This window comes from Coturnix japonica, chromosome 2, assembly GCF_001577835.2.
Source record: "Coturnix japonica isolate 7356 chromosome 2, Coturnix japonica 2.1, whole genome shotgun sequence".
Lineage (NCBI taxonomy): Eukaryota > Metazoa > Chordata > Aves > Galliformes > Phasianidae > Coturnix > Coturnix japonica.
The window spans coordinates 67,004,058-67,510,454 of record NC_029517.1 but is presented as its reverse complement, the minus strand read 5'-3'; the positions used below and the strand labels follow the sequence as shown (position 1 = coordinate 67,510,454).

General features: G+C 42.8%; 6 protein-coding genes and 3 long non-coding RNA genes across 27 annotated transcripts in view; 7 read left to right on the top strand and 2 right to left on the bottom strand.

The window, feature by feature from the left end:
* The window catches only part of MYLIP (myosin regulatory light chain interacting protein), an 11,939-nt gene extending 3,213 nt beyond the window's left edge, over positions 1 to 8,726 (top strand). Inside the window, exons 3-7 of the mRNA XM_015854722.2 lie at positions 3,798 to 3,983; positions 4,376 to 4,573; positions 4,877 to 5,041; positions 6,610 to 7,030; positions 7,361 to 8,726. Coding sequence (XP_015710208.1) covers positions 3,798 to 3,983; positions 4,376 to 4,573; positions 4,877 to 5,041; positions 6,610 to 7,030; positions 7,361 to 7,450 — 1,060 coding nt within the window. The 3' untranslated portion in view covers positions 7,451 to 8,726. The remainder of the gene's footprint in view (positions 1 to 3,797; positions 3,984 to 4,375; positions 4,574 to 4,876; positions 5,042 to 6,609; positions 7,031 to 7,360) is intronic.
* A 23,680-nt stretch (positions 8,727 to 32,406) lies between these two features.
* Positions 32,407 to 35,937, top strand: LOC107309683. The gene is made up of 2 exons (XR_001553285.2): positions 32,407 to 32,482; positions 35,486 to 35,937. It is a non-coding gene; the product is annotated as an uncharacterized LOC107309683 (long non-coding RNA).
* A 474-nt stretch (positions 35,938 to 36,411) lies between these two features.
* Positions 36,412 to 75,352, top strand: GMPR (guanosine monophosphate reductase). The gene is given in 10 exon segments (XM_015854675.2): positions 36,412 to 36,871; positions 40,894 to 40,944; positions 40,946 to 41,014; positions 42,167 to 42,250; positions 43,650 to 43,823; positions 49,799 to 49,880; positions 52,054 to 52,160; positions 57,514 to 57,556; positions 64,269 to 64,428; positions 71,254 to 75,352. Coding segments are annotated over 10 exon segments (1,038 nt in total). The 5' UTR covers positions 36,412 to 36,784; the 3' UTR covers positions 71,435 to 75,352.
* Positions 75,353 to 75,713: 361 nt separating this feature from the next.
* ATXN1 (ataxin 1) lies at positions 75,714 to 270,314 on the bottom strand. Of its 11 annotated transcripts, none has more exons than XM_015854668.2 (8): positions 269,975 to 270,314; positions 265,808 to 265,928; positions 217,161 to 217,290; positions 182,289 to 182,433; positions 172,554 to 172,623; positions 156,237 to 156,360; positions 89,727 to 91,752; positions 75,714 to 83,697 (listed from the first exon to the last, which is right to left on the bottom strand). In XM_015854668.2, the coding sequence occupies exons 7-8, from the start codon at positions 91,590 to 91,592 to the stop codon at positions 83,167 to 83,169; spliced, it is 2,397 nt and encodes a 798-aa protein (XP_015710154.1). In that variant the 5' UTR covers positions 91,593 to 91,752; positions 156,237 to 156,360; positions 172,554 to 172,623; positions 182,289 to 182,433; positions 217,161 to 217,290; positions 265,808 to 265,928; positions 269,975 to 270,314; the 3' UTR covers positions 75,714 to 83,166. The 11 variants fall into 11 exon arrangements, with proteins under 11 accessions (XP_015710154.1, XP_015710153.1, XP_015710158.1 ...); XM_015854667.2 differs by lacking the exon at positions 182,289 to 182,433 and adding an exon at positions 171,017 to 171,146; XM_015854672.2 differs by lacking the exons at positions 172,554 to 172,623; positions 182,289 to 182,433 and adding an exon at positions 237,782 to 237,840.
* Positions 168,705 to 183,759, top strand: LOC107309684. Of its 2 annotated transcripts, none has more exons than XR_004306120.1 (3): positions 168,705 to 168,760; positions 174,164 to 174,354; positions 182,842 to 183,759. It is a non-coding gene; the product is annotated as an uncharacterized LOC107309684 (long non-coding RNA). The 2 variants fall into 2 exon arrangements; XR_004306119.1 differs by lacking the exon at positions 182,842 to 183,759 and adding an exon at positions 175,878 to 177,119.
* A 107,769-nt stretch (positions 270,315 to 378,083) lies between the features above and the next one.
* STMND1 (stathmin domain containing 1) lies at positions 378,084 to 399,702 on the top strand. 3 transcript variants are annotated; one of them, XR_004306118.1, is made up of 6 exons: positions 378,084 to 378,267; positions 379,070 to 379,244; positions 381,324 to 381,478; positions 385,729 to 385,851; positions 386,291 to 391,128; positions 391,789 to 397,062. XR_004306118.1 is itself a non-coding variant. In XM_015854728.2 (5 exons), the coding sequence occupies exons 1-5, from the start codon at positions 378,184 to 378,186 to the stop codon at positions 386,561 to 386,563; spliced, it is 810 nt and encodes a 269-aa protein (XP_015710214.1). In that variant the 5' UTR covers positions 378,084 to 378,183; the 3' UTR covers positions 386,564 to 397,062. The 3 variants fall into 3 exon arrangements, 2 of the variants coding, with proteins under 2 accessions (XP_015710214.1, XP_032298396.1); XM_015854728.2 differs by having other exon boundaries at positions 386,291 to 397,062; XM_032442505.1 differs by lacking the exons at positions 385,729 to 385,851; positions 386,291 to 391,128; positions 391,789 to 397,062 and adding an exon at positions 399,326 to 399,702.
* Positions 399,703 to 413,612: 13,910 nt separating this feature from the next.
* On the top strand, positions 413,613 to 424,120 carry RBM24 (RNA binding motif protein 24). 6 transcript variants are annotated; one of them, XR_001553292.2, is made up of 6 exons: positions 413,613 to 414,156; positions 414,604 to 414,727; positions 415,749 to 415,803; positions 416,002 to 416,078; positions 416,163 to 416,293; positions 421,998 to 422,106. XR_001553292.2 is itself a non-coding variant. In XM_015854727.2 (5 exons), the coding sequence occupies exons 1-5, from the start codon at positions 413,989 to 413,991 to the stop codon at positions 422,048 to 422,050; spliced, it is 477 nt and encodes a 158-aa protein (XP_015710213.1). In that variant the 5' UTR covers positions 413,613 to 413,988; the 3' UTR covers positions 422,051 to 424,120. The 6 variants fall into 6 exon arrangements, 3 of the variants coding, with proteins under 3 accessions (XP_015710213.1, XP_015710212.1, XP_015710211.1); XR_001553293.2 differs by having other exon boundaries at positions 416,163 to 416,277; positions 421,998 to 422,103; XR_001553294.2 differs by lacking the exon at positions 421,998 to 422,106 and adding an exon at positions 416,813 to 420,980 and having other exon boundaries at positions 416,163 to 416,277.
* Positions 424,121 to 449,718: 25,598 nt separating this feature from the next.
* CAP2 (cyclase associated actin cytoskeleton regulatory protein 2) overlaps positions 449,719 to 506,397 on the top strand; it is a 58,638-nt gene continuing 1,959 nt past the window's right edge. The window contains exons 1-12 of the mRNA XM_015854682.2: positions 449,719 to 450,065; positions 459,390 to 459,514; positions 462,284 to 462,384; positions 476,813 to 476,890; positions 488,284 to 488,427; positions 488,658 to 488,743; positions 489,663 to 489,768; positions 499,996 to 500,191; positions 501,029 to 501,204; positions 502,410 to 502,533; positions 502,749 to 502,831; positions 504,848 to 504,988. Of these exons, the coding sequence (XP_015710168.1) occupies positions 459,391 to 459,514; positions 462,284 to 462,384; positions 476,813 to 476,890; positions 488,284 to 488,427; positions 488,658 to 488,743; positions 489,663 to 489,768; positions 499,996 to 500,191; positions 501,029 to 501,204; positions 502,410 to 502,533; positions 502,749 to 502,831; positions 504,848 to 504,988 (1,359 nt within the window). The 5' untranslated portion in view covers positions 449,719 to 450,065; position 459,390. The remainder of the gene's footprint in view (positions 450,066 to 459,389; positions 459,515 to 462,283; positions 462,385 to 476,812; positions 476,891 to 488,283; positions 488,428 to 488,657; positions 488,744 to 489,662; positions 489,769 to 499,995; positions 500,192 to 501,028; positions 501,205 to 502,409; positions 502,534 to 502,748; positions 502,832 to 504,847; positions 504,989 to 506,397) is intronic.
* The window catches only part of LOC116652911, an 11,288-nt gene continuing 4,247 nt past the window's right edge, over positions 499,357 to 506,397 (bottom strand). The window contains exon 2 of the long non-coding RNA XR_004306117.1: positions 499,357 to 499,400. This is a non-coding gene — a long non-coding RNA (uncharacterized LOC116652911). The remainder of the gene's footprint in view (positions 499,401 to 506,397) is intronic.

The window sequence follows — 506,397 nt, the reverse complement described above, 5'->3', positions numbered from 1 at the left end:
CTTACAGCTACAACCAACACTTTGTTTCTTGCCTTTTCTTGCAAAGTCAGTGTTCTGGTTAACAAAGATAGCGATGGATGCTTTTGGTTTCCTGTAGCACAGTTACATCCACAGCTGCTATACAAGGAGGGTGTTTCTAGCACTGTTATGCTCTCATCCTTGCATGAGGGAAGCTGGGGAAGTCTCAGTCCTTATGTTCTGCCTCTGAAGCTGACTTGCCTTATAGGCAGCTGATCTGGTTGCTGAACATCAGCCCTTTCTCCTGTTATCTTTCATCACTGTGCAGCCCAGTGGAAGACTGCAGCCTCATGCATTTTTTAATACACAAGGAAGCCAAACGCGAGGCTGTCATTGTCTCTTTGACCGCTGTGGCAACACGGTGCCTTTGCTGAGTGCTTTGTGAAACGCGTGGGGGGAAGAAACTTTCCCCTACTTACACTTTGGCACGGGTCAAGTGTTGAGCAGCTGGAAAGCCGAGGAACGATGATGCTTCGGGGTTTGCTGGAGTGAGCAGGGCCGGGGCAATCAGGGGCGGTGAACGCGAGTAACCCGAGCGGATGGGCGGCCCCGGCGCTGGGCCGGGCCGATGTCGGTACTTGGTTCCCCATTGGTGCTCGGCTCCTCGGTCTCTGGGCAGAGAGAGGGGCCCGGTGGAGCCTCGGCCTTCGGGAGCCAAAGTCCGTGTTTGGATCATAGTGCAAAAGCAGAAATAAATCTGGGGGCTATGAGCCGTATGGGCGCGTTCATTGGTGAAGGATTGAGTTCTGGCGCTTCTTCAGCTGTCGGCTGAGTTTAGAACTTATCTTTGTATGTGGACTTATCTCTATTCGCGCTGTTTTCCTTTGGTTTAAACAACAGGAAAAGCTGTACTAGGAGCCAAATTTTCACTGCAGAGTTTTGAGTCCTAACCTATAATTATCTTCAGTAAGTTCTTATGGAAGAGATACGAATCTTTTATTGCAGACCCTTTTCATAGCCCTCATTCTGTGTGGTCCTTGGTTCTAATCCAACTCATTTGAGAGGCTGATTTTTAACTTTTTTTCCTTAGCAATGTCACTGCAGTGAAGAACTGACATGTTTTGGGGTAGTAACAGTCCATCCAGTCAGCCTGCATCAGTTCTTTCTGAGGGGGGGGGGGGGGAAACCACTTGATTTGGTACGTGGTTTGAGGCTTATGTCTAAATATATTCAGTATCAAATAGCTTACGTGCAACTAGCAAGTACTTTAATCACTGCTATGCATTAAAATGCTTTAATATTCTCATGGAACTCAAATAGTATGGAAAGTTATAGGGCAGTATCATGATGGGCTGATCACCCATGTAAACCAGTGCCTGAGGAAAGCATGTAATTGTATTTTAACTTTGATACTGCTTTTCCTATATTTCCAAGTAGAAATTTGAGGAAGGTACTCTATAATTAAACATAGAGGAACATCTAGATGGCCTGAGGTGTGTGGGGGGTGGAGCTAATGTTCTTTTAAGCTGCACAGACTCTTGTACAAATGCTGTCACATACAGAATGCAGCTTATTTGTGACTTTGTCACTGCAGAGGAAGGTTCTGTTTGTTTTTAAGGCTATGTTTAGTTGTGAGATGCCCCAGTATGTCTGGTGAGTGTTAAGGTGACTAGCAGCTGCAGTAAGAAATGGATGTGGGTCTGAGTTGTGAAGGCCTGTTTTCTAAGGAGAGCTAAAGGTTAAGTGGAACTTTGGCAGGAGTTGCACCAAAGTGGCAGGATGTACTAAAAGAATATTAAGGGGAAGGAGAGGGGAAAAAATGCCTTTCCTTACAGTTATTTCTTAAACTTTTAGTTGGTAATAAATACTTATGTACCACATACGAGTGAAGTGGTGAGTGGTGAAGAGACAAAAGCAAAGACGACCTGTTGGGCCCTTTAGGCTTCACAGAGTTAGATGTCTAACTGCCTCAGGGCTCCTGATTCTTATTTTGCTGGAGTGTATTCAGCAGTAAAAGCACATTCTGTTGCCATTCTGTTTGAAGATAAAGAAAGGTTATAGTAGTGTATAAAAAGAAACATCTTTTTATAGTCGCAGAAACTGACTGGTGTAATGTTTTTAACCTTGAAGGGTGTTGATTTTTGCAGTGGATATTAATGTATTTTTGGGTTAGCATGATCTTAAAAGGCTTGATGGGAAGACAACACTAATTAGAATTGCTTTTTCAGATGTATAAAACACTCGCAGCCCTCATTCTTTCAATTCACAGATACTTTTCCTTCCTGTGATGCATTTCAGGTCCAAAAAAGAAAAGCACCAGCACTGTATCTGTGTCTATATATGCAGGAGCCATCTTTTGTTTCTTCAGTTCTCCTCCTTGATGTCAATAAGGCCTCCCTGCCAGAGCAGAACGTCGGCTTTTCCTTGTCTAGTCAGTGCTGTCACGTATGTGAAGTACACAGAATGAAGATACAAGTATTTAGGTGTGGCAGCTGAAAACATGTCAGCTAATGAGAATAAAATTGACAGCTTCTTCTTTGAAATAATGTAGGTGTAATTAGTATGTAGTTATAAGCACTAGAAAACCTGCTTTCATACTAACGGGATCAGAAGTGCATGGAAAAGCCGTTTGTTTTAGGGAGTGTTGATTGGGATCAAGGGAATGCTACAGTTTGGGTTTATTTTGGCCACAACTCTTTAGTAATTAATTGGATTTATGGATTTATGAATAAAGCTTTGAAAGCAGCGTGTACAACCCAGCCATCTACTTTAAAATCCCCAGCTATGCCTTTCTATGGCTCAAACCAGAGGGACAGAGACTCTCATAGAACAAAGAATGAACACATGTTTAGCAAGATATGGGTCATGCTGGGAAGGTAGCCCTGTGAAACTGAAGTGTGTTGTAAGAGGAGTTGCATGTGACATCAAGAGTTGCTTTTGGAAGGAAAGCTAATCGCTAACCAGCATTTGAACTTCAGTGATTCAACGTAACTTCTTTAAAAAGTAGATTGCATTTAATTTTAGAGAAGGCAGTAAAATGAAAATGTCTTGTCATGGTAGAAGCTATGATATATCCCTGCGGGTACTAGGCTTGATCTATTGAATGCTTTCTTAGTGAAATGTAATTACTGCTGCAGCTGGCATCTATAAACATGCTGAATGTTAAGAAAAAGTGGAAAGAAAAGGTATATTTCCTTCCCTGAAGGAAGATATGGATGAATTTGCAGAGGTTAAGGTAGACTACAGTGGGAATTAACAAGCTGCTGTTAGTGATGGTAGAGAATTTGGTTTGTCTAACTGGCCTATTAGGGAATTAAGAGCAGCTTTGTGAATTTTCCAGCTCATGTTAAACTGGCCTAGATGCCAAGTTACACTCTTATTCATGCTCCTGGCAAAAGTGCTGTCTTTAATTGGTGGCAGAACCATTTCATCTGTGTAGAGGAAGTACATTCTCTCGTGTGGTAAAGTTACATGTGCTGTTTGAGCTGCTCTTCACAAATTTTCTTCTGTCATTTGTAAGTAAAACAATCACTGGAAATCAACCTATGTGCCTCATTGGTATTTTACTTAATGAACTTAATAAGTGGCCTTAAAAGCTTAAGCAGCTTCTGTTAAGACTGATGTTGAAGTGATAGCTTCTTTTAATAATGCTTTTAGACACTCTCATCTTTAAGAGCATAGCAAGATGGTTGGGCCCCTTTCCACTGTGCCAGAATGTTTGTTATACTCACTGGAAATTCTTAATCACCAATTGCATTTGATGTGTATTTGATACCTATTTTGATTACCAAACATGCTGTAACATCTAGTGTAAGCAAACATTTCTGATTTCATTGCAGGCATATGTTTTTCTTGCATATAAAAGAAGATCTTTTGGCTGGTAATCTTCAGTGTTCTTCAGAGCATGCAATTGAACTTAGTGCGCTGTTGGCTCAGATGAAGTTTGGAGATTATAACCAGAACACTGCCAAGTACAATTACGAAGAGCTATGTGCAAAAGAACTCACCACTACTATTCTGGAGAGGTAAAAAAAAATAAAAAGTAGAAATAAAATAATGCAATATTATGAAGGCCAAAAGCATAAAACTTTTGTTATGCCCTAAGCTGCTGATGTCATAGCATATCTCATGGGACCAAAATGCTTAGGAAAAAGGGTAGCTTAAAAAAGAGTGTCTTGGTCACGTTTAGCTTTTATGGTTTTTAAGCAAATTGTAGTATTGTCTCCTAAATATTCTCAGAATGTTTTAGAAGTTTTCTATTAAATATCTGACCTGTTTTATCTGCTATAGATTTCCAGTTGTTTCAGACCCAAAAGAGTAATCTGTTTAACTAGGTCATTCAAAACCCATGTTACACCCACCTGCTAACAGTAACAGCATGTACTTAAGTTATTTCATCTATCCTTTTCACCAACAGCATTATTGCAAAGCACAAGGATCTGGAAGGTTTAAGTCAAGCTTCTGCTGAATACCAGATTCTACAGATTGTGACAACACTGGAGAACTATGGGGTAGAGTGGCACTCTGTTAGGGACAGTGAAGGGCAAAAGCTCCTTATCGGTGTTGGACCTGAAGGCATATCCATCTGTAAAGAGGACTTCAGTCCTATCAACAGGTATGTGATTTGTGGAATTGTTTTTCATTATTGAGAACTACTGAGTGTTCCTCTGGTTCTTATGTAAAACCAACAAAACTGCTCTGAATTACTGAAAGGAGCTATTGCAGTGTAGGCTATGAGGGTAGTAGTGGCCTGCTTACCAAGACTCCTAGTCTTGATACTTCTTAGTTTTATGTATGTTTGAATCAGTGTCTTCAGTGTTACAGGCAATGGTGAGAAGTCGTGCTAACTTGTGAAAGTACACTTTTAGGTTGTGGGAAATGCCCTTTTTAGTCTACATAACACTATTTTTTTCCTTAGGATTGCTTATCCTGTTGTTCAAATGGCTACTCAGTCTGGGAAGAATGTGTACCTGACTGTTACTAAGGAGTCTGGTAACAGTGTTGTTCTGCTGTTTAAGATGATCAGTACAAGGGCAGCAAGTGGACTCTACAGAGCAATTACAGAGACCCATGCATTTTACAGGTCAGTGCTGCCATTTGAGTCAACTTCACTCTTCCCTCAAGGCCGGAATATGAATAGGTTTTTGTTCCTTTCCATTTTATGGTATGGGAGTATTAAAACAAAAAAAGGTTTTAGTACTCTGCTATGAATCATAGTGTCTTTGTGTCTTCTAGTGTCTAGAAACTTGCTGTTTTCTTTATTCCATGATACCTTGTGTACAAGCCAAGGTGAGAGCAAAGGAGCAGAGGAGAACTTGTTTTTCCAAACATGAAGCTGTAGCTCAAGCATATGTCCTTGATGTGTGCTTGTTTCTCCTTTATTAGGCTTTTCTTGTTGCCAGAAGTTCTCTTCCTACAGTTCCTACAATCTTCCTACATCTCCTCTTGACTCTGCTTATGTACTTCAGATTCTGTTTCATGCCAGGAGCCATCAGTTGTCTTTATCCTTCTGTTCTTTCAGCGGAGCTGCTATCATCAATTTCTGATGGCTGATTCTTTTTGAAACTAATTCTCACTTCTATGTGAGGTCCAGCACTGGTCAGTGGAGGTCACCATCAGAGACATTTAGTGATGTTTCTTCACTAAATTAACTACTGCGTATCAATCTCAATAATTAAAGAGAAGAATTGAACTTCAGCAGAGGAAGATGGAGAAGACCTGTCCAGCTTCTCTTATCAGATCAATTTAATAGAGTGAGAGTAATTAACATCAACTGGTTGCCTTTTTAACTGCTGCAGCTACTTAGCAGCTAACCACTACTTGCTTTATGAGCATGATGTCAAACATAACTTGTTCTCCTTAATTATCTGACCATGCACTTTTATTTTGCATTCTTCTTCTTTCTAGGCAATTAAAATCTTAAATAACTTATCAGACAGTTAAGATTGTCTAGTCTTTGCTTGTCATTTCTGCTGTTCTTTGCAGTTTGTGATTGTAATTTAAGCAGAATTTTAGCTAGTATTTGCCCATAAGCTTAAATTCTTGGACCTTAAGCCTTCTGAGGCTATAGTCCTTGTTCTGTTTTTCTCTTATTCTCTGTCTAGAAAGGTGATAATGTCTTAAGCTTCTGCAGGTATAGTTGTATCACTGATCTATGGTTAGGTTAGCTGAAGCACTCTAGCAAATGAACTGTGTTAATTTAATACTCTGTAGCGTGTTCACCCTGATTTACTTCAGGTGATATAGTGCTAGTTGTTTCAGAGTTATCTAGATCAATCTATGCCCTTAATGGGGGGCAGTAGGCCCATGGGCCCCCAACTCCAAAATGGGAAGGGAAAAGGGGAAAAGAGGTAGGGAAATGGGAGCTGGGCTCAAGGAAACAAACGGAGCAGTGGCAATGATCTAAGGAGGAAAGCTTATCTTACTAACTATGATATCGGAATGCAAAATAACACAATATAGTGCAATCTTAGTGAAAATGAGGCTAATAAATCAAGTAAAATAGGAGAGAAAACAACACTAAGTCTTAAACAGTTCAGGCTGATTTTTGTTTTAATTTCAGTGATGCTATTTCAGCTTTAGGGAAAATAATTCTAGATATGCTTATTAGTATCAACTGAACAAATTTATGTTTACCTTATTGTTTTATAGATGTGACACTGTCACTAGTGCTGTCATGATGCAATATAGTCGAGACTTGAAGGGCCACCTCGCATCTCTGTTCCTGAATGAAAACATTAATCTTGGGAAAAAGTATGTCTTTGACATAAAAAGAACCTCAAAAGAAGTTTATGATCATGCAAGAAGAGCTCTGTATAATGCTGGCATTGTGGATCTTGTTTCGAGAAGTGACCAAACCCCACCAAGTTCCCCCCTGAAGTCTTCAGAGAGTAGCATGAACTGTGACAATTGTGAGGGTCTTAGCTGCCAACAAACAAAAGCTCTGCAAGAGAAGTTACGGAAGCTAAAGGAATCCATGCTTTGTATGGTGTGTTGTGAAGAGGAAATCAATTCAACCTTTTGTCCCTGTGGCCATACAGTGTGCTGCAAGGCCTGTGCTGCCCAGTTACAGGTAAGTACAATGCCATTAAAGCATGAATTCAATGTGTGGAAGCTTGGTTTTCTGAATACTTGCGCACACTGATAATAGTAAGACTGAGTTTTGAAATAGCACTGAGTGAGCTAGTTTCAAAGAACACTTTGTTCAGATGAGTTTGAAAGATAAGCTTTAGCTGTGCAAGTTCCACTGTGATGAGACTAAGGATTATAGCATTTCTCAATGTCCTGCTTTAAATATGGAGATTGTGAAGTACTGTTTGTTGTGTAAATAGAGTCTCCAGTGAAGGTAGGAATGTTTGAAATATATGAAATGAACTAATGTCTTAATTATTTTTCTTCACAGTCATGTCCTGTTTGCAGATCTCGTGTAGAGCATGTCCAGCATGTGTATTTACCAACCCACACTAGTCTTCTCAATCTGACTGTGATATGATCTGCGTGTACACTTCAAACCCATCGTGTCCTCTTGCAACTGCACTAATACGAATTGCAACCATTGATTGTGAAGAAAGCAATCACTTTGGCACCAATCCATGATCAGAAGCAAAAATACTGCATTTTGAACATAACTATTCTTCGCTCAGCATGCCCAGGATGGTTTGAGGCAGCTCTTGAGAGCAAAGCTGTTAACTGATTTATGTTACTGGAAGGGGAAGATCATGTGGAAGTTTGTAGCATGGCAGTGTTGCCAAAAAGCTAGGGAGCCCTGGAGAAATGTGGTATATGCATTGTTAGACCCAGCAAGAGCAATGCAGCCTTTTATTTTACTCTTCCAACTCTTTTTTTTTTTTTAAGTTCAGGCATTCCATTTATTTGAATAGTAAAACTAGCTTTTACAAATATCAGTTTAGTGTGGCTTGTAGCTTCTGCTTTTAGTCAATTGCTTTAGAGGGGGGAGAACACTGGAAAAAAAAATACAAGGGTTCATCAAGCAACTGTGTTCAGTTTTCTTAAACAGAAAATCCTGTTAGCGTTACCTTTCAAGGTAGAACAAGTTGGTTAATTTCAAAGTGCTGAGGGTAGATCAGGAGAGCCTTTTAGTTTGTAATGATGCCCTATGGAAGCACTGTTAAGAGGCTTCATCCATGATTCTCAGTTAGGCAAAGTATTCCCAGGTTTCCCACATCCAGCTTGGATGGTAATTGCAGCTGCTGCAGTCAGCTGCCCTGAAGTTGGCTTTATCGATGGGGATTGATAACAAACTGTTAATCATGTACCATTATGGTTACATGTAGTTTTAAATGCTTTCTTTGGTTAATGACTTCATTGGCTTGGTTATTAATTGCTAAAACGTTTTTAATCTCCACCTTCCCCCTCCCGTTTGGGCATTTGAGACTCTGGTTTCCTAGTATATTCTCCAGGATACAGAGGGAACTAGAGACCGTGTTTGGGTGCAATACTGGCTTATTCCAAGCTAGAAAAGTACACTGTCACTTTACTGAATCTTTCTGACTATACTTTTCATATTGCCTTAATGTAGCAGTAACGTGTGTTTATGCATCTGTTTCTTTGCACAGACATTTTTGTCAAAATATTAAAACTCTACTTTTTTATGACACATTAGCATATAAACCTTACTCTAAGAGGGTATTTATTTTTTCACTTTGTAAAGAAAATTTGGTTTCCTCATGAAGCAAGAGCTTTTGTCCTATATTGTAGGCGACTTCTGTCTTTTTATATTCAGATTAATAAAGGACTTTAAAAAGCTATTTTGTGATGTGGGGCTGTTTTATTCTGCAGTTCTTCTGCAGCTTTACTGAACTGAAAATGCAGTGTTAAGTACTGATGTTTGTCAGCTGGATTTTGTGGGTCATGTTTTAAGAGGGGGGGAAGAAAATGGTGTATTTTAAAACAACTGACAGCTTCCAACTGTAAAACAGCCTCCAAAATTAACTTAGCAGAGAACTCTCCTGCAATGGTATATCCATGTGTATTGAGTGAAGAAGGAATGGGGTTGTGGAGTTCAAGCATTTTTGTTTAAGAAAGTTGCTTGTTGCCTGAAGCTGTTCGTTGGTTCTGTTCCTTGGTTCATCTCATACTAAAGGCTCCTTTCATGCTCCTTTCAGAGAATGGTCCTCTGGCCTTAACATGCTGGTAAGCTATTAATGTAAGATGGGGCTGAGATCAGAGCAAAGCATTCTGGAACCAAGAAGGTGATTTGTGGAGAAGGTTAACAGAACTCACTTAACTGTGCTTACTGCTATTTTAAAAGGCAGAGTGGAGTATCCTATCATCAAGACAGTTCATCAGCAATTGAAGCTTGAGAGCTTCTCTGTAGGTATTTTCTGCCTTGTCTTGCAGATCTAAGCAGAGGATCAAGTAGGAGAGTCAGGGTGCAGGTTTGGGCAAGATGCTGTCAAGTACTGTTTGTATTTGAGGCTGTTTGGAATCTGGTTCTGTACTGGCAGATGTAAGTGTGGAGCACTGGCAGAAGCTGGGCAGCTTTTTGCTGTTGAGAAAGGATGCATTTGATATGCTCTGCAATCAGAGCTTTTAACAAAATGCTATTTAACAGTTGGGAATTGAGTACCAGGTAACCTGTTCTGAACACTGCATCCCCCTGAATTCTGCCTATAAACTAAGTGAAGCTTTTAGTAATTGATTGGCAAAGAAAATATGAGTGGCTATATTGCGTTTGGATAGCTTTCTTTGCAGGTGTTTAAAAGATAGCAGATCATGCTGTATTAGAGAAGCTTTGCTTAACCATCTGAAGCTGCTGCAGTGTGCATTGCTCAATGTTTGCAGTTCCAGTACGCACTCATAGAAGCACCCTGCACTCATATAAGTACCCTGCCCAGTCCTCGTGAGCTGCCAAGAGCTGTGAAAAATGTTACAAGGAAACAATAGGAAGCCTTGAACTCTGGGTTCCATGTAGTTTACTTCAGAAAGAATCTGGTCTCCTTTGCCAAAGTCCTGTTGATTCTACTGAAAAGCGTTGCGTGTTGTAATGGATGTAGGGGCGGGGGGAAGAAACAGCACAATAGTTACTGGAAACAGCTGGAGTTTGTGTCCTTCATGGTCTAGGAGCTAAAGGACTGATCACAACGCTCTCTCTGGTGCTTCTTGCACCTTACCTTTGTGTGTACCAAGCACTTCTATCAAGTCAGCTCCTACTTCCCATATTGGGGAGAAAATGTTACCTCAGGAAATTAAGTTCTTCCTCTTTACAGTCACTGTGCAGCCTCTGCAATCTCATCATACACATACAAGCTCATTTTAAAAGGCTGATGCTGCAGGTTTCTGCTACAAATAACCACGCTGGAATAACTTGCTTTTGGAGGTGGCTTGACTAGCTGGGTGACTTCAGAAGCTCTGTGAGTCAGTTGGACCTGGCAACCAACAGAAAATAGAGGCTACCAAATCCTCTATTCTATAATTCTTTGGCTTTTTAACGCTTGTTAAAAAGCCAAAGAAATACAGAATAGAGGCTTTGGTATTTTTAAATTATTTTTGGTTTATTCCCCGAGCGCCGCAAAAGCGTTTACACAACAGCATTCATACATTTGAAGATATATTTCCTTGTTCAGTCAGCTCTGTTGAGTTCCCCACAGAATGCCTCTGGGGAACATTCTCATCTGCCAGCCTACGCTGTTTCACTTCACAGCAGCACACTGGGACGTTGATCAAAGATGGAGAGCATTCGCTGCTCAGATTTCCTGTATGCGGGCTTCAACAGCAAATGCTCTGCACAGCATTAAAGTTATGACTTGACAGATCTTAGCTTCAGCAGTGCCTGGTTGGAGATCCTTCTTGAATTTCCCTTGGAGCCCTTCTGTCTCCTCAGCGGGTGGTAAAAGCAGTCATGGTTTCGGTGCCCTTTTGTCATCTGTGAAGGGTGGTGGGATCTAGGAAGAGGTGCCAGGAGCAGTGCTGAGAAAGTGCCTTCAAAGCCCTGCCTGAAGGAACTGCTGCTTGCTGCAGTAGCAAAGAAACGTATGCTGTGCTATGTGTGAATACCTGGCTGGAGCCGTGATATCTCCCCAGGATGGATTGAGATGAGAGGTGTCTGGAGCAGGGAAACAGGGTCTGCTGCTCCCTCAGGGGTAGGCCAGGGGGCCTGTGGCTGCTGAGAGGGGCTCTGTGGGGCTGGCCAGCACTAGCATTCAGAGCACTCATGCATACACAGAGTTCCTGAAAGATAAAGGTCAAGCAAACAAACCATTCCAGCTTTCCCAGATCTTAACATTGGGTCACTTGCTTATTTCTTGCCAACCAAACTGGAGAATGTTTGCCAGCTGCTTGGAGCCTGGGGGAGGGCAAGAAACAAAGCAGGAGGAGAATCAACCTGAAAGCTGTTGGCTTCCTCTGCCTTCACTTCCACCCACTGCTTTGTTGCCTGGTTGAGAGTCCCCACCCTTTGCTGACCTTTCTTTATTCCTGAAAACTTTTCTGTTCTGTCAGCAAAGATAATTGGGTTCCATCACTGGGTGCAGTGAGAACAAAATCAGTAGAACTGAATCTTTCCCCTTACTACTGGGGTGCCAGATCAAAAATGTCTAAAGCTTCCCTTTCGGGGTCACTTGGTGGCAGGAAAGGGATTGTCTGGGTGTGTGCAAGGTGTTTGTTATCTCTATTCTAATTTATTTAACTGGTGTCTAGCTTCTCTGCTTCTTCAAAGCAAATCAGTGCAGGTAACGATAGACAGTAACATGGCAACGCTTTACACAAACAGGCTTTCTGGAGCCAGATCTTCCTCTCCTGCCAGAAAGCTGTTTGTCAGAGGAATCCATGCATCTGGCACCCAACTCCAATCAAAGCACTACAACCGTGGGAATTACACAGACATTGGCAGCTCATCTGAAGAAACAGTATTTGTTTTCCTTGTTTAGAGCTATAGACAGTCAATAGAGGACTCTCATTCAAACACTAACAATAATTGAAGCAAACAAGGCACAAAACTTAGACTGTCACTCCAAAGCTGACCAACCTCTTGCTTTAGAAGCCAGAGTTCCAGTGTGGCAATACAGAAAAGACATACCCAGCAGCAAACAAGCCCTCAGGATACACTGACTTACTCAGTGTTCAGCCTTTACACTCTGCCTGTGCCCCAACCTCACCTGGAATTTTTACAAACTCTTTCATTTCTGCTGTGGTTTCCGCAGCTGACTTCCACCTCAGCCTCCCAAGAAAGCAACAGGGTGATCTGGGAGCACCCAGCCTGTCTGGGAGATGATACGCTCAGTGGCAGGGCATGCTGACAACACGTGTGTTATTCATAAGGGCAGCAGCAGGTTCTTTACGTTACATTTAGTGCACTGAAAGTGGTGCTTAGCCACCTCATTGCTGGGGCTCTCCTATCCTAGAGAAGATGTGCATTTGAACCTCTCTTGGGGCTGAAGTGCAGTAACTACGGCTCCTCTATTCCCTGGCATACTGTTGTGCAAAAGACATCTTAGGTCTTAGATAGGTTCCCAAGCATTCAGCTGCTCACGCTATGTTCCTATCAGAAGGGTTTTCCTCAAAATCAACCCTCTTGTGATGCAAACAAGTCCATTATACATGCAGATGGTTTATTTTTTTTGCAATGGAAAAAATGAAGCATAATACCAGAACATGAGCACAGTCTACCAAACATAAAATCAGCATCATAGTTGCAACTCATCTTGAAAATCCTCTCCCTGAGATAGAGGAAAACATGTGACTGTGAAAAGCAGAACCAGCAAGGGTATGGAACAAGTGACAGGAAGACAAAGAACAACTCCCCAACAATCAAATACATTTCTGTGGTTTTTAATAATAGATGGAACCATGTCATATGCTTCTTTTCCCACACTTAGCTATGCAAACACCAAATTAGCAACCCCTGGCTGCCAAACCTTTGTGACCTAACATCAGTCACAGCCACAGAGAATGTTGCACTGGTGGAGCAGACAGAGCCCCCATGGCTAATCCTCAGCCAAGTGCTGACTGCCTGGATTGTCCAGTGAGGATTCAAGTCCTTTGCCATCTCACGGATGCACATTTTTCCCACAGCAATGGGGCCTGATCTTACCCAACACATTTGTGGAAGGGTTATAGGGATACTCATGCCCAAATGGGTATTGTCATTCTCTTGGGAGTTTTTCCTCACCGTTGCAACTCTCTGTTCTACTTCCACTGCAGCTCTGCTGAAACACCTTTCTGCTGAAAAAGGTCTTTTTGCATGTGAAAATTTACGTGTTCAATCCATGTGTTCAAAAGGAGAAAGCTATATACGTCAGTGAAAGGATATTTTAGTTTGTAGCTTTGTCCAGCTTAAGAAAATTGTCATAAGAATGATGTCTTCAAGCTTGCTATACTCTCAAAATAGATATTCAGACAGGCGTACATTTAGCTCCTGTGAAACATGAAGTTTCCGTCACCGGAAAAGGCATTTTCATGAAGTACAGTGAATTGTTAAACAGGAAGCTATAAGTCAAATTGTTCTGCTAATTCAGTGATGACTTTATCCATCACCAAAAGATCACCAGATTGAATTTTCACCTCCAACTTCCACACAGCATCCAGTATAAAGCTTTTCAGCCCCGAATTATGGCTGCTGCTGCACACTTTGCTGCCTTTTGCATCCCACACTGCTCTGCCTGGTTTCTCCGTGCTGTGTCTTGGCCTGCAGCAGGCTCCAGTCTGGACTGGATTTTTGGTTTTTACCCATCCATTCAATGGCTTTGTCATGGTTTTCCTTCTTTGAGATCATCTCACAAGGTACCAGAGTTTGCCACAGAGACAGAACCAAGTTTGAGGTCAGTATTTAGACTCTGGATTACATCTGGAAGGAAACCAGGTAGACCTCTGACTTATGAGCTCAGTGCTGGGACTGCCACCTCAGCAGCCCTGTCTGGGTATGCTTCTCTTTTTTGCTAAATACTGAGACGTGTTCTTCCTCCTGGCTGCCTGCTCCTGATGCTCATTCCTTCCCTCTGGTCGGTACATTGAAGAATCAGGTAATTACTGCTCTGGCATTTCCATCCTTTGGAAAATACCATGCTCCATTCCAAAATGTGGATCTTTCTGCCTAAACAGAAGTGCTCGTGATGAGTGGGTTAGCTTTGCTTGTTGTCTTGTGTTTGTTCCTCTGAAAAACAAAATATTTTCTGCAGACTTGCTCGGGGCTAAGAGAAGTGATTCATGAATATCATTTCAGTGTGCAAGTCTCTACACAATTATTAATTAGGATGAGATATCATCTTTATCCCTCCAAGCCATACATTGCCATCAGTTCTGCTACAACCAACTGGTTCCTAGTTCTTCCAGACTGATGAACCAGCTGGACTGTAAGAGGAGCATGTCTGAGGCACAGTTTCATGGTGGCAGAGGCACAATAGGACCTTCATCTCAGACATACAGGTTAATACAGCTCTGTCCATGACTGGACATGGCTTTTGCTGTCCTTTATCTTGTCACAAACACAGCATATTGCTGGTAGGGATGGAGTGTGGCAGCCTCTGCTGCTCCTGAACACTCAGGCTTCTTCTGCTGGGCAGAGGGAGCAGAATAATAAATAAGACTGGTAACAGGCAGAGCAAGAGGACTATGGAGTACACATGCACACAAGTGCTCGTATATATATGTATATATATATATGTATGACTGTTACTGCTGATGCTAGAAGGAAATTTTGTATTGCTTGGAGACAACAATGACCTAGAAATTGGAGCAGGCATCAAGGAGTAAGTGAGATGGAAAGAATCCTCCTCATTAAACTGCTCACTCTCCAGCAACAGATGGTATGCTTGGGAGTGTTTGCTGTTAAGAAAGTTAGAGCCCCGGACCAAAGGGAAAATAGAATCCACATTTAACTACTTGCATATGTTGACTTTTGGAATCATTTCCAGTCAGTACAACATCAGACATCCAAACACTGACTCTTGATTTTGATCTGCTTCTGCTTTCTCATTTGTTTGCTGTTCGTTTGTCCTGTGACCCAACGTGACAGCAAGATATTCAGTACTACTTTGCCATAAGTAGTAAACAAGCTCAGAGAACTGTATAAAAGAAAGGAGAGCTGCATCTCACGGTAGCTTTTGTACAGCAATTTTAACACAGGCAAGCAAGAACAATTATTATGTCTGCATCACATGCTATTCAAAATAGCTGTGCCAATTTGCATCACTCAAAATCCATTTTACTGTGTTGCCTGTCTGATTGTGATTGTTGGGAGATATTTTTAAGCCTCAACCAAAGCATTCTAAGAATGACACTGAGAAAGAAATAGGTATCATTTTGTCATCTTAAAAATGATCACCTGTGCAAATCCTTCCCGTACCAAATTTACATAAACACGTGCACTTGTTTATATCTGTGTATCTATGCATGCAGGTATGTGCATTTCATTAGGTTGAGGCTATTTTTCTACCTACCCTACCTCCAGCAGGTGTGCAGTGCTGACAGCCAAAGCTGCCATTCCCAGTTCCTTTGGCCAGGCTGCACCACCAAAACTCTTTTTCTAATATTGGCTGAATCCCCCCAAGGTGCTCCTGGAAGGAAAAAAGAATATCAGCCTTGTGAGGTGATGGATGTGCTGTCTTACAGCCCACAGCGAAGTGATTTCCATTAAAATATAGCATTAAATCTCACTCTTCTATCCTGCTGTGAAGCACTGGGGAAATTATCTCGTGAGGAGGATATTTCTGTGATTTTGAGAGAGCTTCACAGCCTCGCCTCTGTCACTGATACTGTCAAAGTGGCACACTGTATGCCTTGAAGTGCTGTGTGCTGCACAGCCATAAATCCTACAGGGATTGATGCAGCAGGCTTAGTGGAGTCAACCCCCGCTACGACAGCCTGTAGTGCTGAATGAGTGCACAACTTGGCAGGGGTCATGCAAGGTAGCAGGACCTTGCAACAGATCACACGCTTTCAAACAGCCTCACAATATCTGAGTGCTGCTGGGCGAGCAGCCTGGGTGCCATACTCTGTCTATATCATTTAGTTTTGCCCTCAACAGCTTCTATCAAGGATGCATCTGTGCAACATTCTGGGAAGCAGAAATATTTATCAGGCATTTTGTTGCCTTGTTTTCTGACCCTCCCCAAAAGCTACCTGTCATTTCCCAGTGCCATTGCCAAATCTCGTGTGGCTGTTTTCAATATCTGTTAAAGCTGTGCTAATGTGCACTGAGGAAGCCCTCCTGGCTTGCGCTGACCACTTGGAATTCCAAATTAGCACAATGATTCTATTTCACAGGCTACCAACTGATGGGACATTTCACCTCACTTGTGTATTTCCACGTTCTGAAATAGGTCGGAGAAGCAGATGGCTTTGAAAGAAGACAAAAACAGAAAGGGCTGAGAGTCAGCCTCCTGCTGGGCTCCTTGGATGATGCCCTTCCTGGCAGGCTAAGGGCTCACATGCAAGTCAGTGCATCTGGCAGTGAGTAAACCATTGAGAGCATCCTGGGAATCTTCCTGATGTAGTTCCAGCAGTGCCCTGAAGAGCTCCTGAGCAGCTCCACTGAGGACTTCAAAAAGAGCAGCAGAAGGAGCTTGACACCTACATGTCTGAGAGCAAGAGAAGAACAGTATTCCATGTATTCCATTAGCATGACATTCAAGATGTAATTAAATATAGACACTGTTGGCTGCAACGTCTTTTAGATAACTGAGCAAGAACATCTCTGGGGAAGCCACCTTGGCCTGAGGTAATTTTCTCACTTCTGTAGACACAAGGATAACTATATCATCCATATTCTATCCTATTAATTATCACTTCAATCACAGCAATGAATGGTAGTCTAGGTAAGCTGAAGACCCTCAAGGAACACCAAGAGGAAACCATCATGTTCCTGGGGTGTTTCAGTGTGCTTGAAGCCTATTTTCCCACATGCTATGGCAGTGTGTCAGGCAAGAGCATTGCAGGAACACAAAACTCCAAACCATGTGTTGCACAGATTTGCTTCTGACTGGCTTCACGTCTTCATTTTTCATAGAGGATCTTAGAATGGTCTGGGTTGAAAAGGACTTCAAAGATCATCCAGTTTCAACCCCCCTGCCATGGGCATGTGCCATCCACTAGACCAGGCTTCTTCTTGCCTTCCCCCTGTGGGCCCAAAAGCACCTGGTTTATCTCCCAATAATTCGCTTATCTTTCATCTTATTAACAATTGCACTAAGAGAAGGGTCGCTGTGACCACCAGCTGTGTCTGACAATGGCCATGCATGGGTGAAGAAGCAGCACCACATGGAAACCCATCATGAATCCCTCCTGCTTGTTCCTTGTGCTCCTGCCCATGTGCAGAAGGCACAGTACACATGTGTATAAGCATGTATATGGGAAGAAGTTCCTGGGAAAACCCAACCCAAGAATGGAATTTTGCTTGGCAGCCAAAAAGCAATTAGTATTAACACTGTTTTTTTCTCTCAGGAAATGAGCTCCATCACCTAAGTTGGCCACCTGAAGCAGGTCTGAATGCAGCACTCAATGCTCTCTGCCTTTCACTAGCTACTCAGTCTCGCTTGATCTCAGCCAAAAGCCTGAGGCTTTCCAGTGTGCTGGTTTAGCTGCGCCCTAATTTTATGCTAATAGTTGCAAATATCAAGAACTGATTTATTTATAATTAATGAGGGTTATTTCCAATACCAAGCAATGAATTTCTTAATGGCGTTCAAATCAGCTGTACATTGAGATGGAAATGGAGGATTATTTTTGTAAAGATACCAATAGTCCTAGTTAGCAACAATCTGGCCTTGCCTTCTCTGCCAACCCTTTCAGTGTATGTTTTCCTGTTTGCTTGCTTTTTATCTTTGATTCCTGTTCTGTTCATACAGAGAAGAAAGACAGGGTATCAGTGTGCAAAGAATGTATCCTCTCCAAATGATTAAATCATGAGTTCAATATGAGCTGCTGAACGATAAGAGTAATTCATCTTATCACCAGCCTTGAAGAATGGTTAAAAAACACCTTATAAAATTCACAACAAAAGTTTTTTTAGGAAAGACGTGACATAATACTGTCAGCAAAGTACGCGTAAAGAGAAATGCAGTGCTAAAAAAGGAAGAAATATTCACAGGCCTCTCTTCATATCAGCAATGCTACTACTAGTATCTATTTGTTTGCAATAAATTCTTGATTTTCATTTCTCAAATGTCATAGAGAAAGAGAAACAGTCGGTCAGCAAGACTGACACACGTCAACTAATGTCCTCAGGGAAGAGTGTCATCTGCGCCATTATGTTTGACCTCATTTGTCTGACTCGATTTGACAATTTAAGCTGCTATTTTTTCTTTCTGCCTCGTGCACAAGGAGCATCTGCAGCTTGAATTCACCTGGTTTCACATCAAATCACATCTGATCATCCCCAGGGGTGTGGTTTGAAGCTATCTGGTGGATGGGGTCCAGGAGCTGGGGTATCTTTGATGCACAGCTGGAGAAGAGCTTTTGGTGTTGTTTCTTTCAAAGGGAGTCTACTTCCCACGTGCCAAATTTCATGTTCCAGAAATGGAAATAATCAGGTTGTTCATTTCAACACCATGTTACTGTACCAAATAAAACGTAACTGCAGCTGCAGCTGCAGATAAGTCACTTCATGTTACTCAACACCCACACTAACCACACATGAGATCACATTGTTCAACACTACTTGTCTGAAGTGACAGCAAGCAGCACAGAAGGACTCAGATTAAGACCTGTGCTCTTTGGAGATGTCTCCATTTTCCCCATATGACATCTATGATTGGAGTGATTTGGAAATGCCATGAAGAAGCCTGAAGGAATAAAGTTTAGAAAAAGCAGAGAAATGATCTTAGTGAGGAAGCAGTCAGGAGCCTTTCTGGAGCCTCTTGTAGTTTGTTGGTATTAATGGATTGTGTGATATTTACTGTGTTTGACAAGCTGTAGCCCCCCTGTTTGTGAGAAGCCCTTGCTCTAGAAGGAACTGGGGTTAAAGAAGCAAGGGAATCATAGAATTATTTGAGTTGGAACAGACCCTCAAAGGTCACTTAGTCCAACTTTCCTGCAATAAACAGGGATGCCTGCAACTACACCAGGTTGCACAGAGCCCTGTCCAGCCTGACTTGAATTACTCTAAGGACAGGGTATTCATCACCTCTCTGGGGAGGAATGTTGCCTTCCTTTGCAAAACAGCTCTTAGAGAGGACATGGACCAAAGAGGCACACTCATCTTCACTCTCTTAAAGTGATAGAACCTGCTTATCATGTTAACCCAGCAGAATGTACAAGTCATCTGCTTTCTTCTGTATGGAAACATCCAGGGCCTGGAGGAGATGATACATCGAGAAGATGAAAAGTATTTAAAAACTTCTATGATCACACAAGTCATAGATTGAGGCAATACACTGAAGTGCTTCAAGAAATACCTTACTCTTGAATGGGTTGTCATTTCAAATAGATTTTATTCAGCAGGCCTAGGATCCTATGAGTCATTTCTCTTCATCCCTATTCCTCATCCAAAGGTTTGCAAAGAAACATTTGTAAAGTTCAACATTCCAAGACAAAGCTACGATTACTGCTACAAAATCCTCCAGCTGCTTCCATCTGCACTTCTGAGCAGTGGTTTCTATGGGAGGTCCATAGAATCACAGAATCATTAAGACTGGAAAATACCACTAAGGTTATCTAGTCCAACCATCAACCCATCACCACCATAGCCATTCTTTAGGGAATGAGCACAAAAAATTCTACTCAATAAATCATTTGGCTTTTGGAGTTTTGACAGCCTCTGTACAAAATCTCTCAATAATCAGATGCTTCCTTCTGCAACTGACCTTAAATGTTTTATAAACATTTATTTGTTAAACATAAACCGCTGTTTGGAATGAAAATTCCATCTGCGTTTCTCACATCTTCACTTGTGTCCCAACCCAGAAAAGCAGGGGGGTGCTACAGACTATTTCTACAGTTGGGTGTGTCTGAGCAGCTGGTTCCTCACCTGGCTCTTTCCCCACAGAGCCCAGCTCAAAAGAGGGGAAACCACCTTGCTGGAAAATGGAGAAAACAGGCAGTTTTTTCACAAAAAAAAAAAACCAACAGAAAACAAAACAAAACCCTGGAGATTTTGTTGCAAGCTTAGAGAAAGCAGAAGAATTTTCAAAACTTCTGTTCATTTGTAAGTTAGTTATTAGTCCTGCTTAGCCCAAACTCCCAGCCACCCATGCTGCCTACCTACTGGCTTACCACCTGCCTCTGGCCTTGAGTGAGCCAATTGTCTTCCCAGGCAAGAACACAGGTATATACAACCCCTATAGTTCAAAAGCTTCCACTGAATTCACAGGAAGGCTGTACTGGTACTATTTGGGATGAGAGGTCTGAAGGAAATGGGGCAGGCTCTCCCGGAGCTCAGTGTGAGCTCTGCAGCACTACAGCTGATACTGAAATGAATTAGAACAGTCAGCTCCAGCTCATTGCCTTTGATCTTTCTTTGTGGGTGATTTATGAGAGTGTTTCTGGAGTTTTGTGTGCACCTGAGCATGACACCAGTAGGCAAAGGAGCTCATACCACACACTGACTTTTTATGCCACAAAGGACAAAGAAAGCTCCAAAAAGGCTTCAGTTACCAGAAAATTCAGCATGTGTGAAAAGGAAAAGGATAGGAAGCTGAAATATATTTCCAACACACTGTGGTCTCTGCTGTTTTGCATAGAATAGAAGGAGGCGGGCAGGAATTTGGGAGGAGTGAGCTGTGATTCAAGGCTGCAAGCAAACACCACATAATCCTGTATCCTTCTGCAGCACTGGTGCTCACAGCCAGGGCATGAATCTGCAGACAGACTGAATTTAATATGCATTGTTCAAAATCAAATTAATACACCCCTGTGATATTTCAGAAAAAATAAATAAATATTAAAGTACTCGTTATAAAGCTAAAACTCTGACTTTTTCTGTTCCTCTCTTCCTTCAGAGAGGCTGACTTGCCAAAGACCCTTATGAGGACAATCATGCTTTTCAAAATGAGTATCAAATGCTGGTCTTAATACAGTTTTGGTTTATATCCACTTAGCAGCTCTGCAGGGCTGTTGTGGGCACCGTGCTGAATATGGAGCTGCTGGCGTTGCCCTCATTTGTCCTTTTTACTTCAGGGTAATTTCTCCCCTCATTTTGCCTTTTTATTTTTTTTTTTCTCTTCAATTCTTTATTCATTCCACCCTATTTGAACAAAGAAGCTCTCAGGAAAAGGCTGTCTCTCGTTCCGTGTTGGTAAAAACAGGCCCTCAGCCAACCTGTTGTCTTTATGAGCTATCAAAATAGCAATAAGAATAAAAATTAAAATATTTGCACATCCTGAGGAAAAAAACCCACCAGCATCTACAAAAAGCAGTAAATCTAATTAATGGACTTTAACTCTCTTGAAATCCACAATTCTGCAATCCTTCAGTTTTACGGCGTTCCCTTCTCCTGTGCAGTTTTAATGCCCAATCCTGGCACAAGAGGTTTTCTCCCAGCCCCAGCAGCCCCCAGCTCTTCCCCTCTCAGGATTCACCCTATTGGTGCTGAGCAACATTTTCAGAGCTGCACACAGCGCTGACTGCCTGGGAACCAGCAAAATCGCTTCTTCCTAATCCTCAAAGCTTGCTTGAGCAGATTTGCTGGCACCGTGCCTGTGCTAGAGGACAGGAACATTTAAAATCACATAATTTTTTTGGCTCATTGAAACCATTCTGTTGCCTTGTTGTTTTTTTTTCATTGCCATTCAGCTTGATTTGAAAGCAATTTTCTCAATGGAGCACTTCGCAGAGGTTGGGAGTGCGCTGTGCTCAATGCCGCATCCTAACCGTAAGCCTCGTTGGTGCTGCTTTATTTTCTGGCACTGTCAGGTTGTGAGTAATCCTCACCTCTCCACTTCTGGCACAGATCCTTTCCTACGCGGTCATCAGATGCCCAGTGAAGCTTACTCCATTCAGACAGATTCTCAACTCCTTTTTTACAGCTCACTTTCAGGATTCGTTGCTGCTTGTTAATGCAAGCCTCCGAGCATGCTGCTGCTGTGCATTTTTAAACACTTACCCAAATGTCATCTCTATTATTTCCAAACTCTCAGACTCTTTGGGGATAGCTTAGATGCAAATGAGCTGTCAAAGAAAGATTACTTGAACCAACATTCAGAATGACAAAGGCTTACAGCCTTCATGCACGGCTCATGGCTTCCAGCTTCCCAGTCAGCTGCTATTTGCCAAAATCAAGGGCTTATATGCGCAGTCCAAAAAAGTGCTTTGCTTTGTTATTGTGGGTCACAGTTTCTTTTCTATCAAAAGATTTAAATCTCTCAGATCTAGAAAAATTCTGATTTCTGTGGCATCTCAGCGGTTGCTCAGCTACCCACCCATTCACCCCACACATGCCTTGAAACTAAAAATGCATTTTGGAGGCTGCTGTCCTCTGCACAGTGGAGTTGCTTTTCCCTGTCCTGAACTGGTTGGAGCTGCTGCACAGGTGGGTTGAAAGAATAATGGTGTTTATCTTACCCTGTGCAGAAGCCTGGAAGGCAATGAACACTGCTCAGACAGAACAAGCCAGGATCTATCTTCTCAATTGCAGGCACAAATTCAGCAGGCTCCAAGAGGAGATGCAATGCTACTGCAGCAAGAAAGGAAGTGCAGTGAAGATAGTGAAGGGTCCAGAGCACAAGTTTTATGAGGAGTGTCTGAGGTAACTGGAATTGTTTGTTCTGGAGAAGAGGAGGCTCAGGGGAGACCTTATCGCTCCCTACAACTACCTGAAAGAAAGCTGTGGTGAGGTGAGTGTTGACCTCTTCTCCCAGGTAACAGCAATAGGATAAGAGGGAATGACCTCAAGTTGCACCAGGGGAGGTTCAGGTTGGATGTTAGGAAAATTTTCTTTCTAGAAGTGATGAGATATTGGAACAGGTTGCCCAGGGAGGTGATGGAATCGCTGGGCCCGGAGGTGGTCAAGAAATGTGTAGATGCAGCACTGTGGGACATAGTTTAGTGAGCATGGTGGTGAAGGGCTGGTGGTTGGTGGATCTCAGTGGTCTTTTCCAGCATTAGTGATTCTATAATTCTGTGAAAAGCACAGTATTGCAGAGCCCAGTATTGTAACTGCAGGTGGCACCCCTGCTTCTGCCATGGTGACACATTTTGCTAAGAGCTGGTTTCTTTCATCAGAAATCAGAGAGCCCCAGAGGCTGAGGAATTTAAAACAAATCCTGACCTGTTTTAACAGTCAGTGTTACACACAGGAGATGCATATGCTCATGCACTCGATTAAAGCGGACTAGCAAGCCAAATTTGACTGTCATACTAGTACTGACGTCAACAGAAGGCCCTCTGTGCTTGAACAGCAGCTGTCACAATTTGTTCTGAGTAATATTTAGTCAAAATCAAATGCAGGCAGAGACAGCAGGTATTCTGCAAATATTCTGGTCTAGCAGTGCGTGGGCCCTGGAAGAACAGGGCTTGGGGTGCACAAGATCTGCTTAGCTCTGGCTTGCTGTGTTTGCTAAGAACCCCTCTGATCACACTGGCAATGGTCCACAGGATGTCTTTTTCAGCAAGATAATGAAATGCAATTTTAAAAGTAAACACATACACTGCAGTTTTCATCCCAAGAGCTTAAAAGTGCACCTGGGCACTAATTAATCTGTTCGGCATCTCTGCAAGGTAAAGAAATATTTTTCCCCCTGTGTGGAAACTGAGGCACAAGGAAGTGGAGTATCTTGCCAAAGGTCAAAGAAGAAGTCCATCACAGGAGAAAAGATTTTCCTAATTGGTTAAAATCATGGGCTAATGAGTACTCCCTGTAATTGATGAAGATTTGTTCTGTGCATTGCATGGTTTACTCCTGCTGAGAGATGCTTTGTGCCCACAAACTGCTGCATCAAGGCCAAATATTTATCAGTATGTCATACCCAGTTGGTTCTCAGCCCAAATCACTGCAGTCTGTAGCCCCTGCCAGCATAGTTTATAGGTTTATGGATCAAGAACATCAAGCTTGATAATAGCCAAGACTCTGTCCCACAGCACCTTCAGAGATAACAAGAAAAAGTGCAGTGCAGTCAAATATTACAAACATGTTATACAGTGCTGGATAAAAGGGAGCCATGCAACAACTGCTGATGTTTTTGTTTACAACATAGAAAGAGGAAAGGACATTGTTTTCGTATGTGTGTCACTCCTTGAATGTGTCTAGTGGGAAAAGCCTTAGTATTTCCAGGCTCATTGCTCTGCACTGCATTGTATTCTTGCTCATGTCCTGCTCCACAGAGGGATGTATACCAGCACTGCCATTTCTCTAGGTGCCTCGCTTTGAGGCCTGCCTCTCATTTTGAGCAGGGTCTTTCCACTCAGACGCAGGTTGAAATTACTTTATGCTCCCATTTTACTCCGTACTTAGTCAGTGGGATCCTGGTATTGTGACACGTGATCAGAATCACTGTTGGCCTTACCCTTGGTTGCAAAGCAGGGCTGGACAGCACCCCAAGAGGACGGGGAGGGCACAAGGCCTGCATTGCCCTGACCCACCTAGTGACTCTTCTTGCACTGTGCCAGCCAGGGATGGTGCTTACAGTCCTCCCAGCTTGCCCACTTAAAGCTGCTCCCTTAAGAATGAATCATGCTGACCTAGAAAATGTAGCAGGAATGGATATGTCGGTTACCAGGTTACTGCTGTGCCTTGCAAAATCGCAGCGAGCTCTTTCCTAAGGGATGAACTTTCACTTCCTGCCCCAAGTGATAACATTCTCTGCAAGCACAGGGGTGTCTGTAGTTGGATTTAGTGGATTTAGTCACAGCAGAGTTGAGGCTGCATCACTGGGAGCTGGACAAGACAGTAACAACCATGGAAATAAAAGACCGTTTTGTGAAAGATCCAAGGAAAGATTTCTGCAGGAGTCCAGACTGTGTCCCTCCAGTTGAGCATTGGAGAAAAGTCTCAGTGGGCTCTCAGAACCCCCCAAAACTCCTGCAGCCGCATCACCACATCTGTAAAGAAGATTTTCTACGTGTTGCAGGGAACGGAATGACAGAATTATATCTTTAAAGACTGTGAAAATGCCTTGGGTCTCCGGGCAGTGATTATTATTGACTTTACTGACCACATTGTCACCAGCACAGAACATTCTGCCTGTATTCTCAGGCAACTTGGAACAGTAGCTGGCATATTGTGTGGCTTGCACATTTGCCTACAAAGCTGTGGTAGCTCTGAGAGCCAAAAGGGACATTATGGATCTATAATCTATTGCTTGATCCACTGCCAGAACTTCTAGCCTTTTGTCCTATACTCATCACTTTCTAGAGGTTAATATTATTCTCCTCGAAAAAACACTGCACATAGCAGAAATGAAAAACCTGAGAAAAAAAAGAGAGAGAAGAATTTCTGATCTCAAATAAGTATTACTAAAGCTGCAGCACTGGATGTATTTTCTCCTTCTTGAATCAATTCTAAAGAGGGATTTTCCAACTAATCTGCATTCGTTACAGACTTGGAGTATTTCTACCATTGTGCTACAAACCTAGGAGATCATGTGGCACAATTTAGGCTTCCCTCCCTACAGAGTACACCAGTTCTTTGTTACAATTGTGAAAAATTAAAAGGGAGAAAGAAAAGGCTGAACACAGGCCAAGAAAGGCTATATGCCCTGGGAGCTAGAGAGAGACATTTGTGGCACAGGTTTATTTACCTTCGCTCAGTTAACTTGTGTTAGCAGAAAAAATTGCCAGGTCTGCAGGGAGTGGGATAGCATCTAATTAAATGACTAACGATGCTATTAGTTGGAGAAAACAAACGCTTTTCTTTTCAGCTGGACTGGCATGTACTTCTCCAGTGAGCACCTATGGAAAGGCTGAGCTTTAAGGATGTAATTCCTGAAAACAGAACGTTTTCCTCCCTGCTGTCAGTGCCCCAGATGTATTCGAGGCATTCACACTACACTTAGGAGGAGCTAGAACTGTTCTGCTTGCAGGTGAGCTGACCTGCAGTATGCTTGGCTATGCACATCCACAGTCCATGCACAGCTCATGCATAAGGACTTGGTTCTGCATGAGTGCTCTTCACCAGCAGACTTCATGCAAAGTACAGATGCAAAGTAAATCCATCCGTGTCCATGGGGTCAGACTTACATTTCCCAGCACGTCCTGGCTGTCACTTGAAACGTTGTCCTCCACTGAGCCACAGACACTACTCACATTTTCTGTGCTTAAAGACATCTGAGTTAGTACTTTCACACAAACTCAGGAGTCTGCAAATGCTGAGCACATCTGAAAATCAGGTACTTCATTTTGGTGCTTGCACAGGAGTCTCATCTCAGAAAAGCCATTTGCAAATTTAGTTCTAAATATTTTATCATGTCTATTCCCATCAGAAGTAGCTGTGCAGATTAAATACAAAATGCCTGTAGAGTCCTCAGATAAGATACACCACTGACACAGAATGTATTGTTAATTATGATTAATTATTATTATTCTGCAAGCTGACAGGCATCTGACTGATGGATACTTCCTAATCCCTATTCTCTCCCCAGACTTACCTCCTAATTAGTGTCTTCTAGAACCTTGTAATCACATGCCTTGCAAATGAACTGCATGTTATCTAGCCAGATAGATTACAGTAGATTGCCTGACTTACTCTGTCGCAAACAGTCTAGAATAAAAGAAAGAGAAAAACTACACGATATAAATTGTTTTCTGTTGTAAGAAAGAAAGAATTGGAGGGGGGGGGGGGGGGGAGGGTGCTCTGCGCAGTGCTAAAGACAAAGCAAGCAGCTGAGGACTGTGATACAAGAGTAAAGCCGCCCTCTGCAGGCTTCTCTGACACACAAAATAAATTAAGGCACAGCATCTATAGGGCTGTGATGCTAAAAGATCGCATTAATTGGGGAACTAAAAAGAAGGATAAGCCATTCATTCCCATATGCTCTTAACTTCATGGGTCATCTGTGCAGTATTTAAAGATCTCTTCTAGGTCTTGCACGTCAGAGTGTGAGGTTCATATGCCTATGTACATAGCAGATGGGAAGGGGCCTCAGGGAGCCCTCTTGTCCAACCCTCCTGCTTCAGCAGGTTGCTCAACACCATGGCCAGGTGTTTTGCGAAGATCTCTTTGATATCCCCATCCAGCTACGCAGGTGCTAGAAGCAGCATTTCCCTCTCATCCCCACTTCTCCTGAAGGTCACCTCTTCAGGAACAGACAGTAGTGCAATGTGTCATTCACAAATGTGGGATGCGCTCCCTGAGGCTTCATTGCTCTGCTGCAACTCCATTAAGAAACAGAGCACAAAAGATGAGTGAGTCAGAAGTCAGACAACATTCCAGATCTTCACCAGTCTGTCTTGTCAGAGTCTGTTGGGCCAGCTCTAACATCAACCCTCTGAACTGAGAGTGTTAAACTGAGTGACCAAAATGGAACCGTGCCTGTTTTATTCAGAACAAGGCCTCCCAGCAGATGGTTTGCATGCTCAACAAGTACTCCCGGACAAAGCCGTTCTGGAGAAGGAGCCAGCTTGTTGCCTGGAAGAAAACAGCTCAGAACCTCCCTGTCAGGACAGCCTGGTGTTTTCAGTGACTGAGATTCCAGTCTAACCTGGGAAAGAACTGGCAACAGACATCTTAAATGGACTCCAGTTCAATCATTGCTTATGCACAAGCCCACCCTAACCAAAACACCAGGCTCTGACCCAGCCTGGCTGGAGGGCTCACAGCATTCAGCCCTGTTGTCAGCAGGGAGAGAGTACGCACTGTGCATACCAGAAATGTTGGTTCTGATCCCACAGTTGAGCTGCAGAAATTCACAAGAACTGAAGAGAAATAGGAGATGAAAATCTAGGCAAGCTATAATTGGCAAACCTGAAGGAGAGCAAGGAATGAGCTAAGATCTCTTTCACCTGATTAAGTGATGTCTGGAAGTGTTTCAACTACGCAATGGGAATTTTTAAGTACCAGCCACATATACTTGTCAAGATTGCTTTGTCACAAAGAAACAACGCCAAGTGGTTTGTTCTGATCTGCCTGCCACTGAAATAGAATTTCACTCATTCAAAGGCACTCGCTCAACTATAAATACAAGGGCTAATACTAGCTGAGCTTTACTTCATATCTCCAAGGAACTGGAGTCCCACTCAGTCTTTTTTATATTTACTGGGTCCCAGTGATTTCCTCAGTCTGCAGACTTGCAGCAAGAGTAGTGTTTGTGGTGTATAGTTTTTGTATGTATATATTCTATGTATGTCTATGACCTTTTTGTTCTTCTAAAGACACATTTAAACCCAGCATCAGAGGAATATAATAGGCTGCATCAAAACATTGTGTGTGTTGTGGTGTCTTCCATGCTCTGTGCTTCCACATTACTGTCATTCAGGAAGGAACCAACACTGCTCCCCTCTTTTGACTCATAGCTCTGTGCAGCCCTGCACACGCTGATTTTCAGAAACAAACTCCAGTTCCTCTCCATTACAGAAGAAAATGATCACAAATGTTTTATCACGGTCTTTTCCCAAGGCTTCCTGTTAGTAGTCAAGTACAAAGGCAGATTGGAAAGGAAGGGCAGAAACAGAAACAGACCTTTATACTAATGCCTGATGACCCAGTATTTGATACAGTTTTCTCAAGCATCCAGTCTTGTCATGGCAGTCAGATCTGTAAACTAAGCCTTTATTGACTTTCTGCCATGAAAGAACAGGGAAATCAATGAAGGCAAATTAATTATTTGTCCTCGTTGTTTCTGATGTAAGAATACAGCTGTTCTTTATCAGTATGATTTGTTATTAATGTTTCCGAAATCTCACTTCAGATACATGCCCATGATCTTTGCGTTCCATGCTTCTGTTCTGATTTAATATCAAATGGATTTTAAATATCAAAATGGCTTTGTATGTGTGAGCTCTGTATTGAGTTGTGGGAATAGAAAAACAAGGACTTTTTTTTTCATCATATGCACGAGTCTGATATGACACCACCAATGGCTTCTATGGATTTAGTCACAGTTTATCCTTATGCAAGTGAGGGAAGGCAAACTCTATACTACGGAGTCTGTAGCACAGAGTATTCCAATCTGGTATCCAAATGTAGGCTTAGGAAAGTAATGAAGAGTAAAGAAAGATGTCCTTTTTTTACCAAATTTAGCAATGAACACAGGGATTCAGAAGTGGATCCATTTCAATGATCAGAAAAATCAAATGTTTACAGTCCTTTTTTTTTTGTATCCATATCCTTTTCCCCACAAGCTAGTGTAGCCCCACATATCTCATTTAACAAACTCCACAGGACTTGTTTGCCTGGCCCCAAAGGGATGTTGCAGCTCACTGATTTTCATGACAAGTTCTTGTTCTGGCAAGAGATGTACTACCACCTGACAGCAGTGTGTCAGAGTGAAAAGTTGAAAAGCAGCTTGCAGTTGTATACAAAAAGCTCCAGAAAAAAATGGAAGCAAAAATAATTGAGCTAAACTAATGAGGAGTGAAAAACGGGGGAGAAAAGGGCCTCCCATGTACTGCATTCATCACTTGAGCTCTCGACGAGCTGGTTTTGCAGCCCAGGGCAGTGCCACAGCAGCACAGGGAGCAGTGATGTGGGCAGAACTGGCAGCAACTTGAATGCTCAGCTGTCTTTACCGACGGACTGGCTGCAGCCCTAATACAGCGGGGTCAAGCGAGGGGACTGCAGGAAATGCAAGTGTCTGCTGGCCCTCCAGAGCTTAATGAGGTTAATTATTCCATTTCCCACAGAGTCGGGAAGAAGGGCTCAGAAAAGCAATTGTGTTTTGCCTTTTTCCTTCCAAGGAGACAATGACTTGTGGCTTAGGTAGCCTGGAGAAGTTGATTATCGGTCTCCTTTAGGTTCTATCTAAAGGAGAAGAGCCTTTGCCATCCAGATGCAGTGGAAGGAAGACAGACACACACAGGACAAAGAGATAGCCTTATACAGGTCCTTTTAACTCAGAATACAGGATCAGCACAGACATTACAACATACCACAGGTGAACTGAGGAGTCAAATGGGAAATGGGACCTGAATGAGGAATCCCAAGGGAAATTCTAAGGGAAGGTATTGAGGATCTCAAAAATAAAGAGGCATTTGGTAGTAGGAGATTCAGTAGTAGGAGAATAGCCATCTTTGTGTAAGGTATAGCTAATAGGACAGTGATTATGAATCTGCCAGCAGCAAAAGTCCATGGTATCACTGAGATGTTTCACAATTTAGTCAAGGGAGCTTCAGATGAAAGCAAAACCTATTAGTAGTGTGTGTGTGCTAGGGGAAAATGGAATGAATGGTATCTTATGTTTATATCACACCTCTCATCCTGAAGGATCCCAAAGCACTCCATGAACCACATATGGTAGTGACTTCTGCCTTTGCTGAAATATGGACAACAGCATGCAACATGCCAACTCTTCTAAGTTCGAGAAATGGCACTGCTGCACAGCAGCTTGGGACAAAGGCAGAGAGACAGGTAGTCAAAAATCAATATGCAAAATAACAGATGCATTGCTGAGCAAAGACATGGAGTAACAGACTGAAAATATGCAGTAGTTTCCAGAAGGATTAATTATATGAATGCAAAAAGGTTTTGGTCAGAACTGGTGCCTTATTGACTCTGGATGTTGTATGCTCACTAGGACAAATAAAGCTCTTGTTCCAGAGAGCTTCCCAGCAAATGTATTGTACACAACACTGAAATCCAAGCAAAGATGTGATCTTAAATTTAGCCCCTCATTCTCTTCCAAGAACAAAATCCTTTACATTTATTTGCATTTTATTCACAGAATGTAGCTATCTATCTATCAATTAGAAAGGCCATCTCAATATATTTTATTACCAGTGAACAGATTTTTAAACATATTTGTTCACAGGAGCAAGAGAACAGGTAAAGAGCATCCATTTTCTTCCTAAAAAGGAAGAGTGCAGTCAGTAAGGTTGAATCCACGAGTTTCACAACACACTTGTCCTGTTCCATTACTGAAGGGTGGTGGACACACAGCAGCATATCTAACACACTTCTAATGTGGCCTCACATGCTAATTATCTTCACTTTTCAAACAGCCTTGCAAAACTGCTGCATATTTTACAAGCTTATGCATCAAATTCTCCCTTCCCTTTTTATCATAATGATATTTGAGAATATTTAGCATGGTTTTATTTGCTGTGGGAGAGAGGCAGCAGTTTCTAGGTCACTTTAAGAATATCTTTACCACTAGTTGGTGAGGAATTATGGGTAAGAAAGGCATAGCAATGACAGCACTGTTGATGTTTATCATAATCCCTATGTAGGTGTGTTAATGAAATTGCATGCGACAGCAGATGAATGCAGCAGCTTTTATCTACATCCCATTAAATTCTTAAAGCACAATCAGGGGCGAAGCCAGACATGTCCTCTTTTTTCCCATAAGAGGCAAATTGTGACATATTCTGCAAAAGCAAAACTTCCTGGACAAAGCACACAAGATATTTAAAGTTCTGGAGAATGTAATGTTAAGTTCAAAAGACGTAAGAATGCATCTTGTTCAGAAAAAAGAAACAAATCTGCTTTCATTGTTTGTAGTGGTTAAAAGGCAGTGCTTCATACAGGGCAAACATTCTGTGGTGGTTTTTATTTTTTTGCGTTGGTTTGTTTTTTTTCTTTGCCTGTAGATGGTGCAGTTGGGCAGTAAAGTTTCAAAGATTTCCTTTAAATAATGAGGAAATTGGGATCAGGAGTTAGGCATTACCAGATGTTCACAGTTCAGAAACATTTTCTTCTGTTCAAAACTTGCAGCAAGATTTCCTCCCAACACAAAAATCTCAAGGAAAGCCCAGATGATAAAGAATACACCATTTGTCTATAGACTGCCTTTATAAATTGTGTGCTCCTCACTTATCTCATAGAGCAATGGCAGCGTGCTTATTGAAACAGTCTTTGGGCACCAAACCAAAGCAAACATTTACCAGGGTTAAAAGAGACGATGTTCTGACCCTTCTGAATAAGCAGGAAACGGACTTTCAGGACATCAGTTTGTCTCACTCCCTAGAGGCTGACCAAACCCATGGCGTGAAACATAAGAGAACTGTTTTATAATTTTCAATGCAGAACAGGATCTGTGTTAACCACCTCGATCCTGAGCAACATAAACTCCAGGAAAAACCTGGAAAAACCTGGAGCAAGATGGAGAGGAACATAAGGGAAGCAGCATGTTGATACAGCTACAATAATAATTTAACACTAAAAACAAAGAAACAAACGACAAAAACAAAACCACAAAACACACACACATGAAAAATAATTTAAAAATCCAGTCCAAGACAAACATTAGTGTTAGCGTTTGTGCTGCCCCAACACTACTCTGACTTGTGTAAGGGAAACTGCTGATCACAGCCTGAACCTGTGATTAACTGTCTGAGGCAAGCAATGAGTCAGCTGCAGGAGCACAGGTGAAGGTAATTCAGCTGCGCTCACAGAAGGGGTGGAGCTTGACTCCACCTCTCCTAGATCCCATTTAAGGGCTGACCACCACTAAGGTAGCATCTCTTTCTGGAGATTGCTCCTTTGTGGAGTTTTTGTGGTGAGTCTCAACATTGGTGAGCATCCATTTTGACTGAAGGCCTATCACTGGTGAGTCTTTCCTTAGATACCCTCTGGCTATCTATTACTCTGTAATTACAACTATACCTTTTTATTATTCCAACTGTACATTTTGCTAGTGCAAACTGTAAAGTCAGTTTCTTATGAGACAAAGCCCTTGCATAGAAGTGCTTCTTGAATTACCCTCACTTCGCACAGGCAGGTTGAATTGACACTGGATTCTTGGGCTAAAAATGATGGGTGAAGCTCAGCTTCAAGTTTACATTAAAGCCTGAATGCAAACACTGAGAGAGGAGTATCATCAGACCCAGCAGTCTGGCTTGTCACAGTGAAATTCTCATGCACTGTTATGACAGTGGGTGATTTGCTGATAAGAAGCCATCAGCTTCTATGCAGGCAATGCAAGAAATTCATTTTTGCTGAGCTCTTCTTGGCCCAAATCCTTCTACACAATTCCTTTTATTCATTTTATTGAAAATATAATGTTATTTACTGAGGTGGTTTTTCTACCTAGTTTAATTTGCTGTTAAGAGAACATGGCCTAGCATCTTTTGGAAAACTGTGGTAAATCAGCTTTGGTCTAGTTCAGGCTAAAGCCCTAGAAATGCCCATCCTTTCCAAGGGGAGTCCAAGGAGCCAAGGCACCAAAGAATTTCTTCAGAGTTATAAGAAAAAAGAATAGATACCGTTCACTGTCAGAGAGCCCTTTTCTTGTTGAAGTTTGTGGCGGTGTGGATAACCACACTGGCTGCTGCTAGGAAGAAACTGATAAAGTGACTCTGTGGAACTGCAGGCAATACCTCATCTGGGTGAAGGAGGAACTCAAGCAGTTGGCACAATGCGGAGTTCTGGCAAGCTGAGCATACCCTGAAATGAGAGTTAAGAACTTTCCAGTTTCATTACCAACCCTAACAAAGACCCTCTGCATGATTTCAGCCATAAGGACACACAACTCACGGCTGCATTTCAGTGTGTTTTGGTGGTAACAAATTCTAATGATAATAATGGGAATGAGTCCACTGTATTTGCTGTCTGAAGTCAGTTTATATGCCAAATCAGTGCAGGCTGCAGTACTGCTCCTTGTCTCTGATGTATTTCACCCAGAAGCCCTGGAGCTTTCTCTTCTCCAGGCTGAAGAAGCCCAGTTCCCTCAGTGTGTACAGTACCACAGCATCACAGAGTGGCTGATGTCAGCAGGGACATCTCAAGGTCATCTGGTCCAACTCCTCAGGCAGGTTCAGCTAAGGCAAATTATCCAGCACCATATGCAGTTGGATTTTGAGGTTCTCCAAGGTCAGAGAGGCTCTGGAATCTCTTGGGGCAAACCATCCCAGTGTTCCATCACCCTCACAGTAATATAAGTGTTTGTTGTTTTTTTTTTAATATTCAAATGAAATTTTCTGTGTTTCAGCTTAGGCTCATTTCCTCTCATCCTGCCAGTCGGCACCACTGAGGGGAGGATGGTTCTGTATACTGAGCTCTACAGCAGCAACAGAATCTGCCTTCCATCCTGGGAGGTGGCTGAAAATTTCCATGGAAATAATCTCATTTTCTTTCACAGTATGTGGGTGTTAGATGTGATTTACAGAAGTATCAGTTTACAGTGGATAGTATACAAGATAGTATGCGGACTTTATTTCAAAACAATAAAGCCCTTCAGTACACCAAACCAGACGGGTGTATGGCCATACATGCTCCACTATGCAGTGGCCCATACTCCTTTAATCTGTATCACACTCAAGTAGGACAAGTAGGGCAGCTAGAACTTGCAGCACTCTGCCAGGTAGTCTGAGTACAGCTTAGGCATCAGACAGTTTCCAGTGTGTAGTACAAGTAAAATGCCTGGGGCGTGTGACCAGATGTTATAATCACATTCTTGCAAGTACAAAGAATGGGCTTAGTTCATTTTATTTGTCAGTATATACAGGCTCTACATTCATAAGCCAAGGAAGGCCGGAGTCTCATTAATTATTGTTATGACTACTTGTAATTAGAATTTTAAACCTTCTGAAATCAAAAGGTATGGATACTGATGCTTACTCACATAAGAAAACTGTACCCTGAATGAAAAGCTGACCTACTGAACTCAGTGTGGGCCTGGGGCTCATGTACTGATTAGTAAGATAACTTAAGACCTTTGAATTTAATGAAAGTATCTCTGGCATGATTCTCTCCTCTTTAGAACAAGCGATCATCATGCACAAGGCTGAAGTCAGCTTGGAACAGCTATGTAGGTCAGGGGTGTCAGCCCCACTCATCCCATTTCTGGTGACTATCAAGGCCAGCAAGAGGCACAGTGTAGATGCTGCAGTACCAGTGATAGTTCAGAGAAACTCCTTTATCTCCATAGCCAGAAGAAATCTGCTTGCATTTGCAAGGCTTGCTGAGTTAGGTCTCTTGATCCAGCTATCGGTAAATGCTTGTCAGAGTTCACAGAGTCAAAATTCAAACAGAAAAATAAAAATGATTTTAATTTCATGTAAGAAAACAAAGTTATTTCCCAAAATTAATGTTTTTTCTTAACAGTGGAACAGCTTTGTCACATATGCTGCAGCATGTTGCTCTTTCCAGATGTCCAATTTTGCTCAAGTTGTGACACACAGTTTGTGGGAGCAACACTTATGCTACTGCTCGCCACACCCTTTAAAAGCACAGCTAACTCTGTTACAGGCTGTCTGTATGGAGCTGTATGAGACTATGGGGTTTACTGGGAACCATAGCACATAAGTCAGCACATGCTTTGGTTGTCAGCTGTGCACCTGCTTTGACCATCAGGCTGTTTGTTTCTGTTGATGAACAATGATAATCTCACTAAACATCCACCCTGGAGGTGTGTCTGGTGCTCAGAACTTATTGCTTCTTGCTGATAGCCTCCAACTCATACTGGCCATGACAGTGCTGACCTTCTGCATGCACAGTGTGTTTCAGGGGCTCCTTTCTTGCTATTCAGCATCCCATCCATTCCACGAGGGGTAAAGAGAAAATATGGTGCCAGGTAGGAACATAAAGCATTTATGTTTTCTCTATTTTCAGTGTTCTCCACCAGAGGCTAGCTACTTCAACAGGACCCATTCTCCATGTGGGAAGAGCTTCAATGACAAATATCTTCTGGAATTGGGAAGCTTCAAGGCTTACTGGAAACCAGATTCAAGTCTTCTTCACCAGAACATTTGAAACAGCAAGCACCCAAACATCTGTTCGCTGCATAAAGCCTGGGCATCACACCCAGTCAATACTAAACAACCCAGGACAGCAGGGCAAAGAAGTTGTAAAGAGCTTTGCTGGAGGGTGTTGACTGGATGCGTGCAAGTTGTAGATAAAAAAGAGAACACTGCCTCATCCTGGAGGGTATTCAAGGAAGGGAAGCCAGCAATGACCCTCTCCTGCTTCACTTTCCAGTCACTGACAACACTTGTGCTTTGCAAAGAAGTCTTAGCAACCCAGTGACTTTGTAATTAAACAGACTTTAAGCTCAAAGATCCCACGGTACCTTATGGTACATTTGCATCAATCCCTGTGCCAGTACATGCAGTCTGGACCCAGCACAGTTAATTCTGTTGCTATTGGTGTTTTTATGCCCTCCTGTCACATTGAAAATGATCATATAAAGTCCCAGATTGGGCTTCTCTATGATACAAATGGGAACAAAGTTATTATTAATAATAATAATAAAGCTTACTGCTTCTCTAATGGGCTAAAATAAGAAGTGAGGCAGCTGCAGGTGGATGTTTGACAGTTTGACCATTCTCCTGTGACCAGCCAGCTGCAAACATCTCACTTCTAACACCAAACACTTGCACAGCGCTTTGCTCAGCTGCCACATTTGGAACCACTACATGATCCTTGAGGTCCCTTCCAACCCGGGTCATTCTGTGATTCTGTGTGAACCAGTTCGGGTTGGGGGTGGTTCCGAGAGCCGGGCCACACTCTGAGGCGCGAGGAGGTGGCGGTTGTTTGGCGGCCATTGGCCCTCAGCCGTCACCCCGCCGGCGCGGCGCGGGCAGCCGCAGGGGAGTCCCCATAGCGGCGGGTTTCCCCACGCAGCGCCAGGGCCGCTCGGTCACACGGAGGCGCCATTTCCTCTGCCCTTCCTTTGCCCTTAAGCCGCTGTGCCGGCGGCCGTGCCCGCTCTTCATCCCGCAACCGGCGGCTGCGAGCGGCTGACACCGGCCGCTTTATCCTAATAAAGCGATGGGGCCCAGCAGCCGCGCCGCTCTCCCTTCGCCCTATAAATAGGCTCCGTGCGCGGCCCGCGGGCTTTGGCCGCCCCGGCTCGGCAGGCGGAGCTCAGCGCATTGGGGCCGCCGCTGTCGCCAGGAGAGCCCCGGCAAGATGCCCCGGGTAGACGCAGACCTCAAGCTGGACTTTAAAGATGTCCTGCTCAGACCCAAACGAAGCAGCCTCAAAAGCAGATCCGAGGTGGGGGCACTCAGCATGCTTTCCCCGCTCAGCACCCTAACTTCCCCAGCCCTCCGCCCTCCTTTCCTTCCCCGCTTTATTTTTATCCCCCCCCGCTCTAACGTAGCCGTGCCCTCCCCGATCGAAACGCCCTTTGCGAGGGGGGGTGGGTGGATGCGGTGCTCTTTTCGGAAGGGGGGAGGGTGGGAAAGGGGGTCGCTGTGAGGCGGGGTTCTGCCCCGCTCCTTGTTGGAAATAAAGGGAAAATGAAAGGGTCGGGGGGCTGCCTGCTGCCGACAGGTGCCGCTGCGGAGAGCGGGTTTGGGGACAGGGGGGGTGAGCTGCGCTGTTTGCCGGGGGTGCGTCTGCGTCCTCAGGCTCCGGGCCCGTGGGCAGCGCTGTACCGCTGACACGAACATAAAGCGAGAGTGGATCAGCCTGGCCCCAGCTGCGAACCCATCAGGTGGCAACGGGAGCAGTGGGATCCGTTCCTCTCGCAGCCATTGTAACCCCTCTGGTGGTGGCTTGCTTTGCTCCTCTGCGTCCCTTTTGGCTCAGGGCTGCTGTCAGCGGGGAGATCCCTGCTGCTATCTCTCACCCCAGATCAGGGAAGACCCCAGGAAATCCTATGGGGATTGCCTCCACAGAAAAGATGGCCGCCTACCGAAGCCAAGGTGCCTTCTGGTTCACCTCGCGTAACCCCGAGGCTGAGAAAGGATTTGCTTTGACTGATGAAGGTTTTACGCTGTGCTGGGGGATGGAAAGAGGATTAAGCTTTTCTCCAAGGGAAACACAGTTGTGAGAGACTGAGACCAAGGGGGTGAGGTAGAAAGAGAAGCCTGGAAAGGGCAGCAGGGGTGGTTGTGTCATTTAGGAGTGTGTGGATAGGGCTTGGGGGCCAGCAACAGAGCCAGAGCATTTTTGCCACTGTGCAGGCCTAAGATTGGAGGGACCTTCCCAGTAGAAGGGTCGCTTTGGGTTAGTCTTTTCTAAATTGCAAGGAGTAATGTCCAGGTTGTGTGACTCATGGTGCATAGCTACTCCTCACAAGACCTGGAGGCCCCTCGTACAGCAATTAAGTCCCTTCTGGCCCTTTGCTTTCAGCATCCACAGCCCCCCTCTAAAAGTCACTGTGCCAGCCTGGCAAACAGGTGGAGCTGTGCTCCAGCGAGTGGCACATGGCTCCTTCAGAGTGCTGTTGGATATATATATTTAGCAGTGTGCAGGCTGTGGATAGAAGGGTTGCTGGGAAGGGAAAATGATAGGGGGAACATGAGCTGATATGGCAGGGTTGTAGCGGGTGGCTATGATGAACTGTTAAAAGCATTTCAGATGAGGAAAAAAGTGCGTGTCATGGGGGGAGGGGGAGGTCAGTGGAAACTGATGAAGGTTAAGAAATTGGACACCATCACTGAGGCTGTAGCAACAGGAATAAAGTGTCTGTGAGAGCCAGATCTGAAATGGACAGCCGCAGTCTGCCTCAAAACAAGAATATAAATAAATAGTGCTGGCAGCAGAACAGAGGTAGCATACTACAGTGCCTCTTACCCAGCAAGCTGCTGCTTTGAAGCTTTTATCAGCAAGGGCTTTGCTTTTTTGGTGTGAATGCCTCAATTTGCACAAGGCTAGATTGCTGTGCAGTCAGCTCCTTAGCCAGTTTGGGTTGTTTGCAGCTCTACTTGAGGGTCTGCTATTCTGATGATTGGTTTTGATTCTGTGCACCATCTTTGGTTTTTTTTTTATCACTGTTTTCTCTTTGAAAAGATACCAGAAATCTTGAAGTTTGAATTCAAACTCAGGGTAAAATTATTGAGAACAAGGATTGAAGTCAGAGACTGTAGGAGTACAGCATTGCCTGTCAGTGGCTCGGCACTCCCATAGCATGTTACTCTTGGCTTTGCTGGACTTAGCCTCTGCAGAGTGTCCCATGTAAGTGCATTGGGCTTGCTGTCCTCTAATTTTGAATTTATACTTGTAAATTTAAACAAGACCTGGGAGCTTTAACAGAACAACCAAAGTCCCACTATCCATAGAGGGACTATATTCATCTGCCGGAGGTCTAGGTGGGAGCCATGCCAGAGTAGCTATAGAAGACAGCAGCGAGGATATCCACAGTAACACTTACTTTCCAGACAAGGGAACAAAAAGAAACCTTAGGACTATCCAGTATGGAGAAGAAACAACCGTGGTGGATATGCTAGAATTCCAAGAAGTGAGGAGTGGGATAAAAAAGGTGAAACTGATAAGTGGTTGCTGGTTGCCTCTCACAAAACAAGATGCAGGAAGCACTGAATGGAGTTAGGAGGTAAAGGTCGTGCTTTTTATGTAATGTATAAATGAGCTTTGGAATTTATTGCTATAGAATACCAGAGAGACTAAAGATGTGAATGTTTTCAATAAAATACTGGGCAAGTTTTTTGTCTATGAGTGGCTATTTAGCTCAGGGGTTTGGAGAGGGTTTTTGACTTCAAAGGTGTCTAAACAGTGTCTTCTTAGGACCTGGGAAGGTAGACTAAGGAAGGAATCTTTTAAAACTTGCCTTGATTTTGATGTTTCCTTCCCAAACATCTGGTGTTGGCCGTTGGAGATCTAGAACACCACATAAATGTCTGCAGCCCCCTGCAGCATTTCTCCTTGTCTTGTACTACAAAAAGCCTCATTAGTGAAGGCCCTGCAATTATCCTACACAAATGCTGTTGTTACAGTATTATCAGCCGAGTGAACAATTGCATGAGATCCCTCTAACTTGTTGGCTAAAGGAAGTGATGTGTTAAAAGTTACAGTAGATGAAAGTGCAAATCACTGACATTAATGGCCTCGTGTTTCCTGTCTAGCTTTGCATCTTGACTCAGACTTTCTTACGTTTACTTATCTTAAGTTCATTTGAAAGAGACTTTTCCTCTGTATTTGTGTAAGGTTGTAGGTCTGGTACCAATGTCTCTGCAGAACTATTTGTGTCATACCTTTCTTTTTCTTTTTTTTTACCTGGTTTCTAGTTAATCATTACATTAAAAGTGAATGAAATACACTAGATGTCTTCCTTGTACTATCTCCCCTTGTTAACTGCAGCATAAATTGATAGAAGAATGTTATGTCAGCACAGATGGGTGGGGAACCAGGCCACTCTGATAGTGAAAGCCAGGTCACTGTCTGTCCCTGGATTAAGGAAGTGAGGAATAATGAAAACTATGAAAGAGCCTTCATTTTTCACTGCGTCATCTCAAAAACTAAATTAATATCTTACTGTTGAGCATTTCTTAGTTATCTTTAGGTATATCTTAGTTATCTAAAGGTATGATTGCTCATCACAGAATCACAGAATGACCCGGGTTGGAAGGGACCTCAAGGATCATGTAGTTCCAACCCCCCTGCCTGGCAGGGCCACCAAACACAACATTTACTAGATCAGGTTGCCCAGGGCCCCGTCCAACCTGGCTTGAACACCTCCAAGGACGGGGCATCCACAACCTCCCTGGGCAGCCTGTTCCAGGGCCTAACCACTCTCCTAGTGAAGAACTTCCCCCTAACAAAGAGTGAACTTGGTTTTGAATTATTATATTGTCACTAACATTAAAGAACAGGACAAAGCTGTTTGTGCCCTGGAGTCGGGGGAGATTCTAGCTCTTAGTTCTGTGGAGTTAGGATTTCATCCCTGGTTTCTCAGGCAGCCACACAAACAGCTGAGGCTACTTCTATATAAAATCATTCACAGTTGTCACTGTCTTTTCTTTCCCTATCTGTCTCTTCCAAATGCATCTGCATTGAGCTTGTTGTTGTTCTTTGAAATATCAACCCTCTTTTTCTTCCACAAGAGCTCTCTAACACAGCAAATATTACTTCATATCTGTATTTTCCTTGTTGTTTGGAAAGCAGAGGTTGTAATTAATAAATGAAATTAAGTGAGGCAATAGCTGAATGAAAGGAGAAAATCTGAGGAAAAATTAAGAAGCATTATTCAAAACTTGCTGTCAGTGAAATCCATCACAAAAGTCATTAGGATTTCAATCAGTTACTGAAAAGAAAGCTGTGCTTGTTTGTTGCAGGTTACCTCACGCGCACTTTTCACCTTCCGCAACTCCAAGCAGACGTACACGGGGAATTCCCATCATAGTGGCAAACATGGACACCGTGGGGACATTTGAAATGGCTGTTGTTATGGCTAAAGTAAGTCTTGGTTCTCATTTCTATAACAGTTTGGGAACCTGGTGAGTAAGGGTAAACAGTCCTTGTTAATTTTTTAGCTTTGAGTGAGAATGGGGCCGAGGAGTTATAAAATGAAGAGCAATAAGGTGTGGTCTTGCTTCAAAAGCAGATTTACTTTTATGGCATCACTGTTGCATGGAGTGAGAGACCCAGATTAAGAATGTTAGTGGGAATGTAGGAGGGCCACAAAGATGATCAGAGGGCTGGAGCACCTTCCCTATGAGGACAGGCTGAGGAGTTGGGCTCGTTCAGCCTGGAGAAGAGAAGGTTGCGGGGTGACCTCATAGCAGCGTTCAATACCTGAAGGGAACCTACACCCAGGAGGGGAGTAAACTCTTCGAAAGGGCTGACAATGCAGGACACAGGGAAATGGTTCTTTAGTTAAAAGAGGGAAGATTTAGTTTGGATTGTTAGGGGGAAGTTCTTCACTAGGAGGGTGGTTAGGCCCTGGAACAGGCTGCCCAGGGAGGTTGTGGAATGCCCCGTCCTTGGAGGTGTTCAAGACCAGGTTGGACAGGGCCCTGGGCAACTGATCTAGTAAAGGCGTATGTTTGGTGGCCCTGCCAGGCAGGGGGGCTGGAACTACATATGATCCTTGATGGTCCCTTCCAACCTGGATCATTCTGTGATTCTGTGAATGTTTACTGGATGTAGCTCAGCTTCAGGTGGGGGACCTCTACAGCTTAGTTTCTGTTGTGTATATGTGTTCCATTGCAGAAAAAAAAACCTGTTAGCTAAAAAAAAAAGGTTTTTGAAAGAGTGGGTTACTGAATAAAGCTGCGGCAGTCAGGGAGTCTTTAGTTAATTAGCCTTCGGCCTCAAGTCTCACCTTAATCTCTTACAGTGCATAAGCACAAACAAAATATTGACCATAACCTTATTAAATGTCAGAAAACCTGAATCCTGAGAAGTTGTTTCACGTATTGCTAAGCTACCTTTGGAGAGCCATCTGGAGTTGCCTGGTTGCTTATTCACTGTTATTCATTGTTATTCTTTCAAGCAAGATGAGTCTATACTTAAAATGGGAATTTGTGATATCCTGTTTGTTATTCCACAGCTGAGGGAAAGATGAGTGAACTTGGACATTAATATAAGTTCTCTTATTTTTGCTAGCATGCAATGTTCACTGCAATTCACAAGCATTATTCTCTGGAAGAATGGAAACTGTTTGCTGCCAATCACCCAGAATGCCTTGAGGTACATTTTCATACTGTAAATTATTATGGTTTATTGCTTTGTTCTGAACTTGCATACCTTGAGGTCTCTTGGGAATACTGTTGTGAAGTGAGGTTTTGAGGAATGAAGATATTTGCTCTTCTTTAACACATCTAGGGAAGTGGCTTGTCCTGGTTTAGAAAAGAATAGCTCTTTGAGTCTGTTTTGAAAGTGCTTATGTTAAGATGCAAAAGCAAAGAATATGTATTTGCAGAAGGGAAATGGAGAACTACCCTGAGCAAACAAGAAGGAATAGGAGTTGGTCTTGTTGCTGGCTTTTGTTCCTGGTGGGGAGCACTGTAGTGTTGGGAAAGGAGAAGCCCAAGTTCACAACTGAATTAACCTAATAGTGAACTGACCGTGCATGTCCTAGTGCTAGGCAGAGTCTTTGCTGTCAGGTATGCATGTGGATACAGAGCCTGGGTGCTGGACTCAAGTAGGGATGAGTTTTGAAAGTTGTCATTGTGTGTGTGTGTCTTCCATTTACCTCTTGCACCAGTAGAAGAGCGGGTCTAATTATCCCCAGTACTCCTTAGAGTTTGGCACAGTTTTGAAGCGTGACCTGTATAGAAAAGAGTACTGCTTAGTTGTTTTGTATCCCTACCTTATAATTATGCTGTATAGACTATTGATTACAGAATTGTCTGAAAGCCAGTCTATCACTTAGGTTCATCAAGATTCCTTATATGCCACCATAGGATAGAAAGTGACCTAGGAATATGCTGTGCCTAGACACATTGGCACTTAAATAGCTCTTTGTGGTTCCTAATATCACCAGAGCAGGCTCTTCTAGTGATTAAATTTTGACTTGCTCTGTGACCTCAGGTCACTGCAGAGTTTCTTTGGGCCAACAGCTGTAGAAACTACTTGTTTGGTGGAAAGAACTCTTACAAAGACAAAGGAGGACCTGGCTTCAGTGAGGGGGTTTGACGACAGTCACCAGAAGTCCCTTACAAACTGAACTGTTGTGTGATTCTGTAGATCAGGGAAGGGTTTATGAATTTAAATCCAAATCCTTCTCTATGACACTACTCCAAGTTTTGCCACCGTTTCCCTGGGCATGCACCAAGTTGGAGCCTCTGTGTCTGTGTTAATCTAAATATAGCTGAGCATCTCAGGTGATTGTATTTGACTATGATAAGCCACTTGGGAATGAAGTGCTCATAAAACAGTAACCTTGCTTTGTTTAAGATACTGTAAGCAAAACAGAGGGAGCCTTCCTGGTATTGCCAGGAAGGCATTTATTCAATATTATATAGCATGACTTTAACCAGCTTTCCCTTGAAGACCCCCTGAAACATATGCAAAAGATGTACAAGGAGTATTTACTGCAATTTTTACAAATTAACTGCTCTGTTTTGTTCTCCCTCTGTCTTTCTAGCATGTAGCAGCAAGCTCAGGTAGTGGAAAAGCTGATTTGGAGAAGTTAACAAGCATTCTAGAGGCCATCCCACCTATCAGATACATCTGCTTGGATGTGGCAAATGGCTATTCAGAACATTTTGTGACATTTGTGAAGTCTGTCCGTGCCCTGTTCCCAAATCACACCATTATGGTAAGTCTGTAGAAAGGATGTGTCATGTGAATTCTGTCTGTGAATAGGACCTGGAGTTTGAGTGCCCTGTATAGCTCCACCAATTTGTGTCCTCATTGGAGGAAAAAAATAAAAAGAGAGAGAAAAAGAAGCCTGTCTGAAACATCTTGCTTTCCAGACAAATGCATGTGGACAGATACTCTTCTGAGAATACAGAGGGCAGCTCCGTTCATCTCTCAGTTCAGCAAGGTGTTGACTCTGTGCCAAATGATGATGGTTTAATAACATGTTGGCATTGTCAGTCTTCCATTGCTGAAAATATCTGTTCAATGTGTGCTCTGATATAGCAGTGTGATGCTGACATTTCAGGCTGGGTGGATCCAGTTTTTCTACTACTCACATCCTCCTTCCTATACCAAATGCAACCTCTAATGTTAAAATATTTACAGAAATCACAGAATTATCAAGGTTGGAAAAGACCTAGTCATCTAGGGGAGAGGGAAGATTTAGGTTGGATGTGTAGGGGGAAGTTCTTCACTAGGAGAGTGGTTAGGCCCTGGAACAGGCTGCCCAGGGAGGTTGTGGATGCCCCGTCCTTGGAGGGTTCAAGACCAGGTTGGACGGGGCCCTGGGCAACCTGATCTAGTTAATGTGTATGTTTGGTGGCCCTGCCAGGCAGGGGGGTTGGAACTACATGATCCTTGAGGTCCCTTCCAACCCGGGTCATTCTGTGATTCTGTGTGTGCATCAGCGATACTAATACTTGCAGCGAAGCCATACATCAACTTGGTTCTCAGGGCTTTTGATGGAATGAGTCTGAATTTGTTTTCATGCAAACAGCAGAAATTCTCAAGCAGCAGATTCTTAATGAGACTACTAAACTTTCTTCACATCACTGCCACAAAAAGTTATGTACTTAGGCAACGCTTTCCCACTTGTTTGTGCCGAGCATAACAGTTTGTGCATAAAATAATCGTGGAGTAAAAGTGATCATAAGTGCACAGTTTGACTTGGTTCACTAGGAAACTACATGTTCAAGCAGCTCACAGAAGACTACATTCTTTCCTCCAGTGTCAGTAGAAGGCGGCATTCTTACCTGCTGAATGATGGCAGCCCTGGAAGATTGAGGTGATCTGAAATGTGTGGCGAGGTTCTAGGTTACCACAAGCTAATAAACAGGCATCCTTCATCACATCCCAGCAGACATGGGAAGCTTTTTGGTGTGTCACTGTTTCTTATGACTTTGAGGAAACCTTTTTAAGTTCGAAGTGTGATAGTTGCATGGTTTTAGAGCTGGCTGCTTCATACAATAGTGAGGGAAGGAACTGTTTCCTTGCTTTGGAATTAGTAACACTAGGGCTGTTATTGCTCTAGTTTCTTTGGCATGAAGTTTTGTGGGGAGGGAGTTTAAACAATTGAAAACAAAAACAAACAAATTCAAACCTCTTCCCTGTCAGTTCCAGTGAGAAAATTGTTATCCCCTCTTCCACCTCCAGGTGGAATCTTCAGGCTGTTGACTTTGCTGGCTGAGGAGGGAGCTCAGCTGAGATGAATTGACCAGAAGGCTCTGGTGTAAGTGCCAAAATTACATGTAAAGCCCAGATATCGAGTTCAAGCTCCTTATGCCAGGTCTCATTCATCTTCCACATCTGTTCAACTTCTTAGTTCCTTTGCTTCTGCGCCTTTTTTTCTTCCTATAAGTCTTGACCTCAGAGTGCGACCTATTTAAAAACATATACAGGCCCTGACTTGTTCATTTACCTTCTCCAACTGTGGCTTCTCTCTCTGATTGTGGCTTAATAAGGATCGTGTTTTTCATCTCCTACAACAGGGTTAAACTTTCATTTTTAAAAACATGCTAACAGACTTGGAGTGGTCAAAAACCTTCTGTTTTCCAAGGCTTTCAGAGTCTGTGCAGTGTCCAAAAGTCTTCCATTTGGCTCAGAAGACAAACTTATGCCCCATTTGTGAATGAGTTTACTTTGCAGTCTGCACAAAAATGGCCTTCTGAAGCTGTTCCTGGCTGCAATACTCATCTAGACTGTTTTCATGGTACTTTGGAAGGCGTGTCCTGCTGCTGCCTGTTCTCTGGCTGCTTTGATGTTGTGCTGTGCCTGCAGTATGCTCTTTGCTGTTGTGGCTTTCAAACAAAAGAGTTAGCAGTTAAATACAAGATATAAAAAATAAAGGAGCTTTCTCCTAGCTGAAAGTGATCTCCAGGACCTTGCAGGCTGCCTTGTTTGCTTTCCTCAGCATGACCGTTCATTCCACAGTCAGCTGCAGTGCAGTACAAAACAATAATCCAACCCCAGGTCTCAGGGAGTGTGTGCTCCCAGGGGCCGTGTAATGGGTTCAGCTCTGAGGCTGAAATGTGATGTGCAAGGCAACTGTGATTAACATAGTACTCTCTGGGGCCAATACTCCAGTGTAGATGAAGGATGTGTCTTGCGTAAGTGCTTTTCAAGAGCATGTTTTTTCCTTTTCTAAATACTTGCTTTTACAATTACATTACCTTATTTTTTTTTTCCTGCCCTGAGTCTTTTCACTCTTGCCTTTTATATACTGAATTACAAATATCAGTTTATCCACAAAAGACAAAAAGTAGGAAACACAGGTGGGGGCAAAAAAGGATTGCATGAATTGCCTTGAATTAGATTAGATTAGATTGAGGATGGAGGAAGAAGCAGAGCTCCTGAGAGCCATGTGGATTTGTCTCTACTTCTCTGAATCAAGAGTAATAGTTCAGTGGGGTATTAAGCTGTAACAGCATCATGTTTTTGGGTCATGCCTCACATTGATGTCTAAATTTCAGTTGACATTAATGATGGAGGGACAGAACCTCTATAGCAGTTAGTGTAGTTGATATGTATTAGTGTAATTATTTGTGTTAAGTTTCTTCCATTTTACTGGAGGCCTCTTTAGCAAGCTAAAATATCAGTGCCAGCAAGCTTTCCATTTTATTCTGATTTTTTTCCATTGTGTAGTTTTGTCTGTTATACAGAAAAATCCATGGTGAAAGGGAGCAGAGAGGAAAAGGCTGAGGTAGGTTCACGCTTGCAGAAGGAGGAGCCCCCACAAGGTGTGGGCCAAGAGAAGAAGGCAATCAGAACTGCAAAACTAGAAGCAAAGGGAAGCAGAAGGGGCCAGAAACCAATGTTCCTTCTGGAGTCAGTGACAGCACTTCTCATGGCCTCAGTAGCCTCGGAGATCAGTTGGAAGAATCTGTGTAGATGCTTCCCAGTTTCTCTCCGCAACAGGCAGCAGAGTCAGTCTAGTTATGGTGTTTCCATATGGGCTGGAGTCCCAGAGCTGAGACCAGCTGGAATCCCAGGTCAAAGGTAGTGATACTACTAAGACTGCTGTTTTGGATTAGCCACTACATTGAGCACAAACACCCACCTGATGTGGGTCAGCCTAGTAAAGGGCATCATCTCTCTATCCTCCTCCTGTAAAGCACTCCTTACTTTGGTGGGTGGGAAGTGTCCTTTGGCAGTGTTCTGAGAGCGTGGAAGCACAGACTGTGCATTTTCCTCTAGGATACAAGAAGAAAGTTTGAGAACTGTTGTCACAGACTTTTCTCCCCAGCTTGATCCATTGCCATTTGTCAGCAGCTTTCAATCAGTGCAGCAGTGTTCCTGTCTTAGTCAGTGTGAGTCGATATTTATAGCAGGCTTTTATGAGGCACAGTATCAAATGCCTGACTGAGATTCAGAGGCACTACCCTACTGTGTTCACTAATTTTATATCTCTGTCAGTGAAGCTGCAGCCTTTATAATCCTGTTAGGTGAAATCTTGATCCCACTAAAGTCAGTAGTGAAACTCCCTTTGACTTTTGTGAGGTCAGGACTTCCCTCAGGTTTGACCCACAGTTTGGTCATCATGGGTAGTGCTGGAATGAGCCAGGGTGACAGTCACTGAAACCTCACACTGAGGGATGGATGGTACAGCTGAATGTCATCCTGAGCGCATAAGGCCAGACACACAGCCAGGGTAATTTGCCAGAGCTCCTAGTAACTGACCACACTGAAGGGCATTCTGGTTAACCTGAGCTGCAGGGACTTGCAGTTGTTACCGATGCTATTATTTTACTGACAGAAGTAGCAAATTTACATTAGTGATCAGGTGATTACTAGGGTATATCTTTTTCAAGAAAGTAAGTTCTGCAGTAGATGAGTAATGTGTCAGTATGTTGAGCATTGTTTTTGCTAACACAATATATCCACCAATTGTGTTTTCTGACCACTTTCCCAAGCACACTACTTCTTCATACAAGTTCCAATTACTTTGATTACTTTATGTTCTTAGTTAATTTTAAAGGAGATTCATCTCTTTAGTTGCAGTCTTTTGACATTCGTATTATCTGTCCTTTTTTTTCCCCCCACTTCAAGTGATCTGTTTTTATCTTGGTGGTGGGCCTTCCAAAGCCCTTTAACCTCTACTCAGCTGTCATACTGGCATCGGTCATAAAACAGGCATTGGTCTCATTGGAAGCAAAGGTCAGCTGGATGTGAGAAAGCAGCTTTCCCTGCTCTTCAGCTGTGATACTACAGTTCTTTCACATTCAGATAGCTGTATCTCTCTGACAGTGTCTTTTGTCCTCTTAGAGGTCTGAAAAGAGAAGCAAGCCTGTCATCGGTAGGCTGAAGTCTGCTATGTAGAGCTTCACATCTTCCATAAAAGTTGTTGAGGATCTGCAGATTCAGAAATACTGAAACACACTGATGTGTTCACATGCATTTCAGGAAGAAAAAACACATGTTGGAGACATAAGTGCTTTTCCATGCTAGGATTTTGAATCAGCGTCTGCAGTTACAACATTCTCTAGCAGTAATTTTGCATTAAACGTCTGGTTAACATTTCTGAAGAGACAGCTTGACAACCTGTCATGCGCTGCTAATAAGAAGACTGCTGTTCAACGTAAATACAGATTTGATCCTAAATCTTGCTGAGCCACTGGCTTTAATATGTTTGCTCCTCCTGACAAATCTGTCGCATGTAATCCAGTATTCTACCGAGTCATAATGTGCTTTACAGAATCATCTGCTTTCCCAAAGTAGACTGCTTCCCAAATGTAAGCAGCATGTGCTCTGTCACCTCACCTTGGACTGTGCAATGCTTAGTATAACAAACTGCCACTGAGAAGAAAGAAAGCAACACTTAGCTGGAAATGCTGTACTCATATATTCTCAGGTTTCCCAACGATTCTCTTTTATTATTTCTATTTTTTTTAAATCAATATCATGCTGTCTTGAGAAAAGTTAAATAGACCTGTGTCGTATACACAAATTGCTGCCTAAATTCATCGTTGTTTTTTTCAAGTGTCTCAGATCGTGACTTGCCAGCTGTTTCAGGTCAATGAAAGTGGGGAGTAAAATTCATTAAAATAAATAAATGATGAATTAGAAGCCAAAAAGCAATAACTGGAGAATAGGCCTTGCCTGACATTTCCTGGGCAGATCATGTGTTAACTTCCACAGATGTTTTGTTTCAATAGAAATGAAGCAAATATTAAGTAACTGTTTTAGGTTTTGCTTTCTGCTCTGCTTATATCAGCATTACTACAAACACTTGCTAAGTCCTGAAAAATTGTTACTGAAGTTTTCTCTAGGTCTTAAATTCAGTCTTCACAAACGAGTTGCCCCTCACAGTATAAGCTGTAAGTGGGTAATGAGGGCAACTGAATCATGTTTCATGTAAGTTTGTTATATACAGTTTTTGCTTGTAAACAATTTGCAAAACTGACTTGGTTTTGAAATATCTGTCTTGAAATCTGAGCTTATTGGACCAATCATGAAATTAATTAGAGTCTAGATTGTACCTGTATAATCTCTTTAATTTCAGTGGCATGTTCAGTGAAGAATACGGTGAGCTATGTTATTTCTGACTGCGTAGCTCAATAAGTAAAAGATCTGGATAGAACTTTACATTACCACAACTTGTCTTTGCTGCACTTGTCTTAAAATTGCTTTATATGTGATATTGTTCCTTTTGTCCAGGCAGGCAACGTGGTGACAGGAGAGATGGTAGAAGAACTTATTCTTTCCGGAGCAGACATTATTAAAGTGGGTATTGGGCCAGGTAAGTCAAATCCAGTCAGATGAGGGTGGTTTATGGCAACATGGGTGACTTAGTTCTCCATATGGATCTGGTGTGTAATGCTGCAGATGTCTGCTTGTTAGAATTCCTAGATGACTTAGGACAGTAAAATAACAATACCCTTGCTCTGTAGTACATTTAAGAAATACACGGGCAGAGGGCTAGTGTAGTGTTCTACAAAACCTTGGATACTGTGTTTCCAGGAAATGTGGATACCTACAGTTGGAAGCACTGAGTTGCCTGAGTTGTTGATATAACCAATGGTATTTTATGTCACACTTTTTTCTTTCCCTCCTTTGGCTGTTTGTTTGTGTGCTCTTTCACTTTGCCATTTCTTTCACAGACCACAGCTGGGGTCAGTGTGTAGGGGCTACATTTAAACTGGCTGGCAAGTACCACTAACAGTATAGCTGTGATCAGCCAGTGCAGTGCAGGTGGGTTCTTTATACTGTCAGATGATATGGCCCTTGAGTGAGTAAATTGAGTATAACAAATGATATAACAGAGATTGCAGTTTTTCTCTGGGAGGCCATCAAACAACAGTAAATACTGCAAAATAGTTGAAGGGTAAACAATAGAGATGTTGTGGTGCAGTGTCACAGGAAAGTAGGAAGTCTCTTCACTAGGAGAGTGGTTAGGCCCTGGAACAGGCTGCCCAGGGAGGCTGTGGATGCCCCGTCCTTGGAGGTGTTCAAGACCAGGTTGGACGGGGCCCTGGGCAACCTGATCTAGTAAATGTGTATGTTTGGTGGCCCTGCCAGGCCGGGGGTTGGAACTACTTGATCCTTGAGGTCCCTTCCAACCCGGGTCATTCTGTGATTCTGTGATCTGTGAAAGTACAGATATAAAAGAAGTACTATGGTTTATAGATTCAAAGTAGAAATAGACAAGACTACATAACATGTAGTCCTCAGATTCCTGCCAGTACAGAACTTTACAAGTCAACCAGCCAATGACAGAGGTAACAGATGTGTCTTGCAGAGGGACACCTTTTGAGGTCTCTCCTAGACAATGGTCCACCTTGTGGATAATGGAAGTGATTTCTTATAAAGCACAGAGCACATAAGTATATGCTTTCTCTGTGGATATTATCTTAAAATCATCTTTTTCCTACTTTGCAGAAATACTTTTGAGTGTTTACACTTCGTCTGTTATCAGAAAGATCATTGGAAACTTTTGCTTTACTGACAGTTTTCAGCGTATCTGGATGTCAGTTGGGTAAAGAGATTAACTGCAGTTGAGTGAAAAGATTTCACTGCATTTGGTTTAGGATCTGTTTTCTTGTTATCATGCAGACCTTTATAGCCTGTATCCTAAATGATAAGACATCAAAAAGTAATTCTCATTTTGACACTTAATTTCTCTGGAAAAGTAGAGGAGGTATTCCAGAAGATCTGGAGCCATGTTATCATGTTCAAACTGTAATTGGAGTTTTTATGTTAATGCCTATACCTTTTAAAAAGTATATATACACTTACATATATATGTGTGTGTGTGTGTATGTCTATCTATCTATATCTTTATTTATATCTATATCTATATTTATATATATAGACACACACACACACACACACACACACAGAGTCACACAGGTACCATACATGTATACACACACACACACACACACATTTTCTTTGACAATTAGTTTTTTTTAAAACGCATATAGAAAAGAGATAAATAGAAATATTTATTGGAGGAAATATTCAGCTGTTAAAAGCTGATGCTGAGCCTCACTGAAGTTGAGACTCTCTGGTTCCTTTGTCCCTTTTCCCTTCAGGCACCTTGGTCAGATTTCTTTCCCATTAAGCATTAAATCCCTCATCAGGAAGCATTATGGATGACACCTAAACTGGGAAGAGGGGACCTGGAGAAGAATGGGGGGGGCTGTTAGTCACTTTATTACAGCTGCCATGAAGTAGTGTGATTGCATTTCAAAACTAAATTTCCTGTGTCTTCCTTTTATCAGTGAGAATAACATTTACAATAGAGACTTCATGAGAAATAATAAAGTCAGAAACAAAAAAGACTTTTTTTTTTCCCCACTGTTAAAATAGAGCAATCTTGGAGGTCTTTTCCATCCATTGAGATTCTGATTCAGTGGTTCTTTTCTGTCAGCCTAACTGCCTGTGTTTTTTCCTCTCATTTTCTTGTCTAGGTTCTGTGTGTACCACTCGGATTAAGACAGGAGTAGGCTATCCACAGCTAAGTGCTGTTATCGAGTGTGCAGACTCAGCACATGGCCTGAAAGGACATATCATCTCTGTAAGTAAATATCATCCGCTCTCAGATTCCCCCTGTGCAAACCGCTGCAGAATGGAAGAATCAAATAGTCCAGTACCTTGCATGTTAAAGGCTCTCTTTCTGTCATTTCCAGTTGACCCCTATACTGGCTGCTAGGTAGTGACGATTTAAAGGAACCAACTTGCTTGAATGTTTAAAAAGACTTAGGCATCTAATTCCTTTTTGTGACTTTGGAAAGTTTCTACTTGTTCCCCGAACTGAGTATTTTGTTACACGAACGGAATAAGAAGCTTGAAAATTCTCATACTGAAGCAAAACAGTACTTCCTACAAGAGATTTCTGAAAAATGAGTGAAATGTAAACACAGCCTTCCCGAGAGAGTAGGACTAAGTGACAGACAGGCAGCAGAGGGGAGTACAAGATAAAATAATACGTCTGTCTGTGCTTTGGTAGTTGGATGTATCCAGATAGCATCCTCACAGAGCTCTTTGTGCAGAAACAGGAGCGTTTCAGAGATGGGTTTGGATGAGCACAGCTGCTCGTTTGCCACTGATGCTCTGGGGAAATGCTGAACCTGCAGAGAAAAAAAGAGGATATATATATGCATTGCCTGCTACTGGATGCTTCCAGTCTACCATCAAGATCAGACTCACCTCACATGGAAATCTATAAGCATAGTCTCAGACTGTGTTAGACTGGAGCCCACAGTACCCAAAGGTCCTGTGTGCTTAGGCCCAGCCAGTCATTGTGTTCCCGATGGTGCCAGGCTTGCAGAGAGACTGCAGGCTGTCTGTAAGGTAGCTGATAAGCATGCATTAGGGCTATGCAGTATTCTGTGCTCACAATTACAGTCAGCAGTCTCCTTCTGTGGCTGTAGGAGAGACCACATGTTGAGTTTTAGAGCTATTGGAAATCACTGGAAGGCCCAGATTTGTTTGGTTGTGATTGGTATCCTTGTGAGGAAATGTCTGTGTTTCTGAGGGAGGAAAGTAGGGGAGAGGAGAACAAACTGTGTTTAGGCAAAGGGCCTGACTGTACTTGGAGCTGCAGGTATAGTGGAGCAAGTAAACAAGTATAAGGTACAGTCACATCTCCCTTGTCTTTAATGTTAATGCAGGTACATTCACTCCTCTCTCTTACTACCTTACCTGATTTTGCAGGAAAAAAAAGAAAAGCAGTCTGTGATTTTATGACTAGGGCAGTATTAGAAATGTTTATGCATGTAGCAGACAGCTGAATATGTATGCAATAGAGCATGAAAGACTGACTCATTACTATGAAGATTGGATAACTATATATGTTGTCCTACTAGTGGTGCTCAGAAACTCATCCTGGTTTTGTAATAATCATTTTCTGCTAGCACTCTCAGAAGATTGTTACTTTTCTGCTTTCCCAAGAAAACACGGAGTATATATCAGATGGTTCTGTGTGGTTCTTTTATTTGTTGCTTTGCTGCTGGATCAGTTTCTGATCTGCTTAATCATGGAGACTTCAGTGAGCCTACATACCCCTCTAGCCATTACCCCATTACAAGGGTGTCCAACACCTCTGCAACTCAAGTCTTCCATTTAAGCTAATGAGATTAGAGCAGGGGTTGAGGGTATTATGCTTTAATTATACAGCGTGTAGGTAGATGCTGATGTGTTTATTGGAAAGGCTGGCCTGCATGGTTATTGCTGGACCTTTGGCAAGACTGTTAAAGAAGAGAGGTGCCCTTCTGAGTGGAGACCCCAGATGGAAGTAAATCTATGATTGTAAGTAGAGCTAGAAGCAAGAATTAAACTTGACATTCCTTAAAATGTCTTGTTACTGCCATTTTGTAGATTTGGGAAGGGGCATACCTTACCTGAGTCGAAGGAGACCTCTACAGGCAGAGTCTTACCATGGCCATCTACAGCAATTAGGCAGGAGAAAATATGCCCAGCTATTTTTTGTCACATTGATACCAAAGTGGCAGCAAGGATGTATGGGATTCAAAGCATACCAGCTTTCTTCATGTGGATTATACCTGATGGTGTGGTGTGGGTGTCTTCCTTGGGATGCTTTATTGCATTTTCTTCTGTTGTGTCCAGCACCTTCATCAAATTGCATCTCAGTAATGTCACGTATGAAGGGAAGTAAGCTCTACTCACAGAATAACACAGCATCAGTGCTGAGCATGGTATGGGCTCTCTGAGGAACACCACACACTTCACACACACTCTCTAGCAAGTCTGCTAGAATGGCAGCACAAACTGGGATTTCAAACATCTTGTATTACTGAAGTGATCATGTATGATTTTTGGAGCTGATATGTTGACAATGAAGGTGACAATTTCTAGGAAGACATATTACTTTACAGTCACAGAAGGGGGATGTGAAATTGTACCAGTTACATTCCTCATGCTGAGTTATCTTTAAGACTTGAAGCTCACCTCAGAAATGAATCTTTCATGGCTTGCTGAAAGAGGAAACTCTGCCTAAGATACAGGTGTTGTTTCTATCTCTGCACTTCTATTGTCTGGGGGCCAATAGTCTCATTTTTCATTTGCTTTGAGAAAGCACAGCAGTGAGTTAGAGCAGAGAGGCCATTTAGCAGAAAAGCTCCTTCAGAAACACCCTACTCAATATAAAAGTTTCTTTTTCTTGTAGGTAAGTGAGCAGCTCTGCTGGATAGAGAAGCAGTTGTGGTTTAGTAAACCAGCAAATCTGGGAAATGGAAAATGACCTTATATGTGAGCTCTCTTATTTAGCCATCATTTGATTGTGATCCCTTTTTCCTCTTTACCCTGCCAGGGTAATAGATCATAGGTATTCAGTGAAAAAGATGACGTAGGGGTTCTTTGTCTAGCTACTGCCATACTTTCTCTTCCTCCACGCAGAACGCTTTCCATACAGAAATAGGCCTAGTATATGTAGCTCAGAATAAAGCACCATATGTATTGTTTCTACTGCTGTATATGCCACCTACTTTATATATCTTCTGCAAAATAAATAGCTGTCTGCTGATGCTGTAGGAATAACTAATTATACTGTAAAGGTTGCTTGAAACATACAAGTCATAGTTATACTTCTGTTGTAAGCTGGATATAACATTCAACTAGTTCTTGCTGCTTTTTCATCTTGTGTTTCTCCCCAGGCTAAATTTTGTTATAAATGATCTATCTATTTTGAGAGCAAGACTGGGAAAAAAATAATTTTAGCCATGTTAAAATAACTCTATTGACTGGAAAGCTGTCTTCTCCTTTGCTTCAGCTTAGCACCTAGTTGTTTCTGAGGCATGCCCTCTACAGGCTTCCTGGAAACCCTTTCCAGTAAGCCTCCTTCAGATTAATGCCAGTTCTCCTCAATTTGCAGGGGGATTTGTACATTTAAATTTCCTCAGGGCTGTGAGATAGAGGCTGTCTGCAACAAGCTCCATGGCTGTATCCCAGCAGTTTTACAAGTCATTTTGAGCCCAGATGCAGGCCCTCACTGGAACTAGCTGAACTGCAAGGGGAAGATTCTCAGATTTAATGCAAAGAAAGCACCATCTCATTTTCTAAACAGAGCACTTGATTTTATGCATGTAATGAAATATTGTAATGCATATAGCTTTATTATGGCATCTTCCAGCATAACTGCTTAGTACATCTTCTTTTTGTTTTCCTTTCTTTGAAACATTGTCATTTAATTTACCTGCTTATGTGAAGTGGAGACATTACAGATAAAGAAGTGCTGTGAATCATCATCATTTGTTCCTTTTATCTTAAATGGTAACATATGAGCTTTTGAGATAGTTGCTTAGTCTGCTCAGCATTTTGTACCTTGATTTTTTTAGAAGCTAGTGATTAATGATGACACGGTAAGACCCTCTATCCTCGTGAAAGCATAAAGCCTCCATCACTGCCACTACTGGGTTAATTATGAAAGTCAGGCATGGAGCCACACAACAAGAACAGACAGAAGCCCATCAACCAGAGAGCATTTATAGCCAGCTGGTCTCAGTTAGAGTCAGGCAAATTCCTGACACTGTTCTTTGAAGATTATTAGACCCTTCTTTCTACCTCTTCTGTTCCTCCCCTGACACATGCATACGCACGCTCTCACCCTCCTCCAGGTTCTGACAGAGAGAGAGAATTGCACAAGTACAGCCCTTAACAGGAGAGAAAGAGATTCAGCTGTCAACCCAACACTCATTTCTGGAGCTGACAGCAAGAGCGTCTAGCTCAACAAAAAGCATAATGTGCTAGAGGTTATCAGCAAATGGAATAAAAGCCTTTAAACTTCTGCCAGGCACTCTTTCCAGTGGGATGCCTTTTGAAAAGCCATTCATTTTTGGATCCACCTGCTCAGTTTCTGTCTGAATCCTGTTCTGTGCACAGAGGGGTTCTAACACTCAGCCCCACTGCCAGCTACCCATGAAAGCTGGCTCTAAAATGGCTGCTGGTAGGGGCTTCTAGCTGTGCTCAGCCACAGGTCGTACACAGGCACATATTTCTGGCAACAGGGAGGTGAAACAAAATGAAGCAACCTTACAATTTGGTGAGTAAACCCAAAAGCAGGAAGCCTGTCAGCGGTCTGGAAAGGACCCTGATCTTCAAAGTCTTCAAATAAATGGAGAGCTCTCTTGTTAGGATGACTTTGTAGGGTTGAAGGATCTTTCATCTGATGCTCAGACCTTTATGAAACCCGAAAAGCCATAACACGTGACCTCTGCTATGTGCTTTCCTTTTTAACAGCCCTATCACATATAAATGACTTTCATCCCCCAGCCAAAATGCCCTCATCAGCCACTTTGCTCCGAAACTGAAACACATGCTTCTAAAATGCTAAAGAACTGAAAGAGCTGTTGTTTCTTTACCAAACCCGAAGCAAACAGTGAGGAGTAGGATGAGAGATTAATTTTCACTTACCAAAGATCAGATTACCCAATTTGCCTAAAGATTATCAGATCAAAATCCAACATATCTGATGGTATGTTTCCTTACTCCTCCTACTGTGACCTTTTAATTTATTGTAAACTGCTGAGAAAGTTATTTTAAATGTCTTCGGTGGTTTATAGTAGGGGTTTGTGGTACCTCTGCATCATACAGCCTTTAATTAAAATGGCAGGGAATGATTCAGATCATAAGAAGAGGTTTTTGTTTTCCAGTTTTTGAGATTTAGATAATGTCAGTCAGGAGTTTACATTGCTGCTGTTACCAGTGGTATTATCGTTACACTGTACTGGCAGAGTAAATGAGATCAATATATAAAAGCAATATAAAGGATAATATGGATTCCCTAGAAACTCAGCCAAGTTGCTATACCAGTGATGCAGTCAGCTCCTGCTAAGCTTTTCCTGCAGAGTGGCCATTTGGCTGCAGATCACAGGGTGCTAATGTTTACTGGGTCCCTTCTTTTCTTTATGCAGGATGGAGGATGCAGCTGCCCAGGAGATGTCGCCAAAGCGTTTGGTAAGGACAATATGCAGGGCCACATGTTGCACCCTGCATAACTCCTGCATGACCAGCAATGGTGCAGGAGTCAATTTGACCCCATGTGTGTAATCAGAAGTAGGTTACGTTTGTCCCTATGGGTGACTGCAGTGAAATTAATACACCAGACATGAATTTGCTCTTTGGACTGGACAGTCTAAATTCTACAGAGAAAAGGTATACAATGGTTGAAGTCCTATTTAGAAACTGTCTGCCAGGATGCATAGGATTCAGCCACTGGGATAGCAATAGAGGGAAGACTGATAAGGGTTTCTTTGAGTAGGGTTCAAAGATGACTGTAGCACTGGCTGACCTGAATTCTGGATGGATGAAGAGATGGTGAAAAGTGTGTTGGAGAGAAGAACAAAGAAAAAAGCAGGGCAGATTCCCAGAGATGTTCTTGGGATCAGCTCTCCTCTTGAAGAGATGAGATTTTATTTATAATGTATCCCCTAAAGCTGAGCAGATGTCTAAAATATCCGAGTTAATAATTAACAGGTTTTGTTCTCATGCCAAAAGCTTCAATAAATTGCACGAGCTTTTACTGACAGAATAGAGAATTTAGCCTGTGAGTATTTTCTGTTGGGAAAGTTAATCTCTGTGGAGGGTCGAGGTTAGGATTGTCTCTTAGCTGTAACATTTTTGCTGTTCTGTGTGTGAACAAGGGACTAAAAGGATCCTGAGCTTACAGGACACTTAAAGATAGTTCCCGGTATATCAGATCCTTTGAAGATGTCACAATAGCGTAATGCCCAGAATATAGTAGGACAGCATAGTCTCATTGAGATTTCACGGTTATACAAAACTAGAGACAGCATGTTGTGATACAGCACATCTGCTCAGCAGGAAGCTTTGCAAGTATGGAAAGCACAGTCAGGCCTAAACTGAGATTAAGGACCTTCCAAGAAAAAAATATGAACCTCCTGGAAATTTTGAAGCTGAACTCAGTCTTACAGGTTTGCCAGCAGCTCCTGGTTTTAGACAGTTGAGATGACAAGACATAATTAGAGAATTTTAATCACAGCCCAGGAGTGAATGGTACCAGCAAGGAATCTGCTCTGTCACAGGATTTCACAGGACCACTGAGTTACTCAATGGGTGATGTGATGTGAAGATAGATACTTTCAGCTGAGTGATTCTGACATAGCTCAACAGCAGTAGTCACTCTCTCTGGCAACAAGATTATGTTAAAAAAGAACACCCAACTTCTCCTCGGCTCAGATTAGCCCCCTGTGACATCATGTAGCCTGCAGTGAAAGCTTTGTTCTCTCTGACTTTCTTTGGCTCCTCAGCTGTCCCCAGATGTTGCTTGTGTTGTCTTTGGGACACTGTGAACCTGCAGTGCAGTCTCACTGCATTCCATGCAGCCTGCATGGAAATCTGGCCCTGAAAAGGTCTTTCTTCACAAGAGTATTCCCAAAAATTAGAGCAACAGGCAGCAACTTCAAATATTTTCCCTTGTAGTAGACTTATAGCAAGTCTGAAGGGTCCCTTTATCCTCATCAGGCTATACTGAAGAGAAGCTTGCTTGAAACCTATGAGGGGGCAGGTTCTGGACTTACTGTTTGTTGTGAGATACTGGGATGTCTGAGATAACACAGATTTTTCCTGGGAGAGAATTGGAAATCTAAGATGATACAGACAGAAGTTGTACTCTGATGGTAGGCCAGGCCAATCAGTCTGACCTGTGTGTCGCGGGGATTAGAACTGATAGAGATAATCCTGAGGCAAAGGATTTACCGTATCTGGTTACGTATAATTGAGGCAGCCAGTCTGTGGACACCTGACTAGCTGGAGCTACGTGTGCTTTTTTTAAAGGTGAGTGCCAAAATAAGATTTTGGAGATGGAGGCCTGGATGAAATGTAGACAGGAGACCCAAAGAGGACTTTTTGTTAACTATCATGTCAATTATACTGTCTCTTTTTGATGGGTCATTGTAAAGTCTTTTTGAAAGTGATGTAGAGCAGTGACAGTACAGCCATTTAGATCATTTAAAATATGAGAAAGTCCCAGATATGATGAGTAGCATTGAAAAATAGAAGAGGCAAGTTCATGGCAAGAGATAGGTTAAAGTGGATTGATTGCAACTGAGCAATTGTGGGGGGGGAAAAAGCCAAAACCCGACTACATAAAAATGCTGAGAAGCTTTACAAGTAAAGGTGACACCACTAGTGTGGTGACAGGAATCAAAGTTAGAGTGGGCATTTTGACAGAGGAAAAGCAAGGTAGAAGCTTAGTAAAAAAGGCAAGGAGCAGAGAAACACTAAAGTAAAGGGACCAAAATGCAGGGGACAGATACATTGGGAAAGACTGCTGGAATTCTGGAATTGCTGGATGGAAACTGTTGATGAATTTGGGAAACTGAAGTTGACACTGCCATCTGAGTACTGGAAATGATAATGACAAATGGGTGATCAAGGAGAAAAGAGATTTTGAAAGCATGAAAGAACCTCGTCTCTAAGATGGTTCACATAACTGCACCCTTGGAAGGGCTGATAACATGAATACATTTTTCAGAATGCCCCAGGGAGGCACTACTGTCCCTGTTTTTATAGATGAAAAGTCAAAGCACAGAAATACTAAGTTCAGTCGCCTGAGGTCACATATTTTTTTGTGAAACAACCAGGAACAGAATGTGCCTTTTGAGTCCTAAGCCAGCATCTTAAATGCAATATTTCTGTTCCTTGCAGCACTGGTGAGAAAGGATATGTGAACAGAGAGTGAAAATGAAGGAAAAATCAGATGGCAGAGTGAACTGGGAACATGCACTGGTTCCAAAATATACCTGACAGATCATGCTGGCTTTTTTTCTTGTTTTCAAAAGCTTTGCCTGTACACCTACTGTTGCAAAGGCTCACTGTCTCATCTGGAGCACAGGTGAATGTTGCTTCCAGGGCCAGCTGTGCTGCATCTGCATGGAGGGCTGGCCATGCTACAAATCTAGGCCTACTCCACCTGAATTTATGGAGAACTGATCTTGGTTATCAGTAATTATTGTATTATCAAACATACAAAAGCCATCTGAGGGACTCCATCCAGATCCATCAGAACTGTGTGAGAGCTGAAAGGGGAGGGTGGCTTCACCATATTCAGCTTCAGCAGGACTCTGTGCTGTATTTGTAGTAGCATGGCTCCCCTCATCTGGAAGGGCTAGATGAATTGTGTTGTAGTTTGAAAGAGTTGATTAAGTTGGAGGAGTTTCAATCTTGTAATGTTTCATTTGCTGTCCTCTCAAAATGTGCAGTCAAAAGAAAATAATAGGCAGATACTTAAGTACGCAGGAACTGTGATCCTAAATCTTAGATTTTGTTTGTCTTTTTGGCACTAATTGGAAGCTGTAGGACCTGCAATCAGAGACAGAACTAGAAACTGTTAAATTGCTAAGCCACTGTGCATTGTGTCTGAGGAGCTGTGATAGTCCAGCGAAGTTGCTAGTGACCAGAAGAGGGGACATATAACCCCCATTTTTAAAAAAAGAAAAAAGATCTGTGGAACTACTGGCCAGTCAGTCTCACCTCCATTCTCAGATTATGGGGCAGACCCTCCTGGAAACTATGCTAAGGGAATAGGGAGAACAGATGTGACTGGTGACAGCTGGTATGGCTTCATTAAGGGAAAATGACATCTGACAAATTTGGTGGCCTTCTGTGATGGGGTTATAGTTTTGGTGGATAGGAAAGAGCAATTGACGTCACCTGCTTGGACTTGTGCAAGGTATTTGACACTGTCCTGCATAATGTGCTTGGGTCTAAATCAAAGAGACATGGGTGTGACAGAGAGACCACTCAGTGGATAAGGAATTGGCTGGATGGTCACACTTAAAGACTTGCAGTCAATGGTACAGCATCCAAGTGCAGACCTATTACGAGTGGCATTCCTCAGGTGTCAGTATTGGGACCAGTGCTGTTTAACAAGTTTGCCACTGTGGGACTGAGTGCACCCTCAGCAGGTTTGCTGACAATACCAGGCTGCTGACACACAGGACCTTGACAGGTTAGGGAACTGGGCCCATGCAAACCTCATGAAATTCAACAAAGCCAAACGCAAGGTCCTGTACCTGGGTTGGGGCAAACCTACACACCCCTACAGGCTGAGTGGCGAATGGATTGAGAGTGGCCCTATGGAAAAGGACTTGAAAGTGTTGGTTGATGAGAAACTCAACATGAGCCAGCAATGTGTGCTTACAGCCCAGAAAGCCAACCCTATCCTGGTCTGTATCAAAAGAAGCATGACCAGGAGGGTGAGGGAGTTGATTGTCCCCCTCTGCTCTTGTGAGGCCCCATCTAGAGTACTGCATTCAGTTCAGTTCTGGGGCTCCAACATAGAAGAACATGGAGCTGTTGAAGCAGGTCACAAGGATGATTAGAGAACCGGAACACCCCTCCTGTGAAGACAGGATGAGGGAGTTGGGGTTGTCCAGCTTGGAGAAGACTCTGGGGAGACCTCATTGGGCCTTTGCCCTACCGAAAGGGGCAGCGGGAAAGCTGAGCAGGGACTCTTTGTCAGGGAGTAGAGTGACAGGACAAGAGGTAATGGTTTTAACCTAAAAGAAGGTAGATTTTGACTAGGTATTTGGAAGAAATTCTTCACTATGAGGGTGATGAGGCACTGGAACAGGCTGCCCAGAGAAGCTATGGATAATCTATGGAGACATTCAGGGCCAGGTTGGATGGAGCCCTGGGCAATCTGTACTAGTGGAAGATGCCCCTGCATGTGGCAGGAGTGCAGAACTAGATAGTCTCTAAGGTCCCTTACAAACCAAATCATTTCATAGAATAATAGAACAGAACTGGCAAATTAGAGTCTAGTGCTCTTTGGCAGGCCTTTGATTTGTTTAAAAACTTCTTTGTAACCTTTACTCCAAATCCTTTCCTCCTTCATCACATTGTTATCTTCCATTCTTGAACGAGACATTACTAGATTTCCTAGAGTAATTATTTTTTCACAAAGGTGGAACAGGAGTGTGTCAGGAAGCAGCAGGAGCTCCCTGCCCATAATTGGGAATTATCTTAAAGGATAAGCATTCCCATTGTTTTGGGTGAGTTAATAGTAGGATCAGGCGTGAGTCGAACTGAGGCTTTAAAACTTGGCCATCTGCAACAAAAGAACTCAGGTAGCTGGCACAACAGGATACCTAAAAGTGTGCCTGCCTATAAACTTTGTTTGTGATATGCTTAGCATTTTGGAACAAGCTTCGTTTTTAATATCCTTTTACTTGGGACATATTGTTCTTTTCAAACAACCAGGCAAAAGGAGGTGAGGTCAACAGTGCAGCTGGTTGCTGTGCTCACAACCATTGCTGATAGGTCTGCTCTTCAGCAAAAGGGAGGTGGGAGGAAACTGGCTTTTGTAAACCAAAGCACACTCCACAGTGCTCATTTATTCTAAGATCAAAGTAGTCCCAAGTTCAGGTTTATGTACAGAGCTTTTAAACAGATGGCAGAAGCTGAGTAGATTTGATAATTACCTCGCTTACTTTTCAGATTTGGATAGTGGCAGATCAGATCGAATCGTAAGTGCCAGACTTACCTAGCCTAGGATCTCCCTAGCATCTGGACATGTTCATGACTGGGTGTGGTTAACTCAGGCTCACCTGCTTTCTAGGAAGTGAGGATTATATCCCTGTTCTTTTGCCAATTCTAGGAAGAAGTTGAGCAGAGAGGAGGCCTGTTCTACAACATGCACATGGAAGCAGAGAGTTTCAGGGATAGGTCACCACAGCCTCATAAAAGAATCAAACCAAACTTCTCCAAACAAGACTAGATATGCCAAAATGCCACAGGAGTAGCTGCTGGTGGAGTAGTTCCAGTACAGCTGGAAATACTGGAAATCACAATCACAGTCTTGGAAAACCAAGAGTAATTCTGAAAATGCTTATTTTACTCTCAGGGGACCAGTTTCGTTATTTGCAAAGCCTGGGAAGATGCACAGACTGAGCAGGTGTGACTGTGTATTCAGCATTGTCACTCAGCAATCGAATAAATGTATTATTTAGGAGTTGTAGCTACAGGCAAACCGATTCTGTGCTAAATGCCAGGTACTACACAACCCAACAGGAAACAAACACAGACCTATCCTGATTCCCAGATCACCCTGTGCTGCACTGGACAAATATAGCTGATGGCTTCAAAAAGTCCATCAGTTCATTAAAAAATCTGAGCGTCTTATGTCAGCGTTAGCAGTAGGACATTCATAGTTATGCCTTCCTTGAGGATATATTCCCATTTCCTTGAGGATATATTCCCAGCCTTTACACTTCAAAGGCCTTCAAGCAGGAGCTGTCCTCTTCTTTGTATAGCACAGAGAAGAACAGGTTCCACCCTGTTATTAGGGCTTCTAAGTACTGCAGTCACAGAAATAGTTGTTAAGATGTGCTCAGATACTTCTATGAACTAAAGGATTAAAACCATCTGAAATAAAGAGTGTGGGGCAGAGTAGAATAATCTTATGCCTTCAGCCCCATAAAAGAAAATTATTCTTTCTATTTAAAGTATCAGAGAAGTAGAATTCAGTGTGTTTCAACTCTTCAGTAAAGCATTTCTTCAAGTTTACTGCATGTATTGCATAGAAGAATGTCTGCCCCCAGCTGTGTAGGGCTGTCAATTGTTTTTGGATACTACTGTGTTTTTGCTTTGTCTTACACCCTTTCTCCATTCCCTTCTTACTTACACGTCACTCTGCTGATTACAGGAGCTGGTGCTGATTTTGTCATGCTTGGAGGAATGTTTGCAGGCCACGACCAGTGTGCTGGAGAGATTATAGAAAAGAATGGCAAGAAAGTGAAACTCTTCTATGGGATGAGCTCTGATACAGCCATGAAGAAGCATGCAGGAGGGGTTGCTGAATACAGGTAAGAATTTCTCTAGGAATTGCAAATACATAACTCCTGAAAGTGAACTGTGCAAAAGCCATGCGTTGCAAACAGGCCTGTGCTTCTGTTCTTGTTTAGGAATCCATTAGAAACACAGCATCTGATCACTAGGAGGGATGAGATCAAAGAGGAGACAGGGAGAAGTGGGAGTGAGGGTGGCTAGCTGAGAGCAACCATGTTCACTGAGTTGCAGCCAGTTCAAACTGGGAAGCCATTCATCAGTGTTCTGACCTTTGGGCCTCTGAAGATGTGTGTGAATTACACATGGGTACATGGCACACCAAGCTGTGGTTTCTGGCTCTCTCCTTAAGCAGATTGTGCGTCCTGTTGGTGTATGGATTCCCAGCTGGCCCATATGCTTCTCTCTGCTTGCAAAGAGTGGGTGCCTGGTGAGTCAGTGAAGCTCAGCTGGGATTGGCCCCAGTTTGGTGCAGAGTAACAGCTGTAATAGTACCAAGAGCCCAAGACCATCAAAGCCTTCTCAGTCACAGGCTGTAGCCACAGTACTCACACCTGGCTTTGATGGCAGTCTTTTTACACAGCAGAATCATGCAGTACATATTTCTCACTCCTTCTGGGGTAAGAGAGCACCAGAGTAGCCCATTATCCATTTCCCAAAATCATACAGCTTGTGGGAGCTTGGGTTGTCAGATAAAATCCTCAGAGAGAATGCTTGGGGAAGGGAAGGCAGGCAGGCTTTGCAAAGGAATCTTGTCCATTGCTGCTTTACTCTTGAAAGCGCCGAGAAACGTTACTTTCCAAAAAAGCAGGTGACTCCAGAAAACTTCCTCATTTTGTTTCCTTTAATGGCAGTTATCACCACTGCCCTGAGACATCATTCTTGCATACTGTGCTAGAGAGTCTTGCATACTGTCTTACATGATACGCTGACTGATTGAAAGTGTTACTTTGCAATCTTCTCTTCCACTGGTGTAGATTTAGACTCTGGTCCTATGATAGGGTGCTGTTTGTAAGGTTCTCAAAGCCAGTGACTTTTGCTACTGTTCCAGGCATTTAGGATGGGTTTTATTGGCCCTGTCTGCTATACAGCTCTTCTGGCATGCTTTTTTCCCCGATGTGCTCATCTGCTATCAAGAGTTTCAGCACTGTAGAGTTGACAATGCAGAATGGGAAGCAGATTGATATTTGCAAAACAAAATGGAATCCATGCTTTGATATGAAGATGGGGTGGAGCTTGATGATCCTTGTAGTCCCTTCCAAACCAACCCATTCTATGATGTGCTTATAGGTCCGTGGCAAAGAAGGAGACATGTATCAGATATAGCACTGGCTAGAGAGCATATTTGATCCCACCTTCCATCTCCCACCCCAAAAATCAACTCATGTAGTATATCTGATACTTGTCACGAGTGGAAATGCACCATAAAATTATGCAGTGGTACATCCAGAATGGTAAGATACATCCTATTCAAGCATTTAAACTAGTCTCCATTGGCCTAAAACACAAGCTTTCAAACTGCAACAGTAATAGAGACTAAGGAGGATTAGTGGTAGTTACTATGCAGGAGAGACCCGGTGACTAATAAAGTCATTAACTTCTCTGGTCTGGCAGAAAATGCAGGCTCATTAAAATAGAATTATATATGAAGATGGGGAAACGAGCTTATGGGTGCTGCACTTACCTGATAGTCTGTGCCTACTAAACAGTGTAGCTCAGAACTAGATTCTGAGGAAGACTTCTGAGAATAAAAATATCAGTAGGACACAGGGAGAAGAGATGATAGTAAAGAGTTTTTTCAAGGGCAAAGAATCTTGTGATGAGTTTTGGCATGTCCCAAAGTCACTTTTTTGCAAGAAATAAAGATGTTTGACAAGGAGAAATATAAAATAAGCACTGTAGTTTGAGGAGTATATATATATCCTAGCAGATTCTCAAGCCAAGATTTTTCTCCATGTGATTGGACAAGAACAGAACAGGGATACCTTTGCCTTTTGCCTGAGGAGAACTTAGATTTCTTGAATGGAGCGTACGCTTTCTTCTTTTTTGGGGAGAGAGAAAATAAGGCAAGCAAGGATAGAGACCACAGTATTGTTCAGTTAGAGCCAATTTGCTTTTGTTAACCCTTCTAAGATCTTGCATGAATGCTGTGGTCACTCAGCAATTCAGAGCTGCTACTAAACTAGCTTTGGCGCTTATACTAACTGGGGGTGAAATTTGGGCCACTGAGACAAAATAGCATCTGGCTGCTACTTACTATCTTTTTCTGTATCTTAAATGATAGCCTGAAAGAACTGCCTCCCATTTCCTGCTATCTCTTAAATGCTCCACTTGTGAGGCTGCTTCATGCCATGGCAACCTGACCCCTTTGCCCAGGTTCACATTTTGCCAGACTGACAGAATACCATCACTCCATCACACCCTTCCTTCACAGAAACACAGAATGACCTGGGTCAGAAGGGACCTCAAGGATCATGAAGCTCCAGCCCCCCCTGCCTGGCAGAGCCACCAAACTTCCATGTTTACTAGATCAGAGGGGGCCCAGGGCTCTGTCCAACCTAGCCTTGAACACCTCCAAGGATGGTGGCATCCACAACCTCCCTGGGCAGCCTGTTCCAGTGCCTAACCACTCTCCTAGTAAAGAGCTTCCCCCTGGATTCCTTCTAGGATTCCTACCTGCGGTGCTCATCCCTCCATGCCGGCAGCAGTATTTTGCTGACTGGGAATCAGGGCATATACCACAGATTAGACCCATGCAAAATGTCTAAAGGAAATTGTTCGCCCTTTCTATTTGCTGTTCAGTGGCTGGCAAGAGACATAGAGTCTGCCCGAAGCATCTGAGCACACCCATTCCCAGCTGCTGGGAGACCCAACTGCTCCTTCTTCACCTCTCTTTTCTGAGAAAGGGTTGATTTCTGATCATAGATTCAAGAGAGGTGTCAGAGCTGCAAACCCCTCAGCAATTTCTGCTGACATGCTTACACAGCCCGCTGCCAAATGTGCCAGCTCCTCTGACACACCTTGTAATCCATGTGCAAAATCCTTGTAATCCGTGGCAAAACAGTCTAAACTAGGGAAACTTTTACTTATTTTGCCTTACTGCCAGCTAACACAAACTTGTAATCAGTGATTTGGGTAACTAAGCCAATACCTAAGTCAGTCCCTTTGACATGGTGCACCCCCTTCCAAGGGTGCATCTCTAGCTGTGTGGCTTCTCAGATGCATCCAGGCACATCTTCTAGAGGCTACTGGCTGTTTCTTAAAGGCACTTGAGCAGAGGTGTAGAGTGCTTCCCCAGCTCACTGTAGTTTTGGCACTGGTGAGGTTTGCTGGAACTGACCATGACTGGCATGACGCAGATCACGTCATTCTGCCACACACGTCATGCTGGCAGCCCGTCACCCAAACCATCATTTAATTCCAGTGCATCATGTGTATGTATAACAATCATATGGTCATGCGTAAATTCATTGAGTGCTCATGCACATACTGGTTGAGTTGTCAGGCCTAAAATATTTCTGCATGCATTCATGAGCTGGTTGCGTATTTATGCAAAAAATTAATTGGGCATTCATGTATAAATTGGGTTTACTCAGTACTCTTGCACAAACTAACATGACACACGCATGAGACTGCAGCAAGCTCTGTGATTTATGGCCAATCTATTGCTCTCCCTCACTTCTGCAAAGCGCATCTCAAAGAACTCAAGGAACATTAATCCAAAATGAACTCTTCCAGCATCATCACAACCTTAATATACATCAGTTTTAAACTCCAGTCTTCCTCTGTTTGTCCCAGAAAGCAGAGATGAATTTGGTAACAGCGCATTTAGTAAAACATAACTCTGTCCTGGGAATCATGTTACAGGAGTCGGCATCAGTTTGGTTATATACCCATTGAACTTCACCACTGGCCAGACTATGGAAGTGAATATTGCAGCAACATATGCATACACTTAATAAAACTCCAGACACTCTCCAGGTGGTAGGATTTGTTAGCACAGTCTGAACTGTTGCCTGTTATAAACTCTAATGCTGCCCCTGCAAGACTGGAGTACTAAGGTTAACATTAACACAGCCCAAACAGCAGACTTCAGACTTCATCCCTGTGGATGAGATTAGAGGTAGTTACAACAACAATCTCAGTACGTACTTAGTACAAATTTCATGCTTTGCTCCTGCAAAACACACAACTCAGAAAGCCACAACAGTTTGAATAGATATCCTTTTACAAACCCTATGGACTAGATTATCAGTGTTAATGCCATTATGATCTGAACGCTTCCTGTAAGTGTTAGGTCTTGTTCCTTCAAAATGAATCGCTAAGAACGTAACAGTAATTGAAGTTATTCACCATGCTTTAGCATAGAAGCAAATGATTAAGATCATACAAGCAAAGATTGATACCAGTGTTGAAAGTACCAGTAGGGTCGTGAGACCAATAGCTGTAGAGCATCATCTTAGCTCCATAATTAGAGTGTTCAGCATTCACAATACTGCCTTGTGGGCATTTCCCCATCTGGGGAGTAAGATGATGCACCAATGAGCTTAGGTCTCTTGGCCCTTGCTCTACAGACATAACATTTACTGAGCATAGATTTGCACTGTCCTTGAGCACAGATTTCTGTCCCAATTCCATCTTGTAGTCCTTTTTCTTCAGGAGCATATGGAAGTCACAGCATGTAGAGTAGGAGCATAGAGAATTTTCAGCCCTCTTGAAACTTTTTTTTCCCCCCCCAAGACTGAACATAAAATTGGACTCTCAGCATTTTCCTTAGGGCTGATCTCACTCCAGCATGCTTCTCTCACTCCAAAGCAATCACCATTTTGATAATTGTTTGATCTTCGAAGCCAGAATGGGCATCACTCAGGGGCAGTTACTCTAAATGTCCCATGCTTTTAAAATTTTGCTCTGAAAAAAAGGCCACCAAGCGCTCACAGTCCACAGAGTAACACTCCTGTTACTTCAGGTCTGTTTAACTGCTGTGACTGAGCCTGCCTCTAAGAACTTCATTTTCCAGTCAGCTCTATGCTAGCAAACACTGCAACTAATGCTTCACACAATTAACTGGGTGCTTGAACTGATGGCAGCATTCTTGCATCACTTCATTCATTAGCTGAATGGACTGTCATGCATGAGTGCAGAAAAACCTACATTTTTTGTCCTATTTAGCAGTAGGGCTCTTTCAGATGATGGCAGGATCTGGTAAATGAAATACACACTGGTTTCCCCAAGCCCCCACTGTGCGACGTGTCTCAGTAGCCTCATGGAAAGCTCCCAGGAGGCTGAGCTGAACCCCTAGACTCTGACTGGAGGAGGTGGGCATGGTCAAAAACCAACCTGCAAAACTGAAGCAGGGCCACTTGTGTGTCCTTTTGTGGGCCAAGCCTTCTCTTGCTGCTGGAATTAGGGCTAGAAGTAAAAGCTTGTAAACTCCCACAGCTGGGCCCTGACACACCACTGTGCCCCAGTGCAGTCTGCTGGGTAGTAGCAGTACATATATTTTCCACTAGCCACTTATTACAATGTTTATTTAAGAGTTTCTTGCAAGAAAGAGTCAATTACTCCTCAGATGTAAGGAGATTAATCATGGTTCCTCATTCACATGGCATATTAACACTTCTCCTTTATTGTCTCCCTAAGGCTTTGACCTCACATTTAAACTAACAGAATGAAATATAGCCAGGCTCACTCTCAAGTACCTCCACATAGCCGCTGGTGCTATTGTTAATGATTTGCAAATGGAGCTTCCAAACAGGCATGCCCTTTCTTTCAAGCACTATCCCCTAGACAACTCATTTAAGGATGTATGGATGGAATAATGCAAGAATAGTTATGTAAATTTAGAGTAATACAAGAATAGTTGTAAATAGATAGCCAGAGGGTATCCCAGAGGGTATCTATGGGAAAAACTCACCAACTCTGAGGCCTTCAGTCAAGATGGAAAATGTTGAGGCTTGCCACCAGAACTCCACAAAGGAGCAATCTCCAGAAAGAGATGCTGCCTTAGTGGTGGTCAGCCCTTAAATGAAATCTAGGAGAGGTGGAGTCAAGCTCCACCCCTTCTGGGAGCACAGCTGAATTACCAACACTTGCCTCACGTGTTTTAATCAGAGGTTCAGGCTGCGATTAACAGTTTCCCATACAAAGGGAGAAGTAAATAAAGCCACATTTACAACAGTGAAGGATCCCTGCCATTATTTTGGAAGGCGGGGGGGGGGGAAGAGATGAAAGTCATTTGCTTGGAATCTCTTATCTTCAGATGTGTTCTTGTTTTTTGCTGTCCTTTTTGCCTGGCTCACTTCTCTGCTTCTGGGGTCAGCTCTGCTGCAGCTTCCTGTAACAGGTTTCCCACTATATCTGTGTTGGGCCCAGAAAACTGGGCCGGCAGGAGACAGCCAGAACATTTCCGTGTCTGATCAATGGCAAGGGAGGGAGCCCTGCAGAGTTCTGCTGACAGAGCCTGCCAAGACTCAGCTCTCACATTTTCACAAGGGACCTATGCCTGGCCATTACTTTAAAGCTTGACATTTTAGGTCAGGGTCAAGTTGGTCTTTCAGTAAACCTCGAAGCTTCACTTCAATGTAGTGTATGATGTAGTAGAGGGGTGGGCAGATCTATAAGGACAGATACAGGACATTGGAGCATACTCAAGATGTGTCCTCTTCTGGTTCATAGTATTTGTGACTGGAGTTGAAACATTTCAGTGCTTGAGAGCATCAAGGAGCAACAGATAAACAAGCAATAAAGCTGAGGGAATAACAGTGAACTGTACCACACATTGCTTCAGTAAACACACTGTTTTATGTCCACCTGTAAATGAAGCAACCAATCTCTTTTTCCAGGGCTTCAGAGGGCAAAACTGTAGAGGTACCGTACAAAGGAGATGTGGAACTCACCATCCTGGACATCCTTGGAGGGCTACGCTCCACCTGCACCTACGTGGGAGCTGCTAAACTCAAGGAACTGAGCAGGAGAACAACATTCATTCGGGTCACCCAGCAGCACAGCCAGGTCTTCTCATAGCCCAGGACAGGGGACTGGAGAGAGGGATGGAAGGGGAGGAGCAGAAAAGGCTGCTGGTCTGTTTTGCTTTCTCTTCCACATTGCATTAGTGGCAAACTCCTCTCTATGAATGCCAGTCTCATAGCCATGATGGCTTGGATTTGAAAGGGGAAGGCTGTGCTATTAACACAGTGCCATTGGTTCAAAATGCAATAGCCTCATCTTTTACTGTGCCTGATTTATTTTTTAATCAACATTTCTTCATCTGTTCTTTCCCCTCTGATAAATAGTTGCTGAAACCTCAGTTAGCAAGGAATTGGCTTGTACAGACATGGCTGTTGCACCTGCATACACACACATTCCCTCTGTTAAGACTGACCTGTCAGCTACCACTGCTTCTGACAGTGCACCCTCCAGAGAAAAAGCTACATGGAATTGAGTGGAGGGATCAAAAATCAAATAGTCTTCACCTTTCTTCTGGCTAAATGTTGGATGCTTGTGGCAGGGCTGCCAGCCTGCAGGATGTCAGAGGTGGGTGAGGCTTGGCTACTGTTGGCTTCTTGCTGTGATGATAAAAATGCCAGATCTTTCACTCTCTGTTCACAGGGCTGGTACTGCCATTTTTACTGAAATCTCCCGATTCCATGGGCCAGCCTTTGCAGAGAAGCTGGCTCTGAGTGTAGCAATCCCATGCTGTCCTCCCTGCCCCTGTCTGTGGAGATCATTCAGGAAAGAACATCTCAGAGCTTGCCTGCTTTACGTGCATGCAGTAATTGTGTTGTGTGGGTCGCTGCTTTCCCTTGTGCTCTGTGATGAGATTTTTAAGACATAGAAACTCAGCAACAGTAAACTCAGCAAGGGCAGGTTTCTCCACAGCCCTCCCTGCTCCCTTTTAAGTTTTCTGCCTGTTCATGTCCATTTAGCAGAGATGTAAAAATGCTGTGCTGTGCATTGCCTGTGGCCAATCGAGTGAGGCTGGAGGAATCAAATTCATTTCTTAGCTACTTGGTACCACTCCTTTGCAATCCGTGACAATGTGAAAAGCAAAAGGGAGCTCTCAGCAGAAGAGCCTGATTGTGGGACACTGGTAGGCCGAGACTGAGTTAAAGCATTTGTTCTAAAGGTAGTAATGAATGTTTAGGACTCTGGATAACACTTAAATAAAGTGCAATGGCCCACTAATTAATTGATAAATCACAGTGAAATTTCTTTGGAAATACACTTTGCATCCACATGAATACCACGGTAGCTCGTTAGAATAAATGATGTAAAAGTGAACAGCAATGAATTAATAATGCTTGGCCACTTACTTTGAAGTGCTGTTGAGATCATAATACGGCTGTTGTTACCCCAGTACTTCAGAGCCTTACTTTCCCCTCCTGCAGGTATCTGTGGAAAGAGGCAGGCTTCCTTTGAAAAGCAAATGAGTGATCTGTAGGAAGAGGAATAGCAAAGAGAATCTCTAGAATTAAGCTCATTTGAGGGAATGCTCAAAAAGGCCATGCACGACTATTGGTACCACTGGCCACTGTGAGAGCATATGTAGGCCACAAACTGATCCCCAGTGAGTTTTTAAGTCTGTGGTGCACATTAGGAAAGGCTCAGTGGATGTTCTAAATGGCCTGTTTTAAATGTCTTCCATTAAACATGTAGGACTTAATTGTGGTATGACCCTTTCATTTGTTTTAGAGATGAATAAGGGCCTTCTTGTGAGCACAGGTTACACCCATACTGAGTTTGAGAACCATCTTTCCTGCTCAAATCTCGTAAAGGGATCTGAATGTAGAAGAGTTGTAGATCCTGTAGGTTTGATCTCTGTTCCCGCAAGGTTGACAGCATCACGTTAAGAAGGTGCCCCATTTCTTTATCATAAATCCTGCTCTTATCCTCACTGAGCCTGGAGTACAGGCAGAGTTACTCTCTGTGCATCAGTACAGCTGTAGGAAGTCACCATTCCTTTATGTACATGATGTGAAATGTAGGGTCTAAAGGCAAATGAACACCCCTGTGAAGAGCAGGGTTAGACTGCGTCATGCTGTCATGTTGCAGGCCTGCCCACAGGTGTGTCTCTGCACTCGTGCCTTCATGTGGGACATGCAGCATTGTGCTGGTCTCATGCCTACACTCACTATGGCTTTTCTACTTTTTTTAGCTACATTTCTAAATGAAAGTTAAGAAATACATAGACACATAGGATATATATTTATAAACATTTTTCTAAACAGATCAAATGCACACTGAACAGAGCAGCTTCGTGACATCTCCGTGAAACAGTTTCTTTCTCCAAAGGACCAGTGCTGGGGCAATGGGGGGCTGCCTCTCTGCAGGGGTTGTGAGTGGGGGGCTTCTCCCTGGGCAAGCTGTGTGCTTATCACAGCCGCCTGCACCTTTCTCTGACCAGTGCCAATAGGAAAAGGTGAGAGTGGATTGGTATTAAGAAGTGTCCCCAGTTTTCCAGTGGCACTGACAGAGTGGTGACAGGTAAAGCATGGACTTAGGGTCTTTGGTTTACTGAATAGCAGCTGTTGCCATCATTTTGAGAAGCAGCTCATGTTCTTTTTGTTTTCTCCTGTCTCCGGAGAGAGCAAGAGGGAAGATCAGCTGCAGAGGTTCACTATGACATGGCTGCATCTCCCCCAGAAGTATATATTAGTTCTGTTCAGAGGTGACGCTCCCCCAAGTCAGCACTCCCTGCATTCAGAACAAAGACAAGGAGGAGCCCTTGTTTAGCACCCAGCCCCGTGCCTCCTCACTTGCCCTTGTCTCCTCTTAGCCCCAGGTGCTGTGCCCTACACAAGCCCACGGCCACTTCAGCAAGGAACTGGGGTGTGCTGTGCCTGGTGGGATGGTCCACGCCGAGACCACAAAATGCCACGTGCCATTTGCAGATCTACCTCACCTGCGCATTTTACCAGGTTTTCTGTTACCTGTTGTCCTTCTGTGGAACACCTGTACCATTTTTTAAGTGCTTACTGTTGGGTGATTCTGCTCGACCTGGTCTTCTTTAACCCTGCCACCCCAGCCCCTTGCTGTCTCCCCACTGGAGGAAGATGGGAGCTGAGCAGCACTGTAGGCCAAGGTCACACCTGCTTTCCCCAGCCAGGGAATTGCTAAGCTGAGCACACAAGAGCAGCATTGAGGTGTGGCCCCACTGGCTCCACAGTGATTGAACTGAGTACCCCAAAATCTGTAAACAGGGATGAGAAAGGCCACGTTACACTATTCAGATGAGCCTGGCAGTATTCTGCCAGACACAGAACTCCAAGCCAGGTGGGCTCTTGTTTCTGAAAGAAATGAGTGCGTGCGCTTAGTAGGCACTTGGCTCCCTCTTGGGTCATGTTCTTCTGTGCATCTTTCTTCTCAGGGCATGGAGTTGAATGCAGGATGTGGGGGACCCTGCAAGGAGTTGGGCAGGAGGAGCCTTTTGGAGGAGCGTTTCCTGCATCTTCCTTTCTGCCAATCAGCTGCCAGGGTGAAGGGACTGGGGGAGAGCAAGAACCAGGGCAGCAATTTGCCAGACCTCAGTGTGCTGGGATGGGAACTACTGTCTTTCAGTAATGGTCACTCTGAGAGTTCAAAGCCTTTTCTGAACCAAGTACTCCCTTTGCTTCATCTGGGGTCTCTCAGAAGCCCTCTCTAGCATTGACTTGCCACCTTGTGTACTGTTGTTGAAGTTCTCACACATCAATAGTCTAGAACTCCTTGGTGTTGCCTGCAGCAGCTGTAAAAAGCTTCTATGTAATATCAGCCACGCAGAATTGCTGAGCCTTAGACATTTCCCTGCCCCACGCCGCACTGCTGAGATAGCGATGGCACCGTCTGCCCTCCCTGCAACCAGCCCATGTCCGCGATGCCTCCGGCACCAGGGGCACAGTCATGTGTCGCGTTGGGAAGTTGTGCATGGAAAGTTTTGTTATGCAATAAAGAGCTTCACTCCGACAGTCTGAGAAGGTTTTATGCCGTGCACGGCGCATTGCTGGTGGAGGGAAAGGAAATGGGGCAGAGCAGTGCAACACCGCTGCTTATAAAGACCAAGCACGCGTTTGCAGTTGGCACTGTTATTTTATTAGTACGAGTATACTGAAACAATAAACTTGTACTGGTATACAGACAATTTATTTAAAACAATTTTGTTCAAATTTTGAATCAAACATTGTTTTATTATAATAATGAAATAATTTCTACCTAGAAAACCTGCAAGCACCATCAAAGAAAGGGACCATAAAATTCAATAAACAGACTCGAGTGTATCCTACAAATAGACACACCACCATTAGAAAATAGAATATGAATTCTTCCATTTTTTTTTTTTTTTAATATTTGTTTTAAAAAAGCTAGTGCAAGTACAATATTTTACACTGGAATTACAGAGAGTATGCACGCATATGGAAAAAAGTTCTCCTGTCACAATAAAAGCTCTTAACTATGTCTGTATGCACTTAAAATCTTCTCCTCTTTTCAATAAGGTGCAAAACGTTATTCCCTCCCTATTTCTCCTTTGTACTGGCCATGTCAGCTCGATTTCTCCCCAACACAAAGCTGCGATATCCCTTTTACTGGGCCTACGCTAGGAACTACGCTTGGAAGTGTGATTTGCAACAACCCTTGTGAGTAATACCAAATGAGAAGGGGAAAACGAACCAACACAAAATAAAGGACCTCAGAAATGCTGAAGAATGGCAAACCCTCACCCGGCAAGGCCCCTGGCCGAGCGCCTTCGCAGCCGGCCCCAGCCCGCCGGCTGCCAGCACTGTGACATAGCTAGTACAAAACGGTTTTCAGTAGCTCACCCGAACTGAAAAAGGTTGGGAAACCCCTGCCCATAACCCTGTCCCCTCTCCTCCCTTTCCCCCCCCCCCCCCCCTCCCCCTATTTTTAACACTGTGAAAAGAACAGTGTTCAACAAGTTAATATATTATTCCAAAAAAAAAAAAAAAAAAAAGAGCAAATACATAACATTAGTGAGTTTCAACATTAGCTGACTGTCGTGAGAGGTTGTATCTACGCCCTAACAGATTAGTAACTTTGCGAAGAGGCCAGCCCAATGGCCAGAGATGCCAGCGTAGCCACCTGCAGCCACCCTCGGCCCACACTCATGTTCGGCTCCCAGACCCCACCCACCAGCTCCGACAGTTCTGCAGACTGCATTAGAAGGGAGAGCAATTGGGTCCTCAGCTCTTAAAGCAAACCCCAGGGGGATCCCCGCCTTGGCTGACATGACAGGGCTGAGGGTCCAGCCCTGGGGTTTTTGCAGGTCAGCTATCCAGTAGTACAGCAATGACAGCTCAATGGGTGACTTAACGCCTGCTGCACACAACGCTTCCAATGCATGTCTACCGCATGGGCGAGGGGAAGGGTGCAGGAGCTTTGACCGCTCGAAACAGAAGCAAACGAAAAAGAAACAGCCTTGGTGAAGCCTCCGTAAAATCCTTAGTGGAAGACTTGAGTCCTTTCAGATAACAAGAAGAAAAAAAAAACAACAACCTACAGAAACCTTAGAGACTGTTATTGTATAAATACTACCTATTGGCTGAATGCACTTCATTGTAACGCAACTGGGGCTGTTCCTCCTGGTTCGGGGACACCTGGACACAGCAGACGTGGCTGTGAGGGCCAAGGCAGTGGTCACTGCCTCACGGGAGATGGGAGCACTCCGGGATGTCGCCTCACCGCCGGCCGCCAGCTGCCCAGCTCAATCTTTGGACTAGAAAGAGACCCTCTCCTCAAAAATGGCTCCAGGATTCTCTCCTTTGGGCTTCCGGAAAACAAACACCGGTCTCTCAAGCGACCGAGATTATCACTGGAAACCTGTCTGATGTGTCTGCTCCCGGCAACAGGGAGAGGGGGCAGTGGAAGGGGCCCAAAGGCCACGTGGCCTCGGGCACAGCCCTGCTGCTGGCACTGGGCTAGGATCCCTTGTTATAAACACTTCTTGCTCAGGATTATACTCTTTGGGTTTCGTCTGGAACAGGAAGTGCTGAAAAAAACGTGGAACAGCATCCCAGAGAGAGGAAAAAATGGGAGCGAGAGGCTTCAGGCAGGATCCCCGAGGGCATCGCCAGGCCTCCCCCAAACCGGCCCTGTCCCTCAGCGCAGGCAGGAGGGACTGGGAGCCAAATCCTGCAGCAGAGCCAGGCTGCAGGTCTGCACCGCAGCCACCCTCCGAAGTGCCCGGCAGCCACACTCCAGAACTGCCACTCCAAAGTGTGTTTTCAGCACAGGAATAAACAGTGTGAAGCACGACTCCGCTCCCCAGAAACGGGACCCATGTAGTAAGAACAGAAAATTAAGCACAGTTGTTCTTTCAGAGCCTTTTAACTAATAATTCTTCCTGGCCAAAGCCGATACAAATCAGATCATCTAGACATGACAATTTCTATATACAAAAAACACGTAACTTTCAACCTTTCTCCGCTTTTGTATTTAAAAACTTTTTTTTTTCTTTTTTTTTTACAAACAAGGTATGAAACTCACTGTTCAAACAGAGCCATCTCTTTTTCAAACACTGAATGAATCATTCCAACATTCATTTTTTTTTCTTTTGTGCAAGTTTTAAAACATTACCTGTACTCCTCAATGTGAGTGCTTCAAAAAAAGTTTCTATTTTCAATAAGCTTCTCAAATTAGGTTTACATCAAAAAATATTCCCACGAGATATAGTGCTACAAGAAAAGATCCTATCAGTAAAGGTAACACATCTGAAGCGAGGTCGTCTATGTAAAAGAAATTGTACTCTGGAGTAGAGGTGTGCAACTCGTTTGGAATTTCCCTACCGACATAAACACCAAACTGTCCTGGGGACAGGATAATGAGTGGGTGTGTAGGCTTATGGAATTCATGTGCAAACCGATGCTTCTTTCTGGCTGTGGGTGCACATATGCAGATCCGCATTGACCGATTCTCATTTTTCTACTTACTTTGGGACTTTGGGGTGGGGCAACCAGGCGGGTAAACCAGGAAAGGAAATGGCTGACTGCACTCTGGCAACGTGTTTACCCCTCTTCTCTCACATCAGCACCAGGCAGAGCCCTGAGCAGGCTCTGCTGGTACCTGTGGTGATGGGGAGGGAAGAGGGAAACGGCCTGTCTGAGTGCACGTCCCATTTCACCTCATGGAGCCCATGGGCTGACCTCTCCATCAGTGTGTGTCTCAGTGGCAGCAGAGCCAGGCTCAGATGCTGCGCCAAGAGCCCCTCTCTGAAGTAACACTGTTAGTGTTTAAAAGGGAGAGGATCCGCTCTCCTTGATTTTGTTTTTAGCAGTTGCAAGCCTGAAGTGAATTTCACTGTTTCCATTTTAACATTGGCAACACGCTTTAAGTTAAGTGAGTGAAACAAATCTCTGCACAGAGTAAATTTTCCTGATAACCAACAGCGACAGTTCAAGCTGAGCCTGCTGCTTTTGTATTGCGATCTATGTGATATCTACAAAGTTAAGTCATGAGATACAGGAAACCCAAACTCGTCGGTAATGTTGTACATCCCTACTCCAGAGCAGTAAAAGTGCTGCTTCTGGTCACATCAGTGTACCACACATATGCCAGCCCCATCCCTGAGTAAAAGGTGTGAAAGGTTTCTAAATGTTCCTTGACTGAGGGAAACAAGAGCAGTGATGTCACTTCCCCAGCGCCGAGAAAATGACAAACAGCGGCTGAAGAACGCAACAGCGGGACGAGGTACCCGAAGGGGTCAGAGGAACGACCTCGTCCTGACATCGGGTTCATCGGGGGAAAAATCCCAACAGCAACGTACAAAACTGTGAAGTAGGTCAACAGCAACGCCAATTTGGGCTTCAGCTGTAGGACTTGAGGTAAGTGACATCAAACTCAAATTCCCCGCGATGTGGCCCAGACAAACTGAAACAATGCCTAAGTTAAACACTATAAGGAACAGTCATCTTATATATAGAGATATATAGATTAGATAGATAGATAGATAGATAGATAGATAGGTAGATAGATAGATAGATAGATAGATAGATAGATAGATAGACGGACAGATAGATATTTTTTAGAAATCCCTAGCAAGAGGTTCTCGTTTTGTTTTCTTCGCCCTGACTAATTTCTCGGTGATTGTATGCATTTCATTGTAAACTAAACAGGCCTGCTACAAAAAGGAGGAGAAGAAAAGAAAAAAAGAGACCCAAAGAAAAAGACAACCACCGCAACCCGTGCCACGGGCGCGAGGCCGAAGCCAGAGGCACCCCACAGCCGGGAGCAGGGTCTCATGTGCGCAAAATCCCTTTCCCCCTTCCCCCCCTCCCCCGAGAAAAATAACAAACCCCAAACTCCTCTATTGGTGGTTGTGGGGTGAGCTTGGGTTCAGCTTTTCTTCCTGGATCTTTTTTTGTTTCTTTTCCCCGTTACACTGCGGAGGCCAGAGGCATGCATTTCAAACACACTGGGCCGCGGCAGGCCCATGATTCACGTGCCACGCGCACTGAACACAAAAGGGGTCAGGGTGCTCCGGGTGCAGGGACACCCGACCTTCAATTTGCTGCTTTCTGGGGGGAGGGAGTTATTAACAGGAAAAGAAGGAAGGAAGGAAGGAAGGAAGGAAGGAAGTATTCCAAGAGAACAGAAAGGGGAAACCAGAAGAGGGTCTGAGATCTAGCTAACACCGCACGGGTGAGTCTACGTTGGCACGTAAAGTATTGCACATCCTACAAAAGCCAAAGCACAGAAAGGGACAGCCGTTTGGAAAGAACCAGTCATTTCAGAATTCCTCAGTCTGAAATATAAGCACAGAACTAATACATTCCTATTGCTCCAAACTTTCTTTTTTTTTTTACTTTTTTTTTTTTTTTTTTAATTATTATCAGTTTTCTTATTTATTTATTTATTTATTTTTAGTGTTAGTTGAATAGATCCAGTCAGTTCAATAGCCCCCGCTTCCTCATTAACCACAACCATGAATGGTTCTCATGGAGATTTTTTTTCCCCGAGTACATGTGAATGACAGAAATAGTGGTACGAATGCCAAGTAACATCTGTGATTCCTTCTATTCCTTTACCATCGAAGCTCAAAAACGAAACAGGAAACGAAACGAAACAATAAATTGCAAGTGCCCTGAGCAGAGTATATGGAAGATTAAGCAACTTCTCTGAGCAGAAAGATTAACAAAGAAGCACTACCTAAGCTGCGTGACTGTGAGAAGAAACCCGCTCAGCTGTTTGGTAGCCCCGCTGAGAGGTTCATAAAATTCAAGGAAATTCAAGAATAGTTTCAAGCTATTTTAAACGTATTTCAAACTTTTTGGTGCACCCCAGAATATGGTATATAAAAACAATTAGTTCTGGTGTGAGCTAAATTTCAAGTAACACATAACAGAGTCGAAGCTGGGGTTTGGAGTTAACCTTTCTTTTCTTAAATAAAAGCATTGCATTTCAGGGGAGAGGGAAAACGAGATTTTAAATAGGCTCGTTCGCTACCGTATTTCTAACATCCAGAACTTTGATTTCCTTTCCTCCCCATCAGTACGGCTTCTTTAAAACTACCTGAAGGTGGGAACTCACCGACCGAAATAATGACGTGAACACTCAACCTTGCAGGGCCCAGCCAGACCCCACCAAAGCAATGGGGTTCTCCCTCCTTTGGCCCCAGTCACCGAGCACCTTGTGCGGGAGGCTGGCTGCGTGGCCCTACTGGGGAGCTGAGCATCCCCATGGCTCCTTCTGTACCAAACTCCTGAATCTAGTTGTCCGGATGGGAAACAATGCAATGAAAAGAACAAAGAATCGTAAGAGGAAAATAACATTCCGTTTGTACGCCTTGCTTACGTATAGAAATGTTTCTCATGGAAAACTCTCAGTAAGTCTGAAGACTTACTGTCTTCTTTCTCAGAGCTGTCCCGGTAGGACCTGGTTCTGTGTGGCAGATATGGCGGAGACCAAAATGGACTGGGAAAGGAACGTAACCCTATGAAACGGCCTAGAGCCAGGCAGGTTAGTGAGTCATTGCTACATTTGTTTATACTCTTTCAGACCCCCCCCCCACCCCACAACATTATTAGGTAAAAACTGCAGGAATACCACACAAATGATAAACTCAAGATGTGCAAATTGCAAGATTCTTTAAAGTCCATCTTTTTCAAAAACACTGGACAAAGATCTTTTTTTTTTTTTTCTCTTTCCTTTCTCCTCTCTCTTATTTGTTTATTATCTGTCAGCTCGCATACGCCTTTAACTCTTTCTCAAGCATTAAAGTTTAAAAAGTGCCTCCTATTAAGTAGTCCTTTGTGGACAATGACTGTCACATACTAGTTCAATAATTCACATTCATCCCTTTGAAACCACATGGAAACTTTCAGCGCCTTGCCTGTGAGAAAACTATACAGAGTCACGTGTAGTTACAGTGTTGAAGAGATTCGTTTGTTTGCTGCTGCTGCTGCCTTCCGAGCAGATCAAAGTGAGATACAGTACGCACTGAGCGGTAGACCAGGATGCTCAGCCAGAAAGTGTGAACAGCATTTTAAGTGCTTAAAGACATTCTACGTTCCTCTTCAACATCGGGTTCCTGTGTCACACTGAAACTTGAAAAAAGTGGCACCAGTTGTCCATAATCATGAACCAAAAACAGTACTATAGAGTTAAAGACCGAGATCTGCAACCTAACTGCAAATGACGTGTGCCTGTGATCTCAAAGGGGCAGTATGCATCTCCCTCGTGGAAGCAAATGTCCATGGCATAACCTGACCGATGTGTCTAACACTGCACAGAAACAGGAGTGAGCCTGAGGAGGGCATGTCACCCAGCCTGAGGCTCCCTGCACACCCACACACACCCACGCACACTTGTGCACACCCACGCCACCAGGCAGCCCAACAGGGTGAATGGTGCAGAACAATCACCCCGTGTGTGTATGTATGTGTGTGTGTGCATGGCCTCTGGCAACGAACTGCACGAGCAAGCAGAAGGAAAGGTTGGTGTGGCACTTGCTTCACGAATAAAAATCAGTGCAGTCGGACCCCATGGGGGAAATATATATGTACAGATACACACACACACACACAAATATATATATATATATATATACATATATATATACATGCACATATATGTGTACATATATATACTGTGAATCTTGAGTAAGAGTTGGCTTATTGTTGACAAGGTCAGAAAGCATCTGATCCTTTTTGGTAACATCTGTGGGGCTGCGTCCTCCGCATTCACCTGGAGTGAGAAAACCTCCTCACAAGCCCCCATGGCCACAGGGCTGCCTCAGGCCGGGCACGCGCACACATGCACACCATGCGTGACACATGCACACCATGCATGACACGCACACCACACGTGACACACACCTCTGCTACAGTTCCCTTCTCCTCACCTCCCCCCAAAAACTGGAACAGGAACCAAAACAAGGAAAAAAACAAAACAAAAAACCTAAAAACAAAGAAACAAACAAACAAAAAAAACAAACATAAAGAAAACAAACCAAAATCACAGCTGGACCCTGTCCTACACGAGGTGTTAGAAAACAGGAGCCATGACAACACATTCATTTCCACTAAGGGTGTGTGAAGCAGATACTGCCCCTTCTGTAGCTCTCAGGAAACCTAGTCACTGACAAACACTTGTGGAAAAACATATGCACCAGTCTCCTGCATAATACCAGCTGCAACTATAACAACAAGGTTATAACATAAACCTAAAATAAGATGATAACATGTAAATACTGGGTTATTTAGTCTACAGTACAGTAATCTGGATAAAAATGACAAGGGATAGCCTAATTTCCTTTCCCCAAACAACATTTACTTTCCTACATTGGATCGACCTTCAATGCAAATCTTAACCTCCTGAGGAATAAAAGAAGGCTTGGGAAGAGTCAAAGGTGGCTCCTCTTCTGATTTCTCTAGTTTCCGCGATTCAGGGGCTGACCACCTCCTCTTCCTCGTTGCCGGGGGCTTGCTGGGTTCTGTTTTGGTGAGCAAAGGTGCTGCAGGCAATCCTATTTTGTCCGGAAACTTCAGTTCACCATTCTCAGCTAACATCTGTGCACTTCCCTGATTAATCCCATTTTCCTGCTCCGCATACCTGTGTCTACTTGCAGCTAGACTGTCATTCTTTGAATGCTTCAGCAAGATGCTAGCTGAGTCCACGGGCTGGCCCTTTTTAATAGAGCCGTTCTTCAGGTTCTTGAGCGTAAGAGATATGCAGACGTCCCCCACTGAGAGTTTGGAGCATGGCAAATCAAAGAGCTGGCTGGTTCTCTCGGGGCAGCAGGACGACCAGCCTTGTCCAAATACAAAAAAAGGGTATTCTACCAAGACCTCCACGCTGACCTGCAGAAAGAGAGGAGACAGCAGAGAGAGAGGGAGAGAGGAGAGAGCGTCAGACAGGCCCTTTGCCTTGGTGCACATGAGCAGCGGCCAGCAGTCGTCGCTCGCGAGAGTCAAGCAGGGATTGTGCCGCTGCCATTTGGTATCTGTGAAATCTGCACATCGAGCACCAGACTTCAGGCTTGTCCTTGTCAAACGGGTGTTAACAGACTCTCTGAGCTCAGCACTTAACACAAAACCTCAACAGGAATCGATCTTTACCTCTATCCAGCTGCTCACAGAGACCCAGCAGGCAAAACAGCTTTGGCAGCTAACAGATTCTACTCCCTGACGTGCCCTCATGATACCTCAGCCTCTCGTCCATGCCTACCAATACGTTCCAGACAGAGGATGGCTCCCTGAGCTGGAAGAGGCTCTATTCCCAGCAATAACACGTGATTCCCTAAATGACCATGGGAACGTCACTTCTCCTTCTCTGTCCCTGCCCATGCAGCTGCATACTTACCAACATGAAATGGCTGAAAATGTTGACTTACAAGGGAAGGCCACAGGTGTGAGCAGAGAGCTGTGTATGTAGCAGCATTGGGAACGAACCCACCTACTCTGAGCAGTAATGGGCCTGGGCTATTTTGTGCCCTTCTCACCTTGCTCTTCCAGCAGCCCACCTCTCTGATTATTACCTATGAAAAGCATTCTTGATTTCACTTCTCAGCCTGACCTTGTTAGTCCCCACTTTCAAAATGTACATGGCTCTGGGTCATACCTCATTATCATACAGGCAGCTGTGGTATCCAGGAGAGCAGACCAGCAGCAGGTGCCTGCTGCTCTATGACTGTGCTCGTGGTGGATCCTAGGGCTAACATGATACAGCACTCAAATACCTGCTGATCTTTGCACCATGTTTGTCCATGGGCTCACACAGTAGATGTGGGCTCCTCTGACTCATGGCCTACAGGACAGAGCTTAACGCATCCTGAGGGCTCCTGGTTAGCCACAACTGGTAGCTCTGCTCCTCTCCCTACTGTTGCTGCTCCCCCAGAAGCACCCTGCCTGCAAACAGGACCCCAGGCAGCTCCCTGCACACCTCACCCGATGGATCATCATCCCCCTTGGCAAGAGGGCTGGATGTAGGATGTCCCACAGAGCAGAGCCATCAGATCGCAAAAGCCAAAGATTCCTCATGGCTTTTGAGTGGTCAAACCCATACCATGCCCTAGCAGACAACTGCAGTTCATGAGACAGGTGATTCCACTGATGGAAAAAAAAAATACAAAAAAACTTTAAGAAATCTATAAATATATGCTACAAATTTATATGACCAGGCAAATACAGAAACATCTGCCCTGAGTTTGAGATCATATTCCAAAGACACGCAACCCAGTAAAGGGTGTGACGAGGAAGAGTGGGGAGGGAACACTCACTACCATCTCTTCTGGATTTAAACGGAACCCTCTGTCCACATAGAGCTGTAGGCTTTCCTACTGGACACAGATTTCTCATTTACATTGCTGTACTTTGCCTCTTTATCATCTCCTTCCTGTTTGCTACAATAATTTTTTTTCTTTTTATGCTTTCCCCACCCCACCAAAAGCTGTGTATCTTTGGGAATCATCCATGCTTGTGTGCATTGTCCTTAGAAACACACAAGTTCCTCTTGATGCAAACATGTCTTCATAGCTTGCAGTGCTTCTGTTTTACATGGCATACAAAACACATTCCTGAACTGTCAGTCACGGAAACAAACTGCCACACTGGTTGTGGTGATCATGAACAACACTAAATAAGAAAGATGATCAATGCCAGAATCAATATGACCCAGTCACAGTGTTCATGGGCATCTATCAATCTGGAATGTGTTCCCTCACTTACCATTGAGTACCATTCTAGCTAGCTATGTGTGGATTCAGCTCAATTGGGCTTTTAACATCACCATTCTCTACAAGTGATAGTAGTCAAAGAACTTAAGTGTGACAGCTCAGAAGAAACACCTCCCCCATCATTCTCTCCTGACACAGGAGAAGTTAATTCTAAAAGCTTCCTCCCCTGATATCTTGACATCATTATTGTAAGGGACAAAGAAATTTGGAATCCTTTTCAGTGCTTTTCTGGCTACTAAGACAATAAAGCAAGAAACCAAAACACCACCTCTTCAGGCATCCTGCAGCTCTGCTGTCAAGTTACTTTTCCCAAAGACCAGTGAGAGCACCCAAAACTTTTCAGCGCAGTCAATGAATATCTCCACTTTCCTATGCCCCTTTATCACATGATGCTTTGGCCATGCTCAGTTGAAGGAAAGCAATTTTCAGACTGCTCAGGAAGCACAGGTTGGAGCTGGAGCACCGCTGACACATGCAGGAAGACCTGGTGCACAGGGAATAACATTCCTACCCTTTAGATACAGTGTCTTCACAGAGGAACATGGAAGCTTGTGTTGCAGGGCCAACTGCAGCAACCATTGAGACAAGTGCTAAAGCAAAGCAGAAGTAAGGATTTGGATGCCCCCATCTCCAGGAACACAACACAAAGATCACGTAAGGAAAGAGTGAGAGAGACCTCCACCTGCTGCAGTGAACAGATCAACATCTCTGTTTCTGTTCTTATGTCTGTGCCAAAGGCAAAGGAGAGAGATGGACAAAAGAAAAAGTGAATGGTTTGCGTGTGCAGAGATATATATGGGAAACTGGATGGCAGTCTAAAAATGTGCACAAAAATGGCAGGGAATCTAACTAGAGATGGATTTCTCCATTTATTATGTCTATTATTCTGTTTTTGAAAGAAAAGCTAAGTTATAACCCGAACGCTCATCCTTTCTTTTAAAGCTGTACTTCAGAAACGATTAGAAGCTGAAGCTGAGGGATGAAAGTGAGCATTTCAGAGAACAACTTCTGTATCTCCTGTGTGCTGTAACCTTAACACAAATGGATGCACATTGCTGCCTTTCGCTTGTTCCTGGCAGCAAAAGAAAGGACGGGTAATGAGGGTATACGTGTCATTGTGACAATAAGACGCAGAATTACAAAGAGATGCAGATCCATAGGGCTTTTTTAGGCAATGCAAATCCAAAGGGAATAACAGCTGGACTTTGGGTTCTCATCCATTCGGTACATGCTTCACTTCTTACTTGTCCACAGCAGGGATGCTGTGAAGTGGAAACATCACATTTCTCAGGGCTAAGGACAGTTGTTTCACTGAAGAGGTATGTGGATTTAAGTGGGTTAACTCTCTTCTGGTTTTCCACACCTGGCAGAGGATGGGGATTAGCAAGGCACCCTGCGAAGGGGGAGCTGGGAGGATGGCCTCCTTCTGCCCAAGCCCCATGCTAGGGAGGAGCAGTGGTGATGTGGTACAATAGGAACTGCATGCTGCCTCCCTGTGTGCGTGAGAGTTGTATACGCTCAGCTAAAAATAACATCCTACCACTGTCCCTCAGTTGGAAATTAGCTCATGTTTGCATCGACTCTGAAAAGATGAATTCATCAGTATTCTGATGGCTTCCCAGAGATCTCTGGGAGGAGTATTTAAGAGAACGGAAGCTAATGGTAACAACGCTATTTTTGTACGGTACTTAGTTGTTACAACTCGCATTCCCCTGATAACACCATTCTAAAAGGTCCCTCTTTCCAGAAGTACATCTGCAAGAGAAACTGAGTTTAATAAAGTATGTTGGGAAGCTGAACTACGCATGCACTGCATTCTCACTGCACTTGGGAATCAGCATGGATCTGAGTGCAGCAGCACTACAGAGCCACTGCCCTGAACATACAGACTCAACAGCATTCTTGCAATGGGAAGAAGACTAAGCTCTCCTCACACAAGCAATTTTCTAACAAGTAATGAGTGCCACATGCCTGCAAATAGAGTTAAATGCCTTCCTACAGCCACACTGGGCTGAGGGTGAGGTAACACACGTAGAAACACTCCCCTCTCTGCAGCCAGGCATGGGAAAACCTGAATGGCTGTCCCTGTGTGTGAGGACACAGCTGATCTGGGAAAGGACCCAAGCCCTGGAATCCGCAGGAAACCGAAATTAAACCCTCACGCTAACGATATCTCTGCGTGACTCTCCCTTGCTTCAGCTCTGGAAGCATCCCCCGTGGGAAACACAGCTGGGGAGTATTTCGGCTGCGATGATGTCAGCCTGCTTCTGATAGGCTTCTGGGTAAGGTGACACTTTGCTGGATGAGCCTGGCTCGTGTGTCTGTGCAGCCTCAGACCCGGCATGTGTTCTGCCAGAGGATGGCAGTCCGCCCTCTGCAAAGGGCCGCACCATGCCAGCACATCCACCAGCCTGACACACACACACACACACATACACACTGCTACCTGCTCATCTGCACTGCTTCTGCTGGTGCAGAGAGAGAAATGAGAGTGAGGTGACGACTGCAGAGGGGAGACAGCTGCTTCTGACTCACTACTCAATGCACCGGGGCAAATCATAATAGGAACTGGTTCTGACCCAAGGACAGGTCCCTACTCATGGGGCCTGTGGTGTGCAGCTCTCACTGAAAGAACCACAATATGGATGGTGAGGTGTGGGATGGGGTTGAAAAACAATCATGTCCTTATCCTGAAGGCACCCAAGGCCCTGAACTTATCTTCCTATTAGTCCAGTGGGAGATGCACACACATCTACATACAAAACACATGGGGAATCTGCATAATAGACACGAGAAAGTGACTGTGTCACAAGCAGTGTTTCCCCTACCTGTGTAGTTTGGGAAGGATGGGACACCAACTTGGAGTTTGGACTTGATGATCCTTGTGAGTCCCTTCCCACTCAAGCTGTTCTGTGATTCTATGACTAAGAATTCTGTGTGCACGCTTTACTCCTCAGTACCATTCATCTTGGTTCTTCCTTCTCCAAACCTCAGCCTCAGGCGCTTTCCTACATCTGTCCCCTTCCAATTCCCCTCTCCTTCTCTCCTTCTGGGCATCCATCACTGAGGATGCAGCATCATGGTGCTGCCCTTTGTAGCACTCATGTTCCAAACCAAACCCAAAATGTTTGAAATAAAGTTATTCTAAATGAGTACCTCTAGGGATCACGCTATCCCTTACATCTAGTCTGCTCCAGCCTCAATAGGGTAGCCCCTAAATTGCTCCGAAAACAAACAGTATTAAGATACTGCTTTATGATTGGCTACCATCTGAACATAAGAGTTACTCTGAGAAATTACAGGTTTTTTCCTATCCTGGAAACCAGTGAGATACAAAGCTCAGAAGCAAAGCCTGCCCAGTCACCTCAATGGTTTTTCTTTCCGAACTCCCCTTGAACACACAGTTTATGTGAGCCGTGCAGTGTTTAAACCACCCTCAGCTGAAGCCTTGGGAGAACTCTGCAGTATTTCGGTAACTTACGTGTGTGAGTGGATGCATTCCCAGACAGCTCCAAGCTGTCTCCCAGCCATGGAAATTCACAGCCCTGTGCCCTACCTACTGCTCAAGGCTAGGAATTGTGCTGAATCCAGCCCGAGCTTTCTGGAGTGAATGGTCAAAATCGCCTCTGAGAATGCAAAACATAGCCTCTCATACCATTGAACTTATTTTGTATTTTAATAAAAGACCACAAAGATCACGTAATTTCTCCTATGGGTTCTTAAGCTACAAAATACAGCAGGGTTTATACCAAATCCTGGCCAGGCACTGAAGACCTTTGGGTAGGCTCACGGGTGGCAGTGGATCCTCCCGTGTGTCTTGGCTCTGACAGTGACACACTGCACGACTGTATTCCCTTGGACTGATGAGGGCACTGAGAGTAATCCTACAGCATTTTAACCTGGGAGTAAAACAAGAGGGCAGCCCAGTCCCTCAGAAAGTCATAGATATCCCACTTCATATCCAGAAGGCTACACCTGTCATCTGCGTGACCCTGATGGCTTCACCGGCACTGTGAGACAGGTCATGGGGCCAGAATCAGCCTCACAGAGGGGTGTGAGTGGTGAAAAACTAACCCTGGGCAGATCTGAAGCAGCTGGGGCACACTGAGGTACCCGCATTACTTTCCCATACTACCCGCCGCGTGTCGCTGTTACCTGTGCTCGATGCTCTCCAACCGCGAACTGTATCACAGCAATGCCTGGGTTATGGCTCTCTTCGATCCTCTCCACAGTGCTGGAGTCTATTTTCAGGTCATTGCTAATTTCCGCGCTCTGTATGAAGTCTTCTGTTTTTAAGTCCTCTACTTTCTTCAGCTCCCCATTGGCCAGCTGGATGATTGACCCCTTCATGAAGTAGGGGGGCAGCGTGGGGGGGGCCGTGGCGGGGGACGCGATGGACTGCACCACGGGGAGGTGGATCTGCGCCTGCACCATGGTGGCCTGGTAGGCGGGTTGTGTGGTGTGGGGCTCGGCGCTGAAAGTCTCGCTCTTGGGGACAGCGGTGGTGACAAACGTGTGAGGCACTGCTGCAAACTGGGGAGACGAGGTGACAATGGCTGGTGCGACGCCCGACGGCTCGACATCGGCGCTGCCGACAGGTATGAGCAGGGGCTGCGTGCCAGGGATCACCAGGTGCTGGGGCAGCCCCCCGGGGTAGCCCAGCGCTTGCTGCTGGCTGCTCAGGTAGCCGATCACTGGCGGCTGGGTCCCAGCATAGAAGGCAGTGGCCGGCAGTCCCACTGGGAGATGCTCAGAGGCGCTGTGGGTTGTCTGGATGACGGTGTGGGGGGACAGCGTGGCCACGGCCTTCACCCCCTCGTGGCCCAGTGCCTGCTGTGGGGACAAAGCATAGGAGCGGTGGGTTGGCTTTCCTAGGTGCAAGCTTCCCTTGTCGTTGAGGACTGAGGGAGAGTTCTCTCTGTTGGTGGCCTGCTGCACCTCCAAGTCCGCGGTTGGCGTGCTGCTGTTGGGGACCACCATGACAGAGGCTCGGACCCCTGAGGACTCCCGGACACCATAGTCAGTAGGGCCCGAGTGCACCACCACGTGCCTGGTCTCATAATGGTGGGGAGCTGTTTTATTGCCTGCTTTGACCAGACCAATGTCTGCAGAGGGAGAAATGCCGTACCTCCGGCTCTTCTCTATCTCGCCGTTCAGCACCTCTTTGGCCTGCATGGCCTGCAGCCGGCCACTCTCAGGCTTCTTGGGGGCATCCCTTGTGACAAAGTGCGAGGGGTCACTGTACTGCACCACCACCTGGGAGGAAGGGCCAAGGGTGAGTGTGTGGGGGATCACCGTCTGGTGGGGGTGCAGGGGGACCGGGATGGTTGGAGGAGAGACGTTTCTGACCGCGCTCTGGGGAGAGCTGGAGATGTGGACGTACTGGTTCTGCTGGGTGGGTGGAGGAGACCCTGCAGCGATCAGCCCGGGCGTCCTAACCAGGTGCGGCTCAACTTTGTGCCCCTGCTGGCTTAAGCCACTCATGCTGGCCAGCAACGTGGAATAAGCCTCCAGCTGGGAGCGCTGGGATGGAGTGGTCGCGACAGCTGTGGCCGCCGCCACGGCGCCGGTTGCCGAATTGGCGGTCGGAGAGATCAGCTGCGAGGGGATGAACCCGGCATATGGTCCGCTGTACTGGGGCCCGACGAACTGGAACGTGTGTTGCAGGTGTGTGTACTGCACAGGGGAGACAGGGGTCCCGGATTGGGAGAGTGCGGGCGAGTACACGGTGGGGAGCGTGGTGGGGGCCGGCACCGACCTGGGCGCGCTTGGTGGGGAATAGTCCAGCCCTGCCGGCGGCGGCTTGTGCAGGCCCTGCTGCAAGCCCACCTCCGCCGACGTTCCCCCGGGCCTGTGCCTGCCCCCTAGGCTGCTCTGGCTGCCGGGGTGCCATGCTAGGTTGTCTGTGCGGTGGTTATCGTTCGGCAGGACTGGTTTCACCTCCGAAGGCAGGCTGGTGGCGGGGATCTCTCGCTTCTTAGGCGGCAGGCATTCATTGCTCCGCTCTTGGTTGGATTTCATCTTTCGCCGTCCCCCCTCCACTGTGCTTGCTTCACTGTCTGGCTGGCTCTGATTTCAGTCTGATAAATGGAAAGTCACATTTGATTTCTGCAAGGGATCCAGTGACTTCATGAGGAATCATCTCCCCGTGAGCACGATTCTCCAGCGGCTCCTCTGGATTCTGCAATGAGAGGGCGGGTGAGGGAGGGCAAAATCACACTGTCAGCATTGGGGAATGGGGACAAAAAACCTGACACCTCAAACCAGCACCCAAGAAAGAGAGAAAAAAGGTGGAATGTCAACCCAGTTGGTCATTGCTGCTCTCATCTCAAGGAGCAGTGGACAGCTGTGCTGTAAAACAGCAGCTAAAATCCTGGGCACATCTGTTTGCACATTGTGAAAAAGCTTAGAACTTCAGGCAGGTTGGAAACTCTCTGACCATAACGTGTCAGAGTTTCCGTGTCTTCCAGTGTCTCACAGGCTCACTTCCTTCCCACTGCACCTTCAAGGTTCACCCTTCCATTCTTTTCTTCTCCTGCAGCAACAGTGTTGCCTTCACACCACCACATCCTAAAATGCCTGGGAATGTGGTGTGACCTCCTGCACAATATCTGCATAGTAGCTGGCAGCTATACATGTAGCGGAGGGAAAGTGAGCTATTACTGAGCCCTCAAATGCAGCACTCCTGCTGGACCAGGGAGGCTGTGGGTGCTCCAGGAAGGAGACGGTAAAGCTGAGCAAACTCCATCCCTCAAGGTGTTTGAGGTCAGGTTGGATGGGGCCCTAGGCAGCCTGATCTGAAGGGTGGCAGCCTTCCTCATGGCAGGAATTTTTTGGAACTAGATGGTCTTTAAGGCCTCTTCCAACCCAAGCCATTCTGTGATTCTGTGACTCTAGAAACTTGGCCCCAGAGACACCTCATTAGGAGTGCTTGGGGAAGCACATCCAGGTCTTCCTGGTCCCAAATGAGAACTCCACAGTGGTAAAAGCTCAGGATATTGTAGAGGTTGGAGCAAAACCACCTCTTTGCTCTGTGTCCCGTAGCTAGGTGACTTCACCCATCCAAAGTCAACATGGGCAAAGTCAGGTCCTTACTCTATTTTCTAGGGAAAATATCATTATCAAATCATATCACTCTTTGAAAGAAAACCTGATAGCCCTCCCCTACCTGCCCAACACCAGCAACAAACTTTAAGGAAAGGGACAGTTCCCAGCCCCTGTCCAGCCCCTGGCTTTCTAGATGTGCTTCTGGCTGCCCTGAAGGAGCTGCCAGCATGGGTGCTTACACACGACAGGCATTCTTGCAAGAAAAGTGTGCATTATGTGAAAGAAAAAGGGAGAAAGAATTCACAGTGGACGTGAAAGAAGATGGAAACAGGATATAAGTCACTTAAAAGTGAATGCTGAGTGGCAGAAATGATAGCTATCTTGTGGCAAATAATATTCCTTCAGGGAATTTCCCTTCCTATTGCCTCATTCCTAATGAACAATAAGCTGATATCTGTATGTGCACACAGTGCTCTGAAGACATACCAGACTAAGATGAAACCTATCTTTAAGAGCATTCTTTACAATTGTGGTTCTCCAGCTTGCCATAATTCCTCAAAAGCCCAAAGCATCCAAAGGTTTGATACAATTTGTCTGAAGTTGATGATTCCGTATGTTAAAAACAGAGCAAACAGCAACAGCCACACAGAAAATACACAAACAGCCTGTGGTTTTGCCTTCACCCATTCTGCAGGTGCCATGGATCAGTGCTGGCCTGAACCTCAAACTGAGAAACCAGAGCACATATGAGCTATATGTTTGGGACCAGGCTGCCTAAAGGATCTATATTTGGGGGGGGCAGATTCTCTGCATTTGGACAGAAAGAAGTTTAGCTGAACTTGGGGCAGCCTTCTGAGAGCAAGAGCCAGTGATTCCCACAGCACGGCGCTCAGCTCTGGCCTGCCCTGACCCACCAGGCATGGGTAGCCGGGAGCAGGCCCTGCCACCAAGCACGGGCCTTCCCCTCCTCCTTGCAGTTGCTCGCTGTGTCTTGGCAACAGCTAAAATTATTATCTTACACATGACTTACGGATTTTTATTTTTATGTCCAGCTAAAAATAAAATCGCCGAGCTCACATTTGCGCAGTCATCCTTAGTTAACTTTAGCTCACTGTAGCCTCCTGCCTGGGGCGGCTGGGCTGGCAGATCAGTCAGCGGCTCATGGCTGGGCAGCTGAAAGGGAGCCTGCGTGTGGAGCTGTGCACAACCAGCCCCTTTGGTGGCAGTAGATGAGCCAGCCAGCCCCACACGAGTTGTTCCAGCAGGTGGAGGCAATGTGGATTCAGCTTCCCCACATCAAAACTGCTAGCACAGAGCTGTGTGATATGTGTAGGAGATTCGCTTTGTGGGAGCCCAAGCAAAGGTTTTTTTCTGATGAATAGGATGGAACCGACAAGTTCTGGGTAGTCCCCAAAGCCAATGCTGACCTTCTTCAAGAATACCATAAGCTAATTCTTCCATTTTTTCTTTTGTGAGTCTTTCATGTGGCTCTTTTCATCATCACAGGTTACAAAAGGGCTACCCCACATATCCCGCAGAGCACAGGAGGAATGAGCAAGCCTAATGGAAGCAGAAGAGGAGGCAGCTGTGAAGGCTGCCCCACTTTTTCAAGCCCCACTTGCTACATGGTTCCACTTTGAACTCCAGCAGACACAGGATGGGATGTGCAGAAATGCAAATGCGCAGCAGAAAGCAGCCTATCTCTGTTCCAAGACTTAAAAGTGAAGTGGTAAGTTTTTAGCATAATTCCAGTTCCAGCAGCAGGAAAGATAACACAGGGGCCTGGCTGTGCTCGGGAAGCAAGACTGAAGTGCTTCCAAGGCGAGAGGTACAGGGCATGGTTCAAGGCTTCCTAGCTGGCTGCCCCAGAAAGATGAACACAGCCTTCTGAGGTAAGGCACCCAGTTTATTATTTGTATATTTTATATACTTTTTTGGGGGGAGGGGGAGGATCCAAGTCATTTTTCTGACAGGAGATTTCCCTTCTCTCTAATTTCAGAGTTGTCCATCATGACTTGCAAGGTATACAAAAGAGCAGCAAGCACCAGGAGATTTTTTTGCTCCCGCTTTGTGTATGTGCCACACAAGCGTGTGCGTGCATGCACGTGCAATTACGGCTTGGAAGGTAAAGAGGACAAAGAGATCAGGGACAGCAGCTGGACTTCGGTATCTCTGGCAGCTTGTGCACAGGGAGCATTGCTAAAGTGTCTGGACAGCCCCTGTCCGCTGGCAGCCTGCCCGCACAAATTCCTGGAAAGGCTTAAGGCAGAAAAATAATCACTCAGAGGAGTCACCATCTGGGTTTACTCTGGTCCCAGAGGCATTGCTTGCTGGAGCTGAGGATGTGCATTGCTTGTGCACAGCTCCAGCGTGCCTCCGCAAGGCACTTTAAACCTTGCTACGCCTCCCAGAACACTGTTTTTCTATTTATTTCATCTAACAAACCTAAAACCCACGAGAGGATACTGGGCTACAGCCTGAGGGGCTGGACACCTTTATTTATCACCTTCATCCAACACAGTACTGGGTCTCCCCCCTCTGAGGCAACACCACCCTGCCTGGCAAGGCTCCAGCAATGAAATGCTCCCAGTGTGCACCCAATATCCATCCCCTGAACGACACCTGGCACACGGCTCTGTGCCTGCTGTGTTCCTGCAGGGGATGGCAGAGCAGGCTCACACTCCTGCCCCACACTTGCCCACTCCACTCTGACATGACAAGCTGGCAGTGTCAGCATCACTGGCTGTCAGAGGAAAGCAAAGGCACTCTGTCCTCCATCTCCTCCTCTGCACTCTGAGGAGCTGGGCACCTCCAGGACTGACGGAGGCTACGAGGCAAGGGATGCAGAGCACCCTGTGGCTGCACGTTCCTGGCTGTAGCCTCTCAGGATTGCATTAGCCCTGCCACGTGCATCTCAGTCAATGACAGCTATGTAAGTTCCTTATCCGACCCCACCGATTTCATGGCTCTCTAGCAGATTTCCCAGAAGGGCCAACTGAAGAGAGCTACTAATAAGGAACATGAAAATCTCTAATAAAATTTGAAAATCCCCTCCCCAAACTAAAGGATTCCTGATTAGCACTGCATCTGCAAGACAGATTGTCTGCTGCAATGCTACCTCTTATTATACTGCCGGGAATCTGCCCCAGCAAATTGCTACAGGTTTCTGCAGAGCAAGCAGCTATTTTGTGCATCCTTTTTCTCCTCAGTCGCATCAGAGAACCTCTGGGCAATACAAAGAGTGACTGATAGTGACCTCAACGAGCCGATCACCACTCAGCTCTGAGACAGCTTCCGTGCACATGCAGCACAATGCCACAGGTGGCCTAAGCTTCCCTCGCCACCAACTGCAGCATCCCTTACTCCATGTTTCTTCCAAAGAAGTCCCTATCAGAGCCTTCATCCTCCAACATGAGCTGCAGATGCCAGCACCCTGGTGCTAAGCATGACCAACTGGGCAGGCAGGTACGTGGAGGCAAGGCTGTGTTTGCTCCCTGTGCCATGATCCAGCGCACCGTAGGGCTGCCAATGGAGAACACAGAAATCCCCTTCTTTGTGGAGCCCAACCCTGGCACTCATACAGCGTGAGTCAGGGCCCCTTTGTGCTCCTGAAACATGTAGTACTGGCTCAGAAAGAGAAGATTTCTTAACATGATAAAGGTAGAGGGATTTTTGCCCTTTTCAAGGCAGTTTCAGCTTGCCTTTCTGCTGGGACAGGCCCTTCAGTCTCGAGGTCCCTAGCTTCTCTATGCAACCCACAGGTCCAGAAACGTATGATTTTAGATAAAGGTGGAATATCCCGCTTAATTATCTGACATCAAGAACTGGAGTTTTGCAAGACAGTGTCAGGTATCTCAGGGCCAGTGACAAATCTGCAAGAGCTGACAATGCTGATTACAGAGCAGTTTCTTTGAGGGTTAGCCAAGGAAAAGCACATCTCTGTAGCTACAAGGGGAAGACCAGAGTTTGTACTTGGGCTGCTCATGTCCTGGGTTTCAATTCAAGCAGAACACAAACCATGGTCTGACATGACATGAGCACGTACTCCAGCAACGCAACCTTTCACCAGAGTGCCATGTTTAAGCAGAACACTGGAGGTCTGTAAAAGCCGTCCTGGACAGATGCAAGATGTAACCTCTATTTTCCTGCCCAGCACTGACTGCTACCAGCTGCAGGATGTCAGATCTGAAGGACCGGCTCGGCTGATATTACACAAGAAAATCCTTGACTCTTACACCAATCCCCTGGAGGCATTTCTGCAGCTTAAATGAGTGAATAGAGTTCATTTATAAACAAGCATAATACAGAAATTACTTTGTTGATGTTTTTCCTTTATCTAAAATGTCCCAGCTACAATGGGAGCTGCCTACACAATTTTCCATTGAAAATTTCACCAGTGACTATAAGCGTAACAACACCCACTCGCCACCCGTTTTAACTTGTGACAGAAACTGTCATGCCTGCATGAACACATTTGCACCGCAGATATGTCACACGGGTCTCGTTCTGGGTGTCTCAAAGCGCTCCCTTACAAGCTCCCTTTCCCACCCGTGGCTGAACGACTTTAGAAAAGGTCTGGATTTGTTTCCAAGAGAGATGAGTGTGATCCCAAAGAAAAAATGATGACTCCTGGGGGCGTTCCACCCCTTTGAAGCTGCAGCCAGGAGCTCCAGCAGGCAGCAGCCGGCTGAGCTGCCATTGTGCAGATAAGCACACGGGCTGCTGAGAAGGAACGGGCTGCCACGCCAGGCTGATAGAGGGATCGTGCAAGAACAGGGCTCTGGGGGCAGGTTTGGAAGGCCCAGCTGCATGCTTGTGTCCTGCACTGGGAGCCCCTCCTGCTCCTGGGAGACTACTCTGCTGCTCAATTCCACGTGCAGCTCCTATTAGCTGCAATTAGTCCATTTGTAAGGTGTTAAGAGATGAATTCATGTTAAATTTCCCTTGAAATGGATTACTGTTCTTTCAGGCTCCATTCAGCAAAGCTGTAACTGTCAGCAATTCTATCTGAGCTCTCGCTTGCAGCCCAAGCCAACACTCAGTGCCTTGCTGAATCAGCATCACCATTACGTCTGTCAAAACCAAACTGCCAGCAGCTCCCCCCTGGCCTCAAGGCACACACCTGTGCCTGCTTTGTGCCACAGAAGATGCAAGCGACCACAACATTCCCCCTTTCCCATTCGTTTGTTTTTTCTTTCTCTAATTCCTTCATTTTTCTTTTTAATTCAGTCAGTTCCATGTAGGCATGTCCTACAGCATCACCCGTGCTGGTCCAGCACAGACCCTCAGTGGCAATGTGAACATTCCATGCCACAGAGCACATGGGAAGGTGTGTTGGCAGCAAGTAAAAGCCGCCAAACCCACCGGTCTGCAGCTCCCTTCCCTCTACATGGGCAGCCCACAGCACCAGAGGATGTGTTTGCTATTCCCCATCCTGCAGGAGCTTCCCTCCCGCATCGCAGGAGCAGAGGCAGCAGATCTATTGGGTACAGGGAGTCAAATTCATCACCGGTGGCACTTGGCTGAGGGCAGCGCAGCGAGGGCAAGATGGCCCCCATTGCTCTATCTGACAATACAATGCAGAAAACCATTAAAAGAAAATGAAGTAATGCGGGTTTACATCAACATAGCAGGATACGCAGTCACAGGCTCCAGTCGCAATTAAAATAAACCCATTCCAACTACAAATGCAAATCAGAACTGCTCTCAAGCAGGGAACGCTGTCAAATGAAGGCGGTGTGCTAACAGCAGTGCCAGTGCTCTCAATTTAAGTACGTGAGAAACAAAGGTATGCAGCATCCAGGACTGCCAGAGAGAACTTGCTTTAAACTGCAGGCAAAAAGAACTGGGAGGATTTAAAAACGCCTTTTCTTACAAAAAGCAGATACGAGGAAACCTTTTGCTCCCCTTCTCCCAGCCAACGGAGGGGAGAAAATAAATCACAGAACTCCCATAAAGGTTATTTATATAAGAGTCTTGAACTCAGGAACTAAAAAATTCCTCCATCGGACATGCAGGTCTGTGAATCACAGCTTGGCCATCTGAATGGGCCTCGTGTAAAAGCTGCTGAGCAACAAAGGCGCCCTCTCAGTGCTGCAATTGCTCTGTGAAAGCATCTGACCCATCTGCCACTTGGAATCCGAGCTGCAGCGACAAGTTACCCCTGACACCAGCAAAATGGACAAAAGGATGATGAGCTACCTGCAGCTGGTTTCAATCAAAAAGCCCAGTAATTATTGCAGCCCTCTCCTGTGGCTCATATGGAGCGCAGCGTGGAGCTGCAAAGCATTATACAAGTCTAATGCGCTGCCAGATCTCTTAGAGCAGTCAGCAGCCAAGTCACTCCCTCCCACCATTGGCTCAGCTTCATTAACTTAATCAGGTGTTCATTCATTCATTCACTCATCCATTCAAAAAATAATAAAAAAAAAAAATAAAAGAAATTACACTAACCCTGGCAAATAGCCAGTGCCATGTATGCAGGGAGCATGCTCACAGCAGCCACTGGGGTGAGAAGAAAAAGGGTGAGCTGGCATTTGTCAGCCTTTGTGCGGGGGCACAGGGTTTTGCATGGAGCCTGGGTGAACATGTACCTTTGCCACAGCCTCCCCAGAAGCACTGGGGGCTCGGAAGTTGCAGAGGGGGCAGATGCAGGCCCTGGAGAGGATGGAATTGAGAACAACCCTGTGAGTGCAGCCAGCAAGCAGCAGTTATTCCCCAGAGCAACGGACTAATTAAATAATTTGCTTATTTAGGGGGAAAAAAATAAATAGGAATTGTGTCAGGACTGACTCAAATAATTTTGCTGCAAGGTTCCTACCCTTTCATTTGCACATACTACATATAATGCACAGCTTAATCCAAGCAGAAGGGAACAAAGCAGAAGAAAAACACGCAAAGACAAAAAAGAAAAGAAAAAAGAAAGAAAGAATTGGAGCTTCACACAAGCGATGTTAGGAGCAACTGCTAATGTAAATCTGTTTGACTCTTGTACCTGTACACCCAAGACTCTACATCCCCTAGCATTCAAGCATCAGATAGGAACCCCCTCCCTTGCTCAGCTCTTGTACTTGCTCTCCTTAGTCCTTACATGTAAGTTCTCAAGGAACATTATTTCTTCCTTTTAGCTGTCATCAGAATGACTTTCTTTTTTTCCAGCAAGCTACAAGAAAGCTGCTTTACAACTATTCCAAAAAGCAGGCCTTGAGACTCAGAGCTGACTTACTGTGAAGAGCTTCACGTAGTGAGCCAGGCTGGGCAATAAGGAAAGGGGAGAGGTGTTACATTTCCCACAGCGGAAGCTGAGCAACAGCGTGAAAGCAGTCAGCGTCTCTCCCCCTTATCTCACTCTGCCCTGTGCAAAAAAATACAGGATGGCAGGTTACTGTGAGCAAGTTCATAACAATGACATGGAGATACAGAGCACTGCAGCAACATCAAAGTACTATTTACAGATGGGCAATAATGAAAACTGTAGTCCCTGGTGCAAGTCCTGAAGTTATTTCTCTTTGGACAAAAAAGCCCAGCACAACAGAACAAATGTTCTAAGGTACAAACAGCAAATCCATGGTGCAAACAGCAAATCAGACACTCCAACAAAGAATCTGGAACAGGCGATTAACATACGGCCAACTTCTAGCTACAATTCTGCAGCTCACTGTAGAACATAAGCTGAAGACACCAGACCAACACCCATTATTCTGGACCCAGCTCTTGTATCTTTTCCTGAATTTCTCTGTAGGTGCGTGTACTGAAGAGCACTTAAGAAGCCTACATTCAAATCAGTCTCCTTCTCTGGTAGTTCAGTCTTGAGCCAAGGGCCTGTAAGTCATTGAAGAACTTAGACACCAACTCTATCATTACCACTGTCCCTATTTCTAATGGTTCTCTAAACAGTATTTGAAGCTTTGAGGTTCCTCGTGTTCTTTCCACTTCATCTCCCTGACATTACTACTTCATTCAAGAGACAATACAGTTCTTTCCTCCTCTGCCCACTCTATTCATGTTAGCTTTCTCCCTCCCACCCTATCAGCTGCTCAAGTCTTCTTTCAACAGCAACTTCTTTTTCTTCCACCAAGGCACCACACCATAGTACGGATCCATTCTGGTTCTCTCCTGCACCCTCAGGGGCACCGAGTGAGGGGTGATTTCTAACATCAGAAACAGCGAAGCGAGTTCTAAAGCAGGTCACCAGGCACATGTACATAAAGCAGTAAAAGAAGAACAACAGCCTAGGGATGCTATAAATTCCAAATGATCCAACGTTTGGTAGAGGTTCTGTTTCAATCTAGATAAAGAAAAAGGATGTGGTTTGAGGCATTCTGGCTCTTTATATGAATCATTTCACTTCTGTCCCTGAAAGAAGCATTAGAAGAATGTGAGGTTTCATGATTCAAGGTAGGAGAACGAGAAGAGAGTATCTCAGCATTCTGAAATGAGGCTTGCGTGTCTAACTGCACTGCCAGCTCAGAGTTCACCTCTTACAAGTGTCAAGTATATTTTCCCTTCCGTATCTTTGCAAGCCCCAGTTCTGTCTGTTGTCATCACTCATGGGATTTACCTAATCCCCGAAACAACAGAAAAAAGTCATCTTTTTTCTGCTGCAGAAACAGAATCGAGTCTCAAGCACATGCTGAAAAATTCAAATTATATGTATCATTTATTGTACCTCCATTCAGCCACGCTGTGTTGACAGTATAAATGCAAATGATGCCCATAAAAAATGCTGAACTGTGGTCCAATGTATTCAGTGGTATTTCTCAGAGATTTCCACTCACTTGTACTGTTCTCTGCTCACATTCCTCACACTTCAGCACATTCAAGCAGCTGCCTATTTATATAAACACAGCCTGAAACAGAAATGTTGATCCCTTCTTCTTCAAAGCTGCTGGCTTTAGCTGCATCCACTGGTCTGAACTAGACAGCATGGCAATCAGAAGGTACAGGGCTCCTTTGAAATCTATGTAGGTCGCTCTGAAAGTAATGCGTCCTACTTATTTCCAGGGAAACAACAACATATATGAAATGCACAATAACCCTATTTGATGGAGAAGATTTTCGGCTATAAAATACTATTTTTCAACATTGTCACCTAGATACTAGGAGACTGTGATCTTGACCTTTTCAATTCATCACATCACACCATATACATCAGGAGCAACATGTTCTACAGATTCCATCACACACAAACACATGATGGTGCAGGTCCAGATATTACTGGCACTCCTTGGACTCACACCAACAAATCCTGCTCATGACCATTCACCTCCTTTTGACAAGGCTCCCCTATGAGCTCGGACAGCTCCTTTGCACAGTGCTCTGCAAACGTGCATTAGCTTTTCTATAGTGACAGGCACGTCTGACTGCAGTTTGCCAATAGATATCAGTGGTTACTTCCTATAGGGCTTTGAAGTGTTCCTCCGACTGAGGCAAAGGCAAGACTTAGTACAAAAACCTGTTCTCTAACCAGACATACCTCACTAATGACAGGATTTTGGTTTCTGCATCAGCTAAGGGCCTTTCAGAAGCACTCTCACAAAATAAGGGGACGGGAATGAGATTCAGCTGGGGGTCTGAGTGCTTAAAACCTTTGTGCATTCCTCTTCAAATCAGCACTTAAGTGCTGCTCTCCTGGAGAAGAAAACAGTTGAAATAGGCTCAGATCCTCCCACTGCAGAGCAGAACCCACTGGAGAAAATTTCCTGGGAGAAGAAAGCTCTCTGGGGAGTCCCTGACAAAAGCTGCCTCATCTCACCGAGAGGCTCGTTCCAAGGGGGATGAACAGGGAACATCGTGGCACTTCCAGCCTGCTCTCAGACACGCTGTGGCTCTGACAAATAAATGACAGCAGTGATAGCAAAGTGATAGATGGGATGCATCCCACGATGGGAACATCATGTGCCATTGCCATTGCTATGGTGAAAAGGAAATGGGATTTTTTTCTGGCATTATTCACGCTCTCAGGGATTCCTCAGCATCTAATTTCTTTGCCACTCCTTCTCTGCCTCCTCTGATCTTTCCTTCTGAATATACAACACACAATGAGTTTACAGCTGTTAACCTGGCTTGGTTATTTTCTTTTTCATGTGTGGTTTTTGACTTGGTTTTTGACTCTCCCTACGGTAGATACATCCAGTTTCTCTTTTTGTTGTTGCTGTTTTCTGTTTTGTGTTTACAAATAGAACTTAGTATTTTCTTAGAAATGAAAAATAGCTCCTGCAAGAGATGATTTCTAATTAGATTTCAAATTAGATTTAAATCTCTCCTAGCTGGGGCAAGACCTACCAAAGCATTTTGAAACGCTGCCATGTTGATTATCCATGCACGTGAAAATTCGCATCCTTGCTCCCAGTTGGCAAAACCCAGGAGTCGAAGTGGAAAAAGAGCCTTTCTTCTTCTGAGGCAGCACCACTCAACTCACTGCCCATGGGTTAAACACTGCCTGCAAAATCTTTTCTTTCGGCTCAGATTGCTGCTGAAGCAGCACAGTATCTCCTCTGATGCACAGCCGGGTTGAGATGACAGCTACCGTGCCAATTTATTGTGAGGGAAAAAGAGACAGAGAGCGAAGGGACTGCTGACTGGTGAAATGGGGCTGAATGGGCTGCAGCGTCTCAGCAGAACCCATACCTGCTGGCCCATCCCATTCAGGAGAAAGGAGAGAAATATCTCCTGTACAGACACTGCTTTTTGTGTTTGGAGAAATGGGTTAAGTAGATCTTCCATCAGTCCTAACTGCATTCCTACAGCTTCACATTTGGACTGCATTGCTACAGCTTTGCTAGCAAAACCTCCTAACAGAGACCAGCCTTAGGACAACCTCAGCTCACTAGCAGACTGCTGGCAAGGGTGGGAATCTGCTCATTACACCTCTTCACTGAAAATGCTGAAGACTCTCTAAAGTGACAGATTTTAACAGGTGATTTTGACAGCTGCGCTTTGTGATGCCAGTCAGCACAACGGTGCTGAAACTGCTCCAGTGAGGAGCTGTGAATGTGGAGGTAACATTGGTACTGCCTCAGTTGCTCCACTTAGGTCACATCTCTGCCCAAGACCTCTGCTGAGGTCCTCAGCATCTGCTAGCTGAAGTGTATGGCACATGAGAGCCCCAGGGAAGCAGGGAGAGCACCACAAGCTGCAGCATATCTGCAGGGCGCACCTGCATGGAATGGTAGCTGCATTGCCAGCATCCATCAAAGCCCCACAGAAAAATGAGAGAACGCTTGGTACCACCTACTGCACAGCCTGAATGCTTCCATTAGCCCAGGTGCCTCTTGCACACAGCTTTCTTCATTTACAGAAACATTTCCAGTGCAAGTTGCAGACAAATCAGCCCTGGGATCACCAGCTGCAGCTGCTGCTTTCTGCATGCAAAGTGTTGAGCAGATCAGCAGAGATGAACACCCACTCACATCAAAATCTCCGAGATGTGGATGACAACCCTAGTTAATTAAAAGACATGGGACCAGGCTAGAGCAAAACTGTCGCTCAGCAGCTTCGACTCAAAATCTGGCTGGTCTGATAAGGAATGGCAGCTTTCCTCATTTCAGTCTGTGGACGAGTACTTTCTCTACGGTTCTGGTCTAAAATTGTTTCCCCCCACACTCTGTTTGTTCTTTTCCAAACTACTGTTTTAGCATTTGCCTTCTTTACTCTCCTCACTTTGTGATTTCTGTCATTCTTGCTTGGTCTTTAAAGTTAGTTTCTGTCCCTGCTTTGCTACCAGTTAAAATGCCACTCTCACTAACAACATGAGGCTGAGTCAGAATGGAGACTGCACGTACACACTTCTGACTCTGGGAGAAAATTACTAAAGATCGAAAAAGCACTGTGGTAACATCCCTCTCACTGATGCCCAAACAGCACAACTGCACCAGCACAGTCCGTCATTAAAAACATCTACAACTGCTATGAAGCATTCATTGTGTCAATGCCTATACAAAAGTTTTGCTCAGTTTTGTGCCCACTCCTCTGCCCGCCAACTTTAAGCCTACGGAAAACACAGTGAGAAGGTAGGTGAGCGTTGCTGGGCCTTAATTCTCACCTTTAACACGTTCCCAAAGCTGGCTTTTTTGATATTACTCTCATTTTAACCATGTAAGCATGTGGTGAAAGGGGGCTGACAGGGTCTTCTTACATTTGTGCGGGAAGGGTGGCTCACTCCGTTCACATTCGTTGCCAAAATCTTCACCTCATGGGCAGGTGAGGACAAACATGAAAAAAATGCAACTGCTGATCTCAAACAGTGACCAAGCAGTGTTAAATACACATGTGAAATGCCGTTTGCTTTGGATTTAATGGCATTTAAGTATAATCTTTGAAGGAAAGCTAAATGAAGGCAGCCTCTCCTCTTTGTTCCCTACTGGCAGAACGTGGCCACTGGATGTAGAGCAGTTGTCTAATAATACACTTTTCAAGACTGACTACCTGAAGTCTTGCTCTTTTCCATGTGCTCAGTCACTTACTGCAATGGAAACAACATCAGGCTTTCCTTATAATATGAGGAATTTATTAATAAAGCAAACCGCAGTAATAGCACACTAACTAGACAAAAAGAGAAGTGAGACCAAACCAGACTTTCAGAAACTTTCCTTCTAAAATGATTTCCATAAAAGTAGGCCTAGTTTTGCTTCCGTAACACTTCTGCAACACTGAGGAACCTCAAGTCCCAACGTTATTTATTTGGATGTGTTATTCTGTCAGTTGTTCCCAGTCTTATTCAGCAGGACATTCTGAGCCAATTGCAAAGCCCTCTCTCTTACTGGAAGCTCCACCACCCCAAGCCACACTGCGTGACACCAAGCCTTGAGGAGCCATACCTGGTGCTCCAAACATCCTCCACCTGAAGAAATGGAGAGCCTTGAAGGAAAGTCGTAACTGGGATGAGCTGAAAGCGAATGAATGAGCAGAAACGAAAGGAAACCGACACTGGCCTTGATGACTACCATGACAGATAATGTGATGGAGAGTCTCTACCCTTTGGGCTGCAGGTCTGAAGCCAGCCCAGGCTGGAAGTGCAAGCCAGTACTGCTGGGCAGCTGCTCTGAAGGGAGCTGACTCCATCAGGCTCATCCCAGCTCCATGTTTAGAGAATAAAAACCACCACAGCGACAGGGTGAATTGCAGGAGGGAAGTGCTGAAAAAGCTTGGTCTGTTTCTTCTTGTCATCAGACGTGCAGATGCTAGCCTGGAATAAAGCTACAGGGCTATCTGTTCCAAAGCAAACCTCACCAGCACTGACTTTATGAACTTTATACTATTTTAAAAACAGAGTGGCTTGCTTTAGAGTAACAGGGTTGGTTTTCCCTCTGTGCAACGCTATTACATTGGTGTGGAGAGAAGAGCCGGGACATCACCAGCACAGCCAAGCCTTTCAGTCACTGACAGCTGAATGTGAATTCCAGCATTATTAGTGTATTCCTTCTTAAAATATTTGAGCAGTGCCAAACTTGAAGGTGCGCTGTGGGTCGAGCTGAATCTGGAAGACTTACAAAGTTTTTGGAAGGTCTGCAATGCCTTATAACCGTTAAGTAAACAGTTAAAGCCAGCTGAATCAATGCAGGTGCAGGTTAACGATGAGCTGAACAGCTCTTCCTTTTTTGTTCAGGTTACATGCTGCAAAGTCTGAGCTAACACTGCACCCCCTGGGACTGACCCACTCCCAGCAGAGGCTGCAGCACATACATTAGGAGGACAGATCAGCTTGCACTGTAGCTGCTGTGCCTGCTCAGTAGATTAATACAGATTTTGTCCTCTGGGGCTGTCAGTCCCAAACCTTTCAGCAGAGATGAAATCTCAGAGAAAAAGAAGACAGACACTACTGGAAGCGCGTCTAAGTGTCTTTCTGGCTTTCAAATGAAACCCGAAGCATCTTCATTTACAATTTAATATTTTAGTAAGCACTTTATTGGAAGAGACTGCATAATGGGTTAATTTCGAAATGTCATTTATCTTTACTCACTGGGGATGACTCTCTGTAATTCACTCGAGGCCGCAACAGTCATGGATTAATACATCATCCTCCAACTCGAGAAGATAAAAGCCTAACAAGCACTAACCTGCTCCACGAGCTATATTTAAGTAGTACCGGGTAATGATAAATATCTCCCATAAAATGTGTTCTCTTCACACTTCCTGTGAAAACTGCTGAGAGAACCAGCTGGTGAGACGGAGCTGACGGTCTTTGTTCGCAGCCCCATGATCCATCCGCTGTGAAACTGAAGCACTCCCTTCCCTGGCACCCTCCGGATGCGGGGCTGCCTTCAGAAGGGAGGCCAGCAAGGAGAGGCTGCTGTCACAGCTGCTGTCACTGCTGGTGTCAGGGCTGGTGTCAGGGCTGGTGTCACCACTGGTTGCTGGTGCTGACAGCTCTGCCATCACCCACCTCACTGCTGCCAGACTGGCAGGGAGGGAAGGAGCTGGGGAGGTGTGAGGGGCATTCTGTTCTTCCCTAACCATTCTCTGTTGCTGGCATTGGACGTTTTGCAGACCAAAATGAAGAATGGGCTTCTCTACTGAAAAGCTGATAAACCGGCAGGGATGGTTGTCGCAGCCAGAGTGGGAGAGATGCAGGAAGCGGGAGGTAGCGAAATCACACCCTTACACGCACTGCTTATGGGCAACTGAATCACTTCACATTTCCTAATTTTGCTTGCAAGTGGTGGATGCTGATAAGCATGTGAGGACCTCACAGAACAGGTGCTTGGACCATACTCCTGCCTCAGTAGCTAGAAGAGGTCCATGCCAGCCTAAACATACTATTCTCCATTTTCATTGTTGTCTGCTGAGTAAATGGTACTCCAATGCTTTCAACATCCCAGCCTCACCTGAAGCCAGGTGCTAGGCCCTCCAGCTGGGGAGAGTCGTTCTGCCCAGGAGGGGCCTGCAGAGTGACCTAACCACAGCATAGGGATGCTGAGCTAGCTTCTCAACCATCTATCCATCCACCATGGGAACAAGTGCACTTCCAGGAGATACTGATATCCAGCATCCTTCCAGCCCCTTGATTCTCATTACAGATCACCCAGAGAAGCTGTGGATGCCCCAGCCCTTGAGGTATTCAAGGCTATGCTGGATGAGACCATGGGCAACCTGATTTAGTAGTTGGCACCTGCCATTGTTGGCAACCCTGACCATGGCAGGGGCTTGCAACTGAATGGCCTTTAAGGATCCTTCCAACTCAAGACATCCTGTGATTCTCTGATTCCTTTCTTCACTGCTTTACACATGCTGACAACTCACATAGATCACTAGAGGAACAGAGTAGCACTGCAGCTCTCTATCCAGCCAGGATAAACAGACAGTAAAATAAAAATCCTGCTTTTATGTCATGCTAAATAGGAGACCATGGCTGTAGCCTCATTCCTCAGACCCCATGTGTGTGCCACTGGAACTGGAAGGGTGAACTATTGTGGTTCAAATCACAGGTATCCTCTACAGACCTAACTGTAAATTTCCTCACCTAATTAACACAGGAAAAGAAGCCACCTTCCTTCCACCCACCTGGCCACTTGAAGAGGCTGAACACCCTACAGCTGCTTCAAAACTGTCTCTTCAGATAAAAAGTCATTTATTTTGTAGTGTTAAAAGCTCCTCTGGCCTTGCCCAAGCCTCTCTGTCAGGAGCTGCAGAAGCCCAACTGCTCTGTGACATGATGAGTGTCCTTCAGTGGCCTTGCCTTGGGCCTCCAGGCATTACTGGGGTTCCCTCACCACACACAGCTGCCCATAATCCAGCTTATGCCTCCCTTCATCTCTCTTGAATTAGGAGAGCTTTAGCTCAGAAACCACGCAAGCAGAATATCCCAGTTCCATCTTTTCTTGCTAACTTTACCTTCATTTGACTTCAACAGTTCATTTGGACTCTTGAGGATATTTCTTCTCAGACCACAATGATCTTGTGACAGGTCACTGTTCAAACATGTCCTTGACAACACAGTGCTGACCACCATTGTTTTTTGTCCAAAATAATTTTGTAGAAATGATGTATTCAGTATTCCAGCAATAGTAGAAACATAATAAAATACTCGTCGCAGTTAGGAACCAGTAGCACAAACTATCACTTGAAAAGCAAACACATTCTAGGTGCTTTCGTAAGTCCTACCACAACAACAGCACATCTGGCACATAAGGCTTCCGGCAGTGGGCAACACCCAAACCCTCAATGAAAGGCAAAAATTATAAAAGCAGTAATAATAATGCAACAAGGCAGCCATGAGCACCAAAAAAACCAACAGAAAAATATAATGAATTTGTCCTCTGCAGTTTCTGCTCTCGACCACTGAATTTCATGGCTGAAATGTGTGGCAGTTCATCACCAGAAGAGCACACCAGATCTGCACAGGAACTACACAGCTCTATAGCTTATGTTCAAGATGCCCTTTATGTTGGTCCTATGAATAAAGAAACAGAAGAAAACCCAGTGTCCAACAGAAGGCTGCAAAGGATATGGTATCTTAAAATATCACAGAAAAGAAGTGGGAATCTACTCTGGGAGGAGGAAAGTTTAGGGGCTAATGGCACACAGAGGTGACAGTAATTTCCATGTTTTGAAACCATTCCAAACGTGGTTACATCCCTGTTCCTTAGTACTGGCTGCACTTGCTCTATGTATATGCATGATTCAGAACTACTTCAGCTTTGGTAGAAAAGCAAACTCAATTTTCCACACTCATATCACCTATTAAACTGCTCGCCCTGTTTTAAACAGTCCTAAGGAAACATCCCAGGAATTTGTGTAGGGGAGTTTGCTGGGAGTTGAGTAGGTTAATATGACAAAAATCCAGTTGTCCTCAAAACTTGTGTAAACAAATCTGCAGAAGTAAATACCAGTTCTTATAGTATAAACAAAATCATTCTCAATATTAGTATTTTTTGAGTTTTTTTTTTCCCCTAGCAGAGAGACATTTGCCCAGATACAAACACAATGTTTTTAATAGTGATCCAGTAACTGCACCTTTGTGCAATTTACAGCTGTCCAAGTGACTTCAATTCATTTAAGCAGAGATCAAAGCTGGTGTTTCCCTAGGTCCTGACCTAGCACAGGACTTGAAACCATTTCAGATATTAACTTGAAACCACAGGGAACCAGCCTACTTAAAGTCACATCACTGAGAACATGCAGATTCTTGGCTTCAGGGCAGGTGTGAGCTCTTTGCTGAAGTGGGACACTGAGGCTCCTCATGTGCTGAGCAGAGCACTCTGAAGCAAAGGCATGGAGGCAAAAAAACCCATTTAAGTGGCTCAAGACTGTGAATCCACTGCTTTCCTCAGAAAGTAGTTTCAACATAATGTGGAATTTATCTTAATGCAACCATACAACTGCTCTTCTCACCCATGGAAGGTTTTGTTAGAGCTGGACAGGCTGGATGGCTGGGCTGAGGCCAATGGGATAAACCTTAACAAGACCAAATGCCAGATCTTGCACTTTAGCCACAACAACCCCAGGCAACACTAGAGGCACGGGGCAGAGTGGCTGGAAGACTGCATAGAGGAAATGGACCTGCAGGTGTTGGTTGATGCTCAGCTGAACATGAGCCAGCAGTGTGCCCAGGTGGCCAAAAAGGCCAAGGACATCCTGGCTTGTATCAGAAATAGTGCAGCCAGCACTCTGTACTCATCCCTCTGCACTTAGCTCTGGCAAGGCCACACCTTAAGTACTGCATTCAGTTCTGGGCTCCCCTCTACAGGAAAGACACTGAGACCCTGGAGTGTGTCCATAGAAGAGCCTCAAAGCTGTGAGGGTTCTGGATCACGTCTTATGTGGAGTGGCTGAGGGAGTTTGCATTGTTCAGTCTGGAGGAGTCTCAGGGGAGACCTTATTATTCCATGTGTTGTGTTTTAATAGGACAGGAAAGGGACAGAACTGTTTCCTGGGAAACAAGTGAAGTTGTGACTGATGCATGTTGTTACTTTCCAGAAAGAGTAGCCTTTTTTTTTTCTTTTTTTTTTTTAAGTGAAAAAAAACATATGCAACAAATATGCCTGTTCCTTAGCACTACTTAGCACAACATGGTACTCCAGATTGGGCTTTCACAGAGCAGATAAACAGCAGAAATGACCAGAAGGATTTACAGAACCTTGACAGCACCAGGTAGAGCGTAGTTTTTGTTGTATTTGCTAGTATTTGCTATTTATATTTATCTGATCATGCATGTTTCATTTCAAATTTAATCCCTGCACTTAAAATACTTTCTCTTCGGAAGGAATTGCTCATCAGATAGAAGCTGGACTCTCAGATCCTGTTTCCAGCTCTCCATTTAGTCCCTGGCTAATTATATATATCCGTACCTCTAATCACAAGGAACCTATCACAACTTTGAGAGTTGTAATGGAGTAACCTCACTGCATCTCATCAGAGTGAGAAGTCTTCCTATTACTCTCACTTCAGAGATTGGTACAGAACATGTTGAGTTTGTCAGGGGCGACTGCAAACTGCAACTGGCAGAAGGTTCCAGCCAAAGGCCAGTTGAAAACCATAGTGGTGAGGGAAAGGCACAGGTCTCTTGTTCAAAACAGAGCAAAGTGGACAGAGAGGAAAGGAAGGAGGTGGGATGCAGACAGCTGGAAGCTGCTGCCAGTCCAGGTAACAGTGCTGGGTTTCAGTCAATGCCCTCAACACCACTCCATTTTACTCCTGCAAGCTGATAAGCATCTTTCAAAGCTGCAGAAAGAGTTATATGATCAGTTATCAGAAATCATGATTTCTTTAAAAAAAAAAAAAGTTCCTTTGCACATCACTTCATGCCATTGCTTAATTGACCTTAATAAGGAAGCCAGATACTTTAAAGCTCTGAAACTGAAAGAGAAATGCTGATATTCTGTTTTCTGATAATAATGTTGGTGATTACATCTTTTCAGACTCATTCAGCAGTTTCTGATCTACTCGGTACTTTCAGGAGAATGCTATTTCCCAGCTTCATTAACGACAGATTTTACACTCGAACCTTGTCCCCTGATGTTTGCAAAGTGACCCCGATCACGCAGGTTATTGTCCCAGCCCTAGTAAATCATCCCAGCTTTGGTTTGTTTTAACACTGCGCTTTTCTCATCTTCCAATTCTGGTACAGTGTCCTCATGTCACCCTGAAGTAATATCAAGGAATCAAGAGGAGTTCTAGGGGAGAGCAGAGATAAAACAGGATGAGAAATGCACAGAAGTATTTGTCTGCAATCCTATTACTAGAGAAAATGCTTTACAAGGTTACCTTGTGGGGAACATGCCCTGTCCACGAGCAAAAAAAAATCCTTCCCACAGCTGTTCAGTAAAATCCCCAAGTATAAAACACTTCTTTGAAGCTAAATTAATGATCCACAGCACGTTAGAAAGCATTTCTTCTGACATTTCTATAGACATAACGTTCTTTCACCCTTTTGCCTTTCAGCAAAGCCTCGGGAACAGACTTGCTCAGATTGATAAAACCTCAGAATAGAAAACACCACCAGGGACCGCCACAATGGAAACTATAATGAAGAATACAGGATATATATTGTGTGTATCGCCATTCTTCCTATGTATCTTTAGGCTGGAAAATTTGGGGATTCAAATGATCTATTTTCTCTCCATTCTAATAGGAGCTAAGAATAGGAATGACAAAGAATGTGATTTCCTTCATCTGTTTTCTTAGTGTTTCCCCATGGCTTTATCTGTTTAGTTTCCACTTTGCTTAGGGGAAAAGTTTTAATTTGTATAACTGTGTGCGAGGGGAACTAAGAGATGTCCTGCATTTATAAACTGCAATATGCTATCATGAAAATCTTTTGCACAAGATGGCTGCTTTGAAACAATGGTCTTTCTGTAGGTCAAATTTCACCCTTACCAACACAATAGAATTAAGGAAAGCAAAACAACACCAAGAACAATCAAACAAAAAAACACTAAACCCACAACAGAACAACAACAGGAAGGCTACAGAAAAAGACATAAGTTAGAGCAGAACCTATTCAGAGATCCAGAGGGGTACAAAAGCTTTCAAAAACCCTTCAGCAGAAGCCCCCAATTACCAGTGGAAGACTGTGCCTCTCAGGCCTTTTGTAGATCCTGAAGACAACTATCCCTAATAGCTCAGAGCCCACCCTCCACTCACCTGTGACTCTCCCTTGGGGACCAGTGTGCAACAGATCACTATTAATTTCCACCTAAAATTCTCCAAAACTTTGCATGTGTTAGTATGTGGAGTACACAAAATGATTTCCTCCTAGGTTCTTCAGTTGACCTGAGCCAGTATCCTAGGCAGACAGAGCTCCACTGTCAGAGGGAAGTTCTTTCCTAGGAGATTGATGAGGTGCTGGAACAAGCTGCCCAGAGAGGTTGTGGCTGCCCTGTCCTTGGAGGTGTTCAAGGCCAGGTTGGATGCGACCTTGCAGAAAATAAAAGAATCAGTGTCCTAGCTGTTTGGTCTGGGCATCTTAGGGAAGCAGAAGGTGTAGATTGGAAAGCCATTTCTAGCTGAAACATGGTAACTGGGGAGAATCCTTGTACCTGCCTCCTGGATGCCATCTCCCCATTTAAAGGGACTAGAGCAGTTTTAAGTGGTTAGGAAAGGGAGTGCAGGATCTGCAGCTGAGTCCTTCCCACAGAAATGCTCTCCAACTATGTCCTTCTTATATTGTGGCACAAAAACTGCACACAGTAAATTGCACACCATGCACATCATGGGACAGACTCTGACCTTAACCATTGGGTAGCTTCAGTCCATCACAAATGCCACATTTTGACCGTAACAGATAGCAAACTCGGCCCCCAGACTTGCTTTCCTTCTCAGGCTACACACACAAACACTTCCAACCCAGAAAGTGGGCTTAAAATGTCTGGATGGTTCCCTACCACCACCCCAGCTCCTCTGGGCCTCACAAAATCCCTTTCCTCCCTCATTAATGAACGCTGGAGCCTGTAGAAAGCAGTACAGCATCACTGCAGTGCTTGGTGACCCTAAACAACCTCAACAGGTGCACGGCTCTTGCGGAAAACACATGTTGCTCTGTCACTATTAATACACTGGGAGTGTGAATGGCATATGCATGTTTGTTTGCGTGGGGAGCATAAATTATGGAGTTCCTGGGTCTGCAGTCATCACCTTGCAGCTACAGTAAGGTTTCTGGGGAAAGCAGGGCATTTGGTCTAGGCATAAAACAGCACCAGGGCCTGCCAGCCACAGTGACACATGTGCGTGCCAAATCAGCACAGCATCCAGCTGAAGGTTTCAACGCTCCAGTGACCAGGGAGTTCACCAACCAGGGAAGAAAACAGACAAATCACGTCGCCTCCAGACGGTCTGAGTGAAGTAATCCTGCCATCAACAGCTTCTTCCTGCATTGCTGCCTGCACCAGCTGCTTCCTCCCCGCACTGTTAAGTACAAGGCAGGAGCTGTTTATTGTTTTGAGTGCAAGAATGAAACACTGCAAGTCAAACTGATTTCCTGGGAAGGGAAAAGAGGAGAAATACAGTCGAACAGTTCTTCTATAAAGCACTGGCTCTCTGTTTACCATAGCAAAGACATTCCCCATGTGGCCAGCAGCAGTTGGGTGATGTCCGTGCATCTGCATTTTACCTTTGAAGCCACACAGAGAAGAAAAATATGGTCTACCCTGCAGCAAGCAAAAGGGAGCACTGACTGAACCCATGGAGAGACATCAGGGTACCTGCACGAGGCCCAAAATACCATTCCCTTTCAGCCTGACCGCACAGCTGCTGCATGCACCGGAGCCACACGTGCTCACACCAGATGAGAGAAGGGAAGAGATTATATAAAGTGAAATGCTCTGTGCTCATTTATTTCAGAACCTCACAGTTCTGTATGCAGATGAGAGGAAACGGTCGACCTGAAACCTTTCCCTTACAGCTGGAAGATCTCTAGAAGGTGAGAAAGGTGTAGTTTCAAACTTCCCTGTGATCATATCATCTTGTGTTTTCATTGATGAGACTTCACTGCTCCTGCCACATGAAAGAGCTGCCTGAGTACTGCAGAGCAAAAATAGAAAACACGAGGCAGCTAGCACTATTTTTTCCCCCCTGAATTCACACAGCTGTGCTACAAATCTATACCTTCTCTAAATTACTGGTGAAAGAGAAAGATTACCCAAAGTATATGCACTCTCCCTAGACCAAGTGCAAAGGGACCAGAGAGCACGAGCCCTAACAAGAAGAAAGCTTGCATTCTCTACATCTATGGAGAAAATATTCATAAAGCAAACCAAAAAGGAAAAACCTTTGCTGACAGCTTAAGGGAAGAAAGACAAGCTTTTTATTGCCCCAAAGGGGTCACGTCTGTGCTTGGTGAAACCATGGCCATTAGCAACAGAGACTAAATGTAGGAAGCGTTACCACCCATGGTATCCTTTGCAGCCAACTGAGAAGTCCAGACCTCACACAGGGGTTGCAATTTCTCTGCACAGAGCCCCAGTGAAGAGGGTGTTCCCACACCCCATTCCCCACTCCCTTTGCTGCATGCAGGGATATTTCACAGCACTTCAGGCAACCGAAGCAAGAATGAGCCTGAATATGTCCCCTCCAAATACTGACACAGCAGAAATGCTACTGGCCCTTATGCAACTAGTGAATGAAATCAGACCACTGTGTGGCCAACCAGCCCTTGGCGGATGAGTCCACCTTCCTATTTTCATGGGAAGACCACAAATTCTATCTCATTCTTCGCGTATCTCAGCCAGGTCCTTTTCTTTCATGCTCCTGCTGCTCTTGCTGGCCAGTCTGCAGCATAGGGCAGGCTGCATCTCATGTTTGCTTTGCTGGGGCAGGGCTTCCTGTTCCTGCACCCACAGGCAGCCTGCCCAGTCTCATGTCAGGGTCGCTCATGTATAAGCTGTGTGGTTGACAGGCTCTGGGTGTACAGTCTGAGTCCCACGGCAAGGCAGTAGCATGTGGATACACAAGCAGAAGCTGTATCTGCTCCGTGAAGGCACAGACCTGGGTAGGCCCAACCAGTAGGCTGAAGCATCACACCCACGCCTACTGATGGAGCCATTCCATGCACAGAGAAAAAATGCTGAAAGAAAACAGTCTTTTGCAGGCATGACAGCTGTTGCACAGCTTTTTGGCAGAAGCCACAATTCATACCACAGCTTTGTCACTCTCCACCCCTTTCCTGCAGCTCCTTTCCCTCACGATCACCTCCACCAAGCAAGCATCCCAGTATGGTTTATGGCAGACTTATGACATCTTGGGATGACTGCACAGCACTGCTTTTCTGTTCCATTTTCCTGCTGCCTCCTGCCTACTGGCATCTTTTCTGGGCTACTTTTAGGCAAAAGCAAAGGAAAAAAATGAAAGGATCTAAAACCACTTCATGGTATATAGTCTTTCACTGTTCATTAACGGCATAGCAATAGAAGCAGGTAGCAGCTGTGGCTCTCCATCTCTTCCCATCCAGCTTGCTAACGCTTACTCCCTGCTTTTACACAATTGATTAATTTGAAGAAAAAAAAAACCTGTTTATCACAAAGGCATTCATTTAATTTAACTATCCACGGAGGCCTCGGATAACACGCTTCACAGGTCCCATTCTCAGACTCATAATGATCAGCTCAGTCCCCTGCAGCCTCAAATCCCTTATTTAACAAGCACCTTTGGATCCAAGTACAATATTACACAGCTGACAAAGCAGCAATTAAAGAGAAATATTTTTAAAAGGTAGGGATGGTGAGAGAATAATCAGACACGCAATTGCCAGAACCCTGTGTTAAATGAGGACACACTGGAGAAGTATGGATGATCCAGCCTCTTCACCACTTAATGTGAATAAACAGCTTACGAGTGGGAGAGGCTGAAAGGGGAGCAGCCTCCTTCCCTGTCACTGGAGAAAGCATGTGATGATCACTGAGCATAAGAAAAGCTCCAGTTTGTGAAATCAGTGAAAGGAAGGAGCCTGCTTCTCCTCCCTGTGCCTTTCTAATAAGCTTCCAGAGAGAGGTTTCTGCAGTGGGCTGGGCACAGGCACGCAGCTAAGTCCCGGGCCAGCCCCATCCTCTGCAACACCTGTAGGCTCTCACCAGTAAAGCTACCAGCACAGCGTGGCACATCAGCCTTTTTCAAGCTGTCTTCTGGGACCACATGCTGTGTGTGAGCCTTTGATGCGTAGCAAAGCCCTGAGGTAGAGCTGACCCACCTTACCCTTCACACCACTGCGCAATGGCTGGAGTGGCAAAATCCAAACGCTGGCCATTAAGGTTGGTCCCTGGAAAGCTGAGGCTACAAAAGGCTGTATTTTTCAGTTAGCTGAGAAGCCAAATAAACAGCGCAGTCTTGACCTCGCTCTTCTTTTGCCAGTAAAGCTGAACCAACGAGCAAAGGGGAAAAAGCACAGAAGAAACACAGCAGAGTGAACCCTTTCCCTTAGGCAGGCAAGGGACCGACTCTTCCCCTGCATGAGTGCTACCATACACCTCCCCAAACAGCTGGACACACAGTCTCAAAGCTAAGATAAAGGTGTGCACCTTGCAACAACAGAAATGACCTGCACTGTTGTCCCTGGATAGTAGACAGATTTCCTTTTCAAGGACAGTTTTACAAGGGTTGGGCACCGGAGAATGGCTTTTGCCATTTCAAAGAAAACCAGTTCTTATTGCCTAAGTATCACAATCCATATTTCCCTCAGAAAATCAACCTGGTGAAAGACATAAATGGAAGATGGTTCTTAGCTAAGTCTCTATCCTTATAATAAAAACAGACTGAAAAGATATGTGTGATAGAGGCTAAGTGAGCATGACAGTGTCATGGCCATTCAGAAGCATGTCAAGGAAAAACAGCCTCTCTTCATGCTGGCATCAACTACCCTGGCTTCTATGAACAAACTTAGCACATGTTTCAAAGCAAAAGAGAAGGGAAACAGGCCAGGAAATTATCCAATCTGGTTTTGAATGAGTGCTTCAAGCGACAGAGACCTCAGGAGTCCCATAGTTACCACTGCTAGGAGACAATCCGCAGCTAAGAGAGGAATAAAAAGACCCACCCAAGTAGGAGAAGGGCTGCAAAACTAAGGAACTAGGAGGCCATGAAAGAAAATAGGTTATTTAAAAAAGAAAAGGAATCAAAGCAAGAACTCCAAAGGAGAAAGAAACGAGTCTCCAGGATTAACTTGGAGTAGTACAGAGAGATCCACTGTCTGAGTACAGCTTTACGAAATCTTACAGCACAACGACCTTTAAAAATAGCTTTATTTCCATAGCCAAAGCAGCGCCACAACCTGCATCAAATAAAGTTATAATCTACCAAGAAGCTGAATGGACAGGCTTTAATGGGATTTCATGGTGCTCAGTAACTTGCAGGATTAGGTCCCTGACACCCAGCACCAGGAAGGCACGCAGAAAGAGACACAGTCAAACAACCCTGTTTGACTTTGTCTTTTACATACAAGTGAACTAGATCAGTCGTTCCAACTATGCCAACATTCAATATACCACACTGGATGGCCATTTTGCCATTCCCTGAAGTTTCAGCATTTTCTTTTGACGATTAGAGGAATTTCTACAGCATTTTTGGTAAGAAAAGTGCTGTCATGTGAGGAGTAGGGAGATGCCATCTGAGGCATTTTCACGTGCTCGCTTCTTCCAGGGCGGATATCAGGCAAGCTCAGCAATGCAATAGCACAAGTAACATCAGTTTTATTATTATGGCTTTTCTTCCAGTGTCTTCAAGCACACTGTATCAAAGAAGAAAGGACTTGGGGGAAGAGATGCCTGAAGATATGTGTGGAGATGGAGGATGCTGTAGTCTCCTGCAAAGAAACACACTGCTCTGAGCATGGGACAAAGAAAAGGAGAGACACTGTTTTTTTCCCCTTGCTGCTGCTCTGTGGGCTGCCCATCTTCCAGCCAAACCTGCACAGGCAGCCCAGTCTGGTAGCCCTGCCAGTCCAGAGAGACCAGAGATGTAAGGGATGCTTGTAGGTCAGATTTGATCCTAAAGAGCCTGTGGGTGGGTGAACAAAGACAGAGTGGGTGTGTATGTAAAAATGAAAGACCACGAGACACCTGGTTCTGAGTACTGCTACAAGCCTAATCCTTTCAACGCCGTTAATAGCACACCAGACTTCACAGAAACAAAAGCAAGCGGCAAGGCTCTTCCTCTCTCAAACAATAAAACAGAATAGTAAAACAGAAGCAAAGACTGACTCAGATAGCCTAAGATCTTTTTGATAAAGGTTACTCAAATAAGCCACGTACGGAAGCTCTCCGTGTCTACAACATTTCTGCACTATTATTTGTAATAATATGACACCTCAGCTTGCGGAAGGTGCCACACTGGATACTAATAGCACACTTATTATTAGATTTTCTGCATGGTTACATAAGCCTGCAAAAGGGGGAAAATGTAAATGATTCAAGAAGATATTCTTCCTGTGGTTCTCATGAAGTCTTTAATATCTGAAGACTGAAGAAGATCCCTCCTGGCAAGAAACAATCAATTTTTATGCTTCATTAAAAGAGTTCTTTTAGTACTTTTAAGAAAATGCTTAAAAGCAAGTCAAGCGAAGAACGTATATATTTTCTTAATCTACACAATTTGTGCTGAATTTTACTCTCAGATCTTCCTAACTCTTTGTCAAGTAAAACTAAGCTATGTGTGCAACTTTGTGTTTGCGTCTTCCTTATAATAATGTAACTTGTAAAGATCTGATGACATCTCACCCTATCTAAACCCACCTGTGTGAGTGGCTGTTGAATTCCAAAAAGGCCAGAACAAGGGCAAAATCCAGGGGCTTTAACAGTGAGACAAGATTGCAGCCACTGCTGCCCTCCCCTTGGAAATGCTGCCTGACGTGATGCATGCCCAGAAGAATGGCAGGCTAATCCACTGCTATTAGCCACATGTATCCGGTATGAGTTTACACATCACTTGGTTGTATCAGAGCACTGCACACATGGTCGTACAGAGCAGCAGATGCAGGAAGGGTTTACTATTCACTGCAGTATCTGTCCTTACCTGTCAATGAGCTGAAAGCTAATTTAAGCCTTCGTGTCCTCTCATACTTCACTGCTGTGCAAATGGCAATACAGGCGCTGTTATTTATGTGCAAGGTCTGCTCACAACTTAGGTAAGCGAGATAAATCATGTAACACAAATTCAGAGGGCTGGCAGGCAAGTAGCTGCGTGCAGGAATCACTGCTCTTTTCCCTGTAAGTAGGAATGGTGTCTAGCAAACTTACTTTTTTTGGAGGACTCAGCATTTTTGGCCTCATGCATATGGAATGGGCTCCCAGCCCACGGCAAGCCTCTGGCAGCAGAAGGAACCAAGTGGCCATCATCAGCGTGGCAGAAAGCTTTGCCACTGTGCCACCAGCTCATCTAACCCCAGCACTCACCTAACCCCATGACAGCTGCCTCACCTTGTCTCTGGTTGAGGTGTGGCTTCCACAGATAAGTGTAGTGACTTGCAAATTGCAAGCAAATACGCATAGTGCCTTTTTAGACACCCACTAAACTGCCCACATGAGGGAAGTTGTAGCGTACCGCATCACTGTGCCTTGATTTATTGCAGAAGTAAAAATAAAACATAAAATGAAAAACCAACTATTGCAACGAGTAAACTGTGGCAAGGATTTTCTAGCACCTGCAGCCAGGTGGTGGTACAGGAGGCCATGCTCAGCCTGGTTTCCTTACCTGAAGGAAAGCAGGAGCGAGCCATGCTCTAACTTTAGCTCACACCCCAGGTGAGAAGACAAATGCAGCTGCAGCTAAGCCAGGATGCAAAGTAAGAGCCAACCTTTACATCCTGGGGAAGCAAAGGTGCTTTTTTTTAAGCCCTGAAGACCACAGTTTGAGGCTTTCTACCTTCTAACCACTATTGGCAAGAAGGAAAATCACCTAGAAAAGCATTTGGGATACTGCAGGTCCTCAATCCCTCACCAACTTCTGTAGGTCTGGGAACACAGCACTTCAAAGAAAGCCTTTTCTGTCCCCACTGCTCCAAGAAGGCACCACTTAACACTGCAATGAGGGGCAGCTCTGCACAAGCATTGGAGGGCATCTACTCACTTCATTGCTGAAAATGAGCTTTGTAAGGATGAGAATCCTCAACCTCACGTTCTTAAATAAACCTTCTAAATCCATTTGTAGGAACTAAAACAATGCAGGCTGAGCAGCTGCATCTGCCTGTTACTTAAGCAGAAGGCAGAGTCGTTCAGCACCTTTGAGTACCAAGCCAGCTTTATTTAGGGGCCTAACTTCAGTCTCCCCAAAGGAAGATTCAAAGGGCCAGGCTTTTTACACATACGAGCCATAAAGCTGCCTGTATTAGTGAGCAAACAACCCCAAACAGCTTTCTTGGAATTGTTCATACTACCAGCATCCCACATCTAAGTAAGCAATGCCAATCAGATGTAAGGAATTTCAGGACTGTTTACTGTGCTTGTTTAGCAAATCACCTTGCAAGTTGTTTTTAAGCACTTTTGTGTGCAAAGAGCTGCAAGAATTGCCCCCCCCCTAGGAAAGTGGGTTAAATGGACAATATTTTATTTTACTGGAGAAACAAGCAGTTCTGAATACAAAAATACAGAGAAACATGCTTGGAAACCTGCAAGTGAGGTAAAAGGCCCATTTGGAAATGCAGCTCTTCGATGAGAAATGCTTGCTTGATCCTGGTGCAGGTGGGAGCTACCCACATTCATGGGCGCACATGAAGCCAGGGGAAACCAAAATGGAGAGAACTACTCAAAAATGTCTTGACTAGTATAATACACCTAGATTGAATTAGTAAGCAGGTTATTAAATTAATTATTTAGAGTACTGCCGTAAGAGGAGGTCGATTTTTGTGTGTGTGTGCACATTTGGATTTTTTTAGACATTTGTAACTGCTGAGTTTTGTTCTTTGCCTTAGAAGAAAGGAGCTGACTCTGCCCTCATTTGCACTGATCTAACTCTTAAATGCCACAGTTACACTGCTGTAGAATTACTATTATCGAGGGGAAGAGTATTCTAAAATTATCCTTTCAGAGGAGAGCACGGAGCCTGAAACACTCAGTGCTTCCAATACTGCTTTATCAGTACGGCGATCTTGGCAGTGCCGGTAATTCAGCCAGGAGAGCCCACGAAAGGCAGTTCTGTGCTGGCACACACCAGGCCACGCACAGCTCCAGCTTCTCGACTGGCCAGCGGTGATGTTGCTCTTGGTAACACAGCAAGATTGATTAGGTACAATAAAAAAAGGCATTTAGAAAGGCAGCGGGGGAATAAAGTCCCTCCCCTGTGAAAGCTGCTACCGTGCAGGGGAGTGAAAAATGCCAAGTTGTCAAAAAAGGGAAAGCGATAAAATATTCCAGGGACTGAACTAGTAAGTACATTCAGAGATCTGGTTATAATGAGCAAATCCTTGCTCTGCTCTGATCCAGAAGGAACACAGTGTCATACCCCGGGTGAACCAGACACAAACGCACCGAGACCCTGCAGAGGCATGCCAAGTACTCGCGCTGTTGTCATGATGTCTGTCTTTGAGATCTCACTCTGACTTCTGCTGCCCCTTTGCTCCCACTATCAGAGGCTGGCCGGCAGATGGACTGACAGACAGATGGACAGGTTTCCCTGGGGAGCTACTCTCCTTCAGGAGGAGACATCCCAGCATTGTGCAGGGAGCTTGGGGCTACAATGAGCCAGCCCCCTCTCGGATGGTCCCCTGCCCCATCTCTAAGCATTTGAGATCTGTGGGATCCACAATTAGAAACTGGCTTTTCCCTGGGATGGGAGGGCAGAGAAGAGCAGTCCTGCTGAAAACCACAGGCAGCTCCTTTCCAGCATGTTCCCATGATGGAAGGAATGGGATAGGATTGGCACTTCTGCATACCACTGGAGCACCTCTCTTAATGAAGGAAGGTTGAGGGAACTAGGCTTGTTTAGCTTGGAGAAGAGAAGGTTCCAGGGAGACCTCACTGTGGCCTTCAAATAGTTGAAAGGAGCGTATAAACAGGAGGAAGAATGGCTGTTTACTAGGGTGGATAGTGATAGAACGAGGGGGAATGGTTTTAAACTGAGACAGGGGAGGTTTAGGTTAGATACTGGGAGGAAGTTTTTTACACAGAGGGTGGTGACACAATGGAACAGGTTGCCCAAGGAGGTCATGGATGCTCCATCCCTGGAAGCATTCAAGGCCAGGCTGGATGTGGCTCTGGGCAGCCTGGTCTGGTGGTTGGCGACCCTGCACATAGCAGGGAGCTGAAACTACATAATCACTGTGGTCCTTTTCAACTTAGGTCACTCTATGATTCTATGAATGCTGTGTACTCACAGACACCTTGCCATTTTTCCCATCATAAACCTCTGTAACAGGTAAGAATGGCACTCACAATCTCACCTGGATCCAGGTTCATCTCTCAAATGCACCCTGGCACGTTACAGCGTAACAAAACCATCACCACAAACACGCTGGTTGCAGAAGGCCCCAAACCTGTCAGCTAACCTGTTCTCAATGTGACAAAAACTGGTGTCACAGCACTAATGTTTAACTCATTTGCCAGAAGGTGATTCACGACGGACAGGTGTTGAGCACCCTGCTCAGGACCAGTGCCCTTTTCATGGGACCTGAGTCCTGTGTGGGGCTGTGTAACCCTTTTGCTCCTTGGTGTGCGTTCCGAACCTATCCACCCACTTCTTTGCACTGAGACAGCTACATGTATGTACACTATACACACAAAGAAATGCAGATCAGACCGGCTTTCCTGCACGGCCCCGCAGAGACAAGTTTGCACAGCCGCTTTAAATATCTCCCTTATTCAGAACACAGATTGGCTCGGCGAGGTGGTATATACACATTACTCTGTATACTGTGGATGTGCGAACATATGTTTGATAGCTAGCTCCCCCTATTCCGATACATAAAAACGAGTGCAAGTACACGCTTGTTCTTTTAAAACCTCACCGCTGCTGACTCGAGCAGCGGTTCCCCACAGGAATCTCAACCCTGTCCCTTCCTCCCCGGGGAGGCAGCAGGAGTGAGGTTGGCCGCGAGCGGAGCACAATGCTGCGAGCATCAGCCAGAGGGGGCTGCGAGCGCGTGCCTTGTGCCGCCGCCGGGGCTGCGCTGCCTACTGTGCGAGAGGCTTTTCTCGCTTGCGTAAATCATTTCTTGAAATAATAACGCTTAAAATAGTTCAGCAAGTCTCCAGGTTTCTCACTTTTTTTTTCTTTTTTTTTTTTTTTAAAAGCATGCGGAATTCTGCATCCAGCACTGAACACGCAGAGCGGCGCGCTGCTGAGTACCTGCGCATGAGATTGCAGGCGGAACGCAATTGGATCCACCAAACCTGGAGCGCTGGGGCTGCGCATCCCTTCCCCAAACCGCCCTCATAGAATCACACACAGAATCACAGAATGACCCGGGTTGGAAGGGACCTCAAGGATCATGTAGTTCCAAACCCCCTGCCTGGCAGGGCCACCAAACATACACCTTTACTAGATTGGGTTGCGAGCTCAGGCTCTGGCAGTCAGCACTTGTTCATTCGACTGGATGCTAACAGTGAAGAAAGGGGCCAGGCTGCTCGGGATAATGCACTGGATGGTGATAAAAATGTTTCCATGGAGCTGTGCAGCCAAACAAAAATTGCTGCCCTTTTATCTGATGTGCACACATTTCATACTTGCAATATGTCTAAAGTGATTTTATGACTAAATCCTGGGAAAAATGCAAAGAATGCTTGGCTAGAAGCATACTTTTCCAGTAAAAACACAACATGGCTTATTAACTGCGGCACTTGGAGGAGGCTATTCAGCATGAAGTGCATTTTTTCAGCTCAAGACCGAAAACATGTGTTTGGCTATACGTTTTCTTTGGCTTCGGGCACCAACTTGACTGACTATGTTAGAGGGGTCTCAGAGCCCTTTCAGCATAGGCTAACACTAGCACAAATGAAGCAGCATTCTATTACACGTGTTTGGGTATCACTGCTGAAGGCAAGGTTACAACCTCCTGACTTTTTCAGAATATATTAAGGTGAAATAATGGAAACAAGAAGTTCCATTAGGTACCTCGTTAAGATTTTTGTAGTTGCTGATCAGTGGCAACCTTGTTATGGCAACAATTTTCAAAGTCACTGTGAGAAATGTTAATTGTGGCGATGGCGGGTGGGGACACCGCACAATGCGCTGCAAGAGCCGTACTATTAGTGTTACCGTGAGAACACATTATGCCATTCCCATTCTATCTTTGCATGCTGGTGGGTGTAGGGTGATGCGACTCCGAATGATGTCAGATTACCCAGCCTACATTTTTTTCTTGGAAAGAAGCTCCTTCCTCCATTTCTCCAGCGGAAGGCCTTGGAAACACAGTGCTTAGGAGTGCTTGTTGAGCTGCATCGGGCTCCAAGGACATCTCCATGCTGCCTGGAATTTCTTCAGCAGGACAAGGAGAAAGAACGTGCTGCTCCAATGCCTGGAAACACTCGAACATGCTCACTGGGGCTTGTGAAACAAGGAGTGCTGATAACAAGGCTTGGTTTTCTGGACTAATCCCCAGGAAGCAAGATTTCACTGCCCAGAGTGGGCTGGGCTCCAGGCAATGTTGGGCATGTTTGTAAGCGGGTCATAATGTCGCTCCTCTGCTCTCCTATTAAAATACTAATTGTGAAAGCTTTTGTCTCTAATCTGCATCTAACAAACGGGCAACGCTGCACAAAGGGGAAGAGTACAACTCGGTCCAACACGCCTGAAGGGTACACTATCTCCTCATCATGCAGCTACTACTCATGAAACTGCCCAAGATAGAGCTTGTCAGGAAACACAATCAAATAATGGGTTTTGCTTTGAGCCAGCAGTGGGTTTGTACCTCTTTGCTTCCCCCATTCCCCAGTGCACCGTGAAAAGCCAAGCAATGGACCAGTGCCCACAGTTCTGGGGCCAGCCTGGGCACATCGGCCCGGGTTGCACAAACTGCTCTGGGCAGTAAAACTGCACCAGCCAGCAACACTGTGTGTGTTAAATGCAAAGAGAGTGCACAGTTCCACCCCAACAGACAGACACTCACTGCAGGACAGGTGGCCAAACCATGAGGATTAGTCAGCTCATGTTTGAGCCAAAGACAAAATATTTTAAAGTCCATTCTGGGGCACGACACACTCCCTGTGTTGGCTGGCACTGCCTATGCTGAGCAAGGCAGTGACCAGAAGACTGAGCTCCCATGTGTGAAAAGATGGGTCATGGGTGGGGAGGCAGAGAGACACTATCCAGTCCAGTTCAACCTTCCATGGTACAGTGGGGGTAAGCACCCTTCTCTCCTCCACTCCTTTACCTGTCCTGTGGATGCCAGAGCTGTGAGACTGGGCCTACACTGATCACCTCACTTCCATCTTTTCAAATGGCAGCTTCTCAAAATGACAAAAGGAACCATATACACCACGTTGAGCAGCATTTGTTTCTCTTCTGGAAGGCTGTGCTCGCTGTAAAGACAGGGATCAGCTTATATTTTTTTCCTCTAGAAAAATACACTGCAGTATTTTTTTCTCTTGGATGAAGGCAATAAAGAGATAAATGCTACTTCTGAAACCTGGAAGTTTTTTAGTCTTTTAGCATCTTTCCAATGTGCACTGAAGCTTTAAAGATTAATTCTGAAACTTCTTTAAAAAAAAAAAGAAAGAAAAAAGCAGTTTTCAAATTCGACAATTCTTCCTACACAGGTAGACCCTTGCTTTGCCACATAAATATATGCTCACATATGCAAGCTCTTCTGCCAGTCACGTGACAGGACAAGAACAAGAAGGACAAGAAGCCTGTTCCATGGTCTATGTGGAAATCCTAATAAAGTTGCTGGGAGGTGAAAGCATGGAAAGAAGGAATAGAGCAGCCTTTAGCATGTGGCTGTGCCAGGACAACACCTCAGCTCTTCTCACAACTCTGAGTATTTAAATGTAAGGGGAAAGTACGAGTAACACCATCTTCTTTGAAGTGAGTCTGTTGGCAATTGCAGACGTGTTAATGTGTGTGCGTGTAAAAGGAAAAGATTGCTTATCACACACTGAAACATGTATTTTCGTTCATCACAAGACCAACGCATGGGGTTTTCCCTCCACTAAACAGCCCCACTCTTCGTGGTTGTCCCTCGGCTTCTAACATTTCTGCCTGCTTCTCCTATAGCCCATTGGTGACTGCGCTTCACTCCTGAAATGCAGTTAGTGCTGAACCATTTATACCTCATCCAAGATGCAAGTCTCACACTTGGCACAGCTGATGAGTCCTAAAGGGAGCTACTGCCATGTAAGGCTGCTCGGCTGTGCACTTAGTGCCACCTCATCCATATCGGTGTCCCATTTACCTTTACAGCTACAACCCAGGCTTGCTGATACTCCATCCACAAATGTCAGACCAAGCTCTGAGCTGTCGATTGCTCACTTCCTTTGCCTCTTAACTCTGCAAGAGAATGTTCTGCTGATCCACTGCAATTTTTCTGGTGCTTCTTAATTTTGGTGTGCTTACCCTGAGCTGCAAAATGGCACTTTGCACATTATAGTTTGTAGTGAAACAGGCAATTTTTCTCCAATCACCTTCCTTGCTCTTTTATTCCTCTCTATTTTAGGCAACTTTCAGATGAGAACAATGTCAGACTGACAGCTCTGGAGACCAAAGTATTTCAGGGAGGGGAGCCAAGCACAACTAACAGCTAAGATGAGCTCTGTACTGCAAGAAACTGCATGCACTTTCAGTTGGTGTTAGTCACTGAAAGTCCCCGTTCACCAAAATAATGTGCTGGGCAGGTACAAGACCAAACCTACCCACCCAAATTGCTTCAAGAGACCAGGACTCACATCACTCATCTAGGGGGATGAATCACACCGGTCAAGAGTTTGCTCTCCATTCCCACACAGTCTCATAACTCTGCAGAGGATGAACAGAGTTAGTCTTAGAATCAGAGACTGGTTTGAGTTGGAAGGGAAGACGATGTAGTTCCAGCCCCCCCGTCATGGGCATGTATAGCTCTCATCAGATCAAGCTGACCAGGGATCCATCCAACCTGGTCTCAAACGCCTCCAGGGATGGGACATCCACAGCTTCTCTGGGCAGCCTGTGCCAGTCCCTGAACACGCTCACAGTGAAGAATATATTCCCAATATCCAATCTAAATCTACCCTTGTTTAGTTTAAGGCCATCACCTCTTGTCCCATCACCCCTTTCCCTCTCCAGCTTACCTGCAGGCCCCCTTCAAGTACTGCAAGGCCACAATGGGGTCTCTCTGGGGCCTTGCTCTTCTCCAGACTGAACAAGCTCAACTCTCTCAGCCTCTCTTCAGAGGAGAGATGCTTCAGCCCTCTGAGAATCCTTGTGGCCAGCTCTGGAGTCATTCCAACAGCTCCATGGCCTTCTTATGTTAAATCAGTTCACCAAAGGATGATGAAGAGAGTTACTTCATAGATCATTCTCTTGAGATCTAACGAACAACTGATTGTCAATTTAAAATCTATCCCAGAATTTGAGCCTAACAGGACTACTTACAGAAAAGCTCCAAGTAATACCATAAGGATAGTATTTTTTATTGGAGTCTACAAAACATAACAGGAACACGGTTCCAGTTTGTATCTCTTTTTGAAATTCAGCTTAATCTTTACTGTTTTGTGAAGTAAAAAGCAAACTTCACATACACAGCTGAGAAAAGCCACCGCTTTTCTTCCAAATCTGGAGCACATGCTTTAATTTAATAGATTCAAAACCATTTTTGAAAGACTTTTGTCTTCCATTAGTATACACTCACAGAGACACGATGCTACCTGAGAGTTGACCCCAGCTGTTCCTTCCAAACAGGCTTACAGACAATGAGAACAGAAGCACATTAAAAAGCAGAAGTGTCTTTCATTATTTACAAGCATTAAGTGCTAATACGAGATAATAAAAAATCAGTAAGTCAGACAACCAAAACCCAGTGTACAACTAAATGATAAAACTAGCCTTCAAAACCTTGATTTCCAGGCCAAACCCTGTTTTAGGGTTGTTAAAAGCAGTTAAACAGCCAGCAGAAGCTAAGATATACATGGTGACCAATGGCTGCTTTAGTTCACCAATATCCATCACACCAATTGATTACGTATAGTCTGCATCAGTCATTTAATAAAGGAGAAATAAAGCCATTGTAATAGAATATAGCTTGCAGGATCAATAAGTCCTGCTAAGGAAATAAATGTTTTGACAACACCTCAACATACATTTCTTTCCACACCTCTGTCCCCATCCTGCTACCTGCTACCTAAGGGTGGCAGCAGGAAATGCTTAACCTTGCTTTTCAAAGACCCTGAAAACCCTGTAAAACCAGCCATGACATGTAAGCTGTACAGGAGGTCTTTAGAGAGCAGTACTCAGGATGCTGCTACTGTGGTCTGCACACTGTTATGGCGCTTGGCACTGGGAAGCCTGTATGGTCTCCTCTATACTCATTGCAAAGCATCAGAGGATGCAGACCCTGGAAATTCTGAGTGTGCCAGCAGCAGACTATTTTCCCTGTGAAATTACCTAGCGTGGACCTGAAAGGAAGGAGGAGATAGCTTTATCTCCTTCATTTACCCATGGAGTGGCAAACAGAGTGCACATCAGCCATTCAAAGCCTCACAGCCCCAGCAGTGCAGAGAGCCTAGCAGGAAGGAAGAATTATGGTGGATACGGTGCCACAAACATAACCATCCCCGCTGGGTTATTAAAAAAATAAAAACCCTTAGTTTTCATCATAAACTCTGCAGCTTTCTAGTCATGCACTTGCAAATCAGCCTTCTGTCCATACAGAAAAACACAGACATAAGAGACCAAGCACCTACACGAAAAGCACAATTTAACTCGGGGATTGCTGAGATACAGCAGAGCAGTGAATGAGTAAACCAGACCCGTTTGCTCAGCCTTTCTCACTGGCAGCAGCTGTTTGCTGCCTGCCAATAGCTTTTCCTCTGACTCTGAGAACGGCCCTATCAGCCTGTTCCAAGTCGAGCATAAAAAGTTTATCACCAGGTAGTTTTACAGTAAGGCAACTTGGGCTCTCTTTCGCAATGGTTTAGTAAGTGTAGCAAGCAGAGGCAGCTGCAGGGCAGAAACATTAACAGCAAGGGATTTCTGTGCTTCTGTGAGGAAACTCCTATTCAAATATATGCTAAAACGCAGCACTATCAGAAACCCCCACACCATTTCTAGCCACTGTCAGTGCTTGTATCTCCACAGATAGCACCGCAAAGGGTAAAATCACCTGGAAGGGGATGGTAGGGTCCCCTTCAGGGCTGTATCCTGGGGCACTCAGCCTTTGTCAGGACTCATTTAAATGATTCAAGTGACGTGGCTTCCACCTTGTCCCGCTGGGGATTATCCCACAATCTAGCAGATCTCACTAGCTGCAAGTGCTTCTGGATTTCAGCCTGCATTTTCTGGGCTCAGAAATGCCTGGTCACACTGCTCTGACCACCCAAACCAGCTCCTCTCCAGACCTGGATATTTGAGAACAAGATTGGTAGTTTTAGCATCACCCTCGTCCTTTACCCTCTTCTTTCATTCAGACAAACCATTCGTATTTAACTCTTAATCTCTCTCCTCTAGCGTATTAATCTCTTTCGTTGCAGCTGTCTGAATTCTCTGCAATTTGCCAAAGCCTTTCTGGTAATGACAGACTCACGCACACATGAACTTTGTATCTCCTAAAGCTCCGCCTGATAAAAGACACAGACCATTACGCACGCACACAGAAACATGCCAGACGTTTTCCAAATTCATTCTTTTTATAGAAAGAGCTTAACTTCTCTCAGGCAGGAAGTAAGAGGCATTTGTCTTTCTAAGTCCCCTAGCAGAGGTGGAAAAGTAACATACTGTACTTCTTTCGGATAAATAACTAACTGGCTCCCAACTGTTTTCCACTACTGCTCATTCTGTCTTGCAAAGGCAGTGTATTTATTGATGCCTTCCTTTTCCAAGTCTCTAAGGAAGCTCATGTGGAAACTTCATGTTCTGGTTTTCAGCAACTGCTCAACTTGCCTTGGTGCAGCTAGCTGCTTAAGGACAGCTCACGCTTGTCCCTCACACTCTCCCTGGGCTCCTTTTTGCTGTGAAAACCAGATGGGTTCCTGAAGGGAACTTACTCCCAGGAGGGGAGTAAACTCTTCGAAAGGGCTGACAAAGCAGGACTAGGGGAAATGGTTTTAAGTTAAAAGAGGGAAGATTTAGGTTGGATGTTAGGGGGAAGTTCTTCACTAGGAGAGTGGTTAGGCCCTGGAACAGGCTGCCCAGGGAGGTTGTGGATGCCCCGTCCTTGGAGGTGTTCAAGGCCAGGTTGGACGGGGCCCTGGGCAACCTGATCTAGTAAATGTGTATGTTTGGTGGCCCTGCCAGGCAGGGGGGTTGGAACTACATGATCCTTGAGGTCCCTTCCAACCCGGGTCATTCTGTGATTCTGTGATTTTGTGGGGAACGGTAACAGAGATGAATAAGGAAAGATATGCATAAAGAAACCTCAATCAACACTACCTTTCTTTAGCATTTTAGAAGCTCAAGGTTGCTGATGGACACGAAACATGGCGAAGAAAGACACTACCTTACCATAGGGTAAAACCTGTGCCACCTTGATGTGGAATTGCATCTCTGCACCAGCAGTGAGCAAGTGTACCATCAATCTCCATGCAGCAGCAGCCTTTTTCCCAGGTGGGCTTCTACACAGTGCACGCTCTAAATGTTTAATCCTGAATGCTTTAAGGGCTGAAAGGTATTCAGCAACTAACAAGTATCATGTAAGATCAACTTCCCAGCTGTAGTTCATGTGACTTCAAGTTCCATTTAATGCAACAAGAACAGCAAAAAGAATGGGGGAAAAGAGCACATGCCATATCCAAATGTCCTTTCAACTGAAAACTCATTCACCGCAAGGCAGGGCAGAGGGAGAAAAGCCTTTACAGGTTGATGCCACTTAACTACAGGCAAGTCCTCTGCTCTAGCAAGGTGACTCCCAGTATCTAGCATCAGAAATCTTTTATTCCTCTCAAATGTCCAGGACACTTCGACAGCAACAGAATTGAAAAAAAAAGAAGATAATAATAAGGCAGCCACTGAAGATCTTATTTGTTTCACTTTTCTCTTTTTCTTCTTCTTTTTTTTTTTTTTTTTTTACAGTATCCAACAGGAATTTTTATTCAAAAGATGGAAGAAGTGAACCAAAACTCTTCATCTCCTGCTCGTTTCATACGAACAAAGCGTGTACATGCAAATATCCTGAGCATAAAGAGAAACTCTTAAAGTCATTATCACATTATTTGTACCCTGAAGCGAGTCATAATTTGTATGCACCCTGCCAAGTACTTTCTGTCAAAGCTGAAGTAATTATTAGGATGTATGAAAGCAGGTGTCACTTCTGGCAAGTTATAAGATGGCTTTATATTCTCAGTTGCGATGGGATAAAAATGATCCTTAAAAAGAGCATAGCAGGCCATTACTTTACATCCAGTATCTATGTGAAACTAACAGTTGCTGCTTGTACTCTGTTGGTTTTTTTTCCCCTCCTTGGGATTTTAATTAAAGATTCAAGCTACTCTGAGACAAAAACTAAAAATATGTGCAAAATCAATCCCATTTTGCATAATTTCTGTTTAGTTTCATAACCAGCTGTCAAGCCATCTGACCCTGATTTGCATGTGCTACAAGGCAGGCAGCCGAACTCGCTTCCACGTCCCTGTCCCCACTCACTCCCACACGTGAACCTCCGGCTTCTCACAGGAATCTGTGCTGCAGCGCTTCAGGACAAGAGGGGACGCTGATTGTTATGATTACGGGCCCAAAGTGTTTCCAACTTAGGTGCCTACATTTAAACACCAAACTCCATGTTTAGGCATCTGAACGAGCAGCCAGTGTTTCAAAGGTGCCGGGCACCCAGCATCTCCCTATTTGTTTCTGTCAAACTTGCCAAAAAGAACATCTGCTTTTAATTAATTCTCAGAAAGCTGCAGGTACGCAGGAACCTTGAAAACCATCCCACTTACTTCAGTCCCTGAAGATACATCCAGGTGCCTACCTCTAGGCAGTCAACTTTTAAAACGCTGAAAAAGAAAAACCAGGATTGTTTTGTGTATATATATTTTTATATCTCTCTCTATATATATTTCACATACAGATAAACCCTTTGGATTCATGTTCCGTAACTGACATATGACGTGATGTGGAAGCAAGCAGATCTGACTCTGTTGGAAAGCAGCATTTCATGTTGCAACTGGAATTGTACATTGTTAATGATTAACAAAATTGTAGTATCTGGGGAAACTTTCTTCCAAAGTTGCTCCTCTTCCTTGGTTAAGCAAGCAAGCAAGCAAACTAACCCCCAAAAGTAGATGCACTATGCAAAGGCTGCATGGAAACTGGAAATTTACTAGTGTATTTATTATGCAAGTTTATTTTCCTTTTCTTTCATTCAGACAGACACCCACGTTCTTGACAGTGTAGAGCTTGAAAAGTTTTGGTTGGCTTCTCTCTTTTTTTTTTTTTTTTAAATTTAAAGACTGCAAACAGAAGAAAAGCACAGGCTACCACCTGCCTCTGCATATCTTCAGAGCGTGCATTTGTGCTTCTGTGCACCATGCAACTGACAAGGCCAAAAGAATAATACACAAACACAGCAGCAATATTCTGCCCTACAACAGAACCCCAAATCAAAGGGCAACAACGTGAGAATGCACGTCTGCACATGCACAAAATGCTGCCCTGAACCACAGACTAGGAACTACTCAGTCAATGGAAAGTTACTGCTCTGAGCCTGCCCTATTTCTTATTGAGATCTGCCAGGTAAGTGAATGCTCCTGTGTGCAAATGTTGTCAATGTGCAAGATCACAGTGACACTTCAGATTTATAAAAAACCTCACAAACTAGGTTTACAGTACATACACAACACCCGGTTAGTTTGTACCTGTGCAGTGGAAAGGTTGGTATTTCCACACCTGAAACCCACGGAGTTCCACATGCTGCACTATGGCTCCAACCGAGCTGCCACAGGCACAAAAAGCACAAGACAGAAAAACCAACACTGTCACCACTGTTATCTTGTTTGTTCAAAGACTCAGATTCCAATCAGGCAAGAAAAGGAGATGAAAACATACGCCCAGGGAAATCCAGAAGCAGTTCTACATTAGTCTTACATAAAGAGGACAAAAAACAAGCCAGAGCTGCTGTCCCCTTCTGAAGGTCCAACAAAAGTCTCCCACAGCATTCTTGAGTGGTTCCTTCAATGGGAAGCAAGCCCAATCTGTGAGGCCAGGCTGGTCTCCTGATGGTGAGAGGCCTGCCACACAAGGATGGGCCACAGCACTGGAAGTAACAAGATTGCTGGCTGGATTTATTGACAGCTCTACGGAAAATGCTACCTGGTGAGGTGTGGGATAGAAACATGGTTAAGTCTTTCAGACTGAGAGGTTAAAAAGCTTTGAGGAAGAAGTGTTGATACCTGCAAGAGAAATAACCCCAGACACAGCCTGGTGAGGCTTGCAAGCAGCATCACCCAGGCTTGCAAAGGAGCATATCTAGCAAACACAGCAGGAGAGAGACAGATCCTTGAGACTATCCAGATATAGCCCACAAGAAGCCAATTACTATGAATATTTTAGAGAGGTGAATGCATTTAAGAAAAGCTCTGTGACACTGGAATCAGTACCCTGAGGAAGTCCTGCTGCTGAGAGGCACAGCACACAGACACCACCACAGCGCTGCTCGGGGCACTTCTGTAAGTGCTGCAGCCACCACTTCTCAAGCCACAGACAGAATGGTATCCTGTCACACGGGCATGGCCTCGTGAAACACCCAGTGTTTCTCATCCAGAACATGACAAAAATCAATTGATTTCATTTTGGTGCCAGAAGGAAGCATCAAGGTGCAGGAATTGCCAATAAGAATTATCTCCCTCTCCCAGGGTATGCTGAAGGGTGCAGAATACAACTGCAGGCACAACCCTATTTTCACTGTACCTTACTAGCCTGGAAACACTCAGAGCAGCCACTTTGAAGGGGTTAATCCACCCACTGCAGCATTTCTGGTAATGACTCACAAAATCCCACACAATTCTGATACCATTTTCTTGATAAAACTAGAAGAAGAAGAAGAAGAAGAAGAAAGAAAGATGACAAAACCCTAGTAGTTGTTGTTAGTAGCAAGGTGGTGGTGCACAAAGCCAACAGACATCAAGTAGTACCAGCAGAAAGCTGATCTCCATGCAAAGACCCTTTATAGACAGGGGCTGGAAAGGCAGGTTCTTCATCCTGTCACCAATAATTTGCCTCGTTGTACATTGGGACTTACACAGATGTTCGCATAATGTCTTGCATATGGACAGCAAAAGGAGCATTCATCTCAAGAATGACGTGATTGTCTGTGCTGTAAGGATAATGAGGGAAAACTCTCAACATGCATCCAATGATACAGCTAAGCGAGAAGCCAAACTGTTCCCAAATGAAAGGGCTTCTCGTGCAGTCAATGACAAAATTCAGACAAGATTTAATAGCAGTCTTTTTTCCCCTCATTTAAAAACCTGAATTAAATTCTACTCAAGCATCTTATGATGATATTCAGGAGCACATACCAGAGCATCGCAGTGTTCACTCACCACCACAGAACATTAACTGAACTTGCTCTGAAATAAATGTTCAACTATTTATAGAGAAGCCAAAGGAGGGGAAAAAAAAAAAAAAATGAAGATGCTTGCTGGGATTTTTTTTAATTTTTTTTTTTTTTTTTTTTTTTGGCAGGCTTCACTTGAAAGCAGCCAAACTCCCTTCTGCTTCTGTAAGGCAAAGGAATAGAGTGCTGGGTGTGCTGAGGTCACAGGAAGAGAGCACTTAAGATTGTGCTTAAATCTGGGACAGCACTGTACCAGTTGCTTGGTCCTAAAGCTCCCAAACCAAGCTTTGCCTTAGGAGAAATAACACTTAAGTACTGCCTGAAAGAGAGATGCTCTCCTGAGGCTGTTCTTGAGCAGCCCTTGTAAGACTCCACAGCCTACTGCAGATTAGTGCCTGACATTTTGTTCACTTAAGGGATTCAGAATCCATGAGAACACCCAGCACTCTGATCAAGTGCCCAGCACCCTGGAGGATGGAGCGGTCACACTGAGCTAACAGGCTTGGGAAGAGATGCTGCAGCAAATTCACCCCTGTGACCAAAAAAAAAAAAAAAAAAGCATACAGAAAAATCTGTATCTGGACCGTTTTCAGTAGAAAAGAAAAATATGAAATAATTGGTTTGTGGAAACATGCAGCGTGTGAAGGCCAATATCAGTAACTTCAAATTCATTTATTTTCCTTTGATTTTTTTCAATTTAATACTCTGAAGAAATCCCAGTGAAAATAAATAAAATTTATAAGAGAAAAAAGCAGGTAAAGCCATTTCAGAAGTACTTTTCACCAACATTAAAAAATCTGTCTCCAAAATAAGACAGATTGTAAGGGACTCTGAGAGTGAGTTTCCATGTCATCCTTCCTATAACAACATTATCACCAGACACCAGGCTGGATGTGGCTGTGGGCAGCCTGGTCTGGTGGTTGGAGACCCTGCACATAGCAGACAGGTTGAAACTCGATGATCATTGTGGTCCTTTTCAACCCAGGCCATTCTACGATTCTATGATATGTCCCTACCTTTCTTCTCAGTTGGGCAAAAGAACAAGTTTCAAGAGCTGCCACTGGTTCAATTAACTCAGAGACTGAAACTGCACTGTCAGCTGGTTGTAACATCACCCTATTGCTTTCGTGATCTGAGCACCCTGAGCACAAAAACTCTACATTATCTCCTCCTCATCCTGATGTTGTCTATACCAAAGAGCAAAAGTCAATGCAGGATTGTAGAAGGCAGTCACTTTGGAAAGCTGAGCAGTACCACCGAGCAAAACTGTTAACCTTAGTTTTGCAAGGTGAAAGATTTGTTTAACGCTTTTTCCTCCAACTACGTGTATTTACTCTAAAAAATCAATTTCCTTTGTTGCTATTTATTGCTACATGTTACTCAGTGGTTCTGAGAAACTGCATGGAAAATCACAGCACTGCACATGTCAAATTGACCCTACAGGGTCATGCCACCAGTACGTGCTTCATCCCAAGAAGCAAGTCTGCCAAAGTCGTGCTGTGCATATCATCACTAAACCCATGAGGAAATGCAAATTTGCCTGTATCATAGCTTATTTGCATAGCTTTCCATTGGTTTTGTACAACCTTTTTACAAAATGCCAATTTACTTCACTTTCCTACAGCTTACTGCCAGCGTGAGGTATTTACAGCTTTTATGCAAGGCATATTCAGCAGTTAAAACATAAAGAGACATAATTAAATGCATTCTGGAATTACAACATAGCCTTTGAGATGACAACCTAAGGCAGAGGACTTTGAGACACAGAAGTGCCAATATCCCTTTGTTAAGGTGCGGAACCCTCCATCTCACATGCTCAAGAGCCGCACAGCTTTTTTCTATTTTGTATCTGATCTGCAAAAGCAGAAATATTTGCTTGCAAACTATGAAGGGCCTGAATCCAGTTACTGAGTACACATTTCACTCACACTGCTATCAGAATGGATGGCTGCCAGTTCAGTGTCTTGGCCGGCATTCAAACACGCTGATTGCTGAGCCTCCTTGGATTCCAAGCTCACAATTTCAGGAAGGAAAAAAAAAAAAAAAAAAAAGAAAGAAAGAAAGAGAGAAAGGAAGAAAAAAAGAAAGAAAATAACCCCTGAACATGAAATGAAAAACCCTTCACTAACATTTTTGAGATGCTACTGAGCTCATTGCCCCCCTCTTTCATCAATTCAGTTTCTGGAAATGGCAAGCACAAGCAGCTTTCTCTGCAAGGAAACCAGTGAGGAAGTTCGGACTTTATGCAGCTATGCTACAATGAACGTTAGATTTGACACAGCCAAGCAATTTCTACACATACAACAAGCTCAGTCTTCATTCAGGTCAGCAATGGAGGCAAAGACTCGGTTATACTTTTATATCTTAACTTGAAACATAAGAAATAAATGCTTCTGTGACTTCTGTCAAAACTGGGTGAGAGAGCACCTTTGCTGGCATTTCTGGGAGTGTCCAGCTGCGTGCAGGCCCTGCTTTCCCTGCATGGCAGCAGATGTTTTGGGTCAGGCTGCTCAGACACCGCAACAGAGCTTGACAGGTGGTTGTTTAATGGCTTCTACAAGGCATTTGGGAGGGCAGCCTGGCAGCGCTGCATCCTTTATTGTGACAGCTTAATAAGCCAAGTGGAGGCAGTTCAGTACATTATTTTCTAAGACTCTAAATGGAAGTGACCAAACTCCAAAACTGGATGCCCACTTATATATAGCCTATAGCAGACACAATAAACAGCATACATGTTCATTTAGCATCCATACAGCTCATAGACAAGCAGACCCAGTCCTGCCACGTCAGTCTGGAAATAGCTCTGCTCTTTGCAAGATTACCTCCACGTGTTACCACACCTCTTAATGCAATCAGGTATATCTATTCAATGATAATTGCTTGGGCTAATTATTAGAAAATTCAATTTATGCTCATCTGCCTGAGGGGAAGGGAGCATAAAATTAACTTGATGTATTTACTTAACTTTTTACAGCATTATTATTATTTAAAACTTATGACAGCACTGTGCCCAGAGGCCTCAGATGGGATCAGGATCCCACCGCGTGTACGCAAGTATTCACCCAGTCTGATATCCAGACAAAGGTCCTGACCCTGCAAATGTTTAGGCAGGAACTTCCCACAGGTTGGGAGCAAGGCCACGGAAACCAAAAGTCTATTAGTCTTCATGGAAGTGAAGCAGGGACATTAAGCCACCACATGCTGATACATGCTGGCAGCAGGCCAGCAAAAGGCCCCTATTTTGGAATAAAATGCCATTTCTTGTCACTTTTGTTTTTATTATTAAATATTTAGATATAAAAACCCCTCCTACCTAGTGATGCCTTTTCTTGCTCCTATCTTACAACTAAGACCATCATCCATCCAGCGAATACAAAAACGTGCAGGGAGACATTCTGGCCCCAGGAACAGGAGATTCATGTCAATAACCACATTAGACAATTGTCAGAATCTTTATATGCATGCTGTGTGGCAATTCCATTTATCCTTGTGGTAAACTCTGATGAATACATGTCTGAGGAAAGCACCTAACAGTTCCACTTGCCTTCATTTTTGGATATCTGAACACCAACACTTATAGGTTACCATTTGGACCACCCACCATCCTTGCGTAAATTGATCTTTTTACTTATATTCAAACACATTTTTTCAGACACAATCTAATTCAACAATTGTACTGGTCAGACAATATTATCAATATTATCATATTAATCGATATACTGTCACTATTTTAATTGACACTCAAATATTTTACAATATCAAATCAAAAGTAGGGCAGATTACACCTTAAACTCCCCTGAGAACTGGCTGTACTGACATGAGACATGAAAAAGAGAGCAGCAGAAAATGCTGAGAAAGTGAATTATGCCTCCAGGCATCACAAGAAGGGCACTAGAATTAGAAGAACATTAGAATTAGAAGACCATTTCTTCTTCAGGCTCTCCACTGATGTTTTAGAAGAGAGACATCCATCCATATGTCCTCTGTGTTTGCTGAGGCTAAAGGGCAACACCTATACACAAGCATGGCCTAACCTCCAGGAACCTTCAGAGGCTCCTCAGCTCACAGTAAATGAAGTGTTAGCAATACACTCCATTCCCTGTTCTTCTCTTCATCACAAAAAGAGCTGAGATCAGCCCATACAGAGGAAAAAAATGGAAACACTGAATAAATACTCACTTCAGTGGGCTGTGTTGACAAATCGCCTTGCAGTAGAGCAGTTCAGACAGGGTGAATGCAGGCAAACTCACATTTAAGGATGGTCCTCCACAGCTGACACCTCTCTGTGCTCAAACACCAAAAAGACCTTGGAACAGATCTAAAACCCAAACTCACACACTGGTATAGCAGGTGGAGGAAGAACTTCTCCAGGATTGCTGAGTTTTGTTTGAATATGTACGGTGGGATGTCTTCTGCTACCCTTCCACATTCATCTGCTTCAATTTGAGCTGCAGTTCAGGGGAGCTGCTTCAAGGTCCCACTAAAAAAGTCAAGGCTTCTGCATTTAACTGCATCCTTGCAGCACAAAATGAAACAGAGGCAGATGAAAGAAAAAGAAACCATCTTTTAGCCACACAAATTCTATGTAGTTTGCATATCGCTCCTAACACACACTGGCAGCCCACACCAAAAAGGCTCCTGTTTTGGAAGAAAGTGACATTTGAGTCACTTTTGTTTTTATCATTAGATAGGAAGACTTCAAACACCACCTCCTCCCTAAAATGCCACTCCAGGCTTTACTTTGCTGCCATCCTTGCAAGACTGGGTACCTCTCCCATTCTAAACACAGGACAGGAACATAAGGAACAGGACAAAGACGTGCTGCCTTTGCAACCAGCAGAAAACCCTGGCACTGCTTGCTATTACCCATCCCTCTTTCACTCCACCATTTTCTGGTGAAGAAGAAGCACCCAAACTACCAATTTTTACCCTGCAGGTCATGCTTTGCCCATGCCAGTCTTACTAGTGACATAACTTCAGTTACACTTGTCAGTGATATGAACTTCTCAAGAAAGGGGAATTTTCTGCTCTGAGCATTTCAGACCTTTTGATTGTTGGCTCTATCTTTTTTAATCCCAAAACTAACAACAACACCCATTCTTTGACAACAGGCCTTTATCAAGCTTAAAAAAAAAATACTAATTCAAACTAACCTGCTTACTTCAAAGCTATGATCATCATTTTAGCTGGCACATCATGAACAAAATGGTCTAGAACTAACCTCAAACAGTCATCTGGAGAAAAACAACATATTTTCCCATGTCATCACCACTATAGCACATACTAACCACAACTATTCAGCCTGTCAATTTTCAGTTTATATTATGATAACTTTACCTAAAAGCATTTCGTGGTTCAAAAACAGCAAGTGCAATGCCAAGGAAATATTCGCTGAACTGACGAGCGTGGCAGGGCTCGTGTCAGGAATAAGCTTTCTGTACAGCAGGAAGCAAAGTGAAAACAAGTTTCACTGGGGACAAGGGACTTCTCAGAAATTCCCCGCAATGCTAACACATGTTGGTTTAATCCCAAATAATCATGGTAGATGCAGAGAAATGAATCTTAACTCAGTTGTGAACCTTCCATAAAAATCTTCAATAAATATGGTGAACAAGAAAAGGAAGGGTTTTTTTTCTTTTTAATTGCATTACTAACTTCATTTCCATAAATAGGAAGGATTTTCATGTTCACTGAGTACCTAAGAGAAGTAAAAAAGCAGCGATTTCTGGGAGTCTGGACAGGAAAGTATCTGCCAAGCACAAGGACTCTGCCAAATACACTTTCAGGCATGTAATCCCCATGATTCACAAGGAACCAAGCATACGTAGGCTTCAGTTACTTACCTCATTTTAAGGAGGATAAAGGCAAAACCCTCATGAACAAGTGTTGTGGTTCAAATTCTATGCTTAAAGCTCCGGACTTTGACAATCATACCCCCACATTCAGGCCTGAAAAACATTCTCAAGCTACTCCACTGCTTGATGTCACCTCCTGCTGAAGCACACGAGAAGTCATTGCATCACCATCTGACCTGGGGCAAAGAAGAGATGGTTCTGACTGCTTTAGCTGGATGTCTACGTAAGAACAGCAAACCAAGCAGCAGAAGAAAACAAAAAGCTCACCTTAAGGAGTCTATGAAAACACTCAGTAACTTACAGTAGCATTCTACTGATTTGCTGGGTCAATGGGATGCGATGCAGGTCTCTACATCAATTATTGAAGGCTTTCCTTATGCAGCCTGTATGAACAATCTGAACCACTCTGTTCTGACTGCACCTTCCCTGTCCCTTCTCAGAAAAGCTGTGACTTTCTAGGGCAGCACTACTCCTGTGGATAAAGGGGAATGCATGTTCCCTGCGTGGTTTTGGTGGGAAGCACACTGAAGGTGACTCACTGTCCCCAAGGACACCTGATTTCAATACTGGGCTACTCATAGGCCTGTGCTCTGAGGAGATGGTAAAAAAAAAAGGGGCAAGAATGGGGCAAAACAGGTAGGAACTCTGCATCTGAGCTTGTATTTATTTCAGAAGCAATACCTGGTTATCCAACTACAGTGCCCGATACCCAGACTTACAAAGCCTGAGCATTATAAGTTTGAGCAGATCTTCCACGATCTCACAGTCAGTCTGAGACAGACTGCACCCAGTGCTCACAAAACATAAAGCCACGTTCCTCCACTGCTCCAACAGCAATTTATGTCAATGAATGTACTGCTGCTAATGCGCACTGAGCTCCCACTCCAGATGCCAAAGCCACGCTCCACACAAAGCCTGAACTGTGTGGTGCCCCGGCACAGCTTGCTATTAGCTGTATTTTCCCCTACCTCATGGAAGTTTTAAGGGAGTCACTATGAGAAAAGCAGGAGCATTGTAAGATGCGTCCAACCACTCAATAAACTAACCTCGTTTTTTTCATGTAAGTATTGCAACTCAGCAGTTCTACTATGGAACCCCAGAAAGCATGAGACATTCTTAATTTAGCAAGAACAACTGCATACTATGTCAACTACTGAAAATCTCAGCGTACAGCAGAAAATGTTTTGAGTCAACAGACTGAAAAGTAAGGCTGCTGGATTAGGGTTTTTTTTAACAGCATGCTCAACATTCTCAAGAAGAGATTTAAAAGATGTAGTATCAGATATGAAATCCTACTTCCCTGCTTGAAGCTTCTACTACTTTCAGACTGTGCAATATGCTTTTGATTTTTTTTTTTTTTCAGTATGAAAAATATGCTTTACAGCTGAGGCTTCACGAGTTTCACAGCACTAAAACATAGGCCTAACTTAAAGTCAGTAAAGCCTACTGAAAACAAAACGGGGCTGCTGAAAAGGTAAATATGCCCTGATGTGTTGTCCTGAATAGGAATCAGACTTAAGTATGCAATTGGGTGTCTCTAAAATAGGTCTTCTAATAAGCACAGATCACAACATAACCTTGTGTATCAAATAATAGCAAAAGCTTTTTGTCTTACAGAGAATGACAGCAGAGAAAAACTGGAGGCCTTAGGTCATTAGATTTGATTGCTTTATTAGAATGAATATTAACACGTAGAGGCCAAGGATAAAGACCAAGCTCAAAAGGAATGAGTCAGGGAAGCCATTCCAGATGGAAGAGCCACGTAGGATGTGACTCCATCATCTACTGTGGAAATAAAAATGGAAGAAAACTTTGTATTGAAATAGCGTAAGAAAGGAAGATAATACAGAAATCTGAGTAGTAGTAGGAAATAAAAGGCAGAGTGATGAAAGGGAGCCTCCAGACATTCTGAAGTACAGGAACATCAATTGGACAGAACAATGAACTTTCAGCTGTTTTGCTTTGGATAAGCACAAGCAGCTCCGAGTTTCTGTGCCTGTCCAGAGCACATTAACTCTCCTTTGGACAAGATGTGGGCTTTGACAGACCACATGGACAGCTCTGCATGAGACTTCCAGAATTAGCATGCTGAAAGGATAGATGCACAGCAGTACCCCATTACTGTTAATATGTCCCAACAGCATAACTGAAAAGGATGGAATTAAGTCAGATGGTGTCTTAGGCACCACTAAGACTAATGGGAAATTTTAAAAAGCAGAAATTAGGCTGAGGATGGTATTAAAATTATTAACAACAGCTTAGGAGAAGTAAAGGAAACCATGAAGCCTGGATGCTTGAAACTTAATAGGGCAAAACACTTAAAAAGGCACTACACAGAACTGTCCTGTTTTGTCAGGAAAATGGACAGCATGATCTCCATTAATAGGACTCCTGTACCTCTTTCATCAGTGCAAACAGGAAGCACATGAATGTAAAACAAAAACAACAGTGAGGTAAAAGCTTACAGACAAAGGTATAGAAGTCTTCCACTCAAACTCTATTTGATTCTCAGATGGCATTTTCAGTCAGAAGGCATAAGTGATCCTTCTGGACAAGTTCACTTCAGGTTGGCTGGACAACTGCAATGGCAGGTTGACTCAAAAGCCAGTCTGCATGTTCTCTCCCCTGGCTTGGAGACTCTTGTTATTACACCTGTGTATTTAAGTGGCTAGCCAAAATGGACCTTGACCGAGACTTACAAACCCAGTGACATCATAGCAACAGAAATAAATTTGATGGGAGATTCTTATTAAAATGTCAGAGAGAAGCATATACACATCATGTATATAAATAATCTGCAAAAATAATTTCAGAGACATGTTTTCTCTTACCTTTTGGTATCAAAGGCCTGACCTAAAGTCTATAAAACCAATAAATAGGCTCAGAGACTTCAAAGCTCACTTTAATATATGGTATTTTTCCATGACTTGTGTTTTTAAGTTGTGTTCCCTCACAGTTATGGCTTCTTCTCTCTGGAAGCAACAGAACTTCAAGCCTACTTCAACTAGCATACTTGAAATCAGCTCACCTGAAGGCAGTTCATCAGTCTTGGTCTTTATACAATTATCTGCCTAGAAACCACAGAGTCTGTGTCCACTGTCTATTTGTTTACTCGTCCCTTGATCTAAGCAAAGGGATGCTTACTCAAATATTACTTTTTTTTTTCCCCTCCAGTTTGCAAATCTCTCCTCAAAGTTTTAACTCGGTCTTCCAATAAACAAGATGATCCTGATTGCTTTGAAGTATCTTGGCTTTATCTGAGTGCACAAACGAAACATCTAACTGGTATAGCCATGTATGTCAGCATGCCAGACACAAAGCAGTGCGAAAAACCAGGCTGCAACGCTTGCATATCTTTCATGCTTATTCTTTCACCCTTAAGGATGTTTTCTTTGTTAGCCAACTTTAAATCAATCTATTGTATATACAGCACTATTGAAAACCGGCACTCAAGTGTACAAGATAAACATGCGCTCCTACTGAAACATGAGATAATAAATTTGCATCCCTGTGACTACTACTGCTACCGTGAAGCTGCCTTCAATGTACAGAGCAATACAAAGCTGGGAAGCCATGCCAAGGAAGCAAGAGGCCCTGGGCAGAAAAAGGCCAGCACTTCAGAAACACAAACAGAGCTGCGTAAGGGAGGAACGCAGGGTCACTGAACACAGGGTCTCCCAGACATTATATATGCAACCCAAAATAAAGAGGGAGGTTTCTTCATGCACGTAGGAAGGCTTTCCTGCACAGAATACATGTGGCCTCACAGCGATAGGGAAAGTAAAAGGCTCTGAATTCACTTATACTGCAGAAGTAAAGTATTGTAAGTTTAGATGTCTCCCTCCCCTTGTTGCATGTGCAATTCTCTTCCCATGTTGCCTGATTATTTTTGCAAAAACAATAAAAAAAACAAACAACCTTGGAATTTAATTGCTTTTAAGACTTCTATTTCCAGTTGGGTTTAGCGGGAATTGGTCAAAAGGCTCAGTACTAAGGAGGGAATGAGACCAAACAGACAGGTAGACTTCATCACCACCACACACACCTCAGTTCCTTGGAATCCTGGCTAAAAACTCCTCAGCTCCAAAGCAGAAATACTCAAGAAGGATTTCATAATGCTTTACCTAAGAGTGATATCAGTATCATTATCTCCATTTTATGGCTGAAGCACTGACTGGTCATGACATGCCCTGAGTCGCCCATCAGATAGCTTTTACTTCTGGCTTTGCCACTGTTTCCTGATTGCAAGCTAGTTCCCTACCAGTGGAGCCATTCCAAACCACAGACTGCAAGAGAAAAGGGATACAGGAGTCAGCATGTGGATGTCTGAACACTCTTGCAGACAGGAAGGAAGGGGGAAGATTTTTACAGGTGTGAAAGAAACCAAGAAATGCAATTCTCATTCCAAAAGGCAACACCTGCCTCTAGCAGGCTCAGCGCACTTGGCATTGTAGATGAGTTTTATGAAAAGGCAGCACAGGACAAGACTAACTTCAATTAGCACACACCATAGAGGTGATTGCTTCAATTAAGAAACAAGCCAGAACAAAACCAGAAACCCAGAGAAATCAGAGCAGGGCAGACGGTGGAATCTGAACTCTAGCTTTCCGATTTGGCAGCTACCATACCTGCATCATGATCTGAACTAAGTGCTTTGTTCTATATATCAGCAGGTCTTAGCCTGGATTAACTTTCCAACCTTCCTGCTCTTCTCAAACTCCTGGGGAACCCACTCTGAGAGACCTGGAACGTTTCTGCTGAGCTTCAAATCTAAGCATGCTTAGCACTATTTGGCCAAGTCTCACAAAGGCTAAATTGTTACTGTTTTTCTTTGTTCCCTTTTCACGTGAAAAGAATACAGTAATCAGTCAGGAATCATTGAAATGATTCCTTACCTAAGAAAATGATCACTGGAAAGCAATTTTCATTGCTTGTCTCTTAAATAATTACATGTGTAGTGAAAAACACTGCCTGAGATCAAAGTTGTTGAAGTATTTGGTTTGAACTGCCGTACTGTGACCACTGTAAGCTGCAACATCATGCAACATCAAACAAAGTACCATATCGTGATGCCAGGACATAGCACTGTGTTTTGTGGCTTACCTGATCTGGGTATCAAATTGTCTTTCCTCTGAACTCCAAGAAATAACATCAAATGGAAGGATGCTACTGGTGAGGAAGGATTTTCAAGAAGGCAGCATTTGATACATGAGAGTGGTTCCTCAAAGCAGTGCTCCTCTCGTTGCGATGTGTTATCAGGTAGGCTGGATGACAGACACATGAAGCAACTTCACGGGTCAGCTATTGCTCAGATAAAGCACTGGTCTGACTAATAACCATGAGAAAGCCTCCTACACTCTCAGTTCCAGTTTACAGACAAACAATCTTCAGGCACAACTCCTTGTCCCCCACACCATCTTCACCAAAGCAAAAATGGAAAGACAAAAAAATAAATAAAAATCATGGAACCAACAGGAGACACTAAAGCCATGACAAATATTTTCTACACCTGGGTTTTCCAGTATGATACAGGCACTGAGACTAAATTCATGCGAGTTTCAGCTATGGTGGTACCATACTAGCTTTGCACAGTCACAGTTAGGTGTGCTTTTTGCAACATTTTGAAGTCCTGAAGGAACATTTGAAACGAAATGCCTTCACTGAGCCTTAAATGCCTCGTGCCATAAGCCTTAAAATAACAACCATAATTAAATTAAGGACCATCTACGCTGCTGACATTTACTTTGCTGAAGGAATAACTGCTTTACACATTACCTCTAGCCCTGCTCTCACCAGACACAGGCTTTGTGTTGGCATGGTGGTTTCCCTCACTGACCAGGAATAAACACTGCTCTCCGCTGCTTCAAGGCTCCAGCCCTGACATGCCAGGCAGCTTTATGAGCACACACAGATCAACAAGCAGGCTCAGGGCTCCAGTAACCAAAAAAGCTACTAAGTGCCTACAGGGACGAGCACTGGAATTCTTCCTCTTCCACTAGCAGTCCAGCAAACTCCCGCTCCCCTCTTTCATTCCCAGAGAAGTCACTGCAGCTAAAGCTCTTCCCACCTTTTCAAGCCATTTTTATGAGTTTAACGGGCAAAGATCTGAGAATGAACTGGGAACTGTCAGCCCTAACCTGACCAAGGAGCAACACTAAATTTGCAGTACTGATCGAGTTTTCCTCTTGAGGTGGTCCTTAGGAGATGTTATTAGGCAGCTCAAGTGAAAACATGAGCTGATGTGACATCTATGAAATACTTGCATTATGGTGAAAAATTACCAATATGTTATTTTGGTTGGAGTTTATACAGAAAAGCAGCAGTATAGCTCAATCTGAACTGAACCTGTCTTATTCACCAGTGGTACAGAGCCAGCACCCATCTCTTCAAGAGAACCAAACCCATCCTTCTGGAATTAGACAGACTGAGCCAGCACTTACATACTGATCTGCTAATAAGCAGGGCTGGGAATTCCAGAACAGGAGCTTTATATTTATTACTATTTTACATTACTATCAAACGTGCCAAGTTCAGGCACTTTAAATTATGAGGGCTGCTATCACACACTACTTTATCAGCCTTTCACACAACTGTGTTATTGAAGCATCTTGATAAGAATGTCTAAAATGTCTGCTATGCTTTAAAACAGCAAACCCTTCCTTTTCTGTTCTGACCCAGCCATTTCAGTCAACAGAGCTCTTTCTACTCTTTCAAAACACTTTCTGCTCCCCTAATGGCTGTGATCGCTCTGACTATCTTGGAAACTGCTAGTCCCCAAAATAATACAGCACAGCTATTTATTCATGTTCGTGGCTTGACACGATATTTTGAGGACTACCATCTCGCAGTATGGAACAAAACATGGACTTCCATCTTATGATAAGAGACCTAACTATCACATGTCAGCCTTCATACTCAGAACATCAATGCACCTTTAAAGTGAAGAAAATCAGGAAACTGTACAACAAAAACAACCAACTTGCCAAGCATACGTTTTTGCACTTGCTTTTACATTTTACATAGGCCCACTAAGATCAATATATATATAGACAAGCACGTGTGTATTTGTGTATACATATCCACTCACTCATGAGTGCATTTCTCAGGAAGGTGCCAGTCAGAGGAAGAGCAGTCAGGAATGTAAAAAGCCATTTCTGCTACATTGAGCTAAACCAGTTTTCTCTTTCATCATTTTTGAAGGTTTTTTTGTGTGTGTGCTAATTGTTTCATTTTAAGGAGCTCAAAATTGTTCCAGTATTAGCTCCTGAAACATGGCTTCTTTAAGTCCAGTCAGTGCCTTTGAAACAGTATTTGACTACAAACTTAGCTATGACCACAAGCTTAACCTACACATGTTGTGATAGCTACCATTGAATTGAACAGTAGAAGTCCGTATTATAAAGGCTACCCATCCCCACACTCATTTCACACTGCAGGAATTCCACTTGGGACACACAAAAAAGGGAGACATGGAGCAGAAAGTGCATTGCTAATAAGCAAGTTTTCACAACCTAACTTAACCTGCTAATCCATTTTTCTGCCACTCTCACACACATAAACGGGATGAAAAGCAGAGGGTTCATGTTCTTCACGCTGTTATTCCTCCATTACACTATTTCCTACCATCTACCTGAGCGCTCCTCAGCAGCCCTCTTGCTCCCTTGGAGCTCCAGAATACCACCTCCAGAGCCAGGAAAACCGATCAACAAGATGAAGAGGAGCTGCTGACATTAGCAGCATGAGCTGTTCCAAGAACTAGGAGGCTTCAGGCTGTTGAAGATCTTCCCTAACACCATGCACACTTAGTGCAGTCCCAGCTAGTCACCCAAAGCTGAGTGATTCTTGAGAACACAAATAATAAAACTGCAGGACACACCTGTGCTGCACAGCCACACGACACAGGCTCAGTCAGGGGCTTGTGCTGAAAGAGCTCAGTCATCTACAGGGCACGCTGAAGGGCAAGGCTGTGCAGACACACCTGTTTGACTCTCACCAGCAGAAAACCAGTGGCAGGCAGCACCCTGCTCAGTCTAATTAGCATAATCAGGGAAGATGTAAGGGGAGAACCAGCGCTAATTAGCCTGAGCAAAGCACCTTGTCAGCTTGGGAATCTCTGCACAAGGCTCTGATCTACAACTCAATGCATCTGCTGTGACTGAGCCTTTGCGCTGCCTGCAGTCAGCACTGATTTCACTGTGGCTAAGGACCACGTGCTACCGAGGCAACGCGAATCACCACAGGAGACTGGAGCAGGGCAAGTCTTAAAGTCTTCTTAAAGCTGCTTCTTTGAAGGGAGGAGCTACAGGGGTCCTGCAGATCAACATATTCACCCCTCCCATTGCATGCACTTAGGTATCTAGCTCAACAGTCTTTCTTTGCATAATCATTTCTTGAGAGAAAGGGATCCTATTCAGTTTGTCACATATTTGGTCTTTTAGATTTCATTCTATGGCATTATAGGTACCCAGGAGTAAAATAACGTGGTGCTAGCAATACTTCCACTAATTTGCTGTTCCTTCCACGTCTCAGAATACTCTCCAGATGGAAAGAGTTTATTTGTAAGAAGGACTGAAGAAAAGTGATAATTACATTAGAATAATAATAACAACAACAAAACCTGCAGCTAATGAAGACTGCCTGCTTCACTTAAATTAAGAAGGGGATTCACCCTATAAGGAAGACACAGAAAGCTCTGTGGTTCACTCACCCTTTGTATGCATGTCATCAGAATGCTCACTGTTCCAAACCCCTTCAGCTAAACTGGTTGGACTGGTCAGTGATAGCGATAGAAAGAAGTGCTTCTGCTCCTACCTCATGGATCAATCTGCAGGCTGCTCTTCAGGCTGAATAAAGATAGCTATAAGAACTTGTTAATGGAGCAAGGGTGCCAAACTGGCTTTTATTTCACTGGAGGCTTGTGCTACCTGAAGTTTCTTTTTTGGACCCACTAGCACAGAATGCTACATCAAGTTGTTGAGAAGAGAGGTTTTATTTGCCAGCAAGACAGGCTACTGCCAGATGAAGGCTTAAGGCACGATTTGCCCCCTGCCTCCACTGCGAGGAGTCTCTGCAGCGCTGCTCACAAGTGCCTGCTTGTCAAGGAAGCCAAACCCTATTTGTCCCAGCTTCTTTCAGCTGTCACAGCTTTTGCCATGCTTTAGCAGGATCTGCTGCTCTCCAGAAGCTGGAAGTGAGACAAAGAGGATTTACAAACCACCAGTCCATTCTGGTTGAAGGTTACCGGCTACAGAAACCCACAAATAATCTTCCCCTCCTCATCTAACACAACCTCACTGCCCAAACAGATTTCTTCTATCACTGCCGAGCGCAATGAACTTTAATTGCCATAGTAAGAAGTGTTTCTCTGTTATTTAAAGAGCTGCTGGGAGAATATGTGAGAAATAAATAAAAGACTGCAGTGCCTCAGGTTTCATTAGCCTATCCCTTGATCTGACACCCCAACGGGGAAAGAAGTTTGCAGTGATCCTGCTAATTTGGTTCTTTATCTTCCTCCTCTTGACCTCTGTGCCATCAGGTGCCTCTGAAACATTAATCACTATCAGTGGCTGGAAACACTGATGCTGATTAACAACCAGGAACATAAAACTCACTGGGAGGGAACACAGATAGCATCATTGCTGCCAGTTTCTCTAGAACTATCTAATACACCTCCCCAGCATATGTATCCAGGGTCAACATGCCTGGCAGGCTGCAAACAAACCTGGAATAAAAATGAATGAACAAGCTGTTCCGAACAGTGTTCTATGAGGGTAGCAGGGCTCACCATCCCTTTAAACTAACCTACTGGTTACAGCAGCCCCTCCTTTTGAATGAACACTCTGAACAGGAAACAGAATAAAACTTCCCTTCTAGGAGAGCTTTATCTGTATTCTCATCCTACTGCTGCCTTCACCACTATGAGCACCAAGAGTAGCAACAGCAGGCTACCAGATGATACTGGTGGGGCCACTGTGGGCACTGAGAACCAGCTCACCAACACAGCAGCACAGATAAAGCAAAAGAGCAAAGAAAGTGATATTCTAACAGCTGTGGGACACCTGTGTTTTGGCCAGCTCCACCCTTGGAAATACCAGAGCACCTTCCATGCCATGCTGACATCTGCAAAGCTGGGCTTTGCTCCCAGTGCTTCTCCCTGGTTTATACCAAAGCCCCTCACATCAGGGAGTGCTGCCAGCAAGGACCTCAACCCTGTCTAGCTAACAGCGCCAAGTCAAAAAGAAGAATGACTGCAAGGAACGCTGTTGAACTATAGAGATGTTTCTTCCCTGCAAAGCACAGGGCAGCACCCCGGCACTGTAATAATTAACAGATGCATTCACCTGCCTCCCTTGCTTCACTTACTCGCTTCAGTGCTCTATGACTGCCTGGACTTCCCTAACGGCAAATCATGAAACCAAGCTGACAGCAAAAAGCTGGGGCAGCAGCTAAAGCGACTGCCAAAGAGAAATCTGTTTGCTCAGGCAAAAGCTGTTCTCAGTCCAAACATGGGAGTCATAATCTTACAGCCATTTGCTTTGGAAGACAATGAAGGGAAGGCATAGCGGGCTGGGAAACTGCAGCTCGCCACAGCGCAAGAAGAGAACAATCTTTGTGCCCAGATTTCCTCGCTCCGCAGGGTAAGTTTTACAGAGCTGACAACCGGCAGCAACACGTAGTGGCCCCAGGCACCGTGCCTGCCTATCAAAGACTTGGATTTTAGCCCTGGAGAAATTATAACTTCTCAACTCTTTGGAAGCTCTACTGGCCAAGAAGAAAGCCAGTGAGTAACAACTGGCTTAACTAATGGTTAGTTTAATACCTGGATTGCATACTGCACACAATAAATATAGGGGAGCCCGGGGTGCAGGAAGAACAAAGGGAGAGAGGCAGGAGGAGGATCACTTGAATGTGGCTGGAACAGCATGTCTACAGGTTACAAAAGGCATCTAACTGGGGCTGCTACAACTGCAAAGTGCTGCCGCGGTTGGGGAACCAGTGGAAAGAATGGAGCCAGCAGATCAGAAATGGAGGTGAGGGAACGGGAAGCTCAGAGATTTGGGTTGGAAAAGACATCAGGAAAGGCAGGTTAGGAGACAGTGCATGGACATAGATAAAGAGGCACCTGACCTCAAGGCAGTCTCTGAGTGATCGTGTCTGAGGGCACTGTCACCACACATTCCTCTATAGGGCTAAAGCCACTCAAACACTTGGGTGGCAGGGGGCCCAGCCCTGTCCCACATTGCTTCTTGTGCTTCACTCACAAGGTCTTCTGCAACACCCATTGTAATCCAGCATTCATCTGTTAAAATAAGCTGCCAAACCTAAGGTTGGAGTTATGGTCAGAGGCTTTTCTTTGTTGCAGCACTGCAAGAAACCCAAACCTCTCCAGCTTCCTCTCCCAAATGTCAGCCTTGTGCCACTCTGGTTCGTCTGTCGGAAGCATGTGATGTGAAATAGAAGCCAGGAAATAAGACTTTCTGAATAAACATTTATTTGGTGAGAAATACTTCTGATTTTTGGCAGAGAAATGTCAGAAACCTGAAGCCATATGTATAGCATGCCTACAGAATGCAATTTCTATTTAAAGGGAAGCTGCAGCTGTCTATAGCTCTTAATGAAGAATAATGCCTGGGAATAAATTACTGATGTTCGGAGAGACATTTCTCAAATGACAGCGATACTCCCTCTTCTCCCCCCGCCCTCCATGGATATGGAGCAGCAGGCACTGGGCAGTTGTTGGGAAGAATGGACACATACAACTCTCTCTTTCGTCAACAGCCCAGTGATTTCCATGGAAAACTATGAAGTACTTTAGCACATGGCTACAAAAGCAAACGCATTCAGAAACACGAAGGCTGCGTATGACACAACTTCAATTCTGCAAGGTGTGCGCTGCTCACCATGGTCCCTGTGCAGCAGTTTCAACCACGCTGAGGACTCAGCACTGACAGCACTCTCAGCAAAGTACTGCCAACCCCGATGGGTCTGGGTTTCCCCGCAGAGGGGCTGCCACGCCAGCAGCCTGGGCAGGAGAAGCAGGTGATGCTCAAGGGAAAGGGTGCGCCCAGGCTGCCGTGCCCTCGGCAGCAGCTCAGGAAGCAGTGCTGACATCAGCCCCAGGAGCTGCTCCCTCCCGGCCCAGCCAGCATGCAGGGTGCCAGGAAAAACAGCAGTGAGGGCTGCCAGGGGAGCAGTGTGAGCAGAAAAGGGAAGCAAGGAGCTGGGAAGGCTGAGAATGGGGCTGGGGCCGAATGCAGCCCCGGAGATGCCCTTCTGCAGGCAGCTCCTTACTAAAGTCATGCACTGGGAGGCTGCAGGAGAAAGGCACAGGGGTGTTTATTACCCCATCAGCTGCAGTTTGCCCAAAATAACAGCTCCAGATATGAGATCAACTGAAGACACAAGTGTTGGTTATTGACACATACTGAGTTCAGAGATTTATTTTCCATTTCCCACTAACTGTGCCAGAGGTTTCAGCACAAGCGCAAAAGAAAAACCAAAAAACTACCACATGTGAAGAAAAGCCCATGAGTGAGGAACACGCAGAGTTTATTCATTGCTCCTGTCAGAATTGCACTTGTGTGGCTTGCAGTCCAGAAAAGATGTGGCACACGTTTTTAGGATGGAAAAAAACTCAGAGTACCTACACTTCACCAGAGAATTACAGAACCTTATGCTGGAACTCACAAGGTACCCTACTGCAATAGCAAAGCAGCCTCACCTTCCCCTGTCTTGCTCCCTAGCTAGGAGAAATAGCAGTCCGCCTTAAGAAACCCTCCTGACTTCTTTCCTTCTACCCGCAGGAAAAGAATATGGACTTGATTTGTACAAACTCTGCTATTCCAGAATTTCACTTCATCCAGATGAGGAAGGCAAGAGAGAGGAAGCAAGAATGTCGTGCTGTTTAGTAAACAGGCAGTTTCTAGGTGGATCCAGGACGCTGGTCCCAGCTTACAGCCCACCCCCCTCCCTGCACTGAAGTTTGCTTCGGTGGCAGGAGGAGGAGGCGGAAGGGATGAGAGCAGCAGGGAGGGTCTGTGCTTTCCCTGCATCTTAATATGACAACATCCTGCAAACACTCGGGGAAAAGAGAGCGGTGCTTTTAAGGAAAATCATTGTGCCCTGGCATTTCCTTTCAGCACAAAGAGCAGCAGTGCCACCCCTCCTGGCTCCAGGTATCCCTGTCTGCTAGAGAGGCTAATGCTGGAAGGAGAGGAGCCCGGCTGATGACTCTTTGCCACCACACTGTTCTCTGGGCAAAGCAAGGTGACAAAATGCACTCACAAGGAACTCTTGACGAGCTCTCCATTGCCTAGAGTGACCCCCTCCAAACATTCATCCTCAGTGCCAGGCTGAGAGCCATTCTCAAGAGCACTTTATACTATCTGTACCTGGAGAGAAGTGTGCTGCTACTTCTTCACAAGCCAGGGCTACATGAGTGTAATTCAGGGTTTCGGCACCTGAGCAGTAGGCCACAGCACTACACTTGCAGTGGGCTTATTTTAAACCATCGAGGACAGGGCAGAATGCAGTAATCACACCACCTGCATCTCACGTAGACACTCCATCCTCTGCAGTGGCTGATGGTTCCCTCCCTCCTTGTGAAGCTTATCTGGCTGATCTCAGACACCCAGACAGTCTGTATAGCACGCAGGGAATGCTCTCCTCACATGTGGTGCTGCTGCTGCTGTAATCGGCAGAGATGATTGAGACATCCTGAGGAAATACCTCCCGCTATCCCAACAGCTTCACATGCTAGAGCAGTTCATTATCATCATTATTATTATTCTTTAAGGCTGCTCCCCTCTGCTCTAGGATGTCAGTCTGCAAAGTAAGCCCTTGTGGTTTCAAAGAAGTCTTTCAAAGTGTGGGAATAAGCTGATATGGCTACATCTGCTTGGATACACAGACAGTGAGAAGCTCCAGATCTCAGAGGTCCCTTATTCATCTTAATGAGTTATTAACTCAGCAGCTTAGCGCTACTAGTTACTAGCAATTCCAAATGTTAGCCTTGTTAACTATTTCACTGTTGGTGAAGGCATGTAGGAAAGTGGAAAGATGACAAAGGTTTCTCTGTGTGTCCTGTAATGTTGGTTTTGCAAATAGCACTTTGGAAAGCAGCACCACTTAGGTCCTGTCTCAGTCTGCTCCCAAAGTCTGCAACCCAAAGATGTAAGCACGCCAGAGGTGGGCATCTGACTTCCAGGGAGGTAGAAGTAATGCACAGGAATCAGAAAAAAACATTTGTATTTACTAAATTTAAGGAAAGCACAACAACTAATTTACTCAAACTGACTCTGCAGCTGTATTATCATCACTGACATCCTGAAGGACTACTCAATAATGGTTCAAATATCAACTTTAACCTAACTTTAAAACTTTCAAGGTTTCTAAAGATCAAAACAAGGATTACTGTCACACTTGGTAGGCAGAGAATTCTTGTTTCCTCTGCTTTTCAGGATGTTTACATCTGATCTGCACATTTACCCAATTCAACCCAGAAACACAGTGAGCTTCATGAGAAAAACAATGAGCACATAAATATTTATACCTTCTTTTTAGCCTTCCCTCATGGAAAGGGTCTCTTTTATTAAAGGTTGAAGGAGAGAGCCTTAATTATGCGGCTGTTTTCTCTCTGAAGGTATGTTACTCCAATTCCCATGAACATGAATTTCCAAGAGGAACATTTGTATAGAAACGTACAGTACTCAATTTAATATAGCAAACTGATCAAAGGAACAGAAATTTGGAATACCAGATGCAAATAACCTCCAATTTGGAAGTATTCAAATGATTCTGATCAGTTTATGACCATGTATGAAATTACTGAATCTGAACTGTATGCTGAAGTGTTACCCATAATATTTTTCATTTTTGTTAGGCTACGCCATCACAGAGCCTGCACAAGCAGGATTACATAGTTAGCTAAAAAAACAATAATGATGCATTAAATAATTGTAACTGTCCAAGGGAAAGAAACCCAACATCATTCCTCAGCTATCACCATTCTGCCCTTGAAGTCACTAAAAAAACCTAAATGAAGTAGAAAAAGAGAGTGGGAGGGAGAGAAATTAAAAGTCTGTTTTTGCAGCCTAACCCCCGGACAACTGCACTTTGCTTTCAGCACAGCAAAAAGATGTGCAATACATCCCAGGTACTGGAGCAAATGCTAAAATACAAATACCCCCACACAGAAAACACTGCAAATACACATTATTGCTACTAGGAACTCACAACATTCACTACGTTCTTCTCCAGGGAACTCTGGATTATCCTTTAGCATGAAGATTTTTCAGAAGCTGTTGGATTGCTCACAGGTCCTCAATGGCTTTCCTCTTTCAAATAAGGTGAGATAGAGCTGTAAAAGATAAGGAAAACAAACTAAGAAAGGAAAACAAGGAATTAAAGGAGGAAAATCCATACAGCTCTTCAGCAAATGCACAATTCACATTTCCTTGAAGCAAATGCATTTTTAATGGGCTCCAAAGATGAAGATTCCAGTGTAGCGCGTATGTCAAATGCTGATCTAGAAGACTAAGAGTCATTTGCTCTGCACTTCTTATTATCAACAATTAAAACCCAGTTCAGAGTTGCTGAAGCATAATAAAACTGCTCTTGGATAATTCAATTGCTTTAAGAAGTGGGGGGAAAAAAACAAACACAACAGCTACTCTGGGTTGTTTTGAATAGTACCTGCAAGTAAAGCACAAGAAGTGCAAGATCCATACAGGAATATTTTTGTTTCTAATGAACTTCTCTCAAGGAACAAGAGCATTTATCTGTTTGTGCACTTACCTGTAATACTGCAACAGAGAAGTACTGAAACAAAAAGCATGCATGCACACAACTGCTACTCTTCAGTGGGAAGTATTTTTACACAGCTGAGATTTTTAATATTGCGCCTTTCTTTCACATTTATTTGACAGTATATTTCTATAAGCTAGGACTTAATTTTTATTTTTATTTTTACCAGCTATGTACCAGATATCAAGCTACCCTGAGCCTTTTTACAGGGGTCTGGATAACCTGTTGTGCTACCTTTTAAATGGAACTCCACAATCAATATTTAGTACAGAGTGTATATCCATAGAGCCCACATTGAGCCTCTATTTTCTTCATTTGGATTCCCATGGGCTAACTATACATCTCAAATTCTTGGTGTCCTGTTCTGCCACACACTCTTCCTATTTCTTTGACATAAGCCTCCTCAAACATTTTCTATGTTCTTTCAGGATTCACATACATAGAATCCACCCTACTAGGACTGCAGTGAAATCCACGTACATATGCATGCAAAACAAAGATACACACCTGAGATAGTCCAAGCTCTCTTTACGTTCAGTAGAAAACAGTAGGCAATCTAGAGAATAATTAATATGACCTATCTTAAACATCTGCTTTAGGACAGAATGAATCATTCTCCAGAAAGGTCTATTTCTCTCCCTCCATAAAGTAAGTCTAGACACTTAGCTCAGATTGGATGACTACAGATGAATGCAGATGAATCTCACCCAACGTGAAGGCAGGAAACAAGTCAGACAGACAGACAAGAGCATTCATGGGTGAAGAGTAAAGGGAAGACAACGCAATGGTAGTAGGTGAGGGAAACACTCAAAGTTACATCCCCCAGATAGTCCATTTTAGTTTAACAACAAAACCCTCCAAAACCCAAACCAACAATTGCCCAACTGATCCAAACAGTTTTGGTGTAAGACTACTACAATTCACTGGCTGAGGTGAAGCCCTCAAAAAGCAGTGCCCATAACTGTTTGCTACCTCTTCCACTTGGCTGTGACTCTCCATTGCACACTGGCAATGACGATGATTGTCTTAGTTGCACACATCTCCCTGATGGATCGTAGCAATGCAATGTACCTGTTGCAAAAGCTTTCCTCGTTAGAAAACCCTGACCTAGAAGTACAGCTCCACAGTGACTGGGGCACTGCAACCTCAAGATCCTTTAGATACCCAGGCCCAGGTCAACAACTTTTCCTCTCTGATAAAATGGGACACTGCTGCTTATTTGACAGAAGTACAGACAGACATGGTCTTATAAGCTTTGTAATGTTAGAAATCCAACCAAAAGGAGTAAAATACAACTTCTAAGTCAATTCTCAACACTTTGTTTAACCTCAAACTGTTAAGGCTGCAAAGTGACCTTATTGCAGCCTTCTAGTACCTAAAAGGAGTTTACAAACAGAAGTGTAGTCAACTCTTTACAAGGGTAGATAAAGGTAGGACAAGGAGAAATGGTTTTAAGTTGAAGGAGGGAAGATTTAGGTCAGATGTCAGGGAGAAATTCTTTATCGATAGAGTGGTGAGGTGCTGGAACAGGCTGCCCAGACAAGTTGTGGATGCCCCATCACTGGAGGTGATCAAGACCAGGTAGGATGAGGCCCTGGTCTAGTATTAGATATGGAGGTTGGTGGCTCTGCATGTGGTAGCAGAGTTGGAACTTGATGATCCTTGAGGTCCCTTTCAACCCAAGCCATTCTATGACTGCGTGATTTCCATTTTTTTTTAAAATTAGGTGAATTTCAAGATAAAAAACAAAACAAAATAAACAAACAAACAACAACAACAACAAACAAACACCCCTCAAAATACTCATAGAATCACAGAATGACCTGGGTTGGAAGGGACCTCAAGGATCTTGAATCTCCAACCCCCTGCCACATGCAGGGCCACCAACCTCCACATTTAATACTAAACCAGGCTGTCCAGGGCCACATCCAACCTGGCCTTGAAACCTCCAGTGATGGGGCATCTACAACCTCTCTGGGCAGCCTGTTCCAGCACCTCACCATTCTCATAGTAAGGAACTTCCCCCTGACAATCTTCCCTCCCTCAACTTAAAACCATTTCCCCTTGTTCTGCGGATATCCACCCTTGTAAAGAGTTGACTCCCCTCTTGTTTATAGGCTCTCTTCAGGTACTGAAAGGCTGCAGTTAGGTCACCACGTGTCACAATGAAGCATTTCACTGTTTTCAAAATCAGTTCTTCTGGTTATTTTCCTCCAGTAATTTGGCAATTAGAACATTTCTAAAAATTTCATTCTTAATATTCATTACTTCCCTCAAAAAATCACCCAACACATATCTCTCGTCATTCACCATTCTGATGAATGTGAACACGGATTGCAAAGAACTATCAGAAAATATTCAGCATTTCAGCAAAAAATTAGGTGGCTTCCAACTATTTTTAATGTGAGCAGAGATTTTTATTCCAGGCATATCTTGTCACCCATACCAAATCCTGCTTGCATCTATTCCTTTGTATCACCCTCTAGAGTAAGCTACCCCTAACACTGCGCTGAAACTCACTTTGGTCAGCAAATGTCTTTTCACTAACTTCAATAGGCTGGATGAGGATTTTGATTTCAATTTAAACGAGGCCATGATTGCCTATACAAAGATTCAAATCATGGAAATAAAACCCCTGCATGCTAAATATGCAGTTATCTTGCTACCAGTTTGCAGTTTGTGTTGCAGGCTCTTTTCATCATGAGGACATCAGAACAAGTCAACAAGAAGCACCCGTTTGACATCATGTACTGGCAATCTGTAGCAGCTATCCTTGCACGTGCACTCATCTCATGGGAAAGATGGCGTGAAGCAATAAGTTCTAGCTCTGAGGGACCATCGAGGAAGGCAGTGGGCTCCATCAGGCAGATATCCTCTGTTCCATAACGAAGAGCTTTCTATCCCCCTTGTCTACATTTGGAGCAATCATTCTGAAAGTGTGGAAAATACCGACGCAAGTACAGTGTGGCTCTGGGTTGTAGTACCAACAAAATTTCAACCACACTTTGCCATCAAAGTTTCAACAAGGTCAATCATCGTCAAATATACTACATACGTATATATGCAATATAAATGGTATATATATATGGTGTGTATAAAAATATATGTACATATGATGGTTTAATCTTATTCATACAGTTCATAACCACATTGCAGATATGATTACTGACCACTCATCTGCTATTAGCAGGAACTGTCACACAAGGAGTCTGGTTTTCATGGTCCCACAGCATTCTGGTTATTCAAATGTAACAGCGTACCTTTGAGCACTAAGAAGGACACTGAATTGACTAATCAGAAGTGAAATGGAGATGAACAGACCTCAGTTCTAAGCATAAGGAAATACTTCGGGGGAGGCACTAAAATGGGACCCCAGGGCAATCAACAAGAAAGAACCACAGTACAAGCAAGCAATTGCAAACTGGCCAAACCAAGAAGAAGGCAGCTCTGTGCAATACACCACATTTATCCCAACAAAAGGTCATGCTCTCCACCTTGCTTTGAAGAGGAGGCAGTGAGAGACCACCATTTCTCCAGTCCTTTCCTGTAGGTTTTTAATTGTTGTTTCTTGCACTCTTGCCTCGGATAATTTGGTTTTCCTAATTCACTAATCAGCGTAAGCTAATAAAACTGTTTAAGAGATGGCAGCATTGTTCCTGTCTGAGTCGTTCTGTTGTTTGCTATTATCCCACAACTAATCCTTCAACTCAAATAAAACCGTAATTCATTGTCTCCTTTATTCCCCTGCGCATGAAACAGCTGCAGACAAGTTCAGTCCTGCCCCACCGCAAATGGGAAAGGCGAGGCTAGATCTTCCTGGAGTGTATGCGATTTCAATTACCCAATGTGCATATCATCTATCATGGGAGGAAACAACTTCTAAAGGATTTTCAACAGGTCTAGCTGAGTTTATGCACACAGAAATAATAATAACAATAATAATAATGGAAAGGGGAATAAAACAAACTATTGTTCAGATTTCAAGTTAATAAAGGCTTCTCCACATCAGTCATGCCAAACTTTACCCATCTGAGAATCTGCTGACATTTTGCGTAGTGTACAAAGGCTGCTTCTGATGGGGCTGAGTCATCTTTACATTAACTGTTCCGCTAGTGTAAAAAGCCTTGAATTACAATTCAAGCCTATTCCAAGGCTTACAGCAAAGCCCTTTTACCTTAGCATAAAAGAGGCTCAGACTGCTTAAGAGTAGTGCATCACTCTAACTTCTGCTTAACACCCATTCCTTGTCCAAAACTGACAACATCTGGAGCTCGGTTCTCCCCAGTCTGGACACATGAGAGAGAATGTCCATGGATTTGCACATGATCTGCAGAGAAACACCCAATTTCACAGCACCTTAAGCCTGTTTTGTGCAGGGTGAATAAACACTGTCTGGGTGTGAGGGAATAGTAAATCAAGTTGTCAGCACTTTGCACGTCCTGCAGGTCCTAAAGCAGAAAAGTAATATGCAGCTCATGGGACTCAGATGACAAGGCCCCACAATCTGTAGTAGGGGGAAGAACATGCATGTTCCCTCCCCCAGCTCTGTGAACATGTCCAGCCCTCTGCACCAGCCTGGGTTGTTTTGTCTATGCAGAAATTGAAGAAGCAACTTCTTCTTCCAAGCAGAAGAAACTGGGGAAAAAAGAATGCAAATAGTCCATAATAATTCAGGCTCAGAGCCTGAATGTTGAACAGATACAAGTAATAAATGTAACCACTCTGGGTGCTACTGTTACATGACAAATATTTTTCTTTTGTGAAAGCCATTATGCAAAAAATGCAGCTCAGCCACAAGTAGACAGTGAGCCTCCTGCATGTTGGAGGAACCACAGCACACTGCTAAATTGCGGATGAGAACCAGTCCGAGGGCCACACCTTCATTAAACACACAGACAGCATCTCAAAGGTGACGGCCACAGCACTTCCTGCAAACACAGCGTAGAAGGGAGGACCCAAAAGCTATGAGCCCCACAGATCAGAAGCATCAAAATCACTGGCTGAGGTTCCATCTATGTGCAGCAACTCAGAGACAAACCACCTGGGGAAGACATTTCTGAAGAAGAGCAGCGTTAACAAACCAGTAGGCAGGCTGAGCCCTTGGCCAATGCTTTTATGGCGGCAGGAGCAATCCCAGGGGATGCCCACCCTCCCAGCGCTGTGGCGTGGGTGAACCCGGGCCAGGGCCCTGGGCCAGTAGCAGGATCCAACAGCAATTCAGCCTCCTACTTACACAGAGCTTCCCCGTGGCCTCGTGTAGCAGGTTTGGCCAAGGACAGCCAGAGCAGGGGAAGTTGGGAGCCTGGGGCTGCGCGGACAGACAGGCAGACGCAAGCTCAAACAATGCCATCACGTGAGCACCGCTTCCTTAGGATGGCAGCCCAGAACCCACCCTTACCCTTCTCTCTCCATTTCCAGCACAGACGCATCTTTTGTGCTTCTGACATAGTACTGTAAAACAAAGGCACTATTGACAAACTTCTTTTTTTTTTCGTAGGATTAAGATGACTACACTGTCTCACAGCAGAGATTTCAATGATTTCAACACCGAATGCTAAGTAACAGGAACACCACTTGGCAATAAATCCAGAGATTACCTGTTGAAACATTAATGGCAAACACCTTTTGATGTGGGCTGCTTTATGTGGTGCATAAGCCAGCACTGTAATTATGCATTTCCTTTCTATGAATCTAGTATGTAAACCTGAAGTGTTACGGCTGAGTGTGTGTGTGTGTGTGTGTGTGTGTGTGTATGTGTGCCTGCGCTACAGGAAATGCTCTCCAGCTGAGTCTGCGATTCAGCAGCGTAGCTGCACGTAGTACGTCTGCAGCGGGACCTCAGCCCTTTCATTCATTGTGCACCAAGCAGAGGGCTCCAGCAATTGCCACACAGAAGACAAATGCCAGCATGAGTCATAGCAGTCGGAGTGCAAACATGTTTGCTGTCGGGTGACTCATAATATCACATCCTGAATTCACAGACCTTCCTATAAATAATAATTTCTGCTATTGTTGTATTTCTTTGATACAATGCAAGTTTAAGCGTGATGCTGAATCTACGGCAGCTTTCCTGACTACAAAAAAAAATGTTTTTTTCCTCGTCCCTTTTGTTCTTGACCACAGGCATCTGCCTGTAGTAAGCTGTCATGATGACTGAAGAAGTAGTTGTGTCAGTCAAACTTAGCAAAATCCAAACGTGGCCCAAATGTGTAACCAGGAAGAGCTACCCAGAAAAAATAAGGAGAGAGAACCAAGGCCAAACCATAGGACCTTTCACCCGCTGTATATCCTTTCTGTATCAGCATTTGGCTGATGCCCTACTTCTGGCATGCCTTAGCACATTCAGCATGCAGACAAGAGGGACGTTATGTTGGTGTGGGTTGCAGCCTGGAAAGTAGCAATACATGCAGCATGGAAAGGGAGGGACTGGCCTGTCACCCAGCCAGATACCACATCCACATGAAGCAAAAGGGAGAGCAAAAGCTTCAGGAGCTCTCAGCCTTGGCACAGCATGCAGCCATCATTTCTTCACACCTGGTAACCAAATTAATGCACTGTAATAATTGGTAATGATTACTAGTCCAGGAAAGCATCTGCATCAGAAAAGCCAAGTAAGTGTCTTTTCAAATAGGGAGGAAATTAATCAGGTATGTGGCCAAATTTATTCTGCAAGGTGCTGATATGAACCTCTGAAATCTCCGCTAGCAAGAAAAAAAAACAAACAACTAAGACTTTGTGCAGGGTTTTGTGGGGCTTCTCTTACTTGATGTTCAGTTAGGAATTGGTTCTTGTTTTACGTGAAAGAGAATTCATACATGCACAGATCTCTTTACATCAAGTCAAGGCAGTCTTGCCTTCCCCTAATTGTTCTGCAGAGTAACCACTCAGAAGTTCATTTCTGATACCTTTCTCGGGCAAAATAAAAGGCCTCTTAGAAAAATCTTATTGCTAAAACAATGGAATTCTCCCAGGAATGACTTCGTTATGGAAATGAAGTGACAGCTTCTTTTATCTAGCCAAGCAGCAAGTCTGCATGTATAAAAGGCATTCTGTGCACAAAGTACAGTGAGTGGGAGGACATGAAAATGCTATTTTTAATCCCAATTTCAGCATTCCTCCCATACAGATCTCCTGGAATAATAACAGCAACAACAATAATGATAATTAATAATGTCAAAAAAGGAATATCATATCTTAAAGGTGACTGTCATGTGAGAAAGAAACTTGCAGTTAACGACCTGTAAAATTTGGGACAAAAACGCCAAGTTTTTTTCAAATCACTTGACATCAAGCCACGAGTTTGGTGAGATTTGCCACTTGCCCCCCTAACTTTTATACAGTTACGGAAGAAAAAAGCAAAAATAAAATAAAATATAAGGCAATGAAGTTATTACTACAAACAACATGTGCTGTAACTCTACTATTTGCTTTCTCGCAGTGACTGATGCTTTCAGAAATGCTGCTATCAGTGATATTAATAACCAGGCTGAGGCTCTTAATCTTCAGCTAAGTGCATGTCACAGCTTTCAACTTAAGAAAGAAAGAAAACCCAAAGAAAATCCAGGTCCTGGTGATGCTTCCAAATGCGCTGCAAGAAAGGGCAGAATGCATGCTTTGGCTTGAAGATTGGAAAACACCCCCAGAAGACCCTTCGCTGCTTCGCTGGCTTCCAGATCCGTTCCCCAAGCAATTGCAACAGAGCAGTGACGGCAGATTAACGTGTACAAAGAAAAAAGGAGACAACCCTTCCTCCCTACCAGGAAAATGCTGGCTTCAGTGGGCCTGGTGAGCAATTATCTGAGGGCAAAAGTTAGCTCTGATTATTGCAGGATTGTTTTTTGGTTGGGCTATCACCCTCCGGTGGTAATTAGGACAAGCCTTTGCATTTCACACCTAATAAAAATTAACGAGAGCGAGCAGGCAGTAACAAAAGGCCTGAGATGTGCAAGCACACCGAGGCGCAACACACAACCCGCTGATGTGATCACACTTGGAGCAGCCCTGCTGCTGGAAAGCTCCCAGAATTGGAGCAAAGTGCAGAAATGGCAGGTGCCGTCTCTGCCACTGCCGCAGCAACACGTCACAGTCTGGCACTGCCTGGCCCAAGGGCTTTCTGGGTCCTCAGTCTGCTTTTCTGGTCATGTAAAACCCTTGTTGGCAGCGGGGCTGGATCTAGATGATCTCTAAGGTTCCTTCAAACCCAAGCCATTGTAAGGCTATGATCATATGATCAGTAGTAGCATGACTCATGCACAAACCATTGCCCCTGGCACCTCCAAGTGGGGCAGCTACGATCTGCTTTCAACAGCCACCACTTACAGACTGTTCAGGGCACGCTTGAAGGCACTTCTGCTCTCTGACTCTCCTAAAGGAGAAGATTTCTTTCTATTTTTCATTTCATTATGGTTGTAACAGATGAAAAAAAAAAAAAAAAGTAGGACTGGAAGAAGTGAGCCCATTTTCCATTTCTGTCCATTGCCTGCTGCCAAACGTGCTCTCTGCTGGTCACTCACCCAGCTCAGTGCCAATGCAATGCTCAGCTGGGCACGCCACCAGTACTTAACCCTCAGTAAAATTAAACACAATAATACTTAGCGCTCATTGAGACTTTTACATATTACAAACGCTGTAAAAAAATTAACTGCACGCTCATTCTGTAACACCCCTGCAAGGTAAGTGTTATTATTCATGCCTTAAGCAGAGGGGAATTCCACTGGAGAAGGGATAACTAACCTGCCCAAAGCTACGCAACACAGGTGCTCCTGTTTCCTGGTCCTCTGCTTATTCCAACAGACCAGTTTCAGACTCTCCTGAAACTTACAGCAAGTCAGATTCCTGCCTCCCCTTCCGCTTCTTTCTGCGGCTGAAGGAAGTGAGGCAGCAGCTCCTTTGTTGCATGTGGGGACTGTGAGAGTGATCCCAGAGGGACCAGCACCAGCTGAGCAGCAGCACTCCTGCCTCCGCCTCCCTGCAGCCAGATAACAGGGCCTGCAGGAACACTACCAGCCCTTTCCACACACACCAGCAATAATTTAGTCTCTATGGATGCCCTACAGTACTAGAGCAGAAGCAGCATGGGATGAGTGAGCAAGCAGTGGCCTCATCACTGTGGGTCAGGACCCATTTGGCAGCACTCACCATGGCTGGTCACTGCTCGGCTGGTCCACAATCTGCAGCAAAGGCTGCTGGTGCAAAGGGAATCTGAGCGTTTCACCACCCATGGAAGGTGAAAGCCCTTTGGCTTAACTGGTGGGGCTCCTGTTTCTGAGCCTGCTACCCCTGCTTCATCATGGCGTCTTAGGCAACACTATAAAAACCATCTTACAGCAAAGCAGCGCTTAAACCAACAGTAGAGCTTGATCCCACCTACTCAAACCACCTGCCCTGTGCTGGAAGGAACGCCATAACCACTCACACCCCAGAGGAACTGGCTCCCCAAACTTCAGGCAGAAAGGACCAGATCTCCAGGACGTGGTGGCCCTCAACTCACTCCACTGGGAGGCAGTGGGCAGAAGTGCCACGTAATGTAACCAGCACGGCCGTGGCCATGGGGGAGAATGCATGGAAAATGTCATGGGCCAAAAGGCAATTAGCAGCCAGGCTAAATGCAGAAGCAGAAGGGAGTGGTTTCCTAACAAAACAAGCCTTGTTAAAAAATAAAAGAGAGAAAAAAAACCACCCTAAACCTTGCTTTGCTCAGAAAAGCAGCATTCTCGGGAGACTGAAAGCATTTGAAAAAAATACTTCTGGGAAGCTTTCTGTAAAGATTATTCTTTACAGACAGATTTGGCAGCCCTTTCTGCTCTGTCTCCTAATGCTGCTGAGCATAACTATGTTAAGTCAATAAGCAAAGCCACTCAACGTTTTTTTGAGGTTTTCTAGGCCAAGAGAGGAAGCAGTGAGATAGGGAAGTTTTCAGAAGTGGGAGTTGTGCCTGCCTCGCTTCTAATTGTAGTGAAACTGTCAACCTCTGCGTTGTGTTTCAAGACTTTACACTTCAAAATCATTCCCTCTGTGCTTTGAATTGCTATACTTTTAAGCTAACTACTTCTAAAAGTGCTATTTTAAAAGAAATGACATCTTCAACCACATTTAACGTCGCGAATAAATCTGAATTTGCAAAGTCTCATTGGGTCCCTGCAAAAGTGCAGATTTTTATCATACTTGACAGCCAATCTCTTGGAAACGATCTGTGCAAAAATTTAGTTTAAATTATATCGTATCGAGACATTTAAGAGAAAATGTGTTTTTCTTTGTTATAAGCTAAAAATAATGATGTTCTTTTCACCTCAGATTAAAAAAACCACACCCGAGCGGCAAACAGTAGTGAAACCAATTAGCAATCTTACAACCCAGAGCCCTGCTGACATGCAGGCATGTATTAATCGTATTTTGTAATGAGCTAAAGGCACGTGTGGCCAAAAAAAAAGTGAACTAGGCTGAGTTGCACCCCTGCACCCGGACAAAAGAGAAGTGGGTCCAGGCACTACACTGACAGCAACAGGCGCTCGGTGCGCTTGCAAACATCCTTGTCCCTGAGCCCTACCAGAATGGTAATTTCACACATAAGCCAATGTGCCAAATTTCTCTTTACTGCCCAGATCAAGAGTGATACCTGCTGAAATGCAGGGAGCTGAGGGAGCCCAGAGTTTTCCAAATCTCCCCCATAGATATTTGAATTTCTGGGTAATTAGGAGGCCGTTCTCCTTTCACACTGACATGAAATAGAGCTTTTGTGTTGATTTAGCTTTAATGATTTCAGAATAAGGAGGACAGTTTCAGGAGTGTAAAGGCAGTTAGGTTCAGTAAGACTTGAGCATATTCACAGCTCATTGCTCAACGTAGTAAAGCCAATTCAGACAAAATGTTTACTGCTAAATATTTGGGGAGATAGCAAACAGGCATGTAAACAGCTCACAGACCGTAAGCTGAGAGTGAGCTCTGTGTGACCACAAGCCACAGCAAGGGCCCACCTTCAGCTTGTGTGCTCAGCACAAGGAAGCCCCAGCCCCTGTGTAATACTTTCCCCAAACAGAAGATTACACTGTACCTTGTGAGGCTGAACAACTTTGAAGTGTTGTCCTGAGGTCTGCCAAAGTTCGAGGTGTTCCAAATGTCAGGTTTCAATTGAAGCTGATCTATTTTTCATATCCTTCTCCTGGTCCCCTATTTCTTTGCTCTAAAGGACGACAGCAATGTGCTTAAGCCTGGTAAAGAAGCTCCTACCATTTCTTGCCAATGACTGCCCCTCGCAGCACTTGGAGGTTGCATCAGGTGCTTTCCGAGGAAGTACAAGCTCACTCACTGCTCACTGGGTGCTCAGCTGGGCCAGGCTCTGGAGCCATGGATGTGCTCCTACGGATTATTTCTGCACTGAGGAAACGAAGAGACATGGCCTCCCTTTTACTCTCCTCAACAAAGGCTCCTGTACCTCCACTTATGAGCCATCTCCACTTCTCCACACAAAGATATGATTCCTACCCATTCCTTCCCAGTCCAACAGAAAAAACCCAGCCTCTTAACCAGGCAGGAGTGATGCTGGCAAAATCCCTCCAAACCCTTGGTATCAGCTTGTGCAAGAATCATAGAATCAGAGAGACAAGAGGTGAGGAAACAGAGCCGTGTCACACGGGAACAGCTGAGCTACACTGAACGACAGCCAGCAACAGTTCTGACAGACCAGCCAGCGCCCAGCCCAACTTGTTTCCCCACAGAGATGCAGTCCTGCAGAACTCAGCACCACTCTAGAGCACCACAACCATCTGGCAAACATGTTCATCTGATCGTTCCCATAGTTCACAAATCCCTTCCAAGCTGGGCACAAGGTAAGCACAAAGTTTTTGCCAGGCCTGCACTTTTGCTTTTTTCCAGTTCCACATCATAATCACTTCTGTTTCCCGGCACCAAGGAGTTAACAGAAGAAAGAACTACTGTGGCATGTGCTCCATGCAAGGGTAAGTGGATTGGCCAGCTATCAAAGCAGATTGTTAAATACTGCACTGAGCTCCCCATTTTTTCCCTCCCGACTGCAATAAACGTTAGGATTTAATGTGGCTGTAAATGTAAACCTAGACCACATCTGCTGATAAAGCAAAGTCTTTGTACTTGCACAACTGCCATTAACAGTATACAAAATACTTAACTTTCATGAATTCTCCTACATTCAAAAGCTGACCTGCAGCCTGCCTGAGGCAGCCAATGCGAACTGCACACTCAGCACAACTGCACCTTTAAGACAGAGGGGAAACGGTGATTGTGCTATAATACAAAATTAGACTTGCAAGAAAGTAAATCATTTGTGCAGCTGTTAGGTCGCTGTAGTATTTTGAGCACCACTTCACCACACCGGACCAAAACACTTCAGCGAGGTTCTCACCTGGAAGGCAGCGCTAGGTAACACAGCCACGTCATTTGTCCCCTTCATCATGGCCATGAGCTGAACTGGTGCCTGTCACCTCCTAACACTAGACTTTTCATTTAAATTAGCTGAGGCTGTTCTGCTGTTTGAAAATCTCTATGTTCCTGCAATCATATTGGTAGCTCAGAAGAGACTGTATGATCTCTTGGGAAACTTCAGCTGCAGACTCTGGCCATCAGCAATCACGCTACTTCTCAGAAGATAACTGAATTCTGATATAGTATTCTAATTTTAACTAATTTCTTGGCAAGATATTTTCTCCTTATGCGCACACGTCAGACACGGATTCTGTTCTAGCAGTGTTCCCTTGGTTAATTATTACCAAACCATTTGAAGGCTTCTCCACCACATCAGATATGAGCAGCTAAGACCTACCTAACGAGACTCAGTCCCTGAATGCTTTCATTCTGAATGGCATAAGTGATCTTTGGTGAGCCTAGTTCCTTGTTGGTGCATGCTCTGCTCTGCTCCGCTCTGTACTCCCCAGAGGAAGGTAACTCAGGGCAGCAGCACCTCTCCTAAACCACTAATCTTCTTTTTGAGATTCCTTCCTCTTGCAAGACCTACAGGCATAAAATCCACCCCAGGACGTAACAAGCAACTCTTTCTACTGTCCTTAATGTTATTATTCCAGAACTATTAATAATAGCAAAATAATTTCATTTGCACTGCTAGCAAATTTAATTTTCATATGTATAATCAACAGAATTATGCATACAAATAGACATTTACTCTTTCATCCTGGGCTTGGAGACAAAAAAAAGGAAATGTGTTTTGCACTTGGCCCCACTGGCATCTGTAGCTAATCCTGCAGCCTCAGGTTAAGTGGAACTCTGTGCTATCCCAGGCTATTTTCAGCTATCCAGTACTTCCCCAGCCTATGACTCGTTCCGTTTTAAAAACACATATGCTACAATATTCACATGCAGATTTCAAAGACCTAACTGTGTTTCAAGGTGAGAGTTAGATCGTACTCTATTCCACACAAGTGGACCAATTGAGAATTTTGGGTGCTTCCTCAGGATTCCTACGAAGGGCCGGTTAAAATAGCAAAAGAGTCTGCAACAAACACGTAAAAAGGAAAGCTGAATCACTGGGTCGAGAACAAGTGCAGTGATTTTGCACCAGAATTGCACACACCCCATCTGCTGGCTTTCTGGAAGACTGAGAACTGAAACAGCAGCAAGTTTACCTCTGGTGAAGTTACACACGGAGCAGTGCCCGAGAGCTCAGTGCTGCGTAAAGCTATGGGGAACTGCAGCCTGTCCCAGGTGAACCACAAAGCAACCCAGACCACCAAATCCACTCAGAGCTAATACAAGCCTCAGTTTGATGAGATGAATGTATTCCCGCTGACAAAGTTCTGGGTTGCATTGTGCATCTGCCTGTCCATCTCTAAGTCCCCTGATGCAGACAGGGGCTCACAGAACCAACCGGCAAGAACCACAACTTGAATCCAGAGTCTGAGGAGATTATAAACATTGAGGACTGACCATAAACCATCTTAATGTGTAACAGATCTCATCAGGTCCTTCCCAGACATGCAGGCTATCACTGACAGCTTCACTGAAAGACATGCTGGTTCTGCCATGGGGATTAGCAGAATCCCTGTCTTGGGGGATTATCCTGGATTTCCAATGAGTCTGTTCTGGAAGTGCTTGGTGTTAAAGCGCCAGCACTTCGTCACAAAGACTCGTAATAGGTGTGATTTCTAGGAAAGGTTGAAATCACAGACATTTTATTTGCATACAGGGTTGGAGTTGTTTCACAAGCAGGCTCTTCTGTTACTTACAGTGTTTGGAGGAACTCGCTGTTGAAGGAAGAGAAGAGTGTTTTTCCTTCATTGGCTACTGGCCTTCATCACAGGCCAAATTCCGCTCTTCTGCCCACTGCTACCCTCAGCAGCGTGGCCTGGGATGAAACTGAGAGTGATACAACAGATCTGCATCACAATAAATGAAACTAAATGTTCAATTTACAAGAATGCACAAGGGTTGCTCCAAAAGTACTGCCTCCTACTTATTTCCATGGAAACTACAACGGCTACAAAGAGTACAGTAACACAAAGCGTACAGTAACATCCTCAGCTACAAAACACTACTTTTCAACATAGTCACCACCATTCACTATTCATTCTCATCAGCAATGAACAAGAGCCACACTCGTGAAAGTCTGCATGACCATCCTGAACACAATTTGTCTTTCATGCCACTGTCATCACTATTGAAACACACCACCCACCCCCTCACTGTGCTCACATCCACTGTTTGGGCTCCAGAAGTGTTAAGCTAGTGTTGATGAATGTCAATGTGTGTCATTTTTTCCACATGGAGGAATTCACTGACACACCTCTGCTTCATCTGTACTTCCATGTCAGATGCCATTATGTCAGACCGCCCCTCTGCTGCCATCCATCACAAGGCAACAAAATGTAACCGAATACTGATGGGAAGGTTCAATCTCTACTGCCATACCACCAACTTCCACCCCTGATATCGTGGGCCAATGTAATAAAATAGGAGGCATTACTTACAGAGCAGCCCTTGTAGGTGATACTCCTTTGAAAACATATTGTCCCTATGCAAAACATTTAAAATTTACCACCTGATTGGAGGCTACTTTTGCTGTTGACCTCTCATCTCCATTTCCTGAGCTGAATGTTAAAAAGGCGTAGTACGGTTTCAAGCTACACACCAGCCAAAGAGAACAGTGATATGAAACTGATATTTGTGTTTTGTCAGTACCAGCAAAGGTGTGTCTGCACAGAGCTGTGATAACTGTCAGCACCTCAAAGCAATTTAGATCTCTGCCTGTCTGTGCGCCAGGCAATCTTCAGAGCTGCAGATCTCTGGCTTCTGAGCGCTAATGTCTCAATAACTTCAGCTGTACAAGCTCCCCAGATTAAAACAGCACATTCATCCATTTCTAGGAATCAGCCACAGTTTAGATGACACATCATTCCAGCGCTCAGTTTCTTCTGGCCACAAATGCATCCTAGAGGTCTTAAAAATCAGCCCTTTCCCAGCTCCAACTGGACTTGGACCAAGTGTCCAGCACTGGCACCAGACCCAGTGCAGTGCCAGAGCGTTTCAGTAATGAACCCAATAGTCTGGGAGATGTTTTTAGAAACCCTGGGCAGAAGGCACCTTTGCCAACAAGGTTCAGTGAGCTTTCTGCTGGTGACCTGAGCAGATGTATCAAATGTCAGCTGGTATGTTTATCTTCTTTAAACACTGAGCGACCTTTCAAATAAAATCTAACTGGACAGATTACTGGTTTAATGCTAATGGAAACTGATCAAAAGACCCTAGATTATTTGGCTGCCTTACCTTAAAAACCTTTTCCTGCTTTACTTTCCAGGCAAAATACTTCAAAAGAGTATTCCTATCAATGGAGACCCTGTAAAATAAGAATTTATGGAGATGAGGGAAACGACACTAAAACTGGGTTGTGGATAAAAACATCAGAAACCCTCCGTACATTTGCACATGGGCTACTTGGGAAAACAGGAGTTAGAGACCTACTCTATATAAGCACATTTGAAAATACCGCTCCTTATCTACAAAAGGCAGTTTTTCCCCAGTTTCCATCATGGTTCCTTTGGCTAGAAACAAAAGGCATTGGCAAACTAGCTTTAAAAAACCAAAAGGAACAAGCTGATACTGTCACTTTAGGAGAATATAAAGAGAAATGGTCACATTTCCACCAGCCAGCTCTCTCTCCATGCCTGTTTGAAGGGACAATGGCTGGCCACCACCTGGACCAAAGCTGTCAGTGCATTTAAATGCAGAAAGGCTTTCATGATTCTCAGGCAGAACAAATATTTCTTTTTGTCTGAACTCTTTTTAGAAAGCATGAATAGCGACTACATAGCAGAGCATAGATGCCTATTAACAAGGCCAACAACAATTACTGCTACGTCTAAGAATCAACAAAAAAAAACCCCACATACCAATGTATTCCAAAGGCATTTGCTCACAAAGCAAACTCAATCCACACAAGCCCCAGCAGAGAAACCCGATCGTACGTCATGATTTACGATCTCTCAGCAGGTTGTACTGGGTCCTCCAGATTCCGTTCTTGCCTTTGAAAGCAATTAAGTTTCTAGCACTTCTGGGAATGACAAAGCTCTATCTACGCAACCTGCATGCTGCGCTTACTGAGCCTGCGGCCTGGCAGCCCACACTACAGCACTAAGAAAGAACTTCTTCTCGACTCATCTAGGAGTGGAGGTGTGAAAAGCCTCTCTCTACCTTGTTGCCATTTCGTCCAGGCAGCCAGGTGGGACTGGGCCTCTGGGAACACCCGTAGAGCCTCTCTCAACCAGGAGACAGAAATCTTTTTCCTCACCAGCCTGCACTCAGCAAACTGTGCAAGTTCATCTGATATAACCTATTCCAATTACTCAGCAAGACTGAGGAGCCTTACTTATGTTATAGCATGTCCAAAAACCGTGACGAAACTGAGGCTCCGCTGTGCTATGCTCTGTGTAAAGACATGAGGAGGCAGCACCTGCTCTATGCTGCTTACATCTTATGCAGAGCAAGCCGTACCTGAGGCAAGGCAAGGGCAAGGAGAATGTGTACAGCAGGAGCTTCACGTAATTGCAGTACAAATGCTGCTTCAGAGTTCTTGTAGTACAGCAGCACAGCCTGATCAAAACCAGATCAGTCACAGGCCCCAGCAGCAAAAAGCAACGTAATTTCCATCACCACGCTGCTTGCAGCTGTAATACAGTCAGATTCTCTTGTGAGGACAGAGCAGCAATGGGGTGAGGAAGGGCAGGGCACAGGCAATGGCTACAGCACAGCCCCAAGCAGACATGGGCTTCCTCTGGCCATCTGCAGCCGAGAGGCTGCTGTGACACGGAGATTCACACACAGCTTGCTCCATGGTGAACGTGCTAAGGCCAGTGCTCTATCTTTTCTTCTGTTCTCAGCCTATGTGCGTTTGGTGCTCGGAGCTGCTGAGTGCCCCTAACTCCAGGTGAAATCAGTGGGAGCAACATGTGCTCAGGACCTTGGGAAGCTGCCAGCAAGTCTTTTGATCATTTCACTTTTTGCTCATCAGTCTATCTGCTCCCTCTGCCACACAGCGAGACACCCGGCTCCTTGAACATGCTCAGTAAAGGTAAGAGACAGATGAATTCAAATATTGACATTTTCAAAATGATTTAAACCTAGTTACCACAGTTCAGCTGGCTCTGTTTCCTTGCAGACAACATCTGTGGTTTCACAGTCATATTTTTCTGTTTCTCTTGCTCGCCTGTTGCTGTGCAAGGGCTCACAAATACAAATATTCTGCCAAACTTGGCAGAAAATTAATCAGAAAAGAACACTTCTTATCTCCTTTAGCTGGAGTTGCAGCCATTTTTAATGACCAGAGGTAAGTACTTTTGGAGACAGCAATGTGTTTAAAGAAGCCTGCAGACAAAGTGTCAGATGCTCTCATGTCCTTTAAGCCCTCATTAAAGTGCTCAAGCATCCTTGGATGGAAAGGGCTGAGACTTGGTCACGAACAGTTTGTTAGGCACGCAAAGATATACCAGTGTGTCAAAATGCTACATTCATGGAGTGATGAGATAAAAGACAGGGAAGCACCAGAAAAAACAAACAAACAAACAAAAAAAAAAGGCCAATTATGCAACATTTCATCTTGTTTAATTTTATCTTCATGGTACTTCATTTTCATGGGAAATGGTGCCTTTCACTGTGTAGTAGAGCTGGTGCTACTGAATAAACAGTACTCAGTAATTTGCTTCATTCTCACTATTAAAAACAGTCCTAAGCCTTTTTAAAATATCTTCACTTCAAACGTGCTTTAAAGCCAGAACAAACAATTCCCTCATAGGTTATTTTCTGGCTGTCACCATATTATCTAACTGACTGACGTACTAAAATTAGTGCATGTTCACAACACTCCTGTGAGAAGATTTTTCCCCCTGTTGTACAGACTCCAAGAGATTGAGGTTGTGGACAAGGGTCCCTTCCAAACCCAGCTCCACCACTCAAAGAGGCTTTCCTCCCACACACGTGCTCGGCACCAGCTGCCCCTCTTCCTGTGATGACTGTCTCCCTTCAGAAGCACTAGCAGTCTGCTAGGAAAGCATTTTGTAATCCCTTACAGTGAAAATGTCAGAGGGGCTCTGATCTACAATGTCCTGTCTTTGATGCTACCCCAGCCTTACCTCCAGCCCCCTGGGAGACATTCACCCCTCCCAAAGAGACTCAAGAGGTTCTTTTCCAAGGGGAGGATGGTGAGCACTTGAGAGGTTGTGCTGTCACAGACACAAGCAGGATGTCTATACATACCTGTAGGTCAGAATCACTGTGGGACTAAACCTTTAAACGCAGCGAACAGCCCACGGTGAGACACACTGGAGTAACTTCACGCAGTAAAGCAGAAGGCCTCCCATGAACTAATGCCGCAGGGTTAAGATGCAATATCCATTCATAGATATGTGCTGACAGCACAGGGATAGCAAGACTAAGGGGTAGAAACAGGTGGAAATAGATGTGTTCACACACAGTACTTCTGCCAGCCAGATAATTCTGGTATTCTCTTGCTGGAGACTACTTTTCTACCCCAAAGGTGCTGGAACAAACAGCTTGAATGAGACATTTCTGAACTGATTATGGATTTTTTTTTCCCAGCAAATGAGAAGGTCCCTAAAGCCACAGCAACACCATATCCAGATTTCAAAGATCAACCCTCAAATGCAAAGGTGCTACACAGCTACTCAATGAAACAGGTGGATTGTTTTTAAAAAGGGTACAAAAATGTGATTTCCTGTATCTCGTTCTCAAGAAAACCGGAATCATTCACACTGAAATATAAAAAGGAAAAAATAATCAACGTGAAACAGCTACTAAGTATGGAAAAATGCCACTTCAAAAGGTTATCCTGGAAAATTACTGAACGTTGAGCAATGCTGATTGCAGGCACTTCAACCAGCTTTTCTTACATTACTTGCTATTTCCTAGAGTTACTACTGAGAAAGACCCTTACACAAATCCATGAGGTGGAATAAAAATGAAAGAAGATCATAAACTCCAGTGATGTCTGGAAATATCTCGACAAGAAGAAATACAGGCTATAATAAAGATGAAGCCTAATTACGGGGCAATAGATGGTGAATGCACGGAGCGCAGAGATTTTTTGATTCAGATATACAAGAGGCAGGAAGTCCAAGTGTCACAGCCACAGCCTATTTACAAAAATTAGGAGGAAGTGTTGATTGGTTTCTATAGACACAAACATTGATATTCACACTAGAATCAAACAGTTGTTCTTATGAGTGGAAGGAAGGTCAAACTCTCGTCATAGTTCAGCAATCAAAGACAGGCAGCAAGAAAATCCTTTTGACACATAGCCTTCATCATCTAAGAGTCAAATGATTAAACTGCAAGAAAGCAAATAAAATGACTTTAAAACAAACATTTAGGTCTTTCTTCATAAAAACATGTAGGCTTTTAGCAGATGACTCAAATGTGAAAGTTTGTGGTCTTTGCTCTGGTAGCTGGGTAGGCTGTATTCTAAACTACTACGTATATGAGTCATGTGTTTTCCATTTTCTAGGGTGCGAGTTGCACTCCTGAACTCTCTACAGAGGGGATCATCACTGCTGCTGAGCAAGATGAGGGCAATGGGATATTTAACCATTTTGCCCCATAGGGGACTTACACTTCATGGTGTGATTGAAGAGCAGTTGTAAAAGCACTTACTCCTATTGTAAGATTCCTGAACTAGAAGCAAATGGCATTTTTCTAGTTGTTTTAAAAGAGAGGCAGAAATGCAGATTTCCTCATGGATCATTCCAACTGCAGAACATTTCACCATGATAACTACATTACTAAGATATCTGTGTGTTCTGTTATCACACTCAAGACACAGCTCTGGCATTACTGACTGCTGTGTTAAGTTGGACTTTCTGGTTCTCACCTATCTGAATCAAACAAAGAAGCTCCACAAACAATAAAGTCTTGTTTTCTGCATTACATATATGGGTCTATTATGTAGTCCAAGCAGAACCTTTTTCCTCTACTGGCCAGTTATGTTTACAGTGGAAAGAGTCGAAATGCATGCAGTGCAGGCCAGTCTTTCCTGGTAACCCTAAGAAGTCAGGCACAACGAAAGAAGCAAGGAAAAAGGAATCTTTCCTTCCACTGGAGGTGAAATGAAACTAAGCCAAACCTAGAGTATTGCAACAAACAGCCTCATGGTGGCTGGCTGTGGCTCTGGGCAGCCTGGTCTAGTGGTTGGCGACCCTGCCCATGGCAGCAGGGTTGAAACGAGATGATGTTTGAGGTCCTTTTAAACCCAGGCCATTTTATGATCCTATGATCCTCTCATTTCCAAGCCACATTGCTACTAGGAAGAGCAAAGCAAGTCTAGAAATAGATGCTTTTATTTTCTGAAAAAAAGTAGATGTTCAGGTCACAAGCCATATATGTGTATGGCCTGATCAGTTTCATGGGGTGTACTGGAATCAGTTCTGATTCATGTGGGTTTTGGATACCCTACCTTATAACTTCTATGCGTTTCTGCATCAGGCACTACAAAATGCCACTAGCTGAAGCAGGTACATAATATTGCAGCCTCCTTGTCGTTAGGAGAGAAATCTGGGAGCAACAGCTTATGTTTGTTATTTATACTATTGCTTCAGGTTTTGGGTTTTTTTGCATGACATCCCAGAAAGGAAATAGCATAAAGGACCATCTGAAGGTCTGAGTCTTTTTACAACTGCTATTTAAGCTGGGAAGGCGAGGCAGCAGAGAGGAAGGAGAAAATAAAAAGGAATTAGCAGAAGGAATTAGCAGAAATGGACAGGCATCTTCTTTTTTCTTTTTTTCTTAAATAACAAAGCAATTCAACCTAGAAATGAAATGCAGAGGGTAGGCTGCAAGTTAGGAGAGTGGACTTTATGAGCTGATACACAGACCGAAGTCTGTTCCTCAGCCCTAGAGCAAACTTCACGCTCTGAAGCAGTAATTTAGAGGCAGAAACCATTCACTGATATGCTACTGTCCTGGAGTGCATAAATCCTGCTAGTCTAGGATGAGAGATAGCTGAGGTAACTGAGCTGTGATCATGCTGGAAAAATGAGAGTGGAGAGAGCAGCTGAATGACATTGGTACACAACAAAAGCATCGAGGAAGCATTCAAATGGAACGGTGTTCTTTAAGACAGAATAGTTGCCCAGCATTTTGGAAATTGAATTCAGAGCACAGCACTACCAACCTCTTATGTACCGCTGAACTTGTCCTTCAGCCTTTCTGCATCTTACTGCGAAACAGGGATAATGATAGTTACTTAATTCATACATGGACATGGGAAGAAAAACATAAAGGAGAGAAGAGCACTTGGATGCTGAGCCCACAACTTAGTGAAGAAAGCAACAGGATCCCCCCACTTCCAAAGAAGTTAATTCTCACTAAGATACAGATTGAAGAACTTCAATGCACAATACCCTTTGTACATAAAGTACTGGACAGGCTTGTACATCTGAGCTGCTTTTAACAGACTATATACACGCACAAGAAGTGGAAAATACAGAATTCTTCTGAGCTGTCTATGTCTCTGTGATCAGTTCACTGCAGTAGTTAATTCATCAGATCACTCTTTCATAGTCTTCTTTATAAGGTCACAAATTCATGCAAATGATTAACTTCTTCCACCACTTGCAGTAAGGACCTGCTTGAAGGGAAGTCTTTGGCAGGTTCCTAACTTTAATTCTTATCTTACAAGTGTGCCAGTATACCAAGGAGAGAGAAACAAAAAATCCTGACACTAAACAGCAAACGCAAGGCCTCAAATGCATTTGTTCATAAGGGACAGAAGCCTAAACCAGCTCTTCAACCATTTGCCTTTACAAATCTCTATTCCTTCTTTTGGGGATCTTTGTTTATTGCAACTATTTCCTATGTTTGCGCTGGGGTGTCTCAGACCCTCTTTCCACTGTGATAAAAATACACTTTTTTTCTCAACCATGTTATTAGCAATCATAGCAAATGGTTTCCTTTCATTTCTTCCCCATGACCTTTCTCAAGTTCTGCCTGCTGTTTATCTAAAAGCAAAAGCTACAGCTAACTCTTCTCATATATTTTTATTTTATTAACTATTTAAATGAAAATCAATTCTACCTCTTATTCTAATATATATGCAAGCCACGTGTAGTTTGGGGTGGGGAAGGGGCAGATTTCCCCATTGGCATGCATTTTTCCTATATGTATCAGATTTTCTCACATCATATCCACTTCTATTTTGCTTCTTTTTTATTTTTATTCTTATTTTTTATGGTGTGTGACTTGTTACTAGGGAAAACATTTTGCTTGGGCTCACTAAAGTCAATTATTATGCTACCCCAACTTAAACTGTAAAGACAGCCAAAGCAACGAGGCAGCAAAACCATCAGAAAGTCACCTGTCAAAACAGGAGCACATAAATACTGGTAAAAGTCAATAAATGCTGTAACTTTTGTGACACGCTGGCGTTATTCCTCTCCAATAATTAACAGATGACAATATAGTTTTAAAACAAGGACATTCTGTAATCAGTGACCCATCTCTGCTGCTCAGCCATCTGATCCATCCCAAGGTCACTGTCTTTAGTAACTCGGTAAGAATTACATCATCTGTTCTACTATAGGGCACTTACATCATCGATTGATACCTGAGATCTGAGTGTTGACAACAAATTCACGTTAGGGATGAGTCACAACTGGGCAGATAGCACAAAATGAAACTGTTTGGTCCAACCCACATCCCCATTAAGACCACATTATAAAACTATCAACTCCATTACTATTACTAGCGTTACAATGGGAACGGAAAGCTGTGTGAGATGGGGTGGAGAAGGTGCCACAGCACCATACCCTTTGCAAAAACACAGAAGACAACGGCTTTTGGTTTGAAGAGCTTGCAGCAGCCTGAAGTGACAAGAGCAACGAAGGGTGGAAGAAAAAGGTGTAAGCAGATGGCAGCAGACCACATGTTATTTCTGCAAGCTTTTGGTGTCGGTTCAGTTTGAGACGCAGTCACGTGTTCACCTTCAACAGTGATAAGCCTTTTAAGCTATTTTAGTTCCCTTTGCCTTGAAACAGATCTGGCAGATGCACACTGCAAGCTGCAGTGTGTCAGTGGGAGATGTGCAAGCGGACAGATGTTGGGTCCCTCATTCCCCTGCAGCTGGTTTGGGAGCATAAAGCAAGACGACACATTCAGAGAAGGAGAGATCAGCTGAAGACGAGTGGGTGAAGGTCTGGGAAAAAAAAGAGGGTAAAGATGAGCCACTCAAGAGTGAAGCTGAGCAAAAGAGTCTCAGGGTAGCTAAACTGAACCACTCATCAGCTCAGGGCAGAGAAGGTCAATGAGCAGCATCTGTCCTTCGGCTGTGTTGAAAATTGTGCCTCTTCAGGATGAAGTCTTCACAAAGAGGCAACTCTTTCACTGCCATTCATGGGAGACTGTTCAAGAGATGAAGCCTGCTCTACCGACCTTTGCTTATCCAGGCTTTTTAGCAGTTACTGGGACTAGGGTAGACAGAGAAGAGCTACACTCAAAGGCTTCAGCAAAAACATTCAGAGTAAGATTCAGTAAAAGGTGATAACTTGCACACTGGGGAAGATATAATGTACAGTAATACCTGGAGGCACTGACCTACTTGGCTCCTGCACAGGCATACTGCAAATGACAGTTTCTTTCTCAAATACAAAGAGCAATACAGGACACAGGAGCCCCAGGGAGAGAGAACACCAAGCTGACATTTTCACCTCTGGATACACTAAATTAGGTATCAATCCATACTGCAGGACCTACGCAGCCAGCCTCCTTCACAGCAGTGCTCCGTACAACCAGAATCCCACTGAAGTAGCATGAAGGGTTGCAGGCAATTGCCTGCTCTGGAAATCAAGCTACGGCTAACTAGATTCAATAGCTCTGGCCTTAACAGATACCACTGTGAAATGCAGGCACCAGCTCTAGCACCAGCGTGGAAACTGTATGAGGTTTCTAAAATGTGATTCAAATATTGAAAATTACAAGTACACGTGCTGTGGCTGCGTGTCCTGAAATGCCTGCAAGGGCAAGAACTTATCTGGCCTTTTTAAATGCTGATTTTTAAAACATCTGATTTTCCATAACCTAAAGGACAGATCACTTCCTTGTCCCCCAGGCAGAACTCCACTGTCAGATACATACAGTACTGCAGATCGCTCTGACTTCTGCCTGCATACACACAGACACACGGCGGTCGTCTTTAACCAGAGAAGAATAATCATAGCATCAGAAAAACGACCACAAGGAGCTCATCTCAGAGAAGAGATTATTTTATGCCACTTCAGAGCAAGGTAGTTAATAATAACTATGTTTTCCTGGTGGGACCTGCTCCTGTATACTTCACAACAAGAAGAACGGAAAGCATATTCTTCGGAGTAACTAGTGATGCAAGGGCTGCCTCAGCGGGGCTCATTACAGGGTAAGGGCATTAGTCCCTTCCTGTTGTTATAAATCCTCAGTGTATTTGCAGTAACAAAAAATTACTTTTGGAGTTGTTTGTTTGTTTTTTAAAGTACTTACAGTTCAAAGTGTTCAATACCTTCATCATGTCACACTTACAGCAGATTTAATAGGGAAGTGCTGCCGGCTTCCAGGAGGTACTTTTTACCTTTGCAGACTAGAGAATAATTACACATGGAGAGGCTCAGCCTACCATCCCCTGTGTCAGTTTTCTGCTGAAATAACACTATTGACTGATGAAATTAAGATGGAATGAGACTGCAGTAATCTATTACTGAATCAGGCCATAAGAAAATAAAATCCGCTTTGTTAAAAATGGAGTCAACTCGAGAGACTTCGTTTCTCATTCCCTACACAGAAACGCTCTTCTTCTATTCTTTCCACATGAGGAATTTTGAAAAAGTAAGGCCTGTAGGATTCTGGTCTTTCTATTTTTTTTTGGCCTGTAATATGCTCCACAGAAAGCTCAGCACAACATTAAGTGCACATTCTCCACAGGTAAGAGGAAATTAAACTCCAGGATGAAAATAACCCATCCATACAGCTTACCACATCGTTTATCAAGCTGATAAATATGAAGCGAAACAAAAAATCAAATGCTGCTTCACTTTCATGACTGCCAGCTCTTTGTCACAGCCTCAGAACCCAGCTGCGTTCTGTGGAGGAGGAAACATGTCAGCGCAGCAAATCTCACCTGCAACGAGAAGTAGTTTACGGTGCCTAACTGTGAAAAGCAAATTGGCATCATGATCTACAAGTTTCTATCTCCCAAGCGTTGCTTCTGTAATTTGCCTTTCTTTTGAAAAGAGCTAAGATTAAAACAACAATGCAAAAACTTGCAGCTGGAATTAAATAAAGCTGGGTTTAACGCGAAGTTGTTTGATGAGAAAGGCTGGATGGAGATGTATCTATAGCACAAAATGAAGCACAACATAGTTAAGAAAAATTACACCTTAATTATTAGTGAGAAGCTTTATTCTCTGCTATCGTGACAAAAACTAAGAAGGAAAAAAAAACATCTTAAAACACCTCTCCAGTTTGATAATTTAAGAAAATGAAAGGCAAAATAATTGGATATTAACAATTAATTTTTTTTTTTTAGAGATTTTGTGTTCACCTAAAGAAAACAATCTACATAAGCACGACTTGGGAGGAAGAATGAACCAGAGATCTAAGTAAGGAATGAAGTAAAAATCCAACCCTCAATCTGAAGAATCTCACCACCGGATTTCTTTCAAACCCTTTTTAAAACACTACGTTTCCCAGCAGCAAGAACAACAGTATTTGTGTTTCACTGCTGGAGCACTAGCTAGCTGAGGCTAAGAAAACTTAAAAAGATGGGATGGGACAACAGCTAGGACAGGAATCCCATATATCACTAGATGTTCCCATTGCTCTGCAACTCCATCACTGTGTAAGAGGCACAGAAGAGGAGGGCTTTGCAACACCTGGCTTATGTCTCCTCAGGCTGAACTCTTCATTCTGCAGCCACTCAGCGCCCAGAGGCAAGATACTAAAGTCTGAGCTCTTAGGAGCTCATCCACAAAAATAAATCCCAGTCTTCTACACTGCTAAAGTATGATACACAACAAGGAGCCTCCTGTTTCTCATCCCACTGCTAGCACCTGCTGGTACTCTCAGTTTCCACTCTCCACTCTCACTCCCTCCTATCAAATGTTTTCAGCCTTTCTGTACTCACTCTCCCACAGTTCCTTCCATCTCCTGTATCTTCCCAGCCAATCCCTCAACCTGTTGCTTCTTCCCAAGTTTCTTGGCTTTCCCACTTCTCTCCCAAACGCTGTGGTTATCCATCCTGCTGCTCTTTCTCCTAGATGGTAATCGGATTCCAGTAAAATAGAGTGGTGGTTGCCTTTTCTTTTTCCCAGTTAAAAATAAAAAAAAAAAAAAGCCAAACCACAACAGCAAAGTAGTGTGAATCTATGGTGTGGCGCTGATAAAAGAATAAAGTATCACCTTTGCTGTTCTTTTTTTTTCTTCAGAAAGTGAGACACAAAAAAAACCCCATGATTATCAAAGGCAGAGATTAAGTTTATAGAAGCTAACTAGAATCGGTTTTTGGGACAGATGGATCAACACTCCTTGTCCAGATAAGCATACGTCTCCCAGGACCTTGTTATTATATGATGTCAGAAAGAAGACACCTTCCTCAGAATAAAACCAGGAGATCATCAGGCCTCACTGCTTCAGAATGACGCAGGGTAATTTCCACCTAGCTGATTGATAGAATCATAGAATGGCTTGGGTTGGAAGGGACCCTAAGGATCACCAAGTTCCAACCCCAGAACACAGGCAGGATATTCTCACAAGAAGCCTTCCCATACACAAAAGAAGAGTGAGAAAACCCGACAGAATGAGAGAGAAAGAAGCATGGAATGATCATATGCCTCTATATGAGACTGCACGTTGGTAGCACCACTGTAAGTGCAGAGAATACAGGGCTTCTTGGCCTCAGCTACACCAAGCTGATAAAGGAAAGGTCTTCTCACAGAATCATCACAGGATGGCTCGGGTTGAGAAGAGACCTTAAAGACAGTCTAATTACAATGCTCCCAGTGGATCAGGCTGTGAAGGGACCCGTCCAACTTAGCTCTGAATGCCTCCAGGGATGGAGCATCCATTGATTCTCTGGGCAACCTGCTCTCCTTCCTTAGCTGTGAAGTACGACTTAGCTACAGAAGCAGCCTGTCTTAATCACAGACTTTGGTTAAAGAGATGCTTCACAGGACACAAAAGCCAGAGAGACAGTCCTCAGAGGACACTTCTTTATAGAATCATAGAATCCTTGGAGCTGGAAAGGACCTTTAAAGGCCATCTAGTCCAACTCCACTGCAGTAAGCAAGGTCATACACAGCTTGATCAGGTTGCCCTAGGCCTTATCCAGCCTCACCTTGAAAGTGTCCAGAGATGGGGCATCCACCATACCTTTTGGCAACCTGTTCCAGTTTCTTACACCTTTGCTGTAAGAAACTTCTTACATCTATCCTAAATCTACTCTCTTTAAGTTTGAAACCATTTCCCCTTGTTCTGTTAAAACAGACCCTGCTCCAGTGTCTTTTCCCTTCTTTCACATATCCCCCCTTTAGATAACTGAAGGTCGCTATCAGGTCACCTCGCAGCCTGCTCTTCTCCAGGCTCAACAGCCCCAGCTCTCTCAGCCCGTTGTTTTTTTACCGAGGCTGGGGATGTGTGGGGATGTGTGGGGATGTCAGCCACATTTAATGAGCACACCTCTGAAAATTACACCTCCTCGCTGCAGCCAACCTTCATCTCCAAATGCTGAACACACTGATGAAGACAGTGAACAGCAAAGTGGCATAAAAACTTAACTGTCGGCTGACACAGCAGGTGCACCCAGTGAGAGCAGCTTGGAGTGTGGAAATTATTCTCTTAACCCTTTTTTCCCCTCACTCTCCAAATAAGCACCTTCTGCTTCTAGGAAGGATGGGCTCTGGACAAAACAGAACTGCACAGGAGCTGCCATAAGCAAAGACTTGTTAGGCATATTTAAATGAACTCAGTGCATTTCTACATGCAATTAGTTGTCATTTATTTGAAGGTACTCTGTTAACATTCACGTTTTCTGCTTCCTAAAACTCCAATTAATGAGGGCTGAGCCTCAACCTGAAACTATTTCTTGTGTTGAAAAAAAAAAAAAAAAAAAAGATGGAAAAAATGTTATTATCCAAAGCAATAAAGAATTCTTTGCATCCTGGAGAGGATTGAATGTTTTAAGGACAGAGGCTGGGCAAGCTAGATTAAATAATTGAAGCAAGTTAAGACTCTGGAAGCCAGTTTTCACTTAATAAGGAGGTAAGTGGTGTTTCAGCCACCATTATTAGTCCTCCACTTTCTGCTGCTCTGATTATGTGGTCTCAGAAAACAAACTAGCCCCAGCGTCTCTAAAGCAGAGCAACAAAGAAACAAGCATGCCTTATTTGTGATAAACTTGAATATGTAGTTAAAAAGCATTTCCAACAGCTTTTATTTTACAACAGCTTTGATTTTTCACTTTCATTCTCTCTGTTGTTTCAAGTCAAGTGTTTAGGAAAAATAAAACCCAGATTATTTGTTATAACATTGTTGACCTGGTCAGAAGGGCTGGTGACTGACCATGGCTTTGAACCATCTGCCAAAAACCTTCATCTGTCTTTCCCGAAGAACATCAACACTCTTCAGCACCCACAATGGTGGGCCCTCTGCTCTCAACAGAAGTGGACAGCTCATGCCCATGGATTGTCATTGTACTCCAGCATCTTCACAGACTCAAATCATCCAGTCACGTTGGTCTTCAGGTTACAGGTACTCCCCAGAAGACAGGACATTTGTGGACATATGCTTTCATGGTTAGATTTAGAAATGCTGCATTTTAACACGGAATAGAAATCTGTGGATTTTTCAAGTACTTTTAAAATACCTTTTCTTTATGTCAGTCAAACAAAAAAGCCAGCTATACTTAACTTGTGCTGCATAAGCAAGTTCCTCTCACAATATACCAAGCGCTTTCATACGATGCTGGTTGGCACTTCAGACCCTGAGCCAGGTTTGTTAAAATCTGTCCAAATACCATAAATGAAATACGAAGGAGCTGTGCTACAAATAGAGCAACTGCAGAGGCTATGGCCCTGCCTACATTCACTCTCGTGTATTTTTACACAAAGCCTAGCAATGTATGATGTGGGTGCCAGCTATAGCTTGTACCGTACTGCCAACACAACAGGATCCAAAAACAGATAACAAGGAAAATTCTAGGGCAGGAATAAGATTTGTTGGTGTTTTTTTTTTTAAAGAATCATCATTGTAACACGTTTTATAGACATTGAAAATATAGATGCAAACTGCACTACAACTGTCAGTCAAAAATCATCTCAAAGTCATCACCTCCCTCCCAGAAGGGAGGCTTTCTGAATAAGGCAGTTCTTTAGCTCCTGCCTCCGCTGCAGAAACTATTGTACCATGGATATGACAGCACCATGACAAGTTCACAGAGCGCATTGGACTGCACGGGATGAATGAGGCCATCTGACAGCCACGCTCAGGGACCCTGCTACAGCCCTGCCAGCACGCACAGCCTTAGCACAGTATGTTCAGGTTGATGGGAACTTTATGACATAACTGCCCAGCAGCATCATGAAGAACCAAGTTTGCCTTCTTTCCTCCCTCCCATCTCACTGAACCCAGAGAAATGCTGCCTGGCCAAGGGCTCGCTCCTTTTGCCAAGGGCAAACCATGCTCTCTGATACTCGGATTTACCACAGCGAACTTTCAGAAACTGGCTTCAGAGGACAGAGAACAAACCAAAACATCTCGCATGGGATTGTGGAAGAAAAACTTCTGAACCAGTCTCAACTTGAAGCCTTCTCATTTCATTCAATAGTAACAAGACTTTCTACAGAGTAGAAATCCACAGCTTGAGCTGCACATCCTTACTGAAGCAGCTGCAAACTTCTTTAAGAATTTACTGCTACTGAGGTTTGAAAGGTTCAACAGCTCTGCCACCCTGGAAATATTTTCATCTTTTATTCCCTTTCTTCCTCATGGATGATGCTATGCTGTAGTAACCTTCCCTTTGTCAGAGATACAGACAACCTAGGAGCTTTCTTGTGGTGCTTCACACACACATACAAAGGGCAGCAAGAGCAGTGCAAGCAGCCCCACTCTGTTCATCCTTTTAGATGCACTCCCATGGATGTGTGAAAAGCAAAATGCAGGTTTCAGGCAGATTAGGGAGCACTCACAAGGCTGTGGGTCCTAGGCTGGTATTGAGCACACATGGGCCGGTGCTGGAGAAAGCTGTCTCTGCAGCAAGAACTTCAACAGTAAAAGTCTGGTTATAAAGACTGCAACCACCTGAAAGTGAATGCCCAAGCAAACTGTTTCACCACATTATTTGTGTGCCTGTTTATAAATATAAAGCAAACTATAATGTGTACAGGTGCTTATCAATCCCTGTAAGAATCTAATATAATGCTGTAACCCTCCAAACCCTAAAATACCACTCTGTGGCACTGCCTCGGGGCTCCAATAGTGATGACTGGACTGCAACAGCATTTAAGTCTCTGGCTTTTTAATCAAGGATTTGAAAGACTCGGGGCTATTTTGTTACCCTTTTTTTTAGTAACTACACAAGAAATGCTGTACTCCAAAATACATGGCAAGTTTGGGTTCAGTAGATTCCTAAGCAGCGTGACCTGTTCCTTGAAAAAAAAAGAACAAAGAAACAGTCTGAAATAGAAACATAGATATCATCTATATCTATCCTCTCTCGAGAGATCACACCTGCCGCACACTGAACTTTTGGAAAGGGATCAGACAAAACTCCACCATCCTTGCCTATTTTTTTCTACTTTACACCTATTTTTAAAGACTTTGGCTGACAAATGCCGTCAGTTTCAGGCTGGAGCTTAGCCCTGACCAGGTTCTAACCCAGCTCACTGCTGAGCTCTGCCCAGCACAGCTCCACTCAGCCCCTCATTGCCCTCCTGATGCATTTATTTGGCTGGCAAAATAAAAGTAATGCTGTCTGCACCCAGTGCTAGCCACTCATTACTATTACCCCTTTTCCACGTGGCTCTGAGGAAATAATTGCATTAATACTCATTTGCTGAGAGTGCCATTCAGACTGGCTGCCAGTTTTGAGCCCCTCAAGCCAGCCCATAGACCTGCTGCAGCCCTGAGGGTGCACTGACCTCAATAAGCATAAACAGCCCAGTGACAGGACGCCACACCAGTATCGGGCTCCAAGCTAAAAATCCAACTCTTCACAATCAAACATCAATCACAAGGAGCTTTATTACATTTGGGATTTATTACGGAACTGCCTCCAATTTCCATTTTAAATTATTCCTCCCAGCAGGTTCTCTTTCTTTTTGCACTGCCTTTCTTTCCACCTAAGGCATTTTAAGTTCTTCATTTTTACTATAACCTGGAGAACAAAAGAGGTCTCAAACACCTCGACTTCGTTTGCAGAGCTGAAGAACATCTGGACCCTGCGATGACAACAAAAGAAGGGAAATTGTATAACTGCATACCTGCACTAAGAGCGTGAGGATTTACTCCTCCTAAGAATATTCAGAATGCAACAAAGGAAAACTACGGATGATCAGAATCTTCTACAGAGTGTTTCAATTTTCACTCATGGAAAAAGAGCTATATTTAGAAGGCATTATACATTACTTTTTCTTCTGGTAAATTCAGTGGAATTAAGAGAACCAGATGGCCAAATATCTATGGAGTATTCAGATCTATTACACTGATGCAGAAACATTAGAGAGGAAGAAATCCTACACGTCTTGAGAGTAAGTAGCCTGTGCAGACCACATAATAACAAATGACATCATTATGCACTGCCTTGAAGAAAATGGCCTTTTGACTTTCAACAATTTATGTGTGCTGTGGAATGTCAAGCTCTTCACATTTTCTTTTCTATTAAAAAATAATAATAATCCTGAAGCGCTTTTCCCTCTGATTAAGCACTAAGATTGTGCAGTGAAAAACCTCTACTCCCAATAAACAATCATTTGGCAACATCGGTGATCATAGGATTTGAAAATCCTGGTATTACAAAACAGTGGTTTACTATTTAAGGGTGAGTGAAAAATGAAAAGCACAGCTCCGAATTCCAGCCTGAAAAAGCCAACCCGCCCACCGCAGCATCACTGATGCACACCAGGAAAAACACCCCAACCATGGGGAAACATTATCGCTGGCTTACTGATCACCAGCAAAGAAAACTTCCTGGATCAATTGTGTCAGCATCCTCTACTGATGGAAGAAGCTTTGCTGTGAGCCTGAAGCCTTTACTGTTTGAAACCCACCCCCAGGGTGCGGCACAGAGGAAGGATGATGCAGTGCCAAGGGTCCGTGGGAGACGCAGACTCAGCTCCCTGCCAAGAGCCCAGCTCTGGGGTTGATTTTGCCATCCAAGTGGTGGAGACACCCCCCACATCCCTGAGCACTGAGGTGCTCACGCAGGTATCAGCGTGCAGCATGCAGCCTCCAGAAGCAGTTCCTGGAAAGCAAAGCCTGACCTGCCACACTTTGCTCACCAAGAAACAGGCCCCGAGAACTGGAAGACGAAGTGAGAAGCTTCAAAGTTAACACATACAACTGAAATTCTGCCTAAAACTCCATTTGAAAAATCACCGTTTCAGGCACATTCCACAAATAACAACTGCAGCTCCGTTTCAAAGTTATGGCTGTAGTTACCCCAGCACTGCACTACCACGTTTCTGAAACACAATCAATGACCATCAGAAAGGGGAATAGTTTTGAGATGAAACCTGATGTTCCATTTTCTCAGCCTGCAAATAAACGTGATGAGCGCTGACATGAAAAGCATTTCAACTGTGCAAACACTGTTTTGTTCTATAAACACTAATAGGAAAGCACCTACCAACGCACCACGGCTCGGTCTAGCTGATTAAAAACTATTTTAAGCAGCATCCCCATACATTGTGTTAAAAATAATGTTCTGTTTTATAACAGGGAACTGAAAAACAAGCTGACAACCAAAGAACCGTAGTGAAACACAGGCTCTGGTTTTAAAGGACATTCATGTTGTAGAGGATCATGAGAAGATTCTTCCTTTTCCCCCCACAGATTTTAATATGAGCACGCTCTCTAATGACATCCCTAGAAACTATCTGAAGGAGGACTTCCCTCCTGCTCACCCACTAACTGCCCAGCCCTGACAAAACTGAACACATTGCACGTGCCAGCCCAACTAATTCAAGCTCACAAATCGCTACCCCGTCACTGACAGACCTGTACCTACATGGTGTTTTCCCACACAGGTTTTACTGGTTTAAATTTAGATGCTGATATTTAGATATCAGTCAGTGTGAAAAGTGCACAAAGGCTAAATTAATTAGACAACTTATATTTGTTTCAGGTTGTTTCTAGAGTGTAAGGTGGTCTTTATGTTCATGAAAATCCATGACTGTGACTTGTGCTTTTTACAGTACTGATGTGAGAACCCTGTGCCATACTCCCAGTGCTGCCTGCAGTAGTTGCAGTCCCCAGAGGTGGTATTAATGCCACAAGGGTTTCAGTCACCAGAGACCTCATCCCATAAGACGCTGGATCCATCTCTTAAAGTCCGTAGGAACTCTACCATGAATGCCCCTTGCTGAAGGACTCGGCCTTAAACCAACCTTCAAACACGAATCAGACCAGGGATGTCTTCAAACGTGGTTCTTTTGGGGCTTGGTGGCTTGTTTTGCTTTTTCTTTACAATTCAGGTACCTTTGTTCAATTCACTGAGTTGGGGTTTATAGCAAAAAAACAACCCCCCCCCAAAAAAAAACACCACCCAACAACTACTCTCAGCCGTGAAACTAACTTGTGATTAACTGGCAGGAACATCGCAATTACAGCCAGAAAAGAAAAAAGCATTGCTCAAAACTCTGTATATTTTTATCTACACATATGTGATTACAAGTGACTTCTTTGACACCAGATACGCCGTGCATTCTGTGCACATCACTGCAGCTTTAACCATGAACTTCTCTCTCCTTAACCCTTTTGAACACGAGCATATTGTTAACACTCACAAAACCAAAATCCAGAAGTCAACTTCCTTGTGGCTTCCTCAGCTAAATCACATCATCTTGTCCCACTCAGGAGCAATGTCAGTGTTTGTGTACCTGTGAGCTGCTTTATACACTTTTGCAGTTAACTCAAGCACCTGGAACAACATCCTGCCAGGGGCAGGATCAGAACCAGCAAAGCCACTTTTTTTTTCTTTTTGGAGGCAGTTCTGACTTACCATTATGCTAAAGTACCACCACTCTTGTTAGCGAGACCTGGTGCAAGCCAGCATGTCAGCTTTGGTGCCTTCCTGCTAGGAGAAGAAGCCCTTCATCAGCAGATGGAACATCCAACACGCAAAGTGTAACTTCAAGTAGAAGTGTACTGAAAAGAATTCTTAAGAAGAAGCCCTAAGTGACAGTTCAGTGTCTGGATCCCAGGCACAGCACGGATTGCTGCCACAGTACCTTGCAGGCTGCAGAAGACAGCCCAGTTGTCTCCAGCAAATGTGTAGGCAAGGGATTGTTTTCTGCTAGGAAATAATTAGACTAACAACACATTTTCGTTAAAACACTGTGCAACAATAAAAAGGGTTCTGATAACAGGTTTGTATTTCACTTAAGCATAAATTGACAATGCACATCATATCAGAGATGTGACAGGATTTTAAGACAGGGTTTAGTCCTTTCGTTACAATCAGTGAAGGTCAAACGCTAACGTGCAGTTTGGAATGAGAGGCTCTGAGCACTGGGAACACATCCTGCATGGGTGTAACTCAGGTCAACGACCAGAGGAATCAGGCTGGTCAGGACTAGCTGAGAACGCAGCCATGGTTTGGACTTCCCTTTATGAGGGATGAATGTAAGCGCCAGGTTGAGCAGACAGATGCTAAGAGCTCTGCAGATAATCCTCTGGCAGCATCACACACATAAGGCAGGTAGTGAGGGCATCTGACGGATAGTACTCCTGGAGCTCTGATACTGTAACGCAGCTAAAATCCAAGGAACACGCTTTCAAAGCAGCACAGATGACCATCCATTTATTTCAGAGGAGAAGGCCGATCACACACTTCACGAGTCACTAACGCGGCGGAATTCATTTATTGCCTCTTACTCTCAGAACACGCGGGTGCAGGAATTACCAAACACTACCAGCGTAGTACCAACTTGCTAAGCAGCTCCTAAAATTCGCCCAGAGAACCGTCTCTCCTGGTCACTTCTCAGCACGGCCCGTAACACAGCACGAGGCAGAGGCCGTGCAGCCGACACAAGCAGGGTTCTGCAGCACCGTGCCTTTTCAGAGCAGCATTTTGAACTCGCTGAGCCCCAGACTGCCACTGACACTCTTGACCTGCAATGCTTCACTCCCACCATTGTTCTGGGTGTGAGCAGACGGCCTCCCCGCCACGCACGCTCGCTCACACGCGCTGTGCGTTACATCATGCGCTTCGCCGCTAATAGTAAAGCCGGCAGAAAGGGATTTTATTTTTACACTTTCACACCACCCACTCCTAATTACTGTCAATCAGTGTCTCCTGCATAGTACACACTGCAAATATGCATGGCCTTATTTGTGCTGGGGTTTTTGGCAAAAAATTTCCACCGTTGCTAAAAACCGACCGGGCCGCCCTGACTGCTGACTGAGGTGGGCAGGAGCAGCCTGCAGGCACACTGTTCTCCCTGGGAGCCATCACAGCTCTCTGACTTCAGGGTGTGTTTCTATCAGTGCTTTTGTGCTTCTCCTCTACCAGGACTCAAGTGGGGATGTGTCTGTAGTGCCACTCCCAATCTGTCCCAATAACCAACACAGCAGCAGAAGCCGGGGGGTGATTCTGTCCCCAAACCCGGTTTCCCAGCACACGTGCCCGCACACCACTTGTTTCTTTTTATAGCCTGCTTTTCCTTCTGATGCAAAAGTAAATCCAGCTCAGATGATTTCCCTGCCTTAACTTTTGTACAAGAGGAAGACAGAAAGCTAAAAAAAGAAAATTAGACACTTCATGAAATTCGTGATTAAGGCACAGAAACTAACAAGACAGATGGGCTGAAACAGTCAGGAAGCTTCAGTTCATCAGCCCATGTTTTTCAAAGTAAGCTATTGTCTTCCTCATTGACAGTTCTTAAATCCTGCTTTTCCATCTAGTAACTTGGCACCATTTCTAAACTTGGAGTCCCCTTGCTGGGCATTCCAAAATAAACCCCAATACTTACTTCGAGGGCACAAGGCCCTAAAACCTCACTATGATTTTTCTCCTCTCCCTTCCTTTGACTCTCTGTCAAGTGCAGATACACACCATTGCTGGAGCGCCCTTCCACACAGCCCTGAAATCTCACCTGGCTGCATGCATTTGCCCTGTGAGGATTGTAAGGTAAGCGCACTATCATTGCTTCGTGTGCTGGCTGATGCTCCGCAATGCATCCTGCAAGGCAACACTTCACAGTTCACAGGTGAAACTCCATCTGGGGTTACCCTCCAAGCCGCACCTCGCTTTGCTCCTACATGGAGGAACCACTGCTGACACTGGAGACATACTGCTGCACAGCAGAACGAGGAGGCCAGCTCTGCAGAAATGCTATCCCTTGAGTTAATGAGGAGAAGTCAGTACTGTGCTCACTGAGAGTAAGGAAGGACTGCATATAGCAAGGGGCTCCCCAACACCCAGGATGAGGGTCCAGGCCGGTCTCCAGAGCAGCCCTTTCTCCTTTGGGAATCAGTTCCTCTTTTTTAAACAGCAACTTACTCAGGGGAAAAAAAAAGAAAGTGATGAGGCAGGGGGGAGAAAGAAGGAAAAAAAAGCAACAAAAAGAAACCCTGTGACTCCGCACTTGGCAAAAGCCAGCACTCAGCAACAACTGCTGAACGCTGAGTCACTTCTTTCCCTTTCCACCTGGCGAGAGGGTGCCCGGATCCATTCAGCAGAAAGCCTCCTTTCATTGAAACTGGCATAAATCTGGAGTAATTCCCTCCGTTCTGATGGAGCAGCTCAGGATTTACGGCAGCGTGACACGGCAGGCAGAATCCAGGCCACAAGGAGCTGCAGCCCAGGTTCTCCTGCACGGAGCGTGCAGCTGCGTTCCCGTGGGCCCCGCTGCAAGCTGGGCTCAATGCTGACGCCGGCGCTGCTTCTATTTTTCACGATGCTGTAATCTCCAGCAGATGCTCTGTGAGCAGAACCCTCCAAAGAAATTTCCCTTCCTCACGCACTTGGGGAAGATTTTGACAATCTCTGAGCAGAAGGATGTTTAATAGCTTGAATTAATTATTTTTTCAGATTCCCCCTCCCCCCTCGCCCCCCCAGATTTCATTTAGTGCTCTAATTTGGTTTTGCCAAGATTTATATAATAATTATTTTTAAAGTCTCGACTGGACTGTGTGAAACAAGAGTTCAGGAGACGGCAGAAATATCTTCCGTGCAGATGATGTGTGAACAAGTAAGGGAGAAGATCAAGATTCAGGGAATACCAATCAGCTTTACCAGACAATTATCTACTGTATTTATGTTCTCAGCTTAAGCAACAGCACTGTGAGAGGATTTAAGCATGCATTAGAAGGCTTCTATAAGCAGGGAAGGAGCCTGAAAAAGCTGCAGATATGCACCCCCTCCCAGTGTACTACCGTGTAATTACAACCAAAATAATAAATGGCACGTGAGCACAAAAAGCAGCCTTTGAAACAGGACTCTTTCAACAGACGAGTTTCCTCTTTGCTATAAATACAACACCTATGTAAAAAAAAAATGCATTCACACATATAACAAGGGTTTTTCTAAACAAATGCAACCGGTCTTGTCTGTCTCGGTTAAATACATTTACAACGTTTAAGAATAGGATGTAACTGCTTAGAAACAGCAATGTGCCTGTAGTGCTTTCAATAGGGGGAACACAGTGTGCTCTACAAATATTAATTTAGCCTGAACAACCAGGGAGGTATGCAAATATTACTCTCAACTTCTACTGGAGAAGGCTGAGTATGGAAGGAGCTGCAAGGGCGATTTTCAGCAGCCAGCCCTGAGCCAGAGAAAGCTGGGAGCCTGCGTGTCTGCAAGTACTTCTGGTAGTCGTGTCCTGACTGACCTCCTAGCTGCACTGCAAATCACTGCCTAAGACTGAAGCCCTGCTCCTCCTCAGGAGGCCCAGATGAGCAAGCACTTTCTGTATACTGATAGGCTTCACCACTAAAACCAACAAGGAAGTGTGTGGACATGGATGCATCTCACGGCACCTCCCAGGTGCTGCTTGCCCCAACCACAAGGCACACCAGAGCTCCCTCCCAATGGAAACCAGATTTTGGGGGTTAGTTAGAAGTAAGGGGTCTGGACACAACCAGAGGCAGCACCTGGACTCACAACCAGGAAAGCAAAAGCATCACTGGTTTTGGCATTGACCAAGATAAACCACTGCAGCCTTATCTGGGAAAAAGGAACTGCAAACAATCCAAGTTGTATTGCTATGTAAAACACAGTTCAAAAAGCTCTTTTGGTCCTGATGGGGTAAAAGTAGAGCAAAGCAACTGTCAGCAGCTTCTTCTTTTCTGGGGAAGGACAATGCTGAATAACCCCTGGGGCACAACTGATAAGGACAGGCCCAGAATGTGAACAAGGCTGACAGGCCCCACTGCCTATTTTGCCTCTTTAAGTTCCATCTCTAATTCAAAGGAAGGAAAGAAACTTCTGAAGTAAAAGAAGCAGACAAGGAAAGAGGAGAAGAAATAGTAAGATATAAGTGACCTAAAATGAAGCATCTTCTAGACCATTTTTTTTCTACCACTCAACAGAATATCAGCAGAAGAGCGTGAAAGGCAGAGAAAAGGGTTATCTCTAGGAGATACCACCCTGCAGCTCCTTCCACCTAACGACAGCACCTCTGACCAGCAGCCCAAAGGTAATCCTCAGAACAACCGTAACACTTCAGACACGGTCCAACTCCTTCCCTCCAGCGCCTCGGGTTTCACTTACCACAATTTGTTTACAAATATTTTACTTAGAGTCTTCCACGTGAACTTCTGTCTCAGACTGATCTTTTGGGGGAAGGTTTCAGCAAAATGAAAGTTCAGATACTGAGCAGAAAGAGTGTATGCAAATAGGCAACTGAGATTCTATTAAATTTACCGTGCCTCTGTTGATGTTACTAATTCACTGAGATATAAAAGTGGTTTCGGGTTGTGGAGTATGCGTAAAATCTTGGCAAAAGTGTTATGCTAATCAGAGATGTGTCTTTGGCTATTGCTCTACAAGCATCACCTAAATGCAGTTCACTTTAAATTGTGGAAAAAAAGAAATCCAGCAGCTGGCCTTCAGACCTTTCATCAGTACAAACTTCATGCCTCGGGCTTCAACACAGCTCCATACTGGCCGTGGCATCTACAAAAGGGTCTGTCCTCATGGGACTCACTACAGAACAAAAGACTGAGTTCTGAACAGCTTTGGGACTTTCTACATCAAGAAGCTACAGCTGGTAAAGAAAGATGCAATGTCTTCAATACGCCGTTCTTTACCTGAATATGAACAGAAACAGGGAAGAAACACAGAAACATGAAGAAAGATTTAGACCTCCCTGTTTGACTTTGTTTACCAAAAGTAAGTCCATGCTAGAAGCAAGGCACGAGCAGTTAAAATATCTCCAGTGCAGAATTTAGTGGTGCAAATATTTTCTGGTAACACAGCGTGACTGTATCTAAGATTCACGGTCTGCTGTTCTCTGAAATATTCTTCCCTTTCAAGATCAACACACAGAGAGTGACATTGCCCTGCCAAACTGTCCTCCCTGCGCTGCAAGGAACCTTCACTTAAACCCCACAAAATCCTGCTTCTTAATTGTCAGAAATCTTCGTTAACAAATTTCCCTTTTCAGTTTTTGTGAACTGTGCTTTTCTTTTTTTGTTTGTAAACAAAGAAACAAATGAACAAAAAGCCAGAATGTAGAAAAGCTCTGCCAGAACTCAATTAATAAATAATGAGCATCGAGTGTTTTTGATCATTTCCTTCTGTCTGAGCCTCGCAAACTGAGAGTAAAACAGTGTATGACCCTTTATAGAACAATTTTACTATCACATTACATCCCCACTGGAAATTACGCAAAACAAATCGGACATTCTGAAGGGGAATGGCTTATTCAATTTGGTGCAATGTTACCCACTGGAAGTAAATACAGCATGCAGTTGTACAGCAGGATATGCAAAGCACCTACCTAGTCATACACAGATATGCAGCAAGCCCTAGTACAACATGCACTAACCTTCTTCTACACTCTGCACGATGGAAATGTAACACTTCTCCCCTTGAAGGGCTGTATGATTTTGCTGAGCCTTTTGCATCATGTTAATGAAGACACAACTTGAGCGTGAGCTCAAGCAACTTCTCCTGAGGTATGAATCCAATGGGAGGAGCAAGAAAGGAAAGAAGTAAAGGCATCCTATCCTGTTGCTCTAACTGGAAGCATGGGAATTGGAAGGTCACTTCTGTGCTGAAAATAAGTTGTTAGAAAATATTAATTAACAGAGGTTACTAAGAAGGGGAAAAGGGTCAGATGCTGATCAAGTATGTTTCCCTAGAGGAAAAATACAAAGAAGGATGAGTAGGGAACACTTTGTGCTACACAGTATAAGAGAAAAGAAACACGTACAGAGATGAACACACAAGATTCCATCACTTTCTTAAAAAATACAGGGTGTGAGGAGAGATTCCATCTCTATTGGCCTGAAGTTACATGACGTATGTCAACTTATATCAGCCACCTTCCATTCTTACAAGGTTTCTATGTCCTGCTATTACCAAGCGCACAACCTGTTTACATTTGGAAACTGCAGTGACTGAGGCGCCCACCGTAAATGCTGAACAGCCAGAATTCATGAAGTGAGGGAAAAGTCAAGCCTTCCATTACTTCAGAACCAATTTGACTAAAGCAAGCTTCAAGTGATCTCCATCCAAAGCGTAAACACATTCCTTAAAAACAGCTTAAATGCCAGTACTTTTAGAGGGTTCTGTCTGTATGTTATAAAGTCCTTCATGAATAAAACACAACTGAAAGAAAAATAAATAAATAAAGATAAAACCCCAAAAAAGTAATGTTTGTTGACACGCCACTGAAAAGAAGCAAATAATAGCTGACAACACAAAACAACCTGATGATAAGTGTGGGAGAAAAGCACTCTTTGAATGATTTAAGTATGACCCATACATTTTAGTTAGATACAAAGAATATGAACTCAGCAGTTCCAGTTTGTTTTCACACAGGCAGTATTTTATGTATGGATCTCATACTTGCTCTCCTTCTGAAACTTTTGTTAAGACACATAAAAATCATCTGTTTTGTGAAAGACTGGCTCTGACCTCTCAGAATCACACACACACACCAGCTTCCTCAAGAAAACAGCAACAACAGCAGAACAACATGTGGACACCAAAGCAGGAAGAGAGGACAGCCTTCCTCCTCTGCCTCTTTAAGATACCGCTGCCTTTCATGCAGATGGATAATGCTGCACTCACATAACAGAACATGGATTTCTCTTAGTAACTGCAGCTATAATTGCAGCTATTGCTTATACTGCTTCCACCCTATTAGCGTTACGATTGTCCACAGCATCACAGCTCAGCCCAATCACCAGAATTTCTGATAAATGTCTAATCGTTTTATGTAACACACACAAAAAACACCTTCAGAGTGCTACCTCCTTTATCCGTTACATTATTTTTAACAGCCAGAGCATTAAAAAGCAATACTGTTTCCCTTCATTGTCTGGAAGCCCTATATAAGCTCAAAACACTGATTCACTGGATGCTATGCCCACTTCTGCAGATAACACGCTTTTCCCATATCCGAGTGATAATGCATAGTAGTTTTATTTTTAATCATTCATCAAGAGGTATCTCATTCAATCTAGTTAAGAATTTGCTTTCACCATTTCCTTTTGCTGTATATGTTATTTGCCTGCAGTTACTAAACGTTATGCAAAACAGCCATCCAAATGAATGGCCTGTGTTGTCCTGTATACTCATACTTTGGGTAAGGACACGTGAGAGGCAACGTATATCTTCCTCACAACAGGCAAGGCATGGCAAGTCCATTTCTCTGTATAGAAATAACATGTTGGGCCAAGCAGTGGCAGTAAGAAACCCAAGAAAGTAAGTTCCTGACCATCTCTTATTTCCCCATACTGACAAGAAGGAAAAAAACCAGCAGAATCAAAGTGCTAGACAAACTCTATCACATCATGCAACCAGCTAATCCTGTGCAGGACTCGGTCTGTTAGACCAGAAAGCATTATTTATGGAGCACACTACAATTCTTAGTAGATATTGGTCTTTTTCAACTAGAATTATTTTTGCCTCTTGCGTTTCCTTTTTTTTCCCCCCCCCACTTAAAGGAAGGATGGCCCAATAAAAATTTAATGAGATAACCCATAAAAAAATACAACAGCTCTGATTTACAGGATCAGATAAAGAGATCAGAAATCTAAACACTCCCTAGTCTTCCTTCTTGATTATTTATTATTTTGCATATTTTCCTTATTCCCTCGCATTAACGTGCTGATAGGCCAAGCCATATCACACTTATTTGCTCTTTGCCTAACAGATTCTTGCTATATTATCATTTCACATTTCAAATACTTGTGTGCAGTCTTGTTACCACAACAACACTGTAATGTCAGAAGAACAAGAGAACGGACTTCAACATATGATTCTCTGTCACCTTGGCAATCTAAAGAGAGCCGTGCAAAGGGAAGAAAAAGAAAGGATAGCAAAGAGAACAGGAGGAAAAGAGAAGAGCAGCACTTAACTCTTTCATACCCCAAGAGGACAACCACAGGGCTTCACAGTGATGTACAAGAGAGACACCAGCAGTGGTCCACAGGTGCACCCAAGCACCCTCCTCATCACCACCACATCGCACAATGGTCAGATGATAGTACAAATACCAACCTTTGGGCACATGTAAACAATGTGGCAAACATCAGCCACCTCTTTCACCTCAACAACAGTGGTCAAGCAGCAGTGGTAGAACAGCCATTGTTCTAGCGATGCAAGGATAAGAAAGTCACAGAAACTGCATACACTTGACATGTAATGGGAATCAAACACAAGTAGACTTTCTCCTCCAAACCCCACAAAAGGACTAAGTAGCAACTTCACTGAAACAAGTTCTCTGAAAAGTTACTTCTCAATACTTGCACAATATTCCTGGGAGTTTTGCAAGCGTCATGGAAATCAGCGAATGCCCTCACCTGCTAATCAAACAAGGCTGTTTCTCGTCTCATTGAAATCAACTTAATTTGAACAGTATGCAGCCGGGGCCCTTCCTACTGCTGTGTTCATTATTAGAGCTCTATAAATGTCACACCTTTATTTTATTAGTGAAAGACATATTTTAGATATTAACAATAAAAGCATTCTTGTACGTGAGGTTTCTTGGCCCCCGTTGTGACTCTGAATTCTTGAAGGTCAGATAAAACAGTCTATAGAAAGGGAGAGAAGAAAATGTTCTGCAATTTCCTTTTAAAGAGCCTTTGCAGTAAAAAAGACAATAAATAGTCGATTTGTTACCTGACTTAGGGGCAGCCACAAATGCTAAGACCACAGTTAAATGAACCTGATCATGAAAGAAGCAGCAGCTTGTTCAACGCCACATCTACATTAGCTAACTCATTTTGTGATTCAAGTCCAAGACTTCACATTGTTCTACTTCCTCCTATTCCTCTGCTCTGGATTCCCTTTGTGACACTTTATCAATGGAAAATCGAGGGAGGGGTTTCCAGCTGGGAGCCCAACAAAAAAACAGGAGGTTCAGTCTGGTTTTCTCACTTGCACTGCAAGAGCCATTTCAGTGCTAGTAATAAAAGAAAAGCTACACAAAGAAAGAAAAGACATGACCTGAAATTATTTTATCATCATAAATGCTGCACTATTCTTTATTCTCCAGTATGCTTAGTCTCACACATTGCCACAATAAATTGCTAGCTTAACCAGAGCTCCTTACAAATAAAGTATTTGTACTGAGGGACCGTGTCAGATAGAATTCCAGGGATATAATAAGAAAAAGTTAACAGCGCTGTTGGACAAACCTACTCTTTGTTATGCCCTTGCAATTTTATGAATTTATAGCTGCCGTGTCCCAATTTAAGAAAAAATAATTACATACATATATACATACACACACACCTGATTGTGTTCTCTGCTAGCGTTGGTGAAACCATGCACAACCAGTAAGGGAAGCTCACTGGCATAGTGAGAGATGTGCAGATTCCTTTTTGCTCATGCACATGTACATGGCTACATCTGGGGGTGTCATTACAGCAGCTGCGGTGTCGCTACTTCCATTAGAGTTGTAACCTTAGAGGTGGTTTTGAAAATGAGATCATTGGCACTAAGAGGATTTTAAAGGTAAGTCAACGGATAGATTTGGTCTCATTTAAGACCAGAAAAGACTATTAATCATGCATTGGAACATTACAGCAGCACAGATCATTCGTCTTCGGAAGTACTTTGTGTAATAACAACAGAGCTCACACAAATGTACGAGACCACAGCTCAACGCAGACGACAAGTTCCTTGAACTCAGGAGGTATCTAGGGTAGTTATTTTCATAAAGCACCAAGAAGTCCTGCCTACCGCTGCCTTCTCAAACAAAAGGAAAAATGCCTCAAAAGCTTCAATATACAGTTACCCAGCCAGCGCAGGCTCTGCAAGTGTCCCAGAGATGAGGGAAATCTTCTCGCACATACACTGCCCCAGTAAGGTGGCTGTAATGGCTCTGTTCAGAAAGCACTTGGAGATACAATATAAATCAAGGTTCCTTTGGCTAGAAGGTAGCAGCTATCACCTCAGCTGTATAAACTTGGCCAAGCCACAGAGGACAGAAGAGTAAAGCTGGAAGGAAACCACTAGAGTGGAAAATCGGGTGTGAAGACTGTCCTGTTAAACACAAATACAAAGCTGGCAGCCATCATGATCAAAAAGCCAGAGAGATTAGAAGGTATCTTGACACAGCATGGCATAGTACCTGGACTCACTGGAACTGTTCTTCAGCCTGTTGGACAATTTTCAACACATTTTTCAAAAGGCAATGTGGGTACCTTGGGTATTTACACCACAATCAAATGGTAAATACTGAGAACCAATGGCTAGGGCTCTCCAAATCTGTACAGATGACCACCTGCAAGGAATTAAATGCTGGGAGGAACTCAAGCGTCGTACACCTGCAGCCACCAAGACAGCATGACCACGCGTTGTTTCTGTTGAGACTGTTGAGGAAGTACCTTCATTACTAATGACAAATAGAAGCTATTAAACTAGGCTGCTGTAAAGCTACTACCTGCTCTCTTTCACAGCAAGCTTTTGCCCTTATTTTCTACTGCTTATGCTCTCTCTAAATACATACGTGAACTGCATGGACACTCTCTCTAACTCCAGTCATTTTTTCTTAACCGTCTTCCACAATATACAGAGTAATTCTAATTAAGCAGCTGAATGTGAATGAATTTAGGTGACGGTTAAGGAAGTATCTAATTCAAATCTAATCTCAGAGGCAAACAGTGGAATAAAATTATTTAACCTATGAAGTAACTAAAAGAAGCAATGTGATTCCAGCAGATGCAGCCTACACCACAGCCCAGGCAAAAGGGACAAGAGAAAAACAGCCTTTAAAAATATTCCTTCTCAGGTTCAAATCTCAGTCACATTAAGCAAAATCACCGAAGAAATCACTGTATTATTTGTGATCGCTGCTCTTCCTTGTCTAGTGTCTAATCTTTGTGATAAGACAACAGAAAAGATTTAAAAGACAAAGAACAACAACAAAAAAAAACCCAACCTGAACCTAGAATGGATAGTTGTAAACTGAAAAATGGACAGGGGGGAGAAATCATTTTCTGTCCCTGCATCCCGAAACACTAGATTTGAAAATAATTAATTAGAGACCAACAAGTTAAACAGCCTAGGAGGGTCTTTCTAATTTATTAAGTATATTTTGCTTTAATCACATTAATTTTTCAGAGATGTACAATAATCTTTGTGGTTTAAAATGACTTTGTGTTCATTTTTTAATGGAGATTATTTTTACTCATTTAATATGTTATCCTTCCAAGAAAAATTATCATACTTGACTATCATACTTAATGAGGCACTAATTAATACTCCCATTTCTCCCCATTTAGAACTCCTTTGGGAACTGAGGTCAGAAACCTGTTTTAATGCACAGGACACTTATCTACAGGACCCAAAAGGCACCTGCTTCCTGACATGCTGCTCCAAGGAGTACATTCCCTTTGAAAACTCAAGACCAACACAAAAGTGAATCCCATTTAGAAGCCATTCTCTCCTACTGGCACTGCCAATATTCACCTGCCTGCTGGCCCAGCAGGGCTCCCCTCCTCTCTCAACTTGCCACTGGAGCCAGGCACTGCCATGCCTTTTGTTTAGCAGCACAAGGTTACCTTTCCCACTCTCGACAGCCTGCAGCACACAGGGAACATAACCGAAGGGCTCTGGCACTGCAGTGTGTTTGTAAAGCTGCTTGTTCTCCTGTCAGATCTCTGCCCAGCGCCGTGACACAATGAAAGGCAGCTCCGCCTTCCTGCACTCAGTGGTCAGATGGAGCTGTGGCTTCCTGCCAGCCACTCCAACCCTCACTGCGCCTTGCAAAGGGTGCGGTAGGCCAGTTCGGGTTGTAAACACCTCTCTGAGCAGCAGCAGTTGCCCGGTGCTTCAAGGATTTCAGTAGGTTTAAAAAGCAAGGACCAAGTGCAAGCTTTCCTGAAGTTCTTGTGAAATTTGCACAACACTCCAACCTCACACCTGGGTTTGCTCCACATTGTATACTACTTGTACTTATCTAAGAGCAGCTCCGTGACAGGAGGAGAAGATGAGAGGAAGGCTTCCTTCTGGCACTGCTTCTTCTTAGTTCAAAGGACACATATGGCCTGCAAACACAGTGCAGGGGATAACTGAAAATTAAAGGAGGGATGGGAGGAAAATGAGAACACAGCAGCAATGTACAGTGTTGCTCTGGATCGATTTGACTGGAATTTTAAATAAAGGGAAAGGAAACAAGAAAACAAAAAAGACACCCCTACTACTTTCATTCCATACCCAAACAATCTTGCATTGTAAAAGGATGAAGGTGTCTGAGTAAGGCAGCCTTGCAAGGGGAGCCACATGAAGTCAGCAGCCTGTGAGCTGGTGCCTCTGCCCACACTGGATCCCATTGAACATCTACTTGTGGCTCTGCTCTTAGTGAGAGAGATACCAGTGCCTACTCAACAAATAATAAACAAACAAACAAACACAAAAATAACAAAAAGAACCATCCACAACTACCCTCAGTTGTAATTTCTACACAATTATTGCACAACAACCGCCCATAACGAGAGAAATGAATTTATAACCACACGCAAGCTATATTTACCAGTGGGCTGGTGACAAAGCAGAACAGCAGGAAACCACAATGTGTGTCTTCGTACTTGTTCCTCCATAGAGCAGAGCAGGTTCCCTGTGCCATGGGGAGAGCCACCAGGTGATCCTGAGCACACCAAAGGATACTAAGCAACAAGAAGGAAACTGAAAATCTCTACCTCACAACTGGACTGCCCTGTCCTCCCAGGACCGGCAGAGCCTGGGAGGTGTTCCTGTCACTGGAAATGAACAGTATTGCCCAGGGAGCACTGCCCTCTTTTCCTGCCAGCAGTATAACAGTCGGTTCACCCAAACTGGGGGTGTGGGACACCAAGACTGGTCCTCAAGAGGAGGCCCGAAGAGGACATCCACTGGGCCTCTGCTGAGGAGAGTCAGCTGGGGTCTACTCTATCACTAAGCTCAAGGGACCTCCACGCCTCTGAAAATGCCACTTTTTGGGTACACTTGTCTTCAAACCAATAGCAGCTTCAGAAATTACCAACAGGACAGTTAGGCCGACAAACTCGAGAAAGACAGGCAGCACATTGAGGATAGACCCGTTTTCTCAGACTGACCCCACACACCAGTGTGCTGTGTCCAGGAACAGGTCCTGCTGAAAATTTATTTTCCATTTTTCTGAGGGATTATTTTTAACTTGGATCATTTCCCAGGCCTGGCTCAGAGTATGACTACAGAACGCTTATGTCAGCACAAGGAAGCGATCTAACGAGCACCCAAGGGGGTAGGGGCGGGGGTGGGGGCAGGATGGCTGCTTTCACCATCCCAGCCACCGTAATGAGCTTGTAAAACAACAGCTTATGGACAGCAGGTTAAAAAGTCACGGAGCTGAGTTAACAGAGAAAGGCAGATGACAAAAACAACAACACACACTGGTTACTGACACCGCTAGGCCTTCCCTCTGGGAACAGAAACCCCACATTCAGCATCAGCGCAGCACGGCTCCTCACACTCACGTAGGGGAAGTCCTGCAGCCTACAACGCGTACTACAATGGAGACAAACTTCACACATGCTAATTATTGCTTCTTGCATTTATGCTGACCAATGCAGTACTCCTGCTCTGATGGCATTCGGTGAACCTGTTGCAAAAAGGAAGAATGCACTGGGCTGGTTATTGATCCTTGTGCATCCTGCCTAAGTACGATCACTCTGTCTTGAAATGAAGCCCAGAAGGGCACTATTATTCCGGAATTGAGTTGTTTTTGGAAGTTCCACATACTTAGAACTCCTCTTGATGTTGCTGACAATTTTTCCTGGTTTTACAGACACATTTTCTGATCTTTAATCTATTTTCTTTCCCTCATTGCTGAGAGAAAGAGCCACACAAATAAAGAGAACTCTGACTATCCCAGGAAATTATGTAACTCACCATACAGAGTTCTGTCAAATATGCACAAAGTAAGCTAACTGAAATAATATGACCTTTTCCCTTTAATACCCTTCATTTATAGTTATTGTAGGTGCTACATGTAGCAACAATAAGTGGAACAATTTCACAGAGCACTTTTCATATCGAGACAACTATTTTATATCCCTGTGTGAGGCAGACAATTGCTATAGCTCACTTCACATGACGGTACCAACCAGAGCAAGGCACAGTGAAGTAAGCCCAGATAGGTGACTGTTCCCTAGAACCAGAGCTAAAACTCAGACTGCTCCTTCTTAACAGCAGCACCTGTATGTGGCAGGCTGAGGAAGGAGCCTCCAAAGGCACAATTCTGACTCATTACTGAGGCTTCCAGCAGCACCAGCAGTGTATGGGGCTGACCTCTGCTGCAAACAAAACATCATTTGGGGTCAGCACACATGTGGGTAAGTTGCTCGACACTGGGAAGGATGAGCTCCAATTTGCAAAGTATTAGACGAAAGTTACGTAAGAAGTTTGTATTGTTATTATGTGGATACATTGAGGTCTTGGTTGACAGCACTGCTCCAGTCCCATTGTTCAATGGGGATGAAATAACACCCAGCTAAAAAAACAGAATAAATAAATAAATTTAACAAACCACCGAAACCAAACCATATACAAGCCAAACAATAAAGGACAAAAAGTAAATGCATCATCAGGCACCCACTGTATTTAATGTTCCTTTTCTTCATCAATTATAATTATTGTGATGTTAATAAAGTGTTAAATGACAAAGTTAGATTACAAAGCAAAACAGAGATGGAGAAGGAGGTTAGAATATACCATCAGATGTGATGTGTCATAAATGCCAGAAGATAACACAACCCTATGTATTAAGTATTATTTATTACCAGTCATCAGACCATTGCATCCAACACCAAGCTCAATGCAGAAAATAAGCCTTTCAAGCATGGCTAGAATAACAGCACTGAACTGTACGATACTAATTCAAGTGTCATCACAAATTGTTCTTCAAAGCTGGAAAACAGAAATACGGCCCTAAAAAGTATCATGACAAATCTAACCTCGTTTTCAAGTGTTCATCTTTACATTACAGCATATTCGTAAATGATGCACTTGTGAAGGTAGGCGAAGAAATGAGAAAAAAAAGGTTAATTAGTTAAATATAAGTAGTAAGGAAAATTAAAGAAGAAATCGGAAGAAATTTGAGCTAAGAAATACAAAGAAGATTTTGTGTATGTGCACATGTGAAATTTAATACAATTCCAACTTTAGGCCACCTGGATTACATCTGTTTGTGCTTTTCGGTTCTCAGTTTCAGAAGTTTTATGGTTTTTTCATACCCGGTTTTAGAAATGGTACATAACTCCAACTTGAGTAACATATTCCCACTGTCTCCAATTAATTTAAGGTAAACTACAAATAGAATGGAAAATCTGGGGAAGATTACTGCAACTATTTTTTGTTTTTCCAATGTGCTACTAGGCTATTCATAACAAAAAGGAAATTAACATTCCTTGTATTAGCAATTAGGACAAAGTATTTGCAAATCTACTTAACACAAAATACTAGATAACTGGGCCTCAGTTTTTTCAGACCTTCATTACCGAATTATTACTTTCTTCTATTAGTACTTTCAACAGTTTTTCAGTGTAAAGCAGAGCTTTGCTGATTTGCATTAATACTGAGGATACATACTCTAAATAAATGAATGAAATTAAAAAAAACAGTCAATCAACAGAAGGTATCCATCAATCCATCAGTCAACAAAAAGAAAAGGATGAGAAAAATTACAGAATATATCCCCTTTTATTATGTGGCAATCCTAACTGGTTTCTTAGTTATTCATGCAAATACCTCTGATGCGTTAGTAAACGTGAGGTATAGCACACCCATGTTTGTTTTTTCTTAAGTCTTGGGCCTCAGTTCAGGAACATGCCTCCTTTGAGAAATATAAAAGAGACATCTGAATGCTTATTTGTATTTGATTCTACATACTAAATACTTAAATGCAATCCCGCCTTGGATCCAGAATACTGCAGACCCCATGGCAAGTCAAACAGCATCATGCATCCAGGGCAGTCACTCCTGCAGCAGATCCCATGGACACAACCAAGGGCAGGAGGTCCTCTCCACAGTCCCTGCTGCGGCAAATAGGCAAATTCCCACAGCTGCAGCTTGAAAGGAAAGGCAAAAGATATCTCACATCGTGACACCCCATTGAGAAAATAAAGATAAAGCAACCGACCAACAATTATCTTTGGATGTGAAGCCACAACCTAGGTAGCATCTGTGGGTGAAGTTCCAGGCATTGGCAGAGTTTTCTAAATTATGCCAGTGTGCCTCAGAGGAGAGACCAAAGTGCAGAGCTCCAAAAACACAATCTCTTTGCATATCAACAGGGCACTTAAAGGGTTAACAAACCACTGCTGGTTATGTTCTTTATTAATCTCACCCCTCCCTTATTTAGCAATTTCCTCCTTAAATCCCAGCTTCTCTTGACCATTTCCCTCACAATTTTGGGTCCTTTCCCTCCCAAGATTATCATCTGCTACAAGTTCCCCCTCCTGTCCCATGCCCGCATTCCAGGCTTTGTCCTGCTTCTCTGCAACACCCAACTCCCGTCGGGCTTCACGCTCACTTCATATTTATGGCTCTCCTGCCCTTCCAAGCTGCTTTTTACTCTGCTGCCTACAACTACCAGGACAAGGAGTAGATTCTGTAAACTGGAAAAAACAGCTTACAAGCACCAGCCACCAAGAGAGCTGAGCTTTGTCACTAGAAACCCAAGGTGGAAATGCACGCCTTGTGACTTATTTAGTTCAAAGCCTAAATGTTTCTGTCTAGAATGTCTGTTTGTATCTCAAGTCACAAAGAAGCCATTAGTACCAATAATGTGTCATTACGGGGGCGTCAGCAGAGACTCTGCAGCTAAGGTTAATTTGAGATGCACAATTTAAAGCAGAACTAAAATCCCTCCATTTCACACTTTAATGACTAAATTCAAATCATTCTTCAAATCTGACACGGTAGCTGTTAAGGGGACCCTCACACTTTTCTTTGTTTCTTTCTTTACTTATTTATTTGCTAATTTTTGAGTAACATACAAGCTATCTACTGTAGAAGAAAAACATTACAGATCCTGCCTTGAATCATTTTAACCCATGTTCCCCTTGGGTCTCTTTTCAGCAGCTTAATTCCTCATGAGTCTTTATACTTCGCCCATTCATTCTGACATGTGAGATTATGCCTGATACAGGCTACTTCTGCAATTTGTAAAACAAACAGGCAGAGTTAATAATTTCACTCGTAGTAATCCAAATGACTTTGCCAAGATCTGCTTACCTTAAACACACTACATCACAAACACAACAGTAGTGTTTGCACATTTCTCTGCTGTAAGTATTTCTATTCTCAACATCCTGCTATAATACTGAAGTGATACAATCCTCATTCATCACATGGATAACCAAAGCAAAGACAGAAGGACACTGGTTCAATAACAGCCTTAAGCTGATCCAAGCAACGACCAAGAAGGGCAGTAACATTTTGTCCACCTCTTCTTCCAAGTCTTTCTGACTTCTGCCTCCTGGCAGAAACACCACCCCTGATAAACTAAGCAAGTAATGGGGACTCATCTATTTGAAACCTGAGAACAAAACTGAGCAGCCCACATGTACAGACACCTTCAAGCAACAATTCAAGCAACTTAAGATCCTACAGGGAACATGCGATACAGCAAGAAATTGAACCAAAAGTCTCTCAAATCCACTGACAGTTTTTATCAGGACACTTCCCTGACCACAGCTGACAAGATACAGTACATAATTAAGCAGAATCTCATTACAGCACAACGAAGCAGCATGATAGGGCAGGATTCACGCTGCTGAAGCAGAGATGAAACAAGCAGCAGTGAAACACCTCCTGCCTTTTCATGTGGATTCCTCAATAAAGCTCACACTATGTCAGCAAAATACATAGAAATGTTTTCTTGTTGTCTGACGCTCAATTCGATATCGTCCTGAATTTTGTAGAAATCACAGTTCACACACACAGACATTCTTTGGAGAACTGCCCTCCATGCTAAAAATGGCAATGGAATTGCACAAGGGGGAAAAAAAATTCCAAGAAATCTTTGACTCATCCATTGTTATTCATCAGGTTTTTGGAGCAGAGAATGGAATGCCGTCAAGCTAAAATTGACAGCACTATTTTTTAATCTCTAAGTGATGTCAATCCTTCACGAAGCCACAAGTGCTGAGAAAAATCTCTTTGCAAAATTCTAAGAATGACTCTTAAATTTTGTTAGTTTGGGGGGAGGAAAAAAAAAAAGCAAAACAACACAGAGCTAAAAGAAGCACATGAAATTACACTCCTACGTAGGTATGCTTTTGAGTACTGAGAGCATTAGGATTCACAGCTTTGTGCTCTCTGTGACTCAGGCTCGCTGCCACAGGTGTCAAGAGACCTGGGACCCAACTGGAGCTCTGCAGAAACCTGCTGCATTGCCTGACTTTATTTCTGACTTTCTTTTACTATGCAGCAAAAGATACGCCTCGAAGGACTCAGCAAAGACTCTGTACCTGTTTAGCTGATATATTTTACTCCAAGTAGCTTTCACTTTGCAAAACCAGATTTGTCTGCTATCTAATTCTTATGGTTTTAGAACAACGCGGTGCTGACCAAATATAACAGCAGAAATGGCTTCAATAAAGTTCTGAGAATAACACATCTACTCTGGCATGCCAGCACACTATTTTTAATTGTAGCTCATTAAAGATGTAATAGAAGAAGAATTACATCCACTTCCACCAGTGCTCTGTCAAGGCAGTGAGCTAATCACGCTGCTGTATCGTACAAAAAGGAATACTTCTGCATAGTGATTTAGGTAATCTAATTGAAAGGCAGAAAGCAGTGATTCACTCCTTGTTCTATCTGTTACTGCAACATGTTTTTCGCCTATCACGGGGCCCAAGCAGGCACACAGCGATTGGTTGCAAATGTTAGTAAAACAGGGACCTGGTAAATGAAAACAGGCAGGTCAGATGAAATGCTGAAAAGGAAAAAGAAAAAAAATAAATAAATAAAAAGAAGAAGAAATCTGGACTGCAGACAAGAAGTACTTTACAGAACAGCATGCAAATGCAGGCCTCTAAGGTAATTTAAACCAAATGCAGACTGCAGACTCTGAAACTGAAGTAGTTTGGTGAGTCAGCACAGTACCAGGACACTAAAACTACACATGAAAAATGCAGTTCTTTTTGTACACTGCATACTATTTCATTCCAAATTTACCAGAAACAAAATTAATTGTCTCCTTCGTGTTTAGCCTCCTTCTCCTCTTTTTGGACTCAACCTCTACCTTCCAGAAACAAGCTGTGCGCAGGCTGACTAGCTGTGAACTCTGATGTCTAGGACTTTAATTTCCCTTTCACAAAAACTTCATCTCCAGACCATGACAACGTTAATAAACAATCGCTGGCATGAATGCCACGAGTTGTCTTCCAAGTTACGACTACTTTCCTCTGGAAATGAAAAAAATACTTAAAACCAAAGCTGCGGAGACTCATTACAGGCTCCGACAATGGTAAATGTCTCCCAGACTTCGCTGGCCCAGAGGCTTCAGCCACCTACAGCTCTGGTGCACACCAGGTCCTTAGCACCGACCGCGGAAAGAAAGGCCAGCCTCGTCTCTGCCGCAAATATTTTCAAAGCCATAACAGTTTTTAAACTTACAAAGCAATTTTCATCTTCGTTTTCATCTCATGCTTGCCTCATACTTTCACAAGAACGTAATCCCGCAAAAGCCACAACAATTGCTCGTTCATTGGAGACTGTCACTCTCTGAAGTGCTTTCTGAGATAGATTTGTATGGACAGACGTGCGTAGCAATGAAAAATCCAAAAATATCCACAATAGATAATAAGCGGGGTCTAGAAAAAAAATACCATGTACTGCAAACATGGCCCAAGTTGGAATGAATGCCTACAGTAGCAACAGGACAGGAAGAGCAAAATGTTATTGTACGTTACTGGCAGGCAGCCCATAATTACAAAAAATACTTCAGCATTCCCCAGTAAGAGCAGAAAATATTATCATTTCAAACAAAGCAGCTGCAGCACCCTGTCTGTTGCTGCAACCACACTGTGGACACGTAGCAGAGGCAACAGAGGAGAAGGCGGCTGGCTGCTGAAGGACTCCTGGCCTGTGGGGTGGCACACCTTCTCACATCCACAGCTGCACTGCACAAGAGCCCAAGGAGCTCCCGGCCAGCAGCAATGGGCTCCCACATGGGTTCCAGCTGCCAAGTCCTGTGGCAGGAGAAAATGGTCTTAGCAGACTTGCAAACCTTCCCATTCCAGCTCTTCAGTGTTAACTGTTGTCTCACCTGGCTGTCTCCAACCCTCTACCAATGGTTTTTAACAAGATGGTAGTGAGAGGCTCCTGAGCATCAGATGACACATAGAACTGCTGTTACAACCAGTACGATTTGCCTCCCGAGATGGTGAGCAGCTGCTTCACTGTACATTACCCAAACAGAAGAAAACATGCACACAAGTTCACGGTCAGTGCTCTTCCCCACCCTCCACCCATGGGCTGTCAGTCGAAGGCACAGTCCCACCAGCTATTATCAAGTCACAGCTCAGCCCCTCTGCTGACAGACATGTAAAGCATACAGACTAGCAGTCCTAGTTCATCATTCATAAGTGCTTCTATAAAGTTTTGTTTCTACATGGTTCATGAAAAAAAAAAACTCAGGTGAGGAGCCAGACACTTTCTCCAGGCTTTATGTATTTGCTGAACTAGGGAACAGAACTAGAAGTCTGAGCAGTAAGGTTAGCAGAGAAGGAAACACTGTTCAGTTGAAAGATACTTACTTCTAACTTGTGTTTCCTCTACAGACTGCAGAGATTTACAGTCTCTGGACAAAGCTGCAGACCCTCAGCTACCAACAGCTACAGGTATTCAGATCCTCCCCACAGTCTCACAATGCTAAGTTTGAGACATGCAACAGCAGCTGTTTGCCAGCCTCTTTTAGAGATACTTGAATCATCATCATAAAAACTATTTTCTTATTGCCGACCAGAAAGATGCCTCTAGGATGGAGCTCATCAACTGCCATACTACAATGCTGCCCAGTTCACCAGTGCTTCTTGTCTTTCACACAGCAATTCTTCTCTGTCAAACACGGAGATGACTGTAGCAGGAATATATGCAGTCGGTTACGAGACTACATTTTTGTATCCTCATAAGCCATTCATTGGTTTATAGATTCAAAGTCCCACAGGGAGGGCTGCTAATCCACATAAAGTCTCTGGGTGCAGGATGTGACTCTCTGACGTATGTAGCAGATGTGTAAAATAACATCTAACCAAACATCTCCCAGTAACTCTGCAGCTAGAGACTGGAAAGTCCTATAAATGTGTCCAAGGGCAACGAAGAAGGGGAAGGATAAGAACAGAATCCTGTATCTAGAAAGTAAAGCTCAGGCTTTGTGAATTGCTTTTTTTATGGTGTAGCTATTTTTTCACATCCGTAACTAAGCTGTAGCATCACAAGTGAGGACCACTGGGGGCTGGGGAGCCCAGCCACTGAAGCCTGTTTTGCTCCACAGCCTATTGACCAACTAACTTGAACTAAATAACAGAAACCTTCTTGGTTTCTGGGAATCTTCAGGGTCCTACCTTTGAAGCTTCTGTTGTGCCTCCAAAGACCTTCTTTCCAAAAGATCTTACTCCTCAAGAAGAAAACACTTCTGGACAGAAAGCACACGGCTGTGTAACACCAATCACCACAGCGGCCCCTCTCCACTCCCTGAGCTGGTGTGTGGAAAACACAGCCCTTGTGCTTTCACATGCAGACAAGAGTGGTAGGTGAGAAAAAAAAGCAAAGATCTTGTTCAGAAGTCTCAGTTTAAAACTTCTGGCTACTCCCATTTGATGAAGTAAGTTAAAACCAGTCTCTGCTAGGAGCTGCTTGAACTTTAGGTCTGGATCCTGCCCTTTACAAAGCTGCTGGTGGGCTTGGATCCAAGGCTTCGGTTCAAGTTCTTATCTACTCCACACTAAAACAACTCAAACCATACATCCTTTATAACAAATAGCCTCATGGTGAGGAAGCACAGTATTGGCACGGTTCATGTTTGCATCATTCTTTCGAAAGCCAACACACATGGTTGAAGTTGGAAATATAAGTGTTTTTGCAAATTTTGCCTAATGTGGTTTACAGCCAGAGTAGTCAATGGCTGCATCAGCTTCACCCATTTCAGTGGGTCAGGCTCAGAAGCAAAAATCCCAGGTGATGCTGACCAGCACAGAATACAACATGGGTACGGGCAGCAGCACAGACATGGCCATGCCCTGCTGAAAGGGGGCCCCGGCTGTGCCACGACACACTCAGCTCCCTGCGGTGAAGGTCTCCATTCTCTGTCCCCACCACCTCCTCTTCACAAAGGCTTACACACACTTACATAAACAAATGAACAATTCCATTATGTGCCTGGCAGCCCGTGCACTTTCTTTCTGCTGCACAATAGAGGCGCCCCATTGAAAAGATCCATATACAGGGGAAAAAAAAATCTAAGCAAGTCTCCAGCAAGCACACATATTATCAAAGCCTCATTTCCACTTAACACAAGTTGCTTTGGGAACGAATGCAGCTGACTTGAGGGGAAAAACACAAACAAACAAACAAGCAACCTCTTTTTCCATTAGCTAGGGGGAAAAAAAAATCGAACCGGTGCCATCTTTGTTGAAGAGCTCCACTAAACTAATAGTTTAGGAGAGCTGAGGAGCATGGATGGGGGACAATTTGAAACTGATCACTGCCATCTGAACATGGCACGCTGACAGCTGAAAGAAGAGCAGAGAAAGGCAAAACAAAACAGGCATGTGTTTAATCCATGCAGGCTCAGGCCCCCATTTTCACTCCCAGTGAAAAAATAAAAGGCTAAAGGAAGTTGGTCCCTCCGCCTGCTCAGCACTCACTCAGCTCCCTGCCTCCCACCACCACAGGACACGCGGATAGAGGCACTGCCTCTTCACGTGCTGGAAAAAAACAGAGCAATATCTTAAAACACATCTCTCACCACCGAAGAACCTCCCTTTCTCTGATACTGCCAGCGAGCTCCTCCACTCTTGAATGCAATGAAATCTAAACAAGACTCAACAATTTTGTGACTGCAACCGAGAGCTGATTGAATGATTATAAAGGTCACGCAGATGCTACAAAGATACCTTCCCCTGAACTTCAATATGAGCTTCCTCAGAGACCAACAGCAAAAAGGCTGCCGTGAAAGGAAAATCATGCATGTTATCCTCGTCTGATGTAAATGAAAAAAAGATAGGAATAAAAGCATTGTGACTTGCTCTCCACAGAGCTCAGAAGGAATGCTTGCCCACAGAAAATGGGGACTGGGAGAAAACAAGGTGGGCTCAGAGATATCACACAGGGCTGACTGTGGTTCTTTGTCACCAGCCTGGTCTGGCCACGATTGCAGTCCTATGCCTGAAGTAAGGTGAGCCCCAGAGTGCAAAGTCTTTTACCACCTGAACTGTGGCAGTGAGGAGAGAGAGGGCAAAAGGAATGGGGAGTTGTACAAACGAGAGCTCCTATATGTCACGTGGCAGCAGTCTTAAACATATTTGCATTAATGTCTCATTTCACAACTACAAAAATCGCCTCAGGCTCCTACTGGAAGAGTCTTGTATCCCTTTTGGGGTACACAGTCCCTAATGCAAGAGCTGCATGTAAGAAGGAGTTGTCTATATTGATTCGCAAGTTTCTAGCTTTCTGGATAAATCTGTACAAATGCTTACAGGACTGGTGCAATTTCCCAAGAAATGGCTCCAGTCCACCAACCAGAAAGGAAATATTTAGCTCCCTGCAGCGACTCTGTTGATTTCAAAAGAAACTTAATAGCTCTATTCCTACAAAGCAAATACAGAGCAATCACCAGGGGCCGGCTATGCTCTCCTTTCTTCTGAAACCTGGTAAGCAACAAATGTCTGCAAATGGCACCAGGCAAACGGTTTTGATATTCTGCACAGTTGTGAGGTTATATGCCCTGCTTCTACTACGCTATGTTGGTTCTTTTCTATCTGCAGGTTTCTTGCAGTAATCTTGTCTCTTTCAGCACACTTGCGGGTCAGAAAGGAATAAATAACTTTTTTCATTTTTTTTTCAAGGTAGAGCAGCTTTCTCAGTTTTCATTTAGGCAGCATTTCAGTGGCTAGTTTTACAACTGTAACATTTCCTCTGTGCTAGACAAAATAAAAAGACTCAGAGGTCATTCTTTTCTAACGAGAGAAATGAAAACAAAAAGGGAAGGACTAGAGGGAAAAGGTGGGCTCTTCACTGCAGTTCATAATTAATTGTCTTTATTAAAAACATTTAATAACTCAAGACAACACAATTCAGCTTCAGTCAGGGAACTCCTAGTTCTGCTGCTAGTCGAACATCCAAGTGCAAATTGCAACTCTGGTTATGAAAGGGGACATTATTTTCTTTATACTTTTAACTCTTCTTGTTCAAAGACACACTGATGAAGCAATTACGGGAGACATACTTATTAAAGCCGGTCGAGTACTAACAGGCTCTGTCAAGAAGTCTGGTAAGCACCAACGAGGTGCTTAAACATAAAAATGAGAAATATGTGTATAATACAAAAGTATTGCTTAAGAATGCTGTAAACTCCAGTTACTCATGACATTATCAGCAACAGTAACATAGCTGTATATGCATTTTTCTGGCAGAGCATTGTATTTTCTTCAATAGCTTTCTTCTGCAGAGTTCCCATGTTCCACAGATTCCAAACTTGGACATACTTACGCGCATGCCTCACTTTCAGGGAGAATAGCCTCATTGATTTAAACAAGGTTCAACCCTTACAAAAGCCAGAATGATCGCCTGTTTGCAGGATGGGACCTCATGGGGCCCATTCTCAAAAAGTTAAGTGCATTCCATATTTTTGCTGCTGTTCTTCTTTCTCTCTCTCAGCTATTTTTATTGCCATGGACACAAATATCACAACACTCGGAGGCAAAAAGGATTAATTACAAACTAACTGTAAGTTATGAGAAGACCCTCCAGTCACTCACCTCAAACCATATGAGTGTTTCGAGATGTTATTGCGCAAGTCTTCTTTCTTCTCTCCCCTCTCTCACATGAGATGCCGCAGAGGTTTTTTTCTGATGCTTTGCATTAAAACTCTTTCCTGGGCTCCAGGATCTTAAACAAAAAACAAACCAACAAATACTCAGAATGAACATGTTATTTCAAGCGATTGGTGGGTGGCTTGGGGGAAATCCCTGACCTTTCTCCGATGTATATTTCATTACCTTCAGTGAGTGCGCTAACTCCCCACAGCAGAAGCACTCTTCTGTGGGCTGTGCTTACAACAAAACAAACTGGCAACTATTTTAGACCACTGAAAAACATGCCATTTTTAAAATGTCTATGGCAGTACACTACTAAGTGTTTAAAGTAGGATCTGGTATACAACCAGGCTCTGCAAAACAATGAAGAGAAAGGACAATAGCCCGGAGATGCAAATCGTGGATAGAACAAACCAAAACCTATTATGTAAGCAACAAAATGTTAGAGGGGAGAGCTATGACTGGCTTTATTATCATTGCAGTGCTACTACTGATATTATTACTAGCAGTAACATGCATAGCTCCTGAATCAAGGATGTTTTTGGAACAGTCAGGGGACTCAGTAACGGGCCGGGGAATCTGCACAGTGCCTGCACTACAGAACCCAGCCCGAGCAGAGGAGAGGAAGGAAGGGAGGAGGAGGAGCGACAAAGCACTGAGTAAGAGAAACTGGCAGGTCTCTAACACAATCAATTCTGACGTTCTCCACCATTGCCAAAAAAGGTCTGAATGGGTCTGACTGCGACCTTACACACTGCTGTGCTACGCAGAGCGCTTCCTCCTCCCCTCCCGCACACCCACGCCTCTGCTCACCCCTACCTGTGGTGCCACAGCCAGCAGCTGAGAGCCGACAGCCCAGGCTCTGTCAGAAGGAAAACCCCTTGGCTGCAAGCTGCGGGTGCTGCCAGGCGACACAGAGCTCACTTTCCCTCAGACAGCACGATCCTGCATTTGCATGGCCCCGCTGGAGCGCAGGCATCCCGGTTATTCCCCCCGCACCATTTTTAGCACCAACAACTCCATTCCTCTGCATTCATTCTTGTGCTGTTGAAAGCCTGAATGGCGACCCGTTCCCGTGGCTACACCTGCAACTGACCCCACTGAAACCAACAAACTTTCACAACGTGACAGAGAAGAGAGTTTGACCTTGTGTGCAGCTGAGCCAAACTGCTTTGGGTTTTCTTCCCTCAGCTGTGACAGACAGATGGCTCTGAACAATTTTTTCCATTGCTTTTAATTAAGAAATAGAGACACCATCCACAGCCTTTCTGTGGCTGTACATATTTCAGAAAATACAACTTTCTTAGAAGTAAAGCTTTCCACATCACAATTTACCTCCCCCCCTCCCATAGTGAAAACCCAAAACTCAGCCCAAAGTCCAACACACAAACCAGGGCGAAGGTGGGCTCCCCTAAACCGGCCCAGGGGTTGCACCTGTTTCACCACTCCCACAAGCTGCTTAGAGCAGGAACAAATCCCCAGTTGCACCACTTAAATTACCCTGTTCATCTGTGCTTCTCCATGCTTAGGCAGCTCCTGCTTCCCTTGGGGAGGCCGCTCTCTCTCCTAGCAGCCAAACCTAGAGATTTGCAGGGAGGGGACAGAGCCCTCCAAAACTGTGACACAGATCCAGAGCAGGCTGCGAGTTCAAAGTGAAATGAGGACAACCTGTCCATGACTCATGCCACCCAGAAACGATTCTTAATTTAAGGAAGAGTGTCAAAAGGATTCTTTTCACGGAGTGCCCCCCCTCTGAACCAACCAGCTCCTCCTTCTCAGTCTTTCCCCAGTTCACAAGGTAGCCGGGGACTCTATTTTAAGACTGAAAACAGTGTAAAATCCTCCTGCCCTCATGCCTGCACCAGCATTTTTAATGTTCTGTTACAGAGACAGACTGTTTTTCGAGGGACAGATTCCCAGATATCCTCCAGACTTTTCACATGACCTAGGGGCAAATGATATGTGACACTTCCTGAAGGGCTGGAATAGCTGTAAATGACACCTGAGCTTCTACAGTGACTTTTAGGTATGAGAGCTTGGCTCCTGATCACAGAATCATAGAATCACCACTGTTGGAAAAGATGCACATGGTCACTTAACCCTGATTTTCCTGTGCCTCAGTTTCCCCCATCTCTACAACGAAGATAACAGCATCTCAGAGGGATGTAAGAAACACAACACCCACGCTGAATTAGTGCTGATGTGGTAACATGGGCAAAGCTGCAGATACCTCACGTGAAACTGAAACTTCACATCCCCCAGAAGCAACCTGATAAGCCAAACCAAGGTGCCGGACATCACTCTGTCCCTGTCTGAAGCTGTTCTGCAGGCTGCCCATCCACCCACACAACTCCCTCCTCCCGGGTGCTCCCAGCAGGCATGGGGCAGGCTGAATGGCTTCACTGTAGTCACACAGCAGCTTTACAGCTGCTCAGAAAAGGCCTATTGTAGCCCTGTATTTTACTATCTCGAGTAGCATACATTCATTTGCTGCACAGCTCCCGTTACCCATCTGATCTTCACAGAAATAGAAGCAACAAATCAGAGTTTGCCAAACAAAAAGTGGTTTTACAATAAGGGAGGGATTTTTTCTGGTTACAGTATTAAAAACAGTGGTGAAATCTTAATGCATAACGATTCAGTCGTACAACTGACAGATGTGATGGACTTTACAAACACTAATGAGAGTAGATCTGACAGCCTAATTCTAACTGCCTTGACTTTTCTATACCATGCCCAGGCCTGAGCCAGGGAGGAAGAACAGTTCTGTACCGGTACACTCCCCCAGCATCCAACTACTCCACTCTCCCCCTTCTGGAGAAATGGATGTAGCTTCGAGCAATTCTGCAATTAATGAGGTGGTGCAGATTTCCTCCAGCCCCCAGCACAGCCAAAGGCAGGTTTACTGTGAAGCATAAATCCTCTTCCTCCTCTCATACACACTGTGTTGACCCTGTCAGCTGTAAAGAAGCTGAATTTAATCAGGGTTCCATCACAACCGCATCTCATCAAGCCTACAGCATGCCATGTTCCTAACCCCCAGAAATTAAACGGTGATTGATCAGCTCACATCTCCTCCTAATGTATTACTTCCTTCGAAAGTTCTGCCAGCCAACAAAAATCACAGGGCCTCTTTCTTTGCCTCCAGAGTTGGAGGAATGCAACAAGTGCTCTGCTGCTCTGCTGTTGCAAGGCGGAAATATTTTGCCTTTTAATGCAAACTGAGACAGATAATTCCCCTTGCTTTGGCAGCCAGGGACTTTAGAAAACCTCCCCAGAGCTGCAGGCTGATGAAATGCCACCAGTGGGACCTTTTTCTCCCTGCAGCAATTGTGTCTCTCTCAAAGCGCAGCATGAGTTGCATGGACTGAACTGATTATCCATTCCAGTCAACTGGCATATTAATTATTTTTGCATGGCTTGACTATGATCAAAACTGATGAAAAATCATGGCAGTGGGAACAAAGAATCAAGTTAAGAAAGAAAATAAACCCCAGGACAATCTATAGAGAAAGACTCAGCTTATGCTTCCTGTGGATGGGGAGAAGATGGCTCTCCTGACCACATTTTGGGATTTGGGGCAGGCTAAATCTCATCCGATGGCTCGCTATGAAGGATGGGGAAATGGCAGCACCAGGCTCTCTGCCTGACTCAAGAGTGATGTACTGTGCCGTGCATCTGAGGCTCATCCTGCTGCATGTGGACTTGATGTACATCCACCTGCATTCATCTGTATGCAAACCTCCCATGCACCTTTCTACTGAAAGCTACGAGTGCCAGCACACAAACACCTGAATGCCATGCAGTCCCATCCTCACAGTCTGTCAGGTAACATCTTTTGTAAAACTCGTGCTCTGCCCCTGAAAAGCAGTAGATCAGTAACTCTGCTAAATGCCGTGTATGGCCTTGAAAGAAGTGTTAAGAAAATCAAGTGTGACATGATGATTTGCCACGTTCAAACACATTCCGAGCTCCTCAAATTCAAGGGCTCTTAGAAAAAAGAAGAAATGTTATGCTTTTGGGGACAGATGAGCCTGGTATTTTTCCTTTTACCTTCTGCCTTACTTGTTCAGGCTCAACTACCTTCTAGCTACACAACACTGGATTCTGAGACGTATTAATTTGATGGTACATATAGAGATCGCATAATCTATATTCCTTATACATTTAACTATCTCCAGCACCTCAGAGGAACAGGATACTTCAGGAGAAACCTCTGGCAACCTTTGTTGCAGGACAGTTTTCAGGTCTGAACACGAGCTTTTTTTAGAACAGAAATATAACTGAGCCATAACCAGCTCAGCACTACTGCAGTTAACAGTGGTCTTACAAGACCATGGGAGCAGCCTGGCCAGCAAATAAAACCTTCCACACAGAGAACAAATGCTGTCCTCTGCCTGGGTCAAGAGAGTTGGTTGGCTACAAAACCAGGTTGGCCACTGCAGCCAAATCTACCCTTTTAATGAAGGAGAGACAGGACATTGAAACAGATGAAGCTTTTGTACAAGCCTACTTGTCCGGACGTAATTTTTTTTCTTCTTAAAACACTGTGCTACTGCCTCTGTCATCTCTACTTCTGCTTCTCTTTTCCTCAGCACAAATTGTTAACACAAGCATTTTGACAAATAACGGGCTTGGTAGTAGGCTCTTTGGGCTGCCAACTGTCTAATTCAGAAAGCAGGACTGTCACATCTGCCAGACTGGCTCTCACACCTACTGTCTAAGGTAACATCATACATTTTTCAAAGTCATGCTAGCAATAATGACATTACGTCTCACCATGCCATATGTTCTTTCCCTGCCTCAGGACACACACCAAAAGGAGTCTACACATCTTTTTATTAAAGCATGCCTAGCCAACATCCTACAACGGCTGATAAGCTCAGTTCACTGCAGTATCTGAGCACCCTCTTTTGTTTAAGGATGTGAGCACTGTCCCCAGTGGCACATGCTAATGTCAGCAAGTCACGCACGAATGTGAGTTCCCTGCTAGAGATGGGTCATGATTTGTTAAGCATCTAACATACACTTGGCATTTTTCAAGCTCCTAAAAGGAGATACGATCCCTCTTTTGGTAGAAGATTTCTTCTTTCTAACTTCTCAAAACAGCCTTCCTTCTTTGAGGCCTACTCGCATCAACCTTCCCCTTTCAGTACTGAATGCAAAGAAAAGGGAAGAACATCAAGAAAGAAAAATTTTGAAACGTGCTTTACTAACTGGCACAGCTACGAGATCAGACAGCTGAAATACACCTCTCTTTCCATCCCTTCACTTCATAGGGTCCCTATGGGACATCTCCAATTCTGCTTTTCTTCTGACCAGGGTTATGGCTTTTGAAGAAAGCCTCCTTCCTGCCTAGGCTTTTGCTTGTGTTGTGGGGTGATCTTGGAGCACATGAGCTGAATCCCTCCCAAGAGGAACTAAACTACATGCACCAAGTTGTCCTGGAGCACAACCAATGGGCATATACTCAGTGGGACCTTACCACTCAGAACGAAAAGAAACCCTGAAACGTGCCTGATGTAGTCCATGGCACCATACAGATCCTCCCCAGCTGGTCTACATGACTTATTGATGCTGTTACAACCATAAAAAGAAAATATTTTGCTGTCATTCATCTTAATGCCACCATAAAAAATAAGAACATAACATTATATTCTAATTTAATATTACAACAGCCTAATGGTGACAGCAATCTTGAAGCAAACAATGGATAGAGAAGGGAAGAGAGAACAAAGTAGCTTCTGTTACAACAACTAACCATTTCTGCAGCTTCAGAATTAATTCTACTACTCTTACCTTCTTGCACCTAAACAGTAAAGAGCAGTTATAGAAAGGAAAATATAAACCAAACTGAATTTAAAAAACAAAGGAACAAAAAACAACCACAAAACATTACCTTTCTCCCACTAAACTCCATAAAAAATAGTAAATTTTAGGCAGTAGTTGCAAAAACAGCCAGTAGAAAATTCCAGGCAGTAGCAGCTTTTTAAGATGACTGTGTTGGCATCTCAGCTTAAGGCAAATATCCTCTGACATTTTTCTCAAGGTGGGTCTTCTGTTTCTTTTCCTACATCACTAAAAATCTTTAGTATTTAGTATTTCCAACATCTTTCAACATCTCCTAATTAATTTTAGTAGTAAGATGCTCAGTCCACTTTTTTGCAGCACATGGAAGGCTAGGAATCCTGTGAGATGATACCTAACTTTCTCAGTTACCTCTTCCAATTACTAGGAACTATCTACTGAGCTCACAGAGGCTTGCAGGCCATTTGGAGGCTCACAGGCCGTTGTCAGGAAGCCACCCATCTACACAGCCCACAACACTTGTTGCAAATGTAACCAAGAAGGGACAAAGCATCTTTTCCTCACAGTCTATTTATCCCCTTGCATGCAAAAGAGTACAGAAGACAAATGTTTCACTGTAAGTTGTTAAAAAGTACCCGGTGACCCCCTCCTTGTACCCCAGTATTTCTCAAGAGCTTCCCCTCTTCCTCTTGTTCCTTACACTGGCCTTACATACATGAGACAGCTCTGAGCTCGCTGCAAGCCGGAAGCCAAAATGAGGAGGAAGTCTGTGTAAAATCCACAATCTCACTTCACAACTACTGTCCAATTTCATGAATGAAAAGGGCAAAGTCAGCAGGGGAAGCTGAGCCCTGTCACCACAGCTAACCTGCTGTTTGTCCCCTTTCTTAAAAGCAATTTGCATGTGTTTCCTCCAAAGACAATTGTTTCTGTGAGCAAAACACAGTTTCTAGAGAGCTTGATTTTTAAGAGAGTAGCTTTGCACTTAACTTCTCATCCTGCAATTAAAAGAGCCACTTGAGAAAGTTTTGGGCCTTTAATAACCGACCTCAGTGTTTAAACCTCATTCCTTAGGGACTCTGTGCATTGAACAAGAGTGAGTGGTTACAACACTAGTTCTCCCACCAAGCCCTAGTCACATCACTTTGTCTGTCACCCTATGGCTCCATTTGCTACCCGTAGGACATGGGAAATGAAAAGAGAGCTGTTGGCTTAGAATAGAGGAAAGCTGGAAACCTAAAAATACATTTATTAAGGAGCTAGGACCCTTAAAAGACCAGCAAGTCCCATAAGTGGTTTATGGGGACAGCTGGTTTATGGGGCCTTGCCTCTGGAATGGCAAGGAGCATGTTCTGGGCAAAGCTGGCTCAGCCCTGGGAGCCCCACAGCTGCTCACACCCCGGTGCCCTCTCCCATCTCCAGCAGCATGGACAAGCCTTTCCTTCAGAAAGGTCATCAGCTTGTCACTGCCCTACATCCGACCGCCTGTTTAATAAAAGTGTGAGGAATTCAAGGTCTCTGTGATCTCAACCTTTCTGTTAAATTTAGCTGAAACTGGCCAGCGGATTCCAAAGCTATTACAGGGAGACTAAGAGAAAGATAGCGAGCACAAGAAAGAAAACAAGCTAAAATATCAGTCCTGGCCCTTGAAAAATGATGCTGGACTGGCAAGAAAGGTAAACAATCAGATCTGATGTGAAAATTCAGAGCTGCAGTGCTAATTCTGCAAGATTAATTAGTACCAAATCCAAGCAGAGCCCTTGCCCAGGGAGATTTATTTTACTTATGCTGCTGTGAAACACAGCTTTACTTTTACTCACCAAGAACTGCATTCTGCTTATGAATAATATTAGTTATGTTTCCTGGGGAATTAAATTGTAATCTTTCCTCCGTTCCATTTAACACATTGGGTTTACTACTGTAACTTGTTTGTGATACTACTCAATTGCAACTACAGAAAGTGGGACAACATTTTGTTCCTATGCAAGACAGGAAAAGTCTATCTGTAGATTTAGGTACAGATAACGGAGTCAGATCTGCTTCAGATGACACAGGACAAGTAGGTGTGTGGGGTTTTTAGAGGGAGGTGAGGAAGAGAAAGGGTTTTTCCCCTGGAGGATCGAAACAAGGTACTTTTTTCTTTAATATGATTCATGATATAAGATAGTTAATGGCAACACCAATTACAAAGCTCAGTTTGTGGAAAATTTAGAATGCTGTATGTTGCTATGCACTGAGTGAGCACAGTTTGGAAGCAGAGGGGAAAAAAACACACTTATTTTGGATATTGTACCTCTAGACGCACATACATGTATTGATATGGGCTGAAGTGCAGTCTTCTCTCCTCAGGATTTATTCAGACTGAGGATAAAACTGCTTTCAACCTGCAAACTTCTGTCATCTGAAAACTAGCACTCACTCAACACAGTTTTATTCTTCAGCACCAACCAGTGCACATTATAAAGGCATATTCTCCTCTCCACATTCCTTGATCTCACATCAAGTATTTCATTTTGTTGTCCCCCACCAATGACTGCAGCACCACGTAACCCTCCCATGGCCAACGTCCTGCACAAAATGAAAGTAACCCAGCAGCCAGCCTCTGCAGAACCACCGAGGTTTGCAAGGAAACCAACTGCACAGCCTTCCTTCAAAGGGATGGAAAAGACAACATCCAGCTTTCAGCAACTGGAATACAACTAAATAAAGCTAACTATCAGCACGCAATCACTTCAAAAGCAACACAGCAGCTTCTAGAAAGTTACAAACCCCCTCCTTGTGCTAGTCTTTGGACTTGTGTTTGATGCTAAAATGCACATGCTTCAACAACCAGGTATATATTTAAAAGTAAAATATACTTTAGATTAACCAACATACGGCTTTACGCACAAACTAAGAGATTTAAATATCAGCCAGGCCCATTAAATGCCTTTAGGCTTATGCTAATCCAATATGATACAGAACATGCAATTTCAACCTAGAATCCCTTCAGAAGCAGGAATCACCCTTCTTGCGCATGTAAAGGAACATAATTCAGCAAAAAACGTGCAGAGAGACATCCAAGCCCTGTAAAAAGATCTGATCCACCCATGAACTTGCTGCCTTCCTGTGTCTTTTTACAATTGTGATTGATTTCATTATCATGAAAAACAAACTGATTTTCAATAAAACACTGTGAGAGAGTAATCTGTTCTCCTTACTGCCACACAGCCAAATCCCCACGAGAGCAAACACATTTGTAACATAGAAAAAAAGCTAAATGGAAACCAAAAATCCTTCACTGCCATTTGAGTATTTTATTTTTTTTCAGAAGTGCTTTCCTCAAAGCCTCCTCGAGTCAGCGTTTGCTATTTAAAATCTTTGTCTTTGAAAAATGATGGCAGCTGATCTGCAGGCAAAAACACGGCATATTTTGCTTTTCTCAAATGCTGAGGATTACTGGCATCTATGAAAAAATGGACGTGGGCTCCCCTCCACTTTCTATCCCAACAACATCACAAGCCACCCGCTGGAAGTGGTAAAAGACTTGTAATTTGGGGGTTTTCCTGCATCATAAAGTTTCGCTGGAAACTCTCCACAATAAGCCAACGAGGCTCTTTCAAACCCCAAATGTACCCATTTATGTGCTTAACATTCAGGACTTCAAGAAGTGAGCGGGGCTGCTCTGATTTGTAAGCTAAACATCGAACCAGCCAGCAGTGTAACCCAAGCCAGGCAGCCGTACCACAGCTAACAGCCCAGGGAGCTGAGCCTTCCTCCCTGCTTCTCCAGCTGCCCTTCCCTCTGTATTGCAGGGAACAACAAATGGGCCTTCTACTGTTGGTACTAATCACCTGTTAGTCATGTCAGTTGATTCACTTTGAATGTTCCCAGTATTTATAATATCGTTTCTCTAGGACTGTGAAGTAGCTGCCAATTATTAGTAGAACTTGGCACGCAGAAGCTCATGTATATGAAAAAACATGATCAAACAATATGCAGCTCATTAAAGGAAGTTTGTAACTCCGTTTCCTGCCCTAATACCTTGTTTTTATCTCCTGGAAGTATTTACAACACCACCTGATTAGGCTGAGCTGCTTATGTATTTTGAAAATACAAATTATGCCATCAGTCGTCTGCTGCATGACAGTAAACTTGCAATTACACAACTTCGGGAGCTCCTACAGCACATCAAGCACAACCCAGCCCCAAGCACCAGCTGAACAACCAGGTTACCCAACTGGTACCACCCAGAAAGAAAACTGGGGCATTGAACCTTGTGCCCAGGGTGAACAGAGCTGCGTCTCTCTGGGTTACACAAAGAGGGCAGCGCTTATAGAGCAGCTGGCAAGTCTAACAGCGCTACCTTAAGACTGATCTTTCACAGTCAGGCACCATGTCAATAAGGTATGGAGCCCTAATCCTATCTTAAAACCTCCTCCCATTCTTTTCTCCAGCTTGCCTTTAACACAGTGCTCCTCACACAGACTAATGCAGACAGTTCAGCCCTTCTTATCTGTACAGAAATGCACACCCAGGGTTTCTCCTAGCCTCCAGGGCCAGGATCCAGAGCTCTGGGACCACAATTAATACACCACCACCACGAGACACAGCCAGCTTAAGGACTTTGAGAAACCTACCCTTAATGTGTACGTACATCCTCATTTCTAGCAGCCAACTTAAAAGCCCCTCCCTGCACAACACTGATAGCAACGCTTGTAGCTGTCAGAAAAAGAAACGCAGGTGGAAGTGTAAAACTGCAGGGCTTAGGAAGGCTTTCCAGTCTCATGTATCTGTCGCACTGCAATGAAATAATTCCCTGAATGGTTAACAGCCGGCTTTCTCTCTGCTGATGTGACACGCTATCTCAATTCACACGCTACCGGATTCCCAAGGCTGCAACCCATTCAGAAAGCCGGCGCAAATGCCACGGTCGATTTAAGATCTAAAGGAGGCTTTAAAGCAGCAGCTTACACCTGTGAAAGCCCAGTGCCAGCCTATGTCGGAGGGGAGAGCACCACCTGGGAGAGCCTTGCTGCCCTCAGGAGCCCCCAGTGCCAGCGCCACAGCAGAGGCAGCCGCAGAGCCCAGCTCTTCTGCTTCTCCTCGTGACGTGGGAGGGAGCAGCGATTGGTCCCGCGCAGATCTGCATGGCACCAGTGATCTATTTATACAGCTCCAGCGGGCTGAAACTCTGCCTAGAAACTGCAGCCGTCTCTCCAGCTCTCGCGCTGAAGGGAGCTGGATGCCTCTCGTTCTGATTCCCGTGGTATTCCCCGCAAAACGACAATGATGTTAATTCTGCGTGGGGGAAGAGCTGCCGGCTCTGCCGTGTTCTGCACGCCTTTCTGTACACCAGCTTCAGGATGCTTGAACCCGAAGGATTATCAACTTCGTTGCTGGGTTTTAGATTCCACATCTGTGATTTACGACACGGCCGGCACAATTAGGCACAGGATAACACACCCCATTAGGCTCAGTTAGTCAGTAAGCACTGACAGCTTCTTTTTTTCCTTTTTTTTTTTTTTTCTTTGGCTTAAACATGTGAAATAATACAACAACACCAAAAAAATTAATTTAGAGTCATTCTATATCCAACTGCCATTTGTGAGACTTTCTTGTATTATTAGTCAGAGCTTCTGATGACAATATAACACACAAGACTGAAACTTGAGTGGTTTATGCATGTCATCAGAGCCTTAGATAAAAATGCTGCCATTGAAAGTGGGAGTATTTAATTTTTTATAATACTTCTGTGCTTGCATAAAGCGTTCATTTAATTTACATCGATGACTTCTTTTAAGGTATTTGTATCTGTTTGATCTTTTACAAATATCTAGTTCTTTTCTCCCAGCTGATCCAGCTGAGCACTTTGAAGACATTTTGCTACGACTTTTTAATCAAAACTCCTACAAACCCTCAGGGTTTGAGGTTTTTTTCCTTCTTCCACACCAGGTCACAGCAGTTGCAAACACGTTACTGCAGCCCCCGTTCCCAAATCTCAAACGCTAACACGCATCTGAAGAGGTAAGGATCAGTTCTGTTACACGGTAACCACCGCTTGTTGACTCCATGTCAGTATAGCCACACTTGCAGACACCACAACTGGCCACAGGTCACTACGTACCAGAACCTCATCGCTGACTTTACTACTACTCGAAAACCTCACAAAAATCAAAGGTTATCAGAGCATAAAACAAAAACAAAGTGTCTGCTGGAATGAAAACCAGATGGAACAGTTCATTTCATTGCAGTTTTCTAATAGTTCACACCGCTCTCATGCTGCTTCCCCATATTCGTGGATTCATACATGCACGATTTTGGGAAGCGGAGGGTTAAGGAAGAGGTTTTATGAACAAGCAAAGAAGTAGACATTAAAGAACTGATTCATCAAACTAATTAAGCACATGATTAATTTCCGTTGTCTTCAGTGGAGCTTGACTACGGTTAAAGCGCTCTGTTGAATCGGGGTCCTCAAAACACAGAGCTCCTCCCCATGTTTTACCTGATCCGGGCTTTAGGTGACATGAAATACTGAAAAGGAACTCAAGGTAGGGAAATGCTCAGGTTTAGCAAGTTAGAGCCTTGTAGGAATTCTGCTGGTTAGGAAAAACCCCGTAGTGGCTGTGTAAATTTTCATCACCTCTAGCAGTTTTTGAATAATGCAGTGGCCTTTTTGGCAGCTTCACGAAGCTGTAATCTGCACAAGAAGTTCTACAATGTCTCAGCACTTCCTGGGGACTTTTAGCAGTAGGATAGTCTTGCAACACAAGCAGAGATAAATCATTTTCTAATGCATAGTAATAAATAATGTATCCCCCATAGTACATAAATTAAAGCCGTAATTCCATCCCGGTTCCGTGATGACACCAGAAGCCCAAGATGGAATTTCAGCTTCGTTATGACCAGTCAGGATACACATTATTCCTTAAATTATGTTCTGAGAGTTGATAATGAACTGAGAAGTTCTGAAGGCATTACCAAAAAGAAAGAACATGTAATTACAAGAAGAAAGCAGAATTATTAAGTCAGATATTGTTTGCAGAGCTTGCGAAAGTAAGCACTAAATCTCATCCCTGAAACACCCACTCAGCAGACTTTTGGTGAGGCAAGCACAGAGCACTACTACTACCATAAAAAAACCTGAAAGTTCTTCTAGTACCAGAGAGCAATGCACCCCCCCACAGCAAACAGTATGAGACTACACATGAAAGTACACTGTGATGTACGAGCTGTACACGAGCATGACACTGTAACGTACACTTACAACCCTGAAACTACCCACACCCGGAACTATGGACGGTATTTTACTTACAAGTCAAACAAGTAGTGTGCATGTACACAACAAGCCTAAAATACCAGGAGAAACTCACGACAAGCTTCCAGTCCACGTTCCTCTTCAGCAAGATACCTACTGAACAAAGTAAAATGCTCACAATGGGACCTTTTGGTGCTTCTGATGACTGTAGAGAAAACACTGTGTAAGCTGCAAAACTTTTCAAGAAGAACATGATCCTATTTCTTTTTTCTGCAGATAATTTCAAGAAACCTTATGAAAACACTGAAGACATCTTACAGCCCTAATAACAAGCACGTTAACAGAAGTAGTTTAGAAGTATGAAGACAGAGAGCCAAAACAATCATCATCTAGAATTATCTGCTGCAGTCACCCTGGACTTTTGTTACCAATTCCCGTGAGTTTTAGCAAATCCTGCAAGATTTCAAGTAGGCCCAGAGTCAGCTTTCTTTCTAAAGCAAGAAGAAAACAACCTTCTGACCATCTTACACAAACAAAGCACAAAACTTCACAGCATCTCCCATTGCGTGGTTCCAAGTTCTGGACTTTTATTTTCGGTTCTATTCACAAAACTGATCTTTTATCTACCCCTCATCATTCTTGATAACATGAGAATGTAAGCAGCACTCACGCTCTCTTGCTCTCCCAGTTAAATTTTCAGCATAGAGAATTACAAGTAAAAGTAAAGAAAGGAAAGCCTAAAGATTACGATAAAAAAGTCATATAGAATGGTGCAGGAAGCTGATATTCAAAAAAGCTGCAAATGTTCAAGCCTCGAGTAAGTTTTTGAATATCTGAGGCTTCCCCACAAGCCACGTATTACTTGTTCCTTGCCTCCCTCTTTCTCTTCCTCTTTCCACTTCCTTCTTTTGATGTTACATAAATTGTTCAAACCTGAACACCTGGACTTACATTCCTGCATTCACAGTTGAGCACCTTAACAGGAATGGGCTAATACCCAGTCACGACTTCTCCTTAACTTGCTTAGATAACCAGCAACATTTTACGTTTGGATTTAACCATTTGCCTCGGCAATTAAGGGCACACATCTTCCAAGAATCCATTTTCTCACCTTTTGCCTCTCGTGACTGTTCATACAAATAAAAAGGCAGTGAAAATCATGAGAAAACATAATGAGGACAAAGAGAGCAAGACAATCAATGCCTAGATCTCCTTGCCTCCATGGTATCTACACGAGAAGCATATCATCACCTCTAAATAGCAACCTGAAACCTACTCAAGAGACTTACATAAGACATGACTCAAGAACTAAAGCAACGAATGTCAAAACATTCAAAGACACAGTACCCTCTGCTCCTAGTACTAAAGGAATAACTGCTGGCAATATACAAAGGAGATTGTTGCAACAGAGAAAAATTGCAGTAAAAACTTCTTAAGAGATTCAAAACCACCCAAAACAGTGAAGCCACACACTTTGTAACAGAAGTACAATACAACACTAGAAAAACTTCAACCAGATGTGGTCTCAAATGTTCCTTACGTCTCAGCAAACTGATAGAAGCTCCCACCTTCCAGCTGCCTTTTACCAGGGCTCAGGGAAAGGAAATGTTTCCTCTGAGACCTTTTAGCTAGCAGGTTATATTGCCTGTGATATGTGGATCATAGGAACGGCAACATAACACAGAGACTGGAAGGTGACCCTGTAAATAAATGTCAGCTGCAAAATCGAATACCTTTCCAGGTCGGAGCCAAACAAACATTGCAATATTGACAACATAAGCAAAAGGCTGAGGAAGAAAAAATCTGCAATGAAAAGAAAAGGAAAAAACCCTGGAAGTAAGCAAGAGGCAATGTGAGAGGGAGAGCACTTAACATTTGTACAATTCTGACTGATTCGGGTTCTTCCCATGCTCATCACCACACCATCTGTGCTTAAATAAAAATGGAAGGGTTCTCAATCACATTTTCATTCTTTGTGCAAATACCACTTTCACTTTCGTATTTTTTAAGGACTACACAAGTTGTTGATTCAGAAATTCATCTGAAATAAAGCTTACATAACACATACCGGTTTGATTCACAGTTTCTGCCTAGCAAACTTCTGAGGAATACCGTCATTGCACTGGTCATAAAGACATACATACAGTGATCTGCTGCTCACAATGTTTTTCTTTCAATCTGTGAATTATGTTAAGTGACTTGCATTCTGAAAAGACACCACATACAGCTGAGCTTGAGCACCACCCCGTTAATTGGTTTTCTTTCCTCACTCATTGGCACAACACACAAGACACATGTCAGCACTCAAACTGGCAGTAGTGAAGATTCCAGTGTTTGCAACTCAAGGAGAAGAGCAGGACTTTAGGACCATGTAATTACGAGGAGGAGGAAGAAGTATTATTAAAGGGTCCCCAGAGCTGACAAAGCACAATCCTGGAGAAACTCCAACACTTGTTACAACAATCTGTACAGTGAGGACTCCCCCCACTGATACCACATCCAGAGATGTTGACACGGCACTACAGAAAATTCCAATCTCCCTCCCAGATGAAGGAAGGGGATGACAGAAAGAAAAAGAAAGTTTCAGTTCATAAGATTTTTAAATTACGTAACATTACTAACTTAAAATTACCGATTGCCGCTGAGTCTTTAAGCTGTTCACATAGAGGCATTAAGAATCCAAAGCAGAAGCTGTTTCTACCATCGGATTATGGCTGGTGATTTGTTCTTGACAAAATATTGGACAAATGAACATACAGCTAATACACACAGTGTTAATTATGCTGTGAAGCCACGTAGTAATCCTGATGGGAGTTGTGATGGATAGGGACAGAAACAGTATTATATATAGCTTACACTCATACTCCATTAAGATGGCAGCTATAGCATGGGAGGACTGGGCTGTGAGGCTGAAATGATCTTACATGATGCTGCTAGATTAAATACTGGAATGGGGTGAAGCTCAGAAAACCAATTTCAACACTGCTCTGTTCAATACAGCTCCCATTCCCTATCACTGATACCAGCTCAAGAAACGATGTCACTATTTACACTGTTAGCACACACCAGCCTTACAAATACAACTTGTGAGCACACAATGCTGAGGGTGCTGTAGGGAGTGCTGACACTTAAAGACAGCACACTGCCAAAACACAGCCTTAGTTTGGAGGATGAGGTCCAGCAAGCCCTGGGCAGCTCACCGAGTGCAGATCCTGTGGCTGAACACAGCATCTCCCATGGGAAACTGCTCTGGTTGGAGACAAGCCACAGCCAATCTGTGGCTCACACTGAGCAAGATAAGAGAGCACATGCTAAACATATACATGTCTATGTATATATATATTTAAGCTCCTTCAACAAAAAATACACGTTTATGACATGCAATTCTATTTTCTGATGCTAAGTCTTTGTCACCTCCTCCTCACTCTCCCTACAAAAAAATCTCCTCTCACTTTCCTCAATCATTAATCATATCAGACTAATAAACATTCCGGCAATGACACTGTTTAAACAACCTTCTCTCCACCCAAAATCCACTGGTAAATATTTTCACATACAAGACGACCATCCCACAGCCCTGCCTTTGAACGCTAATCTAACAGAGCTCTGCAAGCCAGCACAGCGAAGAGCTGCTCTTTGGGAGGGGGAGTGCAGGAATGAAATGAGAGAGGGGCCTTTAAGATGAAATAAAAATAGACTCCCTTGATCCTACCATGGCATGGCCCAGACATTCTCCCTGTGGGGGAAGAAAATGCTTCTTACTGCAATGATAGTTTTTATAACGTTTTCTATTTCTTTTCTTTTTTTTCTTTTTTCCCTGTGCAACTCTGCTTCCTGAAGAATGCTTTATATAAAGACGAGACACTTGGCAACCCAGCCCTGCTGCTTTGTGAAATTATTTTGGCAATGGCCCTGTGTGCTGACTGCATTAAGCACGTTGCTTATTTATTTATTTGTTTAGGGAGAAGTCAAAGGGAGCAAGCCATAGAAGTAATGTGTGGCATGAAAACCAGTGATGAGATGGGCAGGGTGGAGCCTCTGCTTTGGGAAAACCTCAGCATCCGAGAGGAGATGATTCCCAACCTCAAAGTGTTAGCGCTGCTCTGGGGCACACGCAGTGATTCCTGGATCCCAAGGCATTTAGCAAACATCAATTAATTAATTAATTAAGCCTCAACTCCACAACAAAGCTCGGTATCATTACACATCTAATTTGCATATGGGTAAAACGAGCCGCACGGTAAACCTAAGCCACTCCGATCTCGCAGCATGCCCCGAGGCAGGAGGCACCTGTCTGGCTCTGCCAACCTCCCTCCCTCCCACTGCGAGTGAAACCAGGAAAAGGAGAAGCCTCCCCGTGGCACCCTCTCCCAAGGGCACGACTCCTGGGGGAGGGACCTCCATGGGTAACATCAATCTCCCCCACACCTCGCAGCACAGCTGGGATGTACCTCAGCACCTTGCTGGCAGTGAGTCAGGGTCAGGACCTATGTATGACCCAGGGCTGTGTTCTCCCTGAAGCAGCAGCACAAACTCCATAGGGTTGAGAACTCAAACAAGAGACCCCCAATTACTACGTGTACCACCACGTGTTCAGCAAGATGGCTGTACACTTGAGGACTGGGGCACAGTCCTTCTCAGCGGAGCCCACATTCAGCTCCTCTGAGAAGGATTTTGGGACCTCAGTACTGGAAAGGGTCAGAAGTACAAAATCTCCTCAGAGAAGGCCCTGGCAAAATTCCCCTCACCTGAAGGAATGAAATACCAAGATTCTACAACTCATTCCCTTTAACCTGAAAATGATAAAATAGCATTTCATGTGGAGGTTTCAACCCCAGTACACCAATGTACAGGTTGCCCACAGCGGATGCATACCTTGGGCTAGGAACTGATTCTAGTAGTGCAGGTAAAGGACAAGCAAGGGAAACCTCAACATGAGTTGTCTGAAATCATGTTCTAATTAGCCCAACACAGGCAAATCTGAAGTCAAGAGGCTTTAGTCCTGCGTACATATACTAGGTATTAGGAGACACATTTTTGTCTCTTAAAGACACACATTTTATCTCAAGGCAAAATTTCACTCCAAGACATTAATAAATATACTTTTTCTTTAAATTTAGACCTTTAAAAAAAAACGCATCAGCAATGGCAACTAAGGGGAACTGAGGTATTTTAGGTAGCATCTGTCCATCACAAAAGCCTCAAGTGCACAGCACTGACATGATATGAAAGACAAAATACCACAGTTTAAAATGCAGTTGCAGGTAGTTTGCTTGCAGGGGAGGGTGAGATTGTGACAGAGACAAGGTTTGAGGGCAAAGGGTAGAACAGGACTGCACAGATGAGAGGGACAAGACTGAGTTGCTTTTTGGTTTGGCACTTGTCAGTGAAAAAAATAAGCGTGAGTCATAGTAAAGGTAACTCAAAGTGTGATGTGACTGCAGGGGAGAGCTGAGCAGACCACACTGCATGAGTCAGCAGCACAGATAAAAAGGGTGATAAGAAGCAGCAGATGGGACATGTCTTTACTAAAACAGCCCTGCAGGACACAGGCCTCCTTTGCTCTAATGAAACGTCCGTGCCAAGCTGCCGCGCACTGGTGCATACACTTGAGATCCCATGAATCAAAGCAGCCCGCGCACTGAGGTTAGGAAAGCAGCAGGCAGACAGGTGTAGACAGATCCACGTGCAAAAAGGAGCAGAAAAGCAAAGCAACACACACACACACACACAAATGTGAGCGAGTGCCCTGGGACAGCCCCAGCCTGGCTCAGACAGCGGGGTGGGGAGGAAGGGAAGGAGGGAAGGAAGCTGTGAGTGAGATCGTGGCATTCAGGCTGGCCGGTGGCCAGCTCTTCTGCTGCTGCCGCTCACACTGCTTTCCCAGCGCCTTATGCTTCACTGGCCAGCAGGCAGCCACAGCAGCATGGTTCGTGTACGTCTTGAGAAGCTCCCGGGCTCAAAGCTCTGTCTCTGTACAGCATTGAAAACCCCACAAGGCATTTAACCTCAAGAGACCAGGCATCGCGTCCTTGGGTAGAAGAAGCCATGTGATCATAGCTGACCTCAAATCAGGTGCAAAAATGCAGTTTGCCACCCTGAGCACAGCTTGCAGTGGCAATTCTTCACTTTGAGCCCCATCAGAAAAGCTGAGGGCCTTCTGTCAGCAGCTCACATGAGGACAGAGTCAGCAGGAAAAGCTCAAGGCACCTTTCATCTTGCTTCTTGGCTGAGGTAAATGTATACCCTGCCTGCGAGGAGTAAGATGGAAAGTAAAATGCTCTATTTTTAGGCGCAGGATCCTGCTTCACCAGGTTCATCTAATTTCTAAGAAACAAACCTTGGCAAAAGGAACGTATTTGAGGGTGATGAGAGATGACTTGTTTCATATCCTTTTAGAGCAGCTCATAGCATGACTAGCATGAATCTAAGCAAATCTGCTTCAGTCACATACATGTGGCAGCTGCTTCAATCTGGGAGAGCCCCTACATTCTGGCAGAATAGATTATCAGCATTTCATTTTTCCCAGCCTGTCGTGACAAAATCGGCACATCGTGCCCAAGTATTTCAATGGAGTCAGAAGGTGTGTCTATTCCCTCCCGCCTCAAAACATCCCTATTTGTAAGTGTCAGAAGTTGGCAGGTACATTGAGGAGCAGCAGCTGCCGAGCCTCACACACTCTGCACAGCAACAGCTCTGTTGTAACAGATTAACAGGCATAGAGGGAGAGACAGGAAAGCACTGCACTTTCCTTCTTTACACACGTCCCTGCTTTCAGACACAGCCTCACAGTGGCAATGAGAGCCACGGCATGTCTAAGGCCAAGCAGGACTCAAGCTGAGGCCTACCCACTCCAGCCATGGCAGGGTCCAGCTCTGTATTGCAGCCACATGCTTCTGGAGGCTGAACGCGCCTGCGTGGAGGAGGAGGCCGAGGAATTACTCTCCTAAGGACAGGGCACGTATCAGCAAAGGGGGAGGGCGGTCAGCGTGTAAGAGAAACGGCAAAGTTAGTTTTCATTTCCTGTCGGTTTTAATCTCGTCATGAGGCTTTGCTAGCTGCTACTTCCATTTTCTGGCCTGCCTGCTGAGGACTCACTCCCTGTACCCAATGGCAGCAGGCCCCTGCTCAGAGCAGCCCTGGCGCCCACAGAGCCACTCCTCGCTGAGAACCAGGCTGCAGCAAGGTCCAGATAAGTGCTGCACTTATGTAACTCCTCAGAACAAATTAATGACAATTTCTGATAGCTCTGCAAAAAGGGTTCATATGTCCCTCGGCCACAGTGCACTGGTAATATAAGCATTTACGTGCATTGGCTTTCAAAAGCAGCCATCAAATCACTCAGCCACCCAACCCAAGATGTGAGACACAGCCTGGCAGGGGTGACACCCTGCAGCAAAGGTGGCTGAGGACAGACAGACGTCGAGCTAGGAGAGCAGAAGGCAAAGGTACAAGCGACAGAGCACAGGGTTCGTGTTGCTTAAACAGCACAGTGTGTGCCAGGAGCAGTAATTCCTACCCTGGGTGAACTGTGATCAGGAGCAACACCAGAGTCATGTGCAGCAGAGGAAGTCATGCCTAAAAGAGATGAAAAAAGGGAAAAATCACCCAGTCCTCAGCCTGAGCGCTTCTCTGTAGATTTATCTCAGCACCGCATCCTTAATTCCTTCCCCAGTTTCCAAGAACTGCCAGTTCATGCACACAGCGAAGGACAGCACTGAGCCTGCCCTGTATCTTTGTGTTCAGCTGATGTTTGCAAAGCTCTCTGAGAAGAAAAGCATCAGAGTCTGGCAGTGATCAGTGTTATCTCACATTATTCACATGTGTCTGTGAATTTGCTGCCCTTCACGGGACCCACAGCCATCTCTGCAGTCCTGAAGAGCCAGGGGCGTAAAGCAGTAAGCAGCATTCTGCTGGCCTTATTCCAGAAGAGATTATGTAGCTGCAGCACATCAGAAGACAAAATATCTAACTTCATTTCTAAGATCTCTAAGCAGCGCTCAGTCTCATTTGCTGGTTCACAACTAGATGAAATTGAAATACAAAGTCACTTTCACGAGATCCAAGAACACAACTGGGAACTGGAAATGAATTACTTCCTCACATTAAGAAAGGGGGGCTCAAAGGGTACCCCCACACAGCCACATTTCAGCAGGTTCATGCTTCAAAGTGCATCCATCCTGCACCAAAGCTCCCCTCCTCTCCAGTCTGGTTGCCTAGGAGTGGGCCAGAGTCTGAGCACAGAGCAGGAGGAGACTAGTGCCCTACTACGAGGAATGGGTGCTAGCTCACACACATTACACTCATTCCTATATGGCTGCACAAGCACATCCATACTACATTCTGATATTGTATCTATTGAAACCATTCAAATTCAGTTTCTCTTGAGAGCAACATTGAGGAAGTGCTGCTGAAGTCTTGAAGAAAAGTTTGTTTGCTTGTTTTCCTCCTATTTCCCAGATCCTAATTCAAGGAAGCAGTTGGTTATGTGACAAATGTTCCATAATCTCCTTCTTGGGAGTTTTTGCTGAAAGTCTGTTTTCATTTGTAAGTAGCTTGATATAAGTTATACACAAAAATATAATCTATTAAGCAGCAAACTGAAAATGCATTGCTGACTATAATAAGAAGTTGCAAATTCAAAAGCCCCCCCTCCAGAAATACATGTAGGGCTTTATTAATGGTGAAACTTGCATAAATTGTTGTGTAAGATGAAAAAGGCCACATGAAATTACCAGAAGTACTGAAAGCATTCCTTTCCTTAAATACAATGCCTAAAAAGAGTCAATGCAAATCATCATTTAGAAGCTGACTGTTTTAGTAAAGGTTTCCTGCTCGCTGATTTTAGTCACGATTGAAATCAGCGTTTTTAATCCCCCTGAATAACCCTTCCCAGCAGGAGCAGCGCTGATTCATTTCTCATGAGATGGGACACTAAAGATCACGAAGAAGAATGTTAGTTCATTGATGCATGGCAGATACACTGGCACGGAGACAAACGCACGGTGGTATTTTACATTTTAAAAAGGCGAGAGGCTAAAATACATGCACGTATGTGCACGTGTGAATGCACGCCCTCATTCTGTTATCATGCTAGATCAGAGCACAGATCTGAGCAGCAGCAAACCAGAAGAAGGAAGATTTTGCACTGCTCTGAAGTGCTTGGGGCAGTTCTTCCAGATACAGAAACATGAGGACTGCCGCAGCAGCGGGTTTCTCAGAGTAGGCACTGCACCACGTGGCCGGAGCTGCATGGCTGTACACATCAACGTGGTGATGTCTGACTGCTCTGGGTTAGCGTGGATCCTGCCAGGATTACGATAAGCCTCGCTAAATCCATGCTGGGCGTACAGTAACTCTGCGCCGTCCTCTGTCAGTGCTGTTTAGTCCCAGGGTGACAGCGACAAAATAGCCCTTGGGGCTGTGACACTGGGAACAGCGCTGACAACCAGACTCAAACTACCAGGTCCTACTTTCTCAGGAGTCTCACCCAGATGCAGGATAGCTGAGGCTGCAAAGGTCCTCTTCTCCATCCTGGCCCCAGCTCTGCCAAGATATCCGGAGCAAGGTCCGGATATCAGATATCCAGAGCAAGGTGCCCAGGGCCACATCCAGGTGGCTTCTGGAGATCTCTAAGGAGGAGACCCCATGGCCTCTGGGCATCTTCTGCCAGAGCTCTGTCACCCACACAGCACAGAAGTGCTGTCTGGTATCAAGGCACTCCTACAGGTGTCCTGCAGCACCTCTGCCACTCAGCTTCTCTCACCAGCACAGATCTCCTGCTCCCTGCCCTGCCCGGCAACCCAGGGTCTGGGGGGACAACACCATTTAAAAAAACAACAACAAAAAAACAGAAACAAAAAAAAAAAGCAGAACTGTTTTTCTTCTATAGCAGAAACTCAGAAGGCCTCAAGGGACCTGTAGAAACTGGCAAAGTCACAGAGGTGATCCTCCCCAAGAGAATGAAAAGAGGAGTGGCTACGCAGGGAAACCACCAGACAGTCCTTAAGTCACACCACCCCACAGAGCACCTCCTCCAGCCCCACGCCACCTCTGAACACCAAGTGCATGGGGAGATGCATTCCCAGTGGCGACAGGAGCTACCAAAGACTTTTCTCCCTTCTAGCAGAAAAGGGTGAGTTTGAGGTTTGCTCTTCAATTGCTGTCTCCTGCACTTGTAACAAGACAACAGAGAACAGCTCACACACAGATTGCAATGAGGTAATTAAAGCCTAATTCTGCTCAGCCTGCTCCCCAACTCCACATCAAGCAAATACATAAGCACATCAAGCTTGAAAATACAGCGTCATGCTCTAGTGTAAAAGCACCGTGCCTCATGGAGTGCTGCTGGCTTTACTACGGCCACGCGATGCATTAGCGGGTACTGATTGCATTTGCACAATATTTCAGCAAGCAGAGCCAAGCAACATCACTTCCTCTATTTCTGTATACGAGCAATGTATTTACAGGAACAGCCTTTTGAAACGTTCCAGTAAAATTAGCTTACTCACAGAATTTTTTTTTCACCTAGAACGGAGAGCAGAAGGATAATATCATCCTCGCTTTTTGTGCATAAATCAGCTGTCTATTTACCACTGATGTGTTGCAATAATGAATTGCCACTATCTTTTGAGTTATTTGTTGTTAATGCAGTTTACCTAAGTTCACGGGATCACACACGCACAAAAAATGTTATTCATGATTCCCTAGGAAACGACCTTTGGAGGCATGTGTTCCACCTCCTTCCCCAAGGCAGTGCCCAAAATACTCCTGGAGGAGTTTTGTCTGTCTTATAAAAACCTACAGTGATGATGCTTCCACAGCCTTCTCAAAGGCAAATGACTGCAGCACCAAGACACCCTTATTGCCTGAGTGTTTCCTTCACTGTTTACCTACAGCCTGCCACCTTCACATGAAGGCCATTTCCTCTCATCCTAGCCCCAGCAGCTCAGTCTCTCCCCTTCCTCCCTCCCTGCGGCAGCCGTCCACATACTTGCACACTGCTCTCATGCCTCTTATTGGCCTTCTTCCTTGTAGACTAAACAATCCCAATTCTTTCATCTTCCTTCCCAGGTGGTGTTTCCCAAACCTTTGATCGCTTTCACTGCCTTCTCTCTGGATGCCATCCAGCTGGCTCCTCACAGTCCTGTACCCCAAGCTGGGTGCCGAGCCACTTCCAATGCCAAGTGGATGGGTTATTTCAGTTATTTTCTCAACATAACCCAGAATGATGCTTGGTTTTTGGGGGAAGCTCACTCTGCAATCCCTTTACCCACAGCCACACTGTCCTGCACGCACAGATCAGGTTTGGGAGCAGCTGAGCTGGGGCTCTTTCCCATGCCAAAGCAGGGATGCCAGCAGCAGGGTGGGAGCCCAGGCATGCTGAGGAGGGAGGGCAAAGCCACCAGCTCAGCACAGGCCCGCAGCACAGCTCCCAGGGGACAGGAGGGCAGGATACGCTGCAGGCTGGTTTCCTCTGCTGGTCTGGGAGCCAGCTGTGATTTTTTTAACACTCTATTCAACTAAACCAGGCCAATCTACCTGCAGCATAGTCCCACTCCAGCCCACAGGCCTTCTGCTGCAGGACCACTGTCAGCCATTTCCCATCCCATGCCACGCAAGGGCACTTCCACACCTATAGACAGTGCTTATAGATTTGTTCCCTAAAATGTTTCCCCACAAAGCCATTCCTCCAGACAGTTAGGGCCAGCTGAACTTCACTTTTGCCTTCTTACGAGCCTGCACCCCTCTCCACACGTCTTATCCTATGTAAATTTAATAACTGCTCTCGCTGCTCCAACAGCCATTTCAGTAATGAAAACAATGAGTATTACCACAGCCAGGACAGATCCCTCGGGAATCTCACTCACGCCAGACTTGCAATTTAACTGTAAACCATGAACCACCACTTTGAATAGTGCCTGCTAAAACTCTCTGCACCCACATGACAACCTGCCCAGCCAAGCCCCCAGCCTGCATAAAAGAGTGCCATGTTAGAAAGCACCCAAAGTGCCCCACTGAAGGCAGAATAATCTCATTTCGGTCAGACAGAGAAGACCAACTACACTGCCACAGGGACTGCTGGAAAGTCTGTGCTAAATACTGCCATGAAAACATAAAAGCATGCTGATAATACGAGGAGAAGGAGCGCTGATAACCACACTTTAGGATGGCGGGAGGAGCTTCAGCTGAGCCTGATTTTTTGCTTCCAGCAAGAGAGAGGCTTAGAAGCAGTGAATTGAGACCCAGTATAAAAAGGACAGGAATTCTGCACCTATCAACGACCGCTGCTGACTTATCAGTATAAGGAGATTCAATAACAGAGGTGGTTTTTTTTCCCCCTTAAACACTTTTTAGCTCTTCCAGATGTTTTTCAGATTGCATTCCTTGCCTCTCCCTGACAACCTACCCTGCTCACAGACCAGAAACACACTGTGCAGCAAAGATCACAACTCCCAGAGCCCAGACCGATGGTTTCATCGACCACTAAAAGCACCCCCAGAACCAGAACAAGTGGGCAGCAGCTGGTGCCTGAAAGAAGGAGAAAGGGTAAGTTCCATGGAAAGTGAAAGGTGAGGCAGCTTTCCAGCGCTGACTCCCTCTGCTTGCCAAAATAGCAATGCCCGGCCCACGCCTCGCTCTGACTTCAGCGGAAGATGCGCCCGTTTCCCAGGAGAGCTTCCTCTCGCAACGCAGATGTGCTGCACTGAGGCAATCGCCGTCCGTTGCGTAACGCAACCCGGAATTAAACATTATATGCTATTTGGTATATTTCTAAAATGTAAACCAGAAGTTATAGCCAAGCTCCACGATGCTGCCAAGAATGTGAAGGCTACGATTTTAGTGGGGAGGAACACATCCTCCCTCCTCCCACAGCCAGCTCTCAGCCACAGTTTTGCCGAACTCTTTTGTAGCTGTCAGTAAACTATCAAGTCGCACATCTCTATCGGTTTCATCTCCATCTTTGGTGACTGGGGGTACCCCCGGCTCAGGACCTCGTGCTGCCGCCCACAGACCATCTAAGAAGAAGCCGGCAGGTGGCTGCACCAAGGTACGTGGGGCTGAGGCCACACAGTGCTATTCTTCAAAAGAATATAGGTCTTTTCTAAAATATAGCACGCGTAGCCCAGGTTTCCACAGTGGAAAACTCACCAAAGCAATAATGTTTGCTCATACCAGCAACGTATCCCAAAATTACAGTCATTTACAACCTCATTTCCATTGACAAAAGAAATAATATCATTCTCTTCTGACAAATATCGGTACACAGAAAAAGTAATGAATAAAATGTCTATAAACAGGTATCAAATAAAGCAACTATCAATCACTGTAACCAAGTTTTAATTAAATCACACGTTAAGTACAAGAACACTGAAGTAAAACAATCCACATAATCTGAAATCAAAACAAAAATGTGTCAATCATTCCAAAGCAGGGAAAGCACAAGTCAGAAAATTCAAATACCACAACCTGTTAACTGAACGGTCATGTAATTGTTACTTGTCAAACTCCAGATGTGCTAAATGAAGCCAAACGTAGGGATTCGGCAAAGTATTTAAGCCCGTGCCAAAGTACATCTGCATTTTAAGAATGTTTTTAATGTGACAAAGAGCTTAAGACTGTGGGAGCATTCACGTACACCTCTATGATGATTTATTTCTAAGAGAGAGGGAGAGAGAACACTCAGAAAGCTATCTGCACTGTCCACATTTCAGTATTACAAATCGAGTCAGCTTTTAGCCTAAGCTGAATGCACATTTCTGGAGGCACATTAGAAAGAACCCCAAGGATTAGTTCTAACACAAAAGGCAGAGGGAGTTGCCTGCCGTCATCCTGCCAGTTTGCGGAATGGAAGAGTTAGCAAATGAGGCATGAAAAGATGTGAGAAAAGGAGCTCATACCTACAAAAAACACAGCAGTTATCAGGTGTGCAAGAACATTACAGTAAGTAGCATCAAGCCCAATTGCAAGAATTGCTGGCCAGCCAGAAGTCCTTCCAGCCTCCTCTGGCAATACTTAGCATCCTTAAAGCTGGTTGCACTTACAAGCTGTTCTAATTTAATGTTATAAATTAAATTTGAATATGCAGCTCTTTACTTTTTAAGGCCCTGACCTTCACTTTATAGTCCTCCCTAAAGATTCTCCTACATCAAAGAAACATTCCTGTTTCTCCATTTCAGTTACTATAAAGGATACAGCTGTCTGGTTTTTTAATTCCCGACACTGATGGGGTAAGTGAAATCAAACATACGCATCCACTGCTTTAGGGAGGGCCCAAAAGCTTCCCCGCAGGGCGCTGAAAATGCAGAAGGCGGCCTTCAGATTGCAGTGAGTTGTGGCGCAGTGAAGAAGGCAGGGCACTACTGAAGTGTGTGGGTGCACACACACAGACATGCAGGGTAAGTGAAGGAAGAGGCTCGTGCAAACTATGTGATAACTCTCTGAATATGGCAACCCAACCTTGGACAGCGCACAGACGGACAGCCATGTTATGAAAACACAGAGTCAATTCAACACCATAACATCTAGCAAGGTGGGATGACAGCTTTCTCAGGGCATAGGATGCTTCTCTGGGAGATAGGGAGAGCTTCAGGGGGCAGGAGGAGCTCCGCACCAGCCTGGAGCTGCCTCAAAAGTCACTCTAATTAACTTAATAGACAAAATTCAACAACAAATAAAGAGGGAAAAAAGAACAAAAGGCCAAACTTACTGAATATCACTTTAAGAGGTTTCCCCACTTTCCCTGCTGTAAAGCACTTCTGAAAAACTCAGCCACTGAGCTATTGCTTTTCTTAACCTTTTCACTGAAAGAGAGCAGAGTAAAACCAGGAAAGAGCTAAAATGGTATGCAATAAAGATGCTTCACACTAGGAAAGTCTTTTGAGTCATGGCTGCAAATTCAGTCTGCATAAGATCTGCCAATATAATGCTTGTTGAAGACTATCTATTAACAGCACCGACAGTCAAAATGAGTGCATTGTGCCTCAGTTGTTGCAGTAACATAATGCTCACTACATCATGCAGCTCCACAGTATTTCATTCTGTTGCTGACTTTCTGCACCCAAAAACTCACTTGGATTAATTTATAATAGCCTGAGTCCCACAGAGATTAGCTGTTCTGATTGCCCTTTTCTTAACAATAATGCAAATAAATATGGAAATAAATCTATTGTCTGAGGAGCCCTTCCACTAATTTTGTTCTTTGATGGTTTGACTGATTTACTGAAGCTAGGAATCAAGAGTAAAGTGGATCACAGCTTAATATAGTGTGTGGTTAATCTTCCCTTTGCAAAATGCTAGTACACTATGGCCCAAATACCAGAGATTTATTTGATGTGTACATGCTTTCAAGCATTAGTAAACAAGTTGCTGCCCATTATGAAAGAAGAGCAGATCCAAACAGCGGAGAAGCTCTTTCTGTCTGCTAGATTGACAGAGGCAGTGGAATATACTTACATTTTTATGTGTAATAACTTTTTCATTTTGAATACCATTTCAACAAGGAACACTGTTGGGTATTTTTTGTTTGTTTTCACTGTTTTAATATAACTAAGATGCACCTGAGGTCACCAGCCGTGTCCTGATGTGGCGTTACCTGAAGCATCACAGATCTGGGTGACAGGCAGAGTCTTCTCCTTTTCTTCCCTAACTGATTTTATTCCTCTTACCCACTTAAGTGTACAAAAGTTACTTATATGGTCAGCATTCTGTGGATAAGAAACCCAGTGCTTTAACACAAAGACAAAAACACTCAGGCTTTAAATAAGCTATTTGTGTAATATGGTGCAGTTTTTCTACCTAGTAAAAAAATACAACCCTGTGCTCAGGCACTGGCAGTAGAGGACAGTACCTAATCCCTTACCTCTCATCCACACACGTGATTTTATGCAGTTCTCCTGGCATTTATACTACACTCATTGACACCGCTCATAGGCTCCAACTGGACAGCATCAAGCACTTGCTGTCTTGGCCTTGATTTTATCTTCTCTGCTAAACACTACTTTGAAATGACTCAGGAACAGTTGTATCTGTTTTTTCCCCATAACAAATGAAGAAGCTGTGCCTGGCAGAGAGAAAACAGTGGAGAGGGAGGGGGGGGCTGGGGTGAAGGACCTTTCAGCCAAGAGAAAAATCAGCCACAGAAGGGATCCAGAAAACCTACAGCGCTAGAGCAGGCTCTTTAGCCAAAGCCTCAACATTGGGCAGCAACTAGCAAGTGGACACAGACATACACCTATGAAAGCAGTGCTGTGAGAACAAACACATGACTGTGAGATTCCAGGATACCACAAGAAAGCAGCACAGCAAAAAGAGAGGATGCCAGTGTCTCAGATAAGCAGTTATGGCAATGTTTACTTAAACCGTTCTGCTGAGTTGTTCCCATTTCAAACAGCAAACTTTGATTTAAGGAAGAGACTTGCAGTACTGCCTTCATTTTTTTTTCCCCCTTCAAAGCACCAAAGCACTTCCTTCTTCAAAAAACAAATGAACAAAGTTTACATCCAAACACCGCCAGACCCAGAGATCTCAAATCTCAACTCTGTTAAAAGCAACAGTTAGTCCGACCAAACACCCCAACAGTGTATTTAATAGCCTATAATATTTATAATGCCCTACTGATCCAGAATGCTGGCCAAGCATAGCCACCCCAAGGCAGTGAATGCTACAGGGAAGGCACGTGAAGAAATGAAGGTCTTCCCTGGCTCTGCGAGCCCTGATCTGACCCAGAACATCACAGGCTCACTCACTGCAAAGTGCAGGACCTTCTCTGCAGAAGAAGCCCAAAGCAAGCAGACAAAATAAAAATTAAAGCTGTGCCAAGCTTGTAAGCACAGAGCTACTCTTTCAAAGTAACTTCTGCAGTTTTATGTGTATGTTTTACTGTCTGATTTTATCAGACTCTCCCCTCTTCTCCTCGACTACTGCTTCCTTCGTTTCATTTAAGGCTCTTCCCATTCATTCCCACTTTACATCCTTCATGCTGTAAGGCTTCTCAGATCACTCCCCCAGTTTAACTACAAATAAGCTCAATGGCAAGCTTCTTTGACTCCAGTGGGAACAAGGGTGGGCACTCCCCCTGAGCAAGGGTACAAGCATCCTTCACATCCAGCTGTACTTTCCCCTGGCTGATCTAATGGATGCTTGGGAAAAGCATTTTGATGCAGACTGCACGCTTGCCAATCTTTACATTGGAAAATGCAGTTCATGCTGTCTCCTGACAAAAGCCACAGCACATGTTCTTCTATACAAGGTGCTCATGCAGGAAATTAAAAATATCTTTTCTAGTAAGCTATGCAAAGCAGAAACAGCCTCCTGGTACTATTACAAGTTAAAATCATGCTAATCATAGAGTTTGCTATGAACTCCAGTAAGGTTCCACGAGTCCTAGGTGCCCCTAGAATGAAGAAAATTGCTTAAGCGAGGCCCTGGGGGGCTCCTCCCTGCCACCATGCGTGGGCAGGACCCCCAGAAGCATCAGGGAAGGCAACCAGGAGCAGCAGCTCTTCTACCTGCTGCTCTTCCTGCATGACTGCTGCCGAGGGAAAGGGAAGGAGCCACACCTTGCTCCATTTTTCTCCAGGTGCTCCAGACCATATAGACAGCACTGACAGGACTCCTACAGTCCTGGTGATGGTCATTTATCAGTCCAACATGAACTCTGCAGTGACTCAAAGCCTTACCTGCAAACTCTCCATCCCCATCAGAAAACGGCCTTACTTCCCTACGTTGCACAATGCCATTCTGCACCTCAAGCCTGCTACTATAGAGCATTTTCACTGACTTTCCAGTCTGACATTTCCAGCTATTACACAAAACTCCACCGCTCACTACACATTATCGTGCCAGCGGGCTGCTGTGAATCTGTGATGAAGCAAGAGATGATGCACATTCTACTACAGCAAACTTCCAAGACCTCTGTTATGGGCCCATCTACAGGGAGTGCAGTGGAATTCTGAAAAAAGCTTTCAGACAGAATGCAGAAAAAAAGGAAAAAAAAAAAAAAGATTATTTGCATAGTAACTAAATAATGAAAGACAGGGTTTTTCAGTTCCACACTTCAGCATCTAAAATATGGCCAGCAGAGTATGATTATGTACTAAAAGGTCAGATGAAGGGAAAGATTCCCACCCACACTGACAGCAGTAGTTTATTTCCCTTCACAATGAAAACAAGCAGAAAGCATTTCACTCGGAAGGATGATTTTTCCAAGCAAACTCTTTGAGTTCTCTGAAAACAGCCATAACTACAGCAGCACTCACAGCATGCTTGCTAACTTTACAGAAGACATTGCCTTGTAAAGATTAATTTTTAAATAAATTCACCAGGCTATTGTACCACGTTTTTGATGTCACCCGGATACATTCCTTTATTAGAACAACAGTGAATTCTGTATATAAAAAAATCAAAACCCCTACACCTGCATTTGCAGAGAAAGTCAAAGACATCAGTCTGCTGAAAATGGATGTGAAGGAAGCAGGAGAAACGGCACGAAAAAAGGAGTTAATGACATATCCCTCCTTGAAGGCAAGGGCCAGCATGCTTTTCTGAACACTTGTCTGGAGAAACAGTTCTCAGTCAGAGGGTGCACAGACCACAGCCACTTGGTCACTACCACCACCACAGAGCATGAGATAGAAACCACAGCTGCTTTGTGAACTGATTAACCAAGGTAACCAGAGAGGCTTTACAGCACATGCCCTCCAGCCAGAACTGTGATGATGAACGCTTTCTCCAGAGGGGCAGCACTAGGAAAGGGCAGCACAGGTACTTTCGCCCAGCTGGGAGAACCACAACCAAGAGCAAATTCAAGGCCTCTCTGGTGCCCAGGCCTCCAGGGAACACTGGGCTGGCCTTGTCATCAAGATTTCCCCCTCTACACAAGTGAGAGTTGGCAGTGAGTGGTATTTGAAGGCTACAAGGCTCTGTAAACATGGTGCAACATGCCTTCATTCTCCAAGTGTGGTGGGGCTTGCCTGAGGTAGATTTATCACTGAAGTGAGCAGGATACCTGCAAGATACAGGTATAACAAATGCATTTGTTTTCTTAAGGCTCTTTATCACACAAAAATCCCACCGAAGTTCTTGCACCACACTTGAAATAAACCTGCCCCACTGAAATCCAACAGCAAAGAGAGGGCAGGAGCAGACAAAAAAAAATGCAAACCTGGTTGCCCGCCTCCAGGCAACTGCTAGTTCCTCAAAAGCAAGACATCAACAGTAGGCAAGGCCCCAGCTTTCATGGTTTCAAGCAGAAGGCCCCTAATGCTGCAATAACCTACCCTCTGGTCTCCTAAGTGCCTTTCAGGACAGACGGACAGATGTCCATCCACAATCCTGCTCCTGAAGGTTCAGATACATAATACCTGAAACTTATCCAGACTCCACGAAATGAGGTTCTGATGCTGCACCCACCCCCTCTGTCACTGCCCAGGGCAGGCAGGCAAGGCAGTGAGCACAACCCAGGATGGAGGGCTCTGGGCTAACTGGCTTCACAGCTTCACATGCATTAATGAATGAGACAGTGATACGGGAAGAAAACTTTCTGAGTTACAGTCTTGACTGCAATGTTTGAAAATCGCTAGCTGGGATACCTACTCCCCAGCTGGGTAATGACTCAGCTTTGCCAGCTCTGAAAGCAAATATTTAATAACTACCTAGTAAAGGGAAGTTGTGGACAGTTACACCTCAGGGTATTTCCAGAAATGACAAGTATTTTAAAATGGAAATTCACAAATTCTGCAGCATGCATGATTTGAATATCTAGCGTACATCCTGGCCACATACCATGCTGCACACAAAGACCACAGCGGGAACAGTTTTCCAAGACTACATATATCCCCAACGACACATTAGAATGCACTTTTAAGCAACAGTGCAAAGATAAAAGCATTTTGTCTATGGCACACTTTAAAGCTGCTACCATATTCTTTGTCAGTAGTCTATGGATTAACAGGGCCCTGATGCACTATAACACATTGGCTACTCACAGCTCCACAGAAGATTATTCCTTTCACCACGAACATTAGCTGAAGATTATGCATATGTCACAATTACTCATTCACATTTTTAACTTGGTCAGCTCTTAAGATACTACAGTTAAGGGTTTAAGGCTTTTATTATTATTACTCTTTAAAGGTCTGCTCCTAATTCCATTAATTTGCACCTATATCAAGGGAGTAGGTTGAGGCTCTAACTCAGAAGGTTATGCCTTAACAACCTATTTCTGCATCCCTAACAGCAGCTGTACTAGATTAAAAAAAAAACCCACAATGATTCATTTAACCTACTGTCTCACCACTGACACTAGTCATAGGTAACACCTAAACAGTTACATACACGGAGCAAGTATAGAACACATCTCCCTCCTCAGCATGTTTGCTAGGTTTTCGTTTAGAATGGAGTGGATAGGCAGGTGAACAGCTGGCTACAAAATAAATGTACTGGTTAAGACCCAACCTAATGTATATCAGATTCTCCTTTATCTCCTTCTTGCTCTGGAGACTCCCCACACAACCATCTGCATCTATACCCATGCAAAACGACTTCAAAATAATAACAAACTGGAACACTTCCAAAGCAACGTTTTTTATCTGCTCCGTATATGTTGCGAATCAACTCACAAACAGCGCAGCCCTGGAGAGTAAGATCTCCATGTATTAGTAACTACTTTTCCCAGATTTCCTTAGCAGAGGTAAGATTGTTCCTATTACATTTAACAACTCGAGCAAGTTAAAAGCCACAGGCATCAGCTGAGGGTCAAGAGCCCGTGTGCTTTGCGTCTGCACAGCAGCAGTGGGGGATTTGCATTTCTTAATGAAAGCGCTGATGACTGTCAGATTTCTAAGACTCCCCACCATTCCTCTCGATGTTATGCGGTACCTCACAGGGCTTGTTTCTATGTAGGTTACAACCACGGAGACATCAAGGCATTGCAACGGTTCGAGGGACTTGGCCGGTTTCTCTTGCTAATTAGAGTGGATGATACACAGCAAAAACGAGACTGCTTACACTTGAAAATACTGAACGGCACATCTCTGGTGTAAATATGCTGAAGTACCTCAGAGTATGTAAACATTTCAGAAGATAGATTATACTTTAGGTCGGTGGCTTTTTTGGTGTTTTTGTTGTTGATGATGTTTTGTTTTTTTAAACATACCTATCTTTTTTAATTGTTTGGTAAGCAGTTTGTGCAGGGAGGAGTATGACCCAGTGCAGAAGAATGCTAAAATTATATTTGCATATTCTAAAGATAAAAGTTACCATTCATCACATCTGAAAACAGGAGTCTAAAAGCGCAAGATATACATTTATTTGAAGGGAAAAATAAGTCACAAGTACCAAAGCACTTTCAGAAAGGAGGCTGACAAACTTTTCCTTCCTGCCCGCAGAAAGAAAACTCCATTAACTAGCTTGCACATACACAGCTCAACAGCCAGCTGTAAATTAGGGCAACCTATGCCAGCAGAGTAAGGCCAAAAGCATGCCCTTCATACTCCACAACAGGGAACGTTAGAAAGCAATATCGCTTGCAACAGTACTTATGGAGGCAATATGGTAAGTCATTTACCTATAACAACATAATTGGCAAGAGCTACCAGAGGTTTATCAACAGTAGAGCACCATCCATAACAACACTGCACAACACAGTCAGAACATGAACAGGAATATTCTGGTTCCCTGTGTGGGCTCAGCTCTTGCTGGCTTGTTCTGTGTGCAATGCACAGTATCAGCAGGGATTTTTCACCAGTCTCCACCTTTATTTTTGCATCCTCTTTGGAAGAAGTTTGCCAGTTTGTGACTGCAAAGAGGCAATAGTCCTTGGGCTTCCCCATGTATGAAGGCTGCCACTTACTGTGACTTTTTACATCAAACACTGTACCATCTGCCTCTAAGAAGGTAAGCTACAATGGACTTTCAAATAAGAGGATGTGCAAACACACTCATCTGCACACAGACACGAGGACAGAATGTTTGCTTGTTTAAAACAAAAAAGAAAGGAAAAAAAAAAAGAGAAAGTCAGTCCTCGTTATAAGAAAAGAAAAAAAGACAAAGCCAGCCCTGCTTTGTTCTTAGAAAAGAAAGACCTCCTCAGCCAAATCTGACCTCAGTAGCCAAATCTCTGTAGCCTAATCTGGCTGCTACAGAAGATAACTTATAACACATTCCGAGTGAATTGGAGACTGGACAGTAAAGACAGTACATCCTCCTGAACCTTTTCTGCACTCACCCACATTCATGGATCTGTACCAGCAAACCCGATCCACTTAGTAGGCCTGTGCCATCGACTGGTTTGAGAAAGTCTGCATCAAACAGCAGCGGTGGTGGAGAAATTACTAAAGAAAAAAACAAGAACAAAAAAAAAAACAAAGAAAGAAATCCCGATTTCTCTGCTTCCAGCTCTCTAGAGAGTTAATCCCCAAACTGGATATAGACTGTCCCAACCTGAAAGACAGTTTTGCCTCTGTTTTCACTTGGCTATTTTTTCAGTGTTATCTGAAGGGCTTTAGAACTGCTGTGTTTTTATCTGATGAAAATGCTGCCTTTCCTCCTGCAGTCCTACAATTCTTTGTGGTGAGACTGTTTCAGTATCAATATTAATATTCAAATGTCAAGTTTGTGACACTACATTTCCTGCACTATTTAAAGTGTTCAGAACAATTATTATCTGTGAAATATTAAACAGTAAATTTCTGCTACCTGCTTACTATCTCAACAGCCCTAATTGTGACAGAACAGCGCTTACACCGCTCATATGCAATTTTACATAGAGATGTATTGTTCTGCTTTTCTCGCTATACTCATACATTTTCCCAAATTGACTTCTGTTGTTTTTAGCAAAGCCACCATTCATTCTCTTTTCTGGAGTGCTGCTGAGATCTGAATCTCAACTGACCAATTTGCAGTACTTATTGCTTCAGACTTTGCTCCATACATATTCCACAACCGAAAGCAATTTTTGTATATAGCGAGCCAAAGGATTTTTTAAGTATTTATGGAAAGGTAACCCTTTCATACGTTAATTCTACTGCTCTTCAAAAAATATGTAAGTCTATCTTTCCTTTTGCCTTTATTTCTCCATTTCAGTACTGAGTTCAAACTTTTTCTTTCGTAATTACCTAACCTTTGGTTACAAATATTTTTATTATAACAGATAGGTGCCTTCAGAAGTTAACACACGTCAGAGCAGTGCAGCTGAGAAAGCACTAACCTGCCACTCCTTCCTACCAAGCTGCCAAAGCTGTAGAGAAGCCTTCATATAATAACACCGACTGAAAGCAGCAAATGCCCGTTCTCACATTCAGAAAGGTGTATGTTAATTACAGAGATGGGTTTTTGTCCTGGTCAAAAAACAGCTCTGTGAGGAATGCACAAAAAAACACGTCCAACCTTCCACTAACAGGCAACTTTACAAGCCAAAGGTCAAAATAAACTTTCCAAATAACTCAAGGAAAGTTTTACTTTCATTGTATGGCTTGATGATTGCACGGAGTACTTCAGTATCATTGCAGAGCTCAGTTATTTCCACTGTTCTCCTCCCTGAAACTGCAGGATTGTTTCATATCGTGCATGCTTCTTTCAGTCTTAATTAACTTCACCACAGATTTGAGCCAAAGGGGTCTGATCCCAACCCTCCAAAAGCTATCAGGAGGGACGCCAGTGGGAATAAAGCCTAAAACAACACGTCTACAGTAGTCAACAACTCTTGAGTTATATAAATGCTTGCTAATATCTCTATACTGACCGGCCATCAACATTTCCATTATAATCCTTTTACGTGGGGACGTTTGTATGCTGGATCTTATCCATACTCCTCTCTAGCCAGCAGAGAGGAATTGTTTTTGAGTGAAACAAGCCACCTCCCTCCCCTCCAGAGACCTGCAAACAACTAATAAAGCTCTCATTTTCCACACAGATTAACAGGGTCCCACCACCCTGGGTTGAAAGACAGTCTACCTGCTTTGCTACACCATACTGCTGCATAGTGGTAAAAGATAGCTTCAGTCCTGCTGTAGGAAGTCAAAGGCTACCAGCTTTTTCACACAGTATGCCATGACGTGGATCATCAGGACCAGGAACGCAACAATGAGGCTTGAACAGTTAATGAATAATGTGCCCTGTGATTCGTCATCATTCTGTTTACACTGCATTGAGAGTTATAAATGAAGTAATAAACAGTAAGATCCAGTCCACCAACACAAGAAGTCTATCACAAACACTTTCTACAAAGTACCAGGAGTAGTGTTAACACCACAGCCAGCATTCTTCCCACCCCAATCAGTTAAACCATCCTTACATTTGGTTTCCTGTGGACCCCGGAAGGACAGTTATGTTAGTCCAGATACATAGCCATATTATAACTGTTATTATAAAGCGATTGAAGTAGCCTGAGTACGACAGAAGACATAGAAAAACAAATTCCATTTCACAATATGCAATTCATACTAATGTTAATTAATTCACATTCACAACATAAGCTGAAGCTGTTCCAAATAAACCATTATGATACATTCTGAGAACATGTATTAGGAGCAAAACACAGAACTTGGCTTAGTCTAACCAACCTACTGATACTTTATACGCATTCCCCAAAGGAGTCTGAGTCCCCTCTCCTTGGTGCTCCTGGAAGGACGTCAGTATCAGGCCCACCACACTGCTTAGCCAACAATCAGCTCTAGAAGTAATTCAATTAAGGGGTACAACATTAGCAGTTTTCAGGAGTGGGGTAAGAAAGATTCAAGTGCAAACACTTCTGAGGCTTAGCTGAAGGAATGGAGACACGTGTTGTCCTCAGCTATCACAGTAAAGCATGATCCTTCTTCCTCTTCCCCTCCCAAGAGTTCTCCATACCCACACGCTCACCCTCAGGCCTCCCCAGATGCCTAGAAGCAAAACAAGATGGACAAGAGTATGTTCTGCCACTGCACCCCAGGATGTCCAACTGCTCTGCCCACCTGCATGGGATGTAATGCTGCTGAAGTGAACTCAATGAGACCTCAAAGCACTCTACTCAGCAGAAGCTAAGACAGACTAAGACAGGGGAACCCTACACAGAGGCCAGAGGCAAGTTCTCTCTCTGGGGCAGAAGCTTCTCAGTGTTTTGTCTGAGGTACAAACACACAGAGTTGATACACTTGTCTTGGCAGGTGAACAGATTTGTTCTCAGTAGTAACCACAAAATCTTTTCAAGTCCTGAGCAGAAGCTAAGAGATGACCAAGGTCAGTGCATACATGGCACACCAAAACCCTTCTCAAGTATACAGGAAAAAATGCAACAGAACACTCAGCTACAGGCCAGACTCCACTTGCACACACTACAAATGCTTTTATTTTCCATGCCCAACCAAGAACGTAAATTGTCCAAAAGCTGAATACCAGCTCTTCACAAAGGACCTCGGAGCCATCGGAGCTCCCTGCCAGCTCCTAACGGGGCATTGCACATCACAAACTGCCCACACATTCGTGTTCTTCCCCAGGCAGAGCCATGCACTTTGCATCTAGGCGGCAACTTGTTTTAATTGCACACCTACTAGGACAGGTCACAGTCAAACACACTGAAAAAAACTCCTCGTAAGTAAGAAGGGAAATCAGTGGCTATGACTGCAAAGCGCTGTTGCTAGCCAGAAACGAAGAGCACACAATCCAGCCCTGAACGACTGCCAGCAAGGAGGAGTCCCAGTTTAAGGCCACAAAAACACTTGGAAAGCTGTTACTTGGCTGATTACGCCTCTGCTGGAAGGGTAAGGTTTCAGAGTAGTGTGCCCAGCAGATTAGATGTGCGGCTCCCAGCACAGCTCACAGGAGCTGCAGATCTGAACCACCACGCACAGTGCAACTGTACCCTTGCACGTACTAGCAATACAACCTGCCTCTGAGCAATACTATGACAAAAATAATAGCAGTATCAATGAAACTCTAGTCCGTGGGCAATGACCACAATACTCGCTACACTCCCATTGAAATGAACTGCTCTGTAAGAAATTTTTAAAGCCAAGTGGGAGATACAAAGAAAATAATAAGGGCAGCGTCTCTTTGGGGAGAAAAAGAAAAGAAGAGAAAAAAAGAAAAGAAAAAAGGGACAATTTGGCATTTGCAATGTGTACAAGATGCCTTCATACACTTTCCTGATTCCTTGCCAGTAACTATTCAAAAAAGACCACTTAACAAGCAAACAGGTCTTCAGCACAACAAATAATAAAAAAGAGAGCAAAGCTTGTGCTATTTAAATATCATGAAACATTCTGCTAATCATGCACAGATGGAAGTACAGACGCTTCTGCCAGACGCCTTGTTCCAAAACTTTGCTCTATTTTTAATTATTTGATGCGCAGAGGACCTGTTTGCTGATTAAAAGGGCGCTGCCTTTAAAAGGACTCCATCAATATGGAGTTTGGTCTTGTTTTTCATGAGAATTTAGGAAGCGGTAACTCCTCACTGTGAGCTCCCCGTAACAATTTACTGTGGCTGTGTTTTGCCAGGTACTTCTCTCGCCTTGGGAGACTACCTACAGATGGGGAAAGTGAATCCAACTACGTGCAAAACTGTCTCAAAAATGCTGAGTAATTTCATTTGGATAATGTTTCTTTTCCCACAACTTCCTTTTGTTTGCTACCTACAACGAGCATCGGTTTTCAGAGACAGGCATTATTTTTGACAGCTTTCCTTTCAGTCAGAAAATAGTTTTTTGTGAGAACACCTCCAAACTTCATCAACCAAAATACCTACTGTAGTCAGAGCTTGGCAAAAACACTTCGATTAAATAAGAACCACACACACACACACACACACACAAAATGGTGTGGGGGGAAGCAACCCTCATATTTTTCCCTTTATACCTCCTGTGAACTCCACTCATTCAGTGGGTACTTCATTCCTGTATGTCTTCACAGCAGTCAAGGAATCCTCCCCTCAGTGAAGAGCCTCACTCAGAATGCACAGCATGTTCCATTTTTTCCCCTTTCTTTTCCTGAATTAAGTGCTTTTCAAACATTCTTTTTTTGGCTCACTTTACCTTTTATCTCCAGAGTTTTGCAATATATGACTGTAGCATTGTGCCAGTATGAAAATGACTGGAAATTTAAGAAAAAACAGCTCAGGCCATTACTTTTGTCCCACTAGTATAATATGTTAAAAAAAAAAAAAATACATTTTCAAAGCTCGCTAACTTTAATGATTGAAGCTGCTGCTATTAGCACAGTAAGAGCCCTCTGACTAGCAGACCACATGGTACGGCAGGAAAGTAACAGTGACCCCATTATCTTATGAACAAATAACCCAAAGAGGGTGCCTCCCGGCTCATGCCCAGCTACAGAGAAAACAGCTGAATTACTTTTAAACTGCCAGCATGTAACATTATACAAACAGATAAACGCACCCAGTCTGTGAGCAACCAGCTGACCAGCCTGGAAAGCAAGGTGCCAGCTGAAAAGATGCTGCAGCTGCCAGCCACGGAGGACTGGCAGGGGCAGGCAGGGTTGACAATCCAATGTGCTGCTCCAGAGAAGAAATAAAGGGTTTTTTTTTTTCCCCCATGAGAACAAGGGAGGGCTGTACAGAGGGAAAGGCTTGTCCTGACACATCACTGGTGCTGCAGAGCTCAGAACCCAGCTATGACTAAGGAAAAAGGGAGGGAGATCAAACAGCTTCAAATTGGCCGTTCTGCAGATAATGACTGAGGTGCTGAAACCCTCTAAGTGGAAATAGACTCTAGACACACGGGAACACACACGCAGAGCAAGCCCAAAGAAGGGCTGCACACAGCAAAGCATTGGGCAGGGAGCAAAGTTAGGGTGGGCGCCCTACGAGTGGGTCAGGTGCTGTCACAAGTACAGAGCGTGGGAGAAACCCTGCAGAGAAGAAGAGAAACTGACTGGCCAGCAACAGGAGAGTATATCAGGGAAAGGTTATAGCAGGACAGGATGATGGGACAAAATAGTGCTTGGCTGTATGAAGATGAATCTAATTCACCAACACATCCACACAAAGGCTGGAAACTGCAGACAGCTGGCTGTGGAACAGTCTTCATTCTCTCTTCAGTTGAAGGAAGAGCCAAGCAGCATCCTACCAGCAAGCTGAACAACAGCTCCAACATCAGAAGGCCTCAGCCCTCCCAGAGATGCACAGCCAGATGCCACATTCTGTTACACCCCATCCATATATATGTGGTTTCATTCAAACCACAGCAGTAATGACAGGTGGGCACCTGACCCCTTACCCACTGCAGGCTGTGACGAAGCACCTTGCTGCAACACAGGCACAAAGCGTGACAAGTTGGTGCTGCAGCTCAGGCTGCACAGCACTGCTGGTTTAACAGAGGCACATCAGTTAGGGCAAGAGCTGCACAAACAGCACCAAGCGCTGCAGCCAGCCCGCTGACAGCTCAGACAAACAGACTGCACAGTGCTGCTGCTAACGTAGCAGAAGCATGTCTTAGTTTGCATTTCTTCCATTCCTTTCAACCAGCATGACGTCCAGCAAGTTCAAGTCCTTAGGTAGCTGGTGTCTTTCTTTGCTGCTATTTGATGCCTTTCAGATGCTCGCTAGGTACCTCCCATCCATCTTACTTAGGGCCCATTCTGGCTGTATTCTTAACAGATATCAACATCTGGGTAGTAATGTCATACAACAAACATCACTCAGGAAATTTATTATCTCAACTTTATTTCACTCAGTCGGCACGCACTACTACTCCTGAATTTGCCACAGAGATGCAATCAAAATAAGCTTGTGGCGACCAACAAATCCCAGGCTGTACCCCTGTCAGTTTGTGGCAGTCACATAGTGAAGACTGCACACTGGGACTGAGTTATTCAGCTCATACAAGCATAGAACAAAATACAGAGTTTGATTCTTTCCTTAGTCCTTCCACCGTCATAGAGTCACCTGTGTTTTAAGTCAATCCATAACATAGTTGTGCAGTACCCAGAAAAAGACGCAGTACAATTTTAAACTACAGGTGATGTGACCCGTGACATCCACCATTCCTCCTCCTTCCCCATCAACGCAGACCTCAAAACACATTAGAGAGACTATAATGCAGTGTCAGCTATCACCCTCCACCTTAATCGACTGTCGAGTTCAAAAAGTAAACAGGACTGTATGATCAACAACAAAAACATCAGGCCAAGTCACAGGGAACATCTAAGAAAATTTACTAAGACTGACAGTAGGAAACTTGAAACTCATCCCTGATTCTAAGAGGAGAAACCTAGGGTGGAAAGCTAAAGCACCTTCTTTTACTCAGAACAACTGCAGTTCTGAGTAATCTCCACACCTGTTAATGACATGGTTTGGGAGTTTGTTCATGGACGCTCAAATCTTAAGACAATGGTACGAAACTAAAGTCTTGTAGTAACTAAGAGATGATGTTCATGACATCCATGCATCCGTGTTTTACTTGCGTTGAGCACTGGTAGAACAATCTACATAGGTAGATCTGCAGCAAAACACTACTTAGAAGTTCAATTTTAATCAAAAAGTAATTTGCATCCCTCGTTGAGGGAAGAAAATACCACTGATCATATCTATGGTACTTAGGCACAGCCTGAAGTGATAGGCAATGCTACCCAAGCAGAGGCTCGGTCTTTAAGTCAGTGCTGCTAAACCTGAAAAGGAAAGTGATAAGACAACAGTCTGGACCATTCAAAGGTGGACGACCACAGCTACAACCTTTCACCTCTGAGCAGGAAGGTGGTGATCTTTATCTTTAAAACATGACGTATTCTGTAGAAGAAAAAGTACCATGAAGTAAAATGGAACTTATTTTTGCCTTAAAAATGTAAAAAATAATCACCCAGGCGGCAGCAAATATATCAACAGATAGAATGTAATTGTGTTAGCATTTGATTTCTGCACTTCAAGCTACCTTTGATCAACTTGATTAACATTCCTTTCTAAAAATCTTACAGCTGATGCACTTCATGCACACAATTAAAGTAGATTAATCCGCTCTAAATTGTACATTTCCTACGATTACTGTTCCTCTGATTAATTCTACAAAAAACATGTGCTCAACTATGCACAAATGCATTTTTCTCAATGATAAAATAAACCCCTGAGAGAGCTACCAGTAACTGGCCAAGAGATATCACTGCGAACATCCAATAAATCAGCACGCCTTATGATGCAATGTTATGTGATCTCATACACCAAATACTACACTTCTTGTTCAAATGCAAGAAAAAAGAGCCCAGTTGTCAGCTTGTACCACCTAACTGGTTAAAAACCAGTTCTTTTGGTATCGCTATCCACACGAAAATGCTGCCAGATAGTCAAAGTGACTGCAGTTGTTCCACAAACCTTCCTCTACTAAAGTCAGTGACAGAATGTTAATCACGTTCAATGACACGGTTTGACACGGCTGAATTTCAGAGACAGTGGGTCTGTAAGGGACGCATCTGAGCCCAGACCTGAGGGGGAGGCTCACCTTGACCTCCCCAGGGCAGCTGTGAGCAGACTGATGTCCCTTCACCCCATAAATCCCCCTGCCTGGTGCTGTAGCTAAGCGCTGCTGAACTCAGGTACCCTCTGGAAGCACCACAAGGCAGTAATTAGCGTGAGGCTTGTAATGCATTCCCCAGCCAGAAACACGGGTTGCTGCGGCCACTGGAGTCAAAGAGTGTGAAAAGGGGCTGGGGGGGGGGATGGGGATAAAAAAAAACAGGTAATAGCAGAGAAAACACAGTGATGTTTTATTTAAGTATCAAACATCAAGATAATTACCATTATCAACTGAACTGTCAAATAAATATTGACAGAAAATGGCGATTAAAAAAAATAAATAAATAAATTTCCATTAAAGTCTATTATTGCAGTGGAGAGGATTAATGATGCACGGGAGATACCTCCGGCACAAACGTGTACTTCCTAAGCCGTGTTAGGCTTTGTTTTGATTTTTGGAGAAATGATGCATTTCACATCCTGTCTGCAGACTTTACGATTCTAAAACGCAACCGCAACAGCAATCTAAACCCTTCTCTTATTTTCTGGGAAGTACTGTGCACCGCTCCCATTAAGCTTACCGGTAACTGCGAACTGTTAACATGCCTTAGTGTGGTTTCAGCATTCCTACGGCAAGGCTAAGCAGCAGTCAGAAAACAATGATATCCCCAGGCCCGCGCTGTAGTTTCTCAAGCAGAGATTAAGCACGGTATTCTGCTCAACAAGCTCATCACTGTTAAGTAACTCATCAGAAAATAAAGAGGGAATTATCAAATGGGAATTGCCAAGTAATTAGTTCTCTGAAGCAGATGACATACAACTGTTAAAGGGAGGGGCTTCCCTGTTAGTCATATGTCAGAGTAGAGCCTACTAATCTGTAAATAAAAATGCATTTCATACGATTAGCGCAATGGGTTTTTAACCACTAGTGGTACAAGAAGAATTAATTTGCAACTTCTTGTGCTGTAATGAGCTGGCGAGATTTTCTCTCTTTGCATACAATGAATTTTCCAACGCTGAGGATCGCCTGCTGTCAGACCGCCCGGGGACAGACGGCCATGAAGACAGACAGGCTGCTACCAGGGAGGGGACGTGCTCAAGGGCTAAGGAAGAGGGTAAGTGCATTTACTATCATAGTAACCGGAAAAGGCACTCCCCGCTCAGCTGCTCCACGTGACGCTGACAAGGACAGCACCAATGAGAAAACACTCCCTGGCACACAAATTCTGAGCACAGCGCAGCAGGATCAAGCCTGCTTTCTGTACTTAGTCTTCCCTGTTAAAGCCTGACTTCCTTCAAGTAGCTCGTCTTAACAGAAATGTTCAATTTGCAAAACCTTCAGGGCCGTCATGCATGGGTACCTGACAAACAAAAATGCGGTAATGCTCGCAACCACATTCCAATACAAACAAGAAACACTTAAACTCTTCTGCTTTTTACAGACTGAAGAGTGAGTCAATAAGCCCTTAAATCAGGTTTTCGGATAGTCCCAAACAGAACCGATGGCTGTCAACACACTAACAACTAAAGAAGCAATTACCAAACATACCAAGGGGAGGATGGCATGTTTGATGCTGAGGCCTATACAGAACTACAGATGACAATCGCAGCGTTTTGATCCTCAGCACATGCTCTGTTTCTGTGTGATATTTGCTCCATCAGCCAAAATATCACACTATGTAGTAATGCTAGCACGGGACAGATCTCCACAGCGTACCACAAAAGGTGAATTGAACCTCAGGCAGTGGCTTATACCACATTACCAATGAGAGCGCCTAGTGCTTCCATCTATACAAGTCACTACAGCCAGCTCCATTTATACAAAACCTCCAGCCAACCTGACATCGGGCTACAGCAGCATCTGCTGAGGAAACAGAAGAGCAAAGCCTCCACAGGGCACCATTGGGGTAGTGGGGTAGGGCTGGGGATATGGCCAGGCCTCATCTCCAACATCTGACACTGCATTCACATCTTTTCATTTAATTTATCAAAGAGTTAGTCAGTCAGGCACAAAACAAACAATTAAAAAATTAAAATGACTTCTAATTACTCTCCAATTATACCTAGTTCACATCTTCATTTCATTTGTGCTGTTAATGCGCTCACAGTCTCCACCGCTGCCTTCTTTTAGCCCTACAGCCATTGCAGGCCTTGATAAACAGGGTAAGAGGGAGGAAATAAAATCAGCTGTGATAAAAGAACACTGATATGGCAATCAAAAATTGCCTTTAGACACACTAGTATTGAGACAGATCACCTCTTTCTACATTCAGTACATAATATTTTTAGAGAATAGCCTGTTGTTCATTTACAGGGTGGCAGCCAGAAGCCTGTATAAAGCACAGCTGAGGCTTTCTGTGAAAAATAAGCTCTACCAGGTAGTGTGCAGATAAACTTATAGAGAATTCAGCAGAAAAAAAATTTTACAAACAGGCTGTGGCTGCAAATTCAACCCGATACTATAACATGATTAATAGGTATCAAGTGACTCAACAGTGGAAAAGACAGAAAAGAACCCTAGTTGTTCAAACATCCAGTGCCTCATGCAAAACCCTCTCGACACAACTGCTTAAAAGAAAGCACTGAGTCATTTGCCTGCGTGGAAGGAGGCAGAGCGAGTTCAGAACAAATAACAATAACTCGACGGCTTTTAGCTCAGGCTAAAATTAACTAAAGTCAGGGGGGGGAAAAAAAAAAGAGAAGGAGAAAAAAAAAGCCGTATCTCAACACATGTAATTTTATTTTCACTAATCCCAGTGTCCTCATTCAGGCAGAGCTCTGCAGACTGCAGGAGAGCTGCTCAAACCCGAGCGGCAGGCACGCCTCAAGCGTACACACCACAGCGGCTTCATTCCCTGCAGCCACGCGCCTCCTCGTGTGAGTACAAACGCACGTGGGGGGACACCAGGGCTGAAGCAAAGCTGCTGAGCTCTGATAGTGGAGGTGCCTGGTGAAATAAACATGCCTGATGTTCTATCCCTCGGACAGACCCCGTGGCAATAACCTGCGTCTGCACAGAACACAGCAGGGCTGCTGAGACCTCCCCCTCCACCCCCTGCCCCAAAAATGTGAGTGCCAGAAAAGATGCTGGGTCTCAGCATGCAGTGCTCGATCTCGGTTCATGAAACCTATTTGTGGCTGCTCACTGCACTGCTCTGGGTCATGTTTGTTTCACATGCTACTACTTTTGAGTTCCCTTCTGTTAAATCAAGCGCCAGAGATAACGCTTGTAAGCAGGCAGTCTCTATCTCAGTAACTTTTACTTCGCTCATACAGTAGGACTGATTTCAATCGATCCCTAGAGAAAATAAGCACTAACTAACAAGGCCAACAGAGGTACCCATGCTCAGAGACTGAGACAGCACGTCCAAGAGAAAGAAAAGGAGCTGAAAAAGATTTGATCTGAAGTCCAGAAGACAGCCCTGCATTTCAAACTGCACTGACACAGGAAGAAAAGCAACACGGTCCTGCCCTCCACTCACGCTGTAACTGAGACAACTGCAGCAGACTTAACTGGGTTATTTCTTCTCTAATCCAAACTGTTCCCAACACGTAACATACTTTCTCTCATGCCGTCGCAGGAAGTGCCAGATGTTAAAATATTCGAGGTGACTTAGCAATACACTGCGGGTAACTCAGAGTGGTTATTCACAGGATTCAACCAATACGCTTTGAGTTGTTTCTTCTAGTTAAGAGACTGAAAGCTGTCCTGTAGTAATTGTCTCTGCAAATAAATCCAACTTCACAAAACCTGCACCAGCTCTGAAACAACAAAAGGCCTTGTGGAAACGTCCCCGTCATAACCAAAAGCTCCCTCCTATTTGATCTCCCGAGCCCGTTGCAGCTATCCAGTCAGTTTTGTCCCCAAAGTGAAAGATGAAATGTGTCAGTGCACAGGCACTTGGGCTGGCTGTTCACCCAAGAAACTCCTATTGCTCTGAAGGGGCACAGTGGCATCAGACCACCCCCACCACTCCAGCTCATTTGTAAACCCTAAGAGGCATGTCTTTACATGTAACTGCTTGCTCAGGCAACTTCCCTTAACAGCACGGCACCCTACCCCACAGCCATAATAAAATGTAAATTATGTGCCACACACCTCTCTGACATGCTGTATATGTCAGAAAGCTATTCTGCAACAAGAGGCTTTCTGGTCAACCCCTCATATGTAGAATGCTATAGAAATGGAGTCTTCTGGCTGCATAAAGGGGGGAAAAAAAACACCTCAACTGCTGCAAGTAGTTGCTACATTTAATTTTCTCTTATTTAGAGACATCAATTTCTTTATGACCGTTTATCATTTGGTCCTTTTTTTTCCCCAAAAAAAGTATCAGTAGCATTGCCAATCCCAAGCGCTTAAAAATCGTGAAACAGGTCCAAAAAACCAGGCTGGCTTAATGACAATCAGATTAAAGAAATAAAATACAAGTTTATGTTCTTTTTATTGGCAGTACAATTGTTGAGCCCTGAGACTCGGTTCTTTCAAGGTATTTCCCGCAGCCACACGAGAAGGAGAAGCAAGGAAGAGGGATCAGAGCGCGCTGCTCCATCCTGTCTGGTTCCAGAACTTAGGGGATAAAAGAAGAACTAAAAACATTCCCAAAACAGGACTAAAAGACACTCAGGCACATCACTAGTGACCGGTTATCCTGGGAAGTATCCCCATGCCAGACAAAGTTCAGTGCACGAGAAGAAATAGGGACACTGCGAAGTCAAAGGAGCTGCAAGCAACAAGAACTGCTAAAACTGTTCACAAAAGCACGGGGAGGATTTATATAATTATACTTGTGGCATTAACCAACAAAAGATCAAAGACTGCAAACTTTTCCATTCATGCTACAGTCTTTTAGTAACTGCATAAGCTCTGACCTGAAGTGAATATAAAACCACTCATCTGGAACCCACTGTCCTGTCAGTCACCCAACTGAGTCACCAGAGCTAATGGTATTTCTATGATGAGTTTATCCAGGACCTCCACTGCCAAGTGAAGAACCAACGTTCTGCAGGTAGATAATGGCACAGACTCCATTCAGGTGCCCATGCTGACTAGAACCCGTGTCAAAAAGCACATGGTTGTTAGACAAAAGAAAAGGCAGCACTTTCTCACCTTACTGGCAGCACATCTCTGTATGGCAAAGACGACAGCAAAGGTGATCACTGTCCCGCAGGGGTCAACAATAAATTCACAGCTTGTATTGCTCGCCCGTCTGGCTCGGCCTGCGGCGTGACTGTCGATCCCAACGTTGAGGAGATGGGAGCCAAAATAAAACAAAGCAAAAACACAGGTAAGACTCAAATCAGAGGACCCCAATACACCCTAACAAAGCCCGAGCGACTGCTTTGCTATTACTCAAGCACAACTATAGATTCAGTCTTGCAGGCAGCACGTACACAGCAGAACACATAGCCCACTTATTCCAACAGAGTGCTCTGTTCCTAAATGTGATCTTAATGAGGTGAAGAACCACGAGCGAGTCGAGCTGACTTCAGCGCCAGCAGAACGTGTTTTATCTGAGGAGGGGCACAACTCAGAGGATACTGCTGCAACTGCTGCCATTGGGTAAAGGCAGTCAGCCAGGGGAACGTGGCGTTACCTTGTCCTTAACCACAGCAATATTAGAGCCAGTGCACAGCGCTGCGAACGCTCATACAATGTAAACAACAGCCAACGCTACCAGCACGATCCTTTTGTTTCTACTTCTGAATTTTTCTTCGGGAAAAATACAGAGCGCGACAGCACTGACATTCTGCTGACATCACATATTCAACAAAATACTTGGGGTTTTTGGGTGTTTTTTTTTTTCCCCACTTGGAATCTCACCAAATATTTCTATCACTCTTGGGACAATAAAAGGATTTAGAGGGACCGTTTCTCCCTCACTGAGAAGCACTTCTGTTGTTTCAGTTTATGAGCACGCCGACTCGTCCCTATTTATGGAAGGATTTACACACATACTTAACTCCAGATAGGTTCTTTAATCAATCCTCATTCAGCAAAACCCTCGCTGGGACGTGTACTAAAGCAAGTCTGCAGACTGGGACCAATACACGCACACACATTTGCATGTGTTTCAGAGCCATCTCAGACTGCAGCTTTTAGGGGAAAAACAGAAGCTCAATGTTCGCAGGGGGATCAAAAAGGAATGACAGCCATAGATCCAGTATCTGCCTTTCTACAAAAGTCAGGAGACTGCAAAGTTCCTTACATTTAACAGCATCCACCGACTATCAGCTAAGCCAAAACCGTGTAAAAAAAACAAACTTCCTCTCATAAAAAATGCAAAGCGCCGAACACGATGCACGTATGACATCAGATTCCAAAATGCTGCGCCTCCGCCTGAGCAAAACCGAGATCAGGATTGTCAGCTTGCAAGCTCAGGCTGAGCAAAGCGTACAACTTCCTCCGGAGTACTCACTGGAATACAGCACGTCGTTACAGCCAACTGCAGCATCTACCTGTGCCAAGCCTGTCAGACTGCTGCCTCTTCAGCTAATTGTGTTGGTATTTGTTACAGCAGACTCGGTACCTCCAAGGAGACCTACAGCTCCATCTGCCACCAGAGCAGTGCAGAGCACACAGACCGGTACCTGTGCAGCCTCCACCCCAGCCCAGCGTGCAGACCAAGCACAGCCCGATCGCTGCCCCACAGCTGGAGCTGCAGCCCCTCCGCTATTCTGACACACGTTTCCTTTAAGCCCTGCTGCGGTTCTTCATCGCGTTTCCCCTCAATTAACACAGCACAACACGAGCATTGACAGTGACAGTCCTAGACGTGCTGCTGAACTTCAGCAAGGGGAAGGATCAGCCCTTCATTTTGCTCTGAGACCAATACTTTCGCATCCTAATGTTTCAATCAGTTGCTTTTCAGGTGAGCGCATCTAACGTCTATTTTCTTAATTAAGATGAAACTAGGCCACTGGATCTATTACATAAAAATGTTCGTTAAGTGCAATTCCAGGCCTCTTGTAAATGTCTCTTACAATAAAAGACCGGTTCCTTCAGCCTCTCCGAGTAAATCACAGCAGGGCAGGGAGAAGAGATGCGGTGAGAAGTTGCCGGCACCGTGCACTGCCCAGGGGCTGCCGGGGAGCTCCGGTGCTCCTGATCTAGTAAATGTGTATGTTTGGTGGCCCTGCCAGGCAGGGGGTTGGAACTACATGATCCTTGAGGTCCCTTCCAACCCGGGTCATTCTGTGATGCTGTGATTGTGTGTGTGCTTCACGGTGCCGGCAGCTTCTCACCGCCGAGATGCGAAGTGCTCCGGGCTGCGCTCCGTAGCAGCGTGGACGCACGTGGCTAACGCGGCACCTCCAGGGGGCAAAAAAAATCCCACGTTGCTTTTTGCCGTGGTAAGATATTGGGAAAACGATGGCTGCAGGCAGCGGATCAGCGCCTGAGCTCTGCTACTCTGCTCTGCGCCTGGCCGGAGTCCAACGAGCGGAGCTACCCCAGATATACACACGGTGTGCGCGGCTCTCAAGCAGCCCCTGGAGCCGCTCCAGGCCCGCGGCATTACGACTCAGCGCCACATTCGGTGCCTGCACGAAGCGACGCCTGCGCCCGTGTGCGGGCAACGAGGGGAAGGGCCGGCATGAGCTGCTCCGGGAGGGCAGGAGCCGCACTGCCCGCTCCAACACGGCAACACGCCGTACGGGGCGGAAAGTTTCGCTCTCTGCTGTATGTTAACGAGCACAAACGCAAAGTGGTATCAATCGGAATATCAGCAACGAGCCGCGTGGCGATGTTTATACGATATGCCCCCTCGGGTTTGTTCACCGAGGGCAAAGGAAGCCGGCTGCCCCTCAGCGCACAGCTCCTTGCTCACGTTCCCAGCGGTACCAACAATTCCCGGCCCTACGGAGCCGGGCTGGGTGCGAGGAGCAGCGGCAAAGTTTCCGTGCTCCCGCAGCGCCCTGACGGAGCCGCTGTGCGGTGCCTCCCCCCGTCCCTGTCCCCGCACCCCGCACGGAGGCGGCGGGGCTCACGGCGCGCACACCTGAGCGGCCGGGGCTGTCTGTTGCCATAGCAGCGCTCTCTCATCGTTCGGCGGAGCGGGGCCGGGCGGTCTCCGAAGGGCTGCGTGAAGGGCCCGGGCCCGCACCGCCGCGGAAGGGCTCGAAACCGAAATTAAAAGCCCTCATTGCGCCGCCGCACGCACGGACGGACGGACAAACAGCCCGCGGCGCCCGGCACCGAGCGGGATGTCCCCCCACACGGCTCGGCCCGGCGCTGCGCTCCGTGCGGTCAGCGGCGCCCAACCAGCCGCCGCTCCCCGCATTATATAACGGCTTCCGACTTGTTTGCTCCTCCGTCAGTGCCGCTCGGTAATTCCTCCTCTGCGCTCCCCGCTCCGTCGCGTTCTTATCGCTATTACAGCGGGCGCTGACGTTTCGCAGCGCGTTTAATTGAGACTTCGATACCCCCAGGAATCGCGCTCGCGGATCGCGGCGTCCGCGTCCCTACCGGGGTGGGGGTGGGGTAATAGCGAACGACACCGACCCGACCCCGAGCTCCGGCCGGGGTTAAAGTGGCGCTGCCCCGCGGCCCTCCCGCCCGCGCTCCCCCGGCGGCGGTACCGGGCGTTGTCCGCAGGCGGCCTGGGCCCCGACAGCAGCGGCGCGGGGCGGCCGCCGGCCACATCCCCGTCCCAGCGCCGCCTCCTCCGCCGCCCGCTCGCTTCATTCACCCTCAGCGGCCGCCCAGCCCCTACTACATGCGCCGTGCGGCCCGGCCGCGGCCCCCCCCCTCCTCTCTCCCACACACACACACACACACACACACACACGGAGGGGCCGTGTCACCACCCCGTCACGCACCGCACCGCCACACACACACACACACACACACACACATCTACACATACACACCCGGCTACAAACACACACCCCGAGGCCGCCGCTCGCAAAATGTCCACCCTGCCGGCGGGGTGAGGGAGAAGGAAGGAGGAGGAGGAGGAGCGGGAGGGCCGTGCGAGCCCCGGCCCCGGGCCCAGGCCGCTGCCCTCGGCCATGTCGCGGCCCCCGCCCGGGCCGGGCCCTGAGGCCGGGCCGCAGCGCTGCCCCCCCGCACACACATATACACACACACACACACATATACACACACACACATACACACATATACACGCACAGAGCCGCCCCCAGCCCCGTGTTTTTCCAGCCGGGAACCGCGGGCGGCTCCGCAGCCCAAACAAGGGGAGAAGCCGGGGGAGGAGGAGGAGGAGCGGGGGGGGTGGAGGGGCAGAAAGCAGAGGAGGAAGAAAAAGGCACTTACTGTAAAGTGTCAGTGGAGGTGGGGCTGGCGGGGGGGGTCGGACTGAGACTCGAGCACCGCCGTCCTCCCGGGGTGGGGGTCTGCGGGTGTGTATGTGTGTGTGTGTGTGTATATGTGTGCGTGTGTATGTGTGTGTAAGTGAGGGCTCCTTCCCCCGCGGGGACACGCTCCGGGCTGCTCCGGCGCTGTAGTAGAAATGATGTCTGCAGTACAGCGCTCGCTGCCGCTCCGCTCTCCAGTATGTAAATGTGTAATAGAAGCCAAATATGGAGCAGTTGGCTGCCTCTGCAACAGCTCAAGGATCCTACTTCACGCGAAAGGGGGGGGCGGGGGGGAGGAGGAGGAGGAGGAGGAGGCAAGGCAGCACTCTGGCGGGCGGCCAAGAGAGCCACACAGATTATTGCATACGCTCAGCACCGCCGGGGCCGCCGGCCTTAACCCTTTGGAGGCCGCCCGGGGCCGAGCCGCCCTCCTCCTCCTCCCCCCTTTTTACCCCCCCAGCCCGGCCGTTCCTCGCCCCGACGCCCGCTGTGCTGAGGGACGCACCGGCGGGCACCGGGAGGGACGCGCTGCCCAGCGGGGGGAGCAGAGCGGGGCCAGGATGCGGGAGCGGCGGCCTCGGCCGGGCTGTCGCTAAGGGAGGAAATAAACCCGAGCCAGGGACGGCTCGGAGGCAGCGCCGTGAGAGTCAGGGGAGGGTGATTTTATTTAAGATGCCATATTGCGTTTTGCCGTTCAAAGCGTCGTAGCGCAGGAGCCCGCATCCCACTCCCGTTTTCTGAATTAGTTTTATTTTTCCGGATCCTTGGCGTATGCTCGAGTTGCTTTGTAGAGAGTACCTTCCACTTCATTCAGACCAAAGAGGCTCTGACTCATTCCGTCGCCGCACTACGAGGCGGGCAGGGCTGCACCACGCATGTTTGGGTACTCGCTCCCGCTGCGCTCCTCGTACGCGCTCCGGCACAATCCTCGCTCGTCTCTCCCGGCTGCGCGCAGACCACTGCCCGCCTCTCCCCGAATAAATGAATGGGAGGAACACAGGCACGGGACGGCGTCTGCTCTGCTTGCTGGCAACCCGACTGCCGCGCAGGGAACCGCTCGCTCTGCTTTGGCATCAGGAAGGCACGCACGGCGCCGGGAAAGCCTCTCCCCATCCCAAAGTCACCACACGAAATGCTGCATAAACCCCCAAGGCTGGGTCTCAGCTCCAGAAGGGCTCCGAGAGCAGCACGTGCGCTCCCTGTGCCGTGGCTGCCCAGAGCGGGCTGTTGTTTGAGCCTCTTCCAATCCCCCCCCCCCAGCACAGCTGTGAGCTCCGAGCAGATGTCTGTAGTGCCGATGTGTCACGTGTGTGTCCACAGGTAGTACCGCTGTGTTTCAGCATTGGATCTAGCGTTAGTCTGGATGCAAAAGACCCTAGGGCTCTGTCAGTATGCAGATCAGCAAAGCAGTCCCTTCTATGAATGACTGTACTCGTCCTCTATATTTCCTAGAGAATGTGCTAACAACATGGTAATCTGCACAGCTCATGACTGAGAGTTGGTACTGTCTTATAGACCGGCTTTATGAGCACAAGCATATTTTAACAGTGCAACTTCTACCTCTCCAGATCAGGTTTGCTACATAACCCAAAGTGAATGCCTGTTTCAGAGCACTCTGGGGACAGCAGCAGGCCCGGATGTCTGGATGCCCGTGCCACTCAGCAACGAGATGGTGCATCCACAGCCATGTGGCAGACAGCAAAAATATCCTCACCCAGCTAATGCAAGGTTCATTGATTTAACAAAAGGAACCGTGGCAGAGAGGCAGAGGCTGGAGACAGCTGGAAATGACGAGCAGGCCCCACAGAAGCTGCCACCCCATCCTCTGCATTCTGTTTTGCGGACGCGGCATTCTCCCTGCTGCCACCTTTTTTCTTTCAGTTGTACTCCTGTTACCTCAGGAGAAAGGAATCTTTCCTTCTCAAACCTCCACCTTGCCAAGAGGTGTGGCACACGCCATGGAAGAGAAGCCACATTCATGCTGAAGCAAGCTTTGGGCAACTTTCCCTTCTGCGGCAGGCTCGTGTAAGAGGCTTGTGTGTTCCTCCATCCTGTGGCTATGGTGTTTGCCGCAGGACCCACACTTTTGTGCCATGAAACAGCCCATGGCCTTTTAAATCTTTGTCCGTGTTTCTGCTTCAGAGTTGGAAGAAGACCCTAAAGTATAAGTCAGTTGTAAACTTAAGTGGTTTTTTTTTTTCTTCCCAGCAAGCAGCTTCTGCCCATGTCCTGGAGAAGTGCCGTAACTGCAGCCAGCCGCATCAGGTTCACAAACTCACCTCCGTTTTGACTGTGGTTACATAACAGAGATAAGGGGACAGTGCCTTTGCTGACGCTGCCTGGCACGCAGGATGCACTTCCACACTACGAGACATCATTATGTGTCTGTAGTTCCTCTTTTGAGGGCCTATGGCAGGGCTCAAGATGTTCCCCCAACAGCAAGCAGCACACAGCATGGTGGGGGCACCGAGGGTGGGAAGCAGCACCTGAATGAGATCTCATGTGCTGCCACAGCCAGGACAAAGGTCCCTCATTGTCTGTCAAGGCAGCGCAGTCTATTGACCCAGACGTGCAGAACTATGCCAGAGGTGAAAGTCATTTGCTACAGAACATAGACACAACTGCAGACCAGAAGAGTTCTGACAGTAAGAATGGAGAGGGGCGTTGTGGCCGTGCAGTATGTACAGGTCGGTGCTCCGGCACTGCGGTGTGAGTTGGACACAGGAACCCACTCGAGCGGTGCCTCCTGCCAGTAACATGCTGCAACTGGTCAGACTCCCAGCTGAACGTGTTCTTGACCAGAAGACAGTCATCAGTTTGATGTGCAGGAGGCACGTTGTCTAGGAGAAACTGTCTGTCAATGCGCTGATGTCGTGCCATCAACATGCATGCTTTATGTAATCGGTATCTGTAAAAAATGGGAAAATAAGAAGTAACGTAGGTTGGATTATTTTATTTTTTTTTTAACATCCACTTTCAGGGAAATCCAGTGAGTGACGAGGCACCGTGAACAGTAATTTCACAGTTATCGATCATTACAGTCTAAGACTTCAGTTTGTCATAAAATGACATTGTTGGTCTCATTACAGCCTCTAGTGGACAGTAGTAATCCACTTCACAAACCTGTCATACAATCTGCTCGGATGACAAGTGTTATCAAGGTGGGGGTTATGCTGAAAGAACATGAGTACACTGCTGTGCTTGTCCCGTGGCAAGAAGGATTTTCCAATACAGTCGAGAGTTTGCTGGCATTGCTCTGAAGGTGCCTTGCTTTATGCTTCAGGTATCAGTGCAGGCTCGTAAATAACCAGAGAACTTTGCTCTCGATTTCAATCTCAGACAGCTTTCATAAAAAAACCCTACATCAATCTCAAATGTTTTTATAACAGAAGATATTGGTTGTCATGTTTTTGGCTTAAGTATGATGTTTCTATTCCAACTCAGGATCTGCAGACTGTCCAATCCACCTCCTCTCTATTTATAGCCTGCTTGCATTCAGATAATTTTTGCAAATGCAGTTATTTTCATTATTACTTCAGACATGGGCAGCTGATTTAAGGTATTTTAACAGCTCTAATGAATAAGAAACTGTAATTTGGATTACAGCTGGCTAATTAAGGCACGCTTTCCTCTGGGAAGTTAAACATGTACAGTACCTGAACAATAACATATTTAGAATGTATTCTTTATCTTGAAGTGCCACTTGTGTGAACACAATAACGTATGCCTAACAACTTCATTTTTCATGTGTTCACCTAGAAATGAGTGCATCCCTGTCAGAACAGGAAGGTTGATGGTGGTCTCCAAAACTCAGCTGGGACTGTTTGCAGATGGAAGGAAATGAGCGGTGCACACGGAGAACCAATGCTGTCTCTTTAAAGCCACAATTATCTCATACAAATTAACATTTAGTGAAGCAAGAGCCAAGTATTCATAAAGACTAAGCAAGTATGTAGTACTACACTTTGAGTCTAAGAGAAAAGCTGAGGTCAGAAAACTGTACGGTCTAAAATGCTGAGGTCCTTTGCAAGTGGATTCAAAGGAAAGGCTGCCATTGATTTCTTTACTGCACCTATGTATGGGCTGCAGGGTCACCAAACAAAACATTTTTGTCATTTCTTATTGGATAGGTAATGGGATATCAAGGTAAAAAAAGGTGTACCTCATCACTGTCTTGTTTTGTAAAAAGAAGCAGTCAAGTTCCCCTTTAAAATAACAATAGCTTCAATAGCTTTAAAATGAAAATATCTCCTTCGATGCAGATGTGGCACAAGATGCCTTTTTTGTTTGGTTGGCTTTGTTTGTTTTTTAAATAGAGCAATTCAACAAGGGAATAAAAACTGATGACTCCTCTGAAGTCTTAAAATCCAGGCAGATTTCATCTTTTGGATATGCTGTCAGTTAGTTGTATGTCACTGACGAAGAAGGAAAAGCAGCTAAGCTAACAGCGGTGGCCAAGGGATGGACCGCAGCCAAGCCTAGCCCTGAATGCTGTCCCAGCAGTGACCAGTGGACAATCAAAATGCTAAGCGCTTCTCCAGAGGTGCTCAGTTGGTCTAGGCACGCTCAAGTAATAACCACAACAGGTTGTTAGGTGCTTTGCAGCCTATGGTGTCAAGATGTCAGAGGTCTCTGTCCGCATGTTGGGCTCCATAAAACTCTTCAGACACTGCAGGTGGTGTGAGCAGAAGGGACAGGCAGGAGCAGAACCTCAGCTGCTGTCTCCTTCCTAGAAGCAATCATTTCATATTGGGGTCAAAGTCCACCAGCAGGGAACAGAGGGAAGGCTCCATCGCGTGGAAAATTCTTGGCTTCCAGGACCATCAAGGCAGTGTTGTTAATGAGGATTAACATTCAACCAAAAGGAAGGCAAAGAAGTGATGAGAATTCGCTGGCCACTTTCTGGGAGAAGGCTCTCTGCTTCTGGCAGAGAGCAGCTGGAGTCCATTCGAGTTGTCCCTTTAAACCATACCTGGTACAGAGACTCTTCTGGGAGTTCACTTGCCAGTTTTTTCTCTGTTACAGGCATTATGGTCTAGATAGATTAGATTAGCATCTATCATGTAAACACTTTGGATTGGGAAATAACTCTTGTCCTTTCTCAAAGTGTTTTTCCTGCTTATAAGGCAGTGTGGCTTCTAAAGCCTGATACAGTCTCGCTCATCAATACTATTCATATTTTGGTAAGTTATGTTAGTGTTCATGGGAGAAGAAGGGGCTGCAATGGGCTATTTACCTGTTTGAACAGATTTAAGAATTGAAAACGTGGATTTTTGACAACTCAGTACTTTTAACAGCCACAGGTGAGTTGTTCTGGTCTACTGAAGAAATCCTTCTTACGTTGCGGATGAGCAACCTAACAGACTTGCAGAACCAATATGCTTAATCCTGCTGCCAAGGCTTCACATTCTGTCCACATGCTAAAAATCTTTATGACATCTTTCGTGAGAAAAGGTGCAGCATATGAGTAACAGTTATTTTCTACCCTCACTGTCTCTACTTCTCCATAAAACAGGCCACACAAGGGCCTTGGGCCCAAAGCTTTCATGCAAATTCAGAACTAAAGTTTACAAAATTCAGCCAATATTGGCAGATCTTGCCTTGGTTTCAAGAAAGAGATAAGTGTAAGTTGCCTTATGTCCAAGACTGGAGTTATTTTGCCCCTATCATTTCACAGTAATGTTAAAGGAAAGCCAATAACTAACACTGTAGTAACCTGAAATACAGTCAGTGATAGTCCTGCAATATATGTATCTTGTGCACAGAAGAGAATGTGTTATATTCTCTTTTGTTGTTGTTGTTTTCAAAAGGTATCACATGCCACAAATCTGCAACCGTTTTAAGCACATTAATGAAGAATTAGAACAACACATAAGCATCAAACAAAAATGTAAGTGGGATGAGTAGGGGATGAAGCAATTGCAGTACCCTCTAAGACTTAATCCATAGTCGTGATCAATAGAAAAAAATTCAGGCAGAGAAGGACTGCAGACACCACAAAACAGTCAATTGCTTGCAGGGTAGGAAGTTCTCAGCCTGCAAGCCTTTGACCAACAAGGTAGGTAAGGGCAGTAAACATTTACCTTGTATCCAAGCACAGGTTGAAGTGGTGTTTTTCCAGTTTCTTCTGCAGGGTCATGGGGATGTGGTGTCCTGAAGAGCCCCGAAACTCTGTCATTGAAAAAAAAATGTCTTGGGAAAAGTGGCCAGTCATCAGTGGTTAAATTAGAATTATTTCAGCAGATGTACATTTGTTCAAAACTAGACCAGCACTGCTTTGAATTCTTACTATATGAAGGCAGCATCTTGCCCTAAGAGATCTCCCAGGTTCCCATGTTCTTTCTATACCTTTCAGCAGATGCCTTCCTACAATAATTGTTCCCATCTTGGATAAAATGTCTTATCATGTCTCTCTCTCTCTCCACCTACTTTTTCCACTGGAGACTTTCCATTGGCACCTGTCTTCATAACTTGCATCTGCTCTCATATTGTCCTCATATGACATCATTTATTTATTTGTACATAATGACAGGCACCTATTCAAAGCTCTGGAGGTCTGTTAGCACACAGCTACATTACAAGACAAAACACAGCAGTGTGAAAACAGTCTTCTCAACAGGAATTTAGCTGGGTATCCCAGTACATCAGGAACACCTGCTCAAAGCACATCTTCAGCCTTCTCCCAGTGTGTGTGTCTTCCGCCATGGGGCTTGTCCCATAATACTAAAATCCAAGCCCTTGTGAACTGTACTTCCTACCATAGGGATTATGCTGCCCTGGGGTCAAGTATAGCCAAAAGAGTGGACTGGGCACCTGGGGGCAGGACCATCTCATCACAAGCTTTTCCCTTGCAAGAGATACTAGTTCTTAAATGGTTCCTCGCTATAGATTTATCACAGCTCATATCCTCATTTTCTTTGTGCAAAAGGACATAATGGCCATACAGTAGCCATAAGGCAATAGCGTTCATAAGCAGGTGCTTTAGTAGGCAAGAGCAGCCACATACTACTTCTTCCACATATTCCCCAGCCTTCTGCTATTTTCAGCTCAAGGACATCTCAAGTAGGATGTGGTTTCTGCCTAAACCTTGACAAATTTATCTTTCAAGACTTGTGCAGTTTCCCCCTGAGCACATGTAAACTTTGTGCATCCACATTATACTACATTGTATTGCACGGGTCAAGTTCCTGACACAAGAATTTTCTCTTTCTTTCTGCTGCATTCAGTGCTGCTGGTTCTTGCACTGAGGAGAGTGGCCAGTCCTTACCCTCACTCTCTGTGCTACTCAGACATTTCTCTTACTCCCTTTCAGTTGTCTTTCCAAGCTGGTGAGGCCTAGTCTATGGTGTTGTTACACAAACCACTTTATTGAAGACTTCATTGCATCTGACACAACTCTAACCTGGTTCTGTCTTTCTCCATCTCAGTCTTAGTCTTGTCACACCTTCATTGCCTCTGTTCTTCTGCCTGTCAAATAGGGACAGTAAAAATTAACCTGTTATCTTGCAAACCAGCAGTGACACAGTGGATGAGAAGCATTATTATTGTCTTTTCCCAAAGCTTAGCCAAGGACTCAGAAAATCAACAATTCTACACGTCAAGGACAAAAGAAAACAGCGTTAGTATAAACAAAAATAATACCAGGATACTATCTACATTTTTTTCATACTTGTTGAGCAACACAGGCTGACTGAAACCCTCTTCTATTTCACAGACTATCCCTGCCAACCAACCTACTCTGATGTTAAAAATCTGAAGTGATCAGACATCTCCCAGCAACCTCGGGGGATTATTTCACATGCTGACATGCAGCTCAGGTCTGAGAAATCTGAAATGCTAAAAGAGTTGGATTACCCAGTGGTTCTCATGCCATCTAATCTGTCTCTCCCCTTTCTTTCCATGATGAATCCCATTTGTTAGGACAGAAAAAATTAAGTCATTTCTCTCCCTCGTTTGGCCCATCGTCAGCTGAGATGTGTAAGCACGGTGTCAGCTTTAAGGTGTACAAGTTGTCCTGTTGTCATAATGATTCTGAATCACACATTTAAAGTTTACTACGTGCTTGAGGGTATGCCTTTGTGAACAAGTTATGGTGAGGCAATCAAGGGTGTGGTTTTACAGGACACTAGCTACTCTGCAGTAATTGCTAGGATGAACACCCTTTGCCTGCCGGTAAATGCAATATAAATTAGCCCAGAGAGATTGCCAGCTGTGATCACTTCTACCTCCTCACAAATGCTTTTGCTGCTATTCTATGAGCACTGCTCCTTTTAGCTGTTCTTCCCCAGCTGTAATGCTACACCCAGAATCAAACATGAGAGTTGCACCACCCCCACCTCCAACACCTGTGGGGTTTTTTTAAATACATGATTATTTTTTAATTCAGTAATTTTAATTCTTAATTTAATTTAATACATTATTATTTTTTTGGATTTATTTTCTTAATACACTGCTATAATCTTGCGAACTGAAGTCATATTTGCTAGCTGTTATCTTCCTTGCTGCTTTATGGCTCCAGCTCATTTTATGTTTATTTAGGAGGATAAAGACTCAGCAGAGCCTTTGCAATTTATTATACCCAAGCCCTCGAATTTTTGAACCCCTCTGTTTCCCTCTGCTGGTTAAAAACATAAAGAGGGATGGGGACGTGAGTAGGGAGGGTGGGAAACAGCTAGCAGTCCCTCAGTAGTTCACACAGATGAGCTGTATGGTGAGAGGGGACAGTGGGGACAGAGCTCCCCACTATAGAATAGCATGCATTTATGTACATCCTAGAGACACCTCTGAGAGCCTGTGGTATTTTCACAAAGCATATCTTCTTTGCAAGGTCCTGGGCAGCACTTATCAGCTGTAAAGAAATTCCTGCACAGTTTACAATCTGGGCAAGCGTCCCAGCCCCTGTGTTGTCTCTCACTAGAGTCTCTTCAGAGCATCAGAGGTTCCCAGGAATGCTCCCAGAAGCTTTCAGCTCAGCCTGAGTCTCTGCCAAGCTGATCGGCTCCTCGGAGCTGCCTGGAGTGATCATCCTGAAGACTGCAGGGGGAGAGCTTGCAGGCTCCCTGAGAGTCCCAAAGGGCTCCATTTGTACAAGAGTCATGACCTGGCCTCCAAAATCCATTATCTGAACCGGGATGTATTTATCTCAATCTTGCACACACTTAAGGTCTCCAGTGAGATCACAGTACATGCATGATTTCTGTAGTTGAAATAAAAGCCTTTGTATTGAAGTTACTCTTTCTGTGATTTCCTAAGATCACTGTTTATATTCTAGCAATCCCTCAGATCTCTAAATGAGGATCGACGCCCCTTTCCTGTTTTAAATAGATGCTCACAGCAGTTCGATGAGGCCAAGCTTCCTCCCCAGGCAGCTGACACAGGTTACGTGTCTGCAGTGAAGGATGCATTCAAACACTCCACTATTTGACATACGTATCTCTGGGAACAGCCCTCTCTCAAGAAACAATTGGATTTTTAACACCAGCCGATTGTTCAGAAACAATCAATCAGTGGGGCAAAAAGGCAGATCTTCCCAAGGGTGAAATAACAGCATTTGCTTATTTTAACATATGAAATTAAAATTTCCCAAATGCAAAAGAAAAGAAGAAATCCTAAGAACAGCAACCAGGCCCCTTTTATTTGTTCTTTGAAGAAACTTTACTTACTATAGTTTCTTAGGATTCACTTGTCTTCCTACACGTCAGCATTTTTTATGCTTTTTACTAGACAAGATTTCCAGTGGGTTTCTATAGTTCCTGCATGCTGCTTTCTCTCACTCTGCTATTCCTGTGGCTGTACTTTCCTTGACTGGCACTTTGGATTCAGGCAGTTTACAGTCAACAGCTCCCAGGCTCCTTATAGCGCTCCTGTCTTCAGTGGACAGAAAGGTAAGCTGGGAGCATTTACCAGCTTGAAATCTCTGCTGTCTGGATAACAGACACAAAAAAAACCAACCAAGATTGTTTTTTCCTTATTTCAGAACTTAAAACCCCGGCTGTATAATAAAAGTCAGCTCCGCTACAGTCTACCAAAAATACATTTACCAGGGGAATGTTTTGGCTATTAGTTATTCCCCTTCAAACCCTTCTGACTGTGTGATGTTGCTATTTTCCTTTGTTTTGATTTTTGTTCCTTTTTAAACTAACCTCAAAGAATTTCCCTCTCTCCCATCGCGGTTATCAAGCTGTAGCTTGTCGGCGGTGTAACTACTTGTGATGTATGATGCTCTCCTCTGCTCTCCTCGGCTCCTTATCTCTGGTTAGCACTGATTAATGTCCCTTCCATACCGGTATTTCTGTCTGGAGGATGAACCCATTCACCAGCAGTGCCCACCCACTGACAGCCTCCACCACCCAGGGGCACTGCTCCTGGGCCCTTCCCCACACTCCTGGACAGGGGCATTTGGAATGTAAAAACTCCCCGTCATCTTTTGCTTCAAGGATAAGACAAAAAAAGCAAGTAATAATAAAACCTCCCCTATTCTGCACGCAGGGAGCACATGCCATTAATATTAATTAATTTATTTATTTAAAGCCGGTAAAAGAATTTGCTCTTAGGCTGGGAACGCGACTGCCAAGTTTCCTGCCTGCAATTTGTTACGGCTCAGTAGTAAACTACTCCTGAAAATAGGAATTTGAAATGGAAATACTGACGGGCCTTTTAACGAGGCTATAATAAGCAGGGTGCTTTATCCTGCGCGCCGCACGTCCTGACACAACGGCAGCCTATCATAGCATGCACGGAAAACAAACAGGGCCTCTCTGCGTTGCACTCCTGCCTGAAACCCGGCCGAGGCAGGAAACGAATGGAGTCGAAGACAAAGGCCCCGAAGGTCAAGCACACCACGCCCCGGCCTCACTGCTGCTGCTCGGCCCAGTGCCGCCATACGCACAACTTGCACTTGAATAACTTCCCTTTGATCTGCTTGCCATGAAAAAGAGGTGTAGGCTGCCACGCTGCTAGCAGGGTAAAGAAGCAGACTTTCCCATAAGGCTTAAGCCGCAAATTCATGTAGCCAGGCTTGCCCTGTTACATAGAACAAAGCTCCCAGAAGTGTCTGCTTGTTGCAAATGTTTCTTATCTGCTTAGAAGTGTACATTCCACATAATGCTCCACATGCACAACATGTGGATGCTGAAGCTAGTTTGCGTACTGGCTCTCGACCGTCCGCTGAAAACTCTTGTTATTCAGTGAGGCTGAACACTCCCAGCAACAGTCAGCTGAGCATCCCCAGACTGACACCTGTAAATGGCAGCACCACTCTGGAAATCAAATATCTCCATCATTTTTCACAAACTATTTGGCAGTCAGAAAAATAACTGTGTTGTATGCGTGAAACTCAGTCTATGGGACCTAACCTGCATGCTTGAAGTCTGTAGGACACATGCTGAAATGCCATATATTGAACTGCCACATCATGTCTATTTTTACTAATTGAGTTTACTTGTGTTTGGGCATGGTACCAGCTACTCAGCAAGTCCAGGAGATTAATGTAAAAGCCTCGCTCCATTTAGAAAGTATAGGCACTCCAGATTTACAGCTGCTTATTTTGAGGTGGCTGACTGCTGATCCCGATGTCTTTGAGTAACAGATGGCTTTCCGAGCTGCACCGATAATGAAAATGATATAATTTGTCACTTAGCATTAAAACAAAGCAGAGAGGTAGCACGGAAGAAAAAACAACGTATTCACCTTCTACAAACGGCAGACCTGAGAACAAGGTGAAAAAAAGGCTGGGCAAACCCAAAGGTTATCAATAGGCCTGGATATTCACATGTGGAATAATAACCTGCATAAAATAACCTGGCCTGATATGGACCGTGAGAGCATCGGCCCCTGTAATGTTAGAATTTATAGCTTTAATCTTCTTAAGAGCTGCATGGCTCTTCACACATGCAGAGAAAACAGATTTGATGTTTCGGAGATTAAAACTACTGAGCTGAACTATTCTTGTTATTGGCCAAAAGCATTTGGAAACTTAATAAAGCATTCCATTAAAATCTTGGCGTTTTAGCGATACAAAAGCAATAAGCTGCTAGCTCAAAATGTGAGTCCAAGTCGAAAGGACACTTCTAGGGGGAGACTGCAGAATTTAGGCTTTAGCAAAGTTTGCAGTGACTTAAAAATAGATCAAAGGAAATGCGAAGTAGAATGGAACAATAAATGCTTGATGTAACCAGCAATGCTCAAGTCTTTGTTGTTTAAACTTATGACATTTAAAGAGTTTTCTTCATGTTCTTCTAAACCTTCTATGCTTGCGAGTCCATGAATAGCTGGAAAGAGTACAGCGCACATCACCAACGAGCTGTGTGGTCTTTAACAGGTAACATAAGGCCTGATTTTTCACAGTGATGAGAATCCTCAGCCACAGCTGAGATAAGCATGAGCTACTATTACAGCTGTAGACGATCAGCTTTACTCTGGAAAAAATGCTCTGTCAATGCTTGCTAGACTGCAGTTTTAGCTGCATAGAAAGCCCATGCAGAACACAGTTAAGCACATATACATCAGTGTGTGATTCGGTTTGATCAGTGAAGGTGCAACTGATGTTTTCGTAGAAAGAAGCAGAATAATCACAGCAACAGTACAATGCTATGAGTTCAAAGCTGTAGCATGACTTTTAAAAGGTCCTCTTGCCAGAACAGGGAAAGCCCCGCGCAGTTCCATTTGGGCAAACAAGAGCAGAACTGCCCCGTGGCAGCTGCACTGCCCAGACTCCCTGCCTGCTCCAGTAAGGGAAAGTGAAAAGAAGCCACTCTTACTGCTGTGTTACTGTGCTCAGCAGGTAAAGAAACAAACAAAACGAAATAAGGACTTACAATCAAACATAAAATAAACAAAGATTCATAACCAACCCTAACAGACAGGTTTCTCGCTTGGGTTCATTGAAGCGGTTTGGGGTTGTTGTTTCTGTTACAAGGTAAACAACATTAATTCCAGCGTGCTTTGAGACGGCTTGCTCCTGTCCGTACTGGCAAAGATAGTTATGCTGGAGTTTGCCTCCAAGTGGTTATATCTTATTTAAATCTTCTAGTTACAGTTTCCTGAAAGCTATATTACAGATGCTGAACATACATAGGATATCTCCTGGAAAGCTTGTGGCTAGAGCCCCATGTTGCCTGCAGTGATGGCTGGGTGTTGGAGACAACCTAATGCCTACAAACAAATCTTACCCTGGATTTTACCCCACTCAGGGAAGCACAGTGTTGAACCTGAATCAGGTGGCTGGTGTGAATGAATCGCACGCACATAACAGGCTCACTCCACTGTACAAGCCTCCTGCCCATTCAAAATATATTTGCCTTTACATTGTTGAACATTGCAGGGTGCCCATAAAACTGGCTGCTTCTGTGGCTGGTTTGCTTTCTTTTTTTGTGGCACTGACATATGATGAGCTATGTACGATAACAGATGCCATTTGACAGTGCAAAATAATGGTGCTCAGACTTTAAACTGTAAATTATAAACAATCCCTCTCTAACTATAAAATGAATACTCAGAATGGGAAGCCTTGTCAACTAAGATATTAGTAAATCAAGTTGAGGAAGACAAATTATTCACTGAAGCTAAAGTAACTAAAATTTTATTCGGTTAACACTGCTGTCATTGGAGCTCAGCTGTTCTTTGCTATAATTAGTAGATAGGGAACAGAGTGATTATGGGCAACACACAGTAAAATCAGCTACACGTTTTCTTGCTGTATAAAAGCAACAAAGTGTTTCTGATCTTCTGTCTTGGTTTTCTTTTGTTGGTGTTTTTTTTTCCCATCAGTAAAAAGATGCTGCATAAATACTTACAATGGGTAAGATGCCTGGCCACATCAAGACAACCATTTCCCGAGAGGTTTCATAATTATATTTTCCCCACCGAGCCACAGACATGAATTAAAAGTGACCCTGTTGGCCCACTGGTGCAGCTGCCATGTATTTGATTACAAACTCACTGGTACCACTGCCAAGAAGGGGAGTTACAACACAAGCTGAATGTGAGTTCAGGCACAGCTGTCCGCATGGAGTGTCCCTGCTAACCTGGCTAGAAGAGGCTTTCAGCACACAAAGAAATAGTATTTATGATTTTTGATCCTTTAAAGAAAATGCATTCCTCTGGTCTTTCCCATCTCCTCATGAAATCCCAGTGCACTGTGCCTTCCCCAGAAGGCTGTGCTCTGGGCAGGTAGATTTGCTTGCAAGGTTTGCGGCAATTCCTGGAGAACTTGTTAACATTTCAGACCTAAGACTTCTTCAGGAAAGACTCATGGGGAGCATGAGCATGGGGATGTATGCATTAGGGCATAAACCCACAACTAGGCCTTGTATGTGCTAACATACACAAATACATACTGCCAGTTTTGGGGGCTGAGCACTGGTCTACATTTAATCATGCTGGATTCATGAGGGGAAGAGAATGGAGAATGTGGTCCTACTATTAGCACCATCTCTGATGCAGTGGCAACTGAGTTAATGCAGGCCCACATTCAAATCGGCCCTTGATCAATGGGGCTAGGCCACAGCAGGGCAGGACAGGAGGAGGGGTGGCACCTCTGGAAGCCCTGGCCTGAGCCCTCTGGACATGCTGCTCTGGTGTTTCCTGCCCTGGGAGAAGCTCACAAACTCCCCTGAATAACAAAGGCAGTCAGGTTTGAGCCCATGCACTTTTTCTGACTCCTACAGTACCATGTGCTAGATCCACAGAAGGATTCAAGTGCCAGCACTAATCCAAGCCACACACACCTGCCGAGCAGCTCTTTCCCATTTCTCTACAGATCCAGGGAACTTGAGTGTGAGTTATGAGGAAACCCACAGAGCACCTAGCCCACTAGGAGACCAAAGTTGAGACTGTTTTAGGTAACATGGTGAAAGGAGCCCACTGCCCGGCCTTCTGGACCATCAAGCAGCACCACCTGGCACCCACGCCAGCCAGGTTTGCAGAGCCTCCACTTGGCTGCCCTGCAGCACTTTTGCTCTCAGCCACTGACACTGTGGGGCAGGAAGGTCCCATAGTCCCTGTTTGTTAAGACCAACAGGTGAGGTGAACTCATCGGTTTCATTTGAACGCACGTGGCAAAATCACCATGCAAATAAAACAGGGCTGGCAGTTTGTGCCCATGATGCAAGGTAAGCCCAAAACAGCTGAACGGTCATAAAATAGGGATTAAAGTTCAACGAGGAAGCTGATAATGAAGAAGCCTGCCCAGACTATGCCCTATTCTAACCAGCACTACATTATCTTCTAATTTTAGAACAGATGAAATTTTTTCCCAGTCCAGAAGCTGACAAGAGGCTGAGCAGCACCAGTACCGTTAAATCTCTGTTTTCAGATGCCGTGCTGTCTCCACACTGCAAGAAGTTGCTTCAGCATGTGAAATTTTACAGGAAGGCACACGCTGTTGGTGGATGCCCATACAGGGAGCTATGTAATATGTTGAAACCATCTGGCATTTTGCAGTTTTACTCTATCAGTCAGACGCACTGTCTGGAAACACAGGACTCAAAGCTGAAGTCCTTGATCCAGGTCAGATACCTGCAGATGCCTGCGGACGTTTGGCTGGACTGGGAGCTGCAGAATAAAGCACTTAATTAAGCGGCTGGAGTTTATGATTGATTTCAAGGGCAGCTGAGCTGGAAGCCTGTTGCTGCTTAGGAAGTTTTAGCAAATGTAATTATTATGGCATGTTTGATTTAATACAAGGTCGCTGTGAAATGCTCCAAAATATCATTTTAAAGACATTCTGTTGCTGTAGCACTTTTGTACCTTCTAAGGGATAAGCTAGATGGGTCCCAATGTGAAGCTTACTAAAACTCACCACTAAAATTAATAGACCATAGTTGCAGAAGAGTGTTTTGTCTAGAATGACTTTCTCTGGACTGTGAACAACACTGCAGAAAGCTGACTCTGGGTTACGTTACTCCTGTGATCCACATTTTTTTAACCAGCTGATGTCACTAGGGAGATTTGAAGTCTTTATAATTACAGCTCAAGGCCTGGAGGAAGAGGGAAGGAGAGACAATGAAATTATGTTTCATATGTTGATTCAGAGAGTAACCTGCAGTGGCCTGTTAACTTGCTTCATCTATCAGGAAAAGCAAATTAATCCTGTATTCAGTCAGCTTTATGAGTGGCAGCTCAATTTACTTCCCCAGTTACAAAGGGAAGAAAGTGGCCTTTTTGTCACAAGCAATCACTTCCTGCAATGCCGCGGAATAAGATGTAAAATAGGCAAAGAGCTTCCAATGTCCTACTAAGAAGTAAAAACTGTTTCTTTCATCTTCCCTCAGAGAAGGAATTCAGGTTATGCTCTGCACTAAATTAAAGCGTTCTGCTCAGTTATGTACATGCACAGCTTTGAAAACTGTTCCTGCTTCTAGGTCAAGGGCTCTCCCTGTGGCCAGGTGCCAGCTTTATCCCTGGACTCCCATAATCCCTTGAAATAAATCAACTTTCCATTGAAATCCTCTGCCAGTTCCACTTCAGACTAAAATGTGCTGTCTGTAGCATGATGCTCTTTTATACTTTTGTGGAAAAAAAAAGAAGGGAAACAATGTGGTCATTGTATACTGGACACAGTTCGACGTAATCCGCGTTGTGTATATTAAAGGCTATCTTTGTGTCTTGCACTAGCCCCAAGTTTCAGCATTTATTATTAGAAATGAGAAAAATACCTCTGGATGAAGGAATGATTTGACTGGTTGACAAGGATCCCAGCCTGCGTGCGTGTGTACCTCATTGCTACTCTGCTCACGTGGACTCAAGTGTGGGGATGCATTATACTACTGTTATACTACTTCCCAGCCCGGGCAGATGAAACTCTCAAAGATCTTTTTTTTTCTTTTTTCTTTCCTTTTTATCTTTCCCCCTCTAATATCAATTTTCTTCTCTCTGTGTTATAAAAGAACCTGAATACATTCACACGTTCATGTGGAAGACTAAAAGCTGTCACTTCATTTCGGGGAATCAGGCGGCTTTCAGCTCAGCTGCAAGAAAGCCCAGATGCTACTACATCTCCGGGGGAAACTTATCTATTCAGAGAGGGGGAAACTTCAGAACAATAACAACAAAATAAAGCTGCAAGATGCTGCTGCCATTCTCCTGCCGGTGCCGAGGTCAGTGCTTTGGAGAATGGGTGCCAGCCAGAAACAGCAGCACCCTCCTTAGAAGTCTGACATTTCTGAAGAGCTCCCCTTCTCCCCACATCTCAGTAACTTTAAATGGTCTGCCAGTTAAATCAGAACAGCCTGGTATAAAGCTTCCAATTTTCTGACAACCTTTATATTCTCTTGGCTCCTGCAAGGCCCTAAAGCTGATCGCATATAATCCTGAGCTGAATGTAAAATAAATATGAAAACCTGTCATGATTTTACAGTTTTCCAAAGGATATTTCACTAAATAAAAAGAGCTGTACTTCTGGCACGCAAACTCTCCCCATAAAAATCACAGTTAGTGCTTTAAAATGAATTTACGCAGCCTGGTGCCAAACTCTGCCCTCTACAGCTCCCCTCTGGGCCTGGCTGGGTGCTCCCCCAGGGCCTGCTTAGCCCCAGGTGCCCCAGCAAACCCCATCCATGGCTCGGACCTGAGCCAGGCCGGCCTGAGGTTCTCTCCAGCCTGCTGAGAAGCGGAGTAGGCCCCAGCCATTGCCATGTTGGGGTACAGCCCACACAGGCCAGCTGAGTTGTGCACTGGCCATCAGTATCATGAGACCTAGAGCTAGTGCACTCACTCAGCTTTGATGCCAAAGAATCACAGAATCACAAAATCCTTAGAGTTGGAAGGGACCCTCTGAAAGCCATCTAGTCCAACAGCCCTGCAATGAACAAGGACATGCACAACTAGACCAGGTTGCCTAGGGCCTTATCCAGCCTCACCTTCAGTCTCCAGGGATGGGGCATCTACCACATCACTGGGCAATCTGTTCCAGCGCCTCACCACCCTCGCTGTAAAAGATTTTTTCCTTATATCTAACCTAAATCTATCCTCTTTGAGCTTGAAACCATTTCCTCTTGTTCTGTCACCTAAAGTACAAGGCAAACACAGCAACCTTGACAAAGGACATGCAGTGCATGCAGACTAACGTGGTATCTCTTTGCCATCTGTTAGGGAAGTGAAAAGACCAGTCCTGCAAGTCTTGGGATACACTGCACTTAAAATGACTGCAGGTTTTGTTTGCACCACGCTGTTTGGATGAAGGGTGGCTAGGAAGAAATAAACAGAAGAAAGGCAAGGAAATTCAAAAAGTAAAAACCTGCATTATTGCTCACAGTGTTTCCAGGTTTGTGTGTAGAGGTCCTCTGTGCAAGGCATCCTGCAGGTATCCAGCATTACATACCTGCCTCTCTTGTATTCTCCTCCTGGTACAGGACACAGGCAGTTGCACTGTGTAACATCCACAGTAAAACATATAGCCAGGACTTTAATTTCAATCAGAAGGAGTGAAACTATCTGGCTTTCCCCTAGAAGACCTTAGTGGGTACTTTCTTCATTTAGCTTCACCACCTTCAGGCCTTGCCTTTAAGCAAGGAGTGCAGCTGAACTCCAAAATTCAAAGCAAAACTCAATTGAAACCATTTCATCTGGTTACATGTCAAAACCTCAGAACTTGCGTACACATGTCTCAAATTAGAAACCCATCAGGTTGAACCCTAAAGCTAGGCCCAGGTTTGCCCTAAGAGCCTGCAAATCTTCTCGAAAAGCCGATTCACGTCTCAAGTTCATAAAACCCAAAACAGTCAGGGAATTTTTCCAAGGTCAAACAGTTAGTTAGGAGGGGAGCTAAGAGGAGAACCACAGCCCTGGCCACTTCACACAGCTACGAACAGAGGTAGAAACTCACTCTGCCTGAACTTCACTCTGCATAGCCTTAGCCAAGCCACTCAAACTAACCACTTTTTTTGCCTGTTAATTGTCATAATAAGTCACAAGGAGATGAATGACTAAACACTACATCATCCCTCAAAGGATTCATCTGCGGAAAAAGCATCCATTTAGCTGCAGGGTAGTTATTACTGCATAGCTTTGATTTTGATACACAATGCCTGCCCTGTTTATTGAAATGCTTATATACTGCTCTGGGTGAAATCATCACTTACAGGTAGACTCTGAAGCTAAAGGAATGAGCTCAGATCCACTCATCCGGTCCCTAAATAAGACCCATACAGTTATTTGGATCCGCAGAACTCTGAGTTGTTGGTTAGTGACTCTTTGGACATTATTTTTTTTTCACACTATCCCTGCATTTAAAACACGACAACAAAATTTCCATTTGAGAAAACACAACTGAACTCATGGTATCTCTACTGGTATCTCTGTCCATGGCCCAAGGCTCAGTGGACAGCACCAAAGTTATACTAAGTTCATGGCATAATTTGACGCAATGCCTTCTGAAGCAAGATAATCGTGCAATGGTCACCCATTCGCATGTTTCATACTGATAATGCCAAAGCTTTAATCTGTAAGACATTTGGCAATACAGCAAGCAACCGTTCCAGGATCTAGGCTTAATGCTGAAATACCATCAGTTAAGAATTTCTACATATTGCTTTCTAATAGTCCCTGCTGCTTGACACCTGGAATGGCATTAAGGAGTTCTGGCTCTGTTTCTAGAGCTTCCCTATCAATGACTGAAAGTGCTGCTTCAAGAGAAGGATTAGCATTCAACAACCGAGTCTATTTATAGCGTTAAAAACATTTTTGTGAGACAAAGGACGAGCATTTGGAAAGTAAGGTATGGCTTATGCATGCAGAGCTTAAAAAAAAAGAAAGAAAAAAGATTAAAATAGATAACGTTTTTCCCTTCAGGTTAATTACTAGTCTCCTGTATTCCCAGCTAGTTTTGCTTGCAGGGAAATTTCTCCTGAGCTCAGCAGCCAACACTGTATCTAGGGCTAAACATTCCCACCATATCACTCCAATATTAAAAGAATCTTTCTGTCTTCCTGTTAAACCATACACAGATTACAAAATTCTTTTGCTTTTTTAGGGCCAGATTCAATAAAAATTCTGTCCAGCTTCCACATCATGGAAGGCCGCAAAAGCCCTGAAATATTTTGGTTTTGAAGCTTTTGTGGGCTCCCATGGTTTGGATGCTGGGTAACAATTCCAGTGAATGTGGTCCTCATAAAGCTTTTCAAGGTCCCACTCCATATGGACCTGGCGATTTCTCTTTATTGTCTCCAGTGTGGATTACAATCGACTTCAGAGAATCTTTGAGTTATGCCTCCAGCTACAGGCTAAATCCTAGAGGAATAGGTCCTTTTCATATCAGGTCACATTCTCTGCAGAACACTGACAGAGAAATTAGTGTTTCTGAAAAGAAAGTACCACTTACAAAAATTCTGGTATGTTTTGCATGGAAAAGCTTCGGATGAATATAAGTGAATGGTAAAATCTAAAAGGAAATTCAATAAACTACTCATTATCTATATTCATATGACTAAGCTACACATGGAACGTAGCTTTTATCCCGCATAAAAAAAAATGTACAGATGTTCTATAGAAAACTGTATGAACAAACTTTAACCTCACGACTGCTATTATTTTGTAATAAAAGGCTTACAGCATAATGTGAGCTTTTTTTAGAATGTAAGTTCCATGTGAGTAGTGTGTTGTTAATTTAATATTAATGCAATGCACCAGGAAGAAGTCTGCACAGAATCTAAAACAGAGAGAATCACAGCGCTGCAGACGGGAGATTTGTGGCATGGATTTTATTTGTTTCAGCACTCGGCACAAAATTCATTGACCAGGATTCCCATTGCCACAGGCCATGGGATTCATCTATAGTTATTTTACATGCTCTGGCATGAGGATTTTGCTGCGGCATTCCTGCCACCGACCCTAGGAATAATGTGGGTAAGTCACCTTGCACTGCACTGAAAATGTACCTCTCACTGTCAAGTGCATATGAATGAGCTTCTTTTTTGGGAACAGCGAGAGGAAAAAAAGAATACACTGAATAAACTTCTGAATTTCTTTTTGCTGAACTACCCTTCAGGTAGCAGGTGTGAATGCCTTCACCAAACTCTTGCAGACTGCAGATGCAGTGCCTGCTATGCTTGTACTGCAAAGCAATTCAAACAGGGGGAACAGAACAGAAATTTAGGTTCACCCATACAATCTCCCCCTCCAAGTGTGCGAGCCCTCTCCTCTGCAGTGTCTGCCATTCAGAATACCTATCCTATATTTCTCTCAGGAGTCAGCTCACTGTGATGCGGTGAAATAATTTATGATTCCCATTATTGCAATTGCTTAGCAGCTCCCGAACAAGTAAAAATAGCAACAATAACCTCTCCCACTTTTCCTTCCCTAACACCCCACAGGAGAAGGAGCTCAATTAGTCCTATAAGGGTTACATATGCACTTGGGTGTTTCTGTAACTTGCAGCATGAGTTTGATATTTTCTGAAAGCAACGGAGTCTACCGACATCTTAATCACTGCGGAAATGCATTTCCTCAGTTTAGTTAGAGCTTCTGGGAAAGCTGCGTGTCCAGAAGCTGTCTTCTCTAACTTGACAGTTTCATTGCTTCTATGAAATGCACTTGCATGTGATGACTGTCATAAACGAACGCCCATTCTCACAACCACTGAAGGCCACTTCCTTGGAAGCCTTCCAGGATCAAAAATGGAAACTTAGCCTGAACTCCACACAATGGAGCACAGCTTCCATGCAGGGTAGCGAGAAGAAAACGGGCAGTCAGGCATTCATAAACAACAGGACTATTCCACTGATAAACAACAATCCTATGGAAACGAGCATGGTAAAGACCGCTCCCATTTGTTCCCCTTCTCCACACAAATTATTTTAAATGCAGTTATTGTTTTACAGGTACAATCACAGGTGCACCTCATGCAACAGAGTACAGACAGCAGCCCAGTCCCTGCAGAACAGGTGGATCTCTCCTATTTCTGTCCCTGTTCTTTAGGCAGGTGCTAACACCCAGAAGTTCACAAAGGTGTAACAAACTTCAGAGGCCCTCAGCATTTGGAATAGGTACAGGAATATAGATTTCTTCTCTGCTGCTACAGTCATCACCTAAGTCTCAACTACTAGGAAAATTTACATTACTTTCCTTACAGTCATTTAAATTCCCTTTTATCTGAGCTGGCATAAAAGTCAGAGTGGACATTTTCATGTTTCAGTGTTAAACCATGTTTTGGTTTAAGCTTAAACCAGTTGAGGATCTGATTTTGTACTTGCAAATTAACTGGTATTAAGCTAGTGCAACTACATACATACAATTGAGATTGTATAGGCATTATTATTAGACTTGCTTGGTTCCTCTTGGGTCAATTGCTCTGCAGTGCAGTGCCAACTTTAAACAGCCACTGAGACATGGGATGGCAGTAACCACGCTCGCAGTAAGGAATATGAAATCATAGATATCATCTGTATGAGAGCAGGCCCTTCAGCTCACCACGTGGTCTCCCCAGCAGCCAGTTTCACGTACTTATAGTAGAAACCCTGTCAGCTTCCAGGAATGAGGACCTGAAAAGAAGACAGCCACTTCTTCTGACTTGTGTAGCTCTGTTTTAGGAGGAAGACAAGAATGATTTCGCAGAGCTTCCATTGATATGCATAGTTTCTTCACACTGGTTAGCAGCATTTGATGATCAACAGCATAAAACACCAAGAGAACACATCATTATGCAACACCACTTCCAACAGATTGAAGTTATGAGGACGGTCTCAGTACCCTGAAACCTCAGTGATCAAGTTAGTGGCTGCCTCATAGCTGATGTTAAAGATTAAGTTTTGTCAACTCAATTAGCAGAGAACATTAAAGGCTTAGAGGATTGCTCCTTGAAAGAGGCGGATGACTGAATCTCACAAGAGCACATATTAACTGTGATGGAAGACAAAAATCAAAGCAGGAGGTCATAACCTCCATTATGACCCAAATACCCCGTTTCTATACCTATTTGCTCAAATCTAGAATACTACATTACATTTCTTCTCCAAGTTTAGCTTAAATGCCTGGGATGTTTCAGTAGAGGCTGTGAAATGAGACATGTCACATGCTATGTGAAGAGGTGACTAGCATCCACTGACATTTATAAAGCAACACTAGGTTCTTTTGGTATCATCAGAGTATTGGGCAAGTTCCACTTGGGCTCCACATTTCTGTCAGGCAAAATTTCTGCTATCAGCATGATATGAGATATCTTCCTGTTCTGCTCTAGTCTTCCCTCATGCCTCATTTTGTACTGCTCCAACCACGGTCCATCTTTGCAATCTGTTTGCTTATTGCAGAATGCTTAGAGAAGCTGACGTGTTGGGTGTCAGACTAAGAGGACTTATCAGGGACGGGAAGAATTCACCACCTCCCTGCATCAGTGGCTGTTTCTTCCACTCTAAGTAATTGCAAAAATGTCTTGAGGAGAAAACGTTTCCTGTGCGGATGATGTTCCCATCTGCAATAACCTGAGTCTGCATGCAGGTACCCCTGTACCCTTCAGGTAGGCTCAGAACTCCAATCCTTCACTGTCAGCCCCATTATGGCACCAATAATTTTGACTTCCGTTCCCCCAGCTGCCATTTCATCTTAGAAGGTCACATAGAAATATGAGCATGACAAGGACACCCGGCATTTTTCAGTCCTGCCCCCATGTTTTTATTGGGGAGCTGCAACATGCCCCAGGAAGCCCCATATATCCTGTGCTATTATAAAACAGGCACCACCAGAAACAGCTTGGTGCCTTCTACATGAGAACTAACATGGGCAAACACTTTGTCTATTAACACGTTTCATTAAAACAATCACTCCCAGTTGAGACTTATGAAAGACTCTGCCAGGCCACAGGATCATTTATATCATAATACACATTTACAGTGTGTATTACCACAATGCCAGGCCAGCAGGGTTTGCAGCAGAGGATGCAGCCGACATGCTCAGACAGGAGTTCCTGCCTGCGGGCCAACTGCTCCACAAACAGGACTCACGAGTGTCAGATGTCAAGTTCTCGTTTCATATCCTGCCTTCTTCCCCTTTGACCACCCTGGATCACTGTAGCTGTTCAGCAACTGGCAAAGACCATAGCAGGCAGGGTAAGCATCAGTGTTGTCCCAGTTTTACAGCTGATAAAGGTCTTTGTCTCAGCTTTCCCTATTTTTAAACTACTCCAGCATTGCTTTAAGGGCCTGTGGCTGTCAGTTAGCAAGGGAGAGCCAGGCTGGAGGAGGAGGTGCAACTTCTACAAGGTGGTAGTTGCTCCCTGCAGCCAGGTGCTTCAGGAGGGGTGACTGCTCGAGTCTGTGCTCAGGGAGACACGAGTTGGTCCTGGTGCAAAGGCAGGCTTACACTTGGGTTTCATAATGGAGTTCATGGAAGCCGGTGGAAATTGAACCACAGCCAAAGTGGAGAGCCATGTAGAACAGATGTCTTTGCAGAGGATAAAACAAACACAAATACTCAGAGCCGAAGCTGGAACTCTTGGCCCACAGTAAATCTGTAAAAAGCCCCAAAGTGCTGGAGAGGGAGGCTGTCCGACACGCTAAAATTCCACATGAATAAAGTAAAACACATTTGCATTGCTAATTTAATAAAGGACTTCTTGACCCAAAGTCAAAGACTAGCGCGAGTCTCCTGCATGGAAAAGCTCTGATAAGCACACGCTTTAACTCTCTCTATGAGCCTTCAGTAATGCTGCTTTTTAAAAGTACACGTGCTTTTCCTAGTGTCTGATGCTAATTATCTTATCAGATAACAGGCAGCCCTGTGCTGAGTAATATGTTAGCCTTGGAGGGGGAAAAAAAAACCAACAACCTTATCGTTCAAGTGGATTTGAGACTGCAGATGATCTTCTCAGTCTCTGGAAACTTTCCTCTGCGGCACAGAGCTTATATAAGGGAGAGAAAGAAGAGAAAATCAAACCCATGCAGCTTTCAGGCTGCAATCCTCCCGTCAGTTCCATTCTCTCCTCTATCAGCATTTTGGAATGACACGCAGGTTAAACTGTTGGTCTGGCACGGAAAGCAGCTTTGGTAATTGCAAGTTTACATTACACTACAAACGAGCGGATTATAGTAAACAGATGAACTGTGTAAATAAAGTATCGCCGCCCGCTCTCCTTTGTGACTGGTATTCTGATACCGCTGCTGCTGCTTTTACTACAGCTACTACGGCTGCGAGGCTCCAGCTGACAGCTCCGCCTGAAGCCCTTTATTCATCTCTGTTACTACTTCAGCTGCTCCGAGAGCCAGAAGGCACGGAGGGCTCATTGGCCAGAGGCTCTCTAACCTCACGGCCTGCCCAGGAAATCAATATGCTGCACTTGAGAGCACAAAGATGAATTGTGAAGCCGGGGCCGGCAATGAACGCGCGCTGCATCTGGAAGGACGCGGAGACAGCCAGTTCTGCTCTGACAGCAGCCTCCCAGCCCGTGCCTGTTTGCACACCAACCTCGTGGCATCCTTCCAAGATAATTTGTGAACCTTGGTTCACACCATTTTCAAAGTAGGTCACACGCAGTAATCTCGGTTGAGGAGAGATACACTGTCAGCAGCAGGCACAGCAAGGAAGGTGAAAAGCTGCGGCCAGACAGAGAGCACGGGAGTGGGAGAGCTGTGGAAACACACGGTGCGGGGCCAGCTGCACCATGGTGCTCACCCTGCCCAAACAGCTGGTGGGCAAGCTCCAGCAGCCCGGCCTCTTGCCGCTGGTGGCTGTAAAAGGACCGACTGTTCTCCTGGACGCACTGCCAGCGTGGCTTAAATATTAATCTGAATGAAAATACAGTGGGAGAGGAAATCTAACCTTTACTTAGCTCTGTGCTCCTGACAGCAGGAATCACAGCTAACTCTGAATTACGGGGTTTAAATTTACCTCAGGCCGTGGAGTATTGCTTCCTAACATAGTCCCCTCACCTCCCCCTGTGCCGACAGACAAATCACAGGCTCAGAGGGAGATGGAACCTTTAACAAGAGCAGTCTTAAAACACCTGCAGCTTCCTCTATTTTCCCATACCTCATGCTTTATCTGCTTTAGGGGCACAGAATTAGAAATAGGTGTGTTGAAATGTACGGGGGCTGCTCTGAAAACGATGCCTCCTATTTTATTATGCTGGCCCGCAATGTCAAAGGTGGATGTCCATGGTATGGCAGTAGAAGCTGAACCTTTCTGCCAACATTCCATCACATTTTGCTCCCACGTGAGAGAGCAGCAGAAGGGCAGTCTGACAGGATGGCACCTGATACGGGTACGTGGATGAAGTGAAGGTGTGTCACTGAATTCCTCCATGAAATAAAAAATGGCACCCACTGAAATTCGCTGATGCTTGCTGAATGTCGATGGAAAACAAAAAGTGAACGTGAGCACAGTGAGGCAATGGGTGGTTCGTTTCAGCAGTGGCATCAGGGAGAGTAGGTCCCCTCCTCTGGTGCAGATTTTACAAGTGCAGCATGCAGGCTCTTGTTCTTTTCTAATGAAAAATACTGTTTAGTAGCTGAGAATTTGCTCTATCAAATAGTGGCATTGTGCTCCTTGTATCTGTTGCAGTTGCCATGTAAGTAAATAGTAGGCAGTACTTTCGGGGAGATCTATATACATTTTTGGAAGATGGCGTTCACGAAAATAAATGCAGAAATGAGTATGCATACTTGCTCCCACACTGTAACATCAGAAGGATCATCAGAGAATTACCAGTTGAAAGCAACAACGCAAAACTTTTCAGGCATAGGAGCTGCTGGGAATGTGTTGCCTTTAAGCCCAGCCCGCACACCATCGGAGATGACTTAACGCGAGAAAGCTGACTGCTTGCCTGAAGAGCGCTACAGCGTTATGTAATTTTTTTCTCTCTTTTTTTTTTTTTTTTTTTTTTTTTTCCAAATGGGTTAATTTTTAAACAGGCTCAAGTTAACCTTGTTTCTGGTCAATAGTTACATGAATCTGAATGAATATGCAGTCCCTGAGTAACTCTGCTCCAGTGTAACATGTGTGCAACATTTTTAGCCAATCAATATGGAAATGCAGAGCTGGGCAAGCATTGCTTTTTTTTTTTGATTCCTTCAAGGATAAGGACTGCGTTTCCTCCATCTGAAAAGTTATGCTCTTTTCCTTCTTTTCTTTTTTTCCCCTGTGATGTGTCAGGCTGGAAATCTCAAATAGAAAGGAGCAAGTCATTTCTGAAGTTAGCGTGCTCTGTGCAAAGAGGGAGGGGAGAGCCAGCACACTGTGGAATAGCAACAAGGCTCACGTCTCATCCAAGCAACTACACAGAACAACTTTCTGCTTCTTTAGAGCAACTCACCCGATCAATAGCTTGTACAGAGAGCTGTAAGACATGCAGAAACATGCAACAGTGTGCAAGCTTTATCAGTTAAAAAGGTGCTGTAATGACTTCCTATGCAAACGCATAGAAAAACCGATAAATCTAGAAAGGGCTCTCACTTGGTACATAACAAGGGAACAACTCATTCTATAATGCAGGATGTGATACTTCCCTGCCAAAATGCTATTGCTTGCCCATTATCACAATGTTTTGACAGAAAACTAACCAACAAAAATCCCTTCTGCGCCGCCTTCCTAAAAGAAAATCCCTTTAAGAAAATTTGCAACATAGAAAACCCCCAGACACCTCACATTTTTTTCCAGAACGACAAGGAAATCTAGTTGTGGTTACAAGTGGGCTCAGCATTGTGCAGTTTCACATCACGCGAGCTTTATTACTTTTCAGACTAACTTCAGCATTTTCCCAGCTGACTGCTGGCAGATGTCTTCTTAGGATTGAGAGCAAACCACTTTGAAAAGAAATTTGTTCATAAACCTTTTGAAAATGATACAGAAAAATTATTTTGTATTTCCCATTCCAGCTTGGATGTAACTTCTTCTTTTTTTTTTTTTTTTTTTTTTTTTTTTTTTTTTTTTTTTTTTTCTTCAGTCTTTAAAAGGAACGAGTCTGAAATGTTAAACAGGTCACACAGTAATTAAGCATCTAACTGAAAATTAAACACACATTCAAAGGCTCAATTATGCTAATTCATAACAGGTATGTGTCACTCATGTTTTTCATGGCTGATTATTAGGGTGTAAGCAACACTGGATCCCATCAAATCCTGAGAAAAAACACAGTTGTCTTTCCATGGTGCTAAAGGGAGCTGCCAGCAAGGCAGAAGCTGATGTGAAAGGGCAGGGCAGCCACAGTCTATTGGCATGCCTGGCACACAGGTTCTGAAGCTGGGGAAGGTCTTCTATCTAGCCAAGAGCCCATGTGCTTGGTCAGGTCTGCAAAGTCACTCCTCGCCCACAGCAGAATGAGATCAAACCTGAGTGGCTGTGTTTAACTTTGGAAGCCCATGTCTCAAAAGACAGAAAAAATTCAGCAAGTCCTCTTCTGCTTAGCCCGGCACCAAATTTATTTCCAGGGACATGCACAACTTCTTGGCCTTGTGTTACTGAGTACTTGTGGTCTGCTCACTTCTTCTGGTCCCTGACCTTTTGAAGCACAGGTTTGGCAGCAGTATTTCAGATACATAAAAGGAACTGATTCTATATTTCCTTTGCAGAGTCGTGTTTGGGTTACTCACATCTCTATGACAGGTTTCCAGGTGGTAAAGAGCATTTTTCTTTGGCCTAGAGAGGGGAATGCACAGTGCTGGATGAGATGAAAGGACCTCAGCATGGTCTTTATGGAGGCACAACAGTGGCACTGTAGAGCTGTAAATGAATACTGCTGGTCTGCATAGAACCTGCCCACCTCCAGCTGAGGACTCACTGTGAGCAAGCTTGGAACTGATGGAACAAGAGCTGCAGTACTCTAATAAACTGTGGTTAAAGGAGATCTTTGGCCAATGCTGAGATTGAAGATGGATTAAAGGTGGCTTAGTTCAATCTTTGCTCCCTTATCCTGAATTTCACTGGATCAGCACAGGTAAGAACTGAGTGCTAAGCTGTTATTTACTGCCATTTGGATTTGCTGCTACAGGGAGTTCAAAGACAGCATGACCTGGTTCTTCCCAACTCCCACTGCACTTAGTAAGGGCTCTGGCTTCACAGAATGCCAGCTACCTGCAGCACTGAGAAAGGAAACCCACACAAAACCTCCCAGGTGATTTTTAAATCGTGTTGAGACTTTTATCCTGTTTTAACAAACAAAACAACATCTTTTCAATGGTATAGCTTCTGGATTATTGTAGTTGGGGTTGGACAACCTCATTTGGTCTCTTCGACCTATGACTGTCAAATAGTTAGGCAGGAGAGGAGATATAAAAACCAATATAAAAACCACTGCACATTCATTAGCACACATATTCCTATACAAGAGCAGCTTTTCCCTAAAAACATCTCTATAGCACTGATGCCACTGCAGAAGTCTCAACTGCTACTGCTCCGTTCTTTTTGTGGCTTTTTGTGGCTTCACAGTTCCTGTTGGCCCAAAGGATCAGCCTCTACATGACTGTTTGGTTGAAACACATGGAAGCAAACGTAAAGCACAGATAGTAAAACTGGAGGGTGCATTTTGGTTCCATTCACCTTTCTCCTTCCTTCTGTGTCCTCTACTCTGCCCCAAGGCAGTACAGGTGGAACTGAAAGCAGAAGAGGATCAAAAACCTATGCATATGCATCACTACTGATGTTTCTAACCAACTTGCTTAGCTGACCACCACTGGATTTACAGTCTTAATTTAGTTTTTTATACCTCCTACACTCAGAACGTCAAACTACGTCATCTCACTCATGATCCAAAAGAGCATGTCCCTCCATCTCATTCATTCAAGAGACAAGTAGCACAATAGCTGGCTTAGCCTGAAACTCTCCATGCCCCAAGGCCGTGAGTGTACCTGGATTTTATACGCCATGATCCTTATAACCTTAACCCAGCAACACCCATATATACATACCCTTCAGCTTAAAGCACATGAGGTTTTCTTGTGTTGGCACTGAACAAAAAAGTGCTAATCCTTTTGGGATTAGCCAAATGGGGCTTTAAAACCCTCTCAGATGCTTTTGATTTGCAAGATTTCCCTGGCAAGTGTGGACACTGGTCTCAGTCATGATTTCCCACAGAATCTAAACTTCGATAAGAAAAAAAAATTCAGGCTCACGGTAGCAAAATAACTTTTTTCACATTCATACCCAATGCAAACTGTTGCAACGCTGGCTTGCTGAATTTGCAGAGAAGCAGCTCCTGTGTCTGTGCTGTTCCTCCATCCCAGCACCGAATGAAATTACTGAGGAGACATCCTGATCTCCTGGGGGCCTCTGTGCTGCACAGGGCAGCCCAGCAGCCCCTTAACTTCATACTGAAGCTTGTAAAACCTGGAACCAGAGGCAGGAATGGGCACTGGAATGATTCACAAGAGAGAAAGATCCTGAAAGAAGGAGGCTGGAGGAAACGATGAGTAACAGAAATAGCTTGCTTGTTTCCTCTTAAGAAAAGCAAGAAGAGCAAGGGATGCTGAAATAAGAACATACTTCTTTTTTCCCCTGTGGCTACCAGGAAGTTGACAGGAAAAGAAAGGCCTGCTCTTGTTCAACAGTTAGAAATGGGATCTTCACCCTGAGCAGACACTCACTGGCTATAAAATGAACCAAGGAACTGTATCTATCTCCAAGCACGGTCCTGCAGCCGTTTCCTTGCTGAAAGTCCCCAGCAACAGACTGAGCTGCTTGGGAGGACAGTAATAGTTTATGACATAAGTTGTCTTGCCTTCTGCAGGGGTGAGTTCCCAAATCAAACCTGCAGGTACATTCCTTGAGAACTTCTCACTGATGTAAAACTAAACCAATTTGCTTTTATTTTGTGCAGTGAAATGGCGAATATCAGCTTGGTGAGTATTCTTTTTATTCCACTACATCATGCTTTTTCAATGAAAATGATTACTAAAAAATAATTTAAAAAAAAAGTTTTCTGGCATGTATTATTATTTCAGTATTCCTTGCACACTGAACACTGCATGTTTTATTAATTCAGATTGCTCTTCCCTTGACCATTGCCTTATTAATTCACCTGACCAACACAACAACCCTGCTGGTATCTCAGCAGTTCCTGGGACTCACACAGTCACTCAAAGAAAGACTTCCCTCAGTGTAAATAATATAAACTAATATTTTTCTTTTCTTTTTTTTTCCTTTTTTTTCTTTCTTTTTTTTCCCCACTCCATTTGATTTGGCTTAAGCCACATAATGCAGAGTTCTATCCCATCTGTCTCACTTAATTACAGTAATTGCAGAACCTAAATTTGCTTCCAAACCTAATTAATTAATATTATATTACAGGATGGGAGGATAAGGGGGGACAACTCCTTCATTTCCAATTCTTAAAATCTCCCAGTCAAACCAAAACAAGGTCTGGAAGATTTTGCATTAGTTTTCATTGTCAGTGTTGAGGACTTAATAACCACAGAATGTGCTCTGTGGTCCTTAATAACTTCATATCATAAGCAAACATTGTTTGCTGGCAAACATTTTTGCTAAAAACATCTTAACTTGAATTCTTCTTTGTGCCAATGTACAGGAGACTTTGCTCCGAGTAGGAAAATTTACATAACAGGATACATAAGCCCTGTATGCTGTACTTAGATTATTATTTTTTTCTTTTTTTGAACTAAGTGTTACCAGTGTCTGAGTCAAGTCTCAGATAATACTGCTTGATCTGAATCAACCACATGTAAAATCAACTACATGTAACCCTATTGGGTCACAGGTAGTTAGGGAGGGGGGAGAAGAAAGGGGAAAGCCATCTAGTGGACAAAAATGTAATGATTTATCAGAAAATATTTTCCTGCACAAAGCTTTTGCTGAAGAAATGTTTTTGTTTTTTTTTATGTCAGTTTTTCATCCACAGTACCACTTCTCCACGAATCCTCTGGAAGCCTTTGGGAAAACAGAGCTTACTGGAGAGTGACAGCATGGATCTCTCAGCACAGGTTTCAGGCAGATTCTGAGATTAGCAATCATTGTAACACAATCAGTTCTGTTCCTCCTGTCCCTCACACTGAAATTATGCGTGCACTTCTTACAGTGCCGTGAGGGTCACCAGCCGACTGACTGAGCGTCTTATCCTTAGATGCAACACCCTGTGCCAAGGAGACTGGTGTTGCCACAGGGTTTCAATAGCTGAGCTAATATTTAAACGTCTGTCCCCTCTGATCTCTGAAAAATGAGGAGAAGAGACTTTGTGACTGCACGCAGACAGCTACACAGTGCCCAGAGCGATCCACAGGCCGCAGCAAACTTCTTCCCCTCACAGGTAGTGGTGCAGCCCACACAGCAGCACCCAGCTCTTCTCTAATATAAAAAGCAGGCAGGCGGAATGAGGAACTCTCCACCTGATGCCATCTGTGGCATTCATGGGACTGGGATGAAAGGCTGCCTATCAGCACTGTGGTGACCTGTGCAGTGGGTCCAGTATCTGAACATACCCCCAGCAAACTGGCCTGCTGTGCATGGCTCTCCGCTTCCTTTTCTGCTTGCCACCATGGGGGAATAAAGCTAACATCTTTCTTATGCCATATTCTGGAGACTCGGCCCCATATTCATTCTCCTCTGCCTCTGAAGTTCACAGCACTAATCTTGAGGAGCAGATAATGATCAGCCATGCCCAGGCAAGCCGCAGAACTGAAGCCAAAGTATAATTTCTGTTGGATTACAACAACACAAACCACCATCATCAGAGACTGCACTGCGATGATGCAAGCAAACATCTGTAACTCCTGCTGCTCCAGGCGAAACACCGACGTGGGATTAGTGAGCTGCCACTTGGAGCCTGCTCTGACTACGGCTTTCATTCCCCTGACTGCACTGCTTTGGCTTGATCTAAGACACAACTCCACATACTTTAGCCTTCCGTAAGATTAAAAACAAAGAAACCTTAGTCTTTCTAAATTATTTGTTTAGGAGCATCCCATGCAACCATTTCCACCCAAGCCACCTTCACAGTGGCAAACTTTTACCAGGAGGTCTCCAGGGCCATTAACCCTGTGCAGTGCTCTGAGCTGCACTGTACAGCAGCAGCCCCCTCCTTATGCTGCTCCTGTGTTTGTCCCAGCATGAGGAATATCCCATGCATCACTCCTGACAGAGCCACCTTGCCATGCTCAGATGATTCCTGTGTTGCTGGGTTATGGGACAAGGGAACAGCGGCTCCACGACTATCTTCCATAGACCTTCTCTGCTGTCTCCTATTCATCCCCTTCCTAATGAATCGCAGCCTTTTCTCTCTCCCTATAATAACCAAATAAGGATTTCAGAGTTTGGCCCATTCAGTACATTCTGTGTTTTAATACCGACAAGAATGGAATACAAAATACTGCCAAAAGTTTAGCAGCAGGGGCAACCTTTCTGCTATTTGCATGTCTACAGTTCCCAGTTCAACAACGCCGACTCACTGTTACGCACAACCTCAAGGCAAGGAATTCATAAACAATAATAATAACTACCCAACTGGCCACACATAACTGCAGGATGGCATAGAGCAAAAAAAAAATGCTGCTTTGCTCCTTCACAAAGCTTGCAGCATAAACTTTGCGCTGTCAGTTTAAAACTTTGGCATATGCGTCTGCAAATGGGGAGGAACCCATTTTCAGATACTTGTGAAATATAAACTTCAGCTGTTGCCAAGCTCACAGATAGATTTGCTCCTTTTTATTTTTAAGTTTCCTGAATCTGTGAAGAAACCCACAAAGCCGTTTTAGAGCTGTGTAGCTATGAAAAATGTACGCGCTTCTGGTTTTTTTAAGCGGCATGCTCAATCATTGTAATTATTCCTTGAGAATGCTTTTTAAAAAACAGAACCACGGCTATTTTTCACAGCTACAAAACCCTAAAACAGCTCTACAGCTTTCTGTGAAACTTAACAACAACAACAAAAAAATACATGCCTTTCAGCTAAGAACGGTAAAAATAGATCAAAAACCAATTAGCTGGACCACATGGCAGAAGACAGGTGTGCTTTGGATGTGGTATTTATACAGAAACCAGATAATCATTTTATTTTTTTTTTTTTCACTTTTACAGATTCCTGAGGACTAAAAATATCACAGGCCTCCCTTTACCGAAGCCCACTGCATCCAGTTATAACACCGTCCACTCAGAGAATAACCTGAGGATGCAGCCTGAGACATTTTGTCTTGCCTCCTCTGAAACAGAAATAACATTAAAAGCAGCAGACTGATGGGTGAATTATGGTAACAAGCCTTCAAAAGCAAGTCGATTCCTTTAGAAAGTGCAGCCAGAGAGAATGCCAGAAACACTGAAACCAATTAAGGCTCCTTTAGCGTTACACCTGTTTAAATGAATGCCAAATCCAGCCCAGAATTATTTACATTATGTTATTAACAAAAGGACATATGAGTAATGGGAAAATAGAAGTGGTTTATGCAAAACAGGCTCTACTGAAACCAGATGAAAACCTCAGGTACCTGCAGCATATAACAGAGGCTGTAGCCAGATGTGTTACTGCCCTGTGTCAGGCAGAGGGACTCTATCCCAAGCACCGCCAGCTGCCTGTCACCGTCCCCAACCTGCCCAGTGTGCGCCAGAGTAAATACTCACGTGATTGCTCCTCGTGCAGTTCAGTCAGAATTATCTTCCCTGTCTTGTAACAGAGGTTTTTTTCTTTAGTGATATCGTTTAAGCAGACACAGATCTAGGGACTGATCATACAGGAGACTNATGAAATATGATGAATTTCAGCTGGGGGGGGGAGGAAGGGAGGACTGCCTGCTCCCATGGTTTGCATGCTGGGGGCTGCAGGGAACAGCCCTTTGTAGGCAAATAGTGGGGGACAAGCAAATGGCAAGAGTCTGGGATCATCAACCTCTTCCCCAGGCTGTTGTCTTGCTGAAAAAAGAGGGATTGGGACTTTCTTCCTGTAGGTTACAACTCCTTCCTTCCTGCTCACTTCCCCCACTGTATGAGACACTGCATGCATGAAAACCTAGAACAGGCAAGCAAGGGACATGGTTCCAAACTCAAGGCTGGGAGCTGGAAGTGACCAAAGGAATCCACTGAAGTTGTCTAACAAAAGGAATACCTGTAGGTCTCATAGCCCTCATGTGCCTTTGTCATGCCTTTAGGATCTTGTCCCATTTCTGATGGTGCTGGCCAATGGCAATTGATAAAAATTGATAGACCTCCTGCAGAAGAAGGTTTCCATAACTATTTCTTCACTAAGCCCATCTTCTCATCGAAAATTCTGGCCACCTCATGCAGATGACTTCAGTTACACTTCCATGACACTTGGGTTAAGCTTAAATCCCATTCCTCTAAATCCAGCCTTTTGTGATGCATCTACTTTAACTGGTTCAGAAATGATTTCTCAACCCAGCAGAAAATCAAGCTGTCTCATTTACTTTCTGCAAGCACATTCAACGGATTCGACCTTGAGATAACTATTGTCCATTCCTGTCACAGCCAGAATACACATAATTCACATTGAGCATTTGTTTAACTCAGCAATATGACAGAAAAAGACGTATCTATATTTTACACTAAAAAAAAGACCTTACAAAAGAGCTATTCTGTATAAAGAAGGTACATAACAAAGAAGAGCAAGTTTTCACAATTCTGCTTCCAGTTTCACTAGGGCAGCAAAATGAAGTGGCTCTGCTCCATCCCCATACCTAACACACGCACTATACAGATAAGAAAAGACAGGTTTTACAACACATTGGATAAACTGCTGCTCCCCATTACCGCTCTGGGGAAACTAAGAACGGAAATAAAAGTTGTATAACAAGCAGCAGAGCACAGAACTAACAAAAAAAAAAAAAGCACAATTCAATGCTGTGCTCAATGCACATCTCAGAGGACTTTGCTGGATCCTCTCTCTCTCCTAAAGAAATGCTCATTCCAGGAGTGGCTCAACACCGCAGAGTGATCATGGGCTCCAACAGAAGTCTGTGAATATGTTCCCAAGAAGCTCCCAACTGCGCTTCAAAACCCAAGATGACTGCCATTTAAGGTTCTTGAGGGCTGGAAGAGCTTACACATAAGATTTTCCTCTTGAAACCAAGAACATCAGGACCCAGAAAGAGTTCCAGCTGATTTTCCAAGCAGTGAGTGACTGGCTTTTTTAAATACAGCTGCTTTTTTCATTAGAAGACTAAAAATAGCTCTGCTCCTAGCAGGCTGACTTCCTCTTAAGCGTTCTGCCATATCCATGTGTGTATTTCATTCAGGGTTTCTGCATGTCTACGCCACTGTGATTCTATTTCAGCCTTTAAGTACATTCAAGAAATTTTTCATTTCCCTCTTCCATATTCACTCCAGATGTCCTGAACTGTCCAAAACTGTTTCATGTTAGGAGAATTTGTAGGGATATTCTGGCATTCACACTGCTTGCATCTGCTTCAGTGCTTTTAGGAAAGATCAACTTTCTTCCCCAACTGTTAGCAAATATGGACAACAAGCTTATGGTTTTTAAACATCCATGATTAACAGTAGATTCTTTGCTTGTTTCTCGTGCAGAAAGAATAACTGAATACTACCGTATCAAACTTACAATTTTTTTCTCAATAGATGCTAGAGTGAGAAAACTGAGGAACTGAAATATTTCCATATGTCTCAGAAAGCATACTGCAATGGCAGCGCACACTTCTTCACAGTGCCGTGCCAGCACTCAAAAACCCTGTTCTGAAAAGATATCCAGACGGAGAGCTGGGAGACTTGAAGCACACGTTGCAGTGCTCTTCTCAATACCAGTCACCCTGTTTTCCAGACCATGCAAAAACTGTGTACTGCTGCTCTCTTCTAGCTTTCAGGGTGGCTGTGAAAATCAAAGAGGGGAACCAGGAAGGTAGAGATATACCCCTATGTTTCCTCTTAAGTTAGTACAGAAACACAGAATCCCTTAGAGATCACCTGGTTCAAACCCACTGGCCATGGACAGGGCAGCCACCCACCAGATCAGGCTGTCCGGGATCCCATCCACCCTGGCCTTGAACACCTCCACGGATGGGACATCCTCAGCATCCCTAGACAATCTGTTCAAGTCCCTCACCACCCACTGAGTAAAGCATTTCTGCCCAACATGTAACCTAAATCTCCCCTTTTTTAACTTAAGACCATTCCTCCCTGTCCTATCACTATCAACCCATGTAAAAAGTTGGTTCTCCTCTCGTTTATAAGCTCCCTTGAAGTACTGGAGTGCCACAATGAGGTCTCCCTGGCGTCCTCTCCAAGTTAAACAAGCCCAACTCCCTCAACCTTTCTTCATAGGAGAGGTACTCCAGCCCTTTGATCATCTTCATGACCCTCCTCTGGATCCTCTCCAAAAGCTCAACATCTTTCCTATGCCAGGGGCCCAGGTCTGGGCACAGTACTCCAGATGGAGCTTAACAAGGGCAGATTAGAGGGGGACAATCATCTCCCTCTCCCTGCAAGTCTTTATTCCCTGAATAGTCCAGCCTTCAAATCCATATCTCTCCAGTTTAGAGATGAGGACATGGTGTGGGACCATGTCAAAGGCCTTGCACAAGTCCAGATAGGTGAAATCAGTTGACCTTCCTTTGCCCACCAATGCCATCACTCTATTGCAGAAGGCTGGTCAGACATGATCTGCCCCTGGTGAAACCACACTGGCTGTCTCAGATCTCCTCCTTGTCTCACACACGCCTTAACATCTCTTCCATAAGGATCAGCTCCGTGATCTTCGCAGGCAGAAGTGTGAGGCTCACCAGCCTGTAGTTCCCCAGGTCTTCCTTTCTCCCTTAAAAATGGGAGTTATGTGTCCCTTGTCCATTTTTCCAGTCACCAGGGACTTTGTTTGACAGCCATGACTTCATCAAGTCCAACCACAACCTAACCATACTACCCTAACTCGAACAACCCTCTGCTAAGTCACGTCCCTGAGCACTATATCCAAATGGCTTTCAAACACATCCAGGGATGGTGACTCAACTACCTCCCTGGGGAGCCTATTCCAGTGCTTAACTGACCTTTCTGTGAAGAAGTTTTTCCTGATATCCAACCTAAACTTACCATGGTGCAACTTGAGGCCATTTCCCCTCGTCCTGTCACCAGTGAGAAGAGACCAGCCCCATTCTCACTGCAATCACCTTTCAGGTATTGGAAGAGAGCAGTAAGGTCTCCCCTCAGCCTCCTTTTCCCCAGACTAAACAGCCCCAGTTCCCTCAGTCTCTCCTGATAGGGCATATTTTCCAAGCCCTTCACAAGCCTTGTTGTCCTTGTTTGGACCCGCTCCAGCACCTCAATGTCCTTTCTGTACTGAGGTGCCCAAAACTGAACACAGTACTCCAGTTGAGGCCTCATCAATGCCGAGTACAGGGGCAGAATGACTTCCCTAGTCCTGCTCACCACACCATTCCTGATACAAGCCAGGACACTGCTGGCTCATATTCAGCCAACTGTCCATTAGTGCACCAAGGTCCTTTTCCATCAGGCAGCTTTCCAGCCACTCCTCCTCCAAACCTGGAGGGTTGCCTGAAACTTCTGCCCATCCCAATACTCTCTTCTCTTGAGTCACTTAACTTGGTTCTCCACACCACTTCACAACTCTGAACAGTATACTTTGCAACAATGGGAACACCAGTTAAACCAATAGCTTATCTCCTAAAATTCAAACCAGAAATATATTTACTTTTCCAAAGCTTTGGTTTATATCATGCACTTCACTAAACCTGTCCAGAATGTAGCTGGGAAACAACAGTATTCTAGTACTCAAGATATTTCTAGATAAAAAGGATTAGCATAAACATGATGAAACACTGGTAGCATTTCTGCCCAACCCTAATCTTCTTCCAAGTGTAGATGTGTTATCTAATGAACTTAAACAAGTACAACCTCAATATAGATAGCTGGTTGCAAAATTTTCATTCCAGGGAAGATAATTTAAAGAGAACTCCAAATCTCGTTTGTAGCCTTGAGTTGCAGTCTTGTGAATTACTAAATGTGTCTGAGTATGCAGAGGTATCCCCAAACGCTTCTTACCGTATTTACTTCTAGAAGAATTGAGGTTGGTTCCAGCCTCACAGTCTCGGGTCGGAAGTTGTTCTGAGAACGGTACAGCTTTTGACTTCTTGAAAAGGAAAGGGAGAGTAGAAATATGCTGATATCCAGGAAGCTGAAAAAGATAAATGTCATCTAACTCCTCCCTCAAATGCACACAAGGTAATACCACCCAGAATAAATAGTCCTGACCATTTTTTATGCTACAAATAAAAAAATAATAATTAAAAAAAAAAAAAAAACCACCACGCAGGTTTCAGTCCCTCTTTCTTCATAAATAGGAAATAGCTACTCACAAGAAGCCAATGCAAGTAGAAATTAAATTAATCTGGGTAATTAATTAATTAATTACCCAGATTAAATTAATCTGTTTTGCTCTGAATTGTGCTGCTGTACTCTTATGGCAACGCCAATCAAGAAAAAAACTTGGCTTGCCGTATCCTTTCCCTCTAAATGTCTTATTCTGACCAAACATCGATTCTGTTTTCTGATTAAACACTATATGGAGTGTGTTAATTTCTGCTTCAGCTGATTTTGCTACACTAAATGCAAATGCTTCCTGTACTTATGAATACAATCTGTTCATAGTGAATAGTTTAGAAAATCTGGCTGAGTTAAAACAGCAACAGTATCCATGTGGGACCAATCTTCCCTGGACAACTCTTGTACTTTGATTCATAAATTCTTTCCATAGGAAGTATCTGTGGAAAATCTCCAGCACATCCAGAAATGCAGAACTCTGTTGTTTGAGTTATTATAAGCCCTAAAATACTTACTGCTTCTCTCTTTATTTTTTTAATCTACATAAGCGTTGGCACTTGGGTTCATATGAGACACTTCTATTCCTATTTTTCATTATTATAGAATGTGTATTTTAATAACTGCAGTACCATCCAACATTAGCACTACCACATGAACCTATTGAAAACAACTTCTAATTGTGAAAAACCTAATTTCTGTACCTCTTTGCCTCCTGCTATCATTCTGTATGTTTGACCTGTGGAATAAAAACCTGGTTGTTTGATTATGAAGCAAATGAACCACTATCTGGCTTAGTGAGCAGTATGTCAGGAAATGACCCCAAAAAAACAGTCTTGTTAGAGTTGAGTGTCACAGCAGTGGCAGAGCAGTGGTAAATCTACCAGGGAATGACTGAGACCCATAGTATTCATGATCCAGCATGTATGGAGCAGAAAAGCACTGAAGGCAAGTGTGGCTGTGGGGCTGTCAGAACACATCCAGTATTTGTAAGAGACACTGGAGGCTGAAGGGTTTATTTCCACACCAACAGTATATTTTGGACATGCTCAGTTGCCCAGAATGGAGAGCTTAAGCATGCCTGGGTAGTTTTCTGCTCACCTCTGGCAATAAGAGCACTTGCAATTTGTCACGCATTTCTGCAGAACTGCAAGGTGTTGCCTAGACACGAGAAGGAGCCCTCCTGCAGCTCAGAGCCTTGCTTATGAAGTGGTCCCAACAGAGGGACCCTAAGTCTTTCCTGAATTAAGACTTACATAACCTTTACTAGAACATTGCAACTAGTCAAGAAGAAAGAAGAAACTAGTACTTGTTGCACATGAGGATCCAGGAACAAACTTATTACATCGCAATGGCACCTCACTAAAATCTGTCTGTCAAAGTTCTCCTTAAGTTCACTGCAACAACTTAAGGCCTTTTCACAGAGCATTCGTTCTCTGTTGTTTGTCTCTGTCAGACTTAGGTTCATCCAGTATCTCCTTTCTCCTTTTTGTCCATGCTTTCTTCAAATGGTTTCTGCTCCTCACGTTTCTACTGCTCATCAACAAAGGAAGTTCGAGCGTACCCTGAAGGTAATCCCCATTGGATGCTGCAGTCCTCATCTCAGAGCAGCATTTCTCTCATGGTTTGTCCAACTCCTACCCAGCCACTCCACTCCAGGCTTCAACAGTAGCTGCAAATACGGAATTGCAGAGGACTGCAAACTGGTTGAGGCTGGCAGGGCCCTCTAGGGCTCATCTGGTCCAACTCCTGCTCAAGTAGGAACATCCAGAGCAAGGTGCCCAAGCCCACATCCAGGTGGTTTCTGGAGATCTCCAAAGAGGAGACCACATCTTCTCTGGCAGCCTGTTCCAGTGCTTTGTCACTCACACAGTGCAGAAGTGCATCCCGATGTTTAGACAGACCTGATTTCTTCTCTTTCACACCAAGACAAGGTTCTAGCTCTTAGCAGGAATGCTGTGGCAGCAGAATTCTCTGGGTAAGCATTCGGTGGGTTTCTTCTATAAACTGAATTAGTCATATGCAGAGTATGTCTAGAATGGAACAAGGCCAGAGATAAAGTCCTTTTCCAGCTTTAGCTATGCCAGATGAAGAAGATGACGTTTCCAGCTGCTTCTTACCCCTGCCAGAAGATACAGCAAGTTGACCTGCTAGAGTGAGTATGTTTCAGGCAAAATGAGTAAAGCTTACTCCAGATATTTAAATATTTAGTCTTTGCTCACCCAATCTGTCCTGAATTAAGCAGGCTTAGGAGTGGTACCCACGATGCTGAGCCACAGGTCAGATTGGTCAGTACCGACTAATGTCAGTAATAAGCGTTTAGGTAGAAGATCCCTATTGGTAGTAGCTTTCTCAGCTGGCTGGGAAATATGCATGAGAAAACCTGTACCTGCAGCCCTGGGCTAATGTAAATGCTTTTTATCACCAGTATAGCTGCTTTTTTTTCCCTCATGAGATTGCCTTAGTGTTACAAGCAAATTATGCAGTATCATCTGTTCTACGCTACAGCTGAAAACAGATCAGCTTGCTCATGTAAATCATGCCCAAGGTTATCACCCAGCACTTCTGAGAACAGGAAGGATAGCAGGTACACAATTTTTCTTAAACAGCGCCTGGAAGGAGGAACTTTAATTTCTTCCACATAATAAATAAGTAAAACAATTTAAAATCTCTCTGTAATAAGTGTTCACTGTACTTAGTTCACCTAGCGTTTTTCTCTGACTCTCAGAAGATCCTAAGTAGTTCAGCACAATACGAGCATCTTTGATTTCAGAGGCAAGGAAAACTGTTAAGAAATGTCAGAGATTACCTTCCATTAAGCTTGCCAGTTTGTAAACATGAAAGTGCACACACATGGCATTTGACTATGCCCTGATCAGTTTGAGCAAAAAGCAGGTATGACAAGTGTTCTCATTTAAGTTGTAGTCATTACCTCATGCTTCATCCCTTCTGTTGATAGCAACCTTGTCATGCAGCCAAACAAACAACAACCAGCATAAACAAAATCGATCATTCTGTTCTTATAGTACAGAAATGTACATAATAAAACCCATCAATTCCCACAGAGATACACTTTAAAATAGTTAGGTTGCTGCTATAAAAGTGAGACATAAAATAAAAATAGGCTAACAGCATCAAAAGCTATTCTGTTGAGATGTCTGCAGCTGTAAATGGGTTCGTTTGGCTTTTTGAATTATAGTTTACAGACGCATCTATACAAGATTACAGCTATGAGTTACTGGTGTGTATGGTTTAATGGATTTTCCTGCTCTCTGGTACTGAAAGCTCCCCATCTGGAGTTCTGCTTCTCGATAGATCTAATCAACTAATACTATGTTTTACAATATTTGCTACTAAACTTGTGATTCTTGGACACAAGGAATGAAGTAGGGAGAGCTACACGTGTTTGATTTATGTGAAGATGGTCCCTGTTTTCTTCTGTTTGCTTTATAGATACATTTGCCCCACGAAAGTCAAGAGGCTTATGTTTCTCCTACATCTAGGAGTAATATTTTTAACACCCCTATTTAAATGCAATTTGAAATATAGCTGACTGCACTGATTAAACTTTACACATTATTGCTTCCTTGGTAGCCCTTACACAGTTTCCATTAGCTCTATAGCCAGTCCATGGCCTTATCCTATAACACTCTTTCACATGAATAACTATTATCAAATGCTAACATATGCAAACTCTACCTCACTCAGCAACTTCCTTAATTGATAACAGCATTATGAAAAGAATTGAAACGACACCTTTGAATAGTGTCTGCCTCTATTATTCTTTTTGAATTTCTTGCTTCCATTACTGAGCATATGGCTAGTGCCTAACAGGGTCTGTAAGCAATTCGGTGAGAAGCATCTTTCATTTTCATCCAGGTGGATTTCAAGGATGCTGGACATTTGTAAGACATTTTGCCATGGCTCTCCTGATTCATCCATCAGAGGCAGCTTTTGAGAGCTGTCACTAACCTGAGCTAAGGTTTGAGACAGTGCAATGAAAAACCCAACGTCGGGTACAGAAACCTCCAGGGTGAACTCCCTGTATGAAGATCCCTGCACAGAGTTCACACAACCTGACTCACCTTGACAAACATGATACACCATACATTCACATAAATAATAACTACGTTTTCAAAGCAGTAGCCCAATTACACCTGCTCTGTATATGAAAAGCACTAATACAAAAAAACAGGCAGTTCAGGTGAGGTATAAAATCTATATGTGCAATAAACAGTGCATTAGCAAGACATGCTGGGCTGCTGGAGAAAAAATCAGTGTAAAAGCAAAGCATGGAATTTCAGACAGGAGTCAAGCAGCTCCCAGCACAGACTGCAGATGGGTTCTGCCATGCAAGTCTGATGTGGTTTTCCTGGCAGTAACCAAAGACAGGCAACTACTACTGCTGTACAAATTGTATCTGTCTTAGTAACTCAGCTCCCCTCTGTACTGCTTGTCTCCCGAAAGTGTGTATTAAAGCACCACAAAGTGCAACACGTGACACCAGTTGACTTCTAACATCTGCTGCATAGAACACTGAACAGCACTCCACAGGTGGATTTCTAAGGAAAGCTGCCTTGTAAGCATGCGAGAGAGCTTTGCTCATTCTTTTCTGTCGGGCGTTAAACTCAATTTCAACCCCAGTTCCTAAAAGTTTGGAAATGTCTATTTGCCCATTGCCAGCACCATCCAATGGGGCACCAAGGCAGAGTGGGGCTGTGGGAAGGGAACTCAGGCATAGGGTCAGGAGCAGAGGGGTAGCGGGGCCAGGCGGCTGCTCTACTACAGGCTTTGCCAGTCAGAGCATCAGGTTACTGTGTGATTCAGCTGTGCAAGGCGAGAGGACTGGAAAGGAGATGGGTGGCCCTGTTGCTGTTACAAATTGAAACCATGATGTAAACGGAGGAGGGGACAGCTGCATTATTCACAAGCAACTGAGTGGCATCCATAGTGAAGGCAAGCCCTGCTCATCAAAATCTCACTCTCTCCACTGACCTTATCGCCAGAGGGAAACCAGTCGGCGGGCATAATCCCACATGACATTGCTTTCAGCTTCCAGCTCCAGATTTCCAGGGCAGGTCATAAATACAAGCAAAACAGATGGCTCTTCTGGATAGCCAGTATATCAGGATGGCTTTCACTAGGAACATCTGCAAATCCCCTGATGGCAGGGGTCGGCCTACTGCCGGCCATACTGCATCCCACCCGGCTCCCCCGCCGCCTCAGCTCAACTTCTACACCCGCATTGTGTGTAACGCAACAATTGATTTCGTGATAAGCATTTGATATTTATACAAGCGGAGAAGAGAGAGAGGGGAAAAAAATCTGTCAGAAATAGCTTTACAGATGAGTCTTCTCATTGTCTAACAAGCTTTTCATTGTTTTTAATTTTCATTTCTCTCCGTGGTTCAGGGCACTTTGAAAAAAAATTCTATTCAGCAGTTTCCCACTCATAATTCAAGAAAGAGAGTCGTGTATTATAATAGAGATAATTAGCTTTGACTGAAAATAATAAGCTTGGCACCAAATATCCCCCCACTACTGCACAGAATAACCATTTATCGTCTTATATACTCTCCATCAAGCCTAATTACTGCAACAGTAATTACTAACCTGTTGAAAGAACAAAAGAAAATGCAACTAGCTCTGCACTGAAATAAGGAGTACATTGCTGCTTCTAATAAGGAGCTCTTGGTCACCCCTTTTCAGAACACATTCATGTGACACCACTTAGAGCCCTCTCAACACACACATTTGTACCCCAATAAAGAAAATACATCTACAAATAGCCTGATTTCAATGGGTAGGTCCAACCGCTTGGGGCCAAATTTCTGTTTTGTTACACTGAAGGAATTCCAGGGATTTTTGGATTTCTGGGAATTTAAGAGAGCAGCGCCTGTCCCCAGCTGCCTGCTGAGATGCAGCAGGCTTCCATATGCTGGACAGCTTTGCTTGCTTACTTTCCTGACCTGCCAAACCTCTTCCTGGCTGTTATTCTATCTCTCCTCAACAGATATGCTGCCATTCATGCCAAAAAGTGTCAAGAAAAGATTCAAACAAATACAGCCTTCTGCATTCAAAGAATAATGCACCCTTAAAGGGCTTACAGCATAATCTTTAACTGCAGAACTGTATTGTGTTCATCACTGCATCTCTCTCTAGCTCCAATCTACTACTGTTGCTCCTGTTTCATTTCAGCTTTGAGCTCTACCTCTGACAGCTGATTAAGTGTTGGGAAAAAGCAGTTAGGGGCATAACCCATCCTTTTTGCTGTTAAAAGTGCTCCCCGTGCCACAAAAGAACAGGCATTCAGGAGAGTTACACAGCCATCCAAGAAAGAAGAGTGAAGCATCATCAGCTTCCACAGAATGGCTTGCATTGGAAAGGACCTTAAACATCACCCAGTTCCACCCTAAGCGTGGACTGATGATCTGATTTTGGCAAGTGGAGATGGGGGAACCTGGTGCCTTCCAGACACCATCAATACTTTGCAGAACACAGACTGCCAAAGTTGTTACGCTCATTCAATCCAGGAACTGGAACAATGCCACACAGCATATGCAAGCATTCACAGCTAATCAAATTGGCTGAAATTTCAGATATTGAATATTCGCTGGGAAACTGCTTGCAGTCATTCCACAGCATGTAAACAACACAACCCTCCCACCTCCAAAACCCCCAACAAGCTATAAAGTAATTCACCACTTAAAGACAACCCAAAAATACAACCTAGAAAGCCTCAGAGGCAGCAATCCGAAGCACTAAACAAGCATGATTTTATTTCTTTGCCTCAAAATAATGAGACTGGTTTAAGGAGGCTTTTGAGGATTTTTGGGTGTTTTTGAGTTTTTTACTCTACCCCCTTGCATTTCAAGGCTTTAGGGACATTACATTTCAGGGCATTTTCACTAGTATGAGGCCTAGAAGTGATTTTAAAATAATAATGATGAAATGAAATTAAAATTACTGCTTATCTCCCCTAGTCACACAATCCCAATGTGACACAGGCTTTAAGGAGAACACAACAAAGACTCCATGCATTTGTTTCCAAGCAGTGTGCTCACTTCCTCTGGTGAATACACACTGCTAGGTGACATTCAGGCTATCAGGAGAGTGAGATTCCCAATATTACAAGACTATTAACAAAGGCAGAAGCCAGACACCTGTGATTATCCCATGCACAAAGAGAGAGGCACCTCATATTTTCAAAATAAAAGGGAAATGCCATAGCTTAATGGCTATGTCACTGTGGGTTTTGAAAATATATTGCAGTAGGATAAGTTCACCAGTGTTTTCCATAGCTTTTTACTGGCTATAAACAATACATGCTATGTTATTAATAAACGTAAACACATTTTTACTTCCCAAAAACCTACTTAGTTAACTCAGTGTTTTGTTAGTGAATTCAAGAGAAGCTTACAGCAGGGTTGGAGACTAGCAGATAAGCTGTAAACAACCATGTGAAAATCGGTAATTTTCTCTGGACAAAACTAAGAGGCATATCAAATCACTATCTTAAAAGGACCTGAAAGTCAATTTGAATGTAGTATTTAGCATTAACACAAGACAACATTTAGCACTAACACAACGTCCAACTCAGGCATCAAAAGCAAATGGTATTACTTTCCTGTCTGTCCAGCAATAAAATATTCAGTTATGGGGTTACTCTACGTGCCACAATACATTTTCCCACTGGCTGAAATAAAAGAAAATCGTTCCAATGGGATTGTTTAAAAATTCCCTGTTTTTCCACCTTCCTAGTTGATTTCTTTTTTAGTCACTGAATCGCGCTTCTCTTCATTCTTTTCCCAGCAGCACTAATAGCAGCTGCTCTCTGCTACTTGCAACATACCGTCTGACTGGACCAGGACAAAAAAACAAACAGTTGTAAGTTGTAGGCATTGCTCCATCTGGAGAATGGTAATACAAGCTGTAAAAGACAAGAGGCCTTTAGTATGCCTAGGATTGATTCAGCTTTCCTTTGTACCCTCTCAGAACTCTGTCTTCACACACTCCAACTAGCTGCTTTATCCTGCATGAGTCAGAGCGATAAAGCCCACTCAGGAAAAACATCCAAAGAAAATAGTAGCAAACTGGTTAGCTGGAAGTAGGGCAGGCCTAAGCCGAAACCAGAACCTCAAACATATCCAAACATGGGAAATACAGACTTTAATTTCACATGTACTCCCTGGATCTACAGTAGGTCTCAGAAGGCCTTCTAATTTCTGTAAGTATATCTGCTTGCAATGACAATGTTCAGTCACTGGTGATGTTTGGCTGTCTCGATGCTCTCAGGAAAGGAAGTGGTTTGCTGGAGACAAAGAAAAATGGAGCATAACTCATTTTGTTTGGAACTGTTGCTTTCCTCACTAGCAAATACATCTTTAAGCACTTCTGAGAGTCAGAACACTCCGATTCCCAGACACACTCCAAAGAAGTCACAAAAATTATTGTGACCTACTTCAGTGAGTGGATAAATCTGGCTTTTTGCTGAACAGAAGCTTCAAGATTCAAGATGATAACGTAGAAAACACCTTCAGATTTACGGCCAAATCCTAGAGAGACATAGTCAAAACAGAGGATTTGTTTTCAACGTGAGCACAGTTAGCATCAGGAGATCTTTGGCCTTCATTTTCTCTCCAAGACTCACACTGCTATCTTTGTTAAATATCTCACAGTAACTCTTCTCAGAATAGGTGGATTCATTTATCTGATGATAATAGTTTTTACAACAGTTCTCTTTCACAGAATGAACTACACAGAGAGTACATCCTCTCACATGGCCTTATACAGAAAGGACTATTACACACTTTCAGGCTGAACTTGTTTTTGACTTCAGCAGAAATTATTCCCCCTCTTTAGAAGTCTTCATTGTGGTTACAAGATTGGTTGCAAAGAGAAATGCATTACAGCTAACAAATTCTCCAAGATACAGCTGCCTATACAGCTGATACAGCAGGGCATACAGAGCTGGGGTATCAAGAATAATACGTTCTTTGTTATAGATGAAAATGAAACTTCCTGCATTCTGAGTTAATATAGATCTTTTTCAGGACATTTTTATATCTAGGCTCATTATTCAGTTTGGAACTTCGTAACAATCTCACCCTCGTGTGGCTTTACAACACACCCCATGGGAATAACGTAATGACTGGACACATCTCTAGGATTTTATGTGCATTCTTTCAACAAACTTGAAATGTGGTCAGAGGTATCGTCAGACTCTCTCTATGAACAAACCCATCATCTGGACTGGAACCTCTTAGTCATAACAAAAATATATAACTAAGTGAATTAACACTGCCTTTGTAAGATTCTCTGCTACACATAAATAATGTTTTACTGTCTTTCTCTATCAGATAGATCCTCACTGCCCATAATTTGGCTTTGGCTTTGGCAATGCTTGGCTACTGCTGACCACCTGATCTAAGTTTTCTCATTCTCTTCCTCTCCTGAAGAAAAGGTCAAACATTATTTCCTTATTCAGGTATACAGGCTGGCGCATCTTTCTGGACCTAACCCTGCAGGCTGACAGATACCTTCTGCTTGAAGTGCGGGTATCTTAATGGAAAAGCTGAACTTGAGCAAGAACTACCAGTAGGTAAGGAACCGATGCTATCATGTCAGTCTCTCTAAGAAACAAAATGCAGTTTTCGTCCATTATACCTTGCTGTTTAACCACAGAGTATTGCATCTTTTTTGCTGGAAGCACGAAAAGAGAAGTAACTGCTGCTGGAAACAGTCTGCCCACATGTTTGCTGGATTAATAAAGCTCTACCTCTGTTATAATTACCAGAGGAATTCCCAGGCTCTGCTCTCTCCCAGCACTGCCATCATCGTGTCCCACATCCTTTATTGGTCTTTTTGCCCAGATAGGTCTATTTAGCCAAACTCTTGTAATTGCCGCCTGCTTCTCAGCACTAATGGTATCTCCCACACGGAACGCCCCAGAGATTAACATCAACAGTATATGGAGTACAACCAGGTATTTATGTATCCTGCTCTAAACAATTGCACAGCCATCTGCCACAGGTACAAGGTCTCCATTGTCCTCTGTAAAAGCATGTACTGTGCTCCCTTTCCTCCTGCGAATGAGAAACTGTGTGTTGCTTCAATTGTGACTAGTCATGCCCTAAAGCAAACACATCTTCCTCAATTAATCCACCTGTATCAGCCAAGAAAGCCTGGCTCCTTTCACTGGCACCTCCTGGTTTCCAAATGTCCTACATGAATCATCTTTCTCATTTCAAATCTGGGTCATTATGGATCTGCAGCTCATTCACCCTTAACTGACAGTTCTGCACAAAATGACCACAACTCCCATGCCCACCAAGCCCAAGAAAAACTTCAAAAATCCACATGGCTGGGTCCTTCTCTCAGTGACCAATTAACTTTCATATTTAGAGAACAAGACATTAGTTTCATCTAAACCTCACAATAATATATATATATGTATATATATATAGTCAATAGTATAATGTCTAAGTACAGGCCTGTAAGTTTCCACGGTTCAGTGTATGTTGTATCTTTGGTCAAAGCGCAGGCTGCTGTGGCACAGAAAAGAAGAAAAACCTCCTCTTCCATGACAGAATGGTTAGCTCAGGCTAATGCCGACAAAGATTAAGCACAGGTGAACAGTACAGCTTTTAGTGAGTAAATAAATTCAGTACTGCCAGTCCTATAACATTCCTATATAGGAACATCCAGGAAAACTATTTTATACTCTTTAGAAATAACACTTTGGAGGTACGTACCACAGTTATGCCAGAATTTCATTCATACAGCAGTGTAGGTCTCACAAGAAAGCTCCACAGAGCTTTTTGCAGCTATATCAATGTTAACTGAAATTAAGAGACTTAGCAGATTTTAAAAACTGAGTGCATGAAGGAAGCATAAATCAGAGATCCTTGAAATCACCAAAGAGATGCAATGATACAAGATTCCCAGGTACAAATTCTGGCCAGAATAATACCTACTCTGCTCTGGCTATATTAACTTTTGTGACTTAGTTGAAAGAAGGTAGCAGTACGTGCTATGATATTCTCTCCTTCAAGCTCAAAATCTTACACACATATCTCCCAGTCTGAAAGAGCACTGCTCTGCTCAGCAGAAATTGGACAATGTGCCCAGAGAGAAGACAACTCAGAACACAACCCACCTTCTGATGGCTATGAGAAAGCCTGTGGTGTATTCATCTGCAGCCAGCCCAGAAGACTGGCACCACGTTAACTCCGAGCTCTGACTGTTCTTCCCATAGCTAAACACAAATATTTCTCTGAAATAGGATCTGTTCCATTCGTGAAGTTGAAATAAATAGCATTAGAAAACAGGTCCATCTGGAACTAAGAGAGCTGAAACATTGTTTTTGTGCCTTTCTTGATCCCCAGAGTATTCGAGATTCCAGATGCATCAAGAAAGAAACTGGTTATTTTAAGAAGCCTTTTTAACCCACTGGCTAGATGGTGGGGGGAAGAAGGGGGTCAAAATGGAAGCTGCCTAACAACAAAATCCATGAACTCTGACCTTCTGTCTGAAGATGAAAGCCGAGTTAGATGATTTTTCTATAGATGTCATTAAAGCAGCTTTTAAGGCTACCCTATTTGAGCTCTTAGTTGCACATCAGTTCTGCAAACAACTGCCTGAGGGAGTTAAGTGAGTGAAGTCCAAAAAAGTAAGAAATGTTTTCAGCCGTGGAGAGTATCAATTGTAGTGAGAAACCATTTATGTCCTGCAGCCTGACTGGTTGTCACTATCTGTGTGGCTACAGAGCCATGCTTATCATATTCTTTAATAGGTGGGTGGAGATGTGTTGGCCTCACCACATAGCCAACACAGACATCAAACTGTGCTAACCAACATAATTTGAACCTGTCTAAACTCACAATTGGTATCAAGCACATGAACTTCAATGTAATTTCAGAGAACTGGCATAAGATTTATTTAATTCAGGGCGCTTTTAACAAGTGTCCAGAGACAAGCAGTCAACGCTACCTAAGTGGTCAGCTAACAAGCAGCAGCCCATCAGTGAAGGACTTATTCCACCATGAGCTTACTGTCCTCTGACACATTTTAAGTCTTATCTAAAGCAGTTCCAGGTGACATTTTTTCCCTTAGAAGCACCTGTAAATGACTTGTGGCAAAGTATTCCACAGATTTAATGGGTATAATAGAAGACTGATTGAATTCAAATTTATGGCATTCAATCTTTGCCCCAAACAATGAGGGAAGGGAAGGGAAGGGAAGGGAAGGGAAGGGAAGGGAAGGGAAGGGAAGGGACCAAAATGTTGTACTCAATTCAAGGTTTTGTACCATTCATTGATTCATCATCAAAAAGCTGAAAATTAGTTGTAGACATGGCCTAAATTCAGAACTATCCTTACTACTCTGCTCAGAGATCCACTTCTTCCCTTCTGCTGAGCTTCCAGTTGCCTCGCAATTGCTCCCAGTGCCCCAGGGCACTGCACTTCTTCCCAGAAACATTTTGCTGCAACATATACCTCATAGCTTCATCTTGTGATTCCACTGCTAGGATGAGGGATTTAAAAGAAAAAGAGTGAGTCCAAAACTAGCAATTCCACATTGAAATAAGTAACTAAAGGAAAAAGCTTCTAACATCTGATACTGAGGGGAGGGGGAATAACTGGGACTGGTTGCAAAGGAAAGGAGGGTGCAAATGGGCCCAAAGCAAGATCCTAGCAAATGAGAAGAAAATCTCACTTAGCTGGCATGCACTTCAGTAAACAGGTTGCATACTATACTCTGCTTCCCTGCCACACTCCAATTCAAACGCTGCTCACATACGGAGTGTGAATGTTCTTGCTCAAATCCCATAAGGTTTTTATTTCCTCTGCTTATTGACAAAACAGTAAAAACACTATGTTGAACAATTTCGCTACAAGAAAACAGCAGTTTGTCAGAACGATCGAATCAGGCATCCTTCAATGGAAAAACCACAATGCTATTAGGCAGTGGAATGTAACAGAGATAGTTCATTATATGGATACTAAGAGATGGTATTATTTTCTCTTAAAAGATAGCGTTTATAAAAGGTACACACTATCACAGGCATATGAAAATTACTTGAAAAGGGAGTGCAGAATGATGTTGAGAGGTTAAGTGGGATGTTCCCCTTTATCTCCTCAGACAATACAAACCAAGCTGATGCTCGAGGAAACTGAAAGGCAGTGAATTTACCAACAACAAAAGGACTTTTTATTTATTCAGTGCATGATAAATAAGCTATGAACCCCGCAGTCTAGAGACATTATTAAAGCCAAGAGCTTATCGAGATTCAAAATGAGATTTTTATATATGCACACAATAGAAAAAAACTGGCAGTAGTTCAGAGTACTTTTAAAAATTTACAACAAGACCAAGAAGTGAAAATTCCATCTTCAAAACTGATTTCAGAACAAGGTGATTACACCCGCATGAATAAAGCCTTGTTCCATAATTGACTTCATCATTCAAGACTGTTCTGGGGCTAAAGAGCTTCTTAACTGGAATTTACCCTACGTACTCTCATCTAACACTTTGAACAGCAAATCCAGCTAGCAGTCATTTGTCTACCCTTGGTTTTCTGCTATGACAATTTGTGCTGTAACCTCAGAGGGGATAGCTGAGGTGGTCATTCTCTGGCAAGTTCCTTTCTACAATGTCAAAGTCCTGGACTCCTAAAGAGAACAGGAAGAACTGTGGCTGCAGGCAGAATTTGGACTCCCAGGTGTGTTGGCAATATGTTTGGTATCCACAAGGAGCTTTACTCCTCGATTCTCTCCTTCATTTCTAAACTGCTTTGACAGAAGGCAAAATATTACTGTGCAAAAAAATACCCATAAAGTGAGCTGGGATTTGAATTAGGAAAGGGAATTCGGCAAGTAGCAAACTCACCAATGAATACAGCTTTTATTATTCCAAAGAATTTGCAAATATATGTTGAGTTCACTAGCTGGCTCCAGCTAGCAATGGCTATCCTGTTTCAGTAAACTACAAAAGTTAGAATTTCAAGACAGAGAAAAATAAAAGCAACTCAGTTACCTCTCTTCAGCCAGCCCACCAGGCACTCAGAGGCAAATATGTGGTTACTCATAACTCTGGGACTTGCATTTTTCCAGGCTGAGGATCTCATGACAGGAACTTGGATGCAGTATCTGTGGGCAATACTTTCAAGCTCACTACCTGCCTGAGTATGTATCATGTACTCAGGGTCAAACAAAATGGTTCCATCTACTGCCGCTGCAGGAATGGATCCATGTTCCCTTGCAATTGGTCATAAAAGGACTTATTTTTCTATTACAGGCAGAACCTCTCATCCAGAAATAGTAAATGGCTCCTTACTGTAATCACTGTTTCTCTCTGAAATGTCAACTGGGTCAGGAGAGAAATGTTTGAGGACAATAGCAACCAAGCCTCTCCTCCACTACTTGTTTCTTGAATAACTGTACCAAATTTTTCACTTTACCAGAAGGAATGACTATTACTCCTCCATAATCATATGGCCCTGAACATATTGTAATGAGAGTGCTTCTCTCATTGGTGCTTCTATCATATACCCTACAGAAACTAAAAGAAAACTTCCTTTTTAGAAAAAAAAAAGCACAGAAGAAGCAATAAGATGACAGAGATGCTTCTGTAGGAGAGTCAGTTTTGGGTCATCTTCTTGCCAGTAAAAAGAGAATTGTCAGAGTTCATACATAAAGAAATAGTCCACACAGTTTATGTATTACCAGCTTTCATCTGAGCAGCACGCACATTAGATTTTTTTATGTAGACAACCCCAATCCAAAGGCAATTCTCTGATCATCTTTTGACAAACAGAAAAGATGAGCATAGTTGCCCAACTAAGAAGCCACTGAAGCTTCTCTTTGCACTGAGGCTAAGCTGGGGCACTTTTCTCCATCAAACTGAGTATAGAAAACAGATTTAATGCTACTTATTTGTATCCCAGTGCTGCTAATGGGCTCGATTGTCTAATGCTCACACACTGTTTTGACAATGTAAGTATTCTTGTAAGTCTGTACTCATCTCTATTGGCAGACTAATTTCAGCACTGAGATCACTTTCTGTATTAAATTCAATGCAATAAAGAAGGAAAAAAAGTTAATGTGTTTATGTGCTGAGTTTACATATAAGGAAAGTAAATGGTTTAGATATAGGTACTTATCAGAAAGATCTTGTTTGCTCTTCACAACTGTAACCAAGTTTTGGAAAAAGAAAAACAACAGGGAGATTTGTCAGAAATTTTAGTAGTAATACCTTTTTATTTGGCATTTCCATAACATGCCCCCCACCCTCCCTTCACCAAAAAGGCTTGCCTTGACTGAATAACCTTTAATTTGCATTTACATTCTCATATCTTTATCTATAATGCATTACTTGCACATGAAGCCAAGCCTCTGATCATACAGAGATGCTATTTAGAGTACACAAAACTTCCCTGGAGGGTTTCCATTTAGAGAAAGAAACAGATTATCATAACTCTCATGCAATGGGAAGGAGAATACAAAAGGCACAGCTATTTCCACTGCACAGTATCAATGTCATTCATATGTCCCTATTTTAACATATTCATGTAAAGCAGCAGTCCTCCACAAAGAATTGGGAACAGGTTTCCAAGAACATCAGGTAGAAAATAGCCTTTATTCTCTCTCCTGCTGTTGTCCAATTTGAACAGCAAAGAACTTCAGAATAAAATTTACAATAATCTGTTATGCAGCTCACCTGCAGTACTACAATTAGAGATTTCAGAAGGCTACATGCTGCCTTTCATTTCCAGCACGCTTGGCCTCCACTGATGGATACAAAAGGGCAATGCAATTAAATCATATGGTAATAACTGTACAGAGTAAAACAAAGGGGAGGAACTCAACTAAAAAAAAACTGCAAGAAAAAAACAAAAAAAAAACAAAAAAAAAAATTCCATGTAAACTCCTGCTGTTCACCTGTTTCCCCCAGGAGAGAACAGTAAATCTTAACAGGGAACAGAAAAATCATGCTGAAACACTTGTGAGAGGATTTTGGTATGGGATGAGAAGTGGCAGAGAGGAGGGAGGAAATGGAAAGACAGCTTCTAAATTCTGCTGGTTTTTTTCTTTTAGACCTTAATGCTGGGTCATTTATGGGAGTGAGCTTGTATGTTGGATTCTCCTTAGAGGACAGATGGGAATGACTCCAAGGGGATTTTGTTCCAGAAAGGAGAGCACTGAGACTGAGCATCTCAGTATTTAGCCAGCTGGAAGCCCAATCCCAAGACTTCAAGAATGAAACTCATTCTACTGAGACTCCATTAGTAGTTCTGGAGTGACATCAAAGATAACACCTTTTTTTCTTTTTCCTTCTAAATAAGTACACTTAGAACATGTACACATGTACCAAGTTTGTCTTCTCTTATATTTTCAGTGGTTGCTCTTTCCTTTCCTTCAAGGAGGATGCATTCCAGTTAGACACTGTGTCACACTTATCCATTCCTATCACTATATTCGAAAGGTAACTTGTACAAGAAATGTTCTCAATAGTCAGTCTCTAAAATGAGTTACCAGAGACACCTTATTCAAGCGCTGACATTAAAATAACTTGTTAGTCCAACTGGCAAGGATAAAACCTCTGCCTCACAAGAACTTCCATGTCTGTGACTAGCTTTGCCAGCAGTTCCACCCAAAAACAAAAGCTGATAACTCTAAACTGGAACCGCTCAGATAGCACGAGGCTGACCCAATATAAATTTCCAGATGCAGTGAACTAAAGAGAACAAAAGATCAGCCTGCACTCTCCCGAGGCCTCCAGCTGATTCCTTCCCAGTTACAACAAAGCACTTATGTCCACAAAAAGTCAAGAAAACGACCAGCTCAAGGTTCTGTGCTCATATATTTCAAGAAAGAACAAATGGTTTACATCTTTTCTCAACTATGATAAAGGGGGGAAGCATCTGGAAGCTTCATTTCTCCAAGTCCTGCTGAAACATTCTGCGCTTCACTGAGCTAATGAGCAAGAGCAAGGAAAAAGGGAGAGGTCTGTATGACCAGGATTTTTCACCTCTGCTGTATCACCAGCTTCATCCCAATTTGTTACAAAATCTTGCAAGCTGGGAGAGTACATTTTGTTATCTCAGCTTGTGTGGACAGTACAGCCATAATAGATGCCCCAACAGTTTCTTTGTAAGGGAATGAGGATAAGTATGTTCTTAGGTAAAGACAAAAAGGAAAGAAAAAATAAACATTCTGTGAGGTGATGGTGCAGTGCAACCCAACTGCTGTGGTGTGTGAGAAGGGCAGATTTTGATGGTCCTTGCACAGATTAAAACCTCAGCTCCCATTTGATGTTTAATGTCAGATCCTTGGCTGCAGGACTCTGTGTTGATACCTTACACACCAAACATCCCTTTACACACTTCCATGCTAAGCATCTCTTTGTGGTGCATCACCTCAGTGGTGCAGCTTGCAAGTGCTGGGCACAGTGAAGTACTTCTAAAGCCATTTGTGAATGGCTGGGGGATTAGGACCATGAAATGAAGTAGAAGGTGTGCACCACAAGAAAATCCTACAGCACTTTGGAAGGGCTTCTTTCCCTCTCCAGAGGCTATCCAGATCCTCGTGCAGGCACCAAATCAGAGGGTGCAAATAATATCAACCTGTACCAAACAACCTGTGGCAGGACAGTCTGTCATAAATCTTACAAGGAATTCATCCATTCTCTTCTCCTCTTAACTTCATCTTCCTTCTCTTAGCACTTCTCTAAAGTGGAAGTGTTCCTATATTTTCAGATAAAAATGAAAAAAGATTGGTCATGAATCATGCAATTCCACTAATACCTAGAAATGATTGTACCGATGGGAAGAGAATCCTGACATTTGGACCCAAAATCTCATGCATTAAAAATATACCGAATGTCCTTATTATAAAAAGCAGCAACAGAACAAATGTTAGAGATCAAATGTTTTACTGCGCAGCTGTACAAAGAGGGATGCACGTTAGATGTTTAGAATAGTCAGTGAGAAATGGTGAAAAAGGAAACATCTGCTACTTAATGAGATGTTACAAGCTTGTATTCTGTAATGAAAGTACACATATTCAAGAGGAAAACAGAATCATACAGCCTGAAGCCAGGAAAATCCAAAGAGTGATGGATTGATCTTTAGGCCTTCAACATCAATAGGACTATTCATGCACGTAAATGTTACATGTGTATTTTAGCACCTGGCTGAATTAAAGCCTTAGCCTTAGATAGCAAATCAGGAGTTCACTGCTGGTTTTCAGACTGCAGAAAAGACAGCCCATTTTGAGAAATGCACTGATTACCCTAGTTTATAATCTCCTTAATACCATAAGTTCCACAAAGATACATTTTGTTCCCTAGAGCTCCCCAGAAATCAGCTAAGCATATGGACTGCTTGCTTACACCTACTACAGAAGGCTGAGTATTGAGGATTTATATATTTTAGTCTATGTGGTGTAAATATGTATAAATTTATATTGTGTTAATTTATGGCATACACTACAGAAGGTTTTGCGTGAGCTACATTGCATTCCTTCCCACGTTTCTGCTGAAATATTCATCTTCGGGTCTTTTTCTCCATGTTTTCCTTGGTCTCGCCACAGATGTTTGGGCAGCTTGCGTTAGAAGGGAATATGCCTTAGAAGTACATTTAGGAATTTAGGTGATGAGAATACCAAACTCAACTGTGTGGCTACAGCCTGAGAGGATTAACAGGCTTGGTGAACACTCACCAATGTCTCAGACCTGCCTTCTGATACACTGGCACGCATTGCAACGTAACTCAAATTCAGCACCACCAAGGCAGACACCCAGTGCACAGAGAGCTGCCAAACTAGTGCCTGACAAACACTGCATTCACACATAAAACACGCATACATAAAGCTGCCGTGCCAAAAGTAGGACTGATTCTCACAAGAACAGGCACCTGTATATCAACAAACTGCACTCAGCAGCACCACAAGCAGTCCCTCCCATCTGCCTGCACAGAGCACTCAAGAATGAAAACGTCTTACAGAGTCCCTTACCTTAGAGTACTCTCTGAAAGCAGTAAGACTCTTGCTGTTGGCTCAGCGAGAGCAAGGTCAAGCCATTGGGCCAAAGCATAATCCTTATCTTCCACTGAGTCCTTATCACAAATGCATCAATGCAGCCTTTGTGTACAAGGACTGGCAGGAGCCCAGAAGTCTCAGTGCCAAATCAGGGCCATAACATCCAGTAAGAGATACGAAGACATACAGAAAACCTTTTCGAAAGCCTGACCTAAACACAAGAACTGGGGCTCCACACTATATTTATTTGCTTGCATTCAGTTTATTTAGCAACACATAGAATTTTGCTGACTTACTAGAATATAAAAGTGCACAACGACATGAATAGTACCGGAGGGAGTTACCTAAATAAACTAATGTATCACATACAGCTATTTAAATCTTCCATTTATCACAAAGTTGCAAATGCAACACATACTACTGACAGAGAGGAATGACCAAGAGGATACACTGCTGTGAACTACCTTCAATTTTACGTTTGACCCTTTTCCCCCATTCACTGTCCAACATCACTTATGTGCTCTGCATTTGTAGCGATATGCTGGGAGACCTGGGTCCAAAGTCCAGCACTGCTTCAGATTCTCTATCTAAATCTGGGAAAGTCTTTTTCTCCTTTGAGGCCCTCAGGGTAAAACACAGTTGTGGACATTTTTCTCCAGTTATTTTTGCTTTTCTTGTCCATTCTGGATAAAGCACAGATTTCAGAAGGTTTTCTGATAGTTGAAGCTGCAACCATTGCTCCTGACCATCCCATCAGTCACTCTGCTTTGCCCTTGAGCACCTATCCTCTAAGTGCCTGCAGATGCTCACTAGATCTAGCCCTACACCCTCAAACAGCATGTCCAACACAGCTGATAAGTTGCCAAACATTGGAGTGACAAGAACAAGGTGATGCTGTTAGAATAAAACATGTAGTGGTAAAAAGCCATAGATTTCAATAGAGCTTAATTTAGTTTTGCTGGATCGTTCCTCCATAAATACTACCACAACTATACCACACAATAGGAGATGCACCCAAAAATGCTTCTTCAGCATTTTTAATCAACAGAAGTTGAACAATTATAATTTAGCAGTCAAAATTTACAGCAAATCAATGAGGATGCACATAACATTACCCTGCCACTTTGCTGTGCAGAAGCTTATCTAGACCATATATTTCCCTGGTTTTATTTTATAAATAGGCCAGCTAAAACCTTAAACAAAATTATATGCAACCAAAAATACATCTTTCAGATTACAGCCACTTTTCTACCTCAGCTCTGTCAACCCAATTCTTTACCAACCTACTGCCAGGACCCTTTCATGTCTCACCTGCTGAAAGTATCCTACAGTGGAGTCTGAAGCTGCTCAGCTCAGAAAAGAGAAGCTACCAGGTCTGAACTTGGGATCAGTGCTCTCTTGTCCCACACAGCTGATCCCTAACCCTCCCTAAGATAAAGATTTCCATGTCACTGGAAAGATGCTGGTTGGCTGATATTTCCTAGCATAACAGGGCCAGATCCTTAGGTAGGGACTCAAAACAGTCAAAGATGAAATAATAATGCTGTCCAGGGTTCCTGTGAGGTTGATTCTGGCATTCTCCTACTTTCCTCCCCTTTTCCTCTTTCTCTCAGGGTTTAATGATTAAAAGAATAAAAACAACAAAGTTATCACCCTATCACGCCTTAATGACAACATAGAACAGTCAATGACTGTTGATGGTTTGATTACCTCAGTAGGCTGAAATATGTTCAGAGATCATTTCAGTGAATTTAGGCAATGGACTGAATGGTAAAAGATAAAATGAAATCCCAAAAAGCAAAGTCTGATCTTAGATAATTAACAGCAGAAACGGGGCTAAATTGAAATAAATTATTCAGCGCAAGTACTTCAGACAGCTCTTAGGAATAACACATGGATCTGTGGCACTCTTTAGGGGACTTTGTACTTATAAACTAATTAATAGATCTGACTTCTCCATATGTAGTTTTTCCATCTGTAACAGATAAAGTATGGATAGGCTTCTTCATGTAATAGGGAAAATTAAAACTAAAGTTATTTTAGTAAGTTGTAGAATTTTCTCTAACTTATTCAGAATGTGAATGTGTGAAATACCACAACAGAATGGAAATTGATTTTATAAAATGTGAGAGTGAACTACAGCATTCTGAAACATGTGGTGTAAAGTCAAAGACATATCGCTCTGCTTCTTTCCCCTCCAACCACCACCGAAGCAAGTCACAACCTACACAGCAGATTGTAGCCAAAAGGTCAGCTAATAACATGCTCCTCGCTAAGAGGAATAAGCAAGAAGACCATGGCAGAAGTGTTTTCACTCTAAAATGGAAAAGCTGCAAATTCCTGCCACCCCACTTAATTGTATGACAAGACCTAAGCCTTAGCAAGCCTCAGTCACAAACTGGTGCGGAGATACGGTGGCCATTTTCTTTCCTGTTGAGTAATCAAAGAATAGCTTGGGTGAAATGGGATCACAAGGATCACAACGTTCCAACCCCTGAGCCAAAGGCAGGTTTGCAAACTGCTAGATCAGATTTTGCCCCACCCAACCTGGCCTTAAACAGTTCCAGGAATGGGGCATCCACAACCTCTCCAAGCAGCCTGTTCCAGCACCTCACTGCTCTCTCAGTGAAAAAACCTCCCCTGACACCTAATCTAAATCTCCCCTCCTTTAGTTTAAAACTATTCCCCCTTGTCCTATCACTACCTACCTGTGTAAAAAGTTGATTTCCCTGAAGTTTATTGTCTTTAAATTTTGATCTTCCTGCAGCCTTCTTTCTTCCAAGCTAAACAAACCCAAGTCCTTCTGTCTGTCTTCATAGGAGAGGCACTCTAGCCCACCGATTATCTTTGTGGCCCTACTCTGGTCCAGACCACTTTACAAAAGCTCCACATCCTTCCTACATTGGGGGCTCCATGCCTGGACACAGTACTCCAAATGGGGCCTCACAAAGGCAGAATAGAGGGAGACAAGCCCCTCCCTATCCCTGCTAGCCACCTCTCTCCTGATGCAGCCCAGGATACATATCTGGGACTACCCTGACCCAAGCGCAAAGCCTTGCACTTTGCTTTGTTGCACCTCATTATGTTTACAAGGGTCCATCTTCTGAGTTTATCAAGGTCCCTCTGGGAGGCATCCCTTCCTTGTGTGGTACCAACCACACCTCTCAGATTGGTGTCATCAGCAAACTTGCTGAGGGTACATTCAATCCCATCATCTATGTCACTGATAAATGTATTAAAGAGTACCAATCCCAAGATGGACACCTAGGGGACATCACTCATTACCAGCCTCCACCTGGACACAGAGCTATTGACCACAACCCTCTGGCTGCAACCTTCCAACCAATTCCTTGCCCACTGAATAGTCCACTCCCCAAATCCATATCTTTCCAATTCAGAGATAAGGATACAGTGGGAGACCATGTCAGAGGCCTTGCAAAATCCATGCAGATAACATCAGTTGCCTTCCCTTTGTCCACTGATGCAGTCATTCCATCATAGACTAGTGACCTTCTCTTGGTAAAGCCATGTTGGCTGTCCTGAATCACTTGCTCATCCCTCATGTGCCTTAATGTGTCTTCCAGGAGTATCCGTGATCTTCCCAGGCACAGAGGTGAGGTGCACCAGCCTGTAGTTTCCCAGGTCCTTCTTCCTCACTTACTTGCAAATGGGAGTGTTTCCCTTTTTTCGGTCCTTGGGGACTTTGCCTGACAGCCATGACTTCTCAAATATGATGGAGAGCAGCTCAGCAACCACACCAACCAGCTCCCTTAGGATGCTTGGATACATGTCACCTGGCTCCACAGACTTTTACATATTCAGCCTCACGAGTCAGTCTCAGGTTTACTCTGCCCTTATAGTGGCAGGGGGAAGTTTGCTCCCTTAGATCCCACCCAGAGGTTCAGGCTCAGGGATGTGAGAATCCTAGCTGCTAGTGAAGACTAAGGCAAAGAACTTGTATAAATGCTTGGATCACTTAAGTCAACACAATTGCTTCCACTCACATCTCTGGGCATCCACACTATTGTGTGTTTAGGAAAACACTGCTCAGCATGGTAGCCTGAACAGAATTGGCACTCATGACCTCAGCTGACCTATTGAACCAGCCTAAAATCTGTCTCCAGCTATTTCAGCCAGTCCAGGATTTGAACACTGCTAGAACAGAGCTGAGAAATAGCTCACTTCTATTTTTATAGATAACACCATTTTACAGGATTAACTTTGACACTCAGACTGCAGAGGTAGCTTCCAAAGTTTTAGCCAAACTAATGTACCTCTGTCAGGGTCACCCACATACATTAGCTGAACCCTGTCCATGAGGGCTGACATTCTCTCATACTTCCCCCCCACCGCCTGAAGCCAGATGGTGAGCTGGTCAGTGTGGGAAGTTGCCTTTCACACAGATGTTAGCACATATGCATTTGTAAAGGTTAGTTATTTTTAAAGGTTATTTAACAGAGAGAGCATTTTCAGAATATGACAGTCTTAAATCTCAACTTTGAAAAGGCAAGAATTGTTGCTGACATCTACAACCAACCAAGTCACCATCAACACAAAACCTAAACTTTTTAAGAGAGGCTAAGAAACGTGTGGACAGTTTTCTATCCAACATCTTTACTCCCAAGATAGTTCACAACTCTCATCAACAGATTGTCCAGCAGCGGTGCCATGCCTAGCCAAAAACCATACCAAGAATTAGCACCTCTGAGTTGTTTCCCATCTCCTTATCTCACATCTATCTCCAGCCCACACCTCATCACCCAGCAGCCCGAATGTTTGGCCACCTTCCACTGGAAACTGCCTCTCATCCATCCCAATCACTACAATCTGATGCCCAGCAATGTTCCTGCCCTAGTCCCTAAATATAATGCTTACTCAAGCGTGTTGACATCAGATCTAATTATTGACTTCAAAATGAACACTGAGAAGAGTTTCCTTCACCTCATCTTCTGTTGCTGAACAGAAACAACAAGTCCTGACATCTATTCTTTAATTAGCATGAATAACGACAAACTTCAGATTGGATGAAACTCCACATTGTCTCCCAAAATTAGGCCTAAATTCAAACTAACCCAAACATTCTTGGATGCTGTACTCAGACTGAAGGAGGGGACAATTTCGCTTCAACTATAAGCTGATTCTGCACACAAGGCTGCAAAGCTATTTAATTCTTTCTATCCCCCCCTTTTTTTTCCCTCAGACTTCAGTCTTTATATTCTTCCTATCACCAGAATTACCAAGATTACCTTATCTCATTTGGTCTAGTCAGAAATTAAACTCTTAAGTGTGAGCACAAAAAAGAAAACCAAAACAACCATACACAGCTAGATTATTATTCTTTCTCTCTCTTTTGCTTTTTTTTTTTTTTCTTGAACCTACATGCCTTTTTAACATAGCTGGAATTCATTTGCTCCTGCCATTGCTTTACAGTTACACGCATCTTCCTTTTGTCATTCCCCACGCACTTTTCACTTTAGCAAGCTAAGAAAAGAGTCTCACATGCAGAAGATCCAAATTTGTGCTGTAGAAGAGCTATGACAGCACTTGAAAAGAAATAGAGTATACAGCAGCAGAAGAACCTACTGCCCTTTGCCACGAGTCCACAGCCATCCAGCTGGACACAACATGGCCAGAATTGGTGCAGTCTTTCACAGGGTCCCCCTTTTTCATGCTGCTGTATCATTTGAGAACTAAGAAACCCTTCCAGCATTTCATTTACCTTTCTGCTCAGTGAAACAAAAGTTTCCCTGGCAGCCTCTCTGATCTGGTCTGTATCTACTACACTAAATGAAGAATAAAATACAACCCCGGAACAAGTCAAGGTGTGCAACTCTTCCTCCCATGGCCAATGCTTGTGCTGCTGAGGGCAAACGGGGGCGACCAGCTCTCCCTTTTTGTCAGCTGTTGTTCTGCGTAGGCTGCTCTTATCATGCAGTCATCATGCAGCAAGGCGAACGCTGTTCAACACAACAGCCAGTTTTCCCCAATGATGGTATCTCTCATCTCCGCCTGCTTTGATATTGTGCACTTTGTTATTTGCAGATGAGCAGCCAGGTCAGTCAGGACCTATGTGAACACAGCCTGAGAGCCTGTTTCCAGCCTCAGCTGCTTTTCACCAGCCAGGCTCAGAAAAAAAAGGAAAGCTGCTCTCTGGGGGCTGAGCTTGTTTCCTGTATTGTAATTTCATAGAGGTGAATCTTCCACTAACCTGGTTGGCTGACACAAATGCTACATGGAACAACAGGAGGCTTGTCAGCACTGCTCCAGCATACAAATGAACATAACAGACGGGTAGCATTAAACTCACCTAAAGATAAAATTATGATATTCAGTCATTGAGAAAGATGATAACTTAACCACAGGATGTATCGCAATTAGCTTCCTCAGCAGCCTACAGAAGCAATATATACAAATTACAAGATAATCTTCCGCAATTTGAAACCATTTAGGATCTTTAGCATTATATACTTGGATCAATTTAAATCTTAAAGTTGCTATCATCTTTCCTTCTTGCTCAGAGATAAATATCATCTCATTTACTAGTGAAACAGAGTAGATGTATTTTATTTTTTTTTAAATCTGGTCTTATTGTATCATTTCTTTTTTCTTTTTTTTTTTTAGTTAAATAGTTAAACTATAATGAACTCCACAGGACTGTGGTTGCAAAGAACAAGTGCTGGTCGCATCAATATCTGTATTAGATTGCCCCCAGTGGCAAGGAATTGTAAAAGACTTTCACATAGAAAGGGAAATGAAAAATTCCAATTGAGAAATAGGTCTGCTGGTGGGGAAAAAAAAATAATGCTGCATGTAGAAATCTCTAAGCTTTCATCCATTTCTAGGAAACTGGAATGGGAGGAGCATTCCTCCTACTCCTGAAGACATCTGCACTGTGGGGATATAGGGAAACTACTGCAGTACAAATACCATTTTGGCAAATTAAAGCTTGTCAGAATCACAGCAAACTTTCCACTGATCTGGGTTCACTTATGCTTTTGTTACAGTTCTGGGCTTCTTTCTGATGTTTCCCTTTGGACAAGTACTTTAAAACTATTTCATGTACTTGAGATGCTTGATTGTCCGCACAGCCTCAAGAGTAAGCAAGATATTTCTTTCTATGGTCTTCTTCCTCCTCCTCCTGCCTTGTTTTCAACTTGGCATCTGGCAAAGCTGGACAAACTCTGGGACATAAAAATTCCCTTAACTGTGAGTAAGCCCTCTTTATTATGTCTTTTTTAATAAAATGGCTTGTTTGATTAATGCCTGCTCGCATGGAAAATTCTCCCTTCTCCTTCGCGCTCTCCAGCAATCGCTTTGTGTTTTAGTGTCTGCTTTGGCAAGAGGAAAAAGTGGGATGCTGGGTTAAATTACAGCCCCTTTCTGAGGTCCGCGGGATTTCTGTTGCTCATTTCCATGGCACCAAGATGCAACCCTTATTCTCAACCTGAAGCCTCTGACAGCTACCTGCCTGCCACACCATTTTTAGTCCCTGGAGCAGCTGAACAAGTCCAAAGGTGCTGTTCAAAATTCCAGAGAGTTTTCAAAAGCCTGTTTAATTCATTAGGCTTTATCCAGTCCACCCAGTCTGGTCCAGACAAATCCAGTACTGTGTTCTCTCATGCTCCCTTGGCTTCTAAGCGGCAGTACTTATATTATTCTTTCTATATGCAAAGTTAAAACACGTATTTTAAAGAATAAGTATCTTTCTCTATTGAAATCCAAGGCCGATACACACACATGAGATGACTTTAGAGCAACTGAATCCTTGTTACAGAAAAATGGTTATTTAAAATCCAAACAGGAGCCTCCTATTTTTTACAAGTTACTGGTACTTGAATTTATGGAAACAAATAACAGATCAAACATTGATGTACTTGGCAGTTCTGGGTAGCTGTCTGGACTCACAGCCAATGAAATTAAATATTTGAGAGATTGTGATTCGTGATATAATCTGATTATGGAGGTAATTACACCTCTTGTCATTGTTGACAGTATATTATTATAGAGACAAAAATCTTGGTTCTGCTACCTGAATTCCAAGGGAGGGAATAGACAGGGAAAGAGAGAAGAAAACAAAAGATATCAAAACAACTCCCCTCTCATTTTATAAAAGACTCTCTGAATTCAGGGGGAAAAAAGAAGAAAAAAAAAAAAGGAAAAAAAAAAAAAGAAATCTAACAAGATTATTACATTAATATCCAACAAGAATAATGAAGTTTACTTAGAAGTTAAAGGGAGAAATATTGAAGAGAGACAACGTGTTGGTAAAAGGCTATTTCCAGTACATTTCTTAATAAACACTTAAAGGCAAGTTTGAAACTTCTAGAAAATTAGAATGAAATTTAAAAAAAAAAAAAAAAAAACACGAAAGAAAGAAAATCCTGAATACAACATGTGGTTTCGGCTCTGCAAGTAAGGCAATATATTCCAATACAACCTTCAGAGACAGAGGTTTTTCAAAGACAGAGAGTTTTGAGAGATTGTTTTGAGAACTGCAGGTCAGAATCAAGGACTGTATTCAGTAGCCCGTGTGCTTTAAAGTCTATTTCTTAGTTCCATATGTACAGTAGTGAATTCAGAGCTAAAACTGTAATCCTTCCATATTTTCCCTGGAGTTGCTTAAATCTGCATGCTCATCCCTTACTTACTGCTTTTAAACTTCTCCTTATTGCAATGAAGATTAAGTTAATTTCTCAAGCTATTATCTCATAAAATCCTGCATGCTCAGAGTTGCTACTTTTCATAATGAATTTATATATATATATATATATATATATATATATATGTGTATATATATATATATATATATATCCCAATTAGTACAGGACATATTTCCCAAACACTAATTGAAACCCCAAAAGTTCAATGCACTGGTTTCCCACGAAACAAATACCTGAGTAACTCAGGTCACCAGTGACCACACTAATGGAAAATTTCATCAACCTTACTGAAAAGGAAATTTTGACTGTGTGTGCCTGAAGAGCAAGAAATAGAGTCGGGTGATGAACAAAACCAAACAAACTGAAGCCAAAAACAATTCCTCAAGTAAAGTTCATAGCGCACACGCACCCCTCAGGATTTTATTAGAGAGAGGAAGGGCTCATAGTTTTAGAGCTTTTAATTGGCCGTGTTTGCTACAAAATGAAGGACAGAGAGCTATCACAAATTATTTTCATGGAACTAATATTGTAATGTTCTACATTGGTCTCAAAAGCCCTGCACATCATGCTAAAATGGATGGGTGTCCATGCACAAAGCAGTAGTTATTCATGGGTTTTTTTCCATTCTTTAATTTACCTAAAAGCTACCTGAACTTTCAGCTTGGTCTCTATATGCCTTTTGAAAATATGGGTATTTTAATTTCCCATATTATCAACAGTGCAGATGGACAGCAGAGGTAGGAAAAATAAGTAGCCTGGATTATTATGTTCTTGATTATGGGATTTCCTCCATTTTTCAATAATAAAACTGGTGTAAAAAAATTGTTTCCAAAGCTTCAGGTGTGTGTAGTTGTTACAAAGAAGTCAAAAACAGCATTTTGGAAATGTACCTGTCCTTCTTGAAAAGAAACCAGACAGCCCTGCTAAACGGTACTTCAATTTTTGAATTTAAAAGCAACTTTACATAAGAAGCATAATTGAATCTGGGATTCACAAACCAAAAGGAGGAAAAGCTGTGCATAAATGTTCAAACCTCTGTCCATGTTTTACATCTGAAAAGCGCCGATCTTTTAAGCAAGACTAGTGGTTTTCAAAGCAGTACAGACAGACTGTCCTTATGCTGAAGCGTATACCATTCACATTCTGCTCATTCATAAATTTGATGTAAATTTCAGAAGCTTTAAGGAAAAGAGAGCGAGAGGCTCTGTGGAAATGTAATGAAGTATGCTTATGATTATCTGTTTTTGGAAGGAGTTAAGTTTATTGTAGGCACACATTAGCCACTTTCAGGACATAAAAGCTTGACTGTTTAGTGCTAGAAGACATCCCAGTATTTTTTTTCTAGGAATAATCTTACATGCTAACCATAGAAATGTGTGCCGCCCGCAGCGAGGGACACACACGGCCCTGGAAATGCCATTCCCTTTCATGGTTGTAAACCAAAGCAACAAATCATTTCAGTAAGACCATTTAGTGTTTTCTGCTTGGTTCTACAAATAAAAAAGGGCATGGGCCTATCCCGCTTTCAAACAACAAAAAAAAATCATTAGGGAATTTAACAATAATTGAATTTGTATTAACCATGGCACAACATAAACATTTTCCTCAAGGCTGGAGCACAAACAAATTGCACACATTTTCCATGTGTGGGGATTTTTTTTGTGGTTTTGGGTTTTTTGGGTTGTTTTTTCGTTGTTGTTGTTTAGTTGTTTTATTTTTGTCTGTGAGCTGCTGAGCCTGTTTCCATTAAAACAAAGAAAAGAACGCTTCCTGTGTGAATAACAGCTTTGTATTCAAACTGCAGGATTCCTTATTTAATGGTCTACTTGTTGACTGAATTAATATGGATATTTAGTAAAGGTGGACCAACTAGAAAAGTAGACAGTAAAAGGACAGAAAATATCTTTGCAAAAACAGAAACAGGGAAAATTAAGTCAAATAACAGTGCCAGAGCAAACAGATATGACATGAGAATTTGTACTCCCGCACCCCCATTTCCATCAATATTAATTTGTGACACTTCCCTTCCCTGTGAAGTAAGCATAAGCTCAGAGGCAGGACTGTGAGAACAATCTTGCTCAAAACTAATGTCAGAAAAAGACAAAAGACGAGCTGCATGAGCTCCAGATGTGGTGGCTGGGCTCGGTTCTGTCACTGTACCTTGTACGAGAGCTTGCAGGAAGGTAGGGCTGCAGCTCTGGCACCCCCATGTAGGAAGCTGGAGAGTTGAACAGCAGCTCTAGACTCATCTTAAGCTACTATGAGCTGTACCTTACAAGATGCCCCTTTAAGGTGTCCACACTTTGTTGGACACCCGGGAAATTAAGTTCCTTTTGAAAAATGAGACCACAGTCCTTCAGCTAGTCAGACCCTTTGGCAGGTACTCTTTTTCTTTGCCTTAGGTGTGGACTTTGTACAATTGTTTTCTCTCAATGCTTTTCCCATTGCAAAAGAAATCACCATACTGACTTAAATTTAATAGGATTTGAACTCTGTTTCCTGCCAAGAAAGCAGAATCTTTTAGTTTCCTGTGCGCAGGAACACAGAGATGTTAAAATTAGCCACAAGCAGCATACTGCTCCCTGAATGTAAGAGAAAGGTACTGCAATTTACTGCACAAAGAAAATTAGTGCAAGTAACAGCTTTAAACAAAATGTTATCTGATTTGTCAAGACCACTGCCATGTACACAAACAACACAAGGTATATATTTGTGTTTTCTGTAATGAAACGAGAACAACTCCAGGGTCACAGAAGACAACACTGTTACTTAATTCAGCATCCTATAACCAGTGCTGAGATGCTTTTTTGGCCGTGGGCCACAGAGCACAGAGTAACCCAGTTTGCTTTTGCTGCATCTCTTACTGCTTTTTTTTCCTGATGGCAGCACAGCCAATATTGTCAGTACCGTAGGTAGTGCCTGTAACGTTTTGGAAGATGGGGAGGACCTGAGGATTTTCTGCCAACTCAGGTTTCAGCTTGTTCCCTACAATGCAGCACTCTAACAATTGTCACAGAAAGGAAAGCAGGATGGGATGAAAGTATTAGTTACTTTTGCTCAGTAGCATGCTTTTCAAACTGAGCAGGAGATGCAGCTGCAGAGTCAGGCCCTGCTGCACATCCAATGGGTTGTTTCTGCTTCCCATTCCCAGAAGGTGGCTGGGAAGGGTCCTGACAGCACCCAGTCTCTTACCAAGTCAGTAACTTGGTCTGCAGACTGCGGTCTGCTTCCATGAAACTGAGGTGCAGGGAGCTGTCTGCTTCCATCTGTGTTCTGATTCAGCCTGCAAACCTGGCAGAAAACAAGACCAGCTGAATGGAAGAGACTGGATGGGTGATGAGGGCTGAAGCTTATTGGAAGAAAGAATGATGTAGCTGGGACAGGAGGATGGAAAGAAGCAGAGGAAAAGCAGGGAATGTAGACAGTAAGCTTTTAATATTAGCATTGATGCCCCAAGGACTGTGGTGTTGCAGCGTGCAAAGAAAAGTCTTAGGCTTTCTCACTCAGACAAAGCAATATCTACTTCAAAATGCAAAATCACTTACAGCCTTGAGCAGAAACAGTCTGTCTGGAGTAATAAGTGCTTTCTCTCTTCCTTACAGAGAAGGAGCTCCATGAGCAGCAGATTCCATCAGCACCTGTCTCAGGATTTTGTTCTGGCCTAGAAACTCCGGTGTCTAACATGGACCAGGTTCTGCAGCCTGCAAACCTCAGCAGTTTCTCACTCCTACCCAGGCACTTCCTTCTGAGAACTTCAGACTCTTAATACATACCAGTCCCCTGTCAAATTAGGTTATAACAGGCCATGAGTTCATAAAAAGGTTGGTCACATCATGTGGAAGGAGAGATTAATAATTAATTCAGTCTGTTATCATGCGTAATGACTTTTTTCATTAGGAAGTATGCCTAACAGAATAAAAGCATTCTGGCTTTATTAACAACCAAAAGGCCAATACTGCTGGTTATACAGCTATAAACCAAGAACTGCTCTGATGCATCAGCTGCCTTCAGTGACAGTGAAGGGTAATACAAAGCAGCTAACTGACCGACACGTACTCATACCTCACCACAGCAGTTCTCCATCAGGTAACCAGGCCCGTTTATGAGAAAGGATGGGAACCAGCAGAAATCAGATCAGAACAACTCCTCACTTGCAGTTTGCAAATTAAAACATCATGCTAGAATGTGGAGCACTGTGTGCTATAATTTTCCTGTTTTAGTCATACTCTAGAAATAAGAATATTTAAACACATTTTGGAAAATCCTGTACTCTGTTGCCTGAGGTACAGTATTCTCAAAGGACACTGGCTTTCCAACAAACTCCACAAAATAAGCAAAATCAGTTTCCTTTGTTACTTATGGCTGCTAAATCACAATAAAGGAAATGTAAATCTGGGTTCACTTTTGTCTATCATTGTTTTATGTCTACTTTTGTATTCTGTTGGATTATAATAGATTAATTTGTTTTACTTTTCTCCATAGCCACTTTTCAAGCTCCAGCTTAGTAACAAGGCTCCATTTTCTTTCAGAAAAACAAAGTCCCAACATCTTCCAAAAATTTTCCATTTATGCTACAGTTTCTTCTAAAATAATTGCTAACAACAATAGTATTTGGATTTAGACTAGCTAGCAAAGCAATGTACTCAGTAAGAGACTACAGTTCATTTGATAGTTATCTTCAGACTATTTTTTAATACTTTATGGTACTTTGTTGCTTCAAGACCAAGATAATGTATTCTAGCTTGCTAGAGGAATTCTTGCTCATGCCCCACCACTGATTGCCAGGAAAGTCCCTGCTGTTGCCCATTCCTAAACTGGGCGATACTGGGCCCAGAAGGAGAAACAGAAAGGTGAAATGGTTGTAGCTGTCATCATAAGAAGCATTAGTTCCCTTCCATGCAATCTCAGGTGATCCATCTGTCCTACCTCGGAGCCGTAAGACTGGAGAAAAGACTGCTTTTATCTCCTGTTTCAATCAGACTTTCAATTGGAAGTATGTGTTTGTGCAAGACACAATGGGGCCACACCACAGTTTGGAGCTTCCCAGTGCTACCCTGATAATAAAAACAGTTAGAAACAAAAGTACTCTTTATGCTGGGGCACTTTAAAACCTATATATGCTGATCATAAGTGGACTCAGCTTCATTTTCTGCAGCATATACAGCAGGATACTCTCCCCATGGTAATTGACATTTTGCACTAGCCTGGTTCCAACGAAAATCGATCTGATTCCTTCCTAATAACAACAGAGAGTCATCTTGGATGACAGATTTTAGCCATTAATTTAATTGATCATACATACTGATACAGGTTTGGGAAATATTATTCTAGCATAGCAACACAAATCCAATCAGAAGAGCAGACACAGGAAAAGGTGAGTGACTCTCCTGAAAACGCCATTTTACAACATTCACTCACTGTGAAAGTTATTTTGATACAGAGCAAGGAATACAACTGTAAAAATAATTCAGTAAAAACAGAGCAACCAGATTCTGCTGCAATTCCTGAAACAGATTAACCTATTTTCCTGCTATCAGTAACTCTAGAGCAGCAGTGGCAGTAATTCCCAGCCATTTTGTTCATGGATCACTGTCAGCTTCCTAAATTCACAGCGGTCTACTCCAATGCCTTACAACTTTAACCTTTTAAGGTAACACAGCTTCGCAGGACCTGAGGAGCACAGCTGAGAACCACTGCTCTTGCAAAGACATGGGCTAACAACAGTGTTGCTGAAATCCAAGGCCAATTTGTTATGATGACTTCAATTTTGGATTTGAGGTCTACAGCTAGGGCAAGCGGAATAGCGATGAGTGTGGTAGCTCTTCACTTAGAGGTCACTCACATACCAAACAGACAACTTTTGCTATAGCACCTCAGATTTGCCTCGTCACTTCTAACTTCAGCAGAGTCAGCCTTGAGGAAAGCACTGGCCTCATCCTGAGCACTATCCCGGCATTAGATTGCACAGCAACAAGGAATTCCTGGCACTGTGGTACAGTAAACAGTTCTCCCATGTCCAGGATGTAACACCAGAAGAGATGATAATAAATAAGCCACTTCAACAGGGCTGTGAAAAATGATCCGTGACATATCTGTGGAGAAGCAAATGTCATCTCAGAACAGGCTTGTCTGGATGCCTACAGGAGAGCTCACTAACCGTCTGGCTCAAGTTTGCAGCCCACTATGAGCACAGTGCTGTGAGCAGATTGGTGCCTGACTAATTTTGCACAGCGGTTCTCTACCTACCGAGTGCTTTTTCAAGCTATTAGCGTCACAGAATATCAAATGGGCTGTCACAAAGCTGTTTATCAACCAGCTCCCAAATCAAGGCAGGTATCCAGCAGTAGCCACTCAGTACTGATATATGCACGCACAAACACTACCTCTCTAGAAGGCCAGCTCACTGCATCTAATCCAGGGCAGAGTGTCTTTGGAAATCAGCACTCACGTGGGATTAGAAGTGCAGCTCCTTACATTAAAAGCCTCTCTTCACGTGGCACTTAAAAGAGCTACTCACAAAAGCTAACCTCAGCCTAGTGAGATCACAGCTTTTTCTATAGTTGGTGAGGAAGCAGCTCTGATGGTGAGCAGGGTGATCCAGAGAAAAGGCCTGACCTAACTATTCTGGTGGTCCTCCAGAGGCCCCTCTCCCTTCACATATCACTCTCTGGGGAGCTTTTACAAATATCGCTCCTATTATGCTGCAGGCTCCTAATACTTCACTGTGAATCTCACAGTATTTGATGTTTGTCTTGAAGACCCTTTTTATGAAGTCATTTAATTTTATAGCAATCTTGGGTTTATATATATATATATATATATATATATATATACATATATATATTCCTGTAGTGGAGAAAACTAGGAAGAGCAAAGCCCAGAGATTAAAAAATAATAATAATAAGGGAAGAGTGTCACAATAATACTCTGCCCTATTGCAGCAGCCTAAGTAGGCACTTGTAATTTGCAAAAGAAGTACCTGCATTCACCCTGTGCCCGGTTTTCTCAAATTCCCATGTATTTTACAATTCCAGTCTATTCATCCTCTTGGGTCTAAATCAAATTTTTCCAATGAACTGGAAAAGTTCACCTCTTTTTACTATCTGCATACAAGAATTGTTACAAATTTTCCCAAACTGTCATGAGCGCTGCTTATAGCTGAAAAAGTGAAAGAATCACAGAAAGGCCTGGGTTGAAAACGAACATAATGACCATCCAGTTTCAACCCCCTGCTATGTGCAGGGTCACCAACCACCAGACCAGGCTGCCCAGAGCCACATCCAGCCTGGCCTTGAATGCATCCAGGGATGGGGCATCCACAACCTCCTCGGGCAACCTGTTCCAGTGCATCACCACCCTCTGAGTGAAAAACTTCCTCCTAAAATCTAACATAAACCTCCCCTGTCTCAGGTTAAAACCATTCCCCCTTGTCCTATCACTATCCACCCTGTAAACAGGAGGGGGAATGACTGTTTACACGCTCCCTTCAAGTATTGGAAGACCACAGTGAGGTGGCCTCAAAGATGCTTGAAGTAAAAAGGCCTTCTAAAAGGCACATTATACGAATCTGTTAAGCCTCAAGAAATATCAGATCACAATGACAACTTCAGATGTCATTTTAATGTCTTTAATATCACGTCTGGAAGCTTGGATGTTATTCAGAGATAGAAGCAGTCTCAAGTACACGCTGCCATTGCTAGCTGATGATTTTCATAGAGTGAAGCCAATATTCTAGTTCAGCTCCTCTTTGCTTTTTGGTGAAGTTCCTCTTGTACTTCAGTTACAATCATTTGATGAAAATAGGGAAGTTGCTCCATAATTTAGAATAAATCACTTTTCTAAAGGAAACAAAGACACAATCTGAAATCTATTTTAAGCAGAACAAATCTGAGATTAGGCAATTTGATTTTGTTAGGCCATCTCAAACTGCCTTCGATACATAAAAAATTAAGGTACATAAATTAACCCTCAAAATTTCTGACAAGAATGAAAGGACTGAAATTGTTTAGTTCTGAAGAACCTTCACAGAGGAAGACCTTCCATACTATACGCTGGCACTCAACCAGTAAGAGTAACTCGTGCAACAGCAAGACTCCAGATCATGATCTGCAGAGGAGGAATCAACACTCCAGGGAATTATATACTGTTGCTATATCTGTGCACTAAACTGGAGGTATACAAGTCCCAGACTTTCCCAGTAGTAACTATCTTTTTATTTGATAGAGCTCCAAGTTTGCCTCAACCTCTGATCCATACTAATAACGGCCTTTCATTTTTTGGCTCTAAGATCTGAGCAGAGAATCGATGTAATCATCTATCAGCTATTCAAGATGTATTCAGGGACATTTTGCTTTATTTTCCTTTCTCTAGATGTATGAAGGTAAAAAGCATTCCCTTGAGAGGAGCACAAAAAGTCTCCCCAAGGGAAGGAAGAACTTCCTAATGTGAAAATAAACAACTAGAAAATACAGTCCTGGCTCATTTATAAAAAGAGATGGAACAGATGCAGCATGGAAGAAACAGTAGGTGAATGCTTGTTCTTTGGTGAGTATCCATGGTATCTATCCTTTGATCTCATTGTACCACCCCAACTCCTCTGTAATCTGCTTGTGGCATTTAACAGTTTCCTTAAGCACAGGTGCATGCATGCATATATATACACTCAGCAGCAAGATCTTCCTGGCTGACACGTAATTAGTTTATTCATAACCATAACCTAAATTGGTGTTCTTCAAACCACTGGATAATACACAAATTTGATAAAAAAAACATACACACAGAGTTCAGAAATTACTGCTGAATACTTGGTCTACTTAACTAAAGCGACCTCCAGAGTGTCAGCACTATAAAACAACCTGTACTAAAGCTAAAGATGCCAGAAATGTTGAAGTATACGTATACCGTGTCAGACAGTTCTACTACTACAGTAACTATGGTAATTCCATATGTGTAAAGTATATAGAGCTATTCAGTTGATATCTGAGGTGTCTACTCCAAAGTAAATTAAAATACTTAGTTCCATCAGTTGCATGGACTGTGTTTTCACTGACTACAATGGGAAAATGATTATGTTATTCTATGAATTTGTACCTAAGTATCTACACACACACTACATTTCCAAAAACCTCATTTAGGAGGGTTTAATATGGGGCTAAACTGACCAAATTCAATTCCAAATGGCAATACAACACTTACCTGAGGAACCTTCCACAGATGATGGCTTATTGAGCGAAATAGATTATAAGACTGTTAATGTCCAGATAGGTAAAGCAAACAAAACCTCTAGACTCATCAACTCAATCTAGAAGCCTACAGATAAAGAGCAGAAAGTGAATTTGAATTAACTGGTTCCTCCTATTCCCTTCCCTGCCAATCCCCTCACTGCAAGAAAAAATGTTGTCAGTCTACAGTAATTACAACACCCACATCCCTATTACCATGAGGAAAAAAAAAAAGCAAGGTGGATGACCTTTATGTGCCCTTCTTAAGTCTTCTCTCTACATATTTTCTCACTGCTCCTTCAATCACAAAGGGCCAGAGTCAATCTGTTTCCTCTCCTGATGACACTGTGGCAGACCTCCACAGGCACTGCCTGCAGGAGCATTCTCTCTGACAACGGAGAGCCAGCCCGCAACAGTTCTATTCATAGAGCAGAAGAGAAAAATCTTCTCATGATTGGAGGCTCCTAGGTGAGTAACTACAATAACTGATCCAAATGTTTCCCTTGCATTATATGATCAGTGAGAATGTGTGTTTTCATTTGCATTTTTACCCTTTGGTTTTCTGCATCTGGTAAATACCGGCAAAGTAAATGTTAAGGTGTCAGCTATCTCTTCTAGAAAGTGATTGACAGTCCCTAAGTGCTCTGGGCTTTTTATAACCAATGTGAGTGACAGCTTTTAAGTGGAAGCAGTTCATGCAAGTTTCAGCCATTGGTTGTCTGCACGAATAACGTGGAATATTGGCTTTTCTTGTATCTATCTAATGGTATTTCCTTCTGCGTTGGCAGCAGCTCTAAACTTTAAGTTGTTACAGGGGAAAAAATGTCTGTGTTCCCTGCTCTGCACTTTTCTAAAGCCCTCAGTCCAACAAAAGGAAAAGTAAACTCATGCCTATGATATAAGTTTCTATAGTTCAATGCAGCACAGCAGCAAATAAGTAATTTCTCTTTGCATCAGGCCTGGCTAAAGGACAATGTTGCCCAGCACAGTACCATTTCTATGTAACCATTTTCAAACAGTCTCCACCAAAAGCTTTCAAGAAATCCAAGAGTAATTATTATCCCACCAATGTTCCCAGTCAAAGCAGTTATCAACCGTGCTATTGAGCCCAGTATCTCTCTCATCCTGTCCTTCCAGCAACTGGGAGAAATGTGCGCATATATATTATACACAAATTCCAAGATAAGCATCAGATATGCACATGCTACTTCAAATAAATGAAACCAAATCAGCATCATCATCTAGATTTTTGCATTTCAAATCCACACACAGGTGAAAGACCAAAAAGTGTATTTAGTACACAAACAATTGAAAAACGCATCTACTTTAAATTACAACAGGCAATTAATTTAAGCATTGTTGGTAAGCCCACTTCAACAGTGTAGGCTATTGGACTCAGAATGAGCCTGTCTGTCCCCAGATAACACAGCCCTGTGGCTAAGGTGAATATTATGGAATACACAGCATGATAAATAGAGAGCCTTGCTTTTTGGTTTGTTCTCCAGGAACTTGTTGCTGAGCTGAACATCAGTGTAGAAATAACCTCAGGAGCTCAGGGAAGCAAAGCTGTGAAGTGGTGCTGGAACACCATTCAGATTGTATACTGCCATTCTGGAGTAATTATTAGGATACAGAACAAACCTCCACAAAATGTGGAGGACATTTGTTTAGTCCCCTGTGGGAATCAAATGTTGTTTCTGCATTTAGAATAAGATAAGAATATTTTATTTCAAGGTCTCATTATATAAGTGAAGCAATTTGTAGTTATTAGGTAGAAGTTATTAGGTACAAAGACTGCAGCTCCTGTCTGTCCAGCTGTCTGAAATAGAACTACTAGTTTTTGGTGCTGGACAAAAAAGACCTGAGTAATACAGGATCCAAAGAGGAAAAGTTAAGTTCATTAACAATATGCCTGTATAAACTAGCAACAATGTATGTATTAATGTTTTGTTGTACAAAAATACAAGTCACGACATACCTAAGGATGTGCCTGAAGAGATATCGGGAAGGACTGGAATCACCACCACCCCCACCTCCCCCCGGCTCTTTGTTTAACAAAGGCGTCTGGGACAGAATGGAAGAAGCTTTGAAGAGAATCAACATATCAATACGATAAGAGTACGGAGACATCTTGGAAACAGGAACAGCAGGATGGTGACTGACAAGATAGCAAGTGAACTAACAAATTTCAGAATGTAATTAACAAATGCAAACCTCGGTTAAAATTGTAACCTGTAATACCTAACCAAAGGGGAGAGGGGAGGGGAAAACATATGGGAGAAAAGGTATAAAAACTGTAACATCATGTCCATAGGTGCGCTTCTGCCATCAGGGCACCCGCCATTGCAATCGCGAATAAAAACTGCTTTTATCAGAGATACCGTCCTGACCAAAAATTATTGAGGATATTTCTAACAACTGTAAAACATAATCTACCTCAGAGAGTAATACAACTTCCTCTTCTTTTCAGCTTCTCATTTTTCTCAACTTTAATGCAGTTGTGTAAGATTTTCCTCTCTCCAGAGGGACGTGCAATAATCAGATTAGGTTGATATCTTTATGACACTGACCTTAAAGTTCACTTCATTTTTCTCTCCTATCCTTCCCAGCTCTTCTGAAGTTCTTTCTTCTGATTCATTTTCTGTCATTGAGTATCCCTAAGAAGAGAAACTAGACAAAAATAAATCATTTCACCTCAGAATTTATCCACATGAAAAATAAACGAATCACTTGCCAGCAGATGTTAGAAAACTACTTTAATTGTTAGTACCAGGTGAGTACATTCACCTCCTTCTTAAGAAAAATAATCTTAAAATAGTATCCTGAAAAAGATCAGAAAAGAGCCAGGATGCTGCTTTGTGTCTTTCAAGGAAAATAGATGAATTCACTTAACCCTGCTGAGAGAAATATTTCTCCAGGTTTTAGTGAGAAGTGCTTTATTTATATTGCACGCGGGTACTATTAACTGTTAGTTGAAATAGTTTTTGTATTTTCTTTGAATAATTGATTTGAACACATGCAATAACATTGATTAATCAAAGCGCAATCTACCTCCTGGAAAAAGTTTACTTTTTATGGGTGTATTTTCAGACTGAAAAATTATGTTCCAAACAGAGCTAGTTAAAGCTCTACAGAGCTACAAGATGCTTTCTTGAGTTTTCCAAACTTTGTTCTCCCCTCATATGAGGGACACTAAAAAGTGAAGAAAAAAAAAAAAAAAACAAAAAAAGAAGAAAATTTTCCCATGAATAGCAGCGCTTCAAGCACTTACACTAAGCAACATGAATTTAGGATACTTTCAGCTTTGAATTCCTTCCTTCTCACATCATTCACCTCAGCACTAACATTCACCACCTGCATTTTTAGAGGTTAGAAACCATCACAAGGTTTGCACAATATGCATTTGCTATCATAACACATTCACATATTTTGCTTGCTGCATTATAAAAGATCTAAAGATGTTTTATCTCAGAACATTTCATTTGGCATCTGGTGGACACATTGGATACTACCAAGGTTAGCTACACAGGAGTTTTCCCCGACTCTAAAATCTGTTCCAAGAGAATAATAGTAAAACGAGGAATATACCACTTGTGAAGGGCATACAATGATTATAATGCAAATGAGATACTGTTCTGAGTCTGCTTCACTATCCATCTATACAGCTCTCAAAGAGACCCTGAGAAATTCATCACATGAAAACAAAAAGATAAAGATAGTTCTAGATTTTCAGAACTTTAAGTTAACACAGCAAAATAGCAATTACAGAAGAGTTAATTGGTCAGTAGCAAAATATGAATTCCTGAACCAAGAAATGGGAAGTAATGCTTTACAAGTTCAGCAATGCAGCTTCTGAAGTTGGGTCTCTTGTCTGGTCCACCAGCATGTAATAAAGCAGCACAACAAGCTTTAAAGTCCTTGTTAAGAAAAAAGTATGCAAAGAAATACAGTGTATGTGAATGTAAAGGAAACAGACCCCTGTGTTGTTCTGTGGCCATGTATTACTGCACAAGATGGCTCCCTAAACTCTACAGGATGTGCTATCAGAGGAATATAGGCTGGTCTAACAAGCATACATTGGGTTGCTTTAATTTTAGACAAAACACGTCCCATTTTAGTTTTTACATTTTTGTTTGTTTTGAAGCTTTTGTTCTGTGGTTGTTTTTTGATAACTAAATCCCTTTTCTTCTTCATATTGAGCTTTACGTGATGCAATAAAGCAGGCAGATTAGACTGGTTTCCATACATGCTGGTGACAAAGCTGCTTTCATGTCTTATTGTGACTTTTTTTTTGCATGAAGATCCATTGACTGCCATTTGATGTTGTCCATAGATGGTGACATTTCTGCACATTAACAGGGTTATATAAAGGCTCTGTGCCCTCCCTGACTCAGCTAGAAATGTATTCATAGGACTGGAATGAGTTGGGCTCTTCTGAATTGCTCAGGAATGATGGGACCATAGGAAGAACTGGCAGTGCCTCAGAGACATAGTGCCTGCAGAGAGAGTTAAGGCCAACCTTTCTTTGGTGAAGGCCTGGTGCACAGGGTGTAGCAATAATTTTATGTTGACGTGGGATGATCCAGAAAGACACTGGTAACCTACAGCCTAAACAGGAAAGAAGATTTCTTTGTAGCCAGCTATACTATGTAAAAGAAAGAGAGAATAAGTATGTAATTTAAGAAGGTATTTGAAAACTAGGATTTCAAACTCCTGTCTTTGAAAACGTTCCTGCTTCCCTATTCTCTTCTGTTTTACAGATCCCTTATCTGTTATATCTGTGAAAAATGAAATAAGCATAAAAAATTCCTATCCTTTGGGGGAAAATTGAGCTAGCATAATGTAATACTCTCTAGCTAGCCATCAACAGCTATAACAACTCCTTAGATCTAACAGTTTCCTGATGTACTTTTTGAGAGAATATTTCTTGAGATGACATATGCTAATGATAGTTCTAGAATCCCTAAGCATACGTATTGAGGTCTTAAATGGTAGATAAGTTCTGATGCATTTTGTCACGTCCAAGAATTATATACAGTCAGTTAAACCCCAGAAACTGAACGCAGTGATTAATATAGGTCCAAGCTGTCCCTGTAAACTTGCATTTCCTTCACAATGGAGAGATGCCTTGAAGCCTGTGTTGTTGATTTTTGGTTTACTTTAAGAAAATTTCTTGGGGAGCTCTCAGTCTCAGACTAGTCTCAGACTAGTCCCACACTTCTGAGCTACAGTTCAAGGAGGCCAGCAGGAAACAGAGAATTTCCACTGCATCTGGCAATACAACTTCCATTCCCAAATTTGCCTTCAAATTTATAAATGCTAGGAACAAACTTTTATCCATGTATCTGTCCTGTCGTTAGTGTCATCCATGGTGATTGACCTAAGGATGTGGAAAACGCCTCATTTGTCAGTAGGAATCTGTGTTGCCAGAAGCTAGTTTCTATTTCCCAGGTACCCAAAGCTGTTCTAATAGAAGGCATCAGAGCCCAGAATCTTCTTATTTATGACAAAGTGAATGATAGGTGCAAAGAAGGAAGCGGAGTACCAAATCAAAAGGATAAGAACAGAAACAGTAGAGTAGGACAGAGTTAACAGATCACATTTAAGATTGCAAGAAAATAATCACGTGCTGTTCTGGATTAGCAGAAAGACTACAGTCTCACTATTTAAAAGGCTAAGGAAAATTTGGTTCAGAACAAATGTAAGTGAATTAAGTAACAGAAAATGCCTCCTTGGCCATTGGTACAGAAAGGAAGAAACGCTAAGTGAAAAGGCCATCTTCGGATAGACAAACTCTAAGCTTACGTTTAGAAGCCAAGAAAAGGAAGCGTTTTGGTCTCAGTTTAACTCTGCCCCTGTGGGTAGCCCCATTTGCTTATTTTGCAGTGAACCTTCCAACATCCCCTTTGCACAAATCATCCGGTCTTCAAACTCTCGGGCACTGTCCTCTCTTCAACCACAACTTGCCGGCTCCTTCACAAAGCACTGGGCCTATTATATTTCAGCTTGCCTGTCATAGAGCCTAACAAGCTATTTCAATAGCTCCCTCACAGTTGTGAGTTAGTGAGCTTTTAATGCTTCCTCACCCTTACTTAAAAGAGACTGCTATTGGAAAACCTAATACATTCAATATGACAGGGCAGGGTTTACAAATCTAGTTGTCTGGTTTCTATTGACATTTAAAAACAATGTTAGTGACAAAAACGTAATTATTCCTAAATGATGGAAACAAGGAGCCAGGCGTACTGAATGAACTTGTTTTGAACCTCTATTCATTTCACTTCAGATTCTGGCAGAGGTTTTTGCTGGTTTCTATTTTATCCTAACCAGTTTATCCATGTTCCAGACTTTATGTTCTGCGGCTGTCAAGCTTTTCTGTGGAATTCACCCATTGCCACAGAATTGTACTGGAGAAATCCGGCACGCATCTGAAAAATAAGGCAATTGTCTTGTTCTCACATGTACAGATCAAATTGAGAACATGCGCTGAGCATATGCTGACAGAGTGCTCTCTCCATCACTTTTCAGGCTGCCTTAAATTGCAGTTCTGAAAGGTGTGAACTACCTCATTTGTCTCAGTTGGGGCTGGAAGGATTCCCCTGTTCCAATCTGTAGAATCTGCTGATTTGTACTGCGCCATGGAAATTCAGCATTTTTGCTCCTAAATTCCCAGCCTTACTGCAAGCTTTGCTTCCTTCCTACAAGTTTTGCTGGAACTCATTTTGAATGTTAAACTTTTTTTTTTTTTTTTTTTTTTTTTTACTCTAAGGATGATTAGACAGTGGCAGAGGTTACCCAGAGAGGTTGTGAGTTTCTGTCCTTGATGAAGCTCGAGAATATGTCTGGATGAGGTCTGGGTGACCTGCTCTGGGCAACTCCAAGCAGTAAGGCTGGACTGTGCCCTTTCTAGTGTTCCCTTCCAATCTCTGCTATTATGTGACCAAATTTCTCTGTGGAAGGAGACTGCTCTATCATAGCATTTGTTCTTCATACACTGTTCCATGAACACCTCCAACACATAGGGACTTAGTTAATGCATACAGGTAAAGCTCACAGGTGTCACCTTACCAGCTAATACACTGCCATATGCAGGTGGGAAACGATACTGCAGCAAGGACCTATGAAACCATAAAAAACACTTTCCTGTCTATATGAAATGCTGCTAATGTGTCTGGGTAGGAGTCAGCTGGGCAGAGCTACCATAATGAAAATCTGCCATCCATACAGCCTCAAAGCTGTGTTTTGATGCAGGACGACTCAGTGCAGAAAGCTTAGAGGATCCTTGTAGATGCTGGACCAGTGACACGCTGGCAAAGGCTCTTGCCAAAAACAGGTCCGCAAACAGCTGTCTTGACTGGATTGATTTCTAGTTTTTCATACTTCACAATAAGACAAGAATTCTAAGACTTGCATAACAACAACTTAAAGCACCTCTACCCACTTTCAGCTCCACACCACCCACCCACAATATATTTCTTCTACCATGTTTATGTTTTGCCGCAAACTGAGGTGGCATTTGTGTTGCCGTGATTTAGGCAACTAAAACTTAGAAGCCTAAGATCAGCTACTCAGCTGGGATCTCCTTACAATGAATCAATGAAACAGACCTCCCATAAGAACAAGGGTTCATTTTTTAGGATAAGTATTTGAGACAGGTGGAATACAAAGAATTCTAGATAGGTTTGCTGTTCTCTGTTGGCATTAAAAGAAACCTAGATAAGCAACTTTCAGGTATCAGAATTTGTTTAAGAGGCATTCTGGTAAGACTACAAGTTTTTGGATCAGCATTTACTACATAGGAACTCACTTTGCCTGTGTCTTCTCTTACTGTCACAGTACAAATATGAGTGTTATTATAAATGCAATTATTTGTCACAATGGATGTTTTTAAGTTACTACACAACACTTCTCTTCTAGAGTGAAACAGCGCAACCTAAAAAGCATATTTGCAATTAAATGCTTTAGTCTACCTAAGAACAGCTCAAATGAGTGTTCAGTATCTCCTTTTGGTTGAAGTTGGCAAAAAGAAAGCAAAGGCTGGTCAGCACGTTTTCCAACATAATCTAAGACTAAGCAGATGGATCACAAAGAACTTCAGCAGTCAACACTACATGCTTCAACGTGGACTAAAGCAAATTCAAGGTAAGCTTCATCAATAGCTGGAAGCAAACTTAAAAACAAAAACATTCAAAGCCATTAAGAAATGAAAGCTACCTGTGAGGTACTGTGACACTAGAAGCTCCCAGGCTGGATGAAACATGAAACTGGCTCTAAGAGTACAACACAGGTAGGAATCAAAAAGCTTTTCACCTGATTTCGTCTCTTACACACTGGAATGACTCCAGTGTATCTTTTATACTCTTTGTGCCTTTGTTTCCACATCTGTAATTCAGGTTACGCATAGCCTGCAACAGTTATCCCACAAGGATACAGAAAAGCTGAAATGCTTTTGGAGATCCAAGGAGAGGTTTGAGAACTACAACTATAAAAAGTATCCACACATCGCTAACACCTTCAAACAGCATCTCAACTACAGGAAGGACAACCCCCAGACTTAAGCCCTCAGAGCTGGACCCGAAGCAAAGAGCTCTCAAGTTTCATGAAGCCTGGAACCTCAATGCTTCCAGCAGCGTACACAGACACCCTGCAGTACTAGGCTATTAATCAATGCCTAAAGGCAAAACAAAAAGCTGTGTTTAGATTTCACACAGCTGCAACTCCTTCCACCTAAACCCCAGAGGTCCAAACATCTCTTTGATTAGTAGGAACAAGTGTTCCATGAGTAACTAATCCATAGAGGAGTAAGTGCAAGAGCATCAAAGTGTCCATAAACACTCAAATCGCTCAGCACAGCGAGGCATTCAGCCTTTAAGAATGCAGCCTCACTGAGAAATTATGCACTATGAACAAACCAGTCACTGAGTACACCAAAGGTGAGGCAAGGAAACACATCACCAAAACACTATTTTACAGTCCCACTAGTTTAACTCTTTCCTTCATATGAATCCAGTATGAAAAATAAGGTACTTTGGTTACCATAAATAACAATAAAAATCTACTTCAATATAAAACATTAAGCAATGGTGTCCTTAAGTTACATCAGGAGTCTCGTATCTTTAACGACTATGTTAAGTGTGAAGCTGTCGGTAGCATTAGTATTCACTAACGACAAAAGGAATTCTGTCCCATTTATAACAAGCTGTCATGCTTCCCCTATCTGTGAAAAGCCAGTGCAGTCAAGCCATGGGAAATATAAGAAAATTACTGGAATTAGCATGGGTGTATACGTTTCTGTGTTTCTAGGAAGGCTGAAGTAGGAGAATTTCACAGATGCGAGGACTTTTGAGAGCGTTCCAATTGAAACAAACTTGCAACAAACCCTGCAGAGAGGTTCATTCAACAGGATGAGCTAACCAAGAAAACAGTCATTTCTGGCTAGTTGCATCAATATTAGCAGCAGCTGTGAACTCAGTAAACAGCTCTGTTTTCTGGTTGTCAAAGAGCTGCTAAAGCAGATGTGAAACTCATCAAAAATAGGTCACGAACAGAGAACATGCAAGGGAATGCATCATTACCAGAGTCATCTGAAAATAAGCAATGCTGGATTATTGCAGAAGTGTTTATTACCCCCAGATTGTACCTAACACAGAACTGTAACCAGTAACTCTTCAATGTGATCACTATGATACGACCTTCCTCATAGCACTCTGGGTGAATAAGGGTGCAATGCTTCCAGCAGCTCAAGTATCAGAGAGAAGAAAAGGTACTGAATTGCTCTCTGCTTTTCTTTTGAATTTGTTTTTCCGAGACAGGTTTTTATCCCTGTCTTTCTTCTCAAACTCTATCATCATCTCAGACTGAAGTATCACAATAAGCCAATGGAACTTGCCACAGCTTATTTTACTTTTGCCACTACAAACAAGCATGTTCCATCTGATAGGCAACCCTCCAGCAACAGCCATTCCACCACGGACAGGAATTGTGGCCAACACAACAATTACCTTCCCTCCTTGTGGCCCACAGGACCCACTTCCTCAGAATTCCCCCATATGGAAATTCACTTTGATCTTCTTCTAGGACTCTTGCAGTATGTAAAACACTAAACTTCCTCTATTTGTCAAGTACATAAAGGAAGAAGACTTAACTCTAAAGGAAGCAGGCTAAGGAAAAGAGCATGCTTCATCTACAAGGGGACTACACAAGAAACCTACCTGTCCTGCTATTGCTGCACTGAGCATCCATGGCCATCCCTCACAGTGCAGGTGTGCAGCTGCCTTTGGCCAAAGACCTTCAACAAGCCAAGAAGAAAAGAGCATTACTTTTCTACGGGGTCACAAAAGGATCACCTCATCTTTTCAGAAGAAATCAAGCTATGCACTTCCACAAATTTCTTGCCCAGAATGCTCCTGCCCTCCTTATGGGGAAGCACATTAAACACATTTGGCTGCTGTTCTTCGACTGCTGGCAGTGCTTTCATTCCAGGGATGATACAAGTTTGTAAAGCAGTGTGGATTTAAGTTTTGCTGACAAACTGTTTGAGAAGGTAGGTTCTGTCCCTACTGGCTGCAGTGAACAGCTAAGCTCTCATTTTAAATACTGAGCAAATTGGTATAGCACAGGGAAATTAGATGGTAACTATTTCTGAAAGCCCAGCACAAGTTTAGTTCATGCAAGACATACAGACATTCCATATTTGCAGGTGAAAGATGAAAATTCTCATCTTTGCATTTTGCACTTTTCTATTGGTTTACCAATTCTTTTTGGCCCAAATGAACCTTTATATATATATATAAATATTTAACATATATAAATTCATATATATATGAACTCTGACTGAATCCAGCAAACTCAAATCCTGGGGCAAACACAGGACTCTCAAGGTCTGGTTCAGAAACTGGGGCTTTTGACACTTGAACTCTGCTTTCTCAGGTTGCTTTGAGATGTATTCAGGCTGGACTCGAACTCCATGAGCCACTTCAACAGATTTCTATTTACTTCAGCAACAGAAATCCTTCCTCACAGATAACTCACCCACTGTTAGTCATCAGATTCTCAGCTACAGTCAGACACTAAGTTGCCTTTTGTACTGCAATCTGTTGATAGACTGTTTAAACTGGTGCTTCCCCCAAATTTCCACTAGTTGCAGCACGTTTTGAAAATCTGAAAAGGCTTATTTCAACTTGCCTGCAATGATCTCTGTATGTCTGGTAGGAAGCATAAGGAAGTGGATGACTAATCACATTCTTCCTAGTAATTGAGAAGTGTTGATGAATGCCAGGAAACATTGTAATAATTATTGAGGGGGGGAAAAAAAGGAGAAAAAAAGAAAAACAACAACAAAAAGCCAACCAGCAATACATTGGAAGCCTGACTGCTTTCAGTAGAAGCAAAATAATTACACCTTCTAATCAGACTCTGCTTTTAAAAAGAAGAAAAACAAACAAAACACTTAATACACTGTCCATATGCATGTGCAAGAATCCTAAGCTGAGTGTGTACACCTGTAGTACAGCCATTAATCATCACAGTGATCCCAGCAGCTTTATCTCAAAATTGGTAATGAATGCAGAAATAAACACAGTCAAACCATTTGTCTTCTATACACATCTTCCAGTATCTCATTTACTAAGCAGTACTGCCCTTCCAAGTTCTTTACCAAGAGAGTGGTGAGATGCTGGAACAGGCTGCCCATAGAGGTTGTGGATGCTCCATCCCTGGAGGTGTTCAAGGCCAGGTTGGATGGGGCCCTGGGCAGCCTGGTCTAGTATTGGATATGGAGGTTGGTGGCCCTGCCTGTAGCAAGGGAGTTGGAGCTTCATGACCCTTGAGGTCCCTTCCAACCTGGGCCATTCTGTGATTCAAATACTAACTTTGGTGCAATAGGACAAAATTGCATTGCTATTTCTTTCTGAAATACAGGACTGTGTAAGGGAATGTCATCATGTTAATGGAGCTGATCCTTGTTCTCAATGCATCACTATGAGGCTTTATCTAAAATACTGCATTCAGCTCTTAACCTCCCAGTACAAGAAAGATAAGAATTTTCTAGTATGATTCCAACGCAGGGTCACAAAAATGATCGTGTCTGGATATAGCCTCTCATCATAGAGATTCTGACAGAGCTGGGCATGTCCAGCCTAGAAAAGAGATAGCCCAGGAGCTATCTTATCAATGTTTATAAATACGTGATCTGAAAGAATGACGACGGAGCCAGGCTCCTCTCAGTAGTGCTAATGGACAGGGCAATGGGAACAAACTGAAACACAGAAGGTTGCATCCAAACAAGAAAACAGTTTTCTTTAATATATAGATATATCTATGTATGTACTGAAGGTAGTCAGAATCTGGGACAGGTTGCTAAGAGAAGTAGTGGAATCTTCATCCCTAGAGATATCCAAAATGAATTGGACATGGTCCTGGACAATCTGTTGGAGCTGGCCCTGCTTTGTGTGCGGATTGGACTACAAGAGTGAGAAGTCCCTTCCAGCTTAACATTTGTGTAATCCTCCAATATCATTTCAGAGTTCAAGTGAGATAAATTTCATCCCCATATTTTCTGTAATTACTTGGCATAACAGATGTTGGAAGTCTCATGTCCAGTGTGGATTACAGATTTTCATGACTTGGAACTATTTCTTTTGTGAGGTTTTTTTGTTTGGTGGTTTTCTTTTTTACATTTTGGAGAGCTAACAGAAATAGGGAGTTGGAGCCTTAGAAGGAAATCTGAACGTTTCTTTGCAAATGCTCAGAACTAACAACTATCTGTTGTTACCCTCTGTGACATCTGTGTTCCTGCACAGTGAGAATATTAAAAAGGAAAAAGCTGAGACATAAGAAAGCCATTCCAGAAGGTAAATAATTCCCTACTGTATCTAAATAAAGCTTCTGACAGAACAACTAAATCATAATGAACGCATAACATTTATCTATAAAAACCCTGCAAAGGGAAAAAATAAGAACACATCAGGAGGGACAATTATTACTATTCTTTTACTTCTCTGGGTATCATCAATTGGTAATCTCACACTCTACAGAAGAAAGCTCAGTATATTCAACAGCATTGCCTGGAGAATTGAAGCCTATCAAAATTAAAACCGAGACATGAACTTGATAGATGATGAGATTATCTCAGAGCTCACCTTCAGGGGCAGAATGCCAAGAGACCACCTAACTAAGGATGTTGAAAGATGCGCAGCTTGACATATCCATAGGCAATCACATCACAAGTCAGAGTCTAACAGGGTTAAGTACACAGTGAGCAACTACAGTACCTGCACTCACTTGAGAAATGGAGAACAGTTGAAGTTCAGAAGAAAAACCATTTCTAACTGGAAAATACAAGTCCATGCTAATGCATTCTAAGTTATAAACTAAGAAACTGTTCTGACAAATTTATTATGCCATCTCAGAATAAGGTACTAAAAGCCTATAAAACCAAGGCAATTTAATATATATAAATATATATAAATATATATTATATATATATATTTATTTATTTAGCATGATAGCAATGAGGTCCTCCTCAGAGAATTTGAAGAATCCTTGGTTTTTAAAATGAAAACATTCATGGGCTGCTCACACCTATTATAAAAACACTACTGATGAAATTAAAGAGAAATGAGTAGCTGGGATGCTAGTTTGATATTTGAGACTGCTCTCTGCTCACCTACAGCTCTTCTATACACGATCTAGCCTCTGTATAACTTCCACACTCATAACCTGTGCTTAGCAGGGCTGTCTTTATCATGTTAACAACTGTCAGATTTTCCAAGGCTCAGTATCCAACCTGAGTTTGAATACTTCCAACTATGAGGCATCTACAGCTTCTCTAGGCAACCTGTTCCAGCGCCTTACAACCTCACCATGAAAAATTTATTCCTTATATCTAGTCTAAATCTATCCTCCCTCAGTTTAAAGCCACTGCCTCTTGTCTTGTTGCTTCAGGCCCTGGAAGTGGCCCCCATGTGACAGACCAATGTGTGTGACTTCGATGAACAGGGAGGGAACAGCAGAAAGTTGAAAGACTCTGTAGGAGTATGATGAAGTATGAAAAAGTTATCAGAGACAAGGAACAACTTCCCCACCGTCACCATCTTGCCTCCCTTGCATCCCCCACAACCTCACTCAGATGTGGCCATGGGAAGACTCTAGAGCATAGGAAAAAACAGTGGGGTACAAAAAAAAGGTAACAGCCACCAGAAAATACATGAACATCAACAGCAATCCCTTCTTCCCATTCTTCTCCTGAGCAGTATTTTTATCTATAGCAGTGCCCTTACATAGCAAGTTCTACAAAACACAAAAGTAATAACAAGTCATTTCATAGCTGCAACAATTGTATTTTATTAAAACTCAGACTGAAGCACAAGGTAAAGGATGTTACGCAATGAAAATGTAACAGGCAGATACGCTGCTAAACTGAAACTAAAAAAAGCTGCATACAAAACTGAAGATTAAATGTTGTGCCTGGTGGGCTGCATAGCAATATGCCAACAGAAAGAAAGAAATAACTACAGAAATGGCTGGGATGCTAAAAACATCAACACAGGGTGTAATATGTGGTAAGAGAACAAGTTAAACAAAACACTAAGATGCATATAGATAAATCTAGCTTAGAGGAAAAAAAGTAGCCAAGTTCTGCACATGAGGAGCAGCCTGAAGGATGCTCTACAGTGAGACAGTCAAGGACAACCAGAGATGCTGCCTGTGCCATCTTGGGTAAGACTTGGATTTATTTATTTAATACTAGAGACTAATTGCATAGCAAAAGCCCTGCTTGAGCCCTAAGCAACATCTTGCAGCACACGAGGGATATAGATTCACTTTAATTTTATTAGGATGGTTACTTGAAATAAGGTGATTGAGGAAGAGGTTTCATCTAGGGATAAAAGCTCTGCTATTTTTTTCCTCCAACTTAAGACGTTGCTGTAAGGATGCCAGCCTGAAAGAACTAAGCTATAATAAACGTAGCAAAGCTCCCAATGATTTCATAAGCCTGTGCTGCAGGCATTCAGAGGAGATATAATCACTACGTGCCACGGTGGCAACTGTGTGGTACTCGCATCCACTGCAGTGAAGCAAACTCTGAAACAGGTAGATGAATTAGAAGGAATACAAAATGGGGCAGTAAGGCTGAAAGGCTTTAAAAACGTTAATAAAAAGGGAAGGCTAAAACAATTGTTTAGTCAGAAAGAAGTGAGGAGAGATATGATCCCAAGAAAGAGAAGGGCTTTTAATATAAAGGTGTTGCAAGTTTCTTCATTCATGTAGTACCCTTAGCATGATTTGTAGTAAAGAGGATTTCGCTAATTATCCAGGGGAGAACCCCTTCCAACAGTAGGTGTAATTACACAGAACGGGCTCCTGGCATCCTTCCCATCGGAGAGTTTTTAATGTTAGAAAAGACAGAAAGAAAGATTTAAGACAGAAAGATGGATTGGGGGGGGGGGGGGCGGGCTCGCCAGACCTTAGGTAGCGCCGCAGCGGCAGCACTGCTCCCCCTTGCGGCCATGCCTCGCCACCGGCTCTTGGCTCCCACCTTCTCCGCCCGCTCCCCTGCTCTGGGGTATCTGGGTTCAGCAATACTAGCTACCTAATAAAGATTTCAAGGGCAGCAGAATAGAACAAAGGCAAAAAAGCTCCTATTGATTTCCAAATTTCAACCCAGCTTCCAAACAGGATGGCATTTAGCTGGGGAAATAATTGCTTGTTGCTAGCCCAGAATGGAGAGAGCGAAAAAGAACACAAGCCTGCTTTGATGGGCAGAGTGAACTGCCACCATCCAGTAGTTTCTGTGTCATGCTCCATCAGCATCATCATCCATCCAAGCCTTGTTTCCTTGGGTCTCAGACACGCGGGAATACACGTGTTCTGTATTCATTTCACACATGGGAAGACAGACTTAGAAAAGGCTCATCATGCTGCCCATGCAACTCCTCTGTGACCTGTTCTATAGGAGCCAGATCCGTTTCTCCCTGCAAGGGAGATGGGAGAACTGAGGAGACTTCTTACTGTTGCAAGGCAGGAGGTTTCAGACCATTCCCTGCTTGCAGCACTGAACATGCAACCCTCATTTTCCACTCTTCACTGCTCAAACACTTTGCAACAAACACATCTCCTGCTTTCAAGCCCTTCCCAAAGAAAATGCATCTGTGAGCATTTGTGTATGTACATCTTACAAGCCACAGTTTGGTTCAGTCTGCTTAAGCATATTTGTAGCCTGTCATTCCCCAGCTCTGATTCAGTCTGCCTACTTTATAAGTGCTAAGTGCTGCCTCCATGCCTACCAGAGTAAAGGGGTTCTCCCACAGCACTGAATCAAACACTGCTTACAGACAAACCAATATGGGCAAGAACATAAGCCATTCATCTTGGCATTTGCCAGTAATCTCTAATTCTAAAGAGCACTCAACAGTGATAAGAAAAACAAGCAAAAGCACCCAGATGTTGTACTTCATATTTTTATATGCTTCCAGAAGAGACTGGCTCTGAAAAACCTTAACAGAATGTGTTTTCCTACCATACGTTCATAAAGAACCATGAGTGCAGAATAGACCCACCTCCTCGTGGCTCTAATACAAGTTGCATTCAAGCAACTAAGTGATGTCTGGAAGAACTGGGAAGTATAAAGTTTTTTTTGGAGAAAAACTAGGCCTACACTCAGATGTGTGAAATTAAAAAGGACAGCGGTACAACATATGAAAGCAAGTGAAAGCAGCTCCACCAGGATTGAGTGGGCTGGGGAGGAGGCAATTTATTAACAACCAACAGACTGTACTGGTTTCAGCTGGGACAGAGTTGATTTTTTTTTTTTATAGTGTCTAATAAGATGTATATTTTGCTTTTGGGAGGAAACCATCGTTGATAACACATGGATGTTTCAGTTGTTGCTGTGCAGTGGCTGTACAGAGTCAAGGACACTTCAGCTTCTCATACTGCCCTGGCAGTGAGGGGCTTGGAAGGCACAAGCAGCTGGGAGAGGACAGAATTGGGACAGCTGACACAAACTGACCAAAGACATTTCCCATACTGTAGACAGCATGTGGGAAAAAAAACACTATAAAACTTGGGGGTGTTGGCTGGAGAACTGGGGGGGCGGCAGCTGCTGCTTGGGGACTGACTGGGCATCAGTGGTGAGCAACTGCTTTGCATGTCACTCATTTTGAAATATTTTTTTCCCTTCTTATCTTCCTCTTTTATCTTAGTAAATAACTTTTATTCCAATCCGCAAATTCTATTTTGTTAAGTGCTGCTTGTTTTTTTTCTGATTATTTCCTCCCTCACCCCATTGGCTGTATGATACTCAGATGCCTGCCAGGTTAAACTTTAACACTAACCAAAGCCAGGTCCCACTGATTCTGGTTCTCATAAAGAGAAGGCAGAACTATCTTAGCACCAAATGCCAGAGACCCTACAGTATTACTTCATGTTCAAGATCTAATGATAGGAAAAAGTCCAGCCACATAACTGTCAACTTTTCACACTTTACAAACCTTAGCATTTTCTAACAGCTGCTGACTCATGCGTAGTAGATTTAAGCCCCTACAAACATCTTGCCTCTCCAAACCAAATCTTGCCATTTCCAAACTCTCATTAGCAGTGACAAAAGGACAGGTTGAGAAGAAAAGGACAGATAAGCCATGTTGTTCTATATTCTGCACAATACAGAGCAGCATCTGTATTTTTTTTTCCCCCTCAGACACGTAGCATTAAAATAGAGACATACCCATGAATGTAAAGCAATGTGAACCATCACATTGTTCCTAGACACTTGTGTGATGCCCATGTCTGAAATAACAACACTTTTAAACACAGAAAAAAAGTGATCCTACAGCTCTAACAGTTTGTTTCCTGTCTTCATGTCCTGTTTGTAACAGCCAGACTGGATAATAATTGGATTTCTCCGGACACCATTCTCTGCAGTACACTTCTTTCCTTTGTCCTCTTACCAGAGCACTGCCAGCTCACCAGGTATTCCCAGCACACCCATGTGCTTTTTGTCTGAGCAGTCTGCAGCACTGCTCTCACTAACAGGACAGCCAGACAGAACATCCTTCTCCTCTCTATTAAGACACATTACTCAGCAATATCTTTTGGCTGAGGACAGCAGCCTTTCATCCAGGCACTGATTTATGTAAGATTTGGGTAACAGTTTGGAAATGCTTCTTTCCCTAGAAAGTTCCTAAAAAAGCTCATTTCTGTACAAGGACTGAGCACGTTACAGTTGTAGACAGAGGCAGAATCTTCCAGTGGGCAAAGAGTCATTCTTCCCAAAGGGAAGGCAGTTCCAGGACAACACACTGGAGAGGACACTTCACACCTACATGTGCCCTGTACATACAGCTCAGCTGGGAGATCAGAAAAGTACCCCATAAAATACCCCTGACAATCCTCGCAGTAATGAGTCATTTTCTAAAGCACACAGTGAAACACTGCCAGCTTTTTTTTTTTTTTTTCCCTCTTGTCATCCTAAGTATTTGTGGATGAAATCATTTTGAGTCAGGCAAGCAAAGTACATTTGCACATTTATGAATTATCCAGCTAATTCGTACCCAATTCACAAACAAAAGCAGATCTCTTCCCACAACAGGAATTTCTCTCATGTACTTACAGATGAATACCCAGAGACATAATGATATTTTAGAGTCACAAATCAAGTTATCACTTGTGCAAAAGAAAGGCCTGGAGCTTGCCTCCACCAGGGGCAGAGACTTCAATGCTACACCAAGGAACTCTCCTCCAGGATCCAGAGTTTGTCCTTTCAGAACGTGGTCTCTAAAGATCTGCCAGTACAGGCTGATGCAACTACACAGCACTCCCTCTTCAGGAAAAACCAACTGGCTAACCTGTAAGTTTGGTGTAGGATATTAAAAGCCATCTAAATGTCAAGTGTGTAGCCCGTGTTACAACTTCTTAGGCTATGACCTCGTGGATGCATTTCTAGCACAGTCTGGAGTGATGCTCAGCAGTTTGGCCCATGCTTATATGCTAGCCATGATAGTGTAAGACCAAGACATGTCCCAGACTTCCCAAACACTCACTTACATTTGGTTTCCTGTGCAGATAATGCTTGTGCACAAGCAGTAGAGAAGCCACACTTGACCCAGTTTCATGCCACACAGAGGACAGTATTTACAGTCTAGAAACAGATTTAAAAAGGCCAGGGACTTGGCATTCAGTAAGATTTATGGTCACCAAAGGCATCCTTTGGTCTAGGATTCCTGAAATATTACAACAGACCTTGAAAATGCTGTGAGCAGCAGCGCAGAAAGTGCTGAACAAGAATTATGGTACAACTATAAAAGCAAAGCAGCTCCCAGGGCCCAGTGCACTGGGAGATGGTACTTCCTTCCTACTGTGAAACAAATAACAGCATGAGTCAGGAAGAGAGCAGCAAAGAAAGATGTGTGAGATTGGGGGAAGTCCTTCCTGAACAAAAGGGTAGAAAAATAGCTCAGAACTGTATGAACTCTAAAAGAGACAAGTACAGAAAGGAGGGCCTGGTTTCATACTCTCTTCCATAAACTCTCCTACTTCCTAAGATGCTTCCTAGAGCAACTAAGGTGAAAACAAAAACAGCACCACAACATGTTTAATATATAGAATTATACTGCAGTAATTTATTTTTCTCTTTAACTTTGCCTTCAATTTTGTAATTAAACACCTTATTTGGTGCTATGTTAGAATAAGTACTTTCATTTTAAGCTCAAGCAGTGACAAAAGTGACACAAGCAAGCAGCACCTCTAAATAGCTCAGTGCCACAGACTGCTCGAGAGCCTGAAGGCACCAGGTTGTACTCCCCATCTCACCAACAGAGCCGATACAGATCGGTTTTCCTCTGCTGGGTGTTAACCAACACCTTCTACTCCCTCAGCCCTTGAGCAGCACTGAGACAGCTGCCAGCCTCCTGTCACCGCAGATACCTTGCCTGCTGTCTAATTTTCAAGAAGCAAACAGAACCTAACCGTGCCCTCCTCTAGGTGAAGTATAGGGAGCGATGCATGCTTATTAAACGCTTCATTTAAAATCAGATTCTTTGCCCACAAAAACGCATCTTGACTAATGAGATTTTATATCAGACATCACTACTACAGACCCATAACCTGGAAGAGGCCAGCTGCAAGGCAAATACTTGCCCCCAGCTTTCAGACAAGCAGCCTCTGTGCTATCAGTCTGCTCCAAAGCTTCAAGATAGCGACGGAAAGAGGGGGGAGGAAGAAAAAGCTCTCTAAGGCTCTCCCACACTCATTTTAATACAGAGCACGCTAACTGGTTGGCTAGGTTTTTGTAACAGTAGAGATTAACCAGGATCTGCAGTAGCACAGGCAAGGACATGTGTGCGTTCTGCCACCTAAAAATAGGATCTCCACTTAACAAAAACACAACCTAAACAGCCAGCTGCTAACAACATGACCAGAGTCCAGGCAGCAACAGAAAGGAACACTTGTTTGCTGAATAGAACTGTGCAGCCTACTCATGCTTCAACTGGCAAAAATGATGTACAGATGAACGTGTGATGAGAAGTAATAGTATTAACATGGTGCCTGAAAAGTCAGGAGGGAGATATGCTAAGCAAGAAAATGTGCTTTGAACTGCACGTTCAGTGCATGACTGTGAGCACGGCTTTCAAAAACTGAGCTTTTTTTTTTTTCCCCTCATAATGGCCACTGGCAACTTCAGCAAGAACAGCAAGCAAGGACTGACAAGCAGCAAGGACAGGAAAGCCACTTCCATGCATGGAGCCCAGCTCTGCCCTGGAGAAATGCAGGTTTGAGTCTCAGCTATGTCACAGAGTTCCCATGTGATGAGTTGCACAACTGTGCTGGAAATGTGGCAGTTCCCTACCTACAGGGCTATTTCAAGGATGAATATATTGATGGTAGGGCAAGCCAGATTGTTTTCCTAGCTCTAGATACAGTTCTTGCAGAACACTTTTGATACAGAGAAGAAGACTGAAGGCAGAAGCTCACATTTTGCAAAACCAGTGGATAAACTTTGTTTTCTGGTGACGTTATAAAGAGGTGTCTGGAATGTGCACAAATAAATTCTCACTGGGCAAAGGAGGAGAAGCAGCAGACACTTGCCAGACTATTACTAAAAAGCTCTATCAAAGCCAAGTCTTCCAGGTTTGAAGCAGCAGCCCCACGAGGTACATTGCAGGTACTTAGCAAGAAAGTTGGGTGAGCTTATGGAAGAGCCACAGCTCCTGCTTTGTTCAGAGTGCTGCTTGGTCACTGCCAGGCTGGTACCTTTGTGCCATTCTACGTACTACATGTTATGTGACTGCTTGCAAGACAGGATATAGATTCACAAGGTCAGCCTGGTTTGATTTCCCAACCCAAAGTTCTTTACATTAAGGAAACACCTGAACCCTGACTCAGAGCTAACTTTACTGAGCACCCAGGCCAGAAGGCTAAGCAGACTCACCCCACAAACTGGCTACCAAATGTTCCATGATGGGGCCTCTGAACCAGAGCCACTATCCTTCTGCCCAGCCCACACCACATTCATGCACCACTCAGCCCTGTGATAGCAGGTGGCTGGCACCTGCTGACTTAATTGCTGTTCTGTGGTGGGGCTGCAGCTAAAGCTGCTCTGATTCAGCTCCCATTGGCCACACCATGATACAACTGCCTCTGGCAGCCAGGTCTGGGTTTGCATGTTTGAACCAGCTACACAACAGAGGCCTTACTTCACATGAATCAACAGCTTTGAACCCAGAACATCTATGCCAACAGAAATAGGGCATAAATCCCCACTGTTGTTTTGTTGTTTATTTTATTTTTTCCTCTAGAAGATCACAGAAAAACCCGCCAGGTTGTACCTGTCTGGCCTCTTAGAGAAAACTACAAAAACCACACTGGAGAATTTATTCCAGTACTCTAATTTTAAAGAGAAGGACAGAGCTCTCACTCCCACCACCTGGTGAGGACATCCTACAACTAATAGTGAATTACACTGTAATGGTTTGTATTAGAGGATAAGTGACACTGAAAGCTAGAAATTACTTTCAGAGGAAGTTAAATGTAAGTTGATATACCTGAGAAGAGCATGGAAGGTAATGGATGATCAAAGGCCAAGGGTCACTTTTTGCTCCTTTTAGCTGTGGAGGATTTCACCTGAGAACTGTTTTTGACACTTAAATACATTTTTCTTTCTAAGTGCTCCAGAGTGCATGTCACATACCCATCCATTCTGGAACAGGCACAGCATGAAATACTTTGAGGGGCTGACATATTAATAAGCCATATGTTTTTCTTTAATGGCCTCAGTGGGAGTCACATGTAAACAACAGGAGAAATTATCACAGATACTTAAAGGCTGAACATATGCTTAATTTACTCTGCAGAGAAACATCACTAGTACCATTATGTTGGTCATATGTTAAACCACATACAGCATTAAAGACCTATGGTGACAGGTACACAAACCAAGTCACAGTCCTAAACAGATTTCAAAACCATCTGCTATCTTCCTTTACAGTAGCTCAGGTACCAGAGCTTGTAACTTGACCAATTGACTTTTTAATCAATATATTTCCATATTCATTTTGTGATTGCAGCTGAGGGTCTCTGCTCACACATGCAAATTGAAATGTTTCTCTTCCCAGTATCAGCATGCATTGTTATAAATGAGCAGGATAAACTTAAAATGTTCTTGCAAGGCTTTCTATAAAGCCATAAAGGTAGAATAGGATCCTCTCAGGTCTTTAAACTGCATGGAAATCCATCACTTCTAATCACATTTTTATGTGAATATTTCAGTTTTCTTGAAGAAAATCATCGAAACAGAATGATCAGCAATTATGCTGCATCTTTATAACTCCAACACTTCTGCTAATCAGGAAAACACAGATCTTGCATGCACTTGCTGGTTTAGACAGCCCTACATTTTGCACATCTATTCTCTGATGACTGCTGAAATCATGTCCTTTAGTAACTACCTCACTGAACTGCATGCATTACCACCCACAATGACAGCAGGCTCCTGGGCACAAAATAACCTTTATGTTAAAATAACTCTAGTCTTGGTTAATTAAAAAAAAACAAAACAAACAACAACAAAAAGCACTTGTACAACACACCAGGAAAGAGACAGCATAAAATAACTCCAAACGTCAACCATATTGGTTTTAGAAGTGAGCAATTAGAATACAAGAGGAGAGATTTTGACAGCGTGTTTGCAGTTTGCTTTTTCCATTCACTGCAGTAACAGACTGTTCTGTCACACTCACATGGCTCTTCACCAGTTATACTTGCAAAACCCAAAAGCATCTGCAGAGGGAAATCAGCAATGCAGTTGTCACAGAAGAGTAACTGTGATGGTCCTATTATCATTGCCCAAGTGAAATGTTGACTCAAGCTCCAGTAACCTGGCAAGGCTGACCAGATGCTCTACATACCCACAGCAGTACTACGAGCTCTTATTGTTAAATTTTATGCTAGGATTTCACCTCAGACCAACCTCTCATGTCATAAAGACCATGGGATTGGTGTTATTTATTTCTCAGGAATGCAGAATATGTCTCATGCATATGTAGAGGAAGGCACCCACTCCAAGAATTGGCTAAATCTCCATCAAATGGGGCTTGAACAGCGTCCCATCAAGAAATGACTGCTCTGCAGCACAGCTTTGCTGGCTTTGTCATCTGACACCTCCTTAGTAAATTAGAAGTTATCTACAAAGTGAACCGCAAAAGGGCATCATTCTATACTCTCCTGTGTGTAATGTTGCAGCACACCACTAAAAATAGGCACTGCCTCCACTCCAGAGATGGAGGCTTCCTGAGAACAAGGCATTTCCACACACAGCATTTACACAGTGCACAGCACTCTGGTATATCACTGTTTTCCCATGTCTAAAATGAACAGATCTGTAATATTTCTCCAACCTAAAAGTCATCCCAGCCACACAGACTGGTGGGAGAGCATTTACTAGAAGCGCACTATTTTAACTCCTGCCTTTTCTTCTTTCCTTTTGTTTTTTGGTTTTAAATTCAATTGGCATAACTGCTAAAATAGCAAAACAGCTCCACGTTTCTGTTAATCTCGGAAGCACGTAACAATGAAAAATGTTTCAGGAAGGGTTTTGGAACCTGTTTGGGTATTGTTGCTTTTTATTTTATTATTTTTCTTTTAAGCACACCCTATTTAAACAGAACAAACAGCAGGCTTCTGACCTCAGCTCTCACATGAATCTAGACCATTGCTCATTCAGACAGAGCAGTTGAATCAATCTATTTATGAACTGCTTTTGCATTATTACTCTGCATAAACATATAGCAGAGGACTTCAAGAACTGAGTACAAATCGAGGTTAAATAAGGATAACTACTCAGCTAATCCTTAGAATACAGTATCAGAAATTTGTTCCTGCATACTAATTCTTGCTACAAGAATGTCAAAAAACTCTGATCAGGCCAATGTTCCGTTTGTGCAGGTGTTTGCAAACAATGAAAGCTACAGCCCATATCCCACAAGAAACCAAGACAACAAATGAAACAGAACCAGCCCAGGGCAATAACAGACAAAGAGTGAATGCTCTCACTGAGAAAAAAGGAAGAGAAGCAGAGGGATATTACCTGACAAAAGACCTGCTGAAACAAGAGGTGGAAGAAGAGATTGCAAAAGGTTAAAATACAAATACATGCCTATGAACCTGCTACATATAAACGTAGCTGGGAGTCTGAAGGAAGCTGCCAACAAGCAGAGAAGTAAGGCTGTGGCACAGTTAACTTTAGAAGCTCTGACAATTTTACATTAAACAGCTGCTGAAGTGGCATTTGGTCACTGTGCAAAGTACGTTTTTGATGAAATGCTCACAGCAATAAACTGCATTTGGCGGTCCAAGGAGATGGCTTCACCTCATTGCATGGCTCGTCTCCCAGCAGAAGAGAAATGCCACTAGGAACAAGCAGTTCCCCACCTCACTGCTGCCTGCCAAGGGAACGTGAGACCAGCACTTTGTGCTTTGCCTGTTCCAGTTCAAGAAAACTGAGCTTGAAAAGCTTTGCTCAGCATGGCCTGCGTTCTGCAAACAGCAGAGCTCTAATTAACAGCACAGACTTCACCTCAGCAAAACGCTTAAAAAGAAATAAAATCTAAGTAGTGTGTGAGTGCTCTGAGTTTAATCCATAAGGCAAAGAGCTGGAATAGATTCTGAAAGGCGGTCCCTGGAAAACATCTATATTATATGCTCCATTTCTCATTTCAGGAACATCCCAAGTCCAGTGTGTAGCTGCTCTAAATGCAGATAAGATGAAAGGAGAATGCCAGATTCAAATACTCATGAGAAAATTTCAAATCTGAAGTCTAATTAACATCACAAAACTCCCTTACCTCTAACAAGGGAAAGCTGCAGGGAAGCCAGGCAGTTTCTGTGTGCTTCTGCCAGGCACCTAGATTCCAGATAACTGCATTCTCCCGTGCCCTTCCAGAAAGCCCAGAATCAGTCAGGAATAAGTGAGAATCACACAGAATCACAGAATTGTAGGGGTCAGAAGGGACCTCTAGAGATCATCGAGTCCAACCCCCCTGCCAAAGCAGGCTCCCTACACCACGTCACACAGGTAGGCATCCAAGCGGGTCTTGAATATCTGCAGAGAAGGAGACTCCACCACCTCCCTGGGCAGCCTGTTCCAGTGCTCCGTCACCCTGACTGTGAAGAAGTTCTTCTGCACATTCGTGCGGAACTTCCTATGCTGTAGTTTCATCCCATTACCCCTAGTCCTGTCCCCACGCACTACTGAAAAGAGACCAGCCTCACCACTATGGCTCCCACACCTCAGGTATTTATAAACCAAGATCAAGTCCCCTCTCAGCCTTCTTTTCTCAAGGCTAAACAGACCCAGTTCCCTAAGTCTCTCCTCATAGGGGAGATGCTCTCAAGGAGGCCGCTGGCTCCCTGAGCTGGAAGGCTGTCCATTCCCAGGGTGGCTTTAGAGCCAGCTGGGGAGAACTCTGGACAGCCATCTTCCAGGAACAGAGCCATCCTGTCCCACAGAAAGGTGCTCCAGCATCACTTCTCATGCTGAGGCTGATGACTGGAACTTTCCCTGCCTGCTCCAACAATTAAAAGTGCATAATATCTGGGGGTCTTGAGGCTTCTTCACCCCACGTGGTAAATTTCCCCAAACTGCAGCCTTACCCAGCAATGTGCAGAAGCTCAAGGTGGGGCTGTGTACATCCACACTTCCCCCTCCATTAGCTCATCACCTCACACAGCTTGTTCCAAAGGATGGAGAGACACAGCCAGGAGATATAGATTTAAGCTCACCTTCCTACCACACAGAAGCTCGCACATTCTGACAGAGGGCTTTCATTGAACTCAGTACTATGGCACACAGCTCCAGGACCCTGCATTCCCTCAGTAAAGCACTTTTGGACTTAACCCAGAAACCTGGAAGAACAACCCCAGCAATTTCTACTGCATCTTGAAAAGCTTTGTCATTAGCATCATAGGCTTTGTATGCTTCAGCCTATCACTACCAAATCAGGCACAGTCCAAAAAAATTTGGCATCTAATATTAAGCCTAAAGAGCAAGCAAGCTCAGCCCAGCAAATCAAAGTGAGACCTCTGTTCTATTCCCAACCCACCTGATAGAGAGGCTGCCTTCTGCCACTGACATTTACTACAAAAACACTCAGTGCAGAAGATCAAATACGACTGTTAATGAAGGGCACGGGATTCTTTCATACCATCTGTGAGAAATCTTCAAGGGTACAAATGCTACTTCCTCAGAAAACCAGAAAATCCACTAATTCCCATTAGAGTGCCAACACAGATCCTGTGTTGAGCCCAACAGATACACTGGCCAGCAGTTTCAGCAAAGATGGAAAAGGCTGGTACATTTGGCCTGACAGCAAAAGCACCCAAGGTGGAGACAGAAGCCAAGTTTAAAAGAGGAACAGGAAGAGTTTGATGATGGGGGGCAGGAGGGAGAGCAAAAAAAGAGATGCAGGCAAACAACATATTTTGGGTAAATGCCATCCTTCAGTCTTATGAAGATTTTCCATCTGGACAGAAAGGGCAAGAGCTCTTACATCTTTCAGGTCCAGGCCAACTGCATTCTGCACATAACTGGATGTACAAGCAGAACACAAGACAGAGGTCATGAAAACCATGGAGCTCTGTCCCTCAAGCAGCCTTACATTCAGATACCAGTGCCCCAAATCCCACCCCCCCCACACGCTTCATTTCACCACACTGCAATTAAAGCCACTGAAGGCCAGCCTGAATTCTTACTCAAAAGAGCACTATGCAAAAGCCACTTTCAAGCACTGCAATAAGAGCAAAACTAGCACTCCCAATCAAGGAGCAGAGTACCTGAACAAATCTTCTAGGAACAACAACTGGTATAATTAACTTGTTCTTGCTGAAAAGACAGACGCTACATTTGGTCCCAAACTCTCACTTCCTACTTAGGAGCCTTTTCTTGAACTGCCACACGTTTGTGAGAAAACTGCAGCCCCAAAAGGAGACCACAAGAACCCCTACCCCTCATAGAGATTCAAGTGGGAGCTTGGTGCTATTTAGTTGAATAGAATTTAGTCAGTGAGGGAAACTGAAACAATAACATATGTGAAACAGCTTGATTCTTGAGGATGTGAACTATACAGGGTTTGTGTTGTGTTTTTTTTTTAAAACCCACACTCTCACCATAACATTCATTTAGTAAATCTGAATAAGAAATGTATTCAATAGCAACACAATCTGCATGCGAACATTCTGTCAAGAGAAAGACTAAATTCCATGAATCGATAATTTGTTTCAATTGCCTTGGTTTTGTTTACTACGCTGTATTTGCTGAGTATTAACTTATTAATGTTTTATTAACGTTGGACATCATCCATGTTAAATCTCTGCATAAGACTGAGTGAACAAGGCCTGTATTTTCTTTGACTTCAAAGGAGACTGAAGAATCTGCAGCAGGGCTTTCCAGACTGTGCTGTGCTCTATTTGCTCTGCCATCCTAAGTGCAGAAAAATCACCACATCATCTAAACTTGAGACAAAAGATCTTTCATTCAATTATCGTATTTTGTAAAGCTATTATTTACAGGATGTTGGTAACACATGCAGCATTGCAGTTAATGCTATGTGTGTTAATGCTGTAGTTAACGTCCACAAAAATATTTCTTATCATCAAATAATGACCAGATGATTTTTTAATATTGATAAAGTTCTCTCCTGTATACAACGTTTGTTCTAGCTAAAGAGACTTGGTAGAATTTGTTAACCAACTGTAACTACTTGTCACCCATAAAACTGATGGAAAGAAGGGGAAAAAACAGCTAGTGGGATCCAAAGACAAACACTTAAAACTCTGTGAAGAGAAACCCCGCTCTCTCCATATGTTTTTTTCTTGGCTCTTAATCATCTTTTCATTGGCTTCCAGCTGGCTGTCTCACTATCAGCTAGCAGTATCACTAGCAAGACCAACTTGTTATGCTGAAGTCAGGCATAGAATGGGGAGAACTGCAGAGTGGCGCAACTAGGTGCAGCAAACTTGACTAGGAACAAATCAAGCAAAGCATGGCAGGGTCACTTTCCTTGTGTCAGTGCAGCAACCAATGCCACGCTCCAGAAACACATCAGCAGGTCTGTGCTGGTGCTTTTTAGGAGTGGGAGTGAAAAACAACTACTACAATTGAAGCACAATTGCAGCTACAGGGAAATTCTGCAGGCAGAAGCGTAATTACCTGAGTGGGAATTCTGGCAGAAAACCCAAACCTCTTTCTCTCCTTAAATAGAAACAAGTGCTGTGCAGTCACCATGGAGAGATTACGTATGTTACTTGGATCACAATACAACATACACAAGAAAGTCAACCATGGAGCTGGTTTAGCTATATACATCCAGCAGTCAGTCCTCTATTACATTACAGTGGCTATATAAAGCCACTCAGTCAGCTTATCCCCTAGTCATCTTCCCATTCCTAGTTTTCCTAATATTAAGGCTCAGACTCCACATGAAAGCCCAGCTCTGTGAGGTGTTTAGCCCTTCTGGGAAGGGAAGGTCAGGCTCTAGGCACCACCCAGACATCTTGTAGAGCCAGGGTAAACCTTCAGTAAGGCAATGCCCTCTCTTGGAGGAATACTTCAGCCCAAAAATGTAAACTTATTTTCTATGCACTGAAAGCAGCTGATTTGTTTGAGCTGAAATTCTCCCACCCACCACCAGTTTTGGTCTGCATCCAGAGTTTCTGGTCACCTCACAGAGTAAGGTCCAACTCCTCTAGCTCAACCTGTGATCTCTGTTCCTGTCCCTTCCTTCTACTCACTCCACAACTCAGTTTGTTTCCAGTCTTCTGTCCTTCAGCCTTGAAGCTTTCCATTGTTCAAACGAGAGGAATGTTGTCAGACCACAGCTTTCAGGAGTTTGCTTTTCCCCTTCATGTCAGCCAAGCTTTGCTTTGTCAGGCACCTGAACCAGCATCAAAGCATTAGGAAAGTGGGTTTTGGGTTTGTTTTGTTTTATTGATCTGCTGACATATCAGGCTGGCGATACTACATGAGAATCTTCCACTTACCGAGAGCAACAATTTGCTGTTTTGTATCAGGAAAGCCATTCCACGGATGGTCCTTTTCTCACTTCTCTTCAGTAGTTCACTAATTGAGGGGCTTACAGAGGAGCCAGCCCATAAGGCTGCAGACACTGAGATGCCCTGGTTCCTATTCAGTTTTCAAAATGATCCTGCAGATCACTAAACAACTTCAGATTTGAGTTCTGAAAACAACTCATTTTAAAATATACATATGTTAAAGTTTCCTCTATATAACACAAGCAATTATGGAGACAGCTGTTTCTGATTTCATTGTGATTTTTCCCCCTAACGTGCATATCTGTGTGACTGGCTTTGGTCTTTCAAACAACACCACACACCCCAGCACACTGATGGTACTAAAATTTGCTCATTCTCCATTTTGTAAATCCATGAAAAGCTACTAAAACAAGGGGAAGATTCGCCATCATTTTCGGTCAGCGTCGATTTGAGAACAGTCTGATCTTCAAAGTGTGCAACTCCTATTGCTTGAAAACAATGACCAGCATGGCAATTTAATCATATGCATGAGATATCAAGGCTTGTGCTTTAAATGTACAAACTGTAAAGAACTGAGAAGGTTCTTTTCAACAATATAAATGAGTGCAATTCTCACGCTGCTTGTTATATCCTGTATATTCTATTTTACTTCACTTGTCTTTCTTTTCATGTACCAAGAATTAATTTTTAAAGTATGAATCATGAAGCTTATTTTGTTTCCAGTTATGCTAGAACCTACAATCTTACATTTAATCAATTCCCTTACTTTAGAAACTGCATTTGAGTTCCTATTTTATTACCTGTATTTGAAGGAACAAATCAAAATCACCTTTCTGTAATGACTAAAATATCACCTATTGTTTATCTACAAGTTGTGGAATGGCACCACCCCTGCAAGCGTTTAATCAGAAATTCAAACGAGAAATTCAGCCCGTACATCACGCCCTGACACACGCTGAGTAGCAATTATATTTCAGCACTACTACACACAGCCTGCAAACATCTGCTAGTAGGAGAGGAACAACAGAACAGCAACAACAATGAATCAGCGCACCAAAAGGTTGCTTTGAGTTCTGTGCAAGTTCAGAGTAGACATAAGAAACAGGTCTCCTTTGATTGAGACCAGGAGGGAGAGAAGGGAAAAAAAAAATGCAGAGGCTCATTTCTTAAGAGACAGGATAATCACATTTGATTCTTTCTGGCAGCTCTAGGATACCAGCACAGGTAGGTATACACGGTCACACACATGACTACAGAGATGTTAGCTACATCCTAGAAACCATATAATAACCTTAGTGTAGTGCTTTGCACAATGGAATAAGGCATGCTGAGGCAGAGAAGATTACTTCAGGCTCATTGCCATGCAAAAGAGCTTGTGGCTTTCCAGCCACACCAGCTGACTGGTTTGGATTGCAGACAACAGAAACACAGAGGGCTGCCTGCAACCATGCCTCCAGAATGATCTCCTGGGCCAGAGTCATTCCCTCAGTGCTGGGGTTTGTTTAATTCTGAAAGCTTATCAACCTTACCACTTGAAGGACTCATTTGTCATGTAAACGTCTCAGTCTCCACATACATGGGGAAAAAAAGGCAAGTTTTCCAGTTGGTTTTCCAGTATGAACCACTCTAAGGTCACAAGCTGACATTGATTTGTTACCAGGATCACAGGACACAACATAAATACTATCTCACAGGCATAAGGTATTTTGAATACTTTGATTTCATGCAAATTGCCTGCTTCTTTCATTATTTGTAAAAATAATTATTTCTTTCAACTTCAGCATTTGTTGATCTCAGCTAAAGTAACCTGAGACTCAATCAGTTATGATCTTTAACTGGCAGCACTCTTCATATTTCTGACTGCTTTTACAAAATCTTGGAAGCATGAACTGTGGTGCTGGGTTCCCTCCACCCTTCCATCTCCTACTAACATCTATCTCAAAGGATGTGAGCAGAAGCAAACAGTAATCAAAAAATTATACAATGATTTCAGAGGACATTTAAAACATTTCCCTTAACCACAGCCAGCCTGTTTTCTGACTACATCTCCTCTCATTTAAAGGCTTGCCATGCTGTTTGGAATGCTAGAATTGGGAGTTTTATTTATATTTATTTTTTATAAATATAAATAAATAATATAAATAAAATAAATAAAAATATAAATATTTTTTATTTATATTTATTTTTATCTTTTATTTATAAAAAAAGAAGGAGAAGAAGAAAAGAGGCTAGAGACACTCAGGTGTCTTCAGTTGAGTTCCCTCAGGAGGTTCACTGACTCTCTCAATGACCAACAGACCAACACCTCCAGCTAGCTCAGAAGAAGCACATTCCCTCTCAGCTTCACACGCAGGAGGGTGGTCAAAGACAATGGTCCCTGCATGCCAGGACACAACATGAAAGCCTTCTGTGGTGCTATTTATTGTAGCAACAAGCCCTGGCAACAGTTAGATGCCATGGTGATCACAAATAACCAAACTCCCAACAATGAGATGAGGGCATTACTACTACTCAGACTTGCAGCAGGGAGAAGCAGATGGTCCCCGTTTCATCATGGGCTGCAATACATCTAACAGGGTTGCTGCAACACAGCTGTCTTCTGAGGAGCTACAGAACAACCACGAAGCCAGAAGCCAGGTAGCAATTCCTTCCAAACAGACTCTGTACAAAGCATGTTACGAGATATCTTAGCATGTGAGTGTATGAGAATATACATAGTGAACCAGTTTTGCTGTCTCTCAGAAGTTATCGGGGTGCTCTTTATGAACAGTGTTTTCTCTTAACTTCAGATGACTCTTAAACCAGCAGAGAATCAAACTCACCATTTGGCCACACGCATGACCTGATTTTACAGCAGCTGAACATTTGCCTTTCACAGTCTGCATCACTTCAGCAGGGTGAATATTGCCTCAAAAAAATATTGAGGCAAAGTCCTTGTATATATCCAAATATTACACAATGCATGAGCACAGCCATTTTGTGATGTTTGCACAGTTGAACTGGCTGAAGCCCAAACTCAGTCATAAGACTATATCCAGTCTCTAATCCTGCACTGTTTGGAGATGTAAAGCTCTAGCTTAGAAGGTACATAGGTTAAGACCTTAGTGTGTGCTTATTTGAAAAAACTCTTAAATTCCTGACCATTGTCCAACGTACAAACGGCACTTAGTAGTAATAAACCAATACAGCAATATAGCCAATAGGATTATGGACATATTCAAGCTTAATGTCATTCCTTCCTTTTCAAAATTTTATGAGACCTTTCATCACCATAAACATCAACCTGTGACAAAACACAGGTAAGTATCAGGAATGTCACCTTCTTCCACTTCACTCTGAACACATCAAGTCTAGGGGACTATTTCAGAGACTGCCTTCTTACACGTTTAAGAGCCCTAAAGGACTTCTCTCTCTCATTTGTTTCTTTACTTTCTTACAGACTACAAGTGACAGCGCTGACAGTACATGGGCTGCCACCTCTCAGGAGGGGACAGCTTGGACAGGGGGCACTTTAGAGAACAGAAACAAACTTGAAGTCAGCGAAGGAGATTTCCCTGAGAAATCAACAGAAGGGTTTACGCCTCCTGAAAAAAGAAGCAATGCACAAAGCACAGGTGAATAGTAGTTGAAGGTCATATCATCTCCATAAAGAGAGACCTAGAAATGAACCATCTTGAGCCTATTGCTACAGCCATCTTCAATTCACAGTAATGTTCTTGCTTTGACACCACAAGCTCTTCATAGTGGAAAGTATTTCCTAACCACTTGTTATGTTCTGCAGCATGACTCAGCTCTCGCTACCAGAACAGGCAGAAGGGTATATACTTTTCTTGGCAGACTCCGGGAACAGACCAGGAGAACATACTCAGCCTTGTTGTCTCCAGAGGTAGCACTTGCTAACAGGGATTATGGCACAGCACACTGGGAACATACGTTGCCCACACTAGTGATTTCCAGTCAAGCTTTCCTTCCCTCCCCTCCCCCCCAAAAAAGAATGGTAAACACAATTCTCTTAACGAGCATCAGGTTTAGACAGTGAGTAAATGCCATGCTATTACTTAAGATTACAGCAAAGTCTCAGGACAATTTGTCATATAAAGAAAACACTAGAATTTCCCAAAGCTGTCATAGCATGAAGCACAGATCCGCTAAGAACTTCTAAATTTCTTAAGTGCAAGGGAACACTTAAGTTGAAACTCTTATGTAGTCTAAGGATACTGGTGTAAGATGTTGATGGAAAAGCAGTACTGTCTTTAGTGAATATAAACCCCTTTAGTTTACTTTCCAAGTGCTACGAACAGCTTATATCTCACAAAACATGAAACAGAAAATCTGAAGTGGCTATTTATTCTTTATAATAAATAAGGGCTCCAATAAAATATTCCAAATTGAACACAAAAGGAGTAATTACTGATGTTTGCTATTCATTAAAGAGGACTTAACTCCCTACACCATAGAAAGATGTGATGAAAGCATTTCATTTCAGATTGAACAAAATGATTTCCTTGCTCTGAAATGAAGTGTTTCCTTTAATGCCGAATTCCCTTCCCTCATCCTTGCTAAAAGATAACTTCACAGGAAATGTGGACTTTTGAAACCCTCCTTCAAGCTTCTGGTTCAAGAAGCAGAAAAGAGATACTGTAGCTTCTTTTTTTTCCCCCCTCCTGAATGAATGTATTAGTGAAACCCACACAAACTGACATCGCTAATCAATGCAGCCCATTTATCAGGCTTTGATTTGCCAAAGGATGCTTTAGTGTATACAGCTTCTGATATTTACGAGTGCTCACTGACATGTGAGCCCCACTGCCTTCTGGGTGACTGATTCAGTTATTTTAGGAGAGAGAGGGAGTCAACTTACACAAGATGGTCCATGTTTTGTATTTGTGTTTCACAACCAGAAATTAAAGAAAAGCCAACGCTACCATAGCCACTTTGCTTAAAAAAGATGGGAAAACAGCAAATAACTGTGATTTTGATTTGGTCCAAGTGTTCTTCACAGAAAAGCTCTATTTTCATCTAGTAGAGATTGGGCAGATGGGATAACTGTCAGCTGAGGGTTGAAATACCTGATGGGTCTTGGCAGTAAAGCTACTCGTTGCTTATTCGTGTCTAATAAGTGGAAATTAAACAGCCCCTCAGAAGGGTTATCAAAATAATTTGGATTTATTCTTCACTGCTGTTTATAAATACACGATTAAGTGTTGGAATGCATGTGATAATGCTTAAATGCAGCAGCACTGTTGCAACAAAAATCATAAACCGTGCAAGCATATGAAAACTTGCACTCATTTAACAGAAGAGTACAGTGATTTTCACAAGACAGCCAATGTAGGCTACTAATGGGTCCTCTCTGACCAGTTCACACAACACTTAGGAACTTTGATTGTAAACAGCTGTCCATAGCCTCAGTCTGGGAGCATATTGTCTTAACGAATCTTCAGCACCTGCTTCTATGCATATGGCCCTCTGGGTATAACTGGCCATACCAGGAAACCAAACTCTAGTTTTCCAACCAAAGCGTATTACAGCATTTAAGTCATAAAGTGAGCCTCAAACAGGTCTTCTCTACAATATGTTCTCAGAATGCAATCTCTTCCATTAAAAGCTCACACTGAAGATGGCATTCAAACAAAACTTCCTGATTTAAGTGCTTTGCAAGCAGTAAGTTCTGATGTTTTCATCTTTTCAAGATGCACTGCTCACCAGTGGGTTCATCAGTAAATCAAGGCCTTTACAAGAAACGGAGAGACAAAAATCATCAGACATTCTTGAGGAGCTGAGGATGCAGGGAATAATCAGGAGCCAAAGTACTACTGCTGGGACTGGAGAAGCATATGAAAACAAGGTGAGCATCACTACATGACACAGGATCTCTGCTACATCATTCTGACTCTTTTGTGAGCCCCACGAGAGTCAATTTTTCTACATGCACAGCACCCAGACAAACTTTCTCTACAATTTTAGAGGCAAGATGTTGAATATAAAACTGTATAATGAGGATGCTAATAAAACAGAAGCTGGCAGTGGTATTCATTCAGTTGTTTATAGCTTCCAAGCTTGTTTCAAAGGGGTACAGAAGAGAAAGGTGCAGTATTAAGAGACTAGTTCTTTGAAAAACTCACTGAAGAATATATGCCATGAACTTGTTTCTCCAATCCACAAAACTATGAGAAACATCACTGTCAGGACTATTAATAATTACATTTGCATTTGATCTCAGACTGAGAAACCAATACAAAATGTGAGGTTTGTTTTTTTCTAGTTATGTTGTTTTGATTTCTTAAAAATAATTATATGGAACAGGTATTAAGAAATACCTTTTCCTCTCCTCCCCCCCCCATTCTGAATAATAACCCGAGGCTTATTTTGGCTTCTGAACTCAAGCTCATTCTCTGCTGTTAAGCATTGTGCTAAGGATCAGTTGCTTTTCACAGACAGGGCTTCAAGTACAGATGGTGAGAGGGAGAAAATCCATGAGGAGATTGTAAGAAGTCTAAATGCCATTTGTGGCTGTATCCAAAGCACAATCCTACTACTGTTTGGACACTGAACACAAACAATTCAAGCTCAGATCAAGGGCGATTCTGAGTAGCTTTGAAGTTTGAAGCATGCCATTTACTCATCTCTAACCTTGACCACTTACATTATGGTAACACGGAAGCTTTCATAAAAAGCACCGAACAAGTCTCATGTAATGGTCTGGCTACTGGTGCAGCACAATATATTTCCTACTATGAGCATTTTGGAAACTGGGGCTGAAAGATATCTCAGTGCAGTTTCTCCAAAGCCTTTACTTCGTTCAGCCATTTTTTTGTTTTCTGGAGTATCTGAGAGGAATATTCCCTCTACAGCTGGATTTAGTTAACATCCTGCAGACCAGTTTTTGTACTTTTTCCCCTTCATAAAACAGGTGTCTGTTTTTGTGGGGATTTCTTTCTGTGTTTAAAAAGTTGTCCGCTATTAAATTACACATACTCTTTTACTGACAGAAGCTCAGTCTGAGCTACTTGTCCTTAGAGATTGCCTGTATACCACCTCCTTGCAGAAGGAGAGTCCCATGTCATTGGTCTTTTTTTTCCTCTCAACCACATTAAAAACTTAATTAACATATATATCAACACAACTTTTTAAAAAGTGAGCCTCAAACTTTTCACCAACAAAACCAGATTTTCCAAGTGATATTTCACATTTGAGCTGGACCCACTGCTGGGCAATCTACAACTGAAAACATAAATCTGCCACTAGCTGTTAGCTCTCTCATAGCAGCCATAGAAAAATTGGCCTGTGTTGCCTCCTGTAAGAATGATTTATTACTGTAGAGTTAAAAATCCAGAAGACTACCTATGAATAGAGGAACTAAATGCACTGAGTATAGACAGCAGAAAAGGGTTATTACCCTAACGCATTCCAAATTACAACATGTGGTGCTGGATTTCGAGCATTAACACATAGGTAAATTCACTCCTGAAATTTTGGAATTGACCAAGCATAAGCATAAATAGCTTTGTACTGAATTGCAGTCCAGCACCACCTTCAATGATTGTATAGTTGGAAGAGTAGCGCAGCTCTGATAGTACATTACAGGTGTTATAAAGATTACTGTAGCAGAAGAGAAACAATCAAGAAAGATGTGCTTACCTGTATCCAAGGATCTAGGTGCACGGTAGAAAAATCCAAAAAGGAAGAACCTCCAGAAAGTCATCATTATCCACTGGCAGTCAACCATTAAATGGGGTCTAGGAGAGGGGCAGCCAGGCTCCACTCCTTCTGGTCACACAGTTGAATTGCCTCCACCTGTTCTCCCGGGGCTGACCCAGTCCTTGCCTCAGGTGATCAATCAGAGGGTCAGGCCATGACTCAGCAGTTCCCAATACAAATGATGAAAAGAGCTCAGATTTCACAGTACTATGGAAGATTAGCACCCCCAGGTTTGGGGTTATTTTCACAATAATATTAGAGACTGAGATATCTTTGTGGGAGCTTTTGTTCCCTGTGTGTAATTCTACTCCATATAAGTATCTGCATCCCTTAAGCTGTGGTAGCATTACTTGTCTTCTTGGGATTTCCTACCATTGCCAAAACTCTGAAACCACTGCACTAGAAGCCTTCAGTCTTGATTTCTCCTTCACTTTATCCTGAACCAAACGAATTCTGTGCAGTAAAGGATAAGATGCTTGTTTCTAAGCATTACTACTCCAAAGGATAACTACTTCTGAGAGCAATGTTCTTTGGGGGAAGAGGGCTAGTCTAATGGAGCCAGGAAGAGCTGCTGACACCACAGGATAAACTACCTCCTGTAACTTTAACAGTGGCTGTTACCAAAAACTTCAGCAGAGCCAGGACTTCCACGTAAATTGCAGACATCTAGGTTTCTTTATGCAATTGTGTTTTGGCATTTCGGCTTTTTTTGTTTCTGTTTCTTTAAAACGTAACTACTATTTTTTTTTCCAGTGCTTGAAAATATTTTAGCTGACGTCCAATGTGACAGAATTTCACCCTCACCACTGCTAAGTAACATTAAGCTTTTCTTTAGTTCATTAATGGCTAGTTGTAGCATATAATCTATCAGGTACCTTTATTCCAAGCCTATCTTTAGAAACACTCTGATGTGTGTGAGCTAGAGGGTAACCAGAAGGTCTCAAATATATTGTCTCAAATGGAGCTGCCTATGGGAATTTGATCCACCTATGAGTTACCATTTAGAGAAGATCTGACTAGGTAATTATTTTAGCTTTCTCATTGCTGTTAGCTTTCGCTACGGGTTCCCAGGGTTCTGATGCAGCTGGCTGAGGTGTTTGCCAAGCCACTCTTCATCCTATTTGAAAAGTCATGGCTGTCAGTTGAGGTCATCCACAGAGATGGATTTGATAAGTAGGCCACCCAGTGGATAAGGAATTGGTTGAAAGGCCGCAGACAAAGGGTAGTGATCAATGGTTCTATGCCCAGATGGAGGCCAGTAACGAGCAGTATCCCCCAGGGATCTGTCTTGGGTGCAGTGCTCTTTAACGTCTTTATCAATGACATCAATGGTGGAATTGAGTGCACCCTCAGCAAGTATGCTGATGACACCAAGCTGAGTGGCGCACTTGACACAGAGGAAGGAAGGGATGCCATTCAGAGGGAGCTCAAGACACTAAAAAGGTGGGCCCGAGTGAATCTAATTGGATTCAACACAGCAAAGTTCAGTGTTTTGCACCTGGGCTGGAGGAATCCCAGGAATATAGACTGGGAGGAGCAATCCTTGAGAGTAGCCCTGCAGAGAAGGACCTGGGGGTGTTCTGGCAGATAAAAAACTTAACATGAGTCAGTAGTGTGCTCTTGCAGCTCAGAAAGCAAATGGTATCCTGGGCTCCATCAGAAGAGGGTGGCCAGCAGGGACAGGGAGGCAACTGTCCCTGAATATTGGTTTTCTTCCTACTGATTCATGCTCCACCTTCATCTCACTAAATGAGTCACCCTCTATACTATTTGCAGCATTTAACACTTCTGGCAGTGAGGTCTGTCTTAGAGAATTATTTAAGGCTGTAGAAGTGTGGCAAGCAGAAATCCCAGGAGATTTATAAACAGGATAGTATGTATTTCAACAACCAGAGATCCATGATTTGACTTCAACACTATAATGCTGCTTATAGTAGACTTCATCCTCCTGGCCTCTCAGATAATCACTACATCTTTCCAGGAATAGAGATCTAGGACTGGGCTGCTCATGTGCATGCAGCAGAGGCCAGCAGTACTATGATTATGAAGCTCTAACAAAACCTTAAATTTCTTGAGCAGTAGTAAAGCAGCTTCCTTTTCTTTACTGAATTCCCACATCAACAGGGTACACAGCAACATTAGAAGCTTCACAGGCTCATCATTTGCCAGAAAATGGAAACTCTGATTGCAACAGCACTCCTGAGCAAGTGAACACTCAGGTTATTACCACGTTGCTATTTACAGGCTTCCTGTGGTACCTGAGCCCATCACTTCTATGCATGGGGGAAAAAAAGAAAAAAAAGAAAAAAAAAAAAGCAGAAGGCAAGCAAGGCAAACAGCAAAATGTCATTCCAACATCAAAATAGACTCTGCTGAAAGCTTTTAATGTCTCTACAGAGAGATGCCCTGAAAAAGATGCCGAAGAAACCACCAGTTAGGCTGGAAAAAATGTGGTTTGGAAGCAAGGAAGTGAATGATTTCACAGCAAAGGACATGAAGACTGCTGAAGAGAAAAAACAGGTCATCTGATTCTGCTGTGTATTCTTCAGCATTTGCTTTACCATGTGAAACCCTCTGCATTTACAAACTGGCCTAATGCAGTTTCATGCAGGCTACTACCAAAATGCAATCAATGTCAGCAAGTGGATCCTGCATTCCTCTCAGATAATGAAAGACCAAATTAATAGCTTCATTTTGCTGAAAGCCTGGAAGATCATCCTAAAAATATGCAGAGGAAGGGAAGCTTCTAAAGCAGTCTTTCCTGCAATAAAAATAAATAAATAAAAATGCATATTCTACAGACTCAAGAGTAAATTGGCTAAGTTTGGTGCTAACTGGAGTGTTGTCCTAATTGTATTTGGGTAGGAAGATAGAAAGAAATGCTGCATATGATTGATGCATCTTCTTCCTACTTCCATCCCTCTTTACAAAGCACTGGGGTTTCTCTGTTTTGTTTTAGGTTAGGGAAAAAGAACTATGCAGGAGACAACAACACAGTGCATTTTATCCAGCAACGGACCACCAAGCTACAAGTAAAAAGACTGAAAAGGACTGCCCAAATTTTCAAAGTCAAGAAAGCACAGATTCCCCTCAGTCATCACCTTTACATGGCAAGATAAGTGTACCGCTGCAGGAAATAACTGCAGAAGAAACCACAAATTATTACACTGAGGACTTTACTATTGAGTCTGATACAACTTACAACTGTATCAATGAAACAATCTGGATCTAAGCCATTCTGCAAAGAAGGAAACTCTCTGCTCCCTGTTGCTGTTTATCTCAGGGCTTGAGAAGATGATTTATCCTGAACTGATAGTTGTGGTTACGTATTTCACCTTGGAAAACTCTAATTTCCACATTTTTACATACAAGTTGAAGGAAACAAACCAAATAAGAAAAGAAAGAGGCAAATTAGTGACCCGCCAGTCTCTAAGTTGGAGCACAAACATGTGAACACGGTTCTATTACACTTACCTCTAGAATTCCATTTTCCTAGAGGGCTGAGAACAGGAGTTTGGAAAGGCACTGTAAGAGTACAGAAAGACACAAAAGCAGGAGTATGCAAGTATGAACAGCTACAAGATTTGGGGTAGTAAAACACAGTGGGCACCTAAACATAAGAACAAAGAGTCTTAACTTGCTGTGCAGGCAGAGAAGTGTGAGCTTCAGATGTTAAGGTAACAACAGGCCACAGGAACGTCTGTGTATACAGAGCATGTACAAATACTGAAACTGAAGCAGAGAAAACAACTAATTGGCTGAGATTTGCAAAGCGCAGGTGAGTTATCCATATGGACGAGAAGAATGTGATTGATCTCCATGGGAAGGAGAGGACTGTTCCCATATCAGAGCGATGAATTTGGAATCTCCCATGCCCTACCTCCTATATACATGCAACATCTAATATATTCAGTTCTTCCAAAACCAGTGCATAACAGCAATGGTTGCATTTGCACTTCACCTGTTACCAGCCCTACCATTCCCTTCTGGTTCATCTCTAAGTTTGCCTAATCCTTACTTCCATACCAATAACGCCTACCTGCCATGCTGGCTTTTCTAATTCCTTACCTCCAGCTCCTGATGACACATTCTTCCTTTCTGCCTTCCAAGCCAAGGAAATTCAGTTACAGTACAGGCCCACTGCTTTCTTTGCCAGGTACTATAGGAAAGAGGAAAAACTTAACCTTTATTTGTACAGTCTCATTGTGGTTCTCCCTATTACTCTCTGGAAGTTTAAATAAATAAATAATACTTGCACTAAAACATTAAAGATAGGAACGAGATTGCATCTCATTACTCAAGCAGTTGGGATCCCACCTGAGTAAGCTTGTTAGGAAGAGACCAATGCTTCAGTGTTGGTATTTAAGAAAAATAAAAATAGGGGGACATGGTAGCTCCTTTTTAATGAAGATGAAAAACACTAATATTTGCCCACAGCTTTCCTGTGGTTTCAGAAGGACGGGACAAACAGTCTCCTGTTCCCACCCAATGTCCTTTCTTCCACTGTTTCCCAGGTAAGGATTTTAGCTCCCTGGAGCACAAAAGGCCTCGTGACACACACACACAGAGAAGCACAGCAGCTGGCAAGGTGCCTTTCTGCACTGTGACCACCTGTGGACTCCAGCCTGGCTCAGCTGTGTCAGACACACTGCTCTCCCACATTAACCACACGGCAAGGACAGCCTGAGAAAAGCAACACTAAACGTGGTGTGTATCTGACAACGGCAGGACTTTCAGTAGGCACAAACACAAGTGAGGTGCACTAGTGCTTGCTTTCAAAACACAGCACAACTCCGTTCCGTTCCCTCTCTGTTATAACAGTGAGCAGAGCTCTCCACTCTCAGCCCTGCCGTCGGCGGAGCCGGGCTCTTACCGCTCCCCCATGCCCAGCAGGTGTCACCCTGCCCCGCAGAACTCCCCGCCGTGCCCCGGTCCCACCCTCAGGCCGCCAGCCCCTGCTGCCTGCCCCTTTAAATGTACCTAAGACCAAGCAGAGTTATTACATGGTGGGGGTAAAACTCTGCACGGCAATGCTTTGGCATGAATTCAGGAAGCCTCATGCTGGGAAGAGCCATTACACAACATCATCTGACCTCCTGTATATACAGAACATCACGTTTAATAACTGACTGTAGTACTCGGGGGTACTGAGGGATCTTAAATGAAAAATCGGAATCAGGGCCCTTCAACCTCTTCTTGTTTTCCTACGTTAATTTGACGTTTCAGAATAACTTGGCTGCTTTTCAAGTGCTGTCAGAAGTGCTGGTTTCCCTTTGAGGAGCGGTAACTTCTGATTTCAGGCAGTACATCAAGAGAAACCATCACTTCTCTTCCCACCGGTGAGTACTGAGAAGAGATGTTAGTGATTGCATAAGCCACTACTGAATAAATCCCAAGTGACAGAAGATCCCAGGTCACACTGCACGAGGGGGAGTGTGGGGCAGAAGGCACAGCACAGGGCCAGACTCAGGAGGGGAGAGGGTGGGTACTGGAATGCTGCACAAACCTTCCTAGAGTGAGAATAACAAAAATATTTCCCTCCTTCTCCTTTTGAAAAACCAGAGCATTTGATAAAACAAAGACACAACTTTATAAAGTAGAAATAGCAACAGTCACACCCAGCAGGGGCTCCGTTTTGCTCGGTGAATTCCCCCTCTTTTCCTGTTGTCTTGCAGATTAGGAAGGCATGGGATAAAGAGATCTTGTCAGGGATATTAATGGAGCCATCCCTCCAGATAGCTCTAGAGGCTCCGGTCCCAGCCCCTCTCACCACGAGGCAGCTAGCTAGGAAGATGTATTCCCAAACAAGCTGATAGAGGCTATCTTGGGGAGGTGAGGACTAAACAGGGTACAAACAGCCTTCCCATCTGGGTAACCCCTGAGTGCCCTCACTCCCAGCTACCCTGCTAATGTTTCTGCTGGGATTTTATGCTGTGCAGTGATTTGTTCTGAAATAGAGACCTGACAGATCAATGAAGAGCAGAATCCGCTTGCAGTCTACAGCGCTTTCCCACTTCACTGATATTTTGCTTTCTTGCTTCTCTGGGTTTTATCTTTAGCAGGCCGTTTCGTACTGAACATCTCTGGCAGGTGCCCGATCTGTTTTTTCTCTCTGGCACTTTTACAGTAAAAAGTGTTCTTGTTTTAAAGAGGATAGTGAGAGGAAGACAATGAAGGAGGCAAACAAATGCAGGGAGAGATTTACAAAGACAGCACAGCGAATTGTTTTTCTGCTCTAGATAAGAGTTTTTAGAGTGTTGTGGCAGCATGTAGTGCCCGACCAATACAACATGCTGATAGGACTGCTTCCATTATTTTGAGACTATTTATATTCCAGAAGAATGTAAATAAATACAAAGCCAGCTATGATATGGAATGATGATTATTGGCAATGGCATCTCTAAGAGTTGCTTAGACTAGAGTTTGTCACGGGTTACCTAGATTTACCTGTGAATTGTAACTTGGAGCTGCTCTGGAAAGAACTAATTGGGAAATGTAAGAACCAATGGAGATTGTTCTGACAGTTTAGTTCATATTTGGAAACCTTCCTGGCCACTGTTTAAATTAATAGAGTGGACAATGTCCAAAACTGTGCTTTTCTCACCTTTCTAGCTTATCTGATGGTCCATCTTCTCTACATCATGTCCCTTTGAGTACACTGCCAAGAGACATAATTATATGATTTGATGCATATCAGATAGACATGAGCTATTTTAGTGACTGTCATATTCAATACAAAATATATTAAACTGGACCTAGAATCCTTGACAGAAGCACTGAGCTTTTATCACCATGACCTTAGCAACTGATAAGACTCACATTTTACTTATTCGCTAAGAGATCCTGAAAAGTCACCCCTCTCCTCTGCAAAGGCAGACTGGCATGCCTTTAGGAACTCTTGTTCTCTATAGCGGGCTTGGCAGGCAAAAGTGAGGCCAGTAAAAGAGAAGACTTTCTAACCAACACCTCATGAGCTAGGAAGCCAGTGGACTAGAAGTGCTCCACACCAGCTAAGCTGCTTATCACATTCATGCCTCTCCTAGGATATGAGCATTCAAAAGCAAAAGATATTTTGTGATCCTATAAGACACAAGCACTAGATGGAGCAGCGGGCAAACTTCTGTACTCTTTTATTGCTCATATTCAATCCATGAAGTTACCAGATAGCCCACTCAGAATTTGAGCTGTTTTCTTAAGGCACCTGTTTTGGCTTCCAGGCATTTCCCCACATGGAGAAAAAGGAATCTTATTGAAGGGGAAAAAAGTATACTGTTAGAACAGAACATCATGATTCTCAAGGTAACTTGGAAGTAGGGAGAGGGTTGTTGTACACAGGTCGCTCTGAAAGTAATGTCTCCTATATATTTCTTTGGAAACGACGACAGACACAAAGAGCACAATAATACTGCTTGATAGAGCAAATTCTCAGCTACAAAACAGTGTTTTTCAACAGTGACTACAACATAATAAAACAGGGGGCATTGCTTTCAGAGCAGCCCTCATATATACCTTTTAATCATTTAAGAAAACCTCTCTCAAATTCAGCTTTCTTTAAAAAACAAAAGATAGAAAAGGGTAGGGGACATTTCCACCTCTTCTCTTAACAAAAACAATCTCTGTCTACCAACAGCTAGTGCTGAGTTTATCAGTCCCTCCACTGTGCCTTGCTCAGTCACCTCAGTTCCCTGTTCTGGCTTCTCAAATGAACACCCTTTGGAGCCGACTGAATAATCGACTTTTCACTTCAAGATATGCATCAAATAAATGAAGAAAAGAAGAAAACACAAGCAAAAAGATGTGAGTTGGATGAGGAGTTTAGCTTCAAGACCCTCCATGTTAAATCTTACTGTAAAAATGAAAGGGAGTCACTTTTAAAATGAAAAGTGAAACCAGATTGTTTCAGAAGTGACACTTTGTCTGAGGTCATACCCTTTCTAGCTTTTTCCACTCCAGGCTATTTATCAAAGTCTGTAGCATCCAAGGTTGCCAATTTCATGGCAAATGACTTTAATTTTTCCAGGAACTGCAAATGTCCCTTGCAGTTATAAATAACCATAGAGTGTAAAATGATTGCTTGAGAGCTATCTGAAGAATTATTTATCTCAGTAGATATATAGCCATACAGAAACATTTATATAACCAGAAACCAGGCAACCCCAAATTCTTCCCCTAAATTTTTTCCTTGCTCCTTTCTATCATGCTTCCTAAACTTGTCCAATGGTTTGCACAGAATCCATCAGTCTGACTTCATGCACACTCCTAAGATGGAGGGACAAATTGCAGCTTGGTTAGGACCCAATAAAAAATGTCTCATTTACACATGTAAAGCTGTCAACAGAATTCAAGCATCAACTGGCTAATGGCTGTTTTCTGACTGCAAAAACAATTTATTTTGCATTTTATGACCCAATGTAGCATCATGCTGCATCTCTCACTAACCCTGGCTTCATCTTTCAGGAGATGTGATGGTGGCTTTTGCTGCAGTGAAGAAGGAAGCCCCCACAGCAGTAATTACTGCCTTATTCACCTCGTTCCCCATCTTGCCTTGACCCTTGCAGCCTCTGGTAACAACAGCAGCAGAAGTGATGCACAGGCAGCACACTGTTGTCAGCTCACTCTCAACTCGTCTAGCACAGGTGCCGTGGACAGTCACTGGGGAGGACAGTTAATGTTAAAACCAGGCTAGGGATGGTTTGAATATAAGCAAATTAATGCAGACATAACACCTTAAATCCTACTACAGACAAATGCAAAAAGGTACAATTAAAGTGAGCCAAAAGCATTTGGCACTGGAAGGAAATCCCACATACGAGTGTTTAGATTCACACAAAAAGACCTCAAGTTATAAAAATCTGAATGACAGTGTTGATCAAGAATGAGAATGGCACTGTCACATCATGGGGAAAAATACCTTGCAGATGGCAATAAACATTGATAGTGCTTTGGGGAATAATTACTCTGAGTTCTATTTAGTCATCATTGATATCATTCTAAAGAAGAGAGCTGTATAGGATGTCAGTAGAGAAAAGTTTTAAGTTTGTTACTTTATTAATTAAGATTTACATTGTGCCTTATTAATAATAATTTCTACTTATGTAGAGGCTTTTGTTAACGTGTCTCTACAGAAATACCCAATTGATTTTATGAAAGGAACCACTCTCATGTTGAGGACATGCAAAATAGATATCAAATCACTTTCACCTGAGTTTCCATTGGCTGTACAGGAGACAGCTCCTATTTCCATGATGTCACTGCCTTGCAAAGTTGCATAGCCAGATGGAAACAGGAGTATGCCAACATAGTGACACCGCATTTAGTGTTTGCTTATGATACATATTGTTGCAATGTGCTCCCATTTCAAATGGCAAGTGCTCTAGATTATGATCATGTACTTTAACTGAAGCTTTTCTGCATGGAAAACAAGGTTAACATTTCTTGAGCTTCTAAGTCGTGCACTTTTTTTTACTTTTTTTTTCTTTTTTTCCCTCCAACATGTTATTTCACTTGGTGGAATAACAAGGAGTAGAAGCAGAAACAGACTGCTTGCACTTTTTGGCATCCTTTGTAATGCTTTCATCAAAGTGATGCTGTGGCAAAAGGAATAGCTCAAGCGCATCACCAAGCTTTGAATCATTCAATGTTATTATTATTTGAAAGTTTCCATGAAGCCCCAGAGACTGTTACATTATTGAATGTTAATTTTGGAAATGCAGTATTTCCAATAATGCCTTTGCAAAAGACTGAAATTTTGTTCACCCCTCTTCCTCTTCCTTCTCCTTCTCCTCCTCTTTCTTCTCCTCAAAGCAATAATAAAACCAAAGTACAAAATCTCCATGCAACAGCAGATGAAAGAGAACAATTAGATAGTATAAAGCACTACAGAACAGTAAAATAAGGACAATTTCTATTAAAAGTTTAGATTCTGTGCATCCCAAAAGAACACACTAATACAAGACCCCATGATTTAATCGTTCATTAAAATGAAATATAACTCATTCTCATGTTTTACTATGGCCACCTACTCAATGGAGTCAAAATGATTTGGGTGGTTGCCGTCAGCTCTGGCTTACAATTGCCAGGAGGCAGCAGTCCTTTTCTCCCAAAGGGCTGTGATGTGTGCAGAGCAGGAAGATTTCAGCTTTGCTCCTCTTTTCTTCTTCCTTTTCTTCTTCTTCTTTTTTTCCCTTCTTTTTTAACTGTGCTTTACTTAGGGAGAGCAAAACAGCTCTTTTATTTTTGTGATCCTGCCAGAAGGCTGTGAGGCTGGATAATGCAGGCTGAAGCTCTGTCAGCTTGTTCCTAGCAACACATATACTCTGCATTTCATATTAGCCAGTTTAATGTGATTATGGGACTTTGTTTTCTCATCGCTGAAGTATATTTTTATTTATGAAGAGGAGTGCAGGTATTGCTGTTTTGCCTAGATGCTTCTTTGAAACTTTCTTTAACATCTAAAGCTTCATTTTTTCTCTGGCAACCAACTTGTTCCCTAACAACAACAGGCTGGGAGTTTTGATAGATCCATTTAGCCTTTTGAGAAACAACTAAATTCTGTGGGTTAACTTGTCTTCTTTTACCATCTAAGGAATATTGGCAAGCTGCAACCATTTCCCTCTGTTGGCCCTTGAAATGATTCTTCATGCTTTTGTCACATAATTAAAATTAGATTATTGCAACTCCCTGCTGGCTGGCCTTAGAGCTTTGTAAACATTCCAGCTGGCCCATAGGTTTGTAGTGAAAGGGATGCACTAAGCATATTCTTTCTTTGTCCTCTCTTCTCTCATCTGTGTTGAAATCGCTGCAGTTGCTAACTGCCAGCAGAATGTATTTGGTTATTGCTTTCTAAGGGCAGCGAACATAATGTCAAAGGCATTATGTGCCAAAGTCTCTCTCAAGCTTTGCTTGAAACAGTCTGGATGCAAGAGCTTTCAATCTATTTTCTCTTTGTCGGTGAGGTCTTTTTCTGTTGAAAAAAAAGGAGGCAAAGAAGAGGGAGGGAACAGAGAAGCACAGACTCCCTTAATGCCACATTCAAAAGGAAAATGCATACAGCTCTACATGATTTCAACAGGGACTGCCTTTCATTGGCTAGTATGTAAACACCATGAACATTATGCGGTTACTCCTTCTCCTGTGACAAAATGACTCCTTTTCCCCTCAAAAGATTAAAGACATTTTGCAATAACAGCATCTCCCGCTACTGCTAGGCTTTCTAGTTCTGGAGGCTGCTTCCCTGGCTGACTTCTTTTTATGTCACATTTGCTTATGGACCATTACTCCCACATTCACATCCAACCAGTTCTGTCCTATAAATCTTGTATGTAACATTGTGATTGTGTGAGATTTGCTTGATGAGCTTGTATGGATTATTGAATCTCAAGGACCTGAATGACTAATTGTTGAGGAGAGAGAACAATGCAGGGATAATAGTGCTTTAAAAGCAAGTAATACTGATGGCATAGTTTGTGTTTGGACATGATTGCTCATCTGTCACATGTATGGATCACCTCTTAGTGTTCCCTGGTTCATGGGCCCATAACCTCTCACCTCTGTAATCAGCTAGTGAATAAGCACTTCTTTTTCTGAAAGAGAATTATAACAGTGAAGAATCACAAACAGGCAGTAAAGCTGGCTGTACTGAATTCTCTGTTACTATTGGAGCCCCATCACCTTCACTGAGCCAAGAGTACATTTGTTAAGATTGAGTTTTAGCATAGTCTTGGCCAGCCAGTGTTATGAAACAGTGACTATGGATGCAGAACCACAGTGTAAGACTATAAAGTACGATGTGACTTTATTTGTGCTTCACGTTGTCACTCATATTAATTGTAGAATCATAGAACCATTACGGCTGGAAAGAACACTAAGATCATCTAGTCCACCCATAAACCACTAATGATATATGTTTCAACACAGTCACCTCTCTGCCCAGTCATTTTTCTCTGTGCTTTTGCTGCCTAGGCCTTTGGGCACCAACGTTTGGTTGTAAAGCACTGTTACCAGCCAGGGGCTTGACTTTAAATCTCATGGGCACATTTCCAGAAAGGCTGCTTCCCCATCCAGCTGATGGCAGGAGAGCTGCAGGTCTTTGGCAGCTCTGCAAATCAAGACTGCAGCTCCTAGAAGTCTGAGAATACAGATGATTCTCACAGTTCCTGCCACGGTGTAGTTTGCAACTGCTGGCAGTCACAGCACAACATAAGCTTGGTTTCTCCTTTCCCTTTGTCCCAGTGGGGCTTTTACTAACATAAATATGTTACTGTGTGTAAGCAAGTGCTTCATCGCAGCAGTTAATGCAAGGAACAGATCTCCTATGACAGAGATTGTATTTGCAGTGCCCTGCTGCCTTCCCAGGGCAAACATCTCTGCTGGGGACTGGCTGCTCTGCACTGCTGGCACACCGCTGCCTCTGAGCAGGGCTGGTGCCAGTCTCCCTGACAGCCGTAAGTACTGCAGCCAAGGCACCGTGTATCAGGACTGTGCATGTGTCAAGGACAGGTTTCCCAGCCTGAAATGTCAAAGCAACTGTTTTTCCCTCAGGACGTGCACTTGTCTCTATGGTGAAGAAAATGTATTATCACAAGTGTTGCCTTTCAGCTCAGAGCTGGCTACAGACTAAACAGGCACAGAATCCAGCAAAGTCTCAGCATCTCTCTCAGCAGAAACAACTCAGATCCTCAGACTTTTTCTTCCAAGAACCACCGTGCTCCCAAAAGGAGTGAGTTGAACAGTGACTGATGCAGCCCTCCCATCCAAGTGTCACATGATAATTGCTTGGAAAGCAACACTTAACTTTTTTTCTACCAAAAACAAATCTCAAACCTGGCATCCTTGTTAGCCATTTTCAGATATTTTCTGGTCGTGACCCCGTTTCAAATTGAGACTCCACTTCTGGTGAGCCCTTGACCCCACATACAGGCATGGATAAATGGCTTCTAACTGGGCTCTGTACTTTGCTCCTAACTTTACAGACCCCACGCAGAGACGTGACCCTTGGTTTCAGACCAAGGGATGTGGAGTACTTCAGCTTGCTCCAGCCAATTGCTGGGGGCCATGGAGGAATGTGCAGCAATGTTACTTCTGCTGGAGGCATGAGAGTATGCTGAAACTCAGCTGAGAGCCCACTCCTGACCAGACACCAGCCTCATTCTACACTCAGCTGCTGTCTCCAGTTGAGTTGGGTGCTGCTGCAAGCTGAAGGAGACAAGACCTGGGGTGAGACACAGGCTTCTGGAACATAAAGCAAAAAGTTAAGTAGAGGGAGGCAGATAATTTACTACTGGACTAAAATAAACAGGAAGAAAACCTCCAGTTAACTTTCACAAGTAATTTCTCATTAGTTCTCCTGTGTGGCTTTGATCACATTTCGTTCTTCCAAAGTAACGGGAGGGAGGACGGTGTGGCTTCTTTTGTTTCCTTTATTTATTTATTTTTTTATATTAGGACATCTGGGCAGTGACCCAACCAAAACCTCACATCCCTAATAGAAGTCTGCCTGACCACAACTTGCATATTGCAGTTTTCATTCACAGGCAAAGACTTATCTTGTCCAAGTATTTTTACTCTCTCTTAATCAAAATACAAATTCTAGCTTCACTTAAAAATAGACATGTCAGAAACACTTGACGTGACCTGCATGCCTTTCCACAAGCGATAATCAAATTTCCTTGCCATACTGAAGTTGAGCAGGACACATCTCTTTTCTTAAAAAAAAAAAAACAAAAAACCAAAGCAAGACAACACAACCTGCCTCGTTTCCATATCATGTTGAATTTCTGAAACACAGTGAAGGTTTTTATTTCATGTAAAGGAATTAAAAAGGAGTAAGAGCACTTAAGAGCACGTCTGCTGAAGCTGGGATGAGGGCAGGAGGCACACTGCTTTTTGAAACAGCACACATGCAGCATTACTGAAAATTAAAGAGCGGAGGGGGAATTGTTTCTCTGCTTTCTTTCTGTTTATTTATTATGTAAATTCATTTTCCCCTGTATAAATATTTAACTTCTCTCTTTCTCTTTGAAAATCAAACAGCAGCAGGGATAGAAAAGCAAAGAATGCGATTGTAAAATAGGCATTACAGTGGATTTGTGCAGGTTTGGGGTCTGTAACAAGTTTTAGTGTATTTGTTATGAAAAGTTCCCTACAATTTACTGGAAAGGAATAAAACAGTTCCAAAAGGAAACTTCAGACAGAGAAGATGGTTCTTTTCTAAGAAAGCAGTGATAATGCAGCAATGTTCTGCTGAAAGAGAGCAGATAAAGGTGTTAAGAAAGAGAAGTTATTCCAGTCACTTTTGGCACAGGCTTCCTCTGGAAGTGTTTGTCCCAGCAATATAAACAAATAGGCTCATGCAGTCTGTGGTTAAAATTATCAATGTCTCACTGGCTTGTGATCCAGACTAAGCAGGGCATTAAAAAAATCCAAAAGAGCACGGTATCTTCTATTCCTGAAGAGGCTGAAAAGGTACACTGACATAACAGTTTCCAACAGCTGTCATAACACTGTGCATGGGGTTATGCCGGAGCTGACAGACAACAGCCTCTTGCACAAGGGGCACAGAAACCATGCTTCATGGAGTTGCATGTTTCCAGGTTCAGCTCTGGTTTCTCTGTACAGTATACTACAGCTTAATCCCTCTGAGATTGCCCGGGTCCTCCTGTGAGTGGTCTCCAACTTGTCCTTTTCTGGCTTTGCCCAGGCGGAGAAATGCCTCTCCTTTCCTCCTTCATTTGATTTTATCTGGCTTTTCTTCTGGCACAAAAAGGCCCTCCTCACTCAGAGGTGTGATGAGATGGGGAGGAGAGGACTTTTTCTTTTCACATCAGTTGCCTTATTTGGGAGTGTAAAAGTTCCAAATCTCTGATAAATACAGCTAGATGTCATGGCATCACTGCTCTTAAGACATGAATTTATGGGTCAAAAACATCTTATTTATTTGAACTTCTTACTAAATTGAACAAAGTTTGATGCAACTGTTACTCAGAGAAAAACTACTGTGATGACTGTGGAGTGGAAAAGATCAACATTATCAAACAGTCATCCTAGAAAGATTCTTGCTGTGAGTGATGCTGCTGTGTATCTTCCTATGAGACAGGAGATGGAACAGGATGCAGACAGACAAGACTCCTTTCCAGTTCATTGCCCCAGCTTCAGGGAGACAGCTGGTCCTCTCTGAAAAGGTTCTCCCTGGAAATGAAACACTGCTGCCCCTCCCAGAATACTTCTACACAGAAAAATGAAAAGTTGCCCACAGACGCTTACAGAACGGAAAGCAGATACCTGGCCTCTGGAGTTGATGGATATTCCAACATAAATGATGCAGGAGGAGACCTTGCTCCTGTCCAGCAGTTGCATGGGCCTATCAGTCAGCAGCACAGCTTCAAGTGGGGCATTTTGCCCCAGAAACTTCTCTGATCAGGTCTTGCCTACAGGAAGAGATAAGGTCCCCGTGGCTTAAATTTTTCTATGGGAAGTTTGCTGATACCATCTGAAGATGTCTTAGCTGTTTTCAGTGGATTCCTATTGCAGGTGATAGAGGAAATTCTGAAGATCAGGTCTCTTGAATCCCCTCTTTGTATGCAGTTTGAGGCGCCTCAAGCCTGGGTCTCCATCAGTCTAAGAAAATAGCAAAGACCATGTAATTTCTGGGTGGAGAAAATGAGAACCACACATCAGGGTGCATTAAAAACAAACAACAACAACAACAAACAGCACTTTGTGGGTTGTTTTTAGAGATACCACATGGATTCCCACTCTTAGATAAAAATCAATTTGCAATGCTAAAGCCACACTTAAAAACAATAGCAGTGAAGAAAGCTAGAAAAGGTGTCAAATGTCAGAAAGTACAGTCTGAAAAAATGGAAGAGGAGTATGGATGAAGGCGATGCAAGAGTGTTAGGGAAACAGCCAGTTTTCTTGTTGTCTTTGCAGATGGCAATTTGTGTCATCATCATTTTTAAGATGCTTGTGAACTTTTCCCTCTCTGTTCCTCCAGTTTCAGCTGTTCCCTGCTATCCTGACACTGGACAACATGCCCCCTGACATGCCAAATGTGGAGCAACCCATTTGCATAGGCCATGCTCTACTGGAGGGGATGAAAGCCCTGAAAAGCAGCAGGAATGGTAATTCCCTTAACCTTTTCCTCTTGCCTCTCTCTCCCAAAGTGACAGTGTGATTGTGTTTACAAGGCAGAATTAACACCTGGGACAACACAGAGTCAATGGATGTGGAACACACGTTCTATGCCAGTGATGCTCAGCAGCTAAAAGACCTTTCTGTGATGAAGTTTTCAAGACAGTTTCCTACAGAAGGGACCAGAAATGTTGGTGATTACACACACTGCATGCTCGATTTACCCACTCACAGAAAAAACAAAAAAAAAGCCTGATTTAAACCATTACTTGCAAGTATTTCAACAATTTCACTGGTACCAGTATACACAACAGTAAGGAAGCAAGGGCTGCAGAGGATGACCCGCGGAGGCTGAGTATTAGTGAAGGGAAGATGAATCTATCAAAGGTGTACGTACCATATTTCCCACCATGCTCACAGCAACTTCTGAGTAAGCAACTGACCACTCCTAGTATGACTAATGATGCAACTACTTATTTTCACAAGTCTTTGAAAATTAATCAAAACACAACACGCTGTTTAAAACAGAAATGCTCGCTAATCTGCTGTCAACTGCAGCAACCTATTTCAGCATGTGCATGAGTTTAAGCACACACACAGCTACGTTGAGCGCCATATAACACTAAAAGCTGTGCACTCACACCAACTACTCTGTTGAAGTAGGGTCTCCATCTGTCTGTATAAAGTTGTAGAAAGCCTGCGCAACTTCAGCTTGAAGCCATTAGTTTTGGTCCTACAGGAAGCTATTTATACATATCTGAATTAATTAAATCAGCTCTGTACAGCAGAAAAAAGAATCAACTTAATATGGTCGCTATGGTAACAAATATCTCCTGGATATAGTTTTGCTGCTAATCAGCAATGGCCTCCACACATTCCTTATAATGGTAAAAGTTGTTGAGCTTCTTAGCTCATATTGAATGTCTTCCTTCAGAGTAAGATAAACTTGAAGTCTGAGTATTTTAGACAAAGATTCCTCTTCAGTAGCGTTTCACACTAGTTATAACTATTCAGATCTTGAAACCAGGATCCACAATTTTCCCTTCACTTGCTCCTATTCCTGACTAGTGTGCTGAGAGGCTCTGGGATACTGAGTGAATCCATGGGCCCTGACTTAATTTTGTTATTAAAGTGACCCCTCCACCACTGACTGAGCATGGCTGGAAAGATGACAGCGGAGAACAACCTGTTGTTTTCAACAGACAGTCTTGGCTGACCCTTGTGTCCACACCAGGCAAAAATAGAAAATAAAAGGTGCTGACACTTTGCCAGCCCCATCTGCAAAATACACTCCTGGCCATGTCAATCACACCAATGAGACTCTACGTGCAGTATGCAGTAGAAATGTCCAAGTCATGTCTGCGCCTCATTGCTCAGTTTGCCAAATGAGTCCACAGCCTCCTCACAGCTTTGTGAATGTCATGCTTTGTGGACTGGGAATCTTTGGAGGGCAGTGGATACTTCAGAAGGCCTCAAGAGCTTATCTGCACTTGTGTGGAGCTCAAAGATATCGAGCGGTAGTACGAGCTTCTTTTCTTTGTGTCTTTTTCCTTTCTTTTCTTGAGTAGATTAAACCAAATATTAAATATGCTTTCAAACAAACACTAGTCTTGCACATTGCTGAATGAGATGGCACGTACAGGACAGGTGTATGATTCCAATCTGCTTTCACTTTCCTGTTTTTTGAAGCAGGGGCCTCAAATGCGTGTGGTCAGAACATGCGTCTGTCTGTATATTTTTTCCCCTCCTCTTAATCACTAGAAATCTATTTTTATTCAGTGTTTACTAAATGTAGCAAAGGAGGTGTGTTTCCACTGTTAAGTTTCATGAAAATAGATCACTGGCAGAAAACAAAGATCCTTTCCATGTCCTGACTGTTAGGAAAGCGATCTAGTTGTCTTTTTGCAAGAATCCACATCACAGCTGGAAACCAAAGAGTACACACACTTGTGATTGCCTCAGCTGTGTGAGAAGCTTCAGCAGGAATGGACACCTTTTTTAGTCACTGTTATCAGTTGGCTGGAAGCTACACAAGTGTTCACATGACCAAAATTATGTCGGAGCAAAACAGAGATGCTGGAAGAAGGGAAATGCATAGTTAGCCTCTGATTTGCAAATTCACCGCATTCATTTTGAGCTCTGTGGGTTTTTTGTGGATTTTTTATTTCCATCTATTGGAAGAAACTCAAGTTAGCAAAGTTGCTAATGAGATAAGGCATTTAGAAAATCCGGAACAAAACGATAGAGCTGCCATGACTACCCTCTAATCTTCAGCTTTCAAGCCCGTCCTCACCCAAGTCACCTTCTGAGGACAGCAAAGGAAATGTGTGACCTCTCATCCACATGCATCCCATGGCAGCAGGACCCAGTGCACCAGCTGTTGTTGGTTCCTGAGCTTACAGATTGGTTTCTGGCATTGTATTTATTAATACAGTCTTTAAAAAGCAAGTACTTCTATTAAGATTAAAGGCCATCAGACCTCTTAAAGAAATATCTCACTTCCCTAAGTGAGTAAAAGATTCATACAAATCTGAAGATTTTTAAGGTTCAATAGCTTAATAGGACAGGGAACTGAGAGAATGTGCCCAGCCCCAGTGTGGCTGTTTGTTAATGGGTTACAGCCACACTGTATTGTTATCTGGTGTTTTGCTTTCTAATGTACATGTTTAAAAAAGAATAATGAAAGTGTAAATAAAAGCAAAGGAATCCTGGGGACAGAAGAGGATCTATGAGGAATTCATTCAATGAAAAATACAAGCATATTGCTCCGTATTGTGTTATTGACCATATATATAAGTTAATTCTTACGTGTCTCATTTGCCTAACAGCATGGAAACTGCCAGCATTTTAAGAGCTGCTATCAGGTAACTTGCAGTGACATTAGCCAGACCGTACAAACAGTTAACAGGGCTCTAGTGACTGTGTTTTTGAACCTGATCCTATGAGATGCTGCATGCTTTTTCTCTGCATAGCCTTTAAGATGGCACGACACAGACTCCCATAGACCTCTGTGCTAAGAGCAGTTATGCAGTGTATTGCAAGGAGAGAGCTCTGAGAAGTGTCAGCTGGCTGGGACAGATCTGACATTTCAGTTTATCCCTTGCCAGTGCAGGGGGCTCTTTCCCTGCATTAATCTTCTTACTCTTTTTTGTCAAATCTCAATTAGTCAGGTGAGAAAACTGCTGCATAATACCCAGCTTTAACTTTCAGGACAGTTTTTGTGACACACCCAGGGTCACAGCATCATGGAGGAACTCCACACAACAGCCCCATGTGCAACACACTAACACAAAACAGTCACAGCAAGGGACAGACAGAATGGATCTGAATGACAGAGATACTCTGACTTCTTAAAAACACTTATGCGTGTACTTAACTCATTACAAAGACATCCATTATTTTCTAGGGGCCCAGAAGATGCATATCAGATAGATAGACTGACAGCACAGACAAAACCACTAAAACTTACATGGAACATTTTTACAGAACAGGGATCTGTGCCCCCGAGAACAGAATCACTACTTCTACCACACACCCACGGGCCCTTTCACAAACATTTCCTCCCCTTAAATAAGAATATGAAAATATTTTTCTATCCCATTGTATATCATCCCAACTTTAAACAATTCCCCTTACTCTCCAGTATTTCACATGAACTTCTAATCTGGATTGAATTTAGCTTTTTCAAGCTAGCTCTCTCCCATCCCCACTTTAATAAAACCCGATTAACATGCTTGAGAGACAAACATGAACAAAAATCTCCCTTTCCCTCTGAAGTATGGCATTCATGAAGATATCATGAATAAGTAAACATTATCTCGTGTTCTGTTTCTTTTGTCTAGCTTATTGGTGTTGAGAAAGCTTCTTCTTCATTTATTTATGTTGGTATTTTATTTCCTTCCTGAGTTTCAAAGATGAACAGAGAAAAATAAATACCACGGAAACAGTTGATATGCTGAAACGACCATGTGCTATCTTCCCAGGAAAGTTTAAAAAAGAGTTTTAATACAAAGTTTTTGTTGTCTTGGTATTTCATCTAATACAACTCATAGTGTGGAATGCATGACTGTCTGTGTATGACAATAGCTAGCAAGCCAGAACAGCAAAATCCTGTTTTCCAATGTGCAGGAATCCACTTTCTCTTCTTAATACTGATTCAATGATATTGAGGTTCCTAAATTACCACTGTGCTTAGAACTGGGGCAATCTTGTCTAGAGCAAGCCTGTTCTAATGGCAGAATGTGCACAGACCAGTAGCTACTCAATTTTACACCGTTGCATTTCTTACTTTCTTCCAAATTCCCTAGAGAGATGCTGCAACTCAACGTACCATCAGGACCCAATAGAAATGACTGTGTGTGAGATCGGGTCAGCTGGTGGAATGATTCTTGCTTACCTGACCTTGCTTAACTCTTTAGCGGATCTTGGTAAAATGATTAAGTCCCAGAAAAAATATTGCTCAGACTGATTTTAAAAAGTATTGATTTGGTAAATCTCACAGTAAATGAACAGGATTTGACAAATGCTAACTGGTTAGATTAGATGCTGTAGGGCAGAAGAGACAGCCTACAGAAAATCCAAGCACTGTACCTGAACCTTATAAGCAATAAGCACAAAATTTAATCTCTTTCATGTTGACAGGGTCTGTTTTTCAAAGCCATGAAAATTCTTCAGTGGAATTAAATCCAACTTGATCCCTGTGCATGGCTAACCAAAAGGCAACGTGAGAGCTTTTATGCAGAACTAACTTAGCACGCTCACAGCTGCAGCATCTTAGCAAAGGTTCTTTCCAGAGGGGAAAATGGAGGCATTAGAGCATGACACGTTTTCCGTGTCCTACTTCATAACCTCACACCTTAGATGAACTGTGAAAGTTAAGACTAAGGGTCTAATGACTCAAGCCAGCCAAACAGTGCTATTTTTATCCTCATGACAAAGTCGAGAGGGTTTTCTCCTCCTCCTTATTAAAGACAAAAGCCACGCATTTTCCAAATGAGGGCGATAAAGGCTACAAGACTGCTTAAAAACCCCACATCATCTTTTTTGGTTGCAGGAATGAAGGTGTAGATGCTACATTGACAAAGTGGTAACTTGCTTGAATTTCCACTGATAAACAAAGCAAACCAATAAAAACAAACAAACAAACAAACAAACAAACAAAACAGCCTACTGTGCATTTTAAGCTGTAGCCTGCAGGTTAAACAGAATTTTTTTGACAAAACTGACTTTCAGCTTTGTAGGATGACTACAGAAAGCAATGACAATTCAGTGCAGGCAGCGCTCCTCCCTCCTGAGTCACTTCTGTCAAGACCTGGCAGGAAGATGGGCAGAAGTGAGCTGTGTGCTGCAAGTGTTACCTTACCAGAACCACGTGCTGCTCAGATCCTGACCTTTGGGGGGGAGAATAACAAAAAACACCGTGGTTCTTCTCAGCAGAAAGCTTGTTCCACCTTGGGGCTCTGGCCAAATCCTAACCTAGCTAAATCTACCAACCAAAATTAAATAAGAAATAATATTTTTTTTCAATCCCAGCCAGAAGAACAATTTCTCTGAACAGGAGAAGATAATCTGCTCTGACAGTCCTTGAAGGAGAGGAATGCAGTGTCACAGCGCAGAACTAGCTGTACCAATGCAGCAGGTGGTGGGATGCAGTGCAGGCCAGTCAGTCTCCATGAAATCCTTCTGGAATGGAGGCACCAAACTGCTGTCATGTGTCACTGCTTTTTTTAACAAATCACATCTAATCCAAAAAGCAGAGCCACCTAAGAGCTATTGTTGTCTTGGCACTATTTTTAGTTGAAGAAACCAAGCCTGCAAAGTAGACTGAGTGGTAAAAAGTTTGGACTAAAAATACTTGACAGCAAGATTTGATACTTTTGGATTGGAAAACACAGCTGAGGTAGTAAAAAAAGTTGCATATTCCCACAACACAACTCTCTGGTTTAGTATGGGCAAGACTGGCAAGATGCTGTTTGTCCTGAGCAGACAGCGTGCAAGTGGGATGCCCAGTGAGTAGAGTTCCTGTGACCTCACAAACCCTCCAGCACTTGTAAATGTCTGGTCTGAATGTCTGAATAAGAATATAATGGGTTCTTATATTCAGCTGAGGAAAACAGAGCAGAATTTGCTCCCTTCCTTCTTCCTCCATGTAAAGGCACCTTTTGGACCCCTGCTCTGATTGCCTCGGTGGTCAGATGAAAGCTAAGTTGCCTGAAAACTTGGATTCCTCAGGACAAGCAGTGCAAGAGGAACTACGTCCTTTTAAAAAAGAAGTGTTGGGCTGAACTTAGCAAATGAGGATGTGGTATCTCCAGGCCATAAATTAGAGCCTTTCAGCTCTCTGACAGGAATGTGCAAGTCATTTCTCTGGAGGGCTGAGAGTGCACGAACCACACAGAAGTTGATTCCTAGATCCAGAGCTGCAGTACTAAGATGTTCACATGACAGATAATTAGTTACTCACTAAGAACTTCCCCCAGAAGCATTCCTCCAGCACAGCTAAGAACTGGAGGCACTAACGTGTATTTGAATGACCTTTTCTCTGTATTTCTTTCCACCTACCCACTTTTCTTTTTTCCTTTCTCCACCTATCACCTTTCCTTTTTCCTTTCTATTATCCTACCAATATATGTTCACTGGTACACTGTTCTATAAAGCTTTCTATGTCAACTGTCAGTTTAATCCCTTGTAATAGTAACTAACTAGGGCTTAGTGGCTCTTGTCTTTCAGCAGAATCCCAGTATTTGTGTTTCTTTTTTCCTGCTTATCTTGACTGAAGTCTAGATTCAACCTGATATAACTGGGTTTTGTTTCACTGCCCTTAGCAGAGATCCACCAATTTGGATTGGCAGAGAGTTTTTTCATGGCGATATTCTTTTACTAGGACTTCTTGTTTTTTGTATGAAATGCAAGCTAGCAATGAGTTATGGGTCTATCAGTTCAGGGTACATGTATATGGCATCTCTGACCACTTGTTCTTCCACTAAATAACAAGATGGGGGGAGGGGGTATAAGACATGTTAAAGATGTGCAGGAGTTGGATAGAGAGGTTTGTGTTTCTCATAGAGTCACCCAGCTGTTACACCAAGCAAATTACCTTCAATAGAGTTTTGCAGATTTGTTAAATACCTGTCTCATAGTTGCTTGTGGCCAGGACACATGAATCTGGTGTTTAACACTTCTAAGCTTCAGAGAGTATGCAAATTTACATTTATTCTTTCCCCTGTTGAAATTAATTATTGCTCTCCTGACTTTATCTGTTCATATGGCAAGTATGAGAGCTTCCCTCCATCCATATGGCATATGACCATCATAGGACAACTTCAGATCTTGCTCTAGCACTGGGAAGCATTCATGCTTTGGTATTCATAAACCTTGCCATGTGTTCCACTACCACCAGAATGTGCTTGCAGAACCCTTTATGGATGCATCCAACATTCTGCGTACTGTTATCATTCACCCCTGCTTCGTCTGACATACCTATTACTTTCTTATATACAGGCAATATGTCTTTCATACAGTTTCACAAGCTTTGAATTTTGTTTGCTGAATCGCTGAAATTTTGTGTCAGCTCTTCCACTGCCCTTGAAAGGGAAGAACATTCACATCAGATTGAAACTACCCTGTGCACCCTACTACATTTAGTGATACAGTTGGGAATAGTGAGGTTACAGCAGTCAAAGATCATGCTGATTAGTGCTCAGATAGTATAGAGAAAGATACTTTGGAAAGCAGTGAGAGTAATAGGTTTCAGGGGGAAAAAATCCTATGGTGAAATCTGTTCTTACAGGCGTACTGCCAGGAGAGAGACATAGTAGGAGCTTTACCAATTAAGATTTTTCTAACTTAAATTGACAATTCAAGACCTAATCATTGATAAGGACTGTAGATTGGTAAGAATGAGAAGGTGATGAGGATGCTGAGATTTCTGAGTTTCTCAAGAACATGAGAGTGCACTGCCTACTACTGTACAGTATGCTTTCCAGATGCAGTCAAACTTGTTGCCTGAGCCACAGAACAGAGACACTCTGCTCCTCTCTGTAACAGGATGTGGTTGGTGGATTAGAAGACAAAGCCATGTCTGATGTTATTATCTGAATGCTTTCACAGAGCTATGGCATTATAGAACTTCAGCAGAAATGTCTCACTGACCAAACTGATCAGACAGAGAAATAATTACTTCACTTTTCAGCCCTACTCAAAACCCATGGAGCTTTAGGCACTAAGTATTCTAATAATAACAGTAGCAAATCAATGTTTGTGTGTATATATGTATATAAAAATATACAGAGAAATTCCAAGTGTGTTTACTTGACGATGTACTGAACGTTCTGAAGACCTTTCCTATTTACTGAAAAAAGCACCAGCAAGAATGAATGGTGTGCAATATAATCAGGGGTCTTTGTTATTTTCAGAAACCTAATGAATGAACACATGACATCCACCGCTTTTTGACATGACAGACATATGGTGTTCATAAATAAATAAAAAGCCTGATGATACAGCTAGGTTGATACCAGTGAGTGGCAACATTTGGTAAGCTGGCAAGTTGTCTACTGTATCTTACCTTGACTGCAAGAACACAAAATATCTGAGTAAAAACAATTAATTGTAACTGATAGCTTTTGCAGTTTCCTCCAATGAAGTCACATTACAAGGTTCCAAAAGAAACTCTAGACTGCTTTTTAATGTATAGCTTCAGATACACTTACAATAACAATTACAATGATGAGGAAGGCATTTTTCAGCCACAATAGCATTCAGAAACAATATCTACATGCCTGGCAGAGATTCACAGCAATACCAAAGAGTGAAGCAGGACCAAAGTGCCTACATTTTACTTACACTCGTAACTGAGATCCTGAAAATTCCAGAATAGCCGCCTAATAGACAGGTGCTGCTCATGGGTTTTATAACAGTGATGCTTTCTGAAATATGATTGAACCAGATTCAGTTTTCAAATCTGTGACCCACAGATCCCAGTTTCTCATCTCTCCCAGGAATACTCTACAAAGATCTCTCTTTCCACATTCTCACTACTTGCCTGAAAAAACACACTTTCACCAGCAGCATCACTACTGCAAAAATTTGGAGGATATAGGAATAGTCTTTCTTCCACATTTGCATTTCAAAGCTACAACCTGATCCCTAGCAGTGAGTCATCCCAGTGACCCATCCACAAATATAAAATAGAAATTATTATGAGCAATTGAGATAATAACTACGGTATAGTTGCCCACAGGCCTCACTGCAGCAAATCAGGTGCAGTACAGTCCTTTATTTTAAATTTTCAGACCCACTAGTTTGACTACAAACTTAGTCATACATCCAGTGTAGTCAGGTAAACACCAATTAATCAACAGCTAGCCCTAGAGTCATTCTCATAGAATCATAGAATTGCTCAGGTTGGAAAAAGCCTTAAAGATCATCAAGTCCAACCACAACCTAACCATACAACCCTAACTCTAACAACCCTCTGCTAAACCATGTCCCTGAGCACCGCATCCAAATGGTTTTTAAACACATCCAGGGATGGTGACTCAACCACCTCCCTGGGGAGCCTATTCCAGTGCTCAGCAACCCTTTCTGTAAAGAAGTGTTTCCTGATGTCCAACCTAAACTTACTGTAAGCACCTTTCAGATACTGGAAGAGAGCAATAAGGTCTCCCCTCAGCCTCCTTTTCCCCACACTAAACAGCCCCAGTTCACTCAGCCTCTCCTCATAGGGTTGATTCTCCAAGCCCTTCACAAGCCTTGTTGCCCTTCTCTGGACCTGCTCCAGCACCTCAATGTCCTTTCTGTACTGAGGCGCCCCAAACTGAACACGGTACTCAAGGTGAGGTCTCACCAATGCCGAGTACAGGGGCAGAATACTTCCCTAGTCCTGCTCACCACACCATTCCTGATACTCATCTCAGAATTCATCCAGCTTCATCAGTTTCCTGTGATACCTATAGGTTCCATGACATTTCAATCTTCAGGCTTCACTGTGCAGAACCCTGACCCATAGCAACAAGATGCAAACTCTGCTCAGGCCAGAACATATATGAGATGGATATAATTTGAAGGATTGACCCTTCTGGGGTGTTTGGGGTCAGACCCCTTGGATTCAGGCTAGCTTTAAATTTGGGGTAAAGGTACAGTTTAGGAGAAGCATACACCATTTTCCTGAACACGGAAGCATTCAGATGGTCTTGAATTTATTTCCAGATGGTTGAGGTCACTTCCCTTTGGGAAGCATGGAGTGCTGTGTGACCATCTTAGTCTTCGAGGGAATATCAAAGAAGAAAAGGGATGGTATTAGATTGCAAACGATACTCAGAGTATCTGCCTCTTAAATTAAACTGTGGAGAGCTGGAAGATTGGTATTAGAGTGTGAGAGAAATGAGATGACATAATCATGGTTCTAGGAATACTGGGTTTGGCAAAGGATGTGGTGTCATTGGTAGTTTCAGTTCAAGGTTAGGAAAAGAAGGGCAAGGACTGCTGGTATTAAATGTGAATCCTGCAGGAGCCTTTGAGTAGAATGAGGTTTAGTACACAAGAAAATGTAATGGGTGACAGTTTGGGATTGGATGGTTGTGATTACTCTCCTGAATCAAGGCTAGTGTGTGGATTAAGAACAGGTATTGGAACACTGAGTTTATTTCCAAATTCTGTGGGAACTATATATTCAGTTGACAGCTGTTCCTGAGTGGAATAGGCTGGATGGAACAAGTGATAGCTACTTTCTAAGACAAAAGGAGTGAAAGATCTGCCATTTCTCCTTTCTGCAGGGGCCACCAAAACCTAATCCTGACCAGACCTAGAGTTTGCTGTCTGCCACAGAAGTATCTTAAACACCAGTGAGCACCACTCTTGATCTCAATCCAGATTAGTTTATTAGCACCTCCTGCCCAAATCTCTTTACCTCCAAACTTCAGTTAAGTCTGTCACTTCTGCCCAGACAAAACTACTCATACCCGAATCATTCCTGGAAGTAGTTGAGCACGATGGCTCTTCCAAAGGGTGGCATGAAAGCCTTTTCCAGTTCATCCTAACTGGAACTGAGCTCTGGATCCTATGGCTCCAACACCTTGTTAGTGATCATATTAATCTTATGGATCCAGCAACAAATGAAGTTATTCTGCCCTCAGCTTCTCAAATTCTCTGAACTGAACTCAACACACAGAACAAAGAATTAACCTTGCTGTTTGTCCAGATATATTTTTGGTTCTTGTAGGGTCTGTAAGTGATGGTAGTGTTGTACTGCAAGTTAAGTATGTTGCTGTGAGAGTTACCTTTCCTTGTTGAAGGCTATAATTGCTTGAAATCATACGAACCTTACGAGAGAAGGAGTGGAAAAGGCTTGTTTATTGCAGGAACCCACAGGGGCTGAAAAGCAGTAAGAAGACTGGGGACATCAGAGGCAATTAAGCTGTGTTTTTCCTTAAGAAATGCTTCCTGGACCTCAAGTTAATTATGTCACTGTGGCTGTGTTTGATTTGTGAGAGATGGACTGAGGCTACTACATGGGCCAGCTGATGAATCTTGTCTAAATGCAAGAATTTTGCCCTTTTCTGGGATGTAGATGTGGAAAGTTAAGTTTTGTTTCTGGATCCTGGAAGACCAGCTGTTCTGGGCTCAGTCAGCCAAAATCACCAATCTTCCCCTCAGGCTCAGGTTTATGTTGGACTGTGGATACAGCTTGGAACTGGTGAGACTGATCAGCTCCATCTGTTGCTGCAGGCTTTATAGGCTAGAAGACTGGGAAGAGGAGTGCTGCCTTTGCAGATGCAACACACTTAAGACTGTGGGTGGGAAAGAATTTCTTGAGTGACTACAGCTATAAGTAAGGACAGATTTCTCAGCTGTACAGCAGGCAGTTGCAGGTTTGGAGAGGGAACCTGGGCAAACAGGAGAGGAAGAGGATTCAGTTGCTGAAATGAGATCCAAGATTAAACATACCAAAACAGTTTGAGTGTTCTGCTTATGCCTGAAGTCTGGAAGTCCACAAATCTGGTATGTGCACTCACAATATGAAGTCACTGCCCAATTACAGTAAACAAACTATTTGTCACTGGATCCCAGAGGCCAATTAAGCTGAAAACTGGTTTCCAAAAACCCCTCTATTGGATCAGATCTGACGACAGGTTTGAAGCTTCCTTAAGAAAGCTTTGTACTGAAGATTTACTAGCATTAGGTGGCTGTAGAGGGCTGACAATATTTGGAGGATGGATGATGTAGTTAGCTGTAAGAGATCACACTATAGCAATCAAAAGTGGGTGGGCAAGAGAATAAAGATAAGTCTGATGTCTGGAATGAAAGAGGCAAATTCCTCAGTACAGCTGAAATTACTTCTAGAATAGCCAAACATTACTTTTCTGGCCTTAATGCAAGAGTTCATATGATGACTACAAAAGCAGGCTAATTCTCCATTCCTTCAGACATTACAAGACAAGCAAGAGTAGTAGGCACAGAAAAGAATAGGGAATGTTATTGTTGGTTTTAGGTAAAGCTCATCCTTTTGGTCCTCAATGGGATGAGATGTTAACTGTACTCCTAAGCAGTGTGTGCTGTAGCTCTCTATGGTGCATTGACACCCTGAGTAGGACTATGACATAAGTTCAGGTCACTAGGCCAGAGCCTAGGGTGACAATCAACCATCGGAGCAGAACTGGCTGTGTCATGTTTGACAGAGGGTTCCAGACCACTATAAGAAGTATGCTGGGAGATATCTTGGGGCAGAGTTAATGGCCTAACTGGATTCAGGCCAAGGTTAATGCATTGGCATCAGAGAAAGTGAAAAGCAAGTTTTGCGTCTGGATCACTGAATCACAAAATGGCTGAAGTCACAAAGGGTCAACCTGGTCCAACACTCAGAGAAGGGTACACAAACCCATGTCCAGGAAGCATTTGAAGATCTCCCAGGATGAGACTCCAAAACCAGTCTGGGCATTCTCTGCCAGTGCTCCATTACACAGAAGTTCTGTTCAGAGGGAACCTCCTGTGGTTCCAGTTTGTCAGCTGCCTCTTGTCCTGGCACTGGATATTACTGAAAAGAGCTTGGCCCTGTCTTCATTGCATCCTCCCTTTAGATGCTGATACTGATGAGATACCCCCTGAGCCTCCTCTTCCCCAGGCTATAAAGTCCTATCTCTCTCAGTCTTTCATCTCTCAGTATCCTGCTAGGTTTGCTAAACTTAAATCCCAGTTAGTCCTAACATAATAACACAAATTGTTTAATCTGCAGAATCTGAAGGATGGTGTAGATCTTGGGGATAGTTTTAGCGACAGCACAACTTGGTACTGCACATTCTAGGTCATTAGAACTGGTACAATGACTGCTGGAGAAAATCATACAGGGCCAATATTAGATATGGGGCAAGCAGAGCCCAAGACTATGAGTGATGTCATTATGGGTAACATTTGGTACAAGAGGGACTGAAAAGTTCTTGAAAGTAATTTCTGGAAACCAATGCATTGCTTCTTTTTGTTAAGGACTGAGAACTTCACAGGGAAAATCTAACAGACAAAAGCACTAGGAGAAAGAGAGACTAGTACTTATCAAGGCGTTGTGACCACAAGGGTATGGTTCAGAAGTCCATACACACGTGCACATCTGTTTCTCCAATCTGTAACCTTCCTCCCATCCTTCCTGTCTCCCTGTGAGCCTCCCTCCCCCCCAGCTCCCACAGCCCTCGTGTCCTTTCTTTTGTTCTGCCGCATCCTTCTCAGTGCAGCACAGGGCCGAGGCAGCAAGAGAAGAGGAGGGAAGCAGCTTTACCAATTGCATTGGCCTTTCGTACAGAACAATAACCACCAGCCCCACAATAACAGTAGTAGTGGAAATGCTGCCGGGCTCCTGCTTTTCCAGCTCGGGGTGTAAGGCAGGTGATGCGGCTGGGGGTCACCACCGGCATTTGGGTTGGGATATAAGCATCTGGGGGCTGCCAGCTCGCAGCGGTGACCACACAACCCCACCGGCGCTGCTTATATACCCAATCCCGGGTCAAAGCAGCCTGGGGGCACGCGCAGCCTCCCTGCCAGGCCCATCGGCGGCAGCTCCTGTCCCGACGGCATCCAGCTGTTGCCGCCAGATGTGTGCCAGCCCCGGCCGGGCCGCGGCCGAGCGCAGGGGCCGCCCCGCCGCCGTCCCCGCCCCTGCGGGAGGAGGAGGAGGAACCGAGAGTGCCCGACCCGGTGGCTTTTAGGGGGGGGAGGCCACTCGCTGCTTAGCGCTCCTCCACCCGCCGCCGCTCCGCCGGGCTGGCCACTGCCCGGCCGCTGCCCCTCCCGTCCCCGGCACCTACCTCGAGCTCCCCCGCGGGCTGCGGGGCTCAGCAACTCGGAGCAGGAGGCAGCTGGGCGGGCAGAAGCACCGGGGAGTCGCGCCGTGACCGGGTGGCGGGGGGAGACGGGAGGCAGAGAGGAGGAAAAAAAAGGCAAGAGAACAGCGAGGGCTGACTCTGGGAGCGGGTCTCGGCGCCCAGGACCCGCACGCCCCGGCGGCCACGCGTGGGTGCAGAGCTCAGGGCCGCGCGGAAGATGCACACGACGCAGAAGGACACCACCTACACCAAGATCTTCGTCGGGGGCTTGCCCTACCACACCACCGACTCCAGCCTGCGCAAGTACTTCGAAGTCTTCGGGGACATCGAGGAGGCGGTGGTGATCACCGACCGGCAGACGGGCAAATCCCGGGGATACGGCTTTGTAAGTGCGGGGACGGCTGCGGACGCCGTAGGGAGAAACTTCTGCGGGGGTCTCTGCGTGGGGAGCGGGAGGGTTTGGAGGATCTTCCTTTCTTTCTTTTTTTTTTTTTTTTCCTATTCTTTTTTTCTTTTTCTTTTCTTTTCTTTCTTTCTTTTTTTTTTTTTTTTCCTTCCCCCTCCCTGCTGGGCACTTCGGAGAGAGGCGGGGGGAGGATTACTGAAAAAGGAGATGGAGGGCGAATCCCGTCGCTTCTCGCCCAGCCTGTTGCTCCCTGATACGGCCGCACTGGGGGTTATCTCAGTTATACCCGTCGCGCCCTCGGCGGCTGCCGGCTGCCCCGGAGCAGCAGAGACGGGCGGGGGGGAGCCCCGGGCGGCTGCCTCGGGGCGGGGGGCTTCTCCCAGCTACCCCGAGGGAGAGATCTAACGCAGAGCCTCGCCCCTGAAGGTCACCATGGCCGACAGAGCCGCTGCCGAAAGAGCGTGTAAGGACCCCAACCCCATCATCGATGGTAGGAAGGCCAACGTCAACCTGGCGTACCTGGGTGCCAAGCCGAGGATCATGCAGCCAGGTGAGAATGCGGTCCTGTGCCGATTGTCTGTGTGCACCCCGGGTTCCTGAAAGGAGTTGAACTTTTGGAAAGTAATACTGGGCCACACTTCCCTGTGGCACATTGGGTGGTCAGGTGCACATTTGTCTCTTAAGGCAGAATGTAGTAACTTTGTGGCTATTTGTTTAAACACCGAAAGCAATCTGCGATAAAATATCCCAAGTTTCCCAGGAGGATTTGCACAGTTCAGACTCTTCATCAGCCGTTCCCACTGCTGGGAACGTGGTGGCACTGACCATTTGCAGTATCATTGCAGGGAAAGAGTGGCCTAGGAATGAATCGCTTCCAGTGTGTGCAGCCTTATTAATACAAACAGTATCTTAAAGGAAAGTCCTAAAACAGATGGGAGCTATGAGAAGGATTTTTAAATGAAATAGTGTTTCCCTAGGCCACGTCTGAGCCAGTCTGATGTCCTTGCCACTTCCCAAAGTGCTGCTTTGCACTCAGAGAGCTGCAGGCACAGCGTGTGTGCATGTCCATGCTCTGAAGGTGTTGAGGCCAGGGAGCACTGTGAGCAGTTCAGTGCCCACACCAGAAAGGGATTTTGTGCTTGGGCATTTGGAGAGCAGAAACAAAGTTTAGGATTTGAGCCCCTGCTAAATCCTCACATGGAGAGGGCTCAGGCTTAAATCTGTAAAAGCAGCACAGGTACACGGATGGCTAAAAAGGGCCATATCACCCTTCATAGATTGACATTAAGGACCAGAATGGAGCACAAAATAAAAAGTTAATGAAAACTGTGTGCTTGTTATTTAGCCAGTCATTCTTCTAAACACCACTAGGGAAGCGTGAGCTTCACTGTTTTAATTTCTGTATGGATGTCCGTGTGTGCAGGGACTGATGTATTTTGCTTTCCGGTTTGTGGTTCTCCAGTCTTAGAGACACCATCACTAGAGACTGTTACTCTGCGTTTGTGTGTGTGCATGTGGCAAATAGCCAAAGGAACAATCATACAGAGAATGTGATGTGTTTTCCTTGGTAGGTTTTGCCTTTGGTGTTCAACAGCTTCATCCAGCTCTCATACAGAGGCCTTTTGGGTAAGTCTGTTCAATGGGACCTCAAACAGGGGAGGAGAAATCTTTAAATAAATAAATAAAAGGGAAAGAAAAAGTATGATCCTTGAAGGCCTCAGGCAGTAGCATCCTTATAAACAGCAGCAGTACTGCAGTTCGCAGACTTACAAACGTATGCCTGTAACTGTGCTCTCCTTGTCGGTAATGTTCTGAATGCTGTAGCCGAGTCAAGTTGTGTGGGACGCGTCCCCTCCACCTAAGCAGCCCGGTCCCGTATGACCCTATGATAAAACAAGGAGGTATGACTTTATGCAAGATTGCTGTGCCCAGTTTCTCTTTTTTCAGCTTGACTCAATGTTATTTATCTCTTTCTAATCTGACAGGGATCGTTTACAGTTAAGATAACTGATCAGAAGGATATGATGATAAGAGGTGGAATAGTTCTGTTTGGAATTAAACTCTGTAACCAGTAGACTCAAACACAAACAAGCTAAAATGGTGATTAACGATGCATGTATGTTTTTTTTCATATAGTCAATAGACCTCCGTGTGCTTTTTTTTTTTTTCATTTATTTATTACAGTAATGAAGTGGTGTTGATAGCTAAACTGTGTGCTTTTATTTACTTGAAAGAGCTGTAGTGAAAGTTTGGTGTTTTTTTTGGGGGGGGGGGTTCTTTTTCATTTTGTTTTTGTTGTTGAGGAGTGACTTTGCCATGGGGAGCAAAGGGCCTTTTTTGTTTCCTTGCTTTCAAGCTGTAGCTTGTGACTTTTTTAACCTTATTTTGTAGTGAGTGCTAAATGGTGTGACTTCTTGATCTTTTTTAAGTGAATCAACATATTGCTTGCATGTTTGTAATTTTGAGGGGGGGGGTTGTTCTTGGCAGGGGTGTGGAGCTCCTTATTAACAATGTGCGTCCTGTTGGGCTTTCTAATTGGAGATTTTTTCCTTCAGTCTGACTTTAATACGTAGCACATTTCTCCTTTACTCGACAATACTGTTCCTAAAGTATCCCTAACTCTTGCTTCCTATAGGCATATAATTAGGAGGTGAGATCTACTTGAAACTTCCGATACAGCGTCACTTCACTAACACACACTGGCTGAGAAACTCATTGCAAAATAATGCATTTTGCTAATTAATGAAAAAGCTAACAATAAAGTAGGGAACATGTATCACGACTGTATTTTGTTCCTTTGACTGGAATAGCTTCAGTCTAGTGTACCCAGCTGCTACAGTTTGCTTCATCAAACCTGTAGGTAACTGTTCCCGTCCTCAGAACTAAGTTTACCTAGAAGCTTTATGCACTTTTATAGGAGAGTGTTTGCTCTCCTGACACATTTGGAGAGGTTGTGGAAAACTCTGTCTTTTTTTCCTTCTTCCTCTGCTGTAGTTTGTTTGACTTCTTGGAGGTGTGAGGAGACAGCGGTGTGTGTGCAGTGCTCAGTGCGTGACGCCAGCACTGAGGAGGGCAGGAGGTAGAATGCGTGGTCTGCAGAGCTGTTACAGCCCTGCTGCAAAGAGGAACCAGTGAACTGCCCAGGGACCGGCCATGGAGAGAGTATTTGCTGAGCATAACAGAAAAGGAGAACCTGTGCAATCTGTTGCTTAAAGGACTATGCAAGTGTAGGGCTCCTTCTTGCTTTCCCTATCCCGAGCCAACAATAGATCATTTAAGTCTTGCTTAGGTCAGGGGAATTCTTCCAGCGGGCTGAATAAGGTTTTATTTCTAATGCAAAGTATATAAATCTGAGGAGAGGAATGTTGGTACCAGGGCCATGAATATATCAAATTAGTCATTTTTAATCCTTGCTTTTTGCCTTTCTTTTGCTATATACAGACAAAGGAGATTACTAAATCTGTTTCCCCCTGAAAATTTCCAACAATCTGTGTATTTTCTAAGGGATGTAGTTCAGATTAGGAAGGACAGCATTCATTAGGGTAAATGAAAACCTTCATTCCCTGTTTCCTTGTCATTTCCTTGACAGTTCTGCTGGGCTGTTTCAGTGCTTACTTGAATCTACATTTATTAAGAGCTCACTCAGATGATGCTGCATGGATTGCACTGGAATATTTGGTCACTTTAAAACCTCTCTTCCCCCCCATGCAGTTGCACTTTAAAAAAACTATATTTTACTAATATTCTCTGTTAAATGGATTGTAGTGATGATTCACTACCCACCCTCTGCTAATCCTTACACAGAAACTGCAAGTTTTATTTCATTTTGCTGTTTCCCTATCAATCAGGGCACAGATTAGTAATGTGCTGCTATACTCTGGAATGGTCAGCAGTGTTTTGTCATGGTTGCCCACCTAACAAGCAAGAGTCTGAAAGTAATTGGAGTATGTCAAATTACTTCACTGAAAAGATGCAGAAATACAGTATTCTAAATTAAATACAACATTTATTGAAGTGGAGGGAGCTAGCAACTAGGTTAGCTTCAATGCATGAAAGAAGCTGTTTGGTCACCAGGACTGGTTATCTACAGCTCTGTTTTCAGAGTTGTTTATTGAAATACTGCCTCTGAATTCAATAGGAATTTAAGGAGAGGGAAAAATAACTTTGCCTCCTAAAATGGGTTTTCTCACTTTGCTTACACAATTTTTGTTTCAATATTGGTAGAAAATTATGGGGTTATGCAGAGGGACTGGTGTAGGATAATACATTACTCAAAGTTTATCCCTTTATTGTTTCCTAGAACTTGTAGTACCTCAATCACAATGAGGACATTCCTATTCCCACTCTTTTTAGTAAGACCAGAGTTAAATCCCAAGTTGATAAGCTGATACTGCCTGCTTGTTACTGTCTTCTGTAGTTCCATCTATTGTTAGGCACTTCTGCCTTCCTTAAGAGAGGAGAAGCCCTCTCTTAGTTTGTGATCAGGAGACCTGTGTAGCATTAGACTACTCCTAACCTAGGGAACCTAGGGAACGAAGCCAGAGCAGTCAGAAGTGAATCCACATAATGCTAAATGTCCTCTTGCTGTTATCAGGCAAGTTCAAAATTCAAAAGGGAGCACCTTAAGGGTAAGCCTTGATGCTTCTGTGACCTATTTTTATTATCAGGAAAGCTGTTCATTGACTAAATTCTACTTGGTAGTTATGCTCACAAAACCTGACCCTGTTCTGAAGCAAAACATGTCATTCAAAGTTAAATTAACCACCTTCTCAATTGTGTAGTGTAGAGATTTCAATTATGTGTTACTAAGGCTGAATTTCTGCATGACACAGCTCTCTGCATTAGTCTAAACTGTCCTTTCCTTTTAAACAATTAGCTGTCACTTTATTATTGCTTATAGGATTATTTTAGGAGGTCTTAGTTAAAAACACATCTTCTGTTATAACAACAGGGGAAGTTGTAAGGCTCACAGCAGGTGTGGATGTCATTTCATTTTGAATATCCCAAAGCTAGAGTTGCTGGTGAAGTTAAATGTGGCTTTCCTTTTCCTTTAGTGCAAGAGCTTAATACAATGAATATGTGTTCCAAAATAAAAACTAAAGTCAGGAAAGAAAGCTCAAACCATGTGCAGTTCCCACACTCTTACTTTCAAGAACAAAGCAGCAGCTTTTTACTCAAAGTTACTGACACTAAGGATATCCAGCACTATTAGGCACTGCTTTTTCAACTTCTGACCCGGCAGAGCACTAAAAGCAGTTAGGTTCTGAATGGCCGGGGTATACACGTGCTGGCCTCTGCAGTAGGTAGAAATTTACTTTGGCCATATAAAGCCGTTTCACTCGACTCAAAACAGTTGTAGCATGACAGATGATCAAAAATAGCTCCAGCGCAGCTTACGCTGTCAATCACCATGTGTGAAATGGCATGGTGGTGAGGAGCCTGCCCAGGGTTTATGTTTGTTGTAGGGTAAGATGTGGCAAATGGGTAATGTTTCATAACTTTACCACCTGTTAGTTTCTTGGCTTAATAAAACAAGTCACAAGAGTTTAAGTGGGAGCACATGTATCTTTCTGTCTTGTTCAAGGATCTGATCGAGTGTCCTAATGTCCTAAGAAAATTCTAGTAACATCAGTTTAAGACAACACAAGCAATTAGATAAGACTTTTTGCTGTGCCATTTCTGTTAGAATTATTCTATTTCATAAATGCCGTATGTGAAAATTACTGTGATGTTGAATGGACTCTTGCATGATGCAGAAGAGGCTCTCAGTGACTTTAAAGCTGCTTTTACTCCTCTTTACTTAATACTTAAAAAAACCCCATGATGTTATATTTATTGAGATTGTTCTTGGCTGGTGACCAATACAAAATGCATGTTCTCGCTCATCCATCTTGTATGGGGAGCTCAGGTAATGATGTGTATTTAAATGCACAGAGCCAGCTTAAATATGCTTCAAATGCAGTTCTGGCTAGTCACGTCATAAATTAGGTGAGTTTTAAAAACGCAACTTATTGTTAAATCTTATGTTTTCTTTCCCTTCCCACCCCTATTTGTCATTCTTTTTTTTTTTTTTTTTTTTTTTTTTCCCATTCCTCCCTTCATCCAGTAGCAAGTGAATTCCATTGACACGTTGGTTTTTTTATGATTGTGGTGCTCCTGTTTCACGCCACTGGGCTCTTCTTTTTCTTAAAGAAGAAAACCAGGCTGTTCCAAAGTCTGGTTTTCATGTATGTCATACTGTTTCTTTGCTATGAATCTAGGTGACAGTGTCCCTTCTGACTGAAATGCTTCCTTGTTGATCATTTAAGTAAATCTTGATGTCATTTTAAAAATTAAAGAACCAAAAAAGCTTTCCATTAGAACTTGCAGTTGGAGGGCAGATTGTACTACTGCAGGTTGCATCTATGCTACAGTGCACTAAAAGGCTGGTGCAGTCTTCAGAGTTGTCTGTAAAAGTAAATTGCATTATTAAATAGTAGTAAATTTGCACGAGCAGTTTTACATGCATTTATAAAGATTCTCTGTCTGGAAATGAGTTCCAAACGTGAAGGACTTCTCAGTGGAAATCCAGACGCAAGACAGAGTTATGGATTTTAAGTGAAAATTATATCAGATGCATCCTTTAAAAAAACTGCATTGTGTGAGCAAACATAACTTTAAGATGAATTTGTGTATACGCTTCTTTTGTGGAGAAGACGGGAAAGTGTGTGTACTGATTTGTTCAGAATGGTTACTGCTTAAGCCATAAATCTGTTTGCTTTTTTTAATTTATTTTTTATTTTTGCTTTATTTTATTTATTTATATACAGTTTTTGCTTTTGTTAAGCACCAGATCTATTTAGACTCAATCCTATTCCCACCTTCCAAAAAAACTCTATGCTGTATGTCTTGCATAGAAATAAACAAGCTGGCACAAAACAGGACAGCAGTGGCCTGATAATCAAACAGGTTTGACCCTTGTGTCCTTATGAACTTTTTAAAAGTGTGATGCACATGTACTTAGGAGTCACTGTTATGGATTTTAATAGCATCTATGTAGCTTCCCTCAATGGCCTCTTGTGACGGAGTGAGCTGCACTATAGTTCGTTTGGAAAGTGTGATTCTTGCTGTGTTTACCACACTTGTGATCTTTATTTAAACTCCTTTGTCGCCTGTGTTGTTGGTTTTTTTTTTTTGTTTTTTGTTTTTTTTTCTTATTTTTAATAAGGGTGACTGAGGTTGCAGAGAAATTAATGTGTGCTGAGTCTGCATAGCAACTTAAGTAGGGTTGCCACAATACACTTTTCTTTCCTGCTCCCTCCAGAACACTTTACCTAAAGTTAGCGTTAAGCCATGTTGTTGCCTTATTGGCTATTGTCAAACTCATGGCAGCGAGGCTGTCAAACCGCTGTGTTACTAATAATAACAGTACTCACAGGAAATAATTTCACTAAGAGTCAAGCAGTTCGGTGAGAAGCAGGATCATGAAAACCACTTGAGGTGTTTTGAAAAACAAATGCTGCAATCAAGCTTGCTCCTTCAGAGTTGCCTTAAACTGACATCAGTAATCCCAGTCCTTCTAAAGGGTTTAATAACATCCCACGTAACATCCTTGAGAGACATTAAACACTCCTGTTTAACTTGGCTATAAGGCTGTGCTTCAGAGCAACGCACATTTTCAGGCCGACAAACAGATCACCGGTCTGTTCCACCTAGTTATTGTGGCAACCCTATGCACATAACAACAACTAAATTGAGTTTGTCTGACTTCGGAGTATGGATATGACTCTTTGGCGCTCACTCGCCTACCACCTCTGACTCCCTCTCCCATCTTTCAACAGGATCCCAGCTCACTATGTCTATCCACAGGCTTTTGTGCAGCCCGGAGTGGTAATTCCTCACGTTCAACCTGCAGCAGCCGCTGCTTCTACTACGCCCTACATCGATTACACCGGAGCTGCCTACGCCCAGTACTCGGCCGCTGCGGCCGCCTATGAGCAATACCCGTACGCCGCCTCTCCGGCCGCCGCTGCTGGCTACGTGGCGGCAGGGGGCTATGGCTATGCGGTGCAGCAGCCCATCACCGCAGCAGCACCGGGGACGGCGGCTGCGGCAGCTGCGGCTTTTGGCCAGTACCAACCCCAACAGCTGCAGACAGATCGTATGCAATAGCAGATGGACTCCCAAGGGAAGCTCGTTCTTTCTCTTCCTCTTTTTGGCCTTCCAGTATAAGTAGTTAATCAGAGACAATTGATGTTAACTAAGGAGCTTTAAGGAAAGCGATGCTATTGCGAAACTAAAGAGTTTTTATTCCACTGTCTTCATACAGTATGCATCCAAACCTTGTTGTTAGAGGGGAGGGGTAGTGCGGCATGGCTAGTTTCAAGTATCGATCCAGAAGAAAATGAGAAAAATATACTGTACTGTCATGAAAGAGTGGCAGGAGTAGCAATGGGACTTCACATTTTAAAAGAAACAAGAACCAAAAAAGCAAAGGTATATTTTTTACAGTATCAGGGAAGCTAAACTGCCTTTTATAAGTGAGAATGTGGTATTCAAAAAGTTCGAACCAGGGGAAAAAAACTGAGTCAGCAATATGTAACCTTTATCCATTTTAAGAGGAAACAAGCTTAAAGCACTGATTGTCCTTTGTAGCTTTCAGAAGCTGTCTTCGTGAGATAGCATCTTCCCACTGTTTCACTAACGGGCATCGAACAACCCAAGGAAGATGGCCTGCTAGTAAGATGGCGGACAGGCACCAAAGTTATTTTCTTATCTGTCCTCTGGATGAGTGGAACTATGGAGCAAGTGATGTGGAAGTAAGGGGTGCAACAGCTGTAGAGACAATCAATAACACAGACAGTTCTGGACAGAACACATCACTCATGCTCATGTGATGAGCTTGTCACATCCTAATCCCTCGCCCCATCCTGTTTCACTTTTGGGAAACTTTAACTGCTGGTGTCAGCTATTCTGATTCTAAAATAGGATCAGCCCTTTACTACAACAGCCTTCTCTTTCTATTTATTGCATCTATTCGTAACTTGTGAATAAAGGCAGGAAGAAGCTTAATGAATTAAAACTTTTAAGAACTGTTTTAAGGGAATTTTCTTTTCTGAAACCATTTGTACGATTTTAATATCTATTTCAGGACTATATTTAAAATATTTATTAGTGAACGTACATTACACAAGGCAACTTTTGTTACCAAGACTGCAGTTCTTGAAGGGTTAATGGTATGTGATTTATACTGTGCCTTAATTGTTATGCTATTTAAAAAGAAATATTTATTTTGAAAGTTTTACTATGCTGTGCTCTAAAGAAAGCAACTTTAGATGTGACACTGTAAAATTATGTATTCATCTCATGGCATAAATTATTTAGTAGACTTAGATGTAGCATATTAAATATTAACCTAATTAACTAAGGATGTTGACTTGGATTTATTTAAATTCAGTATGTGCACTGTATGAGGGTACTCTTAAATTAACACTTTTTTTTTTTTTTTTTTTTAGGTTTTTACATTAAATATTGCTAGTTCATTCTTTTTCCCTCTAATAGTTCTTCATGTAGACCTCTCAAGTACATTAGTGCAGTTTTCTCACTCATCTGTATGTAGACTGACTATTTTTCCCTTTGCTAGGAAATGCTGCTTTACATTGTCCTGTGAAACTACAATACTTGCAATTTTTATTATTGACCGAAATGGAATTTAATATTTTACACTGTATTGGATTTTTTTATACTTGAACAATTTCATACAAGGGAAGACAGGATAGCATTTTTATGGACTTTTATCCAATGTCACTGGATTTATTTTAAGTATTCTGAGTACTAGCCAGTGTTACAATGTAGACATGACTCTTCTGTGCAGGTTATTTATTCAGTATGTATATTGCTTTACAACATTTCAGATCTTTTAATCAATTCACTCATATTAAAAACAATAAAAAATGTTGTCGCATCCTGTCTCTCGATGTTTTTGCTCAAATTGTCTTACATCTTAGCTGGCTAAAATTGAGGGCCAACCTTTTATATAATCTTCCTGGTCTGTGGGGTGAAGAGCACTATATGCAGTGTCCTTAAGTGTACAAACTGCAAACTGTGTTAAATGGAAGAAACTCTACAGAGAAAAGGGAGAAGATCCATCCTAAGAGTTATCGTAAAATAAATGTGGGTAGAAGGGACTTTGGAAAGTCATCAAATCCCAGACCAGGTTGCTTATGTCTTTGTACAGTTCAGTCTTAAAATCCTCCATTCAGAGACTGCAAAACCCCACTAGATGAACCATTTTGCTACCTAGTTGTCCACATAGTACTTTTTTTTCCCTTTATCTAGCCCAAGCCTCCCTGATTATTTATGACCTTCATCTCTCATTCTTTGGCAGAGAGCCCAACCTTATCTTCTCAGTAACCTCCACTTAGCAACTGGAAAGTTGCCATTCTCTTCTGTGGGCTGGACAAACCCCATTGCCCAAGCCTCTGCTCTTAAATTTCATGCTTCAACCCCCAGCCATCTTTCTGTTCTTCTGATGGATTCATTAGGGTTTATCAAAAGCTTTCATACGCTCGGGAAATCAAGACTGGACTTACTCTGCCAGATGTGGCCTAATGAGCACTGAGTGAAAGGGAATTACCAGTTCCCTTCATCTGCCACCTGTGCTGCTGTTCACAATGTACAATGGCCAGGGTTTGCCATTAACTCACACAAGGCCTTGCATGCCCTTTCCAGCAGGACTGTTATCAAGCCTGCCATGCCTTAGTTTGTGTAGGGTCCTAGACCATCTGAGGTTCAGGATATTATATTTGTCCACAATGAATTTAATGGGGCTCCTGTTGGCCCTATCCTCTAGCAAACGTGAATCTATGAATGGCAGTCCTGATCTCAAGCACATCAACTACATCATCCGTTTAGTATCATCAGTGATAGCCTGAAAGTACTGCATACTGCCTCTGCATCTAGGTCATTGACAAAGGCATCAGACAGGATGATCCCCGTGGAATTCAATTTGTAACCAACTTTCAGGCACAGCCCTTCTGAACATCAGAATCCTGGTCAGGATTTTGCCCATACAGACTGAAACATATAAAATTGGATGCAAGGATTCTTTGTGCAACTGCACAAAAAGCATTGCTAAACTCAAAGTAGATCTCTACTTTCCCCTGAATAGGAATGTCATCCACAACGAAGTCATTTAGTCATAGGAGGCATTCAGTTTGGTCTGTCACAATTTACCCTTGTAAATCCATGCTGTCTCTTCCCAATTACTACCTTCTTCTTCATGTGCCAATAAATGACTTCTAGCATTGCCTGCACTGTGACTGTCCCAGAGACTGACTGTCCTACGGTTCTCTAGATTCTACTTGCCCCTGCCTTTCTCCAGGAATGCAGATCGTGATCTCAGTACCCTTCCAAAGAGAGTAAGCAGCCTCACAGTGACAACATCTGGTTCTTCTATTACCCATAGCTGCAGTTCATCTGGGAAGTGGCAGGAACCATATAATGGAATCATAAAATCATGGTGCAAGAGACCTTAAAGACTATCCAGTTCCAACCCCCTTGCCACAGACAGGATTATCACCAACTAGATCAGGCTGCCCAGGGTCTCATCCAACCTAGCCTCTGTGGATGGGGCATCCTCAGCTTCACTGGGTAACCAGCAACCATGGCACACCAACCTTTTGAGTAAAAATATTCCACCCAATACATTATCTAAATCTCCCCTCTTTTAGTTCAAAACCATTCTCCCTTGTGCTATTACTATCACAATGTGTAAAAAGTTGGTCACTCCTATTTTTAAGCTCACTTCAAGTACTGGAAGGCTGCAGTGAGTGAAACCTGAGCCTTCTCTTCTCCAGACCAAACAAGCCCAGCTCCCTCAACCTGTATTTGCAGGAGAGATCCTCCTCTGATCATCTCTGTGTCCCTCTTCTGGACCTGCTATAACAGGTACACATATTTCTTGTGCTGGGGGCCCCCAGTTCTCCAGGTTTCACAAGGGCAGAGTAGAGGAGGATTACCACCTCCAGCCCAGGATACACTTGGCTTTCCAGGCTACAAGCATAAATTGTTGGCTCACATGAAGGTTTTCATCCAACAGGGCCCTTTAGTTCTTCTCTGTAGGGGTGCACTCAGTGAGTTCTCCTATACTGTACACATAACTGGGATTGGTGCAACCCAAGTACAACACCTTGTACTTGGCCTAGTTGAACCGCATCAGGTTCTTGTGGGCTCACTTTTCAAGCACCTTCAGGTTCCTTTGGATGGCGTTCCTTCCTTCTATTGCATCAATTGCACTACTCAGCTTAGTGTGTGTCATCAGAAAACTTGCCAAGTGTATACTCAGTCCCACTATTCAGCTCGGTGACAAAGGTGCTGAAGAGCACTGACTGTAAGAAATACCTCTGAGAGACACCACTCAACACTAGCCTCCACCTGGACATAGAGCCATTGACTGCAATCCTCTGGCTGTGACCATCTACCCAATTCCACTTTCTACTCTCTTCTACCATTTCCTCTTCATGGTCTTCCCTAGATAAGGTTTGTCCATTGGACATAGTATCAATTAAGAATTAAAACCAGACATACTTCTGGAAGGAAGGAGAGCACAGATGGCTCATGAAAATATGTGGTACAGTAATATCTTACTCAAGTGAGGATAAAGAAGACATCTTTACCCTACACAGATACACTCCTGCCAACCCTGGGACCTTCTCTGTTCTCCATTCAGAGATGACTGATAGCCCAGGGTGGGGGGTGATGGGAAACGAATGCTGCCCTGGACAGGGGCTGTGTTGAGGTAAGCCACAACAGGGACAGATTAAGCTTATGATTCAATTTATAAAGTCAGTTGTATGCTGGCTCTGTAACTTGACAATTTAAATAACTTCAGCAAAAATGTAAATGTGCAAGTTCTACTAGCAAACCCAGCTTTGGACATACAACACAAATGCTACCTTATTCTTGATAAATGTGTAGATGAACTGGCCTCTGGATATAAAGCATGTATCAACAACACTTCACATACGTGAAATAGGAATATTTCACATTACCAGGAAATAAAATAATTGAGAAACAGCGATACTTAATTGTGAAATGCTAATACTCAGCATAAATATTAGCATTTTACTTGAGAGAGTATGCAAGTAGCAACAAGTTCCATACAATAAAACTTCCAGTTCTGTTACCAAAATCTTCAGAAGATATTTTACATGCAAAAGTGACCAGTGCAGAGCTCCATGCAGAGTAGGATGGAGAAGTTGAAATTAGGAATATGTTTGTTCAGCAGTAAGCAGATGAAATAGGTATCCTGCCCTGAAAGGTTGCATGGATGAGCTGAAGCTGCTAGAATTGCAATTTTTCTGAATGCTCGTATTTTCCTAATATTTTGTGAACACAACTTGGCATTACAAGAGTTCACTGCATCTATTATTACTGGAAAGGAAAGTGAAAGGAATATGTTAGGATTAAAATATGATACAACCATTCATAGTGCCACCTAGCCATGCTAATCAGATACTGAGCCTTTTCAAACTGAGCAGTTCCCTAGTTCTGCTCAAAACATGCATCCTATTGACTAGCAAGGTTAATATAAGATGTGCACCAAAAGTTTGCATCCAGCCATTCCAAGTGTATACTGCAAACAATAAGGAAATGCTTTTCTAAACTAGTTTATTACTTCATGAACCCGTACTACTAGACATAAGGGTCCCAAGGCACAGGTACTTTGTATTATGAATATTATTATATATATACTACATTTAGCTAAGCCAAACAAATATGTTAAGAGCAGCAGCAACTAAAGATTTTTAGGGCTTTGAAAATAGTACAGTTATGGATGAGTTTACACTATGCTTACTATGAGTGATGACTGGGCTTTGGGTGTTTGTTTGTGTCTGTGTTCTTTTTTCCTCTACAGCCCAGTCAGAAATTACGAGAACTGATAAGCTTGACATAGTGTGGAAGAGTAAAGAGAAAACCGCAACTACGACTGTGCTCAAGCATACAGATATGCACATAGAACAATGATCTCCTTCTCTCCACGTGAGGAAAACAAACATCTTCTCCCATTTCAGTGTGCCAGCTTTGCTGTGATAAGCCTCAAATATGGGCTAGCTTACAGTCATTATTTTTGACCTAGTCAGTTTTGGATTAGGGAGGAACCCACCAAAGTCTGCTTCATCACCAAACATCTGAAAGTCAGGGGTTGCAGAAATCCAAATTAATTGGTGAGAGATCCCTGAGACAGATACACTCTTCAGTTCATATATAATCATGTTAAGTCTTTGGACAAGACTTCATAGGCACGCCTGCTTCTTCTCTCCCTAAATGTGGCTGTGGTGGGTCATACGTTCTCCTCTTACAGAGCAAGGGCTCTTGTAGGTGCCTATGAACTTCCTGCTTAAGAGCAGGTAGAACATGTCAGTTACATTAAGACAAGCCTCCAGTCTTTCACCTCAAACTTACCTGAACTTTAAGAAACCTGGAAAAGCAACAAGCAAACAAACAACTTCACGAATATTTCATATCCACAATTCACCTTCACCCAAGTTTATTTACTTCATTTGAGACCAGAGCAAAAAATGTCAAAATGGCAAAACGAACAGAAGTAGTTTATAAGGAAAGCTCAGTGATTCTTCTGCCTGCCACTCAGTCGTTAATAGAGCTTTGACACTGAACTTGCGAAGGATGTGAATCAATCTTTGTGACACCTCTGAAGAACTGGAAAAGTTTTTATTCAGCACTTTTATTGTTATGGGATTTTTTTGTGTGTGTTTTTATTTATTTCTTTCTTTTGGTGGTTGTTTTGTTTTCCTGATTTGTAGAAATGAGAAAAAAAACACCAGAATACAATTCAGTAAAATAATATTAAATATATATATATATATAAATCTGTGTTTTGTTCATTTTAAAAAATAGTTAAAGCTATTTAAAAAATTATAAATTCTTTCAAACAGAATTTCCCTGCATTAATAAAGTATTAGAGTAGAATGTCCTGATTTTTCCTGACATGAGCCATTACAATTGAATAGCTTCCAAAAGAGTTCTGCTTCAGTATATTTTCCAGCTGCTTCAGAGGGAGGACTGATTACTTGCTCAAGGCTGTGGATGCCATACTGATGCCAAAAATTAGGATTCCCAGGCTATTTGCTCAAACCACTGGAATTCTTCTCCTAATTTGATCACTAGCAATATTTCTGAATGAAGACAGAAACAATGGAAGTGTAGAGGCAAAGACAGTTCTCACACAAGTGAAACTCCAGTAGAAATACTTTGGTCAGGCAATTTGGAATTATTCTGTACAGATAAGTGAACACTGGTAAGAGAAACAAAAAGCATGAACATAAGTAATCCAGTTGAAGCGCAAGCTGTTTTTGAAGCACCCAAGCTTTTTAAAATGATGGTCAGTCTCAATTATAACTTAATTTCTTTATCAGTGCTAATGATGAAGGACCTTAAACTGCGCTGGCCTCTTTGACCAGTGTGTTTTCTTCCCCAGAAGATGGAAGATGGTAAGTAGCACATCAGTGTGACAAGGGATGTCCACTATCTGTGTTTTTCAACACACTTCTGGAGCAGTGCACATTCCTGGGCATATATATATTTTACATACACTACTTAAGGAAGATGTGGTCTTCAAAATCCAACATTAGGTAATTACAGTATGCAAGCTTAAGCATCTTTTTTTTTTTTTAATTGAATAATTTTATCAATTAAATACACATACTCTTCTCTTGTTTTCTGTAAAGTACATCCTTTCACTAACTAGAGTGCCATCATAATTTATGTTTTTCATGTCAGAGAGGCTATAAAAGTCTCTAGGCTTTATTCTTCTATAAATATCACCAGTTCCACTTACCCTACTGTATATTGAGACTGGTTTTCCTCTGACCTTATCAAGAACAACAGTTTTCCTGCCTACTTTAACAGAACCTGGAATCTTACCAAAAGAAAATAGAACTCAATGTAAAGCTCCACGAGCAGTGGCTGAGTGTGAAAACAGGAGCTTGTCCTTCAGCCTTCAGAGGATTTGTGTGGGGAGGAAGCTGGTCCTCTTGGGGCTCTTACAGCTCAGCTGAAAGCATGCAAAGGCCACATGGCAGTTGAAAGGCTCTCTTGTATGAATGCATTGGTTGAGCTTAATAAAGGCTAAGCAAAGGGTAAACAAGACTGCACTGCAGTGACTCTCTAAGGTAGAAAATCTTGGTGCTCAGTGGAACTTCAAAAGAACAAGCTGGCTTCAAAAATCCTGTCCTCTGCATAATGCACACAGTACACCCTGCCTTGATCTGACCCTACTTGTGGGTACAGTGCTTGCTAGCAGTTCTCTAAGAATACAAGTTCGCATAGACAGCATCTGCATAGGAGCATCAAGGAATCTGGCTTTCCCAAACTCAGAGAAGGGCAATATCAGGGAGAAGCAGGCATTGTGTCTACTCTGCCTTCTATAGTATGTAAGATACAGTTTACGTGACGAACAACAGCACTGTATTTAAGGCATTTTGTTCCAGGAGGGCTGCTTGGCTGCTAATTCCCACAGCCATTGCTGCAGAGGGCAGAATAGCAAGCTCTGTGCACAATGGAGATGGGTTTGATATCCTAGAACTGCAGCCAGGGCCCAGACTGAAAGCAGAAGATCTGCAAGAATCTATCTGAGAGATCTGCAGAGGTCAGAGAGGTTTATTTAAAAGGTTGGAAGTACAGTCTGCTCAGTGGCCATGAAAGTGCAAACATAAGAAAGTTCTCATGTTTGTTTGTTTGTTTTCCCATTTACTGTGTTATTTAATGTGCTAAGCCAGATGGGACAATCATTCGGAGTTTTAAATCAAAAAATAGACTTTTCATGTCTTTACTGGTTGAGTAGTAGTGAATGTAGTTTTTGCCCATTTGGTGACTCCCGAACAAAAATGCCCCAACAGCAGAACAAAATGTTTTTCAGTGGGATGTTACTAAATCTAGGCAGGGTTACCTGCAAAGTCTCAGGTTCTGCCAGCTGCACTGGTAAAAGATTTAATGATAACATTTTGCTTTGAATTCCTACATCAGCATTGACCTCAAAAAACAAACAAAAAATGCACAACTATTTTACTGCGTTGTTGATAGATCCTTTGCAAGAACATCTGGCTCCTCCAGAGAACAACTCAGAAGGCTGAACAGAGCAAGTTGCAGGTAAAGCTACAAACAGCACTTGGCACTACTAGGCATTGACTTGCTATAAAATCTGTACCATGGTAACACACTCCAATCTTTGTGTGGGTATGGTGGCAGGATAGCTCTGCCACTCACTATGATATGCAGGAAGCGAGGGAAGGGTAGCTACATGTTACCATTTGTGATGAATTTTAGCTCACTCTCTAATAATGACTTGGTGCAGGGGGGGAAAGTGGGAAAAAGAAATATTACAGTGAAGCTCAGCTTATTCCACAGGGTCTGAAGAAAAGTTATGAGTGTTGAAATTTCTAATGCTGCTCCCAGTCCTGAGAAGTGGTAGAAAGCACTGCATCTAGGGATTTGGGGACAGATGACATGGAGTAAGATCACTCAAACAGCAGCATCTGGGGAACAACATCAGCTACGAAGTAGGAAGATCGTAGTCCAGTAAAATGCAGCCAGCTAAGCACATCTTCAGTTTGTAGGCTTCATGGAAGCTTGTCTGGATTTACATGTTCATGATCCTGCTCTATGAGGTTCTACAAATTCAGACTTTCCATCACTGCTTCATTTCAATTAAAAATAAAACTGACCTAACTGTTCCTCCTTCTACGACTGAAATCTCTCCTCTTTCTCAAGCACTACAGTGACGTGAACCTGAAGAACCTTCTTAGGGAAATTCTTCTAAGTCACCAGGTGGTGCAAAGCCACTGACAAAGATCCTCTTAATCTACAGGCTGGAAAGCAGGACATTTAGAAGGCAGTTATTGCAATTATCATAGGCAACACACTGAAAAAACAGACGGACGCTGCCTCCCTCATTATTTCTCAAATTCATTATCTCATTTCTCTCCAGATAAAATGCACCTGCACTCATTTCTCATAAACTCACTTTTTAAAAATAGCGGCCATCTATATTTGCACAGGAATGTAAAATAATAAATTGCCCACTCTGCCGCTAATCATGGAGAAAATGAGGAGTTCAGTATACACGGAAACTGAAGTTTCTTTTTGCAAGAGAGAAATTTACTTAAGCGTTAAAAGTGAAACATTAGATCATACACGTAAAATTTTGAATCAGCTTATGCTATTGGCTAAGTGTTCCTGTTATGGGAATGTTAAAGTCAAGGTTTTCCAAAACAAAAGAGTATCTTTTAAAATACACAGTCAAAGGCTTTCAGGTATCTGAAAAGTTAATGTAAATTCTTTCTTTAAAAATAATTAACCTGCACTGTGAACATTTCTTCTCACTAATTCAAGCATCTTTCCCTATGCCAGACACATGTAGCTTGGCAAAAGTTCTATCTCTCTCTGTGATATTTTATCAGATTTGATTGTCTTTTGACACAAACCTTTTCCTTTAAGTACTTACTATATGCTACATAACATTATATTTCACCAGTAATCCCTCAAGTGTCTATCATAAAGTGTTTGATCTAATGTACTTAATCCGCATTTTATACTCTCAGCTTCTTACAATTGGCTCAATTATTTTATTGTTCTGTGATTTTACCTTCATGACTTCCAAAACTGCTGCTGCTCTTTTTTTTTTCTGTTAGCCCAGACGTGGCACTGCAGGTCACGCAGCATGAAAGTTGTCAAAAATTTGCTGCCCAATTGGGTTTTTGTTGCTGCTGTTGTTGCTGAAAAATAATTATTGACTACCTCCATTTCCTTTTTCACTTTCTTTCCATTCCCTCTGACTGCTATTTTTCTCCTCTCAGGCTTCAAGCTGAGACCAGGCTCTTTAACATTTTCTAGTTCATTGGAGGTCATTAGCAAACAGCTTCAGAGAAGCTAGGCAGCATGTTTGCTCTTTTCATGTTGCTGTATTTCCGTTTTTGATAGGAAAGAATCCCTTAAGATCTTCTCCTGTACTCTTCTTTTCACATAAACTCTTTGTTCCTCATTATAGAGGAAAGATACACACATACTGTTTCTTGCTTTTGTGGCTGAAAAACAGCATAGCCACAATTTCAAAGGTAAAGAACATGCTACTGTGTACAGACATTGGTGTATGTCTTTACATCACTAATGCACACACCCAGATTGGATTCAAGTATATGACCGGGTGCTTTACTGTCTATGCATGTAAGTAAATTATAAGCTGTATATGTAATAAAATACATGTGTAATGCATAATGCATTAAAAATCTGCCCCACTGTACATTCTTACAGTTTATTTTCTAAAGTCACCATGTTCTTATTACAAACTCGTTTTAGACCCTGCCAAATTCTAGAGACCATTCAAGCCTGCCAAATTTGCCTCCTCCAGCTAGCTCTCTAGCATACAAAGCTATCTAAATCTAATAGGTCCTACCCAGAAAGTGTTTTGAACTGTTAAAATTAACTGCCACCGGCACTTTTTCTTCAAGCAGAATGGTATTCCAATGAATGGCATTCACATTCTGAATGATTAGTAGGGAAAATCTTGATAAGGTCAGGAAATACAAAGATAAACTGCTAAAGCAGCAGTTGAAGAGACTACTAACAAATAAACAGAATTTTTCAGAGTGACCTATTTTCTGTGGGAGAAACAACCAAAAACCAAAAGATCGACTCAAGATGGAGGGAGCAGAAAAGGACTCCTGGAGATCCTGCAGAAAGGGTTTGTTTGTGAAAGCAAGATGAAAAGTATGGCAGCAGAGAAGGAAAAAGAAAAGATTAATTAATTCACTCTTTCAATGAAGTTAACAGAATTTGCATATCCATTCCTGTTTCAGATGCTTTGAAATTCTGTTTCTCTCCAGCTGTTTTTCTTATCTCTGTGGCATGCTTTCTCTTCACACATAGGGCCACTTAGCTCTCAGATTCTCTCTTTAACAGACTGCTGGCATCTTTCAGCTGCTCTCAGGCCTTCTCTTTTACATCTCCCAGCTGCCTCTCCTACCCCTCACAACATTACTGGCCCACTCATGTTGTGTATTTTACTTTTTTTAATCATTTCCAGCTGCCACATTTGTGCTCTAGATACTTTTCATTCTCTCTCCCTCACAGAATATGTCACTTTGCAGTGTTTCTGGGGGCTAACGGGATGACAACAGGTTTCCAAAGCCTCTTCCTGCCCTCATAGGAATTTCATTCAAATCCTTTCAAGCTTTTCATGCACCAAACAAACAAAAAATAAAAATAAAAATAAAAATAAAAATAAAAATAAAAATAAAAATAAAAAATTGGGGAATATTTGTGAATGCTGGGAAGGAGGAGGGCATGCTGCTAAAATCCCCAAGGTGCTAAAAACACACCAATGATCAGATAATGAAATCCCACCTCCTGCTGTTTCACACATCTCATGTATCATGATTTCTGGACTCTAAGTAGTGCCCAAGCTCCCACAGTACGTACAAGAGTTCTGAAGTTTAGAAAAAAAAACAGGTTACCATTTAGAATATCTTGCCCAATAGTATCCAGGCTGTTATGTTACTGTGGCAGACTGCAGACTCTGGACAGATGTGAAAAAGGCTTGATGTGCTTTTAAGAAACACTGAACTTCAGCACTCGTGAATCCTTTGACTTTCATACGCAAGAAATAAACTTTGTAAATCATCTCCTCTTAACTGCACAAATGACAGTTTAAACACTTGGGGACTATTCTCACATATTTCTTTGCACTTTAAGAACTGGGTAATGCTTTTATTTTGTCTTGGTTTTGCAAAATTTTATACCAAACCTATGTAACTATAGGAAAATTTAATTGCCATCTAATTAAATTCACTCAAATTTAAATTTCAAAGCTATTAGACTTTCTTTCCTCCAAAACTTAGGCAAATGCCAAACGAAAGTCAGGCTGGAGGAGGTGCTTAAATGTTACAGAACATTAATTGGGCCTTCTACAATCTCCCTTTCAACAATGTCATTTGAATAAACGTGCATGAAGGTTCAAGACAGGATAGTAGTTAAAACAAATAAATGAACAACCAAAACAAAACAAATGGAGAAATTATTTGTATATCACACAAGTTTCTTTCTGATTTACTGAGGACTGATCTGTTTTTTACATTCAGATATCCTGAAAGAAGCTTAGATTTACCCATTGGAGTATACTGGGCGAAGCACTTTCTGTGCAACAGGTGCCCACAGTCCAAAGGCAAGTCAGGACAAAATGTGTTGGCATCCAGCACTTGCTTTGAAATAGGTCACAAACTTGGAAAATCCATTTATAAACATTGCACCAGACTGCAGAAAGGAAATATATTTGGAACTGCCCAGGGAATGAACCCTCATCTGCCACTATGCAGAAAGGCCCCTCTCATCCTCTTCTCTTTTTCTCACTGAATATCCCAGCACAGGCAGAGGAAAAAAAAGGACTTTGGATCTGCTTGTTCTAAATGGTTAGAAGGAAAAAGAAACAGTCTTCTTAGGTTTTCAAATATATATACTCCTATCAATATATATTGTCAAATATATATACTCCTACCAATACTGTAGGAGTTTGCTATTTAAGAGCTGATTTAGTTACTACAGCAGTTGGGAGAGAAGCAAACATAAAATTGGCAGGGCAAAGTAGAGGAGAGGCTGGAAGAAAGATTTCAAAGAGCATCACAGACATTTGGACACAGCCCAAAATAGTTTTCCTGCCACAGTGACCTTCTCCATGGTACAGTGAAATAATTTAAAGTTCTCCAGACACCTTCAAAGACCTTTAGATCAGATCTTGTGTTTTTGTATTCAGAATAGAGGATTTTAATAAGATGTATTAACAAGCACCTTCAAACACACCTTTGCACGGATGCAGTCAGGACAGCTTTGGGTTTTTCACAACAAATATGATTGTTACACAACCTGAGAACAAAAATACAAGGTTCCTTTCCAGTTGGGTTTCTGGTGTTCCCAGAAACCTTCTCTGATGATTTTGAAAGGATTTACAAGTCAGCTCATGAAACAAAGGAGAATCAAATTCCACAATTAACTAGGAAGTCATCTAACACACACAGCTTTCCATACCTGCCAAGTACTAATGCTACTCTAAAAAGAACCCTATTATAAGAAATGGTGTTATTTGGATTAGGCTAAGCTGAGGTTGCCTGGTTCCAAAGAAACCAAATAGGACTGTGACACAGCACTCTCTGCTTTCCACATGAGATCACTGGATATATTCAACAGTGATAAACGAGAACGGGATTATATATTCAGTATACAAAATACAGCATCACCTTCTATAACTAGGCTTACATCAAGTTAAAAGGCAAAAATAGGATCAAATGTTTTCCATCTTGGAAAAAAAAATTAAAATCACAAACAATAAAATAGATGCCTCTCCTTCCTCCAGATGTGTCTTCCCTTCCTTATCCTCCCCTTAAGGTAATCTGTCTGCCAGTGCCAACTACTACAATTTTTTGTACTGTATTTTACAAGTGCTGAATATGATCTGACACAAAGCAGAAATTGTGTCTAATAGAGAAAATATACAGTAATTTCCACAGGCCTGACCTTATTCTAGGAAGATTAGCTTGCTCCCTGGATATAGACAAGAGACACATGAGTTATTGTTAGAAGGAGCTTCTTTTGGACACTTGTTAAAAGAGACAAGGGGGACCAGCTCATCTGTAGTAAAGCTTGCTGCTGAGGACTCTCCATCAAGTTTTGTTTGCTTCCATGTAAAGCATGAGCCAGGTCTTGACTAATTTTGCATCTCTGATTAAAACTGAACTAAATCCTGAAGATAGCTCAAAGACACTATCATAAAATCAATACAGCAACACTGTCAATTATGTATTGTATCAACAGCAATGGTAATCCATTGGTAATTCGCAGAACAATCACTAGCATCCTGAAAGATATAACCTTAGATTATGATATTCAAAGTTGTCAGTAGCAAATAAGCTATTGACATGGTTTGTGTCTAAATAGTCCATTTGAAATCACTGGAGAATTATGTTCATGATATATTTCCACTAGTTTCAGAAAAATCAAGATGGATTTATTTCATGAGAATTCCTAGTCAACAGTAAAAGCTACATTTCCAGTAAATGGTTCAAAAAAGAAGAAAAAAGTTGTCTAAGAAGAAATGAAAAATTGAAGGATTATCTTCCACCACGTTTTTCATTGTTTGAAACAGTGTTTTTCTGAAACAAAATAATTACAGCAGAATTCCATAAGTACACAGTCTATTTAAATGTTCATTTTGGAGTGTGACCGAAGTGCACAATTACTTCTAATGGCATGAAGAGAAGGACTATTACTTTTGTTTTTACTACTTTTTAAGATTATCTTCCAATAAATCCCTGGTCAGCATCCATGAGCTGACACAGTGTGGATACTGCACAGTGTGTATATTACATGGATACATATTTCCATGTAGCTTCTGTAACTCTCTAAAAGCCATACACTGTAACTGAAGAACAGATGTCATAGATTTGATTGAACACTAAGGTATGAAAGAATTACAGGAATTAATCAAACACAATAAATGATTTCACATAGCTGCATATTGAATTTTATCTCAGATATACTATGGAACACCAAACCCATAAGCAACACAGTCATTTTAAGTACAAAACAGAAGTTTTTTTTTTCTTTTGCATCATGAGTTTATTCTTCTAACCCACAAATTATTTTAATGTTGAGACAAAGTTGCTTGTTTACACAGGCACACACTTAGATGAACACAGCTATCTAAAAGTCTTTTCTACATTGACTTTATCACAACATTTCCAATGTTCCCTCAATTATTAAGTACAACACATGTATAAATATGAGCATTAGGTTTCGCATAATTACTATCCTCCTTTGTCTTTTTAGGGCAGCACCACAAGTATCCTGGCAGTAGATGCAACCCACAGAGACAACCAAATGTTTGCTGCTATACACACCCACAGAGCTGGTAATGGCCAATCCCATTTTGGCTTGCACACCACCAGCCAAAATGGCCAATGGTGCCGTCGAACTCAGAATACTTCACTGTGTCCTTCTGATAATACCAAAGGACAAGAGTTCCACAAGTTCAGATCTGTTACCCTTCTGAAACAAATGGAACCTGACTGGAGAAGTATCATTAGGTAACTGAAGGGACAGTTGTATCACAAAACCTGATTTGAGCCAAATAAGCCAGCTGCATCATAAAGCAACTGGAGAGCCAACTAACATATATTCCTTTGCTTTTTTGCCATGGACACGAACTTTACTCACTACCTACATAGCTACTAACACACAGGTTTGATGGCAAGTTATTTCTAAAAGCCCATAATACATTCTAAATGAACATATTTGTGCTGAGCTGTAACACTGCAGAGCTATCTGAATGCAAAAGCCACAGCATGACACGTGTCACCAGGACTCCCAAGCTCAAGCTATTCTATTAAAGCCCAATGCAAAGTTCAACAACTGAGCTTTTGATCCACAGCATTTGGTCTGTGACTCACACAGGAATTTGACACATTCATCCTCTGCTGCAAGAACCTTGACTGAGGCTTCCTATGTGGTTAATAAAAAGTTAACTGAGTAATGTCTTGTACTCAGATCGGACCCTTGTTCACCGATGCCTATTATCACAACCTGACAGCTCCCACTCACCTCCCACCTTTAGGTATCATATGTGTCCAGAACTCTGTGTCTATGGGGAGCCTTTGTAGGCATGACTGGACAATAATCTGACAATATTCAATTGTCAGAGAAGCCACTGTTTACTGGCACACACAGTTTTTTGCTACAGTCACATAAATAAAGTTCTAAATCATTAACATTTCTAGTTTGAGATTGTATTTTAAAGAATTTACCCAATTGCATGAACACTGGGACAGACAGACAGTGGCTATAAATCAGCAGATCTCTACAACTTTCAGTAATGGTTTACTGATCCAGAAGGACTGATAATTTGATCTTGAATACTTAACAGGTAAAAGTAGTTGTTACAGGTGAGAGTCAACTTCTAAAATATTAAGAAAAAGAATCTACCATGCTATATATTAACCAATTTTTACTATTAAAAGACATAATTCTGGAACTAAAGAGGTAACAACATCTAGAGATAAAGGAAAATGAGAGAAATTATGCTACCAGAGAGATTTAATACAAGAAAATCTTCAATTAGCAGTCTTATCAATACTTATGTGTATTTATCTCACAAAGAGAAGTTTGAAGGGGTTGGAGATACTGCCCAAATGGCCCAAAGCAAAAACCCAAAGCCATTCTCAACAGCCAAAAAAAAACAACCAAAACAACTATGGTTGTATTTAAAATAACTAGTTATGGCCTGTCCAGATTCTGTAGCCCAAAAAAAATGCCACCAAATGTACAGAAAATTGTAAAGAAACATGAATTAGTAAGTCAATTTTTTACGTCCTACAAAACCTTTTCAGGAGTTCAGGAGCAATAAGGGGTGGTATCAGTCCAGTTCTTGGCGATCAACAGCTGTGACCATTGCTGACATCCTCAGCACATAAGAACAGCTGCATTTAAATGAAAGGCTAAAGGATTCTGTGTTTCTGGGAGGATGTCTGATTGTCTGTTGTCCACTCTGAGCAAAACCCAAGAGTGTGGCTTACAATGCTGTCATGCTGGCTCTCTTGTTACATTAATGCAGTTGGAAGTATTTTTAGTGGAATGAACACACACTATACACCTCAGACCACAGGAAACAAGTTCTAAGCCATGACAGATTATAATAGACCGAGTTGCTAAACAAGCACATAGAAATCCTTGAGTTCTACTGCTCTAAAAGCAATGAATAACAAACTGAAACAGCTTTAACCCTGATACTAGGTTGAAACTTAAACAGTGTGTGCAAAGCCTTTCATTTTTTCAGGGTGTGGTTTCACACATGGGATGGTCAAACCAGTTTTTGAAGAGACAAAAACTGAGAGTGATGACTTTAAACAACCAGAGAATAACAGAGTTGCAGATACTATAAATTATACTACTAATATTAATTTCAAAGGAGCAAATGTTGCTACATTGTTGAACTTTGCAATACTAGTTCCATGTTTTTAGGTTGCATTGGAAAAAAAGACTCTCACATAAGGCAGAAGCAACTGCATGAAAGGACTCCTTTGCTGAAATAAAGAAGTTTTAGATTAAAAGGAAAAATAAAAGTATAGGAGTTTCTGTGATTTTGTCTGACATATTATAGATTATATATATCACATATAAGATGTATACTATGTAATTACTTTATGTTATGTATTGTACATATCATGTAAACAGAGGAAAGCTAAAGGAAAATGAAACTGGTTCTTTGCTTTAAATAGATGTCCAAACTTGTTAAGTATTAGTAAAGAAAAACAGTAAATGAGAAAAAGGAATATTTATATATTATTGATCAGATATTTTAATGGCACTCTGCAATTCAATATCATAGAATCATAGAATCCTTAGAGTTGGAAGAGAGCTTTAAAGGCCATCTACTCCAACTCCCCTGCAATGAACAGGGACATGCACAGCTAGATCAGGTTGCCCAGGTAGATCAGGTTGCATTAGTAGTGGGTGTTCCTTAGACCTAGATGCAGGACCGTGCACTTGAACTTGTTTCACCTCATGAGGTTCACCTGGGCCTGTCTAGGTCCCTCTGGATGTCATTCCATCCCTCTGGTGTGTAGACTGCACCCCACACCTTGGTATCATCCACAAACTTGCTGAGAGTGCACTTGACCCCACTGTCAATGTCATTGATGATGATATTAATATATTAATACAATATGTATAGCAACAACAGAGATGAAACTATTATGACTACTGGTATTGGAATTCCTCGCACAAAATAGATCACTTTAGTATATACATGGCACACCAGTCCTAATAGTATACTGGAACATTTGTTCTTATCATCCTACACCTGATCGCACCTCTTCAGCTAGTCTGAAGTCCATGTATACTGTGTAAGGGGAGCCAGAAGCACACTCCTAACATCCAAAGATTTTTAAAAATGAAAAAAGTAATAAACAAAAGTGAGAATGTGTACAAAAACCAGACAGAACCCAGTGTTGCTCTGCAGAAACTGAGTAATCATGCCCTGTACAGGTGGAGCATGGAAGGTGAAATCCACAGGCAGTGAATGAGGTTGTAGGGCAAGATGCATCCACACACACCCACGCAGCATCTGCTACTGCTATTGAAGTCAGTAGACCCGGTATCAGAAGGAGGTTAACAGCACTCTTTGGAGGTGAGCTGATTCAGCTGCACAAAAGCTTCAGGAGTTTTGCACTGACATTTTTGCTAATTGTTTGTTGAATTACAGCTATCTCCGATTAAATGAAAGTAGCAGCTTGGTTGACTTCAGCTGGAACAGGAGTAGACCCATAAGAATTGCCACCTGCTCTTCCCAATCAATTGACTTCAATCATCCTGTAACAAATAGACCTTTAAGCGTGGGGCTCTCCCATAAACAAAACCAGACTAAAATCAGCAGGTGTTTTGCTCAGAAAGGCTCCTGTATGAACTTCCAATTTCTAAAAACAGATCCAAGATAAATAAAAATGAATCAGCACTGGTGATCTTCTACTTAGGGAAATACATTCTTGTAAGAGACCTGAACAGCTCTGAGGATCTGAGCTTTCATTCATTTTCCTCTTCCTCGAAAATATACATGAAGCTAATTGCTCTGATGCTCATATTTGTTAGCACCCAGCCAGCAGTCAGATATCTGGCAAGGTGACTATGAATCTAAGTTTTGTTTGTACTCCTTACATAACCAATATTTGTATTTCAGAAAACAAAGAAATTAAAATGGTAGTGATTAATGTCCTAGAACTGACACCCAACAAGAAAGTGACAAGTTAAAGCAAATAATAGGCCATTCTGGTCTGTTTTTATTAATCCTGTGGCCAATGACCAATGACACAAGACATACAACCTTTCGGCTGAGGACACGTACCACAGTAAAAATGAGGACAACCAATGAAGAAATCAATCTTGAACAAATTCCATGTATGGAGAATCAGGTTCTCTACCAAATTTGCTTGGTAACATTGAAAACCACAAAGATGTATGGAAGATCTGCTATGAATACAGTGAAGATTCCTAAGAAAACTGCACTACAGAACTATTTAATTTTTTTTAAGGTTATTACGTTAACACTGGTGATGAATTATTGATGTTGATAGATGACTCAGAAAGAAGGGATTATATGGGTTGCTCACCAGAACGGGTGATGGACACCAGCCTTATGTTCCAAGAATGTTAATGTAGGAGTCCTCTTTTATTTCTCCAGAAGTTTTCACTCCATTGTTTCTCCAGAGTATTTTGTTTTCCTTTTGTTAAGTGCTATATGAAGGAACTTACAGCAATTCATTCCCTGCTGCTGGTCTAATGCAACATTTGAGGACCCCAGTATCGCCTATAACTTTGCTTATCACTAAAGTATGTACACAGGAGGTCGCAGAAGCCAAACAAGACCTTTGCACAAGCTGATAATTTGGCTGATTATTACAAGCTGAATGAAGCTGATGGCTGGAAGAGGCTGACATTTCGGAACTGGCCAGCCCAGATACAAGCAACGATCTTCTATATGCTGTGATATGCACCTTTAATACTGGTTTGACTTTGTAAGGAATACATTCTTCAAGTACACAACTATTTTGGTTTTAATGCTATACAAGCACCACAAGATACACAGCTTTGAAACAACACTTTGTAAGAGCTTCAGTAGCTGAACCTATTTTGTATATGGAAAATCAGCTGGAGTTGCTTATAACAAACGTGTAAATGCAATGAAGGAGCTTAAAAGTGTTTGTGGACCACAAATTCACTCTGAATATACTTACAGTATACTTCCTTTCCATCTAAAACATTTACATTTTAACCTAAGATACAAAGAATTTTGGATTTAAATTTATTTTTTTAAATCAACCATTATTTGATTGATTGATTCACAAATGTTATAGACTGCATGTTGTTTACTGTTGAATTTATGTTGTATCCTAAGCAGCTCTGTTTTCCTTAGAAACATACGTAGATTGCCAGTCAAATTATCTGACATCTAAATATCGAATTGTCACCACGCTTCTCCCATGCTCCTTTTCTATACTCTGTGATAAGTCAGAGCCAGATCTTTGTTACATTAGTGGAAATCTGTATAGAACCAACCAGTTTTGTTTCAGAGACACTGATACAACTGAACCAGAATCTAAGCTGATGTTCCCACTGATACCAACACTTTATTTGTTCTTAACACTCATGGCCTAATTCATAAATCAGCTTTGCAGTGTTGCTTTCCTGGTTTTTTCCTTTATGAAGATACAAGAGTGGCACCTTTGATGGGGGATTAAAAGAGATCTCCAAGATAAATTATTCAGCAGAGCAAACAATATTCTCTGAAGAAAATGATGGCTTCTTGAAATATGGTACAGTATGTGCAGAGCCCATGTAAATACAGGAAAGCAGGAAAATAAGAATTAAATAAATGACTTGTTTTGAAACAAAACATTTTTTTTTTCTCATACTGGAACTATTGCTCTGTACTTATACAAGCAAAATATTAAGGTGAAAATTTAGGGTGAGAGCTCATCAGCCAGTGGTAAAACATGCACTGATTTGAGGAGGAACAGGATTTCAACCCAGAAGAGCAAAATATTTGTAATTCTTTCTAAACCATTTTAAGCATCAAACAAATACATTTATTTATTTATTTACTTTTGTTTGCTCCTCCTTCCTTTTTTTGGGAAAAAAATTAACAAAAAATAAAAGGTAGAGTGGAAGACAGTCCAGCTACTGGAAGATCATCTGGCTATAAAGGCAGAATAGTTTTCTGGCTTTGTATTTGTCCCTCTGTTTTCATAGAAGGACTTAATACACAGATGACGGTAATTCAGAAAGCAAGGGAAAAAAGCAAGCTATTATGCAAAGTATCTCAGCTCAGGTCTATAAAAGGAAAACCACTTTTTCACTTAACAGAAGAAACTCTTCTACCTCAGCTATATGAGAAAAGCATGTGTTGATAGGGACATACAATGGGGCTGGACTCAGAAAGCTCTCAGAGCACTGAAGAAACATTTTCTTTTCATTTGCCATGGAGATGAAAAGTAGGGTAAATGATTCTGCTAAGCTCTGTGCTGCTGTGCTTGACCAGCTCCTCATATCTAATCTAGGCAGTTGTCATTTGTAAAATACTAATTTAGGCCAACAAACCTACATTTTAATGTAAACAATGTACCTGGGGATCCATACCAGCAGTCTCGTTTTGTAGCAGGATGTAAAACTGAGATATCCTCAGTGTTGAAGTCCGTAGCTGAGAGAGAGATTGAAGGAGCAGAAGAAAATTCACACCACTGTCACCCCTGGCATTCCAGTGCTGTAATGAAAAAGCAAAAATCGCCTTAGTACCTTTTCAGATTAAGTCAAAGATTTCAGACACCGACATTCAGAACTTTTCCATTCATTTCTAGATCAGGATTGGCAAGAGCACTCACAGAATTCTTACATCAATAGCTAAATGGTTACTTACAGGACAAGACCAATCACACTGACAACAGCAACGTAAAGGCTTTTATTCTCTGCCTGAATTAACTGTTCTAATGGGGACTGAGTGCCTGCCTTGCTTTCCCTCACTTCATAGACTCACGGAGTCATAGAATGGTTTGGATTGGAATGGACCTTTAAGATCATCTTGTTCCAACCCCCTGCTAGACCAGGTTGCTCAAAGCCCCATCCAGCCTGGCCTTGAATGCTTCCAGGGAGGGGGCATCAACAGCCTTTCTGGGCAACCTGCTCCCATGTCTCACTTCCTTCACAGTAAAGAATTTCTTCCTAATATCTTGTCTCCATCTACCCTATTCCAGTTTGAAAACAGAATCATAGAACACTTTGGGCTAGAAAGGACTCCTCACTCTTCCAAGGCAGAGGAACTTGGAGGTGGGCAAAGCCAGCTAGATATGCTGTTGGCAGAAAGGGGTAGCAAAGGTCACCTAGCACCAAATTTACTGCAGTAAATTTGAGACAAAGAACATAGGAATTTTGTCACAGAGGGGGTTTATCTGGCATGCATGAAACCTCTTACTTACAGCTCTCTGAGTAAGGGCATAGCCTTGTTAAGAGCTTGAAACAATACTAAGTATGTGTCTGCCAGAATACACATTTGGTTATCTGCTCATGTTGCCATATTTCCTATAAAGTGTACTGTCTATAAAAATTAAATACCCAAGTTATCAATTCATATGGTTTTATCATTAATTTTGCACAACTTGGTGTTTTTTTTAAACTGCCATTTCCAAAATATATGAAGACAAAGAAAAACGAAGCTTCAAGTCCAGCGACTTGATATTCCCTCAAATCTCAGAAAAAGCAACAACAAGAATCTCAAATATACTCAAAAATTCATATGTTTCCCTTGTCTGGATTTTGCGGTACCTTTAATGCACTGACTGCTTTTTCTCATTAAAGACCATTAATCTCAGGGAATCATTAGTAAGTCATCCCAGGACAAAGTTTAGAGCTGGCCCTATGCTTTCTATCTTCAGAGTGAGAAAAAAACATGATTGTAATCTGGATTTACTGGAACCCCCGAGGGTGATGGGACACTCTGAATGAGCCAGGGCAGTTGGGAAAACTAACATTGACCAATGAATGAGACTTTGTCACTCCTTTTGACTATTCCATAGTTTTCACATGCAACAAAAGCACAGCTGAAGATGACAGAACACGACACTCACACACTTGGAAATTTTGCTTTCCTTCTTCTGATTCTCTGTTGAAGCATCCTCACTAAATGTATTCCTTGCAAATTTCTGCCTGTAATTAAAATCATGAAACTTCACTTGAAATCTATATCAAAATCACTATCAAAATCTGTATCAAAATAGGATTTTTAGCAGTGCAACAGAGGCCTGTATCTCACTATAATGAATGGATAGGTCAATGTAAATTATTAGCAGAACTGGAGCTCAAGCTCATGGTATTCTCTGAGTAGCTTTCCCAATAGAACAGCTCTACAGGAATGAATTAACACACCAAACTACCATTAGTGAAAGTAGTCACAAAAATTAGTATTTGTGAGATCAAGACATTTTCCCTCTGGATTCAGCAAAGCCCTTATGCATATACTGAATTATAAACAAGTGAGTAATTCCATCCCTAAGTGATGAGCTGCTTAAATACAACTGGAATGCCTAAGTGCTCTGCTGCATGAGGACACCATTACTCACATACTTAATGACATATTAAGCACGTGCTTTTTATTTAACTTTTCATGTTGCCGTGCCTAAAGAGAAGCATCCAACTTATTAATGCACAGCTGTGAGAGTCTACACCCCCAGAGCCAAACAGAGAATGCAGAGAAGAGACAACAAGCAGTGCAGCGACAGCTTATCAGCCAAATATAATTTGAGTCTCCCTTAATCGTATTTTATAGGCAACCAGATTGGATGTTAACATATTCAGCCTTATTTCACACTAGTCTGAAAAAGGAGAGATAGTCCACTTGTTTGGCAGAAACTTCTCTTAATTTAATGTGTGCCTTGGCACTGGATCTGTGCGAGATACCCACAGAGCTTTCTTCACTGATCCATTTAGCTAATTGTGAACATTTCTTCAAATTCTGAACACTAAACAATAGATTTGGTAAGAAAGGGGCATCCCAACAAATGCCTAAGAAGTCACACTACCAGGACTTTCAAAAGATATTCCATTTTGTTTCTTCACAATTTAAATTCATTTTCATCTTTACCAGAGCATTTTCTTCTAAGTGGGCTGCAATTCTGTCGTTCCGTAGAGATTTTAGTGTCTGCAGAGCAGATTCTGACATGTACTTTGGGATTCCTGCACAACTTCAGAAACACATTCTTCTACAAGAGGAAATAAAAGAGACCAGCCTTGGCACAGATTGTGAGCAGGAGCAAAGTTAAAAAGGAAAATGAAAAAAAAATAAATTAGAAAGTTGTATTAAATGCCATATACTGTGCTCCGTGGCATACTGTATTCTAATTGGATACCTTTCAGCAAGAGAGCCCTTAATGCACTTTTTGCGCAGAAGAGCTTCTCATAACTTCAGAAGGACTTAGCCATAAACTGGAATTGGAAGATTTTATTTTTCTTCCATCATTAATGTATGGTATCTACATTTTAAATACTTTTAGAAGACTTTAGAAGACTTCTGAGAAGATTTGTAAACCTTCTGGTTCTGCAGTTGGTGATTCTATACAAAAAGAAAAAGCAAATGAAAACCTTTACCATTTAACTTGTAATGCTGAGATTGCTGGCATCAATTTATTTTCTGCCAACATATGAATGCATTGTTAGAATGCATTCAAAATCTGATCTTCCAGGATTTCCTTGCTCAGTGTTTCACTTGATGTCAATGCCAAGCAGTTTCAAAACACATTTTTATTGCAGTCCAAGCCTTCTTTTCTACTATTTATTTCTTTATTTTCTGGATGGGTTAGAACAATAGTGTGTCATCTACTCAATATTTCGCAAAGTTCAAAATTGGCATCTCTCTCATCCTTTTCTTCCCTGTAGGGGGCTGTTGCTAGGCTTCAGTTAATGCTATAAAATTCTTTATAAAACTGCCTTTTAAGGTTCTCTTCAATTACGTAGAAACCAAAGTGGGCAAGATTTTCCCTTCTAACATCATGTTTTCAGGAGCTACATCTTACACCTCTACTTGCCACTGGGTTCCCGCTTTATTATGAGGTCACTTTACAATTACAGAAGCTCCTGTTTCTCCCTTCTAGCTAAATTTATCACTTCTTGTGTCCTCCTTACCTATGCCTTAGCCTTTGATGTTTGCCAGTACCCTCCTGGGGAAGTGAAAAGAGCAAAAGAACTTGATTGTTCTGTGTATCTCCTGCGCTTGAAGAAAGCACTATAAGAGGACAGAAGGGAAGTTGTGTTACAGGGAATTTACTTCAGACATGCAAGGTATTTGCCAGCCTGGTAGCCTTGTAAACTGTTCCACACAAAGAAAATGCCCAACTATTTTCCCCTCCTTTTTACATGCCTGTGGTGTAAAAAAGTGATGCGGAGTGCCTGATTGTGCTCTTAGAGTAAAAGCTTGTAGAATATTTCTTAAGTTAATGACATCATGTTTTCCTCAAATTAAGTTGGCATTGAAGAAATCAGAGTACATTTGCCATCCTAAAATTTCCATTTATCCCACAGACACTGCAAAGGTATTGGGACGTTTATTCTCTCTGTAGTATGGAATATGGATCTGAAGCTTTCATTTAGTCATTCCACAGTTCGTTAATCTTTTTGTGTTTCATTTCCAGGAGACCTTCTAGGCTTGTTTCTTGCTTCACTTAAGCAGAGTCTGTGTTCTGTGCACTTTCGCAACCAGGTGTTCAGCTTCATACTACGTTTTTCCTGCTTGGAAGATTTGCCAAGACTCTTGTTTAAAAACAGCTGTTCTGTTGATTTCATCTGTGTGCTTTTTTTTAATATTCACCAACAAGTTGTTCCTTTTATTGTCCACAGGAAGCTGCAGCACTGACTTCTTCCAGTTTCCAATGATAACAGTGCCGTCCACAGCAGTGTTTTGATCCTAGGCTGATCTTTGCAGTTTGCTTGCTTTTGCTTATTGCAGTTTCCTCATCTCATTTCTGTACAGACTCACTAGAGTCTGCTGTAGCTATGGCATCTTTGTTCAAACACAGTTTTCCTCAGTCCCCATTTAAGAACTGCATAATTCAGACAAATATTTCTATCATATATTCTACAGTGTTGTCAAACCCTCAGAAGTGAAACACAGTCTTCTAAAATAAATTACATATTTGATAGAGAAAACTACCACCAGTTTTTGCACAGCCGCATGGCTGACCTGGAAAAATGCTTGCATTCATTTTTATTATTATTATTTTATTATTTTGTGACTGACTAATGACTCCCATTTCATTTCAAGATCAAACTGTTTCATTAAAGGCTATGAACTCGTGCTCTTCCCCTAAGACTTCTGTGCAGAAAGTCAGCTCAGCGATACCTGGAGGGGATGTAGATTTCAGGTGAGTGATCACACACCTTTGGGACCACGTGGCGATGAGCACTACATAACTGCATAAACCATGCGGTCACAGAATCACAGAATGACCCGGGTTGGAAGGGACCTCAAGGATCATGTAGTTCCAACCCCTGGTCACAGGGTGTAGGGACTGGCGTGAAGCCCACAGAGCTCGACTCACAAGGCCTAGACATGTGGGTTTGCCTACAGGGAGAAGTCCTGCTTTCATCACCGTATGGCAGCCACCTCACTGCAGACACAGCTGTGACTCTGCTTTGCAGGAGGCAGCCGGCTGCCTGAAGCGTGCCTTTGGGGTCTGCCTGCACACACTGCCCACACCTTCCCGCTCCCCTTTCCTCGTGTAGGACGCACCCGCTTCCTGCTCACCCAAGCCGTGCTCAGCGGGCAAGCAGGGCCGTCACACCTGTAGCCATGGGTGCCCCTGCCCGTCGTGTCTGTGCCCTCCCAGCCCGGCCGCTGCCCGCTCCTCCGCGGCGCAGCACGGCTGCCATTTCCTCCCCGGCACCGTGCTGCCGTCACCGCCGAGAGACACCTCAGCCTTTCCCTCTCCTTCCATTTTCACACTCCACCCACTTTTTGCTTTCTTTCTCCATCTCTGTCACCGTCTCTCTCTCTTTCTGGACTTGTCTTTATTTGGCACTCCCGGAAGCCGCCGGGCATTTCTCTCCCTGCCTGTTCGGGCAGCTGATGTGACTGACTGACACCGGCTCCCGCTGAGAAGGAGGAGGAGAAGGAGGAGGAGGAGGGAGAGCGACGGCGAAGAGAGGCGAGGCGAGGGAGGGGGGGGAGCGAGTGGCCGGCCACGGATTGTCATTGCAGAGAGAAGGGAAAAAAAAAAAAAAAAAAAAAAAAAAGGCTGCGCGGGTCATCAAAACAGGTAATTCAAGAGGAGACAGCGCCGGGAGGGGCGGGATGCGGGGAGCAGCCGGAGCGGCCCGACCCCCCCCCCCACCCTGGCCGGCTGCCTGGGGCGGGCCCGGGGGCTGTGGGTGCGGAGGGGCCCGGCAGGGGCTGGGCCGCAGCGGACATCTTGCCGGGGGGGGATGAGGGGATGCCGGGGGCCGCACGGCTCGGGGATGGGACCCGGGAACCATCTGGGTCACGGCCCGGCTGCCGCCGGCTCGGGTCCGCTCGTCAGCTGCCCCTGCGCAGCAGAGTTCTACTGCCCTCATCGTAAGGAAGTAGCCGGAGGGCGAGATAAGTCCCGAAAAATGGCAAGCGGCTGACAGTACCGCTTCGGGGTCGTACTCAGAGCCCTCGGTCGGCACAAGCTCGCAGCGAATCCCGGAGGGGTGGAGGTGGTTGTCCCGCAGCCCCTGGCCCGACCCCTGTCAGGTCCTGAAGTTACCCCCTGCTTGTTTATGTGGACCCAGCCCCTCTCACCATCAGCGTGAGGTGATCTAATTTTGTGTTAGGCAGCTGTAAGGCTCTCTGGTTAGCCGGGCTCCAAAATGTTGGTTCCTCATACACCTCGAGCCAGAGGTGTGTGTTGGAGGTGAGCTGAGATTCAGGTGCTGAGCAGCCCCCAGTATAGGTCTGAGCAAAGCGCTGGGTTAAATGGGATCTCGGGGAGAGATAGCTGAAGAAAACCGTAACAGAAAACCCCAGCTAGAGATGTGAATCTGCCCTTTGCTTTGAGGATTGCTGTTGAGCTGTACCTTACCTTACCAACAGTGAGGGTTTTAATCAGTTAAAATGCTGAGTAGGGGCAATCTTAAAGTCTATCTGGGAAAAAACAAACAAACAAACCCATATCTGTCTTTATATGTATTACCTAAGCATGGTTGTCATCAAATGATAGAAAATGCTTTCAGAAAATCAAATCAAATCAAATACAATCCTGCATAGAATTAGGATTTTGCATTAGTAAAATAATCTAAGGGGTCAAATTTGCAGGGGGCGGAGTGGGATCGGGACTTCATTTTCTAATTATTATTTCTTTCTGACAAATGTGGCAATGGCTCCTGGAGCACCAGGTTTCATTGTCTGTGAAACTGCAGTCAGACAAAATAGCCCTATTTTAGAAGCGTAACTTTAAACGTTATTTTAAACAGGAAAAGTGTAAGATATAATGAGTTGAAAGTAATACGGTACTCCTAGATCTGGCCTTTTGGAGCATTACTAATACTTAGATGTCCAAGTTTATGCCAACTGCATCCTACCATTTCCATTTAATTACCTCCTATTCAAATGATTAAAAACTCTGTTCTGATTCTGTGCATTTTCAAATGAGGGGTTTCGTGACAGTGGTTGAATCTATATTGAGCAGGTCTGCACAAGAACAAAAAGCAATACACCTACTGTAGCAAAGCCATTTATGCTGAACAACGTGACCTTTTAAGTCTTGAGCATAACAAAAATGTCAGTCTTCAGAGTGTTCCGATGATTCCTTTGTTTCCTTCCCCTCAAATGAGTGCTGCTCAGATGTGGAAGGTGGACAGGCAGAACTCCAAATGTCATGAATAAAATATGTTTTCTCAATTAAATAAAAATGAAGAGAATATGCATTATTTACTATTACCGTAGAGCAGTTGTATGACATGTTTTCATTATTCTTTGTCACCTATGGCACTCAGTTCAGAGGAACAAAGGTGGTAGCTCTTGATATATCACGAGGAGATATGCCAAGATACATATAATCTTGTCAAGGATGCTAAGATTCCATTTATTAACAAAACTCCTTACCATTAGAATATCTAGTTCCAGTGTATTAACTATTTTAGCCATTTAAAATATGAAAGCCTGATGATGGCAAGACTTAATGGCGTATTTATCACCTTAGTCTGTATACTGAGTACTTTGGTCTTCGCTTCACCTGCATAGGGTTGGATATGCTGTGTCAAACCATGGGGTGTTTTTGTTAGCAAAAAAAAGGTCCCACTGAGATTACTTATCCTGTGCATTAAAGCTGTGTTTTCTGTTATTTTAAATATAATATTAGTTGCTTTCTGGAAGGAATGCAAAGAACGATTTACATTTCCATGTGTAATCTGTCATCGTTTAGACAGAAGTTGAGTAATTCACCTAACAGCTCTGGGTCCTCTGAAGTACTGAAAAGGCTATCCTCTATATTCATCTAAGATGAATCCAGTTTGATCTTTCTGGGCAGAAACAGGAGGAATAAGAAGCTGAATGTGTCAGATCTTGTACGTGAGCAAGGTTGCAATGAAGCCACAGTAGTTGTGGAGTGAAGGGAGTAGGCAGATGACAAAGTTTGCTTCACCCCTCCTCCTGGCTTTTGCTATGCTGAAAGAAGGATCAGTGGTTGCAGGATGAGCAGGGAGCACCAGGAGCCTGAGAGCATCAGACACAGAGTGCTGAGATGGTAACTGCGGCAGGACATTCTGGGGAGGGAACTAGAGTAGCTGTGTTGGCTGAAATTAACCTGAATTATTCTGACATCTGACAGATGTCCACCGATACTTCAACTTGTAGTACTCTTTGTTACTCGAAGTTGCTGTTGTTTGACTTCATGTGATTAGTTGCATTGGAGTGACTTTCTTTGCACAGCCAGAGGAATGATTCCTCTGACTTTTGAATTCAGACTGAGATATGTTCAAGTAATGGATGCATTCCAGAGTTGACTTGGCACACCTACACTTGCAGGTTGAAATGAGAAACATTTGCATGAGTGGAAGGGATTATCCTTCAGCATGAAAGGTGGGGAAAATCTCTGATAATCAGTAAGTCAGAAATTCAAGCTTTTGCTGGATATGGATGTACAAGCAAAGTAAGATGTGGTAGCATTCTGAAAGGCCAACCTCCCAGCAAACAACACTGTTACTAACCTGGGTACTGAACAACTCAGCAGTCTCATCTTTTCTGCAAAAAATAATTTCATAGTTTGTATTTTTAGAGTTTGAAACACTGTTTGTTGAGTGTTCACTTTCTACATTGCTTTTCTGTCACATCTCAGAAGCAGTGAAACACAATGTAGGGTTTTGTGCTTTGTGGAGCTTACCCTCTTGAGCAGTGCAAATTCAATTTGGTTAGAATCATAGCATAAATAATCTTACTGTTCAGTTATTATGAACCGAACTAAAGCACTTTAATAAAATCAATGCCTGCCTGTAATGTTTTTTCAGAGCAGCAAGGCAGTCTGCTTACATACAGTAATTGGACTTGTGACAGGTAATTAAATGGCTTGTAAGGCCTTTAGGATGCTTGATTACATGAAAATCACTATGCTGATACATAGTAAATGAAGTGGATAAGAACACTATGTATCAGTTGATTGAAGAGACACTAAAGCTCTTCCACTTCATCGGATGGAAAGAAGAAAATAAAAACAAGACAAAGGACTATAAGCAATGGTAACATTAAAAAAGGAGCATAGAAAGAATAGGAGAATGTACTTGGAAACTGGGTTGCCTTGGTTATTTTAAGTCAATCATGCTTACACAAGCTGTCAAGTCTTGACTGCTTCGGTAGATCACTAAATAATGAACTTGTTCTTTATGATCACAAAATTGGTAAGACAGGCAGAATTATTCAGCAAGGGAAGGGAGCTCTTCACAAAACTTACATACAATTAGAAATGAACTGACATTCCAGGAAGCGCTAAGCTCATACATGAACATATAACACGTTTTAAAACGTGAACAGGGGAAGTTCCATACAAACATGCAGAAGAACTTTATGGTAACAACAGTCAACAGTCTTTGGGATACCTATCAAAACAGAGGTGGTTTTACAAAGCCAGTCTGTAATATTTTTAACATAGTGGGATAGCAATGAGCCTCAGTTCCTCTCCTGCCTGTTTATTTTTATCAGCACGGAGTCATCACTGGGAGTGAAGGAAGCAGGGCAAGAGCTGGTGTACAAGCAGTGAAGTATGTTTTGTGGTACCAGTGCCATGAAGCCAAAGGAAAAATGTGGGTTAAACTGAAGAGGTACAACATGAATATTTCCTCTTCTAGACCAAAGTCTTTTCTGTGATAAAAAAAATAGCCCTTTAAAAACAAACAGTATGCCAAAAACAGAAATCTACAGGCAAGATTATTTTGGTAGCGTGCTTTTGTGCACAGCAACAGAGGTCTCATTTCTAGCATATAAACACACACATTTTGCTATGCACAAAAAGCAGAAGTCACCCATTTTTGTCTGCTATTCCAGCTATAAAATTTGGCCATTTTCACAAGTAAGTAAGTAAATAAATAAATAACAAAGTTGTTACAATTCTAAGTACATTGAAATATACAAGAGTGCACCTTTTACTTGGATAAAATAAGATAAAAATTCTCTATACTTAGAAGAGCATGGCTTCCAAAGGAACTTGTAGCAGACACAGAGACAAAACAAGATGTAAAGGTCATCGAAAGCTCTAATTTGACCCCTGGATCAATTCTCTCATTGGTCTTTTCTAAGAGGTCCTCTGCTTTAATCCAATTTGACATCACTTTGACAAGCCTCTGTTTACATTCCTCCCATACAGCTAATTGGAAGCAAAACACAAACCATACAAGGTAATGTTTCTGTCTACCAACACATTTTCGTCTAACCAATACATGCTTGCTCTGTGATCTCCACCCAGAAGCTTTTATGGTAGTAAACCAAATAGCTTCAGCAGCACCTCACTCACCATTCATCTGGTAACAGCCTGCTTCTCAGTTCTGCTTGGGAATGAGCAGCCCCTGAGACTCTCAGACCAATAGGTTTTCATCATTTGGACTAAAATGAGGTGGAGCAAGAATTTGGATGCCAAAGGTAGCAAAGAGACTGTGTGCTCAACACAGCTTGGAGTTGGTACATACAGCTGAATGGCAATGCAGGAAAACTAGCCAGTTATGGCTCAAGCTGACTGTATATAAAGTGTTGTGAGATACTTCTGTAATTTGACTGGATGTTCAGGAATGTGAATGCGTTTCCCCTCCTTTGATATATATTGTATAGAAGAACTCTTTGAGGAGACCATACTTTCAGTTTATAAGACATTTGTGACTGGCTTTAAGATATTGGTGGTGTAAGGATTTGCATATTTTCTTTATCACATATCTCAGTAGAAATTCATTAAAGACTATGAGAGAAGACACATGTAAAGGCTACAGTACTTTCAAGAATAAAACTGTGTTTTTCCAAGCTGTGTAGCAATGTTAGGTGTAATAATAATAACAAATTCTTGCCTGTCATGGTAACTGCCCTTTTTTGGCATAGAGAAGAAAAGCAAAATCTAACCTGTAGCATCTCAGATGATGAAAATGAATTAACCTAGTTAATGTCACAGATGTGGGAGGACCAGTACGAAGGAAAAAAACTAGAAACACAAAACAAATAAATGAAAAAAAAAAAAACCCTCCCCTTTTTTTTCTTCTAAAATAAAATAGTACTAGGAATTAAAACAAACCATGGAATCTTTTGATGATGTCTATCAGAATATCAATACTTGACAGGGCGGCACCATTCCTACATTCAACCTGCCAATTTTATGTGCCTGACAAATCAACTGTCATTTATTTTTTCCCCTTATGCTACAACACTGTTCCTCCCTGTGGGCTCGTTTGAGTTTGTATCTTCTTGAGACAGAACAATATGGTCCTCTGTAGTAAGTCACATGCAATGACAGCAAGCATAGTACCTGTGTGGTTTGGCTTACAGTTTGACTGCTGTTTGGGATGAACACATCAGGCAGTTTTAGCGTACAGACAAGTTTTTTCCCTTGATAATAGATAAATGGTGCCTTCAGATGGGTGTCAAATCGGGGAGTAGAGTTGTTCTGTGTATAAAAACAGATCTGCTTTCTGGTCTTCAGTGTGTCCTTCTTTGCTTCTTTAAGTGATGAAAGGATTGACAGCTGTATTGCCATATGCCGCTAGCACCCCCAAGAAGGATACCGCTAACAGTAAACAGGGCGGGTCTATGAATCCTCTGTATTTTTTGTGTGCTAGAGCAATGCCAAAATTTACATCTTTTGTTCCTAGCTCTTAGTTGACTGAATGTTCAGTGAAGAATATTCTGCTTCTCCACCCAGAAAGCTGGATCCAGGATTACACTGGATTTGAAGTATTATTGGTTTTAACTCCTTGTAGGTAATCAGCATCAGACCTTAGAAGGGTGTATGAGTAACCCTGATAATCCACATCAAGAGCAAAGTTTTAATTAAAATCCCAGTGAAAACAAGATAGAAAATCTTCCTTGATGTAAAATCTTGCTTCGTGGCACTAGAGGCATTCCAAGGATGTATTTACATCCTCTTTATTAAGATGCAAAGATTTTATTTGGCACTGTAAGTAGACCAGTCTCATTTTTATTTGTAATTATTTAGCTCCAATACTATATTGCACAGACTTCTTCACAGTCAAGCTCTACCATTTGTGCTCTGAGCTCTTTTGAGCTCTGGGTTTGTAGTATCAGTTTGATTGACCTTGCAGAGTGCAGTATGGACTGATAACTAATGAGATGGACTCTGAATATAGGCCAAGAAAATGATGAAGGTTGTCATAATGAGTCAAATATGTGAATTCCTAAATACGGGCAAAGATGCCAATGTTTAGACTGAAAACGGATTGAGAGAGTTGTGCTTTTGGTCATTGGAGTCTTTATTTTGGAACAGTAACTCAATTTCAGTCTTGTTTTTACAAACCTAGCTGACAAACAGTAAAGCAAATGTATACATCAGGTTATTGTATGTACAGCTGGTGTACTCTTGAAGTGTTTTACACAGTAACGGCAAAAGTATACTTTTACATCATTCATAAAGGACAGAGTACATGAGTGTATACTTACATGCATGTACGTATATGAGTATAGATACAAATGCCATGCAATCATAATGACTGAGCAGTTCTTAATAGTAACATTTCTTCTAAAAACAGTAAAAAACCTGGCAGCCCTGAAGTTATGGTAAAAATGGTTCTGACTTCTGTCTAAAGAAATTAGAATGATATATTATTCTGTAATTGTCCCACTGTTGATATCTGACTTTAGAACAACATTGTAATCTCAGAGCTTTTTGGAACTGAAGAAAACTGTGAAGAATATCATGAACCAGAGACTATGTTGCTGTTGGAAAGTATTGCATAGAAACGTCCACAGGGTCATTGGGTTATTCCTTCTGACCCCATATTTTTAGCATCTGACAGGGGCCAGTTTCTTGGGTAGAACATTACAAGTCTGATCCATTGCTGTTTGTTTGGAAGATTCTTCCAAGTGTGCGTAGTCAAATCAGAACTGAATCCTTCAACAAGCAAAGTAAGGCTAAAGAGACAAAAAGGAGCCACTCTCCCAAAGAAATATTCTACTTTTCATCAGTAAAAAATTTGGAGCAGATGGAAACAAATATAGTTACTTACTAGACTGTGTCTTCAAGTAAAGACAAATAGGAAATATATACTGGAAATATACATTAAAATGCTGATGAGAAGAACTGACTGTTAGTGTGCTTCAGTTAGATCAGCCAGACTTTAAACTGCTCTAAAACATAACTTTTAAAATAAGCATGTTTTGAGGCTTTTAGGTAAGTAGAGTAGAATGTGAAAGGAATGTGCCCGTGATACTTTTGAGGAATAACAGTGCTTTGTTTTAAGAAAAAGTTCGATATTCTCAGAAAAATTGGCACATTTCAGAAGCTCTCCTGATACCTTCATATTACTCCTGCCAAGATACTTGGTTTTGTTTTTGTTTTGGAGAATGCATTGATTTTTCAAACAGAACAGTGTAGGAAGAGACCTCCTTCCCTTCCTCCCTCCCTGCCAGTCCGAATTTTGGACAGTGCTTATATGCACGTTGTTTCATGTCATCCTCTTTTAGGGTTTACTTTTTTATTTAATGTAAATAGGGAAAAAGGAAAGAAAAAAAAAACAGCGCATAATCTCCAGACAGAACTTTCTCATGAGAATGGTTCTCCCAAGGCTTTCGCATTGTAAAATCTCCTGTTTCACTCTTAGGTCAAACACAAATCTCTTCATATTTATAGGGTAAAGCCTGAAAGCCCCACCTTGTTTGACAGACAGCATGACTCAGCATGGGAGCTTGGCATGTGCTCCCACCATCCTGGTAGCTTCTCTCACACTTAGATTTACAAAATAAAAATCATTATAAGGATTACTAATACTGATTTTTAAACCAGATGCCCTTCTTTTCATATTACTCTACCTTTTAATGAAAGAATTTAGACCTTTTCCCCAGGGCAAGGGAACAGTGAAGCAGCATTATTTGTTTTGCTTGCTAGAAAAATACTGCACAGGGCAAGGCATATAAGCCATCTGCTTGAGCTCACGTGGATCACATTTTAATCAAGAGCCATAGATCACCACCAGCTCCCTTACTGTATATCACTCCAAATAAAACACGTACAACCTTAAGTTAGGAACGCTCACTGTATTAAACGATGGGGGATTTAAACATAGCTTTGTCTTTGCTTATGTAACCATATCTTAGTCTGTAGCGTATCGAGCACAGTGTTCCTTGAGATATTGGCCAGCCTTCAAAAATGTCAATGCCTACACTTACCCACATGTAAGAAAACAGATAATCACTTCGTGGAGAAATGAAATTATGCACAAATTGTTCAAAATGTAGCCTGATTTCTATTTCATCTTACATCAAAAGCACTGTTGCAGTGCTGTGTGAGTAGGCTCCTGGTTTTTTCTTTCCAAACATTAATCAGTGCTTGTTTTGAAAGGTGTGAGATGCACTCATTCACATAAGGTGCATTCATAAGAAAAAGAAAAATAATTAAGAGATGGGAAATCACAGAAGAACAAACAAAATTACCACTTCACAATAGTCACTCAGTAAAGTGGTTGAGTTTTAATACAAAGCTGAGAAGACCCAGGCAGATTTCAGCATGTATCTTCAGAAAAATTAGGAGATAGGCATTTACAGTCTGGCTTTTAGTCAAGAATTAATCAAATCTGTATTTCTGCCTTTGGAACTGACTGATGCAAATCACTGCCGGCATAAGTTTCTACCAATTACATTTATAAAGATTTCACAAACTGTCCAAATACAGACTGCCCAAAGCTATACCAGCAGTGGTCTGTATCCATTTACAATGGAAACCAAGGGCTGAGCACTGACCAGAATCTTTGCTGACACAGAAGTAAGTTATTTGTCAGCTAATTTGCTATAGCCAGAAAGGCAATAGTTAAAAAAAAAAGGGGTACTTTTACCATAAATGTTGATAAAGCCATAAGATGAACATGAGGTAAAACGTGGGCTTTCTCAAATGGGTCTAATGCTCTTTCCTGAATGACTTTTTTAGAATGGCAGAGAATCATGGCTTGATGGAGAGGTTGGAGAAAGCAGTGACTCGACTTGAATCATTATTTTCAGATTCCCAGAGATCTGGTGGAATGGAGTGTGATGCAATGAATGGTGTCAATGGAAGTAAGTCATTTTTTTTAAAGTACTACCTCTTTCTGTAATTTGAAATCTGGCTCATAAGACGTGTGTGTGTTTGTCTTCTACGCATGATCATAAACATCTCCAGCCGAGAAAATTCAATATTAGTCATATCTCTTAAATATATGGTCCATATTTTAAGCTTTATTGCTCTTCCGACTTCAGCATTTATATTGTTGGAGATAACTCACCAGATGAGAACATCTGCTTGAGCCCAGTTAGCAGAAGAAATGAGATATCCCCAAAAATGCACAGCATAAATATTCCTAAAGAAGTCAGCAGTATAAAAACTGAGTCTATTTTCCAGCTCTCTGAATTTCATGTTGTGCACCATGATTTAATTGATTAATATCCTTACTCAAGTATGAGTTTGTTCATAAGCACTTGCTCACTAAGATCCGCCACTTATCCTTGGCCTTACTTTTATCACACTTGAGCTCCTTCTCAGGAGGATCTCCAAAGCACTAACTGGAAATACATGGAAAACAAATCTGACCTCATTTATCCACCTCATACTGCCAAACTGTTGTGTTTTTTTTTCCATCCCTTATTTTTTTTCTTGTTCTTGTAATTTATAGGATAAATAACCTTATAAATGTGGTAGTACTGATATTGATTTAATAGAAGTACCTGTCAAGAGCTGTTGTTTTGGTTTTTTAACCCAGAATCCCCATCTAATCTTCACGTCACTTGCTTTGCACTTTCCTTAACCCTTCCATACCTTCTTCATGGGACAGCATATCCTATCATGGACTTGGTATACAGAATGCTGCAGAAAATGAGGAAAGTTGTGGGCAGTTCCCTTACTGACAGAAGCAAATTGCTGTATGATGTCAGCTGCTTTGTTGTAATGGTATGCCAGCCTTTATCCAACAACATGTGTGGCTACACATGCTATAGGCCTAAATGCTGGCAGTTGCTGTGGAGCAGCTGACTGAAAGCAGTATGGCTCTGTGGCAGGAAGGGAGCATCTTCCAGCAGGCTTCCAGAGCAGGGGACTTAGCTGGTCAGAATGAGCTTCAGTAATAAAATGTGTACAGTGTGGAGAAAATCCAGACAGCTAGTAAACCTTAACAAAGTAATGGAGAAATATGACCCAAGTACAAGATGACAAATAAATTGATTGCTACTAGGAAGGCTACATTTTTCAAAAACATTGGCTTCAATCCTATAATGAATCAATTTGGGTGAGTCTCTACTAACACAAACCTTAGGACTGCAGAACCAGGGCTGCTTTTACAAAGGCAATCAATTAATCCCCATGAAAATCAGCATATCTTTAGCCTACCCTATGAACTGAAGAAAGGTGAAGAGCCTCACCCCCCAGGGAAGCAGAGCCTTAAAAACCCTCAGCAGGTTCTAAAAGAAACTGACTGCCAAGTGTTATATGGGTGAGACTGTAAACCACACCTGCTGGGAGAAGCAGCAGCAAGAAACTGATATGAGCAGCACCATGGGGCGCTGCCCAGGCTGAGCTGGCTCACATGGGGACTCAGGCATCAGCTTTTGCTGATGCAGTTAGGACGGACTTGTATCCGTTTTTCACTTGGGATGACTGATGTACAAACAGCACCACAAACATAATGCTGTATGCTCTTGTTACTTTGCAGGGGCTCCCATAAGTCTCCGCAACAATTGCAGAGCTGACAGTCTTACAGAACAGGTCTCTTTTTCTACTTTAAAACTGATGCTCTGCCAAAGAATGTGACATTTTTAGAGTCCCTAGTGGAAATGGAGATACATTGCTTTCTTCTACTCTGCCCTCTCCCCATAAAAGACCATTCCATAACTAGAACTATCCCCCCCCCAAAAAAAGCTTGAGTTTTTTTTTATTTAGTTTTTTTTTTTGGAAGCAACAAAATAGTGGGGAACATGGGAGGAATGTACTGTGCTTTTACTTTTTTTCCTAAATGGCACTGCAACAATGGGATTGCAAACAAATCATTCAATTGCTCCGCACAACTCACAGCACACTCTAGTAAATGCTCCTGGGAGTTAGCTGTATTGAATAGTAAAAACCAGCATAGTCGCTTTCTAGTTTTGCATAGCACAAATGCCATTTGGTGAACTGCTATTTAAAAGTGCGCTCTAAAGTAAAAGGTTACAATGATTCTCTTGGAGACGCACACAGATTTCAATAAAGAACATAAATAGGCTTTGGAAAGCATCTCAACAACTAAAACCTTTTGTACCCTGGGTTATTTGAGGGGTTTACACACAAGCACTGAATATGGAAGAAAGCCCAGAAATTCCTCAGAATTAAAGGTGAGTGACATCAAGAGAACAAAAGCAGCCTTGAGATCCCGCCTAGTTGTCTAACTACAGGTTTTTTTTCACACAGGCCACTGCAAATTACCAAAGCCCTTCTTTTTTTACTGTCAAGGAGCCAGATGACTCTTAGGAAGTAAAGAGGGCTTTCAAGATTATGAATTTGGACACAATTGTCATATAGTGCCAAAAGGTTAAAGCACACTCTCTGAAGAAAGCCTGGTACCTCTTCAGAGCAGTCTCCAGGCTATTTTCCAGCAGAGAGGCTGGAAAGAATTTTCACCATGGTCTCTCAGATACTACAGATGCTATAAATTCACATATGCGTTATTCATGCTAGACCTAACAATAGTACTGATACACCAACAAGACCCGAGGATATGTTGGGGCGGAAGGAAAGTGGGCTGGACATCTCTTCAGCACAGAGAAGTCCTGTACTTTGTTTACTATATGGACCCGTTGTAATGGAATGTTCTTCTTCTATAGGCATAGCTCCATACGTGGAGGCCTTTGATAGGCTGCTGAATGGGAGCGTTGCTGAGTTTCTCAGGTATAGCAAGATTCTTGAAGGTGATGTGAAGACACATGTGAGTATTACTCAGATTTTCTGCCCGTAATATAAACATGCAAGTCTACGTGATCAGCTTTGATGACTGAGTAGAGGGGAATTTTAATAGCAGTTCTCTGAATTATTAGTTCTTGATAATACTGGTATAACACACTGGGGGCATTTGGTTGGCTTTTGCATTCATGAGGAGGGACTTTTCTTCTGTAACACCCAAGATCAAACACTATAATACGCTAAACCTCTAAATATTCTCAGGTGCGAGAAAGTTGAATTGTCCCATTGTCTGCTAAGCTCTTTGCAGGACAGGAACATAATTAAGAACAAGTGTCAGCAACCAAGAAACAATAGGAAGAAAGGCAGGTCAGAGCAGTGGTAACATCTCATGGATGTATCTTCTAGGCATCTATATTATCATACAAATTAATGTAGAGTTTTGGCTCTCTTTTCTTTTTTTTTTACTCATATCTCTTTCATTTGGAACAACATAGAAAACTAAAAGATGGACACGTCAGGCATTTAAGTGTCTCTTTTTACCATGTATGTCATAGCAAGAAAGTACAATGGTATTTTCATGATGAAACCAGTTTGTAACCTTGTTATCAGAGTTTGTTTCATTTTATTTTTTAATACTGTCTTCTCTACATTTAGTAGTGATAGATGAAAAAAATGGGCTCATTTTACTGCAGTTCACAACAGCTTATCAATACATGTTTTACCAAAAAAATCGTGCCGAAGAGCCAAGGTCGCTGTGAGCTTGATCTGGAGGAATGTGAAGCTACTGGCTTTATCTAGTAGATCCATGCGATCAGGCCTTTCTCCATGTCTGTTAATCATTCCCCAATTCCTTGCAGCTGCTGCTCCACATAAAAATAAATAAATTAATAAACCAGTAGCCAGAAAAGCATGCAGTTCTACAAGATACTGGGATTGAAAGGAGATAATAAATACTTTGCAAGACAGCCAAAGTAAAAGCCTGTTCACAGAGCAAGAGCTCTGGGATTTTTCTGTGAACCATGCTTTTTCTGTGATGTTATATGTTCTTGTTAGAAGGGTAGAGACTCTGACCTACTTAGGCCTAAAATACTAGAGGGAGTAGGAGAAGATTCTTGAGGATCCTCATGTTTTTAAGAAAATGCCAGGCTTCAATTTAATATGAAAGTCTCTTCACCTTAACAGTTACAGTTTAAGATACTATATTTGTACTTAGCTCTTAAAATACGTAAGGGAAAAAATAACAAACTGAGATAAAGAAATATGCTTCTAACTGAGAAGGGAATGGATCCCTGGAAAGGATCTGTTTTACCTTTGGCCACAAAGATCATTAGGCACCATTATTTTGCAGTTCATTTCACAACAGCCTAAAACTGAAAGATAGGAATAGCCATAGTACTGCACCCCAACACTAAGCAATAAGAAAATCTACAATTAACTTTTTAAATGACTGGAATGTTTTTGTATTTTATTTTATTTTTTTTTAAATTTATGGTATCTGTAAATGTTAAAATCAGTAAACATATTAATTTACACATTCAATGCTTATCACTGAGACCACATACAAATATATTTATCATTTCTCTCTCAAGCCTGTGGTTAGTCTCCAGCATATTGTTGATGATAGTGTAATGCAAACCGTGGTACGGAGTGTACGTTAGGACTATTAGATTAGACATAAATAACTTTCCTTTACATAAAGAAGTTGGTGATTCTGATTGCAGCCTATGAAATACTCTGAAATCTTAGATTCTGAATGTACAGCATGCAGCAGACTGTGGTTGCCTTATGCTCATACTTATCACAGCAGCAACATCTGTGCTTTACCTTAACAAGTGGAACAAGGAGTATTTTTCTTCTGGGTGTCTTACAGACCATGTGTCCTCAGCATTATACTTGCAGCTGCTGTCTCTGCCACATAATTAGCTGAAGGGAAGGTTGTATTTTATTTCAGAAAACACCTGTTGCCTAGAAAACCTCACATACCTGACTCACCAGAATGGTAATATGAGAGAAAGAGAGACTTTATATTATGCTACAGAAATAAGGGGTTTAACATGATGTGCTTTGCGCTGATTGCCATAAGGATTGTGTGGTTTGTGCTTCTGGTGAAAGGAAGAACACAGCCATAACTAATATCCATTGAGGAGCCCAACTCCTTTCGGCATGCTGAAACAGTCTATTGAAAGCAAACAACAAAAAAAAAGAGAACTAACAGCTAGATCCTGGCTCCATGCAGCACAGTGAATTTTACAAAGATTTATTCATCAAAAACGTGTTCTGCTTAGATTCAATCTTGAGAGCAACTTATTTCTCATTCAGATTATGGTATAAGCAACACTGAATCTCTGAGGTCAACTGCATTACAGAAATTAACCACTTAAAAAGACAGAGAGAACAGTTAGTTTTTTTACATAGTCTGTTTAAAACAAATTAATCCATGTATATGGCTAGGATGCTGTCCTTTTGCTGCAAAAAGACCTGATTATATGGGTACTTCTGTGGCATGCAAAGTGCCCTACAGGCATATAATTTATGAAGCTGTAGACACAGAATTTATGAAGAACTTGTATTCTGTCCATGTCATAACTACAGATCACACGAAGTCAGTAGAAGAGTGAATATGGCCAGGACTGCTGCCAGCCAGCTGTCCTTGGCCTGACATACCTGTGTCTTGAAGACTGTCACCAGCTATTATAGTTTAGAGCAGACACCCTGCAGCTGATTGAACATATGTGCCAACATTGGACCATTCTTCTGTCAAAATGAGGGAATTCAAAAGTAGTAAAGATTGTGGGTCTGCAGTATAGACAGTGTTCTTATATCCAGCAGATAGATAGCACTGGCTGACTGCTAGATTACAAGAAGTAGAGTCCTGTCAGTATTTGCTCAGACGCATCCACCACTACAGAAAATGTGCTGAGGGTGATGGAGAGCTGCCTGTGGAATACACAGTCTGTCTTCAGATTGTATCCCAGTGAGGAAGCTGGGCAGGCACATTTGATGGGCTCTTTCATGTCACAGCAAAGCAAGCAAGATCTTAGAAGGCCATGAGTAGATTTTTGTGATGAGCTTCTTCACATTGTTCTTGTTTATGTGATATTGCAAGTGATTAGATACTTTGGCTTGAATTTGAACAATGTACCAGATGGGACATAGTGATAAGAAGAGAATGTACTGGTTCTACAGGAAAAAGACAGAAAACATGAAATGTCCATATTATGGTATTTTTTGTGATACAGAACAGAGGAGAAAGGCAGCCTTTCTGTCAAACACATGGACTAATACTTGCTATTTTAATTATTTTATATTTATAAAAATCTTCTAACCTCCCAACCCCACCACTTCAAAGAAAAGACTGTCTAGGTGATTAAGTGATGTTCCTGCTTCTCTCAACCAAGCTATTCAGCTTGGAAAGGAAAACTATTGAAATATTTATATCTTTTTCCTCTTCTCTATCATGAACTTCCAGCTGCTGAAATGCAGAGCTCTGACAACCAGCAACATTGTGGAGCACACATCGGAGTGCCCAGGAATAAAAAGTTTGTTGGTTGTCTTGTTCCTTCCCGGCACAGTTAAGATACAACTCATTTGTATTTGTGATACACAAACAAATAGCAGAGGAACAGCAATTTCCAGCATGTTATCCCACCTGCAGGAGCTCTCTGTGTGCATGCACTGATCTTTTACTATTGTGAGCAGGGGAAGCAGTGTTCACATTACAGAAATTTTATTTGCATGCTTATAATCACAGAGGTTTTCTTTTCTTTATCTATTGTGTGAAACCCTCGCTTCTTCCAGGCACAGTCCATGTAAATACAGACGGCACCTGAAGGCAAGATTCATCTTTAATGTGGTATATCTAATGAGTTGTCTTTATACTTGCTCTTGGCAAAGTGCAGCTCCAGTCTGGACTGTCAACAAAGTAAAAAAATCATATCTTTCTCATTTCATCCAAAGAATAGTTACTACACATGGAATAGCTGCATCTTGTCTTTCCTTGGGAGTGATGTTGAAGAGTTGACTTTCATAGCCTTGAACTTTGACCAGGATGTGCTGTCTCTGATACGCCAAAAAACACTTCTGCACTTCATATTACCTAATCAAAGCACAGACTGTCAAACCCATTATCTGGCTGATTCCTCATTAACAAGCAATTTGCTTACAGGGCAACAGAATGCACAAGTGTACTCTCGTGTTGTTCTTTTGTGCCCAGAGGCTGTGCGGTTTTAGGCATTGTGTTGAAAGTTGAATTAGAGCTCAGAGAAGAGGATGATGTCAACATGCCCAAAGAGAAGCATGTGGTCACGCTGCATTTGCATTTCTGTGATGGGTATTTTCTGCTGGATGAAATAAACACCAGACCAAGTAGCTACAACAGGACTAGGAAAAACAGAATACATAAAAAAAGAATAAAGACAAGTGTTTTTATACATCAACAAAACAGCTGAAAAAAAGAAACTAAACATAGAAAACAGTAGTGCCATCCACTAAAATAAAAAACAAAAAAACAAAACCAAATAATCAGTGATGAAAAAAAAACAACCTTGGGAATCTAGCAATATTAGAGTTGATTTTTAATGATATTAAAATCATATTTTTCATACTGGGTCTCTACAGCAAGATAGTTCATTATATAAGCTATGAAAAATGTTTGCTTTAATATTAAATACAATATACACAATAAAGCCAAGTGGCTAATCCAGAGCAATTACCATTTTTAGGTGCTTTACAACTTTTGATTCATCTCTTCCAAGGGATGACTTCATTTCTGGACTAAGGGTTGGATCTGGCTTAGAAAATAAGCTGGATTTACTGGGTCAGGTGTAGGCCTGTTACACTTGTCTAACTGTAAGACACCTCGATTGCAAGAGGAATGGCTCTGAAGCATGAAGAACCTGGCCATGGCTTGTCCAAACCAACAATCCCTGAAAAGACTGGGAGTTTTTCTGCTAATTTTGATGAAAACTTGATCAAGCTTGCAGTTTCTCCATAATGTCATCGTACTAAATGCATCCTGCTTTTTTCTTATTTAAAAAGGCAAGGAAGAGAATCTAACAGGTCGTACTGAAAAATACATGACATGGTGGCCAGTACAGGGCAATTAGTGTATTACCGGCATGAGAAACACTTACCTGTAAATTCAAGGTAATAGTGGTGGGAATATACAATGAGGATGTTCCACACAGTATTCCCTCAGTCAGAAACATAAGAAAACATGAACACTCAGTGCTGTAAAACAGTCCTCATAATTCGTTTTCATGGAGCTTGCTTCTTTGCTTATGGAGTAGTTCCTGACTAAATGTGTTTGCTTCACAGTGGAGTTGATCAGGGGACATTTTTTTGGATTAGAGTCTAATACTGTTAGCCCCTAAAGCAGAGATTATGTCTGTGTGTGGTTATCCAGTAAAATAAAACTGATTTCCAAAGGGTGCCTGAAAAACGGTATCAGAAAGATTTGTGTGGAAAGTCTTAGAAGCAATGGAAAATGAAATTAAATCTCCATCATGTTTGCCCAGCTGTGTTAAGTCTCTAAGTCAGAACTGATTATATGCTCTAGCTCATGCTAATTTTGTTGTCCTATAAATTTTGTTCATTGAAGCCCTTTAAGATCAAATTTGAGTCTACTGATATGAATCCTGTTGTTCTTGGTGTTTTTCTATGGATTCATTACAAGTAAACTGTAGATGTAGATGCAGAAGTGCCCCACAAATTGAAGAACATTGCAGCAATTTAACCAAAAACCATAAGGTAATAACATTACGTGACTAAATTAGTTAGCTAAATGACAGGTAGTTTTGTGTGTGGACCACACAAAACAATGTCATTTGTTACTACAGGCTATGAGCAAGCCTTTATTAATTTTCAGTCTCGTTCTTTCTGAAAAGCACATACGTGCTCTTTTCACTCATCCTGCCTCCCCATCCCTGACCTGCTTTTGTTAGTTGGTGTTTGCAACTGTTTGGAGTGTATAGAAATGCTAGGATTGGAAAGTGAGAAGGCTGTTCATTGTAGTCAGCAAAAAAAACCCAATGATCTCAGAATCTGGCTCTTCAGTCAGTTTCTAGCAAAAATGAGTTCAGTGAATAATGAAAATTATGCTGCAAGGGAAACCAATGTGCAGTTTCAGTGTTGTTTTTAGTAAGCTGGGAGTACTGTCAGGAGTGATGAGGATAGAATGTGGCTACAAATCTGTATTGCCTCTTTATCCAGTTTGAATTGTATGATCAATATGGCAACATTTCTGAATGTTGAAGAGTCCATTAGAAGAGATTAAAACATGTCACTGCCACTGCTCACTTCCGTTAGTCTCTTGACATCCATAAGTTGACGTATTTCTATAATTAGCCTGAACTGCAAAACAATTCAGTTATTTGCTTTTTGTTGTTGTTGTTGTTGTCATTTCAGGTATTTAACTGTGTTTTATTCTAGAGCTCAGGGCAATGAAAGATTGATTTGGGAACTTGATGGACATCTTCAAGGCTGAAATGTTTCTTTTGTTGTAGCTTCGCTACATATTCTGTTCAAAGAACAACCTTTTTGCAGGCTTACTTTTCAATCGCATCAATGTACATGCAGATGCATCTTTCCTTTCAGGGAGTCTGAAATCCAGCCTCCAAGTGTACCTGGGCTTTCAATATCAGAGAATCATAGAGTCATATGAGTTGGAAGTGATGTTTAAAGGTCAAAGATCATCTAGTCCAACTCCCTTGCAATGAACAGGGGCACCCTATAGCTACATCAGGTTGCTCTGATCCCTGTCCAGCCTGACCTTGAATGTCTTCAGGGACGGGGCATTCCACTACCTCTCTGGTTAACCTGTTCCCATGCTTCACTACCCTTATCATAAAAAACTTTCGTCTTACATCCAGTATAAATCTTGCCTCTTTTAGTTTGAAACTATTTCCCCTTGTCCCATCAAGGACCATTTCCCCTTGTCCTATCTTCACCCTTCTGAAGAGTTTATCTATCTCCTTTCTTCATAGCCCCGCTTTAGATACTGAAAGGCTGCTCTCAGGTCTCCTGGAGCCTTCTCTTCTCTGGGCTGAACAGCCCCAGCTCTCAGTCTATCCTTATAGGGAAAGTGTTCCAACTCTTGGATCTTTTTTGTGGCTCTCCCCTGGATGCACTCCAACAAGACCATGTCCCCCCTGTAGGACTCCACTGAGGACTCCACACCTGGATGCAGTACACCAGATGAGGCCTCACCAGTGCAGAGCAGAAAGGCAGAATCACCTCCCTCAAGCTGCTGGCCCCACTTCTTTTGATGCAGCCCAGGATATGGCTGGTCAAAACCAACTGATCACTGGCTGCTGTTTCACATATTCTGTGTCTCATGAAATATACTATGACTGTCTTTAGTTATTAAAATCTCAAATCAGCAGTGCTGGCCTAGTATAGACTGTTGTGATGTTTCCTCTGTACCGTAAAGAATCCATTTGTTTGATGTTTTTATATTTATTCTTAAAATATCGGGATGTTTTTATCAGATGGGTTTTTGTTTTGTTTTTAATGATAATCAGTATTTTTGTTTTTGCTGTGTGTTGTTTTGTTTTTGTTTTTTTTTTAAATGATAATCGGTATTTACATATTATAAAGGCATATATTATCAACACTATCAACACAAGTTCTTCACAGCTGAGAATTAATGTTGGGAATGTCCAGATAATCCCCAGAGACTGGAAGATCTTGGGTTGCAGTGTGCCAGAACCATCTTTTAAATCCACTGATGGGGAGTCCTTCAAATGCAGATCCTGAATTGCACACTATGCAGTGAGGTAGCTTTGAATACTTTAGCAGGTAACTGTCTCCTTGCAAAAGACAGCAGACTGCAGTGTTAATGGCTAGCTTCAATTCTTGAAAATCTTCAAAACTGCTCAGAAAATAAAGGTATTGAAAACAAACAAACAAAACCCCCCAAACCCTCTAGTCTGTAAATTGGTCACAACTACAGTAACATCTGGACTAATTCTTTGCACACAGTTTTCAGTACTTTTCTATACCAAATCATCAATACTCCAACCATCAGTACTCTACATTTGTTTTCAGAAATTCCCTATAAGAGCTGGAAGGAGCAGAGATCATGAGAGATTTTTGCCTATTTGCAAGGAGTCTCATGGATAACTGAAGAATCTGGAAGTCAAAAAAGCAGTCTGAGCTTTAGAAAGTATCAGCTAGTACAGATTTGGTCTGGTATTGCTCTTCTTCTCTAGTGGGTAGGGGATATTAGAGATGTTTTGGAAGAATATGATCTACTTTTTCGCTTGGCAGTAGTCAATAGCCTTACTGGCCCTACAGCCAAATATTTATCTGTTTGAAATGACAGGTGAAGGAAGCAATTGACTGCCTCTGCTATTCAAATTAGTAAAGAATTATTTAACAAAGCTGACATGTTAGTGACATTCTTCAGGTTTTAAAATAAACAGTCCCTTGAGATCAGTAAGCACTGTTCACATCACTCAAAACTGGTAAGTTCTAGGACACTGGAGCAAATTTTATAGAGCAGAAGAGACTGCATATTCTTCCTCTAGGGCAATATTTTTGTAATTTATGTAAAAACAGCTGATGTGGCTTTAAGTACTCCTTTACTCCCCTGCATCTAAACAGTTCACGAAATACAGACAACTAAAATGACAGGTGAGTAAAGGTTTGTGCCAAACAATTACTGTCTGTCTTAGGTCATTAGCTTCACTGGAAGTAAGAGCTGTAAGAGCTCTGAGCATTTTAATTCACAGTCAAGCTATCTGAAAGGTAAAATGAGTGAGCTTGGATACAGATGTTTCTCTGAAACAACAAATAAATAACTTTGGCTAGTACTGTGCACAATTAAATAGTGTTTAAGACACCAACAGATATAAACAGCTAGAGAGACCAGACTTGCTCTAACCCTAGGTTGGTACTGGACAGGCAGAAGCAATGCCAAGAAATTTTAGCAAAAATTACCTAATATAGACATAGCTATGGAGTGAAAAACACTATAAGAAATACAGGACAGCTGATTAGTGGTAGCCAAATTTATCTGTAACTGAAAATAGAAAAGAAAACATCTGGGGTGGAGTCTGGCTCCATCAAAATCAAAGGCAAATTTCCCACTGACTTCAATTTTGACCACAATTTCAACCCCGTTTTCTGTGTATACCAGTAAGAGAAAGGTGATTGATAGGTCTTTTTCTTTCTTTCATTTTCCCGTATCAAGTGCATTGCTTGGAGAATTGCCACTGACTTCAGCATTTGGCTCAATTTTAAAAAGAAACCTATATCAGCCAATTAACCATACAAAAAAAACAGTATCTCTTCAGCTGGCCTGGATAGTTTCTATGGCAGCCCCATACGTAATCTAAATGCCATTCTTTTTCCATTTCTTGCTTCTCCATTTAAGCCACCAGCCACTTCTCCACTTCACTTTGTAGAGGCTCTTGAAAGCAGAATGTAGAAGATGAACTGCTCCTCCTTCTCTGACAGTATTGTTCCCTTCACAGAAAGATTGGGTATGAGCCCATGAGACTGAAGTTCCATCTGTAGTTGCTATTTGCCATCAGTCATTGTGTCTTTTGCTAGACCCAAAGGACCCCAAACTGATGCTGCAGAACCTGTGATTAAAATTCTGGGCCACTAACTAAATCCTCATTCTCTTTCCCAATGTCCTCTTCAATACTTTGTTTTAGAACAAAGTCATTGTGGATAAAATCCAAAATGTGTACGTATCTGTATTTTGATTTGCAAATTACTGTTAATGACCGAGTGTATATATATGCAGATGTGTATTATTCCCCAAGAACAGAAGTTCAGTGAATTCTGATATTTACACTATGCTTTTCAGTGCTATGACTGAGGAAATACATTATTAAATATAATTACATCTGTCAATTTATATTATCAGGTCAATAGATTAATATTATTGACTAAATTTCATGAGGGAATCTTTTGTTTCTCTTACTTCTGTTTTATTTTACTTTTTTTTTTTTCCCCCCAAAAAACGGAATTTACTCATAACAAGATCTGAATGCAAGTGCTCATCTTCCTCCTGTAGGTTGCCAAACTATTGTTATACAAATAATATTTGTATTCATTAGTGCTTGGATACCAGTGTGATGGTATCCATCATGACATGGTCTCATGTCAGAATTCTTCTCTCCCAGCCATAGTAACTGCCTAAGACAACTATGAAGCACACCTTAGGCAGAGGATTAAGACAGCTTCTTCCACAATTTACTGTTTGGAAAACTGAGGAGGAGAATGGTATGCAGGCAGTCTAGGCATTTGAGCCCAATGTCACAGCCATTTCTTCCAGCCTTTAGCACAAACCATTAAAAGCAGAGTAGAAAATATTCTGAAGAATCTGCTTCCTTCAAAGTGTTTGCCTCAGCTGCAGAGTGTATCTGATGATTGCTGTATGCGTACGTAATCCCAAGAATGCCAGAAGGATTACCTGAAGTTTGAGATACCACTTATCTGCTGCTCCTAAATATCCCATTTCTATCTGCAGAAAAATGTGTGCAAGCTTGTGTTCTAGTCTACTTTGATAAATTTACTCACAATCCCAACTCAGTCTTCATTAATATCATACATTATAACTGAAAGAGTTGCAGCTGATTTATTCTGTGGCAATCTTTTGGTTAAGCGGCACAAGCTGTTGAGAAAAATCCCTTTGGTCCATTTTAACTTACTAAACTTCAATGGATATGGAGGTCTAATGAAAGAGTCAGTTCCACATAAAAAAAGTTGTTCTGCTTGGTTACACAGCCTGCTTGCTAATAAGAAGGAAGTAGCAACAAAGCATCACATTTCAAATACAGAAAGAATTGAGGTGATAATAAACTGAACTAATACATTCCTAATGAAAAGAAGCTCTTCTAATGCTTTGGTACAATGCATGGAAAGAAATACTGCATTTTTGGAAACAGTAGAACTCAGAAACCCATTTTTAATGCTGCCGGAGAAAGAAGGAAGTATCTATTGCTGAAGTCTTGTGGAAGCGGGCTTGTAAAAATTCAAAACCTGTGTTAGCACAATCCTTTGATTAAGATTTAATTTCAAAGATAAGAAATAGCAGTGCTTTTCCCTCTGTACAACTAAAAGCCTCTGGGGCTGGATAATCTCTGGGGATATGGTATCACCCATCAATACGCAGTCCATTGACCACTAAATGTTTCCAATGTCCTACAATAAGTAAGGGGTAATAAAAACAGTGTGGAAAGCTAGTGCATCAGCAGAAAAGAAGGGAAAAATCAGACAAGAAGCCATTTGTTACATCATACTCTGAGGGGAGGAAAAAGCTCTACTCAGTCTACGTGTCTAAGTGGGAACGCAAAAGTATGGATTTAATGCAGTATTTTAAAAAAGAAAGGAAAAAAAAAAGAAAAAAGAAAAAAAAAAAGCCAGACTTTTTTTCCCTCATCCTCTGGTTTTGTGACCTATCAGCATTCAAAGTTCTGTCTTAAAACAATGTTGGCTCTTTGTAGGAATTTGGTAGAACCCTTCTGAACTTCACTCTCTGAGTTTGCTGGAAATCTAAAGTTGAGACTATGCTTGTGACCCAGTTTACAGACTTGTGACCAGAGCTTTTCTTCCTTCTCTTTGATACCTTCTGTATGAGAAAGAATCATCATATTCCTTACCCACTGTGCTACTAAGCACAGATGAATCTTATAAAGTTTACCTGTTTAAGACAATTACCCTATTGCTCTAAATATCCAAATAGGTTTTCTCTGCATCAGTTCTAATGTAAGCTCATGGTTCTTTCAAACAATTGACTATGCTTTACAGAGAATTCCAGAGAGGTACTTACAGTGTGCTCTCCAATGGAAATCTTTACAGAAGAATAGTTTGATTGTTTATGTTCTACCATAAATTGTTCTGCCACATCAGCTGTAGAACTGCATAAAGTCTTTTCACAAAGGCACCTCTCTGGCTTTTCTGCTTGCATTTTCCAGTCTTCACCATAGCCAATCGTTTGATTCCTTGTTTAGATCCTAATTTCAGCATTGTTTTAACCCAGAAGGGAGGAAGAGGAAAGAATTGCTAAATTTTATCCTGTTCGTATTACCTCTGCCAAAAAGAAAAAGTTATCTTGCTCTTCACAAGTGATGACAGACTCATATTCAGTTGTATTAAAAACTGCTGACTAACTTCATGTTGCCTGCAAATCTTATGAGTGCACATCCTATTCTTGGTTTTAAAACACTAATAGACATACTGATAGTTCTTAAAACCCCGAGGAACACAACTAGTAACTTGCCTCCTCCCAAACAGCTCTTCGTGAAGTATGCCCTACTGCTGTCCCCTTTTTTTCCAGCTTCCTATCCAACCTAGAGTTTTTATACTAATTTGCATCATTTCCATCTAAAGTACAATTTTCCCATGAAATATATAATATCTTGAAGTCTGAGGAAAAACATTTACTAAACAACAGGTGTGTTGAAGGTTGTGGCCAATGGCTCTACATCCTGGGCAGACCTGTCTAGTGTTTGATCTAGCGGTTGGCAACCCTGTCTGTGGCAGAGGGATTGGAACCGGATGATGTTTGAGGTCCCTTTCAACTCAAGCCATTCAGTGATTCCATGAAGAATCAAAGACATCAAGAACAACATGAGGATGCTCAACTTACTCATCAAGTCATGGCCATGGCCTCAGTTCATCCCTTGATTTCATTATTGTTCAGTAACTAAAAAAAACTATGGCTTGCTTTTACTCCTCTGTGCAATACAGATCAACAGGTCATTTATCCTTCATTCCCTTGCTTCTTTATTTTGTAATCTCTAAACCAAATTATCCTTGATAATCAAGGCCTCTTCTCACTCTTTGTAGGTTCTGTACTTAGAGTCTTGCCTCAGTCATTTATTCATCCAGAAACCCGCTAATTCTTCTCTTGCCCAGCATGTACAATTTCTTTCCATTATTAATTGAAATCCATTTTTCCTGCATTCAGTTCATTGAATTCCTTGGACCAGTCTTCTTCATTCACTGGTTTTTCTATTTTCCAAAAGTTTGCCCTTCTAAAATACCAACCTGTAGATTTATTTTTGTCCATCTAGAAGTTTCATAAGTGAATCCATTCATAATCACTCCTCCTTGAATGTTATTTTTTCATCAGCTGGTCTGCAAAATCCTCCTTATGCACAAAAATTAAGCTTAAAATAGCACACGTTGTTGCTTTAAAAATTTCTGTACCAAAAGTCAGTCTTCTGAAATGCCTCAAAAAACCCAAACCTTGCCATTATTGATTGTATTTTCGTCTATGTCTAAAAAAGTTATGTCTCTTATGCTGATATAATTTCCCTTGTTATTTATTTTTTTATCCATTTATAGAGATGATTGCCTCCTTACAAATCTCAGCTTGTCAAAGCATAACTACCCCCTTCTACACAAATACTGTCCAAGTTGGCCTCCTTTACCACCTTTCCTTGCAGTGACTTTCATCCCAACAGGTTAAGTTTTATTAATGCCATCACATTTTAGGACAGATAAACACCATTTGGCTTTGAACTTGGAACTTCCTAACTCTTGTTTAATTTAAGTTGCATCCACATAGTGCCGTACATAAAATTTTCCTGTTTTCTTTTTAGACTGCAGAAACCTCAAAGGCAAACATCATGAACAAACTTCCCCACCCTTTCACAAAGTGTTTATAAATGTACTCATTCATATTAGATTAACTTGACAGCATTTGGTTTGGTTTTATATAGCAATACACACTGTTTATGAATATTTCTTTTCTATGCCAATAACTCATCATTCTAGTCATTACTCATCCACTTGAATAAGATATAAGTGATATTGAAATACCAATTAGATTCAAATCAACACACATCATTCACAATATAAAGAAAATGCAATGTTCAAAAATAAACTTGTCAGATGCAGATTCAATCCAAATTCTAGAGTTCTGCAGGAGGAAATTGCCCAAAAATCCTCAGCCATCCATCACCTCTCATAGCCATCAGTCTTAGGGCCTGCACAGGGAAATATAAGAAAGGAATGAGTTGTGGCCTCATCGCTCAATAAATAAGCAAAACTCAACCCTTCTTGAACATCACTACAGCCTAAGGTACCGTCAACAGAAAGTTTGCAGGCTGCAGGTCTCAGCTGTAGTAAGTTGTTATCTTGCACTCTGAGTATAAACATTGCCATTACATTGCCATTAAAATGCCTGAACATTCTCTGAAGTGGTAAAATTAAGTCCTTCCGTGACTTATCTTATGAATGATAAGCAAAAGGCTGCATATCGACTTGTTTTATTTCCTATCTGAAGAAGATAGGAAGCCTAACCTCAGATTTAAAGAAGAAAAAAAAAATATAGCTAAGCCACTATAGTACATTTTTTTTCCAGTCAGCATTGCTGTGATTTAGATGAGAAACAGCGAGAAAAATTTGAGCTGTCACACTTGACTTTGAGCTGCCTAAGAGAAGTCCTGGAGGTCACAGGCTAAGATTTAACTTATCTCCTTTCCTTGCAGGCAGAGATGGTACGTGCTGCTTTCCAAGCACAGAGATCTTTCCTGGTGTTAGCATCTCAATGTCAAGAGCCTCAAGAGGTAAGAAAACTGACCTACAGTTTCAAGAGTCTCTGCACTAAACAGGCTGTCTTCCTGCATGTTTTGTATCATCCCTGCATTTGCTTTTATCTTTTACTTTATACAGTGTACTTAGATGCTTGCTTTTAGTGTTTTTAGCATGGTACTGTAAGAATCAGAAAGTTTACAATAATCAAAGACATTTTTCTGAACCACTATGTATAAGACCACTGCAGAAAGCAAAGGAGGTTTTCATTATAGGGCTGAAAGTAGGATCTGTGTTTCTCTGGAAGCTGAAGATACTAGGCAATGTAATGACTTTTTGCTAGCCTCACAGGGAAACTGTATAATAGAATTGGAAGTTAGGGAATAAGCTATTGAGAGAAAAAAAGATCAATACTAGCCTGTAGACTGAATACTCTCAGACCTCTGGGTTAGTCTAATTTTGGAAGAGGCAATGCTTTTTGTCAAGAAAAGGAAAAGACTTTTTAGATCAAGTTGATTTATTTACTTTAGTGGTAACCTTTCACAACAAGAAGGCTCAGGGAGGCTGTGGAGTTGTTAAGAAAAGTCATTTGAAATGAAATATCATTTGTGGTTTCTGCAGGGCACAAAGTTTTGGACAGTAGCACTCTAAGAGTCCTAGGAACAGTGACTGGGCAGCCCTTCTGTGGGACTGCTCTCCAGCCTTCCTTCTGTGAGGGTGCAGAGAATGAAGACTCTACTTGCACAGCCTTCAGTTCTGTCTTCTTCTGGTAGCCCATAGTTCACTACACTCTGTATTCTCAAATCAGAGCTCTCTGCAACTAGGATGAATTATTGAAATTCTGCTGTCATTATAGATCTTAGAGATACAAATTCAAAGCTTTTCTAATCAGTATCTTTTGAGGTACTCAGGGAAGAAAAAAAAAAAGCACAGATATTCCAGATGAGACTTGTGCTTTGTGGAGTTCCAAGCAAGGGAAGGGATCCGTTGTTTTTCCATCTGTCCCCGATCTCACAGAATAAAAGTGGGTCATGATTTGCAGAGAACAGGCAAAATTCCCACTGGTATAGGCCTCAAGAAGTCATTTATATTGGCTGTGAACACAGTTGCACCCAGTGGCCCACAAAACTCTTCACGCTTGTTGGTAAAATATTCCCCAATGAAGTTTCCAATGGCCACTAATCTAATGTAGCACTCCAGATTGTTGGTATTGTCCCCCCTCCGGTGCAAGTAAAAGCTCTGGCTCACTACTTGGTGATGTGTTATCAGTCCGATTTCCTCTGCTTTTCAAGTGAGAACGGGAGTGGCTTCTCCTACATTTTACCCTTAACTTTTTCTGAACCTGATGCCAAAGACTTGAGATTTTTTCATCTGTAAAGTTCAGAAACTTTCATTTTAAAATGGCAACAAAACAAGCAACCAAGGAAAAAAAAAAAAAAAAAAAAGAATATATGTAAAAAGAGATTCTCCTGCCATCCAGAACAGCAGCTGCAGAAGCATTAAAAAAAGCAACAAGTAATAAAAATCTTGCCATAAATATCACCACAGTTGGCCATGTGTATAGCTGGGTATTATCAGGCTTGCATAGAATAGGCTTGTTGAAGGGAAAAAAAGTATTGTTTTGTCATTTAGTTATCCTTTAGCACAGAGGAAGTGCCAGACGTATGTGTGTTAAAATACCAGGAATACTGCAGGCTAAAGCTCGTTTCTCAGTGACAACAAACTTGATCCAATTACTGTCGGTTTTTTAACATGAAGACTGTTAGGTGCACATTTTTTATAGGCATCCAAAACCCTACAATTGTTAATTCCTTTCCTCTTTTTTGCACATACGTTTTGCACAGTCCTACATTCATCTATATAGGAGACAACCTGAAACTAGTTGAAGGCTGCCTATTCTGTGCAGCTTGAATAGTATGCTCCACTGCAGAGAGTGACAGCTAAAAAAGCATCAGGCGTTTTAATGTCTCCATCTCAATGGGGAAAAGAATCCTTCTGCAAAGCTGTATTGGTTAACAGTTTTGAAAAAGCTAGTTAACACCAGATAATGCCAGGGAGGGAAAGAATCAGGGGTCCTTCCCCCCTCAGGACTTTATTGATTGATGCAATGTCATCTGGGCTCTGGTTGTATTTACAGCCTAGAGCCACAAAGTCAGTGTGGAATCCAAACAGGAAAGCTAGTCATTAGCGTATTGGAATGCACAGGGTAGAGAAAAGCAAATGAAGATGACAGCATATCTATAAATGCAAGAGAAAAGAGAGTAATTCTGTCATTCAGCTGTCTAGACTGTTTGCTTTATAATGTAAAGCTGTGAATGAGCCAGCGGGTTGCGATTATGGCATAGTAGCTTTGCAGACATTCAGAGACAGCGGTGTGGAGACTGAGGGGATTTACTGAGTTCCTGTCATGTTGGGATGTCATACGTGGTGCCTTTAAAAAAAAAAAAAGGGAGGGGAAAATGCCCTGCAAAAATAAATTAGCTCAGCTCTTGCAGCTTACAAACTAATGAACGGGGAATTCAAACAAAAAGAGAGCTCCTACATGGATAATGATCCTTAGATTTTTCTGTGCTTAGCAGAGAAGGAAGAGAAATACGTATCATACAAAAAGCAATCCTTTTCCCCTCTGTGAAAATGTTGAAGGCTGTAGTATTCTTTCAGATCTTTAACCTGTGTGAGTCACTCGCAAACATTTTCAGTTCATCTTGCTTAAGCTGCTTCTGCAGAGTTTTGCTCTTTGATAATAAAGCTGATATATATATTTTTTTCTTTTGTAATCTGCTGCAGTGCATAGCCTTTATTATCTGTATATGTGAAAACAGTAGGAGCTGGGAAGGTAATTCCAGCTGGCATACCGATCTAGCATCAACGGCAATAAATTACTTAGCAGAGAGCATGTTCTGTTACTTTTTATGGTCATGTTCTATATTTGTGTGTGCAGTGGAAGAGATCACATGGCAAAACCACCGTTTGGTATTCCTGTTTGTGTATGTCCCAGTTAATGGCTGCTGGGTGCAGGCTCATTCAGCAAGAGGGAATACTTGAGTTCATCTGCTTCTCAGAAATTACATTCTGACATCAAGCTTCAAATGTTAAAAATAAAAGTCTGTAGGAAGATGCTTATTATATAGAGGTAGCAGAAAGAAGATGATGAATGGGAAAAAAAAAACATTTTATTCAGGGAGATGTTATTTAAAAGGCATTTTGAGAGGATGTTGCTCAGGCAATTCAGAAATTAATATGTTAAAGAAACTTGAAACATAAACCTTCACAAAACATTGGTGTTACATGTTTCGGATGTGAATTTTCTTCTCCCAGTAGTTTAAGTAAAATACAATTCTGACTGAAAAATTATGATGTTGTATAATGATGTTAAAAGTTATTAGCCTTCCTAAGCAACTCAGTCTGTTTAACAAGTTTTTTAAATCAGGATTTTGTACAGAAACATATGAGATCACTGCATCAAACATATGAGGCACTGCACTAAATTCCTTGTGATTGGTAACTTGTATCATCTTCTATTTATGAGTTGCTTCATTTCATTTTAAATGTTCAAATAATTTTAAGTTGCATGTACTATTAGTTATATAATGTCCTGTGTAATATTTAACAATGTACTTCTATATTATTTTATGATATTTATATATTGCTGTTTGAAATTATTAACTCTAAATCTCACAGTAACAAATAATGATAGAATAAGGTAAGATGCTTCTGTGTTTAATGGGAGCTCCATACATCTACTTTGATCCTCTGAGTTGTTATGTGAAGAGGATTAGTTTTAGTTAATGAAGTCATGGTACATATATTGACATTGGCAACTTGAAACTGCATTTTAGTGTATCTATCTTAAATCTCCCCACAAACAGAAAAATGTCCTTGTAATTAGGCAAAACAAACACATCCCATGGTAAGAAGCACAGCAAACGGGTTTAAATGATGAATTCAGTTCAGACTATAAATGATTACGTAACTCCTCACTGAACTAAAATAAAATACTGAGTTCATGTGACTGGCAGAACTCGTGGATTTTAAGAATTAACATCGTGCAGATAAATATTCCAATGAAATACTTGCTTAAATATCCAGAATGTATACACAGGGAAGTGAGAGGTAAGAGAGGGCTTTCCTTTTCTTCTTCTTCTTCTTTTTTTTTTTTTTTTTCCTAGAAAGAGGGAAGAAATAAACCCAGGAGACTGTATTTGAAGTTGGAATGAGAACCATGGAAACAAATCCTGAGGTTTTTAATTTCTTCATAGTCAAGCAAAAATTCCATTGTAGAAACAGAATGGTTCTGGCCATTTCTCTGAATTGAGCTATTCTCAGAGTTTTTCTAGAAATTAAAGATGGAGATTTACGGTTTTGTATTCTCTTTCAGTTTAGGATTAGTCATTTTTCTCTCCTATTTTTAAATCACTCTGGTAACTGAACTGCATCCGAGCAGGATTTGTTTTCTAATTACATCAACTTGGATTTTTCTTATGTCATTCCATTTCCCAGTATTTTTCCCCATACCTACCAGAATCACCCTTACTTCTTTCCAAAAATATAAAGTCCAATATATTTGTTGTTAATTCACTGCCACTCTACTTAGCTGGCTGCTGCAAAGCTTCACCTTTGCATCTAGAAATAGCTTAAGGAAGAATTTGGTTCGGTCCTTTTAAGGTCCTCAGGTCTCAAACTTACAGAAGGTGCTAAAGAGTGACAAGGGCAGACCCTGAGAGTCCTGAGCTCCAAAGGGAACCCCTTCCCCCATCCTTTTCTCTGAAATCTTGTCAAACTGTTAACATAGTTCTGTTATCAGCACGCCTACAACTGCATGAGATGTATGGTCTCAGTCACAGCAATGGACCAGCTGACAGTTTCCAGTTGCCGTGCTTCTGCCTCGCTGTGTTCACAGGCTCATTTCTGGATATTGTTGCTAACTCTTAGTTTCAGACTGGCTTTCATCTTTCATTATTTCTTTGTTGCAGGTGTATTGCAAGTCTCCAGATAGCCCCCTGGCACCTATTACCTCATAATGTTGTCTCAAAAGTGGTAGATAGCATTTAAGCAGCCTAAGCTCATGGTATTTTCTGATTGTGTAGTTAATATCTGTAGGTATTCTTGTACCATATCTCTTTCCTCACTTGTATTTACCAAAACTCCCACATTGATAGTCCCTGTAGTGAAAAGAATGATGCAAGTGAAGTTCAGTTCTGCCCCACAAGTAGTGCATTGGCTGTAAGAAGGCCCAGAGACACCTCAGGATTCAGGGAACATATAAGGGCCAGGTTGGTGCCACATCTCACAGTCACTGCAGAATGGAAACAGAGGCAGAGATGCACATCAGCACACATATCTAGACTGGCTCACATCAGTGCCACCAAGCAGAGACTTTCCAGCATCCTATGTCCAGTGCAAGAGCCAGGCTCCAGTAAGCACAGGCTTCTTCCCTTGTATTTGTACTTTGTACATCAATACTGGCACTAAGAACAGTGTCACCCTATAAGGAAGATGTTAGACAAGATGGCACTCCACACATTATCAAGCTCTCCACTTGACATACCCACTAAGTAGTTCTGGGGATCCCATAGGCTCTTACTGATGAGTTCTGCTGTGCCCTCAAATGATGTCCTAAAATCACCAGACTAGTTTTCAATCCCTCTAGCAATACTTACATTCAAACTGTGTCATGTAAGAGCATATATGTATATTTTTTCACTAGAGAGATCTCAGGTGAACCACATGAATGTCCAAGCATCTAACATGTTTGTCCTGGTACATACCTGTGTGGAACCTAACCGAACTTAACAAAAACATGTGAGATCTCAGAGTTGCGCACAGAACAAATGGGGCTCCATAGAGTACCATTTTCTGAAGTAATTTTGCTACTTCAGATGGCCTAGGACCCATTGGCATGGACTATGATCACAGCAGCAAAGATCAAGGAGTAAATACGCAGTTCATTTGTGTAATTTTCTTGTTGATGAGGCATGGGATGTTTCTTGGCCTGTGTGCCTCAAGCAGGAGGACCCTTCCATGCTGAAGGTGCTCCTCATGAGGAGCTGTTGTGGAAAGGAAAGCAATATAGAGAGCACTGAAGTCCGTTTTAAAAAGTTAGAGTGTTGGCCAAAAGTGTGATTTGGCAGTGCTGCAAACAGCTGCATGCAGCTCCTGTCAGGCCCTGGGTTTCTCCACAGGTTAGCAACTATTCTCTTTGATGTTCTTCTCCATTTACCTTCCCTAAGAGTTAGCATTTCAAAATGGCTAAAATTGTCATGTGGGGTTTGGGTTTGGCGTTCCCATTTTTTTCACAAGCACAGAATTGCTACAGCTCAACTTGGCTGTTAGACTGAGAATTTATGTGCTAAGAGGAATAAATGCCAAATACCAATTAAGTCACTTTGGAAGCACACAAATGTGTCTAAGCCTCCGTGTGGATGAAGCTGACGAGACATTTCTGCAGATTTGTCTCCCTGTGCCATAGTCCTGCTGCCACACAGCAGTGAGTTGAAGTGGCAAAACCTGTACTATCGGGAAATACTTGTTCTACCGCTATGCTGAAAATGTACAGGCTAAGAAAACAAGATCAAAATAAATTAATCTCTCTCTGTTGTTAGCTAAGAGACCTCTGAACCCTAGAAATATTGGTATATTCTATGGATGGGAATGTGAACCACTGGGTTCACGTGCAGTAGGTTACACTGTGGTGTCAAATAGGAATGTGAAACACTGTGATGTGAAACATTTCCTGCTAAAAGAGACAGAGATCAGCAGTGTGAAAAGCAGTTTGGTGGCAGCCAATAATAAAAAAAAACACCTGACAGTGTTTCACTGGAGAAATGAGGTAAAGAAAAAAATACAAGTGTCTGAGAAATCCAGATTTTCACTACAAGCAGCGTGATTTGGAGGCTGAAAGCTATGAACTAGCTTGGATTCACTTCTGAAAATACATATATAGATTTTCTATATAATTCATAGAAAGATTATTCCTCACCCTAATTTGAACATTGATTCCATTCACATACACAGCCACAACAGAAAAGATAAACCTTTCTGATATGACATATATAACAAAAAAGCTCCAATTTTCAAGTCTTCCATATAGTTTGCCTTCTACAAAATATGGGAAAGTACAGTTGACCTGAAACTATTTTAGTTTCCTATCAGAGCCATCCATAGTAGAAATGCTCCTTGTTGGTGGTCACCAAAACTACTGGTACCCTACCTGTATAGAACAGAATGAGACTGCTCATCAGCATTAAGAGTCAAGGCAGGCGTCTTGCTTAAGGTGTCCTTCTGGGACATCTTTACAGTTAATGGCAGAACATCTTGAATGGAATCTTCACATTGTAGCATCTATTAAAGACAAACAATTCCTCAGGGACATCTCTTTCTTCAGTTACAACAGAGAGAATTAAATCTCAGCTGAGAGCAGATGCTCACTCCTTAAGTTGTTAGACCTGCATGTGGTGAATGCTGTCCATGACATCTTTCACCCCACGAAAGTGTGGGATGGGACCATATTAGACTGTTAACAGATACAGTAGCAAAATCTACATTACTGTTTTAGTTCACAGGGGGGCAATGCTTTTTCTCCAAAGCAGCTCCACTTACTGTGCTGTGATCACATTGAAGTCTGAGGGTGTGCAAAACGGGTACCTTTCTGATGAAGTTAAATGGAAGATGGCTGCTCTCATAGAGCACCTCAACTGCAATTTACAGCTAGTCCAAAATAACCTCCCAGAGATGCGTACAGTGTGAATGCCACGTCCTCAGCACCAACTGTCGTGCTCTACAGATCCATTCCTACTAGGCTGCACTATATAATGCAGATACAATGAGGATTTTGAACTGATGGAAGAAAAGAAAATAACAGAACTGTAGAATGGGGACAGCACTTTCTCCAGCGAAGTCTGAGGTTTTCAACTAGTCACTTGATCCAGCAGTCAAAGGTTAAGCAAGCTTTATTGTGCATATTTAAGCAGTTATACGGTGCCTTAATAGGCAAATCCCAAAATACAACAGTTTGGCCTTTCTCTGAATTAAATGCACATGGCTCAGTCCTGTTGACCTGTCATTGGTGGAATTTCTGTGAGTATTATGAAAACTCTGAAGGGAAAAAAAATGTTTTCAGTAGGTTCTGTGGGAATACTGGCATTCCAGGACATTTTATATGACTAGGCCTAGACTGTTCAACCTCTGAAGCCAAAGCCTAAGGCAGTTCTTTTTGTATTCTGTAACTTTTGTTGTTGTTAGTTGTGGGTTTTTTTGTGCTCAGTGCAGTAGTCTCATGATTCTTGATTTTCTACTAAGAATTCTAAGGCATAGATCAAAGCTGACTAGTTGTTTGGGTATTAATATTTAAAAAGACTGGTTTTAATAATCATTAAAAAGGGACAAAAGAATACAAAAGAAAAGGGACAAAAGGAATTACTTTTGATATTTTTGATATTGTGCCATTATTGCATTTCTAAACATTTCGGCAAAACTGATCTTGTAATAGGAATGGTGTTCATATAAAGATAGTTAAAATTCTGTTAAACAACTGTGCTGTGTCTTAAATGACAAGACATCTTATCTGGCAGATGCCAAAGGCATGCTGGAGATTTTTCCAATGGCTCTGAATCATCTCCTGGAATTCATTTTTTCTTAGAGTTACAATATAGACAATCAGTTAATTAATAACTGTTCTTATAGTCATTACCATGAAGAGATTATTCTCCTAGAACTCTTAGCACAACGGGTTCTGTATTGTAGAGCCAAATAAGACTGATTAATGCCAGAATTAACGAGCCTTTCTATATCCATATGCCATATACGCTATAATTCATCTGCAGTCTAATCACTAACTAAAAGTTCTAAACCAACTGCAGGGAGACAAGACTCAAGTGATTCTGTGCAGGCCTGTATTCCTTCATTCCTGACAATTACACTGAAGCTTCGATCATAAGGAGCTCACAAACACACATGATGCACAGTCATCCAGACAAGCAGGAATTGTTACAACATAGGATAAGTGCCCAGAAAAGGGAAGGTAAGCTGTACTGCTTTTACAGTGCAAAATAGACAGGATAGAGCTGAAGATATCCTCAGGCCCTTAGAGGTTCTTTGCCAAGTGAATGATTACTTTGATCTGCTCCCCTTCGCATATTATTTGCCTTTAAAACTCTTACACTGAATTTCTGTGAAATTACTTCAATTTGTTACATTTTTCTTAACAGCAGATTCCCAACAGGTTAAGTCCTATGTTCTGAGGCACAGAAATAATGTCTGTACCAGTAAGAGGAAACCCTCACAAAACCGGTTGGGAGTTTTTCTATGAGTGTAAGTTGGAGTGGCAGGAGGAGCGGGTCTTATGTTTCCACTAGGGAGAACATTCAGCCCTGATTTTGCCTTCTTACTTGTATATACCAAAATGTTCTACATAGACAACCAGCTATATTAACATTGTTTTATACAGAGGAAGGAGCACAGAAAGGTAATACTGCTTTCCTAAAATCTGACGATAATTTGGCGGAAGAGCTGCAAACAGAACCTCTCTTTGCAGACTCCCACTTCAGTGCCCTATCCACAGAAGTGTGCTGCCTCCCAGCGCTGTCTAGATACACCAGGCATCTGTACAGCTGTATTTTTAGCCCTGATATTCTCTCTGTCTGGAACTGGACCATGAAGACTCACAATAAGCCAAAGACTGTAAATATCCCCTCAACTTTATAGGAGGAAAACTGGCATCATATCAAAGCAGAATGAGCACTTAAATTTCAGCTTTGCTAACTACTGTCATACTTAAAAGATTTCCCTAAAAAAATAACAACCAACCAGCTGCAGTATGTTGTAAACAAGAGAAATTAGAAGGAAGAGTTCCTGCAGAATGTAACGGTTTATGGCAAGAGAATCAATTTTTCAGAACTACAAATCACAGAGGTTTCAGGGTTCTTTCAGACTTAATGACTTGCACTGGTCATTAAGCCATAAACAAAAGTCTTTCCATCTCCTAATAGTACTGTAAACATTGGTTTTCTCCCAGCCCACTTTGCTGCAGGAGAAGCACAAATATTCCTGAGCACTTCAGATGCCCAATCCTTTCTTGAAACTACATTGCCTTTGAAATATTAAGGCTCCATTGTTGGATCAAAGTTCTTTTCAGAATTTATAACCTATTTTTGTCCTATTTTGAGGAGCATCTTTTGAGTTATGTTGATCCATAGCAAACATGCTTATTTTCAGGTGACATGATCTTTGAGGTCCCTTCCAACCCAAGCTATGTCATGATTCTACAATTCTATGACATAATATGCTTTAAAGCTGAGGTCTCACAGAAAGCTGGAAAGATGTAGGGATGACAGAGACCAAGTAGGATGTATATGCGCATCGTTTTGTGTGATGACAGGACAGTCCTCCAAATTATGAGGATTAGTTTCCCGTAGCAAACATATCCACTAAAAAGGGACTCCTGATACTTTGTCAAGAAAATAATACCTTGAGTGACTTCTGAGTGAAGAGCCAGGGCAACTCAGCATGGGGCACTCTCTTTGGTGGGACATAGTATGGGTTCTGCAGGCGTACTTTTGCAATAGAGATTTTGACTGTTTTTGTGGAAATATATTACAAAGTTTCAAAACACAGAAGTTCTTTTACTTGTAAACTAATGACAGCTTCTCTCTCAATGAGTTGTTTTTGAGTGGAAGAATTTTTCCCAGCAAGTTAGTAGTCCACAATAGTTTTTCTGAGACACTGGATCTGTGTCATTAACATTCACTTTGCAGAGCAGAAGAGCTTGGAGAGCTTCTACATTCATTCTGCTTTTCTCGCTCCAGACACTATTCCTTCTGCTCAACAGTCATTCCCCTGGATACCATTCCTTTCTGATTAACACAAGGGAATTTCTCCAAGCCATGCCTTGCAGGCAGTGTATTTCCCATGAAATGTTCCCATATTACTTGCAGCCAAAGGAAATTTAAACATTAAAACTTACTTGTAAGTAAGTTTCCAACTGAAATGGATATTGCCTTCATTGCATTACTTTCTAAATCTTGTCACTAGATGATAAAAGGTCACTAAACTAACAAGTAATTTGTTTCTTATAGAAACAACAGCTTGGTTAATAATATGAAAAGCTCCAGTGTAAAAACCCTGAAAAAGCTCCAGAAAGATCACATGAGAAATGCTAAAACTCTGAGATACGAGGCCTCTATGGGCCTTAAACAGAATGGCACGTAAAACTGCTGCCAATGCTGAGAACAATTTTTGCCATATCACGTTATTAATACTTAATGTCAGTGCACTTTGCTGCTACAGCCAGAGCAGTGTAATTAAATGTTACTTTAATGTGCTTCCCTTCCCTTCCCACTGTTAACACAGCAGGCAGGGAGGACAATGTTACACCGTGGGGTGTTTTTGGACTGCCAACTGCTAACAGCAATGTTTTCTTTTTTTCTTGCAGAATGAAGTGGCAGTGCTTCTCAAGCCAATATCAGAGAAGATTCAGGAAATACAGAACTTTAGAGAAAGAAACAGAGGAAGTAAAATGTTCAACCATCTCTCAGCTGTCAGTGAAAGCATACCTGCGCTTGGCTGGATAGCAGTGGTAAGTTACACATGGGCCAGTTGGGAGGGCTGTCAGTCCACTGGATGTTGTGACCCAGAAGAGGTCCAAATCTTGCAGAACATTGTAGTCTCATCTGCATAGTTATTCACTCTACTACAACCAAGAAGCTGCTTTATATTATACCTAATATATGAGGGAAGGTGTCTGACTAATGTTTTACCTCCTTTCTCCTTCTGTCGTTTCCTGCTACCATGGGTTGATGGTCCTAGTCTCCTAAACCAGGCCCTTATGTCAAGGAAATGAATGATGCTGCTACCTTCTATACGAACAGGGTATTAAAGGACTACAAGAACAGGTATGTTGCAAAGCCCCAGTATCTACTAGCCTTAGTGAGAGAAGAGAGCATTAACCATGCTAACAAGGTTCACAATCTTATCACACACACAAAAAAAGCATTTTGTAAACAAACAAAAGCATTTGTTAAAATCTGATCACAGTAGCTTGTTTCCCCTCCTCATCTCAGATCAGCACTGTGTCGCAGTGAGAATAGCAGCACTTGCAATGCTGGTTTTCGTTCTCTGCAAGTTAATATGATTAATTTTCTGGTGTGCCAGAATGTTGGCTAACTAGCTGCTATGTGTCCTTGTCTCACTTGTGCACTCAAACTGTTACTGTTTTTTCTCTTTGCTTGGAAATGTGTGTTTACATGCTAGGTGTGCACAGTTGAGCATCTACTCTCAAAGCTCTCAAAGTGATTCTTTTCTGGACCACTCTTAAAGAGCACAGGTAATTCACAGAACAGTTCCATGAAGACTTAAGACTTTTAATTTGTATGAAGATTCTTGATGTATAAGCTTTTTAGTCAGATGCCTATTACATGAGCTAGTATTACACTGAACATATGAACTTGGGAGCTAGAGCACTTCAGGTAACTCAGAAATTCAGAACCTTGAGATTGAGTCCAGGAAGCTGCTACCAAGTTCCAGACAGCTTTGGTGCTTCTTCAGTTGACTGTAAGTTTGAACAAGAGGAGATAACACTCTACCAGCAAGAAGCAGGCTGTGCCAGAGGCACCTTTGCCCTTGTTTGTCCTCTGGAAGGGCCCAAAAACTTTGCAGTGTAATAGGCCTGAGTATCTTCAGCACTGTGCTGGCTTGCTGCCTGCTCACTGTTTTGTCCATAGCTGCAGGCTTTATCTGCTTTAAGCATGAATAGCAGCATTGCCTGATTTGAAGTACAAACACAGATATAAATATTGTTCCTCCTTTTTACAGTGACACACGCCATGTTGATTGGGTGAAGTCCTACTTGAACATCTGGTCTGAGCTTCAAGCATATATCAAAGAACATCACACCACAGGTCTCAGCTGGAGTAAAACTGTAAGTACCCTTTACTTTTTCATGACAAAAAAACCCCACCATAAAATATAAGATACCAATTTGACTGCTAATGTAGGTTGTTAGATCAGAAAAAATGCATATCTGGGTGAGAAACAGAACTCATACCCAATGAACTTCCTAGCCAAGACGATAGAAGATTGAAAGGCAGGCAAAGTTGATCTATCAAGCCACTGTGGTACAGTTTTTGAGGAAAAAAGATTGTTTGGGATGATTACAACTATAATTCCCAGTTTCAGATAGTGAGGAAAGACAGACACAGTTCTCCAGGCCAGATACAGTGGAACTTAGGAACAAAAACAAAAAATGTGAAGGAAAAAGAAACACAAGTAATTCATACCAAGTTCTTAGTCCACAGATAGCCATCCATATAAAATTATTTTATACAGACATAGATCATTTCTGAAATATATATACTTCATACATATATTCAGAGAGGTAGCATATATGACTGTGCTATTTGTGCTCTCTAGATCAGCATCATCTGGGTGATACATCTGAAATGCATAACAAGATGATCAGAATGAATATTGTACTCTAAAAGAAGTAAAATCATGAGGAATGAATTTTCTATTGGATATAAAGGAGAGAGTTTATATCAACAGTCTACATTCATGCAGTGTTCTACATAAGATTGGAATAATGTACTTGCATTTATTACCGAGTTACAAGATTTGCTGTCATAATTTTCTAAACTTGCCAGTGCACACAGATACTTGCACATACAGAAATTCACACCAAGACTTTCACTTCTATATAGGCAAACAATTTTTCTTTAATTGAATGACTGTTAAGAAGGCTGGCATGGACTATCAAATAATAATTCTCACATTCAAATTGTTATACAATATAGTTGTGAGTACTGGTAATATTATAGAGAGTGTGGCTATTGCAGATTGTACTTGACTGGTCTTAAATGCATCTCAGCCATCACATCTCTCTATTTTCCATTCTTTAGATGTGCAGCAAATAGCTGAAGCCAAATGTGTGACTTGTTTATTTGTATTAATCGTAGTTTACTGTGAACAGTGCTAGTACATCTTGAGTGATGAGTCTATTAGTACATTTAAAGCATTGCTTTCACTCTATTTGGACATCATTTTCATTTGAAAGAAGATGTATTGGACGTATGGATGATATGAACTATCATTCATATAATCTATACCAGAAAGATCAAGAAAGATTATACGTCTACAAGAAAAGGGTTTGTAAATTTTTACTTCATGTGAGTGTAAGCACATTGGAATCCAGTAAGTTGGTAGGTTGTTTAAATACCTTGTTGTTTAGATGTTGTCTAAATATTTTTATGAAGATTGATAACAAATATATTCATGAAAGCAATGAATTACTAAAATGACCTGTGATTTTTTAATGCATTTTAAGGTGAGAATGAAAGTGACAGATTCATGCTGCACAAAGTTAAGCATAAAAGTCTGCACAGTCAGGGCCTAGACAGAAAGGAAAGCTATAAGAAAGAAGCAGACGGACTCTTTAGCAGGGTTTGTTGTGATAGAACAAGGGGAAATGGTTTCAAACTAAAAGAGGTGAGATTTAGATTGGATATAAGGAAAAATGCTCTTTATGATAAGGGTTGCCCAGGTTGCCCAGAAATGTGGTGGATGCCCCATCCCTGGAGATGTTCAAGGTCAGGCTGGAACAGGCTTTGAACAACATGATCTCACTTGAGGGTGTCCCTGTTCATTTTATGGGAGTTGGACTAGGTGACCTTTAAAGGTTCCTTCTACCTCAACAGATTCTATAATTCTATGAAATACAATATTTAAAAGTCATAGAAATCTTCCATACACAGTTGTTAATCATGGCACACATCAGCTTCCACTTATATGCATAAAAGGAAAAAGCAGTAGTGTGGCAAGGCTTTTAGGAGGTGGTACATTTATGAAAGGGAGACTTTGATACAGAAAAGCTATTCTGCTTTAGGGGGAGAGAGAAAGAAAGCAAGTCTCTGACCAGTGTAAGTACACATTTATAAGAACACCATAGCAATAATTTAGCCTTCATAGCTGCAGAAGTCAACAAAGCAATGCTAGAAGCATTATAGAAAAAGCTGTTAAGTGAGATATTTGGGTATTTCTACAGAGACTAAATATTCAGGGAGAACATTAACTGCTGCATTTCTTAGAGCTGTATTGTTATAGCTTGGACTGCAACAAAACACCAATAGCATCAGCCCAGATCAGGCTAAGCTTGTGTTTCCAAAAAGGAGGGGGCAGGTTTTTTTTAATGGGCAGTTGGCCTCTTTATCTATAGATGCAGCATAGAGTGGAGCACACATTTCTGGCCGTGCTCCAAGGCAGTATCACAAAGCCGTGCAATTTCCAGCCCCCATGTACCCATCCATCAAGCTGCACAGGGCAGCTGCAGCCAACTTTGTAACAAATCATTAGTACGTACAGTAGTGTTCTTGGCTCCAGCAGCAGCACACAGGCAGACACTTTAGAGGAAAGCGTAAGAATTGTCTTAATAAATTATAGGACATACACTAAAACTAAAATACATTAAATGTATCCTGCAGTGAGTAGCAGTTCAATATACTCTCTGTATATCAGTTTTGCCATCTTGATAATTGGAACAATAGTAATTACCCAGCTATTAGAGATATGCAGGCTTTAATTTGCTGCCATATATGACGTTCTGAAGTGTCAGTGAGTTTTATGCAAAAACTGGTATTACAGTGAAATGCTGTAAATGTGCAGTGTACTAATGCAGCAACCATCATATTTGCTTGTTACAGCTTTCTGACTTAAACATGAGTTGTACGGCTGTAGCAGTAACCTATGTCTTTTTTTCTCAGTCATTACTGAAAATAGCAAGTGTCCTTTTCTTTCCCCTCGCCTCCTAAATCAGGGTTTCTATTGAAGCACAGCTCTTTCTTTCCTCCCTGCTTCTTTTTTCTTCTCTTTTAGTGGTGCAAAGAAATGAACAGCTGTAATATAAGCTCACAAGAACGCCTCGTAAAAGTTTGTTTGTTACAAGGACTGCATGACTAAGCTGGGGGAAGTGAAACTTCTGCTCCCGTTACTGCAGGTTAACTCTGCAGCAAGAAAACAACTAGCGATAATGAGAGGTTGCTGTAGTTTCCTGTACATCAAATAAATGTTAAGAAACAGATCTTGCTCAAGGATAATTGTCCTAAATGTTCCTCTCACTTGCAGATAGAGCTGCAGTAAGTTTTTGCTGTTTGTACACAGTTGTCATTTAGGACGAATTTTGACAGCAGGATTTAAAGAGATATTCACAATATAGGGGTGAATTTCCTTACAGTGTTTGTTTTAACACATAATGACACTCAAGTAATGAATGCTCTCCCACCCCCATTTATAAATCAAAACAATTTGTTAGGAGGAATCTTGCATTGGTATAGCATTTGATGTAATTGAATCAGTTGAGATTTATTTATATCCTATTCCCACTGAGTCATAAAATCATTGAATGGCTTGGGTTGGAAGAGATCTCCTAAAGTCATTTTCCTTTCATTAATATACATATATATGTGGTCATATACTATTCTAAAAACATTCTTTATAAGTTGAAATTCACCGCAGGTTCTACAAATGGCCATCGTGCTTCCTACAACAGCCTGAGTGCGATTACACTAGACTCAATACAACCTTAGGCTATTTCATGCTCATCCAAAATAATCACCTGCAGACACTTTCCTATTAAAAAACTCTGCCTGTCTCCTGTACTATCAAAATACTTTCTTGCAATGTATCAGCTCTCTAAATACTGACACGGACAAGCTTTAAAAGACCAAATCCTGCAGGCAAAAACCTTCTATTATTATTACGGTATCACTTCTGTGCTGTTTGGTTTCACTCGCTTATCAAGAAGCCATCATCTGAGCCACTTCTCTGAAGCTAAAGGTCAAAACTGTAGTGCCAAATTCCATCCAAAGCCACAACTGCAATCCCAGAGGATTCGTTCTGATAGAACTAATGGCAGCACAGACAGACCGATTTAAATGTATCTTGGATAAGACACAGACTTTTTCAGAGTGATCAGTTTTTCTTGTCACAGCTTTTCTTTACCTTTTCTGTCTTTCTCTTCCTTATTATTCCCTTTTCTTCTCCCTCCTCCTCTCTCTTTTCTTATATTTTATGTTAAAAATCTGTTCCCTTTAGCTGTTTGTTTCTCAGGGAATAAACATATAGGGTTTGATATATGATCAGTTTAGAAACCGGTCACCAGAAAGATAAAAGAAAAGCCGCTTTCCTTAAGGCAATGTCTTATTTGCAAACTGCCCTAAAAGCTGTCCATCATCTTAGAAACTTCCTGGCAATTCTACAGTTAGTTGCCTCTGCTGGAGTTTGCCTCTTTGACACTGAAGTCCCTTAGAAAGAAAGGGGTTTTACTCCCTTATTTAAAAAACGGCTGAACATCTGTCTCTGCTGGCTATCAGTGGTGTCCTTTCAACATCAGTGACCCAACACCACTCAGACATGTTAAGGAAGAGGCTGGGAGAGGTTTGTTTGACAACAGCTGTCAAACGCAACATGTAACATAATGCAACCTGGTTTCAGTGGAAAAGGGAAAGGGAAAAGAAAACTGAAAGCATGTAAAATGGAGAGAGAAAAGGAAAAATGAACATCTATTAAAACTTAAGCGTAGTGCAGTAGAGTGTCATGTTCTTTTTAATTGGATTTTTGTTTAAGTATAGGATAATTTAATGTACCTGTGGGAGCAAGTTCCTCATTGACAGCTGCACTGAAATACAGCTTTCAGATGGTTTAGAAGACCTTAGCTGTGTAAAACATTTCTGACTGAGTACCTGGAAAGATGTGAGGACCACTTTAAATCCTGAACAGGTGACAAATGGCAGAAATGCATTAAAAGGGGCTTAAAAGTTTGCGAACTCAACAGATAAGTAATTCTGCTGGGACTCAGTAACAAGGAAAAAAAGAGCCTAGTCTGGTTTTTGTTGTTTTGTGTTTTAACTCTGAACAATTACAGGCCCTGCAAGTCAGCTGTTTCATCTAGTAAATTGTGTGTCTGAGAGCAGCAGAAGCCCATGCAGACAGGTGGCATAAATACTGTACGTAATAGAACTGTTGTGCTAAGCTACTTTTGCACAGAAAACACCTTAACAAGAGCTCTGTGCCCCTAAGACAGAGTCCACCTGTTCCCAGAGGTTGACACATGATATTTTGAGCTCCACAATTCTTGTCTTTGCCTGTGCATATGTACAAGAAGAACAATAAAGAATGCTGTAATCATTTTAGGTGTTAAACTAGGATTACTAAAAGAGAGGGGGTTTTGTTTCTTTTTTTTTTTTAAGGAGAACATAGTCCCCATTAGGATTTTTATTTACCTGCTGCCTTGAAAAGATGACTTTTCAATAAATTAAGGGAGAGATTTTATGCCTACCTCTAAGCCACCTGCTGCCTCAGCCACCAATAGATACTTACATCTTAATATGAGTTACATCAAAAAAAGTACCATATATTTACTCACATTCGTATTGAATTTATTTATATGCTTTGTATATATATTTATAATCTGTTTGTCTTTGGCTAAAACTGTCCATTAGAGTTACAAGAGATGGGTGTTCGCTTAAATGTTCCACAGCAGGTTCCCACCATAAGAACTTTGTTCCCCCCTGGACACATGCTGTACTGTGCCAGCCAAAGATAGGTATGATGGCTTGTACAGGGCCTGGCCCATAAGACCTTCTCATCCACCCCCAGGACAGCAGCATACCCATGTGATAAAACTGCGTGGTTTCATTTCAGCTCTTCCCAGTTGCCTCTGGAAACCAGTGACAGGGGCAGGAGATTCTGATTACGGTTCTTTGCTGTTACGATACCACAAACACAACAGCATGTCAAGCTGCATATAGCCCCTGGAACCTACAGAGAATGTGTATGGACACGGTTGTGTTTCTCTGGCAAGACTGGTTACTGCATTGTGCTTCTGGGGAAGCTCTCGGTAGACATGTTCTGCATGCAAGTCCTAGCTCCCTGGAAGCCAAGGGTTTCACTCATCTCTACTGTAATTCCAAGGGAATTAAATAAGATTCAGCACAGATGAATTTTAATTAGCCAGCTGCCCCAAAAATAAACAGTCTCTTCTTTATTCCACTGCGCCAGGTAGGCAGACAGCTTGGTGAAAAAAAAAAAGAGTACCTCACCCTTCTGCCAGTCCTATGAGATAAAGGTAGAAATACAGCTTACTCTGAGCTTGTACTGCAATCCTGCAAACCCTTCCACGGTGATAATGTGCATTTATCAGACCCAAGGCTGTCAGCAACTTCAGACGCTGGCTCCAGGCTGAGGTATGGGCAATGGGAAGCTCTTGAGCCTCTGCAGATGGCTCTGGGCTATCCAGCAAAAGCTATCCCTGACCCCTTCCTGTCGCCCAATTCAGAACATAGTTTAGAAGGAGGCCAAAGACATTTTTATTTTCCCAGAGAGAAAAATTCTGGAATATTTTGTCCCCTTCATGACTGTTTCTATATGACCACAGGGCCTGCATCCTCTGTTCTTGATAGGACCTTACTCAGAGAATGACAGCTTTTCCCCTATTTCAGGAAGCTCCAGGAACAAGATTGAAACCATATCAAGTTCACTCTGATGCAAAGCTAACAGGTCAAACGTTAATGGCTTGTTTTTATGTTGCATTTTCATGAAGAAAGCCTGAAGCTATCCATTCCCCTCGCAGTTCTTACAAGCGGCATATTTTCAAATGATGAAAAAAATGACCTCACCAACGTGGCAATGAGAACATTCAGCTATCAGCACAACTTGTCACGAAGCGTACAGACACCACAGCACTGAGAACAGCAGCTGTTACCAAGGCAAACAGCTGAAATAAAAGAGGAAGAAAGGCGGCTTGCAAATAACCGCCTTTGCTAGTCCAAATGGCTCTTAATACTCTTTGTGTAAAGACACACTGTTGTTAACATCTGCTTGAAGTTAATATAAAGAGTTGTTTGCAAATAGCAAAGCTGGTAAGCACCTGCTGCCTTAGGAAGGATGAACTTTTGTGGGCATATAACGTGCTATTTTATTCCCAGCAGCTCTCGTAAACACCACCCTGTACAGAAAAGAAATGAATGGACTTTGTGAAGAGCACTTTAGTTGAAATAGGATAGGACTATACACAAGTACTGCTAGATACCAGAACAGTTTAAGAGTCTGGTTCAGTAATATTCTGGAGCCCGAGGATCTAACTGGTCTGCGAAAGATGACTAAGAAAAGGAAACCAGTTTCCAGTGACTTAGGTTGATAACATTGAGGTCTATGCATTAATAGAGGTCAAAAATAATGAAAAGAAGAAAGCCACTTCTCTAGTCTGGTTTTAAAACTGCCCTTGGCATGAGCATGATTTAGTCCTGCACAATCTCCCTGACATGAATTTCTGCATTTCCAGTTTTTTTGCGCCTTCTATCCCCTTTTTATTTAATTTTATTTTTATTTATTTAAATTATTTAAAATCCTTCTGTTTCGTTTGTGTTTTCACTAGATAGTTCTTTCAGAGTTCTGGGAGAGGGATCATCCACTCCCCATAGTTAAATTCCTCTGAGTTTTGCTTCTACTTTCATTACTGGACATTCCCTTACAGTTTGGAAAACTGCCCTTTGATGCACCGCTTAGCATCACTGTTTGAGCTCAGAGTCTCCTGCACAGATTAGGCACAGGCCTTTAACACCTGAAGCAGAGAGACTGGCAGTGACCCACCATTCTGTGTCGTATGCAGAACATGCAGGTAACTCCTGCATCTTTGTCGCTTTTGCAGAATTTAATTGGTGTTAATTACAAAAGAATGTCAGCTGCTTCTGCTTCTAGGTGACAGTTGCTCCTCAAACAATGACTTTCACACACCAGCTTCTGGAAAATCACAGTACTGTATTTATGCAGGTGGAAGCTATAAAGTATGTTGGGAAATCAGATGGCCAAATTTTTGTCTCAAGCCACAAGTTATTAACCACCACTGCCAGAACTACCATTAATCTACTCACTTAAAGCATACATAATTCATAGCTGCGTGTTCACACTGCAGTGTGGATAGTGAGTGCCATGAGTGCGTAGCTGCGTGTTTTAAAAAGACCAGCACATACATCGTTCATAATTCCGGATAACCGGGACACAGTGAATTCAGTTGCTATGGTTGCAGGCAACAGATAGGGAAGATCTCTGTTGCACCTCAGGCAGCAATAACTGATTGTGCCACTAAATCCACTTACATTCATTTTTTACTATAGTAATTCACGGTTGTGCTGACTCTGCTGTGGGTAACATTACTGGCACGAGCCTAGGCAGAAAGATGGGCACTGTAAATTGAGTTCCCAGTGGGGGAGTTGTCCCCAGTCTAAAATAATAACCTATAATTACTGAGTACATACGTAGAAATGCTCAGAGTTAAATGCATCCGTGCAACAATGAAACGTCTCTAAGAGCAAACAACATCAGAATCTGGCTCTGGTGTATCTTGACAATAAATGATAATCAGTTCCAAAAGGGGATTCTCCAATTTTGTTGACATTTGATTAAGAACATTTAATAGCACGGGGGAGAGCTCATTGCTTTATGAGATCACAGATCCTTACAGAAACAATCAGATCGTGCTATTACATCGGCTTTGTTACTCACCTGAGTCTTACTGTGCAAGTGCAGTTTTAATGCCACTAATGTGACAAAGTATCTTGCCGCATATTAATCACTAACATAATCATAAGTGGTTGCCTCAAATGGAACAGTACCCACATGGTGAAGACTCGTGTGCCAAGAGAAGGGTTACGTTAAGATGTTAATTAATGTTGTCGTTACTTTTCTGTGCTGCTTAAATCGGGGTCATACAGACTGAGAGGTCTGAATACCGTTGGGTACTCAAGTGTGCCAGTCTCTTTCTCTTTTTTTTTTTTTAAAGATGTCTGAAGAACAAAAAAGTGTGTGCGCCTCAGTCCCCTTCACATTTGAGATCACAAGCCAAAGCTAGTTTACTGTTTAAAAAACAGCTACAGATTTTACTCCTGTGAGATGCATGAACCAGATGGATGCTTTGATGTTTTCGCTTAGTGCAAAGCAGGAAGCGGTGGCACATTAAACAATTAAAAATATCCTTTGAGTCCAGCTAAGCAGTATCTGTTTCCAGTATTGGTTACCTGGGATGCATTTTTAACAACCTATATCTCCTAACAAAGGTAGCCAATTAGGAGACCTGACTCTGTAAGTCTCCATCATTTTTCCACCATATCTGCCTACCTAATGAATATGAGTTAGTGCAATGCACAGAACTTGTATAGGTGGCTAAATTAACCAGAACCAACATAATTTTTTTTACAGCAGTTCTTATGAAACAGTCTCTGCTCTGCTGCAGAGATGCTGTTTAGATGAGCAATTTCTGGCATCAGAGTGACGCTCAGTGGCGAGACAGGAAAAGTGATTCTCAGTTTCTCAGATTCTTTTCTATCAGTAGGATACATAAAATTTTAATCAGCTCATTATCAGTATTTCCTGTTTGTTTGATAATATTATATATGAGCATTACCATTCAGACCAAAACATTTACTTTTGATTAGACAACATAATAGAATGATTGCATTACTTACTTGATCAAGGTCCCTTCTCTCGTTATTCATGTGCTGTGATCTCCTGCAATTGAAAAAAAATATTATTTGAGCAATCAGAAAATATTGAATTTCATAAAGAACTGACTTGAATGACCACAGCTTTGTACTCTACTGCAGTTCGAATCTTTGCACATTACTTCAACAGTCTGAAGAATAACATTTTACATATATTTATAGTCAAGAGTCTTGCATATATATAACTGACATTTGATGACCCTCCCAGTTATTTTTTAGACAAAACATTTACTGTGTTTCCAGGGGAAAAAAAGGAGAGATTTTTGCTTTTATATATGAGAATATTTACATGTCACACCACATGTAAATCATGTGAAAACTTCAATACTGGAGATGTTTAATAATATTCTTGGCAAGTTGGAGTAGCTCTGCAGCACAGTGGCAGTGTGCACTACCTGCCTGTCCAGCCTTGCTCCCATTGATGCAAGGAAAGATTAATAACATTATTTTTACTTATGATGCTAGAAGTTCTTCTGAACCTGTGGCTGCCTGGAATCAATGAAACTCAATGGTATTCAAGGATGCTAACAAGTAAGAGCTATCATAATAAATTGTTCCTTTAAAAATTGTATTTAAAAATAATTTCCATCTATCCCACACAGGGTCCTGTTGCATCACCCACATCTATGAGATCTGTCCTAACCAGTGGGTCATCCCTCTCTTCACCTCCTCCACCACCACCGCCTCCACCGGGGCCTCCTCCCATCTTTGATACAGAAAACCCCCCAAAGGATGAAGGAACAGCAGCTCGCTCGGCCTTGTTTGCACAGCTTAACCAAGGAGAGGCAATCACCAAAGGTCAGGAGACATTAAATTCTGACCCTTCGGTTAAACTATATCAACAACAGTTGCATGTACTGACTCGAATTCCACTAACATTTTTAAGGTACATTATGCAAGATAGACCAATGCTTGTATTAAGCTGTTTGGATAAGACAGCATACCAAACCCTCCTTTAGAAATAGCAACACTCAAATTTGTTCAGTACTGCTGAAATTCACACCACATGGAGACATTTCTAAGTCTCCATTTAATTTCAGTGCAACCAAGTTAGACATCTTCAATCCCCAGTAGCTGGTGAACTTCAAAGTTGGAATTACTATCGGAAGTTATTCCTGTTACTGACCCATAGTCAGTGTACCAACCTGTGTCAAAATGTGTCATAAGCTGGGTGGAAAGGTATGGCTCACAAATCAGAGCAATAAAACCTTTTGTATTAATACTGGATAGTTGTAATTAAAGTGGATGGCTATGAATTTATGTACTTACAATTGATATATCTGACTCTCGTGCCAAATTAGAAAAAGAATCTCACTTTTTCAGATGCAAAAATACTCAACAGTAAGATCACAGAGCTCTACAGATAGAGAGGGACTAAAAGACTGCTGCATTTCTTGTAAAGATTCTAAAACAGCCCATCCACGGTAAAAAAATAAATAGCTAAAAATATCTATGGCAGTTACTCTTCATTGGTTACCCAGGCAAAGCGTGAAGAAATAAAAAATGTCAACTCATAAGCTAATTTAACACAGTTGCAAATGATTTAGATACTATCTTTCTTATTTCAAGATGAGTAGCCTTAGGACAAGAGAACAGATTCTCTTTTATAATAACAACCCTTGTTTTTTCCCCAAGGGCTTCGCCATGTCTCTGATGACCAGAAGACACACAAGAACCCCAGCCTACGTGCCCAAGGTCCACCTGCTCGTTCTCCCACGAAAAGCCATACTCCAAGTCCCACCTCCCCCAAGAACTCCCCGCAGCAGAGTCATGCCCCCGTCTTGGAGCTAGAGGGGAAAAAATGGAGAGTGGTGCGTTCCGGTCCCACCGCTGAATTGTACACTGCACACTGCAAAGCAGCTTGAGCTTCTTGCAAAAGGCCTTCCACAATCAAGTAACAACAAACCAAATTTGCAACTAAAATGGGTGGATTCTGCATTACTCCAGTTTAGCTGTTATTATTCTCTAAGATCTAAAGTTAATTCATTTGTGTCTGAGAATCCAAAACAATTCATCTGAACCAGAGAGTGTCAAAACAAACAAATAAATTCTAGCAAAATCAGTGCTCCAGAAACAAATCCAATGAAGAATTCCAATTAAAATCCCTTTTCGCAGACCACTCTTGTGAGAAAACATACATTGTTAGCACAGAGCACTTTTTCCATCCTCGTTAACTGATGGAATTATACATTTGTTTTCCATCACTCAGTCACTCATTCCATGCAAGCACCTCTCTCACGCTTAAAAGTATGGAAGTGTTTTCCTTTTGCTCAATCTACAGAAGCAAAAGATGGCTTTGTTTATAGCCCTGGAATTAATTTATGGAAGCATATACCAAACTATCTGAGAGTGAAAAGCCACGTCACTGTGTTGGAAGCAATAAGCAATTTAGTCACATGGAAGTTTAAGCACACAGTCATTACTGTGCAGTAAAGTTTGCACAAAGTGTGGCTGCAATTTACCTCTGTTATTTTGCATTAGGGTCATACTACCTGAAACAACCCTTGTGGATCCCTAGCCTTTCTTTGATGTGCATAGAGTGTAATTGCCCTTTTGCACTTTGTAATGAAAGAAAATTTCTTCACATATTCCACCTTATTGTTTAAGGTGCTGCCGGCATTGGTTCACGATATACTTTATACAGCCCTAGATAGCATTGCTGGGAGTGAAAATTTGGTTTGACCTTCAACATGCTGGTTTTAAGTTGAATGAGAGCCAAACAAGAGTTCTGTGAGGGTGTTCTTACACTGCTGAGAGCATAATGTCTTTGCTAACAGATCAGAGTTTTGTCTTGGTTGATGCCAAGTTCTTTAGATCTGCAGCTCTAGAATGTACACGTGCCAAAGGCTGAAGTGGGTGAAATATCCAGCCACCAATCACATTGGATTTTTAAGCCAACAGAAGGATATTGTTCTGTTGCAGTGATGCAGTGACTTGAGAATATGTTTTATTAAGCTCTGTCTGACTGTTAGCTAGTTAAAGATAACCAAATAAAGACACTTTTTTTCTGAAATAGGAATATCAAGAGGATAAGAATGACCTGGTCATTACCAACACTGAACTCAAGCAAGTAGCCTACATCTTCAAGTGTAACAAGTCTACACTTCAGATAAAAGGAAAGATCAATTCAATTACTATCGGTGAGTGGAGACCTCAGCTGGGCTTTAAATGCCAGCCTTGAAAAACTTATTGATGCAATTAGTAATGCAACTGAATTGTTCCATTCATCTTAATGGACTGATCACCAGTGATGAGTTATGCAGCATGAGACTGGAAACCTTTGTATTTAATGCAGCCGGTGTGCGTACATTTGCTTTTATCTTGCCTTTCTTATTTATGATTATTTTTATTTTAGATAACTGTAAAAAGTTTGGCCTCGTGTTTGACAACGTTGTGGGAATTGTGGAAGTGATCAATTCCAGGGATATTCAGATACAGGTAAACGTGTTTGAAAAACAAAGAGAGAAAGAGAACAAGCAGAAAGAAAAAGCCCGACATGTAGCTACAAGAAATCATTAAAAACTCACATGTGCACACAAAGAGTCAGAGACTGGTGCAGCAAAACCTGTCTTAATATACAGACAATTCTGCTGATGTATTTAGAAAGTGCCTATGAAAACTGCTGATTGTTACTGAATAGACTTCATTTAGTCCCACACCTGGTTCCAGTGAAACAGAGAGATCTATTCAATGGAACCACAGAGTCACAGAACAGCTTAGGTTGGAAGGGACCTTCAAGGTCATCCAGTTCCAATCCCCCTGCCTTGGGAAGGGTTAACATATTAATACTTCTGGCCTTAATTTAATTGCTTTCATGGTAAAGGGCTCCTGAGATTGAAAGTTTGGCAGTGCCTCAAATTCTGGCAGTCAGCTAATTGGTTTCTAAGCCCAGAAGTTGGTTATTTCTTTTTTCCTTTTCTTTGTTTTTCCTTTCAATGAAAACATTCAAATAGACTGTCAAAGGACAACTACATGACATAAAGTGAAAGCAGGCTCTTGGATTTCAAAGATCTGCCTGCCCAGCAACTTGACTCATTACATGAGAAGATAATGCAGACACTTGCCTAGATATGGACTGTGAGTCTCTACTGGTTTTGTCCTAGACAACCAGTGAGTAGAACTTCATCACAGATCATCTTCTTTTGTGGTTCTTTTGAAATGAAAATATACACTTATTTAATCCACATTTTGCCTTTCCTGTAGTGGACATTGCCCTATTCTAAATACAGACAGTCTTCCTGGCATTTACAGCACTTCACTCCTTCCGTTCCAAAGAGGTCTAACTGTACAAGCTCTAATACTGGGTTGTGGCCAACACAGATGATTTTATCTTTAGAAAGGCCTCTGGGATGCTTTCTATTAAGAGAAAAATAATTAAATGGAATGAAATTATATTAAACTTCCTGTCTTCACAAAAGGTGAGGTCTTTTGCTTAAAAGGCTGTGCCTACAGTAAATGCAAGCAGGCCTGTTCTACGCTTCTGAAATACCAGTCACAAATACCACAGTAAAAAACAGTAGGATTTTTCTTCCTGTTTTGCATCCTCTTGCAGGTGACTGACATTACTACCAGCTACACAACATCTGTGGGCTCTAACAGGCAGGTTTAGTCACGATCGCTACATATCTTATGGCACAGGCATTTAAACATCCCAGGCATTTGGCTGTGGCATCTTATTTTTCCCTGATGTTTGCAAAATTAACGTACCCATCTTTTTGCTCTCTATTGCATGAGATCCTGCAGAAGAGAGGAAAGATCAGGCTAGGAAGCACTGATCCATTATGCAGATCAGACTTCAGGAGGAGGGCAGAGTGCAGGAGACAGACCACTTGCTGTTTGTTTGCTGTCACATTTAAGGAACTGGAGCTGAAATTACATTCTTAACTTGAATGATGGGAGATAAAGATTTAATTAAATTGATCTTCATACTTTTTTTAGGACTGTATCCTGCCTGAAGGGGATAAAAACCTTCTCCTGTTGTGTGCTATAAATCCAGAAAGAGTTTTTAAGTCTTTAGAATGTATAACAAACACTTTTGGATGCCGAGATCCTTCATTTGCCCAGAATGGGTTGGAGTTCACGTGTTTGATTTCTTGCCATCCTGCTGATGAACAAGCTGAGCACTGCCTGAGTATCAGCACAAAAACGTCACAGGAAGTAGAGAGAATGGAGAAAACACTTGTGTTAAATCATACATAAAAAGTTTAAATCATACATAGAAAACTGGGTATTATAAGCTTGCAGTTGCATAGAGAACACTGTTACCACCACCAAGAACTTTCAGTGCTTAGCAAATGGATAGCTTCTATCTCAAATACAAACTTCATTTAGGCAGACAACATACAGATCAGATGTTGATGGCCAAAATTAGATCTGGCAGGCAACTAAAATTACATTAACAGTGTCTTTGTTTGCTTTTTAAGATTTGATAATAAGCATATCTCATTTTTTCAGGTGATGGGGAAAGTGCCAACGATTTCTATTAACAAAACAGAAGGCTGTCACATCTACCTCAGTGAGGAATCATTAGATTGTGAGATCGTGAGTGCCAAGTCTTCTGAGATGAACATCCTCATCCCCCAAGATGGTGATTACGTGAGTGCAATTATTTTTAGAGATTCTCTCCCTCTACCCATCCAGCCTTGGTAGATAAAGCTGCTGGGAAAGTAAGAGCCTACACACCACACGTAATAACATGATCAAGAAATGATCCAAAACAATTGAATTTCTGTGTACCATTATCTCAGCTATCAGTGCAGAACGAATGACTTTTTTGGCTGGGGCACAAAATTCACAGATTAGACATTAGTTCTCCCCATTTTTACAGATGATGGCTTAATCTCCTGTCCACTTAATTTACTTTTTAAAGTTGGTTCCTAAAGATAATCTCCCAGTTGGACTCATTTCACCCACTGTTGGAGAGTACTCTGCCCAAAGAGGATGACACTAAAATTAAGATGGAAATCTTTCAACTCCCAGTGAAATAATAAAGCATTATTTACTTGTTATTTATTCTAAAGCTGTAGATACATGGGTAGTGTCTGTAGAATTCTTTCTAGTGTTTTTCAAAATATGGTTCTTAAACATCACTTCAGCATGAGGTGTGCCTTTTCTAATGCAAAGGCTCCTTTGTTGTCCTACTAAGACCTTAATCACAGAATCACAGAATTGTAGGGGTTGGAAGGGACCTCTAGAGATCATTGAGTCCAACCCCTCTGCTAAAGCAGGTTCCCTACACCACGTCGCACAGGTAGGCATCCAGTCAGGTATTGAGGAACTTCCTTAATACTTGGCTCTCCATCATCCCTAGTAAAGCCATCCTCTTGTGTCACACTGTAGCAAGGCAACATGCAGGTAAAGCATACTTGTTCAGCAGAGTAGTTTTGAAGTTGCAATGAAAGACTCAAGACAGAACTTGAATTTGCCATAAATCTCCCACTCTGGAATACTGTATGGCAGAAGGGCTTAGGCTTCATAAAAGAAAAGATGCGACAGGAGAATTTGCATGCTCTGCTTTTCCCAGAGTGATTACTGGATGCTCATCTTCATGCAAATAAAAAGGGAATGATTTTCAGTGAGTGCATATCCACCCATCCACCTGCCTCTGAAAATAAATAAATACATAAATAAATGAAATAAAATGAAATAAAAGCAGGTCTCTTTGACGAGTCTCTCATCAAATTGCCACTATTGTCTGAAGTTATTGGCTATCAAAACACCATGAGATCTGAAAGAAAAAGTCCTTTCCTCCACACTTTTGTTCTCTGGGAACCAAGGAGGACCCAATGTCTCTCATGCTTTCACGGAATACACGGAATGGAAGAAAACTTCCTTCAAGGTTCTGCTTTGTTTTGTCTGTCCCACACAGAATGCTGTGTCTCTTGAAGTATATCACGTGTAAAATGATGGGTTGGATTTTACTCTCCTGTGTTATATCATTTGCTTTCCTTCTTAAAATTAGTCTCTTCACTATATCGCCACATCAGATCACTTCTACTGTCTTC

Bases quoted from the DNA above. Each gene is read 5' to 3' on its own strand.
- ATXN1 (XM_015854672.2), bottom strand. From the start codon at position 91,592: ATGAAATCCAACCAAGAGCGGAGCAATGAATGCCTGCCGCCTAAGAAG. The intron at 83,698-89,726 runs GTAACAGCGACA...CTCTTTCTGCAG, and splicing joins TTGGAGAGCATCGAGCACAG to GTCAGCGTGGAGGTCTTGGT.
- STMND1 (XM_015854728.2), top strand. From the start codon at position 378,184: ATGGGCTGCAATACATCTAACAGGGTTGCTGCAACACAGCTGTCTTCT. The intron at 379,245-381,323 runs GTGAATAGTAGT...CATCTTTTCAAG, and splicing joins AAGCAATGCACAAAGCACAG to ATGCACTGCTCACCAGTGGG. The intron at 381,479-385,728 runs GTGAGCATCACT...ATGTCTCTACAG, and splicing joins GAGAAGCATATGAAAACAAG to AGAGATGCCCTGAAAAAGAT.
- RBM24 (XM_015854725.2), top strand. From the start codon at position 413,989: ATGCACACGACGCAGAAGGACACCACCTACACCAAGATCTTCGTCGGG. The intron at 414,728-415,748 runs GTGAGAATGCGG...TTTCCTTGGTAG, and splicing joins GCCGAGGATCATGCAGCCAG to GTTTTGCCTTTGGTGTTCAA. The intron at 415,804-421,997 runs GTAAGTCTGTTC...ATCTTTCAACAG, and splicing joins CTCATACAGAGGCCTTTTGG to GATCCCAGCTCACTATGTCT.